The sequence below is a fragment of the Kogia breviceps genome, chromosome 3, assembly GCF_026419965.1.
Source record: "Kogia breviceps isolate mKogBre1 chromosome 3, mKogBre1 haplotype 1, whole genome shotgun sequence".
NCBI lineage: Eukaryota > Metazoa > Chordata > Mammalia > Artiodactyla > Physeteridae > Kogia > Kogia breviceps.
Window position 1 is genome coordinate 28192758 of NC_081312.1, and position 561294 is coordinate 28754051.

The 561294-nt window shown below is 43.9% G+C and overlaps 15 protein-coding genes, 1 long non-coding RNA gene, 1 other non-coding gene and 2 pseudogenes across 122 annotated transcripts; 9 read left to right on the forward strand and 10 right to left on the reverse strand.

Moving 5' to 3' along the window:
- Positions 1–3880: 3880 nt before the first annotated feature.
- VRTN (vertebrae development associated) lies at positions 3881–6022 on the reverse strand. The gene has a single exon (XM_059055813.2). It carries the CDS (start codon positions 6020–6022, stop codon positions 3881–3883), a length of 2142 nt encoding a protein of 713 aa, XP_058911796.1.
- Positions 6023–21004: 14982 nt separating this feature from the next.
- LOC131751937 (BOS complex subunit TMEM147 pseudogene) lies at positions 21005–21653 on the forward strand (annotated as a pseudogene).
- A 1725-nt stretch (positions 21654–23378) lies between these two features.
- Positions 23379–23485, reverse strand: LOC131754077 (U6 spliceosomal RNA). Its single transcript, XR_009335125.1, has one exon. It is a non-coding gene; the product is annotated as a U6 spliceosomal RNA (small nuclear RNA).
- A 14805-nt stretch (positions 23486–38290) lies between these two features.
- Positions 38291–69945, forward strand: ABCD4 (ATP binding cassette subfamily D member 4). Of its 31 annotated transcripts, none has more exons than XR_010839474.1 (22): positions 38344–38530; positions 41275–41393; positions 41552–41679; positions 42865–43004; positions 44087–44203; positions 44560–44685; positions 45328–45378; positions 46941–47035; positions 47267–47388; positions 47496–47587; positions 47803–47892; positions 49460–49668; positions 49811–49902; positions 50353–50389; positions 50775–50824; positions 51270–51322; positions 51644–51720; positions 52368–52483; positions 52646–52790; positions 60318–60471; positions 66644–66715; positions 67604–69945. XR_010839474.1 is itself a non-coding variant. In XM_059055836.2 (19 exons), the coding sequence occupies exons 1-19, from the start codon at positions 38493–38495 to the stop codon at positions 52712–52714; spliced, it is 1821 nt and encodes a 606-aa protein (XP_058911819.1). In that variant the 5' UTR covers positions 38315–38492; the 3' UTR covers positions 52715–53517. The 31 variants fall into 31 exon arrangements, 12 of the variants coding, with proteins under 12 accessions (XP_066884196.1, XP_058911819.1, XP_066884195.1 ...); XR_010839477.1 differs by having other exon boundaries at positions 68722–68737; XR_010839475.1 differs by lacking the exon at positions 67604–69945 and adding an exon at positions 67070–67588.
- On the reverse strand, positions 40467–248770 carry LIN52 (lin-52 DREAM MuvB core complex component). 16 transcript variants are annotated; one of them, XR_010839493.1, is made up of 8 exons: positions 248400–248736; positions 242835–242909; positions 241217–241254; positions 237545–237611; positions 235557–235640; positions 189981–190068; positions 132472–132730; positions 130068–132110 (listed from the first exon to the last, which is right to left on the reverse strand). XR_010839493.1 is itself a non-coding variant. In XM_067028102.1 (7 exons), the coding sequence occupies exons 1-6, from the start codon at positions 248536–248538 to the stop codon at positions 174472–174474; spliced, it is 489 nt and encodes a 162-aa protein (XP_066884203.1). In that variant the 5' UTR covers positions 248539–248736; the 3' UTR covers positions 130062–132110; positions 174469–174471. The 16 variants fall into 16 exon arrangements, 14 of the variants coding, with proteins under 14 accessions (XP_066884205.1, XP_058911904.1, XP_066884203.1 ...); XM_067028102.1 differs by lacking the exons at positions 132472–132730; positions 189981–190068 and adding an exon at positions 174469–174557 and having other exon boundaries at positions 130062–132110; XR_009334370.2 differs by lacking the exon at positions 189981–190068 and having other exon boundaries at positions 130069–132110.
- Positions 71241–90590, reverse strand: VSX2 (visual system homeobox 2). Of its 2 annotated transcripts, none has more exons than XM_067030656.1 (5): positions 90111–90590; positions 88721–88805; positions 84733–84856; positions 74112–74292; positions 71241–73340 (listed from the first exon to the last, which is right to left on the reverse strand). In XM_067030656.1, exons 1-5 carry the CDS (start codon positions 90478–90480, stop codon positions 72958–72960), a joined length of 1143 nt encoding a protein of 380 aa, XP_066886757.1. In that variant the 5' UTR covers positions 90481–90590; the 3' UTR covers positions 71241–72957. The 2 variants fall into 2 exon arrangements, with proteins under 2 accessions (XP_066886757.1, XP_058911886.1); XM_059055903.2 differs by having other exon boundaries at positions 71242–73283.
- Positions 108276–109469, reverse strand: LOC131751923 (G/T mismatch-specific thymine DNA glycosylase pseudogene; annotated as a pseudogene).
- A 116-nt stretch (positions 248771–248886) lies between the features above and the next one.
- On the forward strand, positions 248887–269604 carry ALDH6A1 (aldehyde dehydrogenase 6 family member A1). Of its 2 annotated transcripts, none has more exons than XM_059055854.2 (12): positions 248887–249081; positions 256383–256442; positions 257647–257721; positions 258686–258847; positions 259077–259155; positions 259557–259859; positions 261004–261125; positions 262504–262693; positions 262905–263086; positions 264780–264959; positions 265231–265329; positions 267100–269604. In XM_059055854.2, exons 1-12 carry the CDS (start codon positions 249019–249021, stop codon positions 267202–267204), a joined length of 1620 nt encoding a protein of 539 aa, XP_058911837.1. In that variant the 5' UTR covers positions 248887–249018; the 3' UTR covers positions 267205–269604. The 2 variants fall into 2 exon arrangements, with proteins under 2 accessions (XP_058911837.1, XP_066884211.1); XM_067028110.1 differs by lacking the exon at positions 248887–249081 and adding an exon at positions 254088–254365.
- Positions 264597–304807, reverse strand: BBOF1 (basal body orientation factor 1). Of its 3 annotated transcripts, XM_059055856.2 has the most exons (13): positions 304625–304807; positions 302466–302694; positions 295880–295945; positions 290694–290837; positions 282111–282191; positions 279170–279240; positions 278138–278282; positions 276600–277093; positions 274379–274480; positions 270300–270374; positions 270021–270135; positions 266530–266585; positions 264597–265470 (listed from the first exon to the last, which is right to left on the reverse strand). In XM_059055856.2, exons 1-12 carry the CDS (start codon positions 304699–304701, stop codon positions 266574–266576), a joined length of 1611 nt encoding a protein of 536 aa, XP_058911839.1. In that variant the 5' UTR covers positions 304702–304807; the 3' UTR covers positions 264597–265470; positions 266530–266573. The 3 variants fall into 3 exon arrangements, with proteins under 3 accessions (XP_058911839.1, XP_066884212.1, XP_058911838.1); XM_067028111.1 differs by lacking the exon at positions 266530–266585 and having other exon boundaries at positions 265431–265470; XM_059055855.2 differs by lacking the exons at positions 264597–265470; positions 266530–266585 and having other exon boundaries at positions 269850–270135.
- Positions 291962–294714, forward strand: LOC131751953 (ubiquitin-associated protein 1-like). The gene is given in 3 exon segments (XM_059055945.2): positions 291962–292563; positions 292817–292868; positions 292870–294714. Coding segments are annotated over 3 exon segments (1494 nt in total). The 5' UTR covers positions 291962–292046; the 3' UTR covers positions 293795–294714.
- A 68-nt stretch (positions 304808–304875) lies between the features above and the next one.
- Positions 304876–348673, forward strand: ENTPD5 (ectonucleoside triphosphate diphosphohydrolase 5 (inactive)). 43 transcript variants are annotated; one of them, XM_067028118.1, is made up of 19 exons: positions 305037–305394; positions 305908–305977; positions 307159–307237; positions 308189–308325; positions 313118–313188; positions 323161–323233; positions 325007–325286; positions 326283–326362; positions 328544–328687; positions 328890–328965; positions 329247–329282; positions 329625–329713; positions 330021–330100; positions 330805–330866; positions 332064–332165; positions 332872–333012; positions 333741–333797; positions 335071–335186; positions 338886–339467. In XM_067028118.1, the coding sequence occupies exons 7-19, from the start codon at positions 325070–325072 to the stop codon at positions 338970–338972; spliced, it is 1287 nt and encodes a 428-aa protein (XP_066884219.1). In that variant the 5' UTR covers positions 305037–305394; positions 305908–305977; positions 307159–307237; positions 308189–308325; positions 313118–313188; positions 323161–323233; positions 325007–325069; the 3' UTR covers positions 338973–339467. The 43 variants fall into 43 exon arrangements, with proteins under 43 accessions (XP_066884251.1, XP_066884234.1, XP_066884215.1 ...); XM_067028139.1 differs by having other exon boundaries at positions 325016–325286; XM_067028141.1 differs by having other exon boundaries at positions 305037–305206; positions 325016–325286.
- Positions 343166–365372, reverse strand: COQ6 (coenzyme Q6, monooxygenase). Of its 3 annotated transcripts, XM_067028112.1 has the most exons (13): positions 365146–365372; positions 353185–353319; positions 352500–352581; positions 352033–352091; positions 351624–351747; positions 348331–348461; positions 347518–347625; positions 347196–347258; positions 346891–346998; positions 344604–344806; positions 344413–344528; positions 344081–344247; positions 343166–343432 (listed from the first exon to the last, which is right to left on the reverse strand). In XM_067028112.1, exons 4-13 carry the CDS (start codon positions 352060–352062, stop codon positions 343403–343405), a joined length of 1080 nt encoding a protein of 359 aa, XP_066884213.1. In that variant the 5' UTR covers positions 352063–352091; positions 352500–352581; positions 353185–353319; positions 365146–365372; the 3' UTR covers positions 343166–343402. The 3 variants fall into 3 exon arrangements, with proteins under 3 accessions (XP_066884213.1, XP_058911857.1, XP_066884214.1); XM_059055874.2 differs by lacking the exon at positions 352500–352581 and having other exon boundaries at positions 365146–365361; XM_067028113.1 differs by lacking the exons at positions 348331–348461; positions 352500–352581 and having other exon boundaries at positions 365146–365350.
- A 110-nt stretch (positions 365373–365482) lies between these two features.
- On the forward strand, positions 365483–378682 carry FAM161B (FAM161 centrosomal protein B). The gene is made up of 9 exons (XM_059055830.2): positions 365483–365700; positions 368023–368342; positions 369122–369672; positions 371429–371775; positions 372254–372381; positions 374269–374433; positions 374662–374761; positions 376209–376351; positions 377422–378682. Exons 1-9 carry the CDS (start codon positions 365647–365649, stop codon positions 377558–377560), a joined length of 1947 nt encoding a protein of 648 aa, XP_058911813.1. The 5' UTR covers positions 365483–365646; the 3' UTR covers positions 377561–378682.
- A 424-nt stretch (positions 378683–379106) lies between these two features.
- Positions 379107–419907, reverse strand: ZNF410 (zinc finger protein 410). 7 transcript variants are annotated; one of them, XR_010839495.1, is made up of 13 exons: positions 419605–419687; positions 405303–405485; positions 404222–404357; positions 401015–401233; positions 399606–399797; positions 395957–396107; positions 395320–395447; positions 390226–390315; positions 387630–387755; positions 386510–386650; positions 386020–386224; positions 385013–385140; positions 379107–379907 (listed from the first exon to the last, which is right to left on the reverse strand). XR_010839495.1 is itself a non-coding variant. In XM_059055868.2 (12 exons), exons 2-12 carry the CDS (start codon positions 405333–405335, stop codon positions 379869–379871), a joined length of 1437 nt encoding a protein of 478 aa, XP_058911851.1. In that variant the 5' UTR covers positions 405336–405485; positions 419605–419907; the 3' UTR covers positions 379107–379868. The 7 variants fall into 7 exon arrangements, 4 of the variants coding, with proteins under 4 accessions (XP_058911851.1, XP_058911852.1, XP_066884264.1 ...); XR_010839494.1 differs by having other exon boundaries at positions 395266–395447; XR_010839496.1 differs by lacking the exon at positions 419605–419687 and adding an exon at positions 409194–409273.
- A 1605-nt stretch (positions 419908–421512) lies between these two features.
- Positions 421513–439292, reverse strand: PTGR2 (prostaglandin reductase 2). The gene is made up of 10 exons (XM_059055904.2): positions 439211–439292; positions 434159–434243; positions 432747–432865; positions 430092–430283; positions 427538–427708; positions 426533–426742; positions 425418–425539; positions 423949–424036; positions 423145–423184; positions 421513–422099 (listed from the first exon to the last, which is right to left on the reverse strand). Exons 2-10 carry the CDS (start codon positions 434193–434195, stop codon positions 422014–422016), a joined length of 1065 nt encoding a protein of 354 aa, XP_058911887.1. The 5' UTR covers positions 434196–434243; positions 439211–439292; the 3' UTR covers positions 421513–422013.
- Positions 439293–455161: 15869 nt separating this feature from the next.
- On the forward strand, positions 455162–461374 carry LOC136793916 (uncharacterized). The gene is made up of 3 exons (XR_010840000.1): positions 455162–455700; positions 458952–459144; positions 459366–461374. It is a non-coding gene; the product is annotated as an uncharacterized lncRNA (long non-coding RNA).
- A 22944-nt stretch (positions 461375–484318) lies between these two features.
- Positions 484319–549134, forward strand: MIDEAS (mitotic deacetylase associated SANT domain protein). Of its 7 annotated transcripts, XM_067028167.1 has the most exons (15): positions 484319–484429; positions 507023–507137; positions 507693–507734; positions 529381–531056; positions 532232–532531; positions 537990–538335; positions 540494–540560; positions 541055–541197; positions 541317–541420; positions 541845–541920; positions 542642–542730; positions 545157–545306; positions 546526–546738; positions 548246–548442; positions 548811–549134. In XM_067028167.1, the coding sequence occupies exons 4-15, from the start codon at positions 529617–529619 to the stop codon at positions 548986–548988; spliced, it is 3303 nt and encodes a 1100-aa protein (XP_066884268.1). In that variant the 5' UTR covers positions 484319–484429; positions 507023–507137; positions 507693–507734; positions 529381–529616; the 3' UTR covers positions 548989–549134. The 7 variants fall into 7 exon arrangements, with proteins under 7 accessions (XP_066884268.1, XP_066884270.1, XP_066884267.1 ...); XM_067028169.1 differs by lacking the exon at positions 507693–507734; XM_067028166.1 differs by lacking the exons at positions 507023–507137; positions 507693–507734.
- LOC131751958 (serine/arginine repetitive matrix protein 1-like) lies at positions 509185–516061 on the reverse strand. The gene is made up of 3 exons (XM_067030602.1): positions 515876–516061; positions 510046–511227; positions 509185–509643 (listed from the first exon to the last, which is right to left on the reverse strand). The coding sequence occupies exons 1-3, from the start codon at positions 516059–516061 to the stop codon at positions 509614–509616; spliced, it is 1398 nt and encodes a 465-aa protein (XP_066886703.1). The 3' UTR covers positions 509185–509613.
- Positions 549135–552686: 3552 nt separating the features above from the next.
- On the forward strand, positions 552687–555648 carry PNMA1 (PNMA family member 1). Its single transcript, XM_059055905.2, has one exon. It carries the CDS (start codon positions 553793–553795, stop codon positions 554852–554854), a length of 1062 nt encoding a protein of 353 aa, XP_058911888.1. The 5' UTR covers positions 552687–553792; the 3' UTR covers positions 554855–555648.
- Positions 555649–561294: the final 5646 nt, after the last annotated feature.

Here is a 561294-nt window from a genome sequence, read left to right on the forward strand (position 1 = left end):
GAGGAGCAAACCCATGCATCAAGGTAGACAAGATGATCTCCACCAAAATAGAGGATCCCTGCCCCAGGCGATAAATATATGGATACTGAAATTTTAAAAATTATTCCTGTTTCACTTGATTGTTTTTTTAGGGTGAAGCTTTTATATTCAACATTTTAGAACCCATTGTTACCTTACAACAGTACCAAATGTGAAAAGCTAACCTCCCATATTCTGTTTTCTCCCTTTATTCAAACATTGTTCACTTCACGGGAATTTCTTTCCACATTTGCATCTGAGATAGAAAGTGGCACCAAAAAATACAAATAATTTCAACAAATGTCAACTTCAAAATCAGCATGAAGTATTCTTAGCAAATATGGTCACTGCTTAGGTGTTTCTGCCTTTCTAAGAAGGTTATAAAGGAAACAGCTTTCTACAGAAGAATAATATAACCATACTTATAAAACCTTTTCCAAATCAATAAATATTGACATATCATTCTTCTTAACTCTTTTCCAACAGAAGCTAAAGTACCTCCCTGTGGATTTGGGCTCAGTGCTGGCCTCTGACAAAAGGAACTTTACATCTTGGGACAGCAGTGTTTTTAATCTAGAGAGTAACCTTGAGCAAGAATCTCGTTAGGCATTAGCTTCCTCCTAGAAAACAGGAATTAGATTCCCAGGGGTTCTCAGACTGGACATCATTGTCACCAATAGTAAATCCTCACCAAGCATTGCTACGTGCAACATACTGTACTCTAGGCGTTACTATAATCCCATTTATAGATGGAGAAAGTGAGGCACAGCAAGGTAGACTAGCTCGCTCCTGTGCATATACTGCTTCTCCAACGTCTAAATCAGTAGGTCCAGGTGGAGCCCTGGAATCCACACTCCTAACAAGCTCCCCCAGGGACTGAGATCCAGGTGGTTTTTAGACCCCATTGTGAGACACTGCTCCAGGCATCAGATCTGCTCTGGTTCTGAGGGTGCAGGAAGGGAGCAAACAGGAGAATCTGAGCTCCAACCAGGGCATTTCACAGGACGGAAGATGCTGCCACACCCTCTGACAGCTCAGGCAGTAAGGGTGGTAGGCTGTGGTTGGAAACAGCGTGATACTGTTTCCTACTGGGAACCCAGAGACTTTGTCTCCTGATGCACCAGAGTGCCACCTGCTGGCTATAGGTAGCCATCGCAGGCCAGGCAGGAACATCACTTGTCCAATCTCTTCACTAAACGTTAAGGGACTACCAAGCGACTACATCGGCGCTGGGGGTTCAGTGGAGACCCCACAGAGAAAGGCAGAGACAATGCCATAACAGTGCTGCATGATTCCTGGAAAAACAGGTAGGAGGCAAGGTCAGTCTGGATGAGGCCTACAGCATGAGGGGTCAGTGGGGAAAAATAAGCCTAGAGGTTGGTAGGGATCAAGCTGGGGGGCCTCATTAGCGTTTGGATTTTGTTCTAAGGGTAATGGGAAATCTAGAAACAAGTCAGATTTAGGTTTCATTGAGATCATTCTGGACTTTGTCGGGGGGGCTGGAACAGTTTGAGTGGAGGCAGAGTCAATTTGGAAACCATTCAAGTAGCAGAGATGAGAGCAGCTGCTGGCCTAGATGAGGTGGTAGCTGCAGGGATGGAGAAATGTGGACAATGAGAAATAGTTAGGATTAGGTTTGATTTGTAAAAAACAAATGTCAAAGAATAACAGCAGGACATCACAGTGGCCCCTTTTCATTCATTCCTTCTTTCAACAAATTGTAGCGCCAACTGTGTGTCAGAAACTAATCTACCTGCTGGGAAATACAGTGGTGTAAGCCAGTCAGGGAAGAGCCCTGCTTTTCATGGAGTTTATGCCCTAAGGAGGTGGTGGTGGGGGGGACATAATCAAATAAGCAAATAAACAACAAAAACAGATGGGAATAGGCACCGTGTAGAGAAGGTAGAAGGGATATGCGGCAGTGACTCATATCTGAACGTTAAGGAGCCTGCCCTGTAAAGATAACAGGGAAAAGCACTCTAGGCCAAAGGAACAGATGTGAAGGCCCTTAAAGGGAGAGTAAGCATAGCACATTCAAGATCAGAGGCAGCCAATGTGGCCGGATGTGGTGGGTAAAGGCAACAGAGGGACCAGAGGCAGGAGAGATAGTCAGGGGCCAGTTTACGAAGGACTTTGTAAGGCAGTGCATGGAATTCTAAGAGTGAAGGGAAGCCACTGACACCTTTCAGACAGGAAAGTGACAGAATCAGATTTCGCTTGAAGATCTCTCTGGCTGCCCCTGGAGAATGGATTGTGTGGGACAAGAGTGGAAGGAGGCGGCAGGTAGAACCTGAGATGTGGGCCAGGAGAGATGGTGGTGGCCGCAGCGTGAAGGGGAGGATTCTGGGCATACTTTAAAGTCAGAGTCAACAGGACTCGCTGATGGATTGGATGTGGGGTGAAAAAAATAGCAGAACCAAGAATGACTCCCCAAGACCATGAGGATGACAGCTACTGCAGAATACCTAGACACAGGGAGAAAGGGCCTAAGGGAATGTCTTCCCCAAGGATGTGGCATCCCAACAAGCAAAGGCCTGGCCTTAACACTCAGTCCTGCTGGAGGAGGCATGTGCGGGAACCACACTGAAGCTCAGTTTCCTTACCTGTGACTGGGCCTAGCCTGCTGGGGTGCATCGCGAGGACTAAATAGAAGCCTGACACAGACTTGACCCTCATGCTGGCCTGGCCTCTTAGCACACTGAGTTGGTCAGTTTTCTCCCATTGTTGGGAAGTCTCTTTCCAGGCAGCCAGAGCCCTGCCCCCAGTGGGAAGAACACCCAAGGTCAATAACCAGTTCTAAGCAGAAACCCCAGAGTAATCCCCTCCCTCCATCCTCCAAGTCCTGGACCTGGGAACATCAAGGGAGAGAAATGGTCACTCTCAGCTCCTTAAACCAAAAGGGAACGTGGGAACGGGCAGTCACATAGGACAAAACAAATACCAGAGACCAAGGGCTGTGAGCACCACATCACTTTATTTCTTTGGTTTTCCAACTTCACTCTTGGACAATGCAAATTCAGTCTCTTGCCTGCCTGGCCACTGTGTGGTCTCTCACTGGAGATGGGGCACAGGCTCTGAGGAGGAGCTCAACAGAAAAACTGGGGTCCCCGAGAGCCAGCTGGGCTGGCTGAGGACTGCAGGGTCCACAGCAGATGCACCAAGCACCAGCAAGTAGAGACCCAAGGCCCTCTCCCCGAGTCCTTTACCACACTCCTCACAATGGACAGACCAGCCTTCAGTGATCCCCTAGAGGCCAGCTTTGGTCCTTTCTCTACATCCCTGCCTCTGCTTACACTGAGCCTGGCACCCTCTCCCTTAGGGGCACCAGGCAGAAGCCATGACCTGCTCCACATCTGATCTCTTAATGTTCCTCTGGGAAACATCTTTGAGTAAGGGGGGTGCCAACCCCCAAAAGGAACTGAAGACATATATTCTACCCAGTGGGACAGACGGCCATGCTACAATACTCCTTTTGTCCCCGGGAAAAGCTGAAAGCAGTTTTAGCTAACCAACCCTGCTTCGGGTCCCCACATACATACAGCTTCCAACACCAGCAAGGGGGCCCAGCCAACGCACTTAAATCAAAACAAAAGACTAAAACCAAGACACAATAATAAAAATAAGAATGGTAAACAACTGAAGAGAATATCTCCGGTCCTGTAGCTCTCTGCAGGGGGCCAGATGGCTGATCTCTGGCTCTCTCTGCCCTGGAGCTGGGAAACAACACGAAGCTGCCCTTAGATTCAGGGTCGATGCTGTGAGAGCAAAAGGGATCCTGGCCAAGCCAGGAGGGGGGCAACTCAGGTCTCTGACCTTCTCCAAAGTGGTCCTCCTTCCTCCCAGCCCCTTTCATACCTCCCCGTCAGCCATCCACCAGGGTGAGGCCATCGTAGAGGGCACGCTTCCACATGTAGTAGGTAGAGCGGGCGGTGAGGGGGAAGAGGGCACTGAACTCCTTGTAGGAGGGGAAGCTCTTGGACTGGAAGCGCTTCTGCAGGAACAGCTTGGCCTGGGCCTTGAACTTCGTGGTGGCGAGCATGTCCATCACCAGCACCTGGCCGTCCCTGCCACCTGCCGTTGCTGCCACCACAGGGTGGCTGGACAGGGACCCACTGGGGGGCCGGCCCTGGGCCGTGGCCCCCTCTTGCGGGGCCCCTTCTCTGGAAGGCCCTCCCTGGGCCTTCCCTGGATCCTCTCCTGGAGAAGCTGCCATCTGCAGGGTCCCTGCAGGTGGGGCCATGGCAGCTGTCACATTCCTGCCAGCTTCTTTCTCCCGTTTCTCCTCCTCCTCCTTCATGCCCCCTTCGCCCAAGCTGGGGGCCTGTATCTGGAGCTGGGACAGACTTCTGGGCCAGCCCCGGGCAAGACTCTTCCAGACCCAAAAGGTGGAGGGAGACAGGCTCGGGTAGCGGAGGCGGAAGCGACAGAAGGGGAGGTGCCCACTGAGCACCTGCTTGCGGGCTGCGCTGCGCAGGCGCCTCTGCCAACGGGACAGGGGCATCCTCAGGGGTAGGAACTCCCGGGGGGCAGGTGATTCCCCACCCGTTGCTTTCCCTGCCCCTTCTCCTGCCTCACCCTTCCAAGGGAACAAGGCCTTTTCCCCAACAGATGCTGGCTGGGAAGCCCCGACTACCGAGAGGGCGGGCGCAGGCTTGAAGCTGGGGTTCCTTCGGAGAGCCTTTCGGCGCCAATTGTAGTAGGTGGACCGGGAGATGCCGGGGAACCTGCGTTTGAAGCAGCGATAGGGTACCAGCGTATTCAGGGAGATGCAGTGCTCCAGGTACAACTTGGCCCGCTGCATTAAGACCATTCCAGGGCTTGACATGGCCGACGAGGAGCACCCCAGCCCCTTGGCAACCTGTTCCTCTGGCAGCTTCTCCAGCTCCTCCATGGCCAGCTCCTCCTTAGGGACCAGGGCCCGGCAGGCGACAGAGCCCAAGAGCTCGTGCTTCCAGGCATAATAGGTGGAGCGGGAGACCTCGGGGAACCGCCGGAGGAACTGCTGCAGCGGCACAACAGCCCCGCGGTGGAAGCTGTCCCGCAGGAAGTGCTTGGCCGAGAAGCGGGTGGCCACCCTCTGCCGGTGCTCCTGGGACTGCCGCCGCCAGCGGTAGAAGGTGCTCTTGGTGACGCTATAGTGCCCTCCGAGGTGGGAGTAGCTGAGGCCAGGTTCCCGGTTGAGCAGCTCCAGGGTCTTGGCGGGCGGGGGCAGTGGGGCCAGGGCAGCAGGAGTCGGGGCCAGGCCGGGGCTGGCACTTTCAGCCTCCACCTCCTCCAGCCCCACCACGGGGGCAAAGTACTGGTGGCGGAAGAGCTGGCTGGTGAGGGGCTGGCCAGCCCACATGATGTGCAGCGTGGCGGGCATGTGGTCGCAGCGGCGGGGCCGGATGACGCGGTTAAAGTACGGCCGGATCTTGAGGTTGCGCAAGGGGTAAATGGAGTAGATGTTGCGCTGAAGGACCGAGGCGAGGGCGTACAAGTGCCACACGTTGGAGAAGCTGCTAGGAAAGCAGGTGGCCTTGACGTCCGCATCAAAGATGGCCTCCAGCGTGGCGGACGGCAGGCTGGTCATCTCCGGGGACTCCTCAGAGCACAGGGAATAGCGCACGGCCTGCAGCATCACCTTGGAGTCAATCATGCCCTGGAGGTAGTAGTGCCGGTGCAGCAGCATCTCCACCACCGTGCGGGCCCGCAGCTCCAGGCTGAGGCCAGCGTCGCCCCACAGCAGCATGCTGGCCGCCTCGAACAGCAGGCTGCCCTCGCCCTTGCACACCAGCGGCAACATGTTCCGGGGAGCATCCTCTGGGTACAGGCTCAGGGCCACTGAGTCCACCTCCAGCACCTGGGGGCCAGGGCCTCCCTCCCGGCCGGTGGGGAGAGCGAAGGAAGACAGGACCTGCTTGGCCTCCAGAGCAGCACCAACGAGACCCTCCAGGCCCTCGGACTCCACTGCCTCCTGCAGCTCCTGCAGCACCTGCTGCACCAGCTGCTCCCGGGATGTCATCCTACCAGGGCAAAGGAGAGAGGGCAGAGGTCAGCCAAGGCACCCAGATGATACCCAGCAATGGCGCCTTATCCACTCCTCTGCCTTCTCCCTCAAGATAGCGCCTATCTATTCCCATCCCCCCATAGCACGTAATGGCTACGTGCCTCCTGGGGTTTGTTTAATTACTCAGTGGTACAAAGGAAGAGCTTGGCCTTGGAGAATGGATTTGAATCCCGGTTCTGATACTAGCTTGAGCAAGTCACTCAACCTCTCTGTTTCTGGTTCCTTTTCTGTTAAAATGGGGACAATAATAAAAGTATCTACCTTATAGGATTGTTGTGGATATAAATGAGACAATGAAAGTAAAGGACGGAGATATATAAATGCATATTTATAAGCGTACACACACATATGTATACATATATGTATACATGTGTGTATGTATATACACATATATATATTCATCCTTAGAAAAGTGCCTGGCACATAGTAAAGTACTAAAGAAGCATTAGCTATTACATATTAGAGTATTATCTGTACTATACATATTATATAATGCAGGTATAAAAGCTATACCTCTGCACCTGTTAAAGACAATCACACATAGCCTAAATTGGTCTCCTTTTTCCTAAAACAGTGATTCTCAAAGAATGGTCCATGGGGACTTCCCTGGTGGTGCAGTGGTTGAGAATCCGCCTGTCAATGCAGGGGACACGGGTTCGAGCCCTGGTCCTGGAAGATTTCACATGCCGCAGAGCAACTAAGCCCATGCGCCACAACTACTGAGCCTGCGCTCTAGAGCCCGCGAGCCACAACTACTGAACCCGTGTGCCTAGAGCCCGTGCTCCGCAACAAGAGAAGCCACTGCAACGAGAAGCTGGCATCGCAATGAAGAGTAGCCCCCGCTCACCACAAGAGAAAGCCCGCGCGCAGCAACGAAGACCCAGCGCAGCCAAAAAAAAAAAAAAAAAAAGTATGGTCCATGGACCCTTGGGGTTCTCTGAGACTTTCTGAGGGGCTGCAAGTTAAACTGTTTTCATAATAATACTAAGATAACAACACTAAGATATGATTTGCCTTTTTCATTGTGTTAACATTGGAGTACAGCTAGTACCTCAGCATGAATTAAACTAGAAATCACTGTGTTCTACCCCATCATGTAGCCACAGTTGGGAAAAAGAAAGCTAGTATCACTCCAAAATGTCCTTGTTACAGCAGCAATTATTTTTTAAAATCATAACCCTTAAATACATGACTTCAATGTTTGAAGTGACAAAATGGGGAGTCCTCATGGAGGATTTCTGCTGCACACTGGTGCATAATGAATGAGTGACAATTGTTTGGGTTGCATGATGAACTAGCCACTTTTTCATGGAATACCATTTTTATTTGAAAGAAAAATTGAGTGGCATTAGTCATTTAGACTTGGATATATTTAACAGACATTTTCTCAAAAATGAATAAGGTGAGGCTGTCACTTCAAGGAAAACTACTACTGTTTATGGCCAGTGAAAATATTTGAGCTTTCATTTGAAAATTAGAATTTTGGAAAACTTGTATCCACTACAGTGAGCTTGACAGCTTCCCAATACTTAAAGATTTTCCTGATGGGACCAGTGGTGACACTAACACATGTAACTTTTTATACTACATAATGGAATGTTCAACATTTGAAGATTTGCACTAACACATGTAACTTTTTATACTATATAATGGAATGTTCAACATTTGAAGATTTGCATCACTCAGTGAACTGTATTTCCCAAATAACCAATGGGATGGCACGGGTAAAAGATCCATTCAAGGGCTTCCCTGGTGGCGCAGCAGTTGAGAGTCCGCCTGCCGATGCAGGGGACACGGGTTCATGCCCCGGTCCGGGAAGATCCCACATGCCGCGGAGCGGCTGGGCCCGTGAGCCATGGCCGCTGAGCCTGCACGTCCGGAGCCTGTGCTCCGCAACGGGAGAGGCCACAACAGTGAGAGGCCCACGTACTGGAAAAAAAAAAAAAAAAAAAAAATCCATTCAAAGTATAAAAGAAAGCAATGGATTTTTAATATAATACAGTACAAAAGTTCCTGAATATTATTTCAGATTCTGCATTATAACTAAGCTTTGAGGAACTACCACCTGTCGAGTTTTGGTGTAGTTGTCAAAGAATATCCACTGAAAATGCTACCAAAATACACTTCCTCTGGGAATTCTCTGGCAGGCCAGTGGTTAGGACTTCACACTTTCACTGCCGTGGCCCAGAATCGATACCCTGGTTGGGGAACTAAGATCCTGCAAGCCCCGTGGTGGCAAAGACAAAGAAAAAAAAAATACTCTTCCTCTGTCCATCTATGTGTCTGAAGTTGGATTTTCTTCATGTACTTCTACCAAAATAATGTATCACAACAGATTGAACGTAGAGACAGATAAGAATCTACTTGTCTTCTGATAACCGGATATTACAGAGTTGAAAAATGTTAAAGATGCACTGTTCTCACTAAATATTTTTTGTTCTGGAAAAGTTATTTTTCACAAAAATTATTATTTGTTACTAGGTAACAGATTTGTTCTTTTTTAATAAAGAAATCTTTTCTAAATGTCTAAATTTTAATTTTGAATGTAACATGTTGACAGATGTAACCTATATAAACAAAAGCTCTTCAGGGTCTTCAATTTTTAACAGCATACACGTGTCCTAAGACCAAAACATTTGAGAACTGCTGCCCTGGGATAAAGTTAGTCTTTTCAAAGAGGTAGCAGCAGCCTAGCCACTGTGCTGACATAGATCTAATAACTAAGGTTTACTATTTGCCATGCACTTTCCTAATCCTGGCAGCGGAACTTTAAGGTGGGTACTACCATTATCCCCAATTTACAGGTGAAGAAACTGAGACAATCAAATTTAGGCTCATTTGCCCAATTTGCCCCAGACCTCATAAGTGGTGCAGCCAGTAGCTGAAACCAGATGCTCTTTAGGGCCTGTGATTCATCTACTCCAGTTTAAAATGCCAGCCACCTTTCAATTCAAACTAATCATCCTAATTACTGGTAGGTTTTCTGTGTTGTGTTGCAAAGCAGAGTAATATTCCTTTGTGGACACTGTTTTTAAATTAAAAAGGAGACCATTACCCTTTCTCAGATCTTTGTTCTCAGATTTTAATAAATTCCTTTAGATTAGCCTTAGGTTTAAAAACTGTGTTTGGGTGTATACATTTGTCAACTCCTCAAACTGCACACCTAAAAGGAAAGGGTTTTGCGCTCTTACAAGGGAGGCATTTGGGTGTAAATTATGGTTCAGTAAAGTTGAAAGAAAGTTTTTAAAGAACCAAAGGTTTACCACCAGAATTTTACTTGGTAACCATAAAAAAGAAAGCTTTTTACAAACTGGTAATCAGAATCACCTTTGGATAAAAATTTCTTGCTTGTAGATATTTTTTTTAAATGTATTTATTGTAACAAACCTGGTCTAACCTCTCACCAGATTTCTATTTGTCCCACATTATCTGACCCTGGAATTGGGCTTTTAATCTGTTCATCTTTTATATACTTCATATTTACTTTTTAAAAAACTGTTAGTTTTTTGGACTCAGGAGATAAACTTCACAGAGAGCACTTCCGTATGCAATAAAAAATTGAGTGCTGAGGAACAAACTGTATACACAGAAGAGCTTTTTCATTCTGGCAGACAACAAAGATGCTGGTATTTTGTTTTCCTTGCAAGTCACTTGTAAACGCTGCTATACAGATGCATATAAATGAGAGCTCTGCTCTGCTAGATACTTCGCAAACAAAACTATGAAAATAACCACCAGTCACCTACTGCTTACTAGGTACATTTAGGTAATTCAACCAAAATCTCAAAAAAAATAAGACGGGATAATTAATTTAAATTGTGTGGGTGATTCTTCCTGCCATTCCACACAAGGAGCAGGGCACAATGTTCCCTTAAACGATTACAAGTTTCTGTGGGCTTTGCATTGGGTGAGCGTTTGGACTTCGGGCTTTTCAGAGGTAATATTTATATGTGGTTCTCACTTTCCTTCTACATGAATTACAACTCCATCACACCTGCACCTTCACTAGGATAGCTACTTCTAGTTCACACATAGAGAAATGGAGGCTTGGGGGTTAAATAACACTCCAAAGACCACAAGCTATTAAAACTACAAAACCTAAGCACTCTGACTCCAGAGCTCCCCTCCTAACCCCTGTAATTCCACCATACAGGGAAATACAGGGCCCAAAATGCTCATTATCCAAAGGATGCAGAAACACATGGATTCTTGGGGCTTCGAGACAAAGCTGGCCATTTTACAGATAAGGAAATTGAGGTCCAGAAAGGTAAAGTTGACTTGCCTGAATTCCTGCTGTAGTATCCAGATACCTGCCAACACGTCCAGATAGACCACACGTCTTCCTGTGCAAACCCCCCCCTCCTCCCTCCCCTTCCCTGTCCCACCCTACCTACTCTTCCCATCCCAGTCCCACCCCACCCCACCCTAACTCATTCCTTCCTCTTCCCCAAAGAGGTAAGAGGAGACGTGAGTAGGTAATACCCTACTTCTTTTTTCCTCAAAAGCTTGCTGAGAGAAAGTAGCTCCCTGGAGAGGCTCTGCACCTCGCGCCAACTCAGGTGGGTCTGGACCAGGAGAGAATGGGGCAGCGGGAAAAGGCCGGAGGCCGTATGGGGAAGCTAATCATACTTAAGTAGACAATCAGTTGATGGGGTTCAGGTGCAACAGTCTTTTTGGTGATGGCTCCCTGGAAACGCAATGCAAAGCAGATCTGACAATTACCAGGTGCATTCGTGGAATAAGGTGCAGAAAGTGAGAGCTAATCTAGGGGTCTTGCCCAGCTGGCCTCCCCTGGCCCAAACCACTCTTAGAAGGGACCTGAAAAAACATGAAACCGAGGAGGCAGGGCCCCTCAAGGCGACACAGGCTCCCCGGCTTGAGGTTGGGAGGGAGGAAATAGGACATCCAGAAAGCATCCAGCCAGCATCTTGGCACCTAAGAGGGCTCTGGAGCCCAGGAAAGAATGAATGGACACGGGCAACTCTGCAGGCAGTTCAAAGCCTCACCTTCACCAAGGCCCGCTTTCCTCCTCCCCCAGTCTCCTTATTTCAAGCAGATGGGGTCTCAGGGCCCAGGTCTGGCCTCTGTCCCTTGCATTTGAAAAGGGTTGAGCCAGCGCTCTGGGCAGGACAAGGGAAGAAAGGGCCAAAGGATCTGCTGACAGTGTTGGTAAGTCTCTGGCCTCTAGAACAAACACCCTCCCTGCCAGGCTCATCCTGGGCTCCGCTTTCGCTCACCAAGGACCCCGTGTTCTCCCCAACCCTCATAAAGCAGGCCCTGCAGTCTCAATAGCCAGCCAGGCCCTACAAGCATGAGGGAGGGCCACACTGGCCTCAGCCCTCAGTAAGACTGCCCAAGACCGTGGAGGCACGGCTGGCATCTCACCCGGCCTGGCTCCACACCTCTCTGGCCTTGCCCTCCAGTCCCCCAGTCATGCCGGCCCAGCTGCCCGGGCTGCACCCCTGGCTCCAGGGAGCGCCAGCCATCTTGGCTTCTTCCCCGGTGGCCAGGAGGCCTCGCGGGGCATGGGCGGCCACAGGTCCTGGCTGGTGGCAGGCAAGTCCCTTGACTGTGACTTCCCAAGGAACCTCCCACCAACCAAGGGCATCAGGAGGGCCTGGGGGCACCCCGTCAATCATGCCTTGGTAGTTCCCAAGCTGAGTAGCTCTAGGGGACCACGCGCCTGGAAGGGAAGGAGAATGGGCAGCGAGGCCCACGAGGGGAAGCGGAGCAAGCCGCCAGGAGGCCCTGGATAGCTGGGGAGAGAGCTGGGTGGCAGGGGGTATCTGAGACAAGGGACCCAACTGGGGAAACACCGGGAGTCTGGGGAGGGGCTAAGGCCAGACCATTGTGTAGGGTGGGGAGGGGAGATAGGCGGGTGAGAGGGGGTGGGGGGGTGGGGATGGGGAAGGGGCTGGAGGTGGGGGTGGGGAGAAGGAGAACTTGAAACAATGCTTCTCCTCTCCACACACACACACACACACACACACACACACACACACACACGCGCGCACGCACGCGCGCACGCGGCATCTTCAGAGTCACTCTATGACCCTTGAGCCCTTTAGTGTCCCAAGGCCACCCCCTCGTTCCCCTGGGGTCTCCAAACTGGTCGAAGCACCCACCCTTCCTAATTTTGAGGAAACTTCCTAGTTTACTGACCTCGAGGGTGGCCCAGAGCCCAGGGGGCGTCCGCTTCTCTCTCCACCTTCCAGCTTGGGACATTTAAGTCACCCTGTGGGCAGTGTCCCCAGCTGAGCGCCACTCTCACTCCAGAACTGGTTTCATATCTGTGGTGGACCATTGAGCATGGACCGTCTACAGCCAACTGGCCGGTGGAGAAGCGGCTTAAGCCACTCCCCCCAGGAAATCGCCCACCCTCAAGTGCTCTGGTCCCAAGATGAAAGAAGTGCAAATTCGGGGGTCACTTCCAATGGTAAAGTGATAGCAGCTATTGTCTCGTCCACTCTACCCAGCTGTGGGTGTTAAAGCGCCCTGACCTAGCTCTGAAACGGACCCCAAACTACCCAGGGAAAACTTGAAAGAAAGTCGAAAGATTTCCAAAGAATTTGGGGGGAGGGGAAAGGGAGGGGAGGAGGTTTAGATAGAAAGACCTAAGGAAAGTCTGTGGCCAGGATAAGAGGGGGAGGGGGGGCGAGAGCGAAGCTGGAGCTGGGAAACTAGCCTTGGGTGATTGGTTAGAGGACTTGGGGCTCTCTACCTCCAAGATGCATCTCTTCCTGAGGCAGCTCCCCCATCCCTGGCCCCCAAGAGACAGGGAGGCTGGAGAACTCACTGCCCCCACCTTGGTGCAGGCCCCCTTCCCTTCCAGAAAGGCCTCCATGCCCACCTTTCTCTGAGCATCCCCCAGGCTTGAGGCTCAACACCTCTCACTCCCAAAGTGGGCCTGGGCCAAAGATGCTTCTGCCTGGGGCCAGGGCACCTATCCCAGGACACCTGGTGTTCTGAGCCCAGCAGGAAGGTAAGGACATGTGGTACCTGGGGCTTCCGTCCCTCCCCGCAGCTCACCTCAGCCCAGAGGCCTCAGATAATCCCGGAGGAACTAGTCCTATCCGCCCGTCCAGTTCCCCGCTGGTGGGGGAGGTGAGGGCTGCCAGATTGCAGCCTTTGGTGGTAGCTCCCCCCAGGGGCTTTCCTGCCCAGCCTTAACCCTTTGGAGTGCTGGGGCTAACAGCTTCTCCCGGGCTTCAGTTCCACCCACCTCTCCTCTTTATCGCCTTACCCCTCGCTACCACTGTAAAATGCCCCCCAGTGTCGGTTATGCCCCAGCTCCACTAATCATCTTCTCCTCTGCCGATCGTGAACCCTACACTTATCACCTAAGTCAAAACTCCTTTATCAAACATCCATCCTCAGGAAAGCTGAATGAGGGGGCCACCAGAAGTGAACTCGAGTCCAGTCCCTGCATTTTAAGCACACCAGCCCCACCCAGCACGATGGCAGTCGCCTGAGGCAGTGGTTTAGATGCCTCTTGGACTTGGAGTTGAATGCCAACCAATTGTTTAAACCTCAGAGCCCTGATTCAGTGGTTACTGGGTCCTAACATTTACGCCAGAGGGTTCGTTTACCCCCAGAGTTGCTGGGTGGATTCAATAAGATAAACGTAAGCATTTTCCAGGACTGTGCTTGGCACAGAGCAAGTGTATTCCAGTTCTCAGGCTCTCCAGTGAATTTGAAATTATTTTTAAGTTCTTAATACAGATGCAGTATTTTAAAAGTTTCAGACAATAGTGGTGATTTTGAAGAAGGAGATGGAATTACGAGATACTTTTTCTTTCCACATAGCTTTCTGTGTCTTTTGACATTTTATAAGGAGTCCGCATTATTTGCTATCATTTAATAAAGGCAATGAAGATAATTTAAAATTCTTTAAAAGGCTAATAGAATCTTTTAAAGTATTTTTTAAAAAGAAGCCCTCGTGATAAAAAGGTTTGTTGGTGCTCCCATTACCAAAGTAAGAGTCTTATTTATAGACTAATTGGGAAAATGAATAATTGGGAGAATTTTAAAAGTAAAGGAGTAAGAAGGAAAAATCACCTATAATCTCATTATCTAAAGATAGCTATTGTGAACATCTTGGTACATTTCTTTCTAATCTCGTTTCTTTTCTTAGACTATACAAATTAAACTTTGTCTTTACAAAAGACCCAAACGGTACAGAGTAAAAAATAGAGTAAATTGAGCCAGTCCTCCCTTTTAGTCCCAAACCCATTCTCCTCATTATGAGACCTAAAAACAACTGCCCAGTTCTTTTTCTGTATATTTTCAGCTTTTTCTGTGCATATACACATGTATATTTTTCTAGTCTCTCTGTGCATATTTTTATTCTGTGTTAAATACTTTACTTTTGACTGATATATATGTGCATATGTATTATATATATAAATGATATCTAAATAATAATACAGTAGTCCTTCCTTATCTGCAGTTTTGCTTTCCTTGGTTTCAGTTACCTGTGGTCAACTGCAGTGGAAAAATATTAAATGAAAAATTCCAGAAGCAAACATTCATGAGTTTCAAATTGCTTGCTGTTCTGAGTAACGTGATGAAATCTCTCATCCCCCGGCTCTGTCCCACCTGGGAAGTGAGTGAATCATCCTTCTCATCAGCCTGTCCACGCTGTAGACGCTACCCAACTAGTTAGTATAGGGAAAAACATAGTACATATAGGGTTCGGTACTCTCCGTGGTTTCAGGCATCCACTGGGGGTCTTCGGATGGGGTTGGGGGGACTGAAGTAGGGAGGGACCACAATACCACTGTATATTATTCAAAATGCTTGTAAATATTGGTTCAGGAATTTACTAAAGTATTCAAGATTCAAATTTCAGCCCTGTTGCCTTTCTACAGTTTCTCTTTTCAGAAGCAACCAATATCATAATTCAAAAAGAGACATGCACCACAATGTTCATTGCAGCACTATTTACAATAGCCAAGACATGGAACCAACCTAAATGTCCATCAACAGATTAATGGATGAAGATGTGGCACATATATACGGTGCAATATTACTCAGCCATAAAAAGAAACGGAATTGAGTTATTATTTGTAGTGGGGTGGATGGACCTAGAGTCTGTCATATAGAGTGAAGTAAGTCAGAAAGAGAAAAACAAATACCATATGCTAACGCATATATATGGAATCTTAAAAAAAAAAAAGAAGGTACTGATAAACCTAGTTGCAGGAGGGCAGGAATAAAGAGGTAGACATAGAGAATGGACTTGATGACATGGGGTGGGAGGGCGAAGCTGGGGCAAAGTGAGAGTAGCATCAATGTATATACACTACCAAATGTAAAATAGTTGGCTGGTGGGAAGCAGAAGCATAGCACAGGGAGATCAGCTCGGTGCTCTGCGATGACCTAGAGGGGTGGGATAGGGAGGATGGGAGGGAAGCTCATGAGGGAGGGGAGGGCTTTCCTGGTGGCACAGTGGTTAAGAATCCTCCTGCCAATGCAGGGGACACAGGTTCGAGCCCTGGTCTGGGAAGATCCCACATGCCGCAGAGCAGCTGGGCCCGTGAGCCGTGGCTGCTGTGCCTGCGCGTCTGGAGCCTGTGCTCCGCAACGGGAGAGGCCACAACAGTGAGAGGCCTGCATACCGGGAAAAAAAAAAAAAAAAGAAAAGAAAAGAAAAGAGAGGTATTAAGGGAAAAAAAGCAACCAACATCCTTTCTAAGGTATCATGCCAGAGATCTATTATGTATAAAGAAGCAACTCTCTCAGAGAGCACTTGTGTCCTTTCTTTAAAACAAATGTAATATACTACTCTTATGTACCTTGCTTTTTAAAATAAATTTATTTATTTTTGGTTGCGTTGGGTCTTCGTTGCTGCGCGTGGGGCTTTCTCTAGTTGTGGCAAGTGGGGGCTACTCTTCATTGTGGTGTGCAGGCTTCTCATTGCAGTGGCTTCTTTTGTTGCGGAGCATGGGCTCTAGGTGCACGGGCTTAGTAGTTGTGGCGCACAGGCTCAGTAGTTGTGGCACGCAGGCTCAGTAGTTGTGGTGCACAGGCTTAGTTGCTCCACGGCACATGGGATCTTCCTGGACCAGGGCTTGAACCCATGTCCCCTGCATTGGCAGGCGGATTCTTAACCACTGCACCACCAGGGAATTCTCCCCACCTTGCTTTTTATTTTATTTTATTTATTTATTATTTTTTTTAATTAATTTATTTATTTTTGGCTGTGTTGGGTCTTCGTTTCTGTGCGAGGGCTTTCTCTAGTTGTGGCGAGTGGGGGCCACTCTTCATCGCGGTGCGCGGACCTCTCACTGTCGCGGAGCACAGGCTCCAGATGCACAGGCTCAGGAGTTGTGGCACACGGGCCTAGCTGCTCCGTGGCATATGGGATCTTCCCAGACCAGGGCTCGAACCCGTGTCCCCTGCATTGGCAGGCAGATTCTTAACCACTGCGCCACCAGGGAAGCCCCCCACCTTGCTTTTTGTACTTAATTTTTTACCCAGAACCACCACTGTTCAATAAAATAATGACAGGCACACATTACTTTTACACTTTCTAGTAGCCACATTTGAAACGTTAAAAGGAATAGGTGAAATTAATTTTAACAATAGATTTTATTTAAACCAATATATCTGAAATATTATCATTTTGACAGGAAATCAATGTAAAAAATTATTAATGAGATAGCGCATTCATTTTTTTTGTACCAAGTCTTCAAAATCCGGAGTGCATTTTCCATTTAAAGCATATCTCAGAACTAGACACATTTCAAATGTTCTATAGACTCATGTGGATGGTGGCAAATATATTAGCACATGTCTAGATGTAGCATGAACTCCATTTTATAAATGAACATAATGTACTATCCAGTCCTCTATTTTTTTAAGTTATTTATTTATTTGGCTGTGTTAGGTCTTCATTGCTGCACATGGGCTTTCTCTAGTTGCGGAAATCAGGGTCTACTCTTCGTAGCAGTGTGCACGTGGGCTTCTCATTGTGGTGGCTTCTCTTGTTGCGGAGCACGGGCTCTAGGTGCACAGGCTCAGTAGTTGTGGCTCACAGGATCTAGAGCACCGGCTCAGTAGTTGTGGCACAAGGGCTTAGTTGCTCTGCGGCATGTGAGATCTTCCCAGACCAGGGATCGAACCCATGTCCCCTGCATTGGCAGGCAGACTCTTAACCAGTGCACCACCAGGAAGTCCCTATCCAGTCCTCTATTGATGGTCCTTAAGGTCATTTCCTTCTTTTGCTCTTAAACCATGCTACGACTGGTAATCTTGCACATACATAATTTTGCACATGTATAGGTGTAACTGTACCTTCAAAGTGTATGCATATAGTAATTTAAATAGATTTTGCCAAGTTTCTCTTCGTAGAAGTTGTATCAGTTTATCCCCCCCAAAACAAAGTATGAGTGTAGTCTTCCTACCCCTAAGCCAGCATAGTGTGTGATCACGTTTTTTTTTTTTTATCTTTGCCAATCGAATAGGTGAAAACTTAGTCTCTTAGTGTGGTTTTAATTTACAATTTTCATAACGAGTAAAGGAGAGCATTTTTCAGCCATTTAAGAGCCATTTATATTTCCTTTCCTGTGAGTATCCTTTGCCCCATTTTGCTATTTGGTTATACACCTTTTCTTATTGATTAAAGAGAGTTTTATATAAAGACAGCCCTTGGTCTACGACAGGAACTAGAAATATTTTTTTCTGAGTTTGTGGTTTATAATTGGACTTGGCTTACGGTGGTTTTTTTATCATGAAGAAATCTGCTTATTTTTACATATATTGAACAACATATCTTGTCTTTAATGGATTCTGGATTTGGTACTTTTTTTTTTTTTTTTTTTTTTGCGGTACGCGGGCCTCTCACTGTTGTGGCCTCTCCCATTGTGGAGCACAGGCTCCGAACGCGCAGCCTCAGCGGCCATGGCTCACGGGCCCAGCCGCTCCGCGACATGTGGGATCCTCCCGGACCAGGGCACGAACCCGTGCCCCCTGCATTGGCAGGCATACTCTCAACCACTGCGCCACCAGGGAAGCCCTGGATTTGGTACATTTTAATCAACCTTTATTTAAGCCATTAAGATGTGGTGTCACAAAATTAAGGGCCTGGTCATGTAAGGTGTCCAAACACTAAAAATCCCAGATTCCCAGCAATAATTAAACCAACTCCTACAAGTAGATATCTTTAGTTAATATATACCTTGCTTTGAACAAAATTCAGATTTAGGAAGCAGATGAGTTCAGGGTAATCCTTCACTTATAAAGGGGCATACAATAGGACAGCTTCCTTTACATAATAAGCTGAGATAAGTAATTGACTGTGTTTAAATTTACAGCTTTCCAGGGGTTGTATAAGTGGTGGTTCACCTGTATTTGGATCAGCTACAAAAAATAAGTCCGGTATTGAGTGAAGTAATTATTGATTGAACACTGACTGTATAGTGAAAAGCCTGAGCTTTGGAGCGTAACGGCAGGGTTGAAATTCCAGCTCTGTGCCTATGTGCCCTTGAACAAGTTAGGGGACACGGATTTGTGTCCCCGTCCGCGGAGCCGCTAGGCCCGTGAGCCATGGCCGCTGAGCCTGCACGTCCAGAGCCTGTGCTCCGCAACGGGAGAGGCCACAACAGTGAGAGGCCCGCGTACCGCAAAAAAAAAAAAAAAAAGAATGATAATAGTGCCGGAGAGTTTGCTCTGAGAATTAAATGAAAAACTGCTTATGAAGTTCTTAGCACAGGTCTCATGATAAAATACTCTGGACATGTTGCTGCTGTTAGATTTAGCTGTCTTCCCACCTCATTCTCCTTCTATAGATATCTAAAGAATTCATCCACTTGTCATTCAATTAATGCAGCCACTCAATGCCTTATTAAATAATTTACATATTAGTCCATCATTTATTCAGTTATTCATTTACTCACACATTCACTCACGCACTGTCATTCATTCAACAGATATTTGAGCTCCTAGTATGGGCCAGATCCTGGGCTAGCTCTGAGTACATAGTGATGTCCATGGACCTGACTCAAGAGTTTGAGGGTTGAGGTTCAAAAGCTTCTCATTCATTCCACAGCAGAAAAAATACCTGTGTTCACTGTATACCATGGCTCTTTATCCAATGGCTGCTAGTTTTAATTCCATGACATCATAATCTCCCGGCTTCCTTTCTTTGTTCCTTTCTCTTCTTCCGCCCCACGATTTTACCCTCTCTTTGCCCAGGACTCTACCCCGGGCTCAGGCCTTTACTACCCCTATCAGAGTCCCTTGGCGATTACCAAGACAGGTGACCACTCAGACTCTGGGTCAGACTAACCTGAGCTGAAGCTCAGCTCCTCTACTTTCTAGCTTCTCAATTAGTTGAGTGTCTACTCTATGTAGGCATTATGTTCAGTACTATGAAGACACACAAAGAGCTAATGTCATCTCTTCCAGTCAGAAGCCATAGCCCAGGGGGGTCCACAGTAAGTGCTCAATAAGAGCTACTATTACTTGCTTTTCCCAAGGAACGCCCCTCACTCCTGGACACTAGCATTTCTCAGAGACCTGTGCTGAGAGGGCTGCTGGGCTGATGCTGGCTTTTCTGGTTTCATTTGCAACTCCGATCTGGCACTCTTTATGGCTTTAAAATCATTTAATTTTGTGGTAAATTTGAATATAGACTAGGTATTATTATCTAAGGAATTAATAATATTCTAAGGAATTAATGTTAAATTTGTTAGAGGTGATAATAGTAAGAAAGGGTCCTAAATTTTCAGATATGTTTGTAAGAATATAGGGTTGAAATGGTAGGACTTTAGATATTTGCTCTTTAAAAATCTGAAGAAAAGAAGAAAAACTGCCCCCCACCGACTGTTTGCCATTAAACACTGATCTTTTGTTACCTGATTTTTAAAAAAAGGAAGAGAAAGAAAGAAAGAAAGGGAGGAAGGGAGGAAGAAAGAAAGGGTAAAGCATATATGGCAAAATGTCAATAATTATTGAATCAGGGATTCATTTTACCATTCATTCAAGGTGGTTCATTATGCCATTCTCTCAGTTTGGATGTGTTTGATAAGTTTTGTAATAGGAAGGTTGAATATCTATTTTTGACGGATGGGAGGATCACTTTATGGAAGCGAAGGGAAAGGAAACTTAGCCACATGCAGCATTCCCATTTAGGCAGCATTCCCATTTAGGCAGCATTCCCATTTAGGCAGCATTCCCATTTAGGCAGAGGGCAGGCAACCCTATCCTTAGCCAGGAGGAGAGCTTGCAAAGGATGGGCTACGTCATTAGATTGACACCTGCTTTATTTACAGGGCCTTTGCAGTTGCCCTTGGGGAATTCACCTGGACAGAGAAGAAGGCTTGTGGATAGCTTACCCCTCCCCTGCCCCAAGGAAACAGGCACAGGTACCCCACTGGAACAGCTAGGCCTCAGACCAGGTTTTAAGGCCTTGTGGTCCTCTCCCCGCCAAGTTCATTACATTTCTTCTGTCACCTCTATTTCATCCGTAAAGGAGAGACAAGACCACAGGCCAAACCCAAGTTCTCCCAATTACTCTGTAATCTCAAGCCTGGTGCCTTTGATCTTGGTTAGTTTATTCTCAATTCCCTCCACTCCCCACCACCACACACAGGTAACCCCTTTCATTAGTTTCCTTCCAGACTTTCTTTTTGTAAGTATAAGCAAATGCAAATATACATCCTCCAATAGGCTTAAAACTAACAACAAAGCAAATTGAAAATAGAGAAAATTGCAGTGTTCCAGGTAAAGAGTGAAGTAAGTCTGGAAGTTGTTAGCATATAGATGGATAAGCTCTAGAGGCAAGGGAATAGAAGAAGAAGGAAAAGGAGGGAGAAAGAAAAGGGACTAAACTTTAGAGTCACCCAGAGGCAAAGAAAAAAGAGGCAGAAGGAAGGTGGGTGCCAGGCCTCCGAGGTAGAGAGGCGCGCTCCGGCGGGCTGGGCAGCCGGCGCCATGACACTATTCCACTTTGGGAACTGCTTCGCCCTGGCCTACTTCCCCCTTACTTCATCACCTACAAGTTCAGCAAGCTGTCCGAGTACAGCATCTTCTGGAAGTGTGTCCAGGTCGGGGTCACCTACCTGTTCGTGCAGCTGTGCAAGATGCTGTTCCTGGCCAATTTCTTTCCCAGCTGGGAAGGCGGCATCTATGACTTCATTGGGGAGATCATGAAGGCCAGCGCGGTTGTGGCAGACCTGATAGGCCTAAACCTTGTCATGTCCCAGAATGCCGGCAAGGGGGAATACAAGATCATGGTTGCTACCCTGGGCTGGGCCACCGCCAAGTTCATTATGTCCTGCTACATCCCCCTCTGGGTCGGAGCTCGGGCACTGAGTTTGACTGGAAATACATCCAGACGAGCATTGACTCCAACATCTGTCTGGTCCATTATGTCATCACATCTGCCCAGGTGTGGATGATCACATGCTATGACCTGTACCACATTTTCCAGCCAGCAGTCCTCCTATTGATGTTCCTTAGCATCTACAAGGCCTTTGTCATGGAGATGTTCATCCACGTCTGTTCCCCAGGCAGCTGGATGGCACTGCTGGCCCTCAGCACCCTGGCCCTGTATGTCGCCCTTGTCAATATGCACTCCTAGGCTTGGTGTCCCAGACTTTCACACATCTTTTCCCCATCTCCAGGTTTCAGTGAAGTAAACAGTATTTGCAAAGTTCCAAAAAAAAAAAAAAAAAGGCAGAAAGAAAAACCCAGAGAGAATATTTTAAGAAGAGAGGGGTAAGTAGTCAATTGTGTTATCTGCTCCTAATATGTGAATAGATCTGCATGAACCACCCTGGAAAGATAACCATGTTAAAGAGGGAGTTCAAAGTAAAATATATGTTAATGATCCTACTTTTGCAAAATTGATATGTATATACACATGTTCAGTGAGTAGAAAGAAGTCTAGAAGACTTTAGAAAAAGCAGACTAACAGGGGAAACCCTGGTGAGCTTGTTTGTGGGAAAAGGTGGCCTTTTTACTTTGCACAGTTCAGTTTTGTTTGCATTTTTTACCACAAGAATGAATTCTTTTGGTAAATAAAAAAAGATTTGTAAAAGGGGGAAACTACTGTTTAAAACCATCTATATTCAAATTTTCTGTGGAGTAGAGAAGGTGATTAAGAACATTGGCTTCAGAATCTAATAAACATGAGTCTAAATCCCAGCTCTACTCTGTGAACCAATTAACCTCTCTGAACCTCAGTTTCCTCATCTGTAAAATGGTGATTATACTGATAATTACTTCAAAGGATTGCAATAAGGGTTAAATGGGGAGCATGAGTAAAGCATCTAGTACAATGACTGTCATACAGTAAAGGCTCAATTGATACTAGTTATACATATATAATATATATATACTTAAGTTATATATTATAATATTAGTTTTATATATGTAGTAAATAAAATAGCTATTACTAGATCAAACCAGCCAATCAGAGCTGTATCATTTGGACAACATTATTTTGGTCCCTCTAGAACTGCTGTCACTGAAATGCATTTTCTGTGTCATGCTTTGGTTGTTACAAGAAATGGTGATGTGAAGTCAGCCACCGTTATCTATTGCCAGGATCCATCCCATAGAATCACCTACCGTACCAGGGAACTCAGGAGGGGCCTGTGTCTACCCAGGGAGCGTACAAGATGGTCCTCAGCAGAATTTTCATGTGTTTTTATAGTTTCTCTCATTCTTTTCAATTTCTTTTTTTGTGTTTTACAATGCACATAATATATTAGTTCATCAGTGCATATGTATAAATATTTTTTAAAATACCTGTATTGGGGAATTTAACAGTTTTTACCCCTGGAAGATTAACTTACAAAGTTTGAAAAGCAGTGTCTTCTTGATGAGTTCTCTCAGACTCAAGGTTACAAAAAGCTGCATTTCTCCCAAGGATTTGGTTTATTGTTTCTAATAAATATAATCACTCCTGTCATTAAATGCCTTTTCTTCTTGGCTTTGACTGCTAGAAACCTCAGAGCCAGATTCATAACCCAGCCCAAACACAGAATGTCTATGGTTGGTATCCTGAGGGCTGTGGTTATGAGCACAGCTTCTGAAACCACATTGCCTGTGTTCACATCCCACTGTGTGAACTTGGGCAAGTGACTTAACCTCTCTGTGCCTCCGTTTCCTCAAATGTAAATTAATTATAACAGTAATCACCTCCCAGGATTATTATAAAGATTAAATGAGGTGATGCATGTAAATCAATTAGAACAGTGCTCAGCATTAGTAAGAACTCAAATATTATTTTTGTTGTTATGGGCTCTCATTCCATGATTTCTTTCTTTTTTAAAAAATTTTTATTGGCGTATAGTTGCTTTAAAATATGGAGCACTTCACAAATTTGCGTGTCATCCTTGCTCAGGGGCCATGCTAATCTTCTCTGTATCGTTCCAATTTTAGTATATGTGCTGCCGAAGCGAGCACTTTCATTCCATGATTTCTTTACCCTTGCTTTTCTTCAGTCGCATTTCTGCTACTCTTTATGTATTTCAGTAAGGCACTTAAAATCCCTTTTTGGAAAGCGTTTAAGCAAGCAACTGTATGAATTTTTTTGTCTTAATATGCCAGGCACTGAGTTAGGTTCTTGAAGAATACAAAGATAAAGAAAAGATTGTGGGAATTCCCTGGCGGTCCAGTGGTTAAGACTCCACACCCTGCCGAGGGTCCAGGTTCAGTCCCTAGTCGGGGAACTAAAATCACAAAAACTGCGCAGCTCGGCCAAAAAGAAAAAAAGAAAAGATTGTTTCTGCCTTCAAGGAAAAGTTCAGTCTAGTGGGGAAGACATACATACAAATAGCCATAAACCAAGTACAGGATATGGAAAGCCATGCAGGAGAGGTGTGCAAGTGTAGTAAGGACACGGAGTAGATGACATCCGTGAAAGCTTCCTAGAGGAGGTGGCATGGGGGTTGCACTTCCCAGGAAACAGAAACGATAGAGCAGAGATTCCAGGTGGAGGGAGTACTGGTGATCTAAGGCAGACCTTCCAGGACCGATGTGCTACCCACAGTGCTGGTTAAGGTGGATACTCAATAAGTCCCTGTTTTTGACTGCTGTAATTGATTCAAGTGGTGTGAAAAGGAGGAGGAAGAGACAATGGGACAAAGCCCAAGAGCACCTCCCTTTTTCAAGGGAAGTGAAAAAGAACAGGAGCAGGACCAAATCCTCTGAGGTGGGAAGATAAACTTGCCAGCCAGGCCAGGAAACACAGATGTGAAAACCAGGCTCAAGCAGTTGCTTTGAGGGAGGAGGGAATGGAAAATTTGGGGTGGGAGATTGGAGGGGTCTTCTGCCTGCATCCATCTGCAGTGCAGAACAAATGCCCAAAGCCCATAACGTTTCCTTTTGGGCTCAGAGACAGAACTTTCCTTTCCTTTCATGGTGTAGTTTCAACTTCAGGCCTTCCAGACCACTTTTGGGCACAGTTTTTTAAGGTGTCCTATCATCTCTAAGCAGAGTGATCCCAGATAGCTTCAGCCACACATTCCCTTCCTCTGAAGGTAAATGAAGAGTGAGTCTAAAAATGAGAGCCCTAATCAGAGTTAAATCCCTGCCCAAAAGGTCCCTAAGAAGGGACAGAGTGTGGTAAGCAAAGTACAAAATACAGAGTTGGACAGAATCAGCTTTTAATTCTGGTTTCTGACAAGATGCCAACCCTGGTACGCCCCAGGTTCCTCATCTGTAAAATGGGCGTACGCATGTTGGCCTCAGGCTTGTTTGGATTACAGGACACCATATATACGTGCCTGGAACTCAGCAGGCACTAAGATTATCTCTGAGCTCTTTCCATTCCTGAAAATAAATAAGCTACCACATGTTAAGCACCACCACTGTGTCAGGCGCTGTGCAAAGTGCTTCATTTGTGTTCCCATTTACTAATGAGGTGGTGACCTACATCCTTCAGAAGGCGCAGCAATGCGGGCTCTTAACCTTCCTGCTGCCCTCGGAGACTTCATCTCCTGAAGTCAAGTGATCAACTTCTAGAACCCTTCAGGTGTCATCAAAAAGTTTGGCATTGCTCAGAGCTAAACTCAACTAACTCAGTGCTTACAAAAGGCTAGTGATAATTCAAGACGATCCAGCCCCTTTCTTTTCCCAGAAAGAGAAGAGTAGGTAACGTCTGTTTAGATTTCATGTAAAGAGGTTACAACTTGATTTTCCTTTCTGAGTCAACCTTTCCTTCCTTCTGTTTTTTCAAGGTAGTGTTCCCCAAGTTGGCTGCTCATTGGGGTCACCTGGGGAAGTTAAAAAACCCCCTCCCTCCCACCCCAAGAGATTGTGATATATTGATACATGGTCTGGAGTGGGCCTGGGCCTCTGGATCTTTTTAATTCCTGGGTATTCCAATGTGCAGTTAAGGTAACCGCTGTCCTAAATCCTCAGGTTAAAAAAATTATCTATCTACCTTCTACCTTAATAAATACATTTTTTTTTAACAAAAAGGAATGACATTTATATATTGTTCTGCTACTTGCTTCTTTTCACCCAACAGTATGTCATGGATTACATTCCTTGTTGGTACATATAAAATTAGCTCACGCCTTTTAGCAGCTGCAGAATATTTGATTGTAGGGATGTACAATAATGTATTTAATCAACTCTTTGCAATTGGACTTTTAGGTTGTTTCCACTTTTTCCCTGTTACAAACAATGTGAAAAGACGTATTTGCACACATTGTACAAACATTTCTGTACGATTCACAAAGTGGAAATGCTTAGTCAAAGAAGGTAATATGTAGAGAAGTATTTAGATACTTACGTATTTATTTCTGTGTTTTGGTAAATGAACGAAAGAAGCACTTCTTGTTGTCATTTGCTGGGTATGTGCAGTGCATAGAATTATTGTGGCTAAAGTGGCTTCTGAGCCCTTTAAGGGATGGGACTGCTGGGCCCTTTGAGGATGCCAAGGGCTGGCTGGGCTGACTGAAACCATGATCACCTCCATGGCTGTATTTCAGCTTTTCTCTCCAAGGCAGGATGTGGCCAGGTTCCAGAGTTTTCATTCCTCTCCCTGCAGGGTGCCTTTTGATGTGTTGGCCCATATCCTAGGAAGTTGGAGGCGCTTTGGGGGGCTATCAGAAGATGTGGAACATGCCAGTTAGAATCAACCAACCCTCATTTTGTCTGAAGCGTGGCCTCAGTCCACAAGGGCAGGGCCTGCAAGAGATGGAGGAGGGTCAGGGAGCAGCAAATCTGAGCCAGGCCTGAGTCTCCACAGGGCTTTTCACAGAAGTGAGGAATAACTGTCCCTTTTCCTGGCCTGTCCTACTGAACTACTATTTGAAACAAAATGTGGGCTTCTATAGGAGGCTACCTAGGAGGACAAGGGGAGCCCAGGTGGGGCCAGCCCTAAGGATCAGGAAAGATCAGGATGATGGCCTGTCCCATTTTAGAGCCAGCTGGTAAACAGGTAAACAGCAGGGACTGAAGGATTGTGCAAGAGAGTTTGAGGAAGGAGTTGCCCAGTCGGTCCTCAGACTCACAGTCAGGGTGGTGGGGGGTGGTATAAGGAGACCTGGGTTCATATCCTGGCACTACTGCTGACAACTGATAGACCACTGACTGCATGGAGGCCCGGGGGGGACACACCTCTCCTGTCTGAACCTCTTTCCTCATCTGGAAAATAGGGTCCACACTTATTTCACCTGGGGTTGCTGTGAGAATTAAATGAAGGAACAGATGCACAGGCACTTTGCACTGTCCCTGGTACGCAGTAGGTGCTCAATAAATAGTAGCTGCATTTATCAGTGGATTAGGGAGCTATGCAAGAAAGATAGGGACCCATATGCTACGGGAAAGTTACTCTGTGAGGCCTGGAATCAGGCTTACAAGGAACAGGGAAGCAAATTCTGGCTGCTGCTGCTGGGCACGTGGAATAAATTGTCCCAAACAAAGGGCCTGCACCTTCAGCCCTAGATTCTAGGATGTGGACCCAACATGGAGCCCCACCTGTATTCCTGCTGCCCTGGCTCTCTGCTTCACAAGCAACTGCCCTCAACCTCTAGGGAACTATAAGGAGAGTCCCGGGGCCTGGAGGACCTGTGGCCCTGGCCATGGCCCTAAGGGAGAGGGGAGTGGGGGGTGGGAGGGAGGCTGTAAAAAATGTAAATGGTGCGGTGTGGAGCGGCTCCAGCCGTCTGACACTCCCCGGAGCTGGCAGGAGCCCGGGGAAGGAGCCCCAGGCCCCGGGCGCCTTTTGTCCCAGGGCTTGGCTATGTAAAAGGTGGGGGAAGGGGCAAGAATTCATGGAACTTGTCCATTCATTGGAGCCCCCGCTGCCCGCAGGTGCGAGATGGGGGAGGGAGCTGCAGACTCCAGCCTGGAAGGTTTAGAAATGAGAATTTACAACTCAGCATGCAGTGGACGACAAACAGATTCCCTGGGTTCCAGCCTCTTAAGGCTGTGAACCTTCAGGCCAGCCAGACTCCATCTCTCTTAAAATTGAGGCCATCAACTGGTTCCCTGCCCCCCTAACTGGGCTTCCGAACTCCCATCTCGTCCATTCACCAAATCCCCACTTCCCAATCTGTTTCCCCAGGCCTGCTTTGTAAGGCTGTTGGATTTTCTGAGGTTTCTGTTTGGTTTTACTTTTCCATTCCTATTTGGCTGCTTGGGGTTCACAACTTCCAGGGCCTTCTCCGAAGCACCATATTCAAGCATATTCAAGATAGTGCTTGAACCGAAGTCCTAAAAAAAAACCAGTGTGAGGAGAGGAAGGACTTGGAAGCATGCAAACCTGGGTCCGAACCCTGCTCTGCTCTTCCCAGCTGACTGAATTCCAGGCAAGCTACTAACCTTTCTGAGCAGCAGTTTTCTATAGGTAAAATGGGAATACTGTGTTTCTGCTTCTAAAGGTTTTTGACAAATTAAGTTCTGAGTTAATGTTTAGGAAATGCTTAGCACAATGCCCGGCACAGAATAGGTATTCAATGAATATTAGGTTATTTCCTTTAATAACCATTGGAAAATAAGGCAGAAACTCCCTGCAATGTTGTTTCAATTTTTATTTCCCTGTTGCTAGAGAGATTAATCTTTTTTTGGTGTGTTCTTTTGTTTGTTTGGTTTTGGTTTTGTCTTTGGTTTAACGATTGATGGGACACCTTTATGCATTCTGGAATTCTTTGTTATACAATTTGCAATTTTTTCTCTTGGCTGTCACCTGCTTTGGGCTTTTTGGTATCTTTCAACATACAGAGTAGTCTCTTTTTCTTTCTACATATTGTATTCCCAAAACTGCCCTTAGGGGCTGGTCCTCTATAGGCTGATTTACTGACTGCCTTTGGCCGGTATCCTCCTCAGGGCTTTCTCGGGCCCTCCGCTGTTCTCTAAAGGAACGTGAAAACCTGCTGCTGGTGCTGCTTGACTGATCCTGCTGTATCCCAGTTTTATCCCAAAATGCACACACTCCCCCCTCTACTGGTTTCTGGAAGGATCACATCTTTCTTTTACTGGTGTGCTGATGTGGGGAAACTCGTAGATCTGACTGAGAAATTAGTGGCTGAATGAGAATTTGCATCCTCCATTAACCCTCTTTGGGGCCCAGGAGTGAGTCTCAAACTCTCTATACTTCACCATCCTAGCCAGCTGCCCAAACTCACATTAACTGACCACTTAACTGACGCATTCCTGAGAAGCTCTGCATAAGTCTTAATTTGATGGATTATACGTTAATGCTCTAGAAGAGAAGGAAATTAAAATAAATGTTATGAAGCCGACTATCTCATTTATTGGGCACTTACCATGTGCCGTTTGCTGTGTTAAGTACTCTACTTGAAGACCTTATTTAATTCTCATGCCATTAAGGAAAGCTCAAATTTCTCCATTTTATAGATACAGAGACTGAAGCTTAAGGGGGTTTTATGCAGCTTGGCCAAGGTTACCAGTTGGAAGTTTGCCAGATTGAGCAAATATACGTATAGGAGCCCAGTTAAATTTAAATTTCATATACATAATGAATATTTTTTTAGTATTGCAAATATCAAATATTTCATGCAATATTTTATCTGGCAATCCCATCCAGATGGTAAGGGGTGAATGTGGACTGGAACCCAAGTTTCCTGATTCTCTGGGCTTCCGGTGGTAAGACCATGGAATTCTTTGAAAAGGGAAGAAACCTCCTGTGCTAACTCCTGAACTCCATCTCGACATACTGACTAGTATGGACGTGAGGCCTTCTCAACAAGCATCTTCACCCTTAAGCCCCCACTCCTCTGAACTGAGACCACTTTTGTATGTATCCAGCTTGTACATTTAGATGCCCATACTCAGCTGTCTTATGGCTTCCAATATTCTTAATAAGTTTTGACATTCGTTCGATCGTCCATCCATTCAACTCCTTGACAAACACTTATTGTTTGAGGGCTTGTCCTGCCAACTAAGAATAGAAAGATGAATTAGACAAATTAGACACAGCCCCTGTCCTTGAGGATCTCCTGCTCCACTGCAGAAGACTGACAAGTAAACAGACACAATTAGGTGGGTGATGGTGTGGGTGGGCTGGTTAGAGACTATGATAGATCGAGGTTTGCTCCAGAAGTAGAGGGGCTCACGGTGGGAGCAGTCAGACACAAAACCCAGGAGATCAGCTTCAGCTGAGTATTGAAGGGTCAATAGTTTTGTTTTCCTCTGAAGGGGGAAACAAATGATAATAAACTTTAGCCAGTGGTTGCAATCTGCAATAAGAAATGAATTCAGATGAAGAAGAAAGTGAGAACTTGGGCTCCAGAGCCAGACATCCTGGTTACATCCAGCTTCCCCCACTTACTAGCCATGTGACCATGGCCATGTAACCAACTGATCCTCTCCATGCCTTTAACTTCTGTGAAATGGGGAAAACAGTATAGTCTACCTCATTGGTTTGATGTACAGGTTAAATTAAATAATACATATAGGGAATTCCCTGGTTGTCCAGTGGTTAGGACTCTGTGCTTTCACTGCCGAGGGCCAGGCTTAATCCCTGGTGTGGGAACTAAGATCCCGTAAGCCACACGGCGTGGCCAAAAAAAAAAAAAATTCCATATAAAATGCCTAATGCAGCTCCTGAGATGTAGTAAGTAGGCCACAGAGATTAACATAAACGATTTTCCCCTCTCCACTAGATCTTCCCTTCAGCCTACAAATGTGTTGTAATATCTTTCTTTGACCCCATATCTTCCTCTAACTACTGGCATATTATCTGTTCCCCTCTTATGGCATAACCCTTTGAAAGAATTGCCTATAACCCCTACTTCCATTTTATCACCTCTTTCTCTCTCCCAAACCCACTCCACAGAGCCTGCTCTTGTCAAGGTCACTGACAAGCTCCATGATGCAATCCCAGTGGGCAATTCTTGTCTCACCTGCATCCCCTTAGCAGCATTCAACATAGCTGATCCAGCCATGCTTCTTGAAGTGCTTGCTTTCCTTGGCTTCCAGGACACCACACTCATGTGGTTCTCCTCCTACCTCCTTGCTGCTCCTTCTCCATCTCCTTTACTGGCTCTCCCTCCTCCTCTCCAACTAGATATTGGATTCCCAAAGGGCTCAGTCCTCTGACCTCTTTGCCTCTCTACCTGCCTTTACTCCTTAGGTGATCTCTTATGAGCTACTGATTTAAACTCCCACCTTTCTTCTGATGACCCCACATCTACAGCTCCCGCTCAGACATCTTTCCTGAGCTCCAGACTCAAACAGCTGATTGCCTAAGTAACATCACCAATAGGCATCTCAGATTTAACCTGTTGATAAACACACTCTTTTTTAAAAAAATTTATCCGGGCTTCCCTGGTGGCGCAGTGGTTGAGAATCCGCCTGCCGATGCAGGAGACACGGGTTCGTGCCCTGGTCCGGGAAGATCCCACGTGCCGCGGAGCAACTAAGCCCGTGAGCCATGGCCGCTGAGCCTGTGCGTCCGGAGCCTGTGCTCCGCAACGGGAGAGGCCACAACAGTGAGAGGCCCGCGTACCGCAAAAAAAAATAAATAAATAAATAAATAAATTTATCCATTCATTTATTTTTGGCTGCGTTGGGTCTTTGTTGCTGCGCGTGGGCTTTCTCTAGTTGAGGCGAATGGGGGCTACTCTTCGTTGAGGTGCGTGGGCTTCTCATTAGGGTGGTTTTTCTTGTTGAGGAGCACGGGCTCTAGGCGCACAGGTTTCAGTAGTTGTGGCACGTGGGCTCAGTAGTTGTGATTCACGGGCTCTAGAGCACAGGCTCAGTAGTTGCGGTGCATGGACTTAGCTGCTCCGTGGCATCTTCCCGGACCAGGGCTTGAACCTGTGTCCCCTGCATTGGCAGGCAGATTCTTAACCACTGCACCACCAGGGAAGCCCTAAACACACTCTTGATTTACCACCTGTTCCCCACCCAGAATCTGTTCTTCCCCCAGAGCTCCCCATCTTATTCATTCCGTTGCTCAGACCAAAAACCTTGGAATCCCTCGACTCCTCTTTCTCTCATTCCCTACATCCAAAAGCAAATCCTGTTTGCTCTACTTTCAAAATACATCCCTAATTCAACACTTGTCACTTTCCCTAAAGCAAGATTCCTCAGCTTTGGCACTTTGGACATTTTGGAACAGGTAATTCTTTGCTCTGGGGAGCTGTCCTGTGCATTATTGTAGGATGCTTACGAACATCCCTAGCCTTACCCAGTAGATGTCATTAGCATATCCCTGGTGGTGACAACCAAAAATATCTCCAGATATTGCCAAAAGTCCCTGGCCTGGGTAGTTCAGGGTGGAGAGGGTAGGGCAAAATCACCCTGGTTGGGAAACACTTCTCTACAGCTTCTACTCTGTAATCTCAACAATTACTACCTCTTACCTGAAATACCAGAATTGCCTCCTAAATGGTTTCCCTACTTGCATTCCAGCTCCCTCAGAATCTGCATGGCTCCTTCCCTCATTTCACTCAGGGTTGCTGTTTAAACCCAACCAGAGAGACCTTCCTTGATCACTCTCTCCCAAGGAGCGCTGCCACCCCGATCCCTCTCTCTCCCCGCAGCCTGTGTGACGGACACAGAGACGTGCAGCCCAGAGTTCCTTCCTTGAGCCAAGATTGTCACCCCAGCTGCTCAGAGTGTAGTATGCAGACAGCCTTCAGCTGTCAGCCCCTTCAGGGATTGCCTCAGCCACAGAGAGGACTTGCCCAAGGTCATGACCTTCCCTAGGCAGCCCGCATCCAAGAACCGAGTGGGGCTAAGCAGAAAGGAGGCAACTCAGATGGGCCATTTTAGCTCTGGAGCTCCCCATGGAGTCTGCTGAGGCTGTCATGCCAGCCGCCTCTCAGCTTGATTTCCCCCTGTGCCCAATCCTGCTTCCTTCCCCACCCTTCCACACACGTGATCCTAGAACATTCTCTCTCGCCACTGAGGTGCTAAACATCTCAGGGTGTGCATCGCAAAGGATTTAACCTGGGACACCGGCTATAATTTTCTTAACATTATGATTTACATTTCATATCATTTTTTTGGTTTATTATATGTATCTTCTTAAGGTCTTCTTTTGTTTTTAAAGATTTTTTTGATGTGGACCATTTTTAAAATCTTTATTGAATTTGTTACAATATTGCTTCTGGGTTTTTTTATGTTTTGGTTTTTTGGCTGTGAGGCATGTGGAATCTGAGCTCCCAGACCAGGGATGGAACCCATACCCCCTGCACTGGAAGGTGAATTCTTAACCACTGGACCACCAAGGAAGTCCTTGTATCTGCTTAAGGTCTTGAAGGCAGGGACTTTGTTTTGAAACTGTTGTATCACTAGCACCTAGAACAATGCCTGGCACATAGAGAGTAGGTGCTCAGTAAACATGTATTGAAAGTTGAATGAGTTGTTTTCGTCAGCCTCAGCTCCTCACTCCTCTAAGATTACTCTACAATCAAGGAGTTGTCCTTAGGTGAAATCAAATCAACCCTTGAGTGATTTCTAATATGAAAGCTTCAACTTTTTAAACAGATGTACAGCTCAGGGGGCAAATCTTTCCCAAATGATTTACTTCTGGAGTGGAACAGGCCCAGATGATTTCAGATCTAAAAGACCTGACAGCAGAGCTCTGCTTGGCTAACAACTTGATCCCTCCTGCTCTGTCTTCCTTTTGTCAGAAAATAAATTTAACAGGCTGGTCTTGTGGGGAAGCTGCCATGAGCCTTTGAACCAACTACACTGCAGGTGTTTTGACCTGGTCAGCCCATAGGATAAGTTTCAGGTTCAGTGGCTAGTCTTGAGTATTTTTACACACTGTTTCATCTTTTTTTTAAAAAAAAAAAATTGTTTCTTTTATTTTTTTTTATTTTTTTAAAATTTATTTATTTATTTATTTATTTACTTTTGGCTGTGTTAGGTTTTCATTGCTGTGCGTGGGCTTTCTCTAGTTGCGGTGAGCAGGGGCTACTCCTCCTTGCGGTGCACGGGCTTCTCATTGTCGTGGCTTCTCTTGTTGTGGAGCACGGGCTCTAGGCGCGCAGGCTTCAGTAGTTGTGACACATGGGCTCAGTAGTTGTGGCTTGCAGGCTCTAGAGCTCAGGCTCAGTAGTTGTGGCGCACGGGCTTAGCCACTCCGCGGCATGTGGGATCTTCCCGGTCCAGGAATGGAACCTGTGTCCCCTGCATTGGCAGGCAGATTCTTAACCACTGTGCTACCAGGGAGCCCCCTGTTTCATCTTTTTCAAGAGCATTCACATTGCTCAATAATTTTCCATGACGGCCATGAGTTGTGGGTCCACTATACCATCCTAATTTTATATGCAGGCAAACTGGGGTCAGAGGAGTAGCTTCATTTATTCCAGAACTGTTTAGTGAACACCTATGTACCAGGCACTGGGCTGAGTATTACAAGACATGAGGATGACTGGTAGGCTAGCAGGAGAGATGAGAAGGAAGAACTCTGTCTATTACTGAGGTGTGAACCAGGAGCTGGGAGGGTCAGAAGATGAAGTAATTTTTTCTTATTAAGAGACAACCTCGGGCTTCCCTGGTGGCGCAGTGGTTGAGAGTCTGCCTGCCGATGCAGGGGACACGGGTTCGTGCCCTGGTCCAGGAAGATCCCATATGCTGCGGAGCAGCTGGGCCCGTGAGCCATGGTCGCTGAGCCTGCGCGTCAGAGCCTGTGCTCCACAACGGGAGAGGCCACAACAGTGAGAGGCCCACGTAACGCAAAAAAAAAAAAAAAAAAAAAAAAAATGGAGACAACCTCTGGGAAGGTTTTACTGTGCAGGTCACATTTAAAAAAAAAAAAAAAAACATTTAAACACACAGGTTCTTTCGTTCAAACTGTCTTTTGCTCTCTCTCCATTCCTTGCATTCCTAATTCCTACAGATTCCAATCATTTTAAATACGTATATGCTCATGCACACACAAATATGCTTTTTTTCAAATAAAATATGGAGTATGCCATCCTTTAAAATTAATCATATTTTGGCTATATCCAAGGATATTCATTTCAACATTCTATGTAATAGCAAGCAACTATAAACCACTAAAATGTTCAGCAATAGGGAACTGGATAGTTTCTCTAGGGACTTCCCTGCTGGTCCAGTGGTTAAGGCTCTTCATTTTCACTGCAGGGGGCACCTGTTTGGTCCCTAGCTGGGGAGCTATGATCCCTCATGCTGTGCGGCCAAGAAATTAAAAAAAAAAAAAAAAAAGTTTTCTATACAGTGGAGTACTATGCAGTGGGGAAAAATAAGATGGGTCTGTGTGATATGGAAGTATCTCCAAGATATACTATAAAATCTAAAAGGCAAGCTTCAAGGCAGAGTGTTTAAAAGGAATAGGTAAGGCTGTGTGTTTGTGTGTGTGTGTGTATGTGAAAAATAATCACACATATAAGTTTGCATTTACATGAAACATTTTTGTAAAGATTCCTAAGAAACTGTGAACAGTAGTTGTCTCTGGAGCAGGAGACACACTTATTTTTCACTATATGCCTAATGGTCCTGTGTGAATTTTTTAATCATGTGTTTAAAAGTTTTTCCATTAAACTAGTTAATTAAAAATGAGTGAGACGGGCTTCCCTGGTGGCGCAGTGGTTGAGCATCCGCCTGCCGATGCAGGGGACATGGGTTCGAGTCCCGGTCCTGGAAGATCCCATATGCCGCGGAGCGGCTGGGCCCATGAGCCATGGCTGCTGAGCCTGGGTGTCCGGAGCCTGTGCTCCACAACAGGAGAGGCCACAACAGTGAGAGGCCCGCATACCACAAAAAAAAAAAAAAGAGTGAGACAATACAACATAAGCATTTCTCCCATGCTACTATATAGTACACCATTTCGCCCTGATCAGTGCCAGGTGCTGTTTAGATACTTCCCACAGCTCCCTGATAAGGAAACTGAGGCAACTTGCCCAAGGTCACAGAGATATTAAGTGGTAGAGCAGGGATTTGAACCCATGCAATCTGGCTCTGAAGCCCATACTCTGAACCACTATGGCCATGCAGCCTCTCTCATTCTTGTTAAGGGATGCAAACTGTATTCCATAAAGTGATTGTATCATACTTTTTTACCCTTTTGTCCTCTGATAGAAATTCTGGTTGTTTCTAGGGTTTTTCTATTACCTACCTACCACATTGCAGAAACACCCTCGTGATTAACCTTTGTGCTCTTGTGTAAATATATTTATAAGAGAAGACCTGGAAGTGAAACTATGGCATCATCTAAAGCTTGATAGTTATTATCAGATTACTTTCCTTTTTTTTTTCTTTTACTGAAAAAACAACCCTTTGTCTTTGTATGAGAGAGGAAGTAGCCCCAAGTCTGGTCGCTGGAAAAGGGGAATTTCAGTCCTAGTATTAAACAGTATGAGCAGAGACAATGGCCTGTGTGTTTTGTGAGGTTAGGAATTGTCTTGCTCTTCTTTGTTCAACAAATATTTATTGTGCCCTTACTAAGGGCTTCTGGACAATGGTGAATACAAAGGACATGGTCCCTGCCCTCATGCAGCTGATAGTCTGGGGAGAGAGAGGCATTAATAAAGTAAGCACATAAAATGAAAATATAATAACAAGCTTCGATAAGTGCCATGAGGAGAAAAAATGGGGTGCTATGGGAGGGAATAATAGAGTCCTTCTTTAGAGAAAGTGGTCAGGAGAGGGCTTTCTGGAGAAGAGTGGAAGGCACTAGTTTGTTTCCCGGCGCCTAAAAAGGTTGTGGTTGGTGGAGCGAGGGCACTAGAGGCTTTGGTACCACTGAAGGGTTTTAAGCGAGGTATTGATCTGATTTTTGCAGTCTCCCTGGCTGTTGTGTAGGAACTGCATTAGAACAGTAGCAAGAATTCAAGTGGGGAAACCAATTCGGAGGTTTTTGCAAGACAGGAGAGAGATGACAGTGGTTAATCTAAGGTGATGGAGGAGGAACCTATAGATTTAAAGGGTCTCAAAAGACATATTGATTGACTGCAATGCGTGGGCCTTATTTAGATCCTGATTTTTTTTTAAGTAAAAAAAAAAAAGGGAAGTATCAGAGTTACAATTGGAAATTTTAACAGGATATTTGATATTAAGAAATTTTTTAAAAGAGTTTTTTGATGTGGACCATTTTTAAAGTCTTTATAGAATTTGTTACAATATTGTTTCTGTTTTATGTTTTGGTTTTTTGGCCGCGAGACATAGGGAATCTTAGCTCCCCAACCAGGGATCAAACCCGCACCCCCTGCACTGGAAGGCAAACTCTTAACCACTGGACCGCCAGGGAAGTCCCAAGAATTTTTTTTTTTGAAATTTTAGGTGTTTCATTAGGCTTCCCACTACTCCGCTTCAGGATTAAAGTGTTGGAAATTATTCAAAAGATAATTTAGAAATATAAACTGAAATATTAATGAACAATATGATATATAAAGCATTTTGTAAAGTTTAAAGTAATATACAGCATTAAGAGCCCTGGGACAAACCCCAAAGCAGAACACTATTGAGAGTGAAAGGCAACAAGAGCTACAAACCTGGATTTCCCTAGCAAGGTGAGGTTGCTTGCCTTGATACTCTTGTTGCCTTATTTAATTTTTTGGAGATTGTATCCTGATGTGTTTATTTGTTTGATTTTCAAAGTAACAAAGACATACTTAGGAAATCACACTTGGGAATAGTTAAGTTCTTGCCATGTTGAGGAATCACTCGGTTATCGTCTCTCTCCTTTTCCCCATCCTGAGTCAGATGGCCCTCTCTATGGCTCTGCGACAGTGGTTTTCAGTGCTGGGGGCTGGGACCAGGCTAGGATTTTGCTCCTCCCCACCCCCACCCACCAGGGGACATTTGGCAATGTCTGGAGACATTTTTGGTTGGCACAACTGGATCTGGGGTAGTGCTGCTGGAATCTAGTGGGTAGATGCCAAGGATACGGCTCAACATCCTACCATACACAGGACAGTCTCTCCACTCGCCAAAGGAAGAATTATCAGGCCCCAAAAGTCAATAGTGCCAAGGTTGAGAAACCCTGCTGTATAGCACTTTGTCATAGCGCTTCATAAAGACAACCAAAACTGTCAACTGGTTGGCCTTCCCAGCTAGACTGGCACCTCCAAGAAGACAGGTGATACATGTATCTTGTTGAGTGTTTGGAATATAGTTGACACTTAATAAGGATTGAAAGAAGGTGGGAAGGTACATCCAGTTTCAAATTTAGGGCCCTGTGAGATCATGCTGCTTGTGATCAGCCACTTGATAAGCATTTCATTCATTCAACATTTAACATATTTATTAAGCACTTACTATGTACTAGCAGTGTTTGGTGTTGGGACCACAACAATGAGCAAGACAGAGTCCCTGCTCAATGAAATTTATTCTTATAAAGGAAGACCAACAACAAGTAATGAAATAAGATGATTTCAGACAGTGATAGTATGAAGAAAATAAAAGTGTAATGCAACAGTGAATGATGGGGCAAGGACAGCATAGTCTAGGTAGGGTGAGCAACTGACATTTGAACTAATGTTGAGAATGTGCCAGCCACTGAAAGCTCTAGGCTAGCGAGAAGACTGATCCAGGCAAAGACCCTGGGGGCAAAATAGAGTGGCCTGTTCAATGAAGACCAAGGGGAGAGGGCCGGATCACTTGTGCCATGGAAACGTCTGGATTTTATTCTAACTGAAATTGGAAGCCTGACATGTTGTTAAAAGATCACTCTGGCTTCTTTGGGAGAATGTATGAAACATCTATATACAGAGTTTAAAATACTTCAGTCACATTCTCGGCTACTTCTTGCCAAAGGGGAAACTTTCCATACCCAGGAAGGGGCGCTCTAGGCGCCGGGCCAACAGACTCAGCACTGTGATTCTTTTCGAGCAGTCGGTCGCTTCCGGGAGCGGCTGCGTCTCCCTGCGCCTTCCTCTCTATCCGCCCGTCTCTGTGGTAGCCGGGTGCCGGGGCCCCTCTGGGGCCCCTCCCCTCTTCGGCGGCAGCGAGTTCTTCGGACTCTACCCTGAGCGGACCCGGGGGCTATCGGGCTCCCGCGTCGGTCGGATCCCGGGTCATGGCGGTCCGGGGGCCCGCGCCCCGGGCTGGCGCCCGGTGAGTACGGCGGCTGGGGAGGAGGACCGGGCCGCGGGGCGTCCTACTCGGGGCTGTGTGGGGAAGGAGCACCTTCCACCCTCGTAACATACTGTGATTTTTTTTTTTAAACTTTTTACTCAACATGGTGTTTTTGAGATCATCCATGGTATAATAATCTAGTTTTCACTTCTGAGTGTTGCATGGTGCTACGTAAGTGCGTTAGACCCCAGTTTACGTATACATTTCCCTAGTGACGGACACTTATATTGCTTCCAGTTTTTAAGCACCACTTGCCCCCTTTGTGGATATGGGTGATCTTCTTTGGAGTATCCATCCCAGGGTAGGATGCAAGGTCACTTAATTCTGATAAATTTGTTCTCTGGAATGGTCACACCCAACTTCCCAACAGCATTGCGTAGAGGTTCCTGTTTCTCCTTAACGACCGACAGCCCACCACCCCGCCCAATGTTTGGAATTGTTTGTTACTGTTTGGTTTTCTAATGTTTATCGACCTGATTAGTGTAAGGTGGTGTCCCATTGTGTTAATTTTCCTCTATTAAGCATTTGGGTTTCCCCCTTATTTATATCCTTTTCCCACTTTCTATGGATTTCCTGTCTTCCTGATGCAGTCATTCCTTATATGGACTAGATTTTATTACCTTGTTTATTTTCCTTCCGCTCTGCAAGTAACTTCTCCAAGTCTTTTAATCTGTGGCACTATGTTGAACAAAAATACTTAATTCTAAGTTAAATCTGTTAGTTTTCCTGCTGTATAGTTTGTGGTTTGAGGGTCTTATTTGAGAAATACCTTCCATTATATTTTCATTAAGATATTACTACTTTCTATTAACTAAGTAATGTTACTTTTCACTTTTAGATTTTTAATCCAATTGGAGTTTTTAAAGTTTATTTTTATACATGGTTTGAGGTAATGACCTAAATTTTCCTCTACCTTCTTCAATTAATGACAAATTAATTAATAATTAAAACTTAGAGAAGCTGCAGGGCGTAGTTAAGAGCACAGAGCCAGGCTGCCTGTGTTCAAACCCTAAGGCTGCCACTTATCAAGTGGGTGACAAGGCAAGTTACTTAACCTTTCTACCCTCAGTTCCTCATCTTTAGGTTTGTGATTATTAAATGAATTAATACACGTAAAATGTATAGAACAGTACTGGGCACATGTATGGGTTTGGCATATAATGTGTGTTTAATATGCCCTTTCTTGTGATATAATCTCTATTATGTATCCAGGTAAACATAGGTGAATTTTTTCTTTTTGGTCTTTCTGTTTCATGGTCTTTTTATTCCTGTATTCATACCGCACTTTGTTATTACTCCAACCCTGTAATATGATATGTCTTAATAACCTGATGGTTTAGGTGGGTTTCTTCCTCCTCCTTTCCTGTTCCTCACAGTTGTCCTAACCTATTCATGGACCTTTATATTTCCATATACAGCTCCTTAAAGAACTGGTTTTGACTGATATTGATTGCAGTTATAGACTTCTATTAGAAATGAAGTCTTTCTATTTAAGTCCTTTCACATCCTATAATAGAGCTTTCAGTTTTTCCTCCAAAATGTCTTATACATTCTTTTTTAAAGTTATTACTGGATATTTTATGGTTTTTCTGTACTTTTCTTACTTCTGTAAATGACATCTTATTTTCTTTATATTTGCTAGTTGGTTATTGTTGGTTATTGATACTCGCGTGTTAACCCTGTATCTAGCAACATTGCTAGACTCCTTTTATTTCTAACATTTTGTCTATTTTTATTTTTTTATTTTGTTTATTTTTTTATTTTATTTATTTATTTATTTATTGACTGTGTTGGGTCTCCGTTTCTGTGCGAGGGCTTTCTCTAGTTGCTGCGAGCAGGGGCCACTCTGCATCGCGGTGCGCAGGCCTCTCACTATCGCGGCCTCTCTTGTGGAGCACAGGCTCCAGACGCACAGGCTCAGTAGTTGTGGCTCATGGGCCTAGTTGCTCCGTGGCATGTGGGATCTTCCCAGACCAGGGCTCGAACCCGTGTTCCCTGCATTGGCAGGCAGATTCTCAACCACTGCACCACCAGGGAAAACCCCTTGTCTATTTTTTTTTTTTTTCCCTTGTCTATTTTTTTAAAAATATTTATTTTGTCTGTGCTGGTGCTGGGTCTTAGTTGAGGCATGCAGGATCTTCATTGCTGTGTGCGGGATCCTTATTGCGGTGTGCAGGATCTTTGGTTGCGGCATGCCTGTGAGATCTAGTTCCCCGACCAGGGATCAAACCCAGGCCCCCAGCATAGGGAGCGTGGGGTCATAGCCACTGGACCACCAGGGAAGTCCAACTAACATTTTGTCTATTGCTTTGCCATGTTTTCTGTGTAAATGATCACATCATCTGAAAATAATGACAATCTCTTCTTTCATTCCTTTTACCTCATTTCTTTTTTTTCTTTATTGCTTTAGCCAGGATCTTAAAATCCTTGATGTAGTGGGTTTCCTTGTCTTGTTTGTGACCAAAAAAGAGGATGTGGCTAAAGTTTCTTTATTAATTTAGCTATAGGGTTTTGGTAAATAACCTTTCATAGCATTTATCAACTTAAATTCCTTTTTATCCCCTGGTCTGTTTCCCTCCTACCATCTTCAGCATTTGTAAACCGTTCTTTCTGCATGGCCTGCGCCCTGCCCGCCAACAGCTGTAGATAAGCTTGGTAACTGCTCTCTAAGGCTCCATTGTCCTTTTAGGACTCTCTCTGCTTCTTCTGCTTCTCCTCTTCAGGCCCAGGTTAGATCTGCAATTTTTCCAGCGGTTCCTGCAGATACAGAAGGTTTTGTTTCCCTCTTGGTCATCACAGAATGCCTTGATGTTCCTGACCCTTTTGTGTGTGACCCTACTGGGTGAGTGAATGAGCCCAGGCCGGTGGGGGGAGGGCAGCCCTGGTTTGAGGTCCTTTTCCTTCTGTGGGGTGTTGACGAGGCAAAGACTAAAGAGGAAGCCTACCTCTGTCTTTTCTCACCCCTCATCACTGATTCCTGACTCCTCTCCTTCCCCCCAGAACAACTGGTGATCTACCGGGTTGGCTTGATTCCCAGTCAGTACTTTGGGGTCCTAGGAAACAAAGATTTAACTGGGTTTAAGACCCTGACGTTCCTGGCTGTTGTGCTCATCGTCCTCAACTCCATGGTAAGGTCTTCTCCCTGTGTCTCTCTTCTTCTCCAGCCTAGTGTGATGCCTCTCCAGTGCCCAGTGGGACTTAGCCACCAGGAAGCAGGAACCAAGCTGTGGGTGTGTGTTCCCTCCCTCTTCTGGGAACATGGGGTCAAAACTCTAGGCAGGGCATTGATCTTGCTGTTGGCCCACATGGGACCAATTCCCAGAGTGTTTCAAGCTCCTAGGGCTTGGCCACAGGATTCTGGTTTAATCCAGCATTTGGTGGAAATGATCCTTGTCCCTTCCATTCCCAGAACTCTTGCTTCAGGGAACTCAGAGCACTTGAAAACTGGGCTCAGCAGCCAGAGCTGCTGCTGTCCTCTGGCGGGGCTGAGGCTGTGCCTGAGCCTGGCACTTGTCACATCTCCCAGCCTTTGCACCTGCTGCTTTCTTGCAAAATGGCCTCCTTCCCCCACCCCTTGTTCACTTGCTTAACACGTGCTCACTTTTCACGATTCCTCCGCTGTCACCTCCTTCAAGTCCTCCTCAACTTTTCCTTCATGTTTCCTCCACCAAACTCTGCCCCTTCGACTCCTGATCCTTTGAGTTCAGCTCTGCTCTAACAATCCTTACACCCTTGTGATTGTCTGTGTCCTCACTAGACTGTGAGCCCAGTGTTACTTCCCTCGTGCTTAGCATACAGGGGCTCCATAAACGAATTATGAGAGTCAGGGCTCTTTTAGGACTCAAGCCTAATGCTCTCTGTCAGACTGCACTTGCTGGTTTCTTGGGGAAGCCACTTCTCATCACACTTTGGCACTTTAGATGGGTCTTTGGTCAGTAAGCACCTATGTATTCAGACCCTGTTCCAAATTTGGGGGGACAGAAAAGTAAGAACATAAGTGGAATAGAGGATATTGTTCCCAATCTCCAGAAGCTCATGTGCTCTGGAGATGTAAGACAATACGCTGTAGAGGAGGCTAGAAGGCCTTGCCTTTGGTAAGCCCTTCAATATTTGGTGCAGTCAGTAAACACATAAGTGAATGAGGAAGGGTTGAATCCCATGACTTGACGCTCTAACAGGCTCAGGTGCTGAGTGGACAGCCGAATGGGCTGGGACTGGTCAGCAGAGGCTTTCCGCCAGCCTGAGCTTGGAGCTGCGACTTGATAGAAAGAGACTTGCATCTCTCCCTTCCCCTTGTCTCCCCCGCTGCACAGCTGAAGAGCTTTGACCAGTTCACCTGCAACCTGCTGTATGTGAGCTGGAGGAAGGACCTCACCGAGCACCTCCACCGCCTCTACTTCCGGGGCCGCGTGTACTACACCCTCAACGTGCTGCGGGATGACATCGATAACCCGTAGGCGCCCCCTCTCAGTCCTTGCTACCCTCTGCGTGGTTCGTCCACCTGGGCTGACACAGCCCTGGAGACCCCCTGTGGCAGACCCCATGAGCTCATCCACAGTTATCTGCAAATGTTGCTGCCCAGAGCTGAGGGGGAAGGGTGCCCTGCAGAGGACCCTGGAAGGAAGAGGCCAAGAGCAGCTCCCTTTTGTCCACTTCATATCCTGGGCTTCCAAATAAGGCACCTTCTGAAGACAGTGTCCTTGCTAGAAAAAGCTAGAAAAGCAGCGCTCCAGTTTTCAGCAGTAAAAACCTACTGCTGTCTAGGACTCAGTCTGGGATTCCAGTCACCATTCTATCACCTCTCTTAGGTTCACTAAGCCCCAGGTTCCCTTACAGGTGAGGCAGCTGAAGCCCAGAGAATGCAGGTGACTTGCCAAAGCTCACGTCTCACTGGGAATAGGAGTCGTTGTGGCCTTGGTGGTGGGATGGGACATATGGGGTCTCTCTTCACCCTCATTCCCTCCCCGCTCCGCACCGTCCCAAGCACTTTGTTGCCCGAGGTAACCTCTCCTCAGCTCAGGTGGAGCTTTGCAGCAAAGACTCTTGGGAGGCTGCTGCTTCTTCTTGACCTTCTCTTCTAGGCCTCTTCTGTATGGCTCAACCTGTACAAAACTTCCACAGCCAGACAGCTACCATGGGGGCAGGCTCAGGCTCGTGAGAGGTTGGGAGGAGCGAGGTAAATGAGGAAGCTTTCCTGATCGTCTGGAAACTCGGATCCTCTACCCTCTGGTTTTTCTTTGGCTTTGCTCAGAGCTGGCTCAGGACCCTTGTGTGCTGGACCTTTCAGTTGTCATTTTTTCCGAGGGGTAGACTGAGGCACCATAGGAAGCAACTCTTCAGAACCCTGTTCAAAAGTCCTAAGGGTCTTGTTGCCTCTAGGAAACCAGCCCTTGTCTGGGTCCACCTTCCCACGGGGTCATTGCTGACAGCACTGAAAGGCAAGGTCAGAATAAGAGGTAACCTGGAACTGCCTTAGCTCTCTCAACCCTCAAGCCCAGCTCCCTGGGCCTAGTCACTCTGTGTCATTGGCTCCAGGGACCAGCGCATCAGCCAGGACGTGGAGCGGTTCTGCCGGCAGCTCAGCAGCATGGCCAGCAAGCTGATCATCTCCCCCTTCACCCTCGTCTACTACACCTATCAGTGCTTCCAGAGGTGAAGGCTCTCTTCCTGCCGGAGCCCCTCCTCCTCCCCTGCCTGGTGTTTCCCCAGAGTCCCTCACTCACACACTGGGCGGGAGTCAGCTCTCCCTGGTCAGGGTCCACGAGAGGCTGGTCTGCCCTCCCTCCCACCTGCACCACAGGAAGTCTTCCTGTCTTGCATGCTCGGGCCCCTGCCCTCCCTGTGGCCCTGTGGTGTGTCAGTGTCAAGGTACCAGATGCCCCCTGCACAGGAAGAGAAGCCACCCAGGGCTCTGAGATGGGACAGGGGCTGCCCCAAAGGGGGCAGGAGTCAGAGCAGAGGCCTGTGGGGATATGTCGCTCCCCACACCCTCCCTCTCTGCCTTTCAGCACCGGCTGGCTTGGGCCTGTGAGCATCTTTGGGTATTTCATTCTGGGAACCGTGGTGAACAAAGTGTTGATGGGTCCCATTGTGGTAAAGCTGGTGCAGCAGGAGAAGCTGGAGGGGGATTTCAGGTGTGTCTCCCTTGCTTGAGGTTTCTGGGCCAGGCGTAATGGTTAAGGAATGGGATCTGGAGAAAGGCTGCCTAAGTGTAAATCCCAGTTAGGCCAGTCACTGGCCATATGGTCTTGGGCGGGGTCTTTAACCTCTCTAAACTTCACTTTTCCCACCTCTAAAATGGGGATGGTACTGACAGGATTGTAAGGAGGATTAATGAGATCATACATGAGAAGCACTGAGAATGGTGACTGGTTGGCCGCCATCATCATCATCATCATCATCATCCCTTGGCCTTCTCACATGCTTCTGTTCCAACCACTCTTATTCTGGTCAGCCGATGGGTCCAGCCCCTACCCTGTGCTTCTTGGCCTCCTCCTTCAGACCCGGCCCTGGGAAAAAGAGGAGCTGTGGCAGGCCTGCACCTGTCCTCTTTGGAGAGGCAAGTGGCTGCCGTGTCTTCAGGTCTCCTGCCATCCCTCCCAGGCCTGGAATTTCCCACCCTGTGACAGTCCAGGGAAGGGTCGGGCTGAGGCAGCCACAGTCTTGGAGTGGAGCCAGGCTCCTCTTTGCCTGGAGGTCTTCTTGATCCAGGACTCTGAAAGGAGATGGGCCAGTCCTGCCCACTCTCAGCACACATTTGCCTTTGGTCTTCCCAGGTTCAAGCACATGCAGATCCGGGTGAATGCTGAGGCTGCCGCTTTTTTCAGGTGAGTCTAGTGGGGATAGTTCCCCTTCTGCCTTGTCAGAGCTGATAGCGGAGATGGTGGAGAAGGAAACAACCCTCCCACCATCACCAAGGCCAGGGGCCAGGCGTCCTCACACTTGGCTGTGACCCTCTCCCCTTGTCTCTCACTGTCCTCGTCTGCCTCATCCTTAGGTCCATGGATTTGCTTCTGAAACTGGTTCTTCCTTTTCGTGGCCTAGCATGGGGCCTAAATTTGTTCTAAGAATGAAATGAATGAATGCTTCATCATCTTACTGATGACTGTAAGGCATTGCCTCTGCCTCTGCTTTTCTCTCTGTAAAATGGCTTTCTGCCAGTGCCTGACGTCCGAGGCTGATCCTTTGTCTCTGTAGCATGGGAGGGAATGGAGCCTCTCAGGTCAGAAGACGTGCTCCCTACAGACACTGTCCTAGTGGAGCAAAGTGGTCTCCTGACAGCAGCATTGTGAAATCCCATTCCTTTCCCCGGGGCCAGGGTAGGTCCCTGCACTCTGCCTCCTATGAGGAACCTGGATTCAGTATTTGGATTGACAGTAAGGACCCAGAGGTTTGTGTTTAAGGAGTAGAAGTTACTCCTTGGATCACCTGGATCTAACAGCCCTGGGACTTTGCTCCTCTGTCCGTCTCTGCTGCAGTTTGTAGCTGCCACCACTTGGGGGCACCAGGGATACCAGGGATCTATGGGTGTGGCTGGTCGTGGGGGCCAGGTAGGGCTGGGCCTGCGCTAGGGTTTTTTTGGATTCTGCTGTCACCGCTCATGAATCTTTGGGCCCTGGGGAAAGCAGGTTGATTCTTGGAACTCCGAGTGTGTTTTCCTGCAACCTCTCTGTCTTCTTCATGCAAAATGTGAAACGTTTCCTCTGTCCTCCCCCAACCTTTCTGCCTGGAGAATTTCTGCCCATCCTTGAAGCTCCGAGTCACCTCCTTACGGGCGCCTTTCCAGATTCCCTTAGGGGTCACACCTATTTGCTTCCATAGCCCTGAAGACACACGGCTTACGTAACACTTTCCATGTTCCAGGTGAAGAACGCAGCGGGTCTGCCTGCTCCCCGCCCGCTGAACCGGGAGCTCCTCGAGGACAGGGGCTCTTTTGTTCAAAACTGTTTTGCTGGCTAACTAGCACCAAGCCTGCCACCTAGTGACTGCTGCATGTATAATTGTTTAGTAATAGCAGCTCTTTTTTATTGGGAGCCCCTCGTGTGCTTGGCGCTTTAAATTCAGAAATTCTCACTCTAGCCTATTACGTAGGTATTATAAGCTCCATTTTATAGATGAGCAAACTGAGACTCAGAGGCTTAATAACCTGTCAGTGTTACCCGGCTAGTAACTGGCCAGAGCCAGGATTCGAATCCGGTCTGCCCAGTCTAGAGTTCATGGTCTTTCCGCAGACAATACCACGTTGAATGAATGAAGCAATGGCTGGCTGCTAGTGGCCGAAAGGGTCTGAGGGGAAGATCACTTGGGTGGGCCTGGTCCCTAAAGGGGGGTGTGAGGAGGGGGGCTCAGGCTCTCCAGGCCCCGTGGACATCCAGGCCTTTCTCATTAGAGCTGGGCATGTGGAGCACATGAGGACAGACCGCAGGCTGCAGAGACTCCTTCAGACCCAGAGGGAGCTGATGTCCAAGGAGCTCTGGCTGTACAGTAGGTGCAGGGAGCCCCAGGAGGCAGGAACCACCGTGGGTGGGGGGTAGTCTGCTTCCCTCCCCATGACTCCCTCCTCACTCTCTGCACTGATCAGTTTGCCTTTGCCATGAGTGACCTCAGGAGAGTAAGGATCCCCAGAATAGCTTGACCCTGCTTGGCTTCCCATTCCCCTTGGAGCGCAGGATTGCTTCCCAGGTCTCTCACCCTGGGTCTTTCCGTCTTCTGCAGTCGGCGTCAACATGTTTGACTATCTGGGCAGCATCTTGAGTTACGTCGTGATCTCAATCCCCATTTTCAGCGGCATCTACGGAGACCTGAGCCCCACAGAGCTCAGCACCCTGGTCAGCAAGGTGAGAATCCCTTCCGGGGACCCCCTCATGCCATCCCCCCTGCCCTTTGGCCCAGCACCGAGGCCTTGGAGTCCAGGCCCGCGCTCACTGCCCTCTGTCCCGTCCAGAACGCCTTTGTGTGCATGTACCTCATCAGCTGCTTCACCCGGCTCATCGATCTCTCCACCACGCTCTCCGATGTGGCAGGCTACACACACAGGTGAGGCTGCGTCCAGCCCCTCTAGGCACACCCACAGGTGAGGCTGCGTCTGGCCCCTCTTAAGTCCTGAGCAAAGCGTGTACATCAGGGAGAAGTAGCAGAGTGAAAAAAGGAGCAGAAAAGCTCACCAGATACTAGTGGGCATGAGAGAGAAAAAGGAGTAACGCCTTCACCTGGGCACCCAGACCCTCCTCAGGTTTTCACTTCTCGCCCAGGATCGGGGAACTTCAGGAGACCCTGCTGGACATGACCCTGAAGTCACAGGATGGGGAGATCCTGGACGAGAGCGAGTGGGACTTGGCCAGGTGAGCGCTGGGCTGGCGGTGCCGCTAGGTGGTGGACAGTGCAGGCGCTGGAAGCACCCGGGAGCCCAGCCCGTTCCCAGCCGGGCAGCAGAGTTAGGCGGAGCAAATGAGGAAAGCTCTGTCTCATGCCAGGCACGTTGTAAATGTTCACCATCAGTGTTGCTGTTCTGGCATCTGTGTTTATTTACACCATCCCCCAGCTGATGGAAACAAAGTACAATCTGCCTGGGCCTGAGTTAACAAAACAAAAATCTGAATCGTATCCCTCCTCTTCCTTTATTCCTCCTCCTCTCGCTGAGCCCTGCCGCCAGCCCCCTTCCTTGGGGCATGTCTGTTCTTTGTCCCCACTCAGGCCCGGAGGTGTCTTTATTCCTGTGTCTTTGCAGGAAACATCCGTGACGTTTCTGACCTTTCTGTGCATCAAGGATTTGTTCATGTCCTCACTTTTCTTGAGCAAACTACTTAACTGTTCTGTGTCTCAGTTTCTTCGTCTCTATAAAGAAGACATTAATGGAACCTTCATCTTAGGGTTGTTTTGGGGATTAGATATCATAGTTCATAGAACGTGCTTGGACGGAGGCCACAGCGTAAGCTTTCAGAAATGGAAACAGGCTGAATTTCAGGGTCTACACTCAACTGTCTTCTTAGGAGCTAACGCCTTAACTGTTGCCTCTGTGCAGAATTAAAGCTTCATGCAGCTCTGAGCCCAGAGGTGGTGGTGGGGGGTGCTGGTGGTGCGGGGACTGTAGGGAACTGGAGATGCTCTTCTGTGGGGGAGGTGGGCATCTGTGGAGAGCCAGAAACTCCGAAACTGTTAGTATTTCCGCTCCCATTCTTACCATCAGTCACACGGTGATGCCATGAAAATGCATGTAATGCCACCAACATTAGAATTGGACAGGTGCAGCTCTGTGCCCGTGAGCAGGTCACTCAGCCGCCTGACTCCGTTTCCTCATCTTCCCAGTAGGGATAATAGCTGTGGTTCATGGCTGATAAGACTGATTAAGATCAGTCATGGGCAGGACTTTGCCCAACCTGCCACAGAGCAGGTGCCCAATCCATCTCTTTATCAGTTTGCTAGGGCTGCCATGACAGAGTACCATAAACTGGGTAGCTTAAAGAACAGAATTTTATTTTCTCATAGTTCTACAGGTTAGAAGTCCAAGGTCAAGGTGTCAGCAGGGTTGATTTCTCCTGAGGCCTTGCTCCTTGGCTTGCAGATGGCTGCTTTCTCACAGTGTCCTTACATGGCCTTTTCTCTATGCTTGTGCACCCCTGGTGTCTCTCCCTCTTCTTTAAAGGACACCAGTCATACTGGATCGGGGCCCTACCCTAAAGGCCCCATTTTAATGTAATCACCTCTTTAAAGACCCTGTCTCCAAATGCAGTTACCTTCTGAGGTACTCGGCGTTGGGACTTAAGCATATGATTTTTGAGGCCACAGTTCAGCCCGTGGCAACCTTCCAGTCCAGAGGTGATGCCCCCAAGGAGAAAGAACTACCCCCCTGCCCCCAGCAATACTGACACCGCTTATCTTCCCAACATGTCTTCCCTTCTTGCACCCTAGGGCCCCAGGATGGCCAGCAACAGAGAGAACAGATACAGCTTTTCTCCTTGAGCGGGTCTGCATCTCCGCCCCCTCGTCTAACAAACCCTTAATCAAGGATCTGAGCCTGAAGATCTCTGAGGGGCAGAGCTTGCTTATCACAGGCAACACGGGCACCGGCAAGACCTCCTTCCTCCGGGTTCTGGGTGGCCTCTGGGCGAGCACATGGGGTGAGAGCCAGCCTTCCCTGCTCTGAGCCAGCCTTGGCCTGTGGGCGGGGGGGGTATGTGGGTAAGAATCAAGCCTCTTGCTGGGAAAGCAGAGTGAGGCGCAGTTACCTTCTGGGAGATCTTAGAATGGTGCTTCCTGTAGGCTCGGTGCAGATGCTGACGGACTTTGGACCCCACGGGGTGCTGTTCCTGCCACAAAAGCCATTCTTCACTGACGGGACCCTTCGGGAACAGGTTAGCCGGGGCCCACTCCTCCCACCCCTTCCCCCCAACCCAGACCCTGGTGGTGTGACAGGTCTCAGCCCTGGAGAGCTATGGGACAGCAGGTGGGGTATAAAATGAACCAAGCCCGGGAACTCCCTGGCTCTAAGGACTTTTTATTCACTTCTGTGGATTAGGCCATGTACTCAGAGCAACTTCTGGGGGCAGGTTAACCTGTGGAGGCCATAAACCAAATATCACATGTGCTTGTTGAACACCAGCTTGGATTCTGGGGGCGCTGCCCTGCTGGCTGCCAGCCCCGCCTCTCCCACCGGACCCTCAGCCAGGACACTCCTTGCTCTCTGGTGGAGAGGAGCCTGGCCTCTGGCGGTTCCTGGGGCTGTTTCTGAGGGAGGGTAGCTGTGTGCGGCCCTACCTCTCCTTGGCCCTTGCCCTAGGCCCATGTGGTTTTTCTTTTATCAGGTGATATATCCCTTGAAGGAGATCTACCCCGACTCAGGTGAGCTGAGCCTCTTCAGGACACAACCTCCCATCCCACCATCTCTTCTCTGTCTGACTGTGGCCTCACCTGTACCTTTTGGGAGAGGCCCCAGCCAGGCTGCTGGTTTCAGGTGGGGTCCCCTCCACCTCCTCCTTTGACTGTTTACTATTTGGGGGTCTGTACCCTGACCTCATCTTGTTCTGTCTCCCCCTCCGGAGGAGAGACACCACTGGAGGAAAGGAAGGGATTACTTCCTTCATTGAGTCCTTCCCATGTTTATTAAGTGCTGTAACCTGTTGCTTCAGAGCCTTGGCCCACATTCTGGGGCCCCCGGCCATGATGTGCCCTATCTATTCTGGCTACCCGGAGGAGCTGACTTCTTGAAGCCTTCTGTGTTCTGCAGGTTCTGCTGATGATGAGAGGATCATGAGGTTCCTGGAGTTGGCAGGCCTGGTGAGTGAGGGCAGGGACCCTGAGGTCCAAGCCCACCTGGTGGCACTGACCACAGGTGCTGGCCCAGCGGAGCTGGCCCTACCGTCCCTGCCCCAGGACTGGAAGTCTGAGCCTGGGGCAGGGCGATGGGTCTATAAATCAGCCGTGGGGGCTGTTGGCCAGGCACAGGCAACAAGCAGCATCCACTCTCTAGCAAATTTTAAAACAATAATAAGACTACATCAGCCTGCTTTTTCTGGTCACCACGTTCCAGCAAGTCTAAACAGTGTGGCTGACCGACTGCTTCTCTCTGCCTGGGGCAGACTGCTCCCCTAGCCCCACCTTGGTACGCGACCAGGGCTGGCTCTGTCTCGGGTGTGTGTGGTGGGACTGAGGAGGTCCTCAGGATGGCAGGAAGCAGGGATGGGCCCTTTCATGGACATCGTTCCCTCCGTGTGTGTTACAGTCCAGCTTGGTGGCAAGGACAGAGGGTCTGGACCAGCAGGTCGATTGGAACTGGTAAGAAGGAGGCTGGGGTGCTCCAGAGCCAGCTCCCCCAAAGACAGTGGGTCCCAGAGGCCTGGGCAAGGGATGAAGTGACTTCTGACCCCAAATTCTAGGGGTTTGCTGGGCTGCTGGGGACCTGGTTCATGTCCGTGGTACAGAATTTTGGCCTCACCTTGTGTAGGCAGCGGGGCTGTGGTGGAAAGGGGGGTGACATCCATCCGTCCTGGGGCAGCCTGTCTGCGCTGAGAGCCTCTTCCTGCCCAGACCATTCTGTGCAAAAGCCAAACTATAGCCTCCTTCCTCCAGTGGGCCTCTCTCGTTCCCCTTTCTCAGGTATGATGTTCTGTCCCCAGGAGAGATGCAGAGGCTCTCCTTTGCCCGGCTCTTCTACCTGCAGCCGAAGTACGCAGGTGAGGTTCGCCCTGTAGGTACACATGCTAGCCAGATAACACTTGCGCTCACAGGTATAGCAGCGTGTGTTCGTGTGCACCTGGAGAGGCATTGGTATGGGTAGGAGAGCACACCTGTGCCTGGCCAGGCATCTCTGTCCCTGCAGTGGAGGATGGCAGGGCTCTGCCCATGAGGCAGCAGTGCTTGGCATCCTCAGGTATATGTTAAACTGCCAGTTCTTAACCTTTGTGCCAGTGCAGCAGCTGGAGCCAGCCTTGAGAGGGCTTCTGATGTTATGGTCGTCAGGCTCTGCCATCAGTGAGTGGGCATCGCTCTGCTGTGCCTGACAGAGGTGTGAAATTTTCTAAGGACTGACATCCTTGGGGGAACTAGGATTCCTGGATTGAGTGGTCCTAGGCAGTGGCTGCTGGGTTAGGAATAGGGTAGGAAGCTGAGGGATTTTGTCCTGCACCTGGCAGGAGGCTTTCTACGTGGAGCCTAGCTCTCTGCCCCTCTGGTCCATGCTCTCGCTAAGGCGGGGCCCCCGTAAGCCAGAGCAGCTATCAGCCTCCCACCAGGTCCCAGCGAAGGGGGGTGTGGGTTGGAGGAGCGGCAGAGGTGGGTCTGGGGCAGGACTTCATCTCTTCCTATTGGGTTCTGTCCTCAGTGCTTGATGAAGCCACCAGTGCCCTGACCGAGGAGGTGGAGAGCGAGCTCTACCGCATCGGCCAGCAGCTGGGCATGACATTCGTCAGCGTGGGCCATCGGCGCAGCCTTGAGAAGGTACCCGTGCCCGCAGGATGGCCTGAGGAGGAGAAAGAATGCCAAGGCTGGGCCTGGCCGGGGCCAGAGGCCCCTCAGAATGGAGAGTGGGATGGCAGAGAGGGCAGGGGATCTGTCACAGCCAGGGCAGCCTGATCTCCGCGTGGTGGTGGTCTCTTGCAGTTTCACTCCTTGGTTCTGAAACTCTGTGGAGAAGGAAGGTGGGAGCTGACCAGAATCAAAGTGGAATGAAGCCAAGGCTGGCCACCGGCAGGAGAGCCAAGCCCAGGAGGTCGAGTCCCCAGGAGAGAGCAGGAGGGTTGACGGGGTAAGGAAGGAGCTCCAGGTTTGCTCACAGGTCCTGTGTGGCCCTCCACAGGGCCCTCCTGCTGCCCCAGCCAGAGCTTCGTGCACTTGAAGTGCTGGTTACTTAACGTGTAACCTCAGATCGTGTTTTCTAAAGAAAACCTGAAAGTGTGGGATCTATAAGAAGTGAAGGGTCAAAATGGAGAGTGTATTGGACTTGGAGTCAAGAGATCCAGAAATCTTTTAGAATACATCAATTTTGCAACAGTAGATTTTTAACTTTAATCAACTATTTAAATTTTATAATTTTTTTTGAAAGAAGAGATAAACGTGTTTTTAAACTTGCAGCTTTCCCCTTTTTTCTTTCTTCTTCATCACAAGATGATCTCTTTTTTTTTTTTTGGTCGCACCATGCGGGATGCAGGATCCATGCAGAATGTGGGATCTTAGTTCCCCGACCAGGGATCAAACCCGTGCCCCCTGCAGTGAAAGCATGGAGTCTTAATCACTGGACTGCCAAGGAAGTCCCTAAGATAAGCTTTTTAACTGATTCTCCAGGCTTCTCTTTGAGAGCCTGAGGGGTGGGAGCAGCACTCTCCACTGTGCTGGAACCTTCTGCCCGTTGGTTCTTCACTTCACTGGCATCTCCCACTTACCCATTGCCAGTTGTCCCTCAGCCACTAACCTCGAGGGCCCTTCTGCTTTTCTTAACCCAGATGAAAATAAATCCTGTAATATTTTTAAGTTAATTCATTTCTTAAATACATTTTTTAAAATATAAATTTATTTTTGGCTGCGTTGGGTCTTCGTTGCTGTGCACAAGCTTTCTCTAGTTGTGGTGAGTGGGGGCTACTCTTCGTTGTGGTGCACGGGCTTCTCATTGCAGTGGCTTCTCTTGTTGCGGAGCACGGGCTCTAGGTATGCGGGCTTCAATAGTTGTGGCTCACGGGCTTAGTGCTCCGTTGCATGTGGGATCTTCCCGGACCAGGGCTCGAGCCCATGTCCCCTGCATTGGCAGGCAGATTCTTAACCACTGCACCACCAGAGAAGCCCCCTAAATGCATTTTTAAAGGAAAGTTTACACTTGATATAAATAGAAAGTAACTGTAAAAATTAATACAAATAGTGTTATGGAATGGCAGCTCTGTACTGCACCTGCAAAGACTCTACACCTGAGGCTTGCTCTGTGTGCAAAGGGAGGTTAGGTATGTTACAGAGGAGTTAGACATACTAGCATCCAACTGAGAATCTTCTTAATAGATTTGGGGAAATGGAATGGGAACTGCAAAGGAAGTGATTTCCTCTCTCTCAAAGACGAGGTTATCTAATGCCTGTTGATACCACTGAAAATGATCCCAGATGCGGGGTGGAGCTCCAGACTTGGGGAGATGTCGCCCTGGGTAACATGTCTAACCCCCTCCCTCCATGGCGTGGCTGGCATGGAGGCCTCAAGCCTATTTTCAGCTCTGCCCCATACGGGTGCTAAAGCAGTGTGTCCAGGTGCCAAGCCAAGAGAACTCTGGGGTGGGCACCTGACCAGGTCTGATGGTGTGTCCAGTCTCCGATGAAGCCTCCTTAGGGACCTACAGGATGTCAGCATCAGGAAGGCCCGTGGCAGCCCTTCTCATGGGGCTGAAAAGGACCGTCAAGGTGGGCATCTGCTTCAGGAGCCTTTCCATACTTGAATCTCCCAACCGTATCCTGCCAAGTGCTCTTCTGGCCTCTGTTCAGACACCTCTAGCATTGGGGGCCATCCATCCTCAGACCCCTCTGAGGAAAGCTCTTCCTTAGGCCAAGGGGAAACGTATCCCCCTCAGGATCCCCCTGACTCCCACCCCTTGGGCATGTTTTAAATTGTGGGGTTTGGGTGTGGAAAGACTCCCTCTCTGGTTTAATTTCTGTACCTTCATCAATATAGCTGAAGCTCCCCTCAGCCTTTTTGGTGATAGCATTGCCTCGCCGCTGACTTGCTTCATCCTCACAAGCCCCTTCAAATCCTAAGCCTTTTTCACAAGTGCTGCTGCCAGCAGATTATTATAGAGGCCAAGTTTGTTCCTAACTCAGTCTCTGCACTTGCTATTTCCTCCGCCTCAAACATGTTCCCAGTGCTGTTTCTGTTCTTAATACTCAAATACTCAGTGTCCTCCCTTGCAGAAACTCTGCCAAGAGAAGGCTGTTCTTAGAGGCAGACTGTACCCTTATCCATCATTCATCTCAGAGATGGTGGCTACTTGAGATTTTTAGATGAATCGATACAAACCTGCATGAGGAGAAGTCAGGTTGTGTCCTCAGTGTATGACAAGGACCAAAATGTTTATTTTAAATGTTTTAAAATAAGCCAGGCAAATAATTTCCCAATTTTAAGTCTCATTCTGCCACCCAGGAATCTACACAGACCCATGTGGATGATACATAGAAATGTTATCCTTATACCCCTCTCATCACTCTTCTGAGGAGTCCTGGAGCCATGGGACAGGGCGGAAAAGCAACCTTTTGTTATCTCCATCAAGTGTCCGCGTACCTACCGTATCAACTTGTGTACCACCCCAGTCATTTTGGGGTGGAGAATAACAAACTAGTCTCTGTTCTGCCACAGCCCACAGGGAGCTGTGGTCTGTGTTCTGCATCCAGGACAGTCTCCCAGGAAGCCAGAGAAGAGCAATGCCAGCTGCCTTCTGTAAAGACTGCCTTTCCAGAAACATTGTCTTGTTGGTGCTATTTCCTTCTGAAATCCTATCTAGGTGTCAGAATGATGGGTAGCCCTGGGCTAAACCCTGGGCCAGGAAGGAACCGCTGGAGGCAAAGGGAGTTGTCAGGAGAACTGGTGCCTGGAGAACAAGCCAGCTGAAAGGGAGCCCTGGACTGGGGAGCTGCAGAGACTGTCCTACTGGGAGGTAGGGTAAAGTGTGGACAGGCATCAGGCAGGGGACATGTGCTGGGGAACACTGTCCTCAAGCCTCTGGCAGGGTGAGGCTGGACAACTGGCCAGTGGATTTGCCCATCTGTAAGTAGTTAAGGGTGCTGAGGGTCAGATGCCTCTGGGGAAGGTTTCCCTGGGAAAGTCCAAAGACAGGGCAGAGACTTTTACCTAACATGCCATCAGACCCTGACCCCAGGCCCAGAACTGCCAGCCCACAAGGGAGTGAAGGGGGAAACAAAGGCAAGTCTCAATCTTGAACTGGCAGAGAGATTTGTGCAGAGCTTGCATGCTTAAGGGAAGCCCAGTTCCTGCCACATTCTCTTAAGAACACTGTGAGGAAGATGCTTCCTTTTCTTTCCTTTTTACCCCAGTTGAAGAGTCTGAGCTCCAGGACCTGAAATGACTTGCTTAGGAATCTCAAGTTCAAAACAGAACTCAGCCTCTGACCCACCTCCACCTGCTGCATTCATCTTGCCCATCTCAGGGAATGACACTTCCACTGTCCACCCTGAGCTCAGGCTGGAGAGCTGAGACCCTCCAGACCTCCTTCCCCATATCCAATCCATCACTACATCCCATGGATTCTGCTTCCAAAATATATCTGAAGTCCACCTCTGCCCTCCCCCGAGGCCACCACCAAGTCCACTTGGACAACTGTGGCAGCCCCGTCCCTCGTCTCCCTGCTGCTTCTCCCAACCCCCCACATCTTCCACAAAGCAGCCTGAGGGACCTTAAAAATGCAAATTAGCTGTGCCCTACATTAAAGTCCAAAATACTGGGCCTGCAAGGCTGCACTCCCTTCCCTCTCCTCAAGCCCATTGACCTCTGTCATCAGAGATGGGCCAAGCTGGTCCTGCTGAGAGCCTTGTTCCCATGTATTCCTGGAAGCACACAAACTACCAAGACTGACTCAAGGAGAAACAAAATCTGAATAGATCTATAACAAGTGATTGAATCAGTAATCAAAAACCTCCCAGCCAGTAATCCTCCCTCCCTCCCCAATAATCTGAGGGCCAGGTGGCTTCACTAGTGAATTCTACCAAACATTTAAAGAATGTTTCATATCAATCCTTCTCAAAATATTCCAGAAAATAGAAGCAGAGGGAACACTTCCTAACTCATTCTATTAGGTCATCATCGCCCTGCACCAAAGCCATACAAAGACATTACAAGAAAACTGAAGACAAAAACCCTTTATGAATATAGATGTAAAGATTCTCAACAAAATACTAGTGGACAGAATCCAGCAGTATATTGAAAGCATTATACATCATGATCAAGTGAGATTTAGCCCAGGAATGCAAAGGTAGTTCATATGAAAATCAACATAAAACACCACATTAGTAGAATGGAGGGGAGAAGCCACATGATCACCTCTATTGGTGCAGAAAAAGTATTTGATAAAATCCAACCCCCTTTTATGATACAAGCACTCAACAGACTAGAAGGAAAGGGAATTTTCTAAATATGATAAAAAACATAAAACCTACATCATACTCAGTTGGTAAAAGACTGAAAGCTTTCCCACTAAGATCAGGAACAAGACAAGGATGACTGCTTTTACAAATTTTATTCAACATTGTATTGGAGGTTCTGGCCAGAGCAGTTAGTCAAGAAAAAGAAAAGGCATCAAAATTGGAAAGGAAGAAATAAAACTATTTGCAGAAGACATGATCATATAGCTAGAAAAGCCTAAAGAAAAAAGGCAAAAAACACAAAGTATAACAAAGTCAACAAAGGTTCAGAATACATGCAAAAATCAATTGTAGTTCTATGTACTGGCAATAGACAAAGCAAAAAGGAATTAAAACAATTCTATCAATATTTACAATAACATCAGAAAGAATAAAATTCACCCAGGAGGTGCAAGACTTATACTCTGAAAATACAAAACATTGCTGAAAGAAATTAAAGACCTAAATAAATTGAAAGACATCCCATGTTCATGGATTGGAAAACTTTATTTTAGATATTTTGCAGACTTCTTTATGTATTTTTTTAAAATATTTTATTTATTTATTTGGCTGTGTCAGTGTGCAGGTTTCTCTCTAGTTGTGGCATGTGAATTTTTTTTCTTTTCTCTCCAGTTGTGGTGCTCGGGCTCCAGAGTGCATGGGCTGTGTAGTTTACAGCACGTGGGCTCTCTCATTGAGGTGCGTGAGCTCAGTAGTTGTGGCATGCGGGCTTAGTTGCCCCATGGCATGTGGGGTCTTAGTCTTAGTTCCCCAGACCACAGATCGAACCTGCGTCCCCTGCATTGGAAAGCAATCTGTAAAGGAAGATATAGATAGGTAGACAGACAGATGATAGTTAGAGATAGAGATGGATAGATGTGAAACTGAATCAGTTTGCTGTACACCTGAAATTAACACAACATTGTAAATCAACTATACTTCAATTTAAAAAAATTTTTTAAATGCAGAAACAAATGACTGTTACCAGGCAAGAAAAGTAACAATAGCAAAGATAACACATCAGTTGTAAAGACTCCCAGTTCTGTTTCAGTAGTAAAGATTAGCCTGAAGTGCTCAACCACCAGATCAACGGGAACCTAAGGAATGATGTTGACCTTTTCTGACCCTCCTGACTTCAACTAAAGCTCAGACTCTGTCAACCACCCAAGCCTTTTCATGAATATGCATGTACCCTTAGCTTGAAATTTCCCCAGTTTTGCTGTTTTAGTAGACACTGCTTTGGGAAGGATTCCCTGGTGTTCTTACTTGCTGCAAGTAATAAACCCTTCTCCTGTGCTTTGGCTTGGTTGTGTGTTTTGATTTGACACCTACCGAGAGGTGAACCCAGTTTTGGGGTAACACTCCTAGGGCGTTCATGGCACCTAAACTTGTAGCTTGTGTGCTGAGGTGCTGCCTTACTCTCTGTACACCGCGTGTGGTCACATCTTCCCAATGACACTGGGTACCTGAAGGGCAGGGGAGCAGCCTGCCCTAGTCCCATGTGCCGCTGAGCACGCACAACTAAGCTTCAAGGCCAACTCGTAAGCAGGTTGCCCACCACACCTCCTGTTCTGGGACCCCCACCCCACCCTCGCAGGTGAAGGGGGCGGGGGTACAAGCAGAGCTGGGATGGGGCTGTGGTGAGTCTATGTCTGATATTTCCTTATGATTAGATTCAGGTTATACAACCTAATCATGAGGAAATACCAGAAAACTCAAATTAAGGACATTCTATGAAGAAACTATCCTGAAATCTTCAAAAATGTCAAAGTCAAGGAAGACCAGGAAAGACTGGGGGCTGTTCCCAATTGAAGACACTACAGAGATTTAGCAACTAAATCCAATGTGTGGTTCTGGGGACTTCCCTGGTGGTCCAGTTGTTAAGAATCTGCCTTCCAATGCTAGGGACAGTTCGATCCCTGGTTGGGGAACTAAGATCCCACATGCCACAGGGCAACTAAGCCCTCGTGCCGCAACTACTGAGCCTGTGCGCTCTGGAGTCCACGCACTGCAATGAAAAGATCCCACGTGCCACAACTAAGACCCAATGCAGCCAAAAAATAATAATAATAAATGTGTGGTTCTGGATTGGATCCACCACTTTTATAAAGGACATTATTGGAATGATCATGTGGACAAAGAATGTTGTCTGCCATTTCAGTAAACAACAAATATTACCCGCCATCAAGCTATTCACCACTGCAGCTTCCCACGACAGTGCACCCTGAGAGAATTCAGGATGGAGCAAAACAGGATACTGGCCCTCAATAGTTAAGATGCATATCAAAGGAATAATTTCAATAAGCCCAGGCTTGGGCTTCCCTGGTAGTGCAGTGGTTGAGAGTCCACCTGCCGATGCAGGGGACATGGGTTCATGCCCCGATCCGGGAAGATCCCACATGCCGCGGAGCAGCTGGGCCCGTGAGCCAGGGCCCCTGAGCCTGTGTGTCAGGAGCCTGTGCCCCGCAACGGGAGAGGCCACAACAGTGAGAGGCTCGCGTACCACACACAAAAAATAAATTAATTTAAAAAAATAAGCCCAGGCTCTTGCATCTTCCCATACATAGAAAGTCACTAAAATCATTAACCTGAGATGTCTGTTTTTTGTGATTAGAAGTAATCTTGATGTTTGACTACATTTTTTTTTCTTTTTTCTTTTAAGCAAAACACCTTTATATCCTGGCTTTTCCCTTACTTCTTTTTTTAAAATTTATTTTATTTATTTATTTTTGTCTGTGTTGGGTCCTCGTTGCTGTGCGCAGGTTTTCTCCAGTTGCATCGAGTGGGGGCTGCTCTTAGTTGCAGTGTGTGGGCTTCTCACTGCGGTGGCTTCTCTTGTTGCAGAGCATGGGCTCTAGGCGCACAGGCTTCAGCAGTTGTGGCACGTGCACTCAGTAGTTGTGGCTTGTGGGCTCTAGAGCGCAGGCTCAGTAGTTGTGGTGCAGGGGCTTAGTTACTCCACGGCATGTGGGATCTTCCTGGACCAGGGCTCGAACCCGTGTCCCCTGCATTGACAGGCGGATTCTTAACCAGTGTGCCACCAGGGAAGCCCTCCCTTACTTCTTTTGAAGAGTTCCACAGCCATCTGAGATGCTGTCTCCTGGTCTATAGTCCTCAGTAAAGTTCCCAAATAAAACATTTCTCTCAACTATTAAGTTGTACTTTTTCTTTTCAGTTGCCAGTTTGGGTGACCAGCAAAGGGATCCAGAGTGGACTTTGTTGCCAAATGCAAGTTAATGTGTCCAACACACAATGAGACCAAACACATGAAAACATCACAGAGTTTGGAGCAGAGAAAGGTTTATTGCAGGGTCAAGCAAGGAGAACAGGTAGCTCATGCTCAAAACCCCAAACTACTTGATGGCTTTCAGGGAAAAGTTGTGGTTTTGGGGATTTTTTTTTTTTTTGGAAATTTAGTTATTTCTGAGATATACATTTTAAAATAATAACTAAAATTATCAGGGAAAAGTTTTTATAGGCAAAATTTGGGGTGAGTGCTGCAGGGTGTGTGTGACTTTCTTCTGATTGGTTTGTGGTGAGGTAACAGGGCAATGTTCCAGGAATCTTGTGCTCAGCCTGAAGTTACCATCCTCCACCTGGGTGGGGGCCTTAGTTCCTGTAGAAGAACTCAAAGATACTGTTATATATATCCCTTGAGGAGGACCCAGGATCCTGCTTTAATTGCTACACTATTGTTTCTTTTTCTTAAAATTAATTAATTTATTTTAATTATTTATTTATTTAGCTGCACTGGACCTTAGTTGCCGCATGCGGGAACTTCCTTGTGGCATGTGGGATTTTTATTTTATTTTATTTTTAGTTGGGGCATGGGGGGTCTTAGTTGTAGCATGTGGGATCTAGTTCCCTGACCAGGGATTGAACCCAGGCCCGCTGCATTGGGAGCATGGAGTCTTAGCCACTGGACCACCAGGGAAGTCCTCTGCACTATTGTTTCTTGATTGCTCCTCCTTTGTTTCTACATTCCCTTACTTCCCCTAATTAGAAACTGTTTGAACTGCCTTTTGTACTCAGGAAATGTCTAGGAGGCTGAAGCCTTTTTTCCTAAAAACAAGAAACAGGGGACACAGATAGGCTTTTGTACCCAGGAGGACCCCACAGGTTCCTGCTTGGTTTCAACTTCTGTTCTTTGCCTGAACTCTATGACAAACCAGAGCTTTGGCACCAGCAGAGAGCTCTTGAGCCAGCCTGCCTCCTCAGAGAGTCCAGACAAATTTGGGTGAGTCTCTCCTGGGTCTTAGATCTCCCATTTTTGACTGTTGATCCTAATTTTTATTCAGTGGTGTTAAACTCCTCACTGGGGAAGTAGGTTTTCCTTGAAACTTAGTTTCAAGAAAAGGTACCTGGTTATCCTCAGTTGAAAGACACTGGGAAGTCTTTATTATGTATGCACAGAATAAATTTCTTGCTTATTAATTGGAATTAATGGAAATCTCACCTTAAAAATGGCCAAACTGGGGTTCTTTTGATCTTTCTTGTTTGTTTGTTTGTTTGTGTACACAGCTAGAAAAGGCTTGATAAAACATCGTTTCAGAGCTCTGACCTTAAAGGAACAAAAGCCCTTCTAGGGGGAAACTTGCATTTCTCTCCCTGTGTTTCTGAGATGTAAATATTCTACCTGATCTTCTTAGGCATTTCCCCCCCTGTATTTCGAGAGCTTTGTCTCTCCCATCTGGAAGGTACACATAAGGTGTACACTTGGCAGCCAGTCAAATAGCCTGGGATTTTGAGCAGTCTTTTGTCTGACTGTACCAACTCTCAGGGGCTGTTGTCATCTTAACCTTCATTGTGTCCTGTACAACAAAGGCCTCTACTTTCTTAGATGATTTGGGGGAGTAAACTTCCTAGATCTTGCTGAAGGCTGCATCCTTTGCACTCTCTTGTGGGGACACCTCTTGCATCTTATTGGTTTGAGTACCTACTAAGATACTACTCATCAACGGGCAGACAATGGATCCTTTAAACTGGAAAAACTTCCAAACTGGTAAATTTTTAGAGAGTACTCATTATAAACAGCTGTTTTATTTGTACCTGTGAAAAAAACAAATTAGAAGGTGGATTAAATATATATATATATATAAAACAGCTAACCTAAAAACTCTCTTAATTTAAAACAAACAAACAAAAACCAGTTTGGGAAACCTTATTTGTGTCTTAGCTTCCCCTCAGTGGGTCTTACAGAAGCTAATAAAAATATTAGGTTAATTAATGTTAATTAGGTTGATCAACAGGAAAAAAAAGAAAAGCTGAGGGGAAAGTCAAGAGACTTTTTCCCAATAGGATGGAAATTTTATCTTATTTTATTTTATTTTAATTTATTTATTTTTGGCTGCATTGGGTCTTTGTTGCTGCACATGGGCTTTCTCTAGTTGTGTCAAGCGGGGGCTACTCTTCGTTGCGGTGCACAGGCTTCTCATTGCGGTGGCTTCTCTTGTGGAGCACGGGCTCTAGCTGTGTGGGCTTCAGTAGTAGTAGCATGCAGACTTAGTTGTTCCACGGCATGTGGGATCTTCCTAGACCAGGGACTGAACCCATGTCCCCTGCATTGGCAGGCAGATTCTTAACCACCGTGCCACCAGGGAAGTCCCAACAGGATGGAAATTTTAAAGGTACTCATCCCAACAGGACAGAAATCTTTAGATGGTTATTAAAAAATGAGATAAATAGGGGACTTGCCTGGCGGTCCAATGGTTAAGACTCCACACTTCCACTGCAGTGGGTGCGGGTTTGATCCCTGGTTGGGGAACTAAGTTCCCACGTGCCTCTCAGCGTGGCCAAAAAAAAAAAAAAAGGAAATGGGATAAATAAAATGGATGTTAATGGGATTAAAACAAAGGTTTGATACAACACTATATATGTGTGTGTGTGTGTGTGTGTGTGTGTGTGTGTGTGTATATATATATGCATATATATCATATATATAAAGCTGGAAGAAAATTACACTGAGATACTTGACCAGCAATTGCTTGGGACAATATTTAGGCCAATTAATCAAGTTAAAAGATTGACAAGGGCTTCCCTGGTGGCACAGTGGTTAAGAATCCGCCTGCCAGTGCAGGGGACACGGGTTCGAGCCCTGGTCTGGGAAGATCCCACATGCCGCAGAGCATCTAAGCTCGTGCGCCCCGACTACTGCCTGCGCTCCAGGGCCCGCGAGCCACAACTACTGAAGCCCGGGCACCTAGAGCCCGTGCTCTGCAACAAGAGAAGCCATCGCAATGAGAAGCCCATGCACCGCAACGAAGACCCAATTCAGCCAAAAATAAATAAATAAATAAATAAAAAGATTGACAAAAGTCCTGAGTCCCTTGGCTCAACCCCTCCCTGGGGACCCCAAAGCCATTATACAAAAATAGATAAAATGGGTGGAGGATAAAAAGACAGGTTTCTGGACTCCTTGTAAAACCAAGACAGGTTGATGGGGTCCTGATGTAAACTAGTTAAAGGTATTAAAGATGATAGAGTTGAGATGAAAGTTTCTAAAAATTGATATATTTAAGTGGGCTTTATACAGTAAGGTGGTTACATCTCTTTTGCCTAATTATGTCTCTGTGGGGAATGCTTCGTCTGCCTGAGACGGCATATAATAAATCTGCCCCTCAGGCAATATTAAGCATGATAAAGGAAACCAATAGGGTTACTTGAGCCCACACAATGTGAAATAAAAACTGGGAGCTGATATTCAGGGACTAATAAAAACAATAATAGAGATTTATTTGCTCTGGGTTTAACTTGTACCCTCAGAAAGAGGGCCTTTGTGGAATGCTTTGTGCAAACTTTTGAAGACATGGTAAGTTTAATCCTAAAGTTCTAGAACATAGATCTCTTGATTGTCAGTTTAGTTGGGAATCTTATCACTGATATTAAAAAAGCAAATTAAAGAAAATGTAGTTGGGCAAATCAATCTTTTAATATCATTTAGGTGGCAGACCAGTTCTTTGGGGAATTAAAAGCAACTTTGTGTGTGTGTGTGTGTGTGTGTGTGTGTGTGTGGTACGCGGGCCTCTCACTGTTGCGGCCTCTCCCGTTGCGGATCACAGGCTCCGGACGCGCAGGCTCAGCGGCCGTGGCTCACGGGCCCAGCCGCTCCGCGGCATGTGGGATCCTCCTGGACCAGGGCACAAACCCGTGTCCCCTGCATCTGCATGCGGACTCTCAACCACTACGCCACCAGGGAAGCCCTAAAAGCAACTGTTTTTGTCTTGCAAATCTCTACAAATCAGAAATGTAAATACAGCCCACGATGACTGAGCCTAATTGGCTCTACCAGGTAGAACCCAAAACCAAAGGGGGAAAAAAGGACGGAAAAAGGACTTTTTAAGCTCAAACCCCTGTAACAGCTCCTCATAGCCTCCTTAAGGATTTATCAAAGACAGATACAAAACTTAAAAGTCTTTTCCACAAATAGTAGAGCCTTAGTCATCTGAGCAAATAAATTTAATGGATTCCAACTGTTATTTATAAACTAGTAAGTTTATATTGTAATACCTGATTCATAACTAAGTTTTAAAGTGAAGCTATGAAATCTCTAGTTATTTCTGTTTATATATCTGTGTGTGCATTATACGTATGATATGTCTCTACCTCCAGATAGTATTATGAAAATTAAATTATAAAAGAGCCCTATTTGACTTACAAGTAAGTGCTTACAAATTAAATATTTCAAGTATAAACGAAACTGACCAAAATGAATTTCAGGTTCACATGATCTGGGAAATATTAAGTATTAAATCAATATCTGGTATTAAAGTTAGTTTAGACTTTTTAAAATATAAATTTATTTTATTTATTTTTGGCTGCATTGGGTCTTCGTTGCTGCGCACGGGCTTTGTCTAGTTGAGGCGAGCGGGGGCTACTCTTTGTTGCGGTGCACGGGCTTCTCATTGCGGTCGCTTCTCTTGTTGCGAAGCACGGGCTCTAGGTGCACGGGCTTCAGTAATTGTGGCACGTGGGGTCAGTAGTTGTGGCTCATGGGCTCTAGAGCACAGGCTCAGTAGTTGTGGTGCACGAGCTTAGTTGTTCTGTGGCATGTGGGATCTTCCCGGACCAGGGCTCCAACCCGTGTCCCATGCATTGGCAGGCGGATTCTTAACCACTGCACCATCAGGGAAGCCCGAGATTAAGATTTTTAAGGGTTAAAATTGTAATATATATATAACTAAAGCTACTGGGATAATAAGGGAAACATTTTAGTATGCAAGGAAAGTAGGATGTGTGTTTTCGGCAAAAGAAGGTATGAGGAATGGAAATGCATTTTGTTAAGGGGAAAGTGATTTTGTCCCAAAGCTGGTTATTTATAAACGGGAAAGAAAAATAAGGGCTAAACTAATATAGATACAGAAAGTTGTAGAAGGTTTGTAAAAAGGGAACCCTGAGGAAATAATTTTGTGCATGGTCAGGCTGGGATTGGAATTGAATTGAATTAGGTAAAGGAATTTTGTTATTGAGGGTGGGCTGGTGCAGGACTAGAGTTTGTTTTTCCTCTCTGTGTTAAGACAACAAAGCTTTGGGCTTCCCTGGTGGAGCAGTGGTTAAGAATCCACCTGCCAGTGCAGGGGACACGGGTTCGAACCCTGGTCTGGGAAGATCCCACATGTTGCAGAGCAACTAAGCCCGTGCACCACAACTACTGAGCCTGCGCTCTAGAGCCCATGAGCCACAACCACTGAGCCCAGGTGCCACAACTACTGGAGCCCGTGTGCCCAGAGCCCATGCTCCGCAACAAGAGAAGCCACCGCAATGAGAAGCCCATGTACTGCAACAAAGAGTAGCCCCCAGGCTTCCCTGGTGGCGTAGTGGTTGAGAGTCTGCCTGCCGATGCAGCTGATATGGGTTCGTGACCCCGTCTGGGAAGATCCCACATACCGCAGAGCGGTTGGGCCCATGAGCCATGGCCGCGGAGCCTGTGCTCCGCAACGGGGGAGGCCACAACAGCGAGAGGCCCGCGTACGGCCAAAAAAACAAAAAAAACAAAAACAAAGAGCAGCCCCTGCTCGCTGCAACTAGAGAAAGCCCGCATGCAGAAACAAAGACCTAACACAGGCAAAAATAAATAAATAAATCAATAAATCTTTTTTTTAAAAAAAAAGACTAATAATTTTTTTTAAAAAGAGAACAAAGTTTTCTTGAAATGTTGAGCTACTTTTGATAATAGATTGTTTCTTTGCCTTCTAAATGATCTGTATTTTCCTTAAAAATCTTTTATTGTCACGTTGATTGAATGAACAAGTATTGTTTCACAGTGACCAAGGATCCTATTTGACTAAGTGTTTTAAAACCTTTTGAGGGACTTCCCTGGTGGTCCAGTGTTTAAGACTCTGAATGCACTGCCACTGCAGGGGGCATGGGTTCGATCCCTGGTCGGGGGAACTAAGCTCCTGCATGCCGCATGGTGGGGCCAGATAAATAAATAAATAAAAACTTTTGATATCTTTGACAAACTTCCCCAAGTCAAATTCTAAATAAAGTTATTTTGCTCTCCAGGCACCTTTGGGATGCTTCAAAAGACCCTCAAAACATCCTGAAGAGAGATATTAGACTAATTAGGTTTATTTGGTAAGTTAAATTACATGGGAAACATTGTCAAATACGTGGCCCTAACCTTTTTAGGTTATATTGTATGAGTAAATGTCATTAATACAGATATTCCAAAATGTGTAGGGAATTCCTAAAAATCTGATATGTCCTGGTATAATGTTATCAGTCATAATTCTAGTTATTACGTAAAAATGTTGTATGTCACAGAAATATCCAAGTTACTTATTAATTGCTTTGTAACCATGCCATTTTAAGTCTTTTGTCATTTATAGACAATCATTGCTTTACTCTGATGCTTTTATAAAATGAAGATCTTTAAGAAGATTCATAAAAAGAACTTTTTGACAAATATAAGTTTCTGATGACTTTTAGGTCATACCACTGAACTGCGTAAGAAATTACAAAACTCTGACAGAAAACTTTATGCCTTCATCCAGATCAACAAGAACATGGGGCTGAATTAACTGATAAATATGATTTATAATTTTATGACTTTTTTCTGAAACATACTGGCTTTTAATCTTCGTTTTCCAGAAAACCTTTCCTCTTACACTAACTATGTGTAACTATGACCTACAACAAGTTGATAAAGTTTACCTTTGTAAACAAAGATGAAACATTTATCTTTTTCTTTCTACCTGATCCCTCCAGGATTTGGCTTCTCCAACTGGTTCCCATGTGGACTTAAGGATAGGTTATTGAGACCAGATTACAGCTAGCTATGCTAATTATAGTTTAAATGTGTTCTCTCTCGTTGTTTTCAAATTATTTATACCTTGTGCCTCTCTCTGCCGTACTATGACTTGATTAATGTTACTAGCTGAATTACTTGTATCCTTATAGCCTATTTAATTTTATTTATTTATTTATTTATTTGGCCACACCACGCTGCTTGCGGGATCTTAGTGCCCCGATGAGGAATCGAACCTGTGCCCCCTGCAGTGGAAGCATGGAGTCCTAACCACTGGACCACCAGGGAATTCCCCTGTCTATTTTATAAGACTGTTTTTTCTTACATTACCCAATGTATAACCAGGGCTCTGGCAAAATTAATGATGGCTAAATGTCTTGAGGCAGTTGATCATATATATAACTCTACATACAATAATTGTAATAGTGCAATGCTAGATCTCTAGATACAGGAAAAGGGAGCAAGGGAAAAACATTTCCTGGATCATAGTAGACTACTAAGACGGGTGATCCAGAGAATTTTAGGTTATCAACAGGGACTAATTCAAAAATTAGCACATTAGGGACTTCCCTGGTGGTGCAGTGGTTAAGGATCCGCCTGCCAATGCAGGGGACAAGGGTTTGAGCCCTGGTCCGAGAAGATCCCACATGCCGCGGGGTGGCTGGGCCCATGTGCCACAACTACTGAGCCTGAGTACCACAGCTGCTGAGCCCACATGCCACAACTGCTGAAGCCTGAGTGCCTGGTGCCCGTGCTCCATAACGGGAGAGGCCACCACGGTGAGGGGCCCACACACCGCAGCAGGGAGTGGCCCCTGCTCCCCTCAACTGGAGGGGGCCCGTGTGCAGCAGCGAAGACCCAACACAGCCAAAAATAAATAATAAATAAATTTATTTTAAAAAGAAAAATTAGCACATTAAGTAGCCTATCAACAGAATTCCCACCTGATCTAGGAATGAGCCTAGATCATTGGGACAAACTGGTCATGAAATGCCTCCCAAACCTTTGTCTAATTTACGACCAAGAGGAAACGATGTGGACAAAGAATGTTGCCCACCATCAAGCCATCCACCACTGCAGCCTCCCCTCCACCCCCACCCCATGATGTGTCCTAAGGGGAATTCAGAATGGAGAAAAACACGATACTGGCCCTAGAGGGTTAAGATGCATATCAAAGGAATAATTTCAATGAGCCCAGACTCTTTCCATACATAGAAAATCGCTAAAATTATTAACTTGAGATGTCTGTTTTTGTGATTAGCAGTAATCTTCTTCTCCTGTTCATAAATGTATCCATCTATTTAATTCTTGTGTCATCATCTCAACTGCAAAGCTTTGTTGCCTGAGCCCGGAACTGGCTTTTCATCATTTGTTTCTACTTCTGGGAAGGTAAACACTGCCCTGGATGGACTTCCCTGGTGGCGCAGTGGTTAAGAAGCCACCTGCCAATGCAGGGGATACGCATTTGAGCCCTGATCCAGGAAGATCCCACATGCAGCGGAGCAACTAAGCCCGTGCGCCACAACTACTGAGCCTGAGCTCTAGAGCCCACGTGCCACAACTACTGAAGCCCACATTCCTAGAGCCTGTGCTCCTCAACAAGAGAAGCCACCGCAATGAGAAGCCTGCGCACCGCAGCGAAGAGTAGCCCCTGCTCGCTACAACTAGAGAAAGCCCGCGCACAGCAACGGAGCCCAACGCAGCCAAAAATCAATCAATTAATTAATTAATTGATTTAAAAATTCAGTCCCTCATGTCCTTTTATCACTCTCTGCCTATTCTTGGTGTACACAGCCATCTATTGGCAGCCCGTTGGGCCTACGGAGCCTGGAATAAAATCTCCCTTTCATGCTCCACAGGATCCTCTGGCAGAAGGCCCTCCTGGGGTGCAGTCGGCACCTAGCAGGGTTTCTCTTAGTTCTGCACCCTAGGGCCCCGGCTGTTCAGGCCCTTCCTTTCCTGTCCTGTTTTTCCCTTGTGGCATCACAGCCTCTCCCCTCGTTGATTGCCCGGAGGCCTATGTGTATGTCCCTTTGCAGAGAGCTGCATACCTCTTCACAAGGTAAATCCCCTGGGTTGATCGTCCAGGAGGATTTCTGGCAGCTCCCAAGCCTCTGAGTGTCCCACTTGTCCCCGAGATCTAACTGAGGGCGGGGCAGCTGCCAGCCCCTCTCCCCCCACCCCCCACCCCCAGCTTGAGGAGGCTGCATGGTGTGGCCACCTTTCGCTCCTGCTCACGTGATACCTTTGCCATTGTCCTTGCTTCTTCCTCTCAACAGTATGAGACTGAAGGACCCAGGGTTATTATTTCGATTTAGAACACAGGAGAGGCTCAGAGGTTAAACACCTTGACCCAAATCCCATGGATATGTTTTCATGGTCCCTCATCTAGAGCCTCTGAGGCCTTAGGACACTTGCAATTTTGTATCTTACTTCCCCAAATAGGACTGCTGTGCCCACCACTGTGTCCCCAGTATCTTGCCCCACTACCTGGTACACAGTAGATGCTCAATAAATGTTTGAAATAGTTAAATAAATGGATGAGTTAGAGAAAGAACATTCTTTCATTCATTCATTTATTCATTCAACAGTGGCTTGAGTGACCCTTTGATGGGTCCTGGGGATAAATGATGAATAAGATACCATCGCCACCCTTGAAGAAATCAGTCTTGTGGGGAAGATAAACTTGTAAATAGAAAGTTACAACACAATGCATAGAGTGCAGAAATGCAGGAATGTCTCATGTGCTGTATGAGAGAACAGAGGTTGTAGACTCTGCCTGGAGGGTCAGGAAGGCTCCAGGTAGGAAGGGACATGAAGGACGAGAGGCTGTGCATTTGCTGGAGTGTCGGGGGTGAGCAGGGTGAGGGCAAGGCATTCCTAGAGCCGGGGGTGACAGTGAGTCCTGCAGGGACCCGACATGCTCAGGGGTGGCCTGGGGGAGCCCTGTGTGGGCAGAACTTGAAGGCAGGCTCTTGGGCCTTTCCTTTCAGCACATAGAGGTCGGAGATCTCCCATGTGTATCCCCCAGGCTCTGGGTCCAGGAGGGTTATATCTGGGCCCAGTCTGAAGTACAGGGACCACTGACCCCCTGTCATTCTTGTTTCATGACCGGCTGCCAGAAAAACCTCTTCTGATGAGTTCCATATCTGAGCCAATTGGAAACAATCTTATGAGATTTCTTGAGCCAAAAGCTCAACTATAAGCTAAGTCCATCCTGTCTGCTCTTTCATCTTGTAATTCCACCCAACACATCATGAGGTCAGCAGGGCGCAGCTGTCCTCATGTGATCTCAGGGGGTCTCCCTTAAGCTGTTTCTCTTGTTTATTCTCCTCTTTCCCAGGGATTTAGGATAGGCTTATCTGACTTTCAGTTCCAGATGACTTTGCCTTTTCCATTTGTTGCTGTGTTTGAGTTGTAGGTGATATATTCGAGTGCACATGTGTACACAAAAGGCAGGGCGTCAGTACTCTCGGGGGCCAAGGTGGGCTGTGGGCTTCACCTGAGATGCGAAGGAACTAGGGTTGTTTACAAATAAGGACCAGAGGGAAAGGTCAATGTAATTCGTTGTGTGGGGAGCAGGAAGGAGTCACAGGTAATAACTTAGGGGCTCACTGGCTGGGATATTTCAGTTATGCCTGCAATGGAAAAGGGTTCCATATTGCAGTGACAAATAGTGACATCAGCTTAGTGGAGAAAGGCAGACCACTGTGCCTCTACAGTTGGAATAATTTTAAAATAGGAATCTAGTAATTTTGACCTAAATATGACTTCATGGATTTACTTTTTATGCTACCCATACACACAAACACACACTACGCTCACCACAGAGGACTCCTGGACCCCTCCTCTGCCGTTTTTACATCAATTTTATTCTTACTTGTATCTTTACAGAAAATGGCACAGAAATCACAGTTTTCGAAGACCTAGAAGTTATTACAGTTCCATATTTCAAACACTTCAATATCAAGTTTCTTTCTTCTGATTCTATGTACATTATTTACACACCAGGGGCTATAGTCTAACACTTCAAACCAACGGGAGACAAAGACAGGAAGAATTGGGGGGAAGGTCCATGAACAGAATGAAGAAGAAATCAACTTTTGATATGGAATTCAAATCCCAATTCACTGTCTCAGGCCTTTCTCCTGCAAGGGATCCCCTGCAAGGGTAGGTGGGATAGTAGAGGAAAATGCCATGAGGGTGAGGGGGACATGTGCCTGGCCTGGGGGTGGAAGGGGCAGCTGCAGAGAGGGCCATCAGTATGGACAGGTCCTCCCATCAGCAGACAGGAAGAAGCCCCGTCCCCTATTCCTACCCCATCACTGTCTGACTCTAGAGAACATGCACCACGGCTCACACCCAGCTGGAAGGTATGTGTGCCTGTAGCTTAGTTTGGGTCTAACACTGGCTCCTCCCTTGCTCTCCTTCTAGCCTTTTCTCATACTCTTCTTGTGATCAACTGTGATGGCTATTTATAGCCTCAGGCCCACTCCAGGAATGGCCTGGATCAAGTTGAGTCAAGATCTGTGGTTTCCTATGTGTTCATTTTACAGCTGGATTGGGTTGCTCCAAGGCAGGGCACATGCGAACCAGTAATTTGCAAGAATCTCTAGGGGGAAGGATGCCTTGCACAGCAAGTCAGGGTCACAGGCAGCATATTGGGGGGTGGGGGGGTATGGTCAGGATGCTCCAGAAACACACACCCAAGGGCCCTGGGTGGAGGATTTGGCTTCCCAAAGGTGCAGTGAGTCACAGCAGCTGTGAGAGGTGCCCCCTGGCTGCAGGGCAGAGCCTGGCCTCACAGCAGGTACCGTACACTGCCCCCTGCGGCGCTGGCACCTGTGTGGGGAGGAACGGTGGGACTGGCTGGGTGTGGAGGGTGGGTTCCTGAGGCTGACTGTGGAGGACAGGACTTGGAGGCTGGCCGAGGGGCCCAGGTTGAGACTTTCCAAGTTGAATCCGGAATCTGGGCCCCAGCGCCGGGGGCCGGCAGGGGTTGTGCCTGGGCCTTCAGGACACTACATCCTGAAGGGGATGCAGGGGAGCAGAGTTTCGCCAGGGGCTGGGGCGCTCAGGACACCGGCACTGGAGTGCAGGTCCTCCATCCCTGTCGCCGCCGGTGGGCAGTGTGTTTGCAGCAGCATCTTTGGGTCTGGGCAGAGCACAATCCACAGTGGGTGTGGTGCTGAGAAGGAGGGCGCTTTTGAGCAAGAGAACAGAGAGTAAGGGGTGGATTCGGACACGGAGAGCCGCCAAAGCATTGAGTTGAAAGCAGCTTGAGGGGGTGGTCTGGGGCGGCAAGAAGGCTTCTGAGGCAGGTCTGTTAGGAAGAGGAGGAGGGTGCTGGACAGGTCAGGACTAGATAGGGATGTCTCAGCGTGGCCCAAAACCTCAGCCAGGACTGAGTTGTGCCTGAAGTCCCCTGGGGGTCACAGAGGGCCTGTGGGGTGAGGGAGGGTGGCAGAAACCAGGCCTGGGCCCCGCCTCTGAGAACACCTCCCAGCACCACAGGCCCCGAGCGGAGCAGAGCAGAGTCCTGGGGCTGCGGTGTCTGCGCGCCCTTGACCTAAGCCATGTCCTCGAGCTGCGGCGGACTCAGCTTCTCCGCTGGCCTGTCTTCGTCCGTGGCCTCCTCCCGCTCCGGCTCCTCGCCGTTCCGGGCCAGGCTGTCGGGCCCGGACACAGTCCCCAGCACTTTGGTGCTGTGCTCCTGCGCTCTGGCTCGGAGCGCGGCGATGCTGTTCTCCCTCAGTTCCTCCTGGGACATGGCGGCCGGGGGGTCGGGACCCCGCTCCTCCGGCTCCATCTTGTCGAGCTTGGGCAGGGCCTGACGCTCCGCCTCGGGCTTCCTCCCCGACTCGGCTGCCGCCTCCAGCGACTTTTTGTGCATCCCTAAAAAGAATTGTTGGTATTCGGGTTTAGAAAAGCGCCTGGGAAAGCCATCTTGAACTGAAAACGGCAAAGATAGAGAGAGGCCAGAATTAAGGACAAGCAGAAAGCCTTACTTCATATACCGCAGTCACGCGAGTCCCAGGGGTCGGGGCCGGGGCAGCGGGAGGGGGGCCGGGGATGCGGCTGCGGACCAGCAGCGGGGCATCAGGCCTGCAGAGGGCTTCTCCCAGCTAAGTCCCTGGGCACCTGGCCCCCGGGAGTCCTGTCTGTCCCTTCCCGAGCACAGCACTTGCTCCCCGAGCCCTCCCTTTTGGGATTCCAGATCTCAGAACTCCAAGATAAGCTGGCGCTGCTGTCAGGCACAGGTCCAGATGGCAGATGGGGGAGGATGGCAGGTGGAGAGATTTAGGGGGAAGAAGTCCTTTGGGCAAAGCCAGAATGGTGGCCAAAGGGACCTAGAGGTCCCCTCAACCCCCAAGAGGGGCTGTTTCATTCACCACAACGCCAGCTCCAGCCAAGGGAAGAGGAGGATACACACCCTGGGGCAATAGCCACCCCCGGCTCACAGGACAAAAGAACCCACAGGGGGCATCTGTCCAGGATGAGAGTCCTAGGCACCCAGTAGGTGGGTGCGAGGGACAGACACCAAGCCCTGGGTGCAGCCTGCCCTCTGAGCCCCCCAAGGGAGACCGGGAGACCAGCTTTGGGCCTCTCTCCCGCCAGGCTGTTGTGGCCAGGCATCCCTGCCCCAGGGCTCTGTCCCCTCCTCCAGGGAGCCCGCTCCCCTCACCACGGGGGCAGGGCCCCAGGGAGAGTGCAGGCTCTTACCCAGCAGCCACGGGGCGCAGGAGTCCATGATGCCATCCTTGGCGGACTTGAGGATGGACTCCGGCAGGGGGATGGAGTGGCGCACCATGGCCCCGTAGAGCCCGTACTCCGCCATGACGCTGCTCCGGCCCCAGCACTTCTCCCGCTTCCTCCACTTGGCTCTTCGGTTCTGGAACCAGACCTGTAAGTGCAGACGAACAGGTCAGGGGCGTCCTGCACCAGGCAGAGGCCCTGCCCCTACCCCGCTGTGTCTGCCTGGAGTTAAGGGACCCGCCTCTTTGATTGCCAACGGCCCCATTCCCCTGTGACTTCGCTTTCTCCAGCAGGGCATCCTTACTTAAGCTCACCTACCCCGAAGTACCCCTGGGGTTCCTCCAGGCTCAGGGTGTCCAGAATGAGATACAAGTCCTCTGAGAACATGATGGGCAAAATGGTCTGTTTTTTTTTTTTTTTTTTTTTTTTTTTTTTGATCAAAGCAGTTTAAGGGTGTTGGAGTAGGGGCACCTGGACAGGGTCTAGCAGATGGGCAGTTCCGCATGTGGTCCTCAGTTTGCAGCCGAGAAGCCCGACCCTCATAGCTCTCTTGCAAGTGTTCACACCTCCAGCATACAAACAGAATCCCCTTTCTGGCTCCTGGAGGACAAAGTCCTTTCCAGTGCCTTTGGTTCAGGGCTCTGTCTCCACCAGAACTGCAGAGGCCAGAGCAGTCCTGGCAGGCGAGGTCAGTGTGGACTCAGACTGCACAGGGCTTTTCATCCAGGTGTCAGGAAGCCTGGGAATGGCTGCAAAGCAGGGCAGGGGACACTCCCAAGAGGCCTGAGTCAGCCTCCCTTCTCTGCCCTGTTCTGGCCAAGTCCTGCCCCGCCGTCACGCCGCTGACAACTTAACCCCTCCATTCACCCACTGTGCACAATTTTGGACCTAACTCTGAATGACATTTGGGGGAGCTGGGCAGCCATCCTTCAGTCAGGGAAGGAAGACAAAATTCTTCTGGTGTGAGGAGCACGTGAAGGTAGGGACCTAGGAGAGTGCGGTGGGGGACACTCTAGGGGCTGCTTCTCTGGCCCCAGAGCTGACTGGTGCGGGGTCTGAAAGAGCATGGGGTGGGCTGGGGGTATCCGCAACACTCCAGTCTGGTTTTGGGAGGAGATCCCAGGGTCCCTTTCATGCATGGAGGAGGGAGGAATTTCTTGGTCCCCCCAAGCATTTTTCCCGAGGCTTCTGGCAGCTGACAGGAGCCATAGCCAGGGACAGCTGCACTGTCCCTCAAGCAGGTGAGAGGCCCGCGGCAGACCGGGGGTCTCTGGAAGGACCCCAGGCCCATCAGCCCCCTCTGGTCCCCTCACAGCCCCTCCAGGCCCCGACCCCGGCGGCGGCGAGCCACCCAAGCGCCCCGGGAAGTGGGGGGATGGGGGAGGGCAGAGGCGGGTTCGGGGAAAATCTATTAGTTTCCTGGGCGATTTCCATTCCCTCACCTCGGCCAGGTCCCCGCCCTTCCCTCCGGGCCCCCTCTCCCGCCCCCGGCGGCGGAGGTTTCAGCTTTTGATGAAAAATTGCTCCAGCTCTATTCAGGAGGCGGCAAAAGAAGAGTCACCCCTAGGGGCAGCCCTGGGCTGATTGAAAAATAAGTTAATTTCTGTTTGAATCGATGGGCCTCAAGCACTGAAATATCACGGGAAATTAAAGCGGCTGCTCTCTCGGGAGCCGCGGCATTGACCCGCACTAATTAATGCTGGAGAGGCAGAGCGAGCCGCGCCACAAGCCGTTCCCCCTCCCCGGGGGACCCCAAACACTTCTCATTTAACTAATTAGACGGGGAAAATTGGGTGTTAATTTGTTTAGGATTTTTTCCCCTCTTCCCCAACGGCAGCTCCCTCCCCGGCCTCCTCCCCACGCGGGGGCGCGGGAAATGAATGCGGGGCTCGCCGGCAGATGGCTGCCCCGGTCACTCTGCAATCTTCTCCAACTTGATTGCTTGATTAGGTCGTTAGCACATTAAAAAAAAAATTGCTTGCCGTCTGGCGCTGGCGTGATGAGTGGGACGCGCGGCAGCGCCTGGGTAATTTATCTTTTTATACGGCAAAGAATTTGATTTCAATCTGCAGATATATGGGGAGCCTTTGACACCTGTTTAACATCTCGCCGCTGACAGCTTAACCCTTTGCTGCCTCGGCCGCGGAGAGGCCTTGGCGGGGGCTCGGAGTCCGCGAGCCCCTGCGGTTCCCACCTCCGCCGCCAGGTGGCGGAGTGAGCTCCCTGGCAGCTCCCGACAGCCCCGAGTCTGCAGTGGCGCGCGGCCGGCCACATTCAGCAGGGGGCGACCCGGCCGCACCCCCAAGGCGCCCAGAGCTCCGCGGTCACAGACTTTCTAAGGGGCTGCTTCCAGACCGCACGGTCCTCGCACACCTTTAAGTTGACCCAAATGTGTGTAACCTGTTTTGGCATTTCTTCATTTGTAAATAACTAGGAACCTCTAAAAATGGGAGAGATGCGGCTTCAGACACCCCGGGCCTCTCAGTCCTCACACTGACCCGCGCCCGCGCTGTTACAAAACGATCGCTCGTCCCTCCCTGGGCGGCGCCGCCTCCGGTGAGCCGCACCGTTGCCACCACCGCGTTTGGCACCTGCCGTCCCTGCTGGAGAGCTGCGGAGCTAATGCAAGGCCTCCCTCTGGTCTAGACCCAGACCGCACTCAGCGAACCTGGCCGAGGAACGGGTTTATGTAATTTGAAGGCTACTAGATGGCTGCGCTCCGTGCACTGAAGAGCGGAAAGCGGTGCTCCATGTGAGTTCAGGCTAACTCGGCCATCGGCCTGGCCTGGCTCTCCGGTGTGTTTAGATCTCTCCCCTGCGGCTCTGTCTGTCCCGCAGGCCCTCTGCCCTACCCAAAGCCTGAAGTTTGTCTGAGACCTCTGTCCTGTTCTACCTTCCTTCCCGTTAGCACTTAGTCGTCCTCTACAAGCACTCGTCTCAAGTTTTTTTGCACAGAGGAAAAATCTAAAAGGACTAAGCCACAGAAAGGTGTAAGTGACTTCTGGTTTCATCCACCTCACAGAGAAGACAGCAAAGAGTGAACCCCTTGGCGATGGAATTCCAAGGTGGAATTCCAAGTCTGACCACAGAGGGTTGGGAAGGCTATCTTTATGAATCTAAGTAAGCCATCTGCCTCCTGGGCAGGAGATGACCTTCCTGCTTGAATACGGTGCATTACAAAACAACAAGGCCACAAGCCCTGAACTGGAACCCATTGGCACCAGCCTCCAGAATGTTTTGGATTTTAGAAAAAATATGTGATGCATATACTACATGTTATGTAACATCCTGCGGCGGCAGCAGCAGTAGTACCCCATAGTCAAACCAGCTTTGATTTCTGCAGCAAAACATACACATATTCATAAGGGACAAATAAAGAGCATGAGGTCAGATCTGGTTTTTGCCAAGAATGAGTTCTGTTGACAAACTGATGAAAGAAGTGTCTGTTTTCCGTAAGGTTTAGAGTCAGGTATTCTGGGGACTTCCCTGGCGGTCCAGTGGTTAAGACTCCGAGCTCCCAATGCAGGGGGTGAGGGTTCAAGCCCTGATCGGGGAACTAAGATCCCACATACTGCATGGCACAGGAGAAAAATAAATAAATAAAAATAAATAGAATCAGGTATTCTGGAGAAGGGATTGTGGAGTAAACAAAAGCAGAGATGCTCACTACCACTCCCACTCCCCCCACCCCCCCAAGTGTGGATCCCTGGAAAGGTGCATTGCCCTGGCTTCCCCAGGATTCCATGAGCTTGAGAGGCGGGCAGGGCTCTCAGATGGAAACAGCATCTTTCTTGGAACACTGAAGAAGGGGGTGCAGACTTGGGATTCAGATCATCTCCGGGGCCTGTAAACAGAACCGTTTTCCTCAGTCTCCTAATTTGGACAAATGAATAACTGGTCTGCAGATCAGACTTTGCCCACAGATGCTCCAAGGGGAGTTGGTGCCAGCTGGTCGCTCAAACCAGGAGTCAGCCAGACCCTTGGTTATGGGCTCCTGGAATGCCTGGCTCTTTGAAGACCAGATGCTGCTCCAGTTTATGGAGGAAACCTGGACAGCCAAAACAATTTCTTTGTAGGACAGCTGGCAGGGAAGCTGTGGCATTGGTGCCTTGGAGGGAAGAGGACAAGGAATTAGAATTAACCCTAACCACTCTTCATATTTGCCTTTCTCTTCCCTTCCTGGAAGCAACCAGCATGTGTGCAGAACTTAAACATTTGCAAGAAGCACTGAAAGCAGCCAGTCCTGAACTGGAATTTCCCAACTGTGACAAAAATTGCTGTGTGATCCTGGGCAAGTTACTTGCTCTCTCTCTCAGTCTCAGTCCCTTCAAGCATGAAATAAGAATACCAAAAAAAAAAAAAAAAGAATACCTACTTTTCTGGGTTGTTTCAGGGATTAATGAAGTAAGTGAAAGTGCCTAAAATCAGTGTTTGTCACGCAGAAGGTGCTCAATAAAAGCTACTTATTATTATTTCAGTGGAGGCACAGAAAGTCAGTAGGAGTCTGTGCAGGGGTCAGGTTAATCAACGGCATTACCTGCCCTTCTGGCCCCCTCCACATGCTCTGCTGCAAGGCTGGACTGACAAATAATAATAATAACAACAGTAACAACTCCAGGGGGTGTGATGGGGGGGACAGAGCTAAACTTCAGGCTGTAAGGTTTTAATACAGATAGCCTCGAGTTTCCCCTCTAGGGGCCAAACAGATGCCCCTGAAACTCTCCCGAGTTTCTAACGTTTCCCAGACCCCTGAGGCTCAAATGCAAGAGACCACCCATGCAGTTGGCTACGATCAAGAGCTAGAAGACCTAGGTTGGAGACCCCTGCTCTATCTTCAACTGCCTTTGTGACTTTGGGTGCATTTCTTAACCTTTCTGAGCTTCCGATTCTTCATCTGCCCTATGATACCACTTCCTTGCAGGTTTGTTATAAAAATTCAACAGAATAGTGCATGGGAAATGCCTGGCATGTTGTAAGAACTGGAAAACGTTGGCTTGATGCTGGGCGAATTCTGGGGACAAATGTGCTATGAGATGAGGATTTGCTTTCAAGCAAATGCTCGGTGACACTTTTCCCATAAAGCCGGGTCCTCCCATCTCCCACCTTTGACATGCCTTTTCAGCATTTAGGCCCCCTTTCCTGCTTGGTCTCTTGGTTCTGGCAAGCCCACAATACTCCTTCAATCTCTCTCTCACTTTCCTGACTGCACACTTTCTGGAAGACACTGCTCCACTCTCAAGGAAGTCGGGTCCGCAACTCTTCAGGAGAGCCTGCGCTCAGGCCCCAGCAAGGACCAGAGCCCTGCCTTCCACTTCAGGGCCTCCAAGTGCCTGAGAAGCGGCCTACAAGGGACATCAAGGGTCACCAACTTGGTAGTCCCAGGGAAAGGAGAGGGGGAAGATCTTCTGGCTCAGGAAAGAGCCTGGGTTTCCTGGTGCACTTCCCTTCACAGGTGGTGCCCAGCAGCACTCAGAGAGCCCAGATAGGAGGCCTCTGGCTGTCGACAGCTGGTCTGACAGGTGCCTCCAAACCTGGCAGAGAGGGTCCCAAGAGCTCGTGCCTCCAAGGATGGACTGGACCCAGGAAAAGGCTTCTTGCCAAATGGATGCTCTTCTGCCACAGCGCACCCATCGAGCTGGCAGACAACATTGTCAGCTGTCTCTCTCCCTTTGTGGATAACCAGGACTTCTCTTGTACTCACAAGTTCCCAGCCTTGTATCCCCACAGGACTATGTGCCCAGGCCTCCTTCCCTCTGCAGTCCCTCCAGGATTGCCCCACTAAGGGAGACGTCTTGCATGATAGAAGCTCTGCACCTTCTGGCCCCTTGGCTACCCCAGGCCCTGCCCTCCAATCTTGCCCCAGGCTATCGGGCCCAGCTTTTTTTGGCCATGTGGCACTTTCCATCATATTCACTTAGCTTCTCTCCTCTCCTCTGACTGGAAGCTGATTAATCTGGGCTCATTGCTGGCGTGATTTAACGACCTCACACTCCACATCCGCTCAGCACTTCTGACAGTCAGCACACCCTTTCCAGTCCCAGCTTCAGGCCCAGAGAAGCCTGGCCTTGCTGTAGCCTCTGATGTCCACTAGGGGGCAGCTCTGCCCATGTTTCCTGGCAGCCCCATGCAGCATCCTTCCCTGAACCTCTGGACAGGTCATCCCACCAGGTTACCCAGTACTCCACTTTCTTCCACTCATATTAACCCACTTAAAACGCAGAAACTCTTTTCCTGAGCCTCTGACCCAGCATTTTTACACTGGCTACACACAATCACCTGGAGAGCTTTAAAAATGTACAGGCTCCACATCAAACCAAACCTAGCCTTGCTAGGTGTGGGGGTCTGGCACGGGTAATTTTAAAAAGCTGCAAACATCCCGGGCTGAGACACACGGAAACCCTTTCCCATCCAGGCAGCTATCTTCTAACTTCTGGAATATAATCCCCTAAAACATTCTTCCCTACCCTTGGGAGGGGACCACTTTAAAAGAGGCAGAATGGAACAGTGCTAGTCAGAGAATCCAAATCTCATCCTTCCAAACACATCAGGCTGCTAAGAGTGGAGGTGAGATTTCTCTGTTCACTTTGTGCATCCATATCTCTGCAATGGAGGCATTTTAAATAAATACAACTCTTGTCAGAAAAAAAATACAGTAAACACATAAGTGAATATCTGAATATTCTCCTATCCTACAACTCTGAGAATGAGTGACCACACAGAGGAAATAAAGTCAATCTGGAAATCCATTTCCTCTTCCCCAGGGCTGACATCCGACAGGGGCTTCCAGAATGTCATATCCTAGCGTTTCTCAGAGACACAAAAAGGACTTCGTGTCTGAGTCTGATATGATATGAAGACTGGAAATCTCTTCTTTCCCCAGCAGTGCACCTTATCCCTTCACACTCCAACCCAGAGAGATATAGAGGGAGGAAGTGCTTGCCCTCAAAGCACAAAGGCAGAGGGAATCTCCACTACTGAGGGGGCTGGTCCCTCATCACTGCAATTTGCATTAATTATTCCAGGTTCCGTAGACGGTGCTCCCTTTTCCCTCATTTGCTCTCCTGAGATAGGACTTGAGCACCGGGTTTGAATCCCAGTCCACCACTTACTTCACCTCTCAGCCCTTCAGTTTCCTCATCCAGAAAATGGGGATAAGAATAGCATCGAATTCATCTAGCTTTTGTGAGGATGTAATGAAAAAGGGCATGGAAAGCACTTAATATCTGGGACAATGCTATGTACTAATAATGCCAATAACAATACTTTTGTTAAATTATTTTAGATAATTTTTGTTATTATTAGTTCACAAATGAGTAATCTGAGGCTCAGAGTTTGATTTGCTGGTAGTGAAACAAAGATTAGAAGTAGGTGTGTCTGACTTTTCACATCTACCGTGTTCTCATTAGACATTGGACAGTAGGTCTCAGACACATCCAGGGGCTTACTTGGGTTGGTCCAGCAAAAGTGTGTGTCCCAGCTCTCCACCTGGGGCTGTCCCACTCCTCCATTACACCCACGGCAGCCCAGGGGCCCAGTGAGAGAGGTGATTCTGAGGAGGCTGCTCTCTGGGAGGGATCCCTCCTCTTCCCTTTACAGATGGCTTGGCCTCTGCCATGCCTGGTGGGTGTCAGACCAGAACTAAGATCTGGGTCCCTGATTGGATATCCAGTCCAATAACCTTTCCACTCCACCTGAGAATGTCTAACTTCAGACTTGGAGCCTCTAATAACTGCCCTTCCCCTTAAGCCTCAACACATAGACAAAGGCCTGAAAGCTGGGGGAGGGGAGGGGACTGGCTCTGAGTGGTAGGGTCCATCCTTAGATGCACTGGTTCCACTAAAATCAACATGCTGAGAGGAAATGAGGAGGAAGGGTGGCAGTGTAGTGAAGTAAGTGTTCTGGAGTCTAAAGGGACTCAGCTCTGAACTCTGGGTCTCAGGTTCCCCACCTGCAAAGTGGGCACAGTAATAGTACCTAGTCCGTCGGGAGTTCTGAGGATTCTTTGGGAGTAGAATACAGAAACTAACACAACATTGTAAAGCAATTATACTCCAATATAAATTTTTTTTTTAAAAAAAGAATATACATAAACTATCTCTGGAAGGAACCAAAGGAAACTGGTAACCCCTGGAGGGACTGCTGGTGGACCGTGGCAAGGGTGACTCATGTTTCACCCTTTTGAACTCATGTACCTGAATTCGCCCATTCAAAAAATAATTTTTTTATGAGTGAGTTTTGGGGGTTTTTAGAACAGTACCTGGTACTCAATAAATATCGGGGTTTTTTAAATAAAGAAGATTTGATACAGGTCTCCCACCTGACATCAAATCACCTCTGTTCCTCCAGCTTCAAGTCAAAGCAAAGGCTTCAAACCCAAGAGGCAGGTGGTGAATGAGTGGGCTTTAGGTGCAGCCTAAAGGGACTTTAGGTGGGTCCCTGTGTCCCCCCACTTACTAGTTATTTGGCCTTGGGCGGTTGCTGGGCCTCACTTTCCTCAGTTATAAAAGGAGGCTAATGTTCTCTCCCCCACAGGCTGTTGCCAGGATTTAATGAGATCAGAGCTCAAACCAAGTGAGCTGGGCCCATGCCGGACCCACTGGAACACACCACACACACGGCTCATCACACCTGCAGCTGCCACTGTCATCCCCATTTTACAGATGAGCAATGGGAAGCTCGGGCTGGTGAAGTAACTTATCCACAGTCACTCAGCTGGTAACTGGTGAGGCCAGGACAGTCTGGCTCCAGAGTTGGTGTCCCTAACCACTGCACCACCCTGCCTCTCCTGTGCATGTCCCATAGTTAGAACACTGGGCACATGGGAACTGCTCTGTGGGATAGAGCTGTGACTGCCACCGATAGATGTTAAGACCTTTCCCAGGCCCCTTGGTAAAACACTTGGGGGCACGGCTAGTTGACATTTAGCCAAAGAACCAGGCGGTGCTGGAAGAGCTGGAGAGATCCTTGCCTTGGTTTCTCCCATAACCGCAAATTCCACAGCCAGTCCTCACAATCCAGGGAATCAATGTACTCCACACTCTTGGCTCGTCCAGGCTGGTTCTGGTGGCTTCAGACACCACCCTGTAGATAACGCCCCCGGCGATTTTAAAAAGCCTAGAGTCTGCCAGCTGGGCATTTACAGCAATGCAGTGACAGCCGAGGGCGAGGGCGAGCTTCCCCAGATCTTTCAGACACTCCAACCCACCACCACCACCACCACAGCCAAAGGGATTTCAGGACAAGCCACCGCAAGAGACAGGCTGTTCTTTCCTACTGGTCAGTAGCATAAATGTGGGACCAACCAACAGGGAAATCGGGCAGTCTCACCTCAGCCCCGCTGCTCGTCATGACCCGCCCCCCCAACACAGGATCCAGAAGCAACACCCAGCCTGTTCCCACTGGAACTCAGCTGGGAGGGATGATGGATCCAGGCCACCATGGATAATGCGCCAAACAGATAATCTGCTTATGAATAATTGAGCTTATTGTTAGTGTCACTGTCTAAAGCCATTGGCTGAAATTCCCCATAGACTTCCAGCGGAGAGGCAGGCTCTTCTGGAAAATCAGCTCACTGCCTCGTTTCCCATTCTCTGGTTCTCCAGCGAGGGAGCGCAAGGAACCTACACACCTTCTTTGGTTCCTCTGGACTTGTCCCCTACCCGCCCCAACTCACATCACACGTGGAGACACAAAGGAGGAGGAGGTTCGGAGCAGACGGGGTTTCAGGAAGTCGGGACCCTCTCCGCCCTTTTCCAACCTGGACAGTCAACTACTCCGGGCCACTCAGGTGTCCCAATAGGAGCGGCTTTGATTAAAGTTCTTGATCCAACTAAGGCAACCCCAAAGCTTCTGGAAGTGATCCTCCACCGCATCACTTCTTCCTGCCCTGTCTGGAGAATCATCAGACTTCATCTCCTCCCGAAGAAATGATTAAGCAGTCCACTCCTGCCCAGCTAGGGGCGTCCTGGACTTGGGAGGACCCTGCCACTGATGAAAGGAGGCTGGGCGCCCAGCAGAGCTGAGGACAGCCCAGTCCAGGTCAGGGCTGGTTCCGCCACAAAACTCTCCAGCGAGGGGGAGGGGCTTAATGAGCACATTGTGGGCCAGATCTGGGAGAAGTCAAGGAGCAGGAGCCCTGGGCAGGGCCAGCTGTTGGGTTGTGAGGAGGAAGGGGGCTCAGGTAGATGGAGGTGGTGGGGAGTAGATAGGAAAGGAGGGGGCAACCTCTTCCTCATGGGGAAGCAGTGGAAGGAAGGGAGACAGATGCCCCCACCCCCCACCCCCAGCACCCAGAGAGGCCTGGGGCCACCTCCAGGTGCATGGTTTGTCTGACATACTCCTCAGGAAGCCCACAGTGCAGCAGCAGGCCTTGCCTCCTCTGCTAAGTCTCTCGTTCCCCCAGCAGCACCCATCTCACATGGTAGGTATTCAGCAAACACCTGCCTGCTTAAATGAACTGTTGTGCATGAGGACATGATTACAGGCAAGCACACACTCTGCTGAGGTGGGAGATGGGTGTCTGGGAGCCTGGGGCAGTTGATGTCCCTGAGGGTAAGGAAAGTGTGAGAGAGGGACTCAGAGCTGTTACCTGTATCCTGTCTTCGGGGAGCTCTGTTTTCATGGCCAACATCTCCCGGGCATAGACATCTGGGTAGTGGGCCTCATTGAATGCCTTCTCCAGCTCCTCTAGCTGGTAGGAGGTAAAGATTGTCCTGAGGGGAGCAAAAAAAGTCAGTCGGGACCCCCAAAATGGAAAAAGCTGTCCCACAGAGGACAGAATGGCCCTCCCCCATGGCTCCTGGATAGACCCCAAACCCAGGCTTGGCCAGCACAATCGGATGCAACCCCGCCTCCTTCCCCCCCCCCACCTCCCCCCACCCCATCCTCTGAACTCTTCTTCATTCAAGTCTAAGGGTCCACACTACCCTTTTGGTGGTGAGGAGTATTATTTCGGCCCTCCGTGACACTTTATACTAAGAATCTTCCTGGAAGTGCTTGGGGGGAAAGGGTGTTAAGACACAAATTTTAGAAAACTGCAGAAAGCCCCTCTTCTTCCAGGCACAGCGTGGAGGGCTCACCAGGTAAATAAGTGCCTCAGCCTCATCAGGACCAGCTTCCTGGGCTCCTCTCACAGACAGGAGAGTTGGTCTTTTAAATTGTACTCAGAGTTCAAAGATTCACCAGAAGGTCAAATGCAGCAGCCGCCCCAGCCCCAGCGTCTGTACAGCAGAGAACTAACTGATTCTAGCAGCCCCTCACCCTACCTCAGCACGCCTGCCCTCACCTGCCCAGACCTAAAGGCTCCTTAGAGCCTCCCGTGCAGTCTTGGGGGCAGGGAGATGGGAAAGGGGGTGCTCTGTCCCTTCCTGGGCTCAGAAGGCAAGGGTCACCTCCCCGCCATCCCACACACAGGCTCAGCCACTCACCCAGCGGGAGCCCCATTCAGGGGAGTTTCATTCAGGTCACCCTGAGAGCGCCTTCCCACACACACCCCCAGCACCCACAGAGCAGTTCACATTGACCTATTTTGAGTCATAAACTGCTTTAAGAATCCAGTAAAAGCCATATCCTCTCACCCTAGCAAATGGATATGCTCCAGTACATACAATTTTTTACCTCCAATATTAGGGGGCTCATATCCCCCTTTCTTGAATAAATACACTACACACCCACTTACAGACACAAATTCTTTTTTCAGACCTGAATTTCACCAGGTTTTAGGTGACCTTTATCCTGCACCCTCATCGACAAGATGGGGAGCAATATAGTCTGGATTTTTTCGCACTTGGACAATGGTACATTCCCTGCTTGAGCCTCCGGGATTTGGACCCTGGAACCAGCATGGGGGGGTGGTGGTTTAAAATCCCTCGCTGCTGCCCTCGCCTCACCCAGCACAAGGAAAAAGTACAAATGTCAGCCCCGTATACTCCTTGTGCTGGTGTTGGCTTTAACGACTTGGAGGATGATGCGGGGGATGTGTGAGAAAGAAAGATTCTGCTCTTTATAGAAAATGACTGGTTTGATTCTAAATTGTTTCTCCTATCCTCTTGTGGGGAACAGAATGCTTATGTATACAGAAGGTTAATTCTTCAGAATTTTGAAGATCTGCTGCTTTCTATTCCTCTCCTGCCACTTACTGAAGGGTCCCTGAACAGACAGTCAAAATAAACAATCAAAACATGCAAGTCTTTTTCAAAACTAGGAAAACTGAGGCACACAGATATCGGGGCGTGGCCAAAGCCAAAGAGGAAAGGTGATAGCAGGTCATTCAGAACCATTCAAGTGTCATTCTTTGCTTGGGAGAGCTCTCATTAAAAACAAACAAAAAACCCCAAACAAAAAAACAGACCAAAAAAACAAAACAAAACAAAAAAGAAAGGAATTAAGAAAGAAACAAAATGAAACAATGCCTCAAATCCCCCAAACTTCCCCTCATTCCTGCCTCAGAGCTAATCCACGTGTTTATGCTGATGTGCTCTCCAGGGAGTCTCCCTGCGCCCGGTACAACGTGACCCAAACCCTGCTACTGGCTTTACGCAGAACCCCAGACCCTTCAGTTTCCCATAGTAACCAGTCTACCAGAGCTGAGCCTTCCAGGAAAAGGGAAGAGGAAAATCTGAGAGATTCCGAAGGCAGCTGCTCCATCCCCACTCCCCTCTCTAACCCCTGCTAAGCCCCTTGAGTTTCTGGGTGATCAAGAGATGCTCGCCTCTCATCACCATATTCCAGGGTCTCTTACCTGAACTCCCCAAATGAGAGACGCTCAGGAAAACACATTTTTTACTAATTAAAAATTGCACCAGCCGTTCTCCTCTCTCCAATAATCTGTTCCCTTCGTGCACCAGAAATAGCCCAAAACCTAGAGCTGTTGTCCTGTCTCCTTGGGAACCCTCCAAAGCACCCAAATTTTCCCTGGTGGAGAGGGTATCAGGTGAGGATAGAGGGTTAGAAAACTTAAGCATGGACTTTCGGCCGTGGGTCAGTCAGCTCCAAGTGCTGCACAAGGAGATGCCCCCATGCAGAAGCAGTGCTCCTGGGGGTGCTTTGTCCGGGGCTCTCCCGGCTGTGGGAATCCCTCCCCCACCCCTATTCGGACAGCAGCACAGAAGCCGGTCAGCCGGACTCCAACCTGCCCTCCGGGTCCCTGTCCCTGCTGGAGGTCCCTGTCCAGGCTCCAGAGGCTGACAGGATTACCCCCACCCTCCCACCAGCATGACATGGATGCATCGGAGGTGTTTTAATGAATATTTGCAGGACGGATGAATGTAAAAAGTGACCCAGGATCAGGACTAAAAACAACGTTTCCGTTTACAATAAAACAAAACAAACAAAACAAAAACAAACAGCCGCCTGAAGGGAACAAACCGAGGTCACCAAGAAACCAAGTCAAAGTTCACCCCCATTCAAGCCAGAACCTGTTGGGGCCTGAGAGGTGAGGAAGAGCCGTTTTAAAACATGGGGGTCATTTCCGGGGGTGAAGGAAGAGAGGAACGCAGAAAAGCACCCAGAGAAAGGGTGCAAAGAGGCTGAGAACAAATTGGCGAGAAGAGGATGAGGTGGAGAGCACCCCAGGGGGAGACGTCCACCCAGCGATCGGGAACCCTGCGGGCGCTTCATCCGCACTGGGGCGGAGAGAGATCTCGGAAAACAGAGCCGGGGTAAGCGCAGGGGCAAGCAGCACCCGCAGGAAGTCAGGTCGATTTTTGGTTCTCACTCCTTTATTTGTTGAAAACCTCCTCCTACATTTGCACAAGGAGTTGGTAGCGGCTGCGGAAGGGAATGCGGGTCTGGGGTGGGGAATTACTTTTCAGGATATACCTTTCGGCACCTACTGTATTTTAAGTTTGTGCAAGTAATGTCTATTTTTAAAATATTTAAAGAAAAACAAAAACAAAAAACCCCTCACTCTTTAGTCTGCATCCTCCAAGGCAGCCCACTCCACTCCAGCGAGGGCTCGCGGGCTCCTTCAGCGCACACACTCCTCCCTCCGCATTTCACAGACAAGGAAACTGAGGCTTATGGATCACAGAGGAGCGGAAGCCATAGGAAAATCTGCCATCCATGCGGGTATCACGCTCGAGATTTTGCGACCGGTGGGCGCAGAAAGATAGGGGGTTGGCGGCGCTGACAGGGACGGCGGGAGAGGAATAGGGGCCGGGGCAGAGTGCAGAGGAACCGGCTCCGGCGGCAGGGGAGAGCCGATCTGCCCGCCCGGAGGTGTGCGTGGCTCTCCGAATGTGCCGATGCAGGGCTGACACCTGGGGGCCGCCAGCTCCTCTCTGGCTCGGGTTTAGCCCTAGTTGGGGGCTTTCCTTTCTCCCGGAGAAGCAGGAGAAAGCCTGAAACGGTGCCGCTTCCCCGGCGGACGATCAAGGTCCTCACCCGGCACGGCCGGACGCCAGGGCCCCCGGGCGGATGTCCCCAAACAACGTCCTGTCTCCCCGTCCTGGCACAGCAGCGGACCTCAGATCTAGAGCCGGCGAGATTAGGGTCCGAGAGACCCTATCCCCGAACAGGGGACGACGGCAGGGGATAGGTGAGCAGGAAGGTGACCGAAAACGCTGCAGGGGCCTTACCTGTGTCGCCGCTTCTTCCGTTTCTTGGTCTGGTTTAAAGCCGATTTGGACATTTTTCGGTCGCTGGAGGACACATCTTCAGAATCTGAAAAGCGGGCGGAGGCACGTGCGGCAGAATATGGGAGACGCGCTCCGCAGCACCCGGGCGCGTCAGGCTCCCGAAACCCGCGGGGGCCCCAGCCCGGCGGCCTCCGGGCGCAGCCGGGCCTGCTCCGTCTCCCCGAGAGCCCTCCGCGAGCTCTACCCCATCCCTAAGCCGCGGCTGTTTCCACCCACGCCGGCGCCGCAGTCCGGAGGTCGTGAACGCATTCCGTTCTGTTTCGTTCTGAGAAGCAAAGGCCCAGACACGCCTGGGCAGGGGCAGCAGGGGAGCGCGACAGCCTCCGCGGGTCGCAGGGCCCCCCGGCGGTGCCCCGGGCTCGGCGCCCTGCCCTGCGCTAGCAGCCGTGGCTCCGGGGTTCGGAAGGTGGCCCCCAGGAGCGGAGCCTGGGCGCGGAGAGCTGGACTCCGGGAAGGTCTGGGGGCTCCCGGGCACAACCGCCTTTCCGGTGCCCGCACCATGCGCCCCCCACCCCCCAGGACTGGAGAGACTGCGACGCACCACTTTTCGTTGCCCCTCCAAATAAAAATAAATTAATTAAACGAGAGCGAAAAATCGGGGAAATCGCAGAGCGCGAACCAGAGCCGGAGGGCCGAGCTGGCGGAGACGTGCGGCCGGGAAAACTGACCGCGGAGGGCGCGGCAGTGTCGTCCAGCGGTCCCGAGCCCGCGAGGCGCCGGGATCCGAGATACTATACCGCTTAGGTGGTATCTCGGATTGCGACCCCTTGGGCCGCCGCCGTGGCCGGGTTGTCTAAGCTCGTGAGGAGAAAATTAAAACCCAGCTGACCAATGCGGGAGGCTTGGAACGGAGGAAAGGAGGAAGGAAAAGACAACTTTGGACACCAGGGCTGGGGCCCGAAGCTGGCACCCGCTTCCCGGGCCGCCAACGCCCGGAACGGAATCGGGCTCTAGGAGCGCGGGTCCTCCGAGAGGCCGGGGCCGAAGTGGAGCAATGGGAGGGGACCCCCGACTGCCCCACGCGCTCCGACACCCTAAGCCTTGTTTCCAGTGGGGCCCCAATCAGGCGCCGCGGCAGAGCCGGGCCCGACACGGGGACCGGAGCACAGCTCGGCCGCCGGAAACGCGGAGGCCAAAACCCGGCCGCAGCCGGGAGCATCCTCCGAGCCCCCGCCCCGGGCGCGCCGGCTCCAGGCCCGCACTGCGACCTCTCGGCCTGGCACGAACTTTTGCGCCCGTAGGAGGCCTTGCGGTGCAAGCGAGAGTCGACGGCGTGGGGTTCCCGGCTCTCACCCCAGTCAGGCAGCCACACAGCCTCGCCCTCACCTACCCGAGCTGGCCGTCTGGCTGGTGTCCAGCGGCCCCGACGCTCTGCCCAGCGGCTGCAAGTGGACGCTCTGCGGGTCGGACAGCACTTCCAGGAAGGTGGGCTGTGCATAGAAACCGGGGAGCCCCCCGGGCCCCAGTAGCCCCATGCCGCCTACTCCTGCGGGACTGAGCACGGAGCGCGCAGCCAGCAAGTGCCCAGGGGCCAGACCGTCGAGGGCAGCCCGCGGGTGGGAGCTGGGGGGCTCCTTGTTCAAGCCCAGGATCTCCTGGATGCCAAACCCTGTGCACCTGCCCGGGGCGCCCCCCGAGGTACTCTTGGCCACTGTCTCGGCTTTGGGCTTGCTCAGCGCTTCCCCGGCTTTCCCCGTCATCTCTCAGCTCTTTGAAGGGGCTGAGACCGCAGGTCTTTTGCTCCCCCCACCCCCCCGCCGGGCTCCCCGCTTCACGAAGTTGGTCCCAGGTGCCCCCTCCGATGTCTAATGCTCTGGAGCCCCAAGGAGATTCCCCTTTTATCCAACCAGGAGGCAGCCCAAGTGGGGTCAGAGCTGAGCAGCCAATCACCGGGGCCAGGAGCGATTAGGAATTCCAAAAAGCTGGCAGCTCCCGCCGCGGGCAGCACTGAGGGGCCAGGGCGCTGGGGGCCAGGCACCGGGTGGGCTCTGCAGGACGCCCATGGGCAGGGCCCCCAGAGGCTGAGATAAGGTTCAGGGCCGTTCCAGGAGGCTGGGTGGCTAGGGATTCTGGGCAGAGCTGGCTTGGACAGTCCCTGGGGTGGAGTGGAAGCATGGGCTGAGGGCAGGTGCTAGAGACTGGGAGTCCTGCTGCCTCCATCCCTCCCTCCCTCCCTCCCTCAATCCCTCAATCCTATACAGGTTTGGCAGGGTCAAAGAAACCCAAATATGGGACCACTCCGAAAAAGGCAGAACGGGGAAGGGGCAAGTGTCCTGGGCAGGGTGTGTGGTGGCAACGGGGAGAAAGAAGCGGGTTTGAAGAGGGAGATGGGGTGGAAGAGCTCAAAGCTTGTCTCCCCAGCACAGGATACAATGCCTAGTTCAGAAGAGCTACTCAATAACTATCGCCCAATGAATGAATGAATGAATAAAGGGGTCAGGAGTAGGGGTTCCTGGAGGGAAAGAAGAGTGGTGGTGACTTCTTTTGGAGAATACCAGTGGACACCTGAACATCTTCCTAGAATAAACATGAAGGGTCTCCAACTTCCATGGAAAGATTTCATTCCTCTTCTAACCATTCACTCAACTAATATGTATTGAGCCCTTACTAGCTCTGAGCAAGGAGCTAGGGGTTCCCAGTAAATCAGATAGACAAGTCAGGGGGTCAAATGAAGAGGATGGCATTGTTGAAGTGGAGGGAAGGAGGAGGGAGAAGGGAGAGTGTGAGAGGCAATTAAAGGGTGAGCTTCTGTGCCCATTCGACGGGGATCCCTTGACTAACTCCTGTGTTGGAAGCGGCAGAAGTGCAGCCAGCTGGGCCAGTTGAAAAGTGGTGGGAGACTGCAGGGAACTTCTCTAGGCAGGCAGGACCCTCACCTGGAGAAACCTGAATTCCAAAGGTGGGCAGTGGAGCTACTGGTTCCTTGCTTTCAGGGAGGATGGCTCCCTTGGGTCCAAGTGCTAAGTGAAGGTGATTTCACACACACACACACACACACACACACACACACGTAAGTGCACCATGGACCCCGGAGTCCCTGCACTCCACCTCCTCAGCTAATTCTTCTGTGAGCTTTGTGGGGCTAAGGACTGTCTATCTACCTTGGCACCTTCCTCTCCACTGTGCCTAGCACAGCATGCTGTGGTAGGTTTTTAATAAAGCTGTCTTGACTTGAAGGTACCCTCTGAGGGGAAATAAAGACAGGGTGAGTTGTTTTAGGCAGAGACTGGAAAGCAAGGCTGGGGAGAAATTCCATTCAGAATTTCTGGGCCAGTCGACTGCAAACCCCAAATAGATCGAAACCCCCTACCTCTCCCAGCCCACTGCCAGGATATCTAGCGCCCTCTGTGGTTGCCGTGAGGCCAAACTGAGAAGTAAGAAGAAACCCTATAGGACATGGAAGCTGAGGCCTTGCCTAAAGGGCTGTTGTGAGGCGGGTCTTCATCTGCTCTGGGCTGGTCCACACAAGATCCAGAACTAGGCAGGGACATGCCTCAGTGCAGCAGGTGTCTGGGAGAGGGGCACTGTTCACTCCAAGGACCGCCTCCTTTTCCCACAATAATGCCATTCCTACTGTGCACCCACGCTCCCCAGCCCCTTTACATGGCATAATATCAGGTCTTCACAAGGACCCTGTTAGTATTTTGGTTCCGCATTCGAAAGTTCACATACCTATTCTTACTTGCAAGGTACAGACTCAGGGATATGCAATCTCGGGGCATCTTTCACCTTTATTCTATGGAGTTGGGTTCCATGTGGCACCACTCACACAACCATGTGAATAATGCCCCCTAGAGCTGTGCAAAGCAGTGGCTTTGCCTTCCAGATAAGAATTTCTATCACCGTTTTGTGAATATGGAAACTTAAGTTCCTAGGGAGGTTAGGTGACTTGTCCCAAGCTACCTAGCTTGTAAGCAGCAGAGGCCAGACTCAACCTCAAATGAGTCTGGTGTCAAAAGATGTTTTCTTTTTTTTTTTTTTTTTTTTTTTCCGGTACGCGGGCCTCTCACTGTTGTGGCCTCTCCCCGTTGCGGAGCACAGGCTCAGGACACGCAGGCTTAGCGGCCACGGCTCACGGGCCCAGCCGCTCCGCGGCATGTGGGATCTTCCCGGACCGGGGCACGAACCAGCGTCCCCTGCATCGGCAGGCAGACTCTCAACCACTGTGCCACCAGGGAAGCCCAAAAGCGGTTTTCTTTTGATTCCATCCCTCTCTCGGACTCCTCTCCATGCCAGCCTACCCTGGGAAGTTGAATGGGGAAGTTTTGTTAATGGCAGCTGTCATATCCCTGACTTATCACGGGACATCCACCATGAGCCAGATGCCAGCCTATGGGCAAGGAAGTGAGTGATGGAAAGCAAGCATGTGAGTGATGGAAACCCAGCTCTTGCCGGGAGAGGAGGATGAAAAATCTCTTGACCAAACACTGTATGTGAAGCTGCCAGTTCCCACTCCCAGCGAGACAGTCTCCATCCTGCCCTAGGAGGTTGGGAATGCGGACAACCCCAGGCCTCTGAGAGGCACACTCGCCAGAGGCTACAGATGAAGGGAGGGCCCAGCGTCAGCCTACAACCAGTCACATCGTTGGAACTGGACTCCTGAAGGACTTCTGGTTGGAGGGATGTTTCTGAGCTGCCTAGCTGAGGTCAGACCAAAATTGAGGACATTTGTGGACTTGGGGTCATGGGGGGCAGAGCTGGGGCTACAGGGAAAGGCTGGCCCCCAGGGCTTGGCCTGGGGGGCGGTAAACTGTACCCTTTCAGAGGCATTTAGCTTGGTCACCTTGTACCCACATGCTGGGTCGGTTGCCTAATCACTCCATGGCTTAGAGCCAATCATTTAACTTCCCTCTTAGCTTCTATTGCTTTATCTATAAAACAGCCTGACACTGGGCTTGTGAGCATTCCCTGACCCCCTGAGTTAGCATAGGGGGCGAGGGCATGGGCTCTAGAGACAGATTTTCTAGGTTCAGACTCCAGCTCTATCACTTGCTTGGTGACCTTGGGAAAGTTACCCAGCTTCTCTTTTCCTTCTGTGCCTCAGTTTCCTCATCCATAAAATGGGGATAATGGTAGTACCTACCCATTAGAACTGTCATGAAGATTAGAAATGTACAGTGCTGAAAATGGTGAATAAGGCTATACTGTAAGTATACAAAATAAGACTACAAAATAAGGTTCCTGGGAGTGTTGGTTATTATCATCATCATGCAGGAGGATACTATACTTGGGACTGACAATATGGCAGGGAGCAAGATAGACCTAGTCCCGGCCTTCATGGAGTTTGGGCCAGCGATTGAAGGAGCTGCTATTTTTAAAGCATTTAACATGGTGTCTGACCCTGGGGACTCCAGACATCACGATTCTTACTACTATTATTAATGGGTGTCAGACCCCTTATGGCATTTAATCCACTCAGCTTCTCAAGTTCTTTCCCCCTTGTTACAAGTAAGATACTAAGGCTCAGGGAGGGAGATTAGGGATGAGGGATGATGCCATCTCCTTCCTTTGCTGTGATGCTGGTCATTTTTAGCACCAGCTGCAGCCACGTCATTGTCTCTTGCTAGCTCCTTCCCTGAGTCGCCTCCCAGCCATCAGCAACAATTTTTGGAGGGAGGAGGGTGGAAAATGCAAGGAAGAGAAAGGATCTGTGTTTGAATCAATAATCCCATTATGACTCTGTCACCCACGAATGTGTTTCACTTTTTTTAAAGCTCTTGTGTATTTTGGGCTTACCCCTTGAGAGTACACCTTGTCTTTTGTCGTGCTGGACAGTTGTCCTGGCAGAGTCCCTGAGCTCCAGCTCTCTCATCCTCCTCTCATCAGACACTGGGCCAGATAGCCCATCTCCCCTATTCAGTAAGTAGCTGATGCCACGAGAAAAACAGGAGTGATTTTGATTCACATTTAAGTTATACAAAATGAACATTGATTAAGTTCTGGACTTTTTCACACAGTCTCAACAAAATCCTCCCAACTATCCTGAAAGATGTATATCATTTTTCAAATGAAGAAACAACCTCAGAGAGGCTAGGTGACCTCCCCAGGAACATGCAGCTGCCAAGAGCCAACCAGAGTCCAAATCCACTGCATTCTTGTTTTCTTGAAGATGGAACCAGAGCCTCAAACAGAGGAAGGGACCTTGGGTATAGGGAAGCAAGTGATGCCCCAGCAATGCTTTAGCTACCATCCTGCCCTGCCGAGATGGCAAAGAGAAAAGGAAGGGACACCAGAAGGGGTTGAGAAGGGCTACTGAGGTCAAGGCTGGTGAATCCCCAGAACCTCAGTCTACGAAGAACACCCTACCTCAAACACCTGGGCTGGTTTCCTTCTCCTAGTTCTCCAAGGAATAATCTATACCCTTTGGACTTTTCTTGGAGGGCCCCAGGGAGTGGGAAGGAAGGAATAGACTCTTGGCACTAACTTCAAGCCAGTCTTGTAAACCTTGTCACCAGGTAGGTGTTCCAGGTGCCATCTACAGCTCAGAATCTTATCCCAGCAGAACACTGCCCACCAGGTTTCAGGTGCCCACAACTCCCTGTCTCCTCCCTCCCTCAGCAATAACCATTCCTTAGCCACTCAGGGGAAAAGAAAAACATCCCATATGGATCGCCCTTGTCTCTTGCCCAGTGTTCACCTATGGGCAGTGTGGAACAATGGAGAACAGCAAGGCTTAGAGGACTTGCTCCACTACCAGCTTGCTGCATGCCTCTGGGCTGTGTCCAGTCTCCCTGCAGTCTCAAGTGATGGGTCTCAGAGCCCCAATTCTGCAATGAAACTGGAGAGGCCAGACACGTTCTTTCCCAGCCTCCCTTGCAGCTAGAATGTGGTCGTGTGACCTGGGCTCCACCAATCAGAAGCAGCCACCCTGGACTTTGAATCCAGAGCCAATGACACAGTGACCACATCCCTGATGCCTTGAGAGGATGTTTGTTTTGTTTTGTCCCACAGGAATGTTGCAAGATGATTTAGTCAAGAACCTTCAGCAAGTATTTACTGAGCACCTACTGTATGCCAGATACTCTTAATGGGAATACTGTGGGGTAAAAATAAGCAAAGCCTCCTGCTTTCATGGAATTTAGATTCTAGTTTGAGAGACAGTTAACAAAGAGGCAAGTAAGTAAACAAACAGGATAATTTAAGAATCCAAAGTGCTAAGGAAAAACACAGCAGGGTGAGGGGTTTTAGACTGACAGCAGGAGGGGCCTCTTTTTGATGCAGGGCAGGAAGGGGTTTCTGGGGAGTCAACATTTGGGCAGAGACCTGAGTGGTGAGAGGCCAGCCATGTGGGGGGCTGGGGCAGGTGGCAGGGTTGGGGAGATAGCAGGTGTCCATGTTCTGGAGAAGAACCAGCTAGGCACTTCTGAGGAACAGTGAGGAGTTAAGGGAGGCTAGAGGGGAGAGCTGACGGTCAGGCGAGCCCTTAAGGGGAACCCAGTCATCAGGGGTCCGGGCCTGCAGGGCCTCATGGGACACTGGATGTTATCCCCAGGGTGAAGGGAAGCTGCCAGCGGTTGTGAAACAAAGAGACCAGTTGGGAGGTGGACGGTGTGATCCAGGCCAGAGACGGCACTGGTTGATTTAGGAGTTGAAGGTGGCAGTGGGGAGGGAGAGAAGAGGATGGACTGGGGATTACTCCAAAAAAAAAAAAAAAAAGAAAAAGAAAAGAAAGCAGCTAGCACTATCCCTAAGGAAGAGTACAATTTTTATCTTTATTTATTTATGTTTTTAAAATTAATTATTTATTTTTGGCTTTGCTGGGTCTCTGTTGCTGCGTGGGCTTTCTCTAGTTGCGGTGAGCGGGGGCTACTCTTTGTTGAAGTGTGCAGGCTTCTCACTGCGGTGGTTTCTCTTGTTGAGGAGCACGGGCTCTAGGCATGCGGGCTTCAGTAGTTGCAGCTCGTGGGCTCAGTAGTTGTGGCTCGTGGGCTCTAGAGCGCAGGCTCAGTAGTTGTGGCTCACAGGCCTAGTTGCTCCGCAGCATGTGGGATCTTCCTGGACCAGGGCTCGAACCCGTGTCCCCTGCATTGGCAGGCGGATTATCAATCACTGCACCACCAGGGAAGCCCCAGAGTACAATTTTTAAAGCTCAGAGATCTTGGAGCCCAGAAGTCTCTCTGATGGCTGCTTCTATGTTATCCTTAGAGTCCCAGCAGCCCTCTCATCAGGCCCAGAGCTTTTCCCATGGGATCCTGATCTGGCTCAAGGGTATCTCCCTGTGCTCAGAAGTTCAGCCTCCATCTATTTATCAGAATCGGGAGGGAGGCTCAGATCCAGGCAGGTCCTGGTGGTCAGTAGAGCTGCCTGCAGAAGCCATTAATATTAAGCTACTGTAAATGGCAAGAAAGTCGGGGGGCCTGGAAGAGGATCACAGAAGGGAGGCAATGGGCCTATGTCCTAGAGGGTGGCTTTACCAGAGACCCAGGAGGCAGGTGGGAGCAAGGGAACCATGGCAATGCTGCATCCAGTCAGGGAAGGAAAGAGGCACCACCAGGGTCTGATCCCACAAATTTCCTGATTCCTTACTTATTGGCCCTCTGGGGTGGGCAGTTTTGTCCTTACTAGTTGCATGACCTTAGGCAAGTTACTTCACTTCTCTGAGCTTCAGCTTTATCATGCATAAAATGAGTTGTTGTGTGGTTTACATGAAAGAACATCTACAAAGTCCTATGATAGTCATATATTATTCTGCGGGCTGTCCATCATCTGAACCTGATTCCTATTTGAGAGTCAGGTTGAGAATTTCCCAACTTGTGAGTCCCAAGACTCTTTGGAAGACCAAGCCCCAGTGCTGCAACAAAACTGGAAATGCCAGACACTTGCTTTCCCAGCTTCCCTTGCAGCTAGAACATGGCATGTGACCTGGGCTCCACCAATCAGAAGCAACCACCCTGGACTTTGAATGGGGAGCCAAGGACACAAAGAAGCAGAAGTTGTTGGGAGAACCTCTGCTGGTAGCAGTGTGGTTGCAGCAAAGGCCAGCTTGCAGAGTGACAGATTAGCAGCAGAATTCCTTGCTCAGGGTTAGTGGTGGCAGCAGTGGGAGATCCAGCACTTAGGATCCAGTAAAGGGTACAGTAACTGCAGTGGCTTCTTCTCCAGACCAGTACTGTGACAAGCTTTTGGGCATTGATTCTAGTTTCCCAACCTCCTGCAGAATCTTTGAGTTACTCACTATTGTTCTAATAAATTCCTTTTTGGGTCAAATTAGACAGAGTTGTTTATAAACCTGAAACCAAAATTTTAAAGTTGTGGGTATAGTACCTAACTCTACTCCCCAACACAATTTTACCTTAATTTCCCTTAATAATCTAATTTGGGCCATTGAGCTATGAATAATATGGGGTAATAAAGAGAAGGGCTTTGGAGAGAGATGTCTTAATAAAATCTGTTTATAGGCATGCTGAGACTGATGGTTGCCTACTCAATTTCTATTCTCTCCTCTGCCTTAGTATCAGAACTCTAATTGTATTCAGAGTGGTGATGTCCATAGATAAAAGATTACATTTCCCAACCTCCTTTTCAGCTAAACGTGTCAATTTGATAAAGTTGTAACCAATGAAATATGAGCAGAAATCTTAAGACATTTAGCACACACCCTTTTTGCTCTTTCTGCCTTTCTTCCAGCTTCCTGTCTGGAACACAGACATGATGGCTAGTGCTTCAGCAGTTGTTTTGGGCTATGAGGTGACCTTGAGGATGGAAGCCAACATTAGGAAAGTGGAGTGAAGATTAGGAGTCTGGGTGCCTGAAGACCCAGGAGTCACCATATCAGCCCTGGACTGCCCCCAAAGAGCTTTTTTTATACAGAGAGAAAGAAATTTCAGGGCTTCCCTGGTGGCGCAGTGGTTGAGAGTCCGCTTGCCGATGCAGGGGACGCGGGTTCGTGCCCCGGTCCGGGAAGATCCCACGTGCCGCGGAGCGGCTGGGCCCGTGAGCCATGGCCGCTGAGCCTGCGCATCCGGAGCCTGTGCTACGCAACGGGAGAGGCCACAACAGTGAGAGGCCCGCATACCACAAAAAAAAAGAAATTTCTTTTTTTTTTCCCCCACCAGTGTCTAAATCACTGATGTCCGGTCTCTGTTACTAGAGGCCATAAGTGACACTTCACTGATACCTCGGAGAAGGATTTGAAATCAAATGTTTTGACCTGGGAGAAAATTGAAGGGCTTGCCATCACAGCAGAGATCTGGCTTATCCCCAAGTCCTGACAGCTAGAAATCTCTCTTGGATCTGTCTCTTCTCTCCAACCTCATAGACTTTGATGCTCACTTGATTCTCTTCTTTTCTGTGCTACCTAGAGAACTTCTCCAGTGTCCCCTAAAATAGCTTTTGTAGTGGTCTAGGTAGCACCAACTTGACTTTGCTGCAGGGAAGCCCCTTAGTTTTTTGTTTTGGTGCTTTTCCATGATGCCTGGTATTCTCTGCGCACGGAGAGCTACAAACATGGTTTCACTTCTGCCTCCAATACTTACTTGTGTGCTGTGGGGTGAGTCTTTTAGCATCTCTGTGCCTCAGTCCCTTTACCTGTAAAATGGAGATGGTGATGCCATTCCTGGCTTTCTTGGTGGAAAACATGCATGAAAGTATTTAGAAGGTGAAAGATCATATAGAAGTCTGGAAATTTTTTTCTGGTTACAAATGATGGCTCAGAATATATCGACCATCTCATTTGCAAGCTTTCATTATTTTTTTCTGCTTTATATTTGTCCACAATTGCAACTCTTCTGCGCACCCTTCTCACACTTCAGTCTTTTAAGATCTGCCCTAGATTTATATGTTGACTTGATATTCTATCATATATCATTCATATACAGCTAGCATTTATTTATTGAGATTTACAACTACCTCTGGCAATCTCAGTTAACATTTATCGAGTGCTCAGCACTGTACATGGATTATCTTATTCAATACTCACAAAAAACCTATGAGATGGGTGTTTCTGTTATCTTCTCTTTACAGATGAGGAAACTGAGTCATCGTATGGTAACAGTCAGGCAGCTAGTGAATTGCATAGTCAGGTTTTGTGGCAATAAGGCTGTGTCAGTTCAAGTACTCAAGAAAGCAGATGATGAGACAGGGTTAGGAATGCAAGTGGTTTATTGGGGGTGGGAGTGGGGGGTAACCCTGTGAAAGGTAAAGGGGAGGGGGAGCAGGATGGGACAGGGAGAGCCTCAAACCACAATGCAGCTCTGACAAAGTCTCAGCCAATCTCACGGGGAGCTCCGGAGCAAAGGCTGCCCACTAAAGAAGCCTTGAGTTGGGCAGAAATGGCCAGGCCCTAGGACCCCATGCCCAGTCACTCAAACACTGGGGTGAGTGATTATAACTAGTAATTCTGGATCATATACTTGAATGTTACTAAGAGAGTAGATCTCAAATATTCTCATCACAAAAAAGAAATGATAACTATGTGATGGGATGGAGGTGATAACTAATACTATGGTGGTAATCATTTTGCAGATTATAAATGTATCAAATCAACATGCTATACACCTTTAACTTACACAATGTTACCTGTCAATTACATCTCAGTAAAGCTGGGAAAAAATCAAACAGCGCTGCAGTGGATCTGGAAGAGGCTACAGCTGGAGGCTGTCTGCTAACTGCACTCTTGCACCTGAACAGCTAGTTCTTTCCTGAAGGGGTGTCTGAGCAGGGCAACTCCATGGCTTCTACAAATAAGGTGTAACAACAATGTCCACATCTCAGGCGGTTTATCTCTCGCTCTGGGTCCAGGCACATCTAGGCTTGGTTGTGACCTGCGGGTTGCTTCTGGGTCTGCCTCATACCTCTCATTCTGGGACTGTGGCTACCAAAGGCGTGCTCTTCTAGCAGAGGCAGCCAAACCACACAAACGCATTTAAAGCCTCTGCTTGGGTCATACCTGCTCATATCCCGTCGGCTGAAGCTAGTCACATAGCAAAGACCAAAGGCAATGAAGTGGGGCAATAAACTCCCCCCCACCGGGGAAGGCACAACAAGGGTAGAGAGGGAGGGAAGAATTGTGGACAAACCCATATACTACCTGGCCAGCCATCTGGCACCAAAGCTCACACCTTGACCATTTTATCGTAAGTGGCTAGTATAGCACCTGATATGAGCTCTTATGGTGCAGTGGCTAAGAGCACGGTTCTGGAGTCAGATGGCTGGGACCAGACCCTGGCATTTACTTGACCTCTGGGAGCCCCAGTTTCCTCTTTTGTAAAATGGGGATAATTAAAGAATCCACATTATGGGGGTGTGAGGATTAAGTGAGAGAATGTATGTAAAACCCTTGCCACGGTTCCTGGTACATGGTAGGCACTCACAAATGTTATATTTCCTTTTTATCCTTACAACAACCTTGTATAATGGTGCTAACTATTTGCTAACCCAGAACTGTGTGTTCTTCCGGGAATCCATCCCCTTCCCCACGTGCTAAGGTAGCTTGCAGCAACAGGCCGCCCCAGCTCCTTTACCTGTGACCACCTTCCCTCAACACTTGCCCATCAACCCTCAGGCTTAGGACACCTCTCTGGGAAAACCCCATCCCACCCAGCATCTCCTCACGTTTCCGGTCAGTCATCCTGGGGAGAAGGTCACCCACTCCCACGTGGCCAGGGATGTCTTCCAGCCCAGCCCAATTTCCCAGAATTACCACTTGGCATAGTCCAAAGGTGGGGGTCAGGTAGGTTGAAGAAAGTAAGAGGAGAGACCCCCTCCCGGCACTCCCTAGAGGGAGGAGGGACTCTGGTGGGTGCAGAGGGGAGGAGGCCAACAGAACACAGAAAGTCAGCCAGGGAAAGCTTTAGCCCCGCAATCCGATTCCACTTAATATCCCATAATAAAACGCTGTCAGCATGAATTTCCTGTTCAAGTGGATTTGTTAAGAAGGCTGGGGGAGGTCAGAGGTGTATTCTTGCCCTCCTGTGTGTGTGCAGGGGGTGCCTCAAGCATGAGAGCCCCCTCCTCACCCTCTCCTGCCTGCCGTCCAGACAGGCTCTTGGGAGCGGGTTTGTCATACTGGTCTGTACCCATCAACTTCGTGATGGCTCACGGCAGGGCCCTTGAATCCTCTGGAGGGGAGTGTGTCTCCTTTTTTTTTTTTTTCTATTTTCTTTTTTTGTTATTTGAGTGTGTCTCCTTTGCTAAGCATCCTGCTATTAAGGCAGAGAGTGGGATTTTAATGTGGGGAATTCAGACCTGGACCCGAAGGTGAGGGTTTCCCGGGTTGGGGGAGGTATGTGTCAGAGCCCCCGAAATCCCACCATGAAGGAGGAGCCACAGATCAAACCTGAGGCAACCTCAGGGGACACAGCGCTGCTTAGTGAGAAGCCTGAAGATCTGGAGTGGCCTCAGGCCTCTCGAGTGACAACTTAGGGGTGACCCCACCTAGTTCCTTAAAATGGCTGCTGGCCGCCCCCCTGCCTTCCAGGCTGACCCATTGCTGAGCTCTCCTGCCTTCAGGGGCACAGGTCTGACCTCCCCAGGGTCCTTAGTGGTCAAGCTGCATGGGGCTGTCCTGATGCCATCTTGTTGAAGCCAGGGGAGCTAGGGCGGCAGGCAGCAATGAGGTCAAGGCCCTGGAGAGAGGCTGCGTAAGGGTGGAAACTAGTGTTATCCGCATTTTCCCGTGAATTTAGCAGGGGCCTGGGGAGTTTAAGAAATTAAACCGAGACCTCACATAGTGAGGGGCGGCCCTGGGACAGGAGCCCAGTTCTGTCTGACCCCAGAGCCCACCCCAGGGGTGTGGAAAGATGCCTAAAGGCTCAGTCAGCCTTCAGGAACCCAGCCTGGACTTGCACTCGGAGTGGGAAGCTGCGGAGTCCGCAGGAAGCTGCGGGGCACAAGTTGAGAGGATGAGGTCAGGCAGTGGCTCCTCTCCTGTGGGCCTGTGAGTGGGTGAAGAGCTGGGCAGGCGAGACCAGGGGAGGGGGGAGGGGGCCTGGGGGATGAGGATTGTAGGCCTGGGCTTCCAGCCCTTTTGTGCGCCCTTTTAATTCGTGTAAATGAGGGTTTTTAATTTGTTATTCTGGGTTTTATTTCTATTACCATCTCATTTGACTCTAAACCCTATTTCGCCCCAGCCTGGACCGAATTCCATTTGATGCATTAGGACTAATTCTCCTCCCAAAGGGTTATATGTTTTCTCCCCCACAAAAGTCGCTTATTTTGGATAAAGAGACGATTAGATTTATCTTTAATATTTTAATGGCAGCTGGGATTAGCGGGCAAACCGCCCCGACTGGGGTTGTTGGCCGCGGATTAGGTTCTGATAAACTCTCAGATGGGGAGCCACCCCCATCCCACTCCACTTTCTGTTTTCCAGAAAGTGCTTTTTATTATTTTTTGTTGAAAAAAAAAAAATTCCCTTGTCTTTTGGAACATCATAAATTCCATTTGCTGTTTTCTATTAAATCAAGTTGATTAAATTCGTTGTGACTCTTTGCACATAGATCTTTTTAATTTTAACGTCTCCAGCATAAAATCTGTAATGGTGAGATTCGAAATGGCTGCAATATACAGCACAGGCCTTGATAAAACAGATGGAAATGAGGCTCTGCCAGGGAGGGGTGCCGTCAGGAGGGGTAGCGTCAGGAGCAGGCACAGACCTCCAGGAGAAGGCAGGGGATGACTGAGTCAGGCCAGAGAGGCCGGGGTCCTAATCTCTGTTCTGCCGCTTCCTAGCTTCAGGGCCTTGGCCAGCGCTTGCTGTGTGGGTAGTAACCTTGGCCGATGCTTAATGGCGTGCTTGCCATGTGTCTGGCACTGTGCATGAATTGTCCGTAATCCTTACGAAGAGGCTCACAGAGGCCCTTTGCTCAAGGTCACACAGCAAGTTGGTGGCAGAGGTTGAGTCCAGGTTGTCTTTGGCCAGCAGAGCCTCATCTCACCTCTTGGAGCCTCTGTTTCCTCATCAGTGAAATGGGGGTGATCAGTTGGGCCCTGGCTCTCAGATGCTTGGAAAGATGAGATGTGGTCCACTTTGGGAATTTTACAGGGCTGGGCTCTCCTGAGGATGGGGCCAGGGGCAGCAAGGCTGGCCTCTCAGGGGCCCAGAGACCCCGCATCACTGTGAAGAGCTGAGTTTTGAGACTCTGGGAAACTTCCCTAACTCCGGGGTTGGGGAGAGACATACAGAGGCCGGGCTCGCCCTCCCACCAACAACCAGCCCTCCAGCCTCCTACCTCAGGCTTTTCTCTCCGGCCCTCCGGCTCTAATCCTGACCTCATCAAGTCCTCAGAAGGGTTGATCCACAGGAGCAAATCCCTCATTCGGAGGGACAAAATCAGCTTAATTTGCAGCAATTTGAAGCAGGTCTTTGCCAGGATTTGAATATCAAATTATCCCACAGCCCAGGCTGGCCTGGGAGGCCTCCTGCTGCAGTATGGACGGATATGCTCTGGGCTCCATCAGGGAGGTTGTCCTGGGCTGGGTATGCGTGGAGTAGGGGCTCGATGGGATGTCAGAGGGCGCTGGGCAAGGTGAGGTCACACACAGTCAGCCCTGCTCTCTGAGGGCACTGCAGCTTCCGGGCCTGGAGGATGGGATGGCGGAAGAAACCATCTGTTCATGAGACTTACCTAAGGTCTTGTCAAATATACAGATTCCCAGGCCCCTCCCCACACAAAAGGAATCAAAATGTTCATAACTGGGAATGTTTGAAAATTTCTGGAGCAGCTCAGTTTGCCAGTCAGCAAACACTTACTATGCACACACCTTACGCCTCCTTATGTTCTGAGGAAATCAACATTTTCTGGCATCTACCCCATCCATTCCCAGCCTCCGGCACTGCAGACCATGCTCCCTTTGTCATCTGCTCCTTGATGGCCCTAAGTCAGCTGCTGCAGAGGACTCTTCAGCTTTCCCTCCCTGGTAAGCATGCCTGTTTCCTCCAGGGGCTTGGCCCCTTCATGAAATCTCAGGCCTGGCAGACATCCTCTGACGTTGACCACGTGGGACACATAGCCCAGACCTGAACCATGAGGTCAGACCCCTTTCATGGGTGTGTTGCTCCCATGCAAAGCTGTGAGCCTCTTTGGGAAGGGCTGGGACTCTGGGTCTGACACTGAGCAGATCCTCCATCAATGGTGGGAGAAATGTGCTGGTCCTGCCCAACGTGTGCCCCTTTGGAGCTTTCAGTGTGAAAGCAGCAGCCAGGACTGCTGAGATAGCCCCGTGCAGGCCTGTCTATCCATCCAACCCCATCAACAGAGATGAGAAGTCCAGTCCTGTTTTCAGAGATCCCACCACTGGCAAGAAAAGCAAACAGTGTGAGATGCACTGCAACACCCACAAGTGCTTAATTGCTCACTATGTACCCTGCACAGTTTTAAGTGCTTTTCTCTATTCACCCATGTCGTCCTCATAAAAACCCTATGTGGGGGACTTCCCTGGCGGTCCAGTGGTTAAGACTCCGGCTTCCAATGCAGGGGGTGTGGGTTTGATCTCTGGTCGGGAAACTAAGATCTCACATGCCGGGCTTCGCTGGTGGTGCAGTGGTTGAGAATCTGCCTGCCAATGCAGGGGACACAGGTTCGAGCCCTGGTCTGGGAAGGTCCCACATGCCGCAGAGCAACTAGGCCTGTGAGCCACAACTACTGAGCCTGCGCGTCTGGAGCTTATGCTCCGCAATGAGAGGTCACGTCAGTGAGAGGCCCGCGCATCACGTTGAACAGTGGCCCCCGCTCGCCGCAACTAGAGAAAGGCCTCGCACAGAAACGAAGACCCAACACAGCCAAAAATAACTAACTAAATAAATAAAAATTAAAAAAAAAAACTTGTTAAAAAAAAAAGATCTCACATGTTGTGTGGTGTGACCAATTTAAAAAATAAAACAGGGCTTCCCTGGTGGCGCAGTGGTTGAGAGTCCGCCTGCTGATGCAGGGGACATGGGTTCGTGCCCCAGTCCGGGAAGATCCCACATACCGCAGAGCGGTTGGGCCCATGAGCCATGGCCGCTGAGCCTGCGTGTCCGGAGCCTGTGCTCCGCAACGGGAGAGGCCACAACAGTGAGAGGCCTGAGTACGGCAAAAAAAAAAAAAATTTTTTAAATAAATAAATAAATAAAACAAAACCCTATGAGATAGGAAATATTAAATACATCCATTGTATAGATGAGTAAACTGAGGCACAGTACAAGAGACCCTGGGAAGAACCCAAGGTCATGCGGTCAGAAGTAGGGGACCTGGGGTTCATATACAGGCAGTCTGACTCCAAGCTCTCTGTCTATCCATCCATTTTTATCTATAACTATTTGTCTATGTATATTACTTCTCCAAAGGTGGCTTGCCTTATTTATTTATTTATTTATTTATTTATTGGCCACGCTGCTTTGCTTGCGGGATCTCAGTTCCCTGACCAGGGATTGAACCCAGGCCACGGTAGTGAAAGCCTGGAATCCTAACCACTAGGCCACTAGGGAAATCCTGTGACCTACCTTAGTACCTTATTTTATTTTTCATCTTCAATATTTTTTATTGTAAAAACCATCAGAGTTTCAAATGAATTTAAAAACTTTTAAAATACTATTTAATGAAAAAGTCTCATATTATTGTGTATAATGTATATCAACATTTACCATTCATCTATCATATTTAATGAAAAACACCATTATTGTATGCTTGAAAAAAATCTTCAAACTCATTCTCTAGTGAGTATCCATCATAATTTAAAGGGTATTTTCTCTACTCAAAAAAAAAAAAAAAATCTATGTAAGGCTATAATCGTTAAGAACCAAAGCAATACCTAGTTACATGCTTTACATAGTCCCATGAAAAAATAATTAAATTGTTCCTAATCCCTAATGCAAGGCATTTCAAAGCACCTGCACAAAACATCCATGTAAACAGCAGTACAGGATGTGATTTAAATAACATGAATGACTTTTACACAGCTTTACCTAGACTAAAGGAAAAATAAAATCCGTCATAGCTACAGCTAAAAAAGCATGTTTAGAGTCACAACAATAATTTGTATCTCTTCTTACAAAAACAACAGGCTATATAACCTTTTAGGAAAAAACCAAAACCTCATAAATATTTTCATATCAAGAAACAGCATGCTCCCTGGGTAGGTATAAAATCAGAATATTCAGAGGTGATCAGAAGTAAATGCAACTGGCATTTCTAAATACCCAGCTTTGATATCCACCAGCCCTAGTAGTCTGGACTATTTGTAGCAGCATGGAAAATGCATTAGAAAATCACAAAGATACATTACTTCAAAGTAACCCGGCCACGAGGTTCATTTAGTCCACAGTAACAAACAGCAATGATGAAGAGAAAGAATTTTTTTAAATTACTGGCTTATTTGATTTACCTAGCAAGAAAAATCCTGTATTATTTATTTTAGTACATCTCATGTATATAAAGCACCAGTTTAAATAAGATTATCAAACACCTCCAGCATCTTGTTACTCAACCTGAATGTTCATTTCTCATCATTTCCATGTTACATGCTTAAAGCCAAGGAGGATAACATTTGAATGGTGATAGGTACTGAGAGAGAAATTCAGTTCCTTCCCTATCAAATGTATGTCTCTCAAGTGAAACACAGATGAAGTAGCAAAATTTAAAAGGTCTTCTGCACTCTCTGGAACTTACCATCCCAGCAGAATAGTTTCTGCCTACTAGAGGACCAGCACATGGGGGTGAGAGGGCCAAAGCTAGGGCTCATGGCCCTGAAAGGTAAGGTTGGGTTAGCCTTGCTGCTGCAAGGCCATACTCTCCAACTCTACTACCAAGCAACTCTCACAGACCCACACCACTGGTAAAGCAAGGAGGTCTGAGTGTGAATACAACTAAGGAAGCCCATCAAACACCACTAAAAACTACCAAATGAGACTCCATTGAGGGTTAACCTCACAGATGAAAATCAGCACATTTGCCTCTTTACCAATGGGAATCTTATCATTAGCATGCCCTTCTTACATATGAAAGGGATAATGGTGCATCTAAGTTTATGCACAGTTAATAATCAAGTGTAGATATGCAGACTTTTGCATTTTTAAATTACAGGTTAAAAGTGACTCCCCAAAGAAAATCAATTTCTTCATAAATGAAAGATAGTTTATAAAAAGCTGGAATGGGGCTTCCCTGGTGGCGCAGTGGTTGAGAGTCCGCCTGCCGATGCAGGGGACGCGGGTTCGTGCCCCGGTCCGGGTAGATCCCACATGCTGCGGAGCGGCTGGGCCCGTGAGCCATGGCCGCTGAGCCTGTGCGTCCGGAGCCTGTGCTCCGCAACGGGAGAGACCACAACGGTGAGAGGCACGCATACCGCAAAAAAAAAAAAAAAGCTGGAATGATGATTAATTCCAATACAAAGACTCATACACAAAAAACTCTACTTTCTCCTTCCAAACTACTTAGGTCTGTACAGTTGATTCTACTGTACCATGATTACATCACCAGAGTAAAATATGAATAAAATACTTCAGTTAACAAACTGAGGGCCACTTCTTGACAACCGCATTAAAACTGCAGCTTTTAAGCAGGGCTGAGAAACACCATTCTTAAGCATGGTTTCCTTCTTCCTGTTCTTGCATCGCATAATGATTATTAAAGGAAGGAATCTGGTCTGTAAATGACTGTGTCATCCACTGCCCATTTGGAATGTAACTGAAAGTTGATTCTCCACTGTCAGCTGGCAGCCCATTTGAAGAGAAGCTGCAAGGTTCACTACTGCACAGATTTTCACTATAAGCACCACCGCACGCTGCTTCATAACCCAGATCATATTCTTCTTCCTTCACAGCCATCTTCTTTGCATGCTCTTGGGCTAGCTGCAGGTCAAATGTATATGGCACCTCTTGAATGTCTGTGTTTCGCTCACTGCCTTTCAACTGATCTCTTAAGTCCTTCAGCTTAACGTAGTAATGAACTTTGTCCTGGGCTCGAGGAAACTGAGCATATCTTGCACTGGATGATGGCATAACATAGCAGAGAGTTTCTGTGTCTGGGATCTTATGCAGTTGAAGTCCAAATTCTAACTTCCTTACTAAAAATTTCATAAATACAGTTTCCATTAAACCCTGCTATTCGTGGCTGATATTTCTGTAATTTCTGCACTAGAATACGTGCTCCTTCACAAAATTCTTTACCGGAAAGATCCTTGCTGCCTGGTGTTATCCTTTCCACCATATTGGTAAATCCAATACCCCATTTCCCTGGTAAAGTGTGATTATCCATGTGATTCAGTTGGACCTCACTCAGCCCTGACATAAACAGACACTTCCAAAAATGGTTTCCAGGTCCACGGTAATGATGCCCTTTGTAAGCAGCCATTAGTCCTGGGTTTATGCCAATAATCACAATGTCCAGATTGAAGGTCAAAATGTCCGGTAGAGTCTTGGTCAAAAGTTCAGCTTCTGAAACACTATTGCACTGGTCTACTTTTCACTATAAATGTGTCTGTAATTTTTTCTTGCTTTTCTTTTGATTTTGTGGACTTGCCAGATTTTTTTGGCCTCAGCAGGTTTTTTGGGTTCTGCTGGTGGTTTTGGTTCTGTTGTTGTAGGTTTTCCTTTCCTTCCTTTTGGAGTCTCTTGTGTGGGTTCCTGAGCAGGAGCTGGGGCTGGAACTTCTGGCATTTCTTGTTCATTCATAACTGCCATATTAGGAACTTCAGTCATCTTTTGTTGGAACGGAAACGTATAAAAAGCTCGCGCTTGCTGGAGGGAAGAGCTGCCTGCGTCCTCCGCTTCCATTCCGTGCCGAAAGTGCGATCAGGTACTCCTGCCGGGCAAGCGAGCCACTGGCCTCTCTAGAACCGCGGCCCACGCACGTTCTGTGGTAGCGTATTAACCAGACACAGACTCGATGGCTGGCAGAACTGGGACAGAGGCTGGCGCTCAAGCTCCTCCCTCAAGTTTCTAGTCACCCACCCCCACCCCCACCAGGCCAGACCCACCCTCCTTCCGGAGATTCTGTCTGTCCTGAGCCCAACTTACCTTATTTTTAAAGGCATAATCACAGTGTACCTTGGGAGCACAGAACCCACATTAGGGCAATCACAGAAGGCTTTCTGGAGGAGGTATCTTTATTTGATATTCAATGATGTTGTTGAGCAAAAATGGTGTACCTGGCACTGGTGGCATAAAGATAAAAAGCTGGTCCCTGCCCTTGAGGAACTCACAAACGGGGACACAAATGCCCCATAAGCAGATGGACACCATAAGCAGGTGAACAAATATGGGAGCACTGGGGAGACCCCAAAGCTGGGGAGATCAGGGCAGGCTTCCTGGAGGAGGTGCACGTGAGCTGAGGCTGAAAGGATGACTGGGAATCTCGGAGACATGTCCTTGCCACTATATCCAGTCATTCACCTGAGGGCAAGGGAGCCCAGAGATCCTGCTGGGCACTCACATGCTCTTTGTTTCAGCCAGTCTCTCCTCCATGGAGCCTTCCTGGTGCAACCAACGCCAGTCCCTTCTCTACCACTTACCCCAGACAGCCGGGTCCCCTCCTGGGGAGGTCTGCATCCCCAGCTGCTGTGTGTTCCTAGGAGGCACCACACTCTTGAACCCCCAGTTCTTACGCCAACAGGGGCCGGGCAGGGTCTGTTGTGGAGGCAGTGAATGCCTTGGGAAAGCCCAGTGGTTTGATTTGAGGGCATCTAGACTTTAGAGCAAGAAGGGGCCCCAGAAACTACCCAAGCCCACTTAGAAGGACGGAGCAAGGCCCAGGGAAGTAACAGGAGTTGGCTGGGACTCAAATTCCCAGCTCCCAGTGCCCTGATCTTCTCTCTGGGGTGGCCTGGCCCCACCTGGGCTCTCCCTGAACCCTCGTCCTCATGTCTGCCTTGCCTGATGATGGCCAGGGTAGCCTTTCCCGAATAACGATGGTATTGGCTCAGATTAAGGGCAACTAGCTGGCTCTTGGCTTTTCCTTTTTATATAACAACTAATCTCCTTCTAATCAGCCATTATTAAATTATATCCCATTTTTAATTCATTCACAGATCACAGTTGGGACAGCTGGATGGATAATTGGGGAGAGATAATTTATGTAAATGAAGAGCAGCAGAAGGTAGGAGAGACGGAGGCTGAGGGCCAAAGGGGGCCCCTCCTGTGCCCAGGCTGGGGAGGGGGCAGTGACCTGGCCTGGCCTGCCCTGGAAACAGGAGGCTGGGGACACTGGGGGGATTGGGGCCTGTAATGGAACCTCAGGGATCCTGACTGGTTGTCCCTTAGCATCGCCTTGAATGCTTCTGGCAAATGGGAAGCCCATTACCTTTTGGGGGGTGGGCATCTCTCAAACATCAGCTCTCATTGAAGTGGATCCTGAAAGGCAGTAGAATACCGCAAAGAATTCTGGAGTCAGAGCTGTGTTTGATTCCAGCTCCACCACTTCATAGCTGCCTTTTTTTGGGGGGGTGGTGGTGGTTTGGCTGTCCCACACGGCTTGTGGGATCTTAGTTCCCCGACCAGGGATCAAACCCGTTACCTCAGCAGTGAAAGTGCAGAGACCTAACCACTGGACCGCCAGGGAATTCCCAGCTGTCTCTTAACTTTAGTTTCCAAACAGCAAAATGGGGGTATGGATAGTACCTACCTCATGAGGGGATGGAGAGGCTTAACCTAGCTTACAGGAAGAGCCCAATACCCAGTGTACATAGTGGCTCCTATCACTAGTGTGAGGACAGGGTACCTGAGTCATATCTACCTCCCTCTAACATCTGCCCCCAGGCCACGGAGCTGCCTTCTGGCAACAGAATACATCCACTCCCCTTGCATAGCTGACATATCCGTCCCACTGATGGTAATTACATCAGCAACTGACACCTTGGGAGTTTCCCTCGTGCCAGGTGCTGCACTATGGCATCTCACCGTATCATCAGATCAACACCATTTTACAGGTGAAAACACTGTGGACCCAAGCTCTCACCTGATGATTCCTTCAACAGAAACTAAAACAGAAGCCTGCTTAGGAAGGGCAAGGAGGCTCACAAAACCTGGAGCCCAGCTGGAGGCCATTTGGGGAAGGCGGCTTAGGAACTGGCAGACAGGGGCAGGGCTGGCAGGGGAGGCAGGTGGAGGTCGGACCTCCACAGGAACTGGGCATGGGTGGGCCTAAGGGGATGAGGTCTGCAGGAGACTGAGGTTGGCAGGGGCCCATGGTAGGGCTTTGGACCGTTCCCAGAGGGAGGCAGGGGATTAGGGAGGGTTAGGGAGGGTGGTCCCAGAGGGTCCAGGAGAGTAATGGGATTAGCCCTCAGGCAGTGAGTGAAAGTTCTTAGCATGTGGGGTCTCTGGCCTCCCACCCGAGGCTGCAGCTGTCACCCATCCACAGGAGAGAGTCACCAGCATCTGCACCCCCTCCCCCCTTGGGGCAGGCTGGCACCCTCCGCCCCCCACAGGCTCTCCTGCTGTGCTCATCCGTCAAGGGGCTGGCCTCCCAGTGTAGCCTCCTGCCTACCCTTGGCAGACTCTGGGCCACCCCCACACAGTGTATACACCCTACCTAGCACTGCCCTGAGCCTCGGTTTCCCCACCTGGATAGAAGGCTACAGTGAGGGGGTTTGAGACCCTTTGAGGGAGAACCCCTGAGGCAAGGAGCTCAGAACCAGGCGCCTGGGCATCTCGTTCTGCCAAACGTTAGCTGTGTCACCCTGGGCATGACTGTTACCCTCTCTGGGTCCTCATTTATAAAATGGGAGCTGAAGCACAGGAAGGTTTTCAGAGGGTTGGGTAGCGGGGCTGAGCATGCGCCCCTCGGTGAAGTTCTGGGTGCTGGGCACCTGCACGAGGTCGGGCGGCAGAGGGCAGGCGGGCTTGAGGCTTGAGGACTGGAAGGGGCCCGGGCTTGCCGGAGCCTCGCCTGGCGAAGCCTGATCTGCGGTGAAGGGCCGGGCCTGGGAGGAACGGCCGGGCGCCGCGGGGCCGCTCGCGGCTCCCTCTAGTGGTGAAGGCGCGGATAGCCCTGGGAAGGGCGGCGACGCAGGAGGCAGCGCTGAGGTCGCGGGGGTCCTGCGAGCCCACGCCCAGTCCGCCCTCCTAGGAGGCATCAAGGGGAGGGATGCCAAGGGTCCTAAGAGGCTTCCCCTGCTGACCAGTGCCTGACATCCATCGTTAGAGCGTCTTTCCTTCAGCTTGTATGTCAGCCTGTTAAAATGAAATTACCTCCCAGGAGGGAGGACACGGCTGGACGTCTTACCCACTGCTGACCCAGCAGACCCGGGAGGTATTCGCCCAGTGTGGGCAGCGAGTGCTAACCAGCCCGGTGCCTGCGTGGGGCTTGGAAGAACCTGAGGTGATAGTCCGGCTCGAGTCACACCTTTTCTAGCCTCCGTTTCCCCCTGGTAAACCGACATGGTGGGACTAAGCCGGTGGTTCCACCATTTTCATCTCAAACAACCCTTTGAAAATGTAAAACAATTCACACATTCCCTCAGGGAAGTACATTTATTTCCCTCGTTTGACTAAGGAACCTACATAATGACCCAGCACTATCGGGCAGTCATTAAGTCTTTTGCATGAAGTGATACTTTGTTAACCTCAACATCTGTATGTTTTAAAATTATTTTAAAATAAACATTTTTAGAACAGGTTTAAACGTGTAGAGAAGTTGTGAAGATTGTACAGAGCTCTCATAAACCCCACACCCAAATGCCCCCATTATCAACATCTGACATTAGTATGGTGTACCTTTTTTGTTTTGTTTTGTTTGTTTTGTTGCTGCGCTGCACGGCTTTTGGGATCTCAGTTCCCCGACTAGGGACTGAACCCCGCCTGGCATTAAAAGCCCGGAATCCTAACCACTAGGCCACCAGGGAACTCCCTAGTATGGTAAACTTGTTAATGAACCAAGATTGATACTTTAATAGCTAAAGTCTGTGCTTTATTCATATTTCCTTAGTTTTCACTTTATCTTTTTTTCTGTCCCAGAAGATCATAGGAAATCAAGTCATCATGTCTCGTTAGCCTCCTTTTGGCTGTGATGATTTTGTATAACTTTAAAAAAAATAAAAGTACACATTCAGGCAATGGAATACTATGAGGCTGTTATTACACATTTTGAGCTAGAACAATCTCCAAGACAATATTAGTATGAAAAGGAAGCTGCAGAACAGTATATTTTACTGCCACTTGTGAAAGAGAAAAGATATGTATATTAAAATATTTTTTTTAATCTCTGAAAGGGTATCTGAAAAACTGGTTGCTGGTTGATTGTGCGAAAGGAAATCAGAAGGCTGGAGAACAGGGGTGTGAGGGAAGCCTACATCTTATTCTATATCCCTTTGTATTTGCTTGGTGTTTTTTTTTTTTTTTTTTTTTTTTTTTTTTTTTTTTTTTTTTTTTTTGTGGTATGCGGGCCTCTCACTGTGGCCTCTCCCGTTGCGGAGCACAGGCTCCGGACGCGCAGGCTCAGCGGCCATGGCTCACGGGCCCAGCCGCTCCGCAGCACGTGGGATCTTCCCGGACCGGGGCACGAACCCGTGTCTCCTGCATCGGCAGGCGGACTCTCAACCACTGTGCCACCAGGGAAGCCCTTTGCTTGGTTTTAAAACTGTGTTTATGTACTATCTAGCTTGATAAACATGAATGTAAACATTAAACATAACAGTACGTACAGGTGTAATGTATTCGTTGTCTCTCTCACACACTGGGCTTCTGCACTGTTTGTGTAATAAAACCATCTACCAGCCCCCAATTCTGTGGGAATATCCCCGGACTTGGGTGCTCCTATGGCTCCACTGGAACCACTGCCTTGGCTGGTCTGTCAGATGCATTTCCACCTGAGTGCTGGGGCTCCTCTGGCTGTTCCAGGCCGGTATATATCAGGGTGCTTTGGGGTGGGGAACTCTCGGTGGGGTGCAGGTACAGATACCTGAACTTGCTTAAGTAAGAAAGGACCACAAGGATGTGCGAGCCTTGTGGGATCTGAGATAGGGCGGGCCCCGGAAAGATGGGAACCACAGCTTCTCCTAAGTGCTGCTGCTTCCTTTCTCCTCCCTGCAGCCTGGCTATGATCCTCAGTCCCACAGCCACCCTTCAGCCCCCAAACTTATGTCTCCTCCACTCAAGCTCAGATGGAACTCTTAGTCTCAGATCCAAATTTTCCGGTGGGATAAATACATCTGAGCTTAAAGCAAGTTCCTGCATCCATGTACATGTCAGTATGTGGTAGGGAGAAACAAATTACATTCTGCACTATTTTACTAGCTTTACTGGGCACTTGTTCCAGTCTAGGTGCTCTGGGGTAGAGAAGGGAGGGAAGCAGGCCGTTCTCCGGGAAGGTAGAACACAGAAATGGTATGATTTCACTGGTTTTAGGAAGGCCCACTCCCCCATACTTCTCTTTCCTTCTGGAGCCACACAAGCAGCTTCATTTGGTTAAATTATGGATTCGATGGCTGTGGAATTCAGTTCCCCTAGGAGGGGTCAGAGTTTAGGTTAAGTCTTCCCAGGGGTCCCCAAATCCCTACTAGAAAGGCCTTATTTGAAGGCCCTCTGAGATCCTGCTCTTCCTCACTGCGCAGTGAGCATCTGCTGTGGCTGCTCTCGAGTACTCAGGAAATCTCTATTTGCTGAACTCTCCATATCCTTTGCATGCCTCTGGACCTTCACATGTGCTGTTGCCTTCATCCAGAATACATTGCTTCCTTCAAACCTCAGCTCCAGTTTCCCTTTCCCTGGGAGGCCTTACCTGCCCAGGCCCAGATGGAGGTAGCATACACCTGCCGCCCCACCGCCCCCACATCCCCACCTCCATCCCAGGGCACAGACCTGATCTCTCCTCGTGGACAGGAGCCAGAGGTACGGGCACCCACATCCGGCTTTGCCACTTCTGCCAGCATACCGTAGGTACATAATAAATCCTAGCCCCCTTCTGTTCCTCACATCTCTAGTGCATGCATTAACGATCTGTGTTTATCCAACCATCTCCCCTTTACACTGTGAGCTTTAATTAGTAGGCACAATAAATGTTGCTAAATGACTGAGTGATTTAAACAGGGAGAGGGAAGATACTTCCAAGCTTTCAGATGCGAGACTGAGGACCTCCATTGCCCCAGGAGGCAGGGAGAGGGTGTCCTGTGCCAGGATTGAGATGGTGGGTACAGATGGGAAACCTGGTGGGTTGATTACAAGGAATGGTTGGAGTGGGGGAGGGGACAGACCAGGCCTGTGTGTGGAGGCATTTGGCCCTCAGTGGGAGCAAAGATCTACCCAGCCGGCCCCCAGCCTCACCCTGCCCTGTACTAAGAAAAGTGGGTACAAGTTCAGCCTCCAGGACCATGGCCAGGGCATGAGTTCAGTGCCTGGGGGCTGCCGGGAGACAACTTCTTCTCTAGGCTCTGCAGCCCCAAGACCCAAGGGGAGAGGGGTCCTTATGTGCTCTCTTCTTCCTGGTCACTAGTCAGAGACTTGTGGTCCCCTCATCTGAGCTCCATGGGGCACCCAGGGCTCATTGGATGCCGCCTCAAAGGTGCTGGGAGATGCGAAGGGGTGGAGAGGAGGTTGTAGCCGGGACATCTCAGAATCCAGCACCCAGCCTGTCTTCAGCAGCACACTCACATTTATCAGGGGTGCACTGCAGCCTGGGGGCTCAGAATCTGGGGACACAGTACATAGCTTGAGCGGTTCACCCACCTCCACCGTCACTACTACTAAATCCACCGAACACTGACAGCGTGGCATGTGCTTCAGAGGCACAACCTCATTTAATCCTCACAAAGGCCTGATAAGAGCTCTTAAGAAGTTATTCGCATTGTTTGCAATGATGGAAAGTGTGGCTCACAGAAGTGAAGTCACTTTCTGGGGTCAGAGAGCTCACAAGCGGCAGGGCCAGGACTGGAAGCCAGGCTGCCCGGCCGCACAGGCCTGAACTCTCGGCCATGACCTGGCCTCCACTTTGCCCAGCTCTGAGCCCAGCCCCCGCCCCGGCTCCGATGAGCGCCAGGGGCTGGTCCCTTGGACCTGCCTCCGTCCCCTTCGCCACGACCCTCCTCTGCCCGGCCACACAGCTCTCGCTGCCCCACTTCCCTGAAGAAGTCCCACCTGCCTCCAAGCTCTGCACCTCCCTTCACGAAGCGCCGTCCCCCACCCCCCGCTGCCCCGGAGGTCCCCGGGTCCCGGTGCCTAGGGGCAGCGGTGGGCAGAGCCGCCCAGTGCTGGCCGGTGGGGAGACAAGAACGATGAACAGCGCTGATCCTAACCAAGTTTGCCAGCCCGGCTTTTCTCAGGGCTCCCACACAATGGTCCGCTTTGTGCCCACCTGCCGACAGTGCTTAATTAGGCGAGGAGTTGATTAATTTGAGGTAATTGACAGCTAATTAGAGGCCCACAGGCTCATTAACTTGACATCTTGTCTTCGCGAATTGGCTGAGCAGGGTCAGGTGACGGAAGCCGTTGCTTTCTCCCTCCCCAGCCCTGAAGGCCAAGGTGATCACCTGGGGGCGGGATGGGCCGACCCAGCAGGTCAGGTGAGGTGGTCCCAAGGCCAAGAATAGAGGAAACCAAGGCACTGGTTTCCTGGTGAAGGACGGTCACAGAGAGAGGAGTGGGCCTTGACCCCAGGAAGGAGGGAGCGAGCAGGAGTGGAGGGCTCACGGGCACAGAGGCAGACACTGAAGAGAGGAGGATGGCTATTAACAGGGACAGGGGAGCACCTGGTGTCCATGCAGGGAGGAGGGGCACGGGAGTGGGGTGTGGGGAAGCCTACTGGTTCCCCAAGAAGCCCAGGCTTTGAAGTGAGATAGACCTGGGGCTAAATCCCAGCTCTGCTACTAACCAGCTAGGTGACCATGAACGAGTTAGTTAATCAGTAAGTCTCAGGCTTCTCATCTGTAAAATGGGAATAATAGTAGCTACCTCACGAGAGTGTTGCAGAGTCCATGAGGCAGGAGACATTTAAGTAAAGGATTTAGGCCAGTACCTGGGGGCCTGGTGAATGCTCGGGCAGATGCCAACCACTCTTGGCAGCAAGATGGACCGACAGGGCTTCCCTGGTGGCGCAGTGGTTGAGAATCCGCCTGCCGATGCAGGGGACACGGGTTCGTGCCCCGGTCCGGGAAGATCCCACATGCCGCGGAGCGGCTGGGCCCGTGAGCCGTGGCCGCTGAGCCTGCGCATCAGGAGCCTGTGCTCCACGGCGGGAGAGGCCACAACAGTGAGAGGCCCACGTACCACAAAAAAAAAAAAAAAAAGAAGGACTGACAAGAAGGAAAGGTAAGTGGGTGGGATGGGTGGTGGGGAGGCAATGGAGCCCTCTCCCAAGAGAAGCCACTGTTATTCTGGAGGAGACCTGTATGCCTGGTAAGAGCACTGTTGAGGTGGTGGGGAAAAGACCATTTTAAGGGGTCAATTCAGCAATATATATATATATATATATATATATATATATATATATATATAATATTAGAATTAAAAATGCACATGGCCTTTGAGCAAGCAGTTCCCTCACCAGGCATCTATTCTAAGGACATATCTGTATACGCACAAAGATTTAAATACAAGGATATTTGTTTATCACAACATAGTCTGTAGTAGCAGAAGGTTGGAAGCAACCTAAATGTCCATCATAGGCGCTGGCTAAATGAATTATGGTACATCCATACCGTGGGATGTGTAGCTGTGAAATCTGTATGTACCAACCTGAACAAGATCCAAGAAAAATTAAGTGGGAAAACAAGATGTAGGACATGGTGTAGCTCCCACAAGCTGGTAACCAGTAGCCTGAGAGTCAGAGGATGGGAAGAAGATGTTATTTTTCACAGTGTGCTTATTGTAATTATTTTAAAATTATTTATTTTTACAATGCGCTTATTTTAAGTATGGTTTGTATTTGTTATCTTTCCAAAAAGCATTGTAAAATTAAAAAGCAAAAGAACTTTTTTTTCCAAATGAATTCTAACTTGAAATCTGAATTCATAGGCAGAGTGACTCTCTTTGAACTGGGGGTAAGGGTCCAATCCTACTTAGTTCCTTCCTTCCCTCCCGCAATGGTTCCAAGAGGGTTTGAAGATGATCCGTCTAGTGCCAAATACAACTTTCTATGATGATGGAAATGTATGTAGCTCTGCACTGCCCAGTATGGCAGTCAGTAGCCATGTGTGGCTACTGAGCTCTTTAAATGTGACTAGAGTAATGAACTGAATTTTATTTATTTTTAATTTAAACGGAATTTATGTGGCTAATGGCTACCTGTTTGGATAGCACAGAAACCTCTTCGAGGAACCAAACAGCCCAGCCATCCCAGCCTCCATCTAAGGGAATTACCAAACCCAGAGAGACTACCATCAGCACCACTGATAACTCAGTTTCCTACAGTATAGATAGACACAGCCTCTTTGCTAGGAGTGGATGGTGCTAGGAAGCTTGGTTATAGAGACAACTGGAGGTCTTTTCTGGCAGTATTGGAACTGCACTGGATGGAAGCAAGTCAGGGATGCCAGTAGCTTACCTGGAATGCCAATTCTTTTAGGAAAGGTCACCTGAATAACCCATGTGTCAAAAAGCACATCTTTGGCTTTGAGCTCAGTGGTCACTTCCAGCTGGGGAGAATTATATAACGCTGTAGGTGACAGGAGGCCATGGATTCAGGCATCCATTTGGCAACGGTGCACTGAGAGCCTAAGATGTGTCACGTTCTGGAACAAGAAGGAAGCACAGACCAGTTCCTGGCCCTGGAGCAGCCCACAGCCTCGGGACTGAATTCACAGAGCAGGGTGTAGAGAATGATGTTCCCTCACAAAAGAGTCAAGCATTGAGATGTCAGGGACCCTTGGAGCTTGACTGACAGCCCGCCCCCATAACAAAGTCACAGAGTGAGGGCCCAGACCACAGCCCCTAGGCCCTTATGCTCAGTTGCTGGTGGAGCGTGGAAGGTAGCTGCCAAAGGAACACGTTGACCATCCTCTATACTTCCTTCTGACTCCATAGCCCGGAAGCCAGATGATTCTCCTGTGTTATTGCCCCAAATCACCTCCATGGGGCTGTGGTAGCTTTTATCAATTTCCCTTTAGAGGCTCAGAGAACCCTAAATTCATTTGTTTAAACTGAGGCATAGTTGACACACAGTAAAGCACATTAGCTATCTTTTAAAAATTAATTAATTTATTAATTATTTATTTTTGGCTGTGTTGGGTCTTTGTTGCTGCGTGCGGGCTTTCTTTAGTTGTGGCGAGTGGGGGCTACTCTTCGTTGTGGTGGTGCGTGGGCTTCTCATTGCGGTGGCTTCCTTGTTGAGGAGCACGGGCTCTAGGCGCACGGGCTCAGTAGTTGTGGCTTGCAGGCTCTAGAGCACAGGCTCAGTAGTTGTGGCACACGGGCTTAGTTGCTCTGTGGCATGTGGGATCTTCCTGGACCAGGGCTCGAACCCATGTCCTCTGAATTGGCAGGCAGATTCTTAACCTCTGCACCACCAGGGAAGTCCCCAGCACATAACTATTAAATGTACAGCTTGATGAATGTTCACACACACACTCACACATCTACTCCTGTGTAACCACTACTCAGATCAAATAGAGAATATTTCCAACACCTTAGAAGGCTCCTCGTGCCCCTTCCCAGTCAATACCCAAGGTAACCACTATTCTGACCTCTCCCACCCTAGGTTAGTTTCACCTGTTCTAGAACTTCATACAAGTGGAATCATACAGAATGCACTTCTGTGCCTGCCTTAAATGTCTCCTCATTCTTGTTTGCGAGATCCATCCACGTTATTCTGAGGCAGTACAGTAGTTTGTTCTTTATTGCCAACGGCATTCCATTGTAGGAATATATGACAATTTATTTCTTCTTTCTCCTATTGATGGACATTTGGGTTTCTGCCAATTTTTGACTCGTATGAATAAAGTCGCTGCCAACATTCTTGCACATCTTTTGGTGGAAGTCAGCACTCACTTCCGTTGGATGTATCCCTGGGAGTGGAATTAACAAAGCCTGTGTATTTCTGAAGGTCACAAGGACTTGGTGACTTCACAGTCACAGCAGTGGGGCTCTGAGGTAGGGGTGGGGAGTCAGCTTTGAGAGTCCTCTTGGGAAACTATGTGCCCCCACTGGCTGTGAAGGGGAGAGTAGCTCATATCAGAAAAGGAGGCAGGGACAAAGCCAAGCAAAGAACCATAACATGGTTTTCAAATCAAGGCCATATGACAATGACATCAAAAGTGTGTCTACATGAATGGAGGCTGGGAGGACAGGTGAGCCTAGGAAAACAGAAGTCTTTGTTTTGTAGGGTGGAGCAGGTAGGTATAAGGAAGAGGCAAGAACAACTAAAGGTCCCAGAGGATTTTTGTTTAATTTACCCCATAAAAAATAAATTTCTTTTAATTTCCTCCTTGGTAACCCAAATATCATGTTTGCCTCAAACAGGCTATAAAGCTCAGTACTTGCCCACTAGAACATATCTAGCCCTGCAGAAGGCTCCCTCCACTTCCTTCCTAGCAAGTCTCCTGACACAAGTAACCACTCTTCTGATTTCTATCATCATAAACTCATTTGTGCCTATTTTTTCTTTTCTTTTTTTTTTTTTTTGCAGTATGCGGGCCTCTCACTGCTGTGGCCTCTCCCGTGGCGGAGCACAGGCTCCGGACGTGCAGGCTCAGCGGCCATGGCTCACGAGCCCAGCCGCTCCGCGGCATGTGGGATCTTCCCGGACCGGGGCACGAACCCGTGTCTCCTGCATTGGCAGGCGGACTCTCAACCACTGCGCCACCAGGGAAGCCCCATTTGTGCCTATTTTTAAACTTTCTTTACATGGATTCTGACAGTTTATGTCAACATCTACTGGGCATTTATTATGTGTCAAACACACTGCTAATACTACCATTGCTAGTATTAGCAAGGGTACCTCATTTGATCCTTCTAACAACTTGGTGAAGACAATATGTTCCCCCTTTAACTGGAGAATAAACCAAGTTCAACAAGGCTAAGAATCCTACCCGAGGCCACAAAGCTATCAAGTAGCAGAGCCTGGATTCAAACTAGAGTGACCAACCATCACATTAGCTGGACTGTCCCTTGTCCCAGGAAACCCCTGAGTCCCAAGTGAACTGCACAGTTAGCCACCCTAGTTCAAACCTGATTGGAGTCTTAATCATCAGGCTGGGCTCTCTTCCTTTGGCTTAAGATTTCACCAGACAGTGCCTGTGTTGTTAGCGTAATCTCATGGGGAATGTTTGTCTCAAAAAACCTCTGTGATATCAGGATTTTACCTGGTTTTCTTTGTTTCTTTTTTTGGTTTTGTTCCATTCTGAAGAAAGATTTCACTGAAAGTAGATCTGGGTTGGGTAAGAACAAAATTATTCATATTAAAAGAGAATTCTAGGGCTTCCCTGGTGGCGCAGTGGTTGGGAGTCTGCCTGCCGATGCAAGGGACACGGGTTCGTGCCCAGGTCCGGGAAGATCCCACATGCCGCGGAGCGGCTGGGCCCGTGAGCCATGGCCGCTGAGCCTGCGCATCCGGAGCCTGTGCTCCGCAGCAGGAGAGGCCACAACAGTGAGAGGCCCGCGTACCGGAAAATAAATAAATGAATAAATAAAAATAAAAGAGAATTCTAGCATATCAATCCACCAAAGAAGGTTTTTTTTTTTTTTTCCCCTGGCATCCATGCACTGAAAAAGAATTTTAAGACAGTCCCTGACTTTAAGAAGTTTATAATTTACTTGGGGAAGTTAAGAGGAAAACACAGTGAATAAAATTAGAGAGTAACCAACAGTAATAATAATCACTCACCTCTGAGTGCTTACTTACTATGTGCCAGAGGCCTTACCTTCTATATTCTATCTTATTTAATCCTCTCAATACAGTTATGAGATATGTACTGCAGTTATACCCAGGCTTGGCAAGGTTAAGTGATTTGCTCAAGGGAAAAAAAATCACTGAACTGTATGTATGTATCCTTAAGACTTTTGCACTTAATACAAGTAAGTTACACCTCCAAGCCATGCTTATTGAATGGGAAACCACTGAAGATGGGGGAAATTTTTCTTTCCTCTGCTTTTGAATATCCCGTTCCCAATCATTTTGGGCAAAGTTTAAAAGTGTGTTTTGGCTTGTTTCATTTTAGTCATTCAGGTCAAAATGGCATTTTTAGCCTCAGTGACGAGTGCAAATAGGCACAGCGTGTGGCTGTGAAGTCAGAGCCCAGCCTTGCAGGAGGCCCAGGAGCTGACACAGGTCAACAGGCCAGAGCAACCCGCGTGGCCCCCAGGCTGCACACACCGTTGGCCTCAGACTTCTTGCTGTAGTCAGTCCTGCCAGGAACACACCAGGTTATTTTTCCCCTGGGTCCTCAAGGCCAGCTCCTCTGTCTCCCCAACACACCCCAAACCTTATCCCCTCACTCAGCCGCCTGACCCTGCCCCCCATCTCTGCTTTCCAGGTTTGTGGTCCACCACCCAGAGGCACCTCCATCATCCCTTCCTGACATGCCGACTTTCATTTTCCTAGGGCGAATCTCATTTGACAATCTCCTGCCCATATTTCTAAGCTCTCTGGTTCTTGGCGTGCTATTTCTCTGTCCTCTCTGGGGTTTGTAACACCAATCATCTGCAGGTTTCATTAGCATGCTGTTTACCCCTGTCTTTCAGATCATTAATGAAGATGCAAAGTGAGACACCAATTCTCCCGGCTCCCACCACGTGTCCCCTCCCATGCCCGGCACTGCTAGAATCATTATCCTTCCTGGTGTGACAGGGTCAGAACCAAACCAATTTGCATCAATCTTTGGTGATGTTGTGAAGTGTTGCCTGCCCTGCAATCCTCATGTTGTAACAACGGCTTCAGCTGTCTGTTCTGGAGTTCTCCCCTTCTTCTTCGGAGGGCTGATCAGGTCTGGCCGACACAGCTCCTCATGCTAAAAGCCCCAGAGCTAACGGAACGGTTAGGCAGGATTCAGGTCTGCACATGGTTGACACTTTCCCTTTGTTTTGCACCCTGAGCTGGACAGAAAATAGCACCTCTCTGGGAAACAGGATGGACAAGTGCACATACTGGCGAAGTGGAGGAGGGAGTGGGTGTGGCAGGCACAAAATTTTTCTTTCTCATCATGACATCTATTTCTGCTGAAGGAAAACGAGAAGCAAGACTCCTTTGGACCCTCCAAGGCCTAATCAGATGCCTGGGCTCGTATATTCCAGCCTCCTGAGGCTGGGATGAATGAGTCATTCCTCGGGGACAAAGTCCACTCTTCTCCATGATTTTTGTATGTCCTCTGGCCCTGATGCTTTCATCTTTTCTTTATCAGTTCCATGACTCTGTATCTCATCTCACAGAGAAACTGACTTTATTTACACACTTGTCTGCCCATAAAGGTGAGAACCACCTACACATCCCTTGAGTCCCTCAGATCCCAGCTTGCAGGAAAGACTTCATTCCCTTTCTCGATGGTGCAGTTCCTTTTTCTGGCTGTCTGTGATGAAAATATGGGTGTCACTCCGGGCTCTGTTCTGATCCATGCCTACTCCTCTGCCCCCTACGTCATCTTTTTTTCCTTCTCTCCCAATTGGGAAGGGGAAAGTGAGCAGGAAGAAAGCAGAGAATGAAACTCTCACAAACACAATATATGAAGTCGTATTTTACATGCCCCAGCGTTCTAATTTTAGGGGAAATTCAGCCTAAAGCGTCTACAGCAAAATTAGGTGGATATATTTTTCTCAGTGTAGGGATGGACTGATGACAAAGTTATTTTGCAACTCTGACCAAACACGTACTGAGTGAAGATTTTTCTGTTCCAGAGCAAAGGCTCTATGGAGTAATGAGGAGGGATGGGCCATGGGACTGGGTATGGTTAGGGAACAAGTAGTTTTTATCCACATTACATGTGACGGAGTAGAAAGTCTAGGGCAGGGCTGGATGCTTTAGGTGCTCAGTAAATACTTAAAGGTTTACAGATTGACATTTTCAAACACAAGATCTAACGTCATTACAATAAACAAATGTCATCAATGAACTGAGTGTGTGTGTGTGTGTGTGTGTATGCATGCACACATGCATGTTGACAGGCTAGGCTGATAGGGCAGTTTAAGACTTGTATACCTATACACCCAGCTCCAGAGGTTTTTTCCTTCCTGTGTTATGGAAGCAACACATGCTTCTGTACAGAGTTTGGAAAATGTAAAGGAAAATGAAAATTACCCATAATCCTCCAACCAGGCAGCAAGCACTCTTACCACCTTGGTCTATTTCCTCCCCCACATAGTGGAGATCGTGCTGCATTGATAATTTTTAATAATCTTTCTATTTTTATAATCTTGCTATTTTCACTTACTCTTATGACAAATCATTTCTCCCGTGATACTGTAACCTCTCTGCAAACCTACTAAGTGGCTGCACAATGGTTCACTATGTGAATGCACCATAATATACTCAATAGTTACAGGTTTGAAGGACCTTTGGGCCAGTTGGTTTGGGTAAGCAGGGCTGATGACAGCAGTAAGATGATGGAGGCAGCAGCAGCAGAGACAGATGGAAGGGATCAGGAGCCAAGGAAGAAGCTGTCGGGAGCTTGCTTTCCCACAAGTCACCCTATTCCTCAGAGACCGCTTCTGGTTCTGACCCTTGCGTACCCTCCTGGCCCTGCCCCGGGCTTTGCCAGTGGCTGCAGTCAGTGTTTCTCATTTCCACTCAGTCTCAAGTCACTGACTTTTCCAACTTGACTCTTCTCAGCTGCTCCTTTGTGTGGAGCCGCTGGCTTGGGCTGGCTCAGCTGCATCTGGGAAGGTCCTGGGATGTGACCTTTAGCCCTGCTTGACCCTGAGGCCTCGGGCTGTGGAGTAAGGCCAGGCTGTTCTCCATAGACTCCCAGAGAGGAAGAAGCTGAGAAGAGGCTGCCCCGGGACCCCAGGCCCAAGTGGACCTCGCTCAGCCCTGGAAAGGGAGCAACGGGAATAGGGGTGGAGGGTTGGGGGCAGGGGATGGAAGGACAGAGCAAAACAGGAAGGAGCACTCCTGTGCAGTGACTAGAATACCATGGATGCTTAGAATATATTAGGACCACCAAGACTAGCGAGGCACGATGACTCAAGGCTTATGCCAAGCTCAACATCAGCTCAGAAACCTGTCAACGTCACAAAGAATACCTTTCCCTCCCTTGCTTATCAGCAACAGATGATCTTCAATGGCCATTGTCTGTGCAGTCAACAGTGGTATTTGCTGCGTGTCCATACCAGCTCAGTCTGCCTCAGAGGGCGGAAGGATGGGGGCAGGAGTAGTCAGTAAACTGTCGGTTCTCCTGAAGAGTTGAGAAATGGGTTTTTGGCTTAACTGACTATTCAAGGTAATCAAAAGTTATCATATTTTCCCTTTAAGGATTATCAATTTTTAACAACTATGCATATAATTAAAAATTAGGGTAAGATATGCTATGCACTGTTCTAAACACTTGCAAGTACTAATTTAATCTCCACAATAACCGTAGGAGTTAGGTGCATTGGACCCATTCCATAAATGGGTAAACTAAGGCACAGAGAGGTTAAGCAATTTACCCAAAGTCGCATAGCTAGCAGATGGCAGAAACAAGATTTGGACTCAGGCAGCCTGACATCAGGGTCTTGCTCTTATCCATGATGCTAGGCTGCTTCTTTAAAACGGAAGAGGTCCTGAGGACACTGAGGCTCAGACAGAAGTGACTTGCACAAGCCCATCCTTCCTCTCCCTCAAATCCAAGCACTTACTATACCTTAGACCAGCAACAAGGCTATGAACACTGAGTATCATGGCAGTTCATCCTTTCTTTCAACAAATCCTTATTAAGCACCTATTATGTGCCAGATACTGTTGTGAGTTCTGTTTATAACCAAAGAAACTATAGGAGACTGAACAAATTTGGATCAATTCTTTGACATCTCTCGAAAGTTAGTTAAATAGTCAAATCTTATTACCTCTCCGTGTCTCGGATAGAGAAGGTGGAAAACAACAAAGCAACTTTGATTACTTGGGTTTTCTGGCTCCTTGGAGTCTAGATAATTGAGTGTTTTCTGGTTTTGGAGGTCACTTTCAGAAGCATCAAGTACAGATCAAAACACAAAGCAGAGGGCAGGATAAAGATGAAAATGTGTATGAGTCCAACTCAGCTCAGAGCTTGAGTTTAACTGAGATTCCAGCTGCTCCTCTCCTCTGCATTCGTTTGTCCCTGACCAAGTTCATGGCTAGATCACCCCCAGTAATCCCTGTAATGGGCTGTAATCCTGTGGGGAGCTGTTTCTGTTTATTAAATGGCCAACCTCTGAGCCACATGGAGGATGGCCAGTTGTGGCTTCTTGCCCTGGCAGCTGATGGGCCACTTTTCTGTTTTAAAAACCAGGAATCTTCCAGGATAGAGAATGGAGATAGCAGGCAGGGGATGGGGAAGAGGTGATGGGTGCTGGAAGCGAGGGCCCCTTCCAGGTCATGAGCTCTCTGAGAGCAGAATTCACGCACGTGCTGTGGGTTTGCTATCCTTGAGATCATAACTACTGTTGAATAGGGCTTCGATGTAGTTCCAGGGATGGTGCCATAGTTATAGCTGCCCGTGATGCCACCATTGTGGACCACTGAGGTGGGATGAGGAGATCAAATGGAGACAAAAGGCAGAAGGTGGGAAATGAACAAGGCAAGGTGGGCATCCCCTGAGGGTCAGGAATTCTCAGTGCTTCAGCCCCAGCTCAGGGACCAGACGGTACCCAGGGCAGTTCTCTCAAGCCAACTACCTCTTCCCTCTCTGCCCTCAGCCCCAGTGTCTACTTCTTGGAGTTGGGGAAAGACTGCAGCAGCTGCTTGTTTAGAGACCCTGTCCCCTCACTGTGCCCCCTCCCCCCGCATCTGTCTTCTGGTTAGAGTTGTGTGAAGCGGAAGACAATTTGGGGCTTATTAGTGTCCCAGGGAGGCATGTAACTTGTGTTGCTGGGACCCAAACAGCAAGAGTCTTAGCAGCAAACTCCAGCCGAGAAAAGACTGAGGAATTGTCTCACCTAATTACAGGGAATGGCCCTCTTTGTGTTTGCGATTCGGTACGGTTGTCCGATCGCTTTTGATCGCTTTTCTCCATTTGCTGGCTCAGGCTATGCTGGAATTGTGCTAATTAGGAGAGAAATGGACAGAGTGATCCTGTCAGCCCTGGTTACTGGTGGGGACAAAGCGGAATATTATTCTGAGGCAATGTTTTGTGAGGGCCCTTCTTCCAGCTCTCATTAGGAGGAAGGGGCCCACAGGAGGGGAAGGTTCCAAATGCCTGGCCCGTCTAATGGAGCATTGGGGTGTTCATGTGCTAATTAACAGGCTCTGCCAGCATTCGGGAGCCTCACGGTGCACCTGGTGCCACCTGAAGCCCCCAACCACTGCTGCTCGGGAAGAAATTGTTAGGCAAAGGGTGGGAAGGCCAGTGGCCTCTTTAAGCAGAGTCAGGGACACATCCCTAAAGTGCCCCAGAGCCTAAATAGATAGGAAAAGTCAGTTACCGGCCAGTCAGAACTTCACGCACTGGGAGAGACCACTCATTGCCCATTCTTTGGGGTTGGGGTGGGTACAAGGTCCTCTGGTGAAATGAAGCCCATGCAAGGGCAGGTAGTCCTGTAGTTCTCAAAGGATGAAGAAAACAGAAACTGTAGAACATAACCAAATGCTTGGAGATGGAGTTTGTGCAGAAGTTGAGAGCTGGTATGAAACTCTGTTATCTGATCCCTGGAACCATCACGGTGGCCCACTGCCCACATTTCCTCCCTTCCTGCTCTGCATTTACCTTCCTGTGATGCCTTAATCCTGGAGGAAACAGAAGGGACCAGAGCATCCCACTGAAAATGAAATTCCTTGGCTTTATTATAAAGCCCTTATGGAAGTCCAAACACCCTTCGGAAGCCACAGGGGCAATGGAATGACTTTCACCAGCTTCATTTTCACTGCTCTGATTTGGGTGAGTTCAGAAGACAGAGGAGCTAAAATAACCTGCAGCCGGAGGACCAAAAACAAGGAGCAGTTCGCAGTTGTCCATTTAAAAAAATACAATAAGTAGGTAACAAAAAGATAAATTAATGCTAGCATTTTGATATCAATGCAGTTGATAGCCTGTGAACTTCTACTACTCCAACAATGAAAAGAAAGCCAAGCAAAACAGCTGAGGCCTAAAACCTGAGAGACAGAAGAGAGCAAGAAGCAATGAGACCGTTGGTGAGAACAGCTTAGAATAAGAATTTGAAAATGTGCCTCCAGGCACCAGTGCTATGCTTCTCAGGACTGGTGCTGCTCACGGGCAACGGATGGAGGCATGGATGGTATTTGGAACAGCAAAAGAAAAGAGAAGACAAACCTGTAGGCAAATGATACTTATTTATGAGAAAAATCATCTCTAAAGATTTAGAGCAGCATATTTGTCATGCTGTACCTTTTCAGTCAATCAACCAGCCATGCTTTTCTAGATCAGAGAAATCTACAGTCCACCCAGATGTCCTCTTGGGAAACAATGCTGAATCAATGACGCTAAGCAATTTTGCTTTCCTTAAACGGGAATGTTTTTTCTAAAAGGGCATGCTCTGGTCTGGAGCAGGTAAACTATCAGTGGGTGAAAGCAGTAGTACTGATTAGCACTTCCTCTTTAGTTCCTGAACAGAGTTGTAAAGAAATGCTTACTAATGGTTTTAGCAGGTGGCAGAGAAATATTTGTTTTTGATCTGTCATGTTTAACTGGAAGCATGCAAACAGGTAGGTCATGAACCCCCAGTTCAAAGAAGACGCTGACAAAGAACTAGATGTGTGGGAGACAGCCACAATCTCAGAGAGCAGATAATTTAGCGGGGCAATTAAGACATGTACTCAGATGACTTAAATATACGGTGGATTGTAGTAATAAGAGTCATAAGGAGGTATACATAAATGCTGTAGGAATGGAGGGGGAAGGATTATGTTCAGCTGGATCATGTGGGGTTTACAGGAAGGATAGTTTGATGTGTAGGAAAAGGATGCAAGACTTTCTAGGAACTCAATGGCAAGAACAAAGGCATGTAAGTGAGGAATTGGGAACTGTTCGGATTAACTGGAACAGAGACTTCATATACTGGAGAGAAAGGAAACCAAACTGGAGGGTTGATTAGGATTAGATGTAGAGAGTTTTAAATGCCAGGATGATGGATCTAGACTTTATTAGTAGAGGAGGCGAGGTATTAAAGATTTTTAAACACTGTTTAGGGAGTTGAGCAGTAATGAGCTGGGTGGCTGGTAGGACAGAGTGGCAGCTAGAGACCACGCAGTAGATGACCATAAAGCCCCACACCACCCACTGTGATAGTAAAGGGAAGATAGTGGGTCATCTGCCATTATAGCTGTGCTTTCTGACGAGGTCTATGCTTTAAATGTGCAAGTTGGCTTTTTGAGGAAATCTCACTCTCCTATAAAGGGGAAATATTTATTATGATGACATAGAAACCATCATATACAAAGTACAGTCCTCTAACACCCTGAAATACATACATGCACACATTGTACATAAATTTATATTATCAATATAAAAATACATCATTAACATCTCTAAGGACGGCAAATAAAAACCAATAAATATCACAATTCTAAAACATCTACTTACATTAAGTGCTGGTGAATAAGATGACAGTAAAAGGAAGAGGCCAAAGCAGACCAAAAAACCAACTACATAGCTTCAGTTTTCGGACTGGAGTTGGTTTGGGGGAGGTATCCCAATGTTCTCCATATGTTTCTCAATTTCCCCAAGCACTCAGAAGTGCCTGACGTCATCAACTCTCAAAAACAGAGCAAAGTTAGAATTTGACATTATGGCACTAGTTTTTGCACACCCCCCTTTCTCTCTCTCCCCATCTTTTACACTCTTTAACCGCATTTAAGATAAAGGAATGTCAATAATAAGCTTTACTTAAAATCAAAGCCTCTATAGCCTAACCTTCTATATAGTACCCAAGCAGAATGTTTTCCTTCTCATACTCTCCTTTATGTCTTGTGTTAAATTCCACCCCACTTATCAATAGGTAAAATTGCATGGATGGTCAAATGGTGCAAATGAGAGAAAAATCCAACATTAACTCTAGCATGGGAAACAAGGCAGAAGTGTCAGAAAATGGTTAATGAACCAGCTATTAAACTGAATAGTTTTGTGCCCTAGCAGACACTCAGGACCAAAACCTTGACCACAACATTCCTTGTGTCCAAACACCAACATACTACTGCCACATGGATGTTCTTTTCATAAAGTTTAGGAAACCCCATGTACTTCTACAAACAACAGAAGCTGGGGGCTGGCTTATAAGACAAAATAAGGAGAACATGTATAATCAATTTTACCCACGGGCTAGATTTTCACGTTTTAACATAGAGACAGATAACTGGCAAAGAGCTCCATAAGATTTGTAAAGTCAGGAAATTCTCTTTTTCTTGTGTGTGTGTGTGTTTCTGTCACATGGGTGGAATATCTAATCTGTGCTGTGAGATGGGACAAGGGGGGCAAAACATTGCCACCATTCCACAGCACATTCCTTTAAGGTCAAGTAGAGTTTCTAGTTTTTAATCAAATGGGAACTCCTGCAAGCAGTCCCCTTCTCCTATCTTTCAGGCCATACTGACTTTCTCGCTTGAATCTGTAACAGATTAACTAGAACTCAAAAGTCCTTTCTGTCACCTTTAAGTTGGTCTGGAGGTCTAGAACCCAATGCAACCCTACATATGCCTTTCACTGTATAAGCTAATCCCAGGAGGGACTTGATTCACAGGGATCCCCTTCCCTGGAGTCAGACTGATGGTGGGGGCTGGGAGGTGGGGAATGGAAGGCACTGGGGGATGGGACTCTCTTGAGAGATGTAGAATTTTAAAAGCATTTCTCCAGCTGGGGATTCCTGGAACCTAGTATACAGTGGTGAGCTTGCAGGTCAAGCTGCATGGTCTGGTCCAGAATCTAATTGGTCTCTGGTCTCCTTGCAACATAAACACCTCCTAAGAGATCAAGTACAATTCAAAAGAACTTGTCCCATCAACACGTCTCAAATGACTTTGCTATCACTGAATCAAATCAACTGTAAGATCCTGGAGCTCCAGAATCATTTCCGGAAACGAGAAAGCAGGACTTTGACCTTTGAGAACGATATACCTTCTGGTGTTACCAACATCCGAAGCTGAGACGGTCACAGTCCAGAAGCTGAATGAATAACTGCACCACTGATCCTTGGGTAGAGCAGATTCTTCTCTTGCCGCCGAATGTGCTCAGAAGCGCAGAGTGCCAGGAGCAGGGGAGAGGGTCAGTCCTGGAGGTGCACCCTCCGGCCTCTGGTCAGGAAGCAGTGAGGTACGCGTCATCAGAACTGCACTGGGAGGGAAGCACAGTTCCAGTCCCCAGGGCATCCTGTCCACAAGCAGCTGCTACTTCTTGGGCTTCTCTAGAATGTTGAGGAATTTCCCCCGTGTCATCTCTCTGGCTGGAATCACAAAGCAATAAAGATAAATGAAGACCTAAAATCTGAAGAAGCCTTCACAGGAAGACTCAATTTAAGAATGCAGATTGATTTAAATTGTATACGAAGTTGCTACCATAACAGATTCAATCTCTACTAACTTCCAAAATGGGAGAAAAACAAACCACTGTTGACAACAAACTGTACAAAACTGTTCTGAAGTTGGTAATTACTATAACGCGCAGGCCAACTGGGGAAATCTTTATCATTTACCCTTGGGTTTGCTCTTGGAAGCTAAAATCCAACCAAGATTAGATTAGAGTCTTTTCTGGATTGTTGGTCACTGGACATTTATAATCTCAAATCAAAATTAGAGATCATTTACCCCATCTCTCAGCAGTGGTAGTCCCTGGATACTGTAATGTAATGGGGTTTCTATTCCCTCAGTGCAGTTTATCTGTGGATGGAGTAATAAAGTAGGGTGTATAGAGCTTTGGTCTTCTCTCTCTTGGCATTGTCAGTCCTTAGATATTTAATATAGCCAGGCAAGGTTTATGTGTCTTTATCTCACTTTCAGCACCATCAATCTTTGAATGCTGTAGTTACAAGAGGGTTTATACAGCTACTTTCCTACATATGAGGCTCTGAAATGAAAGTAAAACATTTCTCAGTTACAAGACCCACTCCAGAAGCCCCCCATTTTAGCTCTGTCAAGCAAATCCTCAAAAATTGTACGTGGCATAACCCCCTTCATCCTCATCCCCACAAGATCATCTTTTTATGTCTCTTAAATGGATGTAACAGTGCTGAAAGTTTCCGATGGCTGGCCTCGGGGCCAGAAGTCTTCTGGAACCATGCAGTGAACACACAGCAGGCTATGGTGCCCTGTGGCTTCCAAGGACCTGTCTCCATCTTGGCCAAAGGAGTGAGGTGGCTAGGGAGGCACCTGCAGGGGTGAGAAGGACCTTTACCCTAGCCTCCTTGCTTCCTTTCCCCGGTGCAGAGCAAGTGGTGCTAGATGAATGGGCTCCCACTCCCACACCCCACCACCTACATTTAATAGTTCTTGGTTTATTTGTACAAGGAAGAAATAAAACAATACAAACTTTGTAACCAGGAAAGATTTTGGTAACTGCAGTGGATACATTCCCCATCTTTCACAAGTTCCAAAGCTCTAACAAAGGGAAAGGAAATCCCATTAACTAGGAATGGAAGCTCCAGCATTGGGCTTGTCTCATGTGCCCTCAACCGTACCCCGGCCCAAATCAAACTGACCATTCCTTCCTTAGTGGGTTTACGCCAAATCCCATACATACAAAGTTCCTATAAGACTTGCAATTACTTGTTGATACACTTGTCTTCCTCCACAGAAGTCGAAGAACTGAGGGCAGAGATTGTGTTTTACTATTCTTTTTATCATCAGCACCTAGCATAGTGCTGGACCCGGTATCTACTGAATAAATGTTGGCTGGATGAATGATAATATACAAAAGAACTAGAACCAAGTAGGAACACAGTAAAGTTAGTTTCCTTCCATTTCACAGACAAACAATAAGACTTGTTAGTGACCCTCATTGCTCCATTCTCTACATTGTGGGATTCTTTTAAAATTTACCTTGCTTATTTGGCAAGAAAAGTCATTTCGCTTGATGGAAGTAGTACCAGATTCATGGAGAGATCCAGGGACAAAGGACTAACTACTCTAGAAGAAATCCAAACAAGTATTTTATTGCCCAGGAGAGGGAGCATGGATTTCTTTCAGAGAACACAGGATCTGAATTCAGTTTAAGTTCCAACTCTAATATTTATCAGCTGGACGAGACCTTGAGTTGGGAAAGATCTCTGCGCCTCAGTTTCTTCATCTGTAAAATGAGTAGCATATTAATGCCACGTGCCCCGCCCTCTTGGGTATTCAGCCATGATCATGCTTGGTATAGTGGTATTATTAACACAGCACCTTTCAGAGGAGGGTAAGTAGTCTATTGCTTCTCTTGCATGCAGTATTTCCTAAGTGAATAAGTGAATGAATTGTGATAAGGGAGGCTAGCAATCTCGAAAATCCCATTCCTTGGAATCTTTTCCCTCAGCCTGATCTATAGGAATTGACTTATACTTTTGGCCAGAGTGGGTCGCATCACTTATTCCTCCTTGGATAGGTTTTCTGCCTACTCTCCAGTGCTTATTAATGAATTTAAACACAGTATCAAATGATCCTGCAAAGTGGCTAGAAGCAGGTGCTCTGGAAATCAGACTTGGGTAATACAATACTCGGCTGGGTAGAACAGAGCCCTGTTCCAAAAATCCTGGGCCAGGAGCACTGTACTGATCTTACTAATTATTTCTGCCTACTGTCCTTCATGTCCCACAATTCTTTGCTCTTTTTTTCCCCAAATGGGAGAATGACCAATATTTTAAGACTTAAAATTTTACAAGACCCAATCTATTCGAGGGATCAAAAGGATTTAAAAGGAAAAAAAATGGATATTCCAAAGTCTCTCGGTGGCAAGCTCTCCTTGAATTTAACCAATCCTTTTTAACAACCCCCCTTCCACTCAGTCATTCCTCCCCCTTCAACCTAATCTAAGTACACAGAGCTGCAGCAAACCACTGTAAAAGTAGAAGGAATTCAAAAGACATCATCTTTTATGTGGGAGGGGAGAAAGTTTTCCTACTTGCTGGTCCTATATAGGAGATATATGAATTTGTGACATAGCTAGCTGCTCCCTAAAAGAGGGCTGTGCCCTATAAATCACATCCTAAGCACCAACCCATTTTTGTGCACAGAGAAATTGCTGTGGGTCAGGGGCTGCTCCAGAGCACATGCCCTCCTGTTCACTTGTCATCAGAGATGTTAACATCTCTGATTAATTCATATACCCCTTACATTATTCCTCATCTCTTTATCCTTGGCTCTCCCGTTCTACTGCAATGTGAAGATTCTTACCGACCTGCTATAGTAATCACCACCCGCTAACTACACCCCCCCACCAAACCTAGTGAAATTGTTTAGCGATGCCAACCGCGCTTTTAATTTGCAAGACATCAGACACAGAGGTAATTTATACCAACATCTGTTCGTTTTTGACTTCTGAAACAAACTCACACATGCTGCTACAAAATCCCATTAGGAGTAGGGAGACAGCCTTCTGCTACTATTCTGTATTCCTCTTCTACACAGACACACACACAGACACACACACCCCTTCCAGTAGGGTTTATAATGTAAATGTGTTTTACTAAAAAACTCCCACCAAGGATTTCAAATCTCTTTGGGAAAAAACCTTTAGAGAAGTCTATGCTTGCTGACAGAGGACACTATGTCCTCCTGCCTAGTTCCATCCCTTCTTCCCAACAGTTACCACTTGGTATAATTCTTGCACTAATGACCAGGCTAAGATTACATACTCTTCAGCTTGGCACTTCCAATTCCTGCCTTCTCTCCTGGTTCTCTTTTCCCACGATGTGTTAGAAGACCATCCTGGGGACCATAAAATTGCTAGAGAAAGTTTTATCTGGAGTCAACATCATTTCTTAACTATTTTCTGGTTCTGGATTGAATCTCTAGGATTACAAGATTCAACAGGAAGGCAACACTGCTACCACAGTCGAATCACTACGCTAACAGGGATCCACTGGTCATCAGCCACCAGTGTCTGCTCTGCAGAAGAGAAGCATGACCTCCACATCAAGTCATGATTTACAGGCCCTCCTATGCTAGGCACAGACCATAAACTGAGAAAGCCACAGTCAAGACTCTCACCAAAAGGTGAACATGTGAACTGCTGCAGAGTGTGGGACAGGGGACACATCTAAAGACAGCAAATGGATAAACTATAATCAACTTCCAGGTTGATGCAGTTTCTAACACCCCTTCATAGTTTCCCTAGGGCTGTCAGGTTCACAGCAGCTGTAAATACCTGGGTATACTTTAGAGAGGTCAGGGCTGAAGGGAGGACTCCATCCTGCTTGCTGTGAAGCTGGTGTGTGCTTTAATGTAATCTCTTCTTTAGACTCTCCAATTCCTCCATCCTACATTTAGCCTTGCCTCTGGCTCCCTTTCCACAATGACTATCCCCAAACTGCCTTCTCTGCAGTAAATCTTCCAGTGGCTGGTTGAAAAAGATTCAGTGGTACAGACTGATTTCTCACCAGTGAGGGCACGAGGGATTACCAGAGGCACCCTGCTTAACAAGATTGGGTGCAGAATCTCTCACGAGACCAACCCTCTATGCCAGGGCTTTGCACCTTTCACCCATGACATATGGGTTTCATTACAGAAATATTTTCCAGATTATAACTTTGAGGCAATTGCCTGATAAAATTCTGCTTGGCTTTAATATAGGGAACAATGTAAAGATTAAGTAACTTTTAATGAAATGGAAGAAACTCATAGCATTTGGTTTGCAGTTCCAATGCAAGCTACTTTAAATATTTATATTGTGCCTCAATATAATTAAATCAATATAATTAAAAACATTAGCGAGGTGGATGGTTCTCTCACATCCTGAAAAGCAACAACAGGCTGTTTAGGAGACTCTGAGTGGCCAGGAAACAAAGGAGACAGCATAACGCTGTGAGAAGAGCAGGGCTTGCATTCATTCATTCATTCATTCATTCATTTAGGCTGCGCTGTGCAGCTTGCAGGACCCTAGTTCCCTGACCAGGGATTGAACCCGGGCCCCCAGCAATGAAAGCGTGGAGTCCTAACCACTGGAACACAAAGGAATTCCCAAGAGCAGGGCTTTTAGCATTGGACAGGCTTGGATTCAAACCCCAGCTCCTACACTGAGCCTGAACCACTGCGAGCAAGTCACCCAAGTCATATCTCTGTGTTTCAGTCACCTCATCTGTTCAAGATGGGATTAATACAAGGGTCACACAGGCATTCTGTTAATGCTAGCTACTGTATGACTCTTTCTTTCATGTCAAACAAGAAGTTTATTTAAGCAACAAGATACTTGATGGGAAAATTATCTAGGATTCATTTCGTTTAGAGTAATTTATTCCTGCTTAAAGACAGATTGCCTTACACATAACAGCTACGTACAAAAAAGTTATAAAACTGCCCTGGGTTTTACAGTGATAAAGTGAAAAACATTAAAATTCTCCAATGGAACAAGGTATGCAAGGATTTTTGTTTGTTTGATTTCTGTTAAACAGTGAGAGCAAAATAACTTACTAGAATATGAAAGACGAGGACTGAATGGGCACGCCACTAATGGAGAGAGGGGGGACTGTTACAGAACCAGAATTCTGCCCCAGTTGTTGTCAAGCAAAACATAACACTGGTCATTTAGCTTAAAAAAAAAAAAAAGCCAATATGCTTGTGTACACTAGTTATTTCAACTACAATAAAGACGTGAAAAAGGGGTATATGAAAGAATAGAGAAATCCATACTGTAGTAGTCAGGATGTGGGAGAACCAAACTGCAGTCTTCTAACTGCGAATGTCTTCTTGGTCTGTGGGAACCGAGATCTGGAGTAAAGGGCAAGTTCCCTTCATAGCAGACACTTCCTGTCTGCTGCTGGAACACACTGACGGCATCTTGGCTACTATAGTATGGATTTCTCTGTTCTTCCATGTACCCTTTCCTCACTCCTTTACTGTACTTAAAGTAACTGGTGATGTACACGAGCATATTCCCTTTATTTTTTTTAAGCTATATGACCAATGCTATGTTTTGATCGACAACAACTGGTGCAGAATGCTGGTTCCATGACAGCGCCCCCTCCTCCATTAGTGGCATGCTCATTCAGCCCTTCTCTTTCATAATCCAGTAAGTTATTTTGCTCTCACAGTGTGTCTGTTTCATGAATTGGCTGCCTATTAAACTGGAATCTGACCTACCTCATTGACAAACCCTGTCATTCACAGTAAGCCTTCATTAGTTTACTAAGTGGCGTATGCTTAATCTTAATCTGTGCGTCACAGAACTGTCCTGCCCTGCCACCTTCAAATTAATATGATCGTTGTTCTTAGCCTTGACTCCTTCCTTGGGTTTTCCATCGGTCATGGGAAACAACAGAGTCTCCGCAGCTGCCATTTCACAAAAGAGAAAAGGTACCAGGTCAGTACTGAATGCGCACACAAGCAGCACCAGTAGTGGCAAAAAGAGGATGAACTATTTCTTTTTTAAAGGCTCTCAAATGTAAAACAAAGGGAAACATGCCTGACTTGCATCTGTGTAACATGTATGCTCTGGAGGTTCAAACCTGGGTACTAGTTAGAGGCAGCGACCTTCCTTAACTACACCAGCAGCTTCTTCTAGCAAAAAGGAGCACATAAAACCCTAGTTAGTTTGGTTTAAATCAATGTGCTAAAAGGTTATCTATTTGACTAGATTTATAGAAGGTGTTTTGTAGAAATGATGCCATTTGTTATGATTACAGTTTTGACTTTTTTTTTAACAATTATTTTTTAGTTGAAGGCGTTCTAATTCCGCTGAGGGATGTCCTAGTCATGAGTGTGTGCTATGCAGGAGAGAAGCATGAAGGGGATGGATGAATAGTTAAGTTAGTCACGTAGAGAGCCTACCTACTATGTACAAGGTATTAGGGAAAATTCAAATAAATGAGAAGTGGCCTTTGAGATGGAGCTAGCTAGCTGTTCACAGGTACCTTGGTACATCAGAGGAGAACAAAGGAAGCCAATGTGATTTACAGTGCTGATTTCTCTCTCACAGGAATGAGGAAGTTTTCCTGTCACTCCGGCATAGGGCCGGCGTACAGCAGAGCAGTTCCAGGCAGGCTGCCAGACTGAGATTCTTCACCATGCTCCAGTTCAGACCTCCGCAAAAACCTATCACTAAGTGATCAATAATTCAAGTCAAGGACTAAGCACTTTATAATGCCTCTGATATGAGAGTGGCTGGGGCCACTGTCAAAAGCAGAAGGTGCTATGAACTGAGCGTGGTGTTCCTGGATGAGAAGGAACTCTCTTGGGACCTCATTTGAATACTTGGTGGCCCTCAGAAAATGGTGTAATTGTAATATAGTCTACTGACCATTCTCAGTCAACTCTTGTGGGAGAGTCCACTCAAGTTAAGAGTTCATGGTAGAGGGACTTCCCTGGTGGTGCAGTGGTTAAGAATCCGCCTGCCAATGCAGGGGACACAGGTTCGAGCTCTGGTCCAAGAAGATCCCACATGCCGCAGAGCAACTAAGCCCATGCACCACAACTACTGAGCCTGCACTCTAGAGTCCGTGAGCCACAACTACTGAAGCCCAAGCGCCTAGAGCCCGTGCACTGCAATGAAGACCCAACGCAGCCAAAAATAAAAATAAATAAATAAATAAAATTTTAAAAAAGATTTTATGGTAGAAATTTCACTTTTCTCTAAAATATATAAAAGCAGCATTTGAAGGCAGACAGAAGAACCTTAGGCTTTTGCCCAAAATTCTTTGAGAATGAAATAATATCTAAGAAAAAAACAGTCTGGATGCTACATCCATGACCAAACTATCATTGACTATGAAAATCTTCATCCTAAGAATTCTCAGAAAACCCTTTTTGGGGCACACTTCCCAGATTCTCTTTCTATTGAGTGTCTTGTCTCTCTAACATGACTTTTTCTTCCAAACGAGTGGGGTGGCTAAGAACCGTGTTCTCTCCAGTGAATTCAGGAAAAGATAATTTTATGTCAAACATTTTTTTTTTTCAATTCATAGCAAGGGCCACTTCCAGAGAATGTTTTATCCAAGAAGTAATATAAAAAAGAAAAACCAGGACTCAATGTACAGGTAAATGCATTTGGACAGTTCCAATACGGAAAATAATTTTAATGGCTTTTCACAACAGGGGGAAAAAAAAGGACAGAAACATCCAGCCAACAGATTTATTCTCAGAATAGAAACCATCAAGCAGGAACATAAAATACGGGAAGTGTCATCCATGATGCCTGAAGGCTGAAAGAAGTAGAAGAATCTTAATTGTCAGGTATTTGAAAAATGCTGTATTCAGGTGAAAGCCTATGTTTCTCCATCAACTCTCCTTCCTCTGCCCTCTTTCAAGAGCAAAACAAGACTAGACTTCAAATATTCAATCCTTTTTATCATCCTTCTCCCTACTAAAAACCAAACCAAAACAATAACAACAAACCCCAAAGATTTGTGTTCAAGAAATGAGACCTAAAAACTTATTTGTATTTTGTTTCCTCTTCAGAGGGCCTCACAGGCCTATTTCACTTGGTTCCACTTCCAAGGGTAAACTCAGTTGAACGAAAGGCAATGAGATCAAAGCAATGGATTAATACACTCGGGGCAAACTTTTATTAAATACTCATAAATTTTTGCAGAACATTCACACTTCAGGGCCTTTACATAGTAATACATCGTGGTGAAACACTTATTGTGACCAAAGGCTAGTAGCTTCACACAGTCTTAATTTCCTCATTCATAAAGTGAGTACAGCAATAATAATCTATCATGTAAGGTTAAGAAAGAACAACTAGTCAAACTGACTTCATCAGGACACAAAATATTTTGCCCCAAGTTAGAGTAATTTATTCACAGGCAATATCCCACTCCCAGGAAAATCAGACGGAGATCACAGTATAGATGAATTTCAAAGGACTTGGATATTAAGTAAATCCTCCTGCTTGGAACATCCCCACCTCAAGGTGCTGGCAGCAGCAAACGTCTACAGAGGATGGAGGCCCCAGTCTTCTTGACCCACAGGGCAGGGAAAGAGTTACATCTTCATGCTGCGGAGCCAATAAAAACCTCTCTTGATTATAATTTAGATAAGAACCACTGGATTGAATAATAATGTCTGAAACTCCCCTGGCTGTTTCACCTTGAGACGTCCATCACTGGGTTAAACATGATGCTAATTGCATTTGGATTGATTAATTTCTCTCACTCCTGTCTATTCGAATAACGCTTAACAAAATAATCACAGCACCCAGAGCCAAATCTTTTCCGTCAAAGGAATGAAGCCATCAGAACAGGCAGAGATGAAAGAAATGAAGATGACCCGTAATTACAGCTACGGTGATATCATTACCATATTATACGAAATGAGTGTGGGGGGGAGGGGGAGGAGAGGGAGGAGGGGCTGAGATTATTTATTTTTTTTAATGAAACGCTACGGTCTAAGAATACAGATTTGACATCAAGTAGAACACAGAGAAATACAGAACTTTAAAAAAATACAAATCTTGCTCATAAAATTGCAAAATCCGCCAAACACCGAGGCCCAAGATATATCAAATGTCTTGGGCTGTGAGCAGGTATTATTCATGCCACTATTTTTTCACCACAATATCACTTTGCATATGACTTACATGGAGATATAAGATACTGTCTTGATACCACAAGCACTCCTATAGTTACTGGAGAAGTTTTCTTTAAGCCTGGGAATAAGATCATTTTATTGTAATTTTGTTAGAGGTGGCCTTGTTTGTAAAATTAGAATCTGACTTTTAACTGCAGGTAGTTCCAGTTTAAGACACTGAAGAAAATGTCTATGAATCTTCACGCATGGTTCATCAGACGGTAGTATGGACTTAACTCACCATAAAGGAAGAATATATTTCCCTACTTTCTTGTTGTTTGATATGACCTTTTAATATATATGATATAGAAAAACCTATGATCGCATAGGACTTGAACTTTGGTCTGAATCTATCACTTATTAGATGGTGATCTACAGTAAATTATGTAGCCTCTCTGTGCCTCAGTTCCTTCATCTGTAAAATGGGGGATTAGTACCTATCTGAGTGGGTTGTATGAGACTTAAGACAATTCATTTAAGTGCTCAGTAAGTGCTGGCACAAGAAAAAATTTCCCCCTAAGATTAATTTTATGGGTATTTACAGAACCTTGAATGTGTTTTTGTTTTTGTTTTGGCCAGTCTGTGAGGCATGCAGGATCTTAGCTCCCTGACAAGGGACCTAACCCGCAACCCCTGCAGTGGAAGCACAGCGTCTTAACCACTGGCCCGCCAGGGAAGTCCCTTGAATGTTTTGGTTATTGCATTTAATGAAGTTATTTCAAATAGACACTGTAAAGTACCTTGAATATAGATTTTAACAAATATTTGTGAAATAAATAAATAGGATACTTAGAAGGTGCATTATTTTAATAGGCTAGAAATATCTGGGGGATATCTTTGCTACGGTTATTTTATTTATTTTATTTAAAAAATTTTATTTATTTATTTTTTAACATCTTTATTGGAGTATAATTGCTTTACAATGGTGTGCTACTTTCTGCTTTATAACAAAGTGAATCAGTTATACATATACACATGTTCCCATATCTCTTCCCTCTTGTGTCTCCCTCCCTCCCACCCTCCCTATCCCACCCTTCTAGGTGGTCACAAAGCACCTGAGCTGATCTCCCTGTGCTATGTGGCTGCCTGTGCTATGCAGCTGCTTCCCACTAGCTATCGGTTTTACATTTGGTAGTGTATATATGTCCATGCCGCTCTCTCACTTTGTCCCAGCTTACCCTTCCCCCTACCCGTGTCCTCAAGTCCATTCTCTGGTAGATCTGCGTCTTTATTCCTGTCCTGCCCCTAGGTTCTTGCTACGGTATTTTAAACAGAGAACCATCATTAAGTCGAAAACAATAAAAACAGATATTGAAATTGTTTTACCTAGCTTGGACAAGAAGACATGTTTTTCTATTTCGCTATATAACAAATACTCCCAAAGAAAACAAGCATATGTATTCTGAATTTGTAATCATTCAGTAGTAAATGTGAACAGTGCTTTAAAAGAAAAAAAACAAAACACTGTATTTCTGCCAGGTTAAAACAAGAGTCTAAACCATTTATTATGTTAACTCGGTATTCTCTGCTTTCTTTCTGGTTAAGAGAGGCAATGTATACAGTAAAAAGGATTTCTCTTACCTGGCTTTGGAATTAGATGGGTCTAGCCTTGATTCAAATCCCAGCCCCCACACCCCCATTTACAGGTGTTAAGACCTTAAGCAAATTATTCTTATGAGCATCAGTTTTCTCATTTATAAAATGTAATTATAAAATAGACTTTGCAGTCTTGTGAGATAAAATGAGTTATGAAAATCCTTTACATTGCCTGGCGTATAGTAGGAAAGTCCATAAATGGCAGCGTTAATCATTTTTTTAATCTGTCAAATCTCAGTTCAAACATCACCTTTTCAAAGAGGACTTCTGTGGCCACCCTATCCAAAGTCAGTCCTCTTGGTTACTTTCTTTCATATCAACACATTTACTTCCTTCACAGCACTTACCAAAATCTGAAATTAACTTTATTTCCCTTCACGCTCCTTGAAGTTCTACAGAGCCTCCTGCTCTATCCCCAGCAACTAGAACAATACCAGGCACATGGGAGGTGGTCAACTATATATCTATTGAAATAATTTATTCATATATGAGGAAAGAGGAAATCTGCTTCCTTTTCAATTCTTAATTCAACACTGTGCATAAGAAATTTTTGTTCTAGTAAAATTACCTATGTTTTTTACCCTTTGACCCAGCAATTTTACTTCTAGGTAGCTACCCAAACATACACCAGCAAAAATATTAAATAGGGTATTCATATTCCTATTCATTTCAGCACTATCTGTAATAACTGAAGATTGGAAACAACTCAAATGTCCATTTTTAGGGAAGGGACTCCATATTATAGAGTACTGTGCAACTGTGTGAAGGAATGAAGAAGAGACCTATATATATGGAGCGATCTCCAGAACATACTGCTGAGCGGAAGAAAAGCAAGGTGCAGAACACTATGTATAGTATATTACCTTATGTGGTAAATTAGGACATGGAGAAATACACAAGTATATTTACCTATATTTTGAAAAGAAATAATGGAAGGATAAAGTTTAGTATTTGTTTTTACTAATAAAGATGGTTACCTAGAAGAGGAAAAAGAGAGGGGGTAGGATAGAGGTGGAAGGTAGACACTTTGGATGCACCTTATTTTATACGTTTTACTTTGGGACACCATATAAATATTTTATACATTAAAAAATTCACTAAATAGAAAAATGGCAATCTCTAAAAATGGAAATAAACTGAATCTCTAAAATTTGGCAATTACCACACAGTACAAAAGTTTAAATAATTCTAAAAGACATATTCTGACTATATATCCCTACAAGTATATATCCTAAAGATATAAATGAGGCACAGAGAAATCTTAAATTGCATTCAGCAGTCTTGTTGCTACATGTAGTTAGTTCTTTTGATGCTAGTCTCACTGTGGGTTAAAACATAAATAATTATGTTAGTTATTAGAAATCAAGATTTCCAGAGTAAAAGACATACTATTATAAAATCAAATACATTGGGCTTCCCTGGTGGCGCAGTGGTTGAGAATCCGCCTGCCGATGCAGGGGTCACGGGTTCGTGCCCCGGTCCGGGAAGATCCCACATGCCGCGGAGCAACTAAGCCCGTGAGCCATGGCCGCTAGGCCTGCGCGTCCGGAGCCTGTGCTCCGCAACGGGAGAGGCCACAACAGTGAGAGGCCCGCATACCGCAAAAACAAAACAAAACAAACAAAAACAAACAAACAAACAAAAAACAAATACATTGTATATGAGAAAAGAATCTAAAAAAGAATGAATATATGTATATGTATAACTGAATAACTTTGCCATGCTCCCGAAACTAACATAACATTGTAAATAAACTAAACTCCAATATAATTAAAATTTTAAAAATCGAATACATTAAATTAAAACACTTAAACGTCTTTAATTTGAACTGGGCATATTGGTAGGAACACAATTTCTTTTTCTCTTAAAAAACAAAACAACAACTCATTTACCAACCCTGTCCATGGAAAAGGCCCAGAAGCAATGACAGTCCAGTACCAATTAATACTCTTAGTACTTAGATTTCTACTAAAAGGAAGATTTATACTCCCAGGGTTCCTTGGAGAAATGGATAAGATTCTAAGTCTGAAGTAAATGAACAAAGAATATCTTGACACGCTGAAAGGAAGGAAGTTACCAAAGATTACTAGGGTCATGTCAAATGACACAGAAGTCAGAATAAAGGGGTGTCTACTAACTAAAGATGGGACAGTTTTGAGTGTCAAAAACAATAATGATTATAATACCTAGAAATACATTAAATAGTATTTTAATGTATTATATTTAATATAATGTATTATATTAATATAATGTATTATATATATATATATATATATTTTTTTTTTTTTTTGCTGTACACGGGCCTCTCACTATTGTGGCCTCTCCTGTTGAGGAGCACAGGCTTTGGACGTGCAGTCTCAATGGCCATGGCTCACGGGACTAGCTGCTCCGCGGCATGTGGGATCTTCCCGGACCGGGGCACAAACCCGTGTGTCCTGCATCGGTAGGCGGACTCTCAACCACTGTGCCACCAGGGAAGCCCTGTGTGTGTTTTTTAAAGGCCTTCTTGGTTAGAGATACATACTAAATTATTTATGAATGACATTGTACTAGGATTTGCTTTAAAAGACTCCAGCCAACAACACAACCACAACAAAAAGTGTGATATAAGGGGGCAGAGATACAACAAGAATGGCAGAAAGTTGACAATTATTGAAGCTGGGGATGGGTATGTGGAGTTCATTATAGCATTCTTTCTAGTTAGTATATGCTTGGAAAATCTCCATAGTAAACAGAAAACTTCACCAAATGCTTCTCTGGAAATACAGCTTTTTCTCATTATCACTACATATCATAATACAATGAAGAGTAGGCCAGGGAACAGAGATGGGGATAATTAATTCTGCAGAGGACTTGGAAATGGATGGACAGGAAAAGCTGTAGAAAGGGGGTGACTTTTCATGCCATGAATGTTTATTTCCATCGTTAAATTCTTTGTATGAGGAACAAATTACACATGACCAAACAATCAAAAGCAGATTACATATTTTTTAAACTCTACCAAATCTAACTCAGGTTAAGCCTAATAATAATAAGCTGCTGCCTTCCAACCTTTCTTATTTAAGAAATCATACTGACAAATCTAAGAGCACAATTTTCAACTTATTCATAAAATAGCTATGAGGGAAGCTCTCTGGTTCAACATTTTGCTTCTAAAAAATTCTTTGGGAGGTGGAGAGAATGAGTCTTTGGCCACTCATTTATTTATTTAATTATTTATATATTTATTCATTCATTCTTGGCTGCATTGGGTCTTCATTGCTGCGCACAGGCTTTCTCTAGTTGCAGCGAGCAGGGGTTGCTCTTTGTTGCAGTGCGTGGGCTTCTCACTGCGGTGGCTTCTCTTGTTGCAGAGCATGGGTTCTAGGTGTGCGGGCTTCACAGGCTTCAGTAGTTGTGGCTCGTGAGCTCTAGAGCACAGGCTCAGTAGTTGTAGCGCACGGGCTTAGCTGCTCCATAGCATGTGGGATCTTCCCAGACCAGAGCTCGAACCCATGTCCCCTGCATTGGCAGGCAGATTCTTGTTTTTTTTTTTTTTTTTTTTTTTTTTTTTTGCGGTATGCGGGCCTCTCACTGTTGTGGCCTCTCCCGTTGCGGAGCACAGGCTCCGGACGCACAGGCTCAGCGGCCATGGCTCACGGGCTTAGTTGCTCCGCGGCATGTGGGATCTTCCCGGACCAGGGCACGAACCCGTGTCTCCTGCATCGGCAGGCGGATTCTCAACCACTGCGCCACCAGGGAAGCCCGGCAGGCAGATTCTTAACCACTATGCCACCAGGAAAGTCCAAGTTACTCATTTATTGAATCTTCTCAGAAAAAGCTTTAGGGTCACTACAGCAGAAATTAACACATTGTAAATCAACTATACTTCAATAAAATTTTTTAAAAAAGCTTTAGGGTTGGTAGCAAGCCTAACTTTAAGGCTGAGGCCAGTCCAATAGCTAAAAGGAATAGCTTAATCTAAACAAAGTTACAAAAGGAATAGCTTAATCTAAACGTTCACTAGTCCAGTTAAATTTCAGCTAGTTTTTCCTCATACTATCAACAACTGTGAATATAAATGACCTCAATAATCCTACTTCACTTTGATCACTCTTTTACTTCACAGATGACGATTTATCCAATTTTAACACAAATTACTTGTTCTACCTGATAATTTGATTTTTAATTGTTGGCATTGTGGTTTCACATATGTATGGTTCATGTTTTCAACTTGACCAGACAATAAGTTCATCAATGGTAGACACTTTTAAAGATATTTTCCCTAACAGACTTGGAAAAAATACTCAATATATAGTATTTATCCAGTAAGGCTTAATTTAAAAATCCTCTTTTTCCTCTAAAATAATGTAGTAGTACAAATGTACAACAATTACTGTCTTTACTTGATTATGAATTTCTTTTAAAACCACATCACATCAAGGTAAGAACTTGATTGCATGACGTGTCTACTTAGGAAGTCATATTGAGATAGGCTGGGACCTGGGACCTTTTACTGGAGTGCTTGCACCTGGACTAACATCTCTTTGAGTGACAGAATACAAAGAAACTACAAGGGACTAAAAACAACTGCACACATGCACAGTTGGGGCAATTATGACCAACAGGATTCAAAAAGGGCACAAACCAACTGCCATTTCTGAGGTGCTGAGAGCAAAAGCAGGGCACTGTGCAGGATCCCTGTACATGGCACCACTAAAGGGGTGGGCAGATCACCTAAGCTATACCTCCTGCCCAACCCATGGACCCACCCCTGTTGTTACCCCTTTTAAGGACCCAAGCAGCTCCTCTCAGGGAGAGAGCAAGAGTACCTGTCTCTTGCTTTTACTCCCTTGTACTGCAGCACGAGCCCCAATAAAGCCTTGACTGGAATTCTCATCTGGCCTCTTATCAATTTCTGTTGAATAAAGAGTCCAAGGGCCCAGGTCCATAACAATATGGTAGTGGTTATTTTCCTTGTGAGTAGAAATTACAGCTAGTTAACCTTTTTTTTCAAAATATCCAGTTTTGATGTTTCTGAAAAATCTTATTTATAACATTTGTGAATTATTAACATAAAAGAATTAGAACACAAAAATATCCTCAGCCAGAAAATTATATTATACTGTGTATAACAGTCTGCTTCACTGAAACTCCAGAGTTTAACCTATACATAGTTAACATAATAATAGGCATGTACTGAATGAAAAAAACACTCTTTCATTGATAGTACAGGTCATAATTTAGGATCTTAAAAACAACTTATGTGTGATGAATATGGCAAAATATAATAGAAGGGGAAATATGGTTAGATACTATATAAACATTTACTATATTGCTTAATAATTAAAGTTAAAATATCTTTTTCATTAATTTTATTTGCATTCAAACCAATAAAGAAGCGAAAGTGAAAAGAAGCATTTTATAGATGCTAGACCACTGGCCTCAAAATCAAAGGTCAGAGTTCTAAACTAGTTTCATCAGCTAGTCAACAAGTTCTAACTGCTCACCCATTACATACTCTTATGCTTGCAGATAATGAGACACCAAGAGAGATCAACCAATCTTCCTTAGAAAAACCCTCCCCTCCTCCTTTGGGCACTAAAGTTTGCTCATCAACAGCTTAATTGTGCTCTGTGTACATACTTGTAGAGAGCTTTGCAATTATGGAGTACTTTTTCCCCCCAAGACCTTAAAAAGAAAGTTAGGTGGGGAAATCAGGAACAGATCTTATTTCAATATAGTAGAGGTTTTCAGGAAGGTTAGTTAGCATTTATTACCTGTATCTGTGGTTCTCAAGGTGTGGTCCCTAGACCAAACACATTAGCGTCACTTTGGGAACACATTAGACATACACATTGTCAGGTCTCCATCTCAGATCTATTGAATCAGAAACTCTAGAGGCAGTTCTAATTCATTACTAAAAGAATTACTAATAAAATTTTAATTTTATTAAAATTATGATCATAAAACATATTTCTTACCATAAAGTTAAAAGTAGAAGAGAGGGGCTTCCCTGGTGGCACAGTGGTTAAGAACCTGCCTGCCAATGCAGGGGACATGGGTTTGAGCCCTGGTCTGGGAAGATCCCACACGCTGCAGAGCAACTAAGCCCGTGCACCACAACTACTGAGCCTGTGCTCTAGAGCTCACAAGCCACAACTACTGAGCCCGTGTGCCACAACTACTGAAGCCCACACATCTAGAGCCCATGCTCCACAAGAGAAGCCACTGCAATGAGAAGCCCACACACCGCAATGAAGAGTAACCCCCGCTTACCGCAACTAGAGAAAGCCTGCGCACAGCAACAAAGACCCAATGCAACAAAAAATAATCAATTAATTAATTTAAAAAAATCATATTCCAAGTAGAAGAGAGAGACTATCTGCTCTATGAGCAACAAAGGGAGAAATTAAAATTCAGCTAAGGATTAGAATTTTTACCAAAACTTCAGCTCTATCTTTAGTGCCATGCATTATGCTTACTGTTAAGGTTATAGTACAATCCTTAACTTTCCTTGAGAATCTGTCAGAAGACAGACTGGAAAATAAATAATTATCAAGTAATGTCATCCAAGCTATAAGAGGAGTATATAACACATTATGAAGACAGACACGGGGATAATTAATTCTGCAGAAGGTTTGGGTTGGATGGACAGGAAAAGCTTTAGAAAAGGAGTGATGGGCTTCCCTGGTGGCGCAGCGGTTGAGAGTCCGCCTGCCGGTGCAGGGGACACGGGTTCATGCCCCGGTCCGGGAAGATCCCACATGCCGCGGAGCAGCTGGGCCCATGAGCCATGGCCGCTGAGCCTGCGCGTCCGGAGCCTGTGCTCCGCAACGGGAGAGGCCACAAGAGTGAGAGGCCTGCGTACTGCAAAAAAAAAAAAAAAAAAAAAAGGAGTGATATTTGAACTGACCCTTTAGGAATATACTATCTAGGAACACCCCGGCAAGCTAAGGACAGCTCCTTTTTAAATGCTTTCCGCTAGGCCACCAGTGTAAAATGCAAGTGAACATTACAAAATAGATCTTAAAATAAGCTTTAAGTACCCTCTTAATTCCCAGCATCATTTGGGATTTCTCGTGGATACCAAAGTAGTATAAGAAATGGCCCTGCTTTAAGAAATTAAATCACAAATAACAAATTTGACCTATCCAAAATTTGGCAGAAACTAAACCAATTATAACTATTCACTGTATTTGGTTAAGCAAAAAGCTGTGACAGTCAACAACCAAGCAACAGTTATGTCAAGTGACTTGCTCCTAAGTCTAGTTTCTTTTTGTAGATTGACATTTTCGCAAGATATTTTAAAAAATGGAGACAGCTACCATGCTTTTATTTTAAAGGCTTTATTTATTCTTATTCAGAAGAAATAATTTATAAAGTCCACGGTGGAGAATACTATCCTAATGAGTTAAATATCCTGTGCTTGTAAGATCAACCTGAAATAATTCCATCTAAAAACCACATTTTATTTTATTTTAGTTTATAAATTTATAATACACAAACACACGCCCACATCAAAAGGAAGTTTAAAATGATGATGACACAAAAACTTGCACACAAATGTTCAAAAGTAGCATTTTCATAACAGCCAAAAAGTGGAAATTCCCAAATGTCCATCAACTGATGAACAATGTGGTACATCCATATAATGGAATATTATTTGGCAATAAAAAGGAATGAAATCCAGAGACAACAAGTAGATTAGTGATTACTTAGGGCTGACTGGGGAGTGGGAAGTGGAGTCGGGGGAATGGGAGTGGCCGCTAATGGGTATGGGGTTTCTTTTTGGGGTGATGGAAATATTCCAAAATTAGATTGTCATGGTGGTTGCACACTTCCATGAACATACTAAAAATGCAGTGTACACTTTAAATGGATGAATTTTATAGTTTGTGTAAAATATCTCAATAATGCTCTTTTTATAAAAATGGGTGATGTGTAGAGCTGTGCAAAAATTAAATGCAGAAGAACAAAAACTCCCTTGGATTCAAGTTAAACCCCTGATAAAGAGGCTTCGCACAGGGAAGATACAAGCTAACAGAACCTGGGTTTCTCCACTGAAGACATAAGCATCCAGCTCTTACCTCTACCCTGAGGCACAAAGAAAAATAGCCCTTTCCTCCTGGACTTGTTCTTGCTAAAGAACTAACTGAAAGTCTAACTAATCAACATTCTTGATAAAACTGGCTGTTGGGACATTACTGCAAATATACTTCAAGAGAAAATATACTTCATAAATTCAATTGTTTAAATTCAGATTAAAGGACTTCCCTGGTGGTGCAGTGGTTGGGAATCTGCCTGCCAATGCAGGGGACATGGGTTTGAGCCCTGGTCCGGGATGATCCCACATGCCAAGGAACAACTAAACCCATGCGCCACAACTACTGAGCCTGCACTCTAGAGCCCACAAGCGACAACTACTGAGCCCGTGTGCCACAACTACTGAAGTCTGCATGCCTAGAGACCATGCTCCGCAGCAAAGAGAAGCCGCCGCAATGAGAAGCCCGCGCACCGCAACAAAGAGTAGCTCCTGCTCACCGCAACTAGAGAAAAGGCCGCGTGCAGCAACGAAGACCCAGCGCAGCCAAAAATAAATAAATAAATTTAAAAAATAAATTCAGATTAATATCAGAATTTGTATTTATATACTTTTTGAAAGCAAAGATACTATATTTTGAATTAAAATAAGTATAGTACTTGGATTACTTAGACACTATGAATAATTATTTGAAAAATGTTCCTTTTGCTTAATGACTAAATATTCATCCCAGGAAGTCAGAATGCAATTAAATTTAATATAAGTAGATTAGATTAATGCAAATGCATTAAATGCAAAAGCATTTAACAAAGCTATATATTTAAACTATCAAAATCCATGAAATGAAAGATTAAGATTTCTATGAAAACTAAGTAATCCTCAGTATATGTAAATAATTGGGTAAATGTAATAACTGAATTATCAATCCTAACTCAGATCATGAGCAATAAAGATAATTTTATTTACACAAAAGCATTTAATTGTAGACTTTCCATGTGCTCATTATTGTGCTATTCTCTGAAGATAAAAATAATACTGGGCTTCCCTGGTGGCGCAGTGGTTGAGAGTCCGCCTGCCGATGCGGGGGAATGCGGGTTCGTGTCCCGGTCCGGGAAGATCCCACATGCCACGGAGCAGCTGGGCCCGTGAGCCATGGCCGCTGAGCCTGTGCGTCTGGAGCCTGTGCTCCGCAATGGGAGAGGCCACGGCAGTGAAAGGCCCGCGTACCACAAAAAAAAAAAAAAAAAAAAAAAAAGAATAATACTGATGGTTCCATTTTTTAAAAATTGGTTCATTCAATATGTACTTATTGAACACAACTTCATATAGGATTAGTAATGCTCACTTTTTTGTATTCACATTTTGAAGCGATTAAAAGATTGAGAAAATCAGTACACAGTTATTTGTATAGTATAATTTCTCACAGGGGCCATAAAATTGTCACACTAGTTACTTGGTTGCCCTTCAGTCCTGTGTGGCTATTTGAGTAGGATCATTTTCTGATCTGAACACATTCTTAATATATTGGTGAAGCAGAGTTCTCACTTGTTCTAATTAGTGCCATCCTTGGTGCTGACTTGACATTACGCTTCTTACCTCTTACTCAAAACAAATTGTTCTCTGCTCCACACATTTATAAAATCTGCTCAGTCCTAAATTCCACCTAACTGGCATCACTGTAATGTTAACACGTTTATTACACATTGTTCAAAATTTAGAGCTCACCCAGGGAAGAGTCTGCTGCTGAATGGCTGAGAACCACAATGGCTAACATTTCCGAATGATGATTATATGCTGGATACTATTCAAAGCACTTAACACATTATTATTCAAAATCATCACAGTATCCTATAAATAGGAGCGATTTATCATTCCCATTTAACAAATGAGGCACAGAGAGGTTATATAATTTGCTCAAGTTTAAACAGCTAATAAGTGGTTGAGACAGGATTAGAATCCAAGTGGCCTTAACTCCAGAGCCTGCTACAGTTATTTCCCGATGGTCCCTGACCTAAGAGAGTTCACAGACTAGAAATATATACATCATTAATAATATAAGTTGATATTGGCTGTAATAGAGGGATGAACAGGAGCGCAGAAAAAGGGCTAAGGAAGTGGACAAAGTGCTCCAGGGAGAAGAAACAGCAATCTGTATTTCAAACATTCCAGGCATAAACTTCCCAAGAAATGTGATTTAAGTTTGTTTTAAGAATTAAAATGAAAGACACATGAGATACTCGGTCTAAATCCACTTTCCAAATTCCAGGTCTATGTCAATGCAGACTTTACTCACATAATGACTGTTCATTACTTTTTAGAAAACTTTTAAAAAAAGTTTTTAGTGTAATGGCTTTTGTTTTCCTTCTAATTCATGACATTTACTTAGGTTACATATATATGGGTGTATTTCTGGACGCTTTACCCTGTTTTATTCATCTCTATGCCTGTCTTTATGTCAAAGCCAAACTATCTTGATAACTGTAGTTTTACAGTAAGACTTGAAAGCAGGTTGTGTAAATCCTCCAACATTGTGGGGGTTTTTTGTTTTGTTTTTAATTTTTTGGCCACACTGTGCAGCATGTGGGATCTTAGTTCCCCAGCCAGGGATCGAACCCATGCCCCATGAATTGGAAGCATGGAGTCTTAACCACATGGACCACAAGGGAAGCTTCCAACATTGTGTTGTTTTCAAAATTGTTCTGGTTATTAGGTCCTTTGCATTTCCATATAAACTTTAGAATCATTCAGCTTTCAATTTCTCAAGAAGGCCTGGTAGGATTTTGATTGGAATTGCATTGACTATACACAGATAAATCTAGAGAGAACTAACATGATAACAATATTTAGCCTCTGATCCATAAACATGGTGTATACCTCCATTTACTTAGATCCTTAATTTCTCTCAGCAATGCTTTGTAGGTTTCAGTATACATGTCTTACACACATTGGCTAAATTTATTCCTTAGAATTTCATGTTGTATTTGTTTTAAAAAACTCATATACCAACTGTTCATTGCTGGTATATAGAAATAAAATTTGATATTTGTACTTTGTGTCCGGAAATCTTGCTTTAATTAACTTATTACTTGTTTTAGTAGCTTTTTGGTAGATTCCTTAGATTTCTACGTAAACAATCATGTCATCTGTGAATAAAGACAGTTTTGCTTTTTCCTTTTCAATATGTATGCCTTAATTTCTTCCTCTTTCCTTATTTTACTAGTTACTCGATCATGATGTATTATTATTATTTTGCATATTGCTGGAATGGACTTGTTAATATTTTGTTAAGGATTTTTGCATCTATATTCATGAGGTAATATCTGTAGTTTGATTTTCTAATCTTTGTCTGATTTTGCTGTTAAGATAGTGCTGGCCTCATAATATGAGCTGGGGAATCCTTTTTTCCTCCTCTATTTTCTACTAACTCTTCATTAAATGTTTAATATAATTTTGTATCTATATGAGATGATGGATGTTCGCTAAACTTGTACTCAATCACTTCATGATGTATGTAAGTCAAATCATTATGCTGTACACCTTAAACTTATATAGTGCTGTATGTCACTTATATCTCAATAAAACTGGAAGGAAAAAAATGTTTAATAGAATTTATCAGTGAAGCCACCTGGGCTGAAGTTTTGTTTGTGAGAAGGTTGTAAATTACAAATGCAATGTCTTTGTTAGATGTAGAGCTATTCAAGTTTTTCATATCTTCTTGAGTCAATTTTGAAAATTTGCATCTTTCAAGGAATTTGTCCATTCCATCCAAGCTATCAAATTTATTGGAATAAAGTTACCTTATTATCCTTCTACTGTCTGTAGGATATAAAATGATATACCCTCCTTTCATTTCTGATATTGGTAATTTGTGCCTTCTTTCTTTTTTTACTTGATCAATCTAGATAGTTAACCACTTGCTGCATGAGCCGCTTGTAAATTTTGGAGATTAACCCTTTGTCAGTTGCTTCATTTGCAAATATTTTCTCCCATTCTGAGGGTTGTCTTTTGGTCTTGTTTATGGTTTCCTTTGCTGTGCAAAAGCTTTTAAGTTTCTTAGGTCCCATTTGTTTATTTTTGTTTTTATTTCCATTTCTCTAGGAGGTGGGTTGGCCATTTATTTTCTTAAATACTTTTTCTGGCCTCCACCTGACTTTTCTTGGGACTCCAATTACCCATATGTTAGACTGCTTGATGTTGTTCCACTGAGGTTATATAATTTTGTTTCAATATTTTTCTCTTGGTGCTTCCTTTTAGGTAGCTTATATCCATTTCTATAGTTTCTATTGCTATTCATGTTGAGCAGAATTGCTCCACTAATTCATTTTTTTAAATTTATTTTTAAAGATTTTATTTATTTATTTATTTATTGGCTGCATTGAGTCTTTGTTGCTGTGCACGCGCTTTCCCTAGTTGAAGCGAGCGGGGGCTACTCTTCGTTGCGGTGCGAGGGCTTCTCGTGGCGGTGGCTTCTCTTGTTGCGGAGCACAGGCTCTAGGCACACAGGCTTCAGTAGTTGTGGCACGTGGGCTTCAGTAGTTGTGGCTCGCGGGCTCTAGAGAGCAGGCTCAGTAGTCATGGCGCAAGAGCTGAGCCGCTCCGTGGCATGTGGGATCTTCCCGGACCAGAGCTCGAACCCATGTCCCCTGCATTGGCAGGCGGATTCCCAACCACTGCACCACCAGGGAAGTCCTAATTCATTTTTAAGTGAGTGAAATTCATCTGATTTTATGTATATCATAGAGATTTTAATAACAAGCATAAGTCCAGAATGATTATTATCTTTCCTATGGTTTGTAGCAAGATGAGCGGGTTTTCAGAAAAGGTAAAGGACTGGAGATTACTCAACCTTAGGAGAGGAAGGAAGAGAAGGGGAGCTTACGGTATATACTATTAATTATTCCATTTTTATTATCAAGTCTTATTTAAAAATCCCCCCCAAAACCTCACCACTTTAACTTTTCAATCTCTTCTGTTTTTAAGCAGAAAGAAAATGGAACATTTAAACTCCAAAGCAACTTCTAAAATGTTAAATAGGATACTGTAAAGTTTATCTTACCAAGAATTACTTTTATTTTCTTTTGCTTTGGGGTTGGTAATTAAGCAAAATGAGCACTATAAATTCTGGCAGGTAATCAAATAAATTAATGCTTCATATTCACCATGGATATACACAAAAAGAAAAGCAATGCTCATCAGTAATTATGCTTGAGAATCTGTAGAAGATATAAAAATTCTAAAAATGTGAAAACTGCTGATCTTAGTAGAAGTTAGATGAAAATTAAATTTTCTGAGCATTGTTAATTGGCAGTATTACCTAGCTTTTCAGAAGAGGGCAGCAAGAAGCTTTCTAGTGTAATGAAAATCCTATTTGAAAGGTACGATGGAATTTCAAGCTATTTTATATATATATGTATATATATAATTTCAACCTATTATATTTTATAGATTGGAGCAATCTATAAAAACCTTATGAATACACAGCTGATAAAGATTTCAGGAGGTTCTATAACTCATTCACCTACCTTTACAAGAACTTATTAAGTTATCAAGGCAAATAACCTATAACATAAAAACTTGATTCTCTCTTACAAAGAATATATTTTGATAATATAGAAGATATTCTAAGAATGTTTACAGCAGACCAAAACAGTTAAATGACCATTAAGGCAAAATATGACAAGGGCCATAAGACAGGTAAAGAATAAGTGCTATAGGAGCCCAAAGATGGAAATAGCACTAGTAAGGACTAAAAATTCACAGCATTAAGCTTGATTTGGGCTTCAAGTGTGAATGAGATGTGGACAAGTGTAAAGGAGGGGCCAAGGCATTCCAGATGGCAGTCACAAAAAGGACAAAGACATAGGGTGCTTTGGGAAAGAGAAATGAGGTACAATCTTCAGAAATACTCACAGCTAAAGATTCAGAGGAAAGCATACAGCCTGGAAGTACAGGTTCCCAGAAGTTAGAGAAGTGTGCAAAGAGTAATGAGGCTAGAAAAGGCTATTGGATAACTGTAAAATCTGATATTTAATTACAAGAAAAACTGTGCAGGATATGAGGAGGCACATGATTTAATAACTGAAAAACCTTGGGTTTTTGGTTGATTTTCAAGTCCCTTTTGAGCTAAATCTGGGAGATCCAAGTGCTAACAAAGAAACAAAAATCTTAGTTTCTGTTATTAGATGCAGATTCCAGATCGCAGAAAACAATATTGGATTGCTCAGGAATCAGTCCACAATTAGAGTGCTGTATTCAATTTTCATTGTCATTTTATAAGAAAAATGTTGGTGAACTAGAAGCTATATCCAAAGAAAGGTAACCAGAGTAGTATCTCAAAACTGCCACAACAGGAAATTAAAGACTGGTTTTATTTACTTTATCTTTCCACTTCAAACCTCCTTTATCTTCTGTATCCGAATTCTAGGCAATGGGAGCAAATCTACCAAGTCACCCATATTAGAAACTAGGGAAGATCATGCTGGATCCTTCTCTTTCACTCCCATCTTCAATCTGTCACTAAATCTTATTGAGTCTCTAACCCAAATGTCTCATGTCAGTTACATTTACTGCCTCACCAGTTTAGTTTAGGTCCTCTCCATCTCATCCCTGGACTATTACTGATAACCTAACTGATCTCCCAATCTAAACTTTACTCTCTTACAAAACCACTCTCTATATGCCAGCTAAAGTGACTTTCTTATAGCCAAATCTAACCATATTATTCCCTGGTTTAAAAAGAAATCTTCAATTACTTCCAACAATCTTCAGAATAATGTTTTAAGTCCTCTTTCATGTTTACAAGGCTCTTGCCTACCTCTTTATTTCTTTGTTTAATCAGATTTTTTACTAAGCATCTATTATGTGCTAGGTAATGTGGATACAATAATGAATAAGCCAGAAAAGGTACTGTCATTCATGGAGCTTACTAATGGACAACGCCATCTCCTGCTAGTCTCCCAGTGCTCTAGTTACTCAGGGACAACTAGCATTTCCTCAGATGTACCATCTGATTTCATACTTCTGTGCCTATGTATATTATTCAAGTTACTTAGACTGGCCCATAGTTTCTTCTGTATTCTCCCTTCTTCCGGATTCCTATACTGCTTTATATCCATCTGGCAAATTTTTATGTACTCTTCAAGACTCAGCCTCAGGTGTCTCTTCTACGAAGCCTCTCCTGAAACCCTCACACAGGCAAAGTTGGTTATTCCCTTCCTCATGTCAGCCATGAACCACATACAAACTTCTTTTACACTAAACTATAATTACTTAATTACATGCATGTCTTTCACTGGGAGATGACTTCCTCACGTCTTATTTATTTTTGAGGCCCTAGAATCTAACAGTGCCCAAGGCATAGGATAAGCTCAATTAATAACTGTGAAACAACTGAATTACATGATTGGCTACATGAATGAATTTATTCAAAGAGCACTATGATAGATTTCTTTAAATACACTGAACTATTTATGTGTGAGAGAAATTTGCTCTTTTAAAATTTGCTACTAACATCTTAAGTAACAACTATGGCTATAAATTAAGAGAAGTCAGAAAGAAGGGAGAATTTTGTGGGATAATTTTGTCTAGCAATGGAAATAAGCTCCCTTCCCCTGGACATGTTGAATTGGATGCTGTAGGAGGAAGAGACTAATGATGCTGAAGAGAGAGGAAATAAGCATGAAAAGGTTGAAGGTTCCTTAGAAATCAACCAGAAAACAGAAAATAGAATACACAGAAAAAAAGGGGACAATTCTCAGATAAGAAGGACACCTCTTGGAATTAGGAAAAAGAATGAGAAAACAGAGACAAAGAACTTAGGTATTAAGAGAAAGAGAAGAAGGTTCACTTAAGATAATCTAGGTATTCCTAGTATCAATAAAATAGGAATTTCTCTTGAAAGGAGAGAAAAAATTGTTCTGAGAATGTAGGAAAAGAAGATATTTCAGAATCAGTCACTGAGGTAAGGCTTAAGACAATGAGACATCCCAGATATGAAAATCTGTTTTACTTTCAAAGGTCAGTAGAACAGGCAATTTCATACTTCTGTTCAAATTTTAACATCCTTGTCTGTCCAGAAATTCCTCCTATTACCTAACTCAAGTCATTGAAACTTTGGATTAAATACATTTCCTTTTACTCTAAATGATGTTTGAAAAACTGGCTAATTTTTCTATCAGAACATTTACTAATTCAAGGAAAGTACCAATAGCATTGCTACCCCTATTAACAAATAACAACTGTTAAAATAGGGAGGACTATAAGATTAGGAATAAACAGAAATATTGTAAAACTGGAGCAGTGCAACATGGAGACTAGCTGTCTATTTTGTAGATCTTTTGAAAGCAAAAAGAATAGAATCCTTAATTCTTAATAGTTGAAAAGAATAGAGATCACCCAACCTAAGCTCCCAGTTAATCCTAAACAGTATCTGGTAACATTCCAACGCTGGTCACAGAGCTATGCCTGAGAGTTCTCCATGATGGTGAACTTGGTACTTTCTGAGAGTCCATTTAATTTCTGGAAATTTGGAAAGTACATCCTTAATACTGTGGCAAAAACAAAACAAACAAACCTCTTTCTAACTTCTCCGCATTGTTCCTACCTCCATCCTCTGAAACGGGACATGGATAAATGCCCATGTGTAGTCAATGCAGAGCAAATGGGATGTAATGAATCTAATCAAAAGTAAGGAAAAATAGGTGTAGTATTAGGGACAACTAACTCAATAGACAGCTGCTCCTTGAATACTTTAAGAGCAATAAAACTAACTCCTTATTATCTTCCTTGACACTAGGATTCTGTTCAAACCCAAGAGGTTTATAGAAATTGTGCAATTCTTTTGTACTTGCAGATATTCAGTAATTCTTCAGATGAAACATAATAAGGAGAAACAGCATGTGATTCTATAGCCAATCATGGATGATCCATTAAGAAGACAAGTGACAGCTCAACCCTCTCTCCAGGAACATTTGTCACCTATGCCTTTATCCTTCAGGGATTTGAGTTGAATGACATTTGCTGTAGGTTGATAATTAGTTTTTCTTTCTTTCTTTTTTTTTTTTTAAAGCATAGGAAGCTAATGTTGGCTTGTTCCCCATGAGGGACACTAGCCTAAGTGGTTTTGGGAATATATGCCTTGATCCGATTTGCACTATGACTCCTGAATGCAAGAGCCATCCCAGCAACACCTGCTCTCCTGACAGGTCATGAGGGACTGTTAGAAAAAGGATCCATCAATTCCACTCTCCCCAGAGAGATCACACAGACCTAGCGTTAAATATACAGTTCAATGACATGTTAAAAAATAAAATTCCATCCACCAAAACCTAACAGTTACCAGAGGTCAATATTTAGAAGACCCTAATAATGGAAATTAGCATAAAATTTAATTTTTTTCCCAACTGGACTGTAATCCAACTAAATATTCAGAAGGGTACCACTTATATCAAGGGGGATAATATGGAAAGGAGTGAAACTCCTTAATCAAATCATGTTACCAATATATTGCTGAGGGCTTGAGTTGTGGGTTCTATTTCTCATCATGGGGTGGAAATACAGTTGCTTCCCACCCAAAAACTGTGAATTACTTATTTTGGATTAAAGTAAGTTTGAGCATGCAGATTTTACAACACAAAAACTGAAAATATGTAAGCAATAACATTTTCATTCAAAATAATTAGCTTCCTTTTCATCAACAAAGAGAAGTATACAACTTTTATTTTTGGCCTATTCATATACATTTCGTGTTTCAGTTCAGTTTCCATTTATTTTCCTATTAAACATTATTTAGCTTTGTCTCTCTAAATGTTGCAACATCCAGTCTGTCCTTTCTACTACCTATTTCACCTATTTTTAACAATTAAGTTATTTTTTCCAAAATTAAAGTTATAGATGTACATGTCTCAAAAATCAAATAATTCTATAAGGTTTGTTATGAAAAACTGCAGTTCACCTTTAACTCCTCAGTGGGAACCATTGTTACCCTGTTTAGCTGATTATATTGTATTATTACCTCTATGTCTCTAAATGACTAAATAATATGCTTGTATTACTATTTCTCGATTTTTCAATTTGAGGCATTATCTATTGACTTCCCCCAATATAGAAAGTGATGATTTAGCTCCTTTTCCCATCCTTCCACCTTAACTCCTCACAATATATATGCAAGCATCCCACCTCCCCTCTTCTCAGTTATATGTATGTTTTTAAAACATTTATTAATTTATTTGGTTGCACCAGGTCTGAGTTGCAGCACGTGGGATCTTCATTGCCACGTGCGGGATCTTTTAGTTGAGGCATGTGGGCTCTTAGTTGCAGCATGTGAACTCTTAGTTGTGACATACATGTGGGATCTAGTTCCCTGACCAGAGATCGAACCCAGGCCCCCTGCACTGGGAATGTGGAGTCTTAACCACTGCGCCACAAGGGAAGTCCCTCAGAGTTATATATTGTAACTTTACCTAGATCAATATTCACTTTCTACATTATTATGATTATATAAATGCTACTTATAGCTAACCCATGTAATAAACTATGATTACCTTTCCTTTCTTGCATATCTTTTTGTTTTCCCTGAGTTTTCTTAGGTTGCTTAGTTTTCTGTGTATTTATCTCTAGTTCAACCACAGACTCTATCACTGCCTGTTGTCAAAATCTTAAGATATTGAGATGCATCATGTAATTTATCAATTTCATCTTCCTGAAGAAGTCTCCAGATAGTCTGTCCTGTGTGCCTGGTGCACAGCAATAACCCTGGATTCCTCCTCTCTCACCTGTTTTCTGTATCCCATGGGTGGTGCATGAGTGCCAATAGTGCATAGAGTTTATCAGAGGTCAATTTTTTGAGATCTTCCATATCTAAAAAATGTCGTTATTCATCTTTTCACTTGAAAATAATTTTCCCTTAGAATTTTGAAGATATTTTTCTGCTGGTCTCCAATGTTGAAGACATTCTGATTCCTATCCTTTGTATGAAACCTACTTTTTGTCTTCTCTAGAAACTTCCAGGATCTTCTCTTTTATCTCAGAGTTCTGAAATCATGAAATGATGTGTCCTGGATTAGGTCTATTTTCATCTATTTTGGTGGTAACTGTCAGGACCTTTCAGACTGGAAACATATGTCCTTCAAGTTTGGGAAGTTTTTTTGAAGTATTTCATAAATGATGTCCTTTATGTTTCCCTTTTCCTCTCTTTCTGGAATTCCTATTATTCAGATTTTTGGCTCTCATAGATTGGTTCTCTTTTCTAATTCATGTCTGTTTGCTCTATTTTTGGAAGACTTCCTTAACTTCAACTCTGGAAACTTTTGAGTTTTTCATTTCTATCATATTTTTAAATTTCCATGAGCTCTTTCCTGTTCTCTGTATGGTCCTTTTTAATAGCATCTGTTCCTATTACGTTTGCAATACCTTATCTGTCTGAGGATATTAATGAGACAGATTGGCACAGTCTGTTTTCTCTTAGTTGATTTTTTCCATTTGTTGCTTTTGGTCTTTATTTTTTATGTTAGGGGCTCTTCTCAAATGTTGACAATCTTTCATTGTTTTTTCATATGTAAGAACAAAAGACTAAAAAGCTGCTTGAAACGTCTGAGTGTAGGAGTTGGGCATGTTGACTGTGAGTTTCACTGCAGTGTGACCAGGCTTTTTAGTTGTAGAACTTTCAGTATCAGCGTCTTTATTCTACTTGGGCTGGTCAGATTCCCCAGAAGTCTCTTCCAACCTTCTGAATGAAGGGTGGAAGCCTGGCTGTGGAGGGAGGGGTGGTCTCAGCATGCAGTGGGCATAGTTCACTACATTTGTGGTAGAACCTCCATCCTTGGTTGGTTCCAGTTGAGGAACCACTTTGTTTTATTGTCTCTGGAGAATAAAGCTCCAGTCTTTTGTGGGAAAGAATAAAGCAGGTGATCTAGGCATCTGACTCCTTCTTAAACAGACTTTAATTAATCCCCCTTATTTAAACTATCTCCCCCCTCCACCTAGTATCAATCTTTAGCCTCTTGGAGTATTGTGAGGTGTGAACTGTCTTGGTTCTTGGCTTTCCTCACTTTAGGACTGCTTTTCTTAGGTCTCCTAAGTTCACATGCCTACCAGTTTCCAAAATTTTGATGCTGTTGACCTCTTTTCTCTTTTCTCCTGAGGGTTCACATCTTTTTTTTTTTTTTTTTAATTATTTTAGTAGGGTTTGGGAGGGAAAGGAAAACAAATGTGTGCATTAAAACCATCATTACCCTGGAAGCATTCTCTTCCCAAATTTATTTTCCACTATACATACTTCCAGCTTTCTCCATGATTCCAACTGTTCTGTCATGCTCCCCACTCCTACCTTGGTTATGTCTTTACATTCCTAATGTTAGTTATGGTCTTTCTAAAGAGCAAGAGACAGTGGATAGCTTCTGAATAAGTAGCAATGAAGAAAAAAATTGGTAAGTACCCTTTTGTTCTCTGATTGCTTTGAAGGCTGTGTTTCCACTTCTCATTTGTAAATATAAGATTCCATCTATTCAACAGGAATTTGGACACACTGTTTTGTAATATTCAAAGGTAGCATAAAGCATGGTCCCAGACAGCAAGGGTCTTACAATTTCACTGGGAAGACAAGCATCAATAATAATTGGATGCTAAAGAAGTCAGGAACAGGAGGGCTCAATGTGGCTAAAAACAACTGGGAGAGAATTGTAACAGTTCAAGGAAAATGAAATGGTTAGAAGAGAGAATTAGTCATAAAGGAAATTAGGAGAATGCAATGTGGTTAAAAGGTTGGAAGAGCCATCTTCTATTCACATTCACATTTGTTTTGTCTTCCAAAACAAAAATTACCAGACTTTTTTTTTGGGGGGGGGAAGTTTGTTAAAACCTATTGATTAATATTTATCAAACCCCTTCATGAAAAGTAGTCAACAGAATTTTGAGGGAAATTTATAGCTAAGTCAATCATTGGCTCAGATGGCACTGTCCAGGTGGTGAATGCTACCCAGCCAACTGTGAAAGTTACAGGTGTACCCTCCTTTGAGAGAAATTAACATCTATTAACAAAACAAAAACTATTCATGATACAAAATGAAATCATTTACTTTATAAGATTTAACTTTTCACAAAGCTTTTACTCCCTGTGCCAGTTATTCATTTATTACCTCTCCTCTCCTAACTCCCCTTCTCTGCCCTGCTTTGTGATACTGGCACTGGACCCTGCAGCAGGCTACGTTTCTCCTGTCAGGTGGTTCGATGTTAAGCTTGCCAATAGACAGGTGGGAGACTGCAAGGCTGAAGCAGGAAGAAGGAACTTTTCTTCCTTCTTACAATGTGTGGTTTTTCTGTGCAGGAAGAGCAGGTTGGCAGGTGGGGGTCCCAGCAATAGTCACCTTGCCAATGCCTGCCCTCAGTTCAGTGCCCCCAAGCTAAGATTCTTCACCACCTCACGGGTGGCTGCTCCTGCATTCACCAACAGGGTACCCTCTGGCAGTGGGCAGCATGTCCTCTCTTCAGAGGTCTGAATCTCTGCCTTGTGGAGATCTCCTCTAAGTTTCTAAGTTCCTCTGTGTTCACTCCTTCTGCTTGGGGTGAGGGGGCAGGAGCTTTCTGCAGTTGCTACCTCTATACGCCTTAGAGTCTTCTTTTACCCCTTTATAAGTTAACCACTTTCACTTAGTTAACAATTATTTATTTAAAATTTTCCCTGTTCAAATTACTCCTGACTAGATTCTGGTTAATACAATCAGCCCCAAAGACCAAATAAAGAGAATGCATGCAATACCAAGTAAAGCCGATTCCCAAATTCTAATGTTAAAAAATGAATTCCAGCAATTACTGTTATAAATCTAAAGACATTCCCCAACATCAATTCTGAATAAGACAACCATAAATATAAGGTTACCCAAACCATGAGTACCGAGCACTGAAGAGCAAGAGCAAACTACTGCAGAGAAACTTTTGGATTTTGCTGTGATAAAATTACAAGATTAGTGGCTGACAAGAACCCAATAGATGAAAGAACCTGATTATAAGAAAGCATTTAATACTGCTTCTCCTGGCATCTTCCTTGCAAAATTAATTAAAACTAGCCAGGATATATGAGTCTCATGAATTGAAAACTGGCCTCAAGACCACAAGGAGTGATTATAAACTGCTTTAAATCACATTGAGGAAAGTGTCTGGTAGAATGTCCAGAGAGTATTAGATTGGTTATAATCCAGTATTTCCATTAGTGCTTAGGAAAGTAAAGAGTCAGTTAATTAATATTTAGTAGACATAAACTAGAAGGGATTTGTGAAAACCAGTATGGTCTAAAGTATAAAAGATTTAGAAAAGTGAGAAAGATGTACAAAAGGTAAACTCTTTCTCCTTACTATGAATAATTAATATAAAAAGTAAATTTCACCTAGTGATCTCAAGACCTCATATGCATAAGACTACATAAAGTTGTCAGGGAAAAATCAGATGTTTTTATCTGGGTTAACTAAGAACAGCAGCCACCTTGGGGGTCCTAATTCCTTTCAGTCTACAGAAATTATAAACTCAGACAGAGAAGAGTGTTTGGATCTATAAGTAATCCTTTGCACAGCTACATCATACAGCAGTTGAGTTAATACCAGAATTTCCTTTTCATGTGGATTTGTACATTTACAAATACATGGAAGCAGAGACAAAACAGAAAAACCAAAAGCAGCAGTAACACCAACAGCCAAACTGAATTTTCTTTTTTTTTTTCCCAGTACGTGGGCCTCTCACTGTTGTGGCCTCTCCCGTTGTGGAGCACAGGCTCAGTGGCCATGGCTCACGGGCCCAGCCGCTCCGCGGCATGTGGGATCTTCTCGGACCAGGGCACGAACCCGTGTCCCCTGCATCGGCAGGCGGACTCTCAACCACTGCGCCACCAGGGAAGCCCCCAAACTGAATTTTTTATAAAGATATCGTTTATGCCTTAATAAAGAGATTGCCTAAACCCAGAAATTGTCTGGCCTGTTCCCTCCTCTCCTGCACCTTCCTAGCACCTATGTGTGTGTCAGGCACTGGGGACCCAGTGGAAAACAAAGCAGACACTAAAGAGTAATTGCAATACTGAGTTAGGGTAGGAGGAAGCAGACAGTGCTGGCAGAGCATACACTGTGGGCATGGGAGCGAAGGTAGGAATAACCTAGTCTAAGGGTCAGGCATGGCATTCCAAAGGAACTGACATTTAAGCCTGGAGTTTGCTCTAGTCCCTATGTGGGCTCCTTCTTAAGGCAACAAGTTGTCAATGGTAATTTCTTGCTATGGGACAGAATATGGTCTGGGGCTTGTTCTCAAACTGCCAGCATCTAGTCCAAAGGAGTCCTGGTGTCTGTTTTCCTTGAGAAATTTAGGGCTCTAAAAATGCTTGCAAGTCACAATTTAGCTAGGAAAGGGCTGGATTAAGCTCCTCCCCCACCCATACCCATACAGATATACTGTGCTTCATGTTTCTTTCTAGTAGTTATCTGGGTAAGAGGAAGACAAGTACTGGCCTTAAGAAGTGACTACTTCATGGCAGTGCTAAGCAGGCCTCAGGAGAGCACCCAGGGCCAGGACCAAAAGCCTTCCCTAGTTGCCATGGTCAGGGGATTTAGGCCATGCTCAGAAAGCAAGATAAGAAGCAGAGGCTTTGGAATCACACATGCCTGAGTTCTAGTCCTGGCTCTGTCATTCAATACCTTGAGCAAGTGATCCCCTCTTTCTCCATCTGTACAGTGAGAATAATAACAGTAGCTATCCCCATAGGAGTGGTATCAGGATATGGATAAGGATCTGAGCATAGGGCCAGGCATACAGCAGGACACGTCAGCTGTGATTGGTAATAAAAAAACAAGAATATGATGGACCATATCTGTAAGTAGCTGAAGGAGTATATACGTATGTTTATTTGTATGCACCTAAATTGTTTATTCAACCCATATTTAGCTAAGTTAAAATGTCTTAGAATGTCCCATGGGCAACAAGACACAAGTTGAAAACAAATATCTCTCAGCCCCAAGCAGTAGTTTTCCTTACATTCTCTATTCTGGTTAATTAAACCAATTAAAAACTACTCAAGTTAGAAACTGAGCATCATTCATAACTCCTGCATCACTGCATCTTCTAAAACTGGTCTCCCTGCCTCTAGTGGTCCACCAGTCATGAGCTCCTATAATGTGCCATACACTAAAAAAGAGAGGCAGAATTACAGTGAAGAGTAAGACAACATCCGCTGCCCTCAACTAACTGTCAGAGTGCTCTTCCGACCAAGAGGTCAATCGATGTCACCTCCCTGCTTCAGTGGCCACACAGAGCCTTCAGACAACACCTTAGCTCATATGCACAATCACAGACTCCTTAGTTTCTATCTTCATCTCCTGTTTACTCAGCAGTTCCCCAAACACAGCATGCCTCAGGCCTTAGTATGCTTAGGCCCAGACTATTTCTTTTTTTTTTTTTTTTTTTCCGGTATGCGGGCCTCTCACTGTTGTGGCCTCTCCCGTTGCGGAGCACAGGCTCCAGACGCGCAGGCGCAGCGGCCATGGCTCACGGGCTCAGCTGCTCTGCGGCATGTGGGACCTTCCCGGACCAGGGCACGAACCCGTGTCTCCTGCATCAGCAGGCGGATTCTCAACCACTGCGCCACCAGGGAAGCCCCCAGACTATTTCTTACCCACACTGTGCAGCAATTACCACTCCACCCCACCTACTCACTGCCCGTCCTTACAGACTGGTAGGATTACTTTCTCTGACCTTGTCTGAGATAAATAACCGTCCCTAGTGCTCTCTAATAAATCTGTACAACTGTAATCTCAAGGACAAGAATGTTCTCCTCTATAACCTTGTTTTCCCCCATCTCTGTTAATAAAACCCTAATTTTATTCAGGTACAGGATGATCATGCACTTAGGGGAGACTGGGCTCCTTCCCAGTCCCAGAGGGTGAACCATTATCGGTCCACCTAAACCAATCATGGTAGTCTCATTTGTCTTGACAGCATAGGAACGTGACTGACGCCCATTCGGCGACATGTGAGGGGAAATCTGCTTCAGAGCTTCTGGGGTTTTTCTTACTGATAAGAAGGTTGGGGGAGGCGGGACTCAACTCCCTTTTCTATCTTAGGAAACTGTCGTTGGTATATGACATCAAAAACTGTAGTAGCCATCAGATACGATGCAAGCCAAACTAAGAAGGAATACAACACATCGAAGGTGACACAGCAGAAAGATGGAACTAACAGTGGTCTCTGATGTCACTGAATTAACCAACCCTAAAAATGAAGTATCTCTGGACTTCTTGTTATACGGAACACCCTCATCCTTTAAGCCATCTTAGTTGGGCTTTCTGTAATTTGCAGAAAAAGGCATCCTGACTGATAGCGTATTGGTTTGCTGGGGTTGTGGTAACAAACTACCACACACTGAGTGGCTTAAACAGAAACTACCGTCGCACAGTTCTGAAGGCTAGAAGTCCAAGATCAAAGAATCAGCAGGGTTGCTTCCTTCTGAGGGCTGTGAGGAAAGGATCTGCTCCAGGCCTTTCTCTTTAGCTTTTAGACAGCTGTCATCTCCCTGTGTCTCTTCATTTCATCTTCCCTCCATGTATGTCTGTCTCTGTTTAAATTTCCCCCACCCAATAAGGATACCAGTCATATTGGGTTATGACCCACCCTAAGGACCTCATTTTAACTTGATTCCCTCTGTAAAGATCCCATGTCCAAATAAGTTCACATTCTGAGGTACTAGAGGTTGGGACTCTGATGTGTCTTTTTTAGGAGGACACAATTCAACCCATAACAGAGACCTTTTTTTTTTTTTTTTTTTTTTTTAATTTTTTTTTGCGGTATGCGGGCCTCTCACTGCTGTGGCCTCTCCCGTTGCGGAGCACAGGCTCCGGACGCGCAGGCCTAGTGGCCATGGTTCACGGGCTTAGTTGCTCCGCGGCATGTGGGATCTTCCCGGACCAGGGCACGAACCCGTGACCCCTGCATCGGCAGGCGGATTCTCAACCACTGCGCCACCAGGGAAGCCCAACAGAGACCTTTTAAAAACTCTAATGAAAGTCATGGATACTCTCTGCAGAAAAATATACATGTATACGTACACATACCCAATTCTGTTTATAATTTCAGGAGATTCATGGACTCTTAGGTTAAGAACCACAGCTATAGTATACACCTGAACAAGACAGACACTTGAGCATTACACACAAACAGAAGCTTAAATCAGTAATTGCCTAAGTAGCAAAATTACACTGCAGGTAATTCTAAGGGTACTGTGTTATGTACAGTTGTTACTGGTGTCATCGAGGAATTGGTTCTAGGACACCAAAATCCATGGATGCTCAAGTCTTTTATATAAAATAATGTAGTATCTGCATATAAGTTATGCACGTTCTCTCGTATACTTTAAGTCATCTCTAATATCTAATACAACATAAATGCTATGTAAATAGTTGTGAATACCATATAAATGCTACATAAACAATTGCAGCAAATTCAAGTTTTGCTTTTCTAGAACTTTCTAGAAAAAATTTTTTAAAATATATTTGCAATCTGTGGTTGGTTGAACCTGCAGCTATGGAACCCATGGATATGGAGGGCTGATTATATATACAAAAGCAGGAAAGAGATAATTTATTAAATGAAGGTTATGCTAAGATCACCTGAAAGCTTTAGAAAAGGGAGTTACCAAGAGAGTTTTCTCTTAAAGGGATAAAGTCAATAATATTCTTTATATTTATACAAATTTTAGGGATAATTTGGGTAAGATTGTTTTAGCTCAGAATTCCTAGTATTAAATCTTTCTTATAATTAAATGAAAATGTATAATCTACACTGAAAATTATTAGTACAAAGAGAAAACACATTTTGTTTGCATTAATCTGTTAATATTAAATAAGCCTTAAAACTTAAAATAGTTGAGGCTTAACTACCAGGAGTGCAGAGCGTTTAAATGCTCACTTCCACAGCCCCAGCAAACCCATGTTGTCAGTAAGGCTGGAAGGAACTCTGGCGCCCTGCAAAATGGCAGGAAGCAAGGTGAGAGAGAACCGAGAGGAAAACTGTAACCATCTGGTACAACATCAATGTAACTTCCAACATGTGAAGAACTAGAAAATTCTGAAACTTTGTGCTATTTGGCTTTGAGGAATAGCGTTCAAAATCATTAAAGGTCATTTGTAAACTGTGGCAATCAGGTTAAATAAGTTTGATTTCTGCTCTCTAGAGATAAATTAGTAGTAATGATAAGAACAGTAAACATTTTCCTTCCTCCTTAACACCAAAAATTGCTGCAAAACTAAGTTAAATTATAAAGCAAGGTATCATAAGAACAAATCATTGAAAATTTGATATTAAGATACCTCTGAAGTTGAAACAAAGAATTGGGAACATCTGCAAAAACCACCTGGCAAATGATATGCAAAATCCTTAATTACCGAGACTAAAAAGTTATATATTTTTTCGGGACTTCCCTGGTGGCGCAGTGGTTAAGAATCCTCCTGCCAATGCAGGGGACCCAGGTTCAAGCCCTGGTCCGGGAAGATCCCACATGCTGCAGAGCAACTAAGCCGTGTGCCACAACTACTGAGTCTGAGTGCCACAACTGTTGAAGCCCGTGTGCCTAACGCCCACGCTCCTCAACAAGAGAATCCACAGCAATGAGAAGCCCATGCACCACAATGAAGACCCATGCACCACAATGAAGACCCAAGACAGCCAAAAATAAAATAATTTAAAAAAAAGAAGTTATACATTTTTTTTCTTCCATGTGAAATCCTGTCATAGAACTCACACTGAGTGATAACAAAAATGAACTATGCCTGAGGGAATAGGGAGTCATTACAAGGAGAGGGTGGGATTTGAAATGGCCTTGAAGGATATGCAGAAGTTTTCCAGATAAAACTGGAAAGGCTAGGTTGATATTAGCAAAGTCCTTTTGTGAAGGCCTGAGGAATGTGAATTTTCTCTTGTAGGACCCAAGGTGCCAAAGAACTTTAATAAGTAGGAGTATGACATAACTAGCTTTGTTTTTTAAGAAGTATCTGTGGTAGCAGAGGATAGACATTTTCACCATCGACCATGGCAACTAACAAGGCCACACACCTAACATGCTCAGTTAATACTTGTTGATTGACTGACTGAACCCTTAGGAAAGGGTTATTAGAACTGTAGACTTGACACATAAACAAGGGTTAGTCCAAAAAGACAATCCTGAGTATTCACATAAAGTAACAGCAGTATTTAAGGCTTACTGCTTGTTTTTTGTTATTGCTCAAAAAGAGGTAAGTATTACGATCTGTAACCAAATAATGCCAATTCTTTTTCTACATTAATATGACTTTATCTGGCTTAAAATAGGAGGACAAAGCAAATCAATAACCTTATCTACAGGAAATAAAGCCAAGTAAAATAGCATCTAAAACATCAATGTTTATTTCGGTCTGTAAGCCCTTTTTTTTTGCTTGTCTGTATAGTCTCCAATCATCCCTGAAATGCAAGTGATTGGGCTCTTCTGGACCCACTAGTTAAGGGGAGGGAACATTTATCTACCGTCAATTCATGGGACAGTAATCTCCTTCTCACTCCTCTGATTACAAGCAAGCAGGATGCTAGAGGAAAGGCCTCAACAGAAGCTTTAAAAATAAATAAATAAACCGAGCCCCTTCTGCTCCAGGAATACAGGAAAGATTGGCACTAATACAAGCGAAAGTGATCTGCCCAAACAAAAGCCAATGTGAAGGAGGAGCAAGCCGCACAAGCTAGCCTGACATTATTGCTGGGAAGACAGCACACTTGTTAAAAATGTATTTTTTAATTTTCTGTATTGCAAAAGGCCCCAATTTGCCCGAGGATCTAGCTAAGCTGCCATTTTCTACTAGACAGAGTCTAATCTTTATTTAATGGATTTAGCATCTATCTTTACTAGAGTGGTCTCTAAGGAAAAGGGGAGGGGAGAATGAAGGGGCAGAAAAGAGATGATCAGATCCCCCTCCCCCTTTCATCCATCCGGTGCTCATGTTTGTGTTCAAAATTCAATTACCTCCTTATTGATACTTCACAGAGATATTTAAGCTGCAAACATGAAGCCCTGATTTCCCAAGGGGCCATGCCCCTCTCTATTTCACTGCTCTGCTTCTCCCTGGGTGAATTCCTGAGGCGTCCATATTAATAGGTAATCAGTCACAATTCATTTATTAAACAGCAAGCAAGGTTTATCAGCCTGCCCTGATTAGCCCGAAGAAACCACTGAATTCCTAATTTATTTATGGAAATGTAAGTGTCTTTTTAAATTCCATTCAGGGGCTGCAGGAGTGTTGTAGTCTTAGCATACTGCAATCTAACAGGCAGCACAAGCAGCAAGCAAGCTTTCCAGGAACAAGAGGGGCTGCTTGCCACCAGAAGGCAAAGAGCAAGGGAGATATGGAGATACACTGCAGGGAATCTTCTCTTGGCCACAGGATTTGGGTCCACATAATCCTTGGATTAGTACTTATTTGATTGCTTTCTGTTTACATAAAAGAGTTTGAAACGTTGTCACTAGGCAGCCATTACTATCCACTGTAACAAAAATCAATCTCAGGGATGTTGCTTTTGATTGGCAGAAAAGTGGCCCTTAATGGAGTACAATTGAGGACCTCAGTGAGTTAAAAGACAATTATTCTTAGCAGAGTTAAAACCAACACCAGACTGGAATACAAACCAAAACTACTAAAATAATACTTCTCGAACATTAATTTTAGATTAGTAACTAAACCAGACCCTGTTTTAATCTTACACTGTTCTAGGCTGCAGTAACAAAACAGCTTTGCGTGTAATTTCCATAATTCTGATCAATTAACAATTCACACAAAATTGCCCATTACTAATTAAAAGGTCAATACAGATTAAATAAAGCTCTTAAGAGTAGCACTGGGCCACCGCTAACTGCCCCAACAGGTGCAATTAGAAAAGACACTGTCTAAGGGACATGAGCAGATCATATAACTTAGACTCTTGTTTTCAGCTAGAATTAGGACTGTTTCTTCTGAAAAATGATAAATAATTAAAAAAAATTTTTTAATGTAGCCAGTGTTTCAATGCCAACAAACAATGGTGTTAATGCTGTCTTTGTATGGGTTATCCACAGCCAGTGTTTTCAAATCCTAATCTGCCATCCTCATATAGTTCACTATGATTAAGAGCAACCTCCCCATATAACCTACTGTATGAAGTGAAAGGCAAACCATAATCATGAGAAAAACATAAAATCTCAACTGACAGACATTCTACAATGTACCTGACCGGTATTCCTTAAAACTGTCAAAGTCATCAATGACAAAAAAAATCTGAGAAACTGTCACAGCCAAGAGGAGCCTATGAGGAGATATGACTACTAAATGTAATTATGGTGTCCTGGAGGGGACCGTGGAACAGAAAAAGAACATTAGAGGAAAACTAGGGAAATCTGAATAAAGTATGGGAAAAAGAAAAAAAAACGTAAAGTTCATTAGTTGTAACAAATGTACCATGATAACAATAATAGGGCAAACTGGGTATGGGTATATGGAAACTCTCTTTCACGATTTTCATATCTAAAACTGTTCTAAAATTTAAAATTAATTTAAAAAACAGAAAGTGACAATTTACAAACTAAATTAGAAGGTGGCCAAAACATAAGTAATTTTTATATTTCTACAAGGTTTTGAAAAATCATTTTTCATTAACATTATTTTTGAAATATTAAAACCTATTAATAAATGAAAATTTTCATATATATTTATTTGTTTCTACCTGATAGGAATAGCAAAAATATATTTAGTTATTAGTATATATTTAGTTATCAGGTTTAAACGTACTCTCCAGAAAATGTCATCTCCATGCAAGATGTTAATGACTATTATAATTACAATAAATGGGAAACCCCCTAAAACACACACACACACACACACACACACACACACACACACACACACACACACACAAGAAAAAGGTAAATCAGTTGTAATATTAAACTAAAATATAATTGGGAGGAGTATTTGTAAAGAAAATCAATATATCCTCAAACCAATATTAATACTCTTTAGATTGTGTTAATGTTACTACTCCTCTCCTTGAGTTTGAATCAAGAAACAACTTGTATGTGCTTTGGCTAAAGATGAAACACAGGGTCAAGTCAGGAGCACCAACTCTCCCCACCCCAAATAAATAACTGCATGCATTAGGATTCTGTTAATAATTCTGAAGTGAAACATAATAAAAATTTTCTTTTAAGGTCCATTGTCTTTATCTGAACTGTCCAATATATAAAAATACTATGTATGGCTCTGGCTTCTACAATACTAGCTGAAGAAAAATAAAAAATGAAATGCATCATGGCAGGCCTGATTATAAGAAACTGCTATGGAGTCAGAGGATTTGAGTCACAGCTCTTGGGCTAGCCCAGACCTTTGTGAGCTATAAAATGAGGTCAATGGTCCAAGTTACTCAAGCACAGTTGTGAAGCTTTGGAAACTATGCACTTAAAGCACTTAGCACAGTACCTATTAGTAGGTATTCATATAATTATGGCTGTTGAAGCTATGCTTATCACTGTTTCTCAGCAGGTATCTGATGACTACAGGCAGAAAACCTGAGGAAACAAAAAGTAAATTGAACAGTATAAAAACAACACAGAGCCCATCTGTTGAATCTATTAACATTAACACAGTACCCTTGAAGACAAGGCTCCTACTTGATCCACTTAACAACCTATATGGAAGGCAAAGCAGGTATTTATTACCTATATCACACAGATGAGAAAAAGAAAAATTAGGCAGGTTAAGTGATTCACCAAAGGTCAAGAGCCAATAATGAGCAAAGTCAGGACGTGAATAGTTCTGACTCAAACTGCATTGGACTCCCATTCTGAACGATAGGCATGTTTTGTCCTTTGGCTGATAACTCTTGACTTCTCTGGCACATCACTCTAACCCACATCAAATTCCTTACAACAAAAACCCCTATAAAGCCACAAGATTTCTTAAACCCCAATGCTTTCCTCAGGCACTACCATTTTAAGGAAATTTCAATATGAAAAAAGAGACTATTCAAATAGCATTTTATTTGTATTAAAATTACCAACAAAAACAGACCAATCACTTCAATTTTTCTTTTAATTTATGCTCAAGTACAACCTAATTTCCTCATCAATAAATTTCACTGACATCTTTGTCCAAAGCAGTATATTGTCTCTCTTGACATATACATATTCACAAATACAAGACAGAACAAAGACATGCTCAAATCCTTCCTGAATATTCTATCCATTAAAACCCACAAAAAGCAGTACTACGTTAAACAAACTTCCTCTTGCGAGCTATCAGTCTAGCGTTTTATGTGGGAAAATACGTCCTCTAGATTTGTGGACTCTAAATCTTGTTGGTTCAATCAAAATAGTAATACATGAAACAACAAATGGAAAAACAATATTAAAATGTTCTTTCTGGTCTGTCTGTCCCAGCATGTGACACTTTATCAGTCCTACTAAAAAAAAGTTGTCAAGAATTACCCCCCATATACCCACATTTTAACTAAAAACTTCAAAGGGAACACTGCCATCTACTGAATCACATTCATCACTATTCTCTATTACAGTGATACCTCATTTAATGACTCTCCGGGAACAAAAATTTTAATACTGAGGATGTTTATGTTAAAAGTAAACTTTTAAGGCACAAAAAATTATATACATTCACAGCTACCCATGACAAAAATATCCCAGAAAACAATTCCTATTATTCTTATCCAATACATAAGGCCTGCTCTAAGCTATATTTTGAAATCTGGGGGGTTGGTTACCTTCCTCTTCAACATCTTCTTTCCTAACTGGCTGGAAAACTACTAATGCTTGATAACCTTCTTTCATGAGCTCCCCATATGAAACGAGAAAGGCTGTGAGAGCTATCATTTCAATTTAAGGACAGACTGGCAACAAGACTTCAGAGTGAATTAGTTTCAATTTTTATCTTGGCCACTAATTTTAAATTTAAAAAAAGTAAAGTATACCATATACACAGAAAAAAGAACAAATCATAAGTATACATATGAGGAATTTCACAAAATGAACACATCTGCGTGGCAACCACATACATCTATATAGAAAACCATTGCCAGTACCAAAGAAAACTCCTTCCTCACGCCCCATTCCAGCCACCACCATATCCCAAATGTAACCATTATTTTTATTTACACCACCATAGATTAGCTTTGCTTGTTTTTGATACAGTATAATATGTACTCTTTTGTGTCTAGTTTCATTCACTCAAGGTTACATTTCTGAGATTCATTCATGTTGTTGCATGTAACAACAGTTTGTTCATTTTCATGGCTGTACAGTATTCTATTGTATAAATATAACATAATTTATTTACTCATTCTACCGACACAGAACTTTTGGGCTGCTGTAGTTTGGGTCTATTATGAATAGTGCCATCCTGAGTATTTCTTCTATGCATCTTTTGGTATACAAATGTTTGCAGTTCTATTTCTAGGGTATATATCTAGCACTGGAATCTTTGGGTCATAGGTTATAAGTATGATCAGCCTTAGTAGATACTGCCTAACAGCTTTCCAAAATGGTTGTACCAATAATCACATGCCATTTAAAGTCTCATAAATTTCTCAGCAAAGGGTCAATCTTTCAAATGTAAACTGTCCCCAGTTAGAAGAACCTGAGACACCTGGAAGTAGGTAAGGAGTTCTTTGGGGAAGAGAGGTCAGAGTTGCTGAGATCATAGCCTGAGAACTTCCCAGACTCTCAGTTTCCCCTGGAGGACTATGACCTAGAGTTCAGGGTCCCTAGAAGCCTATTTTGAGAACAGAAGAGGCTGTCTCCCATGTAACTGTACCCCAATACCAATTTACCAGAAGGTTTCTTCCATCCAGGTTCTCCTTAACACTCTCTAAACTCTAGTCAATACCTCAAACTCCCAGATAAAGATATTATGTTTTTGAGGACAGGCTAAGTTGTTTTAGTTAGAATTCAAAGACTTCTTTCCTTCCTATCTAATAACACGGAATGCATTTTGAAGTATAGAGGTTTCAGAAAATAAAACAAAACAAACAAAATCCGACAATATTACTGGAATTGAATTGGAGTTACTATAATGGGAATCCCTCCTCCAAGATTTCTCCTATTTATAGTGACAAAGACTCTTGTCAATAACGTGAGAATTCCATGCCTAACTTCATTCATGTACTGATCAGTCCTGGTGTGGTCTTATCTCATCATGATGTCTCAACTTAAAGGCAAAAAGGAGACAGCTGCCAGAATATTTTAATACCTATGAATTTAGAGAATTGCTCTACGTCAGTCTAATCATTTTGTAGAGTTATAAAAATATCTGCTACAAAAGTGGTGCTATAAGGATGTGTCCTTATATAGCTGAGGTTAATAAAACACTGCACAGCCCTGGGTCACAGTCTGCCAAACCAGAGCTGATGTACATCAGTGCTGCTGTGAATTTTTAAAACTGTTCTGGCTAATCTTTTTAAAGGACTCTTTTTTGTTTATTTAAATAAGAATTAGCTGCAATAGTAACCAACTGCTTCAGTGCATCAACAATGAGTTGTGCCTAATGAAAATTCAGAAATCATTGCTGCATGTCATAAGGAGGTTAATATTTAACATGTAGAAGACTAAAAAAAAAAATCAATATTTTTTTAAAAAATTAAGGATCTGTGAGACTCTGATGAGTAGTAAATCCATTCAGCATAGAAAGGAGAAATAATCAACATCATTGTCAAGGTGCAGGTCAAATTCAGCTCACGCCAGAAATGCTTGATGGTGGCTACTTTCTTATCTCTTTGTTGCCACTTAACAGGCTTAACAGGGTAAACCCAGAGAGGTTGCTGCAAGGCTCGGTAACCAAATTACAGTGTAAGGTTACTCTGCCTCCCTGACTATTTACCCGACAAGTAGACGAACAAGCGATGCTTTTTACTATACTAGGAAACTGCCAGCAAGGGAAATGGATATGATAAAAAAGTATCTGTGCAGGTTAATCAACTAGTAACTGCTGCATGGAATGCTACATTTTACATGAAATCTTACAGAGAGAAGGAAACCAATTTGCCAATGATGATATAGAGTATTTCTTTCACTCCAGTTTAAATATCACTTTTAAAAAAAGACTCTACCCAGCCACCTTCAGCCCACTATGATCTCTCATTTCTGAACTCCTGTGGTACTCAAGTGGCACTTAGTCATGCTCTCTTGTACACATTTGCCTTGCCTTCCTAATCAGATTATAAGCGCCTTGAGAGGAGTTTTTGTTCTTGTTTTTGACCTCTAAGGTCTAGAACACTCCTTTTCATAGTTGGCCATAGTTTCTTTATTATGATAATATCTAAATCCTAAGAAATAGATGTGAACCCCTTGGTAAGGTCAGATGTTAAAATAAGTACCAAGGATGATCAGGATATTTCAAATCTACTTTGGGAAAGAATAAAGGGAAGAGAAGAGGTAGAAGGGGCTCATTCATGAATTGAAGGAGGTGGAATACAAAATCAGGATGCAGTTGACCCTTGAACAATATGGAGGTTAGGGGCACTGACCCCCTGCAGAGTCAAAAATCAGGGTATAACTTCACAGTTGGCCATCAGTGTCTCCAGTTCCATATCGGCATTCAACCAGCTATCGGTTGTCTGCAGTACGTATTTATTGGGGAAAGAAAAAAAAATCCCATGTATAAGTGGACCTGCACCATTCAAACCTGTGTTATTCAAGGGCCAAAAAAAGACCCTTCAGTTAGGAGCAGGCCTAAAATGGACTTCTTCACATCCTTTTGGGCTTCCTAGACTGGTTTCATTTCTGTGTTTTCTTCTTTTTCTCATATAATTTAATCTAAAATTGATACATAATCCACATACCATAAAATTCACCCTTCCTTAAATTGTGGTAAAATACTGATAATATACATTTTACCATCCTAAGCATTTTAAAGTGTTCACTTCAGTGGCATTAAGTATACTCATATTGTTGTGCAACCAATGTCCAGACATTTTTCATCTTGCAAAACTGAAACTCTGTACCCATTAAATAATAACTCCCCATTCTCCCCTCCCCCAGTCCCCGGCAATCATGGTTCTACTTTCTAGCTCTATGAACTTGATACTCTGGGCACTTCATATAAGTGGAATCATATAGTATTTGTCTTTTGGTGACAACTTATCTCAGCATATCCTCAAGCTTATCTGTATTGCAGCATGTATCAAATTTTCCTTCCTTTTTAAGGCTGAATAATATTCTGCTGTATGAACACACCACATTTTGTTTATCCATTCATCCATCAATAGACGCTTGGGTTGTTTCCACCTTTTAGCAGTTACAAATAATGCTGCTGTGAACATGGGTGTACAAATAACTCTTCCAGTCCCTGCTTTCAATTCTTTTGGGTATATGCCCAGAAGTGGAATTGCTGGATCATATAGTAATTCTGTTTTTAATTTTTTGAGGAACCACCATACTGTTTTCCAAAATGGCTGCACCATTTTTACATTCTCACCAGTGATGGACAAGTGTTCCAATTTTTCATATCCCTGCCAACACTTGTTACTGTCCATCTTTTTTATTATAGTTATCCTAGTGGATATGAAGTAAATCTCATGGTTTTGATTTGCATTTCCCTATTGATTAATGATGTTGAGCATCTCTGCATCTGTTTATTGGCCATCTGTATATCTTCTTTGGAGAAATGCCTATTTAAATCCTTTGCCCACTTTAAAAATGGGGCTTTTTATTGTTGAGTTGTAAGAGTTCTTTATATATCCTGGATATCAAACAATACAGAAATGATTTGTAAAAGTCTTCTCCCATTCTGTGAGCTGTTTTACTACTTTCTTGATGGTATCTTTTTTTTTTAAATTTTTGGCTGTGTTGGGTCTTCGTTGCTGCACACGGTCTTTTCTCTAGTTGTGAAGAGTGGGGGCTACTACTCTTTGTTGCGGTGCGTGGGCTTCTCATTGTGGTGGCTTCTCTTGTTGCAGAGCATGGGCTCTAGGCGCATGGGCTTCAGGAGCTGCAGCATGCGGGCTCAGTAGTTGCAGCACGTGGGCCCCAGAGCATGCAGGCTTCAGTAGTTGTGGTGCACAGGCTCAGTAGTTGTGGCGCATGGGCTTAGTTGCTCCATGGCATGTGGGATCTTCCTGGACCAGGGATCAAACCCGTGTCCCCTGCATTGGCAGGTGGATTCTTAACCACTGTGCCCCAGGGAAGCCCCTTGATGGTATATTTGAAACATAAAAGTTTTACATTTTGATGAAGCCCAATTTATTATTTCCTTTCTCTGCTTATGCCTTTGGTATCATATCTAAGAAACACTGCCTAATTTAAGGCCACAACGATTCATGCCTATGTTTTCTTCTAAGAGTATTATAGTTTTAGCTCTTACATTTAGGTCTATAATCCAGTTTTTAAAAAAGATTTGTTATTTATTTATTTATTTTTGGCTGCATCGGGTCTTAGTCATGGCACACAGGATCTTTGTTGTGGCGCGCAGGCTCTTTGCTGAAGTGCATGGGTTTCTCTCTAGTTGTGGCGTGCAGGTTTTCTCTAGTTATGGCATGCAGGCTCCAGAGCATGTGGGTTCTGTAGTTTGTGACATTCAGGCTCTAGTTGAGGTGCACAACCTCAGTAGTTGTGGTGCATGGGCTTAGTTGCCCCACACCATGTGGGATCTTAATTCCCTGACCAGGGATTGAACCCACGTCCCCTGCATTGTAAAGCAGATTCTCTACCACTGGACCACCAGGGAAGGACCATATAATCCATTTTGAATTAATATTTGTATATGGTGTGAGGTAGGGGGTTTAATTTTGAGTTTTTGCATGTAGATATTCCATTTTCCCAGCACCATTTGTTTAAGAGACTATGTATTTTTCCCCATTGAATGATCTGGCACCCTTGTCAAAAATTAATTGACTACAAATATGAGGGTTTATTTCTGGATTCTCAGTTCTGTTCCATCGATCTATATGGCTAACCTTATGCCAGTACTACACTATCTTGATTACTTGCAGCTTTATATTAAGTGTTGAGACTGGGAAATGTGAGACTTCACTTTTGTTCTTTTTTAAGATTGTTTAGCTCTTCTGGGGCTCTTGTATTTCCCTGTGAATTTTAGGATTTACTTGTTAATTTCTGCAAAACCAGCTTCATTCTTGACCTAAATAAAGTATAGGGGTAGTTCCTATATATGGAAGGATCCATAGTCCTTACAAGGTTAATTATGCAAACTGGGATCTCACTGCTTATACCCACCTAACACCAAAGCTAATGTAGGTGGGGACAGCCCATATTGGCATATGCTCATTTCACACAGTGGTGCTGAACAATAAAAACAGAATCCAATGTAATTTCTAAGTGTAGAATTCTTTTTAAAAAAAATAAATTTATTTATTTTATTTATTTATTTTTGGCTGTGTTGGGTCTTGTTGCTGCATGCGGGCTTTCTCTAGTTGCGGCGAGTGGAGGCTACTCTTCGTTGTGGTGGCTTCTCTTGCTGCAGAGTACGAGCTTTAGGCATGTGGGCTTCGGTAGTTGTGGCACACAGGCTCAGCAGTTGTGGTTCACAGGCTCTAGAGCACAAGCTCAGTAGTTGTGGTGCACAGGCTTAGCTGCTCCGCAGCATGTGGGATCTTCCTGGACCAAGGATCAAACCCATGTCCTCTGCATTGGCAGGTGGATTCTTAACCACTGTGCCACCAGGGAAGTCCCATATAATTTTTAATTTAAAGAAAATAATTATTAGATCTCATTTGTGGCATAAACCATTTATTTTCTTCTAACAGTGTCACAAAAATTCCAGAGAAAAATTACACTACAACTTTCTATACAATGCTAAGTAATGCCATTACCAAAGAATCGAATTTTTCTATACTTTATACTTAAGTAGGAAAGCAAGTTATTCTGAACAACTCATAAATGTAAGAGTTGCAGTATCTGAATTCAAGTCTTTAATATCCATGATATTTCAACGATGAAAGTATGAAAGTCAATATAACACAGGAGTTTACTTGCAATTTTGCTGAGGCACTAATCTCAACAACACACACTGAAGGAGCAAGTCATTAAGCTAGTGAGTGAGCCTAGCAGTCCACTCACCACCTGCATTTCACTGTGACTCTGATATTCCCTATTAGTACTCGTTTACATAGTAAAAATAACACTATGGATACTAGAAAGACTAAAAGTTTCTACAAATTTGGAATAAAGGATGGCTGGAATACTTTTCTTGGGGCTGGCTCAGATCCGTGTCATGAATAGTCCTATCACATATCCAGAAGTGTGTGGGAATGTTGCAGCAAGTGCACAAGCTTTCATCAAAACATTTATCGTACAGAGAGAGAGAGCAAGAAACGTTAGTGAAAAGGCAGTGAGAATGATACAAGAAACATGGGACTTATGACCACAATGTGATTTGGGAGAAAATGTAAAGTTAAAGGGTTCATAAAAAGGAAGGTTTATAAGTCATAACAAGAAATTATTTAATGTAGGTAAAACTGACATGCTAAAAGAAAATGCCTTTGTGAACATAAATCATGAAAGAGGAAAGGTAAGCTCCTATTAGACAATTAGATATTTATCATGTACAAATTACATAAGTGTTGGGAATCGAGTGGTGAAAAGCCCAGATGCTCACATATCCTTATAGAGCTTACAGAGTTTAAGATCAGACTGACTTATCTATTTTGTAGTAATTGTGCAGACTTCATGAAAAAGTTATGTTTGTCCTACTGATCTGAGATCCTCAGGACATAAAAAGAATGCCTTTCCAAATAGTGACAGGCCAATAAAAAAACCTCAGATACAGGCAATGTTTTTTGGACTGTTTTTTTTTTTTTTTTTTTGCAATACGCAGGCCTCTCACTGTTGTGGCCTCTCCCGTTGCGGAGCACAGGCTCCGGACGCGCAGGCCCAGCGGCCATGGCCATGGCTCACGGGCCCAGCCGCTCCGCGGCATGTGGGATCTTCCCAGACCGGGGCACGAACCCATGTCCCCTGCGTCGGCAGGTGGATTCTCAACCACTGCACCACCAGGGAAGCCCTGGACTGGTTTTATACATACTTTATGCCAGAAATAGAGAAATATCTAATTTCTCAAAAGCTTGAATTTCAGTTCTCCTCATCATGGACAATGTGCAAGGCTATCCTTAAGGACTATAGTTTACAACTCTAAGTCAAGGTGATGTTCCTTCCCCTTAATGCTTCTGACTTTCCACGTGGAGTGTAAAACACAAGCTCAAGGTATATGACTTTGCTATAATTTTACTGGCATCATAAAGTGCTGTGGACAAAGATCTCAAATTTGGTAACTGCCAGCTTTAGAAGAGGTACATCCTTGATTATATAAGAAATATTATGGATGATCCAATATTGGATCACCCAAGTATTATTGGGTGATCCAAAAGGGTAGATGCTTATTGGCATGCCTTATGAAAGAAGGCAGTATATGACTTCAAGGAGATTATTTTCACAGGGAATGAAGAGTATACCATTAATACTGACAAGACAAGAGGGTGGCGAAGGTTTGGAGGGCACACATAAAAGTGATATGGAAGAATCAGAAGAGTGAGAAGACTTAGAGATGATTTGGCAAAGAATGACAAAGAGGAAGACACTAATGATTTAGAAGAAATTTGGGGGGTTTTCATAAATTTAGTCAAAGTTCTAACATGGCAAACTGTTAATTGACACCAAAACAAGTTATGATCAGTGAAAAGAGCTCTCAGTAATAAAATTTGCACTGATTCTGTACCAGAGAATAAAAGCAATACATAGCTACCATTCATAATGTTCTTTAGAAAAAAGCTATCACTTCAGGAAGGTTCCCCCTCAGAGTGCTGTGTCACAATTATCTCCTTGTTTCCTCTACCATTTGCCTCTTTCTCCAAAGCTAATGTTGAAATGTGACTTTTTCTGTAGTTCAGTACGTTTCATGATCTCACCATACAGTCCATAATTATCTGGTATCACTACCTTGAATATGAAGATTCAGACAAGTTCAAATTAATGCTTCTACTAATATATTGTAGTGTAACATTTGTTTTAGTGGGAGAGTTACTTTAGTTACTTCTAATTATGGAATCATTTACATCAAAAGCCTAAAGGGGTAAACTGATTTTTTTCAACCACATGTTAATGCATTTTACAGCAAAAAATGATATACTATAGGTTATCACAAAGTTGGGAATTCACAAAGTTCCCTCGTGAATGTCAAGGTTCTATCTTTTAAAAAATTTATTTATTTATTTTTTGAGGGGGCTGCGTTGGGTCTCCGTTGTTGCATGCGGGCTTTCTCTAGTTGCGGCGAGGGTGGGCTACTCTTAGTTGTGGTGCGCGGGCTTCTCATTGTGGTGGCTTCTCTTGTTGTGGAGCATGGGCTCTAGGCGCACGGGCTTCAGTAGTTGCAGCACGCAGGCTCAGTGGTTGTGGCTCGCGGGCTCTAGAGTGCAGGCTCAGTAGTTGTGGCACATGGACTTAGTTGCTCCGCGGCATGTGGGATCTTCCCAGACCAGGGCTTGAACCCATGTCCCCTGCATTGGCAGGTGGATTCTTAAGCACTGTACCACCAGGGAAGCCCCCCAAGGTTCTATATTGAAAGCAACAAGTTGACTCTCTAATTCACCACAGAAATGCCAGATGCTCATTTTATAGGCAGATTTTGTAAGCTTTATATTTAATGAGAAATTGTTAGAGCTACATTTGGCAAGGGAAGATTCTCTCAGATGTTGAGAATATCAGCAGAAGAATCTTTTTGCTTCATTTTTCCTAGGAGAGATTGACTGAAGTAATTTGACAGTCAAAAATAAACTGAACAGTTAAAAACCTTCATGGTAAATTCTTTGTTGAAAGGTCAAGTGTGTCTGCTGAAATGTATTCATTCTATTTCTTTCAGAATTAAGATGAGAGAATAAGTACTTAAAAGACACAAAATAGTATACAAAATCAGAATGATGTTCTGTTACACTGTAGGTATTATTCACAAAGCTGTTGCAAGTCGACCATTTATACTACAAAGAATTTTACCTATTTCAAAGCTCATCCCACTTGTGCTAGCTCCAGGGAACTGATTTGTGTGAGCTCTGGACTCATTCCACAGTCTGTCTATAGAAAGAAACTTTGCTCTAAATTTGCCTAATTTGCTTGATAGATTCACAATCTTCTGATGGCTTAGGGAAACCCCTAACCTAACTTGATCAGAAAAGCTGAAATGTTATCAAGAGAAGTGGACATAGGTCCCAGTGTCAGGAAACTTTTCACGTAAAGGGCCAGACAGTTAATATGTTAGGTTTTGTGGGTCACAATCAGTCGCTGTCTCATATTCTTCCAGTTTTTGTTTTATTTTTATAACGCTTTAAAAATGTAAAAACCATTCTTAGTTCACAGGGAATACAAAAATGGGCTGTGAGCCATACTTAGCCAACCTTTAGTTTAGAGTAGTGCCATCTGATGGAAGTATTCTATGTCTATGCCATCCAAAATGGTAGACAGCAGCCATGTGTGCCTACCGAGGGCATTTACTGAGGAGTGCATCTGAGGAGTTACATTCTAAATTCTATTTAACTTTAATTAATTTAGCTTTAAATAGCCACATGCAGCTAGTGGCTATTGTTCTGGACAGCGCAGGTCTAGAGGACCTCCCACAGCCCACAAGAGTCCCTGAAAATCTCTGTATACCTATGTTTCCCAAGAATACTGAAGGCTTGGACAAGAAGTAAATGGGGTATAAATAGTAACTGTTATTAATAATAGCCTCCAAGTATTAAGTTAAGCATTGTATAACAATTCAAATGACTAACATCAAGGAGAGGGAAAATGTGTAAGAAACTTGAAACAAAACAGGTTGGCATTTCACAATTTATTAGAATAACATCTTTCAACATTTGGGCAAATCAGAGCTTTGAAGTATTGAGAGAATTAGTCTAAAGGGCTTTGAGTTAAAAAAGACCTACAATGTTCCTACTTTTGATGGAAGTAAAAAATTTTACCACTCAATTTGCATAGATTCTACTGAAGACAGATGCAACTAAAATTAGGTTTCTGTTTGCCTGAGAAGACAACTGATTTCTCCCATCACTGACCTGAAATGCTCCTGGAAAATTGCTTTGCTTCGTTCATCACACTGCCACTCCTAGCAAGGGCCCTAAAGTTCATGAGGCACAAACTTGCTTTGTTAGCCAAGCTGTTACACAAGAAACCTAAGTCCTCATTTTCACGTGCTGACAAATCATTACCCAAGTCCATTAATGCATTCATAACTTGATTCTTGGAACTTGTGAAGTAGAAAATTAGGGGAGAAAACACTCATTCAACTTTAGAGGAAGCCTCCAGTCAATGCCTTAGACAACATCCATTAAAGGCTATTTGTTTTCCCCACCTATCTGGGACAGAACACTTCTCATTTAACTAAGCAAAGAATTTAAAACACACAGCAGGGTGCAAATCACTCATATGTCCAGCTGATGATCCATGACAAGACTCATACCATCCCTCCAAAAAAGTTTTGCCTCTAGCATTTTCTATTTTAAAACAGTCCCAGTACTAAAGGCAACATTCCTGAAGAGAGGAAATCACTTCATATAAAGATCATAGGTTGAACCACAGAACACAAATCAGTCATTGCAACCAATTGGTATAGTAAGTATTCACTCATAGGTCCAAGTCAAACTGTCAACAGAGTCTAGCATTGGTATATCCATACTATGAAATTCTATGCAGCAGTTGAGAAACAAAGAGGTAGATCTATCTGAACTGCTGTGGAAAGATATCCAAGATATGTTGTGGGGAGGAAAAAACAAATTACAAAACATTACGTATACGTATTATGACCTCATATGTGTGTGGTAACATATATAAACTTTATTAATGCATAGAAAATGTCTGGAAATGTTCATGGAGAAACTGTTGGTGGTTTCCTCAGATAAGTTCAGCAGGTAAGGATTTTACTTTCCACTTTATATTCTTCCATACTATTTTTTAAAAGTTTTTAAATCAAGAGATTGAATTATCTGTATAAGTTTAAAATGTTCTTTTAAAAGTCTGGAAAGATCTCTGCAGAGGTTCCCCAAGAGACTAAGAAGATGTGGTGGCCCTTCTTTACTATTGCAGTGTTGATAATTTAATGAAAAAGCCAAAGCTGTTCCTTTTGTACTTAAAGCCACTATAATGTTCCAAAGATTGCCTCTGCCAATAAACTTCTACAGTGGGAAGGGGAGAAAAAAAAAAATCACAACATTATTATGAAATTGGGGAAAAAAAAAAAAAAAGGCACACTTCAAAAAGGGCCTTGGTAGGACAAGACAATCCACAAGTGCCAACCAGCTCCAGGCTATAAGGATCCCAGGAGAGCCATCATTTTTCAATTACCATCACTAACATTACTTATTATTTGGCCTGCTCCAGTCCCTAAGGAAGGCAGCTTGTGATGACAATACCCAGCCTCTTCTTGTAAAACAATTCATTAGGCAAAGCAGAACAGCTGGGGCAGCCACGTGCGTGTTCTTAAGGCACCACCCCACTGGGACCTCTGGCCCAGATATCCCTTTTGGTGAGGGCAGCTACCACCCCTGTGACAGCTGTAGAGTCCTCCAGGGACACTTCAGCTTTAATCAGTACTTCCTGCACTGGAGAGGGCCATTTGATTTCTAACATAAACTAATAGCATTCCTGCTTTCAGCAGGTTACACCAGACATCAGATAAGAGGCTTTAGGGCATTTTTATCTTGTTCTAATGCTCCAGAGTTAACGAGGCAGCAAAAGATACTGTCATAGAGCCCCAGTGTAGCTCTATTATCCAATAAACAGACTCTTTCCAAGACAGGTTTAATATGGATGGAGGAGGTAAAGAAGGCTGGCTTAATACTGATGCTATTGAGAGGATAAGAATCCAGTTACCAGAAGTAGGGCAAAATCATGCACACTCTGCAGCAAAGTGCTACAAGGAAAGTAAGGAGTTGTCTCAAAACATGAAGAGGAAAACACTGATTTTCACGATTTTAAGCAGCATAAATCTGATAGCTTTATCTGGCATTTGGGGTCAAGTTTTCAAAGAGTGCTTCTAAATGAATCTATGTATTTTGCTTTAAAGCATTCTTAGGAGTTAGATTTTTAAAACTAGCAATACAGTCATTATAAAAATAGCTTACTAATAATATATGTAATTATATTAATAATTATATTATGTAATATATTAATAAAGGATATTACAGTTTTGTTTTGTTTTTTACTGGCTATAAAGCAAATTCTACTATGTTAAACAGTAATATCACCAGAGCCTACATAATATCAGCCTTTAGAAATAATTTAATCATTCATTCAACAATATTGATAGACTTTTATAATCAAGGCTATGTGAGACAGAGTGAAGATAAAAATTAGCCCTTGGATTCCCTAGTCCAGGCTAATCGCATAAAACAAAATTTTACTTAGACAATCTTCTTTTTTTAAAATCTTAGAATCTTGATAAATATGTGGAAATCAGACAACCAAGTGTTTCTCTTCATAACTAGAAATATCTACTCAGAACCTGCTGAGTAGACATAAGTATTAATAAGCTGACTACTAAAAACAGTCAATATTAAAAGATGACCATTTCTTGAGTTGTTTGCCTCCTAAAGATTAAAAAAAAAAGCTGAGATCTTCTATTTACTTCCTTGGAAACCAGCCCCCCAAAGACAAAGGTCTGCAAGATCTCTTAAAAGCTATTCACTCATTTTTGGAATACCAAACATACAGAAAAGAAAACAGAAACAGTCTCTACCCTTTATTTATAATTCACACAAGATAACAAATTATAAGAATGAAGTCCAATTCACAAATTAACATCCATCCATACAAAGATCACAATTTTGAGCTTCTCAACATAACCATCACCTCACATTTTTCTACTTCTACTGACCAATCATTGCTCTTGCACAGGTCTCTTGTTCCCTGTGGCAGAGAATGTTGGTTGCTTATCCCAATACCTGTTCTCCTTTTCCTCCTTATTAAAAGAACCCCAATTCTTACCCAGCGAAATTACAGCTCAGGATAAAAGATTACATTCTTTTGCAGCTAGGTCAGTCAGTCCAGATGACTGAATTCTGTAGGATTTCCAGGAAGCCTGCTTAAAAGGAAAGGAGTCAGTTGTATGGTGCCCCTTTTTGTCTTTCTCCCTTCTCACATTCTTCTGGCCCACAGCTCAGGCCCAATGCCTAGATCTCTAGCAGTCATCTTAGACCAGGAGGTATCCTTTAGGATGGAAGCCAGGCACCAAGAAAGTGAGTGAAAAGAAAGAAGCCTCAGTTCTTGATGACACTGTAGAGCTCCCCTTCCAGTCTGTACCTAACTACCTCCAGCCATCCTTTTTGTGGGGAATAAAGAAATTCTACTTTGTGTAAGCCACAATTATTTTGAATTTCTAATTATATGTAGTTGAACCTCATTCTAATAGATCTGATAGCCACAATCTTTTATCCTATAACCTTGATAGTTAAGTTATTCATTTCAATGATGCCTTAATGACACTTTGGCAAACAAAACTGAAGTTTTATAATGCATACCCACTTCCACCTTAAATTGTATTCTCCTAGTCATAAGGGCTTAAAATCTTGAAATCATTTTGACTCATGTCTCTCCAGTCTATTACAATTTCATATCTATTTCCCCCCGCAAATAACCTTCCTTTGCATTCATACCCTCCTATCTAGTACAAGCAGTTACTGTATTCTTGGACTGCAACAGCTTCCTAGCTGGTCTCTTACACCCATCACCACACCCTTCAATTCTCTCTGGGGGTGGCTACCAAGACTTTTGAAAATGATTCCTCAGGCTTTCCACAATTTAGCTCCTCCTCACTTTTCCAACCACATTTTCTAGTACTCTAACCAATTCACACCCCCAAATTGCTTCTCAGTTGGAAGTGTCATCTTTCCTCCCATATACAAATATTAGCCATTAATATTTGGAAGCCAAATAAGTAGCCATTTCTACTTAAGTTTCATCTCTTCCAAGAAGTGTTCCTTAAATTCTTACCTCACTTTTTCCTCTTTAGGAGTTTCCCTCAGAGAGGAAAGCATGGTGTGAGATGAACATGGTGTGACAAAGGCCAGGTCATGCAGAGCTGTAAGGCCAAGTTAAAGGTTTTTAATTTTATTCTAAGAGCAATGGGAAGCCATTAGTGGGTTTTAAGAAGGGAATAAGGTCACATGTCAATTTGTGTTTCAAAAATATTACTCTGACTGTGGAGTGGAGTAATTATTGGAGAAAAGATCAATTCTACAGCTAATTCTGCTAGGAGAAGGGGAGAATACCAGAAATAGACTAAGGAAGCTGGATAAAGCAGGCTTGGTGTAGAGGGAGAACTTGAAACTCAATATTCTAGAGGAAAATGATAGTCATCTGAGTAAATATATGTTCACCATAGGAAAAATTCAGTAAATATTTATTAAAAGAGCTGGTGTGTAGAATTTAGATAGGAGCATTAAATGTTCTCCTATCAAGAATGTATTGGCATTTACAGTGCCTTAACTTTGACTGAATCTTGGTTAAAAAAAAAGAAAGCTACACAAAATTTAGGGACAATTGAGAAATTTTCAATGTGGAAGGATATTAGGTATTTTGCAATTACTGTTAATTTTTCTTAGATGTAATAATAGCATTATTATTTAGGAAACTGTCTTTATTCTTAGGAGATGTATCCTGAAGTATTTAGGGGTAAAGTGCCTGATGTCAGAAACTTACTTCAAAATAGTTCAAGGAGGGGGGACATAAATAAATAAATAAATATTCCCATTATATATAAATATGGGGCACTCACTGAATGTTTAAAACTTTTTCATAATGAACTAGTGGAGGAAAAGAAGACAAGGGGATTTCTTCTTAAGCTAGTAGAGAGGGGCTTCTTTTCTGATGTACTCGTGGCATTGATACTCATTTACTTGGTAGTTTGAAACAAGTTATTTTTAACCTATAACTCCAAGGAAGTCTGGGATCTTAAAAAAGTAAACCACCATAGGAGGATTTTCACCCAAGAATTATCCTTTCTACAAATATTAACAGATCAATACTCCAGCCCTGCCTTCAGTTTCAAGCCTGGCTACTCTTGGATTCCATTCTCAGCCTGATCAAGGAGAGGGAGGAAGACACTGCCTGAGCTTCTTCAAGTGTGAGACATATTACTGAATCACTCTCCAGTGCCTATGTTTATTAAACCTTTAATACAATGTTACCAATCCCTGCTGTGGAGCCATTTCAGAGAATAGCAGGTATACAACTTAGTATTCAAATAACCTTTTATTGTGTTGCTCTTTTCTTTGTTAATGTCATTATCCTCCAACACTGTGAGACTGCTGGCTAATTAAACCCTTGTTTTTACTAAATTTGACAGCTGAGGGCAGCAGAAACAGAAGAAGACAACCATAAACTATTTTCTCTTGAACTAGGAGAAAAATGCTTCCCCTGCAAAGCTAGAATACTACACTTTCCCCATCTATAAAATTATTTTGGGGGAGGAAACAGTCTTAGTAATAACAAGCCTTTCAACCTGAGCGATCAGAGAGCTTATTTCTATAGTCAGACCTAGATGGACATCTCATTCTTCTTTTGACTAATTGAGCAGGCAGGCATACAGATGAAACTCCTTATCTTAGTCCCAACTTAATGTGGTTTTAGTTGGATTGTATAAAATGGATAAAAGACAAAAGAAAAAATAAAGCAAAATGGATGTTAAGCACTTCCAATATGGCATTCACTAAAGAAAACAATTTTTTAAGTTCATAAAACAAAATAGGATGTTACAGCACCAAGTTAAGAGGATAACTCGAAGTTTTGTTTGGTTGGTTGGTTTAGGTTATTGTGCATGTTTGTTAAATTGTACCTAGTAAGCCAAGTACTAGACGCTTTCCCAAACTAGAATTAGGTAACAATGTAACTTCACAAGCCGATTCCATGAAGAACACTTGCTTGGCATGATGGGAAAGAAGAAAATGAGTGGAAAAGGGTCCTGTTCTAACAGAGGGCAAGTTCACTAACAGTAACTAAAGGGGTCTAAGTAGCTTATTCCTCTCACTCAAAGAAAGCAGTTTATCCCTTGTTGAGTAAGAAGAAATTCTATCATGGCAATAGGAGAGATAAAGAATTAAAACCACAGATAATTTCAAAATTCATTTTAGCCATAGTTTTCTCTAACCATACTTTTTATTTTTTATTTTTTTTTTTTTGCTGTATGCAGGCCTCTCACTGCTGTGGCCTCTCCCGTTGCAGAGCAGAGGCTCCGGACGCGCAGGCTCAGAGGCCATGGCTCACGGGCCCAGCTGCTCGGCGGCACGTGGGATCCTCCCGGACCGGGGCACAAACCCGTGTCCCCTGCATCGGCAGGCAGACTCTCAACCACTGAGCCACCAAGGAAGCCCTAACCATACTTTTCACCACAGCTTCTGGAAAAAAGCCAGACAATTATGTGTTACATCATCTCCTTTAATCTTCCCTCTCCCATCTACTGGTAGAAAGATGGGAAAAAGAATGCAAGCAGAAGAAGGAAAATAAGTAAAAGGTGATAAAAGTTATCAACTAGATAACTCTCCATATTATTTGGACTCATGAGCTGACTAAAGGTTGAGATTTATCATGCATCTTATCCTCTCTTTGTTAAACTGTACTGCCACCTCCTACTCTTTTAAACTACCTCACAGAAGGTTTAGGATATGCAAGAACAGTTTTGATTCTTGAGGGATCTGCTCAAATATCAAATGTAAAAAAGAAAAGTATATGTTTGCTTCTCCATCTATTTTAAAAGGGCTTCTCGGAACTTCAGTTTCTTTTCACAACTGCTATAAAAAAAAGCAAACACTAGAGAATTCCTGAAGGGTCTTTAAAGACAGGAATATGAAGAATTTCTATTTTAAGACTTCCTTTCTCAGGCAAATGGTTGAGGGCACACCACCTCAAGCCATCAGGAAAGAGCCATTAACAGTTGAGAATTAAGACATGGCAGACATAGTCATCATCAAGACTCTGGCTGGCTCTACTCTTGAAGAGTAACGAATGTTCTAAAAGAGAAATCCCTGTTTTAACTCTAAGAAAAGGAAAATGGAAAGAGGAAAAAAGACCCAAGTTTAATTATCTCAAGAGCAATAGAAAAGGAAAATCATCTCAAATGCGTTGTGTAAAATGAAGTTAGAAAGGATTTTTCATATCTACCATATCAAAAAATAAGCTGCATTTTCACTTAGAAAATGAACATTGTCCATGTTCTATTTTCAACAGTTATCCAACATGAAGTCATCTGACCTTAAACCAACAAACAAACAAGAGAGGTCAGGTCCAGTATCAGTTCCTACCCACCATTCCTACCTAATCTCCCAGCAAGTTAATGCAAATCAAAGCAAGCACTTCACTGCTGCTGCTGGTAGTGAAGCCGGTTCCTTTCCCAAGAGAGGCCTGTAAAACAGGACAGTCACTGACAGCAGTACAATTACTGACACAGATACAGACTTTATGGACATGTTTATCTCTGCTGTAAATCCACACTCTCTCTCCACTCTGATTCACGAGTCATAAAGAAATTGCAGATAATGAAAAAGTTGGGGAAATTTACAGCATGTCGGAAACCTCAGACAGCCAGAAGAAATTAAAGAGCTGACTAGGGATAAATCACACAGGTACAATTAAAACTTGCCATATACCTCCTTCATTTCCAAACTGAGGCACAATCCAATGGAGATGATGAAAAGTTGAGGTCATGACTCCTCAGGCTGTAATCATTTCTTAACTAACTGCATGTTAAAAATTAGCCAATTCACAGGTCATGTGTAAATGCTGATTTCGTGCTGCTACCTTGATTTCCTTTGCTCTCCACTAGAAGCACCCGCACAGCAATTCTGTCTGTAAACAGGCCAAATTGCAACAAGCAATAAACAGAAAGGTGATATCCCCTCTCCACTGCCATCTCTGTAGGTGCAGGACATCTTTTACCATAGCCACTATGGACTGAGCATTACAATGAGAAAGTGGAGCTACAATAGATGAATGAAAGTGGAGGTTTCTTCTTCTCCTATAAATGACCATTCTGAAGGTTTCATTTGATATCTTTTCAACATTCCAAAGGAGATGTTAAAGGACTATTAGGTTTGATACTAGAATAGGAATTACTTCTGGTGATACTTGTTTGTTAATAGACTGAATTAATGCTCTATTCTCTTTATGTAACCACCTTTGCATGAGCTTAAAAGTGGTATAGTTTTAGCTATACCACGTCCATCAACTACCCAACTCTGTTTTTTACATTCTTCTAGTGACAAAGGCTACAAGAGGGAAGGGAAAAACAAAAACAAACAAACAAACAAAAGGTGAAACAAAACAAAACCTCCAAACTTTACCAGAATCTAGAAGTCTTAATTAAACGTTAACTCTTATTCCAATAAAGTAAATCAGAAAAATACAAAAGATAAGAAATAATGTCTATTCTTAAATAATAAGCTTAATAGATCCCTACTGCTGAAGACCAGAATAATGTGAGTTAATTGTTGATCCCTCTATTCAACAAGCCTATAAAATTCTCTGTGAAGGAAAAAATTATTCTATCACTTGCTGCACTCTTCCACTTTCCCCAACTTACTTACACGAAACTAGCAGGTTTAAAAAACATCAACCCAAACACAAGATCTGTCTGGAAAGCAGAAACGGAGAACACAGAGTTTACCAACTAACTTCCACATAAATGAACGAACAAAGAGTGTCAATAAAGTTATACACAAGTCAATAGTCATCTTTGTAAATCTCTATAGGACGAAGCCCTAACCAAATTAGCTCTAATATGATTTTGAAATTCTGTGCCCTGTCAAGAAATGAAGGTTAACAGGCTTTTTTAGAGATATGGAGGATGCAATTGACATGGTTTCAATTTTGTTCCTATTTGACCACTTGAAGATTTGAGATCCATTTTACACTTCAGAGAACCCAAATGTCATTTTCAATTTATATATTAAGATTTTATTCTCTATGGAATAAAAATAATTCTAAGGTGATACTAAGAGTTTCAACCCAGACATCACTACCATACAAAACTTATCTAGTTCATGGATCTCAATTCTATTCACTCAATAAGCATTAGACATGGCTTCTAATCAGCTCTTGCTTACAATGATAAGTTCCTTTAGTTCACGGTCAGATTGGTGCCCAGTATCAAATAAGAACTACCAAACAGAGGCAGAGTTTTATTTACAAGCTCCTAAGAGGCAAATCATATTTTATCAAATGAGTATTTGAATGAAGCCAAGAAACAGATCTACTATGTAACTCTACTATCGACAGTTACTACTCTAAGAGGCAATATTACCCCTGGATTAAGAATCAGAAGACTTGGATTCTAGGCCATTTTGCAATTAACTAGGTATGTAACTGGGCAAATCATTGAAGCTCTTTGAACCTCAGTTACCTCATCTGTTCAAATGGGAATAACAACAGAATAGTAGAGAGAATTAAGTGAAAAAGTACATGTAGGAAACATACCAGGCTCAAAAATGTTACTTGCCTTTCCCTCTTCATGAGACATGATTCAGATTCCTGGTTCTGTCACTAATGAGCTGTGTGGCTGTCCTTAGGTAAGTCACCTAATATCTTTAGGCCTCTGTTTCTGCATCTGTAACATTAGAGTGTTGGGACTTGATGATCTCTTAGATTCCTTTCCAGCTGTAACATGCTATGACTACCAATTCTGTCACTAAATTTCTGGTGACCAAGGTCTAAGTCACTTCATTTCTTTAGACCTCAGTTTCCTCACCTTTAAATACTGGATGGTGAACCAACAGAAAAGTAGATAAGAACTATAAGGGGAAATTCATAAAAGGAGGAAAAACAAGTGGCCAGTAAACATAACTTTATTAGCAATCAAAGGAATACATATAAAAAAATACTGAAACATAATTTTTCATCTATAAAATGCACAAATACTAAAAAGTTTCACAATATCTAGAGTTGGCTATAAGATGTAGGAATGCAAGTAGTTTCATTTACTGTCCTTAGAAATATAATTTGGACTAGTCTTTCTGGAGGTCACTTTGGCAATATGTAAAAATTTTTAATGTGCCATTCACCTTGATCAGAGTAAATGATGCTTATCAGCATGATTTACTTTAGTGAAACACTGGAAACAACCTAAATGTCCATTAAGAGAGAATTAATGAAATACATTATAAATAATCATATAATGGTATTCCACACAGTCATAAAACTGATAATTTTGCTATGTTTTCATGGGTATTGAAAGATGTTCACAATGCACTAAGTCAAAAATGCAGGTTGGGGCTTCCCTGGTGGCGCAGTGGTTGAGAGTGCGCCTGCCGATGCAGGGGACACAGGTTCGTGCCCCGGTCCGGGAAGATCCCACATGCTGGGTAGCAGCTGGGCCCGTGAGCCATTGCCGCTGAGCCTGTGCGTCCAGACTCTGTGATCCGCAATGGGAGAGGCCACAACAGTGAGAGGCCCGCATAACGCAAAAATTAAAAAAAAAAAAAAGCAGGTTGTAGAAAAGGAATAGCATGATGCCATGTACGTAAAAGAAAAAAATATATATATGTATATGCATATATGTTTATGTGAATGTATATGTGTATAATACCTCTTAGAAAGAAATGTTTGGAGGATTTGGAGGAGAGTTGACCAAAAAGTTAAAAGTGATTACTATTTTAGGATGCTGTGATTTTGGGTGATTTTTGCTTTCTTTATATTTTCTACAATGAATATGTATTATTTTATAGTAGGAAAAAATAAAGCTCATATTTAACTTTTCAAATACATATCACAGGGCTTCCCTGGTGGCGCAGTGGTTAAGAATCTGCCTGCCAATGCAGGGGATACGGGTTCAAGCCCTGGTCCGGGAACATCCCACATGCAGTGGAGCAACTAAGTCTGTGCGCCACAACTCCTGAGCCTGCACTCTAGAGCCTGTGTGCCACAACTACTGAAGCCTGTGTGCCTAGAGCCCGCGCTCTGCAACAAGAGAAGCACCGCAACGAGAAGCCTGCGCACTGCATCTAAGAGTAGACCCCACTCACCGCAACTAGAGAAATCCGCGTGCAGCAACGAAGACCCAACACAGCCAAAAATATAAATAAATAAATTATTTTTTTAAAAAAAGACTAGGTAGAGGCTGACCTAGTCAGATGCACATTAAAAAAAAATACATATCACAAAAAAGATTCCATGACTCTTTAACAATTTTTTTCAGCTCGATAAGCAATATCTCTTGTTCTTATAGTCTTTGACATAAACCGTGTATATAGTTACATCATTTGCACTAATCTAGCTGCTTTACTTAGACCTATGCTAAGCACTTCACTCACACCATTTCTAATCTTCTCTACAATGCTATACGACCATTTTTATTCTAAAGAAAACCCAGCAGAGCTTTTACATTTTAGAAGCTGTTTTTCCCCACACTAGATGTTATTTTGAAAAGAGTCAGAAACTGAGATCTTTAAGGCCAGAAAACTCTCTTTACTTCTAAAAAAAAAGGTCATTGTGTAAATACAAACAAGTGTTATTTTTGGTTATCCTTTTTTTTTTTTTTTTTTTTTTTTTTTTTTTGTGGTTCGCGGGCCTCTCACTGCTGTGGCCTCTCCCGTTGCGGAGCACAGGCTCCGGACGCGCAGGCTCAGCGGCCATGGCTCACGGGCCCGGCCGCTCCGCGGCATGTGGGATCTTCCTGGGGAAGCCAGGGAAGCCCTTTGGTTATCCTTTAAATCTCAGTTAGAAGCACTGCTAAGCTGACATTAGGAATATACTCAAGATTGCTGAAACCCAGGCAACGCACCATTGTGGTATCTAACAAAGTACATTGGACAATGGGGGGGTGAGATTTGGGCTGGTTATTTGTTGCAGGATGGCCTGCATAGGCAAACAAGAAACTAGAGTACTTAAGAATAAAAAACTTAACTCCTAAATCATGTTAAAATTTTTGATTGCCATCCTGCATTAAAAGCATATTTAATTATTCTTCATTTCCTGACATATGTTCATATAACTTAAAGTGGAGAGATACAGAAAAGGAAAATCTGTGATCCAACATAGAGGCACTCTCTCACCTTCCCCTCAACTCACAAACCTGCACTTTCATCTACTCTCTCTTTCCTCTTGTTACAAATCCAGTAGCTCTCTTCAAACTAAGGCCAGTACACCTGTGCTCTAAACCCTAACCCTTCAAGCCCTCTCAGGAACCTTACTTACACTTTATCCCTTTTCACCACTCTGTCTTCCATCTTTGCCACCAGAATTTAAACAAACGTAAGTCTACTGTCCTAAAGCAAACAAGAAACTTTGACTCCACTTCTCCCTCTCGCTATCACCCTTTCTTCCTCTCAATAGCCAAACTCCTATCTCCATGTTCTACCTTTCACTTATTCCTCACTCATCCATGCATTCAACTGTCTATACAATGGAGAACTCACATCCAAAGCCAAACCCCATGTCAAAAATCAAACTCGTTAAAGACCTAAAGGTAACACATGACACCATAAAACTCTTAGAAGAGAACATAGGTGAAACATTCTTTGACATAAATTGCAGCAATATTCTCTTAGATTACTCTCCCAGGGCAAAAGAAATAAAAGCAAAAATAAACAAATGAGACCTAATCAAACTTAAAAACTTTTGCACAGTAAAGGAAACTATCAACAAAATGAAAAGACAACCTATGAAACGGGAGAAAATATTTACAAAAGACGCAACTGACAAGGGCTTAATTTCCAAAATATACAAACAGCTCATACAACTCATTAGCAAAGAAACAAACAACCCAATCAAAAAACGGGCAGACCTAAATAGACATTTTTCTAAAGAAGACATACAGATGCTCAACATCGCTACTTATTAGAGAAATGCAAATCAAAACTACAATGAAGGGCGGAGTCAAACTGGCATTCTAGGAGGACGTGGAATTCTCATCTCCTCACAATCAGGGCACCTACCAGGCACTGGTGGGGGACCACTGACACCTAAGGGGACGGGAGGAACCCCCAGCAATCGGGTCGGAGGTGGTGTGTGGGAGGAGTGAAGCGGGAGAAGAAGTAGAGGTAGGGTGGGGCTGGCACCCCTGAGGGGCGGCTGGGGGAGGGGAAGGGATCCCAGGCCCAAAGGGGGAAACTGGGGAACCATTGGGAGGGCAGAGAATCAAAACGGAGCATGGCCAGCTTTCCCCTGCCCACTTGGACCCCCAGAAACCTGTTGAGAAGCCAGGCTTGATCCTCTGCCCACCTAGGCCCCCTCCAGCCATGTGGGTCCTGAGGGAGTGGGAGGGAGGGAAGGGGGAGTAAAAGTAAAGGTCAGACCTCTGGGACTGGCACCCCTGAGGGGTGGCTGGGGGAGGGAAGGAGTTCCTACACCCAGAAGGACCCACCCACAGTTAGGGGTCCAGAAGCAACAGGGGAGACACTGGGAGAGATGGTGGGGGAGGGGCACGAAGGAACGGAAGGGAACGAGGCCAGTGCTTTCCCTTTCCACTTAGGCACTGGGAAGCCTGTTGAGCTCCAGGACCTAATCCTCTGCCCTCAGAGCCTCCCTCCTGCCACTCAGAGCCCAAGCCCCACCCCTACACCCCCCACCCAGGGCCCAACCTGTACACTCGGAGACCCCCTCCAAAGAGCTGGGCCTAAACCCCACCCACACACCCTCACTCAGGGCCCTACCTCCAAACTCCAGAACTCCACTCTCCAGAGGACCCCCTTTCCACATGCTGCCTCTCCCCTTCTGCCAGGTCCTAAGCAGAGGTCCCACCTCACACCTGAACGTCACCCTGCCTAGGCACCGCCCCATGCTCAAACATCACCTCCCTCACCCGCCTATGTCCTACCCCTGCCTAAATTCCACCCCCAACTAAACTCCACCCCCATAGCCAAGGCTTTTTTTTTTTTTTTTTTCTTTTCTTTTTTCCTCTTTTAGATTAGGGTTCTGTTTTACCTTGTTGATTCATTGTTGTTGATTTTTAAATTTTTCCTAATTTTATTTTATTCTTTATACTTTGTTAGTGATCTCTCCTTTTGGCTTGTTTCCCCCCCCTCCCCTTTTTTGTTTCTTTTTTCTGCTGTGGTTTTAACTTACCTTGTTGCAGTTGTTTCAATTATAGTTTTATTTTTCCTAATATATTTTTTATCTTTCTAATTTTATTCTTTGATACTATACTGCTCCTTTCTTTCTTTCTTTCTTTTTTTTCTTTTTACCATGCCACGAAACTTGCGGGATCTTGGTTCCCAGGCCGGAGGTTGGGCCTGAGCTCCAGTGGTGGGAGCTCCAAGTCCAAACCACTGGACTAACGGAGAACCTCAGAACCCAGGGAATATCAATTGAAGTGAGGCCTCCCAGAGGTCCTCATCTCAGCACCAAGACCCAGCTCTATCCAACTGCCTGCAAACTCCAGTGCTCCAGTGCTGGACTTCTCAGGCCAAACAACCAGTAAGACAGGAATACAGCACCACACATAAAAAAAAAAAAAAAAAAAAAAGAAATGACAACAAAATATGTTACAGACAAAGAAGCTGGAGTAAGGTAAAAACCTACAAGACCAAATAAATGAAGACAAAATAGGCAACCTACCTGAAAAAGAATTCAGAGTAATGATAGTAAAGATGATCCAAAATCTCAGAAACAGAATGGAGAAAATACAAGAAACATTTAACAAGGATCTAGAAGAACTAAAGAGCACAGAAACAGTGATGAACAACACAATTACTGACATTAAAAATACTCTAGAAGGAATCAATAAGAGAATAACTGAGGCAGAAGAACGGATAAGTGAGCTGGAAGATAAAATGGTGGAAATAACTGCCAGGGAGCAGCATAAAGAAAAAAGAATGAAAAGAATTGAGGACACTCTTAGAGACCTCTGGGACAACATTAAACACACCAACATTCGCATTATAGGGGTCCCAGAAGAAGAAGAGAGAAATAAAGGGTCTGAGAAAATATCTGAAGAGATTATAGTCAAAAATTTCCCTAACATGGGAAGGAAAATAGTCAATCAAGACCAGGAAGCACACAGAGTACCATACAGGATAAACCCAAAGAGAAACATGCCGAGAGACATATTAATCAACATATCAAAAATTAAGTACAAAGAAAAAATATTAAAAGCAGCAAGGGAAAAGCAACAAATAACATACAAGGAAATCCCCAAAAGGTTAACAGCTGATTTTTCAGCAGAAACTCTGCAAGCCAGAAGGGAGTGGCAGGACATACTGAAAGTGATAAAAGGGAAAAACCTGCAACCAAGATTACTCTACCCAGCAAGGATCCCATTCAGATTTGATGAAGAAATTAAAACTTTTACAGATAAGCAAAAGTTAAGAGAATTCAGCACCACCAAACCAGCTCTACAATAAATGCTAACGGAACTTCTCTAGGTAGGAAACACAGAGAAGGAAAAGACCTACAAAAACAAACCCAAAACAACTAGGAAAATGGTAATAGGAACATAAATATCGATAATTACCTTAAATGTAAATGGATTAAGTGATCCAACCAAAAGACATACACTGGCTGAATGGATACATAAACAAGACCCGTACATATGCCGTCTACAAGAGACCCACTTCAGACCTAGGGACACGTACAGACTGAAAGTGAGGGGATGAAAAAAGATATTCCATGCAAATGAAAATCAAAACAAAGTTGGAGTAGCAATTCTCATATCAGACAAAATAGACTTTAAAATCAAGACTATTAAAAGAGACAAAGAAGGACACTACACAATGATCAAGGGAAGAAGATATAACAATTATAAATATTTAGGCACCCAACACAGGAGCACCTCAATACATAAGGCAAATGCTAACAGCCATAAAAGGAGAAATCGACAGTAACACAATCATAGTAGGGGACTTTTAGCACCCCACTTTCACCAATGGACAGATCATCCAAAATGAAAATAAGTAAGAAAACACAAGCTTTAAATGACACATTAAAAAACATGGACTTAATTGGTATTTATAGGACATTCCATCCAAAAACAACAGAATACACGATCTTCTCAAGCACTCATAGAACATTCTCCAGGATAGACCATATCTTGGGTCACAAATCAAGCCTTGGTAATTTAAGAAAACTTTTCCAACCACAACGCTATGAGACTAGATATCAATCACAGGAAAAAAAACTGTAAAAAATAAAACACATGGAGGTTAAACAATACACTACTAAATAACCAAGAGATCACTGAAGAAATCAAAGAGGAAATCAAAAATACCTAGAGACAAATGACAATGAAAACAAGATGATCCAAAACCTATGGGATGCAGCAAAAGCAGTTCTAAGAGGGAAGCTTATAGCAATACAATCCTACCTCAAGAAGCAAGAAAAATCTCAAATAAACAACCTAACCTTACACTTAAAGCAATTAGAGAAAGAAAAACAAAAAAACCCAAAAGTTAGCAGAAGGAAAGAAGTCATAAAGATCAGATCAGAAATAAATGAAAAAAAATGAAGGAAACAATAGCAAAGATCAATAAAACTAAAAGCTGGTTCTCTGAGAAGATAAAGAAAATTGATAAATCATTTGCCAGACTCACCAAGAAATAACGAGGGAGAACACTCAAACCAACAGAAATATAAATGAAAAAGGAGAAGTCACAACCGACACTGCAGAAATACAAAGGATCATGAGAGATTACTACAGGGAACTCTATGCCAATAAAATGGACAACCTGGAAGAAATGGACAAATTCTTAGAAAAGCACACCTTCCAAGATTGAACCAGGAAGAAATAGAAAATATAAGCAGACCAATCACAAGTAATGAAATTGAAACTGTGGTTAAAAATCTTTCAACAAACAAAAGTCCAGGACCAGATGGCTTCACAGGTAAATTTTATCAAACATTTAGAGAAAAGCTAACACTCATCCTTCTCAAACTCTTCCAAAAAGTTGCAGAGGAAGGAATACTCCCAAACTCATTCTATGAGGCCACCATCATCCTGATACCAAAACCAGACAAAGATACTACAAAAAAAGAAAATTACAGATCAATATCACTGATGAATATAGATGCAAAAATCCTCAACAAAATACTAACAAACAGAATCCAACAACACATTAAAAGGATCATACACCATGATCAAGTGGGATTTATCCCAGGGATGCAAGCATTCTTCAATATATACAAATCAATCAATCTGATACACCATATTAACAAACTGAAGAATAAAAACCATATAATCATCTCAATAGATGCAGAAAAACTTTTGAAAAAATTCAACACCCATTTATGATAAAAACTCTCCAGAAAGTGGGCATAGAGGGAACCTATCTCAACATAATAAAAGCCATATATGACAAACCTACAGGAAACATCATTCTCTACGGTGAAAAACTGAAAGCATTTCCTCTAAGATCAGGAACAAGACAAGGATGTCCACTCTCACCACTACTATTCAACATAGTTTTGGAAGTCCTAGCCATGGCAATCAGAGAAGAATAAAAGGAATACAAATTGGAAAAGAAGATATAAAACGGTCACTGTTTGCAGATGACATGATACTATACATAGAGAATCCTAAAGATGTCACCAGAAAACTACTAGAGCTAATCAATGAATTTGGTAAAGTTGCAGGATACAAAATTAATGCACAGAAATCTCTTGCATTCCTATACACTAATGATGAAAAATCTGAAAGAGAAATTAAGGAAACACTCCCATTTACCACTGTAACAAAAAGAATAAAATACCTAGGAATAAACCTACCTAGGGAGACAAAAGACCTGTATGAAGAAAACCATAAGACACTGACAAAGAAATTAAAGATGATACCAACGGATGGAGAGATATACCATGTTCTTAGATTGGAAGAATCAATATTGTGAAAATGACTATACTACCCAAAGCAATCTACAGATTCAGTGCAATCCCTATCAAATTACCAATGGCATTTTTTTATGGAACTAGAACAAAAAAATCTTAAAATTTGTATGGAGACACAAAATAACCCGAATAGCCAAAGCAGTCTTGAGGGAAGGAAACGGAGCTGAAGGAATCAGACTCCCTGACTTCAGAGTATACTACAAAGCTACAGTAATCAAGACAATGTGGTACTGGTACAAAAACAGAAACATAGATCAATGGAACAAGATAGAAAGCCCAGAGATAAACGCATGCACCTATGGTCAACTAATGTATGACAAAGGAGGCAAGGATATAGAATGGAGAAAGACAGTCTCTTCAATAAGTGGTGCTGGGAAAACTGGACCGCTACATGTAAAAGAATGAAATTAGAACACTCTTTAACACCATACACAAAAATAAACTCAAAATGGATTAGAGACCTAAATGTAAGATTGGACACTATAAAACTCTTAGAGGAAAACATAGGAAGAATATTCTTTGACATAAATCACAGCAAGATCGTTTTGATCCACCTCCTAGAGTAATGGAAATAAAAACAAAAATAAACAAATAGGACCTAATAAAACTTAAAAGCTTTTGCACAGCAAAGGAAACCATAAACAAGATGAAAAGACAATCCGCAGAATGGGAGAAAATATTTGCAAATGAAGCAACTGACAAAGGGTTAATCTCCAAAATTTACAAGCAGCTCATGCAGCTCAATAACAAAAAAACAAACAACCCAATCCAAAAATGGGAAGAAGACCTAAATAGACATTTCTGCAAAGAAGATATACAGGTTGCCAGCAAACACATGCTCAACATCATTAATCATTAGAGAAATGCGAATCAAAACTACAATGAGATATCATCTCACACCAGTCAGAATGGCCATCATCAAAAAATCTAGAAACAATGAATGCTGGAGAGGGTGTGGAGAAAAGGGAACCCTCTTGCACTGTTGGTGGGAATGTAAATTGATACAGCCACTAGGAAGAACAGTATGGAGGTTCCTTAAAAAACTAAAAATAGAATTACCATATGATCCAGCAATCCCACTACTGGGCATATATCCAGAGAAAACCATAATTCAAAAAGACACATGCACCCCAATGTTCATTGCAGCACTATTTACAATAGCCAGGTCATGGAAGCAACCTAAGTGTCCATCTACAGATGAATGGATAAAGAAGATGTGGCACATGTATACAATGGAATATTACTCAGCCATAAAAAGGAACGAAATTGGGTCATTTGTAGAGACGTGGATGAATCTAGAGACTGTCATATACAGTGAAGTAAGTCAGAAAGAAAAAAACGAATATCGTATATTAACGCATATATGTGAAATCTAGAAAAATGGTACAGATGAACCGGCTTGCAGGGCAGAAATTGAGACACAGATGTAGAGAACAAACATATGGACACCAAGGGGGGAAAGCGGTGGGTGGGGTGGGGTGGGGGTGGGGGTGTGATGAATTGGGCGATTGGGATTGACATGTATACACTGATGTGTATAAAATGGATGATTAATAAGAACCTGCTATATAAAAAAATGAATTAAATTAAATTTTTTTAAAAATAAGGGGAAAAAAAAGAAAAGAGTCATGTACCACAATGTTCATTACAGCACTATTTACAATAGCCAGGACATGGAAGCAACCTAAGTGTCCATCGACAGATGAATGGATAAAGAAGATGCGGTACATATATACAATGGAATATTACTCAGCCATAAAAAGAAACGAAATTGAGTTATTTGTAGTGAGTTGGATGAACCTAGAGTCTGTCAAACAGAGTGAAGTAAGTCAAAAAGAGAAAAACAAATACCACAGGCTAACACATATATATGGAATCAAAAAAAAAAAGGTTCGATGAACCTAGGGGCAGGACAAGAACAAAGACACAGACGTAGAGAATGGACTTGAGGAAATGGGGAGGGGAAAGCGTAACCTGGGATGAAGTGAGAGGGTAGCATTGACATATATACACTACCAAATGTAAAATAGATAGCTAGTGGGAAGCAGCCGCATGGCACAGGGAGATCAGCTAGGTGCTTTGCGACCACCTAGAGGGGTGGGATAAGGAGGGTGGGAGGGAGACACAAGAGGGAGGGGATATGGGGATATACATATGCATACAGCTGATTCACTTTGTTATACAGCAAAAACTGACACAACACTGTAAAGCAATTATACTCCAATAAAGATGTTAAAAAAAAAAGAATAAGTAGAAACTAAAAAAAAACTAAAATGAAGTATCACCTCACACCAGTCAGAATGGCTATCATCAAAAAGTCTACAGATAATAAATGATGGAGAGGGTGTAGAGAAAAGGGAATCCTTTTACACTGTTGATCAGAATGTAAACTGGTGCAGCCACTATGAAAAAACAGTATGGAGGTTCCTTAAAAAACTAAAAATAGAGCTACCATATGATCCAGCAATCCCATTCCTGGGTATATATCCAGAAAAACAAAAACTAATTCGAAAAGATATATGCACCCTAATGTTCATAGCAGCACTATTTACAATAGTCAAGACATGGAAGCAACACCAGTGCCCATAATATATATATGTGTGTATATATATATATATATATATATATATATATATATATAAATTGGAATATTAATCCACCATAAAAAATTAAATATTGTCATTTGCAGCGAACATAGATGGACCTAGAGAACATTATGCCTAGTGAAATAAGTCAGACAGAGAAAGGCAAATACTGTATATCACTTATAAGTGGAATCTAAAAAATAATAAAATGAATCTATATACAAAACAGAAACAGACTCACAGACATAGAAAACAAACTTATGCTTACCAAAGGGGAGGGGGAGGGGGAAATTTAGGAGTATGCGATTAACAGATACAAACTACTATACATAAAATAGATAAGTAACAAGGATTTACTGTATAGCACACAAAATTAGACCAGTATCCTATAATAGCCTATAAGGAAATAAAATCGGCAAAAAAACTCAAAAAACAAAACCTGAATCACTATGCTGTATACCTGAAACTAACACAATATTGTAAATCAACTATACTTCAATTTTAAAAAAAAACTTGTCTTCCCTTACAAATCTGTTCCTCCACTACTGTTCTTTCTAAAAAAGCTTTAGCGACAGACTGCAGATTTTTGTCTCTTTCTCAGAAAAGCCTTTCTTCTCTGGTCACCGCCTACAGATCAGAAGAGGTCTCACAGATATCTGCTGTTACGGAGTCTTATACTTCTCCTTCACAGCACTCATCACAACCCTCACTACAGATTATTTTTGTAACTGTTTGATGTGTTTCTTCCACGTGACTGCCTTGCTTACCAATGCATTCCTCAACTTTTAGCACAGTGATTGGCTCATTTTAGTTAATTTAAATGTTTGTTGAATTGAATAAATCCTTGAGGGGAAAGGGAAAAAAATTAAATCAATCAATCAATCGATTGATGGATCGATCCTTAGTGAGGTATAATTCATATATGATGAACTGTACATATTTGAAGTGTCCAGCCTGATAAGTTTTGACAAATGTTTTCACCACCACTGAGACAAACCCTTCTGACTCATGAGAATTTCCCAGTCTGGCTGGTGGGAATGAACCCTGTGGTGCTAGCCAGTTCCCTGTAATCCTTTCAGATGGTTCTCTCTTGAGCTTCAAGTAGTTTCCTCACAAGATTGCACTGATCAGTACTCAGCTGATTACTTTAGGAGGACCCTCTGCAGATCTCCAGGGTTCTCTCTGTGCAGCCCTCTCCCCTCTGGTACTCTGTCCTGACCTCTAGCTGCCTTGGTCTCTCCAGATACTTAGCTCTGTTTCTTCAACTCAGGGAGCCTGCTGGTCTCTGCCTGGGTTCCCCCTCCCTGCACTGCAGCCTGGAAACTCTCTCAAAGCAGTAAGCTGAGACAATCACAGCGCTCATCTCATTTACTTCCTAATTCTCAGGGATCACTATCTTTTGTTGCCTGATGTCCAGTGTCCTAAAAACCACTGTTCGTATATTTTGTAATTAACAAAAACTGTTTCAGGTGGGAATATGAACCTACTCCCTGATATTCCATCTGAGCCAAAAGCAAAAGTCCTTCTATTGTTGTCTGCATGCCTCTGACTTACATGCCCAGGGGAGAAATCTTGGAGTCATCCTTTTCTTAAAACAATTATTATTTGTTTGTTTGTTTGCCTGCGTTGGGTCTTCGTTGCTGTGCGCAGGCCTCCCATTGTGGTGGCTTCTCTTGCTGTGGAGCACGGGCTCTAGGCGCGCACGCTTCAGTAGTTGCAGCACGCGGGCTCAGCAGTTGTGCACAGGCTTAGTTGCTCCATGGAATGTGGGATCTTCCCGGACCAGGGATCGAACCCATGTCCCTTCATTGGCAGGCAGATTCTTAACCACTGTACCACCAGGGAAGCCCTTGGAGTCATCCTTGACACCTCCCTCCCCCTTCTCTCATCTTCCACAGCCAATCAATCGAGACTTATTCTTTGTCTTAAATCACTCTCAAATTCAAGGACTTCTCTCCCTGTCCACTATCAGTACCCTAGCTCTAGGCACCACAGTATTGGCTATTGCAATGACCTCCTACTTAGTCTGTAGTTCTTCTCATGCCCCCCTCCAAACCATTCTCTACATGGCCAAAACCTGAATATTGCTTGTCCATGTCCTTAACTGACTTGCTAGTGCTCTTAGAATAATGTCCAACATCCTTAACACAACTGAGAAGTCTTTTTTTTTTTTTTTTTTTTTTGCGGTATGCGGGCCTCTCACTGTTGTGGCCTCTCCCGTTGCGGAGCACAGGCTCCGGACGCTCAGGCCTAGCGGCCATGGCTCACGGGCTTAGTTGCTCCGCGGCATGTGGGATCTTCCCGGACCAGGGCACGAACCCGTGTCTACTGAATCGGCAGGCGGATTCTCAGCCACTGCGCCACCAGGGAATCCCAAGAAGTCTTACATGATCCAGCAGTCTATTTCAGCAGTCACTGTCTGATTTCCAGTCACATTTGCCTTCTTTCAGTTCTTCAAAGGCACCATGCTCCTTCCCACTACCAGATTTCGATACTTCCTCTAGAAAGCTCATCTCCCTTCCCTTCACTCAGTTAATTTCTACTCATTCTTCATACCTAAATCTCTTTTTCCTCAGGAGAACGATTCCTGCCCCACACTGTACTTAGAAAAACTTAGTGGCAAATAATTATTTGTGTAACACCTTATCTACTAGAATGTTAGCTCTATGACAGCAGGAACCATCTCTGTCTTACGTACTGTCAAGTCCTTGGTGCCTAGCACAGTATCGTGAAGATACACAACAAATATTTGCTGTATGAAAGTCAGATAATTGAAAATATATATATTGGTCTCTGCCCCTGGTTCCTGGCACAAAGCTCTTAAAACGCTTACAATTTCCTAAGAGTGTTAGAAGCATCTTTTAATATTTGGTCTTTGACTCGATTCCTGACACAAAGTTCCTAAACCCCTCGGAATCTCCTGGGTGACGGCAGTATCTTTTGTTCTAATGAGGTGACTCTTGGTGTACTCCAGGATAGGGGCTGGTCAGCAGACAGACCAAGTTATGATTAGAAGCTTGGGATTCTCAACCCCGACCTCCATTCTCCAGAGAGGAGAGAGGCTGGAAATGGAGTTAATAATGTCTCATGACTACATGATTGAAGCCTCCATAAGAAAGCTTCCAGGTTGGTGAACATGTAGAGTTGATGGGAGAGTGACACGTCTGGAGAGGGCACGAAAGCTCCATGCCCCACCCCACATACCTGGATGTTCATCTGTATCCTTTATCATATCCTTTTATAATAAAGTGGTTAACAGTAAGTAAGCTGATTTCCTGTGTTCTGGGAGCTGCACTAGCAAATTAATCAAACCTGGGAACATCCGATTTACAACCAAAGTACAGGTGACAACCTGGACTTATAGTTGGCATCTGAAGGGGGGGCACAGAGGGGAGTCCTGAGGGACCCAGCCCTCAATCTGTGGAATCTGATGCCATGTCCAGGTAGACAGTGTCAGAATTGAGTTAAACTGTAGAACACCTAGCTGATGTCACAGAATTGCTTAGTGTGAGGAACAAAAAACTCCCACACATCCAGTGTCGTGTTGTGAGTGTGCTAGAGATGTGAGAGTAAAGGAGACACATGGGAGGAGTAAGAGGGGGTCTTTCCTATACAAGAATTAAATACTATGTCTTAAAATATAGAATTTTAATGCTGTAAGGATCTGAGAGGTCTTTAGTCCAACAACTTCATTTTTCAACTGAGGAAGCTGATGCCCAACATCACACAGCTAAATTCCTGATAAAGGTGCACTAGGCAATAGTAAAATCTAAAATTTAGCAATAGCTTACTAGGTGTCACATACCATACTATGCATTTTTGTTTATTGAGGTGAATTCAAATTTTTAAAAGTGATTTTAAAGTGTACAGTTCAATGGCATTTAGTATATTCACAATATTGTGCAACCACCACCTATATCAAGTTACTAAACATTTTCATCACTCCCCCCCTCCCCGCAAAATAATCCTATACCCATTAAGCAGTCACTCCCCATTCCGCACTCTCTCTTGTCCCTGGCAACCACCAATCTGCTTTCTGTCTCTACGAATTTACATACCCATGATGCTTCATACAAATGGAATAATATGTGATCTTCAGTGTCTGGTTTCCGTTATTTAGTATAACGTTTTTGAGATTCACCCACGTTGTAGCGTGTATCAGTACTACATTTTTATGGCTAAATAATATTCTATTGTATGTATATACCATATATTGTTTATCCATTCATCTGTTAATGGACATTTGAGTTTGTTTCCATTTTTTGGCTATCATGAATAGTACTGAATGAACATTTGTGTACAAGTACCTGTTTGAGTACTTGTCTTCAATTCTTTTTGGTATATACCTAGTAGTGGTATTGCTGGGTCATATGGTAATTCTGTGTTTAACCTTTCAAAGAACTGCCAAACTTACACAGTGGCCACACCATTTTACATTCCCACCAGCTATATATGAGAGTTCCAATTTCATCATATCCTTGCAAACACTTGTTATTTTCTATTAATATTATTATTATCATTACTATTACCATCTTAGTCGGTGTGAAGTGGTATCCCATTGTGGTTTTGATTTACATTTCCCTTATGACAAATGAAAGATGTTTAGCATCTTTTTATGTGCTTATCGGCCATTTGCATTTCTTCTTTGGAGAAATGTCCACTCAAGTCCTTTGCCCATTTTAAAATTGGGTTGTCTGTCTTTTTGTTGTTGAGTTATAAGAGTTCTTTATATATTCTAGGTACTAGACCCTTATCAGATATATGATTTGCAAAAGTATTCTTTCAATACTGTATTATATATTTGAAAGTTGCTAAGAGAGCAGATCTTTAAAGTTCTCACCACTAGAAAAAATTTGTAACAATGTGTGATGACAGACTTACTGTGGTGATCATTATATTGTAACATGAAACTGTTATATGTCAATTATATCTCAATTTTTTAAGTTTTCTCCAATTCAATGGTTGTCTTTTCACTTTCTTGATAATGTTCTTTGATGAACAAAAGTTTTAAACTTTAATGAAATCCAATTTATCTATTTTTTCTTCTGTTGCTTGTGTTTTTGGTGTCATATGTAAGAATTCATGGCTACATCCAAGGTCATGAAGATTCATACTAGGCATTTTATAATCATTGTCCAATTTAATCCTCTCAAGAACCCAATAAGTATTATCATTACCTTCATTTTACAGACAAGGAAAATGAGGCTCAGAGAAAGGTAACTTGTCAAGTTAGTATGTAGAAGAATAGGTCTGGGGGCTTCCCTGGTGGTGCAGTGGTTGAGAATCTGCCTGCCAATGCAGGGGACATGGGTTTGAGCCCTGGTCTGAGAAGATCCCCCATGCCGCAGAGCAACTAGGCCCGTGAGCCACAACTACTGAGCCTGTGCGTCTGGAGCCTGTGCTCCGCAACAGTGAGAGGCCCACGCACCGCGATGAAGAGTGGCCCCCGCTTGCCGCAACTAGAAAAAGCCCTCGCACAGAAACGAAGACGCAACACAGCCAAAAATAAATAAATAAATTTATTTTTTTAAAAAAAATAGGTCTGTTTCCAATACCAGGATCTTATAATTTCCAAGTCAGTTTTTCTCTGCACACTCACAACATGGTAGCTTGTTTCCCCAAAAAGGGCATGATGGGGTACAAAACAGAAGTCATGGTCTTTTTGTAACTAAATCTCAGAAGTAGCATTCCATTACTTTTGCTGTCACTGATCCAGCCCACACTCAAGAGGAAAAGATCACACAAAGGCATAAATAGAGGCTGCCTACCACACCAGGGTTCTGTTTTTTTTTTTAAAGGTCAAGTCTTTTATTTATTGATTTATTTTTGGCTGCATTGGGTCTTTGTTGCTGCGCGCGGGCTTTCTCTAGTTACGGAGAGTGGGGGGCTACTCTTCGTTGCAGTGCGCGGGCTTCTCATTGTGGTGGCGTCTCTTGTTGTGGAGCACGGGCTCTAGGCGCATGGGCTTCGGTAGCTGTGGCACGCAGGCTCAGTAGTTGTAGCTCACAGGCTTAGTTGCTCTGCGGCACGTGGGATCTTCCCGGACCAGGCATCGAACCCGTGTCCCCTGCACTGGCAGGCGGATTCTTAACCACTGTGCCACCAGGGAAGTCCCCAGGGTTCTGTTTTAATGTTACACATCTTCCCTGGCTGATCTCCTTCCCACCTGTGGCTTTAACTAGAACCTGCAAACTGATGATATTCAAAACTCTACTTCTGGTGCTCTAGATTCATACATTCAACTATCTCCTGGGTATATCCACCTAGATAGCCTACACTTACACTTACAACTGAATTCCCCAATCTTTCTTCTCAAAGGTGCTCTTCTTCCTATATTTACTTAAGCCAGAAACCTGAGTCACTCTTGATTCCTCATTCTTACTGCCCAGAACTCCCTGACCCCAATATATCCAGTCAGTCACTAAGCCTTTCCATTCTACCACTCAGACTTCTAGAACCCATCCTTGTTCTCCATTTCCACTGAGAAGTTAAAAGAAATCTAACTTGTCTCCCGGATACCACTTTTCTGTATTACCAATCCATCTTCTACCATGTTGGCAAAGTGAGCCTTCTGAAAGAAAGTAAATATGATTACATGCCTAATAAGCTTAAAACTTCTCATATGCTGCCCATAATAACAACAGTTAATATTTTTAAGCACCTATTAAGTGCCAATATTATGCTAAGGTTTTATAAATAATATTGTGTTAAATCATCAAAACAATACTCTAAGGTAACAGATCTCAAAGTGAATGGTCAGGAAACCTCTGGGGACCCTGGGGATCACTAAGCCCCTTTCAGAGGGTCCCTGAGTTCAAAACTATACATATGATACTAAGATGCCTTTTTCACATATTCTCTCACAAGTGAACAGTGAAGTTTTCTAGAGACTACCTAACAAAAGATAATCATAACATATTGAAAGCAGCAGCAGATATGAAAATCCAACTTTTTATCAATCCAAACATTACAGACATTTGAAAAATGTAAAAACTGCCACTCTTCTCAATATTTTTTGTTTGGAAAATAGTTATTCTTCATAAAAATATTTATGCTAACATGTAATGGGTTTATTCCTATTTTTAAATTAATTAGGGACTTCCCCAGTGGCACAGTAGTTAAGAATCCGCCTGCCAATGCAGGGGACATGGGTTCAATCCCTGGTCTGGGAAGATCCCATGTGCTGCAGAGCAACTAGGCCCGTGTGCCACAACTACTGAGCCTGTGCTCTAGAGCCCACGAGCCACAACTACCGTGCCCATGCGCCACAACTATTGAAGCTCACACACCCTAGAGGCCACGCACCGTAACTACTGAGCCCACGTGCACCATAACTACTGAAGCCCATGCACTCTAGGGCCCCCATGCCGCAACTACTGAGCCCGCATGCTACAACTACTGAAGCCTGCATGCCTAGAGCCCGTGCTCCGCAACAAGAGAAGCCTGCACACCACAACAATGAGTAGCACCCGCTCGCCACAATTATAGAAAGCCCGTGTGCAGCAATAAAGACCCAATGAAGCCAAAAATAAATAAAAAATAAAAAAGTAAATTAATAAATATTAAAAATTTTTGTTTTAATTTCTGAAACAGTAAATATACATATAACCCACATAAACAAGAACTCTTTGGGGTCACCATTAATTTTTAAGAGTGTAAAGAAGTCCTGACACCAAAAAGGTTGATAATTACTGTTCTAAGGTTTTCATCTCTATTTCACAAATGAAGAAGCTAGGGCTTAGAAAATTAAGTTACTTGCCTAAGTCATAGATTAAGATTCAAAATAAAGCTGTATGATTCCAGAACCCAAGCTCTTAATCACTATTTTGTCCTTTCCTATTAGCTATTTATCACCTGGCTCCTACTTACTTATCTTCAGGTAATTGTTCTTCCCCTTAGGTTATATTCAGGTCATCGCTTCTCTCCACTAGCCTCAGTTTCCTCAAACAGAGGTGTTTCTTAGGCTATAGTTTGAAAATGCAATTCCTATAAGTTAGTATACTATAATAAGATAGTATACTCTTCCAAAGCTTTCTTTAAACTGGACAGACTTAAGCTTTGCAACCTACCAATTATAGATAAGATATAATTCCTTGGTTCTGGCCTCTTAAGAGGTTCTCTTCTCTGGCGGTCCAGTGGTTAGAACTCAGTGCTTTCACTGCCCAGGCCTGGGTTTAATCCCTGGTTGCGGAACTAAGATCCCGCAAGTTGTCAAGCTGGGCGATGAGCCAAAAAAAAGAGTCTCTTCTTAAAAACAATCTCCCAAAATGTCCAACAATTATACTAATCTTCCAGTGGACATATTTTGGATCCATGAAATAGGGAGTTAAAGTCATTGCTCACATGTTTTACATTAGTTACAATATACTCATTTATACAAAGGGTCTATGAACTTTAAAAGAAAAACTATGCTGAACAGTAAGCCACTAAAGACTGTGTACAGTGCTAAAGCTGATTCCCTAAACCTTCACAACAAAGATGCCCGAACAAGCTCTTTTTCCTCAGGCACTTTTTCCTTTTCTTTCTAGTTGACTGCGGAATTGGACACAGGTTCATTTTCACAAGATGTAATCTCCAATCTCCATGAAGTTGTTGCTTTTTTTTAATGTTTAAAACTATTCCTCAAAAGAAAACTATCTAGCAGGCTCAACTGTTTCTAAAATTAATCCACTGCACAGGGTGGATTTCCCACTCCAGGTCAAACTGTTAGGTCTATAAGCACAGCACTTATCTAAGTCATTAATAATCCAACTGAAATCAATGGCTCCAGTGTAATTCCCTGTGGTTTCCCCATCCCACCCAAAAAACTTTTCTCTGTTCTAACAATTCTCCATTACTTAGATCTGCTGTTTCCATTATATATTACCAATTCACTCTATATTTCTTATACCACTAGCCATAATGGTTTCCAAATACATACAAAAAGATCTGCCTTCTGTTTTTACAATCAAGTGAAACAAGTTTTAATTACTAATGTGAAACTAAAATCTTCCTCATTCTTTCTTTTCCTATGCTAAAATCATTACATGCATCAACTGTGTTGTTAGTTCATTATGCAAGTTCTTTTTTCATGTAGTGCCCAAGTCAGTCAATAGAGAAGACAGTTAAGATGCTTTGGTTGTTTAAGGAAAGTGGTTTTCCAAGGATTTGCAAATGACATATGGTAACACATATAAAAATGCATCACTCAACAAGGTTGTCAGGAAACTTACACATCAAATCAGGAAATCAGTGAGTTGAGGAAAACATACCTTCACTTTCTCTATTTGAATTTTTTCATTCAATAGCAATAATGATATTCTGATATTCCCAAGGGGGAGAAGAAGTGAGAGAAGAAAGGAAATAGCCAGTCCAAGTTACACTAGTAATTTACTATTTATTTCTAAAATACTACAGCTTTGACATTATCACAACCTAAATTAAAATGACAGGGCTTCCCTGGTGGCGCAGTGGTTGAGTCCGCCTGCCGATGCAGCAGGGGACACGGGTTCATGCCCCGGTCCGGGAAGATCCCACATGTCGCGGAGCGGCTGGGCCTGTGAGCCATGGCTGCTGAGCCTGCGCGTCCAGAGCCTGTGCTCCGCAACGGGAGAGGCCACAGCAGTGAGAGGCCCGCGTACCGCAAAAAAAAAAAAAAAAAAAAAAAAAAAAGACAGGGGTGGCATTACCAAAAAAGGAAAATACTGCCAAACTAAAATTCAAAATTTTTGTTTAAATTAGAGAAATCTGAATATGGATTGCATATCGGATAATCATATTGTATTAAGTTAAATTTCTTCAGTGTGTTAACTGTATTGTAGATGTGTAGGAGAATGTCCTTGTCCTTAAAATATAATGCTAAAGTATTTATGAAGTGTCATGGTGTCTGCAGCTAGTTCTCAAATAGCTCAAGAATAAAACACTAAAACTTAAAATTAAATATATATATATAAAGCCAATGTAACAAATGTTAACAATTGATAAACAAGTAGAGGGTATACAAGTATTTATTGTACTATTCTTGAAACTTTTTAAAGAGATTTAAAACTTGACAAAACATAAATTTAAGAGAAAAAACAATCTTTGGTTCATTAAAATACACCAGTAAGGGCTTCCCTGGTGGCGCAGCGGTTGGGAGTCCGCCTGCTGATGCAGGGGTCACGGGTTCGTGCCCCGGTCCGGGAAGATCCCACATGCCGCGGAGCGGCTGGGCCCGTGAGCCGTGGCTGCTGAGGCTGCGCGTCCGGAGCCTGTGCTCCGCAACGGGAGAGACCACGACAGTGAGAGGCCCGCGTACCACAAAAATAAATAAATAAATAAATAAATAAATAAATAAATAAATAAAATACACCAGTAAGAAAGTGAAAAGGTAAGCCACAGAGTGGGGTAAGATATTTGCAATTTACCTAACTGACAAAGGATGCATATCAGAGATATATAAAGAACACTTGCAAATCAATTTTTAAATTGACAATCCAATTTTTTTTTTTTTTTTTTTTTTTTTTTTTTTGCGGTATGCGGGCCTCTCACTGCTGTGGCCTCTCCCGTTGCGGAGCACAGGCTCCGGACGCGCAGGCGCAGCGGCCATGGCTCACGGGCTTAGTTGCTCCGCGGCATGTGGGATCTTCCCGGACCAGGGCACGAACCCGTGACCCCTGCATCGGCAGGCGGATTCTCAACCACTGCGCCACCAGGGAAGCCCGACAATCCAATTTTTAAAGAAGGGCAAGAGATACCAATAAGCACTTCACAAAAGAGGTTATCCAAATGTTCAGTAAACATATGAAAAAGCAATCTCATCAGTCACTAGGGAAATGAAAATTAAAACTACATTGAGATACCATTCTATCTATTTTAATAGCTAGATATTAATAGACTGAGAATGTATCTGTTGGTAACAACATAGAACAACTGAAATTGCCCGTGGGCTTGTAAATTGGTATAACCACTTTTTTTTTTAAACATCTTTATTGGAGTATAATTGCTTTACAGTGGTGTGTTAGTTTCTGCTTTATAACAAAGTGAATCAGTTATACATATACACACGTTCCCATATCTCTTCCCTCTTGTGTCTCCCTCCCTCCCACCCTCCCTATCCCATGGTATAACCACTTTGGAAAACTGTTTGGAACTATCTACTAAAGGTAGATAGTTGTACACACACATACACATCCACACACACACATCCACAACCTAGCAATTCTGCTCCTAGTTATATACACAACAAAAATGCGTGTACCAAAAAAAGACATATACCAAGAATGCTCGTAGTATTTACTTGTAATAGGAAAAAGCTGGAAACAGTCCAAATGTCCATTACTAGTAGAATGAAAAAATTAATCACATTGTATTCTTACAATGATACACCACACAGCAATGAAAATAAGCAAATGACTGTTAAAGACAATGACATGGATGAATGTCATAATCAAAATGTTGAGCAAAAGAAGTCAGAAACAAAAGCGTATACAGTTTGTGATGCCATTTATATAAAGCTCAAAAACAAGCAAAACTCTTTTATGATATTATAAGTCACAATAGTGCTTGCCTTTTGGCAAAGGGCAGGTAGTGACTGAGAGGGGTATGAAGGAGGTATTATATATAGGAAAGGGTCTATTTCTTGATCTGTTCTGGGTGTGGTTATATGGGAATGTTTTTATGAAAATTCATTAAGCTGTACCTTATAATTTGTGTACTTTTCTCTATGTATAATTCCATTTTGAAAACTTTATTAAAGAACAAAGAAATGATGGAACAGTGGAATATTTTTATATCCTGGATCTGTAGTCTTATTTTAGTTTTCTCTTTGTATTCTGTATCTAAAACTTCAACCTGTCAAATTCAACTATTCTTTCAAAGGATTCTTCACTATTACCCAACCAATTTTAAATGTATTCTCCTATACGAGAGTCAATCAAATGTAACAGTTCTTCCTTTAAAAATATCATTCTTTTTTTACATTATATTTCTCAAATCTTTTTCAGCTACACCAAACATTGGCAGCTTTTGCCAAGCTTTTAATTTAGACTTAATGGTTAGAGATATTTCCCTTCTAGATATAAAAAGTCAATATTTTTCTAGATTTCCTAAAGCAAAGTGCTCTGTCATCACCTATAAATTCTCATGCAACATCACCACCCTCCCATATCATATTTCTGACACAAAACAGTGTTACGAACTAAGAAAAAAATAAAAGAAACTGATATTACATTTAAAACAAAAAAACACTCTTCACTTCGTTGAAATCTCTTGATGTCAAAAACTAAATGAATAGATAAACAAACGAAAAAAAAAATCAGAAAATGTCAGTTTACTTCCCCAGGAGCAGAAACAGTCATTCTTACACCCAAAGCCTGGAAAGAAACTCAACTCATATGCATACCTAACTGCAATTATTCCGTTCTCCTCTCCTCTTCGACATAAAAAAGCTATATATTCCAAGCCAAAAGGAAAAAAAATTATTAGGTCCATTTTACTTCTTGACCTAACAGCTGCAATTCCATTTAAGACTAACATACATTCTAAATGGTTCTTTGCGCCTACTGAGTAGTTAATACTAGAGTTCAGTTCTCCAGCTACAGGGAAGAATGGCTGAAAACATAAAGCTGGACAAAATCTTGGCCAATGTTTGTTTATGAAAAGATGCCTCTTTCGCCAACTAAATCATCTCTTGCCCCTGACTTAACAGCTTACCATTCCTTTTGTTTCCAAACTTCTGGAAGGACATGCTAAGGATGGGAAATGAAGTATCACTAACTTTCACTTTGCTATTCATCACTTGCTTAAAATGATCAATTGTTGTTAATGGATCTAGTCATTTTATTTAGAAACAGTCCATAAAAGAGTTTAAAATTTTAACTGTGCACGATATTAGAAGATAGATCTTTCAAGTAACTATAATTTTGTTTCTAGAATGGGACATAATTTTTCTTTCTTTTTTTAGATAGATTTCCCCTATTCAGAATAGAATGTAACCATTGTTGATGATTTAGAAATTTCAGAAATTTTTTTTAAAAAAAATCACTCAAGATAGCCATTAAAACATACTGGTATTTTTCCTTCCAGTCATTTGTCTACGCCCATGCTCTCAAAACAAAACAAAACAAAAGAGAAAAAAGAAAAGGAAGGAAAAAAAAACTGCTGACTTGTGTTCTGCAGTTTTTCACTTGCATTTTCACTGGCAATTATCCTTACATATAATGAGCATTCTTCTGTCCTTAAATGCTCTTTATTGCTTTAACAAGATTTTTAATGGCTATACTGTCTTCTACTGTATAAATAAACTGTAATTCACTTGGTTATTCAATGTTGAACTTTAAATTCTTTCACTATGTACATCCTCTTACCTATTATACATTTTGTAGAACTATGCAAAATGCTACTTTGAAACCAACCCCGAACAAATTAATTTAAGCCCTGCCTGCTTACCTCCATCCTTCCCCTCCCCACCCCAAAATCAGAAGAGAATAAAACACCCCAAGCATTTTACGGTAAAATCCTCTTTGTGTGTGAAACCATTTCAGAGGCAATGTTGGGTTTATGAATAACTTGACTAATGGATAAAAGATATGAATGCTTATAAGCCTTAAAGGTAATTTGAGGCTTTGTGTATCCTAATTTGTTAACCAAGGGAAAAATGAGAAATAATGGCATGTTTTTTCCCCATTATCGTAATACATTTTTAAAAACAAAATACTTAAGACTAAATTGACAATTTCTAATTATAAGGGATACCCCTAATCCCTTCAAAGTGGGATTTCTAGATTTTATACTGTATTACTTACTACCTAAATAGGATGCCATGCTAATGACTATGGTGAGATGCTATAGTAATGCATAAAACAAAGAAAACAACTGGTACTTGAGAAATGCAGATTACAACACCACAACTACACAACTACGAAGCCTGTGCTCTAGAGCCTGCGAGCCACAACTACTGAGCCCATGTGCCACAACTACTGAAGCCCGCGTGCCTAGATCCTGTGCTCCACAACAAGAGAAGCCACCACAAAGAAGAGTAGCCCCCCTCGCCACAACTAGAGAAAGCCTGTACGCAGCAACAAAGACCCAACACGGCCAAAAATAAATAAATAAAAATTTTAAAATAAGAATAAAAAATAACAATAGTTGATGTAAACCTCATAAAAAAGGAAATCCAAACAGCCAGTAAACACAGAGAAGTGTACGACTTCATTAAGTAATAAGAGAAAAGAGAAAATAAGAGAAAACCAATGAAACTACATGCCAATCAGATTGACAGATACATAAAGTCTGGTAGTATCAGGTATTGTAGACCTGGAGTACTATGGGAATTTTCTACCCTGCTTATACTGGAGTATAAATCGACACAACTACTTTGGAAATAATTATGTGTATTCGTACAGTGGGAAAACTAACAAGCAAGAAAACTGAATGAACTAGATCTACAGGCAGCAATGTGGATGAATTTTTTAAACCAATGTTGAGTGAAAGAAATAAGATAGAAAAGACTTCATATACTGTGATCTTCTACATAAAGTTAGATGTTGACAAAACTAAACTCTTTTGTTAGGGATGCATGCAGGTTAAAGGAAATGATTGTTGAGAAATGAGGATGGTGTTTAACTGGGAAGAGGGAAGGAGCTTGTGATGAGAAAATGATATGGGGGGATTTTGAGATGCTGACAAGTATCAATACTTTCAGATTTGAGTAGTGGTTATGTAAGTATTCTCTTTTTATTTGTTACATTGACAGTTTTGTTCTGTGCACTTCTCAGTACACCTATCGTATTTTACAATTAAAAACCTGAGTAAAGAAAAACAAAAACAAACACTGCCCATACGGTGCTTTTTTTTTTTTTGTGGTACGTGGGCCTCTCACTGCCGTGGCCTCTCCCGCTGCGGAGCACAGGCTCCGGACGCGCAGGCTCAGCGGCCATGGCTCACAGGTCCAGCCACTCTGTGGCATGTGGGATCTTCCTGGACCGGGGCACGAACCCGTGTCCCCTTCATTGGCAGGTGGACTCTCAACCACTGGGCCACCAGGGAAGCCCTATACGGTGCTTTTGAATCAAGTTTGCTGGCTTTATTTTTCAGGTTAAAATAATTTAAATTATATTTTCTTCAATTTCCAGTCCTTGTTAACAGAGATGATCAAGAAACATGAAAAAAGTTCATCTTTACAAATGAAGAAATGAACATAAAAACAAGATATTAATACTCTGTCTATCAAGTTGGCAATGACTTAAAAAAATTATAATACTTGGTGTTAGCAAGGAGGCAGGGGTAGGAAGTGCCTTTCTGGAAGACAATTTGGCAGTATACTTCCTTCTCAATTAGAGATCCCACTAATCTCCAACTACATGTAAAATTCAGTCTTCACTCACAGGAAGACTTAATCCTGGTGCTGATATAATCCAAATGTTGCTGTTAATTAATAGATGCATCAACATCAAATATTTTTGGCCAATTACAGTTATTCAAATGTAAACTACTGAAATTTTTTTCTAGTTAACAAAGATTTGGATATCTACCATATACAAAGGCCATAACAATTTCCTGAATAGCTATAGGTAGCTAACTGAATGAAAAAGAACTACTGTGGAAGAAAACTATGCGAACATAATTTATTCAACTGAGAGGCTTAATGATCTGCCAAAGCTTATAGGAACCCCAAAAATCCATTTCTGAAGTTATGAATATCCTATTTCACACATTCATTTCCCTGAGAAAACACATAACTATCTAAAACATTACATGTTACCTAGGTGATGTGACTAAACTAGACAAAAGCATTGTTTTCATCCTATCAATAACACCATCCTATACAAATGGCTTTTACTTATTTCTAAAACAATTCAGATGCCTGCCTACTAAGGGACATGTAAAAGAATTAGGTGATTTTTATGGTTTAACCAAATCTCTCTCCTCTTTCTGACTTCCCTGTCATTAAGCAGGCTCAAAACATCATGGTAAACTCTAATTACAGTTTACCCCCTAGGATTCATCCAGACAGTTAACCTACCTAGTCCTGAAAATGATATACCTGAAATATCTACTGTTGGTATGCTTCTTTCCATTATCACTGCCACCATTCATTCAAGCCCTCAATTCTTCTTGCTGGACTCACAGTCCTTGCTAGCTTACAGCCTCCTGTCTCTACCATTACATTCTGTCCTATGCATGATGCCTCTTAAAGGTGTGTGACTTCCCTACTCAGAAATCTTCAGTGGTAGAATTTTTTTTTAAATTTATTTTTATTTTATTTATTTTATTTTTGGCTGCATTGAGTCTTCGTTGCTGCACACGGGCTTTCTCTAGTTGCGGCGAGCACGGTCTACTCTTCGTTGCGGTGCACGGGCTTCTCACTGCAGTGGCTTCTCTTGTTGCGGAGCACAGGCTCTAGGCACGCGGGCTTCAGTAGTTGTGGCGCGTGGGCTTCAGTAGTTGTGGCACGCGGGCTTCAGTAGTTGTGGCTCGCGGGCTCTAGAGCGCAGGCTCAGTAGTTGTGGTGCACGGGCTTAGTTGCTCCGTGGCATGTGGGATCTTCCCAGACCAGGGCTCGAATCCATGTCCCCTGCATTGGCAGGCGGATTCTTAACCACTGTGCCACCAGAGAAGCCCCTTGAATTTTTAATGACACAGAAAAATACTTAAGATAGAATGAATGGGAAAAAAAGCATAGGCAAAAACTATATACATACACTATAGCCTCGGTTATGTTAAAAAGCGTGTCTGTGTATACATATGGGAACAAGAAAAAATGTAAACACACACATCCCTACATAAAGAGAAAAGGGAGGGCCAGGAAACACATCAAATGTTAACAGTGGTTATCTCTTACTTGTAAGGCTAAGGTCATTTCTACTTTCTTTTTTATCTTAATAAACAGATTTGTGGTAAAGTGTCTTTTAGTAAATAAAGTATCTCTACAAACCACCTATAATGAAAATATAGTTAATGTTATAGTCATTAAAATACTTTTTAAAGACTATTTCACATGCTCCCCATTACCTACGTCTAATTCTTCACCCCCAAGAGTTCAAGGCCCTCCTCAGTCCAGCCCCCATCTCCCTACTCTTATTCCTTATGACCCTTAATATAAACTGGGCTCCTTAAAGACCAGATTAAATCACTCATACTGTTCCTTAAGTGTAGCTGTTCTTTCAAACTCTGCTTGCTCCAAATGTTCATTCCACCTGGAATATGGTCCCTTCCCATTTCCATCCATCAAAAACCTGTGTTGTTTAAGGTGTATTTTCAGTGATCCAGAAATAGCAAATACTACCACACCCCTTTCCCTGGTCCACAGCAGACAACACTAATTGACTTATCTGAATCAAGATTCCTCAAAATTCTCAATTCAGCAGCCCTAGGAAATTCTTACTAATCAATCTATGTTGACATACAAAATAAAACTTATCTGCCATTCCTGTAGCAATCTAATGTAATTGCCTCTTCTCCCCTATCCCAAAAGTTCTTAGTACTCTATGGAGCTTATCTCCTCTACCTTCCAGTAAGAATCATTTACTTAGGGGCTTCCCTGGTGGCGCAGTGATTGAGAGTCTGCCTGCCGATGCAGGGGACACGGGTTCGTGCCCCGGTCCGGGAAGATCCCACATGCCGCGGAGCGGCTGGTCCTGTGAGCCATGGCCGCTGAGCCTGCGCGTCCACCTGCGTGTCCAGAGCCTGTGCTACGCAACGGGAGAGGCCACAACAGTGAGAGGCCCTCGTACCACAAAAAAAACAAAAAACAAAACAAAACAAAAAAGAATCATTTACTTAATTGTCTTATCTCCCTTTCCTACTAGACTTTAATCTGCACAAGGGGTAATTATGTCTTATTCATCTTCATATCCCCAACAGAACCTTGTAGGAAGTAGGCACTCAAACAGTTGCTGAATTGAACACTTCCTTCTTTTGCTATTATCTCATCACTCAAAATGGCTAAGTATTTGAAAGCTTTATTTTTTAAAATAAACTTATTTATTTATTTTTGGCTGCACTGGGTCTTCGTTGCTGCACACAGGCTTTCTCTAGTTGCGGTGAGCGGGGGCCACTCTTCGCTGCAGTGCGCGGGCTTCTCACTGCAGTGGCTTCTCTTGTTGTGGAGCACGGGCTCTAGGCGTGCGGGCTTCAGTAGTTGTGGCTTGCGGGCTCCAGAGCTCAGGCTCAGTAGTTGTGGCGCACGGGCTTAGTTGTTCCGCGGCATGTGGGACCTTCCCGGACTAGGCTTCGAACCAGTGTCCCCTGCACTGGCAGGTGGATTCTCAACCACTGCACCACCAGGGAAGTCCCTGAAAGCTTTATTTTAAAACAATTAAATTCTTCTTGAAAATCTAAGCTTAAAAAAAAAATCTAAGCTTATTTCATCAATTTTAGCTAACATTCCTATTTTAATTTCATAAGGCATCGTCTGATACCACTTGATAACCAGGAGAGTCAAAGGACAGAACAAGATAAACTGAGATGAGACAGCTGAACCCATTCTGAGGGTCTTATACCCAGGTATGGAAGCTGTTGAATTAAACCACCACATTTTTCGTTTTTTCTACCCATCTCCTTCATCAAAAGCAAAATGTTATTTCTGACAACAGGGAAACTGAGCATCAAAAATACACACTGCTTAAGAAGGGAATTTTTTTTAATGTGAAGAGATGAAAAGGAAAAATAAAAAGCTAAAAATCAAGTAAGGCATCAACAAAGTTAGGCAAGTAGTCCGGTAAAGACATAAGAATTTGTACCTAAATCAGAAACCCAGTTCAAGAGATATGGGTAGAGGAAAAGCCAGAAGTACAGTAAGACTCATACTGCCATCTAGAGGTTAAAGTCTAGTGAAAAATCATTTTTCTCCTTAATCAATCAAGTACAGTTAATTCAACTTTTAACTATTATAGATAGAGGTACAGGCTTTGTAAAGTAAGCCAGTCAAAGAAGTCTGATGTCAGGCCACAAAGAAGATTATCCAGGGTGTAAGAGTCCCAGTTATTCTCTCCCTGCCCTCCTTCACAGATTAAAATAAGAAATTAAAAGAGCTAACTGTTCTTTAGAATTTTATCTAGATGGGAAACAATTTCTAACTACTACAAATGGTCACTTTTTCAAAAACCACATACCTAAAGGGTGGAGAAGTCTACTTTACCATAGCCTAGCTTGGAAGCAGAAGTTTTTCTTTGGTACCACCACCAAAGAAAGTTGTACCAGGGAATTCCCTGGTGGTCCAGTGCCTAGGGCTATGAACTTCCACTGCAGGGAGTGCGGGTTCCATCCCTGGTTGGGGAACTAGGATCCTGCATGCCCCACCACAGGGACAAAAAATAAATAAAAAAGACAGAAAAGAAGAGAAAAGAGGAAGAGAGGAAAGAAGGAAGGAAGTTGTACCAAATAATTTCTGGTGCAGACAACTTCATCAGTGTAGACTACTGGGATGACATACCAAGTTTTAATGGGGAAGTCTCAACCCTTTTTACAATAAGATGTTGCTTTTTAAAAACTGGTAAGTGATTAAATTTAGCCAAATAACAGTCCTACCGAAACAGCTAAATGAACATACAGGACTAAATGATAAACTAGCAGAAGCAACTACTTATATCAAAATAAGCTAAATTTCTCAAAGCTTTTTTAGACAGTAATATACTCAGTGTGATCTTATTTACTTAATAACTTTTTTTTTTTTTTTGCAGTACACGGTCCTCTCACTGTTGTGGCCTCTCCCGTTGCGGAGCACGGGCTCCAGACGTGCAGGCTCAGTGGCCATGGCTCATGGACCCAGCCACTCCGCGGCATGTGGGATCTTCCTGGACCGGGGCACGAACCCGTGTCCCCTGCATCGGCAGACAGACTCTCAACCACTGTGCCACCAGGGAAGCCCCCTACTTAATAACTTTTTACCAATCTTTTCTTTATAGTACAAGGTAATTTCAAACCAGTACAAGTAAATGAGTATAAATCAAATTGAGATTTTTATTATATGGTATATGGTGAAGTGTTATCAACAACAAATACATCAGATTCAACGTCTTCATGATAAAAACACTCAACAAATTAAGAATAAAACATAACATCCTCAGGGAATTCTTTGGCAGTCCAGTGGTTAGGACTCCACGCTTTCACTTCAATGGCACGGGTTCAATCCCTGGTCAGGGAACTAAGATCCCACAAGCCTTGCAGTGCAGCCAAAAAAAAAAAGGATAACATCCTCAAACTGACAAAAGGCATGTACAAAAAACCTAATATCAGACTTAATGCTTTCTCCCTAAGATCAGGAGGAAGACAAGAATGTCCACTCTTGCCACTTCTATTCAACACTGTACTGGAATTTCTAGCCAGGGCAATTAGGCAAAAATTAAAAAAAAAAAGAAAAGGAAAAGAGAAAAGAAAGAAAGAAGGGAGGGAGGGAGGGAGGGAGGAAGGAAGGAAGGAAGGAATGGCTGGATGATTGGAAATGAAGAAGTAAAATACCTCTATTTGCATATGACATAATTCTGTATAGAGAAAATCTTAAGTAATCTACTAAAACACAATTAGAATAAATTAGTTCAGTAAAGTTGCAGGATATAAGATCAATACACAAAACAGTGGACACGGGTTCGTGCCCTGGTCCGGGAAGATCCCACATGCCGCAGAGCGGCTGGGTCCGTGAGCCATGGCCACTGAGCCTGTGCATCCGGAGCCTGTGCTCCGCAACAGGAGAGGCCACAACAGTGAGAGGCCCGTGTACCGAAAAAAAAAAAAAAAAAAAAAAAAAAAAAAAATTAATTAATTGCATTTCTCTACAGTAGCAATGAGCAAACTGAAAATGAAATTAAGAAAACAATTCCATTTATAATAGCATCAAAAATTTAAAATACTTAGGAATAAATTTTAACAAATTAAGTGTAAAACTTATACTTTGAAAACTACAAAACAACATTGTTCAAAGAAATTAAAGGAGACCTGAATAAACAGAAAGGCATACCACATTCATGAATCACCTTAATTTCATTAAGATGGCAATACTCCCCAAACTGATCTACAGATTCAATGCAATCCTTACCAAAATCCCAGCTGAGCTCTTTGCAACAACTGACAAGTTAAAATTCCTATGGAAATTCATGGGACCCAGAATAGCCAAAAACAAATCTTGAAAAAGAAGAACAAAGTTGGAAAATTCACACATCCCAATTTCAAAACTTATTACAAAGTAACAGTCATCAAGATAGTGAGGGACTGGCATAAGGATAGAAATATAGGTAAATAGAATAGAACTGAGAATCCAGAAATAAACCCTCATGTTTATGGTCAATCGATTTTTAACAAAAACGCCAAGACAATTCAATGGGAAGGGAATAGTCTTTTTAACAAATGGTGCTGAAACAACTGGATATCCACACTCAGAAGAATGAATTGGGATCCCTACTTCACAATATATATAAAAAATTAACCTAAAATGGATCAAATACCTAACTATAAGAGCTAAGAATAAAACTCTTAGAAGAAAGCACAGGCATAAATCTTTAGAACCTTAAATTAGGAAATAGTATATTAGGTACGACATCAAAATGTAACCAACAAAAGAAATAATTGATAAATTGGACTTCATCAAAATTAAACTTTTGTGTCCCAAAGAATACCATCAAGAAAGTAAGAAGGGCTTCCCTGGTGGCGCAGTGGTTGAGAGTCCGCCTGCTGATGCAGGGGACGCGGGTTTGTGCCCCTGTCCGGGAGGATCCTACATGCCATGGAGTGGCTGGGCCGGTGAGCCATGGCCGCTGGGCCTGCGCGTCCAGAGCCTGTGCTCCGCAACAGGAGAGTCCACAACAGTGAGAGGCCCACGTACCACAGAAAAAAGAACTCATACAACTCAATAATAAAGATACAAATAATCCAATTTTAAAATGGGCAAACGATCTGAATACCGTTTTCTAAAGAAGATATACAACAACCAATAAGCACATGAAAACATGCTCAATATCACTACTTATTAGGCAAATGCAAATCCAAACCACAATGAGGTATCACTTCTCATAATATATCCACTAGGATGGATTATGTAATAATTTTTAAAAAAACAAATAATAAGTATTGGCAAGGTGTTCAGAAACTGGAACCTTCATACACTGCTGGTGGGAATGCTAAATGGTGCAGAGTCAGTATTGAAAATAGTCTGACAGTTCCTCCAAAGGTTAGATGTAGAGTTACCATATGACCCAGAAATACCACTCCTAGTTATATAAGCTAAAGAGAATGAAAACATATGTCCACATAAATACCTGTAGATGAATGTTCATAGCAGCATTATCCACACTAGCTGAATAGAGGAAATAACCCAAATGTCCACCAACTAGTGGATAAACATAATGTGAATAACTGGTAGATAAATATATCTATACAGCAGAATATTATTCAATCCTAAAAAAGAAATGAAGTATTGATACGTTACAACAGAGATGAACAATGAAAACACTATGTTAAGTGAAAGAAACCAGTCACAAAAGACCATATATTATATGATTCCATTTATATGAAATGTCCACACTAGAAATTCATAGAGACAGAAAGCAATACCGTGGTGGCCTAGGCCTATAGAGTTTGGGGGAAAATGAGGAGTGACTGCTAATGGGTACAGAGTTTCTTTGAGGGGTGACGAATATGTTCTAAAATTGATTGTGGGGGCTTCCCTGGTGGCGCAGTGGTTGAAAATCTGCCTGCCGATGCAGGGGACATGGGTTCGTGCCCCGGTCCGGGAAGATCCCACATGCCTCGAAGAGGCTGGGACCGTGAGCCATGGCCGCTGAGCCTGCACGTCCAGAGCCTGTGCTCCGTAACGGGAGAGGCCACAACAGTGAGAGGCCCGCGTACCACAAATAAATAAATAAATAAAGTAAATAAATTTAAAAAAATTAAAATTAAATTAAATTAAATTAAATTAAATTGATTGTGGTGATGGCTGCACAACTCTGAATATACTAAAAATAATTGAATTGCACACTATAAATAAATGAATTGCAGGGCATGTGAATTACATACCAGTAAAGCTATTATAAAAAAAAGGAAAAAGAAGAAATGCATCAGAAACCCAAGCTTTAGCCCTAGTTTCAAATGGCACGCTCTGCTTTCCCAATCATCACATTCAATTTAAAAATATATTGAATATAGCCAGTAAGTAGGTCATCTGCATAACTACTAAAAGGTTTGTAGCTTTCAAAGATGGGGGAAACCTTTTTTAAAAAAGGACAAAAACTGTTGAGAATCAGTATTCAGTAGGATTTACTGGGTTCAATGGGTCTTAGGAATAAAACAAGGTACATTCTGTTGCAACTTAACATGACTAAATCAGGATCATGCCCAGATCATAATAGCAATGGAGTAGGGGTCAGGTAGAAGATAAAACCAAACCACTACCAACAAGCTTCACACTATCTCTACTATGGGTTGTTGATCATCCACTGTCAAAAGAGAAAAATTCCAGACATTATGAGAACTTCAAATGTTACTTCTCACTAAAACACAGACTATCCAGAAAAAGCACAATTTCTAGAAGCTTCCACTTTTTCAGTTTTAAGTCAGTGGATTTCACTTTAAAAATCTGTCATTTCAGGACTTCCCTGGTGGCCCAGTGGTTAAGAATCCGCCTGCCAATGCAGGGGACACAAGTTTGATCCCTGGTCCGGGAAGATCTCACATGTCATGGAGCAACTAAGCCCATGTGCCACGACTACTGATCCTGCGCTCTAGAGCCCGCAAGCCACAACTACTGAGCACATGCTCCACAGCTACTGAAGCCCGTGCGCCTAGAGCCCCTGCTCCGCAACAAGAGATGCCACTGCAATGAGAAGCCCACGCACCACAACGAAGAGTAGCCCCTGCTCACAGCAGCAACTAGAAAAAACCCACGCGCAGCAATGAAGACCCAATGCAGCCAAAAATAAAAATATACATAATAAAATAAATTTTAAAAAAATCTGTCATTTCATCTAAAGGCATCAAGCAGTTGATCGTGCATTCAATCAGCAAATATACATTGCACGTTTACCATATGCCAGGTACTCTGTGGGCTACATAGACAGGCCCAAAATATGATTCTTACCTTAAAGAGTTACAATTAATCCAAGAGATAAGACACATACCAAAAATCTCCCAGAATGATAAAATGAAACAAACGAACTGCTCTAGGAGCAATTTGGGAGGCCAAGAAAGCGATTTCACTTTCCAGATCGGGTATAAAAAGGAAAGGCTGATAAAAGAGGTAGATTCTGGCTGAATAATGAAGGACAAATAAAAGTCCTAATATTAGAAATAGGTCAGGGAGGGTTTTCTGAGAAAAAGGAATAGCATGAACAGAATTAAGAAGATGGGGGAGTGTTCCAGGAAGAATATTTCAAATGAGGACAATGCATGGTGTTTTGGTAGAGGAGAAGTAAGAAGGCTAGACATTAGGCTCAGTCCAGAGTTAAAAGGATTCTGAATGCCATGCTAAGGAATCTGAATTTTATCATATGGGTAATGAAGTACTACTAATGACTTAGGAACAAAGGACAAACAGAAGCAAATGGTACTTTGGAAAAATTAACCTGTTAGTGGTAAAAAAGATGGACTGATATGAGGTACTTGAAAGGTAGGGAGGGCAGTTAGAAGGTGACTACAATAGTTTCAGTAAACAGGAAGGACACTGAACTCAGATGGAAGTAACAAAAATGGAATTCTTTACATGGTAAGGCAGTTTTTTATATTTCTATATTTTTCATGGGAATTTCACATAAATTAACTGCCCAAATCAAGTCAGAGGGCCCCAATCATGAAAAGCTATATATACCTATACAAAACATTACTGCATTCCAAAATCTGTACACCAAAAGAGTTGTCTGAGACATAAAAATGTACCAAATCAAAGAGCTGGGTTCATCTTCCAAAAGACACAATCTAGTTACTATCAGCCCTAGAAGGTTCACATTATCTCTATACTAACATTTAACAATGCTCCAGGGAAGTGACAAACAATCTTGTTTTGAGAACAAATATTTTTTGCATTTTTTTCTTTCCATCATCTTTATCAGTGCAGATATTTGCATGAAAACAGGATCACTGGTCCTTGGGGATTCATCAGTTCCTATTGCTTATTTTTCATCCATGTCATCCTCTCAATTAATGCAGGAAAGAGGATTGAGACATCGAAACACCAGATTAGGGTGTCAAGTAAATGTCAACCCCTAGAGTAGATGAATAATCTGTAAGGACAAAAAAAAGATCTTGTTTTATGCAAATACACTATACACAATAAAACAGAGTTTCTATCCAAGAAGTCCACTCCGTATCAATGTGATTCTTTCCAATTCTAAATTTAAAAACTATTTTCTGTATGTCAGCTAATTGTTATGATTGGGAAAAATAACAATCAGCAGCAAAGCACTGCTACAAAAGTCGAAAGAAGGTTGAAGTTTGAACTAGAAAATAATTTTGAAAACTCTCAGCTGTGCTCATGGAACTCATCTGGCAGAATTTTGGTTCCATGCTTAAGGTGACTAAGCTAGGTGACTTCAAACCCCTACCTTCAAAGCCTTAAATTTCAGAAATATAAATACTTAACAATAATAATGATTTTAACTGTGTAGATTAAAAACTGAAACAAACCACACCAAGTTTTTGATTTTGTGGGAAGACATTAACAGATTTATTTATGCTCAGAGAACCAACTCATTATTCTAAAAACTGATAAAGAGAAAGAATCATTCATCCAGTAAGAACAGCTTTCAAGGTAATAAATAATACATAGTCGATAAGATAAAGTTCTTTACAGAAAAATTCTAGCTAATAAGAAGGAATGACAGAATTAGTGTATTATCATTTCGCAACCTATAATTAAAAAAGTGAATCGAGGCAGTTTTCAAAGCCTGTAAAACTCTGGGTGTAAGGCTGATGAAGAATTTTACAATGAATAATAGATGAGGCTAGCAATACCTTTATCAATGAATTAATTTTAACATCACAAAGAGAGACAAGCAGACACGATGTACCCTTCTATAGGATGTATACAACACCATTTATGAAATACTCTTGCCAAATTGAAAATAAAAATAAAAATCAATCCTGTATCTTTGTGAGCTTCTAGATCTAGTTACTGGGAAATAAAAAGGGATAGATGGACATATTAAGCACTACCACAGGGATGTAAGCAAAAAAAATCCAGAATGTAGAAAATTCTACAGAACAAATAATGAATAATAATAAGTGGCAAAGGAAAATAAACGGGAGGTGGAGCTCTGACAGATTAAAAGAGACTTAAGAAACATATCAAATACAGTACCTTATTTAAATCCTGATTCAAACCAATCAATGATATAAAGACAATTATGAGTCAACAAGGGAAATCTGAATCCTGATTGGCTATCTGATGATATTAAGTATATTAAAATTTTTTAGGCACAATAATGGAATTGCAGTTATATTAAAAAGAAAAAAAAAGGAGAGAGAAAGAGAGAGTCCTTGTCTTTTGGACTCACATATGAAGTTATTTGGTAGTGAGACAATATGATGTCTGAGATTTGCTTTTAAGTAATTATGTAGGTTGGTATAAGTGAAACAGATTGGCCATATGCTAACCATTGAAGCCAAGTCATAAGTATATGAGGTCAATATTCTACTCTCTCTCCTTTGGTATATGTTTAAAATTTTCCATAATAAAAAGTGGGGAAAAAAATACTTCATTATCTTTCTCAGTAGGGAAATAGAAAAAGAAAAACTAATCAGAGGAAATATAGTAATTTTATCTACAACCAACTAGAGACAACACTGTTGATAAACATATTTGGTAATATAGCATCTTCTTGATATAATGAGCATAAAACTTTATTTCATAAGAAAAATTGACACAGAGAGATAAAGGATTGATCGCTGTGATCATTACAGCATGTATTATCCAGAGCTAGAAACAGAATCAAGTTCTATACTGTACAAACCTCACATTCATGAATTTAATAATCACAGGGTTTTCATTATAAACCCTTGAGGTCCATGACATACATGGTAATCAGTAATTTTGCCAAGACATAAACGTTAATCACAAGAAATAAATGACTAGTACACAGAGGAGTTAGGTAACAATGAGTGAACCTAGCAGACCACCTAGCAACCATACCTCAAAGCAGTTTTTTGTTCTCTGCTCCTTGATTCATGAAGTGATTAAAAAATGTTTTCTTGGTAAAAGAATGTCAACTGCTAATGACAGTAATGGAAATAAAGAAAACATAAAGAGGACTAAGGAAGTATTGTCTATTAGTCAAAAATTAGAAGTTTTAAATTAAATTTTAAAGTGAAATGTTGAATTTGGTAGTAAAATCAATGATATGGACAAATTCACTATATGCTCTATAAACAAGAGAAACAATTTTTGAAACTATTGTTGGGATTGTGCTAATCAGTACAAAACTTGCAGTTTTGAAGAAAGTTATAAGCTATAGTAGCCTCTCAAAATTGTGCATTTATGAAGGTCTCTGGAGGTACCTATCCAATGAGAACAAAGTTCTAACCACTCTAATTATGCTGAGTATTTCTTTCAATTACAAAGTGAAAATTTTCTACAATTCCTTTTCCAGTTCTATAATGAATACAGTATGGAAAGAGATATAGTTTCTAAAGAAATAATTTTAAACTAAAAGAATGGACAGCAGACAGGAATAGATGAGAACTTTAAAAGCATTACTCATGCTAGCAGATTATGCTCTTGGTCTCTTATATAACCCTTCCTTTGGGGAAGCAGTCTTCCCCTATTGCATTCCACATGATTTGAGTCAGACTAACCATTCCAACCTGCCTCTGCAGCCAGGCCCCAGGCCTGGCCCATCTCGGTGCTCTATGCTACTTGGCCAAAGGACTGGTTCCAGGATAGATATGTGAGCCAAGATGGAACAGTCAGAGTCCTCCCCAGGACCTTTCTTCTGGAATGTTCAGAAAAGATGTTCTTTCCTTTGGGATTACGAGATTTTTTTTTTTAATTAATTTATTTTATTTATTTATTTTTGGCTGCATTGGGTCTTTGTTGCTGTGCATGGGCTTTCTCTAGTTGCGGCGAGCAGGGTCTGCTCTTTGTTGCAGTGCACAGTCTTCTCATTGCGGTAGCTTCTCTTGTTGCGGAGCATGGGCTCTAGGCACGCGGGCTTCAGTAGTTGTGGTGCATAGGCCTTTTTGCTCCACGGCATGTGGGATCTTCCTGGACCAGGGATTGAACCCGTGTCCCCTGCATTGGCAGGTGGATTCTTAACCACTGTGCCACCAGGGAAGTCCCGGGATTACGAGATTTAAAGACATATAAACTGGAGTTCCTACTGGCCACCTTCCCCAGTGCTAGATCAAACAAGGAGAATAATGCACAAGTGAAGCAGAGCTTTGAGATGCAAAACTCAAAAAAAAGTAAGAACAAGAGCACATTCCAAAGACATCATTAAGAGTCATGGATCTGGGGAGGGATGGACTGGGAGTTCGGGATTAGTAAATGCAAACTACTACATTTAGAATGGATAAACAAGGTCCTACTGTATAGCACAGGGAGCTATATCAAATCTCCTGAGATAAACCATAATGGAAAAGAACTTAAAAAAGAATGTATATACATGTATAACTGAGTCACTTTGCTGTACAGCAGAAATTAATACAAAATTGTAAATCAACTATACTTCAGGGACTTCCCTGGTGGTCCAGTGGCTAAGATTCCCCACTCCCAATGCAGGGGACCTGGGTTCAATCCCTGGTCAGGGAACTAGATCCCAAATGCCACAACTAGGAGTTCGCATGCCGCAACTAAAGATCCCGTATGCCACAACGAAGAACCCGCATGCCACAACTAAGACCTGGCGCAGCCAAATAAAAAAATAATATTTTTAAAAAACTATACTTCAATAAAAAGTAAATAAATAATGAGTCATGGCTCTAGAGATGCTCAAAGCTATTTCTACTCCTAGAATGTTGATTTATGTGAATAAAATCCTTCTTTTGCTTAAGCTAGTTTGATTTGACATTTTAACACTTTAAACTCTAAGAGTTTCCAATATACTTTAACTGTATGGCAAAAAACAACTTGTAACCTAGTAAACTCAGTAATTATTCCAGCACATTCTATCATAAGTGGCATACTTTAGATTTCAATGGCTTCTTACCTTTAAAACACCTAATAAAGATACTTTCTGAATTATGACAGAACTCGTCATGAAATATACAACATGCAACCCTGAATAAATGTGATCTGGGTACTCACACTCATCCAGCCCCAACTGATAGGCCAGGTTCTGAAGGCCTCGTACCTTCTCCATCAAATTAGCTGTGGTGAGGCTCCCCAGTTCTGAAACAGAATCATTTATTTCATTACCATTTCTTTCCACTGCTTTCTAGTAACAACTCATTCAGGTTGCAAATCCTTGTTATAAAAGTTTTCAAGCTTAATTCCTATAGAAAATGGATTCATATCTCTTCTCATCCAATCATTCCCCCTATACACACACACACACACACACACACACACACACACACAGAGGCATACCAGTGAATTTTCCACCACTGCAAAATGCCTCAGATGAGCTTACCCACTTAATGAGAAGAGAGTCATCATAGACACAATAGCAAATTATGTGTTTTATCCTGAGGATCCTTTTATTACATTCATTTTGCCTATCACACAAAATAAATACACCATTAAAATATGAAACTTGTGATCTGACACAGAATTGAGAAAGCCTACAGACAGATCTCTGTCTCACTGTCATTTACAAGTCCTCATTATTCCAATTAATAAAACAGCAATAAAACACTTACTCTTCCCTATTTCCCTAAGTTTAAAAAACAAAGACTAGGGCTTCCCTGGTAGCACAGTGGTTGAGAGTCCACCTGCCGATGCAGGGGACACGGGTTCGTGCGCCGGTCTGGGAAGATTCCACATGCCACGGAGCGGCTGGGCCCATGAGCCATGGCCGCTGAGCCTGCGGAGCCTGTGCTCCGCAACGAGAGAGGCCAAAAAAAAAAAAAAAAAAAACAACAAAGACTAAATATTAATCCAAACTTTACCTTCAAATCAAATTCCTATAAAAGTTTTTACATTTACCAGATAAGAAGACAGTATACTTAAAATAAAAACTTACTTTCCGAGATTTTCATTTAAATAGAACCCAATTCCTTTTAGGTTTTAGACGTAGGTCAATTTGCATGAAACATAATGCTCTGATCCCTTACTAAAACTTTAAAGTTTCCTTAGAAAATACATGCTGATGGGATATTATATAAATATCTGTTTGGAACATTAGAACAATGAACCCGAGATGCCCTTGAGACTTAATTTTCCCTTGGCTGGAGGAGGGGATCTGCTTTTACGCATTTCATGCAGAAGAATGAATTACTTCTGAAATCAAATAGAGGCGTTATTTTCTGCAATTTATCATGCCACACTCATTATCTATATCTGGCATAAGTAGACTTTCTTGATCTGTTCAGCTGCTTAAATAGCTTAAGAATCCCAGATTTTTTACCTTAACTTCAGTCTATTACTTCACAACCATCATGAATCTTATCACCAGAAGGATGATAAAAAAATTAAATAAAGTAGAGCAAAATCAAGGAAAATTAATATTTTTAATTTAAATTTCTACTTTGTGGTTGAGTTCCAAGTCATTTATCAGACAACAATATTCACTACTTAAAGAATTCTTTATGAGAGAAATTGATGAGATAGAAAGAACTAAAAGACAGCTCTTTACCCACTAAGGGGCTGTCAGTTAATAGTCCTGGCAACAATATATGGCAGTAAATCCTAAATAAAGCACTTGTGTTATAGCAGTAAGAGACTAGTCTTAAAAAGATCAGAGTTTAAATTTTAACTCTTTCTAATAAACCTTGGTTACGTTAACCTCTGAAACTTAGATATCATACCTAACTCACAGGACCTTTATGAGAATTAAATAAGAAAATTTACGTGAGAGCTTTTAGTTAACTCTAAGCATCATACAAAATAAAGTTAATATTAAAGGAATTTAGCAGCAGAAGAAATCATTACTAAGTCTTGAATTGGCAGGATTTTTACACATGGAAAAGCAGAGAAGGGCATTTAGACATGAAGAACCATGAATAAGGATAGTTAAATAGGCAATCTGAAGCCAAGAATACTTGTAAGGGAATAATGAGAGAAAAATTGGAAAGGTGGTTTGTCGAGGAGCATAAATGTCAGGTTAAAGGTTAAAGGTAACCAGCACTGCTTACCTTTCAACATGTCGATATCGTCACGTTCTATTTCAGCCATCCATTTGGGTGGAGAGCTAGTAATAGGCTATCAGAAAATAAGAATATATCCATTCAGATATATGCAAAGTATGAAGAGACCCTACTCTTCTTTCTTATAAGAAAAGTTTTTCACACAGCCTTCAGGTTGTTTGAAAATACTGGCAAATTATAATTTCAAAGACCTAGATTTCTCCAGGTTCAGATATGGCCTACAAATAGAACCCTTACAAAATAATACTGCTCATCTTTAAAAGCTGGTTTTAAAGAAATGATCTTGGAAGAATTAGCTCTGACCACTGTTACTGTTGTATTCATAAAAGATTGGTATAGTTGTGAAAGAAATTACTTGAAATTCAGTACTGGTGAAAGCCTCCAACTGAACTGTTTGAAACAATAATCAGGAAGTAACATTCTCTGGCAGAGGAGAAGATTCAAAGAACCAAAAATGAGAAAATCTTTGATCTGAACGAGAGAAGACTGGAATGGTCATTACTTGAAATTTCATTTTACTGTAAACATTTCAGAAAACTTTAGAATTTTAAGTTTCTTTTCATTTCTGAAAGTGAACTTACAAAACATGAACAATAACCCATTCTTGGAATAGGTTTGGAGTAACAGTTTTCAATCCTGGTTGCACATGAGAATCATCTGTGTAACTATAAAAAAATACAGACAACTAAGCCATAACCCAGATGTACTGATTTAGAATATCAGGGTTTGGGAGAGGGTACCGTGGAAAGAATGGAGCAAGGGCATTACCTGTGTATTTTTTAAAAGCTCCACAGCTGCACATGAACAATTCTGATGAGATTTTACTTCAATTTTGAGTCTCTTTTTTTTCTTTTTCTTTTAATTGAAGTATAACTGCCATATAACATTATATTAGTTTCCGGTGTATAGCATAATAATTCAATTTGTGTAAATTGTGAAATGATTGCCACAGTAAGTCCAGTTAACATCACCATACATGGCTACAAAAATTTTTTTCTTGTGATGAGAACTTTTAAGATCTATTCTCGGGGGCTTCCCTGGTGGCACAGTGGTTGAGAGTCCGCCTGCCGATGCAGGGGACATGGGTTCGTGCCCTGGTCTGGGAGGATCCAACATGCCGCAGAGCTGCTGGGCCCATGAGCCATGGCCACTGAGCCTGCGCGTCCGGAGCCTGTGCTCTGCAACGGGAGAGGCCACAACAGTGAGAGGCCCGTGTACTGCCAAAAAAAAAAAAAAAAAATCTGTTCTCTTAGCAACTTTCAAATATACAATACAGTATTATTAACTATAGTCACCATGCTGTACATTACAAATCCAGGACTTATTTATTCCTTTTCCTTTGTGTGTGTGTGTGTGTTTTTGTTTTTTGCGGTACGCGGGCCTCTCACTGCTGTGGCCTCTCCCGTTGCTGAGCACAGGCTCCGGACGCGCAGGCTCAGCGGCCACGGCTCACGGGCCCAGCCGCTCCGCTGCATGTGGGATCTTCCCGGACCGGGGCACGAACCCGTGTCCCCTGCATCGGCAGGCGGACTCTCAACCACTGCGCCACCAGGGAAGCCCTCCTTTTCCTTTCTAAAAAATTAACATTTATTTGGCACTCTGTGACAAGCAGAACACTTTATATGCATCATGTCATTTAATTTCCAAATCAACCCTATGAAACAAGTATTATTATCCTCCTCATTTTACAAATTAAAAAACCAGATGTATAGGAAGATTATAAATCACTTGCCTCAGGTCACAAAGCTATTGGAGCCAGGATTCAAAACCCATGAAGTCTGAGTTCAAAAACCACTACTCTATACTACCTTGCCTTGAAGGCTCTAGGCCAAATTCACCACTTCTACCCCAGTAGGGAATCGGACTATACCAGGGGATCTTAACCTGGGGCCCTGGGATGGCCCTGAACCCCTAGAAACAAAACTCAATATATATGTGCATACTTCCAGGGAAAAAGTGTAGATATTTAATCAGATTTTCAAAAAACACCAAGCTCTAATAAAGGTTTTTTAAAAACCACTTATTTATGTTTACAACTTAAAGTACTTAGTTGTAACAAATATAATTAACTAAACTAAAAATTCATTATGAATGAGAATTTAAGAAAATTAAATCAGGTACTTTCTACTCAATCTACTTGACAAAAGCTGATATAATAATAATAGCTACCATGTACTGTTTATTAGTTCAGCAGTATGCAAAGTGTTTTACATGCATTATGGCATTTTATACTAAGTTCTATGAGGTAGTTTCAGATGAGAAAACTAAGGCTCAAAAATGTTAGGAAACTTGCTCATGTCACAGATAGTAAAGTAGCAGATTCAGGACTCAAATCCAAGTGTGTCTGACTCCAAAGTCCTATGCTATCCTGTACTCCTCATGCTCAGGCCTTCCTGGATGCTAAAGTAGCACACTCCAGCTTTCATACAACCCAAGCTCCTGAAAAAATGAAAGAGGCTACAAATCAGACTCCCTTTGAACAAACATGCTCATAGGACCTGAAAGCCACAGGCCCAGAAGAAGGGCCTTAATATTTAACTCAGCACCTTTAACCCTATTAATGAGTAGAGAATGCTAAGCATACGGTAAGGTACTAAGAGAGTTATATTACAAATCCCCAATTTGTTAATAGAAAGAGCATTAGCTTTGGAATCAGACAGATCTGTGTTAAAATCCTGGCCTGTCACTCTCTAGGACTTGGGCAAGTAACTTAACTTCCAAGTTTCTCTGCCAGTCAGTACTTTTAACTTTGGACACAAATGCTTTTAGGTCTGGTATAATGAATATGGATGCTAGTACTTAGACTTATAGGTTCAAAGCCTGGTTCTGCCATTTATAGACTATGATCTTGGGTAACCTACTTAACTTCTTTGTGTCTATTTCTTTGTCTGTAAAATAGGGATAATAATAGTACCTATACCTCATATGTGTATATGTGTATTTTTTTTTTTTGGCTGCACCACGCAGCCTGCAGGATCTTAGTTCCCCAACCAGGGATTGAACCTGAGGCCATTGGCGGTGAAAGTGCCGAGTCCTAACCACTGGACTGCCAGGGAAGTCCCCCTCACGTGGTTTTGTAAAGACTAAATAATGTACGTAAAGTACTTAGAACAGTGCCTGGCATATGGTGTGCATCATGTACATGCTAGCTAATATTATAATCATATTTTTCTGGTTGTGGGAATATATAAGAGAACATATTTAGAGCATCTAGCACAATGTCTGCTGTCCTGGAAACGGAAAAGTTGTGGCTCTAATGAATGTCTTCCTTCAGTTTCTGACGAGCCACTGAGAAATTTCAAAATCCTCTAGGGAGGTATAAGTTAAAGTCATAATGCATCACATAAACAAAACAGAAAAGCTTCAAAATCATAGTTTGGGCAAAAAGAATACTGGCATTACATTAAATATTTCAACTGCCTTACCTTAAAATCTTTTAAGCTGAGAGAAGAGGCTAATAGTCAAAGGTCAAAATATCAAAATAGAGCATGAACATCATTAACATGATGATAATATAAACAGATTTCCAGGGCTGTGGTTACAAAATATTTTGAAGGCTATGACATTATTCTTGAAAATAAAGAAATAAGAGATAGTTGGGATTTTACCCAGAAGCAAAATGTTGGAAAAACTTCATTAGGTAAATAAGATATTACTTACACTTTTGAAGGACGCTGCAAATTCAGCAACACCTGGTACTAAAAAGAAAAAACACATTAGTCATTCAGTAAACATTTTAGTGTCTCTTACATAGAGGATTCAAATGAGAAAACAGCTTTGTCTTCCAGGAGTTTAGAGTCTGGAAGAAGAGACAGAGTAAATCAATAACTAGAACTTTTTTTAAGTGCTTCAAGAAAAATACCAGTTGCTATGGGAGGACAAAAAATGAAAATCTAAATCAGACTGAGGAGGCAGGAAAAGTTTCTCAGAGAAAATAATGCCTCAACTGAACTTCAAAGGATCAGGAGTTAGCTGAATGAGACGGTGGTGAGATCTAATATCTCTTACCAAAAATTTAAAATTTCCTTTTTAGGAATTTTGATAGTATGCTATTCTATCAATCCAATTGTTTATTGAACTATCTCATAGAAAGAATCATATTAAAAAAGAGAAAAATAAAAATCAGATATTTAAAAATAAGGTTCAACCTCACTAATAAAGAAATATAAACTAAAAATAATAACTATCATCAGTAACATACATTACTGGCTAGTATGTAAGGAAATGGGTACTCCCATACACAGCCATCCTCTTCCTTATGCACAAAGATATATGTGCAAGGATATACATTGTTAAATTGTTTGTAACATCAAAACTTGGATATAACTTAGGTTTCCATATAGGGTATGAATACATAAGCTGTAGTAGATCTATACAATGAAATATTTTTAAAAAATGAAGTAAGTCTATACCTATCAACCTGGAAAGATCCATTAATAAGTTACTAGGTAGAATATGTTAAGCTGTAGATCACTGTACATATGACTTCATCATAACAAAACAAAAAACTCTCTATACACTTAAAATATTTATTTGCCTATCTGTGTAAGCATTTAAAAAAAAAAGGTCCAAAATATTGGTACTAAACTATACAGTAGTTAACTTTATCAGAGTACTTAAAGGAAGCAAGGAATTACTTTATGCATCTCATATTGTCTGACACATTACAGATGAAGTTTTTAAAAATAATTATTTTTTAAAGGCTCTCTATCATTTCCTGAGTCACACTGTGTTCTGAAAAAATTAAACTACCAAAGAGCTATTGTTAACACCAGACCACAGAATTCAGTCTCTTCCTTTGAAGTAAAATTAAAATTTTAATCACTACAGTTATATAACTCTTCAAAAATCTCCCTCAAAGTAGCACTGGTTTTCCTGCATTGATTTTTGAGCTTCTTCTTTTTTTAAAAAAATTAATTAATTAATCTATATTTATTTTTGGCTGCATTGGGTCTTTGCTGCTGCACACGGGCTTTCTCTAGTTGCGGCGAGCGAAGGCTATTCTTTGTTGCGGTGCGCGGGCTTCTCACTGCGGTGGCTTCTCTTGTTGCGGAGCAAGGGCTCTAGGAGCGTAGGCTTCAGTAGTTGTGGCATGAGGGCTCTAGAGTGCAGGCTCAGTAGTTGTGGCTCACGGGCTTAGTTGCTCGGTGGCATGTGGGATCTTCCCGGACCAGGGACTGAACCGTGTCCCCTGCATTGGCAGGCAGACACTTAACCACTGCACCACCAGGGAAGTCACTCCTGCATTGATTTTGATATAAAGAAACCAAAAACTTACATTGCTCTGGCCAAAGATCTGGTGAAGCTCGGTCAAGTTTTTCAAAACTTAGCAAAGATGCTTCCAGATCTGCCCCTAGAACAAAACACTCAGATGAGCTAAGAAGATACAAAACACATTATTTTACATTTTATGACATATCAATCTCAAAGAACATAACAAACTGGAACACTCACTCACCTGGAAGTCTAGAGATTTGAGTTCTATGACTACTGATGCTACTGAGCCATGATGTTACACAAAAAAGTCATTTCCCTCATCAAACCTTACTTTTCCCATCTCTAAAACAAGAACAATATTTTAGTGGGGTATTGGGAAAAATGAATGTCAACAAACCCACCTGCATCTTTACTCATACTCTTGAACTTTCCTCCCAATCAATGAAATGTCCCTGCTCCCAAGAAAAACAAACTCCTCTGATGGGGCCCTGGATTCCATCTGCTCTTGCTTTGTCAAAGACGTGATCTTGGGGCTTCCCTGATGGCGCAGTGGTTGAGAGTCCACTGCCGATGCAGCGGATACGGGTTTGTGCCCCGGTCTGGGAGGATTCCACATGCCGTGGAGCGGCTGGGCCTGTGAGCCATGGCCGCTGAGGCTGCGTGTCCGGAGCCTGTGCTCCGCAACAGGAGAGGCCACAACAGTGAGAGGCCCGCATACAGAAAGAAAAAAAAAAAAAAACGTGATCTTGAATAATCTCTTGCACAACCGGTTTCTACCTTTCTCTACTGGCTCAAACTCAACAGCAAGTAAGCCTGCTCTGGAATTTACCTTCTTTGAAGATACTCTTCCTTGACCCCATGACTTCCCCACTCCTCCTTCACTGCAAATGTTCTTGAGTTGTTCCTCCTGCTGTCTCTACTTCCTCACCTTACATTCTCTCCTTAACCTACAACAAACAGGCTTCTGCCCCTACATGTGTGGAAACAGCTGTTGTCAAGATTATCTATGACTTTTGTTGCTAAATCGAGTGGTCACTTCTCTGTTCTTTCTTATGTGACCACTTTGCAGCATCCACTCACTGACCACTCTCCTTCAAACACTACACTTCCAGCTTCTATAAAACCATTATGCTGGTTTTTCTCCTTCCTCACTGACTCTGTCAGTCTCCTCTTCCACTCAGGTCCCACCCTAGGCTGACTTCACTCCCTACCAAAAGTCTCCCAAGGAAATCTCATCTAGTCCCATAGCCTTTACGACCATTTATATGCCAATGACTTCATACTTCTACTTCCAGCCCTAATCTTCCCCTGGACTTTGGAGTTACATATCTAAGTGGCTACTTGACATCTCTCTCTATTAACATGTGTGAAAAACCATAATCCCCCAGTCTTCTCCATCTCAATAAATAGCACCACCATCAACTCCAGTTCTCAAACCAAAAACCCAGGTGTCATCCTTCATGCCTCCCTTTCCTTCACTCTTCCAGAACCAACACATTAGTAAGTCCAGCAGTTTATCCCTCTAAAACACACCATGAAATCACATTAATTAACCAAAGAACCATAGCTTCTCTCCTGGACTACTTCAATAACCTCTTAATAGGTCTCCTTGCTCCCATTCTTACCCCTCCCCCTCCCTACCCCTAAATCTACACTCCACAAAGTAGCCAGACAGATTTTTTTAAAAATGTCAATCAGTTCACGCCACTCTCCAGCTTAAAGGACTTCTTCCCAGCTAAATTCATGAATGCTCATCTATTGTGATCTATAAAATCCTACATGATACAGCCCCTGCCTAATTCTTCAACACCATTTCCTCTCCATTCTTGCCCTGGCACACAGTAGGTGCTCAATATTAATGACAACAGTTAGGGACTTCCCTGGTGGCACAGTGGTTAAGACTCCATGCTCCCAATGCAGGGGGCCTGGGTTCAACCCCTGGTCAGGGATTGAACATGCATGCCACAACTAAGAGTTCACATGCCACATCTAAGGAGCCCACCTGCTGCAATTAAGAAGCCCACCTGCCACAACTAAGACCTGGCACAACCAAATAAACTAATTAATAAAAAACAAAACAACAGTTAACATTTGTTGAGTACATATTGTGTGCTCGGTATACTAATTAGCTGCATAAATTGGTTGATTTAATGATATGAACAGTGGTTCTTAACATTTTCTGGGTAAGCCACATTTTTGAAGATCTGAAAAAAAAAGCTATGGACTCACTCTCCAGAAAACATACATATTTATAAAATTTGTCAACATGTGCTTTTCTCTAAACTTAATTTTTTTCCCAAATATTCTAAGGGACCCCATGTTCACAGCAGGATTATTTACAATAGTCAAGACATGGGAACAACTTAAGTGTCCATTGATGGATGAAGACATTGTGAAAATACACACAAACACAATGCAATATTATTCGGCCATATATAAATGAGGAAATCCTATCATTTGCAACAACCTGGATGGACCTTGAAGGCATTATGCTAAGTGAAATAAAACAGAGACAGAAAAATACTGTATGATCTCACTTATATGTACAATCTAAAACAAGCAAACAAGTAAACTCATAGAAAAGAGATCACACTTGTGGTTACCAGAAGTGGGGGGGTAAGAAAAGCGGTAACTGGAGGAAAGTGGTCAAAAGGTACAAACTTCCAGTCATAAGGTAAATAAGTACTAGGGGTGTAATGATGACTATAGCTAACACTGCTGTATTATATACAGGAAAGTTAAGAGAGCAAATCCTAAGAGTTTTCATCAAAAGGAGAAAAATTTTTTTCCTTTATTCTTCTTTCTTTTCTTTTTATTGTATCGTTATGAGAAGATGGATGTTAGCTGAACCTATATATATATATATATATATATATATATATATATATATATATATTTTTTTTTTTTTTTTTTTTTTTTTTTTTTTTGCGGTATGCGGGCCTCTCTGTTGCGGCCTCTCCCGCTGCGGAGCACAGGCTCCGGACGCGCAGGCCCAGCGGCCATGGCCCACGGGCCCAGTTGCTCCGCGGCACGTGGGATCTTCCCGGACCGGGGCACGAACCCGCGTCCCCCGCATCGGCAGGCGGACTCTCAACCACTGCGCCACCAGGGAAGCCCTGAACCTATATATTTAAGGGAATTTCCAATAGCATTCTAATTACGAAAGAACTCAACTCTAATAAATTGCCTTAACTAAAGCATCCAAAAATGGCAACCAAACAAACAAACCAAAAAAAGCTGTGTGAAACACAAAATGCCATTTTTCAAATTCCCAAGGAATGTTACTGATGGAAAGTTCAACCATAACAAAATAAACTTATTGAGGGTAGGATCCAATAACCAACAAGTGTGACCCTATGATACCACAATCTGGGTCATAACTCAGACTCTACTGTGAGTGTTATTCTCACACATTAAGTAATTAATGGCTTTACTTAGATTTCAATTTTCTCCTTTTCAAAGTTGTCCCAGCAATTTTAGCATTAAAAAGAGAAACACTAAATGACCTAAACTTTTTTCATAGCAAGATAATTTAATGGTGATAATTTTAAATCTTAAAGACAGAAACAGGTGGAACGCTAAAAATAGAAGTGAGAGAGCTAGGCAGTGGAATATTTTAGGATAAGATACTTATTTAGAAGCTAAATTTAAGTTCAAAGTGCTCAACTTGATTTTGTCAGATTAAAAACATTACGGGGAGAGGGTGAAGCTCTGTAAAAGATGAGCATGAAAAGTTTTAAAAATCTAGAGTGCACATTGAGTGAGAGTGGATATAGCTAAAAGACCAAAGGAAAAAAATACATTTCCAGTATTCTTCCTGGCCAAAGAGAGGAAAAGAAATTGAGAGAAGACAGGGGAAAGTCAAACATAAGGAACAAAACTTTAAAATATAAAGACAACTTAGTAATAAGCTAAAAATTTTAATAGCAATTACTTCTACTTCTATCACTTGGCTGGTTTTTTTTTAAACTGTGGTAAGTTTCATAAAATTTACCATTTTAATCAGTTTTAAGTGTACAGTTCAGTGGCATTAAGTACATTCACATTGTCGTGCAACCATCGTCACCATCCATCACCAGAACTTCTTCACCTTCTCAAACTGAAAGTCTGTACTCATTAAACAATAACACCCCATTCTCTTAGCTGACTTTTTAAATGCCCTTTTTTTTTCCTGAGGGGGGGGAAAAAGGACATTCTAACAAGACAGTACCCAGTCAAAATAATCTCTTTTGACTCCCAACACCCATAATTTCTTATACAGTATGTACCCGTGCTCAAAACACTTAAGACTCAGTTAAACTTAAAACTTAAGACTAAGTAATTTATTATTTATGCATATATCTAATCAGTTTTTCAGTAAACGTGAATTGAAGGCCTACTGCTTGCCAGGCACTGTGCTAAGCCCTGGGATCCAACTATGAACAAGACAGACTTGAAATTTACAATCTGGTGTGAAAAGGGCAAAGTTAACATAATAACTGTTCTGTCGATGAAGGTACAGAGAAAGTGAATAACGGTGAAGAAGGGCAACTCCAGATACTGTGTTCTGGGAAAGCCTCTCTGGGAGGTGACATTTAAATGAGACCTGAAACTGCAAAAGTGTTTACGTGTTTGATTAATCTTTTCCTTTCCCAAAGCACCTAGAATAACGCCTTTCATATAGTAGGATCTCAGTATAGCTTTCCTGGCCTCAATTTCCTCATTCTTGAAACGAACTTCCAAGATTCCTTCCAAATACAAAATGCCTTTGTTTGACAGAAAACTAACGATCAGTGAAATGGACACAGGGATGGGGGTGGTCGAAGCAAGAATTAAGTGAGTTCAGAAGTGACTGCAGGATCCTAACCCTAAAGCAGAACGGAGCGCAAAACCCTGTGGGTATACCAAAACCACTCAATTACTATTTGAGATGACTTGCCTCTTAGACAACATATAAGCAGAAATCGTTCATTCACTCAGCCTTAAGAAACAACACATAAAGCAGAGGCTACAGAGATTGAGACGTGTGCATGACTACGCTAAAAAGCTCAATTCTCATTTTCCTCGGGACTCTCATTGCGAGGGACAGATAGGGTCTCTTCCTTAGCCGCCAGGGCAACGGTCCCAATCTAAGGAGACAGAAGAGAATCACGTTTCTCTTGCGGTTCAATCCCGGGATGAGGTCAGCCACCAACCCTAGCAAGCGCTTAAGACAATCGTTCCGGCTGCTCAAAGAGAGGAGAATCGATCCTTCAATGGGGCGCCCGGAGGAGAAAGTTACACTAAGGCGCCTCCTTTCCTCAGCAGTATCTCCTCCTCGGCCCTCAGCCTCACCCAAATGGGGCTTTAGCGTACTAAAGCGGACCAGGGCGGAGGACCAAGGCGACTCTCTTCCTTTTGCCCAGAAAGGGTCCCAAACGGGTGCCCTCCTCCACCCGCCTGGTACACTGCAGAGAAACTGGGCACCTCCAGAGCCGCTGTGAAGAACCGGCGAGCTGAAGATGCACCCACCTCCCATGGAAAAGAAGTGGAAGGGAAAGGAGAGCCCACGAAAGATATGTAAGTTCGAGGGGCAGACGGAGAGTGGAATTTCCCAAGAGACCACAGAAGGAGGGTGCAGGCGAAGGGGCCCTACACCGGCTCTTACCGTCTGTGGGAGACGCCATCTTCCAACACATGTCACGTGACGTGGCCAACCGCCGGCGGGAAAGCAAGGATCCATAAGCCACGCCCCCAAAGAGAAACCCTATCCCCAACACACGGCCTGGTCTAGTTTCCCCGCCCATAGGGCAATGTTTCCATGGTTCCGCCCTCAGTGCTAGCCATATCCCCTCGCGCAGTGGGTGAGGCGGGGCTACTGCAAAACTCTTGCAGGATCTTATTTACTTTCTTCAGTGGGTGGGGCCGCGGTTGTGCCTGTGGCCAATCGCGGTTCTGGGTTCGGGGGCGTCTTCCCCGTGTGCTCAAGATAGAGTACCCAAGTCAGGGGCGTCTTCCCTATCTCCGCCAACAGAATTTGTTGAGGTGGGGGGCGGGTGGGGGGGGCGGGGCGAGAGCTCTATCACTTCTGACCAATCGCATACCCCCAGGTCTGGGATTGAGGGGCGGAGTCAGGTGTTAGGGCGAATGATTGGCTAGGGGAAATTGTCCTTTCCACCAATGAGGAGGTGCGGCAGGATGGAGGGGGGAGGCCTGGCAGCAGTGGTGCTTGTGGACAGGCTCAGATTGTAGAGGTGCGGGGGGCTGAGAAGAGGCAGCCGAGAGCCATGGCGGCGGTGGCGGCGGTGGCGGCGGCGGCGACGGCGTCAATGCGGGCCCGGATCCTGCAGGCGAGTGAGGGTGGTGCCAAGGGGTCGCGAAACTAGAAATTCGGTCCTTTCCGTCTGCTCTCTGAGCCAACCCCTTCATGGCTGACCCTCCTGTGCCTATCGGACCAGCGCGGCCCTGTCCCACACGTTACTCAGTATCCGCCTTCGTTGGATCCAGCTCTAGACTATCACCCCTCTCCCTTTTATTCTTGAGACTCCCTCTTTCTGGCTCTGGTCCACTCTCCTCCTCCAGCCCTGCCCCGCCCCTGCCGACACTCTCTTGCCCTCACCTCTATCGGTCTGCGCACCGTCTTTCCCTTTCACCTCTGCACCAGCCACCTCTCTGCCCCAAAAAGTCCCCTTCTGGTCACCTGTCTTAGCATCTTTCCGGGAGCGTTCAGATTGTTCCCTTCTCTCACCCTTCCCTTCACTGTCTACAGTCCGAGGTAAAGGCGGAGAGAGGAGGCACACGAGGGGCAAGGGTCGGTGAATGAACTTTGAATCTCCTTCTAGAAGTGTACACTAGGTTTTCCCTCAAAGCAGCCATTTGCTGAGCTATTTTCTCCAGCTATGGCTCTTTGTATTTTACACAGGCTGTGGGCTGTGCCCTTGCTTGCCAAGACTTTCAGTTTAACTTTCTCTCAGCAAAGTTACAGTGTTTATGTTGGCCGTGAATAAGGACACATAGTTAATGCTACCAGTTTGTTCCAAGCATATTCAAAGGACTAAACATCTCTAAAGCACGTGATAGAAAATGGGAGCCAAGGAAGACAAGAAGTGTAAGTTCCAAGTTCCCACCCCCAAGTTAGCTCCCAGCCTGACTCAACTTTGCCCGTGGGGGTGGGGTGGGGGGATTAGGTCCTCTCTGAAGCCAGCCTAAGGATAGGAGCTACAGAAGCTGCATGCCTGAGGCCTGTGATTTACAACTCTGTTCATAGCCTTCCCCCCGCACCTACTCGCAACCCCCCGTTGTTCACAGCCTTACAAGGACTTAGATTATGAGGCAAGATTTACTACAGGCAACATTCTGGAACCTGCAAGAAACAATTTTGCTTTTCTTACTCATTATGTCCAGCCTGGGAACTTCTTCCTCTATATTGCTGGGCTGTTAGATAATATTAGTATTTACCAGGTTTCAGTGAGTTCTACTGCAGAGACCATGCATTTTTAAGATTCTTAGCAGAGTCAGCAAAGATTCCTGTTTAAATATGCTATTTAATGGGACAGTGTGGAGAATGGGTTGGAAGGGTTTGTCAAATGATCTGGCTTTCCTCATATTTCTTGATGTGATCCTAGTTCTGATTTTCTAGGTTTGTTTGTTCTTTTGTTTTTGTAGTAGGGAAACAAAGTTTCCATCCTATACTTTCCATTACCAACTTCTCCTCAAAATCTTCTACTGAAATTGACTTTTTTCCTTTACCTCCTCTGCCATCACAAGTCATTGAGAGCCTTAAGAAGCTGTTTTGTCCTTTGCATCAAGGAAAAGAATCTCCCTTCCCAAGTACTTTATTTTGGAAATAGACACTATTTTCTGATTCATTTTAAGAAACTTCTGAATTGACCTGGAAAGAACAGAGATAGTAATTCTAAGTCAGCTAGGAGTTACTGTAACGTGACACTGTGATAAAGAGTAGTCTAGATTCTGGCAGTCAAGATATTATCACTCCCATTTAAAGATAAGAAGACTGGTCTTGAAGTGACTCAAGGACTTTCTTCAGTGATGCAGTGGAAAGAGCACAGGCTGCACAATCATACTTGGGTTCTATCCCAGAACCACCACTTCCTAGTTTTAAGAATATCTGTGAAGATTAGAATTAATGAATATAATGAAGTAAGTTACCTGACACTAAAGGTCATCCAAAGTCTCCCAACTAGTAACTAATGAGGCTGAGAATTCAGGACTTACATCTTGGCATCTCTTTCTGTGTCAGGCACTGTCCCAAGCTTTGGGAAAGGAAAGATAAGTAAAATATTCACTGAAAACCCCCCTATTGTAATGAAATGGTAAGTGCTAAACAGTAAGAGTGCACACAGTACTGCAGGAACCTAGGGAAAGAGCCCCAAATTCAACCTGTGCAATTCAGGAAAAGCTTCCAAAAGGGGTTGATCTGGGTTTAAGCATTGCAAGAGTAGGAGGCCTTTAGCTAGAGGAGAAGAGAGTTCCTGGTAAAGGAAATAGCAAGTATGAAATAAACATCTAGAGAACAAGAAGTTTGGTGTGACTGGACATAGGATAGTTTTTTCAGCAACAGTACTAATGAGTGTGTCTTGGAAAATGAAGAAAAGAAATGAGATCTAACCTTTCAAAACCATATGATAATGTTTTATTATACAAGATGCAGTGCCTTTTATGCCCTCTTGACAGCAGGGAGACTGTGTGCCAGTGACAAAATAAAACGAAGCGGCCTAGAGCTTTTGTGGTGGCACAGTGGTAGGGAAGAATCCGCCTGTCAATGCAGGGGACACAGGTTCGATCCCTGGTCCGGGAAGATCCCACATGCCGTGGAGCAACTAAGCCAGTGTGCCACAACTACTGAGCCAGCGCTCTAGAGCCCGTGCTCCACAACAAGTGAAGGCACTGCAATGAGAAGCCGGTGCACCCGCAACAAAGAGTAGCCCCTGCTCGCTGCAACTAGAGAAAGCCCGCGTGCAGCAACGAAGACCCAACACAGCCAATATATAAATATTTTTTTTTTAAAAAAGAAAAGGAAAAAAAACTAAGTGGCCTAGAATGCTCCAGTTGGCTGATCTGTGCATTTTCTGCCCTGTAAGAGAATTTACATGAAACAAGCCTAGACCTGAGATTGAGACTTAAAAACTTCGAACTCTGCTACTGCTCCTCTCACTCACAGGAGTTAATCTTGTTTTTTCTACTTCAGAGGAAACAAAAACCATTAGATGAGAATGTCCTCAACTTCCTGCTAGCAAGCCTACAGGACTGACCTGTACCTGTACCTGTACCCAAAGTGATAGGGAGCTAAGGAATAGACGTGAGCCAAGCAAATGGGATGAAACAATTCCAGGGAAGAGGGAGCAGCATGTGCAAGGGCAATGTGAGCGCAAAACATGTTCTGAACAGCTGGAGCATAGAGAGAGCAAGGAGGACAGCAACAAGCTAGGAAACTAGAGAAGTAAAGATACTATGTAGAGTCTTTTGAGCAACATCAAGGTGAGTCTTTATCCCAAGGACAATGGAAAGCCATTGGTAGGTTTTAAACAAAGGAGTGATCTAACCAGGTTTTGAATTGGAGGCTCAGCCGGATCAGAGGATGGAGTAAATATCTCTGGCTATGGAGTGGAAACTAGATTCAGAAGGTTTAAGATTGGAGGCCGGAAGACCTGTTAGGAAACCATTGTTGAAGTCCAGGTGAGAGACAATGATGGTATAGACTTCCCTGAGGGTAGGAGGGGTAGAGAGAAGGGGGTGCATTTCAAAGACCTCTGGGAGGACAGATTGCCAGGACTTGTTTGATTCACTGAGGAGAAAGAGGGAGGAGTTGGGGTGACATTCAAGTTTCTGGTTGGGCAGCTAGGTGAATAGTAGCCCCACTTACTGAAAGGTGGGCTATAGGAAACCGAGTCTGTTGGTGGAAGGAAGATGAGGTCAGCTTTTTCAACATGTACCTAAATAACATGCAAGTAGAGATGCGGTGAAGACAGTTATGTAGGTATTACCTGAAGAGGAAGATTCTGGTGAGGAATTACAGATTTGGGCATCACCAGGATCTAGATAATTAAGCCACTGGAGTTGATGAAATCACCCAAGGAGAGTTCAGGAACTCCTTGTTCAGGAACTCAAGCATTAGAGGCCAGGTATAGGAGACTGAACCAGCATAGCAGGCATAGAAAAAGTGGCCCAAGAAATAGAAAAGGTACCAGGACATCACAGAATGCAAGTGGAGAGGGGATTCAGACAGAGGGCATGATTAAATAACTCTTCACCTCTGCTGAGAGGTCAAGTACAAGAAGGACTGGGAAGAGTCCATGGTATGGAGGAAGTCACTGGTGTTCAGTCGTAAAGGTTGGAGTTGATTGAAGAGTTAGTGGGAGATGGGGAGGTAATTAGTATAGAGAACTCTGGCTATTGGATGGAGAGAGGTTTAAGGTACAGGAAAGAAAGGATCATTGATGGAAGTGTCCGAGGCAGGAGGAACAGTTCAGAGCACAGGTGCAGAGATTAGCCTTAGATTACAAGACAGACACCTCTTCAGTCAGTCCACAGACATTGATTGTGTACCTCTGTCTCCCAGTCACTCTGTCACTGTGAACCTTGGTAGCTACCTTCTCCACTATAAGAGGAAGAAAGGAAAAAATGATGGGTATTGGTCAGTTTTGTAGGCTTACTAGTAGGAAGTTGAGGAAGTTCCCATCTGATGGTTTCTGTTTCCTCTGTAGTAGAAAAAATAAGATCAACTCTTTTTTTTTAATTAAAAAAATTTTAATTGAAATATCGTTGATTTATAATGTACTAATCTCTGCTGTACAGCAAAGTGGCTCAGCAATACACATATAGACATTCTTTTTTAAATATTCTTTTCCATTATGGTTTATCACAGGATATTGAATATAGTGCCCTGTGCTATACAGTAGGACCTTGTTGTTTATCCATCCTATATATAATAGTTTACATCTGCAAGATCAGCTCTTAAGAGTGAGAAGGAAAGGAACAGAGTTGAAAATTTTAAGAGAATCGTTAAGTTTTGAAGTAGCAAGGAGTGTGAGCAAATAAGTATTTATAGTAATAACAACATGTAATGAACACCAACTACTTGCTAGCTATGTTTCATACCTGGACAAGCTTGATCACAGGAACTCTGTAAAGTAGGTAAACAAGATTCAGTGCCTGCCCTCGTGGAATTTATAGTCTTTGGGGTAACAAACAAGTAACTAGGCCATTACAACACAGACAGATAACCTTTTAGGGGAAATATTGGCTGCTATGGAGTACAAAAAAGGACAGCTAACCAAGTCTGGGGTGGGGGACAGTCAGGCAATATAAGCTGCCCAGTGGACCTTTCTTTTGTTCAGTAGATATTTACTGAACACCTACTGTGTAGCAGGTACTGTGTTGGTATTGGGAACGTGACTATAAGTAAGACATGGTGGTCTCCAGGAGAGTGTTGATGGTTTGAAATAGCTTTTGTGGGGACTGGGAGAGGAAGCAGACCAGGCATTTGGAAGGACTGTCTGCTGGCCCAAAGGACCAGCACCCTTTCCTATGGACAGTGCTGCAGCCACACAAACAAATTCTTGTACTTTATGCAGCCCTAAACTCTTTGGTTAACGTGATTTCTCTCCAGACAAGGTAAGAGATTATTAGATTGCAGCTTCCTTTTACAACCCAGTCTTGACTATTTTAGTTTGCTCACTTTGATTAGACTTCAGTATTTCTTAAATCAACTTGCATAGCATATATACAAACTATTTTTTTTTAGAGAGTGACTTTATTGTAACTGATCCCCCCGACCCCTGCCATTTGCTGATTAAATCCTATTACCTGTATAACACATTCTTTTCTTATGTACACGTGGCTTTTTTTTTTTTTTTTTTTAATTTTTGGCCGCGTTGGATCTTCATTGCTGTGCGTCGGCTTTCTCTAGTTGTGGCGAGTGGGGGCTACTTTTTGTTGCGGTGCGCGGGCTTCTCATTGCAATGTCTTCTCTTGTTGCGGAGCACGGGCTCTAGGCACGCAGGCTTCAGTAGTTGTGGCACGTGTGCTCAGTGGTTGTGGCTTGCAGGCTCTAGAGCGCAGGCTCAGTAGTTGGGGGCACACAGGCTTAGTTACTTTGCGGCATGTGGGATCTTCCCAGACCAGGGCTCGAACCCGTGTCCCCTGCATTGACAGGCAGATTCTTAACCACTGCACCACCAGGGATGCCCACATGTGGCATTTTAAAAAACAGCTTTATTGAAATAAAATTGACCTAAAATAAACTGTACATATTTTAAAGTGTATAATTTTTTTTATTTGTTTGTGTTTTATTTTTGGCTGTGTTGGGTCTTCGTTGTTGAGCATGGGCTTTCTCTAGTTGCAGCGAGCGGGGGCTACTCTTCCTTGCGGTGTGTGGGCTTGTCATTGCAGTGGCTTCTCTTGTTGCGGAGCACGGGCTCGGGCGTGCAGGCTTCAGTAGTTGTGGCACTCAGGCTCAGTAGTTGTGGCTAGTGGGCTCTAGAGTGCAGGCTCAGTAGTTGTGGTGCACGGGCTTAGTTGCTCCACGGCATGTGGGATCTTCCCGGGCTAGGGATTGAACTCGTGTCCTCTGCATTGGCATGCGGATTCTTAACCACTGCGCCATCAGGGAAGCCCTAAAGTGTATAATTTGATGTTTTAATATTTGTATACACCTGTGAAGACATCACAATCAAGATAGTGAACAGGGCTTCCCTGGTGGCACAGTGGTTGAGAGTCCGCCTGCCGATGCAGGGGACACGGGTTCGTGCCTCGGTCTGGGAGGATCCCACATGCTGCGGAGTGGCTGGGCCCGTGAGCCATGGCCGCTGAGCCTGTGCGTCCGGAGCCTGTGCTCCGCAATGGGAGAGGCCACAATGGTGAGAGGCCCGCATACCGCAAAAAAAAAAAGATAGTGAACATATTAATTGCCCCAAAACGTTTCTCTCTTACCCACTCCTCTTTTCCTCCCCCGTCATCTCTAGGTAACCACTCATCTGCTTTCTGACATACTCTTTTTAAGTCTTAACTTCTTTCACTCAGTATAATTACTATAGTTATCCATGTTGCATATATCAATAGTAGATTCCTTTTTATTGCTGAGTAGTATTCCAACATATGGATGTACCATACTAGTTTCCCTATTCACCCATCCAATTGTGGACATTTGCATTGTTCCCAAATTTTAGGCTGTTACCGATAAATTTACCATGAACATTCATGTTTTAAGTATTTGTGTGGGCATATTATACATACATTTAATACTTGGTTATATACTATCTTATATTCAACACCTATTGTGTTAGACACCATCCTAAGTGTTTTCTTATTTTTAGATTTATGGTGACTACATGTACCAGGCCAAAAATTAGAAAAATATGGTCTAATGACAAAAAAATATTTTTTTAACCAGGACTGTCCTGGAAATTGAGCACATGATCATTATGGTTTATTGTTCTCTCATAGTTTGTTGTGTCTCATAGTCTCACAACTTTTCTCTTTAAAGACTGTATGACCCTTGAGAGCAAACACCAAGTCCTTTTTCATACACCCACAGTAACTAGTATAATTTTAAGCATATAGTAGCCATTCACTAAATTTTTAATAATTTTCTATTCTCATTTATCAAAATAACCCTTCTTTTACCTCCCAGGTTTCTTCCAAGGTGAACTCCAGTTGGCACCCAGCATCCTCCTTCTCTTCATCTTCAGTGGTGAGTTTATTTGGTAATAAAGGCTGACTTCTGAGAAGGAATCCAGTATAATTTGGGGGTATTCCCATTTATCTTCTTTACATAATTATGATCAGAGTTTATCTGAAATTTTCTATCTTGGTTTTCTCATCTCATATTATGTCTACTATGTTGTAAGCATTTCCAATGTTGCACAATGGTCTTTATAATTATGATTTTTAATGGCTGTATAATATTCTATCAAGTACATATAGCCTGAATTAACTAATAATTTTTCCAGATAACATTTAGACTTATTCTGTTTTTCAGTATTATAAAACAAACATTTAGGGCTTCCCTGGTGGCGCAGTGGTTGAGAATCCGCCTGCCAATGCAGGGGACACGGGTTCGTGCCCTGGTCCGGGAAGATCCCACATGCTGCAGAGCAGCTGGGCCCGTGAGCCATGGCTGCAGAGCCTGTGCTCCACAACGGGAGAGGCCACAACAGGGAGACCACAAAAAAAAAAAAAAAATTTATGTAGTTTTCTTCTTTCCCTTCTGAATTAGGATTACTGTGTCAAAAGATACATTTTCTTGGCCTCTAGAGGTTTTCTTGACCCTGTCAGAAAGGTTGTCTTCTTAACAACCTTTAGAGTTGTTTTTACAGACCTACTCTCTATCAGCCATTTGCAATAACTAAACCTGATATATAAGGACTGGTGCTCAAAATCCTGTTTATATAGAAGCATGCACATACTGTAACATAGTAATCTTTCACCTTTTTTGGCCCACAGACCACTTTGAAAATTTAATGAAAACAAGCTACTTCTCAGAAAAACTACACAGATAGAAATGTCTTTTAAAATCTTTTGATCATAAAGGTAATGCATGCTCATGGTAATGTGACAGAAAGTCGGCTGGGCCAAGACGTCCTAATAGTTAATCTTTGTTAACACAGAGTCTACTGCTTTTTTAGTATAAGCTTCTCAGTGACATATGTTTACTCGTGAAGTTCCACTGTGTGATTAGCAGGGAATTTCCCATTTACAGAGAGATCACAATATTGAGAGGCTCTGCCCCATATTAATAAGCACTATAGACAAGTATATTGTATATCTCTTTCCTAGTGCTAACATTTCTAGAGGGCAGAAAATTCAGTTATCAACCCCAATTCCTTTTCTCTTTGTGAAAGAGAGAAGTAAAGCAACTAAGTTTTGTTTTGTTTTGTTTTGTTTTTTCTCCCCAGCCAACTGTAAAGCTTTTCATTGATGGGAAATTTATTGAATCCAAAAGTGACAAATGGATGGACATCCACAACCCCGTAAGCAAAGCTGCTTTGGGACTTAAACTTAACTAGCCTAGAATTCTGGGAACATGGTGGGAAAATAGGGACCAGGGTGTCTATTGTGAAGAACATGGTGCTGCCCCTGTGACTACATTAAAAATGAAGAAGGTGGGACAGGGACAAAGGATGATGTGCTGCTTTTTAAAAAAAAAAAAAAGATGTATTTATTATTTGTTTATTTATTTTATTTATTTTTGGCTGCATCGGGTCTTAGTTGCAGCACACGGGATCTTCGTTGAGGCATGTGGGATCTTTGTTGCAGCGTGCAGGCTTCTCTCTAATTATGGCTCACAGGCTCCAGGGCACGTGGGCTCTGTAATTGTGGCGTGTGGGTTCCAGAGCACATGGGCTCCGTAGTTTGTGGCACGCAGGCTCTCTAGTTGATGGGCACAAGCTCCGTAGTTGTGGCACGCGGGCCTAGTTGCCCCGCCGCATGTGGGATCTTAGTTCCCTGACCAGGGATCGAACCTGTACCCCCTGCATTGTAAGGCAGTTTTTTGTTTGTTTGTTTGTCTTTTAAATTTATTTAGTTTTGGCTGCATTGAGTCTTCATTGCTGTGTGCAGGCTTTCTCTAGTTGCGGCGAGCAGGGGCTACTCTTCGTTGCTGTGTGCGGGCTTCTCATTGCAGTGGTTTCTCTTGTTGCAGAGCACAGGCTCTAGGCACGCAGGCTTCAGTAGTTGTGGCACGTGGGCTCAGTAGTTGTGGCACGTGGGCTCAGTAGTTGTGACTCACGGGCTCTAGAGCGCAGGCTCAGTGGTTGTGGTGCATGGGCTTCGTTGCTCTGCGGCATGTGGGATCTTCCCAGACCAGGGATTGAGCCTGTCCCCCCTACATTGGCAGGCAGATTCTTAACCACTGCACCACCAGGCAAGCCCTAAGGCATATTCTTTACCACTGGACCACCAGAGAAGTCCCTGATGTGCCACTTTCTCCATCAGGCCACCAATGAGGTCATTGGTCGAGTCCCTCAAGCCACCAAGGATGAAATGGATGCAGCAGTTTCTTCCTGCAAACGTGCTTTTCCCGCATGGGCAGACACTTCAGTATTAAGCCGTCAGCAGGTCCTGCTCCGCTATCAACAACTCATTAAAGAAAACTTGGTAAGAAATCTGAATGGTATAAATTTTCCAAACTGTTGCCTAGGGGATACTCGTCACTCTCATAGAGGCCCTTTTAGCTGCTCTCCCTAACTGTACAATACAGAGAGACATAGAGCATGGCTCTCTCCCTCATAGTACTTATCCCTGACTTTTATTCTTTTTTGGCTGTCTGAGAACTAACAGGAGGCACATCCTTGCATTGGTTTCTGTTTGTGTGTTTTCTCTCTAGAAAGAAATTGCCAGGTTAATCACGCTGGAACAAGGGAAGACCCTAGCGGATGCCGAAGGAGATGTATTTCGAGGCCTTCGTAAGCAGGGATTCCTCATGGGGAGTTCAGGGACATTGGGAGGAAGCAAAGGAAAATGAGAGGCAAAGACCCCAGATGGGGGATTGCTTCTTCCTTTATGTAGATTTTGCTATCCCATGATATCTTTTTTAATACTTGTGGGAAATGACAGTACTCGGGTATCTGTGGGATTGGTTTACTTCATTCATTATTTTACTCAAATGATCTTCCAAATGGTATATGCATTGCACTGTCTTTTTCCCATTCAGATCATCTCACTTTACGCCACACCTTCACATGGCAAGTCAGTGTGTCTTCCCTCTGTCGTTGGTCTTGCCACTCAGGGCTGACTAGAGCATGACAAAACTAAGTAGTGCACAGTGTGGAGAGTTGGTGGCCCAACTGATTCTTCTCTGTTCCAGAGGTGGTTGAGCATGCCTGCAGTGTGACATCCCTCATGCTGGGAGAGACCATGCCCTCCATCACCAAAGACATGGACCTTCATTCCTACCGTCTGCCTCTGGGGGTGTGTGCAGGCATTGCTCCGTTCAATTTTCCTGCCATGATCCCCCTTTGGATGTTTCCCATGGCCATGGTATGTGGAAATACCTTCCTAATGAAGCCATCAGAGCGAGTCCCTGGAGCAACTATACTTCTTGCCAAGTTGCTTCAGGACTCTGGTGCCCCTGACGGAACACTGAATGTCATCCACGGACAACATGAAGGTAACTGCCCCTCTGTACATGGCACTTAATCTGGATACCAGAAAATCAAGGTGTTGAGTCAGTGATGGGGTGTTTTAGGATGAAGAACCTAGGGATGAAGGGATTTACTAGTAGTAACCTCCATGTTTGAAGATAATGTTTGTTGATTGTTTTGCCACCTCTGTGCTAAGGTAACTAACTGGGGAGTAGCAGTGCTTCTTGCCCTACAGAATATGTTAGGACAAAGAAATATGTTTAGGGCAAGATACAGATGAGATTAAAGAGAAGTTTTCATTTCAATATTAAGAGAATTTATAAGGTTATTTAACTCAGACTTTATAGATCTCAGAGGTACTGAAGTCCTTCTGATTCATATAATAATAGCTAACACTTAAAAAGTGCTTCTGTGTTTCAAGCACTGTTCCTAATGCCTTCTATATATTATCTCATTTAGTCTTTACAACAACCCTTTGAGGTAGGTACTATTATTTTCCCATTTTACAGATAAGAAAATTGAGGCATAATGAAATTAAGTGATTTGCCCAAAGTCATGTTGCTAGAAACTGTCAAAGTCAGGATGTGTATACTTAAGAAGGCTGACCCTGGTCTTTACTTTTAAATACTATGCTCTATTGCCTCTCACATGAGGGCACAGTAGTATCTGAGGGTCTCAGTATAAGTGACAGTTGAGGAAATATCACATTCGTAAAGGACAAAAGGAAGAGTTGAGTATTGAAAGGCTATTATTTTGGAGGAAAATAGGAGTTGTAGCCTTCAGAGTTAGATTAGAAGTAGAAATTCTGGACTAGCAAGTGGGAAAATAATGAAAGAGAAGAGGTTAAATAAGATTTGTAGTTTAAAGAATTTAAGAGAGGGACTTCCCTGGCGGTCCAGTGGTTAAGACTCCTCGCTTCCACTGCAGGGGGCGCAGGTTAGATCCCTGGTTGCGGAACTAAAATCCCACTAGTGGTGGAGCATGGCCAAAAAAAAAAAAAAGGAAGAATTTAAGAGAACAAGGACAGAACTCCAAAATGGGAATCCATGGTAGAAAAATAAAAGTATGAAAACTTCTCATTCATAGCAGTGAGAAATGGGGAAATTTGCTTTGCTGAGAATCCCATAGCCATTTTTTCCTTTGTGGTAATCATTTATTTTCTTCTTAAAGCTGTAAACTTTATTTGCGATCATCTTGATATCAAAGCAATCAGCTTTGTGGGATCCAACCAGGCAGGAGAGTACATCTTTGAGAGAGGGTCAAGACATGGCAAGAGAGTTCAAGCCAATATGGTAAGTTCTTATTCCTTTTTCCCCCAAATTCTGTTATATGTATTAAAATTACCTAGAAAAAGCCCCTCAGTAGAGGGGCCACTCATCCCACTCTAATGCCAGTGTTTCTTTCTTCACAATTCATCCTGGTTGTCTTCCCTTTAACCACGAACAGTATGATGAGTTTTATTCTCTGTCACTTTAATTACCTTTTATCTTAACCAGGTAATCTTGGTGATAAAGTCACATTCCTCCTTAAGAATGATATTTAAATTCTTTGGGCTTCAGCAGTAACTGCCAAATTCTGCTTCTTGCCCTGTTTCTTCCTTCATACCATTCTTCCAGATAGACCCCATCCTTCCTGCCTTTAAGGCATATCCTAACTACTAGTATCAAAAATATGATCTTCCCTAACAGCCCAGACTAGTTAAGGCTCTGGAAAGAGCCAGATATCCCTGTATGATATATGAGTGTGGTTTACTTGGCTGCATAGTTTTGCTGTTCCTTAGTGACTAGCTCCTTGCCAAATACTTGGCAATTCTTTGATACTAAATATAATGTCCAGTTGCTACTTTCTTAGCGTTCCACTAATGTTGCAAAAAGGGTAGCCACCTTTGTACAGGTTTGGAGACTGTTCATGATATGCCCATTTGTTCCTTTTCATGGCTGGATGTGTTTTGGCCAATTTGATTTATGCCCCTCCCAGTTCACTACATATTTCTTGAATGTATTCTGTGTCTAACATTATACTATGTGTAATGGGATACAGTTAAGTAGCAGACAAGGTATCTATTTATGTACTCAACTGTAGCTGTATCTGGAAACATGTGGAAATGACCAGATGTCAGTCATACATAGCAGTTTATGAGGCTGTGTATCTAGAAGCTAGCCAATTGGGGGAATTTCTTTCCGGAAATTGTGTATCAGGAGGCCTACCTCCTATTTTGCCTTTCAGCTGGCTCCTGGCAGCTCTATGTTTACATTGCTCTTCATATAACTGGAACCTCTGACAAACAACAAATTCTTTCCTAGCTAACTTAGGAAAGAGAAGGGAGTTCTCCTTGGCTCCTGGATGCAGTGTTTAGCCTGTAAATTTGACCGAACGTGATTGAGGCAGTGTTTTTTTGTTTTTGGGGGCGGCGTTTGATAATGGTTTTGATCTAAATAAACACCTATCAGCTTTTCAGCTGAGGAACTGAAGCAAAAGTAACCTGGAGACTTACTCACTGTTACCAGTACTTCAGCAATATCAAAATGATAATAAATCTATTTTCAAAGCAACACAGGTAAATTCTCGAGTCCTTTCCTTAAATTCTCATCTGAAATCTCAGGTTCTTTAATTTCTTAGCCCAATTGTATTTTGCCAAGGAAGATTCATGTACTTTCTGTATTTCCTTAGGGAGCCAAAAACCATGGGGTAGTCATGCCAGATGCCAATAAGGAAAATACTCTGAACCAGCTCGTTGGGGCAGCATTTGGAGCCGCTGGTCAGCGCTGCATGGCTCTTTCAACAGCAATCCTTGTGGGAGAAGCTAAGAAGTGGCTGCCGGAGCTGGTAGAGCGTGCCAAAAAGCTGAGAGTCAATGCAGGTAACCAGTTATCTGCCTGGCTTCTTTAGACTTTGCATCTGCGGCACTAAGCTCTTGATTTTCACATTGGCCTTGTCCAGTGGGAGCAATCATGTATATTCTTACCATTGCCTCTCTTTGTACTGTACTACTTGTCATTTGGATTCATCTTTATTTAGCACTCATAATTTATATTACTGAAGACCTTAAATACTTCTGTGTTGTTCTACAGGAGACCAGCCTGGAGCTGATCTTGGCCCTCTGATCACCCCCCAGGCAAAAGAGCGAGTCTGCAATCTGATTGATAGTGGAACAAAGGAAGGAGCTTCCATCCTTCTTGACGGGCGAGATATTAAAGTCAAAGGTTATGAAAATGGGAACTTTGTTGGGCCAACCATCATCTCAAATGTCAAGGTGAACAACTCTGGATTATTTATTTTGCAAATATATAATTTTGCAAAATTAGTTAAAGGCATCTCATTCCTCTAATTTATAAATGAAGACATTTAATGACTAGAGACCTCATCTCTTGCCAGAATTACTCAGTTATTTTATCTCAAGTCTGAATGAGTCTCCACTCCTGACTTCCAACCTCTTTCCACTATACCAGTGGTTGGAAAACTTTCCATTAAGAGCTAAAGAGTAAATATTTTTGGCTTTGCAGGGATAAATAGTCTCTGTCACAACTACTCAACTCAGCCATTGACATGGTGTGGTTGTATTCCGATAAAACTATTTATGGACATTACTACTCAACTCAGCCATTAACATGGTGTGGTTGTATTCCAATAAAACTTTATTTATGGACAATGGAATTTGAATTTCATATAGTTTTGTATAGTTTTAGGTATCATGATTGATTTTTTTTTCAACCATTTAAAAATTGAAGAAACCATTCTTTGCTTGTGGGCTGTACAAAAACTGGCAGCAAGCCACTCCAGCTCACGGGCCATTATTTTGCCAGTTCCTATCTTACATTATACTTCTTACTTGTTTAACGTTAATTTCTTCTTCCCTCTCCTTCTTACTGCCTAGCTTATAGCTATTGCAGTGTCTCCATCAATATATCAGCCCCCAATAGTTATTGAATACCTACATCTTCACCAGAAAGTGACAAAAGAAAAAGAATTGTTGTCAATTTTTATTTATCAAAGCTGAAAGTTGCTCAGCTAAAATGACAATGACTCCTCAATGACTATATTGAGGAGTTTTTTGAAATTCAGATATCCCCACTAATCCTATTATAACCCTGAATAGTCAAGAGCTGAATCTAAGTGTAATAGAAATTATGAGATTTCTTGCCACAGAGCCATTGAGGAGAAGTCCACTTATCAGCAACAAACACAGCTGACCAGCTGCAGTGGTAAAAGATGTTTTGAATGTTTAATGTGACCTGATACCAAAATAAAAATGTACAGACTCATTTGGGAGGCAAAGGAACAAATGAGAATAGACTGTTTATGTTACAGAAAACTTAGCACAGGATTTCTTTAAATAGAAAAATTCTCCTGTGGTGTTTTGTGGTTTTTTTGTGTTTTTTTTTTTTTTTTTTTTTTTTGGCGGTACGCGGGCCTCTCACTGTTGTGGCCTCTCCCGTTGCAGAGTACAGGCTCTGGACGCGCAGGTTCAGCGGCCATGGCTCACGGGCCCAGCCGCTCCGCGGCACGTGGGATCTTCCCGGACCGGGGCACGAACCCGTGTCCCCTGCATGGGCAGGCGGACTCTCAACCACTGCGCCACCAGGGAAGCCCTCCTGTGGTGTATTTGATTTATTAAAAAATGAATTTTCAAGTAGCTTTTCAGTAAGATAACAATTGGATAAACAAGTAATACAGGCATAAAACAGGAAGCTAGTGATGGGTGATGAGACCTAAAAATACAGTGCTTAAAGGAAAGGAGTGTATTTATATTAATAGGAATTCCAAGTTATTTATGATTGGTAGCTTGGAAGATGGAACACAACAAGAAAGGACTTTTTTTTTAATAGGTGATTTAAAATGAAAAGAGATTATTACTAACATAAAAGCTGTTCATTAAGCAAGTGGATAATAAAGTACCAAATAAGCAAAAAATACTGACTTCTTTTCTGCTACATCACTCCTGGCAGCCAAATATGACCTGTTACAAAGAGGAGATTTTTGGCCCAGTTCTTGTAGTTCTGGAAACAGACACTTTGGATGAAGCCATCAAGATCGTAAATGACAACCCATATGGAAATGGAACTGCCATCTTCACCACCAATGGAGCCACTGCTCGGAAATATTCCCACCTGGTAGATGTCGGACAGGTTTGTGAACAGAATTCTTAGGATATTCTTGTAGCCATTTACTGTTTCCTATGTAAGGGGAGAAGGTAAACAGCGATCAGTCACTGCCCCTCTGATCTCCCTCAGTGCCCCATTTCTTCCTCAGGAATAAAAGCTCATGGGATGCAGGATCGGGTGGAAGGTGGGTACTTAAAATTGGTCTCTCTGATGCCAAGCATTTGGGCTTCTAAATGGAAAGTTCCTTTGTTTGAGTGTTTTTCTTAGTATTTGACGTCAATTTGTTCTGCTTTAGGTCGGGGTGAATGTGCCCATTCCAGTGCCTTTGCCAATGTTCTCATTCACCGGCTCTCGAGCTTCCTTCAGGGGAGACACCAATTTCTATGGCAAACAGGTGACTTTAAGTTTTTAAAAAATATTTTTCCTCTAAGAAACTTTCTTGAACATATTCAGGAACAAGGATTCTGCAAGGAAGGGCCTGCCAGAAGCTTCTTTGAGGTTATATGTTGTTCAGCAGTGCTTGTCAGTTGTTTCCCTAGAAAAGATATAAAAGTTAACAAAATTTTGCCAATTCCTGAATAACTCAAGGCAACAGGGTTTTGGGGAAAGAGCATGAGTAAATCCAAGCCTTTGTATATGTCCTCTCCTCTGCCTGTGACTCTCTCTTCATGTATCCCCCCTTTCTTCCCCCTTTTCATCTGACTGTTAACCCCCAGTTTAAAGTGTGGACTCCTCCAGAAAATCACCTCTGACCACCACCATCCCCTTCAGTGTTGGGTTGGGTATGTCCTCATGTGCCCCCACTGCACACATTGCTTCCATAATAGTTACTCATTTACTAAAAATTTTATTGAGCACCTTCTGTATATTAAACACTATTCTATAATAAAAATGCTATAAATGCAGCACCAAACAAAAAATAAATAAATAGAGCAGATCTGGAGCCAAATTACCACTATTATCCCATCCTTCAACTGGTGCATATATCCTAAAGCAAGAACAGGCATGGCATGTTCAAACAGCAGAAATGGGCTGGAGCACAGTGAGTGAATAAGGAAGATAGTGGTAAGAGATGAGGTTAGAGAGGTAGGCAGAGGCAAGTCATGTAGTAGGACTATTTAAGCCATGTTAAGAAGCCCTCATCACACTGTAATTATTATTTAGTTATCTGCAGAATGTGGCACAGAGCAAGTACCCAAATATGTGTTGGACAAATGGGCTAGTGAAAGTTCTTTGTAGTCCCACAGAAATACAGCCATTTTGGGACCTTCAGTAAAAAATTACTTGTTTTCTATACAGGTCTCCCTTTTATAGGTTAATAATAAATTAACAGTGGGATTACACAGCAGGCTATGACAGTGTAGCTAGCTGGTTAAGAAACACTGTTTGGAGGTGGATTATCCAGTTTGTGCATTAGTCACAGCTTTTGTAAAATTGACTAGTTTGATACTATTAAAAATTTCTTTCAAGGGAAGCAAAGTAAAACTCTTGCTTAAAATAGTTTGTCAGTTTTGGAGTTTTTTTCCTCCTGTGTCTTTGTTTAATTACTGTAAGTTGCTCTGGTGAATGAGGCTTCTTAGAGTAAAAGACTGACCTTATATACAGTTTGAAGTCTTAAATCCTTAGGTACTTAAATTGCTATTTTGCATTCTGGAAAGAAGACATAAAAGTATCATTCTTACATAATAAAATGTAAACTTCAGTTGTATCTTATATTGAAAGTATGTAATAATCGCTAAAGTTGTTTTCACTATATTAACATTGCCCAGATTTTGTCTAATAATTCTAGAAGAGTATTTTAATCAAGCTGGTTGTTTTTTTCTAACAATATCCTTCTAGCTTGCTAGTAATTTTATGTGTTAGATCTGCAGTCTATTCTCTTTTACTCAAGCCTATTCTTATAAAATAAATACAGGTTTAACAGTTTACCTTGTTCAATTTTTCCATTTAGATGTGCCAGGTAATATGCTAAATGTTTTACATAGATTATCTCATGAGCAATATATTTAATTTTGGTTGCACTTATTCCTCCAGTAGGAACGTGGATAGCATTTCATAGCACCTCCTTAAAAAGTGATTAAAAGAGGTATCATGAAACCCCCCCGGGCATATATGGTAACTCTCTCTTTCTCTCTCTTTTTTTTTCTTTCTTTGTTCTCTTTAGGGCATCCAGTTCTACACTCAGCTAAAAACTGTCACTTCACAGTGGAAAGAAGAAGATGCTTCTCTTTCCTCACCTGCTGTAGTCATGCCTACCATGGGCCGTTAGAAATGAGTTTGTTCTGGACTCAGTCCATCCTGAGTAATTGCCCTTTATTCTTGACCAACTCCAACTGCCAACTTTGCTCAGATCAGATCCCTGGGATTGGAATACTATGTAACTAAAATCTTTCACAGGACCACTATCCCCCGTTAAGTAGCTAATAGGGAGACTCCTAGTGTAATTCTGAAACCAGATTTTCACTTGCTCTTCATAATTTTATTTTTGAGGTCACTGTTCTAACTGTGAAATGCTTCTCTGGAATAAGAGCTTAGACCTGATTTCTAAAAATTCTCCCCTTTTCTGATGACTTGAAGGAAGGGAACATTAGTGTGTATAAAGACGATCTTCCAAGGAAAAGGATCTCTTGTATGGGGAAATAGGTCAAAAATAATTCACCCTTTGGTTGATCGTCAAACACAGCCCCACATAAATGCCAGTGGGTGAGGCCTCTGCGAAGCTTTGCTGAGACTCTCATTTATCCCACACCACACAAGATATAATCCATCTTTACCTATCCCACAGATGTGACAACTGCTTCTATCTTTTCTGCTGAATGCCACTTTTTCCTAGTGACTCATGACCACTAATTCTATTATTGTCACTGTTCCTGCTTCTTAAACCACTTCCCAAGGATACCTCAGTATGCATTGGATAAATCAACTTTTTGTGGTGTGTGCCAAGCGTTAAATTTCAGGGTTTGCTTCAGCAATCAATTAATGCTTCAGTCATTAATTCAGATGCCAACAGGATTTTTTTAGAAAACTATTTCAAAAGTTATATCAGGCCCAGAAATCAAGGGGTATTCCAACCATGAAAGTGAGCAAGACTTTTTTTTTTTTTTTGATGGTTAACAGGATCTCATGTTTATTGAGAAGTGATTAATGGTAAAAAGAAAGGCAATGCCCTTTCCTCATTGGCTGAATAAGAAACTGAAGAAACATTCACTACATGTTTTACAATATTTTTCTCTTCCAAAATGCATTTCTGTAAACAAGTTTTAACCACTGTTCTTAGTTTTGAAATCAAATTAATGCTGAACTTAATCAGTATAATGTATAAGAACAGAACATTTCTTAGGACTCCTAGTACTTTACTTTGAGTAACAAAGGGTCAGAGAAAATGAACCACCCTTAAAGATACAACCTTGGGTGACACTGTTAAATTCTCCAAGACAAAAATTCTTCCTAAAAATGTTCTTCCAGTTTGGAAGGGAAAAACCAAACTCCTACTTTCTGGGGTGGAGGCTCAAAACCTTCAGACTCAAGTGTTTTCCACGTATGAGCAAGACTGTTGCCTAAAGTAAGTCTAACCTGATATTACTTGTCAAATTTTTTATATTGTTCTTTCGTCTTGCCTGCATTTCTCATTTGTGATACTTTTTAATGAAAGAAACCTAATGTAAAGTAATTGACTGGGGCCTAAGAAATTTCAAAGCTTTCCATGTGTGAAGTAGTCAAAGAAATGCTTTGCCAGATTCTTTTGCTACCATTAATTCAACTGTCTTTATGCTTTTTGTTTCTTTGCTATAGCTCAACTTTAAGTCAGAACAGAAATTTATGTGCTAAACAGAATAGATTCTTTTTGCTCTACTATGCCAATTGAATCCTGTCTTTCTGATATGGTCTTCACCCATTGAACTAGGAGAAGGCTTCTCATTTCTGATAGAGTAGTCTGTGGTCCTCAGCCAGATGACATAGGTCATTTATTTTTCTGCTTCCTCATTAGTTACGTAGATAATGATAACCTATTCCATGGGGGTTATTTAATGAATCAAGGATGGTAAAAACCTTGAAAATGTTTGTACACTCTGTGGATTTTAGGCTTATTACTACCACCTGTTGGATAGAATGTCAAAATCTTTAATCACTTAAGGTGATTGAACTTTAATAAAATACATTTATGACCCTTCTGGCGCTTTTTTTTTTTGGATTTGCCTGCCTAAAGGTGAGGCAATAGAAATTTATAATTTCATAATAGAATGCCTCTTGTTTTATCTCTTATCACAGCTGACAACTGGCAGTAATATTTAATCCAGTCCAACAACTACAGGCTGGGTTGAATAAAAGGCCATATTGTCTAAATTCCAAGTGGAATTAAATATATTCACAGAGACTCCTAAGTTTTCCTTACATTTAAGGAAAATTACTTTTTAAGAAATACTAACTAATGAGAATTGTGCTGCTCTAATTGAAATCAACTCATTTGGCTAGGTACTTGCTACTCAGAAGAGTTTCTTATTTCTTAGATGGAAAAAAATCTGTACAGTTGTGTTCATGCTAGTAGCCGCTAAAAAATTCAGTATTTTCCTTTTGCTCTGATGTGGCCTCACTGGAAATTTCTCAGATTTTACATTGTACTCATTGATTATGTACAACAATGACAAGTAAAAAGCTCTTAAAAAGAAAACCTGGCTTTTTTTTTTTTTTTTTTATGGTACCATACTTCCTTATAATGCCTTTGTCCGCTAGCTTATAGTGACCCAGACTTCCCACCTCTGTCCAAAGCCAAGAGTTACATGGTCACTATGTTTATTCTTACATAAAGGATAGTACATATTTTAACTGGGCTATATATTTCAAAAGGCAATTTATAGGTTTTCCATACTAAAAGAGGTACAAATATGCATTTGCATTAAATATATGCCTGTCTTAGTGTGGATATTGTTTATTAAAATGTCCACAATCTCACACTAATGTTATTACTCATTTCACTGATCCCTGAGAGCTCCCGGCTAGTAGAGAAGAGAACTGTGACTTAGAAGAAGCGGCATGAGGAAGGGGAACAATTATGTATATTGTTTGCTTAGATTACAGACTCCTTACTATGTCAGACTCTTGTGATCCTTTCTGAATATTGGGTATCACCAGTTCACCAGTAGATTCTAAGACTGGTACTTGCTGGGTGATGAAGGTTTGATCTTGAAGCTTATTTTCATCCCTACAATAATGACAAAGTAAGACTTGTCAACAACCACACACACGGAACTTGGTTCAGAACAATATACTTGTTATGTTATTCTCACTCAATTCTAGTATGTATAAGATGTCTACAACCACTGTTGTGATCAGGCTCATGTTCATTGCTTTGTCAAGAGAGCTTACCCAAACTCCTTTGTTGTTTCATCATCAGGACCAATATAGTCTGGAACTGGAGGTCTAGAACTCTGGCTGTATTTCCTGTAGTGAGTATAAGTTAACAATGAGGCAGTGTCTCCACATGCCCTGTATTTCAACTACACTTTAAAACTGCTAAAGGAAAAAATAATAATAATAATAAATAAATAAATATAGGACTTCCCTGGTGGCGCAGTAGATAAGAATCCACCTGCCAATGCAGGAGACATGGGTTCGATCCCTGGTCTGGGAAGATCCCACATGCCACGGAGCAACTAAGCCCATGGCCACAACTACTGAGCCTGCTCTCTAGAGCCCGCATGCCACAACTACTGAGCCCACGTGCCAGAACTACTGAAGCCTGTGCTCCTAGAGTCCGTGCTCTGCAACAAGAGAAGTCACTGCAAGGAGAAGCCCGTGCACCACAACAAAGAGTAGCCCCTGCTCACCACAGCTAGAGAAAGCCAGCACACAGTAACAAAGAGCCAATGCAGCCAAAAATAAATAAGTAAATAGAAATTTTAAAAAATAATAAATAAATATAAAACTGCTAAAGGGAAATGCTTCAGTTGGATGGGCTTCTTATTTTCAAAAATGAGCTTTCATACACATATAGAGGCAGTATAATATTAGGCAAGTTAATTTAAACTTACATTCTCTTAAAGTTGAGACATGTTGAACTTAAGAAATGGAAATATTTATGAATATAATCATGATGATACTCATAAAATAGCTATTAAGGGCTTCACTGGTGGTACAGTGGTTAAGAATCAGCCTGCCAATGCAGGGGACACGGGTTTGAGCCCTGGTTCAGGAAGATCCCACGTCCCACAGAGCAACTAAGCCCGTGTGCCACAGCTACTGAGCCCACGTGCCACAACTACTGAAGCCCACGTGCCTAGAGCCTGTGCTCCACAACGAGAAGCCACCACAATAAGGCCTGCACACCGCAACGAAGAGTAGCCTCTGCTCGCCGTAACTAGAGAAAGCCCACGTGCAGCAACGAAGACCCAATGCAGCCAAAAAATTAACAATAATAATAAACAGCTATTAATGGTGATGGGCAAGCTTGAACCAGAGTACTGACCAAAAGCAAGGCCAAAAAATTCCCTTCCCACAAAAAGAATCTCAAAACACCGGAAAGTTACCAATTTAGATAGACCCAGTATGAAAATTTTTTCTTATACTTTGGAAATTCTAGTTTAAGAACAGAAAAATAGGCCCTCTTGCCCTCTGAGATGGCTCACATTCTGTCTATTGAGTGTGTATCACCCTGAATAAATCTGCTTTCAATCTAAAAAAACAAAACAAAACCAGGAAATCAACATCATTCATTCAATATTCTAATTTGAAAGTGAGATTAACAGAGTTAGAATAAGTATAGTAGGTTGATTTGCCAGCAGATAAAGACATACCCCACTCCTAAAACTTGTCCTCAATTAGGTGCATATGAAAGCAGCATAACCCCATTCAAAATCTGGCTATATTAAATAGTCCAAAAATAATGCATGAAAAAAAATGTACCTTAGATACTACTAGTGCCTGAGATATAGCCAGAGTGATTGTTGATGCATTAAAGAGTGCAGTTTATTGGTTATACTCCTTTGAGTTAGTTCAATCACAAAGAAAAACATTGTACTGTTGGATTCACAATCATATACAACCAACTGTGAACTCTTATCAACTTCCTAATTACTCCACTTGCCTTGGAAGACCTTTTATCATCTAATTCCTCCCCTGCTGCTTTGAGCTTTCTCATTTCATCTCGACATTTCATCATCCTATTCCTATCTTATTTTTTTTTCATCCAACAGGCTTAGACATCATCCCATTGTGGCCAGTTCAAGTTCACTGATTTGGTGTGAAAGATTTCACTCAAATTCCTTTGTTTCTCCAAGTGTTGAAAACAACACAGTGTGGAACTTGAGGCCTGGTACTCTGGCTGTATTTCCTGGGGTACAGAAATATCAACTCACAATGAGACAGACATTCAGTGCCTACAGTCTGGATTCTACCCCTACCTCTTCAATTAAACTCTTTGAAAGTCTACCAGAGATGCAAAAGCTGTTTTAAAATCCTCCATCTTCCATTCAGCCTATAATTCTTTAAACTCTTCTCTTTTGGTTGTACTCTTTTTTTATTCTCCTGTTTATTTTAATTGTGGTTATTCCTAAAGGTTCTAGTCTCAGCTCCTTTATTCCTATATCTTCATCCACTTTCCTAAATTCAACTACCAATTTTCAGTAAACATGCTCAAATCTCCCTTCCTAAACTCTCACGTGTACTCCAATCACTCTTTGCAAATACCTTAAGTGGTTTTCACCAGTATGTTGCCACATCTCCAGTTCAGCACTGAAAATACTACTTGTATTTCTTCTGCCTAGAATGTGTTTCCACCCCCTTTTGTTCCTACTTACCTTTAGAGATCAGCTCAAGCTTCTGCTTCCTCAGAGACTTTCCTGATCTCCTCAATTAGGTCAGATTCCCCTAATCTAGGCTCTCTTACCACTGTATACCACTCCTTTGAACCTATGTCATAGTTGTATTTTTTATTTGTGTGATGATTTGAACAATGTTTTTCTTCCATGTAGATCAAAAACTCCCTGAAATCAAGCATGATGTCTTTATTTGCTCAACACTATATCCTCAGTAAATAGTTGGCACTCAGTATGTATATGTTAAATGAATTAACGGATGGATTAAATAAAATTTAAACATTTTGCTCACACTGGCTTTCCAGATTTTTCATTTGGCTTTCATACCACCATTCCTTCATTTCTTAAGCTAAAAATCTTAAACATTTACTCCTTTTCTTTATTCCTTTTGTCCTTTATCACCAAGTCCTGTTTCTCCTTCCTTAGTTTCTCTCAGTTTCTCCCCTTTATTCCGACTGCCCTCACTCTTGCCTAAACCCCTCACCGCTGCGTGCCCAGAAGGCAGCTCTGAGAACAATGACCTGTGAACCCTTCCAGTGAGAGAGTATGAGTCTGGCTTCTTGCTCTTTGCATTCCTTCAAGGCAGAGAAGAAAACTATGTTACATTACTCCAGAATCTACAAAAGTTCAGGATTTTCTGCATGGTTTTCAAGGCTCATCATAATTCAATCTATAGGTTAAACCTTATTTCTAATTAGTAATTACTCTCTAGCATCACCAAATTTCCTCAAGACAGGCAGTTTCTCCTAAATACCCTACACCCATTCCTAACTCTGGGCTTTTTTTAAGGCTGTCTACCCCTTGCCTGACATGCCCTCCCTGCTCTACCACTATCCTACAAGGCACCCCACAGAGTCACCCTCTTTCAATCTTTCCTGACTACTCTAGCCCACTGACATATTGTCTGAATTCCATCTTTACTTTATTGTGCCACCTAATTTTTTTCCTTGTTATGCTTGGTTTTGTTTGGGCAACCAAATTGTAAGCTCTTTGAGATCAAAGTCAATGTCCCTTGATTCTTTTGAATCCCCACAATACAATGGTGCCAAGCATTTAACAAGCAATCAGTAAGTGGTTGATTTATTTTAGCCACTTTATAGTTACTATAAAGTGACTATAACCAGGGTTATAGTCACTGATAAAACATAATGAAGAAAGAGAGTAAAACTAATCATTAAAAAGAATTATTTGGAGTACCTGTGGATTTCTGTTTTCCTTTCCAGGTCTTTTTCTTGGTATTAGAGATCCCCTTGATTAATAATCAGCTTTAAAATAATTTACTTATGTTTGCAGACCAATAAAATCTTAACAATTGTTATGCTTCTCTTTAGTTACCACTCATTAAGCTGAACAATGTTATACCTTCTCAGGAAGCATTGCCTTAAACACCTAAGATTAATTGATTTTCTTTCCCATTTAACTCTAATACCTCTTTCATTTTTGCGCTCACTTACACATCTCCCATTCTTTATCTCTGGGAGTTGCAGTAGCTAAGCAGTATGACCCTTTTATATTGATATTTTCTGGTCCTTTCCCATTCCCTTAATTCTAAGTAAGAATATGTTCACTTTTCCTATATGGCCTCTAGGTTTGATAGCAAATTGGTATTTCACTACTGAAATAGGGAGTTACCTAGGAACAAAGCCATTCATTTTTGCAAACAGCAACCTCAAGACTTTCTCTTTCTGCTCCCAGGTCAAATCTCCAATGTCCAAATTTCCTTGAATATTTGTCCTAAAGAATTTCAAAAAAAAAATTTTTTAAAATGGTCAAAGTAAGCATCTCTTCTTTTTAAAAAATATAAAATATGTAAACATGAGAAAATTTCTAAATCATAACTGAATATTATGAGGTTTCCAAATGGAATGACTACGAAGCAAACCACGTCCATTACAAAATCGTAAATTTGAAAAGCACATTAACATGGTAGCCAATTTGAAGTGTTATGTAGTCATTAAACTGAAAATAAGAAAAACTTTAACAACATGAAAAAAATCTGTGCTCAAACATTAAGCAAATAAGCAAAAAAGAAAGTTGTAATGCAATATTATGTATCCAGATAACACCAAGACAAAAGGTACAAGAAAAAAACAGTTGTTTGGTGAAATTATTGATAAATTCCTTTTTAGCAAGTCTTTAGTATTAGATATTTTGCTATGAAAATAGAGTGATGAGGTAAATATATAAAATACCATGTAACTTATCTAGTCTATTTCTTACCTCCAAATAATTTCATCAAACAACTTTTTTTCTTGTACCTTTTGTCTTTGTATGTATCATTATTTGCTTAAGAGGCAGCTAAGCCTTCCAGGAAGGTATTTGTCTATACCATAACTTTTCCAAAGGATTCACAGTCTACTTGCTATTTACAAAAGTTGGCTGACATGTAGATAGAGTATTGATGTATAACGTAAGAAATATTTTTTCATATACGTCAGTTGGGTTAGTTTTAAGTTTAGGTTTTGCCTTATGATCACCATATACTTTAACTGTCCTTCCCCAATCTGCCTCTTAAGCAGACAATGTAATATTTTAACTACAATTTCTGCCTTCCTGGCAGAAATCCTATTGAACACTAGGATTAAAGTGATAAGTTGCTCATGAGGCAGAATAGGGAAGTGTCCAGTTTCTGCAACAACAATGTGGAGAATCATTTTATGCACCTTCCTCTGAAAACTTATATACCACTTAATAAACAGTAGATTTTAAAAATGTAAAAGAAACTGCCTTATGTATGGTGGGGACTCAACTTGCTTGACTTATTACATAAAAAAATAAAGTGAATCTCTTGGTAATAGTTATTATAATAACTATTATTATAATAGAATAATAGTAATAGTGTTATTAACAGACTTCTGAATATGGCAAGAAGGTAAAAAAAACTATAGTATGGACATTTTTGAAGAAGAGTCATTGGCCATGTCCAACCTTCCCAACAGCTATACAATTTAAAAGAACCTACATATTAGCCTATTAAAAAATAATTTAAAACAGAAAACACATTTGGAAGCCCTCTCAATAAGATGTTAAGTCATAGTAGTAGGGAGTCGTTTTAAGTTTCTTAAGACCTTTGAAGAATCTAATCATGTTGGGTTATAAAACAATTTTTGCAGAATCATCTTTAAAATGCACTATAATTTAATCCATGGTTTATAGGGAGAAAAGTATTCAAATAGATTAAAATGCTAACAGGAAACAACAATTGTATATAGTCTACAAATGTCTCAATCATTCTACCACCTTTATCATGGTGGCAGTAGATCTCTAGTGTATTTTAAAGCCTTGTGGGGACTTTTGGTTAATACAATGATGGAGGGGGCACTAGCGGGTGTCCTCCAATCCATAGGACAGTTCTGTACAACAAAGAGTTGCTGCTGCAAAGAATTGTTATGTTGATTTTTTAAAATTATCGGTTTGATTAGATATTATTACCTATGAATTTCGTCTCAGAATAGTAAAGGGAACATTACAAAATATTTGTGAAAAGTATGTTTATCAAAAATGTTTAACCTGAATCTAATCAAACCTTTATAACAAAGTTATAGGAAACAAAATAAAGGAACATGTTAAAAGATATTACAATGACATTCAAAATGGAACAAATAATCCCTTTAACAAGTCTCTGTCACACAAAAAACGGGGGACATCTACTAAGAATACCTACTAAGCCCCACACAGTATGCTAAGCATAGGAGTTGCAAAGATGAGTAAGACAGTTCCTCTCCTCAAGTAACTTACTGAGTAATCTAGTCAATACTTAGATATTACCAAACTGAACTTTTCAGGGTTTTTATTTCTCTAAAGGGCACAAGAAGAGCAGTACAAAGGCAAAATATTAAAGCATTATTAGTACCATTTATTGGCCTCCATAAGATCCTGATTCACACTGTTGGTGCTGTGCTCTCTGCCATCAAATGTTCGGATTTTGGGATATTCTGTTCTTCCTGCACATGCCTCTCTCATTTTAAAATTGAAAGCAGCTTGTGCTACCTGTTTATAATGCTTTCTGCTAAATAGGATCTGTTGCTTTACTTGGTGTAGAGCATCTAAAAAGAATCTTTCCACTTCTGTTCTTTCATCTAGTATGTTCTTGGCCAGCTTCTTTACTCGATTCATTTCCTTGTCCTTCATCTGAAGAAGATGCTGCAGCTTGAAAATTTCAATCTGACCCGCTTGGTTCTCTACCATTGCCTGCTGCTGCAGTTTTAAAACTTCAGTCTCAAACTCTTTGGTCATACAACTCAGGGCAGTGTCCAAGCTTACTACCTTCTTCTGAAGAGTTTGGATTTCTAATCTCTGCTGGGTAAGCTGCATTATCTTTTCCTTAACCAACAGATCATTGATTTCCTAAAACAGAAAGATGAGAGAGGTGAGAGATTTTTTTAAAATTAATTTCAGAACTTAAAAGTTCCTCACTAATATCCATTACTTCATGAGATTTGAGTTTGAGGCCAGGTTGCAATGGTGATATTTTGGTATTCTGTGCATAAAGAGTAAGAAACATCAAGAGTCCCTGTCTGGACTTAGGAAGGCCACAAATTTTGCTAATTAAGAAACTTTCCTTCCTCTAAAATTATGAAAAGTTCAATATTTTATATCATCAAAAAATATTCCAAAATCAATAAGACTGTACAGTAAAACAGTAATTTAACAACTATATACTGCAAACTGTGGCAGTCTGCTAGTTGCCTATCCTAGTGTCCATTTTCCATTTCCTCCTTCGTAATAAAACCTCAATTTTATTCAGAAAGGTAGTAAGCCCAGCTGAAAATTCCCAGTTTCCCTTGTGTTCAGCAAAGCCACGTGACTAAGCTCTGATGGAAGAGCTGTGAGTAGAAATTTGTGTAGGACTTCCAGGAAGAGCTCTAAAGGGAGGGGCATGCTGTTTTCCTTCGTGTCCTTCTTCCTCCCTGTTGTTAGCGCTCCAGCAGCTGCTGCGGGCCATGAGGTGACTCTGAGGATATAAGCCATATGTTGCGGAACAAAGTTGAGGAGCCCGAGTGTCTGCCAAATTTGTGGCACTACCATTCCAGCTCTGGATTGCTTACCTCCAGACTTCCTTTAGGGAAAGAATACACCTTACATGGGGAAACCATTGTCGCAGCTGAGGACTTATTCCTAAGTGATTCAGGGACCAACTCTAAGCAAAGTAAAATGAATACTAAGGTAGTAGAGGACAGGAGTTATATTTATGTTTCGGATGTATTCTTTATAAAGCCAAGTCTAAAGTTTCTTATAAGTCATTCAGTAATTAACTTTTCAGATAAGAAAAATACACCATCCAGACAGAAGAAAAATTGTCCTATTGTCCTTATGTATCACTACTATACTCAATTCTTAGTATTCACCAACCCAATCTTTACAAAAAAAGGAAACAAAATCTAAACGAACCTTTTGCTGTAAAAGGAAAGTCTGAGTCTCTTGCAACTTCTGAGAGTTTTTTTGTAGAGCATCAGCTTCCTTCAGGTGGTATGCGAGAGCTTTCTGGAGATAAATATTCTCTTTAAAAACAGCTCTTCCAGCATTGTTCAATTGCCTGAAATAGATAGATATAAGATCCCAAAACACAGACATAAGATTTAAATATTAGCAAACTAGAACAATGACTGCTTTATCCCTTAACATTAATAATAATGATCATCTGGAATTCCCTGGCGGTCCTAAACGTGGCCGGCCCGGGTTCAATCCCTGGTCAGGGAACTAAGATCCCGCAAGCTGCACGGGGCAACCAAAAAATAATAACAATCAATAATTTAAAAAAATAATAATGACCAGCGCTTATTTAGCTTATGGTGGGTACTCAATAGTTAGGTGGGGATCTTGAGAACTAAGTTCTCACCAACAGGAAAGTAAAAAGGGACGTGTTACTTCCAGCCCAAGGCAATTAAGGGCAGGTATGAGTTTCCCATGCTTTCTCTTTGTACATGTGACTGGACATGAAGAACAAGATGGAAGCAGCCCAGGTTCCTGAATCACCCCTGGAGTAGAGCTGTCAGACCCACATTAGATTAGAAATAAACCATTGAGACTTAGTTTATTAACACAGTGCAGTTTAGTGTTACTTTCACTAATATACCTCATGACAACTGTGCACAGTTGCCATTATTAACACCATTTTTAGATGAAGAAATTTAATTTCAAAAAAGTTAAGAAATCTTCTTACAGTCAGTTAGTATACATGTTGAGAACCAAAGTGTAACTTTGAAGCCCAGGTTCTTTTGTCCACACTATGCTGCTACGAAAAGGGTGGATGGAAAAGGGGTGGGTACACAGAGAGAAAGAAACAGTGAAGGAAAGTAAACCAGAAAATTTGAAGAAAGCAAGCCAGGAGAGAAGGGGGTAGAAAACATGATAAGAACAAAAAAGACTAGCATAGAGGTAAGAGGGGCTATTAGAAAGAAAAAAGAGGCAGTGATCTCCTACACAACAGCTTCATGGTGGGCTTTGTCTGCCAGCATTATTATCTTCTTCTCAGCCTCTTTTTCTAGTCGGTGCTAAAAAAGAAAACAGGCTGTTTTAATACAGTTATATTTCTTTTTTTTTTTTTTTTTTTTTTTTTCAGTTATATTTCTAACAACAAATTTTACACATAAAAAGTTAAATATTTATTTTATAATGTCAAATAAAATACTCCTGTCCACATGACCTGATGTGAAGTACTCCAAGTATCAGTGGAGGAGCCAACAAAGAGGATAGTGTGAACACAGGGACTTTAGGGTACTTCCCAATTTCACCATTAAAAATCAAAATGACATATAAATAGAAAAAAATTCCACATCAGACCTGGAAAGCAGAGCTGGGAGAAATTTCTGTTAAATACAATGTGATGAGAATCATTTATTCATTCATTCAACAAATTCCTAGTGAGTACTAATAGTGTACCAGATTTTTTAGATATTAGAGATGCTGTGGTGAACATAACAGATAAGGTTCCTGTTCTCATGGAGGTTATATTCTAGGATGAGATCCAAACAATATAATAATTAAAATGCATTGAGCATTTACTATGTGCCAGGCATGGTTCTACACATGTATTATTTACTTCTCACAACAATGTAATTAGATACCTATGAATTAGGTACTATTATTGTCCCCAAAGACAAGTATTGAGGAAACTGAGAGAAAGGTTAGTGACTTGTCCAAAATCATATAGCTAGTAAATGGCAGAGCAGGGATTCATATGCAGGCAATTTGATGCTATACAGCCTCCCAGCAAGTAAACAAATAAGAGAATTAATAGACTGTGATAAATGCTATAAATGAAATAAATGGGGTAATGAAATAGATAGTAACTGAGGGAGGTAATTTTATCTTATTTTATTTTAATTTTTTTATTTTTTTATTTTATTTTTTTTGTGGTACATGGGCCTCTTACTGCTGCGGCCTCTCCCTTTGCAGAGCGCAGGCTACGAATGCACAGGCTCAGCGGCCATGGCTCACGGGCCCAGCCGCTCCGCGGCATGTGGGATCCTCCCAGACCGGGGCACGAACCCGTGTCTCCTGCATCGGCAGGCGGACTCTCAACCACTGCGCCACCAGGGAAGCCCAGGGAGGTAATTTTAGATTGGGTTTAGGGATTATCTCTTTGAGGGGATGACATTTGAGCTCTGAAGCATGAGAATAAGTCAGAACTGCAATAAGAACATTTCAGGAAGAGAGAATAGCAAGTACAAAAATATGCAGGTGGGGAAAGGTTTGGTGGTTCACGGAACAGAAAGGATTAAATGAGAAAACACAACAAAATACTAATAACCTGGGGGAAGTCCTGTATATGATCAGGTGGAACATGCTGAGGTATGAGATGAATGAACAGGGCTTACTAGAAAGCCCACTGCCATGGACCAGCAGCACTGGGGCTCAAACCAGTATAGGAGTTTGTATCTAACCATGAAGTCGGTACCTCACATGGTAAGGCAGACACTGCTGTGGCTGGACAACCCAACCCTCATTCCCATCCTCCTTTTTCCTTCCCAGCTTCCACCAGTGGCTGGAGAAACAAAACATCCCCTTTCCCTGGCGTCCATTATAACATGGTTCTGGACAATCAGAGAGATGTAAGAAGAAATCTGCTAGGAGCTTCTGGGGAAAGTTTTATGGTTTCCAGAGAAAAGTGACAGATACAGATGGAGCCTCCCTTCTTCCCGCCCTAAGAGAGATGACTCTCAGAGCTGCATTAACCATCTTGCAATTAGGAGGGAAAGGCCAGCAGCCACCTACTTCCAGATATTAAAATCCTATTTATATAAGCACTGTCATTCAAGTAATCTGTAAACTGACCAAGCACTTCTAACATTTGTTTGTGGAACGTTACACCAAGTAGGAGAGAGATCAAGTGTAGGGTGGAGTGAGGAAGGAGGCAGCTGAGAGCAGCCCGTTCCTGAGCACTTCCATTCCTAACAGTGCCAGGAAGTGCCTGAGAGGGAAAGCATCTAGATACTGCTCCTGCCCCACTCCCAGGTTATTCAATACACAAACTGGAAACCTAGAGCCACTTTTGAAAGCAAATCCTTTTATATAAACCTGATATGAATACTTATTTGCCTCACCCTCACTTCCCTACATTCCCACCAATTTGTGAAAAAAATTATTCATTTCTTTCCTAAGGATGAAAAATTAAGGAAAATATTAAAAGAATTAAAGAAAAACCAGGGGGACTCTGAGAATTAACTTTAGAAGCACAGAGAAATGTGGAAGTTTGTGATGTGCTAAGGAACATTTTTGAGCCCCCTTTTTATTTATTTATTTATTTATGGCTGCTTTGGGTCTTCGTTGCTGCACACACAGGGGCTACTCTTTGTTGAGGTGCGCGGGCTTCTCACTGCGGTGGCTTCTCTTGTTGTGGAGCACAGGCTCTAGGCGCACGGGCTTCAGTAGTTGTGGCTCGCGGGCTTTAGAGCGCAGGCTCAGTAGTTGTGGCGCATGGGCTTAGTTGCTCCACGGCATGTGGGATCTTTCCGGACCAGAGCTCGAACCCATGTCCCCTGCACTGGCAGGTGGATTCTACACCACTGCGCCACCAGGGAAGTCCTGAGCCCCTTTTATTAATATCCTTAGTTGGATTGACTAAGGGAAGACCCTCACGTGTATCAGAGTAACCTCTCTAATCCCATCTTCCCTACAAAAAGTGGTACATAGAACTTTAGTTCCACCAGGAGACACCAAGCTGGGGTGGGGGATGTGTCCTGAAGCCTTGGTCAGATGACGATCTCTCTTGAGGATTTCAAGAATCTCTAACTAAGAGGGGGGAAAAGATAATCTTCTAATAAGATACCAAATGAAAAGTTGATGTCTCAGAATAGATATAAATATACTTACGTCGTTCTAGTACACAATATATTTATTTATTAATGCAAATATGCTGTACCTTTTCTTCCAAAAACCTGCCTTCCAATCTCCTAAGAGTCTCCTGATGTTTCTGCTCTGTGTTCCTTAAGTCCTCCTTCAGCTAAAATTAAAATAACCAAAAATAGAATGGTCAGTAGGAAATGGGGTGGATTGGGGCATATTCCTGGAAAATTCTCAGTCAAGAAATATTTTCTGTTATACATTACCTCTTAATCCTGAACACACAGAAAAACTCCATGCCCTCCCTCTGAGTACCATACTTCTCATAATCGTCTATAGATTTACAAGATCAGTATTGATTTTCTAAAAAGATTTTCATGAATAACAGTTTTCAGAACATTCAGATAAGTTACTATCATATTCATTCCCCCCAAATATCTTCATTTTAAACATGTGGACTCACAGAATCATAATATTTTAGAATTACCAGGAATCTTAGGGGTCAGACTATAGAAATCTCCCACTTAATATAGGAATCTCTTCTATGAGAAAAATATCTAGAGACAGAAGTATCACTAATCAAATCCTATTAATTCACTAGGCTGCCCTTTTAAGAGTTCCCATGTTTAGAAAATTCTTCCTAGTATCAATCTAAAAAGTATCTCCCTGTGATTCCCATAGACAGATCCTTCTATCCTCTAAAACTACATAGAATAAAAAGGACATAAAATTCTTCCAGGCAAAGAGAATTGAGCTAACTTAAAGCTATGATCCTGAAGGCTATATATACTGGCAAGAACCAATCAGATTGAAATCGGCCCACTCAATCTAATATTCATGCCACAAAAAAAGGCAGTAGAGAAGAGCTTTCCATCACACAGACCAGAGTTCAACTGTTAGCTCTCTGACTTACCAGCTGTTTGGCAAATCACTTATCTTCTCTAAGTCTCAAGTCTCCAGGGTAAAAAGAGGATAATAATAGTAGCTATTCTCATAGAGGTGTGACAAAGATTAAATAACAAATAATACACACAAAACACTTAGAATAGTAACCATTTAATACAGAGGTTAGTTATTTTATGTCTAATATTGTCCTCCCTTATACTTCACAATTTTCCTTACTGTGATCTCTGTCCTAACAGTATTAAATCTCCATTTGATCCATATCATATGATTTCAGATGTTCTTCTTTCTTCCTGTATTTTTTATACAATTTTTTAAAATGGCCTCATATTGTCAAAGACTTTCAAAATTAATGTCAATATATAAATTTGTGGAAATGTCTACCAACCCAGTGGGATGGGGGGGTGGACCTTTCAGTTGCCATTGGGGTCCCCAAAAATCTATAAATTAATAAATAAATCTTTTGAAAGATAATTAGGCAATGCATATGAAAAACCTTAAAAGTTCACATTCAAATTTAACCTATAAATTTCACTATAACTTCTAAGAAGTTATCCTAAAAACTAATTAAAAATATAGAAAAATACTTTGTTACTTAGATGTTCCTCAGTTAATAATAGTGAAAAATTAGAAAAAAGTCCAAATGTCCAACAACAAGGGACCGATTAGTAAATCATGATATATCTACCCAATGAAATTTCATGCATCTAGTCAAAAGGTTTTATAGAAAAATACATAATGGCATTGAAAAATGTTCACAATATGTAAAGTGAAAAAATCAGGTTAACAAACAATTTGTACATCATAACCTCATTTTTGTAAAAATAGCATATATTGTAGATACTTTAAAATATATTTATACATAGCAGAGGTGGAAAAAGTAAAGACAATATACCAAAATAGTAACAATGGTTATCTTTAAGTAATGTAGTTGTGAGGAGAGGGTTTTTCATTTTCTTTTATCAGCTAAATTTGCTGAAATGGGTATTATCACTTTGTCAAAAGAAGAAAGACTAAAACAAATTATTTTTAAAATGTTAATTGCAACTTACCAATGTATGCTCCTTTTGTTAATCAGGTAATGGAAATAATTTTTTCTTTAAATTTATGCTTTGAATACCTTTTGATAAGCTAAACTTAATTGGCCTCTTTAAAATTTCTATAATGAATCCTATATGCACAGTATAATTAATTTTCCTTCCATTTTTAAAATTCATGGGCCCCACACCTGCCTTAATTCTTCCATATTTGGGATTCCACATAACCATCTTATTTTTTCCCATTAGCCAGTATCTTTTCATCTTATTTTTTCCCATTAGCCAGTATCTTTTGCCTTTGAATTTTAAGTTTTCCTGGCCCACTACCCCTCTTTGAAAGGGCTGAAATTTATTTCTCCACTAGGTGGCAACATTGTTCTTTAAAAAAAATCACACCAAGGCCCAATAGAATATGCACTAGTTCTTTTTTTTTTAAACATCTTTATTGGAGTATAATTGCTTTACAATGTTGTGTTAGTTTCTGCTGTATCACAAAGGGAGTCAGCTATATGTATACATATATCCCCATATCCTCATAACCCCTTCCTCTTGAGCCTCCCTCCCACCCTCCCTATCCCACCCCTCTAGGTGGTCACAAAGCACAGAGTTGATCTCCCTGTGCTATGCAGCTGCTTCCCACTAGCTATCTGTTTTACATTCGGTAGGGTATATATGTCAGTGTTACTCTCTCACTTCGTCCCAGCTTACCCTTCCCCCTCCCTGTGTCCTCAAGTCCATTCTCTGTGTCTGCATCTTTATTCCTGTCCCGCCCCTAGGTTCATCAGTACCTTTTTTTTTTTTTTTTAGATTCCATATATATGTGTTAGCATACAGTATTTGCTTTTCTCTTTCTGACTTACTTCACTCTGCATGACAGACTCTAGGTCCATCCACCTCTCTACAGATAACTCAATTTCGTTTCTTTTTATGGCTGAGTAATATTCCATTGTATATATGTGCCACACCTTCTTTATCCATTCATCTGTTGTGGACACTTAGGTTGCTTCCATGTCCTGGCTATTGTAAATAGGCTATTGTAAATAGAGCTGCAGTGAACATTGTGGTACATGACTCTTTTTGAATTATGGTTTTCTCAGGGTATATGCCCAGTAGTGGGATTACTGGGTCATATGGTAGTTCTATGTTTAGTTTTTTTTTTTTTTTTTTTTTTTTTTTTTTTTTTTTTTTGTGGTATGCGGGCCTCTCACTGTTGTGGCCTCTCCCGTTGCGGAGCACAGGCTCCGGACGCGCAGGCCTAGCGGCCATGGCTCACGGGCTTAGGTGCTCCGCGGCATGTGGGATCTTCCCGGACCAGGGCACGAACCCGTGTCTCCTGCATCGGCAGGCGGATTCTCAACCACTGCGCCACCAGGGAAGCCCTATGTTTAGTTTTTTAAGGAAACTCCATACTGTTCTCCCTAGTGGCTGTATCAATTTACATTCCCACCAACAGTGCAAGAGGGTTCCCTTTTCTCCACACGCTCTCCAGCATTTATTGTTTGTATATATATATATTGGCTGCATTGGGTCTTTGTTGTTGTGTGCAGGCTTTCTCTAGTTGTGGAGAGTGGGGATTGCTCAGCAGTTGTGGTGCAGGGGCCCAGCCGCTCCACAGCATGTGAGATCCTCCCAGGCCAGGGCTCGAACCCATGTCCCCCGCACCAGCAGGCAGACTCCTAACCACTGTGCCACCAGGGAAGTCCCTGTTTGTAGATTTTTTGATAATGGCCATTCTGACTGGTGTGAGGTGATACCTCATTGTAGTTTTGATTTGCATTTCTCTAATGATTAGTGATGTTGAGCATCGTTTCATGTGTTTGTTGGCAATCTGTATATCTTCCTTGGAAAAATGTCTATTTAGGTCTTCTGCTCTGTTTTGGATTGGGTTGTTTGTTTTTTTGATATTGAGCTGCATGAGCTGCTTGTATATTTTGGAGATTAATCCTCTGTCAGTTGCTTCATCTGCAAATATTTTCTCCCATTCTGAGGGTTGTCTTTTTGTCTTGTTTGTAGTTTCCTTTGCTTTGCAAAAGCTTTTAAGTTTCACTAGGTCCCATTTGTTTATTTTTGTTTTTATTTCCATTACTCTAGGAGGTGGGTCAAAGAAGATCTTGCTGTGATTTATGTCACAGAGTGTTCCTCCTATGTTTTCCTTTAAGAGTTTTATAGTGTCCCGTCTTACATTTAGGTCTCTAATCCATTTTGAGTTTATTTTTGTGTATGGTGTTAGGGAATGTTCTAATTTCATTCTTTTACATGTAGCTGTCCAGTTTTCCCAGCACCGCTTATTGAAGAGGCTGTCTTTTCTCCATTGTGTATTCTTGCCTCCTTTATCAAAGATAAGGTGACGATATGTGTGTGGGTTATCTCTGGGTTTTCTATCCTGTTCCATTGATCTAGATTTCTGTTTTTGTGCCAGTACCATATTGTCTTGATTACTGTAGCTTTGTAGTATAGTCTGAAGTCAGGGAGCCTGATTCCTCCAGCTCCATTTTTCTTTCTCAAGATTGCTTTGGCTATTTGGGGTCTTTCATGTTTCCATACAAATGAAATTTTTTGTTCTAGTTCTGTGAAAAAGGCCATTGGTAGTTTGATAGGTATTGCATTGAATCTGTAGATTGCTTTGGGTAATATAGTCATTTTCACAATGTTGCTTCTTCCAATCCAAGAACATGGTATATCTCTCCATCTGTTGGTATCATCTTTAATTTCTTTCATCAGTGTCTTATAGTTTTCTGCATACAGGTCTTTTGTCTACTTGGGTAGACTTATCCCTAGGTATTTTATTCTTTTTGTTGCAATGGTAAATGGGAGTGTTTCCTTAACAACTAGTTCCTAATTCACTTTGATTCAGAACGTATACCTACACCTAGGATGGCTATTTTAAAGTTCCTGAAAAGTTAGTGAACTTAACTTGATTCATTCTGCAGCATTCTCGTATAAAACAAAACTAGATATTCTTCCTAGAAACTTTTCAGCTTTATTGAGGAATTGTAGACAAATAAAATGTATGGTAGTTCAAGTGTACATCATGATGATTTGATATACATATACACTGGGAAAGGATTCTTCCCATTTAGTTAGTGGCAAACTTGATATTCCTTCAATTATATTTAATAAAAGACCCACTCAGCATTTAACATAGATTTATTGAGCATTACTGTGTATCTTGTCCTTCAATTAATACAAAGCATAGTACTGTTCATACCTCAAGAAATTTACAATCTAGCAGGGGAGATAAGACAAATAATAAATATAATATCAAGATAGAATGGGCAAAGTGGTATAAAAGAAATACAAAATGCTATGGAAACATACAAAAAATTATTTTTTTGCTAATCATCTTTTAAAAAATTTTTTCTCTTTTTTCTAGCTTAATTGAAATATAATTGATCTATAACATTGTGTAAATTTAGGTGTACAATGTGTTACTTTGATACACTATATTGCAAAATGATTACTACCATAGCATTAGCTAACACCTCCATCATGTCACAAAAAACTAACATTTCTTTTTCTGTAGCAAGAACATTTAAGATCTACTCTCTTAGCAACTTTCAAGTATGTCATACAGTATTATTAGTTATAATCACCATACTGTACATTAGATTCCTAAGAACTTGTCAGTCTTGTAACTGGCAGTTTGTACCCTTTGACCAACATCTCCCTATTCCTCCCCCTGCCAGCCCAAGTAACCACTCTGAGTTCAGCGTGGTTTTCTTGGCCGCACCACACTGCTTGTGGGATCCTGCAAACCAGGGATTGAAGCTGCACCACTGCAGTGAAAGTAACAAGTCCTAACCACAGACCACCAGGGAATTCCCAAAGTTCAGCTTTTAAAATTATTTATTTATTTATTTTAATAAATTTATTTATTTTATTTTTGGCTGTGTTGGGTCTTCGTTGCTTTGCTGTGCACGGGCTTTCTCTAGTTGTGGCAAGCGGGGGCTACTCGTTGTCGTGTGCGGGCTTCTCATTGTGCTGGCTTCTCTTGATGCAGAGCACAGGCTCTAGGCGTGCAGACTTCAGTAGTTGTGGCAAGAGGGCTCAGCAGTTGTGGCTCGTGGGCTCTAGTGTGCAGGCTCAGTAGTTGTGGCACACGGGCTTAGTTGCTCCACGGCATGTGGGATCTTTCTGGACCAGGGCTTGAACTCTTGTCCCCTGCATTGGCAGGCGGATTCTTAACCACTGTGCCACCAGAGCAGTCCCTCGGCTTTTTTTAGATTCCACATATAAGTTGTATTGCACAGTATTTGTCTTTCTCTGTCTGACTTATTTCACTTAGCATAACGCCCTCAAGTTTTGTCCAAATTTCCACAAATGGCAAGAAGAAAATTATTACTTTCAAACAGCACACTGAGAAAGTCCTTATGGAGAATACGCATTTGAGCTGAGCCTCTGAAGAATAGGTAAAATTTTAATGGACAGAGCTCTATCGGGAGTATATTCCAAATAGAAGAAACAGCGTAAAGAAAGAAAAGCAGAAAAGACTTCAGGGAAAATCCGGGTTGGGTGAATTAAAGGTGGTGTGTATGGGAAAGTGTAGGAAAAGGAAATAATACGTTCCAAAGTAGGTGTAGGGTCTTGATTTTCACGCTAAGGTGTCTGGACAATATTCTGTTTACAATAAAGAAGATCGTTTATAATCTTCTTTACTAAAGAAGATTCTTTTTCCTCCCTTGTTGCTATATTTATTTTAAATATAGCAGTGTGTACACGTCAATCCCAAACTCCCTAACTATCCCTTCCCCCCACCCTTCCCCCCGGTAACCATAAGTTCGTTCTCTAAGTCTGTGACTCTATTACTAAAGAAGATTCTTGAGGCAAGTGACCAGAACATCATCAGAACTGTGATATTTTAAGATTATTCCTGCAGTAGTGTGTACTTTGTACTGCGGTGGTGTGGTGAACTTAAAATACATCCACATTTGGAATTTCCTGGCGGTCCAGTGGTTAGGACTCAGAGACCTCATTGCCTAGGGCCCAGGTTCAAACCCTGGTCAGGGAACTAAGATCCCACAAGCCCCAGGGACCCGCCAAAAAAAAAAGTTGAACTCAGAGTGGTGGTTACCTGGGCTGGGGGGAGGGGGAAATGGGAAGATGTTGGTCAAAGGGTACAAACTACTGGTTATAAGACTGACAAGTTCTTAGGAGTCTAATATGCAGTAATAATAGTAGCAGGATCAGCAACAGCAGGTAATCTTGACCATGCAGTGCTAAGCATTTACAGTGAAACAGATTACAGGTATCCCCACTTTTCTGAAAGTTCGCTTTACACCACTCTGCTTTTACAAAAAAACCTACATTAGTACCTGTTTTCGCTAACCGAAAGTAATCCAGAGAGGATTTTCACTTTTATGAAGAAAAGGCGAAAAGCAAAAATATAGTGTTCAGCGGCGAGCGGTGTTACTGAGGCAAAGCGCACCCTTAGCCACGAGGGGAGTGGCACCACTAAACTCCTTCCCTGGGAACTATACTCAGCGTCAAGCTGCCATAGCTTTGAACTATGTCTGTGAGCATCTGTGCTTTATCTTGACTTTGTACTTCTGTTAGCAAGGTGTGTCCTATGGTAACTGCTTCTTCAGCTTAGGAAAGGTTTCACAGGAACTACTTTCAGATAGTGAGGGAAACCTGTATTTCATTTAGTCTTCACGATGACCCTTTGAAATTGGTACTATTGTTCTCACCCCCATGTTACAGATGAGGAAACTTAACAAGATACCCAAGTAGTGAAGACAGTATTTACACTCTAGCAGTATGACTTCAAAGCACCAACTTTTAGCCCCTATACCACATGGTGTATGGCTATCTTAGGTGGCAATACTACTTCTGTTACTATTACTAATAATGGCAGCAGTTGCATATTAGAGCTGGCTCATACCAGGAATTTTGCTAGCACATTGTAAAAGCATTAGTAGCTTGAAATTGGCCACAACATAAGTATTTACACAAAGGAAATCAGCAAATGCTACAAATGAGGACCTTTTTTTGCAGAGAGCTACACACCACTGTTAATTCTCACTATGTGACATACACTATTTTAAGCACTTTACATATATGAACTCATTTAAGCCTTATAACAACACTATGAGCCGGTAACTCTTATCACCCCCATTTTACAGATGAGGAAACCTAGGTATAGAGAGGGTAAGTAATTTGCCCAAAACCACAAAGCTGATTTCAGCTACTTGTGCCCAGCCCTCATCTGTGCCATTTATTGCATTGTCATTAATGCAATAGAACTATTTTCTGAACTGAGGGAATGGAAAGAGCATGCAAAGTCAGAGAAACTTTCTGAAAATACTCAGTTTACCTCACCACATCCACCCCTACCCAGAGTGTCTTAAATTTTTCTAAAATTTTCATTCATCAGTCTAAACATATTTTCCTTTAGGACATTGCTACTTTGCCCCTAATGTTTTTCTGGATCTGTAGTTCCAAAGGTTTAACTGCTGATAAATGTGAGCGGGTGTATTGGCTAAGATCTGGTGAATTCACAAAGAAATCAAAGCTTAGAAAAAGAAAAGTCTAACCATCAAGACTTTTTGCGTCCAGTCCTACACTGATATGTCTTCCCTGTTTCTCTCATATAATCCCTAAAATGTCAAAGGGAGTCCTTTACTATCTCATAGGAGTAAATTTCTATGAAGGCCTTTGCAGACATGAGTAGTTAATTCTAATCTCCTTAAAAAAAAAAAAAAGGAAGAAAGAAAGAAACTTACATCATCTAATTCTTTCTCTACTTGGATTTTCCTCTTCTGGAATTGTTTTATTGTTTTCAGCTCTGTCTGAATCATGCCAATTTCTCTGGCTTTTTGATGGAACTGTCCCTCCAGCTCACTTATTTGCACAGTATATTTTTGTTCCTGTAGGCAAAAAAAAAAAAAAAAAAAAGGTAAATGAGTTAGGAAAAAGAACAGAGGTCACACAGAGTCCTGTTCCATATGAAGCCTTAAGCCATTTGTCTATCTTTGAAGAAATTGTTCCCTTTTTATTTTTGCTTTTGCATAATTTTTAATTTTTATTAAAAGAGACCAAGTGCCTTGAATAAGGAAAAAATTCTAAAATGAGCTGATCTTGTATAGAAAATGTAGATATTTATTTAAAAGAGGTACGAGGGACTTCCCTGGTGGCGCAGTGGTTAAGAATCTGCCTGCCAATGCAGGGGACATAGGTTCGAGCCCTGGTCCAGGAAGATCCCACATGCCACGGAGCAACCAAGCCCGTGTGCCACAACTACTGATCCTGTGCTTTAAAGTGCGGGAGAGCCACAACTACTGAGCCCATGTGCCGCAACTACTGAAGCCCATGTACCTAGAGCCCGTGCTCCGCAACAAGAGAAACCACTGCAATGAGAAGCCCATGCACTGCAATGAAGAGTAGCCCCTGCTCACCGCAACTAGAGAAAGCCTGTGTGCAGCAACAAAGATCCAACACAGCCAAAAAAAAAAAAAAAAAACAAACAAATAAATAAATTTATTTTAAAAAAATAAAAGACATATGAGAAGACTGAACAAATCTTTAACCTGTAAGAAAAATAACATCCCTGATCCTAAATTAAAATTAGTAAGCTAAGAGACAAAGGGAGGGCCAATATCTCTTATATATAAAGAAGGAAGAAGGTGGGAGAAGGAGGAAGGAAAGGGGGAGACAGAGGAGGAGGAAAAAAAAGAGAGAGGAGGAGAAAGGGAAGAGAAGGAGAGGGTAAGGAGAAAAAAAAAGAGGGAAACAGAGGAGAAAAAGGCCCAATAACACAATTAAAACATGAACAAGGGCTATGAAAAGAAATACAAATGACTCTCAATCACATGAAAAAATGCTCAACCTAGCTCATAATAAGAGAAATGCAGGAAGGAGGAGAGGTAAGTGGGGCTTCAACATGGTGGCTGTGGCTCTGGCGGTGGCTACGGTGATGGTGACAGTGACGGCCTGGCCTGGGTAGGGCAGAGTTGGAGGTGGTGGTGTTCGCTCTCCCTAGGGGCCGTCAGGAGCTCAGCGGGGACTGAGCCTGGGAGGCCGGTCGGGGGCAGCACCTTTCGGCTTCTGGGACAGCAGCGGCAGCGTTCAGGTTCTAAATGGCTTCAAAGAAGTTGGGTGCAGATTTTCATGGGACTTTCAGTGACCTTGATGATGTCCCATTTAAGATAGAAGACAAATTCAAAACACCAGCTAAAGTTGGTCTACCTATTGGCTTCTCCTTGCCTGACTGTTTGCAGGTTGTCAGAGAAGTACAGAATGGCTTCTCTTTGGAAAAGAAAACCATTGAGTGGGCTGAAGATATTAAGAAAATCCAAGAAGCCCAGTGGGAAGCAGAGCACAAGGCTGAGGAAGCAGAAGCTAAAGTGAATTCTAAGAGTGGCCCAGAGGGTGACAGCAAAATGAGGTTCTCCAAGACTCACAGTACAGCCACAATGCCACCTCCTATCAATCCCATCCTTGCCAGCTTACAGCACAACAGCATCCTCACCCCAACCCGGGTCAGCAGCAGTGCCACAAGACAGAAAGTTCTCAGTCCACCCCACACAAAGGCAGATTTCGATCCTGCTGACTTTGAGTGTGAAGAAGACCCGTTTGATAATGTGGAGTTAAAAACTATTGATGAGGGGCTTCCCTGGTGGCGCAGTGGTTGAGAATCCACCTGCCGATGCAGGGGACACGGGTTCGTGCCCCAGTCCGGGAAGATCCCACATGCTGCAGAGCGGCTGGGCCTGTGAGCCATGGCCGCTGAGCCTGCGCATCCGGAGCTTGTGCTCCGCAACGGGAGAGGCCACAACAGTGAGAGGCCCGCGTACCGCAAAAAAAAAAAAAACCCAAAAAACAAAACAAACAAACAAACAAACAAAACCTATTGATGAGAAGGAAGAGCTGAGAAACATTCTGGTAGGAACCAGTGGACCAGTTATTGGACAGTAACTTGCCTAGAGGTGGCTCTGGGTCTGTGTTACAGGATGAGGAGGTCCTGGAATCCCTGTAACGGGCAACCCTAGATTTCAAGCCTCTTCACAAACCCAGTGGTTTTATAACATTACCACAGTTGGGCAAATGTGAAAAGATGTTGCTATCTTCCAAAGTGTCCCTCCCCCCAATCCCTGCAGTAAGCAATATCAAGTCCCTGTCCTTCCCCAAACTTTACTCTGATGACAGCAGTCAGAAGACAGCCAAGATGGCAAGCACTTTCCACAGCACATCCTGCCTCCGCAGTGGCACGTTACGGAATTCCCTAAAGCCTTCCACCCAAAGCAGTGCCAGTGAGCTCAGTGGGCATCATACTCTTGGGCTTTCAGCTTTGAACTTGGACAGTGGCACAGAGGTGCCAACCCTGAACCATTCCCAGATGCCTTCCCTCTCTGTCTTGTCTGTGTGCACAGAATTATCACCTCCAAATACCTGTCCCACGGTCACACCTCCTAATTCCTCAATGTCACAAGTGCCCAACACTCCCAGCTGTCCCCAGGCCTATTCTGAACTGCAGACGCTGTTCCCCAGTGAGCGGCAATGTGTGGAGACGGTGACCAACATGGGCTCCCCATATGAGTATGTCTTGAAAGCCATGAAGAAGAAAGGAGAGAATATTGAGCAGATTCTCGACTATCTCTTTGCACATGGACGGCTCTGTGAGAAGGGCTTTGACCCTCTTTTAGTGGAAGAGGCTCTGGAAATGCAGCAGTGTTCAAAGGAAAAGATGATGGAGTTCCTTCAGTTAATGAACAAATTTAAGGAAATGGGCTTTGAACTGAAAGATATTAAGGAAGTTCTGCTATTACACAACAATAACCAGGACAATGCTTTGGAAGACCTCATGGCTCAGGTGGCAGCCAGCTGAAACCAGGCCCTGCCTAGGCGCTGCCACGGAGCCCCCGCTGCCAGAGGCCCTGAGGAGACCACCTGTGGTGAAGAAGGGACACACTTCCGGATTTTCTTTTGGGGGTGGAAGGTCAGGTGTAGAGACTGTGCTTGCCAAGTCTCTATGAGCCTAGGTCCTGAGCTGGGGAGAAAGTGGGGAAGATTTGGGCATGCAAATGCCCCCAGAACTGTCCTGGCTCCTTCCATAGTAAAAGTAGTTGTATTCTGAGAAGTGTCCTTCCCACCTTGGCCATCCAGAGAGACTTCTCTGGTCTTGCTGGGGTCTGTATTGGCCTCAGACAAAACCTGGCCCGGCTGCCAAAAGGAACTGGGGAGAAGGAGGTGGGAGGGCCAGGCTCAGTGCTGCTTTGGGGCTAGATGTTTCCCTTCTCTGCAGGGGTGGACTGACCTCTAATCCAAGTTGAGTGCAGTTGAAAGTTTCTTCCAGGGTTTTGTTTTTTTCCCCTTTTAACGACATCACTTAGTGTTACACTGGTTCTGCAATGTCTCTGAGGTGGAAAGAATGCCCTTTTCCCCTTGGGGCCCTGAGTTTGCCTTTTCTGCCAGGCAATTACCATACTTCCCTGCCCCAGCCTGTTTCTTTGGGCCTGGTTTGGACCACAGTCTTCTGCTACCCCAGATTTTAGAGCCCCCTGCTCTAGAAAACAGTTGTCAGTTTAAGAAATCATTGGCCCCTTCCCAGCACATCAAGTGGGGAAGAAAGAGGCTGTGATTTAATCACCCAGCACTAACTCCCCCTCAGTTCTCCCTGGAGAACAGCCTCTCCCTCCAGCCCCTTGCTCTAGGATGACACAATGAATAACACCTAGTCATAGAAATCAGTCTCTTTGGTTTGTTTTGTATTATGTTGTACATCATTAAAGATCTAAATACAAAGGATATATACAGTCTTGATGAATCTAAAGTAATTTGCCAACTATTTTGATTCTTCAGAGAGAACTACTAATAAAAATCTAAAAGGTAAAAAAAAAAAGAAATACAAATTGAAGTACACTGAAATATCATTTCTTACCTATGTTGACAAAAATCCATTTTGACAATATACTCTGGTATATTGTGGAGACATGGATAGAAGTTAGATTTCTCAGAATATACCATGTTTGATAGATTTTACTTTGGAACCATATAAATATTTTACATAATTATAATTATATAATTACATAATTGTACATTAAATTAAACTTCTTAAAGCAACTCCTAAATATCAAAAGCAAAATGTGTTGTTGAGTTGGTGGAATACCCTCACAGGAAGGAATTCTTTAAAATCATTTTTAAACCTTGTTAATTTGATTGTAGATCCCTATCAGTATATATCCAAAGGGGAAAAGTGCCCCCCCCCACCCAAATCTTAAACTGTATCCACTAATTTATGTTGGTGGGAGTATTAATGTTAGTATTCTGTGCCTATTGATGTATTAAGGTTTGAAGAAAATACACAATTATACTGGTATCATTAAGAACCAGGGTTTTGGGCTTCCCTGGTGGCACAGTGGTTGAGAGTCCGCCTGCCGATGCAGGGGACGCGGGTTCGTGCCCCAGTCCGGGAAGATCCCGCATGCCGCAGAGCGGCTGGGCCCGTGAGCCATGGCCGCTGAGCCTGCGCGTCCAGAGCCTGTGCTCCGCAACGGGAGAGGCCACAACAGTGAGAGGCCCACGTACCAAAAAAAAAAAAAAAAAGAACCAGGGTTTTTGGTGAGGAAGAAAGGAGACACAGATAAAGTTAAGTAAAAATCCTGTACTCCTGCATCTGAATTTAAAGTATTAGTATGGGCTTATGATATATTTTAATCTTCAAAAACTATATATTTCCTAGCTCCGTCCACTGAAAAGCCCTAGAGCGCAAGATCAGTAAACACCACTACTGCCAGATGGTTTTCTACAATAACAAAATTTTATGTTATTTTTGAGCTGCTGTACAATCAAGTGTGTGGGCTTTAAGGTCACTGAGCTGCTCAGAGGATCTACTCACTTGTTCTCCTTGTGTCTTAAATACCTGAACTTGCCAGAAACCTGACCACCAGTAAGTGACCACCAATGTACATACCAATTTTTCCTTCTCTTCTTGGGCTTTTTCCATAGTTTCATTCAATTGCTGTTTCAGTTTTTCAATCTGTAGAAAATGGAAATACAGAGGAAGGTAAAGAAATTACTCTGCATCCTAACTTAATTAAGCAGCCTAGTTTTCACATGATATTAAAACCAGTAGGGTTAGAGACATGGAGTAAGGTGGAAAGAAGAGAATAGAGGACATAATCCACACTGTTAACTTGCTATTGCCAGCTTCTAAAACTTGGCTATCATCACAATTGCCTGGGTAACGTGTGTGTGTGTGTGGTAAAAAAACACAACATTAAATTTACCATCTTAACCATTTTTAAGTATATATTCACATTGTTGTGCAGATCTCTGGGAATTTTTCATCTTGCAAAACAGAAACTCTATGTTCATGAGACACTAATTCCTTCTCTTCCCTACCCCTAGCCTTTCTGCATTGTTTCTATGATTTTGACTACTTCAGATATGTCCACTGAAGAAAAACCACACAACCTGAAAGTTGTGAATTAAGTTTTATTCTAGGATTATACTGAGGGCTATAGCCTGGGAAAGAGCCTCTCAGAGAGCTCTGAGGAACTGCTCAGAAGAAGTAAGAGAGGAGTCAGGATATATAGGAATTTCTTGCTGGAAAAAAACATGTAGTCAGACATCGAAAGATTACTACTGATCACAAGGAATGGGCATTTCAAGTTAATGATTTTAGTGCTTTTCTATGTAAGGGAAGATGCAACATCTGGGCTGTTAATCATTCCTTAGATATGCATCTTAACTATCTAGGGTCAGTAACCAAAGCACAGAAGGCTTCCTGTTTTTCTCCATCCTGAATTCCCCTCAGGACCCACCTTGGGGGGTGGCAGGTGGTGGGTAGGGGTAGGGGCTGCAATGGCTGATAGCTTGATCCTTATAGAACCAGAATAGTGGGCAACGTTCATTGTTTACTGGAATGTCGAGCAACATTCCCAGTCCACATACACTTCATATGAGTGGAATCACAGTATTTGTCCTTTTGTAACTGGCTTATTTCACTTAGCATAATGGCCTTGAGGTTCGTCTATGTTGTAGCATATGACAAGATTTCCTTCTTTTTTTTAAAGCTGCATAATATTCCATTGTATGTGTATAACACATTTTCTTTATTCACTCATCCATCAACAGACATTTGGGTTGTTTCCACATCTTGAATAATGTTTATGTGAATAATGTTTATATGAATAATGTTTCAAAAACATGGGTGTGCAATTGTCTCTTCAAGATCCTGCTTTAAATTCTCTTGGAAATGTACCCCAAAGTGAGATTATTGGATCATATGATAATTCTATTTTTAATTTTTTGAGGAACCTCTGTACTGTTTTCCACAATGGCTACACCATTTCACACTCCCACCAACAGTGCACAAGGATTCCAATTTATCTACATCTTCAGCAACACTTGCCATTTTCTGTTTTCTGTTTTGGTTTTTTGGCCCTGAGGCATGTGGGATCTTAGCTCCTGGACCAGGGATTGAACCCACACCCCCTGCATTGGAAGGTGAAGTCTTAACCACTGGATCACCAGGGAAGTCCCTTGTTTTTCTGATAGTAGCCATCTTAATGGGTGTGAAGTGATGACTTGGAGTTTTGATTTGCACTTCTCTTAAATAAGGAATTTTTTAAAGAAAAGTTTCAAGAACAGTACAAAGAATTCTCATATACTCTCCACCCAATTTTGCCACATTTGCTTTCCCTCTATGATAGGTCTATCTAAATATACATATATATGATACAGATGTTTGAAACTTTTTCTGGAGCATGTGAAAATAAGTCTAGGACATCATACCCCTGTACCCCTAAATATTTCAGTATGTATTTCCTAAGAAAAAGGGCAATCTCTTAGAAGCACAATACAATGATCAAAATTGGGAAATATAACATTGATAAAATACTATTATTTAATCTATAGTCCATGTTCAAATTTTGCCATCAATTGTCCCAATGGTGTCCTTTTATTGTAACTTTCCTTCTCCTCGTCCAGGATGTAATCCCTGATTATGATTACACTTAGTTGTTATATATCCTAGTCTCTTTAATCTGGGGCAGTTTCTCAGTCTTTGCCTTTTATGATATCAAAATTTTTGAAAAATACTGGCCAGGGTTGGAGTTGTCTGATATTTCTTCATGAGAAGATTCAGGTTATGCCTTTTTGGCAGGCATACACTGCCTAAGTGATGATGAATCCTTGTCACTGCATCACATCATGAGGTGACTGACATTAATTGTAATCAGCTGGTTAAGATTGTGTCTGCCAGGTTTCTCCACTTAAAAGTTACTAGTTTTCCTTTTGTAATTATTAAGTATTTGGGGGGAAGATATCTTGAGACTATGCAAATATGCTTCTGCTCATCAAAATTTCACCCACGGGGCTTCCCTGGTGGCGCAATGGTTGAGAGTCCACCTGCCGATGCAGGGGACACGGGTTCGTGCCCAGGTCTGGGAAGATCCCACATGCCACGGAGCGGCTGGGCTCGTGAGCCATGGCCGCTGAGCCTGCGCGTCCGGAGCCTGTGCTCCGCAACGGGAGAGGCCACGACAGTGAGAGGCCCGTGTACCACAAAAAAAAAAAAAAAAATTTCACCCACTAGTTTTAGCATCCACTGTTGTTATTGACTGAATCAATTATTACTCTGAAGCCAAATGGTGACTTTTCTAATTCCATCATTCCATAGAAATTTAATAATTTACTGCATTCCACTGTAAGGAAAAACTTTCTATTCTCCCTTATTTATTTATTTAAATAAATTTATTTATTTATTTAAATTTATTTATTTATTTTTGGCCGTGTTGGGTCTTCGTTGCTGCAAGCAGGCTTTCTCTGGTTGTGGTGAGCAGGGGCTACTCTTCGCTGCAGTGCACGGGCTTCTCGTTGCGGTGGCTTCTCTTGTTGTGGAGTACAGGCTCTAGGTGCACGGGCTCAGTAGTTGTGGCACGCGGGCTCTAGAGCGCAGGCTCAGTAGTTGTGGCACATGGGATTAGTTGCTCCATGGCATGTGGGGGGTCTTCCCGGACCAGGGCTCGAACTTGTGTCCCCTGCATTGGCTGGAAGATTCCTAACCACTGCGCCACCAGGGAAGTCCCTCTCCCTTATTTATTAATGTATGCGTTTATCTATTAGTTGTATGCACTCATGGACTCATTTTATTCAGCTGTAATTTATTACTGTCATTATTTATTTTGAATGTCCCAGATTTGGTCAGGGGGAGCCCCTTCAAGCTACCCGCCGTGTCCTTTAATTTTTTTTAACTGACTTCCTGTCACAAGATATTCCAAATTCATTTTTTAGTTCAAATTCATTTTTTACTCACTGCTCTAGTATTAGAATCAATCATTTCTCCAAGGGTGCTGGTATGTTTTAGTAGGAAATCTGAGTAGCTTTTTAAACCAAAAATTCCTTGACGTGGTTATAGAATCAGAAGATACAGAAGTGAAATATTGTTGTAAATAATCTTAGACTAGTTTAAGGAAACCCTGAAAATGTTTTAAAATAAATTGAGACAGTCCTCAGTCATGTAGGACAGGTGTAAAATATAATTAGATTTATTTTGTGTTGATTGAACAAAGCTTTAAATACCAAAACCCATAAGTGAAATCTCCTAATTTTGTCCAAGATATAAGTTTTCAAAACACACTTCACTTCTAATATTTCTATAATTAACATGAAGTAAGACTATAAACAGTTTATAACGCATTTCTAGGATATAGCACAATGAGTAACAAAACTCTAAGAGAGCTAATTGACCAAGGCATGTTGAATCTATTTTACTTCTTCCTCCCAAAGTAGTTTCTTTGGTTTTAATGGGTATCTATGATTGTGAGAAAATTATGTATTTGCTACAGCCAGATGCTGGTCTTTTTTTTTTTTTTTTTTTGCGGTACGCGGGCCTCTCACTGTTGTGGCCTCCGTTGCGGAGCACAGGCTCCAGACGCGCAGGCTCAGCGGCCATGGCTCATGGGCCTATTCGCTCCGCAACATGTAGGATCTTCCCAGACCAGGGCACGAACCCGCGTCCCCTGCATCGGCAGGCGGACTCTCAACCACTGCACCACCAAGGAAGCCCAGATGCTGGTCTTTGATACATGGAGGCAGATGAAAATCAGGAAATACCAGTGATACCGATAAATGCAGACCAATATCAATTAGCTAATGCAGACCACAAAGCTTCTAGATAATGAATTTTGAAAATTATTTGCATGGCTGGCCTAAAGGCTTATTTTAGAATAATACTTTATAGCAGACAATTTTAATAATGCATACTATTCAAAGAATAATTTTAAAAATGGAAGTCACCTAGGAAAGAGAGTTAAAAAGAGTAATATACAAAAAAATTACACCTTATTTAGTAAAACACACAAAATCCACACAAATGTTCAGTTGTCCAATTTCTCTGATATGCTTCCAATATCATCTTGATCTTAGTTTTGATTTCTATTAACTTTTTCAAAGCATCAGTGCAATCGCAAGCCATTCATTCAGGCATGCAAAAATATTTTAATGAGTGCCTTCTATGTACCAGGCCCACACTAGGTGCTGGAGATACAGCATTCAACGACAATTTAAAAAGGCCCCCAATTCTTTACTTCTGTGAAGTTTCATTCTAATTAGGAAAAGAGAAAATAAATACATAAGTAACATGCATATAGTATGACAGAAGGTAATAAATATTACAAAGAAAATAAAATAAGGGAGATGGTTTAATTTTAAACAGGGTAGTGAGCAAGGGTCTCCCTGAAAATGTGGCATTTGAAAAAAATTATGGAATCATTCATGAATTTGCATGTCATCCTTATGTAGAAGAAATGCTCTGCATCACTCCAATATGTATACTGAAGCAAACACATAAAAACGATTAAAAATGGGTTAAGGAACATATAAAAGATGCTTGGGGCTTCCCTGGTGGCGCAGTGGTTGAGAGTGTGCCTGCTGATGCAGGGGACACGGGTTCGTACCCCGGTCCGGGAAGATCCCACATGCTGCAGAACGGCTGGGCCCGTGAGCCACAACTACTGAGCCTGCGCTCCAGAGCCCACAAGCCACAACTACTGAGCCCACGTGCCACAACTACTGAAGTCCGCGTGCCTAGAGCCCATGCTCTGCAACAAGAGAAGCCACCACAATGAGAAGCCCGCGCACCACAACAAAGAGTAGCCCCCACTCGCCAGAACTAGAGAAAGCCCACGTGCAGCGACGAAGACCAAATGCAGCCAAAAATAAATAAAATAAATTAAAAAATATATATATCAAGTGTTCACAAAAATGTGGATAAATGGGAACTCACTTTAATACATTGCTTGCGAAAGTATAAATTGGTATAACCTCTTTGGAGTTCAATTTAAACCCTTGTGAAGTTGAAATTATGCATACCTCATAATATAGTAATTTAACTCCTAAGTGTCTACTCTAGAGAAACTCTCACACATGGGCACAAGCAGACATACACAAGAATGTTTACTGAAGGTCTATTTGTAATAATGAAAAAATGGAGTCTGACCCATAGGGTGGTATGAACAAATAAATTTTGATTTATTTATTTGATGGAATATTATAAAGCAGTTAATAAAGAATGAAAAAATAAAGCATGCTCATTATCAACTTCTTAAAAATGAACTGAATCATGTGAATTTTGTAAATATACCACAAAACATGTTTTATAAAAAAAAGTTGCAAAAGATATGTACAACATGACACTACTAATATAAATTTTAAAACAAGACTATAATATGTTTTATTTGTGGATGTATAATACATAAATAGTAAAAATACAAAAACATACATGGGAGTGAAGCATGGTGTAAATTTCCTTGGGTGTCCATGGGACTCATAGAGGCAGATGGGAAAGAGAAGAATTTAAGTCACACCTAAGTTCCACCCACTAGCTGTGAGACTTTAGGCAAGTTACCTGTCCTGAGAGTTAATTTCTTTTTCTGTAAAATGGGAATGACAATTTGTAGCTACAGGGGGTTATTAAAAGGACTAAATGACATAGCAGAGGTAAAGTACTTAGTATAGTGCCTGGCACAAACAGGGGCCCCAAAATGTTAGTTTCCTTCCCTTTTTTTCCCAGATCTAAAATGATAGCTCTGCTCCCAACATTTCAACAAAGTTCAATAAGATAAATTCAAGATTCAACAGGCCAAAAAGAAGAGATTCAACTTGCTGGGTTCATAACCATGTGATCACGGATTATCAGTGAATTGCTTTATAAATCATTAATTACTTAGGTAGTTATCAGTATCATAAAATATATATATAGGTCATATATCATGCTGTTGCTTTTTAAATAAAGTTGATCATAATGTTCCGTTAGGATCATCAATCTTTGTTTCAGGCAAGAAAACATGGGACAAAGCTGAAAATAAGAAAGAGACAATTCTGACAGTAAAGCCATTCTGAAATAACATGTTGTTTCAAGGACAGATAAAGTCAACTGAAGTGTCTTAACTATGTGATGAGATTTCAAGGAATTAAAATCCTTGAAATATATAACACACCAGTATAACCACAGAGATAGTTACTAAGGCTCAGGAGGGTTTCTACCTACCTACCAGATTATCTTTCTCCTGATCCTGTTTCTTCAGGTAGTTCAATACAGACATCGTGTCTTTCTCCATTCTATACTGCTGTTTCTTTAATTCCTCATTACATTTTGCCAGTCTCCGGGAAGTATCACGATACTCAATCCTAGAGAGTTCTGTGACTTCCAGCCTAGCCTCCCAAAAGGAGGCATTGGCCTTGGCTCTCTCCACGGCAGATTCCTCAACTTTTATCATCTTCCTGCACAGGAAGAGGACATTGACAGCATATAACTATTTCTCTACTACATTAGTATTATACCTTTCTCTTTATTGTTATTTGTTTTGCTTGGCATTTGCTTAGCACATATGAGCAAATACTGTTGGATAAATGAGTTAATAAGAAATATATATGGTCTGTTAGCCTCAGTGTTTCTCATTGTTGATAGGTGCACTGCAGCTGCATGGTCAAAAATAGAAAACATATGCTAGTGAGTTCCAGGAATGTGATAAGCCCTTGGCACTTCTAAAAAATGCTAGACTAATTACACAGTTAACTTTTTAAAAAATCACACTGTAGAAGAATACTTATGTAATAAATTGGGGGGAAAAGTTACAAATAAATTTGTATATTGGGCTATCATTTTATAAAGAAGAAAAAGAATATTCCAAAATGATAGTAGTGGTTATCTTTGGATGATGGGACTACAGGTGGTTTTGTTTTCTGTTTGACTTTCCATGTTTCTAAACTTTCTGTATTGAGCATGCATTACTCTCTTAAACAAGTTACTTTATAAACTTTGCAAGGATTTCCTTGTGGTCCCATATATAGTGTTGTTGGACAACGTGTATGACTCCAATGTGTCTAGGAACCACTAGGGTCATCCAATAGATTTAGTGGCAATCTAGCAGCAACTCCGAGCCTGCAAAGCTTTAGTGCTAGCGCAATACTATCCACCTCAGAAATTCCGATCAGTTTGCGGAAACATGAATAATTACCTGAATTGGTCAAATCCTTTATGTTTTCCTTTGAAACAAAAGGGATCCTTGAAAAAGCCCAAGGAACTACTTCAATCACCCAGAGATCCTTTGGATGTCCACGATCATCTCAACCACATATCTGAGATCGATCAGGCTACCGGCAAAAAATAATGAACCCAGAGCACCAGAGCACAGTTCTTGTGCGGGGGAGGGGGGGGGAGATCCAAGTTAAAGCATACACAAGCAGACACCTTAATTTGTTTATTTAATAAATATTAAGCATCTGCTATGATCCAGGTTCTCTTCTAGGTGCTGGAGATACCGTGAATAATGCTTAGTGCCTATTCTAGAGAAGCTTAAAGCCTTGAGCAGGGCTTCCCAACTACGAATATTATGAACTACACGATTCTTTGTTTAGAGTGGGGCTGGGGGTTGTCCTGTGCAGTGTAAGATATTTAACAGCATCCTTTGTCTCTTGTCCACGAGAGTCCCCAGATGTGACAACCAAAAATGTCTCCAGATATTAACAAACGTCCCCTGGTAGCCAAAAATCACCCCAGGCTGAGAACCACTGGTCTAGAGCAGTGCCACCCAACAGAACTTTCTGTGATGGTGTTAATGTTCTATCTCTGGGCTGTCCAATACAGTCACCACTACTAGCCACATGTGCCTACTGAGGAAATGCAATGTAGCAAGTACAAATGAGGATCTGAATTTTTAATTTTATTTAATTTTAATTTTAATAGCCACACGTGACCGGTGACTACCCTATTGGACAGCACAGGCCTAGAGGATCTTTGATATCCTAAAACATGTTATCCTGACCTTCACTTCTAGGGTCGAACTAACCCTTCCTCCTCATTCTCAATTCTTTTTCCCTCCACTGGCACTTAACTTCATTCGGTCCTATGTTACTTCTCTTCTTTGGGAACTTATCTGCCTCCTCCTCCTCGTTCGTTGGCGCATTACATATAGGCAGGGACTGTGTCTAAGTTACTTCAGGGTCCCAAGCCTCACACTCTTGTCTTAGTTGAAGTAGGATGGTTTGGCATGCATTTTGGTAATATGTGAACAATGGGGCCTGTCCTTCTCAGAAGCGGGGAGAGAGGAGGGTCCAGGAGGGGAGGCGGGAGGGCGCCAGTTGGCCTGCCCCTGAGAATGCCGGGAGGGTAGGCCCAGGGAGCAGGGGCCCCAGGGTGGCTTCTCCTTACTTCTTCTTGTCTTTGTCTTTGCCTTTGCCTTTACCTATACCCTTCCCTTTCTTTTCGTCCTTTCCCTTCGATGGCATCTTGGCTTCTCCAAGGGCCAGGCTGCCGTTGTCGCCTCTTTGCGCCGCCCAGGCCCGGATCTGTCTCCAAGGACAACCAGCACACCGAGCCCGTAACTATCCGCGCGTGCCGTTGCCGGCGCTCAGAGAGCGCACGCGCCCGTGACGTAGCCCCGACACCGCCCCGCGGGGCCCAGTCCACTGGCCGGGCGCAGGGGGCGGGGCGGAGATTGCGCAGAGGGCGGCGGGCGGCCGCCCCGTGGAGGCGCACGCGCGCGGTAAGTGTGAGGGCGCGGACGTGCCAGAGCCAGCTGGGGGCCGGGACTGGGAGGGCCCCGGGGCGGGCTGGTAGGGCGAGAGGGCAGCGTCGCGGGCTGGGAGGCCGGAGCGGGCCAGCCCCGGGCGGCTGCGCGACGGCGGGGGCGCTCTCCCCTAAGGAGGCTTGGCTTCGCGGCGGGTCCGGCCGGCGCGCCGCGGTCGTCAGAGCGCAGCTCCCGCCGGGTTTGCAGCGTTTCGCGTCTCGCCTGTGCGTTCTCTGCTTCTCTCGCGCTGCAGCCGCCGTGGTCGTGGCCGCGTCACTCTCGTCCCTGCTCCGCCTCTCCCGAAGCTGCCCCCGACTCTTTGGGTTTCCTTCTCCCTCTCCTGGCTTTTAACTCTTGCTAATTCTGTAAGGGATGGCGCAGCCAACGGTCTTCCCAGGCCAAACATTTTTTGGTGAGGCAGTTGAGGACTTCTCTGAGGGGGGCTGGGGGTGACGCGGGCAGCGCCTGCTGGCGTCGGAAAGCCTGGCGGGGAGAGAAGAGCTGCCCCCTGGGTTGGGAGAGGCTCCGGGGCCTCGAGGAGAGTCTTTGAAGAGGAGTGTGCTGGGGTCAGGCTCTCGGTCCCGTTCTGTACTGTCGTGGCCGGCGCTGCCCGCCCAGGGCCAGCCCCGCGTTTTGGTTTGGGTTTGGTACCCCCCCCCCCCCCCCACGCGCCGCTAGCACACCAGTGAAAAGGAGTAGTACTGAAAGGTACTGTTCGCCTTTTTCGGAGGATCTCTGTGCTTCTGCCTTCATTCAGTGAGTTAGTCTGGGAGTCACTGAGGAAGATAGGGAATTCTAGGTGCGGGGACAACAGTTAGAAAACTTGTGATTGAAGCTCTGGCTGTGCGTTATTCTCCCTTTCAAATTGAATTTTAAATTTCTTTAAAAACTTCATTGTACATCTTCCTTCTCCATTTCGCTAAAGAGAACTTAATCCCTACACCGTTTCCAGAGGTCTCTGATGCAAACCCCACCACCACCTTTTTTTTTTCCACGTACGTTGTTTCTGAATTCAGTGGTTAGGGGGAACATGCTGATTGGTGTTAATATTAATGAGCACTGGAAATCTTTTTAGCCATACCATCTGCTTGCATGATAGTGGCTTACCCTCTTCCTGGTGCTTTCCCCTCCTCTATTTATTTGCATGTCACATTTCCGTGAGCCCATGGTGGAATTATCATACATTGAAGGGGTTTATTCTCATATAGAAGCTGTAAAGTTATTGATTTTATGTGTCTAAGATTCTGAACATGCACCCTATTGATAACTTGCAGAAAAGAGAGGGTAGGGCATCTTCTGTCAGAGGCCTTACATTCGAAATTCATTCTAAAAAATTGGTTACTGTGAATATGAAAGTCAGTCCAAAACTTTTGTTGTCTGTAGACTCATTTATAAACATGAAAATTTGACTGTAACAAGATTATTTCTTAATATATATGCATAATACTTTCCTTACATGTACATTATAGTTATTTTATTATACAGCATATTTTTATTGACTTTAAGTTTGATTTTGTAGTTAAAGCTGTTGTAACTTGAATACGACTAAGAAATGCCCAGATTCACACTGTAATAGATGTAGTTCTAGAATCTGTAGTCTTCTGAACCTCCACATTCTCTGCCAAAAAACTGGATGTTATTATTCAGTCATATGTTTGTAAAAAACATCCAGTGGTACAGATAGTAGAGTAGGAAGTTGCTATTTAGCAATTCATCTGGTAGCATTTCCTTTCATACTTTCTTGTAGGTAGTTTTACTATGAAGTTTATTTCGCTGAATAAATTTGCTTTGTTTTATGTGATTTATTTATTTACTTTTGGCTGTGTTAGGGCTTTGTTGCTGTGTGCGGGCTTTCTCTAGTTGTGGTGAGCAGGGGCTACTCTTCCTTGTGGTTCGTGGGCTTCTCACTGTGGTGGCCTCTCGTTGCACAGCACGGGCTTTAGAGCGCAGGCTCAGTAGTTGTGGCACACGGGCTTAGTTACTCTGCAGCATGTGGGATCTTCCCGGACCAGGGCTCGAACCCGTGTCCCCTGCATTGGCAGGCGGATACTTAACCATTGTGCCACCAGGGAAGTCCCATGCTTTGTTTTATTGTTTAGAATGCTAATGCTTTTAAAACTTGGGATAAGCACTTAGTGTTTTATTGACTTGGTTTTGTAATTCTTTTTTTGCCCAGTTTGCATGGTTCCTGGTCAGCATAGAAATGTGGAGTGTCTCGGCTGAATCCTCGTGCAGACAAGATCATTATGGTCCTGGTAGGTAGGGCAAGTATCTGGATGTGAGGTAACATCTCTGCTATCTTTTTTTTTTTTTTTTTAAACATCTTTATTGGAGTGTAATTGCTTTACAATGGTGTGTTAGTTTCTGCTTTATAACAAAGTGAATCAGTTATGCATATACATATGTCCCCATATCTCTTCCCTCTTGCATCTCCCTCCCTCCCACCCTCCCTATCCCACCCATCTAGGTGGTCACAAAGCACCGAGCTGATCTCCCTGTGCTATGCGCTGCTTCCCGCTAGCTATCTGTTTTACATTTGGTAGTGTATATATGTCTATGCCACTCTCTCACTTTGTCCCCACTTACCCTTCCCCCTCTCCGTATCCTCAAGTCCATTCCCTAGTAGGTCTGTGTCTTTATTCCCGTCTTTCCCCTAGGTTCTTCAAGACTTTTTTTTTTTAGCTTCCATATATATGTGTTAGCATACGGTATTTATTTTTCTCTTTCTGACTTACTTCGCTCTGTATGACAGACTCTAGGTCCATCCACCTCACTACAAATAACTCAATTTCGTTTCTTTTTATGGCTGAGTAATATTCCATTGTATATATGTGCCACATCTTCTTTATCCATTCATCTGTTGATGGACACTTAGGTTGCTTCCATGTCCTGGCTATTGTAAATAGAGCTACAATAAACATTTTGGTACATGACTGTTTTTGAATTATGGTTTTCTCAGGGTACATGCCCAGTAGTGGGATGGCTGGGTCATGTGGTAGTTCTAAAGCTGTAAATGTACTTCATTTGCCCCTGGGTTGGTTTTGTTTTGTTTTCCTGAATTGGATTTTCTGTCTTTGCCAAAAGATGTTAACTTTTCTCTTGTCCCATTGATTGTAATACCATCAAGTGTGGAGTTGCTCAAAAAGCCAAATAAGAACTTAGGATTGTATCTCAAAATACATATTATTTCTAATTTTTTCTTTCAGTAGTTCCAGAATTGGGTTTACCCTCTAAAGTCATCTGTGAGTTTATTCTGGTTTAGCTTGGAGACCGAGTTTCTACTCATAAATCATCCTTGAAGTTGCCTGATAGCTGATGCTGTTTTATAAGTAGAAGAGACCAGGTGAACAGTTTTTGGTTTTGTTTTCACATACCCTTTAGAATCTTGGATGCATTTATTGTCATCTGAAGGAGGCTGATAAATATTTCTGAATATCATGGAGAGTTACTTTCATCCTACTGTTTCATTATATGTAGTACAAATATAGAATTCTATTAAATAACTATCATCTTGTGATATTGTTGCAGGAAGGGGGATGCCTTCCAGGGTCCGAGAGTGGGCTCTTGTCTAACACTCAGAAATGAATTATCTGAGGAGACACATGTGCTGCCAAAGCAAGAGATTTATTTGGAAGGGGCACCCGGGTGGAGAGCAGGAGGGTAAGGGAACCCAGGAAAACTGCTGTGCCACGTGGCTCGTAGTCTCAGGTTTTATGGTAATGGGGTTAGTTTCTGGGTTGTCTCTGGCCAGTCACTGTGACTCAGCGTCCTTCCTGGTGGCACACACATCACTCAGCCAAGATGGATTCCAGTGAGGAGGATTCTGGGAGGTTGGTAGGACATATGGACTGGTGTCTCCTCTCTTCTTTTGACCTTTCCCGAATTCTTCCAGTTTGTGGTGGCTTGTTAGTTCCGCATTCCTTACCAGGACCTCCTGTCACAATATAACTCATGCAAATGGTTACTGTGGTGCCTGGCCAGGGTGAGCAGCAGTCAGAGGTTCCCCTAACAATATAATGACTAGTTCACATCCCTACAGAGGATAAGGAATCCTGGAGATAAAGGATTTAATCTTATAAATTTTCAAATCAGTTTAACATTCACTGTTTTACTTATATACAGAATCTGTTACCACAGATTATTGTCTATTGGCAATTTATTTGCAAAATATTCAATTTTTATTAGTTGTCCTTTCTGACAAAACCATTACACAGGACTTAAAGTTAGGTGAGGTTTTTTTTGAATTTATTTATTTTTTTTATAGCAGGTTCTTATTAGTCATCCGTTTTATACATATCAGTGTATACATGTCAATCCCAATCTCCCAATTCATCCCACCACCACCACCACCACCACCCACCACTTTCCCCTCTTAAAGTCAGTTCTTTAAGAAAAGTTATGTACCGGAACTTCCCTGGTGGTCCAGTGGTTAAGAATCTGCATTCCAATGCAGGGGACGCAGGTTCGATCCCTGGTCGGGGAACTAAGATCCCACGTGCTGCAAGGCAGCTAAGCCCATGCGCCACAACTACTGAGCCCACGTGCTCTGGAGACCCTGTGCCACGACTAGAGAGAATCCCGCTTGCTGCAACAAAGAGCCTGTGCTGCAGCAAAGATCCTGCATGCCGCAACTAAGACCCGACACAGCCAAATAAATAATAAATTAATTAATTAAAGAAAAAAAAGTTATATACTCAAATTTCAAGCCTGCTTATCTGAATTTTCATTTCATGGATCTGTCAAATGTTCATTCATTTAAGAAATGTTTAGTAGGTACAGTACCAACTGAATACCAGGCTCTGATAGCTTGAGGGATACAGTGGGAGACAAGACAGGGCCCTGCCTTCAGGTGGCTTACAGTCAGGTGTATAAGGTGCTGACCTGGACATTGACCTCTGAGAAAACACAATACACATAGCTTCCTCATTGGAAGCTATGCACAAACAGTTAACAATAAAAATCACCAAGCAGTGATGGATAAAGCGGAGATGGTATGGACCCTAAGTGCTACAGGAATTTGGAGGCATGAAAGACTGTCAGAAAGTTTACAGGAGGAGGTAGGCCGAAAGTAAAAGGGAAGGCTTTCTGGGAGGGTAGAACAAATGAGCAAAATCAGTGTGTGCTTGAGACAAGGAGTAATTTAACTAGAGCAACGGTTCCCAAAGTGTGGTCCACGCACCAGTAGTATCAGCATCATCTGGTAACTTGTTAGAAATGCAGATTCTCAGTCCCAACTTGAGACCTATTGAGTTGCAAATGCTGACAGTGAAGTCCAGCAATCTGTGTTTTGTTGTTGTTGTTGTTTTAAAATATTTATTTATTTATTTGCCTGTGCCGGGTCTTAGTTGCAGCACGTGGGATCTTCGTTGTGGTGTGCAGGATCTTTGCTTGGAGGCATGTGGGATCTAGTTCCCTGACCAGGGATTGAACCCAGGCCCCCTGCATTGGGAGTGCAGCGTCTTAGACACTGGACCACCAGGGAAGTCCCCCAGCAATCTATGTTTTAGCAAGCCCTCCAGGTGGCTCTGGTGTGTGCTTAGAGCAAAGGGTTCTTGTATGAAAGTAGTGGGCAAAAAACTTTGGTTAAGGTAGCCTGGGACTTAGAAGGACTTAGAATGTTAGGCAAGAAGTTTGTCTTTTAATCCTACAGAGCAGAGTCACCAGCTTGAAACTTGAGAGCTGGATTTGGCCCACAGATATGTTTTGTTTGGCCTGCATGGTGGTTTTTTGAGTTTTGTTTTTGTTTTTTTAATAGAATTAGTTGTCACTAGTTAAAAAGCCAGATTCTACATAGAAATCTGTGCTTTTAGCTTATTTTGAAAAATCAGAAGACCTGGCAATACTGAGCCTGTATTTCATCATGGCAGCAATTTGTGGGAACAGCAAGCAACTTACCCTTTAGATGGGACAAGATGGGACATGTGCTTTCCAGTTTACACAGTCCCCACAACTTCCTGTTGATTACACACACCTTTACTTACTTACGTTTTCTGCCTGACCCCAGTAGGTATTTCAGTATTTGAGTTTGTAACTTTTGTGACTGGGAAATTGATGAAAGTTTTCAGAAGGAAAGTGATGTGACTTATATATTCATTAATTCTTTCAACAAACATTGATGAAGTAACTAACCATTGCACATGCCAGGTTATGCAGTGTTCTCAAAGGTGAGAACATTCTCAAAGGTGAGAACCCCTGCCATGATATGGGTTACAGTCTAGTGAGAAAATGATGAAAGTAGTATTTAGGAAGATAGTAGCGTATGGGTTTGAGAAGAGAGACATTGGTGACTGGAAGACCAGTTAAGAGGCTATAGCAGTCCAAATCTGAAGTAATAAAGGCCAGACTTTAGATATCAGCAAGAAGCTAGGAAGGAAGAAAGAGTTGGGAAAGATACTGCAAAGCAAAAATCGTCAATCCTTGATAAGAGATTGGGTATGAACGAGGAGAATTCAAAGATGATGAAGATTTTGAGTTGTGAATTAGGAAGTTTGTGGTGCCATTAACAAAGACAGGAAATTAGAGGATCCATTTAACCGTCTCTGTATGGGGCGGGGGCATGGAGGAAGGGAGATGTTTGGAGGTGCCAGTTTGAGGTGTCTCGTTTTGAGTTGAGTGTATTAGCATGTACACAATATGAGTGTTTTTAAAAGGAAAATTTAATAGAAATATTGTCAAGATTGCATGCTTAGGGGTAGATACCACTCATTCCATCCTAGGATACCAAGGGAATACCTGGAGAAGCATTGAAGTTGTAAACAAAATGTAAGAAGACCTTTCTTGAAAATGTTTGCTTTGGAGGCCCTATAATTAGAATTTATAACATTGTTCACATCCTCTCTTAAATGTATAATTTTCAGGTTTATGTTGCATTGGTAAGTTTAACTTTCTCTTTCTGGGAGAATAGAATATACTATATAAACTCAGATGCTCAAAGGCATTTTCTGAGTATCAGTACCACCCTTCAGAATTTAAGTCATAATTTGCTCATGAGGTAGTTCAGGGATGAACATTGTCATAACTGTTGCTCTGTTGAGATAGTAGCCAAAGTTTTTTCTCTTATGATCTTATGTTTGCAGTGCTTGGTTCCCTCTGCTTTTAAAGAAAAATTTTTTGTAACTGTGGTAAAATATATATAACATAAAAATTGTCATTTTAACCATTCTAAGTATACAATTCAGTGGTATGTGTTATATACTCAGTGTTTTACAACTATCACTACTATCTATTTACAAAACTTTTTCATCACCCGAAACAAAAACTGTGGACCTGTTAAGCAGTAATTTCCATTCTCCCCTCATCCCAACCCCTGGTAAACTCTAATCTCCTTTCTGTCTCTGAATTTGCTTATTCTAGATATTTCATGTAAATGGAATCATATTTTTTGTGTGTGTCTTAGCGTAACATTTTCAAGGTTCATCAGTGTCGTAGCATGTATCAGAACTTCTTTTTTGTAGCTAAATAATATTCCATTGTATTTGTGTATACTATATTGTTTATCTATGCATCTGTTGATGGACACTTGCGCTTTTTCCACTTCTGACTGTTGTGAATAATGCTGCAGTGAACATTGGTATAGAAATATTTATTTGAGTCCCTGTTTTTAATCTTGTGCATATGTACCTAGGACTGGGATTGGCTTAGTCCCTTTTAACCACATACTCATTATGTAATAGTGCCACTCTCGATCACATTGTGGAACACACAACTGGTAATTGAGTTCTTCACAGCCAAAAAAAAGACCTCACAAAGTGCATAAACTTATGTACTTTGTGTATGGATTAGCTCTTTAATCACGGCCCCCCAATACATGTGCACACATACATTTACACAGAAATGTACTCTAGCTTTCAGAGGGAGTGTGCCTTGCCTCCCCTTGTTATTGCTGATTTTGTAAACAAGTGATTTTATTAGAATGGCTGCAGTTGTAGTTTGAAAAGAAATTGTGAAAGAGGAGAAAGAGCCCAAGAGTACTAGACTACAAGTTAGGAGATTAACTTGGTGATCTGGTTTCCAGAGCCTGAATAGATTGGAAACAGAAATGCAAAAAGAGATAATTGAATCAAAAATAGGCATACTGACAAGAGAGAAAAAAAGAGAACTTTGGTCTTATGAGTATCCATGTCCATCTTCTATAGGTTGAAAAAGTGTTGTTCAACATTAGTTGAGGGAAACAAAGCGGAAAGCCTAGAAGGAAAAGAAGATATTGGTAAGTAACCTATATAAAGTAATACCCTACTTTTTCATAGGTCAGATTTATGCTTTCTTATTTCTAGCTGAGAGCTCATAGTAAATGGAAAGGGATCAATGAGCCAGTAAAAGCTGTCACAGATTCCACAACCCTTATTTGTTGGAGAGGCCCTCATTTGTGTAAGTTGACATAAAAGTCTAATGATTATGGCTCTCTGGTTCATATCCCACAAAAGATTTTTAAAAATTAGATGATGGCAGCTTATTGAAGGAGTCAGGCACATGATAACACTGATCAGAGATAATAGATAGTATGATGTCAAGGAAAACTAGCTCAAAAAGCATAGCAATCTGCGACTATTAGTTGGCAGAAGGGCAAACAGTCCTACAGACCTATAGTCCCTGAAGGCATCCCAAGTTTACAGAAAAATATAGCTGATGATCATAATCATAACTCTGAACCATAAATAAAGTATGTCACTTTAGAAACATTTTTACCAAACACTATTAAAATAAAAATGTTAAGGTATTTAGAGAAGAAATATTGTAAAGACATATTTGAGGGACTTCCCTGCTGATCCAGTCGGTAAGACTCGGCACTCCCAATGCAGGGGGCCCAGGTTCGATCCCTGGTCGGGGAACTAGATCCCACATACACACCACAACTAAGAGTCCGCATGCCTCAACTAAAAGATCACGCGTGCAGCAGTGAAGATCCTGTGTGCCGCAACTAAGACCTGGTGCAGCCTAAATAAATAAATAAATAAATGTTTTTTTAAAAAGACACATTTGAGGAAATGTACTTATATGGCTCCCCTATTCCTTGGTTTATACATGAGGTATCATTGTAATATTTGCCTTTCTCAAGTTTTTCATACTGATTCAACATGTTTGAAGGAGTAGCTGTTTTTCAGTTCATAACAAGAAAGGGAAAATATGTTTTCACTTCTCTTCCCACAAACTCTAGTATAAACAGTGACACATGGCACTAATCCTTGCAATTCCTCTTCTGCAAATAAGTACCTCCCATGGTGGATATGGGTTTGGAGGCAGAGATAGTTTATCACCTTAGATTTTCATTATATTTGCTCATTGGGGCAATATTAATCCCCTCCTGATTAATAGTATCTTCTTACCTAAAGGACTTTCTACTTTTAATGAATAGGGAAGAAAAGGCCTTGTGACTTGTGAGGAAAGTGAGGCAGCAGTAGCAACAGCTTTCCCTATGTGGATTATTGTAGCTAAGTCAAGCCTGAAACAATGAACAATGAAATCATGCACTGCCTGACCTCATTTCAGTATAAGACTCAGATGGTTCATTGTACAGAGTGGGCCTTCTTGACACATGTCTAATGATGTTTTTATTAAAGTGGAATAAAGTACTGAAAGAAGTAATCTGTTTATATTTGTTGGTAATTACCAATTCCAATTCCTTTATTGAGAGAGTATTTGATCTTAGTGTTGAAGGGACCTTGAAAGAAATCTCATTCAACCAGCCTTCTGATTTGTGAATCCACTTGGACAATGTGATCAGATTTGGGCTGAGTCCTTGGGGCAAGAATTCTCCTCTCCCTACCAACATGAGACAACTCATATTATTGGGAAATTCTTCCTCTTCTGTCTCTTCCCTGTAGTTTCCATGCTCACAGGTCTTATAGCTCCTTGGCAGCAATCTAATAAAAGTTGGTTTTTTTAATAAACCTTTCTTTATCTAGTTAATATTTGAAAAATGCTTGTTATAAAATTTTTCAGTGGTTTTCAAATCTGTGCCAGTTGTCAGTCTTATCCCTTTCTACCAAATATCTCTTCAGTACCTAAGTATTAATTATTTTTATTTATTGGCTGCTTTGGGTCTTCGTTGCTGTGCACGGGCTTTCTCTAGTTGCGGCAAGCGGGGGCTACTCTTTGTTGCGGTGTGCAGGCTTATCATTGCGGTGGCTTCTCTTCGTTGTGGAGCACAGGCTCTAGGCATGTGGGCTGCAGTAGTTGTGGCACACGGGCTCAGTAGTTGTGGCTCGCAGGCTCAGTAGTTGTGACGCCCAGGCTTAGTTGCTCCGCGGCATGTGGGATCTTCCTGGACCAAGGCTCCAACCCGTGTCCCCTGCATTGGCAGGCAGTTTCCTAAGTATTAATTATTAATACTACTATTGTATTAGAATTTTTTTTCTGTATGTAGCATGAAGAAAGTTGCTCTTCTGTTAATATATTTTCACTCTGTATCTTCCTTGATTTAGTATTTAATTTTTATTATTCAGTTATTAACTGATGTCTGTAATCACTTCTTTTCTTCCTACTCTTTTCTAAAATTATCTGACTTTTATTCAAGTATTTAAACTCATTTTCACTCTTAGAAACAAGCAGGATATTGTTTGAGTTGTAGTTTTTCTGACTTTAATTCTTTTCCTTAAGTAAAATATTGGGACTGTAACAGAAAAAATGAATGGCTTCAAGTGGTGGGACATGATATTTCCAGAGCAGTTAAAAGTCTAGGGCTTCCCTGGTGGCGCAGTGGTTGAGAATCCGCCTGCCAATGCAGGGGACACGGGTTCGTGCCCCAGTCCGGGAAGATCCCACATGCTGCGGAGCGGCTGGGCCCGTGAGCCATGGCCACTGAGCCTGCGCGTCTGGAGCCTGTGCTCCACAACGGGAGAGGCCACAGCAGTGAGAGGCCGGCGTACCACAAAAAAAAAAAAAAAAAAGTCTATGACATTTTTAATTTTTAAGAGTTAATATCATTGGAGGGACTTCCCTGGTGGCACAGTGGTTAAGAATCCACCTGCCAATGCAGGGGACACGGGTTCTAGCCCTGGTCCGGGAAGATCCCACATGCCATGGAGCAACTAACTCCGTGCGCTACAACTACTGAGCCTGCACTCTAGAACCCGTGAGCCACAACTACTGAAGTCTGCACGCCCAGAGCCTGTGCTCTGCAACAAAGAGAAGCCACCGTAATGAGAAGCCTGTGCACCACAACAAAGAGTAGCCCCTGCTCGCCGCAACTAGAGAAAGCCCTCACACAGCAATGAAGACCCAACACAGCCAAAAATAAAATATAAATAAATAAATAAATTTATAAAAAAGAGTTAATATCATTGGAATAACATATAGTTTCTAAAGCAAGAAGTATGTAAGTTGTGTTAATAGGAATATATATAAACTGGAAAGAAAAAGCTGGATACAAAATACTATACAAATACTGGTTATAACTGGCAGTAGCCAGCCTCCAAGATGGCTCCATTGATCTTCACCTCCTAGTATTTGTGCCCTTGTGTAGTCCTCTTGCACATTTCATCATCATTGGTGTGTATGACCAATGGAATATGGGGAAAATGATAGTGTATGACCTGAAGGGTTGTACAAAGCATTGCTGCTTCTTCATTGCTCTCTCTCGGATTGCCCACTCTGGAGGAAGCCAGCCAGCACATTGTGAAGACATTTAAGGCTCTATGGAGAGTCCATGTGGGAAGCAACTGAGACTTTTTTACAACAGCCAAGATCAGCTTGCCAACCATTGAGTGAGCCATCTTGGAGATGGGTCCTCAGCCTTATCTAAGCCTTCAGATGACTGCAGTCCCAGCCTGCATCTTGACTACAGTATCATGAGAGACCCTGAGCCAGAACTGTCAAATTAAGCCACTCCCAAATTCCTGAACTGTAGAAACTATGAGATAATAAATGTTTATTGTCATTCTAAGCAACTAAGTTTGGGGTATTATTTGTTGTGCAGCAATAGATAACTAAGGTACAGTATCCTGAAATATTTATTGGTGAGATATGTAGAAGAGAATTTGGACAATGTAAACAGTGTTTACTATCTTTTAGATTTTTTTTTGAAAATCACTTTATCACAGTTTTCACAGTTGAATGTGTTTGGTTAGAGAGATTGAATTTAGCTATAGAACTAATAGATTCAGAAAAAGAAAATTATAGCTTCTCCTAAAACAAAATGAATAGGTATTCATTAATCATTACATTCTTTCTTAAAAATTTAACTATTTATGAAAGTATTCTCCCTTTTTATGTCACTTTGCTCTTTATTCCTGTTGTCACTTCTCATTGAGCACCTTCCTAGATGGACACTCTTCTAGGTGCTTGGGCTACATCAAAACAAAAAATGATTTCTAGGCTTCCCTGGTGGCGCAGTGGTTGGGAGTCTGCCTGCCAATGCAGGGGACACAGGTTCCTGCCCCGGTCTGGGAAGATCCCACATGCCGCGGAGTGGCTGGGCCCGTGGCCGCTGGGCCTGCGTGTCTGGAGCCTGTGCTCCGCAACGGGAGAGGCCACAGCAGTGAGAGGCCCGCGTACCGCAAAAAAAAAAAAAAAAAAAAGATTTCTGCTCTCAAGGAGCTTATATTCTATCAGAGAAGCACAGATAGTAAGCATGATAAATAATCTCTATAGTATGTTAGAATTGATAAGTGGTGTGGAGAAAAAAAGTAGACCAGTGTAAGGGGGTGTTGAGAAAGCAGATGGAGGTAGGGGACAGTGAGGGAGAGTGGTTAGAGTAGTAAAGATAGGCCCCTACATGGAAGCGGCATCTGAACAGTGATTTGAAGGAATTGCAGGAATTCATCAAGTGGATATATAGGAAAAGATTGTTCCAGACAGTGCGGACAGCTAGAGCAAAGGCCATAAGGCAGAAGCATGTGTGACGTTTAAGCACAGGGTGCGGGTGGGCTGAGTGAGGTGAAAACTGTTAGTAGATGAGGTCAGAGAGGTAATGGGGTAGGAGGCAGAGCAGGTGGATCCGTGAAGGCTGTTGTTTGGACCTTGCTACTCTGAGGGAAATGGGAAGTCATTGCTGGACTTTGCAGAAGAGAGACATGCTCTAACTTATATTTGAAAAGGATGACTTTAGTTGCTTGTTAAAGATAGACTCTAGGGGAGTCAGGGTAAAAGGAGAGATCTGTTAGGACAATATTAGAGTAAATCATATGACAGATGATGGCGGCTCCGGCCAAGGCAGTGGTGGTGGAAGTGGTCAGAAATGGTCAGATTCTGGAAATGTAATAAAGATAGACCAGCAGGAAATAGATCAAAAGCTCTTGGTCATGCACAGGAAAGAGATCAAGCTACTGTAAGACTTTCACATCTGATGCCAGTCTTTGACCATCTTTCTCTGCTCTGCGCTATCTTCCCCACCCCCATAGCTGCCTTTCCCTAGTACCACACTGGCTGACCTTTCCTGTGACCTAGCAATTAAAACTGTGGGCTCTGGAATTAGACCATCTGGGTTTGATTTCTGGCTCTTTTCACTTATCTACTGTGTGGTCTTAAATTACTTAAGCCTCAGTTTTCTTATTTCTAGAATGGGGATGTTAATAATAGAACTACCTCACAGGGTGTTATTGTGAGATTAAATGAGATAATCTATGTAAAATACTTCACATAGTGCTTGGCAGATATTAAGATCTCAAGAAATAATAGCTGCTATTATTATTATTACCTCAGATTGTTTTCCTTTGGCCACAGTCTTTCCTCTGCATTAAATGCTAACCTTCTTATACCTCTTCCCCTCTAATCTTCTATTTTTTGGTTTTCATTTTGTTTCTCAAATCCATATGACAGAAAATCCTTGAGGAAATTTAAACTGAAATCAGACTATCTGTGACCTCCCTGCTCTCTGTTTTCACCTCTCTGTGGTCCCTCTGCTCTTTGTCTCTGTCATTTATGTAGGTGCTTCTGCTCATTTTTCATAATCAGTTTAAATGTCATCCCAATGCCTTTCCTAATCCTCTAGGTAGACTTAGTCATCTGTGCTTTGGGCTCCTTTAGCAATTTTGTTATTAACTTTAAAAGATGTGGTTATTTGTATATGTATCTGTCACCTCTGCCATACTCTGAGAATCTTGAATTTAAAAGTCTATTTATTCATCTTTAATTCTCTGGCACCTAGTACTTCGTAGGCACCAGTAAACACTTGTAGAATTAGACAAGTGAGTGGAAGCTACCAAGGCTCCCCACCCTAATCCTTCTTACATGTAACTGCCAGATTCATATTTGTGACACTCCCTTGCTCAAAATTTTCAATGGCTTCCCATCACCTGCAAAGTAAAGTCTAAATTCCTTAGCTGAGTATTTGGTGTGTTGTACTATCTGACCTCAGTTTGCCTTTACAATTTTATTTTCTACTACAGTTAGTCAAACTGCTCTGTTTACTATCCCCATCCCCTTTCTGCATTGTGGCTTGATTCATATTATTTCTTTTTCTGGAAAAGCGCTCCTCTCCTGTCCCTAGTTCCTCTCTTCAGTACCCTCCTCAAATGCCACCGCTTTCACAAGGCCTTCTCTGATCATCCCAGCTGGAAGTAGTCTCTCCCTGCTTTGAAATCTCAGAGCATGGAACTGTGGTACTTGTCACATTTTAACTTTACAAAGGTAATTAAATGGACATGTATTTTTTTCCTGTTTACTGTAGTCTCTCTTTTTAAAAAAAATTTATTTCTTTTTTTTTTTTTTTTTTTTTTGCGGTAAACGGGCCTCTCACTGTTGTGGCCTCTCCCGTTGCGGAACATAGGCTCCGGACGCACAGGCTCAGCGGCCATGGCTCACGGGCCCAGCCGCTCCGCGGCATGTGGGATCTTCCCGGACCGGGGCACGAACCCGTGTCCCCTGCATCGGCAGGCGGATTCTCAACCACTGCGCCACCAGGGAAGCCCCTATTTCTTTATTTTTGGCTGCATTGGGTCTTCATTGCTGCACGCGGGCTTTCTTTAGTAGTTGCGACGAGCGGGGGCTACTCTTCGCTGCGGTGCGCAGGCTTCTCATTGTGGTGGCTTCTCTTGTTGCAGAGCATGGGCTCTAGAGCACAGGCTCAGTAGTTGTGGCACACGGGCTTAGTTGCTCCACAGCATGTGGGATCTTCCCGGACCAGGGCTCAAACCCGTGTCCCCTGCATCAGCAGGTGGATTCTTAACCACTGCGCCACCAGGGAAGCCCTACAGTAGTCTCTTAAAAGGCAGGTCTAAGATGATTCATCTTTGCCTGCTGTATTTATAAGTAGCACTAGGCAACTGATAATTTCTGGAATGGCTAAATGAATGAATGAATATGTGAATAAATAGAGTTCCTAGAATAGCACTCCTATAGGCTGCTTTGGAGGGGAAATGGGAGTTATGGATGTGATACATAGCCATAGTAAGACACTGGGAAAGAGGGTGGCCCCTACCCCAGCGCTCCTGTCTGCAGATACCATTAGCCCAATTGTACCAAGTCCATTTAGGACGTATTTCCTCATGTCTGACATGTTTCCGGCTTAGTACTTGGCTTTAGAAATACAAAAGATATTATGTACCTTCGCCTATACACCCTTTAAATAACAAAATGTTCCAGGGCCCTGGCCCTTGGTATCAGGTATGTAAGTCCCAAGTTACATCCTCAAATGAGGCATTGCTTACCGTGCTGAACTCTGTCTCAGACTTACCTTATTAGACCCACCTTGGTTTTACTTTGCTTGGCTAACTTATGCTCTGGGTGTTTTGGCTAATCCATTCCCATGGTTCAGCTTATTGTTTAAAAATTTCATTCTAGTTACACTTTAAACTTGCTTTATGTTTAATTTTTAACTTGGTTAAAGCCAGCTATGCTCTGGGACTCAGAAGAATTGGCAGTGGGCACTTTCACATTTCTGTGTTTTCAGACGTTTTGGTAGAGACCTTTCTAGTCACCTCTCTCATTCCATTATTCTACACTGTTGGGAAATACTGTCATTTTATTCAGGTCAGTCAATATTGATATTTGCTTAAGGAAGGAATAGAAAGCCATAAATAACTGTCAAGTGTCACCATGGAACTGTATAAGGGAGACAAGTCCACTCATTTGGAAATCTAATTTGATGCCTCCAGAACAATGGTTTCTCAACACCTGTCCTCTTTATTCTGGTACACCTCTACATTCCAGCCATACTGAACTCTTAATATTTGAAGTTCTCATATGGTTCTCCTGTGTCACTTCCCCAGGGTAATTCCTGTCTCTGATTCAGGACTCAGGTTATGCCTCTCGTCCCTTAAAAAGCCTCCCACTCCCTTTCACCTCCATCCTTCTCCTAAGATGAGTTACTTGTCCCTTATGTCCATTCCTGTTATACCCTGTGCATAGTTCTGTCAGAGAACTTGCCACAGTACATGATAGCTGTCGGTTTGTCTTTCTTCTAGTAAGCTGAGATCTCAAGAGCTGGGCCTATATTTGAATTCTCTTTTGTATCTAGAAGCTAGCACAGTGTCTGGTATATATTAGAAACTCAGTGATGCTTATTAATTAGATAATTCAATGCCAGCCTTCTAAGTTCATCTCAAGGATGGAAGCTATTGAGTTGTGCTGTTCACTTCTCTGCTATTGGGCTATTGTTGTAAAAACATGAATCAATAATATTCTTATATGGTTACATATTTTTAATTGTAAACATAACATTATTAAATAATGTTGTAAAAACATTAATTATAATCTCCTGTGTAAAAACAACACTGAATTCAGTTCCTCAGCAACTTCAGCCCTATAGGCAGTAATTCTGTCAGTTGGCACTTAACTATTATAAAAGTAGATGAACCAGATAATCATGTAGACTCAGAAAAAAGGTGGATAAGGAAGGAATGAAGGATACAGAAGGGAGTGAGTTAGAATGCCATGTGTTAGTTGCAAACTAGCACAAAGGTGAACGTGATTCATGAAGCTAGCTTGATTCAGAAAGGCTGAAATAGGAGCAAAGAGCAAAAGGCAACCAACAGTGAAAGCAAGGATTCACAGAGATCAGGCAGACACGAGCAGGTGAGCACACAGGTGGGTCCCACGTCCTGTGGGATTGTGGACTCAAGCTCTGGGTGACATGGAAGAAGGGAATCCAGAGTGTGATGCTCTGGGGAGGCTGAGGGGGAAGGACTGGTGTTTACTACAGAGACAAAGATGCACTGAAAAGACCTTAGAAGGAGATGGGCATAGTGACAAACCCTAGCTGGCACCAAAGTCTCAAAAGAATTGAAGAGAGGGCTTTGTTGGGGGTGAATAAGGAGATAGCCAGAGAGATTGAGAAGACCAATTCTGAAAGGAGTGGATTTAAATATACTGATATATACTCTCCAGTCTATGTACATTATTTTGAGTAGCGTATAAAACTTTGTATATAATTAACACATTGGGAGAAACAATCCATCTTTGAAGTTTGGAATCATGATCTTCCCATGGGTGGGTAGTTAATCTCCTTTTGGAAAGAAGTCAGCTATTCTTATTAAATGGATGAGATACAGTCCCTGAGTCACTGGATCACTGTTCATCCCTTCAGGGTATATATTCAACACTTACTATGTGCCACTATTAAATTGTATAGTGTATTAGAAGGTGAGAAGTGCTGTGGAGAAAAATAAACAGGGAAGGAAGGTAGAAGACTTACATGTGACCAGGTGGGTTGCGATGTTAAATATAGTAGACAAGGAAGGACTCTCTGAGAAGGGGACGTTTGAGCAAGCCTTGTAGGCTGTGTCATGTAAAATAGTGCACCTTTATATGTGCTCTAAGTTGTAATCCTTTCTGATACCATCCTTAAAGTAGCTAATCTTAAAAATGAGATTGGAAGTGGTGTTAGAAGGTAAGGGTTGAGAGCAGAAGGTGCGTTTTATGTGTTCATCCTTTGCTTTTTCTAAAATCTACTGTTTAGTTTACACTGAACACCTGGTATGACTCTGCAGTTTTCACTTCATGAAAACAGATACCTATTATGCTTTTTTCTCCTTGAAATTTCTTTTGGAAGAAAACAAATGTTTGCTTAATGGAAACAGAAGCTGGAGCAATTTTTTTTCAGAAACCACAATAATAGAGAAAATATGAGTGAGCCCTGAAGAAGTTGCTGTGGAATCAGTCATAGTGATGGAAGCAGGCTGGTGACTGGAGAGCCCCTAAATACACTTCTTGAGAATGTGGAATATGGTTTGAGCTTTGAACAAGGCAATGATCTGTTAATACTCAGAATCTGAAAGGTTTTTTTTTTTTTTTTTTTTTTTAGTTCTTTAGATTGATCTACATGACCAGCCTAGTTGCCGTAAAAGAAGAATCCACCGAAGGGAATGATTTAAGATGTGAGTATGAATCTGGCCAGGCAGCTGCCCTGTTGCAGTGGTTGATTTCCTGAGATGAGCTTCCTTTGTTTGAGATTCTAAGTTTTCCTTTCCTTAGCCAGTAGCTCTCATTTTTAACAACAGAAGTTCAGCCTTGAAGAGTGCTCAAACTGATAATTCTAACTCTGCCTTTGAGGTACTTCAGAACAACTCTAGTTATTTTAAATAGTTTTACATTCCAAATGCAATTAACTTTAATTAGCTTTATATTTTATATGACATGTCACCTGGGAAGGGAGGCATTTTGATAAAATGAACCCTGGGAGATCAACAAACCTGAGAATGATTAAGGATCCTCAATCTGTACTCCAAATATACCAAGTATTCTGTTAGAGATTTGGGGACTTTGGAATTAGATCTTGTTTAACTAGTAGCTATGACTCAGAGGTGAAAGCTGGATCAGAAGACCCAAAACTGTTTTGAGCAAAGTACATAAAGGGCAATTAAGGAAGCCTTAAATCTTAGAGGATAGATACGGCATTCTTCATTAATACCAGGAGAAAATATAGCCTATGCAGGAGACATTTTTCCATGTATCTCATTCTAGGTTTTCTGCATCATTTGTACCCAACCTACATGATATACAAATCCAGAACAAACAGTGCTGAGCACTTATAAGTTTTTTGTCCTGCTAAGGACATGTTAAGAAATACAGGCAGGGCTTCCCTGGTGGCGCAGTGGCTGAGAATCCGCCTGCCGATGCAGGAGACACGGGTTCGGGCCCTGGTCCGGGAAGATCCCACATGCCGCGGAGAGGCTGGGCCCGTGAGCCATGGCCGCTGAGCCTGCACGTCCGCAGCCTGTGCCCCGCAATGGGAGAGGCCACAACAGTGAGAGGCCCGCATACCAAAAAAAAAAAAAAAAAAGAAATACAGGCAGTAACTTGCCATAACTCACCACTGAGCTGCTTTATGACTTTCAACAAGTCATTGAGCCTTTCTGTCTTAATTTGCCCACCTGCTCCAAGTTCTTAGGGAGATAACATGGCCTAACCTGTGAAGGATGTTTTAAAAACCATAATGGTCTAGTTAAGTGTTTTTGAATTAAGTTGATTTGTTTCCTTAAAATGTGGTTGAATGTGCAAGCCACTGGCCATATTGTTGTCACAGGTGGCCTGATTTCTAAAGGCTGTGAACACCCCAATACCAGGGACTTTGTAACTTTTTTATAACTTTATAACTTTAATTCAGAAATTGAAGCTTCTTTTTATCAGTCAAAAAGAAGAAAGAGGGAATTCCCTGGCAGTCCAGTGGTTAGGACTCCACACTTCCACTGCAGGGGGCACCAGTTTGACCCCTGGTCAGGGAACTAAGATCCTGCAAGCCATGCAGTACGGCCAAAAAAAAGAAGAAGAAGAAAGAGAGGGAAAGAGAGAGGAAGTGTTAGTATATGATCTAAAGACAAAATTGTCAAAATGGAAAGAAAAATATTAGATTCAACATTAGGAGCAGGGTTGCAGAGAGAGCTTTTGAGTATGTGAGATCCACCCTATAATTAAAAGCAGAGCATGGGAAAATATATTTCAAATCCCAATGTCCTTTTGCAGCCAGATACTCTTCAGAAAAGGTGCTAAGAGCCTATTTCACCCTGGTCTAGCTTGTTGTGCTGGTTATTAGGAATAGAGAAGGAGCAGCTTAGGGAAAGGGGTGGGATTTCTGTAATGGGTGTTTCTTCTTTTACAGGTGTAAACAAAGAGGCCAATTGGTCTAACCTTGTGTGTCTTTGTCCTGTAAGCCACTGCAGGTGTGTTAGCAGCACTGCTTCTGTAACAAAAGACTCACTACATCTTGGAAGAGAATGGCCATCTCCCAGGGGGCAGCCTTTTTCATGCTGGTAGTGTCCTGTGTTTGCAGCACTGTCTTCCGCAGAGACCAGCAGACTTGGTTTGAGGGTGTCTTCCTGTCTTCCATGTGCCCCATCAATGTCAGTGCCAGCACCTTGTATGGAATTATGTTTGATGCAGGGAGCACTGGAACTCGAATTCATGTTTACACCTTTGTGCAGAAATTACCAGGTACGTGCAACTGGTGCCCTCACCAGAGTCGACAAATCCATACTTTAGCAACTCCTCCCAGAAATAAATGTGCTGAGAGTGTGTGATGTCAGTTACAGAATCTTACAGCGACTGAATGTCTTTCTTCAGAGAATACTTTGGACTGTAACTGAACACATAGGGTTTAATTCAGTGTGAAATTAAGAGAGATCTGGACTGTCTGTAGTCTGAAACCCATGTGTCCAAGAAGTATAGCTGTAATGTGTCTTTCCTTTTCTCTAAAGGTGACTATTACTCCAGGGTCCGGAATATTGAGAGTGGTCTTGAGAGAAAGATCACTACCATCCTTGGAAAAGGGGATGAGGGGACCCTGAAGATTAACATTTTCTGAATATTCAGTGTTCTATCCTGAAGTTACACAGAGTCTAGGGAAAGGAGTAGAAGCTAGATGTCCACCAGAGAAATGGCAAAGGGACCCTCAGTGATTACTTTTCATCCTCTATCCCCCTACCCAATACTCCTGCAAGCCATTCCTCACAGGTGGGATGACTTGGAATAGCTGGGGGAAGTAGCAGGTTAATATGATACAGAGCCCAGAATCAGAAACATCCTAACTTTTTCTTTTCTTTTTTTTGTTGCCTTGGGTCTTTGTTGCTGTGCGCAGGCTTTCTCTAGTTGCAGCGAGCTGGGGCTGCTCTTCGTTGCGGTGTGTGGGCTTCTCATTGCGGTGGCTTCTTTTGTTGCAAAGCACGGGCTGTATGTGCGCGGGCTTCAGTAGTTGTGGTGCACGGGCTCAGTAGTTGTGGCTCGCGGGCTCTAGAGCACAGGCTCAGTAGTTGTGGTGCATGGGCTTAGTTGCTCCGTGGCATGTGGGATCTTCCTGGAGCAGAGCTCAAATCCGTGTCCCCTGCATTGGCAGGTGGGTTCTTAATCACTGCGCCACCAGGGAAGTCCAGAAACAGCCTAACTTTTCATAATCAGCCATCTCTCTTCTGTTTTGCTCCATGGACAACATAGGACAGCTTCCGATTCTGGAAGGGGAAATTTTTGATTCTGTGAATCCAGGACTTTCTGCTTTTGTAGATCAACCTAAGAAGGTGAGTTTTTTACAATTAGATGTTTCGATTCTCAAATGCCTTGATAACTTTACCACACCACTGCTGTTAAATATCTCATGCTGTTCACTGCTGATATTGAGGTCATGTGTAAGATCACTTTTCTGTCCTAGCTAATCTCCTGGATAACAGTAATTGTACACCACAGGCTCACCAGGGCTCAGGTAGAAGGAGGTGTGAAAATAGATTGTGGCCATGCAGGGATAACACTGTCTTTCAAGAACTACCAAATGGAAAAAAAAAAAAAAGAACTACCAAATGTGAAATAGATAGCTAGTGGGAAGGAGCCACATAGCACAGGGAGATCAGCTTGGTGCTTTGTGACCACCTAGAGGTGGGGGATAGGGAGGGTGAGAGGAAGACACAAGAGGGAGGAGATACAGGGATATATGTATATGTATAACTGATTCACTTTGTTATTAAGCAGAAATTAACACACCATTGTAAAGCAATTATACTCCAATAAAGATAAAAAAAAAAGAAAAAGAAACTCCACTTTTTGTACTTACTGTTTAAGATTTTGATTTGAAGCCATTAACTGCATCAATTAATGTAGATGCAGAAAATGGTTGTGAAGTTCTATAAGGTAGGAGGTATACACACAGCAATTAAGGGAATATAGATCCAGTGAACTCCATTTCAGAGTGTCCTTATATAGCACAGAACCATGCTTATATTCTAGAAATTGAGCCAAACCCACGACAACAAAAATTTTCAGTAATAGAAGATGAATGTAGAGTTCTGTCATAACTGTATTTCACATTTGAGCTCTCACAACATACAGCACCCCATGTCAGAGGCCACAATGATATAAAATAGAATAAGGCAGAATGTTGAACTTTGGTAGCATATATAAAGGTGTTCTTCAGTGTCACAAGTGTAATCATTAACCAAAGGAACACCTGATGTTAAAAATGGGTTGAACTTGAAGAACCGAGAGGATGTTTATTTTCTTAGCTTGCTGTTATGAAATGGCAAATGTGCTAGAAAATTAGGAGCTGTTGAAAGCAACCACATTATTAGAAACTGATTTGACATTTGGAGAGTAAAATTGTGTTGTGGTTGCTCATAATTATAATGATTAAGAGGCAGCGTGTTGTCAGAACAGATGTTTACTCAGAGAAACAATGGCTTTAAAATAATGGTTTTTAACATACCATAATTTGAACATCTGCTGTGTGCCATGCAGATAGGTGCTGGTAATGCAAAAATGAACCTGATGTGTTCTGTCCTTGCAGAAGTCATAAAAGGTGTAGCATAATAACAGCTGCAGCTAGCATTTTTGTGGCAGCTCCATGCAGCCTGCCTCATCTAACGCATACAGCAGTTTTGTATGATGGTATCTCCATCTCACAGCTGAGGAGACCAAGCCCCAGGAACGCCAAGTGACCTTTGTTAGGCCACAGGGCTAGTGAACAAGTCTAATAACTCCAAGCCTTGTTTCCTTCACCATACCAACTTTCTGGCCTGAAGCTAATTTTAAAAAATATGTTATTAGTGAATGAATATGAAATTCTTTAATATCAGATACCATTTTTGTTTTCTTTCTTTTTTTTTTTTTTTTTTTTGGCTGCGCCACGCTGCTTATGAAATCTCAGTTACCCAACCAGGGATTGAAACTGTGACACAGCAGTGAGAGCACCGAACCCTAACCACTAGACCACCAGGGAACTCCCCCGTGAAGCTAATTTTTTTTTTTTTTTTTTTTTGTGGTATGCGGGCCTCTCACTGTTGTGGCCTCTCCCGTAGCGGAGCACAGGCGCCGGACGCACCGGCTCAGCGGCCATGGCTCACGGGCCCAGCCGCTCCGCGGCATGTAGGATCTTCCCGGACCGGGGCACGAACCCGTGTCCCCTGCATCGGCAGGCGGATTCTCAACCACTGCACCACCAGGGAAGCCCAAAGCTAATTTTTATTTGAGATAAAATAACAATTAAAATGACCACACTGTGAAAGAATCATTTGTATTATAACTTAATCAAAATGAAATGGCTTCTCCTTCTTCAAAGAAGCCCACTTCTTTAGGTTTCTGCTCTATGGAGCAGAGAAGGGTTGGAACCCTCTGCCACCTCACTCCCAGTACTCTCCCAGAGCATGCTGAGGGAATAGACAAGCTCCACTAAATGAACTGTTCACTGGATACATGAATCATCTCTTTTGAAGGGTGCTGAGACTGTTCAAGAACTCTTAGAGGTGGCCAAAGACTCAATCCCTCGAAGTCACTGGAAGAGAACGCCAGTGGTCCTGAGGGCAACAGCGGGACTGCGCTTACTGCCAGAAAAGAAAGCCCAGGCTCTGCTCTTTGAGGTAGTTTTTGTTTTTTACAAGAAACCAATAATTTCTTGCCTAGTTCCTTCTCTAGTTTCTTAGGGGAAAGGAGTGAGTTCTGCTAAAATTTTATCTAGGGAAAATGAAGAGTGTAGTTTTCTAAGCATTATAGGATACAGTCAAAATGCAGAAATCTATTCTGTTGCCTTAGGGAATCCAGATTTCTTTCTTTTTTTGCTAGGTAAAAGAGATCTTCAAGAAGTCACCTTTCCTGGTACCAGATGACAGTGTTAGCATCATGGATGGATCTTATGAAGGTGAGAGAGGTATTGATGTATGTTCTAGTGGGAGAGGGCCAGGGTTAATAAAAGATCTGATTAAAGGAACTGGGAACAGGGATGGGGGTGCTGAAGAAAAAGGAACTAAGTAAGAAGAACAAATAAGCAAAGAGGAAGGGGATAGCAGGAAATGGAAAGATGAGGAGAGGGAAATGTATGCTTTAGACATGAAATTTAGAGAGAAAAAGAGCAAAGATGGGGCTAGGGAACGGGTAAAAAAATGCTTTGGATATAATCTTTGTCTTTCTCTCCTTTTTTAGGCATATTAGCTTGGGTTACTGTGAATTTTCTGACAGGTAATATATTCTCAAGTTTATCTAATTCCTTAACTGGGTTTCACACATGGTCAGGGAGCAAAAATACCTTTTTTTTCTTTGTATTGTTCTTTCTTTTGTTTAATAAAAAGGAGGGTGGGGAGGAAAGACAGGAAGTTAGTGTCTATTACCTGCCTTCAAGGCCTCAGCTGCAGCAAGAGTCCTTCTAGGTTAGCATTTGCGGACAGCCTTTGGGGCTGGGGAGCAGTGGAGTATTTACAGAATTCCTCCAGTATATGACAAGAGCAGGAGAGAAATTGCAGACAGAGGAGTGTTGGGCTGTCCAGGAAGCAGAAGATGTTCAGAGCTGGCTCTCATTCACAGGTCAGCTGCATGGCCGCAGCCAGGAGACTGTGGGGACTCTGGACCTGGGGGGTGCCTCCACCCAAATCACATTCCTGCCGCAGTTTGAGGTGAGTCAGATACATATGAAGGTATGGTTACCATCCCACCTGGCAGGCATATCATGGTGCTAAGAAAGTGGTGCCCCATTTCAGACAGCAGCTCCACCACGAACAGGCTGAGTCGAGTCAGTTAATGACTGACCGAACTTCTCCTCACAGTTCAGAGTCCCTTTGATTCCTCAAGCCTTGTGAGATTAGTTGTTTAATCTTCTCCTTCATCTCTTATTTTTTTGGGGGGAGGGATAGAGATGGTGGTGATAACATCTTCAGGTAATTGGGGATCCTGAATAGTCTTTTTGCTTTTTCTGTTTTGCAGAAAACCCTGGAACAAACCCCTAGAGGCTACCTCACTTCCTTTGAGATGTTTAACAGCACTTATAAGCTCTATACACATAGGTGAAGGGGGGGACATGGAGGAATAATAATATTTCACATTGTATGATTCTCCTAACTTTTCAAAACAGTTTCACATCTATTATTGCATTTGACCAGCCTTACAAAGTCTTTGCCAGTCCCTGAAGGCCTATTAACTGAAACCTAAGCTACTTACCAAAGCCCAAGGGACCCAAGGGATTTCTCCATTCTTGTCCTCAAACACATATAATAGTAATAAAGTAAAAAGTAATGTAAGATTTTTAAAAATAATGTAAAAGAGTAAAAGATAAGTAATATAAGAGTAAAAGTAATATGAGTCAAGTTTTCTCCAGAGAGAGGATACTCAGAGAAGGTTCAGCCAAAGCTCTGTGTCAGCTCCTTTTAAGCTGACCTTCAGATGTTCAAAATCCAGCCTAATTTGATCACAGTTGGGCTGGGAGCTAAGATAATGAGATCTCTTCTGGGGTTGGTTCCCAGGGTGGGACCCTAGGAAGTGTCACTGCCTCTGGCCTTTAAAGCATAGCTGTGGGAAGTTCTTACTGCGTGGCCTTGATCTGAACTGTGCAAGAATTACTGCTTGTTGTCCACATGAGATGAATAGAGCACAGAGAACAAGGTTTTCTTCCCTCCAGAGTGAGACAGAGAAACCATGTTACTTTTGGAAGAGGGAGCTTTAGGCTAGAGAATCAGGATCACATGAAATTAGTCAATCCTGTATTTTACAGTTACTTGGGATTTGGATTGAAGGCTGCAAGACTAACAACTCTGGGAGCCCTGGAGACAGAAGGTTCGTCTGGGTGTGCTGGTCGGGGTGTGGTGAGAGTGACACCAGTACTCAGTTTGCCTTTTCCCTACCTTGGCAGTGATTCTATGGCAGAAAGCATTATGCTGAAGTAAGAGGCCTATGTTGTATAATAGACATCATAATGGCGAATTCCTTTTCTACTTTATGAGGTCAGATGTTTTGGTATATATTATTAGCCATTTCCAGCATGAAGTCTCTTGGTATAGTAGGGAACGGTCTGTGGCCAGGGGGCTGAAGTGTCTGCAGAAATTCAAGACTCAAGGGTTAAACTTGGCAGGAGCTTGCTCAAGCCCTTAGTTTTATGTGGGAGGTGCAGGTAGCAGCAGTCCACTTACAAGGTGGAATAACTAAACAACTCCATTCCTTTCTTCATAGGCAGTAGAGGGGTAAAGAGCTTAGCTTTTGGGGTCAGGCAGAACTAGGGTCAGTCCCAGTCTTGTAATTTGGGGCCAGTTAGCTAAACTTTTTGTGTGCGTTTCCTCACCTTAAAAGAGATTTTGCATTTATTTTAATTTTTATGGTGTGTGGTTCAGAGTAAGCTATTATTGTGATGAGTATATAGCATTTCAGAGTTTACATTTTCTTTTTTTTTTTTTCTTTTGTGGTATGCGGTCCTCTCACTGCTGTGGCCTCTCCCGTTGCGGAGCACAGGCTCCGGACGCACGGGCCCAGCGGCCATGGCTCATGGGCCCAGCCACTCCGCGGCATGTGGGATCTTCCCGGACCGGGGCACGAACCCGTGTCCCCTGCATCGGCAGGCGGGCTCTCAACCACTGCACCACCAGGGAAGCCCCAGAGTTTACATTTTCAAGTGTATTTTATTTAAGCCTCACAACAGTCAATGAGAAAAGTAGAACAGTATTTTTCCCTTTTTTAGAAAGGAGGGAACTTATTCCATTGTAGGTTTTAGATTTGAGATGTGATGAAAGCCATCAACCCCTCTGCCAAATGGACATAAGCATGAAAGTTTGCCTGTAGTTTCAGGGGGTTCACCAACCCCACAAAGCCCATCTATGAACCCTGAGTTAAGAATTCCCATCGTAGGATGCAGTCATGGAACTAATTTCATATGATTTTAAGGCCCAGCCACCTTGATATTTCCTTTCAACCTTACTGACTTCTTGCTTTCCTTCCTCTCTCACACCCTTGCCTCTTACTTTGTGGTCTGGTTTCTTTCAGGAATTGATGGACACACTTTCCGCAGTGCCTGTCTCCCGAGATGGCTGGAAGCAGAGTGGATCTTTGGGGGTGTGAAATACCAGTATGGTGGCAACCAAGGAGGCAGGTGATATTTTTTCACTGGTTGAAATTACTTTTACAGTAGAAGTCTGGAAAAGTCCCATGGGAAACTTTTTCCAGAGCTAGAAGAAGCTTGTCTTTTGCAGAAACTAGTTCCAAATAGATGCTGGTGTGCCTCCAAGGAGTAGTGTGAAGTGACAGTGAACAAGGCAGCTGTCACTCTGTGTTCAGCTGTTTCCCTGCCGAAGTGTTGTGGATCCATTAGAAACCTCTTCTTACCCTGGGTCTAATGTACTGAGGGTCTCTGCCCTCAGCAGGGTGAAACTGTTTCAGATCCAATTAATGTTTAGCTATTTCAGTTATAGAATTGAGATGATAAGAAGAATAATTGATCTTAGCTATTATAAAAGGCATAGACCTTAAACTCGAGAAAAAAACTTGATTTTTCCCATGAAGGAAGCAGATGAGCCTCTGCATACTTCTCATAAATGCCATGAAACATAATGCTAAGGGGCAGCTCGAGGTCAGCTGTGGCTTTTTTGGTGAACACAGGTTAGGGAGGGGATCTGCCATGGAGAAGCAGGTACTGGTTCTCCGGAGGGATGAGGCTGCAAAAGTTTGTTCATCTTTGTCTGTAAGCCCTGTGTCCTGAGCCTCAGCTCGCCTTGATCCTCCTGCTGTTCCACTGGCTTCAGCAGCTTGCCTCTCACTTTCTCACCTTGCCCCTGTGCACCTTTTGCCCCATCAGGGGAGGTGGGCTTTGAGCCCTGCTACGCTGAAGTGCTGAGGGTGGTCCAAGGAAAACTTCATCAGCCAGATGAGGTCCAGAGAAGCTCCTTCTACGCTTTCTCTTACTATTATGACCGAGCTGTTGACACAGACATGATTGGTAAGTTCACTCCAGGTGTCAGTGCAGGGGGGAAACGGGGCAGGGCTGTGGTGGGGAAGGAAAAGGGACAAAAGGAGTTTTTGCAATGCCTTGTTGAGGTGGTCACCATACTTTTCTCCCAAGTCACCCACGTGGAAGAGTGAATATGATTTCGAATCTTTTGGGGCTAGAAGATGGCCTAAACAAATATACATGAAGTCTTTTTTTTCTTTAAGTATTTTTATGGAGGTATAATTGACATAAAATAAAATGCACATTTTGAAGTGTACAATTTGGTAAGTTTTGACATATGTATACACCCATGAAACCATCACCAAATTCAAGTCAATGAACATATTCACCCCAAAAAGTTTCCTTTTTCCCCTTTATAACATTTTTCCTTATAATAGTAACACATTTTGTTTAGCTGTGAGAATATATATGTGATCTCTCATGGCCTGAGATAAGAATTAATTTCTTATTTTCTGACATGTTTAATGGCCCCTTTTAATGGGCCTATTTTTTAGCTGTAGTTAAATATACATAACATAAAATAGATTATAAATAAATAAGATAAACTGTATAGATTATATTGTAGGGATATGTCATGTTTGCTTATCCCATTCTTTAATGCTGGAAATTTTATTTTTAGTTTTTCATTATTATAAATAGGATAATTTCCTAGGATAAATTTCCTTATGTTTCCTGGAAGGCTTTTTGACATCAACTGCTGTTCTGTTTCATTTCAGATTATGAAAAGGGGGGTGTTTTAAAAGTTGAAGATTTTGAAAGGAAAGCAAGGGAAGGTAAGTGTCAGTGGAAACCATTGAAGGTGAGCCCGTGAGGCTGTGCCTGCCACCCCCAGTGACCTTAAAGTGACCTAATGTGCTTCGGCCAGCAGAAAGCCTCTCAGAAGGTTGGTTTCCTGTCTTTACCAGGAGTTAAAAGCATTAAGTGGCAAAGAAAAATATAAGAATACAAGACACTTTGGAGAAACGGTGAAAACCTTTTCTTCTTTCCACATTTCTTTCTTCCTTTTTTTTTTTTTTTTTTTTTTCAGTACGCGGGCCTCTCACTATTGTGGCATCTCCCGTTGCGGAGCACAAGCGGCCATGGCTCACGGGCCCAGCCACTCCGCGGCATGTGGGATCTTCCCGGACCAGGGCACGAACCTGTGTCCCCTGCGTAGGCAGGCGGACTGTCAACCACTGCGCCACCAGGGAAGCCCTCTTTCTTCCTTTTTAAAAAAAAAAATTGAAAAAGTTTTATCAGCGGTAATGAAACACTGAGCACCAGAATATATGGAAAATAGCCACAGAGGTGTCCTTGAAAGAGTTCATCAAAAATGCAAATGGGGCTTCCCTGGTGGTGCAGTGGTTAAGAATCCGCCTGCCAATTCAGGACACACAGGTTCCAGCCCTAGTCCAGGAAGATCCCGCATGCCGTGGAGCAACTAAGCCTGTGCGCCACAACTACTTAGCCTGCGCTCTAGAGCCCGCGAGCCACAACTACTGAGCCCGTGTGCCACAGCTACTGAAGCCCACGCACCTAGAGTCCGTGCTCTGCAACAAGAGAGGCCACCGCAATGAGAAGCCCACGCACTGCAACAGAGAGTAGCCCCCGCTCACCGCAACTATGGAAAGCCTGCGCGCAGCAACGAAGAACCAACGCAGCCAAAAATAAATAAATTTGAAAAAAAAAAAAAAAGCAAATAATTACTCTTATCCAATGGCCCTGAAGTAGGGCTAACTGGTATTTCCCTGTCTTAGTATATAAGGGCCTTAGTTGAATTAAGCCCCAACAATAAGTCATAGAATATATGTCATAGCAAATAAACTAGGACCCGTGTACCTTTGAGTAGATTAGATGTCACATCAGAAATGTGCAGGTTCTTGATGAGCTGGGGTCTTGTAGAGGCTGTCAGTGCACAGTTCTAGCCTCCCAAGACTCCCAGGCATCTGGGAGAAGGAAAATGGAGGATTCTGCTTTGCTTATTCTCAGTCTGTATTTAGAGAAAATCATACATCTCTCAGTTGGCTGCAAACTTGAATTCTACTTTTCTCTTTCTATCACCTCCAGTATGTGATAACCTGGAAAACTTCACCTCAGGAAGTCCTTTCCTGTGCATGGATCTCAGTTACATCACAGCCTTGTTGAAGGATGGCTTTGGCTTTGCAGGCGGCACCGTCTTACAGGTAAGAGAGAGGACACTGGCATTACATAACAGTCCTTTTATTTGGGAGTTAGAAAGAAAGTTAAAAACTTGTTTAGGGGACTTCCCTGGTGGCACAGTGGTTAAGACTCCACGTTCCCAGTGCAGGGGGCCTAGGTTCGATCCCTGGTCAGGGAACTAGATCCCACATGCATGCGGCAACTAAGAGTTCGCGTACCGCAACTAAGGAGCCCGTGAGCTGCAACTAAGGAGCCTGCCTGCTAAGAGTTCACATGCCACAGCTAAGGAGGTGCAACTAAGGAGCCCACCTGCCACAGCTAAGACCCGACACAACCAAATAAATAAATAATATTTTTAAAAAACAAAAAAACTTGTTTAGTAATCAGAGTGGCTGTAGGTGGAGTTTTGAGGTAATTTTATTCAGGCTGTGGACAAGGCACTGTGCAAGGCACCATGAATGTGGGAAATTACCTTGATACAATGGCAGCTTCTAAGTACCATTGACTCTTGAATAACAGGTTTGAACTGGGTCCACTTATACATGGATTCTTTTCAATAGTAAATACTACAGTACTACACAATCTGTGGTTGGTTGAATCCATGGATATGGAGGGCCAACTGTAAAGTTACATGTGGATTTTTGACCGCATGGGGGTTGGCACCTATAACCCCCATGTTGTTCAATGGTCAACTGTATATTACTAGGCAAGCTATCCCAGAGGTCACAGAGCCGAAAGGCTTGCAGCCCAGATTAAGATGCCCAAGTTACATGGTTTATTAAATCAACTTCAAAAGTCAGGGTGAGGGACTTCCATGGTGGTCCAGTGGTTAAGAATCTGCACTTGCACTGCAGAGGGCATGGGTTTGATCCCTAGTCGGGGAACTAAGATCCCGCATGCTGCATGGGGTGGCTAAAAGCAAAAAAAGAAACAAACCCCACAAAAGTCAGGGTGAAAAGCAAGGGGAAAGAAATGGGATAGGTGAACACACAGGCTAGGGTACGTACAAGTTGGAGGTGCTGTACTTCCTGAATCCTGGGTTCCTATGTCCTGCTGAGAGGCCCATGATAATGTGGTTACAGGTACTGTAGCTGAAGTTTGATCAAGGGGGCACAAGGACAGAAGGTGCCGGGGCCATCACACAAACTTGCTCTATTTGGAGGGGCACAGAGGCAAGTGCACTGGCCAGTAGCATTAGCTCACTCATTAGCCTATTAGATGGTTTGATGGTTCTGTATGGCAGAGGACGTGAGGGACCTCTGCCAAAGAGCATCACCAGCGAGTGGCTTATTTAAGACCTCGTGAGTATTGAATGCCTTGTGTAGTATGTTGTATGTATTTTGTGTGTGCCTCATATATTTAGTGCCTTTTGAGTCTTGGGTCCCTCTCTGTCTTCCTAACTTTATCTGTAGTAACTTATTCCAAACACATCTTATGAGTTTCATCCATCCCATATATAATATTTTTTATCTTCCATACCATAGTTGAATAATTGCACATTATAGTTACAAAGATGATTAAGATGTAATCTTTTTTTTTTTTTTTTTTTTCTGTGGTACGCGGGCCTCTCACTGTTGAGGCCTCTCCCGTTGCGGAGCACAGGCTCCGGACGTGCAGGCTCAGTGGCCATGGCTCACTGGCCCAGCCGCTTCGCGGCATGTGGGATCTTCCCAGACTGGGGCACGAACCCGCGTCCCCTGCATCAGCAGGCGGACTCTCAACCACTGCACCACCAGAGAGGCCCAAGATGTAATCTTTGTCCTCAAATAGCATAGTCTGTTAGAGGAGATGTGACAAAAATATAGCTGTGGCACAGGGCAACTTTGAACTTTCGGGATCAAGGAAGTAGAGATTGTACTTTGTTTATGAAGCTCCTTCCTTCTCTTGTGTCACTTCCCCTTCCTGCTACCTCATTTCCAGATGAGTTTATATTGCCCCATTTCTTGTGTTATACAGATTTCATAAATTCATTTGTACAAAGGTATTTGGATTTAATGTGTTGTCATACCTGCTGAGAATATTGGCATTTAAAGAGTTACCTGCCAGTAGAGTCAGTATAGTGTAGTGTTTAAAGCATGGGCTCTGTTGTCCATCAAATGTGGGTTCAAGTTCTGATTCTGCAAGCTTCCTAGCTCTGTGACCTTAGATGATTTACTTCCCCTCTAACTTTTAGGTTCCTCACTCAAAACACAGGGATCCTTAGAGTACCTATTTCTTAGGGGTGTTATAAAAATGGAGATAAAGCACAGTGCCTGGCACATAAGAAGTTATTAATATTGGTTTAATTGTTAGTATAGGTATTTCACACCAGTTGAAGATAGATTTGTGGATAAGAGAGGTCATCCTGAGCCCTCAATACATACCAAGTTAACAACTGCCTCTACTTAAGCATCAACAATAACCGAATCATTTAAGGACAATCTTCTGCCGTTTCCATTTCTGCATCCTTTTAGTCTTTATTTAAATGGCAGCAGGGCTTCCCTGGTGGCGCAGTGGTTGAGAATCCGCCTGCCGATGCAGGGGACATGGGTTTGTGCCCCCGTCCGGGAAGATCCCACATGCCGCAGAGCGGCTGGGCCCATGAGCCATGGCCACTGAGCCTGCGCGTTCAGAGCCTGTGCTCCGCAACGGGAGAAGCCACAACTGTGAGAGGCCCGCATATCACAAAAAGAAAGAAAAATAAATAAATAAATAAATAAATAAATGGCAGCAGAATTTGTATCAGGGGTGAACCACAGTCCTCTGTCCCAGAGATCACTTCACTTTGGCATCTATATCCCTAGACTGTTGGTCCTAGGGACAGAGGAAGAACATTTTTTGGGGGGTGGGGGGGCACTCCCAGTTTGACTCAGGGATCTAAATCTCGAGATAATGATTCACATGCCATTCTTAGTTTTTGGCACAGTGACTATAGACTGAATTTCATCAGGTTAACACAGAAGTATTGTCATAAGAAGTTAGTACTAGAAGGAAAGACTAAAACCAGTTTGCTGATTTATAAACCTGGGTATGGGTATGGTGGTGGCATCTTTATTCATCAGTAGCTTATGGGGAATTCCAGTAAAACTGATAAAAATGAAGCTATCTGGTTGAATCAGAGGTCGGGGGCCTGGAACTCCTTCACCATTTTGCCTCCCTTTCTCCTTTGAAGCACTGTCAAGGAACCCCTAGGATTCTGAAGAAAACAACTTGATATATTGACTAATCTAATCAACTTGTTATGTGGTTGACAAAATCGAGTCTAAACTTTTGCCCAAGGTCACTGAACTAATTGAGGTACAACCTGGCCTAGAATGCCTCAAATGCCTTGGTTTGTCATTAACTAGTGCTTAAGAAGATGCACTTGCTTACAAAGTATGAATTGAGAAGCTTAGTATGTTCTTTCCTACCCCTGAATCTATTGCTAACTCCTGTTATGTTTAGTTTAGGATTAGGGAGAGAGTTCAGAAGCCTGTCTGTCTAAAAGGTCCTCTCTAGAAGTCCTGGGTTGAGACCGCTTCCTGGGCCCAAAGATTCAAGGATCAGATTGGCAGGTGTAGGGGCAATGGGCAATGGCAGGATGGGAACGTACAGAGAAGGTTGGGAGAAGCCTCCAGAGACTGGCTACTCCCAGTTTTGCCTTGGTTTGGCCATGTGGATGATCTTTGCAGATATTCTCTGCTTGTTGTGCTTGCTAGAGTTGAAAATTGAATGAAAATATTTTTTTTTCTCCTTCCCAACAGCTCACAAAGAAAGTGAACAACATAGAGACAGGCTGGGCCTTGGGGGCCACCTTTCACCTGCTGCAGTCTCTGGGCACCTCCCACTGAGGCCAACAACCTTGTTAAAGGGAGAACGAGAGAGGAGAGGACTCAGTTGTATTCTGAGCTAGTCTGGGGACAGCCTAATCTGAAGCCCAGCAGCTGATTTCATCTGGAGGAAGGGGCTTTTGTAGACAGGTCTTGCCCTTGAGTCTAGAGATTTGGATTTAATTAATTTTACACCTCAAATGTGAACTATTCCTAACCACTCTTCGTGCACAGCTGGTACCAGAGTCTAAATTTTTGAGGTTCCTTGTGTGTCACAGAGAGCCAAAGGAATAGCTTTGGAACTTAACCTTGGGAACCCAGGGAACCAAAGAAGAATCTCATTTCAACCCTTTCAGTGCCTCATTCTTTAGAACATTTTAATTTTCCTCTTACATGTTAAACTCAGCTAATTGCAATCCCAAGACCTATCCCCACCAGTATTTTCTTTTCCCTGCACATTGCCCTGTCCCACCTTTATCTCCACTCACCTACCCTAGAAAAAAAAAGAAAAAAATACCTGGTTTTATTTTCCATGTGTAGTTCAAAGAGGAAAAAAAAAAAAGCCATATCTGGGGAATTCCTGGAGGTCTGGGTGGTTAGGACTATGAGCTCTCACTGCCAAGGGCATGGGTTCAATCCCTGGTCGGGGAACTAAGATCCTGGAAGCCATGCATGCGGTGTGGCCAAAAAAAAAAAAAGGTGCCATATCTGAAGTCATATGATCCAGCTTTGTGTGTCAGCACCAATCAGCCAGCTGAGAGCCATTCTAAATTTCAGAAGGATGGAGAGCAGCTCACAACTGGGCAGAAGGGAGGCCATCCAGTTTCTAGGGACATGTTTTGGGAAGGTGTGTCTGCCTTCTACAGACTACTTTCTTTTAATCAACTTTTTATCAGTAAACCCTGGGGTAATGAACATATCCAACCTTATAGGAATATGTGTATATGTGTGTGTGTGTTTTCAGTGCTAGTACCTCTTTTCTCAGGCTAATGTGTTTATAGTAATTTGTCATCCTAAACTTTTCTTTGTATTTCTAAGAAGTACATCTATACCCTAGTTTTTGGTCTGTGGTGAGAGGCCTGTGGCTGTGCTTTTCAAGGATCTAGATTTTGGTAATAGCCCCTTTCAGTTTGTCCTTTTATTCTGTTTACAGCAGTGTCTCTTTCTGCCCTGGCCCCTGATCATTTTAGCTAGCATCTTCTACATTATTTGTCTAGTTCTAGGGCTTCTGAACCCTTCTTGATGATACCTAACATTTGATTTACTTGGCCATTTTGGCCCACATCCATACAGTGGATGCTCACTTTGAGTTTGAATGTTCAGAGCTCTTGATTTTGTGAATTATTTCCCCTAAAATTCATGATCTTGTACTTTCCCACATGACCACCATTTCCTTGTCTACCCATGTGACTGCTCTTGGACTTGAAAGATCTTCCAGTAGTCTGGCTTCTACACCTTGGCTCTTCACCTCCAGCTTCTTTCCAGCAGAGTATCTCCCCAGACTTGTACTTTTCACAGTAGACTCTTTTTCAGCTTTCTCACAAAAGATGTTAAATATACCTGGCTCTCACACCAGCCCCTGGGGAACCTTATTTTTAAAAGTATTCCATTGAGTCAGTAAATATTTAACATTTGATATGTGCAAATAACTAGGCAAATTTCTATACCCTCATCCCCCCAAATTTTAGTTTAATTCAATGTGGAATTTTTTCTTCTTCACAGTGATTTTTGGGTTTATTTTCACAGTGATTTTTGGGGTTTTTTTTGTGGTACACGGGCCTCTCACTGTTGTGGTCTCTCCCGTTGCGGAGCACAGGGTCCAGACGCACAGGCTCAGCGGCCATGGCTCACGGGCCCAGGCACTCCGCGGCATGTGGGATCCTCCCGGACCAGGGCACGAACCCATGTCCCCTGCATCGGCAGGTGGACTCTCAACCACTGCGCCACCAGGGAAGCCCTGTTTTTTTGTTTTTTTGTTTTTTAGTTTTATCATCTTTGGCTGTGTTGGGTCTTCATTGCTGCACACAGGCTCCCTCTAGTTGTGGCGAGCAGGGGCTACTCTTTGTTGCGGTGCGCAGGCTTCTCATTGCGGTGGCTTCTCTTGTTGTGGGGCACTGGCTCTAGGTGCATGGGCTCAGTAGTTGTGGCTCGTAGGCTCTAGCGTGCAGGCTCAGTGGTTGTGGCTCATGGGCTTAGTTGCTCCGCAGCATGTGGGATCCTCCCAGACCAGGGCTCGAACCTATGTCCCCTGCATTGGCAGGCGGACTCCTAAACACTGTGCCACCAGGGAAGCCCTTCACACTGATTTTTAATTATACTAAGGTCACCTTTATACCTACTGTCTCTTCCTCTAAAAATGCTAATACAGAGTGAAATAATAGAATCTTTAGAGTTGGAAACGGGCCAAAGATATAATCCATCCAATCTTCTAACCATTGCAGAACTCCCATACCACTTCTAACTCGTTGTCATTCAGCTTCTGTGTAGGCATGTTTCCAGACAACTCATTCCACTTTGGGATTGCACTGATGTTAAAAAATCCCTCCTCTGTAGTCTTAGTTCTGCTCTAATCCCTCCTTCCACAGCCTTTTGGTCTTCTGAAGAAAACTTCTCCCGAGTCCTTCACATTCTTTTCAATATTATCACTTGACTTCTAGACCCAGACCCCTTCCCATCTGTGTCAAGAGTATGGTGTTAGAACCAGACATCATACACGAAATGCTGTTCTACAAGATTAGGGGGAGACAATTTCCTATTAGAAACCAAGTTTTCCCAAGAGATAAGCTGTGTTCACTAAAGACTCCTCCAGCTTGATGGGTTCAGAGAGGTAAGATTTCCTGGTCTTTAGCACCACAGCTTGTCTTTGAAGCTTTCTTATAAAGGCCACATATTGTTCAGCAGATTCCTTCGGTCACCCCAAATACTTTCAGAACTCTTGGGTAGATGCATTATAACACAGAAATGTATCTACATATTTTCTGATAATCTTGATTAGAATATCTGGAATATTAACCAGTTTATCCATTACAGGAGCAATTTGGAATGAGACTTTTTCTTTCTTAGAAAAAACAATTTGTCTGTAATGTCCTTTTTGACCCTAGTGTACCTTTTGGGCCTCTTATTAAGAGTCCTGCAAGGTCTAATCTTGATGGTTAGGTTTTCTTTCTGTAAATGTGTTATATATTTCAAATACTAGGACATGGCCTGGCACATAGTGGATTTTTGTGTGTTTGTTATCATCATATGAAAAACACTGTGGGTTATGGAGGTCCTTGCAAGGTGTGCCTTAAAATTCTTCATGTCTTGCCTGATTCTGTTTGCATACTTTTGTAGAGTCCATATTCTTCATACCTGGGCTACCTTTCCATTTTTTTATGAAAGATGACCTTTTTTCCCTACAGTGACCTTTCTGGACTCTGCCAGTAGTCACAACAGCTTTTTCCAGTAGCTGCCATCTTTCATTCTGGGCACATTTTTTCCTGAGATTCCAGGAAGTTTTGTGACATTCACACTTTTTTAGTATCTTATAAATTTTCCACGTTTACCTGAAAAGCTCCCCTGTGGTAACAAATTTTCCATTCCCTAAAAATATTTCCCAAGAATAGCTTAGGTTGGGTCAAAAGCAGACTGTTATTTTCTCCTTTCATCTGCAAATCAGACTTCTGGGCAAGATGTTTGTGGTATACAAATCTAATGGATCCAAAACTCTCTTCGACAGGTATCTTTGGTACTGTGAGGTAACTGCTTCTACAGTACAAAGTAAAACAACCCACCCCCACCCAGGCTGGCACCAGCCTGCAACCAAACATGAACAAATTCTGCTGCTAATCAGATTTTTCCTTTTGACCTGGTTCCTGAGGTCTTTAAACCTGTGCAATGTAATTATTTATTGTTTTATTAGAGAATAGACAGTGGTGTCCCACAGAGGAACCATACATGAAATACGGTGCTGTGATGAGGAAATAATAACTAGCATTTTAAGATTTGGTTTTCTTTTCAGAAAGTCTAATATACCTATAATAAAGGTTAAAGCAAGTTGTGTTTATTTTGCATTCTAGTGTTACTAATTTTAAAACAGCAATTCTAACAAAAATGCATCAATTGACTATTTCTAATTCTTTATCAAAAAAACTAAATATACAACCAGCATTTTTAACTGTATAAATCTTCTCTTTAGAAAGGACTGCTAACAAGTGAAAATGAATGAGACAGCACCAGAGCAATTTTTTTAGTAATAAAAAGTTCTTTTCAATCAAATCATAGTCTTCCTTTGGGGTTTTTCTCTTGGCTTGGTATATGCCCTCCTCACAGCAAATAATCACTCATTATTTGAGCTCCACGGGTCCATTAAGCAGAGGAGAAAAAGAGACTGCAGAATTCTAATGTAAATTTATTAAGTTAAATCTTGAAAATACGTGATGGTCTTGGGAAAAGATCTAGAAGAGGAGCATTCATTTGCTTGCAAAGGCCATAATCTGTTCCTGGAGGAAAAAATGAAACAAAGTGAGTGATACTCTGACATTGTAAAGTATGTGGGCAGGTGAAGATAATACTTTAAAATATCTAAAGTGATTAAAGCGAAAGTCCCAGATTCTCCTCCTGAGTCCCTCCAAAGTGTCTTTTTTTTTTTTTTTTGCGGTACGCGGGCCTCTCACTGTTGTGGCCTCTCCCATTGCGGAGCACAGGCTCCGGACGTGCAGGCTCAGCGGCCATGGCTCACGGGCCCAGCCGCTCCGCGGCATGTGGGATCTTCCCGGACCGGGGCACGAACCCGTCTCCCCTGTATCGGCAGGCAGACTCTCAACCACTGTGCCACCAGGGAAGCCCCAAAGTGTCTTTTAATGCAAGTTTCTCAAGAAAGAAGCTGGCCAAGCAGCAAAAGGAGTTTAAGCATCTTTATCTTTACAAGTCCCTATTCACTATTTTAAGCCCTTATATAAAGTTACTGCTTAGACGTGGGCCCTATCACCACAAACCCCGGAAGGGATATTTCTGCTCATAACCACTGGGGAAGGTATTCAGATAAAGATAATTTTACAGCCAAGAAAATTAATTCAAAGAAACTGAGTCATTGGCGAAGTCATTCCTCAGTGAGCAAGACTCTTGGAGATGTGGGAGAACTCTCTTACTTTGAGCGGAGATACTGCATTTGTAGCCTGCAAGCCCCACGTCCTGAGCAGCACCAGTGGGGTGGCACTGGTAGAATACAGCCGTTTCAGTAGGTCAGTAGCAGCCAGAAGAGCAGTGTTGTGACGCTGTCTGTCTGTTTCATAAGCTGTGAGGTGGCTCATGGAGCCTGAAGGGAAAAGAAAAGATTAAGTCCCTAATTCAGTAGTGAAGTTTTCCTTCCTAGCAAACCAGATGCATTTATGTCCACTACATCTAGCTACTGAAGGCCATTTTCCTATCTTCCCGTATTACAGGACCTTGGGATACCTCTCTAAGGTACTTGAATCCTTACCTAAGTCCTTCCCATTGAAGGCTGCAGTCCTGAGGTGATGGAGCAAGCTGGAGATATCCCCAAAGCCCATGTTGGCACCTTGTCCTGCAAGTGGATGGACTCTGTGGGCTGCATCCCTAAGGATAAAGCAGAGTTCAGGTGCAGCCTCCAGCGGAGAGTGAAAAGGAGTGGCCCTGCTCTTATTATCTTACCCAATGAGTGCCAGCCGAGGCCGGACGTACTCAGCAGCATGTCCCAACCCAAGAGGAAACAGTACTCGGCTTTTGGCATCCACCCTGGCTACACTTGGGGGCAGCTGGCGAGCTGAGGTCTTAGTGGGCTTCAGAAAGGCAACCGCGTACTGCAGCATGGAGCCAGCCGAGTCGATGAAGTCTGTGTGATTGGCATCACTCCACTGAGTAGCACCAGCCACAAAACAAAGTGAAATTTCATCAGCGACTCCAACAGGGAATTAAAAATTCAACAAGGCAACCATTTTATAACCACAGCCAAGGGTAGTGGTACCTAACACACCTAAACTAATTTGTGTCACTAAAGTGACAAGCCCCTCAAACAAATGCAAAATGCAACTTCCCATCACTTCCCACAGGCTTTAGGATCAAGCCAAACTGCTTATGAGCTGCCCCTACCTACCTCTGAGCTTCACCTTTCACTAATCCTACCCTCAAAATGCACATGCCAGCCACAAAGTAGCTCACTTTACAACATGCTCTTGCCTCCACACACCCCTCTACTTAGAATGTCCTCCCACTTCTAGTTCACCAGGATAACACCTCAGAGCATGCAGAAGCTGTCACCCCCCCCCTTTTTTTTTTTTTGCGGTACGCGGGCCTCTCACTGTTGTGGCCTTTCCCGTTGCGGAGCACAGGCTCCGGACGCGCAGGCTCAGCGGCCATGGCTCACGGGCCCAGCCATGTGGGATCTTCCCGGACCAGGGCACGAACCCGTGTTCCCCGCATCGGCCGGCGGACTCTCAACCACTGCGCCACCAGGGAAGCCCCTGTCACCCCTTTTTGTAAACCTCCCTCCAAACCTTCTTCTGTGTGTCTTTTTCCTCCATGCTCCCACAGTATCCTATGCATACTCTTACCGCTGTACCAAAACTGTCATTTCTATATCTTTCTCCCTCACTTGACTGTGAGCTTCCTGAAAATAGGGACTATGTCTCATCTGTCCAACTCCAGAGCCTTCTATATAGAAGCACTCATAACTCTTGCTGAATGAATGTACTGCAAAGGCCTGTGCCAGGAATATATACTAAATGACCCATAAAGGGTCACCATTTATCTTGGAAGCCACTTCAGTGCGTTCAGTTCTTTTTATTCTTATTGTTACTAAAGAGCAGTGGAGCTTAAGTTCTTCACTGTAAACCAGTGTGAAGTCATTAGCGAGGCAGTAGAGTTTGGTGGTTAAAAGCATAGGCTCAAGGGCCAGCCTGATTTCAGAACCCAGCTTTGCCACCAGCTGTAGGACCTCAGGCAAGTTACCTATCTCTAAGTGAGCAGGATAACAGTACCTACCTCAATGGTTCACTTAATTAAATACATGTAAAAAAAACTCTTGGGCTTCCCTGGTGGCGCAGTGGTTGGGGGTCTGCCTGCCGATGCAGGGGATGCGGGTTCGTGCCCCCGTCCGGGAGGATCCCACGTGCCGCGGGGCGGCTGGGCCCGTGAGCCATGGCCGCTGGGCCTGCGCATCCAGAGCCTGTGCTCCGCAGCTGGAGAGGCCACAGCGGTGAGAGGCCCGTGTACTGCAAAAAAGAAAAAAAAAAAAAAAACACTCTTCACCTGTACCTGGCACATAGTAAGTGCTGGATAAATGTTATCGATCGTTATCATTAGTGAATTTAGATAATGTGACATTTAAACTCCAAAAATATTGGTGTCTGTATTATCTAAAGGCTATGTCTACTCCAGTAATAATTACCATTTGTTGAGTACCCTATAATGTACTAGGTATGTTCCAAGCATTTTACATAAATTCTCTCTTTCTAAGTCTTTAGACTTTTATTACTATTAAACCCTAAGAGGTTGGTGATACTATTTCCATTTTTCAGGAGATTAACAGGTAGAACCAATATTGAACCCACATCTCTCTACAAAGCTTACTCTTAAGCTCACTATGGAAATGTGCTCAGCCCCTCCCCAGGAACACTTCTGATGAATCAGGCTTCAATGGTTCAGGTACTTGGCATCTGTTAAAAATTATCAAAGTATTACAGCTTCAAAAAAAAGTTACTTATCCAAGTAACTACCACCCAGGCAGCTGTTTCAGTCAGCATAGCAGCAGCCCACAACCCTCAGAAGAGCACACTAATTAATTTCTTTGTTTTACATTTTCCTGAGTCCCCTCCTCCACATAATCCACATCAAGTGTTACAGGTTCAAAGGGGCAGCTTGTTGGTTGTTCCTCTTTTCTTACTCAAAACCACCTTTCTGTATCTGTCCCCGCAGCGTATCGTTAGCTGGTGATACTCACAAAGGCAGAGTTAATGGCATCCACAAAGTTTTCCTCATCCATGCTGACCAGCTCTGCTGCATGTTCATGGGATGTGGACCAAACCAAGGAACTCAAAGTGTCTGAGAGCTGTGTCAAAAGAACATCAATACCAAGGGCTAAAACTCCTGTCCTTAAGAGCTCTCAAGCACGAAGGAAGACAAGAAGGGTTAACAAAGCTAGCCTGGGCATATTCCCTTGAAACCAGAAAAAGGCTGAGAGAAAATGAAGTTCTAAAAGAGGAAGGCTTGACATGTTTAAGCAGACTAGCCAGAAGGACTTCTTACCGGAAGCAGAGCAATGGGCCCGGAGGGGAGAAATCTCTGCCAAGCTACATTGTTTTCTGTGGCCTACAACGGAGAGGAGAAGAGTTCTTGTGAGAAGTACCCAGTACCAATTATTATTGTTTTTTTCCCTAGGTCATAAGATTATGTATTTTATTTTTTATTTTTTTTAACATCTTTATTGGAGTGTAATTGCTTTACAATGGTGTGTTAGTTTCTGCTTTATAACACGGTGACTCAGCTATAGATATACATATATCCCCATATATCCCCAGTACCAATTAAACCCAAGCAAGACTCCCAGATGGTGGGCTCAGGATCTTACCTCCAGTAAATGCAGAGTAGCCACAACAGCGGACTGGTCATAGTTCCAGCTAACATTTTGGATTCCAGCAGCCTGCCGTACTCCTGAGTTGTGGCCATCTGCACCAATCTGCATGGAGACAAGAACCTGCTGAGTCTTAAAACCTTTTAATTAACTAAATTGTTCCAGAAGTTTGTCTCTGCCTCCTAAAAGTTTTCTCTAGTTCCCACTGGTGGCAAGCCCATCTGTGGCAGGTAACTCTTTATCATGCCTGCCTCACTCCCAGCCCCTAGAGGGGTAGCCCTACATAGGCAATCCCAGCTTCAATTAACAGACCAAAGCTGGACATTTGATCCAAGAGGTGCCAGCCGTAGGTTAAACTGAGCCAGTCTCTTGATATTTGAACTAGAAAGCAATAAGGCAGGCGCTGGAGCTGAAGAACCCTGAAGTAAGGTTGGGAACAGCTGCCATGGAAAAGGGGAAGCTGATGAGCAGAAAGAGAAAAAAATGGGAGATGCAAGGAGATGAACGACTACAGGACTCCTGAGAGGGAAGGAACAGCCTCAATTTCTGACCCTCTGATTCCTGTCCCTGTAAGGCCAGCTATCCTTTATTTCAAGACCTATTATGGTCCAAGAGATTGCTTCCTGTACAGGATTTACAACAGAATCATCTTAACTGGAGCTGGTTTGAGTGGGTATGGATCCTTATAACCAAAAGCTTTGCCTAAAATTAACTTTAACTATAGCTTAGATCTAAAACTAGAGACCCTAACAAGAATCTAACAAGATGTGGATATGTGAGACCCCTGGCAAAATAAGAATCTTCAACTACCAACAATTTGGTCTGGAGGATGCTGCCATCACCTAGGGTAATATGAACCCAAGGGCTGGAGTCTGCCATGGAAAATGGATAAGGCCAGGTATAGCTGACTGCTTTGCTCTTGTAGAGAACAGTCACTCGGTCTAGGGAGGTCAAAAGAGAAAAAACAAAACATTAGACAGTTGGCCCACAGGCTGAGGAAAAAACTAAAGCAAAGTCCCAAGACAGCTTATCTTTATCTTATCATTTACTCCTAAACAAGAAAAGTAACGATCTCAAAAATAACTCCTGTGATCTGTGCTATGGTCTAAGAGCTAATAAATGACAGAGGCCACAGCGATGAATCAATGTGAGGAAAACAAGGACAAAAAAAGTAAGCGCTCACTGAACTGTCACCTGCAGGAAGCACTCTTCCCATCTTCATGATCCTGCTCTAGTTTCACTCTATGCCTACATGAACCCACGTGTATTTTCAAAGCAAATAGGGTGACGAGTACCACAGACTCAAACAAGTTATAGATTTCATAAGATTTTTCTTCCCACTGGAAGTCATTTTACTTTTCTGATCATAAAAAGTTACTTTTACTTTGTGTAAAAGTCTGAACCACAAAGAAAGGTTTAAAAAGGGGGAAAAAAATCACCTTGAAATCATACCACTCAGAGACAGCTAGTTAAAGCTTTTGTATAGCTTTCCAGACAATTTCCTACGTGTGTATATGCACACACACACCCCCCACACTCCCACACACAAGTGGGATCATATGACACACACTTTTTTTCACCAGTATATTATGGGACATGTTTCTAAGTGACTATTAGATCTAAATTATCTTTAGGACCTCCCTGGTGGTGCAGTGGGGTTTTTTTTGTTTTTTTTTTTTTGCGGTACATGGGCCTCTCACCGTTGTGGCCTCTCCCGCTGCGGAGCACAGGCTCCAGAAACGCAGGCTCAGCGGCCATGGCTCACGGGCCCAGCCGCTCCACAGCATGTGGGATCTTCCGGGATGGGGGCATGAACCCGTGTCCCCTGCATCGGCAGGCGGACTCTCAACCACTGCGCCACCAGGGAAGCCTGGTGCAGTGGTTAAGAATCTGCCTGCCAATGCAGGGGACACAGGTTCAATCCCTGATCTGGGAAGATCCCACATGCCACAGAGTAGCTAAGCCCGTGCACAACTACTGAGCATGTGCGCCACAACTACTGAAGCCTGTGCACCTAGAGCCCGTGCTCCGCAACAAGATAAGACACCGCAATGAGAAGCCCGCACATGGCAATGAAGAGCAGCCCCCGCTCGCGGCAACTAGAGAAAGCCCGTGCGCAGCAACGAAGACCCAATGCAGCCAAAAATAAATAAACAATAAATAAATTTTTTAAAAATTATCTTTAAAAGCTACATGGAAGTTCATTGCAGGGATGAACTATTATCCCATATCAAAAAGCATTTAAGTTGCTTCCAATTTTTCTCTCTCTAGAACCCTGAAATATTTACAAATCACATATATAGGGAATTTATACCCAGAATATATAAAGAACCCTTATAACTAAAAAATAAGGGCTTCCCTGGTGGCACAGTGGTTAAGAATCCACCTGCCAATGCAGAGGACACGGGTTCGAGCCCTGGCCCAGGAAGATCCCACATGCTGCGGACCAAGCCCGTGCGCCACAACTACTGAGCCTGCGCTCTAGAGCCTGTGAGCCACAACTACTGAGCCCGCATGCCTAGAGCCCATGCTCCGCAACAAGAGAAGCCAGAACGAGAAGCCTGTGCACAGCAACGAACAGCAGCCCCCGCTTGCTGCAACCAGAGAAAGCCTGTGCACAGCAACGAAGACTCAACACAGCCAAAAAAATTTAAAAAACAAATTTTTTAAAAAAAGAAAGACAATCTAGTTTTAAAATGAGCAAAAGATTTTAAATAGACACATCTCCAAAGAAGATATACAAATAGGGACTTCCCTCGTGGTCCAGCGTTTAAGAATCCACCTTCTAATGCAGGGGATGCAGGTTCAATCTCTGGTCGGGGAACTAAGATCCCACATGCCAGGGGGCAACTAAGCCCACACACCACAAATAGAGAGAAGCCTGAGCACCACAACGAAAGATCCCACGTAAAACAACTAAGACCCGATACAGCCAAAAAAAAAAAAAAAAAAAAAAAATATATATATATATATATATATATATATATATATATATATATATATATATATACAAATAGCCAACAAGTACATGAAAAGACACTCAACATTATTAGTCATCAGGTAAATACAATAAAAAGTACGAGATGGGACTTCCCTGGCAGTACAGTGGTTAAGATTCTGTGCTCCCAATGCAGGGGGCACAGGTTCACTCCCTGGTCGGGGAACTGAGATCCCCCATGCTACGTGGTGTGGCCAAATAAAATAAACAAAAAAACTACCATGATACCACTTCAGTTACTAGGACAGATATTAAAAAAAAAAAAAAAGTTGAGGGGAATGAAGTGTTGGAGAAATTGGAACCCTTATATATTGTTGGTGGGAAAGGGACATGTTACAGCCTCTTTAAAGTTTGGCATTTATGAAAATGTTAAACATAGAATTATTACATGAGCCAGCAATTCTACTCCTAAGTATCCACCCAGAAGAAATGAAACATGTCCACACAAAACCTTGTCCATAAATGTTCATAGCTTTATTCACAATCACCAAAAAGTGGAAACAACCCAAAATGTCCATCAGCTGATGAATATCCATTTATCAAACAAAATGTGATATATCCACACAATGAAATACTATTGGGCAGTAAAAAAGACTGGAGTACTGATACATACTACAACATGAATGAATCTCAAAAATGCATTTAGTGAGAGAAGTCAGACATTAAAAAATACATATTGTATGATTCTATCTACATGAAATGTCCAGAAAAGGCAAATCTCAAAAAACAGAAAGTAGATTAGTGGTGCCAGGGGCTAGGAGTGGGAATGGGGAATGACTGTAAACAGGTACGAGGTTTACTTCTGAATAATAGGAATGTTCTATAATCATATTGTGGTGATGGTGGCACAACTCTATAAATACATTGAAAAATCACTGAATTGTACACTTAAAATCAGTGAATTATTGGTATGTAAGATATACCTAAATAAAGCTGTTTAAAAAAAGAGAGAGAGAAAGAACATCCCTGAGATAACTGTTAGAGGGCTTGTTTATGGTGGACATCAGTATCTGTAGAAGGGATCCTTCCAGTAAGTCCCAGAATAACTCTAAGATAGTTCATCTTCCAGAAAGTGAGTGGAAGATGGAAGAGATAGACAGCTCACCTGACACAGCCTGCAGCTGCTTAGTGAGAGCATGCATGATGACATCGTTCTCCACTATATAGCCCATGTCATCTAAATTATCCTTATCGAACATTATCAGGGCTTCTGAGCAGGCATCCCACACCTGGAAACACAAAGGGAAAGTTTGTATTACAACCCAAGAAAAAGGAAATATTACTCCAGTCAAACTGAGCATTGACTGAAGCAGAAAAACCAGTTTGTCAGTCCCTCTGGCAGGAAGTATAAGGTGGGAAGAAAATTCTCTCACGAATGCTTCCCTCCTACTTCCTTCGACTGAGTGTAAACTCTGTCTGAATTCCTCCCACATTTACAGAAAACCTGAGAATGTGAACTCCAATATCTTAACTCAAGATAGACCAAGACAAGCCGAAGGTGATAAAGGAGGCACCTGCATCCGCCGAAAGGCTCTGTATCTCATGTTGCAGATGTGGTCCCAGGCACCAAAACCTACAAAAGAAAGGAGTTATATATAGACCAGAGCAACCTGATGGGACCAGCATCCCTCCTGGGTTCCCCTTTCTCTCTCCTTCCTGTTAAGTAAGAGGTTGTTTTCAGTGTTCTCCAATAATAGGGAAATACTCTTCACTTCCATCCTGTTTGATGCTTGGAGCTAAGCTACTCTGTTCTCCAGTTCAAATTATACAGCATGAAAAAGACCCAGCTTTCATGATCAAAGGTCAAATCACATTAAAGTAGGAGAAATAATAAAGTGGGGGAAACAAACCAAATCCATATTTTCTTTTCCTTCATCATCCTATTGAGGATACAAACTCCCTAGATAAAGACTATTTTTTGCTTAATTCCAGAGCACTAGACCACTAGACTTTATTGAGGAAATATTTATTGAGCACTTACTATGTGCCAGATATACTTCTAGGTACTGAGCATAAAGCAGGAAACCAAACAGACAAATCTCTGCCCTTCAGCAGCTGACATTCTAGTTGGAGAGATAGACAATTAAAAAAAAATTCATAATAAAATGTCAGGTAGTGTTATAAAGAAAAATACAACAGTATAAGGAGCTAGAGAGTCATGCAAGAGTTTAATTTTAGATGCGGTGTTTCTAGATAGGATGGCTTGAGGGAGTAACATTTGACAAAGACCTCATGACAATTTGCTAACTGGGTCCATGTGTACACATCCATCTACACCCTGCAAGCACTTAGCATTCAGGCTCCCCAGCCCCCTATAGGGCTGACTATGGAAATGAAGAGTATGCTGTTACTAGAAGTGGATGATCGTAATTAGTTCATATAGTTTCAATTCCACCAATTCATAATGACCCAACATCACAAATGATGTCTATATGGAACCACATGTCCCAGGGATATCTTCCTCAGACTGTGAGTTGACACATGAACAATTCCAGGGATCCTCATCTTCAACTACGCATTAGACTTACCAACCCCACCCTCCTCTTCCCACCCATCTCAGTGAGCTCCCTCCTTGCCAGATGGTCTGCTGACTCTGCTCTATGGGACACACTGGAAAGTCAAGAGAGACAGGAGATTGGTTCTATGACAAAGGATCTTCTACTCACTACTGAGAAGGGTTGCGGAGCCAGGGGAAATGGAGCTGACCCTGTTGCTGTAAGTTTCTGGCAATTTCCCCAGTATTTTCTTTGGACCTGCTTCTAGCAACAGGATTTTCTTGTCACAAAAATGAATATCATATCCTAAAAAAAAAAAGAACAAAATGTTATATCATTTTAGGAAAATCAGAATTTATTCTCTTTCTCATTTCCAAGAGAAGCAACATATTAACTAATCCCTTAGCCCTCAGGATACAAATTTCTTACACACATAAAAAGAAAAACATCATGTGGCGTCCTAAGCAATAACGTATACTACCCATTTCAGTCATGCAAAGCACCCTGCCCATGGTGGTAAGGCCTCTCCAGTCAGTCCAACAGCTGCCATGTGCAAAGACACAAATAATGGCAAAACCCAGAACAAGTGAATAGACTGCCCTAGAAAGGAAAAACGAAGAAAGGAAGGCTGTAGTATTTAGACACCAGATATTTACAATCTACAAAGTATTAAGTCACTAAAAATTACAAATCCCGTTCAATAGAAAAATGGGGTTAATAAGCAAAATTCATTGCAGCCTCAAGATTAAGTCAAAGATAAAGAGCTTGTGAAAGAAAAGGGGGCCAAAAAATAACATCAACTGTGCCTTAAAATCTGGTCCTAGGGCTTCCCTGGTGGCGCAGTGGTTGAGAATCCGCCTGCCGATGCAGGGGACACGGGTTCGTGCCCCGGTCTGGGAAGATCCCACATGCCGCGGAGCGGCTGGGCCCGTGAGCCATGGCCGCTGAGCCTGCGCGTCCGGAGCCTGTGCTCCGCAATGGGAGAGGCCACAACAGTGAGAGGCCCGCGTATCACCAAAAAAAAAAAAAATCTGGTCCTAAAACATCTGTATAGTGAAGTAAAAAGAGGACTTGGAGACTCTGTTACTGGGTCATTGCAGCACAAACAAAAGTCCTTCCACAGTGTCTCAGAGAAAGGTGGAGGGAAAAGATAAGCAGTGAGTTGCATGTGACAGAATTTAGCAGAGAAGAAACACTGCAGGTTTTACTTAGTAACGGTGAGAGAAACCCCATAGACCTTGACCCCTCTTTTTATTTTGGAATCTAAATGAGAAGAAAGGCACTATCATTACATACAACAAAGAAAGTGTGAAAATCAAGGCTGGCTCCAGTCAAAAGGAGTGAACTGCGCTGAACCCACCAGGTCAGCATGGTGCTCCCTGTCGTGCGGCAGCACCTGAGCAGCAGTTCTGCCATGGAGGATGGGAGGGGGCCATGCCCCGCAGACAGGACTACTTTCTGGTCCATCACATCTCTAGGCTTTGATCTAACAGTAGCCACTCCAACCGAATGCTGCCTGCCACCTGCTCCCTATGGATCCTACTCCCTGAAGCCTCACCTCCCCAGCAGTGTTCTTTGTACCACACACGCACATCTCCACCCCCAGGATAGGTCAGTTGCTTGCTCCTCTAGGGTATCTTTCATTTCATTCTTCCTTCTGTTAGTTATTTACAAATCTTTCTCCTTTGCTAGATTCTAAATTCCTTGGAGGCCAGGAATCATTTCTTGTCCTACCGGTGTACGTCCCCAGCAGCAAATTGCTGTTATCTCCTCAATCCATAAAATAGATAATGTCTTAACAGACATTTTTGTTAAATGAGAAACCAAGAAATATATAGGGAAACAGTTAGCTTTCCATCCCATATTTGCCCTGGTGAGTAGAAATAGAAAAATTATAATATATATTATATTATATATACATTATATAATATTATAATATGTAATATATAATAATAAAATATAATATCTATTTTAAGCTATAATACCATTACAGTTAAAGGTACAAATATATATATGACGTTGCTATTGATTGAATTAAATGAAATTATAAATTGTAGGTGACTATCTAAATTTTAACCGTGAAATCACTTCACTCTATATAGAATCCAAGTTAATTTTGATTTATCAAATAACAACCTAGTGCCATAAATTAATAACCTGCCACTCTTTTATGAATAATAGTAGATTATTACATTAATAATGTTTACTTTTTTCCTGTATATCTATAAGCAAAGTTCCATAGAATCACTATTATCATTATCATCATCACTGCTAATGTTTATTAACACCTATATGCCAGGTACAATTATATATGATTTACTGTAGTATCATCTGATATAATCCATACCACAATTTTATGAAGAAAGAAAAGCTATTTTGCTCTAATTTTAGAGATGAGAAAAACCAATGTACAGAAATTGTGAGTAATTTATATAATTCCACCCAGATAGAACATATTGGAGACAAGACTAAGGATTCAAATACATGTAATCTTATATGGACACTTGTTTCTTCACCATTTAACTTCCTTTAAAGGAAAGTTCCTTCTTATTTAAGAAAATCAGAAAAACAATCAGGAGGGAGATCAGTTCAAGATGGCAGAGGAGAAGGACATGCTCTCGCTCCCTCTTGCGAGAGCACCAGAATCACAACTAACTGCTGAACAGTCATCGACAGGAAGACACTGGAACTCACCAAAAAAGATACCCCACATCCAAAGACAAAGGAAAAGCCACAATTAGACGGTAGGAGGGGTGCAATCACAATAAAATCAAATCCTGTAACTGCTGGCTGGGTGACTCACAAACTGGAGAACACTTATACCACAGAAGCCCACCTAGTGGAGTGAAGGTTCTGAGCCCCACATCAGGCTTCCCAACCTGGGGGTCTGGCAATGGGAGGAGGAATTCCTAGAGAATCAGACTTTGAAGGCTAGTGGGATTTGACTGCAGGACTTTGACAGGACTGGAGGAAACAGACTCCACTCTTGGAGGGCACACACAAAGTAGTGTGCTCATCGGGACCAAGAGGAAGGAGCAGTGACCCCATAGGAGACTGAATCAGACCTACATGCTAGTGTTGGAAGGTCTCCTTCCTGCAGAGGTGGGGGGGGGGGTGGCTGTGTCTCACTGTGAGGACAAGGACAGTGGCAGCAGAACTTCTGGAAAGTACTCCTTGGCGTCAGCCCTCCTAGAGTCTGCCATTAGCCACAGCAAAGAGCCCGGGTAGGCTCCACTGTTGGGTCACCTCAGGCCAAACAACCAGCAGGGAGGGAAGCCAGCCCCACACATCAGCAGACAAGCAGATTAAAGTTTTACTGAGCTCTGCCCACCAAAGCAACAGCCAGCTCTACCCACCACCAGTCCCTCCCATCAGGAAACTTCACAAGCCTCTTAGATAGCCTCATCCACCAGAGGGCAGACAGCAGAAGCAAGAAGAACTATAATCCTGCAGCCTGTGGAACAAAAAACACATTCACAGAAAGACAGACAAGATGAAAAGGCAGAGGGCTATGTACCAGATGAACAAACAAGATAAAACCTCAGAAAAACAACTAAATGAAGTGGAGATAGGCAACCTTCCAGAAAAATAATTCAGAATAATGACAGTGATGATCCAAGACCTTGGAAAAAGAACGGAGGCAAAGGTCAAAAAGATGCAAGAAATGTTTAACAAAGATCTAGAAGAATTAAAGAACAAACAAACAGAGATGAACAACACAATAACTGAAATGAAAAATACACTAGAAGGAATCAATAGCAGAATAACTGAGGCAGAAGAACGGATAAGTGACCTGGAAGACAAAATGGTGGAATTCACTGCTGCGGAACAGAATAAATAAAAAGAATGAAAAGAAATGCAGACAGCCTAAGAGACCTCTGGGACAATACTAAATGCAGCAATATTCGCATTATAGGGGTCCCAGAAGGAGGAGAGAGAGAGAAAGGACCTGAGAAAATATTTGAAGAGATTATAGTCGAAAACTTTCCTAACATGGAAGAGGAAATAGCCACCCAAGTCCAGGAAGTGCAGACAGTCCCATACAGGATAAACCCAAGGAGAAACACGCTGAGTCACATAGTAATCAAACTGGCAAAATTTAAAGACAAAGAAAAATTATTGAAAGCAGCAACAGAAAAACAACAAATAACATACAAGGGAACTCCCATAAGGTTAACAGCTGAATTTTCAGCAGAAACTCTATAAGCCAGAAGGGAGTGGCATGATATACTTAAGGTGATGAAAGGGAAGAACCTACAACCAAGATTACTCTACCCCACACGGATCTCATTCAGATTCAAGGGAGAAATCAAAAGCTTTACAGACAAGCAAATGCTAAGAGAATTCAGCACCACCAAACCAACAAATGCTAAAGGAACTTCTCTAAGTGGGGAACACAAGAGAAGGAAAGGACCTACAGAAAAAACCCCAAAACAATAAACAAAATAATAGGAACATATATATCGATAATTACCTTAAACATGAATGAATTAAATGCTCCAACCAAAAGACACAGGCTTGCTGAATGCATACAAAAACAAGACCCATAAATATGCTGCCTACAACAGACCCACTTCAGACCTAGGGACACATTCAGACTGAAAGTGAGGGGATGGAGAAAGATATTCCATGCAAATGGAAATCAAAAGAAAGCTGGAATAGCAATACTCATATCAGATAAAATAGACTTTAAAATAAAGACTGTTACAAGAGACAAGGAAGGACACTACATAATCATCAAGGCATCAATCGAAGAAGAAGATATAACAATTATAACTATATATGCACCGAGCATAGGAGCACCTCAATACATAAAGCAACTGCTAACAGCTTATAAAAGAGGAAATCGAAAGTAACACAATAATAGTGGGGGACTTTAACACCTCACTTACACCAATGGACAGATTATCCAAACAGAAAATTAATAAGGAAACAGAAGCTTTAAATGACACAACAGACCAGATAGATTTAACTGATATTTGTAGGACATTCCATCCAAAAACAGCAGATTACACTTTCTTCTCAAGTGCGCACGGAACATTCTCCAGGACAGATCACATCTTGGGTCACAAATCAAGCCTCAGTAAATTTAAGAAAACTGAAATCATATCAAGCATCTTTTTTGACCACAGTGCTATAGGATATAGAAATCAATTACAGGGAAAAAGAGTAAAAAACACAAACACATGGAGGCTAAACAATATGTTACTAACTAACCAAGAGACCACTGAAAAAATCAAAGAGGAAATCAAAAAATACCTACAGACAAATGATAATGAAAATAAGATGATCCAAAACCTGTGGGATGCAGCAAAAGCAGTTCTAAGAGGCAAGTTTATAGCTATACAGCCCTACCTCAAAAAAACAAGAAAAACCTCAAATAAACAATCTAACCTTACACCTAAAGGAACTACAGAAAGAACAAACAAAACCCAAAGTTAGCAGAAGGAAAGAAATCATAAAGATCAGAGCATAAATAAATGAAATAGAAACAAAGAAAACAATAGCAAAAATCAATAAAACTAAAAGCTGGTTCTTTGAGAAGATAAACAAAATTGATAAACCATTAGCCAGACTCATCAAGGAAAAGAGGGCAAGGACTCAAATCAATAAAATTAGAAATGAAGGAGAAGTTACAACGGACACCGCAGAAATACAAAGCATCCTAAGAGACTACTACAAACAACTCTATGCCAATAAAATGGACAACCTGGAAGAAACGGACAAATTCTTAGAAAGGTATAACCTTCCAAGACTGAACCAGGAAGAAATAGAAAATATGAACAGCCAATCACAAGTAATGAAATTCAAACTGTGATTAAAAGATCTTCCAACAAACAAAAGTCCAGGACCTGGTGGCTTCAGAGGTGAATTCTATCAAACATTTAGAGAAGATCTAACACCCATCCTTCTCAAACTCTTCCAAAAAATTGCAGAGAAAGGAACACTCCCAAACTCATTCTATGAGGCCACCATCACCCTGATACCAAAACCAGACAAAGATACTACAAAAAAAGAAAATTACCGGCCCATATCACTAATGAATATAGATGCAAAACTCCTCAACAAAATACTAGCAAACAGAATCCAACAACACATTAAAAGGATCATACATCAAGATCAAGTGGGATTTATCCCAGGGATGCAAGGATTCTTCAATATATGCAAATCAATCAATGTGATACACCATATTAACAAATTGAATAATAAAAACCATATGATCATCTCAATAGATGCAGAAAAAGCTTTTGACAAAATTCAACACCCATTTATGATAAAAAACCCTCCAGAAACTAGGCATAGATGGAACTTACCTCAACAAAATAAAGGCCATATATGACAAACCCACAGCAAACATCATTCTCAATGGTGAAAAACTGAAAGCGTTTCCTCTAAGATCAGGAACAAGACAAGGATGTCCACTCTCACCACTATTATTCAACATACTTTTGGAAGTCCTAGTCATGGCAATCAGAGAAGAAAAAGAAATAAAAGGAATACAAATTGGAAAAGAAGAAGTAAAACTGTCAGTGTTTGCAGATGACATGATACTATACACAGAGACTCCTAAAGGTGCCACCAGAAAACTACTAATCAATGAATTTGGTAAGGTTGCAGGTTACAAAATTAATGCACAGAAATCTCTTGCATTCCTATACACTAATGATGAAAAATCTGAAAGAGAAATTAAGGAAACACTCCCATTTACCATTGCAACAAAAAGAATAAAATACCTAGGAATAAACCTACCTAGGGAGACAAAAGACCTGTATGCAGAAAACTATAAGACACTGTTGTAAGAAATTAAAGATGATACCAACAGATGGAGAGATATACCATGTTCTTGGATTGGAAGAATCAATACTGTGAAAAGGACTACACTACTTAAAGCAATCTACAGATTCAGTGCAATCCCTATCAAATTACCAATGGCATTTTTTATGGAACTAGAACAAAAAAATCTTAAAATTTGTATGGAGACACAAAAGACCGTGAATAGCCAAAGCAGTCTTGAGGGAAAAAAATGGAGCTAGAAGAATCAGACTCCCTGACTTCAGACTATACTACAAAGCTACAGTAATCAAGACAATATGGTACTGGCACAAAAACAGAAACAAAGATCAATGGAACAAGACAGAAAGACCAGAGATAACCCACGCACCTATGGTCAAATAATCTATGACAAAGGAGGCAAGGATATACAGTGGAGAAAAGACAGTCTCTTCAATAAGCGGTGCTGGGAAAACTGGACAGCTACATGTAAAAGAATGAAATTAGAACATTCCCTAACAACATACACAAAAATAAACTCAAAATGGATTAGAGACCTAAATGTAAGACCGGACACTATAAAACTCTTAGAGGAAAACATAGGAAGAACACTCTGTGACATAAATCACAGCAAGATCTTCTTTGATCCACCTCCTAGAGTAATGGAAATAAAAACAAAAATAAATAAATGGGACCTAATGAAACTTAAAAGCTTTCGCAAAGCAAAGGAAACTACAAACAAGACAAAACGACAACCCTCAGAATGGGAGAAAATATTTGCAAACAAATCAATGGACAAAGGATTAATCTCCAAAATATATAAACAGCTCATGCAGCTCAATATTAAAAAAACAAACAACCCAATCCAAAAATGGGCAGAAGACCTAAACAGACACTTCTCCAAGGAGGACATACAGATGGCCAAGAAGCACATGAAAAGCTGCTCAAGGGCTTCCCTGGTGGCACAGTGGTTGAGAGTCCGCCTGCTGATGCAGGGGTCACGGGTTCGTGCCCCGGTCCGGGAGGATCCCGTGTGCCGTGGAGCGGCTGGGCCCGTGAGCCATGGCTGCTGAGCCTGCGCATCCAGAGCCTGTGCTCCGCAACGGGAGAGGCCACAACAGTGAGAGGCCCGCGTACCGCCAAAAAAAAAAAAAAATAATTAATACTTTTCGGACTTCCCTTGTGGCACAGTGGTTTAGAATCTGCCTGCCAATGCAAGGGACACAAGTTCGATCCCTGGTCCGGGAAGATGCCACATGCTGCGGAGCAACTAAGCCCGTGCCCCACAACTACTGAGCCCACGTGCTGCAACTACTGAAGCCCACGCAGCTAGAGCCCACGCTCTGCAACAAGTGAAGCCACCGCAATGAGAAGCCCGTGCACCACAATGAAGAGTAGCCCCCACTCGCCACAACTACAGAAAGCCCATGTAAAGCAATGAAGACCCAACGCAGCCAAAAATAAATTAATTTTTAAAAATTTACACTTCTAAGGAAAAGACAGAAAAATAAACAATTACAATACAGAATTCTCTAAGTTTATAAAAGAATTGCAAAAAAAAAAAAATGAATTGCTTTCCCTTGAAATTTCCTTGAAATGTGGGTAAATGGGGATGAGAAAAAAGAACAACATAGGAAGGAAAGAAAGTTATACAAAGAAGATAGCAGAACACCAAATTTCAACAAAATTAACAAAAATTTAGTAAAACTAAAAAATTTTTCAGGTACATATCATACAAAATTGTATAAAAAGTTAGGAGGTGAAATATATACAATGCAATATTACTCAGCCATAAAAAGAAATGAAACTGAGTTATTTGTAATGAGGTGGATAGACCTGGAATCTGTCATACAGAGTGAAGTAAGTCAGAAGGATAAAAACAAATACTATGCTAACACATATATATGGAATCTAAAAAAAAATGTCATGAAGAGATTAGTGGTAGGATGGGAATAAAACACAGACCTACTAGAGCATGGACTTGAGGATATGGGGAGGGGGAAGGGTAAGCTGTGACGATGTGAGAGAGTGGCAGGGACATATACACACTACCAAATGTAAATTAGATAGCTAGTGGGAAGCTGCAGCATAGCACAGGGAGTTCACTTCTGTGCTTTGTGATCACCTAGAGGGGTGGGATAGGGAGGGTGGGAGGGAGGGTGACAAAAGAGGGAAGAGTTATGGGAACATATGTATATGTATAACTGATTCACTTTGTTGCAAAGGAGAAACTAACACACTATTGTAAAACAGTTATACTCAAATAAAGATGTTAAAAAAAAAAAAAAAAGTTAGGAGGTGAAGTCACTACAAGGCAATTAAGCCTTCCCAGTGTTTTTCATTCTCAAAGTGTGGTCTTCAGATCTCCTGCATCCATCTCTGGAGATTATTTGTTAAAAATACAGGCTCCTGGGCCCCACCTGGACAAACTGAGTCAGAGTCACTGGAAGTGGAACCTGGAATCCTCATTTAAAAAATATGCTCCACAGACTGGTAACAACGATTGCCTTTGAGGAGAATTGGATGGCTAACAATTAGAAATGGAAGTCTTACTATACATGCTTTATACTATATATCCTATGCCCTTTTGTATTTCAAAATTCTTATGTGTTATGTCCCTGTCTTAGTTACTCAAAACCCAAAAGCAAAAGCAAACCAAAAAAACCAAATGATTCTTAAACATGCTCAAGCTTGAGAAGCACCATTATAGTCCATTTACAGATAGGTAAAACCAAAATGGCTGTCAGGGAGCAAGGGTATATATGTCAGAAAGTCTTGTCAGTCTCGAAAAGGATTTGTATTTCCTAATTACCAACTTTTGAGAGCAAGTTACTTAACATTTCTGAGCTTTAACTTTCTTATCTGCACAATCCAAAATCAAGGGTATTATGACAATTAAATAAAATATAGGGAATTCCCTGGCAGTCCAGTGGTTAGAACTCAGCACTCTCACTGCTGGGCCCAAGTTCAATCCCACGTCGGGATCTAAGATCCTGCAAGCCACTTGGCACAGAAAAAAAAAAAGTATACATATATATGTATGTATATATATGCAAAATACTTTAAAAGATGCCTATCTATAGCAAGTGCTCAATAACTGATAACTATGTTTTACAAAATTACTTTGAGACTCAAGAACATTAGCTCATACAAAGCACTGCTTCCCACCAGTTTCCTAGAAGAGGAACTTCCTAGGGAAGATGTGACTAACACCCCAGAAGTGAAATCAGAAAAGACTTTCTCACTGTTAGTGACCTTTAATTTGTGAAGCCAGAAAACTCAAATCCGATTTCTGAAAGTCACCATACAGTTGTTAAAAGCAAAAGAATTTGGTTGCCTGGGTTCAAATTCTGACTCTGCCTGGTGTGAGACTCTGGTCCTTACTTAACCTTGTTTCTTCATATAAAAGATGAAACTATCTACCCCACAAGGTAGTGGAGCAGCCTAAACTATACATGTAAAAGCAAAGTCCTTAGCTTAACTTGCATAAAAAGTTTAACTCAAAGTGGAACATAGCCTTAAATATAAGAGCTAAAACTATAAAACTCTTAGAAGAAAATACAGGAGCAAAACTTCGTGACTTTGGGTTAGATAATGATTTTCTTAGATATGACACCATAGCACAAGTGGTAAGAGACTGATAAGCTGGACTTCATCAAAATTAAAAACTTCTGTGCTTCAAAGGACACCATCAAGAAAGTGAAAAAACAACCCACAAAATGGGAGAACATATTTGCAAATCATTTATCTGATAAGGGGATTGTACCCAGAATACATAAAAAACTCTTACAGCTCAATAATAAAAAGACAAATACGCCAGTTTAAAAATGGGCAAAGGTACTGAATAGACATTTCTCCAAAGACATACAAATGACCAATAAACATATGAAAGAATATTCAACATCATTAGTCATTAGGGAAATGCAAATCAAAACCAGGAGATATGACCTCACACTCACTAGTATAACTAGTAACAAAAAGACAGTAACAGTGCTGTCCAGGACGTGGAGAAATTAGACACCTCGGGACTTCCCTGGTGGCACAGTGGTTAAGGATCTGCCTGCCAATTCAGGGGACACGGTTTCGAGCTCTGGTCTGGGAAAATCCCACATGCTGAGGAGCCACTAAGCCTGTGCGCCACAACTACTGAGCCCGCGCTCTAGAGCCTGCGAGCCACAACTACTGAGGCCTGTGCGCCTAGAGCCCGTGCTCCACAACAAGAGAAGCCACCGCAACAAGAAGCCCGCGCACCACAATGAAGAGTAGCCCCTGCTCGCTGCAACTAGAGAAAGCCCGCGTGCAGCAACGAAGACCTAACGCAGCCAAAACTAAATAAGTGAATGAATGAATGAATGAAAAAAAATTAGGAATGCCTTTCTTTCTAAAAAAAAAAAAAAAAGAAAGAAAGAAAGAAATTAGACCCCTCATTTATTGCTGGTGAGAATGTAAAATAGTGCAGCCACTCTGGAACACAGGCAGTTCTTCAAAATGTTAAACACAGTTTACTGTATGACCCTGCAAATCCACTCCTAGGAATATATCCAAGATAACAAAAAAATATATGCTTACACAAAAGCTTGTACAGAAAATGACAGTAGCATTATTTGTTATAGCCCCAAAGTGAAAACGACTCAAATGTCCATCACCTGATGAATTAATAAACAAAATGTGCTATATCCACACAAACGATTACTTAGCCATAAAAAGGAACGAAGTACTGGCACATGCTACAACCTGGATGAACTTTGAAAACATTCAGATTCCATGTCTGTGGAAATGTCCAGAAAAAGACAATCTATAGAGATAGAAAGTACATGAGTGGTTGCCAGGAGCTGAGGAGACTGGGGGTACATGGGCAGTGATTACTAATGGGTTTGGGTTTCTTTTGGTGGTGATAAAGATGTTCTAAAATTTATTGTGGCAATGGCTGCACAACTCTGTGACTATACTAAAAATCATTAAATTCTATGCTTTAAATGGTTAAACTTCATGGTATGCAAATTATATCTCAATGAAGCTGCTTAAAAAACAACATCAACAAAAAACTGCCTAGCCTAGCTCAATAGACAATGCCTGATTACTTCCAACTGTGTCCAGAGTGTCCAGAACTAAATAACCCTGGGCGGGTCTGTTTCCCCACGCTTTGGAAGGACGCCTAAGGAGTACCTCCCACTTTTGACCCTTCGGAATCCTGAAGGAACAAACGTTTGCCCCCCGGGTCCTGGGGTTCCTCTGGGCAGGGAATGGACTACAAGATCTACAACGCTTAGACCTTGCGCAAACAGTGCCAGGGCTCACACGGTCCTCATCATTCCTCTACGGCCCCGCTCCCCGCCGCTATCGGCCTGGAGATGCGCTTACCCAAGGCACAAGCCATAGCGGCGCCCACCAGGCCTCCCCCGGACACCACCACATCGTACACGGTGTCTGACGAGGCGCCGGCCCACCTCCGGCAGGAGACCAGCGGGCCCCTCAGGGCAGCGGCAGGGGCAGTCCCCCACCGGATCCTAGCCAGCCACGCCGCCATGGTCCTGACCTGCACCGTAACTGGCGCCCCGCTGGGCCCGCCTGGGGTTAGCACTTCCGGAGCAGAGCTCTCCCGTCACAGGCCGCTTGAGCCGCCACCTCAAAACCGGAAGTATAACGTGCAAAAAGAATAAGCCAATCAGAAAACGAACTTTGCCTGCTTGGGCGGGACAGATTAGAGGCTGCCTGGGAAGGGGACTGGTTCGTGTGTCCGCCTGGGAGCCAATCAGAGGGCCAAGCTAGAAAGGGGAGGAACCTGACCCGCTTAGCTTGCACCTCCACTGCTGATGTCATCCCCACTGTCTCCGCCGTTTCTGTCTCTTCCCCGCTAAGAAGATGACCGTGGGGAGGTCCGCGGGAGCCTCCGGCGGCGCTCAGTGGAGCCGTCAGGTGAGGGGAGAAAAAGAAGGGGAGTGATCGTGTCTGCGCCCCGGAAAGAAATCCCTAAGAGAGGAAACTGAAGTTGCCTTGGAGACAGACTGCAAGGGCGTATCACAGGGGCGTGGGATTAAAACGGGCAGTGTGGGCTTCCCTGGTGGCGCAGTGGTTGGGAGTCCGCCTGCCGATGCGGGGAACACGGGTTCGTGCCCCGGTCTGGGAGGATCCCACGTGCCGCGGAGCGGCTGGGCCCGTGAGCCATGGCCACTGAGCCTGTGCTTCCGGAGCCTGCGCTCTGCAACGGTAGAGGCCACAACAGTGTGAGGCCCGCATACCGGAAAAAAAAAAAAAAAAAAGGGCAGTGTTTACGAATGCGGAGGCGGACTCTTATCTCCGGGACCTGAACCCCTTGAGCCCTTACGTCAGGCTCTTCATAGAACCATAGAAATGGCCCCCAGTTTCCGCTTATCCTCTCAACCATCCCAGGACTAATAGCACGATTGTTGTCTCCATTTTGTAGAAGAGAAAAATGAGGCACAGAGAGATTAAGAAATTTGCCCCCAAATTCATAGAGACAAAGTAAATTGGCGGTCGCTTAGGGGTTGGGGAATGAGGAGAGTTAGGAAAAATAGGGAGTGACTGCTAAATGGAGTGGGGTCTTTTGGGGGGTTATTAAAATTGATTGTGATGGTTGCACAACTGAGTATACTGAAACCCACTGAATTGTACACTTGTATGAACTGTATAGTAGGTGTGAATTATATCAATAAAGTCGTTTTTTAAAAAAGGAATTTTCCTAAAATCACACGCTGTTTAGTAGCAGAGCGAGGGCTAGAGCACATACATACCTTTGACTCAGAATCCAGTGTTCTTTTCAGTATTAGAGCTGGACCCAGTTCAACCATCACCAAGTGTCACTTGGAGGCCTACAGCGGCCTATCCCAACTGGTTTCCAGCTGCAACCAACCAGTCACCCTGTGCGGTCCCAACATGGCCCCAGGCTGCTTCTTTCAGGATATCTCTTGCTACTGTCCTCCAACCACACTGGCCCTCTTTCTACCTTTCCAAAAGTCCAAAATTTTGTCCCCGCCTCAAGGCCTTTGTATTTGCTTTTCTTCGAACCCCAAACCCTCTTACCCCAGATCTTAGCAAGGCTGGAGTTTTTCTCACCAATCAGGTGTCAGTCTAAAAGTCCTCCACAGTGAGAAAGTAAAAATCATCCCAGGACTGGGAAAGTAAAACTCAGACTATAGTAGACCCAGATGAGGCCAGCAGCAAGATCAGCAGAAATCAGTATTTCTCACAGGGCCACACTGTACCTGCAAAACGACTAATACCCCATACTTCTAAATGATTATGCTTACTTATCAATTACTTACTCAGCCCTAGTTTGCTCTTGTCACCTTTTGAATAAAAATTGCTCATTCACCCACTTACTAAACTGTGCCCTCTTTATGACGGCATCCATCCATCCTTGCTTCCCCTAACCCTCCTCAGAATCATTCAGGACAAGCCAACCCTATAAAAAGCCCCCACCCCACGCCAAGTTCCCTATACTTTCCCATGGTATGCTGTAGCAAATTAATAAACCTAGTTCTGATTACAGGTACATTCCTAGTGGTCTTTATCTGATGGGCTTTTATCAACAGAAGAGTGTCCCATAGCCACTCCATCACTCCATAATCTCACAGTTTCATGGCTTTTATTGAATTTATTACCGTCTTACATTATCTTTCTCCTTTCACTAGGATGTAAGCCTCATGAGAGTAGGGACCTTGTTTGTCTTGTTCACAGCCTAATACTCAATGCACATTAGGCACCCAATAAATATTTTCTGAATGAATGGAGTATTTAAGCCCAGTTGGATTTCCCACTTTCTAGGACTCTTTCAGCTAGACCACACTGTCTCTCCTGTTAATTACTCATTCCTACTAACAGGGTAGGAATTAGCTAGAATATGAGGAAAGCAGAGGTATAGACAAGGGAAGCAGGAAAATTGGAAGATTGGCAACAAGTAGGTAAAACCCAAGTAGGGCAGGTCCCAGAGTGTGGCCAAAGTTACAGGTAGGATTCCTGGAGAGCAGGGGTGCATGGTGAAGGGAGGTTCTCCATAGATGCTCACCGGACTGCATGAACCAACTTCAGCTCTCTGCTTCCCTTTCCCGCCCTTCAACCAAGCACACCTCATATACCAATATGTGAAATTTCTTTAAAGCAAGGAACATATTTTTTTGTCCCCCGCCCCAGTCCCTAATGTATACTTATTTAAAATGAAATTGGTAGTTATGTTTTAAAATCACAGTTTGACCTACAGTCTACTCTATTTCATTTCAGATATTTCCCCCCAAGTCCTCCTCAGACACAGAGGCAGAAGAGGAGCTGTGTGGGGATGGGCTGGTTTTGCCCAGGGCTGGCAAACTCAGTGAGTTCATCGGCCCAGAGGAGGAGACAGATTCTACTTCTGACTCAACTGCGAGTTTTTACGAGACCCTGCAGGCACTAAGGCAGAAAGGCAGGTGGTGCCTGTTGGAATCCCTTTATCTGTCTGACCCAGACAGTGATGAAAGCCTCTCTGAAGATGATGAGGACCTGGAGAGTTTCTTCCAAGACAAAGGCAGGGGGAAGCCACAGGTGCAGTCCCCCCCTTCTCCGAGGTAAGGCAGTGCAGTTCAACAGCTGCCTCACTGAACAACTCTGGCCAAGTCGCATCATGACTCTGGGCCTCATCTTCCTCCTCAGTAAAACAAAGACCACTCCTGTAAGGGCCACCTACCCAGGCTTCAGCCCAGAATCAGCCAAACGTGTTCTGATTCCTACCCAGCAGTCCTGAATCACTTTGGGTAACCTTGAGTCACCTGAAGGTTTGGAATCAATTAAAGAGATGCCTTTCCCAAATATACTACCTCCCTGAGAATGGCAACAAGGTCCATTTCCCTTGGCCAAGCCCTGCTGTATGCACATATACTTTATCTCATTTAATATTTACTTTCTCCTCCCAATCACCCTGTAGGTAGATACTATTTTTGCCATTCTGCAGATGAAGAACTTGAGGTTCCAAGAGAACCTTGCTCAAGGTCACACAGCTGGTCATTGTTTGAAGCAAGAATGGAACCTGGGCCTGACTCTAAAGGCTTCCTGTGCACCACTGCACTCTTCTCTCTACCAAATGAAAATATTAAGGGTGCAAAGTGGCAATTCTTGGGTCCATTCTAAGGAGAGACTTTCTACTAGGGCTGCTAGGATGGCCTGTGGGAAGGAGAGAAGCCTGGTTGAGAAAGGCGCAGGCCTAGAGGCCTGTGGGGCTGCAATGTGAGGCTGAGAAACTAACTGTGACCTGCTGGAAGGGAGGGGGAAGGAGGAGGATCTTGGAGGAGCCGGGCCTCCTGCCCCCTCACCCCCGTCCTCCACACACAGAGCTGCTCTCTTCCCGCAGGTGTGGCTCCATGAGGCGCTGCAGCTCCTTGAGCAACCTGCCCTCCGATCTTCCCAAGGCTCAGCCTCAGCCACCCTCCAGCTCCAGGCCTCCCTCCCAGCACAGAAGCATCAGCTCTTGGGCATCATCCATCACCGTCCCTCAGCCGTTCCGCATGACGCTGCGTGAGGCCGGGAAGAAGGCCCAGTGGCTGGCCTCCCCTGCCTCCTTTGAGCATGAGAGGCAGCAGGCCCAGAAGCAGGGCCAGGAGGAGGCCGAGTGCCACCGGCAGTTCCGGGCACAGCCTGTGCCCGCGCACGTCTACCTGCCCCTCTACCAGGAGATCATGGAGCACAACGAGGCACGCAGGCGGGCAGGGATCCAGAAGAGGAAGGAACTGCTCCTCTCTTCCTTGAAGCCCTTCAGCTTCCTGGGGAAGGATGAGCAGCGAAAGAAAGCCATTCAACAGAGGGACCTGGTCACCACAGCTAAGGCCAAAGTCCCCAAGCAGAAGGCCACCAGGAGGATCCCCAAGTCCATTCTGGAGCCAGCCCTCGGGGACAAACTCCAGGGTAAAGACATCCTTGCCTCCTGCCTGGGGGTACCAAGAGGTGCTGTGGGGATTTAGTCCGGCTCAGGGGTCACCCTGGCTCGGAGATGGGCTGTTCGGGCAGACCCGCTAGAGGCCTTGCTCAGTGCAGGCCACGGGGTAGGGTTGGATCTGCCTGTACAATGGGGGCGCCTAGTCGGGAGAGGAGTAGGAGGCCCTGGGTTCATCCTGTTGACCTCACCTGGCTCAGTGAGTGGATACGAAGGCCTTTGCAGCAGCACAGGTGCCGGAACAGAGAACCAATGAGACATCTGAGTACCAGCCTAGGCCCGCGCGACCACTAGCCAGTTGCCCCGAGGAAAGCTCCCCACATCCTGTGAGGTACTCATTTCAAGACACATAGCTCAGTTAAAGGACTCTGGCTTTATTCGCTCATTCCGTAGCATGTGCCACGTCCCAGGCGTGAATAAATAGATGTGGAGTTTGCGGACATGGGAGGGAGACAGACAAATAATTACAAATGTGATAAGTCACTTGCAGGAGTTAAAGGGGGAAGCCTAGGGGTCCAACGCCACCTGTAACAGAGGGACCTGACTTAGAGTGTGGTGAGCGGTGCGAACAGTCAGGGAAAGTCCAGAGGGAAAGTGAGTGCTGACCCTGAACGAGGAGCCATGGTGAATTCAATGAAGAGGGAAGAAGAGTGTACCAGGCAAACATAATAGCATGGAGGTAAGAAAGCTGAGCATGCTCAAGGCATGGAAAGGTAGAGGGGAGACAGAAGAGAAGCAGGGGGCGAGATCGACAGGCACAGGCCAGACCTGGGGCCTTGTAGGCCATGGGAGGGAGTTTGGACTTTGTCCCAAGGGCAGGGGAGCCACTGAAGTGTTTTAAGTAGGGTGGCTCATGATCAGATACGAAGTTCCGAAAGCTCACTCTGCTGTGGAGATAATTATAGGGGGACAGGCAAGTCCAGAGGGATGTTGATCATAGGAACCTATTTCAGTGATTCAACTGAGAAATTAGGAAACTAGTAGCAGGGAGGATGAAAAGAGGCTGGACCGGAGAGCGGTTAGAGAGGAGGCGGCGGCAGGACTGATGAGTGAGGAGGAGGTGAGGACAATGTGGGCAGTTGGGCGGACGGTGGGGCCTCTGCCTGAGAAGGGAGACCTGGGAGAGGAGCAGGTGACTGGCCCATCCCTCCTGCTCCATCTCTGAAGAAGGAACTGTAGAAAGTACTCAATAAGTGTAAATGGTAGCTGCTTTTGCAGCGTGATTGGCACACAGCAGTGGTGTCCTAGTCAACATTCATTAAGGCACTCTCCAGGAAAAAAAAGGAAGTTGATTTGCAGTGTTTGCCATTTTCATGGTATAAATACTCCTATCCTGGCCAATTTCAAGCTTTCCACACGATGCCAACTAGCTCGGAAAATTCCTGAAAAGTTAATGGCTGGGCTTCCCTGGTGGCGCAGTGGTTGGGAGTCTGCCTGCCGATGCAGGGGACGCGGGTTCGTGCCCCGGTCTGGGGGGATCCCACATGCCGCGGAGCGGCTGGGCCCGTGAGCCATGGCCGCTGAGCCTGCGCGTCCGGAGCCTGTGCTCCACAAGGGAGAGGCCACAACAGTGAGGCCCGCATACCACAAAAAAAAAAAAAAAAAAAAAGTTAATGGCTGAGTTCCAGCACACTAACTGCGAGTGTTTAAGAATGAAAGCTCACCACACCTTTTGGTTTGAGGCTTGGTTCCTTCTCACCCCTTGCTCCCCTGACTTCTTCTCCACAGAAGCTGAGCTCTTGAGGAAAATTCGCATCCAGATGAGAGCCCTGGACATGCTCCAGATGGCCTCCTCCCCCATTGCCTCCTCCAGTGGCCGGGCTGACTCACAGCCTCGAATAGCCACCCGGACCCGGGAGGAGAAGCTTGGGTTTCTGCACACTGACTTTGGATTCCAGCCTCGGGTAAATCCTGCCGTCCCTGACTATGAAGAACTTTACAAGGCCTTCCAGAAAAGAGCTGCCAAGAGAAGAGACACCCAGGAGGTGACTCGCAACAAGCCCTTCTTGCTGAGAACCGCCAGTCTGCGTCATACTCCTCGGCCCTGTGATGCTGCCGCCTCTGAAGAGAGGAGGGTGAGAACCCAGGCCACAGCAGGAGGGTCAGGGCTGAGGCCCTAAACACAGGAGGGGCCAGGTCTCAATGGAAGGCACTTCTCATGACACTTTTCTATCTTAATTTTTTAAAAACACCAGCTCAGCTGTAAGCAGATCCACGGTTCCTAAAAATTTAAGACCACAAGAATACTTCCCTTCCTTCCCCCTCTGTAGAGGAATTTTGCAGAAATAAGTGCAAGTCTGGAAGGCAGGGAGTTGGGGTCAACTGCCATGTCCCAATACCAATTCCAAAGAACTCTTCTCATTTAATTAAAAATTTGGGGATTCATATCCAAGTCTTGCCCTGTTTAACTAAACTCAAGATCTCATTACCCTTGCCTTAATCCCAAGAAAGAACTGAAGATTCTGACTAGTCCTTCGCTAAAATCGAATCCTAGTTAAGATAGAAACTAATTGCACGTGCTGTCCTACCAATATTAGCCTTCATTTCTTCTAGGAATCTCCACAGCCACCCAGCACACCCCTGCCAAGGAGTCGTTCTCTGAGTGGCCTTGCTTCCCTCTCTGCCAACACCCTCCCTGTGCACATCACAGATGCCACCAGGAAGAGAGAATCTGCAGTCAGGTGAGTGGTCAGGCTGCATGAGACCCACAGTGCTCAGATCTTGGCCCCAATGCTAGAAAGCACTCTGCTGCTGGGCCTTCTCTCCTGTTATCAGAGAGACCGAAAGGGGTAGAAGGGGAGTCTTGATCAGGACAGAATTCATGTGACTCTCCACACTTAGTGCTGGAGAACACTTAACCATCACTCAGCCAATATTCTTGGGGGACTTACTTTGTGCCAGGCACAGCATTAAGGCTGGAGATACCTTATAGAACCTATAGTTTAATATCTAGTCTGAAATACAGAAAGGCAAAGAAGCAACTATCCCATCTTGTAAGTAGCACAATGATGGGGAAATGCAGGGGACTGTGGGGGGCGGGGGAGCGGGGGCAGGCATTGGGCAGCCTGGGTCTTTTGTAATAGATGCCTAAGGTGAAACCTGAAGAAAGAGAAGTCAGCCAGACAAAGGCTGGAAAGAAACAAGTTTCCAAACAGAATAACATGCATAAAGACCCACTGGTGAAAGAGGAAGGAAGCATTAGGAACAGGAATTCAGAGAAGCCTGAACCTGTGTGTGTGACCCTGCCACAAAGAAGATGAGGCATCCATCACATAGATTTGAGATTCTCTGAGATTCATCTTGGGGAACTATTAGCAGTCAGTTGGGAAGCAGGAGCCTCCTTATTTTTAACTCTTTAACTGACCTCTGTCATGGTAGGCTCATCCAGCCAGCACCCCAGCATGAGTTCCTCCACTAGGCCTCTGAGCCGAAGTCAGCAGGAGAGGTCATGATGTAACTGGTGGCTTAGCTCTGGAGAGGACTGGCATCTCAGTGCCTTCCTGTGGGGCTCACAGAGGAGTACGTGGAATCTACTTGGCTCTTTAAGAGCCACAACAGGGATTTTAGAAATGTATTTAGAATCCAAGGGATACTCCCTTCTTCCTCAAATTTCAGTCAAGAGTTACTAAATCAAGGCTAAATGCCTCAGAATCCTGAGGTCCCACTACAATAGGTCTCATGAACCAGACGGTGGCCCACCTGCAGAGAATGTCCATATCTGCATTCTGGCAATAGGGAGTTTGACATATTAGCAGATTAAACTGTCATGCCCTCCCTTCCTAGTAAGTCCATTTGAACATAAACACCCTACTGCAAGAGTCTTGACTGTTTTTTCTTTTGGTAGAACTCTCCATAGTACCTTGTAGAATGATATTTGTACAAACTAAGTGCTGCAGGTTGACCCCAAATTGTGCATCGAGGGAGGCCCATTTCCAGTTCTCTGTGGAAATGCAGGTTTGTATTCCCAAAGGACCATGAACCCAGGCACCTTCCAGCCCACCAGTTACAGCACAGTTGTCAAGGGCAGAGGCTTGGGAGTCAGACATCCTGGTTCTAATCTTGGCTTTTCCACTGGCATGCTGGGTAGCTTCAAGCAAGTGGTTTACCCTCCCCGAGGCTCAATCTTGTTGCCTATAAAAAGGGAGACTTACAGTCCTTACCTCACAGGGCAGCTATGAGAACTTACAAAAGCTAATGGCTATAAAGCACTTATTGGTGCCTGTCTGCACGTGGTTCAGTGTAGGTAGCTCAGCAAATGGTAGCAATTAGTATTATTTTGTTTCCAGATGGCAGGACACTGAGTGTAAGAATATTTTAACTCATGTTTTTCAGTTCAATTAATGAACTTCTCCTGGGGTAGAAACTCACTGTCCATAGTGCTGGGAAGGCTTCATCTGCCAGTGCATTTAATCCCGAATCTTATTCTTTCTGAAATGCCAGTGTGGTAAATTACTCACCCATTCATAGAAAAAAACCAACCTCTCTGACTTTCCAGAGAGGTTACTAAGATTGCTTTTAAGTATACCCAGGTTGGTCATTTGTATTCTTTTTTTGCCTCTTCCCTTTAGACGTTCACTTGAGAAAAAGGACAAAGCAGATCAAAGTACTCAGTGGTCGGAGAGGCACAAAAAGAAGTGTCAGGCGATATCTAAATCTGTGACCTTGCGTGCAAAAGCCATGGATCCCCATAAAAGCCTGGAGGAGGTGTTCAAAGCAAAGCTGAAAGAGAATCGGTCGGTGTCCTCCGTGTGTCCAAGGGATAACTATCTTGGGAGCCATTTGCCTTGAAAATGGCAAAATGGGGTTATTACAGTAGGCTCCTGTGACCATAGAGTCAAGGATTTTGCCAGGCACAGTTAGGAATTTACAATGTCTGTGGGAGTTATCCCACTTAACTGAAATTAAAGGTATTCCGGATTGGAAAAACCTGGAATTCATTCTAAAAATCTTGTTAATTCCAGGAACAATGACCGTAAAAGAGCAAAAGAGTATAAGAAAGAATTGGAGGAAATGAAGAAGAGAATACAAATAAGGCCCTATCTCTTCGAACAAGTTACCAAGGTAAATCTAAACCGTCATTCACTTTCTTTCTTAGATGAAAGGGCTCTTAGAAATTATGAAACAGCTTAATATCTGGGTATTAAACACTTCCTTTAGGCTCAGAAAGATTCTAAATTTGGCTCATTTTATTACTACCATCTTTCCCCAAAGTAAGTAGTGCACTGGTGAACATTGGACTGATTTCATACAAGACTGGATTCCAAAGGCATCTATAAAGGGATATTTCACTTCCTGGGGTTTTCTCTACAGTCTAGCCTTCAGCTTGAATCAGAGTGGAGGTTAGATCCCAGGCATACAATTGACAGTTTGGCTGTGTTGGAGTATCTTTAACTTGCTAATGTCATCTCTCCTCCTGTAGTGCTGGTGCCCTGGGCACCCCCAGCCTCTACAGCTGTGGCACATTTATAGGTCTTCAGGGGTTGAGATGCTCGCAAGCACCCCACAAGGCCTCTTCCAGATTAAGTGGCTTTCTGGCTGGAAGAGTCACTTTAAGATGTTCTCTGGACTCCTAGGGAAGTTGGACACAGTTGAGATCTCCCTAAGGAAGCTCTGGGGCTACTTGAACAGTCTTAGAAAGGCCAGCATCCCAGACAGCTTTGAGTTGCTTCAAGCTCTATAAATCTCCCTCCTCTCCAGAGTTTCAAACAAAAGTTGGCATTCCCTAGTGACCTGGTTCCAAATGTTGGGCATTATCTGTCTTATAGCCAGTGCATTATTTAGGCATTTCCTGGGTCCAGTCCTCCCCAGTCCCCTACATATTACACACACACTGGACTGTCTTGGACTTACTTAGTAACTTGCATTGCTAAGTAAAAATTTCTCACAATGATGTTTGCTCTTCATGTTAGCTTTTTCCTAGCAAGCTCAACTCTCAGATCTCAAAAGATCTTCCACCGCTCTAGGAAAAATACAAAGTACTCTATATGACTTTCCTCTTGAACATTTAAACAAACAAAAAATAACCTTTTTCTGGTCTACATGCATACCATCCATCCTGTTAAGAATGTTACAAGTGCTGCTTATTTTCAATTTGTTATATTTCAGTGTTCCTGATGATGGTTTGGTTGCTTTTAAATGTTAAAAATGTCTTTAGTCCATCTTTTTCATCTGGGTCTCACTTGGTCTTCCAAAAATCGAAATCCTTGCCTCACAAAGGTGTGGTTCCCAAAACAACAGTTGGCATCTCCTGAGAGTATTAGAAATACAGAATTGCAGGCCCCATCTGAGAACTACCTAATAAGAATCTGCATTTTAACCCGATCTTCAGGTAGTTCCTATGTACTTTAAAGCTTGAAAATTAGGCTCTAAGTAATTTTCATACACATCTGTGTCCAGCACTACTGGGGGGTAGTGTGGTGGAAAAGCAGTATTATAAGCATACAGATTAAGCAAGCAATTTAGAATTATCTGGTAATTCAGCTACAGCAGATTAATTTCCATTCCACAGGACCTTGCCAGGAAGGAAGCCGAACAACGGTATCGAGACACCCTGAAGCATGCTGGGCTGGATGAAGACTTTGTGAGGAACAAGGGTCAGGGCACCCGGGCTTTACAATGGAAGGAGCAATCAGAAGTCCGTGATTGTCCCAGGTAATCGGAGATACTGCTGTCATCCTGCAGCTCTCAAGTTGCATCTCTAGTAATGCCACTGGGAGGAAGCTTTACAACAGTCACTCATATTTTGAGATCACAATGCTGTATTTATAGAATACTAATCTAGAGATCTCCAAGTAACACATTTAAATTTGGTGAGTAGTGCAGTTGTGAATAAAATATAGCTATTGTGTATTAGGTCTAGATTCCTTCAATTTGAAACACGTCACTTTTCCAATCCCAGTCCAATGCCATCAGTCAAAAGTACTTCTACTTCAATTCTGAAGAAAAATCATATATATTTTTACTTCCTATAAAATGATAAACTACACTCTTCATTTATTTACTTATTGGATAAGTGAAAATAAAAACCGTTACAGGGCCACAATAAAAGCTGCAAATATCCTATACAATCAAAGCCTTTCTTTTCTCCTCAGCTTGGTCACCATGGCTTGTTCAAATCTAGCTTTTTTTAAAAAAATAAATTTATTTATTTATGGCTGTTGTCAGGTCGTCTTCGTTGCTGCGCGCGGGCTTTCTCTAGTTGGGGTGAGCGGGGACTGCTCTTCATTGTGCACAGGCTACTGACTGCAGTGGCTTCTCTTGTTGCGGAGCACGGGCTCTAGGCAGGTGGGCTTTAGTAGCTGTGACTCGTGGACTGTGGAGCGCAGGCTCAGTAGTTGTGGCTCACGGGCTTAGTTGCTCCGCGGCATGTGGGATCCTCCCAGACCAGGGCTCGAACCTGTGTCCCCTGCATTGGCAGGCAGATTCTTAACCACTGCACCACCAGGGAAGTCCCAAATATAGCATTTTTTAAAAGCAACTCATTAGCACCACCTCCTCCATTGATATCATATACGTCAAAGGGAGAAAAGCACAGTATTTCTATTACTCTCAATTTTAAGTCCTAGTAGCCCTTCCCCTAATTCCTATCTCAGTTTTCCCCCTAGAAATTTGCCTTTATACCCCATACAAAATAATGATAATGCTAAAACCATGCTTAAGCCTTACATGATGCTTCCTTTGATTTAAAATTTAAAATTTTATAATTTTAATTTATTCTGCAGCACTCATGAAACTACAAAACTCGGCATCAGGAATCCACGGCAGGATTTAGAAGAATCTCCAGAACACCCTACAAGCCCCAAGAAAGAACTAGAGGAGCTGTCTTATGAATTAACAGATAATCTCAAATCATTTGGTTAATCAGTATACTTAAAACTACTCCTTTCGAATAATATCAAGCAGCTACCTTGGGGTTGAGTCAAGGCAGGCAAAACTTGGGTTTTGAGTCATGGTTACTTTTGGAGAATGCGGGAAAGCAAAGTAGATAACAGAGAATGGTCCAAGTAAATCAAAGTGGAGAAGTTCAGGGTAGAGGGATCAGAGCTAATTAAGGGTTCTTGCTTTGTGCCTCACACTTAAGCATACAGGTACAGAAAAAAGGGCATAAGCCCAAATGCCTACAGAGGCTAGTCAGGAAACAAATGGGTCAAATGGGCTGGTGGTCAGATTAGTAGGAGGATAGTAGAGACTAGAGAATATCAACCCTGATGGAATACAGGCCCAGAATTGCCAGATAAACCACATTTTCAACAGAAACCAGAAATGTGCATGTCGGCAACTAATTTAAAACTTACTGGGAATTCCCTGGCCGTCCAGTGGTTAGGAGTCCACGCTTTCACCGTCAAGGGCGAGGGGTTCAATTCCTGATCGGGGAACTAAGATCCCACAGGCTGAGCAGCCCGGCCAAAAAAAAAAAAAAAAAAAAAAATTTATTTGGAAATAATATGTGGGAAAAACAAAACATGTTTGTATATCAGATTAGCCCATGGGGGATGACAAGTTTGCAACCCCAAATACGGGGTTTCTCAGCCTCAGCACTATTGACATTTTGGGCCAGATGAGTCTGTGTTGGGTGAGGGAGCTATACATTGTAGGGTGGTTAGCAGTACCCCTGGCCTCTATTTACTAGATGCCAATAGCACTCCTCTCCTCAGTTATGACAACCAAAAATGTCTCCAGATATTACGAAAAGTCCCCTGGGTGACAAAATGTCCTTGGTTGAAAACCACTGTTCTAGTATAAAAGTAAGGCTACTGGAAGCCAAAACTGGCATTTTAAGAATACAAGTAATTGACATGAACTCAGTCTATCTAGCACAGGATAATTATGCATGTCATTAACAAATTAAGAACTATAATTACTTTATTTAAAACAGCAGTTAATTCTTTGATGTTATCTGCTTAGAATGTGTCACTGTGTGCATGTGTGTACTATGTTAGCATGAGGTTCATTTTAATAAATTTGAAACTTCTGACATCCATGATTTTCTAGTAGGTGATCTCTGGATACTTTTCTTCTCACCAATAATAATGAAATATTCTCTCTCAGTAACTCTAAAGACAGGATGATGGTAGCAAGAGTGCCTACTCTGACAGAAGAACCTTTCTCATGTTTTTTAAAGTATCTTTCTGGAAATATTCAAAAATATGTTATTATTGCCATTTTTCCAGACTCAAACATGGTCCTTGTGGTGACAAGAATGATACTCTGATAACTACCACGTAGGTTTGCTAGTTGGAGATGAAGATGCTCATGTCATCTTCCCCAAGACTTCTGAGCTCAGTTTTACCTGCATGGACTCCTAAGGGTAAATCAGTGCCCCATCTTATAAGGGAAAGACTGAATTATTTTCTCAATCTCCTCTCAAAAGGAAACAAATTTTGTTTAAAACAAGAAGCCAAAGAACTGACTGGCTGTTTTGTTTATTTAAAGGAGAAACAATTGAAGCTCTGAATCAGGTGATTTTTAACTTAAAAAAACAAAAAACAAAAAGCAAAAAACAAACAACCTCTTAACATGCTACTGTATGTTCCATAAACAAAGAAAGCAAAGTGGCCAAGTAGAGGTGTATAGGACAAGATAGTACCTCAGCCTGGGCCAAGCAGGGATTCAAGTAATTTACTCTTTTGAAGACCAGTGGCAGAGAGTCTCTTACTCAGGTTGCTAAAGGGAGAATGTCACAACAGAACCGACATCACTCCCTTCTCAAAAGCAACAAGGCATCTTGAAAGCTTAACTTCTTAGTGAAGTTTTATGGTTGGTGGCAGGATTTAGTTCACCCATGTGAAAAGACAGCTCAGTATGGGATGAAAACTCTTCAAAGGAAAACCTCCCCTCAACAGTCTTACTGAGAAACTTCAGCCAACAAATAATCAAATTCACTTTTGGGAGAAGTCTATCCCAAAATTGTGCAGTGGGAAAAGAGGTAGGTACAGTTACCCAGCCCACATTCACTGCTTTCTTTCTTGTCTGAATCAGATGGTAGTTGAAGAGAAGCTCTCCTACAGTCATCTTCTAGGCCAGGAAAGATGAACAGAGGCAAAAGTGGGGTCCTGTCCTTCACAGATTCATTTTGGTTCTGGCAAACTGTGAGCCATAAGCATCCTGTTCCCACTACATGCACTCTGGGATCAGGCAGAACTGCTCTTCCAGGAGTCAGCACCCATGCTCATGTCCGTCCTTCAGTTAAATCTCCTTGGTTTAGTAACTGTAAGAGATTAAAAACAAATCTGGAATAGTTACCAGTGAATAACAGGAAAAATAATTCATTCTAAGTGAAAGGTTTACAATTGGGGGTGGGGAATGCATTGCAGGGGTGAGTCAGGGACAGCTAGTTCCAAATCAGAACATATGCACAGACTGATAGATCTCATTTATATACTGGCCTTGGGACAGCACTTTGACCATTTGATGATGCTGGTATTCCTACTATAGCAGTAAAATATCCTGATAATAATAATTATAATATCCTATAAGCCAAACTATTATTTGTGTAATCACATACTCACTAGTCAGTGATGGAGGAATCTATAACCACAGGGAAATCAGAACTAGTGGAACCAAAAATCTTACATCAGTCAGTGAGCCAAAGTACAGGCTGAAGGCTCAAAAACAAGTAAAAGGAATGGAGTTCCACGTGACAGCTACAACTCACTCATGGAAAATCCAGGATTTAAAATACCTTTCCTGGGCTTCCCTGGTGGCGCAGTGGTTGAGAATCCGCCTGCCGATGCAGGGGACGCGGGTTCGTGCCCCGGTCCGGGAAGATCCCACATGCCGCGGAGCGGCTGGGCCCGTGAGCCATGGCCGCTGAGCCTGCGCGTCCGGAGCCTGTGCTCCGCAACGGGAGAGGCCACAACAGTGAGAGGCCCGCGTACCGCAAAAAAAAAAAAAAAAAAAAAAAAAAAAAATACCTTTCCTGTGATGAGGGAAGACAAGCCTGAGTCTCCAATAGGGTGGCAGCTAGTGTGGACATTCTACTCTACATTCAAAGTTCCTGTTGAAAGGTGTTTTTGTATAATAATTGATGAAATTGGGTTCCATTTTATTATGAAAAGAAAATGAGATGGGAATAATACAGTGAAAACAGAATAAACATTGTTTGTTGAAATCTAATCAGATTAATTCTAGAGCTGGAGATATATTTATTTGGTGATCTTAATTTAGATGAAGGTAATTTACATAGTAGAATTCAATGGTATGGAATTTAAAGAAATTTAAAGAAAAATTTTAAACTTAGAGAAAGAAACCACAGATTTCATTTGATACTGTGTGATAGAGATTAGGAATGGTATATTTTTAATCTAGACCAAGATCCAGATGTTTACACTCAAACTTAGCAATGTCACTTTATGAGATATGTTAAAGAATTTGTAATTTCTGTTTTCCTCCTTGTTTTATTTGGGAAATATTCTAAGGTATAGTCAAATCTAACTAGCAATCACTTATACTGGTTCTTGAATTCAAGAATGTGAAGTCAGTGTGGCTATGGAACCCCATTTGGGATGACCTTTAGTCCACAGAAGGTCAAAAGCCCTGGGGTCTCAGCTGGGTCTGCACAATGAGTCCTCTGTCTGATTCTCAGAAGACCTGGCCACACTGAGGAAAAATCAGAATTGTCCAATTTGAACCATCTGAGTGAGAGTTAACTTGTAGTTTTTCAAATATTTTCTATGATAATTTCTGACACTTGTTCTTGATAAGTTATTTTTAGAGCATAGTTACAGGAGTCCAATGAGAAGTACATCAGCGGATTCTTACAGGTCTGATCTAAAATGCATGGTGATCTTTTAAAAAACAATTTGGAATGGGCATGTATTGTTTTAAGGGTTGCTATTGCCTTCTTCTCTGGCATCTGAGAATAATCCCTAAGGAGTCAATATTCCTCACTCACTGGAGGAACAGACCCCAGATGAGGAAGAGGATGAAGCCTGGAGCCTTTGGGGGCTTACAGCTTGAAAAAAAAAATGAAGGTATTGGAGCACGTGATAAGCCCATCTTCAGAAGGAAAAGGAGGGGATGAGCAATGAAAATGCCTTGATGGGAGGAAGGTAGTAATGGTATAGTAAAGGAAAGACAAAAGAAGTGAGGCTCAGACAGAAGTTGTATTTGTAAATACATAAGGATCCATGAGGAAAAAGTGATAGTGAAGGATTTTCAACTACATCTAAGGGCAGCACTTTCCTCTTGCGGTGTTAAGCGTCTGAGGCTTCCATTCTGAAACTGGGTACACAGGACTTAAAGGCCCTTTGTGTTCTCCTGGAGTGAAGGCCAAGTTTTCCTTTGTTTTCTTTTTAGGTAGTCTGTGTTATTGTGTCTGCCTGAGGCTGTGAGTGAGCATCTCCCAGACAAGGACACTCGGAAGCCAGCTACAGGTTCAAGAGAACAAATGTGCTATTACTGGACTTTCTGCATACACAAATCTGACCATGTCATACCCCATTTAAAACCATGCAGTGGCTCCCTAGTGCCCCCAGGATAAAATCATGTCCTATAAGGCCCTTAAAGAGAAGACCCAGCTTGTCTTTCCTGCTCTCATTTTTCCATCCCACACCAACCTCTCCATTCCATGTCCACCACACTCAACCCTTTGTGGTTCCATAGTCAGGCGTGCTCCCTCTCCTTTGTACACACTGCTACCTTTATGCCTGTTAAATTTCTTCCAGTCCCTCCCACTTCTCCATCAAGATGATTGCTATTCATCCCTCAGGTCTCAACTTAAACTCTAAAACTTATTCCCTGACTTCCCCCAAGACTAGCACTACTACCTTGTATAAAAATTGCCAGTTCATTGACTTGTTGCCCTTCCCATTCTAAACTCTCTGTACAGCACGACTCCAGGGGCACCATTTATATAGCTACGGAGTTACAAAAGGGAGAGGTCCTAACTCTGACTCTAAGCTCTTTGAGACAGAGATTATATTTTGTTTACTACTGTATAACCAGAACCCAGCAGAGTGCCTTGCACACATCAGGTACATAATATCTGTTGAATGAATTATCTTTATTCATCTGGCATTTATTTGGGGTAATCTGGAGTGCTTCAATTAAAAAAGGTATTTAGCAGTATGGGAGAGAAAAACTCCAAAGTTTCAAATATTAAAAAAGAAAACGTTGAGTGTTGTGGATTGGTATATCAGGATAATAATTTGTACTAGGTACAAAAAGAAGGGGATGACTTTCCCCAACTATTTCAGAGCAACCCAATAGTTAATGAAAGTATTTCTTTTATAGAAGAATCACAGTTAATAAAAGCAGAAGGAAAAAGAGAATAAGGTATCACTGTTTTGCAAGCCCTAATGAAAAAACAGATCTAGGCCATGACCAGTAATGGTTGCCAAAACTTTTACATAACCCACTGGTCAATCTTGAGATCAGTAAGAGGAGAACAACCAAATATCATGTGTCTCCTGATGAGATGTAGTAGGAAGCAAGAGTACCACCTATAAAATATTCTTGCCAAGAGGAAAAACAAACAGTAATCTAATCAAGCCTCTAAACGTAATTACCAGTTTTCAGGAAGTCTGTGGATAGAGAAATATATCAAACAACAAAAGAAGTCAATCAACCAAAATCAGAATGTGGGAAATGCTATAAGACAAACCCAATTCCTTAAATAGATAGCCATACTGAAAAAAAGAGGGGGAGGACACTTAGAGATAAAGAGAATTATTAACCAAATGCACTGTATAGGCTTTGTTCGAATTCTAATTCAAACCAACCAACCATAAAAAGATTCTTTCTGAGGAAAAATTTAGAAGGCTAAGAATCAGAGTATATCGATAAATTATTGTTAATTTTGTTGGGTATGATAAAGATATAGTTATGAAAAAATATGTTAGAGAAATATTTACAGATGAAATGTCTATGATTTGATTTAAAATACTGCAGTACAAATAAAACATCAACAGCAAACAGTAGGAAGGAAGTGATAAGAACAGTAGACAGTTAATTGTTGAAGATGGGTGACAACAAGTACATGGATTCACTATACTATTCTCGTTCTCAGTATTTATACTCTTTGAAAACTTGCATAATAAAACATTTTAAATAGATAAACAAAGAGGGGAAGAAATAAGCAAAGACTCCGCAGGTGAGACATGTTCCAAAGCAGTTACCGGGAGAAGGTGACTTAGGAAAGAACCAATGATACCAAATAGCAAAAACTTTCAATATAACATAAACAAGACTGAGACAGTGGGTCGCAATATGAATACAAGGAAAGGTCCTGGAAGAAACATTAACGTGCATGCCCAGAGCTTTCTGATCCTGGATATCCTCAGAAATATTACAGAAAAATTGAGACCATTCAATATAGGATGCAGAGTCATTTGAATGCTGTAACAGCGGACTGTGGTCTACAGGCTATAATGAAAGGAAAAGTGAAAGATACTATAACACCAAAGCCAGAATATACAGGCTTTGGCAAAAGCTTATGCATATGAAACGAGCTCATGAGGAAGTCATCTATCTCCACGACACAAGGCCAATAAAACATCCTAAGATTCTAGAAGCCCAACTGGTTTTCATTCTGTTTTCTGGGTCAGAGCCAAAAAAACAGAGTAAGGGGTGCTTAGAATCAATCTAAAAGCCCCCTTAGATTTAGATGATGGTTCTCACTCAGCAAGCAAGTGGACACATTCCCATATGCCCAGTTGGTTCAGCCTGGTATCTCCAAGACAACTGGCCGTAGCAAAGTGAATGATAATGATTTCTAATGATTTTGTCACTATCTTTTTTGCTCAAGGACTACTTTGTCCCAGGATGTTATTTTCTGTATAAAATAAAAGCATCGGGCTTCCCTGGTGGCGCAGTGGTTGAGAGCCCGCCTGCCGATGCAGGGGACACGGGTTCGTGCCCCGGTCCGGGAGGATCCCACGTGCCGCGGAGCGGCTGGGCCCGTGAGCCATGGCCGCTGAGCCTGCGCGTCCGGAGCCTGTGCTCCGCAAAGGGAGAGGCCACAACAGTGAGAGGCTCGCGTACCGCAAAAAAAAATAAAAATAAAAATAAAAGCATCTTCATCACAAGTGAGGCAAGAACAGGAGGAGCCTATCTCATTAATTAGGGCATGTGTATCAAGGAAACTAGAGCTCAGAGTCCTAGCTGTGAATGACCAATCTCCCAATTCAGCAGACCCTAATACTCAGGTTCTTTTCAAACCTGGACTCATGCTTAGCTTAGGGTAAGATATTCTAATCTAAGTCTCCAGGAAAGGGAAATTGGAGAATTTTTTCAGATCCTCTGAAATAGATTCCCAATCATTCTCCACATTAATCTCCACAGAAACAAAGTAAGGGCAAGAGATAGTTTTACCTCCTGTGGATTTACGGCAGTTAAGACAGACACCTCATATGACTGCCTCCCTGACTGCATGGTCACCAAATGATGTGTCACATCAGGCACTGAAGACAGAGGACGTGGGGATCCTTCAGCAAGCACCTCTGAAACAACAGAAAAATGTTTCAATGCAAAGTGAATCCACAGACCTACCTACCTACCTTCATTATCAAGTCTCTCATTAAGAACACTTAACACTATTCCCTGAAAAACTGAATCCCACATTCCTGTGTTTCTTCCAAATTAATTCCTGCCTGATAAACACTATCAGTGAATTTGGAAAGTACTACAAAAGGGGGATGGAAAGAAAAGGCAAGAAATTTTGATATAACAGCTGACCATTTTTCAGTATGCCAGTTTAGAGTAATATGGCTTTAGCAATATTAACTGGATTAAAATTGCTTATGAATCAGCAAACCAGAGCCAACCCTTAAAGCAGTCACCAGTGAAAGAAATAGTGCAATACGTGCTAGTCAAGAGCTTAAACCTGGCTCCAAAGTTCCTTCTCACTGTCTCTTCCTCCCTTGAGACTTTCCTCCTTAGTATCATTTATGAAACAGAAGAGGCTTATTGTGGAGGCACACTCTGGGCCATGTAGGCTCCATATATAAGTTACACAAACATGGTCTTTATACCCAAAACTGACTGACTGGGATATGAGTAATGAAAACAAAGGATCTCAGACTTATTAAATGTTCATCAGCAGAATCACCACGAAGATCTTCTGGCAATTGCTTACACATAAACCACTTAGCTCTCAAATAAATTAAGAGTATCTTCTAGGGGCTTTCTAGCTTATATTGCTCTTCCAGGATACCACATAACTTAACGTTTGCTTATACACTATCTTCTACTCACTCAATGTTGTTTCCCATATGTAAGTTTTGACTTCGCAACTAGATTTGAAGGTCCCTATCTTCTACTTTTCTTTCCCATGGTGCCAGGTACACAGTAGGCACTGAATAAATGCATGCTGACCTCACCTGTTAAGTTTTTCAGAGAAGAGGGCCTGGCCTGTGTAACTTGGGTGAAATTTCTATATCAGAGAGGAGCAACTGTTTCCTAGAGAGCCCTTTCTTTTCTCCAGAAGATATGGCTTTTGAAGGTATGGAGAAATTGCTTTAATTCTCCTCTGTAAAACCTGGTTATGTTCTGTTTAAATATTTTAAAAGTTAAGTTCTTCCATAACTGCAATAGGAAAGATAGAAATAGTTGGGCTAGGATGCTAGGATTATGGATAATTTTCTTCTTAAATCTTTTTCTTTATTCTTTAGTAACATTATCTTTTCAATGAAAAAACTTTTTAAAATATTCACTTATCCACTCCAGAGACAACACAAATGCTACTCAATCATACCATTTCTACTCACAAGAAATGACATTAATTAAAACCTCCATTTTGGAAACAACCCCATTCCTTAGTCCCTAGTTGCAGCCCATTTCCCCCAAATAAAGGAGAGGTGAAAGTCTTACCATCATCAACTCCTAGGATAGAATTGGTATTTGGTAGGTTCAAGGAGTCTCCACCAAGGCTGGGCTGAGAATTCATAGACACCAGGTTTTTACTGGTTACTGAAGCCTCTTCAAGCAAACTACTGCCCATTAGTGGCTCAGCTGCACAGAGAATAGGATGTGAGAGACATACAGCAGTCAAGGCTGTGCCTGGTCCCCATTTTCCTTCACAAGAAGCTGGCTTTTTTTTTCAGAACTAAAAGTTAACCTGTATCTTGGATGCCACCTCCTCTATTTCACTTACTTTTGGGAAGCAAAAATAAACCTAAAAGGGAAGAGTTTGAGCCTCATGGATAAATACCCTTGCTTGTGATCAGCATCTGGATAACAAACATATAAAATGGGATGGGTGCATCCTTAGAAAGGAGTATTCAGAATAAAACAATTGATTAAGGAAAGACATGGAAAGGAATAATAATAAAAACGTATTATCAAATTTAAGCTAGGGTAAAAAGGGAGTCATGACTGATAAGTAAAAAATGCTTAAACTCTTGTCATACAGAAATCTTCATCACAGTGACACTCAAATGATGGTTCATGGATCAGCACTAGTTACCATCAAACTCACTAGAGGAACTTTCAGAATTACAGACTCCGGGGCCTCCCTGGTGGCGCAGTGGTTGAGAGTCTGCCTGCCGATGCAGGGGACACAGGTTCGTGCCCCGGTCCGGGAAGATCCCACATGCCGCGGAGCAGCTGGGCCCGTGAGCCATGGCCGCTGAGCCTGCGCTTCCGGAGCCTGTGCTCCGCAACAGGAGAGGCCACAACAGTGAGAGGCCCGCGTACCACACACACAGAAAAAACACAAACTATAGATCCCAGGATTTTATTACCAAGTAATCTCATTTATCAGGTTGTTTTGTTTTGCTGGGGGGGAGGGGTGGACAAGCAATACACAATATATGTTTTAAAAGCTTGCAAACGATTTTACTGTACAGCTACATTTGGAAACCACTAGTCCATCAAATGAGACCAATCTCTACCCAAAATAGAATCAGAAAATTTCCACATCAGACAGGCCAGTTATTTGACTTTTTGAACCCCCAAAATACAGCCCTCCACTATACCCTCTTCTCCTTACCAGTTTGTTCCTGCTCTTGACTCCCAGCTGCTCCCATCTGCAAGTGATGCTTTCTCATGTGCACATTCCTGCTCCCACTCTGAGAGAAGGTCTTCCCACAGACTTGACACTGATGTGGCTTCTCTCCTGAAACACAGACCAGGTTAAGACAGGAGAGCCAAAAAGACAGGGTACATTTCTGACAGCAAGAGAATGGGCTCAAGCCCTAGATGGAGAAGTCCAGAGGATGTTAAACTAAACATTAAGAAGCTACTCCTTCTCCCATTCCACACCTTCCCCCCAGCCTCTCAACCTTCAGTACACAGGGTGGCTGGAAAGTACACCAGGAGGGCTTAGCACACTCACTGCTCCCAGCCTCCAGTACTCTCCAGACCCACTGTACTGCTGCTTCCACAAAACAACTTCTCATGGTAGACACACAGAATATTTACTTCCCTTTTCAGATATAGTCTTCCATGGACCTCAAGGACATGCACTAGCCTCAAGGATTCCAACCCTGGCTTCATAATATACCTTTATCCCGTTTCCTGCCACAACTCTCAGTTTTCAACGTTCACACTGGTGGTTCTTCTACACAATGATCTGAACTATCCCTTAGGTCCTCAAGTCTGAAGCCCTCAACTTCTATCCCACCTACCCAGACAACCACACTTAGAGCGGGGTCAAAAATTTATGCCAAAGAACAAAAACAAAAACAAAAAAAAACCCTTATGCCTACAGGGGACTAGCAGATAGCAAAACTAAGTGAAATGACCAGAAAATTTCCAAAAGAGGCAGACTATATAGAGACAGAAAGCTGGTCAATGACTGCCTGGATCTGGGGGTGGGGGAGCAGGAACCGACAGCAAAGGGGCACAAAGGAACTTTTGGTGTGATGCAAGTGTTCTAAAACTGGATTGGGGTGGTGATTGTACAATCCTATATATTTTCCAAAAATCACTCATGCGTATACTTACAATGGGTGAACTTTAAGGTTATGTGCATTAATAGGTCCAAAAGCTGTTAAAAAATAACTATAATGGATTGAAATACAGTGAATATGTAGAAACACATGAATTCAAGATAATACTAATGAGAGAGAGAGAGAGAGAGAGAGAGAGAGAGAGAGAGAGAAAGCAGTGAAAATGACACTGCTAGAAGTAACCAGAGTACCAACTTCTTATTCTGAAAACTCACAGTTAAAAGAATTACACATTTATCCTGCCTTTCGTGTACAAATTACCAAATAGCCCTAGTTATAATATACAGACCCATTATACAGAAGAATTCCGGCTAACAAATATGAATGAATAATATAATTAGAAAAATAACATTTTACAACCCTGCTGAAATAACGAATTCAGGCATCATTCAGAGATGAAACCATAAGACTGCTAGGGAACAGTACAGTGTGGGGATCAGGGTGTTACCACCTGAACCAACTGATCAATTTTGACAACTAAGCTCTGTATGCCTCCTGATGTGATGCACAATGAAACACAACCACCTATAACATAACCTTGCCAAAATCTTTGAACCTTTGAAGCTTCCAGGAAATATAGGGGAACAAGTTAAATGACAGAAAAGGAGGCAAACCAACTAATCTAGAACGTGGGATGACCAACTGACTCTGTTGTACAATAAGCCTATAGCACGAAAACCAAAAAGTACAGATAGATCTAGATTCAAGAAGACCTACTAGCCAAGTGCAACAAGTGGACCTTGATGGATCCTGTTTTAAACAAAGCCACTTTAAAAGACATTTTTGAGACAATTGGAAAAAAATTAAACATGGAGGGAATCTCAGATAAAACCAAGGAGTTATAGTTAATTTTGATAGATACGATAACAGCATTATTGTTACATAAAAAAGTATTTTTCTCTACTTTTATGTATGTTTGACAAAATTTTACATAATAAAATAAAGAACACTAAAATGAAAGCACTCTACAAGCCAAGCAAAACACATCTGGAAGTCCACATCTAACTCATAGGCTATCAGTTTGCTATCTCTGCTTAGAATCTGTCATCATATTAAAAAACTGCTCTACCCCTAGGATCTCAGCTCTGAAATTCACATCCCTGACTGATTATACCTCTCCAACTCCCTTGCTCCCACTGAACTGTTTTGCTGTCTTCATTATAAATAACTTCTAGTTCCTTCTCCCCACTTCTCCCATTCTGGCTTCCCTTTGCTTCCCATGGCCAGCCATTTGAACAATTGCCAGATTCCATTTTAGAATCTCTCTCCACTTCGAGTTCACTTCTGCCTTGGCCAGTCTCTGCTCTGAATAACTCCACGGACCATATCTGATGTAACTTATAAAGTACGCAGTGTAGTGCCAAATAAATTTGTTGATTCCTCAGAAAAAGGTCTCAGTTAGAAAGCAGTTCAATGGCTCAGCTGAAAATAATAATTAGATATTTTCTCCTTGATTATATGACCCTTTCAATGCAAGCATCAAGGGCCTTGATTTCTGATTCTGTCAGGATACGGAGGAAACTTTATGGTGAACAGTTTGTTTCTCTTTAGATTTCTTTATACAACTACCCTAACCTTTTACCCTGTTGGCTCTCCATCTTCCCTGAAATCTATGAATGGCACAGGTTCTAGTACCTGAGTGAACCACCAAATGTTTTCGAAGACTAGAATACTCAGCAAAGGAACGGCCACATCCTTGGGCTTCACAAAGGAAAGGCTTCTCTCCTAGAGACAAAAAATAAGATAAAGACTCAGTCTTCTGATGAACTATTATTCTCTTTTCCCATCAAACTTTTCCTGTTTCCAACAACTTACTCTGATTTCCTGAATTCACGCTATATAATTTCAACCGGACTATCCAGCAGGTGTCACCTCTCAGTGATCTCCTAGTACACAGCCCTGCAGACAGCCCTGCCCTTTTCTTTAGAGTAGCTGCCTCTGAGCATAATACTTCCTTCTCCCTCCTCAGGGGCTGAGCCCCAGCTGCACTGAGCTACCCTCTTTGGCGATCCCATCCCTTCCGAGGATATCATGAAAACAGTGTATACGCTCTCAGGATTTTTACCTTACATCAATTCTCTTTAAGACTGAGTTTCTAGATCCATTTAAGAGTACAGATTTTTAAAGGTTATAAAATAGGTATTACATAATCCCATCTTATAAAAGCAAACAAATAAAAACAGCTGTTTAGTGAGGGGTACACAGAAAAATCTCACAATGTGTTAACAGTAGTTATATCCTGATAGTGGTATTATGATTTATTTTCTTCTTCTGCTTTTCCATAATTTTCATTTTCTACAGTATTTCTACAATATTACTTTGTTATTTTAAAAATCAAAGATGCATGGTGAAAACTGAATGAGGTCTGTAGACTAACTGACAGTACTGTTGACTTTTTGGTTTTGATATTGTACTATGGCTACATAAGATGTCACTTCTGAGTGGAAGCTGGGTGAAGCACATACAGAACTCTCTGTACTTTTGTTGTGACTTCACATGAGTCTATTATTGTTTCAAAATAAAAAGTGAAAAAAATCAGAGATGCAGTCCGTATCTCCCAAGGGTCACAACCTAGTGAGAGATAAACGTATTCATAAATGACTTTAATTCTGGTATTAAAAAGTGCTATATGCAATTATAAAGGGGAGGAATTCTTACTGTGGTAAGTTCTCTTTTCAAAGAAGCTGAATTTAAGCTGCTCTTTAAAGATGACAAGGAAGAAAGGAAATTTCAGGCATAAGGACTAGTATGAGCACAGCCTTGAAATTGAGAGCGCCCAAAGCAAGTTCAGAAAACGACAAGTGTGAAATAAGTATATATACTGGTCTTTGCCCCAGTTTCCTGACACACAGCTTTAAAACCCTTGTTGTACACAGGGGTGCTAGAATTTTTTGTTCTAACATTTAATCTTCGATCCTAGCTCCTGATGCAGAGCTCCTGAACCCCTTGTAATTTTTCAACTGATATGAGCACTAGGATAATCTGTTGTTCTGATATTTGGTCTTTGACAGTGATTCCTGACACAGAGTTCCTAACCCCTTAGAATTTACTGGGTGACAGCAGTGTCTCTTCTAATGAGGTGACTCTTGGTGGGCTCCTGGATGGGGGCGAGTCACCAGAAAGACCAAGCCATGATTAGAAGCTTGAGATTTTCAGCCCTACCCCCATTTTCCAGAGATGAGAGAGGGCCTGGAAATGGATTAATCATCAATCATGCCTACGTGATGAAATCTCCATAAAAATTCCAAAAGTACAGGGTTCAGAGAGCCTCTGGGCTGGTGAACATGTCTATGTGCCAAGAGAGTGGCGCACCCCAACTCCACAGAGACAGAAGCTCCCGTGCTTGGGACTGTTCCAGACTTCACCCTGTGCATCTCTTTGTCTGGCTGCTCACCTGTATCCTTTTATCATATCCTTTATTATATAATAAACCGGTAAATGTGTTTCCCTGAGTTCTGTGAGCTGTTCTAGCAAATAATTGAATCCGGGGCAGGGGAGTAGGGGGCGGGGTCATGGGAACTCCAATTGGTAGCCTAGTCAGACAGAGGTTGTGAGTAACCTGGGGACTTGCTACTTGCAATAGACATCTGAAGTAGGTGGCAGTCTTGTGGGGCTGAGCCCTTAACCTGTGGGATCTGACGCTGTTTTCAGACAGTGTCAGAATTCAGTTAAACTATAGACACCCACTTGGTGTCACAGAGACTTGCTTGGTGTGGGAAAACACATTTGGTGTCAGAACTGTTATGAGTGTGACAGTGTGAGAGAGTAAAGGAGAAAAACTGAAACTCAGAAAGTAAGGCGGGCACGGTGACAATACAGGAGCTGGGCCTTGAAGGAAGGAGGAGCACAGCTCTAGATTATACTGTTCTTTCAGACTGTACCACACAGTTTAATGTTTGTGATTTTCCAGTGGTCTGTAACTTTTTGGAAAGCATATCTGTATACTCACACTAACCCCAGAATGCCAGGCACTCCAAAAGTCGCCAAATGAATGAACAATATATTCATACATATGATAGAATAAACATCAGGAAAACAGAAAATTGCAGTTAATAAATAAGGTTAAATGTTTAACAAGATGAACTCAAGAACCTCAGAAAAAGATTTCAAAAAAGATTCATCAGAATCTAGTGGCAGGAATCTCATCAAGCTGCCTTAAGTTAGATGGCCTTCCTATTTGGAAACTGAGAGGATGGTGATTTTGCTGCGATAAAGAAGAGGAGAAGGTTCAAGAGGCAATGCTGCATAATGGTTGAGCATGAGCCAGTTAGCCCTGAGTTCAAATCTTGACACTACCACTTACCAGTATGGGGAAGATATTTAAAACCTAAGAGAACCAGTTTTTTATCTATAAAATTAACATAATACAACCTCAAAAGATTATTTTGAGGATTCGATGAAATAATACAAGTTAAATATATTTAAGCATAGTGCCTGGCACACAGTAAGTCCTCATAGTAAGCCACTAAAATTGGCAGCTTTAATTACTACCGTTACCACTAATAAAGATCTGAGGTCAGTTTTGACATCTGAGATAAAATGAGTTGTCAGCACTTGAAAATAAAATTCTTGCAAGAGCTTTGGAGTCAGATCAGAATTCAAATGCCAGTTCTACCATGTCCTAGCTGCATAATGTTGGGCAAGTTACTTAACCCTCTAACCTTCTATTTCTCCATCAATAAACTCAGTATCTAAAGCATAAAGGTACCTTGAAGATTAAATGAGATAATGTATATGTGCTTGGTACATATTAAATTGCCTTAATAAATGCTAACTTTTTATTATTTTTTTTTTAAATTTATTTTTGGCTGCGTTGGATCTTTGTTGCTGCACGTGGGCTTTCTCTAGTTGCGGCGAGTGGGGGCTACTCTTCATTGTGGTGCGCAGGCTTCTCATTGTGGTGGCTTCTCTTGTTCTGGAGCACGGGCTCTAGGTGTATGGGCTTCAGTAGTTGTGGCTCACGGGGCTCTAGAGCGCAGGCTCAGTAGTTATGGTGCACGGGCTTAGTTGCTCTGCAGCATGTGGGATCCTCCCAGACCAGGGCTCGAACCCGTGTCCCCTGCATTGGCAGGTGGATTCTCAAGCACTGCACCACCAGGGAAGTCCTAACTTTTATTATTATATTAATTATTGAGATTCAGATCTGTGAGACATTCAGGAAGAAATGATTAAATTGAACTCTGAGACTGCAGTGAGACAGCACATCGAGTAAAATGGGAGAAACCCAAAATTCTGAAATTGGTCAACAATTAGATTAACAAGGCAGAGCTAGCAAGAGTCAGAATGAAGAGAGAAAATCAGGTCACACTCTGAATAAAAGAAAGCATTTTAAAATATGTTCACTTTTATCAAATGCTACAAAGATGACAAGTGGCACAAGGACATACAGGTTACTGAATTTAATAAGGCACAGTGAATTCTACTACTTTCCTTAACTATTCAGCAAGATGTTTTTCCTGTTCTTTTATTCAAACTGCTTTCTTGGAGCAAGAATACTCTTTCAAGAAAGAGCTGAGGGGCTTCCCTGGTGGCACAGTGGTTGAGCCCTGGTCTCAGAAGATCCCACATGCTGAGGAGCAACTCAGCCTGTGTGCCACAACTACTGAAGCCCACGTGCCACAGCTACTGAAGCCCATACCTCTAGAGCCAATGCTCTGCAACAAGAGAAGCCACCGCAATGAGAAGCCCGTGCACCACAACTAAGAGTAGCCCCCACTCGCCACAACTAAAGAAAGCCCACGTGCAGCAACAAAGACCCAACACAGCCAAATATTAAATAAATAAATAAGAAAGAGAAAGAAAGAGAGAGAGAGAGAAAGAAAGAAAGAAAGCTGAGAACAGAGCTATTCTGCCCTAAAATATATCCAGTGGTAATGTCAATCTAGAGGGAATCATAGGGACATGTGCAGAACAAAGGTGGCTTCAGCTTGGGTTTCACTTTTTAAATGTCATTTATTTGTACCTGCTCTCACTTTAGCAATGCAAGAATAAACAAGGAAACGAAAAAGAAAGTGGGAAGAATAGTTACACACCCTATGGTAGTAGTCTGGGCTCAGTGATTAAGCTCTGGCAAGAGACTTAGCACAGCTGGGCCAAGTGGCTTGGAAAGTCACCCTTAAGCTTTTAGATTAAGAAATCAGGATATCTTTCTTTTGCTCCGTTGATATTAACATGCTGTTTGACTCAAGACAAGTCACTTCTCCATTCTGTTTCTCAGGTTGTGAGGCTCTAACAAGAAAGTAAACTCAAAGTCAGGGATTAATCTTAGCTTTTGTATTTCCCCTCACCTTACCCCCCATTTAGTGCCTAGAACAGAATCTGTGTGGTTTGTGTAACTCAATAAATGTTAATGACCAAAACTACAACTGTGTTAAGTTCGAAGATATTTGGAAAGGCTCATTTCTGTCCATATATGATCATATCATTGTTATCAGTGATGGTCTTATATCCCTTCCTACTTAAGGCTACCAGAGACAGAAATCAAACTGTCCATTCTCACATAGAGGTGACAATAAATGTTACTGAAAGAACTGAAAAGTGCCATGAAGCATTTGAAAAAAAGAAATTTCATCCTCAGAGTTCTAGCAACAACCCCAACCTTCATCTCCTAAGGACAGCCAGCAGGCCCTGAGCCAAGCAGTAGACGGCCTGCGGGAATGCTGGGGTGACACACACCTGTGTGGATGCGCAGGTGGTTCTTCAGGTTTCCAGCTGTAGTGAACTGCTTACCACAGTTAGACTCGGGGCACATAAAGGGCTTCTCCCCATTGTGGGTCCTCATGTGCACCTTCAGCCTCTGCAGTACATAGAAGCTTTTCCCACAACCTGCTGCAGGGCAGATAAAGGAGCGGTCGTTTCTGCGGGGGGAAAAAAAAAAAAATCACATATGCAACAATGCCTGAAAATGCTCTTTGCTAGAGAGGACAAGTTGCTAGAGAGGACAAGTCAAAGCTCCTACTGACTCTCAAGGCAGAGAGTAAATCCCAAATCTAGATGTGTCAGAATCACCTGAAGTTTGTTAAAGCTACAGATGCCCTACTTCTTGAAATACTGATTTCACAGGTTTAGAGTGGGGCTTAAGCTTATGTATAATTTTTAAGTTCTCCAAGACACTATGTTTTATGATGAGATTTGAGAACTCTTGCTCTAAGATATTTAGGTGCCAAATGTTTTATTAAATATTTGTCAAGAACAAGGTAAATGAGACAATGCAAATGTTTCTATTAAAGAACAAAAGACATCTTAACCACAAGTGAGCTGGAGCCCCTGCTTTCCTTTAATTTGTCAAGTGGGGGGACTTCTGTCAAGTTCCTTCAGAAGCATCAACTTTCTTAAGCTCCAAGTATGGGATCTCAGGTTTGCTCACCGATGAGTTTTGAGGTGGTACTTAAAGTGAGCTGGCCACACAAATGTCCGGTCACAGCCTTCAACTGTACACTTGAGCTTCTTCTCCATTTGAGGAAGGGGCCCAGAGTCTTTTGGTTGCCCATCACCAGAACCAAGGTGGACATTTTCTCCTGTAACAGAGTCATATATTTGTAATCTAGGGAAGGATTCCACTCAGATACTCTGCTTCAAACAATAAAGCCATTCCTAGTGATCATTAATCACATATCGATCTTCATCTTCCCCAGCTCTCTTTGCATTCATTTAACAGAAGTGAGAGGGCTCTATATCCCCATCCCCTTACTTAATCCACAGAACTACAAAAAGCCACAAGACTAGGCCTCTTTGGCAAATGTAAGAAATATCCAAAATGGTTTCATATCAAAAAGCAGAGTTCAACCTATTTTGCATTACAGATTGGTAAGGAAGCAGGTATGTCAACACCAGGTGTGGGGTCCTACAGAAGATGACTTAAAGCTCTAGGTAATAAAAACTTGCTTGTATTTTAGGAGAAGCAGCCAGTCTGGCTTAGCTGTGAACTTACAGTAGTAATTTCTTTTGTAGATGGCCATTCTTACATTTCTATCTTCTGAAGTCAATTTGGCTGTTTCTATCATTCTAGAGAATAAGAATCACCTTCTAATTTCCTGTACCACCCCTCCTTAGTTATAAAATATCTACGAATGCAAAAACTCAGCTCATTTTCAAATTTCTTACCACATTTTTAGAAGTTAGAAATAATACCTGCTCAAGTTTTTTGTTCAACAGAATAAAAGGAGGGGAGGAGAGGAGAATATGGTGCAGTGACTTTCTTAAATTTAAACGAAATCAGCTAACTAAATCTTTTAATAAATTCCGAATTAGCAGGTGGTGCACCCTTTCTTTCATTTTCTTCAATTCATAGTTGGACATCAATAGAGAAAAACATTCACAACCACTTAATTCTGTTATAAACATATGGAGTTTATCTTTCCACTACATATACCTTAGGAATAAGATTCATATTTCCAAATTTCCCTCTCAAGAGCCAAGAGTAGGATAATATGTTATACCTATCACAATCCCGGGAACCTGACAGTTGATCAAAGGCAGTTTCTGTCCCATCTATTAATCTTACTTTCTTCCTGCCCTACATTCTCCTTGCTGTACTTCACCAAATGCTAATCATAAAACTAATTCTTCCAAGGTCAGAGCAGAACCTAAGATGCCTTTTGCTAGTTAATATTAATTAACTTGTTCTTTTAAAATACTGTCCCACATAGTTTTTTTGTTTGTTTAATTGAAACATGGGTAAATTTTTTTTTTTTTTTTTTTTTTTGCGGTATGCGGGCCTCTCACTGTTGTGGCCTCTCCCGTTGCGGAGCACAGGCTCCGGACGCGCAGGCCTAGCGGCCATGGCTCACGGGCTTAGTTGCTCCGCAGCATGTGGGATCTTCCCGGACCAGGGCATGAACCCGTGTCCCCTGCATCGGCAGGCGGATTCTCAACCACTGCGCCACCAGGGAAGCCCAAACATGGGTAAATTTTAAACAGCACAGAAATGTAAGGAAAATTTCCCACTAACTCAAGAGCTCCAGCTAATTAATTTCTAAGGAAAGGTCTGTAGAAACCCATGCTAATCCAGAGATTTAAACCAGTGACAGGACTTCCCTGGTGGCGCAGTGGTTAAGAATACGCCTGCCAATGTGGGGGACTGCGTTCAAGCCCTGGTCTGGGAAGATCCCACATACCACAGAACAACTAAGCCCGTGAGCCACAACTACTGAGCCTGCGCTCTAGGACCCACATGCCGCAACTACTGAGCCCATGTGCTGCAACTACTGAAGCCCGTGCACCTAGAGGCCATGCTCTGCAACAAGAGAAGCCACCACAATAAGAAGCCCGTGCACCGCAATGAAGAGTAGCCCCCGCTCGCCGCAACTAGAGAACGCCTGCACGCAGCAACCAAGACCCAATGCAGCCAAAAAATAAATTTTTTAAAAAAAAGTATAAACTGGTGACAGTTGGGGCTTCATGCATTCCATTTTGTAGATGTCAATACAATGAGAACATTGATATAATCATATAACAGGGGTGAAAAAAATCCTTCAGAAAAGAGTGAGCTGTCTTGTATTTTGAGTCATTATAAAATTTCTCAAAGTGCTCCCTAAATTACTTTGTTTTTGAAAACAAAGTACTGTTTGCAGAAGACAGATTAGCTTAAAATGACCTCAGCCAATGATAGTTTTGGATATTTAGAGGTCATCTGATGAAATGGTTTCCCCCTCCCTCACGCCCCAAGAAAAGAGAGAGGAAGAGAGACAAAGAAACTCAACCTTATATGGTACATGTTGAATAACACTGTAAACATGTTAAAGATCCTACAGTTATGTGGGCAAGGTCTTTACATTTGGGATATAATTTCCAGTGAAAATAGCACTGTATAGAGGTCAGTAAACTTTTCCTGTAAAGGGCCAAACAGCAGATATTTTGGGCTTTGAGGGCCATATGGTCTCTGTCACAACTACTTAACTTTGCCACAGTATCAGCCATAGACAGTTAGTAATTAAAGGGCATGCCTGTGTTCCAATATAACTTTATTTACAAAATGGGTGGTTATTTGGCCCTTTGCTGACTCCTGATATACAGCATCACACACAAAATTAAAATATTTCTGTATTTCAACTTAGATGGAAGTGATAGTATGTTTGTGGTAATGACAGTATGTATACCTTATCTCAATAATTTTTTGTTATTACCTTAATTGTCACAGGTTAATGAGAAAATACAGAGACAGACCTAAAACAAAAAATATTATGGCATGCTACACAAGTAAAGGTTTTGCAGTGGTTTAGGAGTGGTGTGAATAGAGCGATGGTCCCCAAGCTTTAACATGCATCATAACCACAATGAGGGCTTACTAAAAACTTCCAAGTTTCTGATTCAGTAAGTTGAGACCTGATAATTTGCATTTCTAAATTACTGGTGATGCTGATGATCCAGGGACCACACTTTGAAAATTACTGGATAGAAAAAAAGTGGCACAGAGTAAATAGTACAGGCATGCTGAACTCAAAAGAAACCACACTATACCCTATTTGGATATTCAGGTCTTCTGGTAAATTGGTTCCACCCTCCCTGCCCTGCCCACCCCCAACCCCCCAAAAAGCAGCACTATGGTAGCTGCTAATTGCTAAATCGCCATGAGCAGCAATTTAGTTTCAGCAAAACATTATCATCTGCCACACTGACTTAAAATTAATTTTATTTTTATTGGTTTTATAGTTTTATTTCTATTAATTGATAAAACTGTTTTAATTTCATAAAGGTGTAAAAGCTCTAAGTATAAGGACCATCAAAATAAAAACAATTCAAGATAACAACAAGATGTGCGAAAAATTTTTTTTCCTTTAAAAGGGGTTCAGTATATTATTTAAAGCTGACAATTGAGAATGCTAGTTTAGTTGATTCTGCACATGAATCTGGCATGGCTGAGTTATTTTTTAGAAAATAAGAAAAACAGTTTCCACATTTCTAGCCTTCTGCTCTTACCAATAAAGTAATCTGGATTATATGCAACTCAAAATATAGCCATTGTATTACCAAAATCTCTGCACAGAATACTGGAAAGGAAAACACAGGGGTCTCACCATTGCTGCTGGTTTTCGCATTCTTTGCCAGCTGTGCTCGAGTAGCAGCAATCAAACTGTCGTGGGCCAACTCCTGAACCCGGAGGAACCACGGAATGCTACTGTCTGTGCTCTCACTGGAGAGGAAATCATTCCCTGAATCCTCTGCCTCATCTTGTACAAATACTAAGTGTTCGGCTGAAGAGCCCAGACCTGGAAGAAACAAGAGGATATATGAAAGTTAGCCATCAAGTAATCCTTTGATTGCCCCTGGCTCAGAAACTCTGTGTCCTGTTCAGCTATTCCAGACTTTCACCTCTCACCTCAAGCTTCTGTTCTCATACAAGATTAGGTTATCACCTTTCCACTCCCAGCTGACAGGCTTGTCTTTATCTTACCTACTCCTGTTTCAGAGGCAAAACGGTCTTTCCTAGCAACCAGGCTAACCCTCACCTCTAGGATCCCAAACCTATCTTTTAGTTTTCTCCTCTCTCCCAACTTCAACCCATTCCTCCTTAGTGGCCACCTTACAGCTTCCCTTTCAGCCTTTCAATCCGTCCAAGCTCAAGTCTCTCCCATCTTTTTTTTTTAAAGAATAGAAAATCCCAAGTATGTCTCTAAATACCACCTTCTCACCAGTTCCTTCAAAGTCATGTTTCTTGAAGTTTCTTAACTTCTAACCTGTGTATCTACTTTCTCACCTGCTGTCCATTCCCTATCTCTTTAACCCTAGGCTCCACCTCTACTACCTCAAGAACAATTGCTCTTGCTAATTTGGCAGGACACACATTTCCCAGTCCTCATCTCACTGGCCCAGTTTGTGGTATTTGGCATGATTCTGTACCTTTTCTTCTTTAAAACGTTTCCTTCCTTGGCTCCCCCCACATCATTCTCATTTTGTTTTCTTGAGATCCCTCTCTCTAGAAGCTGCTTCCAATTCTTCTGCTACCCTCTTAAAATTTTTTTTCAGGGTCCCAGATTTGCCTTCTTTTCTGTTTATGCTCCAGATCAAAGAATCCATGCTCATTGTTTCATATACTTCCTGAATGCTGATAAGCACTATAACTACTTATTTCACAACAGACCTCTCTAGAACTCTGGATTCCTGTTTCTAACTTTCTAAAGGACACCTCCTCCTAAATGTCCCTGTGAAATCTCAATATCAACAGGCACAAATTGGAACTAATCATTCTCCCACAGCCCTATTTTGGTGAATGACACCACTTAATTTCCCAAACAAAAAATTTTTGAGTCATCTTAGAGTCTGCCTTCTCCCTCTACATACCCAATTGATCACCAAACGACACCAATTCTCCAAAATAATAAAATAATAGTTTCTCTCCACTTTAAGTATGACTAAGTTAACTATTCCCTGCTCCCCAGTTTTTTTTCTTAAGCATGAGCAGAAGTCAGAAAAGGGTAAAGAATACCTGCTCTTGTTAGGTTAAGAAGAATAAAAGAAGTGCTATCACTTGGCTGTAGATCTTGCAACAAGCTAGGAGACTCTGGAGTGGACAAAAACTCCGGAGACTTCTGTACGGTCTGAGCCCTCGTCTCTTCTCCGTCTGGACCCACATTCACCTGAAGGCTTCTCAACACAGCCGAGGAAGGAACCTCCTTGGAGGAGTTACTATGATTTGGAGTATCATCTAGTAAAGGGAAAATACCACAGCTTTATGTAGCACCTATTTCCAAGGAGTTCACCATTTTGATATATGGTACCTAACACCCTTGTAACATCCCTTAGTGGTACCTAACACCCTTGTAACATCCCTTAGTATCTTAACACCCTTACAGGAGCAGACAGCATTTTCATTTTATAAATATAAAATCTGCCTCAGAAAAGAAGAGAGAGTGAAAGGCAGCTAAAGGGTGTCAACCAAAATGTGAGGGGCAGACTCCTCTGATGGTTGGTAGTAACTAATACGAACCATCCACATTTGGACATTATAGACCTTTATCCTTTTGAGGCCCCAAATCAGTATATTTCCCTTGAAAAATATAGTTACACAATGAATACAAACTCAAGAACAGGATCTAAATTTTAAACTATTTTTCTTGGGAAAAAGATACCTCTCTCTAATTTTTATAACATGTATGTGACAGTTCTGGTGAGGCATTAGGGGAAAAATCACAGCCTGGGATATAACTGAAATTGTATAGAATCATGAGTATGTTTCATTATGGTTCTGGGTTTACACCAGATGTAAAGAAATAATTCAGAAGACTTGCTTCTAGAACTTCATTCTAAGGGAGGGGATGAATTTCCAAAGGTTTTAGTTGCAATATAATGAAGAATTGCACTACAGTGCTAAAGCATCCGATGTTTTCAGGGGTTTCATTCATCTTTATAGAAGGCAGGTTACATTATTTTCTTCTTTCAAGGAGATAACAGGTAAGATTATAGAAATAAAGTGGAAGCCTAGGGACAGCACTGCCATTCCAAAGCCTAATGAAGTTGTACAACAAAGTGAAAGAATTTAATGCCACACAACTGCTTAAATGGTAAATTTAACTGGTTAAAACGGTAAATTTTATATACACTTTACCACAAAAAAACTGTTCCTAAAGTTCATAGCAGCATTGTTTGTCATAATACAACACTGGAAAATAACTACATATTCATCAGCAGTGGCATGGATAAAGAAGTTGTGGTATACTCATATAACAGACTATACAGCAGTGAAACCAAACAAACCAGAGCTATACACAAGGATGAATCTCACAAATATAAAAGGTACAAGATACATTCATGTGATTCCACTCATTTAAAGTCCAAAATCAGCTAAAGTTAGACTTGGGTGATTAAACTTGGAAAACAAAGAACGAATTTTCAAAAAATTGAGGGCAGTGGTGACGTATGGAAGAACAGAGGTTGCTTTTATCATGGAGGAACCCATGGAGGGCCTGGAAGCTGGCAACGTTCTACTTCTTGACTGGGTGGTGCTATCTACTTTATAATAATTCTTCAGAAGGTATACCCACATATAGTTTTGTGCTTTTCTGTGTCTATCACATATCCCAACTAAAAAGAAAAGTAGGTCATGCATGGAATGGTTCACACATATTTGGGAGGAAGGGGAATGAGGTTAGGGAGGTATGTAGATACATTTGTGTTTGTAATAACTACGTTTCATGAGCTGGGAAGTGAGTACACGGGTTTTCATTTACTATTATCTATAACTGGTTGTCTAAAATATTTTAAATCAAAATTAAACCTAAAAGAAGGTAATGTAGAAAAGAAGATGGATGCTTTTGTTCCTGTTTTCATTTCCTTTATTTTATTATTATCAAAATATTTATTCAATAAATTAAAATTGGGAGAGTAAATTCAGGAAAAAAAGCCTAATGAAGATCAAATTTTATTAGCACATGGAAATTTTCACATATTGAAAATCCATGGATTTGGAAACACTCCGAACACACCAGTAGAAAAATGGGACTTGAGAGATGGAAGATGTGGGAAAGACAGGAGCTAGAGAAACCTTAAATCAACACTGGTTGGTTGAATATATCTGCCCTTAAGTCACTTCAAAAATCAAAAAAGAATACCACTAGAGGATAGTAACCAGAAGACTTTATAACAAGTTGTCACCAACAGGTGACCCTCCCCTGATTTAACATTAATATTTCAAATTTTAAATATTCCAATTTCCAGAAAATAAAGAATCCACTGCATCCAAAAATAATGTTTTCCTTCCTAATAGTCAAGTGATAGGATCTCCTTCTTCTCATCCAAAGCTAATCTCACTACACATGCTCAGCATTCTACTTCCTTCTACCTCTCCTGGAGCCTCCTCACCAATTATCTACTCTTTGTGTTTGCAGCTTCTCTAATGGGCTCTTTCCTCTTAGTATAAAACCACCCTCTAATATTTCAGATCTTAAAAAAGAACTCTTTAATGTACTTTATGTCCTTCTCTTTTTCCTACCCATAGCAAGACAGCCTTTAGAAAGTATAGTTACTTCCTCAACTTGCACTGATACCTCAACCCACTGCGGCCTGGCTTTCCACTACCTCTCCAAGGAGCAGGTCCTGCCTAGGTCAACAATGACCTACCTCATTGATGACCCTATCTCATTGGGACAGTCCCTGTCTCACTGGGCCTCTTAGAAGCATTTGTCACACTTGACTATTCCTTTGGGTTCCATGTCAGTATTCCCCCTATTGCTCTAGCCTTTCTTTCTTCTGTCCTTCACAGGCTCTCCTGCCTCACCCCATACCTTGAATAGGGAGTTCCATGCAGTTCTGCCTTGGCCTCCTTTTCTTCTCACTCTCACTCTATGGGTGTTCACATTCATTCCTATGACTTAAACTACCAATGCAGAGAATTCCCTGGTGGTCCAGTGGTTGGGACTCCACACTCTCACTGCCAAGGGCCTGGGTTCAATCCCTAGTTGGGGAACTAAGATCCCAAAAGCTGCATGGTATGGCCAAAAAAAAAAAATTTTTTTTAATAAATAAATAAACTAACAGTGCACTTATGACTCCCACGGTTGCTTTTTCTCCACAAGTCCTAATTTTTACAGTTTCTACCAGTCAGTTATAAACTCAGTTATCACATTCCACCAGTACCACAGAGAAGGCTAAGCTCTTAAGACTTGTTTATCTTATCTCTGGTGATCTTAATTTTTACCTGGTAACATTAGCCGACTGCATTCTGAGGCCTCAGTCACTGGAAGGAGGGACAAGCAAGTAATGTCTTTAGCTTCTGATTCTACTAGCCCCTGTCCCAGTGGGATGGACGTATTCTGAACAAACTGTACCAGCAGCTGAAGGGGAAAGGGGGGATGTGGAGACAACAAATAATATAAGTTATTACGAATGGATCTAAACCTCTGAATTTACCAAAAGGCAATGATGTAATTAAGTCTTGACTGCTCACTAGTCTCAACCTTATTCATAGAAAAACTAGATTAACTACAAAATAATATTTTAAATTACTTTTATCAAGTGTTCTAGATAAAAACTGAATCATATAATTAACTTCTATCACCTTCCATAAAACAGAGAAATGATAAAAATAATTATATTTTTAAATGGTGGCTATTACAAATTCAACTGCATTGTACTGATTATATTTTATAAAGCACTCTTCTGTGTATTGGCTCTTTTAATCCTCACTGTAGCTTAGTAAGATTAAACATGTATTTTAAAGACAAGGAATCAAGCTGAAGGCACTAAATGACTAGTCCAAGGTCACATCACTAGTTAGGAGCAATGTCAGTCTTCATACTTAGGTAGTAACATGATTCCAAATTCAGTGATCTTTCCACTAAGCAACACAAATGTTTTAAAATTAAAATGAGAAAAATGAATAAAAATTTTAAATGTTTAAATCCCCTAATCACATTTAAAAAGAAAACACTTTTAGATATATACAAAATTTTTAAAAAATGGTTTGTGGTAGTAAATATTACATATATGTCATATACATAAATTTTGTCATTATGTAAATGTATAATAATTTACACTTATTTAAATAACAAGTATAAAAAGTCATAAAAGGTAAGAAATGAATTTTTAAATTTTTGAGAAAGTACTTAGTAACAAAAAAATAATAAACTAGTAGTTACAACCAAAACCATATGGCCCACAAAACCTAAAATATGTATTACCTGGAACCATTACAGAAAAAGTTTGCTGACTCTTGAACTAAGAACAAACTCTGGAATACAGCCCACCAAAAGAAAAGGAAACCAGTTGCCTGGGCTCACCTCTGGTTTGGATTCTAACTCATCTGATAACATTGATTCAGCTTCCAAATCCTGTAGCTGTTCAGGGGACAGGTTAAAATTTTAATTCAGAGTCAATGACACCTTCCTGTTATGCTCATACTCCTCTAGGAAGTGCTATGCTTTTTCTGTAAGATGCTGTGCTGGGTGGGTAATTAATTTAGCCTAAAAAAGGAAAAAAGAAAGAGAGAGAATTCGGAGCAGTAGGAAAATGTAGCTAAAAAAACAGAGCAACTTCTTTACATATCCAAAAATCACAACAAGCAAGCAAATAAAGAATTCAGCTCAAAACACTTGTTTTAAAATAGAACAAGCCCAATAGATATCAAAACCCATAAAAAGTTGTACTTTAATGTAGAATTTCTAACAATCTATTCTAAGAACATGGAGAACAGACTTGTGGTTGCCAAGGGGTAAGGGAGTGGGGGAGAAATGGATTGGGAGTTTGGGATTAGCAGATGCAAACTATTATATATAGAATGGATAAACAAGGTCCTACTGTATAGCACAGGGAACTATATTCAATATCCTGTAATAAAGTACAATGGAAAAGAATGTGAAAAAGTATACACATACATATATATGTAATGATATAACTGAATCACTTTGCTGTACAGCAGAAACACAACACTGTAAATCAACTATACTTCAATAAATTTTAAAATAAGTAAATAAAATAAAAAATAAGAAAAGGTCTTAAGTATGGAAAAAGCTATATGCCCAAAGAATTTCACCTTATCATCTGTGATAATAAATAACTGTAAGCAACATATAAATATATATATATATTCAATTAGGTAATGGTTGATTATAGTAGGACATTGTATGACTTAAAAATAGTTATGAAAACAATGCAACAACAAAAATGCTAATGATATTAAATTACAAAAACAAAACACAAAATTATACACTTGCTATTATTAAAACTGGTTAAGATAAGCACAGGAAAAAGTAAACGGAAATTCACAAAGCCATGACAGTCACTTTACTGGGTGGGTGGTAGGCTGGTGTGACGTTTTTCTTTTCTTAATTTCCCAAGTTTTTATAAAATTTTTACACAGTCAATATTTGAACAGTGTTTCCCCAAAGTAGTATTCTCGGGACACTCATGAAGCTGTTTCCCCCCCTTACTTTAAATTCTTACTTTCTTGATGACTATCCTTAGTGTTGTGTTTAGATTCCTTTTTCTTTTTTTGTGTGTATTTATCTATTATAGATTTTTGATTTACAGTTACCATGAAATTTTGGTATAGTACTCTATATATACACAATTGTTTTAAGCTAATGATCTCTTAATTTCAAATGCATTTTAAATATCCTGCATTTTCACTCTTCTCCTCTCATGATTACTGGTTTTGATATCATATTTTACATCTAATTGTTTTGCATATCCCTCAACTGCTCTTGTGGATAGAGATGATTCTATTACTTTTGCCTTTTAACCTTCCTACTAGTTTGTGTGTGGATGATTTCCTACCTTGACTGTATGTTTGCCTTTACCAGTGAGTTTTCCCATTTTGTAATTATCTTGTTTCTAGTTGTGGCCTTTTCTTTTCCACCTAAAGAAGTTTCTTTAGCATTTGTTGTAAAGCTGGTTTGGTGGTGCTGAATCCTTTCAGTTTTTGCTTGTCTGTAAAGGTTTTGATTTCACCATCAAATCTGAATGAGAGCCTTGTGGGGTAGAGGAGTCTTGGTTGTAGGTTTTTCCCTTTTGTCACTTAAAATGTACTGTGGCACTCTCTTCTGGCCTGCAGAGTTTCTGCTGAAAAATCAGCTGATAGGGCTTCTCTGGTGGCGCAGTGGTTGAGAGTCCACCTGCCAATGCAGGGGACACAGGTTCATGCCCTGGTCCGGGAAGATCCCACATGCTGCAGAGCAGCTAGGCCTGTGAGCCATGGCCGTTGAGCCTGAGCGACCGGAGTGGCCACACAGTGAGAGGCCCGCATACCACACACACACAAAAAAAATCAGCTGATAACCTTATGGGAGTTCCCTTGTATGTTATTTGTTGCTTTGCCCTTGTTGCTTTTAGTATTTTCTCTTTATCTTTAATCTTTGTCAATGTGATTACTATGTGTCTCAGCATGTTTTCCCTTGGGTTAATCCTGTATGGGACTCTCTGCACTTCCTGGACTTGGGTAACTGTTTCCTTTCCCACGTTAGGGAAGTTTTCAGCTATTACCTCTTCAAATATTTTCTCAGGCCCTTTCTCTCTCTCTTCTCCTTCTGGGACCCCTATAATGCAAATGTTAGCGTGCTTGATGTCCCAGAGGTCTCTTAAACTGTCCTTTCTTTTCATTCTTTTTTCTTCATTCTGTTCCATGGCAGTGCTTTCCACTACTCTTTCTTCCAGCTCACCAATCTGTTCTGCCTCATTTATTCTGCTACTGATTCCTTCCAGTGTATTTTTCATTTTAGTTATTGTATTCTTCAACTCGTTTGGTCACTTTTTATATTTTCTAACTCTTTGTTAAAAACTTCTTGTAACTTCTCACTCTGTGTATCCATTCTTTTCCTGAGTTCTTGGTTCATCTTTATGATCATTACTCTGAACTCTTTCTTGGGTAGACTGCCTATCTCCACTTCACTTAGTTGTTGTTTGGGGGTTTTATCTTGCTCCTTTGTCTGGAACGTATTCCTCTGCCGTCTCATTTTGTCCAAATTTCTATTTGTATTTTTATGTATGTGGTAGGTTAGTTACATTTCTCAACCTTGGAGAAGTGGCCCTCTGTAGGGGATGTCCAGGTGTCCCAGCAGTACACTCCCCTCTCATCACCCAAGGGCCAGGGACCATCTGGTCACAGGGTAGGTTCTGACTTGTGTTTGCAGATTCAGTTCCACAGGCTGTGGGACTGTAGTTTTCTTGCTCTGGTGTCTGCCCCCTGGTTGGGGAGGCTGGGTCTTGGCCCTCTGGTAGGCAAGGCTGAGTCAAGGGGCATGTCTAGAGGTGGCTGTGGAATCAGGAAGTCTTTAGGCAGCCTGTCTGCTGATGGGTGGGATTGTGTTCTTGCCCTGTTGGCTGTTTGGCCTGAGGCATCCCAGCACTACAGGCTGCTGGGTAGGGCCAGGTCTTGGTGATAATGACCCAAGCAAGATGTCAGCCTCCAGCAAGAGTTCCTATTCATGAATACTCCCTGATATCTCTGCCACCAGTGTCAATGTCCTCAAGGGGAGCCACAGCCGCCCCCACCCCCACCCCCATCCTCCCCAGGAGACCCTCCAAGACCAGCAGGTAGGTCTGGCCCAGGCTCCTATGAAGTCATCACTGCTTTTGCCCTGGGGCCCATTGCGTGCAAGACCTTGTATGCACCCTCCAAGAGTGGAGCTCCTGTAATTAAGCCCCACTGGCCCTCAAAGCCACATGCTCTGAGGGCTCCTCCTCCAGATGTCAGACCCCCCAGGCTGGGGAGCCTGAAATGGGGCTCAGAACGCTCACTCCCATGGGAGAACTGCAATATAACTATTCTCCAGTTTGTGGGTTACCCAGTTGGGGAGTATGGGATTTGATTATATCACAAGTGTGCCCCTCCTACCGTCTCGTTGTGGCTTCTTCTTTATGTCTTTGGATGTAGATTATCTTTTTGGTAGGTTCCAGTCTTTTTCATCGATGGTTGTTCAGCAGTTAGCTGTGATTTTGCTCAAGGTCCTTCTACTCTGCCATCTTGTCCTCCCATCCTCTAAATTCTTACTTTCTTAAAGCTTAACTTTTCTTTCAGGATTTTGGCAAATGAGTCCACTTTATTTCGCACAATTTTTGCTTAAATTGGAAGCACTATTATATACAAAGTAAGCATACAGTGTAAAATATACTCAGGATGGGAGTTTTCAATACATACCGAGGTAGAGTGGAAAGTTAGAATAAGAAAGACTTACTCTACGAAAAGGGTATTTAGATGTACGTGAGGGCTTCCCTGGTGGTGCAGTGGTTGAGAGTCTGCCTGCCGATGCAGGGGACACGGGTTCGTGCCCCGGTCCGGGAAGATCCCACATGCCGCAGAGCGGCTGGGCCCATGAGCCATGGCTGCTGGGCCTGCGCGTCCGGAGCCTGTGCTCCGCGACGGGAGAGGCCACAACAGTGAGAGGCCCGTGTACAGCAAAAAAAAAAAAGAAGTACGTGAATAATGTTTATTCTCCTGTTGGTTAAACCTCTCCCCACTGCTAGCTTCCAGAAATCCTCACTTTCATCTTAAAAAAATGTATAAGATGTAAATGAAAAGGCTCATTTTATGTTTAACACATAAAGCTGTCCTAAATCCCTGACTTTTCCTTTCACATACGTTTTTCTTATTCAAGCACTATAACTGCTCAATGTAGTTTACCCATCCCTCTTTTCAGAGAGGAAGGAACCAAGGCTTAGTACAGTTACTTGCTCAAGTTATTAAGCTGCAGAGCCAGCATTCCCACCCACAGAGCAGGCTGGCATGGATAGTAATTACATCTCTCTAGGTCTGATCTTGAATCATCAGGATTCAAGAATTAAGGATTCCTTTTCCCCAATTCCAGCTCATTTCAAGAAGCCAAGAAATTACCAAATGTTTGTTTAGGTTAACCTTAGGGTTCCTCCAACTTTAAGATTCCAGGACTGTAAAATCTCTAAGAAACTAGACAGCTATTGACTGTCCTTTATATTTGTTAGTTTTCTTAGACACTGATGGCACTGGCTCCATTTCTGATATCCTTACCTAATGAAAACTTTTAAAAATTAAGTATATGAACATGTGTACCAAACAAAGGAAAAAATCAGATATACTATATTTTAGACATTTTTGCAAATCTGTAATAATAATTTAGAGAAGGGAGCTGCCACCTCACTTACAGTTTAATAGATACCTCTAGATCACCATTTCTCATGCTCATGGTTATCTGTGACATTTCATTTTAGTCATTTCAATGATAATTTTTTAAAATTAACACATGCATTTTCTGGAACAAATCAGTATCCATATTATAACTGAGTTCTACCACGCAATTTTGGTGCCCAGTTTGTGGTTTGTATGTTTGCTGTATAAACAAAAGAGAGATGAGTAGGATGCAGCAGAATAGGCAGGATGACCTCAAAAGAATCTGTATTGGAGCACTCAGTACCATATCGAGTGTATTGGGTGGATCTCATCTTTAACACAGCAACCTGCTATGTACGTTAGCTGGAAGTGTGATGGCAAATATGCAATTAAAAATTTTCTATTCCCGGGCTTCCCTGGTGGCGCAGTGGTTGAGAATCCGTCTGCCGATGCAGGGAACACGGGTTCGTGCCCGGTCCGGGAAGATCCCACATACCGCGGAGCAGCTGGGCCCGTGAGCCATGGCCGCTGAGCCTGCGCGTCCGGAGCCTGAGCTCCTCAATGGGAGAGGCCACAACAGTGAGAGGCCCGTGTACCAAAAAAAAAAAAAATTTTCTATTCCCAATTCAAGTTACCCACTTAACAGATTTCAAAAACTACAATTCAAGTATTTTTTTTTTACATTAACAGCTTCACTGGGATGTAATTCACATACCATACGGTTCACTCACTTCAAAAGTACAACTAAATTTTTTTAGTATATTCATAGTTATGCGACCATAACCACAATCAATTTTACAACAATTTCATCACCCCAAAACAGAAACCTATTAGTAATCACTCCCCATTTCCTCCCAAACCTTCCCCTGACCAAGCCTAGGCAACCACTAATCTATTTTTTGTCTCTATGGATTTCTATTCTGGACATTTCATATAAATGGAATTATATATGTAATCTTTTGTGCTTGGCTGCTTTCACGTAGCATGTTTCCAATGTTCATCCTTGTTATAGCACGTCCCAGTACTTAATTTCTTTTTATTGTCAAATAATATTCTATTGCATGGATATATATTTTATTTGTCCATTTATCAGTTGACGGTCATTTGGGTTATTTCCACAATTTGGCTATCATGAATAATGCTGCTATAACATTCATGTACAAACTTTTTAAAATTAATTAATTTATTTATTTTTGGCTGTGTTGGGTCTTCGTTGCTGTGTGTGGGCTTTCTCTAGTTGCGGCAAGTGGGGGCTACTCTTTCATTGTGGTGCACAGGCTTCTCATTGCAGTGGCTTCTCTTGTTGCGGAGCATGGGCTCTAGGCACGCGGGCTTCAGTAGTTGTGACATGCAGGCTCAGTAGTTGTGGCTCACAGGCTCTAGAGCGTAGGCTCAGTAGTTGTGGCGCATGGGCTTAGATGCTCTGCAGCATGTGGGATCTTCCCGGACCAGGGCTCAAACCCATGTCCCCTGCACTGGCAGGCAGATTCTTAACCACTGCGCCACCAGGGAAGCCCCATGTACAAATTTTTGTGTGGACATATGTTTTCACTCTTTAGGGTATACATCTAGGAGTGGAAATGATAGGTGATACAGTAACTGTGTTTAACCTCTTGAGGAGTCACCAGGCTATTTTCCAAAGTGGCTGCACCATTTTACAATCTCACCAGTGGCGCATGAGGGATCCAATTTCTCCCTATCCTCTCCTTTTAAAATACACCTTTTTTTAATTACAGCCATCCTAGTGAGTGTGAAGTGGTAACTCACTGTAGTTTTGAGTTGCATTACCTGATGGCTAATGATGTTGAGCATCTTTTCTTGTGCTTATATGCCATTTGTACATCTTTTTTGGAGAAATGCTTATTCAGATCCTTGGCCCATTTTTAAATTGCGTTGTCTTTTTATTATTGAGTTGTAAGAATTCTTTATATATGCTAGATACGAGTCCCTTACCAGATATAAGATTTGCCCAAACTTTCTCCCTTTCTGTTTTTTATATATATATATATATATATATATATATATATATATATTTTGCGGTACGTGGGCCCCTCACTGCTGTGGCCTCTCCTGTTGCGGAGCACAGGCTCCGAACGCACAGGCTCAGCAGCCATGGCTCACGGGCCCAGCCCCAGGGGATCTTCCCGGACCGGGGCACGAACCCATGTCCCCTGCATCGGCAGGCGGACTCTAAACCACTGCACCACCAGGGAAGCCCTGTATTATCTTTTTATTTGCAACACAAACCTTATCTTCTTCTGAATAAGGCAACTCTAACTCTACAAAGTTATCAAACAATACCTCACTGAAATTGGCATTCAAGGACTTCTGGCCAGTTTTGGTTGAATATGAGATCTGATTATCATAAACTGCTTCACAGTGCCTTCATATCACAAATACTACCTTGTATGATATTCTCTACATTGCTATTACTAAAGTTAAAATATAGAAACAGATTATATATAGTAGTGAATCCAAAGCTAAATCTTTCCACTATTCAGATCAACACTAAGTATTTCATTTCAGTAAAACAACATCTCTACAACATAATATGAATGTTAATTTGGATCTTCTTGGGTTTTGGTATGGTTTACATCTATACACTTACTCATAAAGATATAAATCCATGGTAAGAACAGACGTAACACTGATAACCTAAATTGTACTATATACATGGTTCCTATGGCCATCAAAACATACTAGATTGCTTAAGAAAACAACCTTGCTTCAGCATATATTATATATTTTTAAAAATTCCACTGACCCTACCATTGCTAGTACTAAATTATTTGTAAACTTGTTTTGATTTTATAGTTGATTAAAAGGTATAGGGGTTCAACACAGGAGGGATAAGAATTACCTAGCTTTTCGTTTGAGTATATTTAAAGTATTTATGATAAAAATAATTTACCAGTATGGGGTAGGGCAGGAGTGTCCAATGCAATGTCTTTCCCTCAAATGCAATTTACATGACACTAGAGTGAAAGGCACTGCTTTATTCAAAGAGAAGCTATTTTCAAGATAATTGGGTCTCAGAGGACATTTCTTCCCAGGCTTTCTTATATTAATTAAGATAAGAGATTAGAGATGCAATACCAAGCAGTCGCCTACATCACCCAAAGCCCTTTAATGTGGAAAGTAATATTTGCTCATTTTTATTTTGTATCTTTACCCAGACAAAATTTGTATTCTTATTTCCTTCTAAATAGAAAAATTACTAATTTAGCTCCATAAAAAATAAAAGAGATAATGATATTTAACTATCAGCAACAAAGGCCAGGCACATCAAATCCTATTTTCCACAAATCATAAATAAGGAATCTTGGCTCTGGATGAAGAGTTCATAACAAAACTAAATGATCTCAGAAACCCAAGGATTGGTCTAAGTATACTTTTCAGAACTTTTCCCCTCTACCCTTGGCAACAACTAAATTTTACTGTGTGCATGGTTCCCTATGGCCACGAAAGCATATTAGACTGCTTAAAGGAACAATCTTGGTCTAGCACATATTATATTTTTTAGAAATCCACTGACCCTGAAACTGCTATTATTGAATACATTACCCCACAGTCAGCCTAAGGGTTACAAAAAATGCAGGCAACACAAACCTTTGCAATGAACCAAAGCAAAGAACACAAGAAGCCCTGAAAAGTTCTGGGAATAAGTAACGAGAGAACACCTAACAACAGCAAAGTAGATTTAGGACAACAGCAATCTCTATGACCATCCTGAGAACAACTCTCTTTCTGTTTTTAGCCAAATAAATAAATCCTGGGAACTGAAGTTTGATAAACTGTATTCTTTTTCTACAGTACACTCAACATCATCCAGCAAATTATGCATTAACACTAAGGAGCTCAACAAGTTTAATAAAGAAGTTGAGATGTTTAAAAAAAAAAAAAAATCCAAGGTCTCTAAAGCAGGAATCTAAATTCTGCCTCTGACTCATTGGTTGAGACCTGAGCAAGCTATTCATCTTCTTGGCCCTGGGAAACTTATCTGAAATACAGAAATGAAATAGGTCTACCCTAAGATTATTTATATATCAGTCAATAGAAATAATTACAAAATTCTTCACAAACAAAGTTCTGCATAAGTGCTTAAGAAACAAGTAAATCTATCAAACGCTTAATATACTATAAAAGGTTAAGAAATCTGCTTTTTGTTACTGAATCCAGATTTCCTATAGAGCAGTGATTTTCAAACTTTTTTGACTGCAACCCACAGTAAGATACATTTTCCTCATAACCCAGAGAATGAAACACACACAGAGATACACACAAATAACATATTTTCATAAAACAAAATACTAACATATACTAATCTCATGCACTTTGAATTTTTTTTAAATGATAAGATCCATGAAAATGTTCTCACAGCTATTAACAGGTTATGTCCCACAGACTGAAAAACACTATAAAGTATTTTCAAGTGTCTGAAATGCATATGTTTAACACAGAATCAGTCTTTAAATATAAAGCCATATATATAAACCTGCTATAAGTATATATTACAAACAATCAGCAATTACCATTGATAAAAGTCTTGGTGAAACTGAGATACCTCAAACCTCCTTGAGGTCTGCAAAGGAAAATACTACACACTAGGCAAAAAAAGACAAAGTAGTTTTTCTAATTAACCAGTCTTTGGTCCCACAACCCAATGAAGAACTCTCATATACTAGACAGGAATTAGTGGTAACACCATTTCCCTAGAGTAGGTATGGCCTAAAACCAATGCAGGCTACATGGAGAAATACTGGGAGGGAAAAACCAATCCAAAGTAAACTAAGCAAGCAACAGGGGAACAGAGCTGATACAGGTCTCTTGCCTTAGTCCTGACTGCCATACAGAAGGGAGTGTATTCCAAACAGAAAGATGACCAGGGGCTTTTAATACTCTGCATCATGAAAGAAACAGAACAGCATTGTGTCAACCTCCAAAAAGCAATGTGATTCCACCCTAGAATACAAAGCCCAGAATACCAGTATTGCTCTTATCCTCTTGAGGGAGGCAGAAAATGCCTTGACCTTGACCCGGTTTGGGAAAGAAGGGGAAGACTGAGGGAGGCTTGAGAAAAGAGGGAAGAAACTGAGAAACACAGTGCTCCCCCAATTGGTCACTATTCACTGAGGTTAAAATAAAGCACATAACTTCAACCAAGACGACTAGTCTCTCTTACCATGGGCCAATCTGCTTCTAAGCTCCTCCAAAACCTGTGGCTGACCACAGATACAGACAGGAACAAAACTCAGTAATACTTAAAAAACAAAAACAAAATTCTACTAATGTTAGTGAATTCCAAAGACCAAAAATTTAAATTAAAAAAAAAGCAGTTTAAGTTTTGGCATAAAATGGTAGTGAAAGGCACAGAAAAACCAAGTAACTTTTAAATATCATATCTAGTATATGATATAGCATGAGAGTTAATTAAATTCTAATGATAAAGTGGTAACGGGTACTGATAAAAGACATTTGGAATATAGAACTGTGAAGCCAGAATGAATCTCAGAAACCGTAGCATTCATCCTCTTCTCTTCCCAGGATTTTCTGGGGTGCTCCATTCCTACAGCCCTGATTTTTATTCCAGTCACCTCCCCATTTCTCTGCAATCCTTCAGAGACAAATTTAAGCCAATGATCTTCATGCTGCCAAATTTAACGGATACTTTGCTGCCCTCATCTTACTTGACCTTTGCAAGAGACAGCTATTATTTTTGACTGTTCCACATTCATTCCCCCGTTTGGGTGACAGGATCCACATTTTGTTTGGGGATCTATTCCTCCCCCACTGGATACATTCTTAGTGTGATTTAGATTAAGGTGTTCTTTTTTATCCTGACCAACTGTTGGACACTCAACCCACGATGAACAAATCAGATACTTTTCCTCAGAACCTGAATTCTAAAAGTAACTAAGGTGAAAACTGCTGTAGCAGCCCATTCACTCCAGTACTGCAATTAGCAGCCTCCCCCGGGGCTGCTCAGATTCCTGTCCTTTTCAAAGCCAGGGCCTTCAGCATTTCCTTTGATCCTGTCAGCTGCCCACATCCTTGTCATAAATTCCTCTTCTCCTCAAGTAAATTTGTCATTTGCAACCAAAGTCATAACTGATATCTTCCCTTAGAAGCACTGCCTCCTTCCTCAAACACTTTACTCTCTTTTGCTTTTAAGATACTTCTTCCTTATTTTAATCATACCTCATTGGCCATTCCTCCAGTTTCCTTTGATAACTCCTATATTCCTCCTCCACTCATCCTCTAAATATTAATGTTCTTCAGGATAGTTTGCAGGCCAGGCCCTCTTCTCTTGCTAGACTCTCTTCCTACTGTGAACCCATGGCTTTAAATGATACGGTCTCCAAAATTTTTATCTATAGCCCAGATATCTCCTCTGAGCTGCAAACTTGTACATAGGATTGCTTATTTGACATCTCTACCTCATGTTTTGATATCTCAAATTTCACATGTTCAAAATGAATTCTCTCCCAAGCCTATTTCCCATCCTCCCCTGCCAGCCCCTCTGACCACAACCCTCGGCTCAAGGGAGGATCACCATTCACCCCATTCAGAAGTCACTTTTATTACTTTCTTTCCTTTGTTCCCAGTATCCAGTCCAGCTGCAAGTCTGGACTTGATTCTATCTCCAAAAGAGATTGCAAATCCACCTACTTCTATCTCTACTGCCACTACTCTACTCCAGGCCACCATCAACCTTGCCTTAAAGTACTGTTACTGTCTCCTAACTGGTCTCCCTGCTTCTGTACTTTGCCTCCCTCCATTTTGTTCTCTTCACATCACTTAATATCATCTTAAAATGTGAATTTTCACATTTTTTTTCATGTGGCTTCCCAATGCATCTAGAAAAAATCCAAACTCCTTATCCTGGCCTATAAGGACCTATGTGATCCATTCCTGCCTCTCCAAAAACACTCCAGAGTTGTGCTCTATTACTTGCTCACCAAGCTCCAGCCAGGTGACTCTCCCTTAGTTCCTTGAACACATTAAGCTCTTTCCTATGTTAAGGATTTGCACACATCATTTCCTCTACTTAGGAATGCTTTCTCTTCCATTGGTTAGCTCTTTTTCATTCTTCAGGGCTCTACTTAACTATCAACTCATGCAGAAAGGCTCTGCCTGATAACCTTATCCAAAGAAGGTTCCTCATACCCCCACTTTTATTTTCTATATCTGCTGTCTCCATTACAGCACTTACCACAATTTCTAATTCTTTTGTTTTGATACACTATTCACTTTTTGTCTGGCTACCCCCTAAATTGTAAGCTCCATAAACAAGGGCAAGAACTAACCTGTCTTGTTCACTACTATATCTCCCAGAACTCAGAACCCATCACCTAGTGCCTGGCAACATACTGTAGGTAATTCATAAGGAATTTAGGTCTCCAAGGGTCATTTCTGATACTGTGAAGCTCTGAGACTGTCTTTACTATGAGTTTAAAGGGCTTTTATACAAACTTCCTGTAAGCAGCTAGTAGGCACTGAACAAATATTTGTATAATGAATGAATGACTCCGTGAATGATACCCAAATTTTTGTCTCTATTTCTGACCTCTCTCTTTACTCCAAACTTTCATTTCTAACTGCTTGCTAGGTATCCCCATGTAGATATCTACCTCAATTTTAACAATGTCCAAAATCCAGACTGTCACCTTCCCCACCAAACCTGTTCTTCTTCTTGTGTTATCCATTTCAGTTATTGCCCAATTGTTCTCCCACTCAGCTACAAATTCTAGGTCTTGAACAATCTCTCTCATCCTCCACATTTAAATAATCCCAGTGGTTGTGATTCCTCCAAATCTACTCCTACCATAATGCCCTGTTTAGGTTTTTCATTATCTTTCAACTACACTATGAAAATAGGTTTCTAACTGGCCACCTTGCCCTTAAAATTCCCCTTTCCATTCCATCTTTTGTGCAGCCACTCGAGTTATCTTTCTAAAACACAGAAATGCTTACGTCACTTCCCTTATCCAAAGTTCAGTGCTCCAGAATTCACAGTAAAATCCCTAAGCATGGCATTTTAAATATTCAACAATATGTCCTTAAATACTGTTCCAACTGCAGCATCCACTATATTCCTCAATGAAGCCTTTTCTCCAGTACACACTGGATTGGCTACTAAATGAACACTCCAACCTATTTTAGTGCTCAAGGTCCCTTTCCCTTGTGATAGTTCTTCAGTAATAAGACCCTCCAGTAATAAAATCCTCCAATCCAGTTGTGACCTTTGGAAATCCTTTCCACTCTTTAAAATCCAACTCATATGCCATCCTCCATGAAGACCCCTTTCCCTCCAGTCAGAACAAATCTGTCCTTCCCTTGGTGTTCTCACAACACAGTTTAACCTCTCTTTAGCAATTATTTCAGCCTGCCTTGGGAGTTAGTTGTCTACCTGCATATTTTTCTCACTGGTTAAGGTTCATTGAATTTATCATCCTTCTCCCATCCTTCTCCCTTCTCCACTGATGCTCTGCACAAACTAAGCATTCAGGAAATATTTGCTGAATGAATAGGGAACCCCCTTCATTTACAGAAGAAAAAAAAGTCCAAAGCTAGAAATTAACTTGCCAAAAATTAGACCTCTACTTAGATGTAAAACTTAAAAATCTAAAACCTAAATCTTTTGACTGAGAGTTTATTTGATCTTGTCTCACATGAAGATAACACAAAGTGGAATTTCTCACTCCCTAACAATAACAAAATGCCCCTGGCTTTATACTAAAATGTTCCTTTTATTCTCTTTGCAAATACGCTGCGTTGGTCCTGTGCCAAAGTGAGGAAGAAATACAAATTCTTAAGTTCCAAGTTAATAATATTTAACTTTCAAATGGTTCCTATGCATTTCAGAGCCTCATGAGCAAGTGAGATAAACTTTAATAAACTAACTGAATTCTTTTCTCTGAAGAAACTTCAACCTGCGAAATGCATAAGGCTGTAGACTCTCAGAGCCCACACCCTCGCCTTGAAATGACACGCGAAGGAGAAACCAGTGGCCCAGAGCCTCCGAGTCGGCAGCCTTCCTTCTTCTAGACCGAGAAAGTAAGTGGACGTACGAAAGCAGAGGGCAGATCTGGGTTGAAATGTCCAGGGCAGAGTCGCCTTGGCATCCTCGTTCCCCCATTACAACAGCCTAGTGAACGGCCCCAAGGTCCGCAGGCAGGCCTCGCGGAGGGTGCAGTCCGGGAGCCCCCGCCGCGGGGACTCGCTGACTCAAGCTTTCTCCAGGTTGGTCTTGTCCCCATGCCCCTGGCCCCGAAACCAAGCGAAGGAGCCGAAACATCTGCCCCAAAAGCTCGCGAGGAAAAGAGCCGAAGCCGTAGGGCTTCAGACCGGCCGCTCCAGATTCGGGTGGGGTGCCCCGGGGCGGTTTCCCTGTCCTCTCCGGGGGCAAACTCGGCCCGAGCCTCCGAGGAGCCAGCACTGGCTCCCTGCCTCTCGGGGACCACCTAGCCGAGCGGGTCGGTCAGGCCCACCCCGGCGCTCACCTTTCCGTCCCGGGTAGCCGTCCGTCCGTCAGTCGGTCCCGAATTCTGTCCACACAGAGCGTCTTCCGGCTCCCGCCGGAAGCAGCTCAAGCGCGGGACAGGAAGTTTGGCCGCCCCCCACGCACACACCCACTCGCTCGCCTCCGAGCCAGGCTGCTGCAGTCCCGGAGGTTCCGCCCCAGGGCCCAGCGCGGGCCAGGCAGTCTTGGCTCGGAGAGGGAAGGCACTGCGGTCTCCTGCCTCCCACTCATTCCCTCTCGGCCTTCGTAGCTCCGTGGTCTGCGAAGCCCGAAAAACGGGGTCAGTCAATTCTAGGCGTGACGTCACTGCTTCCCTGATGCAGCGGATGGGGTAGTTATCTCCTGTCAGCTGAGATCAGTACATGTTGCAATGGAGGCAAGCGAGAAAGAAAAGATCACTACTTAAACATTTATCAAAGTTCTTAGTGAAGAGGACCTCGAAGCTTCACTGCCCGAGAAGGGAACTTGCAGAATCTAGTTCTGTATTGCATACCAGGTGGGGTAAGAACTGAGACTCCGGTGTAGAACTTTTTTTTGGAAGGTGAAGTCCCTAGAGTCTGGGTTCCGTCAGTACAGTAGGATGTAAAGAGCTCTCCGATGTCCACACCGGTGCTAGAACACTTGAATTTCAGGCCAGATGCCGCAACTTGTTAGAGCTTTATGTGTTTGACTGACTTTGTGAAATTACTAATTTTTGAATACTTGCTGCGTGCCAAAAGATGAAGGAGGGACTGCGCTAAGACAGTGGCAGTGGGAATTAAAGGTGCTTTCTAAGAAGGGCATTTTCAAGGACAGAGACAAGGTTGAAGAAACCAGGGGAGTAGTTTAGTACACAAATGATGGTGATTTGAAAACAAAGAAGCAACATGTTTCATTGGAAGATAATTCCTCTTTAGATAAGCCGAGTTTATCTATTCCAGGTGCCTATGGGATATTTACTTGGAGTTGAAGGTCCCTACCTAGCTCAAGAGGTCAGAAATAAGATACAGATTGGGGAGTTATCAACACACAGACAAGAGATGAAGCTCTCTCTGGAAAAGTATATAAAACAAGAAAGAAGCGAAGGCCACTGAGGTCAACTGGAGTGACTGATTACTAACACAGTTCGAATCTACACAAAAGTATATTGCAGTTTGTAAACTGCTGACCATAAGCCAGCACAACACTCAGAAAATACCCTCAATTTTACTGTATTAAAGGGTTGATTACAATTAATAAAATAAATGCTCTTATTTAGAGGTACATTAATAGGTCTTGAACATCCATGTTAATGACCATTTGTTACTTTGCTCAGTCAGTTCTGTCATTTTCTGAAGCTGTATTTGTTGTTTAAATCTTTTTCATCACTTAAAACTTGAATTGGGGCTTCCCTGGTGGCGCAGTGGTTGAGAGTCCGCCTGCCGATGCAGGGGACGCGGGTTCGTGCCCTGGTCCGGGAGGATCCCACGTGCCGTGGAGCGGCTGGGCCCGTGAGCCATGGCCGCTGAGCCTGTGCGTCCAGAGCCTGTGCTCCGCAACGGGAGGGGCCACAACAGTGAGAGGCCCGCGTACCGCCAAAAAAAAAAAAAAAAAAAAAAAATCAAAACTTGAATTGATGCCTATATCTATTTGCCCTCAAAATCTTTGCAACTATTTGACAGTATGTGCCTGCTAACCTAAAACATAGGCTTTTATCAATATATATTTGAGTTTTTAGGCTATACTGTGAACTACTTGGCAAAACACATATCTTCTGTAGTAAATCTAGTCCCTCCATCAACCTAACCAACCTCAGTTGTTTAATTTCTCATACTACTCCCAACACAAAGCCTCTGCTCTCCTACCCCAAAAACTGTTCCACAAGCTCTGAATTCCCCCAAACCCCTACACACACACAGACCCTGCAATTAAGTCCCTCTTCCATCTATAATATGGAAAGACCATCCCAATTTATTCTTCACCAAGCTTCAGTTCAAGAATTACATAAAGCATGTCCAGTTCAATATTTACTAAGTGCCTTCTCAAGTATTCTATTTTAAATACAACTCATGAAGTTAATAAAAGTTATTAATTTAAAAAATATTTTGTATGATCTATTAAACAGTTACATCAAATCTCCAGTGGTTTCAGAATATCTGATATAAATTTCATGTAATATTAGTTTTAGCAAAAGAAGGAAAAATAGGTCATGTTGACTTCAATCTATTATTGTAAATAATCATATTGGATGAAGAATACATATATGATATTGAAGACATATGAAAGAATTATGTTATGCAGCTAAGAAAATATCACCTATGATCACATTTAAATCAAAAGCTATCTGTACTCTGAAGGGTTTTTTTTTAATGTATCTTGAAATCTTTGTGCAAAACGGAAAGCAATCCGTGTACTTCCTTAATGAAGACGTTTACAGAGATAGCAAAGAGGTTTCTTCTGAAATGCAAACTATCTGCTTTCCGATGTTACCTCCTGTCATCATGGACTGGAATGCAGCTGGAAAGAAAAAAAAACTAGGTTATCTAAAAACATAAATGTCACCATCATACATGTTTATCAGTAGGTCAGACACTTACAATTAATTTGAATAATTTCTTCAATGATTTTAAGTACAGAAGGAAACTGTCATGAAAGGAAATCTCAAGTAAAACACTGGCAAAGTTACAGGACAAACTAACCCAATTAACATCTTAAAAATGTGTTTTTACCCAAACTAGAAATGATTAATTGGTGTCTACATCCATGTTCACTGTTACAGAGTCTGAAGACTAGAGGCAAATAAATATGAGGATACATGTCAGCAATAACAATTTTAAAATAACTTTAAAATATTAGAAATCTAGTCATAAAGTTTTACTAAGTGAAATATACATCTCCAAATATATTAAATTTTTTTCTCAAAAAGGAAAAATTATTAGTTTTATTTAATCCTCTTTATTTGAAACAAGAGTGTTGAAATCTGTGAATGTTAGTTAAAAAAAAAAAACACCCAAATATTGAAAATTTGCTTCATGTAATCTTATGATGGCTTAGAACCATTCAATCTGAAAAAGTTACCTAGAGGCTAAATGACTTTCACAATTCTTACATTTTTTTCATAAGTTATTTACAAAACCAAAGAAACACTTTACAATTTGAAAGGAGAAAACAATGGCTCTTAAATACCAATAAGTTGAACTTCATGAAGTTTGATCAAGATTTTACAGGAAAGAAATGATTTAAAAAGAAAGGGCTTCCTTGGTGGCACAGTGGTTGAGAGTCCGCCTGCAGATGCAGGGGACACGGGTTCGTGCCCCGGTCCGGGAAGATCCCACATGCCACGGAGCGGCGGGGCCCGTGAGCCATGGCCGCTGAGCCTGCGCATCCGGAGCCTGTGCTCCTCAAAGGGAGAGGCCACAACAGTGAGAGGCCCGCGTACTGCAAAAAGAAAAAAAGAACAGAGAAAAAAAAAGAAAAAAAGAACAGAGAAGTAGAATTAAAAGAAAAAAGAGTATTTGTGCTGAACTCATGTGTATAATAAATAAATCTACATTCATCTTACCTCCCATGTTTTCCAATCCATTTATCATAGTCTCTTTGATCTGTAAATCAAAATAGGTATACTTTATATTCTTTAGACTTCAGTGTTTCTATTTAACAGTTTTCAGTTTTGCAAAAGGTAGCAATACTATTTAGCATTTTCTATCTAAAAAGAGATATTCTTCATTTTGTGTAGGTAGTCCAGAAAAGTTTCCTATCAATTCATTTTTTTAAGTACAATCCTATTTTCCCATTGTCTAATCTTCAGTTGGTAATATCACATGCTATACACCTTCTTTTCAAAAAACAAAGTATATAAGCAAACAAACACATTGCCTATCATTTTCACATTTCAAGAATATCCTAGGTCAGGGTCTCTGGACCCCAGATCAGTAATTCCTGATTTTCAGCCACAGCCAAGAGATCTATCAGAATGTCCAGGGAGGGCAGGAAAGATGTATGGTGGTGGAGAGGTACTAGGAGGTGCTTATAAGATTTTCGAGAAAGCACAGCTTCTAACTCATAGTAGCATTCCATAAATATTTGTTAATGACTATTACAATTTGGAAAAAACAAAAACCTATTGATCTTGTAATATAGTAAGTAAGAAAAGTAAACATTAATAAAATTTTAGATAAAGGGAAAAATGAGAGGGTTTCTCAATCAGAGTTATCCTCACTCAGGAGGTAAAGTTAATTTATAATATTCAGTATACTTTTCTTCTGTAGAAATATTTATTATGAAACTAATATTAAATCCAAATAATACAAAAGTATATCAAGTAGCAGGAAGAATAACACTGATAAAGAACAGAAGCAAGTTCTACCTTTAGCTTTCCTTCTTTAAACCACTGACTCAGCTGGAGAATACCAGACTCAAATTTGTCCTTAAAATTTAACACCAGAAATCTTTCTCTGTAGTGGGGAAGAAAAGGATAATGATCAGAGACTAGGGAGGGAGCGAGAAAGCCCAAATCAAATCATTCCAGAACTCTAAAATTTGTTAATCTTTCAAACATTAGGACTTAATCACACAGAATCTGGTCAGATATAGCTTTAGGTGTAGTTACAAGCATAAGTATAATGGACTTCTATTGTATTGTCTGCCCAGCATCTATAATCCCATTTGGTAGTAACACTGTGATTTTACTTTGTGGGTGACATCCTTTCCCCACCCTCATGTGACGAAAGCCAGGCCAGTCTGAGCCATTAAGTATCAGCTTGGAGATGTGATAAAACTGCAAGAAGAGAGCTGTTCTCTTTTTTGCTTGGATTGCTAATCTGGTAAAATGTAAGAGTAAAGATAACAGTCATCCTCCTGCTGCTGCAAGAGGAGACCCTGCGAGGGAGCCAAGACAATCCAGAAGAAAGCACAGTCCAGGGGTGAAGAAAAACTGAGTCATGGGACCTCCCTGGTGGTGCAGTGGTTAAGACTCCACCTGCCAATGCGGGGGACACGGGTTTGAGCCCTGGTCCGGGAGGATCCCACATACCGTGGAGCAACTAAGCCCGTGCCCTACAACTACTGAACCTGTGCTCTCGAGCCCACGAGCCACAACTACTGAAGCCTGTGCACCTAGAGCCCGTGCTAGAGAAGCCACCTCAGTGAGAGGCCCGTGCACCACAACAAAGAGTATCCCCCACTAGCCACAACTACAGAAAGCCCGCACGCAGCAACAAAGACCCAACACAGCCAAAAGTAAGAATCAATTAATTTTTTTAAAAAAACTTGAGTCATGACACCATTATGCAAACCCTTTATCCAGCCAATCTAAGCCTGTACCAATATTGAACTTCTTAGATACATGAGCCAATAAATTTCCTTTGCACTGAAGCCAATATGAGTTGAATTTCTAACACTCGCAAAAAAGATTTGCAAAAGATTGATTGAGGGCTTCCCTAGTGGCGCAGTGGTTGAGAGTCCGCCTGCCGATGCACGGAACACGGGTTCGTGGCCCGGTCCGGGAAGATCCCACATGCCGCGGCGTGGCTGGGCGTGTGAGCCATGGCCGCTGAGCCTGCGCGTCCAGAGCCTGTGCTCCGCAACGGGAGAGGCCACAACGGTGAGAGGCCCGCGTACCGCAAAAAAAAAAAAAAATTGATTGAACAGATGCATTTTTCAAAAAGTTTTCTGCCAGGGACCTAGTTAACCAAAACCTAAATGACCACCTTAAAGTGTACATTTTCAAGTTTTATTTAATAAGAAAAATTATGTATGAAGAACAACATATTTTGTATACATCCATGATCTTTAAACCCCTTGAATCTGGTAATAACGGGAAAGCATAGAACACACCTTGTGATGTTTCTTTCTTTCCGGATTGCTTCTACAGCAGAGGGTAGTGGAGGAGGATAAGGCACATCTTTGTTGTACTGAGAAATTTGACCACATAGGATGATGTGGCTGTTCTGATTCATCTGTTCAGAGAAAATTGATGATTATAACCTAAGATATACACCTTCCCTATGTTTACTAATTTTATGGCTGCCTCAATGAAAGCCTCCTTGACTGTAATATTTAATCCTTTTTTTTTTTTTTTTCTTCAAATGGCCGCACCACTTGGTTTGTGGTATCTTAGTTCCCTGACCAGGGATTGAACCTGCGGCCTGGGCAGTGAAAGCACGCAGTCCTAACAACTGGACCACCTCCAGGGAATTCCCTATAGTATTCAATACTATAATGCCAGTTATAATTGGCATTATAGTATTATATAATTATAATGCCAATTAATTGATTTTGTTTTGAAGACTTACCCATTATATGTATTAGAGAGCTTTAATTAGCTAGAAAATATGTCTGCTCCAAAGGAACACAGCAGTAAATAAGTTTGGTAATCAGCAAAAGAATTGCATTAGTTCTCATTGTCATCATTGTTGCTACTTTTGTTATTATTGGTAGAGTATTTCTTAGAATTTAAATAATTTAACCTCAATTAAAAACAATTTTACATATAGTAAAGGACAATGCAGTGTTAACAGCTAATGTTGACAAATGTAACACTGTCAATTAAAATAGGTAAATACCTGCAATCTATGAAAATCCTTTCCTTACCCAAAGTCATGGCTGTAAGTTGGTTAATGTAAGTTGGTTGATGGGTAGAAGTGAGTTAAAGGTTAGAATTTCATTGGAATAATACAACTGTATTTTTTCACAAAAATAAATTACAGGTGAAAATATAACACTGCTAGCAAAGAACTGAAATTGATGCTCACAGTGCAAATCTACAACAAATGGAAGTAGCTTCAGCAAGCTCTTCTGTATCACTTAATTACAATACTGACCATCATGTTTTTCCCCATAAACCCTACAATTTTATAAAGTTTTTTTTTCTCTCTCAGTATCAGGTAAAAAGATATCACATCAAATAAACCGTAGTATTCTAATTTATAACAAACAAATCAGAAAATAACCTGACTTATCACTGTATCACTGATGTCACCGCCAACATTGTCAAAGTAAACATCCACTCCAGAGGGGCATAACTCACGGAGTTGTTCTGCCACGCTCCCCTCTTTATAATTAATTGCAGCATCAAAGCCCAGTTCTGAGGTCAAAAGGAGGCACTTCTCAGGTGTTCCACAAATTCCCACAACTCTGGAACAGCCCATCAAATGGCCAATCTAGGGGGGAAATTTTTGAAAATTAAATAACTTACTACTGCCACAATTTAAATGTAAAAATGTGCAAGTATGAAAGTTAATACAAGTACATGTATGAAAGTGTTCGTCACAACTGAGGTTAGATTATAAGGCTTTTAGCTAAAAGTAATTTGAAACCAAAAGAACTGAGAACAGATATAATGGCATTCTTTAAAAAATTAAGATTGAATAAAATTAGTTTGAATGTTAAAATCTCGCAATTTAAAGATGATGTCATAAACGGAATAGTCAGACCCAAAACATCTCTATCTTGCAATTCAATATTTTTCAGGCCTGTGAGCAACTAAAATCACTAGTAAGATAGAATGTTTTGTTTCAATGGTTTCACACTATAAAGGCTATTATTCATAAAACAATGTACTTTATAAATTTCTATCATAACATTTACTATACTTCTAAAACCCAGTAAGTGCTTTCTTATTTGAAGATGATTTTTTTTAAATATAAATTTGTTTTTTAATTCATGTAATTCCAGCCAGGTACTCTGTGATTTTCTTCTTCATATTGATTAGAGCAATGTTCTACCATTTACCATGTCATTTCTGGTTAAAAGAGAACAAAATACAAAAATCTATAACATTTTTCATATTGTTAAGAAGAGAGTCTAAGCATGCAATAATATCATTTCTACCAAAAATGTGTAAAATAATCATATTATAAATTTGTTCAATTTTATATTTTAAATTATATACACATATCCAGAGATTCAGTTATGACTAGTTTTTTAGAAAATCAGATTGTTCTCCAAAAGTTTACCTGCCCAGCTAAGGATCCACAAGCACCAGCAGCTCCACTAACAACCATTGTCTGATGAGATCCAGCAGTTATATGACCTTTTTCCTGTATCCCAATCAAGGAAGTCAAACCAGGCATCCCTATAGCTCCAAGAAAGTATGAAAGGTGTCCATCCACAAGCTGTGGGTCTACCTAAAAAATATATACATACCTTTTAAAAATAATACTAGGAATTTCGTTTTAAGTCAACAGGGTAGAGACAACCTGTTAAGTACTGTATTGTGTCCCCCCCAAATTCATATATTGAAGACCTAACTCTTAGTGTGAGTATATTTGGAGATAGGGCCTTTATGGGGATAAGGTTAAATGAGGTCATAAAGGTGGGGCCCTAATCTGATAGGACTTGTATCCTTAAAAGAGGAAGAGGCACCAGAGATCTCTTTCTATGCAGGTGCACAGAGGAAAGGCTGGATGCTGTGTGAGGACACACTGAGAAGGCAGCCATCTTTAAGCCAGGAAGAGAGGCTTCACCTGAAACCAAATGTTCCAACACCTTGACCTCAGACTTCTAGACTCCTGAACTGTGAGAAAATAAATTTCAGTCTATGGCATTTTGTAATGGCAGTTCAAGTGGACTAATAAACAACCCAACATAGTTTCAAGAACAGTAAACCATTCTTCAGTCTTGTTAAAATTCTATAATTTACTTGTACAAAGTAAAAAAAAAAGAAAGAATATTACTAATTTTTATAGTAAAAAAAACCTACAAAACCTTTAAAAAAGAATTGCCACATAAGAGATACCAAACATTCTTTCTTGTCAATGTTCCAAATATTTCAAAAGAAAGGAAACACTTAACAGGAAAACACTGGGCAAAACTGGAAGGTTTAAAAATCTCTGAGCAATTCCAGAGTAAACATTTATCTATATAAAAATGAGCTCAAACTCGAACAGTTCTCATTACTGATGCTTAAAATGGTCCATGGAAATGTAAGGAAGGTGTGATACAATTTCTTCTAGCTTAATTACAGAATAAAATGAGGTCTCTGTCAGCTTTTTAGCATTTTACGTTTATATGTTTACCAGGCCCAATCAATAGTTAATTATGGACTTCCCTGGTGGCTCAGTGGTTAAGAATCCGCCTGCTAGTGCAGGGGACACGGGTTCGAGCCCTGGTCCGGGAAGATTCCACATGCCGCGGTGCAACTAAGTTCATGAGCCACAACTGCTGAGCCCGCGCGCCAAAAAAGAAAAAAAAAAAAAAATAGTTAATTATACTTCCTTCTCTCACATTTTCTGTGCCTGTTTTCTTATCTGTAACATTAGGGAGAATTGAAAAAAAATTATACAGAAAGACTCCCTACCATAAAGGTTTCATAATAGTTTTTAAGGAATTGGATAATTTTGGTAAAAACTCAATAAACCACCAAAAGTAATCAAGATTCACCACCTTGGTCTGCCACAAAGAAAGAAAATGGCAGTTTGTAATCAGCAGTTTTAAATGCCTATCAGTTAAGTCTGGTGTGTGAATAAAGGTAATGGAGATATTAAAGTCTATAATATACAGAAAGGTCTACCATACACTACACAGAAATGTATCCTGTAGTTAACAGTCATTTATTAGTAAAGCCATTATAAAAACATTGTGAGATAAGTTTGCTTTTAGCAAAGATCATTTTTCTATCCCTTCTGAATTCCTCTTCCTCATTTCTAATACCTACTCCCCAAACGTTTTTAAGCTCTCTCCAGTTGCTCAATTTCCCACTATAGCACAATGACAGGAAAAACTAGAAAGTGCTGAATGTTTCTCTTTCACTTCCTGCTATGAAATTTCTAGTTAAATATATTTTACTAGTACCATTACGTTGGCAAATGATTGTGTAATGTCTCCCGCATCTCATTTTATCTTAACAGCCATCTTTAACTGATTATAATAATTTGTAATCATAAAAAATACTAAAATTTTATAAAGCTTTTTACAAAGCCTTAATCACATTTATCATAGCTAAATTTAATTTAATTTTCACATTCACTTGTGAGGTAGCTATTGTTTTCATTTTGCACATGAGGAAACAGGTTCAGAGATATAAGGTAACTTCCTTGATGACAAATATTAGGCTGAATTACATGAAGCTGCCAGTTCTTGTAGGTCAAAACAGACAAATATTGGTAATTCCACATGGTTCAGACTACAGTAGAAACCGAACTCAAGATTTCTGACACAAGATGGAATTTCAAGCACAAACCAAATGAATTTCTTAAGTCACATGGTAATTTCTCAGGAAACTTTAAAGCATACAACTATAAGGGGCCTTCTAGTTCTTAGTATAAAACATTTATGTAAAATTTGATAAATTAAATATGGAAAACATCACTCGTTGGCAATCTAAGAACTGTTATACATAGTTACAACCAACTGTGGAAGAGGAATAAAAGGCTTTCCATATTCTGACAGCTAACTAAAAAGAAAACATGTGCTTTTATTTTTTCCCTGATAACAAACAGAAATGAGCACCAAATGCATAAAGAAGGAATTACAGGGGGGAAAAATCAGATACTTTATATTATACATCACCTTTTCAAAGATATTTCCATCTAGAATAACCTTGGTTTGCCAGGGCCAATAGAAAGAAGTCACAAAATCGCCTTCAGTAAAATTTGTGTGTTTGCTTTCTTCTACAATCCCAACACCTCCACCATCAACCACCTGAGACAGCTGCCAAGGTGATATATAGTCACTGCCAGTGTCTTCATTCATTCTACAACGCTAAGAAAAGAAAACATAGATTAGGATAATTCTCTCTGACAATAATGAAACAGTTTACTAATTTACCCAGTGACTAAAAGAAAGTATGTAATAAGTAATGTTAAGTACAGTGTTAGCCAAACAAAACTTACCTTAATTTCTCTTCCTTTCAGTTATTTTTTATCCTTAAAAAAAAGTATCCCCTCTCTAACAAGTAAAGAAGTGAAATTAAAAAGGAATTTAAGGGCTTCCCTGGTAGCGCAGTGGTTGAGAGTCCGCCTGCCGATGCAGGGGACATGGGTTCGTGCCCCCGTCCGGGAAGATCCCACATGCCGCGCAGCGGCTGGGCCTGTGAGCCGTGGCCACCGAGCCTGCGCGTCCGGAGCCTGTGCTCCGCGACGGGAGAGGCCACAACAGTGAGAGACCCGCATACCACAAAAAAGAAAAAAGAAGAAAAAAAAAAAAAAAAAAGGAATTTAAGTATGTTCTAAAATTAGATTGTGGTGATAGTTCCACAACTTTGTGAATAGACTAAAAACCACTGAATTGTACACTTTAAATGTGTAAACTGTATATGTGGATTATAGTTCAATAAAGCTGTTAAAATTCTTAATTACTTAAAGAAATTTATGTAATATTACATACATTATGCTAGCAAAAATAATACAAGATACTGTGTCAATGGTTTCAATGGATTGTAGCAAATTAGGTACACTTACTGTTGCTGATAATATTATAAAACTGTCCATTTTTTTTATAGAAAACAAACTAGTAAAATATAGACCATAATACTGCTCATTTCTTCAGCCAAGCAATACTGCTTCTTCAATGGAAATAACCCAAAAGAGAAATGAAACAATTTTTATACAGTTATTCATCACAACTTCAGACCAAGCACTACAACATTCCCCCTAACCTCAGCTGGATGTTCTCTTTATTCCTCAAAGACATAATGTCACAATAGCACCACACTTTTCCATAGAACTAGGGCTAAAGACTTCTCCTGGAGGTAAGCAAGGCTTTCTTCCTCTTTGTGGCTCACTCTTGCCTCTCTCATGAAGGCCAAGATGTACAAGCCTACAGTGTGGTCCAGGAGATGGAATAGATGGAAGGCTGCTTGATCAATGGGCCCCCCATGGTCTGGTTCAGTTCACCAGGGGAAAAGACCACATAGGGAATTGAGGCAGAAGCTTCTATGGGAATACACTACACTTGTGCTTGTGTGCCCCTCCCATATATTGTTGAAAAGCAAGTGCAGCAGCCATTGGATACTAGCCACACCAAGAACCTGATTCTTAAGGCTAATAGAAAAAGTGGGAACGAGTAATTCCCCATAGGTAAGCGAATGATGTCAACACAATAAAATGTTATACAACCACCAAAATAATAATAATATCTGGACTAGTTTTTCATATGAAGGTATGAATATAAAATCAAAATAGTATATACATATTAAATATAACCATGTAAAATACAGTACATACATAGTGATTAAAATTACTTGTGAATTTGGAATGATATAAAATTTCAATAATTTAATGTTCATCAGATTTCTTTTTTCCCCTTTAAAGATGCTTATGTCCTTTTTTTTTTTTTTAGAACAGGGTCAAGTGAAAACAACCAAAGTAATTTTCTTCCTTCCTTCCTTTAATACTTAATAAGCACTTACGCTTTTCACTAGAGATACAGTGATAAATAAGATCTTTGTCATAATAAGTTTTTATTAGGGAAAATTAATAACAACACAAATAATTATTAATTACAACTGGGATATAGGCTGAAGGTCAAGGTACTGTTTTGAGAAAATATAACAGAAAGGACTAGTCTGAGGGTTCGGAGTGGTTTTTTTTTTTTTTTGGTGCTAGGCGGGCCTCTCACTGTTGTGGCCTCTCCCATTGCGGAGCACAGGCTCCGGACGAGCAGGCTCAGCGGCCATGGCTCACGGGCCCAGCCGCTCCACGGCATGTGGGATCTTCCCAGACCGGGGCACGAACCCGTGTCCCCTGCATCGGCAGGCGGATTCTCAACCACTGCGCCACCAGGGAAGCCCCGGAGTGTTTTTTAAAAAAATAAATTTATTTATTCATTTTTGGCTGCGTTGGGTCTTCGTTGCTGCACATGGGCTTTCTCTAGTTGTGGCGAGCGGGGGGCTACTCTTCGTTTCGGTGCACAGGCTTTTCATTGCGGTGGCTTCTCTTGTTGTGGAGCACTGGCTCTAGGTGCGCAGGCTCCAGTAGTTGCGGCAGGCGGGCTCAGTCATTGTGGCTCACGGGCTTAGTTGCTCTGCAGCATGTGGGATTTTCCCGGACCAGGGCTCAAACCTATGTCCCCTGCACTGGCAGGCGAATTCTTAACCACTGCGCCACCAGGGAAGTCCCTCAAATATTTATTAATCATGAGGCTTGCGCAATGAAATTCAGATGCAACATGAAAAAATATGAAAATAAAATTATTTTCACTAAGTCACAAAATCCTGATTCTTACCATGTAAGGATCCACAGAAAGGTAAAGAGTTCTGACTTGTACTTGTCCTTCATTGATATTATTTGGTAAGTTTACTTCTTCTACTCGGAAATTTTCCACCACTGGATTACCATTTTTTCCTAGAATATTAGGCAAAAATATAAAATCAAAAAGTCACTTTCCCATAGAATTATTTATTATTTTTAAAAGGTCACTTTAAGATTTAGAGCACTCCTGGAATACACACATTTAAATAAATCCATATTGTTTTGTAATTTTTCTGTAACTCAGCATAAATTCTTCAAATAGTTTCACTTGCTCTTGGTTTTCTCCAAGAATTTCCTTTGGCATATTGCTGTCAATGTAAAAATTTCTTTTTTAACGTGATTACAGGTAAATCACCTCATCTGTTATAAATTATAGAAGGATTTCAAAAAGTGAAAAAGCACAGCCAGCTTTTTCTTTAACTATGAAAATTAAAATTTACAAGGTAGCAGAAACACCACATTAGCCAAAGCAAACAGGTAAACTATCCTTCCTCATTTTAAGATGAAAAGAGAAACTTAAATGAATATAATTAAAACTTCATATTCATTGAATCATCAAATTTATAAGGTGAAAATAGAATGTAGACATTTTAATCTAATTGCTCACTTTACTAAAACTGAAAAAAGGTAAGTGTCTTTCCCAGGCCACATGCTAGGTAAGCACCAAAACCAGGGCAGCATGGGCCCAAAGCTCTCAGGTTACTTCCATACCTATGCTTCTATCATTCAGGTTAGATGTCAGGTTAGATGACCTAGGATGACATAGGTCAGTGCTTTTCACATAAAACAGAAAAACACATCTTAAGAATCAATGATACACATTATAAAGAAAAAACAAAAGCCACATATATTTGTAATATAACCTAAAAATTATAATAATTTTAAAACACCTTATTTCCCCAACAAGTGGCCTTGATAAGTTATCATTTTAAAAAATGAATATTGGGACTTCCCTGGTGGTGCAGTGGTCAATAATCTGCCTGCCAATGCAGGAAACACAGGTTAGAGCCCTGGTCCGGGAAGATCCCACATGCCACGGAGCAACTAAGCCCATGCACCTAGAGCCCGTGCTCCGCAACAAGAGAAGCCACAGCAATGAGAAGCTGGCACACCGCAACAGAGTAGCCCCCTCTCACCTCAACTAGAGAAAGCTTGCGCACAGCAACGAAGACCCACCGCAGCCAAGAATGAATGAATGAATGAATGAATAAAAATTTAAAATGAATATTATATTGTTTAAAGAGTTTCTTCTAATATCTCTACTAATGTTAATATCTTCTTACCTAATTTACCACATTTACATCATATTATTACTTTTTGTTCCTCCATTTACAGTAATAATTATTAAAGAACACAGCTGTTCATTCATCACAGACAAATACATACCAGGTCGGGAATTCAATACCACTCTTTGTACAATCATCACCTTGTTTGCACAGTGGTTTCACAAGACTTCTGTATAAAATAACTCCTATAAACAGAAAAGTTTTAAATCACAAGTAAGTTATGAAATATTCAACAATTTAAAAGTTAAAAAAAAGTACATTTGTGTTTCTGAACAAGGAGAGGAAAAATCATATTTAGGATCCAAAAAAGATGTAGTCTCCTGTTAGAGTTACCTCCTAAAGCAAATATATGAAGAAAGACTAAATCTAATTAGAATATTTGACTAATAAGAACAAATTCACTGAAGATTGAGTGGAACAAAATGTTTTTGGCCTCATAATTCAAGCACATTCATCTTCAAGCCATCATGATTAAGGCTCCTACTGTAGCTTGATTAAAAGAAAACAATATGGGGCTTCCCTGGTAGCGCAGTGGTTGAGAATCCGCCTGCTGATGCAGGGCACACGGGTTCGTGCCCCGGTCCGGGAAGATCCCACATGCCGCGGAGCGGCTGGGCCCGTGAGCAATGGCCGCTGAGCCTGCGTGTCCGGAGCCTGTGCTCCGCAACGGGAGATGCCACAACAGTGAGAGGCCCGCGTACCACAAAAAAAAAAAAAAAAAAAACAATATGATATATTCCTCCAGAGTTAGCCAGTTAGTCTAGTAGCAAATAAAACACTAGCCGTTTAATTGAGATGTAACCAAATTTTCAAAAAATTTTTTATTCATTTATCAAAATGGAAATTTCTTAATAGTTCTGCTGATTATAAAAGTAATACATCAAAAGCATTTTAAAATCCTCACCTTTGGGCTTCCCTGGTGGCACAGTGGTTAAGAATCCGCCTGCCAATGCCGGGGACACGGGTTCGAGCCCTGGTCTGGGAGGATCCCACAGGCCGCGGGGCAACTGCGCCCGTGAGCCACAACCAGTGAGCCTGCGCGTCTGGAGCCTGTGCTCCCCAACAAGAGAGGCCGCAACAGTAACAGGTCCGCGCACCGCGATAAGGAGTGGCCCCCACTCTCCGCAACTAGAGAAAGACCTCGCACAGAAACGAAGACCCAACACAGCCAAAGATAATAAATAAATAAAAATAAATTAATTTTTAAAAAAAATCCTCACCTTCTAGGAAATTATGTAATATAGAATGGCCAAGTGAGTAAAAAAGGATGTTTATTCTGAGTTTACAATCTGAGCTAATGAAAGAAGCAAAATGAAGTTCCAATGCTAGCACTATCTGACTTGGGCAAGCTTACTTTATCCATTACTAAAAATGAGAACAGACCATTAGTGTTATTCTGTACCAAGGACTGTTGTGCTATGAAACATATATACATATATATATGCACATATATATTCATCTAGTATTTAATATTTAATATATATTTCATTTAACCTAATAATCCTATTAAATATTTTATTATTATCCCCAAGTTATAGATGAGGAAATGTACCTTAAAGAGTTTAAGCACTTTCCTAACGTGGTGGAGTTGAGATTCAAACCCAAGCTGTCTGACATTCCAATCACTTAACTACTACATAAAAATTTCCATCCTGTATGTCTAAGTTGTTTGATTTTTAAGTTACTAAGTAAATATTATCCTTTTTAAAATTATTTACTAGTTGTCTTCTCTCATTAGATATTTTATTTCATCCTCTTTAGTACCTAGTAACATTGAGAAGCCCAAGAACAACAATTATATCAATGACTCATTTTTTTTACAATTGCAACATATTTTTAATTAAATTATAGATGATTTACATTATTATATTAGTTTCAGGTGTAGAGCATAGTAACTCAACATTTTTACAGCTTATACTCCACTAAAAGTTATTACAAGATAGTGGCTATAATTCCCCATGCTATACAATATATCCTTGTTGCTTATCAACAGTTGCAATATATTTAGCTCTTAGTATCATTTCTAAGTTTATACAGCAGCACGCTTAGACATTACCATCTGTAGATCCATTTGATATTTAATAATGCTTGCCTTGAATCACTGGGTAATTTCATTTACCCATGACTCTACTCCTAATCTAGTTTCTCAATTTAGAGGACTCTTGAATTTCTTCATATTTCTCTATATCCCATATAGTACCTGAGTTTCTTATATAGACCTGAGATTTATGTATACTTCTCAGAAAAATGTTAAATAATCATCACAGGGTATTTTTCAAATCTTGCTTAACAGTATTTATATGGAGATAACTTATGGAGAACTTTCACACAGATTTATTTATTTCTTAAAACAAAGTATACAGGTAATATCCTTATTTTACAACAGAAATTGAGGTACAGTTTGTACCCAAGATCACATAGCAGTTAAGCAGAGGAGTTAGGACTGAAACATAAATCTCCTCATCCCAGATCTCACTTGTCCTCACTCTGTCCACTATTGCCCCCCAATCACCTCCAAACACGGTTTTCACGTATATATAGCCACATAATAATGTTCAATTCTTCTGTAGGTACCCTTTTCTAGAGGAGAGGAATTCTGCTGCTCATTAAGAACTAAATGTCTGATGTTAGTGGCATTCCATAAAATAGAATGAAGAACATGGATATTCATCCTATTTGCTTCCTTACTTTTTATAATGCATATATTTATAATCTCACTGGTTGTGACCTTAATGGCTGGTTGCTCTCAATATCCACTCTCTCCTTTCGGACACAATGTTGCCAGCTAAGGACTACGGTCCCCAGCTTCCCATTAAAACAAAATCCCAGACATCATCCTATTTCATTCAAAAATCCCTCAGTTATGCATCTCTAATAACAGGTTGTTTTAAACATAAACACTATGCCATTAACATAACAGAATTAATAGTCCAGGTAATTCCTTGACATTATCCAATACCTAGTGCACATTCAAATTCCGTCTTTTTACAGTTGGTTCGTTAGAATCAAGGTCCATATACTGTATTTTTGAGTCTCCCCTTTTTTTATTTCATGTCACTGATTGTTGAAAAAACATGTTTCTTCATTCCTTTGTCTGTTTAATGACCTTTGATTGCATCCTCATAGTGTCTGGGGTTTTTTTTTTGTTTTTTTTTTTGGCTGAGCAGCATACAGGATCTTAGTTCCCTGACCAGGGATGGAATCCGTGGCCCTGTCTGTGGAAGTGCAGAGTCTTAACCACTGGACCGCTAGGGAAGTCCCTATTTTTATTTTTCTATTTTTTATTTTTCTCATAATGTCATTTACTTCATTCTTCTATCTCCCCTCTTATCCTTGACAGGTAGTTAGATCTAGAGGTTTGATTAGATGCAGGTTCAGACTTTTTAGGCAAGAATCTTTAAAGGTGGTGCTGTGTGCATCCTAGTTCATCACAGCGAGAAGTTCATAATGTCTTGTAGGGCTAAATGTATTTTTTTAAAGAAAATCTCCTATTAAATCACCATGTGTGTAAATTACGTAGGGTTAAAAAGCAAAGTTTTCCAAATTGATACTGGATCCAAAGATAACTGACCTTAAGTGGTGATTAACAGCACCAAGATGTCTAAATTTTCAAAGGAGTCTTTCCAAATGAAGTTTCGTATTTGCCACCCTTTTCCCTAATTACTTTCAATGTATGCTTTATTACTTGAAATTATGCACACTGTAGATTTGTCCAAATACTGCTTGTCAGCATGAAAAGTACACTATTAAAGTTTTCTCCCTCTGTATTAAATTAGAAAGTTTTCAAGTATCAAACACTACAATTAACTAATGTAGGATAATCGTGCAATATCCCTCCATAGCACAACAACATATTTAAAACATAAAAAAATTTAGTCACAAAATTAAAATATACAATATGATACACCAGCTCTAGATCTGAAAGGAGGTGTGGTGGTGGTGGTGTTATTCATCCCAAATGGGAGGGAAAAAAAAACTCAAGTCCTTATTGACTGACATCAAGCAGACCATATTTGCCCGTAAGTTCCTAACTGGTGGTAAGTAATATTCCAAAATAATACCAGATCAATGAACAACTGAAAAATTCTAGTGGCAGTCAAAGAGTGTGTTATCTGAATATCTACCTTGCAACCTAATATAAGGGGTAGGGCGCCCAACTAGGAAAAGCAGAGTACATGTCCTGCTTCGAATCACCCAGGATCTTGGGAAAGTTCCTTCTCTCAGACTGTTCCCTGAATGTTCCTAAGTGCCAGGAACTGGGCTAAAAACTTAATAGCCATTGTCTCCTTTAACCCCTCCACCCAACAACACTCTGAGGATGGTACTGTCACTGTTCCCATTTTATAGAGGAGGAAAACGAGGCACAGAGAGGTTGAATAACTTGCCCATGGGTAGCACAACTAGCTGGTAGACCACACTAGAACCCACAGGCAAACACAACACACACCACTGCCATAACATGAGCTTCCTAACATCTTTAAAAAAAAAAAAAAACTCCACTACTCTGATATTGCTCAATTATTCTGCCACAAATGACTGTTGCCCACGGCCTTATTACAAAACGTGTAAATCTCTGGGATTTCCTCCATTTTTTCTGGACGGTCGCTCTCCTTTCCTTTGAGACTTCTGTTTTTTTCCTTCCTTTCCCCTAGTATGTGGGGATTCCTGCATGGCTCTTCCATTTCTCAGTGGCTTCACCTTCTATGGCTCCTACTACCAACGACTCATACGTAAATTACTAAAAATCTGCGTCTAAAACCCAGAATTTCAGACTGACTTCCCAGAATGTAAACACCAAGATAGGGACTCGTGCCTGTTTAGTTCAGTGATTTATGTTCACCCCCTATGCCCGGCACATGGTAGGTGCCCATTAAATATGTGTTAAATGAACATCCCAAGGACACCTTAAACACAATTATGTCCAAACTTGAGGTTGCTTACTACCAAAAATTCTAAAAACAAAAAAGCCCTGCTTCTGCTTCTTCTCGAGCATTCCCTATCCCAGTGACGTAGGCAATAATGCTAGCGTCGCCAGCAGCTCTGGGAGGAAGCCGGGAGGTCACCCTGGTTTCTTGGTCCGCCCTCACCTGAAGGGCCAGACCCAGCCTCGGGTTCCCCAGCCCCGGCCGGCGCAGCCCGACGCTTCACTCACCGCCAAGGAGCTCGGAGGAAATCTCGCGCGGTTTGCAGAGCTTGCGAGGGGTTCGCCGCGCGACCTCGGCCCTCCGACCTCACTACGCAGGCGCACGACTAGACCTCTGCTCCTCACCCCCTCCCCTCCCAGGGGCGGGCTTTTGAAGTTTAGGCTGCAGACCTTCCTGGGTCTCAGCGTCTACGTGGAAGGTTGGGAAGGTGCGGAGATTTAAAGACTAGTCACATGTACGGGCAAAGTGTATTAATAAGTTAACCGGGATTAGTGGCCTATTGCTGCCCCTACTACCTGGACCCAAAGAACAAATCGTTCAACCTTGACCAGTGAGTTCACTTCTAGCAGTACTTTGAAGGAATTTTGCTTTAAGGATTTCTCCCTGAGCCTCAGGTTGGAAAATTACAGTTAGTTAGGGGCTCGACAAGCCTACCCTTCGTTTTATAGACGAGGAAACTGAGGCTCGGAGACCTGCTGTGATTGGGGAAGTGCTGGGGTTACATAGTCTCTCCAGACTGCTGGCCCAGGACTCCTTCCCTTACAACAAGGCTGTCTTTTCTTTCGCAAAGAATCCCAGCTTCCTCAAAGATGGATTACCCAGTGTGACCTGGCATCTCAATTTCATAATTGTTAAATTGCCTCCTTTTGTGTTGAACTTGGTTGAGCTTATTCCTAGGATAGCTGGGATTCCCCAGGGACTTCAAACCCTAAGGGAGACCATTCTGAATTAGGCAGGTGAAATAATTGCTATTTATATTATATTCATGTCAGAGCTAATAGCTCAGCATAAATCATAGTATTCAGTAGCTGAAAGACGACTGAGATTGTGAGCAAGTGGGTAAGAATCATTAAACAGCCTGGAACTCCTGGTAGCTTCACCTCTGAAATTTTTACTTCTTCGGAAAAGCTTCAGGAAAGGACTAGAAAGATTATACTACTGTGCAAATTCCTTCATGCAGGAGGAGAAACTTACTTCTTTTATCTGTCTTGTACAGGTAGACCTTCGATAACATTTCGTTGTAATAAATTGAACCAACTAATTGAAAAGAAAATATCTAGCAGACTAAAAATAATAGCATAAAATATAGTCCAGAACTTGATTTTAAAAGACTCTCTCAAAGTAGAAAAGAAACCCTGCAATATTAAATTAGTTTTGACTCTCTTGATAGTCTGTGAACTCCTTGTTACAACTGTGATTTTTCCTCCCCAGAATGAGTTCCTATTTCCAAAAATTCAAGAAATGAGTGTATTAATTGTGCCCTCATGAGAGGAGAGAAATTTTTCCAGAACTACCTAGACCTCTCCCCAAATCCTAAACCTCAGAAACTGTGTGAGATAATAATTGTTCGTTGTTTTAAGCTGCTAAGTTTTGGGGTATTTGGTTATGCAGTAGTAGATAACCTAATATGTCCACTAAGGGAGTTCCCTGGTGGCCTAGTGGTTGGGATTCCAGGCTTTTACTGCTGTGCCCCGGGTTCAATCCCTGGTTGGGGAACTGAGATCAAGCTGCATGGTGTGGCCAAAAAAAAAAAAAGGAGAGAAATGGCAGACTCCAGGGCTGGGTCAGGTTAAGCCCGAACCAGATGAGCCTGAACATCTTTTTTTTTGGCTGCACTGCACAGCATGTGGAATCTTAGTTCCCCAACCAGGGAGCAAACCCATGCCCCCTGCAGTGGAAGCACAGAGTCTTAACCACTGAATGGTGAGGGAAGTCCAGTGAACATCTTTTTGCCACCAAAAATGATGAAGTATGTCACAGGGACACAGAAGCCAGCTTGAAGGGGATCCTACTGGCCAAATCTGGGACAACTTCAGCACCAAAATAATTAATTACAATAATGCTTTACAAACATCATAAACATATAAATTTATGAATCTAAACCAATAATAAGCAAACAGAGAGAATAGAGTGTTCTTCCTTACAGTAGGATGCTGAGAGCTAGCTGATAAATGTAGAGGAAGTACTAGAGTATCATAAATACTAAATGTAAAATATTAGAGTATTGTACAGCTTTCATAGTAAAGACTGGATCAGACGAGAATTATCAGTGGATGCTAAATCTAGGGGGACTAAGATTCTGCACCCAATTTGGATTCTGCACCCAATTCCAGTTAGGGGAGTTTCCCACACACCACCAAGCAATGCTCAGACACCAGCTTGGGTGACTTACCATTCAACTCAATTCTGATACTATCTACCTGGAGATAATATCAGATCCCACAGGTTACGTGGTCAGTCCTATAAGATTGCCCCCCCCACACACACACATTCAGATGCCAATCGAATGTCCACCTGTGCTTCTGAGAAACAGGCTATAGATTGGAAGTCCCAATGATCCTCTGCTTGGATTCAATCAGTTTTCTAGAGCAGCTCACAGAATTCAGAGAAACATTTTACTTAATAGATTACCAGTTATTATAAAAGGCTATAATTCAGGAACAGTCAGATAAGAGTGATGCATAGGGCAAGTACGGGGAAGGGGTGCAGAGCTTCCATGCCCTCTCCAAGCTGGACAGTCTCCCTGCTTCCCCACGTGTTCACTAACCTGGAAGCTCTCCAAACCCTGTCCTTTTGGATTTTTATGGAGGCTTTATTACATAGGCACGATTGATTAAGTCATTGCCTGTTGCACCTGAACTCAATCTCCAGCCCCTCTCCTCTCTCTGGAGATTGGAACTTTCAGTTTTCCTACCCTCTAATCACTTGGTTGGTTACCCTGGCAACAAGCTCCCATCTGTAGGTTACCAGTGGGCTTTCCAAAAGTCACCTCATGAACATAACAAAAGATACCTTGATTCCCTCATCACTTTTGAAGTTCCAAGGTTTTTAGGAGCTTAGTGCCAGAAATGGGTAAAGACCAAATAGGTATTTGTTATTATAAATCACAATATAACAGGGATATTGTGTTGAGGAGCAGGATACTTGCACTGAAATAAAGTGCAAGTGAGGAAAAAAAAAAGTGGTGATGATTTCAGGTGGCCTCAGCCTGCAGTGTGGCTTGAAGCAGGATTTTGGTTCCCAGCCAGAGACTGAGGTCGGGCGGTGGCAGTGAGAGTGCTGAATCCTAGCCACTAGACCACAAGGGACCAGTGGCCAGTGACAAGGCTCTGGCCCATCAGCTGTGTAGAAATTAATTTACACATAGAGCTGGAAAGTAATTAAACAAGTAAAATATTTATTAGGAGGAAAAAGGGTATGTGTGGATAGACACATGGGCGGACTTAGAGAGAGAGTCATGCCCTCATGGTCGTTTGAAGCACTCTTATGGGGCACTTCTTCTGGGTTTTCTTTGGCCAATCATCTTGTTCTGAGTCCTTATTTGGTATATCTCAGGGTCCTCCCATGTGTGCGTGTGCATCTCTTAGCCAAGATGGATTCTAGTAAAGAGGCCTATGGGTAGGCCTCTACATCACCTACTATGTGATGGCGACCCCTCCCTTTTTGACCTTCAAGGAGTCGACTCGGAGAATGAGAAATATGTGGTCTTTTATCTCTTATCTGGGCAGGGTTCAGCTCCTCTCTAGCTCCTGCTACTTTTGAGTACCTGTCCACCGGGGAGAAACACCAGCTGTTCAGATTGCAGCCCATCTATCTCCTGCCTCAGTGATTATACAGTAGAAAAATCTGAAAGATCTTAATATTCCCTTAGTGAGCTTTGTGGATGTGTGGACTAATGTCATTCATCAAATTTAAGAAGTTTTCAGCCATTATTTCTTCAAAAATTTTTTCTGCCCCTTTCTCTCTCCCTTCTCCTCTGGAATCACCATTACATGTATGTTAGTATCTTAATGTTATCCCACAGGTCTCTGAAGTTCTGTTCATTTTTCTTCAGTCTTTTTTTCTCTCTGTTTTCAGATTGAGTTATTTCTATTGATCTATCTTCCAGTTCATTTCTGCCACCTCAAACCTGCTGTTGAGCCCCTCTAGTGAATTTTTCAGTTATTGTACTCTTCCGTTTCAGAATTCTCATTTGGTTCTGTTTTTATTTTTTTTTTTTATTTTTTTATTTTTTATTTTTTATTTTTTTTTTGCGGTACGCGGGCCTCTCACTGTTGTGGCCTCTCCCATTGCGGAGCACAGGCTCTGGACGCGCAGGCTCAGCGGCCATGGCTCACGGGCCCAGCCGCTCCACGGCATGTGGGATCTTCCCGGACCGGGGCACGAACCCGTGTCCCCTGCACCGGCAGGCGGACTCTCAACCACTGCGCCACCAGGGAAGCCCTGGTTCTGTTTTTAAAATTTTCTGTATCCTTATGGAGAACCTGTATTTGTTGATGCATTGTTGTCATGCTCTTTAAATAAGGTTTTCTGTAGTTCTTTGCACATGTTTATAAAAGCTGATTTAAAGTCTTTGTCTGCTAACTTCAACCTCTGGGAACACTGAGAGGCCATTTCTATTAACTGCTTTTTTCCCTTAAGTATGGGTTACACTTTCCTGTTTCTTTGCAGATCCCATAATTTTCTGTTGAAAATTTGACATGTTAGAGAATATATTGTAACAAACATGGATTCTGAAATTTTCTGCCCTGGGGCTGTTGTTTCTGCCGTTTTTATTTCTTTGTTTTGTCCCTTCTCTTTTTCTTCTTTCTTTCTCTCCCGTTTTTCCTTTTTTTCCTGCCTCCTTTCCTTCCTTCTTGCTCACTGGCTTTCTTCCTCCCTGAGCTAAATTTGGTCTCCACTCTGCGTGTATGCAGCCTCAATTAAGACTATGCTTTGCTCCAACCACAGCTGCAGCCTCAGGCTAGTGGGGCCAAGCTGTTGACCTTCTCCTGCTCACCTGCACTGGAGATGTCGCTTACACTGGCAGTACCTCTGAGTGTGGACCATATAAAGCTCCAAATAAAACATCTTCCTGGGCTTCCCTGGTGGCGCAATGGTTAAGAATCTGCCTGCAAATGCAGGGGATAAGGGTTTGAGCCCTGGTCCAGGAAGATCCCACATGCTGCGGAGCAACTAAGCCCGTGCGCCGCAACCTCTGTGCCTGCGCTCTAGAGCCCATGAGCCACAACTACTGAGCCCGTGTGCCTAGAGCCCGTGCTCCACAGCAAGAGAAGCCACCGCATGAGAAACCCGCACACCGCCATGAGTAGCCCCCGTTCGCCGCAACTAGAAAAAGCCCGAGCGCAGCAACGAAGAACCAATGTAGCCAAAAATAAATAAATAAAATAAATAAATTTTAAAACAAACAAACAAAAAGGTCTCCCTTTGGCCACAACAGAAAAGCTGCTCATGGCCTGCCCCATCCTGGCAGAACCTCCAGGTATTGAGCTGGTGGGGGGGGGGCGGGGAATAGGAGTAGCTCCAGGCCAAAACATCTCAAATTCCCTTTGTTCTTACCAGAAATTCAGCAGTTCATGTCAAGCATGAATGGTTCTCAGGTTGTTATGTGCCTTTGGTTAATTTCCAGAGTGTAAAATGGTTGTTTATTGTCCCTCTTTATAGTTTGGTTTTGCGGGGAGTGGATTTGCCAGTCTCTTTACTTGGCCATTACTGGAAGTCTATTTAGTTTATTTTTTAGTTCCAAATAATTTTAGAGAAGGGCTTGAGATTTTTGTGTGCATCAAAAGAGGCATGGGGCCGCGGAGCGACTGGGTCCGTGAGCCATGGCCGCTGAGCCTGCACGTCCGGAGCCTGTGCTCCGCAACGGGAGAGGCCACAGCAGTGAGAGGCCCGCATACCGCAAAAAAAAAAAAAAAAAAAAAAGAGGCATGGGGGAAAAAAAAAACAAAAAACCTTTTGAGGAACTCTGATCTAACTCAGCTCCCTCATTGTACAGAAGAAGAAGAAAAACTATGATTTTCCCAAGATCAAATAACTTGGTTAGTTTTTAAAATAGTAGTAAATTAAGCTACCATTTATTTAAATAGTAGTGAATAAAGTTATCTTTCCTAGTACATTTTTTCGAAATTCTTTAAAATACTGCCATCAGTTGATCACCTCTGTCCTTTCCATGTACTGTTTCTATGCCTATATGACCAGGACTTTTATAATAATGAATAATGGATCAAAATTATACCTGGTTCCCATTCCTGTTCCCAACCAAGCACTCATTTCTAAGCCATCATTTTTAACAAAAATAATATCAAATCTGAAATCTCTGAAACACAATGTTGAACAGAAAAAACAAGTTACAGAAGGAAACAACAGTATGATTCCATTTATATAAAGTTTAAAAACATGCAAAACAATACTGTATGTTGTTTATGGATACAACTTCTGTTGTAAAAGCATAAAAACATGCAAGGGAATGATAAACTGCCAATCCACATTGAGAATGGTTACTTCTGGAGGGAGAGAAATAAGATCCAGGAAGTGGGAAAATACAACTGCATTTCTCAAACTGAGTGGTATCTGGATGTTTCTTTTTTTTTTTTTTCCTTTTTGGCCACCCCTCGCAGCTTGCCAGATCTTAGCTCCCAGACCCAGGCCCTCAGCAGTGAGAGCTAGGAGTCCTAACCACTGGACCACCAGGGAATTCCCTGGACGTTTCTTATATTATCCTATAAACTTTTTGTATTCATAAAATATTTCATGATAACAAAAAAGTTAAATGCCAGATATATTATTTTAGGAGGACTTGAGAGTTACATTCCCCCCAAAAAAGATCAGGTCGGCTTTTGGAACACACAGCATCTATATAGAACTGAGATTTTTATTCCACTCAATGGTTTTATCCGTGTAGCTCAGAGATTTTAGCTTCCTATGGTTAATCTTTAAAAACCCTTTATTTTTCAGAGGAACACTAAGCCTTCACACAGTGCAGCCTTATGTTGGAGGACAAGTTGCAGGCTTTATTAGTGTCGGGAAAAAATTGTGAAAGACTTGGAACTTGGTGGGAAAGATTACTAGGTGCTCAGTCTAGCACAATATCTCCACCGTTCATTGTCTTTGAGCTAATTTACAACTCTGTGTGTTGCAAAGAAACTGATAGCAGTGCAAATGATCCTTGTCCATAGAAATATAAATGCAAGTTGTTCCTGGAGTACCGTTGATCTCTCTCCCACTCACCTAAGAAACCAGTGCTGTGTTTATTAAGCAAATTAATTTCAGCGTTGCTGAAATATATATGTGTCTACTCTCCAGATTATCTTTTGAATCAGCTGTAGTATCTTACTGGTACCCTTATTAATTAATGAGTTAAATAAATCTTGGACACATGCTAATTTTCCATTTGTATTAATCATGATTTTACTTTTTAAAAATAATTTTCCTTTAACAGGAGGGAAGAGGACGCTTTCATCTCATCTCTGCCAAACCACAAATATTACAGAATACACGAGGTAGCTCCTCCTTTGCTAAGACGCTGGTCCCTTGGAATTATTTGGTCCTATTATTTCTCTCCTGCTCTCTTCTTTTTGCTCCTCCATGTTAAATGCTTTTCAAAAATCTATTTTTAAACGTTGATTCTTTGCTCCCTTAGCAACTGGAAATATAACAAACATCTTTTACTAAGCAGGTAATATATAAGTTTTTTTTCTCTGTGATTAAGGCCACATCTACACCCACTGTATGATAAAAAAAATTTAAGTAGTTAGGGGGTTTAAATCAGACTCATTTCCAGCTTCCTCCTCTCCAACCTTCCTTCTCCCAAACTCCACATTGATCTTCCTCATTGTAAACACACTATATACACTTGTCAAATTAAAAACCGAGTGAATGGATGCCTATTGTGTGTTTAACACCAGAGTAGGTGCTAAGTGGTATATCATATGTAAGTGAGAGTTCCTGACCCAGCAAGTTTATAATCCAGTTTGGAAGACAGGGAAATAACAGTATATGCAGTATGTGGTAAGTATCAAAAGGAGTGAGATTGGTGATAAATGCTTCATTCATTCATTCATTGACAAATACTTCTTTATTGTCCATTACATGCAGGTGTTGCAGTATACATGGTGAAAAAAACCAGCACAAATTTTCCCTTTACCAAGCTTAGTCTAGAAGGAACTAGGACAAGTAATCAGGCAGATACAGTACTTGTTGTCAGGGCTACATATATAGGGGAAATACAGGATGTTATGGGAGTATATAGGAGGACAACCTAACCTTGACTTGGGTTGGGGGGACGGATCTAGAAAGGCCTCCTGGAGGAAGGGCTATCTCAACTGAAATCGGAAAAACCTTAAGGCCAAATTAGGCCAGGAGTGGGGGCAGGGTGAGCAGATGGGTGTAGTAACGATTATTTACATGTTTCTCCCACTACTAGACTTGAGTTTCTTGAACCTAAGAATTGTATCGTATTCGTTTTTAGACGCCCAGTGGCTAGCACAACCTTTGACATATGTAAAGAGTGAGAGTGCAACATATATTTATGATTTAGCAGAAAGTCTAGGGGCTCTTTTCCCAATTCAGTTTGTCTACAGTGTCTCAGTCAAACCTCCTAACTCTGTGGTCAGAATTTGCAGCATTAGATAAGCGGCTGAGGCTAGGAGCTGAAACTAAGAATTCAGTATCTGCATCCTTTCTGCAACTTCTCATTCATCCTGAACCAGTCACAGAGACCCTTGTCTTAATTTCCTCATCTGTGAAGTGACTGCCTTTATATTTACCACCAGAGATACTGAGAACCTTACTTAACATTTAGGGCAGAATTTGTAATCCTCACAACATGAGACCCATAACTGAAAGACCATACCATTATCATGGCCCATTTCATTTTACCTGGATGTTTTCTTAACTGGATTGGTTTCACATTTCAACGTGAATTAGTATGAGATGCTATTGTTAAATTAAGTGTTGAATTTCACTCCCCAGAGAGTTTTCTCCTTCAGTAATTGAAAAATGAAGCATACATTATTGCAGTATTAACATCCTCACTGTGATCTTGTCGTTTCACAAAAATCTTAAAACAAGTGTTTGGCTGAATTATTGCTTAGAGGAGAGAACTTCAGAGAAAAAGCATGTGCCACAGGAACATCTTTAAATGCTGTTGTTTTGCTTTTTCCTTTTTCCTCTTCTTTTCCACATTCGATATGTGAGAATCCAGGAGAAGAGTAAGCCCAGCATCATTTAGCCTCAAACGTTTCTTTTTTAATTTTAATTTATTTTATTGAAGTATAGTTGATTTACAATGTCGTGGTAATTTCTACTGTACAGCAAAATGATTCACTTATACACACACACACACATGCATATACATTCTTCTTCATATTTTTTTCCATTACGGTTTATCACAGGATATTGAATATAGTTCCCTGTGCCATACAGTAGGACCTTGTTGTTTAATCCATTCTATATATAATAGTTTGCACCTGCTAATCGCAAACTCCCACTCCATCCCTCCCCCACGCCCCCAACTTGGCAACCACAAGTCTGTTCTCTATGTCTGTGAATCTGTTTTTGTTTCATAGATAAGTTCATTTCTCAAACACTTCTTTTAAATAGTTCTCATTTCTCCCCCAGCTGCTCCACCAATCCTGTGAGGCTCCTCTCATGGACCTTCTCATACTCTGGAGAGGACTGCCCAGCTACTCTTCCTTGCAGCTGGGAAAATAGTGGTTAAGAGCTGGTGCATTAAGAGCTGCCAATCCACACCTCTGCATGTATTCTCATCAGAACCAGACTCAATGGTGAGGCAATCAACAGCTGCTTCAGCGTTTATCACGGCAAGAGACAGTGTCATAAAAGATGTAGAGGGCTTCCCTGGTGGCGCAGTGGTTGGGAGTCCGCCTGCCGATGCAGGGGACGTGGGTTCGTGCCCCGGTCCGGGAGGATCCCACATGCCGCGGAGCGGCTGGGCCCGTGAGCCATGGCCGCTGAGCCTGCACTTCCAGAGCCTGTGCTCTGCAACGGGAGAGGCCACAACAGTGAGAGGCCCGCGTACAGCAAAAAAAAAAAACCCAAACAAAAACAAACAAACAAAAAAAGATGTAGAGATGTACAGATTATATAAAAATACAAATAGCTAAAGACTGTATTTACAGTACCAGTTAGGTGTCTTTATGCTCCAAATGGTGCTATACTGGAACCAGGAGATGCTCACTGGTGTGCACGTGAACAGCACACGTGTCACCTGAGCAGCAAACTCAAGTTTTTAATCAGTTATCCCTTCACAACTACAGCCATTCTCCACTTCTTTCTGATATCACTAATAAAAGCATTGTTAGAAACAAACATCCTTTAGTGGAGTTCATCAACCCGAACACAAAATCATTAAACCAACATTACAATAGTATCTTCTGACAGCACAACGCCACTCAGTACATGTGCGGGGCATGGGGGGTGTGGCGCATGCACCCAGGGAAGGGCAGGGGGAAGAGGTATGTATAATAAAATCAGGAATCAAACTGAAAGGGGTGTCAAGTGTAACTAGTCTAAAACACAGTGTGCAACCAAATCCTTGACAATGGTATGAAATTACTCTTGGAGAGCACATTCAGTTAAGCAACTATTTTCAGAAACTAGCTGGAAAAGGATGGCTAAGCAGCAGACTGCTGAACATCACCCTGAGAAACAGCTAAATGACAGCTACTTAGTCAAAGTGGATAGATGAACATATGAATGAAGATGTAAGCATTTTTGTGTGTTGGAAGTAATATTGCTCTGAGTAAATTATTAAGAATTTTAGGGGGCTTCCCTGGTGGCGCAGTGGTTGAGAGTCTGCCTGCCGATGCAGGGGACACGGGTTCGTGCCCCGGTCCGGGAAGATCCCACATGCCGCGGAGCGGCTGGGCCCGTGAGCCGTGGCCGCTGAGCCTGCGCGTCCGGAGCCTGTGCTCCGCAACAGGGGAGAGGCCACAACAGTGAGAGGCCCGCGTACCGCAAAAAAAAAAAAAAAGAATTTTAGGGACTTCCCTGGTGGTCCAGGGATTGGGACACCGTGCTCCCAATGCAGGGGGCCCAGGTTCGATCCCTGGTCAGGGAATAGACCCCGCATGCCTCAACTAAGAGCCCACATGCTGCAGCAAAGATCCCAAGTGCTGCAGCTAAGACCTGGTGTGGCCTATTTAATTAATTAATTAATTAAAACAAGAATTTTATAGTTTAAGTCTCAGCCAGAAGAAATTCTCATTAAGTAGCTCTTTAGTGACAGATGTTTCAATAGGTGATGGAATAACGCAACTCTGTTCTCTGTGCTCTGTGGTGCATGCAATGCTACAGAGGTCCCCAGTGCACACACAGTCTCCATATACCACGTATGTTATGTATGTACATACAATGCATCACTTCTTACTGTAAAGAACAGCATAAGGCCCAGCTCACTGCATATCAGCATCATTGGAATGCTTGAAACTTGCTGCTTTTTTCCCCTGGAGGCCTCCCTGCACTAACTTTAATTCTGCAGCTTTAACTGAGACCCACAGGTCTGCCTAGACTTATATCCAGCTGCTTTGATGGTTCCCAGGGCTTGGCCTGTGTGGGTCAGGCATCCAGGTAGCCACACTTATGAGATCCAGTGAGATGGGCTTTTTCCTTTAATTCATTTTTAAAAATCTCTATGCTTCTGTCAGTTATCATACGAAAGTGTGTTTCATTTAACAGATCTTGCTTCTTTCAAGCCCTGCGATGGTGGCTGACTGAGTGGTAGCATTTTCTTTCCTGGGGGAAATATAAACCAAAGTGATCACCAGTTCTCCCAGTGGGGTCACGGGAACAGGCAGGCTTGCCAGGCCCATAGAAACCAGGAGCAGTGCTGCTGGCAACAAGATGCATCATCTCCTCAACAGCATGTGTCTCTCAGTCCCTCAGGGTCAGGGTGTCCAGGAGTCACCTACCCCCTGCAGGCCTCACTCTGATATGCCACTCCCTTCCCAGCGCATTGCCTCAGCACAACCAGGAGAACAGTCTGGAGCTGGGGGCAAGGCAGAGAGGGTGGTGACAGCCAAGGGGAACACTGGCTTCCAGCTCCAGCTGCTGTTACCACTTAAGTGTCCTTGTCCGGACACAGAAGAAGAGCTACCGCAGCCCCAGGTGCTTGGATAGCACTTTAAAAGATGAATTTTTTCTCCCTGGGTATTCTCTTTCCCATCAAACAGGGAACTTTATGCTTTATTACCTCAGAGAAGGTGTATGAAAGGGCAGAAGGCAGAGTCTTTTGTTTTACAGTGGAATGTCTTTAACAAGAAAGTTGAAAGGAACTGAGCCCCTTTAGTCCTGGCTTCCTGGTATGGCCCCCAGGGAGGTGGCAAAGCCCCGGAGAGGAAAGGCACTGGGGCCCTTAGCCGTGCAAACAAGTCCCGTGTCCCAAGTCGGGTATGGGAACAAAGCTGTCACCAGATTCGAAGGGTCCTGGGAAAGGCACAGTGTCTGTCTCCATGTTAACCTTCAACTGTCACTGACTGGAATTGGGGCAGATCATGGAATCTTCACCTCATGTGCAACCTGTGGATGCTGAGGGCTGACTGTACTAGCCATTTTATTTTTTATTTTTATTTATTTATTATTATTTTTTTTTTCCTAGCTGCTCCGCGGCATGTGGGATCTTCCCGGACCGGGGCACGAACCCGTGTCCCCTGCATCGGCAGGCGGACTCTCAACCACTGCGCCACCAGGGAAGCCCTGTACTAGCCATTTTATAAAAGGGACTTGAGCATCCACAGAGCTTTGGTTCCGCGGGGGGTCCTGGAACCAATCCCCCGAGGATACCGAGGGACGACTGTATTTTGCCTGTCTGTCAGAATGGGGCTCAGAGGAAGAAACTCATTTGATATGGAAAACAAAGAAAATGCTGTTCTTCAAGTCAGAATTTGTGGACTCAGAACCGTATCCTCTTTGCAGTCACTGGGAGAATTGTGGAGGGTTTTGTACCCTGTCAACATAGCTCAGCTGGAGCTACATTTTCCAGAATTCCCTCCCCTGTATTGTACACGTTAGGCTTGGCCATGACAGAAAAATCGCAAGAGATTGGAAGGCAGAAGAGAAGCAGTGGCCAAGATGCTCTGGAAGTCGGTTTAGGGCTCCGGGTGCCGCTGGGCGCACACCCGCCGTCGCTGACCTCCTTGGCTCACCTCACCGGAGAGGGGCAGCAGCTGGGCCCACACTTCCTCTAGTGCCCACTGGTGCTTCCCAGGATGCTTCCTAAATAAAGTACTTGCACTCAAATTCTCATCTCAGGGGTGGCTTCTGAGAAAAACCAACCTAAAACAGACCTCATTGGATGGAACGATGGACTGAATCTGATAAGGCTCAATGTGAAGTTCTGTCCTAAGGTTTCAGAAACAATTCACAGGTGTATGGGGGACCCACAGGTCTAATCGTTGCTGCAGCATGGGTGCCAGCAGGGCAACTGCAGGTTTCAGAGCTGGAGCAGACTTCTGGCTGTGCCTGTGGGGAAGTCCAGGGGGGCCCATGGGTCCCAATTTCCAAGAATTTTACATCCTGTCCAGCCTTACCAGAAGAATGCATGTTGTTTGTGTAGAGGATCTGCTGGTGCAGATAAAGGGAGGCACGAGAGTATGACCCAGATATATTTGAGCCTCCATTTCCTTCCTTAAGTCCTACCTTAGTGCCACATCCTGGTCAAAAGAAACCCAAGGGACTTCCCATGCTGTCCAGTGGTTGACTCTGCACTTCCACTGCAGGGGGCACGGGTTCGATCCCTGGTCGGGGAACTAAGATCTTGCATGGCGCGCAGTGTGGCCAAAAAAAAAAAAAAAGCTTATTTGAAAAAAAGAAGAAGATGACTCTAGACAGCCTTGAAAGCAACAAAACCTTTATTAAATATCTCTGAGGTCAGCAAAGTCTTTACTAAACCTCCTCAGAGAGGTCAGTTGAGGAAGGACTAACATCATCCATATGGCCTGAAAGACAGCAAGTTCTCCAGCCTCGAAGTAGATCTCCAGGGCGGCAGCCTGTGGTGGCCTCTTTCCACTCTCCCCCACCCCACAGTCTGCACTGGGTTTCCAGGTCACATAAACCAAGCCTTGTCCTCAAGAGTTTGGGGTGAGAGAAGGGGTAATGTTGTAGAGGACTGAGGGGTGGGGCGCTGATGAATTACACTTCAAAAATTTTTGTCCCTGTCACTTGTGAAAATTAATGATTTAAACTGACCATAAATTCAGGATCCACCACATACTCCTCACCAGAAAGTTAGGTCTCCTCTCAGGGAGAATTAGCATAGAATAATAGTACATCTACCACTCAAGTACCTCTCACTTCTCCAGAAGCCAGTTCCAAGTTCAAATAGGTATTGCAGGGAGGGCTGCTAATGACCTCCTAGCCCATGAGTAACATTCTTTATGTCAGCTTCACAGGCTGATGCAGGTAATGTGACCCATTGCCCCCTGGCAAGATGTGAGCGCCTCGATCTGCCCTGGCACAGCCGTGCTCACTGTTCTCAGGTAGCGTTGCCTATTGTCCAGACAGTAAAATCCAGACCAGTACAAAAGGCTTCAGAAATTGGCCGACTTCTAAGTCCTTTCCTATTTTATTCTCTTTGGCACTGATGTATGAAGTAAAGGATTATGCAGTGGAGAGAGTGCCAAAACTTCATTTTCTCTGCTAATGGAAAGAGTAGGAGGAAAGAAACACGAAACAGGGCTCACATTGTTATTCTCACAGGGGTCACTTGCTTCCTGGGCAGCTTGCCTCTGGAAGGGATAGCAGAGCCACTGGTTGTGGGAACAGGAACTCTAGTTGCATCAGAAATGGCAGCCACTGCCCATGAAGGCTGAGCAAACTCCCTGAGGCACCCAAGCAGTAGGCAAAGGAATTCAGAGGCAGCAAACACTTGCTGCCTCTGTCCCTCCCACTTAGAAAAATACAGGCAACAAGTCATCAAATGGCAAAAGGTATTTTGCCTTACTAGCAAAGCCCTAATATTTAAAATATACATATTCCAATCAATCAATAAGAAAAAGATAAATAACCCAATAGAAAAAAAGGGCAAAAGACTTGAATAGGCATTTCACAAAAGACAAAAGAAATATCAAAAAGATGCTCAAGTACGTTAATTTCTAGAATAAAGTGACTTCAGACAATAATGAGATACCTATAAACATCTTACAAAAGAAACAAAAATTTTTAAATCGACAATATCAAATGATAGTGAAGATGCAAAACAATGGGAACTCTTGGCTGGTGAGAGAATAAATTGGTTAAATCATTTTGGAAAACTGTTTGGCAGTATCTAGTACAGTTGACTATCCACAGATGCTAAGTACAGAGCCTCTGCCACCTGTCCCAAACCCGACCACTTCTTTTCCAGGTCTCCTAGAACCTGTCTGGATTAGCTATACAAAGAAATGAGGTCTGCTTCGGGGGGCTGGCTTTCCTGCACTTCCTCCCTCCCTCCCTCCCTCCCTTCCCTCCTTCCTTCTTTTCTTTTTGTTTTTCAAAAGAGGGAGATAAAACAATTTACTAATGGTTGTCCCTTGGTATCTGCTGGGGATTGTTTCCAGGACTCGCCACAGATACCAGAATCTGCAGATTCACAAGTCCCTTATATAAAATGGTGTGGTACAGTCAGCTCTCTGGATCGTGGTTCCGCATCCATGGACACTGGAGGGCTGACTATAACTGTCAAGCAACTCTCTGTGTAACCAACAGTCAGTTCAAGAAATAGTAACTCTCAGCATCCAAGAAGCCCCTGTGTGTCCCCTGAGTAGTCACGACCCCCTCCCTCCCCATTAGAATTGATTACTATTATCCTGACATTCATAATAGTAATGCCTCTCTTATTCTTTATAATCTTACCACCTATCTTTAAGCTTTACATGTATGGATTTCTGCCGAATACATACTTCTGGGTCAACATTCTTTCCCTCAACATTATGTCTGTGAGATTCAAACAAGTCACTGGCCTTGTAGCTGTAGGTCACTATTTTCATTGCTGTATCGTATTCCCTCGTATGAATACACTACAATGCATTTTTCCATTCTATTCTTGATGGATAGGGTTGTTTCCAGTTTGAGACTGTTAGAAGCAAAGCTGCCAAGAACATTCTTGCATGTAAACCCTGGTGCACAGGTGCAAGAGCTTTTTGAGGGTGATGACCTAGTGTGGCTTCCCTTTAGCCCAGGCTTAGCGCATTCATGTTTCTTCCCTATCTCCTCTTTCAAAACTAGCTCTCAGAAAAGGTCATAAATTCACTCATGCTAAGGTAGGAATGGCTGAGAAGTATTATTCCCTATCCTCTCCCATAGAACTGTGAGCTGACATCAGATGAATACATTTCTAATTGTAGAATTTCAGGTATCTGGAGGCTGGGGGAGAAATCCATTAAGGCTGGCCCTGGGAAGAAGGTATCACATGGTGGTAACACCATGAACCAAGAAAACAAAAAACAAACAAAAATGAAAACAAAACAAATAAGAAAAAATAGCCAAGATGTTATATTGATTATTTTTTAAAAAATCAGTTCATACTTTCAATAATCTTGTGAGGGGAAAACAAGGAACCATAAAGACAGTTCTATTTTAAAAGTCAAAAACCAGGCACAGGAAGTGAAGTCCCTTCTCCCAGGGTCAGTTGGAAGTTAATGGCTGAGCTAACTGGAGAGGTCAAAAAGAAATCCTCAAGGCCAGATGTCCACACGTGAGGACCATCACCATCAGCGAGGTAAGTTGTCTTCTCCAAGGTAGCTTCCTTGTCTGTGCAATTACCATGATGATAGTACTTATTTCATGAGATTGTTGTTGTGAAGATAAAATAAGGAGATGACTAAATTGCATTTCACACAGTGCTTGCTACTTCGTAAGTGCTCAAATAGTATTAGACATTGTTCTGTTTATTTTTATTACCTGAAGCTGAGCATGGGCACTTCCTGTGAGAGCAGGTAAGCAAATGATCTGAGTAGGGTTCACTGATGCTACCGGGGATCCTGGCAGGCTTACAGTGTAAAAGGGGAGAGAGGAGGGAAAGAAAGTAAAAGTGAAGCTGGAGAGAGAAATGAAAAGGGCACATCTGCTGGGTGGGAGGAAAGTGCCACATTTTCAGAGGGGTCTGCTGAAGGCCAGACAGTGGGGTGAGCAGAGGCCTGAAGCCAGGGAGGCAGGGGGAATGCTGTAATAGGTCCAGCCCAGGGAGAGGTTTGAGGGGGTCTTGCTGGGTCAGGACAGAGAGGTCAGATGTAGTCAATACATGAATAGCAAGTGCAGGGAAAGAAGTGGGTCAGAGAGCAGTTGGCAGACAAAGACGTGCACACCCACAGGGCAGCCGAAAGTCAAGGCTCCTGTGAATGCTGATGGCCTCCCATCTCAAGCACCAGCGAGTCACTCAGCTTTGCTCCGAGCTTGGAAGCTTGCTCAGTCTACTCGCAGGCACGGCCACAGCAGGAAAGTGTGTGTGTGTGTGTGTGTGTGTGTGTGTGTGTGTGTGTGTGTCCCAAGGGGCAACTCTCAGCCAGTGGAGAATGAAGGTTAATGGATAAATGTCCCAACCTCCCATTCTTCAGAGGGACAATTCTAGGTGGTTTTTATATTGTTCTTCAAAGGGTCTCTAGGGAGATTGTGCCAATTGTCCACAGTGATAACCAGCTCAGTAATGCATTTTTCATTGGCTTTCTCTTCTCCCTTGTATCACTCTCCCGTCTTCCTCATTGTCTTCCTGGAATATCCTCCCAAACAAACTATTGTCACCAAAGTCCTCGTTTCACTTTTGCCTCAGGAGGGACCCAAACCAAGTCACATTATTATCATCTAACACAAATCAAACAAACAAAACAAACACCTCCACACCCCAAACCCTAGCTCAAACGATGTCAAAGAAACATGATCAAAATGGAAATTAGGAATGTTTTTCTTGAAAGAAAATTTCAAGAATGAATCGAGTCAAGATCATAGCAAAAGCTAAATGTGCTCAGACAGACTAACCAAATGTGCATGAACTTGTGAATAGAAGAAAAAAAAAAACGTATTAGAAGAAAAGGTAAGCAATCGGGAAACACACCCTAGAAAACTTCTCACATAGGACCAACCATACATGAGGTGGTCCCTTGCAGGGCTGTTTGTGCTAATGGGATCTGAAGGCTCCAGGGGCTCACTACTGGGGGAAAGGATGAGTAGAGCAATTAGGAGCAAGAACTTGCATGTACCACAGCCATGTGGATAGTCTGTAAAACAGTGTTGAAGGAAAGTAGTAAGAAATAGAATAAGGTCTACGGCACAATATCATTTATATAAATATTCCATATATATACTACATATTTTATAAGGAAACATACAAACACTATTATAACTATTAAACACATCAGAAGGATTGTCTGGGTGGGCATGGGGAATGGGAGTGGAAAATGGGGATAAAAGGGAATTTTTAAAAAATGTCTTATATGGACTAATGACAACTATGTGAGGTATGAATTGAAGAGGCGAGGAATATGATGAACTCAACTCTGCACCTGAGATCCAAAATGAAAAAAAAAAAAAGAAAGAAAGAAAAGGAAATATAGGAAGACACTATGTAACTTTAAATTAGGTGAGGCCTCTTAAACCAGATATAAAATACACAAACCATAAAGTAAAAAATTATAACTTTGACTATACCCACAAGGAAGCATCTATAAGGATTTCAACATAGTATTTCAGTAATAGCTAAAAATTGGAAACGACCTAAAGGTTCATCAAGAGGGAAATGGTTAATAATGGCCTATTCATACCATAGAATACTATTTAGGGGTCAAAAAGAATGAAGCTGGCCTGTGACAAAGGGCACAAAAATGTGGAAGCCATTATCAGGGTCATACAGGTCTTTCTTGCCTCACCCTAGTCCTGACCCTGCCAGGATATACTGATAGATGAAAAAAGCAAGTCAAAGAATAAAAGTACAATACAATACAATTTATACTATAAAATAGAGCATGGCACAAAAACAAATCTAAGTTCTATGCACATGTAAATACTTAGAATGAGGTTTGGGACATTTAAAAAATAAATAGATGTGTTAAAAAAGGAGGGAGGGAGCATGAATGGGTTGCTACATTATTAGTTTCCCCGTGGCAAGACCTTCCAGAATAGTTTTGAGGAATGAGGCCAGTTCTTCCCAAGTGTCACTGAGCTCTTAAACATTCATCTCTCCATGGCCTTAGCCCTGGAGAAACTCCCTAAACCTGAGTCTGCCCTTTCCTGAGTTATCCAGCAGGGGGCAGAAGCACCATGAGCCAGCTACCCTGGCAAACTGCCCTGTGACCTGGAATTTAGGGCTGGGCCCTGCCTGCTTGAGCAGCAGACATTTGGCTTGGTTCTCCAACGTTAAAGGCTGATTATTTTTAAGTTTTCCTGCAGAGTAGCAGATTCAAATATGTAATCTTTGCCACGTGTTTTAAAAATTCTGAACATGCATTTGAGTTCGGGGTAAGACCTATTTAAAAAAAAAATAGATTTAGTCCAATTATTTTTTTTATTATGGAAGTAAAATGTATTCATTACAATTCTTTTTTGAAGTATAAAGTGGAAAACTTGTCGTTTATCTGGAGAAAATACTTTAATGTATCTCTTTTCTAGACTTTTAAAAACATATATAAACACTTTACCAAAAGGGCCATTGTATATACATACCATTTTATAGCTGCTCCTTTTAATTAGATCAATAATATTTCATAGGTATCTTTTAAGGGCTCAATAGTAAATGATATTTACAGGCATGTTATTAATCCAGTTATTTCTATTAAAGAACATCCTGATGCTGAGTGAGAGGAGACAAGATTCCATACTATTGTTTGGGATTCGGGTCTGGCTCTGTTCTGACCAGGAGGGCCTGACATTTCTAGGAGCAAATCAACAGCAGAGGAAGCCAAGCCCATCTTTGGATCCACACCTCGAAATGGCATGGAGTTTTGACAGCCAAGAGCTTATGTGTCCTGTGGTCTTTTGTAGGTTTCCCCACACAAGGCTTCCTGGGTGATGAATGTTATTTCCATTTATTGGATAACAGAAGATAATCACAGATCAGCTTCAAAATCTCTCTTGGAAGAATGACCAAGCTGTCTGTCTGCGTATTGTGTGGGCTGGCTTACTAGAAAGTGAAGACTTTGGATGGCCAGATTTTAGCTGCTTCTCCCTAGGGAAGGTAATTATCTCATTGTAGAAATTTCTAAATGTAGCCCTTGCTAATTACATTGTTTGGGGGAGGTTTGATTCAAAACAGGGTAAAGTAAAGGTATGTTGGATTTAAACTGTCATTCTTTTTGTCACTATTCTTCCAGTTGTGCTAAATCTAAATCCCAGGAAATTTAACCAGATGAAAAGTAGAGTATGATTTTTTTTTAATGAATTTGTTTCTTGTTTCAGAAGGGATTCAAATAAATAATAAGTTGAAGGATTCGCTGACAAATAGGGGAACAAACATACCATTTGAAGAAAATCAACAACCATACAAAACCAACGTCCAAGGAAACTAAGACTAATTTTGTCACCAACAGTCAAAGAGCAACGAATGCAAGATTTGAGAGAAAATGTGCTGTCATTTGCTCAGAGGCATAATGAGGGATTTCCAAACCCAAACATCTTGGCAGACAATGGCTCATATAATGGCTGAATTGAATAATCAAAACCACTGGAACAAAGAGCCACAGACGCAGAAAAGGCCCTGGGTGGTCGGGCTTGTGGAGAGGTAACAGCTTGCCTAGCATCAAGCCCTCCACTGAAGAGTTCTGCACTTATATTCCTTCTTCCTCTGGATTGAGGTCACAGGAGATTATCTGTCCTGGTTTAACCTACCAACCTTCCAACTACCTCCAAAGTTTTCAATGTCTAGGATGTCTCCAGTCTCGTTCTGTGGCAGGGCAAAGCCTGATTGGAGTCTGGAAAACATATTTTATTACATATGTGTTTGTTTTTGACATAATGGAAGCCAAAGGTTGTTGAAGGTAAATGTCAGTTTCACAGAACAACTAAATATGAATAACCTTATTAAGGAAGTGTCTCATCACCGTATAAAGGCAACAGATGATGCAGAGACTATTACACCAAACGAATGTACTGTAAAATGCATTTATCTTTGGGAGAAGTAAAACAAATGAATGGAGGGGATCATGAATCTAAATGTTAGAGCTAAAAACTATAAAACTCCTAGAGAACAGAGAAGTAAATCTTCATGACTGAGGATTAGGCAACAGTTTGTCAGATATCACATCAAAAGCACAAGTGACAAAAGAAAAAAAAAATGGATTTCATTAAAATTAAAATTTTGTGCTTCAAAGAACATCACAAAAGTGAAAAGACAACCCACAGAATGGAAGGAAATATTTGCAAATCATATATCTGATAAGGGACTTGTAGCCAGAATATATAAAAACTCTTTAAATAAATTTATTTACTTATTTATTTATTTGGCTGTGCCAGGTCTTAGCTGCAGCACACGGGATCTTGGGATCTTCATTGTGGCATGCAGGATCTTTAGTTGGGGCATGTGGGATCTAGTTCCCTGACCAGGGATCAAACCCGGGCCCTCTTCATTAGAGCATGGAGTCTTAGCCACAGGACCACCAGGGAAGTCCCTAAAAATTCTTACAATTCAACAATAAAAAAACAAATAACTCAATTTTTAAAGTAGGCAAAGGAATTAAATAGATATATCCAAAAGAACATGAAAAGATACTCCACATCATTAGCCATCAGGGAAATGCAAATCAAAACCATGAGATACCACTTCATACCACTAGAATGGTTAAAATAATACAGATAGGGCTTCCCTGGTGGTGCAGTGGTTGGGAATCTGCCTGCCAATGCAGGGGACACGGGTTCGAGCCCTGGTCTGGGAAGATCTCACATGCCGCGGAGCAACTAGGCCCGTGTGCCACAACTACTGAGCCTGCGCGTCTGGAGCCTGTGCTCCGCAACAAGAGAGGCTGTGATAGTGAGAGGCCCGCGCACTGCAATGAAGAGTGGCCCCCGCTCGCCGCAAGTGGAGAAAGCCCTTGCACAGAAACGAAGACCCAACACAGCCAAAAATCAATCAATCAATAAATTTATTGAAAAGAATAATAATAATACAGATAATCATAAGTATTGGCAAGGATATGGAGAAATTGGATCCTCATATATTGTTAGAGGGACTGTGAAATGGTACAGCCTGTTTAGAAAACAGGCTAGCAGTTCCTCAAAAAGTTGAACAAAAAGTTACTTTGTGACCCAGCAATTCCACTCCTAGTTATATACCCAAGAGAATTGAAAACATATGTTTACATAAAAAGTTGTACGTGAATGTTCATAGTAGCATTATTCAAATAGCCAAAAAGTGGAAACAACTCAAATGTCCACCAACTAATGAATGAATAAATAAAAATGTGTTGTGCCTCTACAGTGGAATATTATTCATCTCTAAAAAAGAATGAACTACTGATAAATATTACGGTAAATGAACCTTGAAAACATTATGCTTAGTGAGAGAAGCCAGATATAAAAGGCCACGTATTGTATGTTTCCATTTATATGACATAGCTAGTCTAGAATAGGCAAATCCATAGAGATATAAAGTAGATCAGTGGTTGCCAAGGCTTTGAGGGGGCAGGAATGTGAAGGGGATGGGTTTGGGGATTCTTTTCAGGGTTGATGAAAATATTCTGGAATTAGGTAGTGGTGATAGTTGCATAATTCTGTGAATATATAAAACCTGCTGAATTGCACACTTTAAAGGGGTGAATTTTATGGTTATGTGAATTATATCTCAATAAAGCTGTTATAGTAAATACATAAATAAATTAGGAGAGACATAAATAAATGAATGAATAGGTGAATGGAGGTCACTGACAGCCCGATACCCTCTCCCTGATAAGCAGGAGCCTGAGGCCCCAGGTACTGACCTGGGTGGGGTGGCCAGGCTTGGCCCACATACAAGCTGCAAGGGAGGAGTGAGGGGCGAGCAGGAGGAGACATCCATGGGCAGAGGTGTCACCAGTGCCTTTCAAGAGAGTCAATTCTCAGTGGGAAGATCCTGGTAGGTGGCGACCCATGGAAACTGAGGAAACCTGAATTGAGCAAGAGGGCTTGGAAGGAAGGAAGGAGGAGGAGCCAAGGTATTTCCCGAGTTCAAGAGCACAGCCAATCTTATAGCTGCCTGGAACCAGGTGTGGGCAGACAGGGAGAGGTAAAGGGCACCAAGCAGAAACTGTGTGGTTTTTAAGGAGGCTGGCTTGTGGAAGTAGTCATCCACTACCCACAAAGGGATTTGTGACACTCATTTTATTCAGTAAGATTGTGTGCCTACCTGGGACTAATTGTAGGCAATAAAAGGAATGTAAGCGCCAGGAGCTTGCAGCCTGGGAAGAGAGACAGTCAGTCTATAGCACAATAGGTGCCGTGGTGAAAGTGAGTTCCAGAGTACAGAGAAGGGTCACCAGATTCAGACTAGATGGTCAAGGAGGGCTGCCTGGGGGAGGAGGCGGTTGAGAGGAATCCGTGCCTTTTAGGAGATATTGCTACTTCAGGAAACTGCAGCCTAGGGAAGCTGACAATCCAGGATAGAGGCTTCATAAGAGCCCATTCCCTGCTCACAAACCAGCCATCTCTTCTGTGCTGAGACCTCCATCATCCGTGAGAAGAAGACTGTGGTCCTCGGTTCTAGCTCTGATCCTGGACCAGGCACTGGGCTGCTTTGTCATCTTAGACACCTTAGATCTATTCTACCTGTGAACAATTTCCTCCCCTAAGGAATTAGAACTGTGGTCATTCTTCATGGAGGTGATATAATTTAGGTCAGTTCTTTCCTTTTATTCAGTTGAGTCAGGTGTTCTTGCATATGAGGAAAAAGTCTAGAGACACCAAATGAAGATCCACTGAGGTGGGGGAATGGTGGTGGTGGAGTCAGAGTCCTGCCTCTAGGGTGACATCTGAGTACAACTGTCTAGACCCAGGCTTCCCTCCCAGTGTCCATGAGTAGCTAGGTGCCGGGTGGCCTGAGGTGGTGATCTCTTTAGTCTTTAGAAAGCTGGGCAGGTCCTGCGGTGGCTAGAGGGGCCCTGTCCCTTTCCCCAGGCTTTATAAATCTTACCTTTCCCCCCGACCCTTACTGTGTGTCATGATGTAAATAAAAATGGAAGCATTGATATAGCATCAGTGGCATTGCCAACCCTGGAACTCCAACTATTTCTTACAACAAAGGGCCAGAAATTGACAGGTAAATGACTTTTTTGCCCTAGTGATGCGTCTTTGATCATAGAGTTTCTGCTCAGGAAGAAAAGGCAGAGAAATATTGTCTCTCGGAAATGAGTGACCCACAGTTAGCATGACCCTGGGGTTAGAGTTCTAAAAACCAGCAGGCCAGAAAGGTTTGGCCAATCAGGCTTGGCTAATATACTGGGAAATTGGATCAACTGGAGCCTGATGATTTGTATTGACTTTCAGAAGGTAGTGGCCAAGCAGGTAACAATTTGATTCTCTGGGTCATTTGGGTCACTGAATCCTGTTTTACTTGTACCATGTTCTAAAAATGCCTCTGTTAGGAATTGTGTTATGTTCCCCACAAAAACGTATGTTGAAATCTTAACTCCAGCACTTCAGAATCTGACCTTATTTAGAAAGAGGTCATTGCAGATGTGATTAGTTAAGTTGTAATAGCTGAGTAGGAAGGACCCCTAATCTAATATGACTGGTGTCCTTATAAGAGGATGGTCATGTGAAGGCAGACACACCGGGAGAAGGCGATGTGAAGATGAAGACAGAGATCGGAGAGATGCAGCAGCAAGCCAAGGAGTACCAGGGATTGCCAGAAAACCACGAGAAGCTAGGAAGAGACAAGGAGGGGTTTTCCTGCATGTTTCAGAGGGACTGTGGCTCTTCTGAGACCTTGATTTTGGACTTCTAGACTCTGGAACTGTAAGACAATAAATTTCTGTTGTTTTAAGCCATCAAATTTGTGGTACTTGGTTACAGCAACCCTAGGAAACTAACACAACCTCCCAAGGCTGAGGTTTTATCAGTGTGCACAAAAACCAGTTTGTAGTCTTTATTTGAAGGGCAGAATTTTACCCTTTTATCTCAAGCTTAAGGTCCACACTCAATAGCCTTTCCCTTATCTTTTTTCTTTGTCTTTCCTTTGCCCTCGATAAAGGCACAGGTGAAAGAGCAGGATCTTCTCTCTCTTCTTTCTCCTTATCTCTTCTTTCTTTCTCTTGATATTACTCTTGAGTAAATAGATGGTGAGTAGTTCAGGGCTCAGAACTTTCAAAACAGCCAGTACCTCCCAGAGTGAGAACTTGTCCAGGGATCTTCCTCCAAGGTTGTCATCTACTTGTGATGTGAGCCTCATCACAGCTGACATAACACATCACAAGACATATATACAGCAAACGTTCAGAGTTGAAGATGCAAGTGAAAACAGAAAGCAAGCTGGGCTTTTCATCACTGAGAAAAACATCTCAGTATGTCTGGGAGAATGTCCTGAGCTTCTGCCTCGGTGAGCTGACCCTTATCTCTCAGTTTAAAATATTCCTTTATGGGACTTCCCTGGTGGTCCAGTGGTAAAGAATCCACATTCCAATGCTGGGGATGTGGGTCCGATCCCTGGTCTGGGAACTAAGATCCCATATGCCGCGGGGCAACTAAGCCCACATGCCACAACTGTTGAGTGTGCGACGCTCAACAAGAGAGCCCACATGCTGCAAACTACAGAGCCCACACACTCTGGAGCCCGCGTGCCACAACTAGAGAGAGAAAACCGCACACCACAACTAGATAGAAATCCGAGCGCTGGAACGAAGAGATCCCGCGTGCCTCAAAGAAGATCCCATGTGCCGCAACTAAGACCCGATGCAGCTCCCCCCCGCCAAAAAAGGAAGATAAATACACTTTTAAAAAAGGAATAAATATTATAATAAAAAATAAAATATTCCTTTATGATGTATAGAAATAGCAAAGATTAAATTCAGTGTTTCATGAAGCAATTTATCTATTAACCACATTTTGGTATATCAGAAGAAGACAACCATCTCTGCAAAGGGTGAAGGGGGATTCATTCGTTCATTCATTCATTCATTTATTCACCAGATATGTATGAAATGACAGGCACTTTGACAGGCAGTGGGAAAGCCAAAGCTGGAAACACAGTCTCTACCCTTGAGGGGCTCATGGTAGGGAAAGAGATAGAAACAGAACGTGGTGCGATATGGCCTGAATGTAACCAGGACATTGGGCCACCCTGCTATACCTTGAAGACCTAGCCCAGCATCCAAATCACCGTGCTCCAAAGGCCTTCCACAAGCAGGCCAAGGAAGGGCATAAACCACTCATCACCAATAAAACTTCCTGATCACCCCCTCTTTAAAGCAGCTCTGCTCGCTTCCCAAACCATCTCTCACCTCGTCTCACCCCCAAAGCGGGATCTTAGCTTTTTCCCTCCTCCCTACATGATCCCTCCTCTTGCAACCTGGCTTAGTAAAACAAGACTTGCTCTCAAGTGTCTCAAGATTGCTTCTGTTGCCTTGATTCAGTGTGTCTGTGTCTGGTGCTGCTGGACTGTAAAGCGTAAGGCAGGGGACGTGAGACCAGAGACCAAGCTGGGAGTCGGTACGCGGGCCTCTCACTGTTGTGGCCTCTCCCGTTGCAGAGCACAGGCTCTGGACACACAGGTTCAGCAGCCATGACTCACGGGCCCAGCCGTTCCGTGGCATGTGGAATCCTCCCAGACCGGGGCACGAACCCGTGTCCCCTGCATCGGCAGGCGGACTCTCAACCACTGCACCACCAGGGAAGCCCAGCCAGATCATTTTTTTTTTTTTTTTTTTTGTGGTACGCGGGCCTCTCACTGTTGCGGCCTCTTCCGTTGCTCCGGACGCGCAGGCTCAGCGGCCACGGCTCACGGGCCCAGCCGCTCCGAGGCATGTGGGATCTTCCCGGACCGGGGCACGAACCCGTGTCCCCTGCATCGGCAGGCGTATTCTCAACCACTGCGCCACCAGGGAAGCCCCAGATCATTTTTATAGTGGCTGCACCTACCCTAGATTTTTGAATCAGAATCCAATAAACTTCTCTTCTGCCTCCCTCCTTCCTCCCCCTTTCTCCCCTATTTGTTGAAAAAAATCGGGCAGTCTGTCCTCACAGTCTGCATATTGCTGATAACACTGCCGTGGTGGTGTCCTTTAACATATTTCACTGTCTCATAATGTTTCCTGGTAGTTGGATTTTGAGGCTTAATCAGATTTATACTTTTTTGGCTAGACTACTTCTAGTGTTGCCAGGCTTGGCAGATAAAAATATAGGATTCCCAGTTAAATTTGAATTTCAGATAAATAATGAATAATTTTTAGTATATCTCATGGACTATTTGATACCTATTCATACTAAACATTATTTGTTATTTATCTGAAGTTCATCTCTAACTACTTTATAAGAGGCAGTGTGCCCATCTAACAGGAGGCATATAATATCTTCCTGGCTCTGTTTCTGCAACGTTAGCAGCTGTTGATGATCACGGCCTAGATTGATTATTTCCCTGGAGCTTGTAAAATTGTGATGTTCTAATTCTATTTTTTTCCCTTGTTTCTTAGATGGAATATGTATATAAAGGGAAACTTTCCCTTACCAACGATTTACCTGGTCATATAGGAAACCAACTATTTACCTGGTCATTTACCTTTCATATAGGAAAGGCAGTTCTTTCATTTACCAGTTTCATTTACTAGTTTTCAGAATAATTGATTCCCTAGCATCCCCCAGAGGTAACCAATGAGTTGTGCTCTTTCCTTTCAAAGCATCATTATGGACTCAGGGATTTTGACGCATATGTATCTTGAGCCATTGCTATCATTATTCTTTTAGACACTCAAATTGTCCCATCTTTGGCCAGTGGGAGCCTCCTGAACTTGACTTCTAAGTCCTTGTGATGCTGTCCCTGAGGTCTTTGTTAGCTTCTTTGCTTTCTGATGTAACAAAATGTTCCAGACTCACCTTACACATTTTCTAGCCCAGATTTGGAATCAGACATTTCTCTTAGAAACCCCTTTAGTGGGAAATGATATTTAGAGATCCAATATTTCTGACTCCCCTATTTAAAATTATAACAACTTCCCATAACAAAAACATATGCTTCCAGGGATCCCCTTACTCTGATTTATTTTGTTCCATACCATCTATCAATCTTCTAACATATCACATCATTTACTTTCTCATATCTACTGCCCACCTCTCACCACTAGATTGTAAACTCCTTGAGGGCAGAGACTTTTGTCTGTTTGTTCACTGCCTGTACATATTAGGCACTTAATAACTATTTCTTGAATAAAAGAATGACTGAATATCACTGAATTACATGTTAATTCTCACATGAAAATGTGAGAGTGAATTTGGGAGGTACCACTATGAAGCAGAGGGGTCAGGCAAGAGCCTATTTCAGTTGTTCAGGTGACGGATGATGATGGCGTAGACTAGCAAGGTGCCCGTGGAGATGGAGAGAAAAAGTGGGGAGTAGAGACTAGGTATATTGTCTTGGAGGTAGAACTGAAAGAACACAGTGATGGCGTGGATGTGGGGGATGAGGGAAAAGGAGGAATGAAAGGTGGCTTCTAGAATCTTGGCCTGAGCAAAAGGATGGATAAAGATGCTAAAGAGGTGAGAGGGGAGAGATGAGGGGGAGAGTTCAAGGATGAAGAGAATCAAGGGCTCCATCTTGGAAATATATGATTTGAGGTGTCTATTAGACAGCCAGGTAGAGATGTAAAGCAGGCAGTTGAGTCTGGGCTCAAGGATGGAGGTGTAAGATCAGGAGTCATCAGTATTTGGGTGGTATTTAGAGCTCTGGGACCTGATGAGATCATCTTGAGAGCTTTAGAAAGAGACTAGAAGCTGTTTTAGGACCAATCCCTGATATGCTCCAACATGGAGCAACCAGAAGGAGGAGGAGCCTGCTAAGGAGACTGAGAAGAGGAGGCTAAAAAAATAGAAGGAAAACCAGGAGAGAGTATCATCATTAAAACCAAGAAAGAAGAGTGCTTCAAGGAGGAGGAAGTGGTCAGCTGTGTCAGATGCTCCTGATGGGTCAAGTTTGATGAGGACAGAGTTAGACTCATTGGGTTTTACAACATAGAAGTTGCTGGTGACCTTGACAGGAGAGGTTTCAGTAGTAGAATAGGAGCAGGTGAGTGAACAGGAAGTGAAGACTTGAACCATGAAGAGCAGATGACTAGTTCAGGAAGCTTTGTGGTGAAAGAGAGAAATAGGAGCAGTAGCTAGAGGGAGATGTGGAGGCAAGGAAAGATATATTCAAGATGGGAGATGCTGGATATAATAGTGGAGATGACGCATGTAGCTGGAGATTCTAACGACACAGGACTGCAAAGCAACTGCAGGAGACTGTTCGTGTAAGCCAGTCAAGAAATAAGACAGACTTGAACCCGGGCAGGGAAATAGAGCTGATTGAACTTATGAAACAAATGAACCTAGAGATCTCCCAATTTCAGACCACAGGCAAATGCCAGGGTACATAATTTCTCAGGATCCAAACCTCCCTGCTAACAGCCTTTGCCCTCCTCACCGTCACCCCAAACAAACACACATACCGAAACATCACACCCTTTCCAAAAGCAGAGAAAGCAGGATGCATATTGGGATCCTGGACAAATGCCCACTGCCCCCAGGATGGCCTGATTTGGGTTCAAAGCCAAGAAAGCACACAGAGTTTCCTCGTCCCCCCCACTGGATTTAAGGGAGTTTTTAAAGTGCTCTTCTCTGGCTACCCAAGGATTAGCCATGTGTTTCAACAAGTGATTTAAAATCATTACTCGTCTGTTTTGGTTGAACCTCAAACGTTTGAAATGTACACAGCTTGGCAGGCTGGCCAGGGCAGCTGAGCTTCAAGAGGGCATGTCCCGGCCATCTGTTGCCCCGCTTCATACCAGCCTTCCGCCCTTCCCGCAGCCGCCGAGAAGCACTGAGCGGCTTGTCAGGCAAATGCAGGACAAAGACAACTGCAGCCTTGGCTTTAAACAGTTGCTCACACAGTGTCTTGGGTGGAGCTGGGGGGATGGGAAGTTACTGCGTTGTTTTGAAATGCTTTGCCTGGAGGTATGGAGTTTTCCCTCAATCTCAGAGATCCAGAGGGTTTTAGGGACAGGGACAAAGGACATTACCTGTGATTTCCCCTCCATCAGAGCAAACTGTGCTCAGCTACTCTGAGGAGATTCAGGGATGCAATGTGAAGATTTGAATTGCATTTTAAAAGTATTGAAGTATTTCAAAAACTACTATTATAAAGTGTTTATAATAACGTGAATGCATTAAATAGACAATTTTGGTACACCAAGACTTCAATTGTATAAGCTGCATCATCAGGTAAACTAACTTTTTTGAGAGGAGGGCAGTCAATCTTATGATTCTTTTAAAACAGTAGACTTTTAAAATAAAAATTTTAGATTTACAAAGAAATTGAGCAGATAGTACAGAATTCTCATCTCACCCTCCCCAGCACTCACTTTCCCCTGTTAATAACATTTTTTTTTTCTTTTTTTTTTTTTTGCGGTATGCGGGCCTCTCACTGTTGTGGCCTCTCCCGCTGCGGAGCACAGGCTCCGGACGCGCAGGCTCAGCGGCCATGGCTCACGGCCCCAGCCGCTCTGCGGCATGTGGGATCTTCCCGGACCGGGGCACGAACCAGCGTCCCCTGCATCAGCAGACGGACTCTCAACCACTGCGCCACCAGGGAAGCCCTGTTAATAACATTTTACATTGGTATGGTATATTTGTCACAATTGATGAATTGATATTGAGACATTATTATTAAGTATAGTCCATTGTTTATTCAGATTTCCTTGATTTTTACCTAATGGCCTTTTTCTGTTTCAGGATCCCATCTAGGAAACCAGTTACATTAAGGAGTCATGTCTTAGGCTCCTCTTGGCTGTAACAGTTCCTCAGACTTTCCTTGTTTTTCATGACCTTGTGAATACTAGTTAAGTTTTTTATCCTACTTGCAATCCCTCTATTGGGATTAGTCTGATGTTTTTCTCATGAGTAGACTGGGGTTATGGTTTTTGGGGAGGATGCTCACAGAGGTAAAGTACAATTTTCATCATATTGTATCTAAGGTACAAGCTATCAACATGATTTATGACTAGTGATGTTGATCTTGATCACCTGCCTAAAGTAGTGTATCAGATTTCCCCACTGTAGAGTTTTCTTTTTATTTATTTTTTCTTTTTATTCTTTGGCTGTGCCACACGGCTTACATGATCTCAGTTCCCTGACCAGGGATTGAACCAGGCCACGGCAATAAAAGCCCAGAATGCTAACCACTAGGCCATCAGGGAACTCCCTCAAGTTTTGTTTTTAAAAAATGGTATGTAAGTACGGACTCATGGATATTTATTTTATATTTTGGATTATAATTTGATGCTACTTAATTTTGTTCCTCAAATTGTTCCAGCTTTGGCCATTGGGAGCTCTTTCGTTTGACTCTTGTGCCCTGTGACATACCTCCGTCAATGTGATATTTTTTCAGTAAACTCAGTTTTGTGTGGACTTTGGCACAAACTCCTCCTGCCATCTCTGAGCACAGCCTGGCCCTGATAGTGGGTGTGCCTTGCGCCAGCCTGGGCACGTCTGCTTACAAAGTCAGAGCAATGAAGAACTGAGTACTTCCTGCACTGGATCCACAAGGCTCCATAAACCACCAGGCTTGTAACAGTGAATACAGTGTGATAAAACTGCCTTGTTTGTTTAGTACATGCTGTAAGTTTTAGTTGTTTATTGCCTGACTTTTATGTTTACAATGAGGATGAAGAGCAGTTGTTGGATATTTTGACAGTTACTCATTCAACTTTGAAACAAAACTTTTCATTTCTCTTTCTAGCTTCTAAAGTGGTTTAATTGAGACTATTCTAATCTCAAAAGACAAAGTGAAAAAACACTGTTAGCAGGAGTTAAGCACACAAACCCTGGTGCAGGACTGCCTTGATTTAAAACCTTGACCTTGGGCCAGTTATTCCACTCCTTGATACTTCAGTTTCTCATCTGTAAAAGGGGAAATTTAATTTTAACAGACCCACCTCAAAGGTCTGTTAAGTGAGTTAATATATGTTAAAATGATTACAATAGGCCCTGGCATATGGTGGGCACTATGTAATGGTGTTTATTGTTATTATTTATAACCATCTGCTACGGTCTGAATGTTTGTTTGCCCCCAAAATTCATATGTTGAAATCTTAATTCCCAAGGTGACAGGTATTAGGAGATGAGGCCTTTGGGAGTGACTAGGTCATGAGGGTAAAGCCCTAATGACTGAGATCTGTGCCCTTATAAAAGAGGCCCCACAGATCTCACTAGCTTCTTCTGCCAGGCTGCAGCTCAGAAGAGGGCCCTCACCCAACCATGCTGGCACTCCAATCTTGGACTTCCAGTCTCCAGAGACATTAATTTCTGTTGTTTGTAAGCCACCCAGTCTATGGTATTTTGTTAGAGCAGCCTGAATGGACTAAGACATCATCCACCTGTATGATCAGAATTTTCTCAGAACTGTGTGACGGAAGCAAAATACAAAAATAAGTTGGATGCCTAGACTGACATATGACTGTGAATTGGCCAGGGCTGTGACTCTAAAATGCAACAGGAACTGACTCTGGATGAGTTAAGCAGAAGAGGAATTCACGGGAAGGATGTTGAGTAGCCCACGGAATCTGGGAAGGCGAGAGAGGCAGGCTCACAGCATGAATGAGAACAAGGATGCTGGGAAACAGCCAGGAGCATGGCCAAAATGGCGGCACAGAAGCTATCCAGAGAGTCCTGCCCTGGCCTCAGAACCCTGGTAAGCTTATGCCACGACCATGGTCAGAGCCTGAGTGATGACCCTGCTGCTGCTGATGCCCTGGGATCTGGACATGGCTGCCACAGCTGCTGCCACCCCACTGCAACAAGGTTATCTGAGGGGCTTGCTCTGTGGTCTCTTATTCAGAGTCCAGGGCACTGCACCTGATTGGCTGAGTCCAGGTCACATGTCTAAGCCCTGCCTATAAAAGAGGGTGGGAAGCAAGTGTCTGGCGTTTTCAGCCTCTGTAGTGAGAGGTGAGCAGTGGGCTCTAACTTCCACTAAGATTTAAGATGGAGTCTTCTACACACCTGGGGAGGGATTCTGAAGCTGAGCAGCCAAAAAGTGACAAACGTCACCCATCCCCTGTGTTTTCAATTTTTGTTCCATCATGTTAGCATCATTGATGGACTTTATAATAAGTAAAAGTTTGAAAAACACTCGCCCAGTGCTGTGGTGTCCCTCACATTTTTCAAGTCAGAGGTATAAGTGACTAACTTCTATGACTCTTAAGGAAGATGAAAGCTCTGCTGGTGGGTTTGGGTAGAAGCTTTTCATGAAAGATGCAACTCGGCCTTTAAGGATATTGCACCCCTAATTTTTGTAAATGACAGCAGATGCTCTTGTGATTGATAAAATGCAAATTCCTTTAAAAGATATAAAAGTGATTGTTTTTATTATTTTGCATTTTCTTTTGATCAGTGGATACCAAAATGATCACTGCCATCCCGTGGAGTCTTTGAAATTTTTTGTTTTGAAAAAGAAGTCTTTAGATTCGATGGTTGGAAATCCTTAACACTGTCCCAACCTTCCTTTACTAAGTGGAGACATGGAGGCCCAAGAGATAGAGTGACTTATGCAAGGCCACACAGCTGCTTTAGAGCAGGCTCCAGGCCTCATGCCCTAGTCCTCAGTATTCTCACATTGCCATTCTTCTAGCAGCTAGCCCAGGAGAAGGCCCGACCATCCAGCCCCTCAGCTGCTGCCTTCCTGAGGCTTGACAGGAGACCCAAAGCTGCTTTTTTTTTTTTTTGCGGTACGCGGGCCTCTCACTGTTGTGGCCCCTCCCGTTGCGGAGCACAGGCTGCGGACGCGCAGGCCCAGCGGCCATGGCTCACGGGCTTAGCCGCTCCGCTGCATGTGGGATCTTCCCGGACCGGGGCACGAACCTGTGTCCCCTGCACCGGCAGGCAGACTCTCAACCACTGCGCCACCAGGGAAGCCCAAAGCTGCTTTTTTAAAAAAAAATTTATTTATTTATTTTTGGCTGTGTTGGATCTTCGTTTCTGTGCGAGGCCTTTCTCTAGTTGTGGCAAGCGGGGGCCGCTCTTCATCGCCGTGCTCGGGCCTCTCACTGTCGCAGCCTCTCTTGCTGTGGAGCACGGGCTCCAGACGCGCAGGCTCAATAGTTGTGGCTCACAGGCCCGGTTGCTCCGCGGCATGTGGGATCTTCCCAGACCAGGGCTCAAACCCGTGTCCCCTGCATTGGCTGGCAGATTCTCAACCACTGAGCCACCAGGGAAGCCCCCAAAGCTGCTTTTGAATACGGCCTGTGGTTGCTGCTGCTCCTTTATTCACCCTTACTTTTGGGGTAAGAAATCTTGAGTGGCTTTCTCTTTGTCTTCAGCCTCCTTCCTGGAGAGAAGAAGAAAACAATAGAGAACAAGCAGATAAAAGCCTCCATGCTGGTGCTAGGCTTCACCTGCTGGACTCCAATCTTTGCTCGTCTCAACTCTGCCTCTTCTCAGTGTGGCTAACCTGCTGCCCTTATTTGACTTGCTCCAAATCCTAGGAACCAGATTTCCCGGTCCTGCATTCATGCCCTGGCTCCCAGTCATGCAGCTAGGTTAGATCCTGACATCTACTGAGTGCACCCTGCGGTAGAACTGCCCATCTCCTGTCTGGCCAGCCAGATCGGGACCCGGCCACCCCTCAGGAAGCTCCTGAAGGCAGGGCTCATACCCTACCACCTCTCCCCCGCCCCCCATATCCTCAGCACCCAATAGGGCATGGCCCAGCAAACCCTCATTGAAGGCGTGAAGGCATATCCTGCTCTGTTTTGGTGCAGCCCACACCTTATCATGACAAACTAGAGCAAAGGGAGTTGGAGGTGCTGAGAGAACAAATAGTGTGAGAGAGTTTCCTTCTACCCTACCTGGGAGTATTTCTAACTTGATTGACACCACTTATTTAAAGCTGCCATAGACAGATTCGGGCTGTGGCCCACCCAGGCCAGAGCAGGGAGACAACTGGTCTTGGGACTCCAAAGAGAACATCAGGATCAGGCAAAGTTGACTTAGCTAAACCAGGGAGCAAGACATTCATTCATTCATTCATTCATTTATTCAGTAAATACGTACTGAGTACCATATGTGTCAGGTTCTATTCTGGGCACCCAAAGACTTAATGGTGAATGAGACACACACTCTCTGCCCTCAAGATGCTTAGAGTGAGGAAGACAAAACAGAGGACTGGTCTTTACAATAGATTATGGAGTGTGCTGAAATAACAATAACTAATACTTATTGAATGTTCACTATGTGCCGGACCCTGCACTAAGCCATTGGCCACGCATTGTTTCATGTAACCCTCACAGGAACCCTATTAGTAGGTACTATTATTATCTCCATCTTACAGATGAGGAAATGGAAACACAGAGAGGTGTTTCCTCTTGCCTGAGGTCACACAGCTCAGGTAAGTGGCATACCTAGCATTTCAATCCAGATAGCTTGACTCCAAAGTCTATGCTCCTAGCTCCTCCACTAGAATAGTTCTGCCTCATTACAATAGTAGATGATGCAGGATACTACTGGAGCACGTAAAGGTGCACCGACTGTGTGCCAAGGACATCCAGAAGCATTCAGAGACTGCAACTAGTGTTAATATGACTGGCTCATAGGGAGCGAAGACTGCAGAGAGAATAGGCTGAAGGGTTCAGTAGGCACCAGTTCACAAATGTCTTTAAAGCCAGGCTTAAAGGGTCAAGATTTTATCCAAAGGACGGTGGAGAAACGCGGAAGGATAAGCAGGAGAGTTTCACAATCGGGTGGCACTTCAGAAAGCTCTGTTTTTTTGGTTTTTTTTAAATTTTTAACAAATTTTTTTTGCGTTACGCAGGCCTCTCACTGCTGTGGCCTCTCCCGTTGCGGAGCACAGGCTCCGGACACGCAGGCTAGGCGGCCATGGCTCACGGGCCCAGCCTCTCCACGGCACATGGGATCTTCCCGGACCGGGGCACGAACCCGTGTCCCCTGCATCGGCAGGCGGACTCCCAACCACTGCACCACCAGGTAAGCCCCAGAAAGCTCTGTTTTAACTGTACTTTGGAGAAGGAATGGAGTCAAGCAAGACTGGAGTGTGTTCCAGTTGTTCAGTCAAGAGCCGATGGTGGCCTGAAGCATGGATTGGCAGCGGCCCGAGAGAGCAGCAGCCTAAGTCTGCCCACACACCTACTCATGACAAACTAGAGCAAAGGGAAGTGGAGGCGCTGAGAGGACAAACTGTGTGAGAGAAATTACTTTGTTGTAGGGAAGTCACCATCGAGCCAGAAGACTGGTGGAGACCAAGACACCTAGGTGAGCCCCAGAGGGTCAAGGGTCAGCACTGGTCCAACGTCAGGCAATTGGTCAAAGGCTAAACAGGCAAGAGGGTGGTAGAAGAAAAAGCCAGCAGAAGGTCGTGGGGACCCAGCAACAGAAATAAGAGGCCAATGAAAGGACTCCAGTCCCTGAATGAAGAAGGGAATTTTCCCCTGGGCAAGTGGGGACAGGGGAGACACTGGGAAAACAGGACAAGGAACCACGGTCCCTGAGGCTGTCCCAGACTTGCAGTGAGACCAAGGATGTTCACCAGCAAGACAGGGATTCAGAGTTCCTTCTGTGTCCCCCTCTCCCTACCTCTAGCCAGGTGGTTCCTATTTAATCAGGTCTGGCTTCAAAGTTTGTGGGAGGGGCGATGTGGTGAAGGGGAAAGAGAGCTTTGACATCGGAGAGATTGGGGTTTGAGTCTCACCTGGAGCCACTGGTTCTAAGACTCCAGACAAGTTACTTAACCTCTCTGAGCCTCAGCTCACTCATCTGTAACATGAGGAGAACAATATCTACATCGTGGGGTTATTGAGTGGGAATAACAGTGCCTACTGCACAGGGTTATTGTGAGGTTGTGGGAGTTAACATGTGAATGGCCACGGCTGCACCGGGTGGATGCTGAGTCAAGTCGTCAACCTTTCTCCTTTATCAGAAGTCATCTACCAGCTGGGCCCTGGGCCAAGGGTTTCAGGTGCTATGTTACTTCCTTCTTAACAAACCGAAGGAAATATCACTCTTCCCGCTTTGTGGGTCAGGGAAAAGTGCTGTCTGTGAAGTGTCTGAGCTTGAGACCTCTCTCTTTGCAAAAAGGGAGACTAGCGCATATTAATGAGCTGTTAAAGACACACTAGCGGTAAACTGAGACCCTCTCTTTGGCATAATCAGAAAAACAAGAAGAGAATTGAGGGCTTCCCTGGTGGCGCAGTGGTTAAGAATCTGCCTGCCAGTTCAGGGGACATGGGTTTGAGCCCTGGTCCGGGAAGATCCCGCATGCTGCAGGGCAACTAAGCCTGTGCGCCACAACTACTGAGCCTGCGCTCTAGATCCTGCGAGCCACAACTACTGAGCCCGTGCACCTAGAGCCCGTGCTCCCACAACAAGAGAAGCCACCACAGTGAGAAGCCCACGTACCACAACAAAGAGTAGCCCCCACTCTCCGCAACTAGAGAAAGCCGCGTACAGCAACAAAGAACCAAAGTAGCCAAAAATAATTAAATAAATTTAGTTTTTGAAAAAAGAATTGAAAAGAAACTTTAAAAAAATTTTTTAAATTTATTTGTTTATTTTTTTGGCTGCCTTGGGTCTTCGTTGCTGCGCGTGGGCTTTCTCTATGTTCAGTGAGCAGGGGCTACTTTTCCTTGTGATACACAGGCTTCTCATTGCAGTGGCTCCTCTTGTTGCAGAGCACGGTACAGGCTCTAGGTGTGGGGGCTTCAGTAGTTGCGGCACGTGGGCCATAGAGTGCAGGCTCAGTAGTCGTGGCACACGGGCTTAGCTGCTCCGCGGCATGTGGGATCTTCCTGGACCAGGGATCAAACACATGTCCCCTGCATTGGTAGGTGGATTCTTAACCACTGCACCACCAGGGAAGTCCCGAAACTTGCTTTCTCACTGTGTGATTTCATGCACATCCTTGACCTAAAATCATCTTGCCTCCTCAGGCTAAACTAAGTGACTTGTCCAATGTCATATAGCTGGGTAGCTACAGCCTGGGCCTGGAATTCAGGCTTCTTTCTTTCTTTCTTTCTGTTTTTCAACAGCAAATAACTTTATTAATAGAAAGAAGTGTTTTCACTGAAACCCAAACCTGAGACAATGTAACCCATGTTTTATCTAGATCTTTTATTTTATTTAATTTATTTATTTTTGGCTGCATTGGGTCATGAATGTCTAGTGACTTCTTGGCCTGAGAACGCAAATGACACCTCCCAAATCAATGTTAAGACCAACGTCCCAGGACCAATATTTATTACTGGCAGAGGATTGTGACAAGACTTCCTCCCAATGTGCAGCAAACTTAACCTTTGAGCTATGCACAGGAAAAAGCAACCTGTGCAGAGAGATTAAACCTCAGCATACCGGCTGACCCAGATCCCATGAATGCTGTGTAGATTGCCTTGACTCTTGGGTTTGTGTTTTTCTCTTCATTGTGAAAAGATTCATTTACAGACTCTGGGTGGTTATACAGCCTTGCTGGGGAAGTGTGGTCATCAAATGCACAGAGAATTTCCACAGCAGCTTTTGACAGCTGACTCTGGTTTACTTTTGTTAACCATTTCCACGTTTGGCCTCCACATTGTGGCCTGCTAGCACCAACAGTTACCAAGTCTGAGAAGAAGCTCCAAGAAACAGTGTGCACATTGGAGTTCATCCCTAAGCCAGGGGACTGTATACAACTGTGCTTTCAAAGTACTGTCTCAGAGTTTCTAGTGGCCTGTTACCCTGGGAACCTCCCCGCGTGCTGGCATTCTGGGATTGTGCCTGGCCCACCCAGCCAGACTTCCTGCTCAAATTGTAATCTGAGAACTGGGGCTTCTCATACACGTGGTAACACATGTATCTAATACATGATGCAAATACTTCCCAGAAAATACTACATTTAGAAAACGCTCCTGCATGAGTTTTCTATGGCTACTGTAACATATTACCACTAAATTGGTAGCTTAAAGCAACACAGATTTTTATCTAATGGGCTAAAATCAGGGTGTCAGTAGGACTGCATTCCTTTCTGGAGTCTCTATGAGAGAATCTGTTTCCTTGTCTTTTCCAGTTTCCAGAAGCCACCTACATTTCTTGGCTCATGACCCCTTTTCTCCATCTTCAAAGCCAGCAACCTTGTATCTCTCTGATCATTCTTTCATAGTCACATCTCCCTCTGACTGATTCCTCTTCTGCCTCCCCCTTCTACTTTTAAGGATCCTGTGATTACATTGGCCCACCCTGACAATCCAGAATAATCTTATTTTAAGATTAGCTAATTAGCAACCTTAATTCCCCTTTGTCATGAACCTAATATATTCATAGGTTCTAGGGATTTGGACATGGACATTTTGGGGAGGACTGTTTTTCTGTCAACCATAGTCCCAACTGCTCAGGGACTTCCCTGGTGGTCCAGTGGTTAAGAATCCACTTTCCAATGCAGGGGACGCCGGTTTGATCCCTGGTCTGGGAACTAAGATCCCACAGGCCTGGGGGCAACTAAGCCTGCGTGCCACAACTAGAGAGAGGCCCGAGCACTGCAACGAAGAGCCCACCACAACAAAAGATCCCGCGTGCCGCAACTAAGACCGAATGCAGCCAACAAATAAATAAATATTAAAAAAAAAAAAAAAAAAAAAAAGAGCTGCTCAATGTCTACCTTCCAAGCCGGACTGTGTAGAGGAGCCAAACATTTTAACTTACACCATATCTTAAATGTACAGTCTATAGCTGATCCAACTTTCCCCATGATCTGACGGTTGGGGGGATTTTTACTAAATGTCCAGTTCGGGGGTCTTGGAGTCATATGATATTCATATAGAATCCTTTTGGTTGGTGAGTGATTTCCTGATTTAACTGACTCTTAAGAAACACATATATAAGAGCTTTACAAACTAGTTTAATTCTTATAACAACCTTATCAAGTACATACAATTATCCTCATTTTACAGACAAGGAAACTGGGGGAAAAAAAGGCTAAGTAACTTGTCCAAGGTCACACAGGTAGTATGTGGCAGAGATGGGACTTGAAGCCAGGCAGTGTGTGGGCAGCCCAGAATCCTTGTTCCTCACCACCATACCAAGCTGCCTCATCCTCTCGGTTTCTGCTGGCTGTACAGGCCCCTGCTAGTACCAGTTATGGCACATGAACTTGTGGATTCCTCAGCAGAGCCACCCCCTACCTCCCAGCACTGGCTTCTCCCCTTTGCAACTTGGTGCTCATTTTCCCCTGTGTTCTCACCGGTGCAGACCCCTGACTCCCCTGAGCTTGCTGCAGGGTCACCTTGACAAACCAGGGCAGCCCTACAGCAGGCTGCTGGTTCTAAGTGTGATAGTCATGCCATGTGGAAACCATGGGGACTCAGAAGCGCTAAGTCTCAGGAACTCGCTCTGCCTACCCAGCTTGACCACCAATTTCACTTTGACGCGGCTGCCCTCTTTTTGGTATAAAACCACTTTGGAGGCAGATTCATCCCAGAATTCCAGTGGGGAACTGGGTGAGAACTGCACCTCCACCTCGTGTTTGCAGTGCACTCATTAGGTAATGCGCCTTTCCTGCTTCCATCCGAGACCTGGAGCACAGGAAAAAGCATAATGCATTTCTTTTTTTTTTTTTTTGCGGTACGCGGGTCTCTCACTGTTGTGGCCTCTCCCGTTGTGGAGCACAGGCTCCAGACGCGCAGGCTCAGCGGCCATGGCTCACGGGCCTAGCCGCTTCGCCGCATGTGGGATCTTCCCAGACCAGGGCACAAACCCGTGTCCCCTGCATCGGCAGGCGGACTCTCAACCACTGCGCCACCAGGGAAGCCCAGCATGACGCATTTCTGACCCTCTTCTCTCTCCTCTTTCTCCTCCCACCATCCGGCAGGCCAGAAAGGGGGTGGCTACTCTTTCACTGCCTTAAAGCTGGCCTAGCTGGCCTGGGTGGAAGGCCTCTGCTCTGTTCAGAGAGGATTCAAGGAGCTGGTCCTTTAGGCTTGGCCTTGATTTACTAAAGAAGGAGAATTCAGAAGGATTTGGAAACTGTCTTAAGTCATGGCTTGTCTCTTCAACTCTCCAGTGGGACACCTTGAGGCCTGGCCCATCATAGGCTGTCAGTGTATGGTAGTTAGTTATTACTCTCTAAACTCAGAACTTTCACACTTCTTTGCCTGCATGTAGGAAGTATGTTTTCCACTATGACCCCATACAAATATACACATATATTATACACAACTGAAACAAAAGCTACACAAAACAATACTTATTATTACTTAATGCAATGAATCTGATAATTTTTAATTTTTTTTAAAGAAAAACACTGGTGGTGACCCATAACGCCCCTCTCCAGACAGACCTACTTGCTTCCTCCTCTGGAAGCTCATAGTGCCTGAGGCAAAACTCGATTATAATACTTCTCATGTTGCATTGTAATTTATGGGTCTTTCTCTCCCACTAGGGACAGACTTTGTCCTTTTCATCTTTGCATCCCTAGCACGCCCACTAGTAGACATTCAGTAAGTGTTCATTGAAGGGCTGAATGAAAAATGCCTGCTTGCGTGCACCACAGAAGAGGACAGTGGTTTCTCTTATCGTGGCACACATCACCTAGTTCTGGTGTTCCAGAGCTCAGACTTGTCAGTAAGCAGCCTGGGCTCAGCACAGGATTTCTACAAAAGTTAGGACAGACACCTCCTGCAGAAAGGGCCTCCATGTGTAGAGAATGAAGACCAGAGACTTTGACTATTTCCCTTCCCTTAATTTTTTTCCCCTGAGCTAATCTCTTTGCACACCCCTGCTAGAACGTCTTATGTCCCCCATAGTAATTTAATAATATAAAACTGTGCAGACTCAAAATTCAGGGCATTTAGCATTTTTGCAAAGCCAGCCTCTAGGAAACGTTCCCATTGCCGAACACACTGGATGTGGTTTAGGTAGCAAAGCAAATGACCTAACAAGGAATATATGTGCTGAGTCCAGTTCCTGTTAAATTAATAGATTCACGTTCTGGCATATCTACAACCTCATAAGTCATAGCAACCAGATGACGGCATGGCAACACAGCAGCTGCAGCCACTGTACATGAGAAAAATCAGAGTCTAGCGTCTCTGGAGGGAAAACAGAAATGGGCTCTACCGTTGCCAGCTTCTATGGGATTGGCTGAGGGGAGGTGGACATGGGGGGCAGCCATAAGTACATGCCTGCCCTGGTAAGGGATGAAGGAGTATAATATCTTTCCTGCTTCCTAAAACTTTGTTTTGTGTTTTTAAAGTAAATAATTAGCTCCAGTCAGAGAGGAAATGATGCTGAGAGAAAGATAACCAGCACGTGGACAGAATGTTCTTTGTAGCCCTGCAAGCAGTGTGAAGGTGATTCTTATCAGAGATAGCTCACGGCTTGCTCTTCGATTGTAGGACCACAAGCCTACATTTGGACCCTCACTGAAATCACCTATCCCTTCTGGCTGCCAGGGTTGAAGTCCCATCTTTCAAGCTCCCCTTCCAGGACTAGAGCCTGACTCCACAGTCACTGGTTGTGCCAGAGCCTTGGGGATCAGGGCAGATGCCCTGAGGAGGAGGAAGAGGGTAACTGGACAGATGTCAATCCTTGTGACACAAAGACATCTGCACATACTATCAGATTGATGGCATCCAATACCAGGGTTGCCAGGGACCGAGCAGCAACACACACCCTCTGACTTAGTTTAAATTCAAGGATGACCCTTATTCTGCAGAGGGGTAAGGGCTGGGTCTTCTGTTCTTAGGATTTACGTTACTCTTAGATCTGGTCCAGGACCCTGCCTTTCTCCATGTTCTGCTTACCAGGTGAGGCAGCAGGAAGTCTGCGTGGGGTTATCATCGGGTCCACAATGCCTTCCTTCTCTTTTTCCTGTGCATTAGTTATCGATGCCTGTGTAACAAATTACTCCAAAACATAGCAGCTTGAGACAACAAATATTTATCATCTTACAGTTTCTTTGGGTCAGGAATCCAGGCAGCTTAGCTGGATGCCTCTGCTACCAGGGATCTCATGAGGCAGCTGTTGGCTAGGGTTGGCGGTCTCATCTGAAGCCTTGATTGGCATGGGGGAAGGGGGAGGTATGCCTTTCCAAGCTAACTCATGTGGTTGTTGGCAGGTCTTGATCCTGGTCTACAGGGCTGCCTTAGGACATGGCAGGTAGCTTCCCCTACAGTAAGTGATCCAAGAAAGAGCAAGAAAGAAATAGAGCACCCAAGATAGAAGCCACATTAGGTTTTTTATAACCTAATCTCAGCAGTGACATCACGTGACTTCTGCCATATGCTATTTGTTAGAATTGAGTCAATTAGTCCAGCCCACACTCAAGAAGAGGCAATTATATAAGGCATGAATACCAGGAGGAAGGGGATCACTATTAGCTGGGAGCTGACTTCAAGTGTGCCTACCACAGGTTCTACACTTGGTGGAACTCCAGCAAATGCCACCCTACACAGAGAAAAAGCAATGTGTGTCTGTGCATACATAAATATCAGGCCTTCAAACATTTGCATCTTCTGCTAATTATTCCTGGGCATGCAGAAATACTGAATATTCATGAAATTGTGACTGAGAATTCAGAATCACAATAGTGAACAAAGAAATATTCTGCTCTTGTCCTAGCAAATATGGAGTATCACATGATTGTTTTTAGAAGTATATTCTCTCTACTCCTCTTGATTATGGCATTGCTTGCCTTAAGCGGAATGCATTAAGGAATTACTTCTATCTATTTCAAAATTGGACAATCCCTCCACCACCAGCCCACAATAGTGTGATGTCATAAAAATTTCAGAGAATTATAATTATTGAGAGTATAATGATGCACTTATTTCTCAAAACAATGTTATTTTTCTTACATGATACATTTTGTATTTACAATGTGCCATTAATAATGTCTCAGTAGAAATCATAATTGTGCATAAAGGGCTGCAATGTGGGGGATTTCGTGTTGCTAGGAGAGCTTCTATCTTCATACTCCTGGGTAAGTCTGCGTTTGTGGCTTCCCATTAGGTATTAACACAGACCTGGGGATCATTTCTCAGATGTTACTTTCTATCAATTTTACTTCCACCTTTCTGGACAAAGCCTTCACTCAACTCTGAAGTTTCCTGTGCTTTAGTAAAAAGATGAAGCATTAGAACGGGAGATTCTGTGATCTGGCCAATGTGCTTGTAGAAGCAGTATTTGGGGGAAAAGGGAAAATTGTTGAGCGCTAACTGATGCTTTTGAACCACCTTTGAAAAGGTCCCTGTTTTCACAACAGGCTACAATGAAGCTAACGTTACTGTTACGAAAGCCCTCCACTGCAGTTTCAAATGTCTGCTTTTTTTTTTTTTTTTTTTTTTCTCAACCACAGCAAAGGCTAACACGTTTTCTTTCCAGCTTTACCGGATCAGGAATTCTTCCCGAAAGACTGCTGTTTAACTACTTTGTTGCTATTTATCAGAAACCAAAAAGATGGCTTTTTGTTTTTGTAGTTTTGAATAGGGTGAGCAAATTTATTTTGGGCAACGATAAATTTCAGAATTACTACTGCCTGATGCTCCTTTTGTCAGGACTCCACCCTACCCTCCAAATCACTTTTGGTCCATGACGAAATACGGAATGCATCAGGCCCCAAAGAGACCTGTGAGTTGACTGTAAAGGAGGAGGTGGAAATCGCGGGGGAGGATTAGAACAGAAACTATTTTTCAGCCCCAACTTGGGCGCTGAAATAGCCCCCTGAAGTCATAAACGCTGAACGTCCTGTGCCCTTATAATCAGTGGAAATGACGAAGGACAAGTGTGCAGATCTTTTGAGGTAATGTGGGAAGAGGAGACCCGCGTTTTAAGGCCCAGCTTAGGCATTATTTGGTGGGAAAAAAAAAACAGAAACAAAGCAAAACCAAACACAGAGCACTGTGCTTTCCAACAGGACCTTCTAGCCGCAACACCAAACTGAAAAACGTTCTCCTTCCCCATCCTTTGTTTTTCCCGGAACCCCAGCTCTGGGTCCCTGAACCCCAATACCATCTTCCAGATCCAGCCTGAGAGCAGCCTCGACCGCACTTCTTCGGCGCGGAAACCACCCTGCTGAAGCGAGCCTCCCCCAGAGGGGTGCAAGCTCGGCGGACTGCAGCTCGCTTCCCCCCGCAGCCGAGGGCGCGCAGAGCCGGGGGCGCGGGCGGCTGCAGGGCCCGGCGCGCCACCGCGCGAGCTGCTGGGTCACGGCCCGGGCCGCGCCACCCGTTCAGCGAGGAAGTGACGACTGCGCCGTCCCGAGAGCAACAAAGTTTGAGTCTGCGGGCCGTGCTCGCCTGCGCCCCGCGCCCCTCCGAGCGGCCCCGGGATCCAGCGCGCAGGTGAGCCGCGGAGCTTGGCGGCCCCTCCGCAGCCGGGGCGCCGACGCGGTGCCCGGAAACATTCGGGGCAGGGGCTTGGCCGCGCGGGCGGGGATGTGGCGGGACGGGTAGGGCCGGCTGCGCCGGGCTTGCGTGCGGGGGGTGCTGCAGGGAGGGAGCTCGGCGGCCGGGATCCGGGCCCCGGGCTGCGCCCCTGTGGTCGCCGGTTTGCCGCAGGACTTAAACCAGCCAGGGCTGCAGCCGGGCCGCTCCGGGTGCCGTTGGCTAGCGGAGGGGTGCAGGGAAGGGGCCTCCCGTGTCCTGCGTCCGAGGCTAGTCCTCCGCCCGGCGCCTCCCATCGCGACAGGCTGGGCGCAGCGGTCCCCCAGTTCCCGCCCGGTGCTTCCCAAGGAAGCGTGCTCTTCCTCTTCGTAGCCCTCGCCGAGGTCGCAGGAAGGAAGTTAAAGGAACTTTTCCCCCCATTTTTCTTAGCTTGGCCTGACAATGACGAAGAGCAGAGCAACTCGGAAGTTTGGGAAAACAACCCTACGCATTTCCAAAATGCAAAGCCAGAATTGCCCCTAAGCACCCTTTGAATAAACCCCTCTGACTCCCCCACCCTTTCTCCTCCCACACCATGTCCCAAGCCTGACAGTAATCACTAAGGCCTAACACTCTGCAATTTAGCCATAAAAGCTGTCAGCGCACCCACCTACATATGTGAGTGTTTTCTATATAAAACTCCAAAACCCGCTTCCAGTGGACTCTTTGAGGCATCTCGCTCTTCTCTGTTTTCTAAAACTGCTAGGGCTGCAGGAATGTGCTTGGGAACTTTGATGGTGGTTCCCGCCGCCCTCGGTAGCCTCGTGGAGCAGACTTTTTTTTTTTTTTTTTTTTTTTAAGAACAGCTGAGAAGTTTATGACATCCCTGCAAAGTAACCTGGGACTGGCGGGCCGGGCGGGTGGCGCCCTAGCTCCCTGGCTTGGAGTCTTCAACTGTAGCAGCAGCAGCGGCGGTGGCGGCGGCGGGGACGCGTTGGTGTGTGCAGGAATGTACGTCCGTGCCGTAGAGACTCCTTTGACATGGGATGTCTAGAAGTTGAATGGTGCAGTTCCTAGCAGCAGCTTCCTGGCAGCCTGTAATTACAGCGTGATTGCACAGTCAGGCCTTGTTGGCGTGCATGTTTATACACAGGCTATTGTGCAAGACCTCGGGGGCAGAGAACAAAATGCAGATTTGCATTGCAGATGCCCAGGACAGATCTGGGTCTGAGCTGCAGTCACCAAGTTCTTTTTGGCCTTTCACCTTAGCTAGGTGATTTATTTCCTTGTTTCTCCCTAAAACTCGGACAATTTGCCAGACGCCAGAGAAGTGAAGTGGACCCGGGAGGGCAGGATCCTTTCACTTCCACCTCAGGCAGCCTGAAAACTATCCCAGGAGCTGTACCCTTATTTGTGCCTGTAGAAAATGTGGGATGATGTCAGCAGGAAAAGGAGATGGGAGATGGCTATCAACATCCCTAAACGGGAAAGCAGTTTGAATTAGCAAAATTGCATGGCGGCTGGATTGGGGCCTGGTTGCAAAGAGGACACATCAGACGTGTGACTGTGCTGGTGAGCTAGACTTTGAGCCTTGAAGTGTCAGCTGCAGAAACTTAGTAGGTGGGTCCTAATTCCTTCGTTGTGTTCTGGGCAAAGGGAAGAGTGCTGGGACTTTAGGCTGTGTCTGTGCCAGTGTCGGGGCGAGGGTCCGACGGGGCAGGGGGCGGGGAGGCAGAGGAGTGACTCATGTTCATTTTCTCCAGAGGAACTCCCCCACCCCCTTCCTGAGCAAGGCCTGCTACACAGACCAGGGTGGGTGTCCTCACACCTCCTGAACTGCTGTGCTGCAGGAAGGGAGCTAAGCCTTCAAGTGTGGAAAGAAGGCAAACAGGTTCTCCTTGAGGGCCTCAGAGGTGGCTAACTGTAGTAGAGGGATTTAAAACACAGTCAAAAACATGTACAGGATGCATGCTGGGTCATTCTCCTCACATGCGAAATCACAGCCCCCTCTCTCCCTGCCCCAGGTAGAGACTCTGCCAGGGTAGCACTCAGCCCTGCTAAGGGGACTGTGTGACTCGGCAGCAGGTACTGATGGCCTGGCACACCAGAGCTTCCCCATGCCTGGCCTTCTCCCCAGCCTAGTAACTGAGTTAAACCTGGTGGGAAAATGCTGTTTTGCAACCTCATGCCAGCTGCGTGTCACGGGCACAGTGACCATTTGTCAAACCAAAACATTAGGGCATAATCCCTGGCAGATACCTATGTGCTTCCAGAGACTCAAGGAAAAGCATGTGAAATCAGGACGTTTCTGGAAAGTCTGGGACTTCAGACATAGTTGCCACAGGGGAATGAGGGTTAGAGCAAAAACACCGCAGAAGTAGGAGTTCCCATGAGTTGCACAACCCCTTGTTTTGGGTACATTTGGGTTTTCACTGAATTTGATTGTCAAGGTCTTTGTCAGCTGTATCACCTGACCATGGCTGCTTTAGTAAGAGCCTACTGGTACCCAGAACTTGTCTGGAGGGGCGGGGAGGGGAGCATTCCCTTCTGACCCCAGCGGAAAGACAGCTTTGAGTTTGCAGACCTCTGTGTTCATGTAGACCATGCAGAGACTAAAAGTGCCCAAAGGCCCCAGGGAGTGTGGGCAGGAGAGCAGTGGAGAGGGACCACTAGCAAAGGCCAAAGAAGGAAGGACTCAGGCCCCTCCCCCTGCCCCCCGGAATTGTGGAGCCACCTAGAGCAGTTGCCCATCCATGTCATCAGTTCAGCCTGGCTGATTTTTGTGCATAACTCATGCATGCCCTTCCCCTGGCTTGCTCAGCTCTGCCTCTGTATTCACAGAACTTACCCTTCAGTTGTACCCAGCCCAATTTAAGACCGGAAATTTAATCCTGACTTCCTCTTCCACCTTATATAAATGCTGATTTATGGCCTAAAGTTACTGCCCAGTTCATGGCCCCAGAGCAGCCTTGCCTACTGCCTCACTATGCACAAGTAGGAACAATATTGAAAAAGCTCTGAATCAAAACGTGACAGATTTTTAAAAATCATTTTATTGTTTTAAGAGGAGAAACTGGGCTTCCATGGTGGCGCAGTGGTTGAGAGTCCGCCTGCTGATGCAGGGGACACGGGTTCCTGCCCTGGTCCGGGAAGATCCCACATGCCGTGGAGTGGCTGGGCCCGTGAGCCATGGCTGCTGAGCCTGCGCGTCCGGAGCCTGTGCTCCACAATGGGAGAGGCCACAACAGTGAGAGGCCCGCGTACCGCAAAAAAAAAAAAAAGAGGAGAAACTATTTGGGCAGTTAGGAAGCTCCCAGCAACTTTGACAAAAACTCCGAGGCTCCACTGAGGGAGGCAGATGGCAACGTCCTCTGCAAGAGGATGGTCTTAGTATGGAGGCCTTTTATGCTCTCTGGGCCCAGTATTTATATTTCTCTTCATCTGCCTCCTCCCAGCTGCCTCCCTACACTGCAATTCCATGTTTGACATCACAACTAACCTCCAAAAAAGGAGGCAGAACACCTCCAGCCAAAAGAGGGCATTCCAGACTCTGAAGAAAGTGCTGCAGTTTTCCAGATGACCGGCAGTTCTGTCCTGCAAATTTGTTTCCTTCGTTAAAATGAGCCCCCCTTCATTTCTCATTCTCACTGAAGCATCTCTTTGTGGGACCCTTAAACCTTTTTTTTCTTTGTCTACATGACACAGGGCAATGCTTTACGACTTTCTCTCTCAAGTGCCACTTGAAATACACACAGGTCTTTGAAAAAGCCTGGGATAAAGAGCTCCTCTGTAATCTCACTTAAAACGCCTGTTTGCAAGGGTCAGCCTCCTGCTCAGCAACCTTCAGTGGCTCCCCACTGTCTGCACAGTAAGGATCAAACTTCTAGGATGGCAGTCAGGGCCTTCCACACAGGGGTCTGGCCTCCACTGCTCTCCTGCCCTAGCTCTTTGCTCTGACCTGGTGACCCACTCTGTGTGTTTGTCCAAACTGCTTGTGGCAAGCATTCCTACCTTTCATACTTCCCTGGAAGTCTGGAATACCTCCTCTTTCCTCTCTCCTACTTGGTTCAGTCTTGCTCTCCTTTTTAGCACTATTCATGTTCCCCTCCTTAAGAATTTCCCCTGTTCTACCCTGTGGGCCTCTCCCTGGAACTCCAGTAACATCCACTTGGGGGGCCCTGATGAAGAAACCTTGAAACTTGGTCTAAAGGATTTTCAACTTCTCCTTTGGACCATAACTCCGATCATACCCTTCATTTAGCTTCTTAAATGTGCTTTTGGGTGGATCAGTGTTATCACTTTTCAGCTAAACTGGAAGTCCTTGTTTTATATATCTTTGTATTCCCAGCCCTGGGGTTCCTGGTGAATGTTGGATGATGAGGATGATGGTGAGGATGATGAGGATGCAGCAGCTGCAGTGGCCTTCAGATATTGTTGGCTGTGCGTAGGCACACACCCAAGCCAAGCACCACGGACCACGGTCCCCAGTCTTTTTTTTTTTGCGGTACGCGGGCCTCTCACTGTTGTGGCCTCTCCCGTCGCGGAGCACAGGCTCCAGACGCGCAGGCTCAGCGGCCATGGCTCACGGGCCCAGCCGCTCCGCGGCACGTGGGATCCTCCCGGACCGAGGAGCGAACCCATATCCCCTGCATCGGCAGGCGGACTCCCAACCACTGCACCACCAGGGAAGCCCTCCAGTCTTTTTTATGGCGGGGGCTGGGGGGTTATTTATTTATTAACATCTTTATTGGAGTTTAGTTTCTGGTGTATCACAAAGTGAGTCAGCTATACGTATACATATATCCCAGTTGGTTCCCAGTCTTTATTCTGAACATTTACCCAACCCTGCCTCCTTCTGCCTGTTGGCCTCTCTCTGGTGCCTCCTAGCTTTGTACCTCTTGTTCAGCTTCTTTTCCATTATTTCTTCCCCCTGGTTGCTAGACAGTGTCTGTCCAGCTTCAGCACTGGCTCTTCCTTGTCTTGATTTGGGCCTAGTTCATCTGCCCCAGGATGTCCTAAGCCTGAGCATTGGCTCTGTGGGGAGAGCATCCATTACCTGGGTTCCTCCAAGGAAACCAGACTGATAGAAGGAGGTAGGGCCAACTGTCAGACACACTTGTGAGGAAGGCAAAGAGATGCTTCCTGGTTGACCATAGCTTTGATTTGCCCAAATAGGCATTGGCTTATAAAACTAGGCAAAAGTGTAAAACTGAGTCTTGGGCTTCCCTGGTGGTGCAGTGGTTGAGAGTCCGCCTGCCGATGCAGGGGACACGGGTTCGTGCCCCGGTCCGGGAAGATCCCACATGCCGCGGAGCAGCTGGGCCCATGAGCCATGGCCGCTGAGCCTGTGCATCCAGAGCCTGTGCTCCACAATGGGAGAGGCCATAACAGTGAGAGGCCCGTGTACCACAAAACAAAACAAAGCTGAGTCTTGGACAGATACTTGCTAAACCCTAACATCAGGTTTAACTAGGAGGATTCTGATGTCTCCACCCAGTTCTCATGCTATTAATCTCTACCTTGCCATATAAGCTAGATTCTTTTTTAATTGAGATATAATTCACATGCCATAAAATGCACCCTATACACTAAATTCCTTAAAAAAGATTTTAAAAAATAAAATCTGGTAGATTCTTTTTTCCCCAGTTTTCTTCTCAAAAAGGTAATATACAACCCAAATGCCCATCAACAAATGAATGGATAAAAATGTGGTATATGCATACAATGAAATATTACTCAGCCATAAAAAAGAATGAAATTCTGCCATTTGCAGCAACATGGATGGACCTAGAGAATACTATGCTCAGTGAAATAACTCTGGCAGAGAAAAACAAATACTGTATGATACCACTTATATATGGAGTATGAAAAAATAATACAAATGAAGGTATATGCAAAACAAAAACAGACTCACAGATATAGAAAACAAACTAGTGGTTACCAAAGGGGAGAGGAAAGTGAAGGGACAAGTTAGGGGTATGGGATTAAGAGATATAAACCACTATGTATAAAATAGATAAGCACACATATTATATAGCACAGGGAACTATAGCTGTTATCTCGTAATAACTTAATGGAGTATAATCTGTAAAAATACTGAATCAGTATGCTATACATCTGAAATTAATATAATACTGTAAATCAGCTATACTTCAATTTTTAAAAAACAGGTAATACATACCTGTAGTTCAAAATTCAAAAGACGTAAGTTATACAGTGTAAAGTAAGTCTCAAAAATAATCTCAGGGCTTCCCTGGTGGCGCAGTGGTTGAGAGTCCACCTGCCGATGCAGGGAACACGGGTTCGTGCCCTGGTCTGGGAAGATCCCACATGCTGCGGAGCGGCTGGGCCCGTGAGCCATGGCCGCTGAGCCTGTGCGTCCGGAGTCTGTGCTCCGCAACGGGAGAGGCCACAACAGTGAGAGGCCCGCGTACCGCAAAAAAAAAATAATATAATAATAATTTCAATATAGACAATAGATTACTATACAGATATATACATACGTATAAAAATGCAATGGAACTAGAAAAATAAATGTGTATTTTAACCTTGAGGGAAGGAAGACCTTCTTAAGAAAGAGACAAAACAGAACTCATAATAAAATACTGATAAATTTCACAACATAATCCTTTGAAAAAATAAATTTTCCATCCCCTATTGTTCCCCATTTCTTCATTCTGTCAGTGTCCCTGTCTTAGGCAACTACAATTTGTCATTTTTCAGCTATGCTTCCAAATGTAGCTTCTGCACATAGAAGAGAGTATGAATCTATAAACAAATGCTGGCATACTCTACACAGCATTCTGTATTCTGTGTTTTTCATTTTTAATGTGTCTTGGAAGTTATTCTATATCAGTGCTCATGGAGCTACCTCACTTTTTCCATTGGCTAAATTGTATTCCACTGTATGAAAATGCCATCATTTATTTAACTAGTCTACTACTGAAGAACGTTTGGGTTGTTCCTAGTCTTTTGCTATTACATACAATGTTGCAGTCAATATGTTGACTTCACTTTTAACTGAACATTCTTGATGAACATAAAAGGGGTGAAACTGGGATTTACCTAGAAAACTATTTCTGAAAAATTATGCATAAACTGCACTTAATAAACCAATATTGTCTAGAATCTGCTGTTTCACAAAAGAATCAATTTTTAGAACTGTAGAAACTTCTATAACTTTTAGGACCTTAGGGACTGCTATCATCCCACCTCTCTTTTTGATTTTTGTTGGGTTTTTGTTGCTGCACGGGTTTTTCTCTAGTTGAGATGAGTGGGGGCTACTCTTCCTTGCAGTGCACAGGCTTCTCACTGCAGTGGCCTCTTGTTGAGGAGCACGGGCTCTAGGCGCACGGGCTTAGTTGCTTCACGTCATGTGGGATCTTCCTGGACCAGGGATCGAACTCGTGTCCCCTGCGTTGGCAGGTGGATTTTTGTGTGTGTGTGTTACACGGGCCTCTCACTGTTGTGGCCTCTCCCGTTGCGGAGCACAGGCTCCGGACGCGCAGGCTCAGCGGCCATGGCTCACGGGCCCAGCCGCTCCGCGGCATGTGGGATCCTCCCGGACCGGGGCACGAACCCGTGACCCCTGCATCAGCAGGCAGATTCTCAACCACTGCGCCACCAGGGAAGCCCTGGCAGGTGGATTCTTAACCACTGTGCCACCTGTGGGAAGTCCCCCGCCTCTGTTTTATAGTAACTGCAGTAACAGCATCTCAGATAATTTAAATCTGGGAAGGGAACCTATAGTAACTCACTTTTAACTAAGGGTCAGAGACAATAATTGACTTCTCTAAGGTCGCACAGCTGCAGAATGGAAGAGTCAGGCACAAACCCCACATTCCATTTCTTTTCACCATCTTGCATTGATCATCTTAGTCATCATAATCATCAGTTCCAGCCTATTTGTAAACCAAGGATTGTGTTTACAATTCCATCTCTTTAGTTTCCTTAAGGCAGTACACAAAGATTTAAAAAGAAGAAACTTGACAGAAAACAAAACCAAAAACCAGGGTTGGAGTGAGGTCTTTAAGACGAGGGATGCTAGAAGGCCCAGGAACACAGACTCAGCACCTCTTGGGCAGCCAGTTAACGCAAGGCTGACTGTCCTCACTGGGCATTTACAGAACAGCTGCAGTGCTCTCAACACTGCATGTGGCACAAGGGGTGCAAAGCAGGATCCCACTTGGCCCTTCTCTCCAGGAGGCTAACAGTCAGCCTCTGAGATAGGTTGTAGCCAGAGGGAAAAACAGACTCAGGGTGGATTAGTCACTTAAGAATGGAATTTGGTGGAGTTGCATTTTCTGGGGGTCAGGTTCTAAAGTCAGTGTGTAAAGTGAAAAATAAGAATATAATCAAGATTAACCTTGAAAGTCCCTTAGGAGGACACCAGGTAGGCGGCAGACATACTGGCTCTTGATACTTACATTCATCTTAGGCTGTTCCTCTAGTTCTGGAAGAAGTTGCAGTTTCCAAGGTCAAGCAGCAGATGAAGTGTCTTGAATTTGAGGGCTCTGTAGTATGAAATATGTGTGTGTTCAAATACTACAGTCTCACTCAGCATGCCGAGATACTTATACTGTGATATCCCGCAGGCAGCAGGCTCAGGGCTCTTAGCCCATGCTCACCCCTGAATAGAAGGCAGGTTTATAAGTTAGGAAATAACCATAGGACGTTAAGCAAAAGAGGCTCTTCGAACAGGTGAGCAGGGTGTAAAGGAGAGATCCATGGAGTGGGTTTTAACTGCAGGATTGCAGAGGAAGGACTTATGCTTGGGGTGACCTGTCATTGGGTGTGGGGCTGGGCGAGGGCAGTGCCATGTGGAGCAGACACTTTTCTCTGCTCTAAGGCCCTAGCCCTCCACATCCGCTCTCCTTCTCTCCCCTTCCCCTGCCTGCCTTCCCCAGCCTCCCTACTGCAGGCCATTGTAAGGGGCCTGCAAGGAATCTACCTCATGAGTCTGTGTCTGCTTCCTCTGTGGCCTCCCAGTAGCATGTGCTTTGGGACAACTTAGGAGCCAGATCCACTCCCTGATCCCCACTTCCACTTGCACTAGAGGCGGGGAAAGGCTCGGGATTTCCTCCAAGGAGGCTGTGCTGACCTACCCAGCTGGCATTTAGGATCTGAATTCCCAGTTATGGAGAAAAAGAAACCTGGCCACAGCAGTAGCAGTGGAACCCTGCCCATCGTTGTTTATAGAGTGCTTTCCCCCACATTCTTCCTTCTTTTACTCACTCATGCTATATGCATTTATTGAGTCCCTACTGTGTGCTTAGCTCTGTGCTAGGTACTGGGGATGCCTCCCCCTTCAAGGTGTTCACGGTCTGTGAGGGAGACAGACACACACAAAAGCCAAGAGCCATTAGTGCCACGGATGTCAGTGTGAAACTATTCAGGGGTCTGCAGGGCTCAGAGGAGGGACAGGTCGCTTCTGCCAGGCCAGAGGAGAGAGGACCATCAGGAAAGGTCTAGGACGGCCCCAGTGCCTTGCACGGTGCCTGTGCCCAGGGAAGCCTGGGGAATTAATGACTGAGAGGCTTTCTGGAGAAGGTGGTGTTTGAGCTGAGTCCTGAGAAACGAGTAGGCATCCACCAGGTGGCAGGTGGGCAAGGGCATTCTAGGCACAGGGAGCTTCTCAGGCAGGGCCTGGAGTGGAGGCGTGAAACAACACGGTCTTCTCCGGCAACTGCAAGCTGCGGGTGTGATGGAGCACTTGTAGGAGGGGGTGCAGAAAGGGACAGGCAGGGGCCAGGTCATGGGCCAGCCATTTGTATCAGCGGAGAGATTTAGACCTTACTCTGAGGGCACTGGGGAGCCACTGAGGACTGATTGTGTGTGTGTGTGTGTGTGTGTGTGTGTGTGTGTGTGAGGGAGAGAGAGGATCCAATTTTCTTTTTAAAAGGTCACTCACTGTGATGTGGAGGATTGGCTGGAGCTGGGGGAAAATGGGCAGTAAAGAGACCAGTGAGGAGGTCATTGCAGGAGGTCACTGTGGTCCCTGGGGTGAGATGGAGGAGTCTAAGCCAGAGCGGTGGGGGAGGGAGAAGCTGGGTTAGGAAGGTGTCAAGGGAGTTGGGTTGACAGGCCTTGAGGACCAACCAGATGAATAGAGCAAGGGAGAAGCTGAAGTGCTTCCTTAGGTTTCTGCTTGAAACAAAGAAGGAGGAACAGCTTTTAGGGAAGAGACAATGAGTCTAATTTTGCACATGTTGAGTTGGAGGTGCCTCTGGGACATCCAAGAAAGCAGTTCTAGTGGGCAGTTGGACATATGGGTCTGGGGCAGGAGAGTCCCTCAAGGGATGGCAATGGGTGGCATTGCCCACTCCACGAACTCTAACCAAGCTGCCCCAAATAAACATCATTTAAGTAAAAATGATTACTTACTGTGCAGCTACAGCTTCAAGACAAGTTCCAGACAAACCCAGTTACCTCCCAGTAGCCCCCTCTGTCTGTCAGGCACTCTGGAACAGACACTTGGGAATCACCAGAACACAGAAGGTGGTTGGAGCTAGGGGAGCAGATGGCATCACCCGTGGAGAGCATGCAGTAGGAGGCAAGAGGATCACCGTTTAAGGGGTACGGTACTAGGCAAGTCAGCGACGGAGACCAGGAAGGAACCCATGGGGAGGAAGGAAGAAAACCAGGAGAGCATGATGTCATAGATGTCAAAGGAGGAGGGAGCTTTGCATTCTATAACAGGGACCATGGTTTTGTGCACCTAGTACAGCACATGGCACATGGAAAGTTTTCCATAAGTCTTTATTGAATTGAGTTGAAGTTGATCAACTGTTAATCATTGGGGATGTCAAGAAAGAGAAGACTGAAAAGAATGATTGACTTAGGAATTAGAAGGTTCCTGGATCTTTGCCATGGGTGGGGACTTCTCATTTGATTGAACCTCCCTGAGAAATAGGTGGTGCAGGTATCACCAGGTGCCCTAGGGTTGGAGTGACATGTACAAGTTCTAGAACACAGGTTTCTTGACTCCCAAGTCCACCTTTCCCTGAACTGATGGGGAAATAGGGAAGAGTCCAAGGGAGTGATAATGCTTTTAATTTCTGATATTAATGCCCCAAATTGGGACATCTGGTTAGAACCAGGGGCAGGATGAATTGTTATATTCAGCATTTACGTCATTTGTTCTTGCGATTATTAGGTGGCTGTGATCCTCTCAGATGTGTGAGTATTTAGATGAGACTCTTTTCCCAGAGGGAAAGATAGAAGCTTAAGCCTAGGTGTTGTCTTAGGGGGGTGGGAGGGCAGTGCAGAGGAGTCAGTGTAGAGGTAGAAGGACATGCTGGGGTAGTCTAGGTCTTTGGTCTGCAAACAGCAGAAGCTGACTCTGGCTAAATTAATGAGAAAAGGAATGTACTGGAAGGATATCTGGTGACTCACTGAATGTCCTGGAAATCTGGAGACTGAGGCTTAGAAATCAATCAGGACCTGTGGGAAGTTGGGTAGCTGAAACCAAAGACAAGGTGATGATGCCACTGGCCTGGCATCACTGCTGCCTGCTAACCTGACTGCTGCCACCACCTCCAGAATGAATTTTGAACTCTCCCTGATTCTTTGTGTCACTCAATCCACAGGCAGAGCCCAGGCTGAGCATCTGGTTGACCAGCTTAGGTCACATGCTCATGTTCTCACAGATTCTGGAGGTTACAGCTTCCCCAGTTGCAGGTGGAACTCTCCCTCCCACAAGGACTCACAATGCCAGGTTCCTCAAACCTGGGGACAGGTACGCATGCCACGTGGACAAGTGTCCACCATAGAAGCCAGAGCCCATTCTAGCCCTCAGACTGGGATGACTGGACAGTGCTGGACATGAGGTGGAAATGGGGCGTCCCCCATAGGCCACTGAAAATATCCATGTTTTGATCTTAATCTTTTTGGACATCTTTCTGAATCCTTTAACCTCCAGCTAAACTTTAGGATTCTTTTTTTTTTTTAAATAAATTTATTTATGGCTGCATTGGGTCTTTGCTGCTGCATGAGGTCTTTCTCTAGATGCAGCAAGTGGGGGCTACTCTTTGCTGCGGTGCGCAGGCTTCTCATTGCGGTGGCTTCTCTTGTGGAGCACGGGCTCTAGGCACGTGGGCTTCAGTAGTTGCAGCACGTGGGCTCAGTAGTTGTGGCCCGTGGGCTCTAGAGTGCAGGCTCAGTAGTTGTGGCGCACGGGCTTAGTTGCTCCGCGGCATGTGGGATCTTCCCGGACCAGGGCTTGAACCTGTGTCCCTTGCATTGGCAGGCGGATTCTTAGCCACTGAGCCACCAGGGAAGTCCTAGGATTCTTATATGCTCTGGAGATCTGAGCATTTCATTAGCAGTTGGATTTTTCCTCTGGAATTTGAAGGATTCCAGTGGAAAAGAGAGCTCATCCCAGCATCTGGATCCTCCCTGCACATTTGATTCCACTTGGAAAACTTCAGCGCTGCCTTGTAAGGACAGAGGCCAGAGCTTGGCTCTCTCTGGCTAAAAGGCAGCTACAGTGCAAATTCTGTTTCTCCTCTGGGGTTGGGCGAGACCCACAGGGCCGTGAGGTGTTTGAGAGGTGCTACCTTGCTTTTGACTGGGGTTTGGCTTCAGGCTTGGTGCCGAAGTTGTCCAAAGTGACAGGAGGAGGCTCTTCTCACGTTCTAAAGATGTCAACCTGGTGGAGATGTCCTATCCAATATCCTGCCTGAGAGAGAGCTAAAGGAGGCAGGGCTTCACCTGCCTGGGGCCGTCAGCATTGCCAGTTGCATCCCTGCCCGGTTTCCTCATCCAAACAAGAGGGTGTTTTTCTGGTGAGCACCAGCTCCCTTCTTGCCCTCAGATCCTCTGATTATAGTTCTTTGACATCAGGGCACCCTGACTGAAATCTTGGCCGTTCAGTTCCAATAACCTTAGACGAAGGGATTAATTTGCTTTAAAGAGAAAAATGCGGTTTTGAACTTCTGGACTCATGGCTGTGGTGGTGGCTACCAGCATTTCAAGGGTCTCTTCCACTGGTGCCTGTGAGTGGGGAGCTGCTGCCTCCACGAAGCTGGGTGTGTCAAGGGCTGGGTTCTTGCACCCCGGCCTGGAGGTGATTCCTGAGGCTGAGGCCTGCTCACCAATGTGGGGTCAGGGTGACCCCCGGGAAGGACGGAGCAGGAGTGTTCCTAGCCAGTGTTGGCTCTGGCACAGTTTACACTGATTTGCCCATTTTTGTCCAGATGACATAGAATCGTGTTGAGAACAACACAGAAGCAGAAAAGAAGTCTTGGAAGGATCTGAGTTATTTTGACTGAAGCACGGCTTTGATCACGTCACCCCTCTTGAAAACCTTTGAGGGCTGCCCAAGTCCTGCGGGAGGAACCTCACATTCCTCAGAAAGGCCCCCAAGGCCCTGAGAGCCCCAGCCCACCCCTCCACCTCCTCTCCTGCCATTTCCTCTTCCCTAGCGCCGCCCTCTATGTTCTCTCTGCTCCTCCGTGCTCCTCCAGGCCTCTGTGCCTTGTTGTTCCCCCTGCCTGGAGCCGTCCTCCCTGCCCTTTTCCTGGCAGAAGCCCACAGAACCGGCCAGAAGTCACCTGCTTCCTTGCTGCCTTCCTGAGCCGCCACCTTAGCATTTCTGCAATCGAGCTTCCCCACAGGAGGACGCTGGCATCAGCTGCAGGTGTGCCTGGCTCCCCCCTGGCCTAGCACTGTGCCTGGCACACAGTAGGTGTCCCGTGGTGGGACCGGAAGGGCGGCCTGAGGGGATGTGAGGGCGTAGGGGCAGGCCCAGGACCTGGCCTCAGTCAGGGGGAACGTGTGATTGGTGAGCTGATAGCCTCCCTTTGCACCTGCTGGTGGAGCTGCTGCCTTGGTGGCTTTGCTGTTTCTCTGAACCTGAGGGAGACCCTGGTGAGGGTGGGAGGGGGATTTAGGGCCACAAAGCCCAGCACCTGGGTCCCCCTCACCCTGAGGAGGCATCTACGGTGAGGAGCTGGTTTAAAGGTGGCAGAGACTCTCCTCCCCGTCAGCCCAACCCCTGAAGAGGGCTAAACACCAGCTGCCCTTGGAGGACCCCTTAGTGTCCATGCCTGGCACTGTCTGCTGGCTTTGCACAGAGAAGGAACTAGGGAGAATGAGTCAGCACACCATGAGAGGAGGCGCTGAGGCTCTAAAATGGAAAGCCCTGTTCAGCCGAGTGACCGTCAGGACAGGCTGTGGCTCTTTCTGTTGGAGGAAGAGGAGCACCCACCTGACAATGACTGCAGGATGCAGCAGGAGCCCCAAAGCAGGCACTTGGGGTCTCAATTTGTCTATAAAATGAGACACTTACACCACATGTGGTTCTTTCCTGCTCAGACATTCCCCAAGCCTGTGAACAGAGCCTGGCAGGCGGTGTCTTTATGGTGCCTCACAGTGGGACCTGTGTTACCTCACAAGAGGCTTCCTGGTGTGGAATAGTTATCCGGGGTCTGCATGCCACCTAGAGAGAGCCGTGGAGGAGCATATTTCCCACCATACCTGATGAGGTGGACTTTCTTTAAGAGATTTTCTTTCTCAAAGTTGAACCCACACATGCATGGGCCTACTTGACCGCCGGTGAGTGCATGGCCTCTGTGGTTTGCAAAATATGTTTCCAGACCTGGAATCACATCGTATTTCTAAGATCTCTTTTGGGAACCCACTGAAGTGTGTCTTTGTTCTTGGCCCTTGGAAGATCAACTCAGAGGAAACTTCAGTGGTGGGGTGAGTTTGATGTCCTAGGGAGGTGTTGGCCCGTTTTGGGAGGGATCTGTTTTGGGATCTGCCTTTGTTTCTGCCTCCAGGGGGCCTGCTCCCTCCTCCTGCCCAACTCAGTCCTCCACCTTCCTACTCACATCTCTGTCCTCCTTCCTCATCCCTCCCCAGCAAATCAATGGAGCTACCTCTGAGCCATCCTACCTTGCTTGGTAGGATTGGGAGGTGTCAGGAAAACTACTTTGGAAAAAGATAGTCCAGGTAACTCACCTAGAACGATATATTTTTTAAGTGTAAAACTTGAAGGTATAAAAAAATGTTAATTTCCTTTTACGTACTAGTATTACTCTTGGGAATTTATTCTAAGGAAATAATTCTAGAAAGGAAAAGAGCTATACTCACAAAGATATTTATAGCAACGTTGTTTAAAATAGCAAGAAACTGTAAACAGCCTCAGTGTTCCACATGGCTATATAATTTGTGATACCTAGACTCAGTGGAATATTGTGCCACTGTTAAATTAATATGAAGATGATATTAATTCATGCGAAAGTGCTGAAGAATTTTGGTGAAAAAGTGGTTTCTGTTTCAACAGGCAAATTGCAGATACACTTGATGAGTGCATAAAAACTGATTACATTGGCTATGGTATAAATTGGCATAAGGTAAATACAAGATTTAGGTGAAGTGGTTATGAGTGGAGTATTTGTGTGTTTGAAATTGCTTTACATATATACTTTTGTATAATACTTTAATATATATTATATAACATATATTAATATACTTGAATATATTATACCTTTATAACATTTCTATTATATATTAGTATACTTTAATATATACTATACTTATATAATAATGTATATACTTATATATTATATACTTTTTTAAAAAAAAGACCTTAACTTATCAACACCTTTGGATCTGGGTGGGAAGGAGGCAAGGGGGAGGAACTCCAAGCCTCCCATCTGTTACCACCTGAAAGAAGGAACTGCTGTGTCTTATCAGCCCCCTGCACTGCAGGGGCTGGAGAGTTCAGATTGGCTGAGCCTGACTTCATAGGCTGACTAACTACATAACTTTGGGGCTCCCAGTGGACTCGGCCTGGTGCAGGCGACCCCCACGTGGCCTCAGAGCCCCAGATGATTGTTTGCACCTGGGTTTCTAGGGAACCAGCCCAGTGAGTACATGTGGCCCTGAGGCTCTGGCTCTAAGCCGCCCACTCACCTCGAGGCTGCCCGATCCTGCTGGCTCAGGCACAGGGGGAGGCAGATTCTCTCTTCTGCAGTTCACACAGGCAGCAGGGAGGGGTGTGCTTTGCAAAATGACCTCCTGCACGGTGTTGCACAGATTCATTATAGTATTGAAACTTAGAGTTGCCCTTTAGCCAGCCTCGTGAAGCCCCCCACATTCATCCGGCCTACCTCTGGCTTGGCCTGCAGGGCCCTCTGACCCCTCCCATCTTGCCATGAGCTCTGCTGGGACTTGCAGCTGCAGGTGTGGCCTGTGGCTGAGCAACTGACTGTCTTCTGACTGCCTTCTGACCACCTTGTATCTCTGGCATCTCAGAACCTTGGGACACCTAGTGCACGGCCTTCTCACCCATCACTCCCCCTTTGGGTTGCCTCCCTGCGTGTAGCCTTTTCTTCTTAGTAGGGAACTTTCTTGTCACGTGGCGTGTCTGTTGGAGGGCCCATGATCATTCTTTCCCTGTGACTAGCACAGTCCAAAGCAGGAAATGGAGACTCCTTATGTTGCTTGGCATCCCGAAGTGGGTGGAGCTGGAGAGCCCTGAGCAGACCTCCAGCGGGCAGGTTGGAGCCTGCTAACACAGAGGCCACCGCAACAGAACGTGTGGAGAGATGGGTTATCGCAAGCACATATCCGCTAAAGCCAAATTCCAGAACTGGCAAAGATTTGGAGTTTGTCGTTCCACGATCAGACTGAAATAGGGCCTTGTGGCTGGCTGTTTGCCAGAGTCAGAGAGAAACTGGAGAGCGTGTTGGGCACAGAGCTTGCTTGTACACTCAGGAGGGTAATCAGGCCAGTTTCATGTCTTCCATGACACGCCGGCTTGTGTGTGGGTTTGGAGGCAGGCTTGGTGAATATCCATGTTCTTCCCTAGAATATCGTGTTCATTTCCTAGATGCCGTGGTCCCATCCCCACCCTCTACAGTGACCGCCAGCCAGCTCCAACGGGATCATTGCTGGTGGTGTATTAACTGACACAGAATCTAAGTAACATGCTGTCTTCCTGAGCCCAGGACCCAGCAATAACTGCTCGTCTCAGTTCCCTAATTTATAGACCACGTGCGTGCTCCAGGGTTGTCAGCAGCTCAGTTTCTTGAAGCTTGAAACACATTTCCATAGAAACAATGCTATAAATGGTAGTTGGGTTCCTAGGCTAGCCCACAAAGAGCCCTAGTGTCACCTACGAAGTTGCTGAAATGAGGTATTAGTAAAATTGAGAGCGCAAATGCAGCAGTAAGAGTTAGCACCCAGGACTTTGGAGGTTAAATGGTGTGGGTTTATTTGTGTAACTTTGTTTCTTTGGTGGAGGTGTCTTTCAGAGCCCTTCTGACAAGGGAAGCTCTGGGGCCCTCCCCCTACCTACAGTCATAACCCCTCCTCTCCCAGTTTACATTCCTTCTTCCTTCCTCATCAAGCCAGGGCCCTGGGCCTACCTGCGCCGGGGACCAGGGCTGGGGTGTTTTTATTATGAGGAAATACTGTTCAAAGGCCTTAACATCATCAGTGTCATCATCATCATCATCATCATCATCATTATTATTATTATTTTTTTCGATATGCGGGCCTCTCACTGTTGTGGCCTCTCCCGTCGCGGAGCACAGGCTCCGGACGCGCAGGCTCAGCGGCCACGGCTCACGGGCCCAGCTGCTCCGCGGCATGTGGCATCTTCCCGGACCGGGGCACGAACCCGCGTCCCCTGCATTGGCAGGCGGACTCTCAACCACTGCGCCACCAGGGAAGCCCCATCATCATCATTATTTAAACCATCTTGATCAACTTAACATAATAAACATTACACCTTAGCAATTTGCATTGTTCAGAATTCTCTCCTGATTGCTGCTAATGCTCCTATGGAAGTTTTAACATAGTTGATAAGTCCACCTCTACTATTTTTGTACTGATTTTGTCCCTTAACGTGAGTTCATCAGATGGTTTTATCAGATTGTTTCCATGTGGCAGTCCTTTCCTATTTCATTCTGTTAACATACCATTCTGTAATCTGAATGGAGTTCCATTTGGGGGGGTGTCTATACATAGGTGCTATGAGCATCTTTTATAAAAACTCCTTGGTGGTGCTATTTTAAGTTGTTCTCATGGGATCTGGTTCCCTGACCATAATTATCTGATCGAGTCTTAAACTCTTGCAACACAATGCAAATCACATTCTAGAAAGATTTGAACAGTTTATAGTGGTACGGCAATGTATGTGCAGCTGTTTCCTGGTGACCCTGCCAACAGCTTTCTTGTTTATTTACTTATTTTCACGTTGACTCTGGCCATAATGGGCCCTTAATGGTGTTCTAATATGCATATCTTAAATTGCTGCTGAGACTGTACATTTTTCCTCCTGATGATTTACTGCTTGTCCTTCCTTATGTGTCAAAGGGTGCTCATCTGTGACTGCGGAGCCTCCCCACGTACATGTATCTCCTTGAACCACTTTCCTGTTAGGAAGTGCAAAGTCCTGCCTTCCTCCCTCCCTCCCTGGCTGGGGCCCCGCCCCTTGAGCTGGCTAGCGGCCTCTCCACACCTGCCTGGTTCACCACCTCGGCCACTCCCTCCACCACCTGCAGCCCTTGGAACTGGCTGGGACTGATGCTCTGGGCGGGGCCGGCTGGGGCTGGGAGGGGCCAACAGTGGGCGGCGGGGGGCGGGGGGCGGGGGTGGCGTGATGGAGGCAAAGGTGCCAGGCAGGGGCTTGCCTGAGTGGTTCTGAAATAGGTTCATGAAGTGACCTCCTTGGAGGGAGGCCGTGCTGGGAGATACTGGGAGGAGCCACAGACCATGAGGGCTGGAGAGGGCACAGGAGTTCATCTGGTCTAAGGGTCACCCACTCAAGGCCTGTAGGGAACAGGGGGGATCTCAATAACAGAGGCTGGCTGGGTGCAAGAAAACAGCACAAATGAGATGATAAACAATAGTGACCCGAGGCCTAGGAAGGGGTGGAATCTGTGGAAAGTTGGAATGTGTGCGTCCCATCACAGTGCCGTTCCTCTCCTGACGCCACGCCCCTTGTGCTGCTACTTAGCTCCACCTGCGAGAAGGAGGGCCCAGTGTGGCCAGTGTTCCAACTGTTTTCATGACACACCAGAAATCCCGATTTTTAGCTTAAACCTCCTGATTTAAATAAATGTTGAAAATCAATTTAATTCAATTAAAATAAAATACATGAGTTGGGTCAAATACAGTGTATCTGGGAAGGAGAATGGCCTGTGAGCCTCCAGTCTGTGACGCCTCATTATTTGATGTTTTTTCTGGGAGAATACAGGCCCAGGGAGGTATCCTCATATAGCAGAGAGAAGGACTCAGAGAGCCCAGAGGTCAAATACCATCTGTCTGACCTTGGAAGAGCTGTTTAACCTTTCTGAACCTCAGCTTCCTTATCTATAAAATGAGGATAAGGGCTTCCTCTCAGGACGCTGGGTGGACCCATTGGGCTCACATCATGTCAAGCATTTAGTAGGTGCTCAGTAAATGTGTTGATAGGTCCCGCGTGGGGTCATCCAGAAAATTAGAGGAAAAACTAGACTTAGAACGTCACTTTCCTGACTCCCGGTCCAGAGCTTGTTCCACATCACATTGGCCTGCTTTCATGGGAATTTCCAGAGGTGTTTGGACACAGGGGTCCTTCTGGTCCCTGGGCAAATGCAGGTCACTTTATGAGAGCTTGCCTGACAGCTACTGAGCTCAGGTAATAGGGACTTAGCTCTGTGGACTTTGCCTTGCGGTCCCCAGAACCCAGGAGATCCAGTCTCAGTAGTAGTAGTAGTAGTAGTAGTAGTAGTAGTAGTAGTAGTAGTAGTAGTAGTAGTAGTAGTAGTAGTAATACCATACAGGGAATTCCCTGGCGGTCCAGTGGTTAGGACCCGGTGCTTTCACTGCCGGGGCCTTGGTTCGATCCCTGGTCGGGGAACTAAGATCCCACAAGCTGTGTGGCATGGCCAAAAATAATAATAATACCATACACCACTGAACCTAAGAAGCCAATGATTATAAAACGACCATTATTTTATTTACAACTATGGAAAAGAAAATGCTGCTAATTAAACCTTGATGTGTTATCAATTGTAAGATGCATCCTGACTTCAGAGATATGAAAATGTGCATCTTAGAATGGAAGAAACAGAATAGTAATAAAAGTAATGATAATAATACTTACATTTTATTGCCTACCTCAGAATTCCACAAATGTTATTTGTGCATTTATCAACAAGCACTTACTAAGCACCCAGCATGTGCAGGCACTGCGTAGGCACCAGGGATACAAGGTGACTAAGATCTAGGCTGTGCCCTTCAGAAGCTCTGAACCTAGTAGGGAGATGGTGCAGGAAGCAGCTGTAGAGCAAGGTGTAGGGGATGAAGTCAAGATAAACAGACCATGCCATGGGAGTTAGGAGACAGAGTGGCTGGTCTGATCCTTAGGGACAGAGACCAAGACAGTTCGGGGTGCCAGGGATTGATTTAAGTTCTCCCAGGAGGCAGGAAGTGAGGGAAGCAGATTTGGGCTGGGGGAGAAGCTAAGCAAGGAGGGATGTGTTGCAGCTGGAGCTAGCTTCAGCCAGATACCACAGGGAGCCCTGCAATAGGAACTGCATCACCACAGATTTGATCCCACCTTTCTTTTCGACCCACCCCTCTCCATCCCCCCCCCCCCCTTGTCAATCATTGGCTGCAGTGCTCTCTCCCAGCACAGGCTCCCTTTGAGAACGGGGCAGCTGTGAGCCCTTAGCAGTCAACACTCACAGTAGCTGGGAGTCAATACTCACAGTAGCTGCACTCCCAGTGCACCAACCTGATTAAGGGGCTCTGGGAGGGCTCCAGCAGTGTACACTACAGTGGCCGTGCTCTGCTTGGAGAAGTCAAGAAAGGCTTCCTGGAAGAGCTGCCCTTAAGCTTAAGTCAGGACCAGGGTATGGCGGGTTTACCTGTGGATGAAAGTGGGAGGAGGAGGAGCACGTGTGAGAAAGCAGGCATCTTGGGGAAGTTCAGGTTGTTAGGCTATGTGGGCCTGGGGCTGGGAAGTAGGGCAGAGCCAGATCATTCCAGAACTGCAAGTGCCTGACAGTCTGGCTAACAGTCTCAACTTTTTGCAGTAGATGGGAGGTATTGAAAAGGGATGTGATCGCTCTGGTGGCAGTGTGGGTGATAGGTGTGCAAGACTAGAAGATCAGTTAGGAGATGAGAAAAAATGGTAGTCAATACTTAGGAAGACTTAACGTACGCCAGGCACTGTTTTAAGCTCTTATCATCCCCCTCTTGCACATGAGAAAACCAAGTGGTTAAGAAACTTGCTCAAGGTCATCAAGCTAGTGTGAGCCGAGAATTGGACTCAGGTCTCAGCCTGTGCTCTTAACCTGGACATTCCCATGAATATGAATTTTGGCTTCTAGTCCAAGGTGCATCATTTGTATTTGTTTTCATTTAAAAATAATGCCTTAAAGCATGCCCAGTGCACACCCTGGATCTTGAAGGGCCCGTTCCTCCTGGCCCACAAACACAAGGTAGGGAGGCTGAGCTCCAGAAATCAGATCGTGAAGGAGTCTGTTCTGAGGTTCTGCAGGGGACGTGGGACTGTGCTGAAACGAGGCCTTTGGGAAGCTGGTAGCTCTGGTTCTGTGAAGAAAGGGTATTTCTGTCCCCGTGGCCCTGCTGGCCCACCCTCCGTGGTGGCCACACCTGTTTTGTCCTTCTCCCTATCCCCAGCCAGACGTCTCTCCTAGAGTGACAGCAGCAACTGGGGACATCTGCAGAAGTTCCCTCTCAGGCTTGACAAAGGCACTCAGAACCTGGCCCAGGCCTGCAAGAGAGGGAGGTGGAGGCGGGGGTAGGAGGGCCACGGGATGAGGACAGCTGTAGGCTGCTGGCAGGCAGGCACGGCCCTGCCCCGGAACAGGTGAGGTAACCGTGAACTCAGGCGGAGGGCCCCCTGGGTTTTCACGGGTAAAAGAGAAGACAGTGCAGGGACTTCTCAGCACATGGTGGCTTAACTGCACAGCTGGGGTTTTGAGCTCCCTGCTCCCTCAGAAAGGACGTGGCAAAAAAGGGGTGAAGAGAAGGCACAGGCATCAAAGAAGTGTCCCTATTCGGGCTGGGTGGGTGCACAGTGGAAAAGCTTGTAGGGAAGGACACAAAGAACAAGGACTGGGCAGAAGCCTTGGAGAGACACCTGGATGGGACATTGAGTCCGTGTTGGAAAGAGTCTCTCTGGGCAGAGCCCGGCATAGTGTCACCCTGAGGCTGATGGGGGTGGACCTGGGGTCCTTTCAGAGGAAAAAGAATCTTGACTGGACTAGGTTTTTGAAAGGGAGAAGCTAGTTTTGGGAGAAGGGGATATAGGGTAAAACAGTTTAAAAAAAAAATTGTAACCTCGTATAGGTACATAGCATGATAAAGCAGTTTTCTTGTCCCTGTGATTCTCCAAAGTCCCGAGAAAGGCATTCTTTTATTGTCTGTGTAGCAAATACTTACAGTACATCTCCTAGGGAGCCAAAATGCAAGACTTGGAGAAGGTAAGTGTCAACTTTCCTAAGATCACACAGTGGGTTGGCTTTAGTTAGGCAGGACCCAAACTCAGTCCTGGTTCCCTGTTCTTTCTACAACCTTGTCTTTCTTCTGTTTTAACTGTAGGTAATGAGGTCCTAGAGGTAGTACCTTTATTCTGAAAAGCGAAATGACAACAGGGACACAAGGAACATAAGGGACATAAGGAACCCAGCATTGTGGACTTGGGATTTCCTCAAAGGTATTTGTACCCTCTATTCCCCACATTCCTGTAAAGGTTGGTTATTCACTTAAACACACCATGGGTGCTGGCCTCGATGGAAAGTCCTGACAGAGAAAGGACAATGGAAAAAGGACAGGAACGCAGGCATGGGGTTTGGGGTGAAGAAAACTCCTCTTTTAAATCGTGAATGATGGAAGCAGAAAGTTAGAGGCCAGGTGGATGGGTGGTGAGAACCTGGCTTCCTTGGAAGCTTTGTTTTCTTTTCTCTTAATAACAGCTTTGTTGGGATGTAATTCACATACCACAGAATTCACCCTTGGAAGTTTCTTAATGGTCTCAAGCTTCTTAATGGTCTCAGAAGTGGTTGCTGATGACCACTCAGGGCGGTGAGGGGTCACTCTGAGTGGAGTCCAGGGAGCTGATGCCATTCTAGGAAGCCTCTCTAATGCCATATTCTACTGTCACTGGGACCCAGAGTTTGAAATCCTGTCTAGGGTGCTTTGCTTCCTGGAGTGTTTCTCAGCAGATGCACTCCCTGGGAACTGGAGCTCTGTACCTCTCTCTTTTCTGCAGTTTGTAAAGAAGCTTGCTGGTGGAGAAAAGTCCGCTGTATGGGTAAGGTCCCTGGAACACCATTTTTCTTTTTTTCTTACCCAAAGGGCACCCTTCTGAGCTGCCTCTGTAGGAACGGCTGGAGCTTCTAAAATCAAAACTTTCACTTCACATGTCAGTGATTCTGCACTGTCATATCTGCAGCAAAACTGACCTCCAGGGCTTTCCCGGAAGAGCTGCAGCTTTCTTTACACATCCTCAGCTGCCTGCCTTTGGGAGGGAGACTTCTCCTGCCAGGCAGAGGCCATCTGGGACAGTCTTGGGCCCTCCTCCCCTACACACGCACATGCCGTTTCTCCTCCCTCTCTTCCTTTGTGAGCGTGAGCTGCTCCAAGATGAGCAGGGCTGTTCCAGGTCACTGACTTCTGTTTCTCACGCATCCTGCCACCTACCTCTGCTCCCTGCGCTGCTTCCTGGGCCTGGCCCAGCATCCCGGGCGTGGGACAGTGAGGAAGTCCTGGCGGGACAAGGCTGAGGAGTGCCCTTTGGAGCGGCTCCCACTTGTTCCCTGGAGGCTAGGCTCTGGCTTCATGGTGGCAGGTTCTTCTAGAAATGTGCTCCCCAGCCAGGGTTCTGCTTGGTGGAGAACATCCCTGGGCTTGTCTACACTGGCTGTCGGGGGACTTGCTCTGGACTGGCTTGAGGCCAGCTCTGGGGGCCAGGCCCAAGGGGGAGGTCGGGATGGCTGCAGGTTTGCAGAGCAGTGAGTACTGCAGACCAGGCGGCTTTGCTTTTGCTTCCCTCACTTGGATGAGGTGTCAGTGGGAAGGAAAAAAATCAGACAAATGGAAAAAACAAAAAGTTTTTACACAGAACCCCTGCCAGGAGTCCTGAGAGTCCAGCCTCTACTTGGGGGCCAGCATGTCTGGGCGTCCCAGTCCCTCAATTGCTCACTGCCTTCCTCTAGGGGAGATGGGAAGAGGAACAGAGAGATGACAGACTACTGGCTTGCCTTGTGGTCTTGTGCAAGTCACTCAACCTTTCTGAACCTCAATGTTTGCATCCATAAAATAAGCAGGATGAAACTCTCTCACACACAGGCTTGTTCAGTAGGCTGTGCGTGGGGACATCCTTTGAGAATTGTCAGGAACAATACTGTCAGAGCAGATGCTAAATCCGAGAGCCTGGGCATTTCTTTGTTGGAGGTCGTTTCCCTGGCTCCTCCATTCATTTTTTTTTTTTTTTTTTTTGTGGTACGCGGGCCTCTCACTGTTGTGACCTCTCCCATTGCGAAGCACAGGCTCCGGACACACAGGCTCAGCGGCCATGGCTCACGGGCCCAGCCGCTCCGCGGCATGTGGGATCCTCCCGGACCGGGGCACGAACCCGCGTCCCCTGCATCGGCAGGCAGACTCTCAACCACTGCGCCACCAGGGAAGCCCCATTCATTTTTTACAATCACAGAATCGTGGATTTTAAACTGGAAGGAATTTTAAAAGGTCATCCGGTCCAGTCCCCTGGCATAATTATCTTTATTTTGCAGATGAGACTACGTTGTCATTACTGTGACATGTCTGTCATACCATGGTGCAGATAAACCCTTTTCCTCCTGGGTAAGGTGTGAGCTCCAGATGCACACAGGTGCTCCCGCCAGTGAAGGGATGGAAGAGGACAGGAAGGTCATGCCCCTTAGAAGCAAGTGTGGGGTTCTGAAGGTTTCTAGGCAGAAGGTACCAGTGTCATCTCTGTCATCCACTGGGGGTAGGGGGAGGGGCATGGTGGGGAAGGTCCTTGCCCTGCAGGTTCAGAGGGAGCATGAGAATCACACTCTGCTGCCCCTCCCCTTCCCCCTGAGAAAGCAAGGGATGCACCTGCTTCTCAGGACTGGCCACAGGGGAAAAGCAGCTGCCAGGACACAGTGTATTCTTCAGTGGTTTCTCCTTCAAAGAAGAATCTCCTTCTGACCCATCTCCTTGGGGAAAAGAAAAAACAAATGAAAGGAACTAGGAAAAAAGGGCTCCCTCCCCAGGACTTTCTCCTGGCCCTGGAGCCTCTCTGTATGTAGGTGCCAGCAAGAACCTCCTGAGTAGCAGAAAGGTTTCCCACCTTCCCGCCAGTTAAGGAGGCATCAGGGGATGGTAGGGAAGGTAGGCGAAATATAGGCATGCAGTCAAAAGCTACCTAACTTGGGCCTCAGTTGCTAGAATTAAACCAAAGAGCTTTTCACACCTAAGTAATCAAGACATGGGTCTTTTATAGGGGCTGGGAACAGTTTCTCAATAACCTTAACACCACTAGGATGCTGATAAGCCAAAAAGTGAAGCTTGGGGAGACTGTTAATGAAGTGCCTTGGAGAGGATTAAGCATGCTTTACCGTATCCAAAACGAGAGAGTTTTCTTTGTGGAAGAAAGCGACTTGTGTCCTCCCCAACATCACACACATACTTTCCTGGCAGGCCCGCTGGGTTTCCAAACATTTCGTCACCGTCTCGTCCTGACCTTGGTGTGAAAGGAAAGAGCCGCGTGGCCTGATGGTTCCAGCAAAGCCATCGGGGGCGCCGGCCTGGACTGGGGGAGGGTGGCGACTGACTTGGGAGTGGAGGTGAGGTCTGCTGGAAATCCCCAGCCTGGGCAGCCGCCGGAGGTTTAAAGACGCCTTCTTCGGCCTTATTTGGTCGCAGGAAGTGGGCGGCGCCGGGCCTGCTGGCTGAGAGGCAGACCCGAGACAGTTGTGCTGATGAAGTGGTAGAGCTGGTTCCTGCTCGCCGCCGTGCCGCGCGCGCCGGCCCGCCGCTGGGCGCTCCGCGCTCCCAGCCCCGAGTTGTGCAATCCTTTGTAGCACGCCAGAGAGTCCTCCTCCTTCGCTGTTGCCTCTCGCCCTCTCTCTCTTTTTTTTTTCAAGCTGTGAGCTCAACCGATGAGTCAGAGCAGTGCAATCCTGACACTGCATCGCAGGACTGGGGGGTGACACGGAGGGAGGGAGAGCGATCGCGAGGCGGACGCCACGGGCGCGGGGTGCGCCGAGGCTCCTGTGCCGGGAGCGAGGGGTGACAGCCCGCGCGTCCCGCCCGGGCCCTGCCAGCAAACTTCCCGGCCTCGGGAGGCGCGAGCTGGCAGAAATTCTGCGAGCGTCGCGGGGAGGCGGCGGCGCCTGTTTGTTTTTAAAATCGGGAGTGCGTGCAGGCGGCTGGAGCCTGGGAGGCGACCGAAGGCGGCGGCCCGCGGCGGAAAGGGGACAGCCGATGCCGGAGCTCGGGTAGGAGCAGGGTAAGTGGGGCTGTTGGGCCGGCGGCCGAGGCCTGCACGCGGCTCGGCGCAGAGCCCGCCCTGGCTGCGGCGGCCAAGGGACCCCGGGCTGCGCGCAAGCAGTGGCGGCTGGGCGCGCGGGCTGCAGCTCTGCAGGCGCGGCCCGGAGCGGGGGCGCGGAGCTACGGGGGGTGCGGCGCGGCAACTTCTGCTGCCCGAGCGGCCGGGGAGGGGGCGCGCGCTTGTGTACGTGCGTTTGCCGCCCCGCCGCCCGCCCCCTCGGCGGCCCGCACCCCCCGCTCGCAAGTGCCTATGCAGCGCCAACCCGCCGTGTTTGTGCAGCTACGCAGCTCGCGGGCGGCCCCCGCCCACCCGGGCGCGGCCCCGGCAGGAAAACCCTCCCAAGCCACCCGGCCCGCGGCGGTAGCTGCGGCTCCTCCTCCGCCTGAGCGAAACGTGGTGTCCGCCGGGACTGGCTTGCGTGACCGAGCCTGGGTCCGGGAGGGTCCGGAGGGTCTCGCGAGCTGCGGGAACTTGGTGCGGGAGCCCTTTCCCTTTCCCGTGTGCACCCGAGAGCGGACGTGGAAACCGCACGCGCGTCCGGAGTTTGGGGGACAGAGGTGCAGGGGTGGCAGGGAACCGGGGCCAGTGCAGCTGAGGCCTAAGCTGGAGCGTTTAGGGCGGGCGGACCGGCCTCATCCCGGCGCTGCAAGGTGCTGGCGCACCTCAGACCTGTCATCCTTCGCCCAACCCCTCACGCCCTGTGCAGCTGCGGCCTGCGGAGCTCTCCCGCCGCCTCACCTTGTGCTGCGCTTGGTGGTGCCTGTGCGGAACTCGGGAGCCCGGGGTTTTTTTCCTGGAGCCTGCTTAAGGCCGGCTTGGTGGCGGTAGTCATACCCGCCTTACACTCACACATCCAGGAGCGTGTGCACCAGGTTGCACCTCTAGGGCCCCCTCCAGGCTTCTGGATTAAGGGCCTGAAGCTTTCAAGCCTCAGCCCCAAGGAAGCCTCAGGAAGGCAGACCTAGAGGAGATACCTGCCACTCTGAAGTGAGAGCCCTTGGGTATTGCAGCCCAGCCTCCAGAGTGAGCTGCTGCAAGGATGAAAGGGGAAGTTACTCTCCCCCATTTAAAACTTTGTCGGTCACAACTTTAGTGGCTACTTCCTGCTTCCACCGTCCCACCTGGGACCTGTGTGCCAGCCTGTGCAGCCTTGCTCAGGGGACGGTGGGATGGGGGAGAGCTGGCTGGCCTTGGGTGACTCTGGAGGCCGCCTAGGCACGTGTGTGCAGGGGATCCCTGTTGGCAGTTGTGGCTGGAGGGAGGGAAGGTCTGGCCTGCTCCAACAGGGGGAGCCTGACCTGGTGGCAGCCTGGAGGTCTGGCCTCTCCTTGGCCCTGCAGCTTCAGGATTGAGACTGGAGGCCTGATGAAAGTGGAAGAAACGCAGCTCTGAGGAGAAGCCTCTTCTCCCTTGTGGGGCTCCGGCTAAGGGAAGGAAACCACTTGTCTTGCTCCAGAACCTCCTAGGGATGGTGTGCATGTGCTGCTTTAACATCAGAGAAATGCACCCTTTTCACAGGCTTGTTAGATGGCTTCAGGATGAAGGGGAAAGAAGAAACGGTCCCTGGTTGGGAATTTGTGGATCCTCTTTTTCCTACAACTCTGGACAGTGAACAATAGGGGTGTAAACACTCAGTTACTGTGATAAACCATCTCATTGTATGGCTCTGGCCCAGTCTCCACTCTAATTGGATTGGCCTCTGGCGCGTTACTGTGGTCTGAGTAGCTCCCAGAGGCCAGCGGGGTGAAGAACCTGGAGGGTTCCTCCCCACCTTCCCCAACCATGCAGCTTGCTCTGGGACAACCTGACCATTGCCAGTGTGGTCTCTACAAGCATCGGGAAGAACCCACACTCCTCCTGGTTCTGTCAGCGCCTCACCCCACCCTAGGAAAGAGTGCCCTGGAGTGCCCATGGGGATGAGAGTTCAACTTTTTTTTTTTTTTTGCGGTACGTGGGCCCCCCACTGCCGTGGCCTCTCCTGTTGCGGAGCACAGGCCCTGGACGCGCAGGCCCAGCGGCCATGGCCCACGAGCCCAGCCGCTCTGCGGCATGTGGGATCCTCCCTGACCAGGGCACGAACCCGCGTCCCCTGCATCAGCAGGTGGACTCCCAACCACTGCGCCAACCAGGGAAGCCCGAGAGTTCAACTTTTAAATGTGGGGATTTAAAAATAGCTTGAGTGTTTAGCCCTGTAGGCTGTTGCTTTTAATAAATGGAGAAACAAAAAGGCAATATGCAGTTACAGATTTCATCTGAAGGCCTCCTGTGGCTGCAGAACTCAGGGAAGGGGTGCCCAGTGGAGCCAAGGCCTCTGGGCCCCTGAGTGGGAGGATTGGCAGGGGGGTGCGCATGGAGCAGAGTATCCTGGAAGGGGAGTGGGTCCAGTCCAGGAATCTTTGGCATTGATAGCCCCTCTCCTGCAGTTGGGTCTCCCAGAAGGAAACCTTGCTCCTGGTGGAATGGGGATGGCCACAAGTAGCTGGGAGATTCCTGCGTATCCTTCTAATCCTGTTTCAAATGTCACTTCTTTGGAGAAGCCTCAGCCTTCTTCTGAATACTCATTTCCACCTTTTATAGTCATTTGTGTACATACTGTAATGTGGTCAAAACATAAACTGAGAGCTAGAGTTCCTATACCTTCAAAGAGTTGAGGCGAGGATTTTGCAATATACATCAAATGTTGAAAGCACATTTCAGTATTATCATAGCTCTGCTCTAGCATACGCTCTATATTGTTCCCACAGTGTCCGGCATCTAGTAGGTGTTTATTATATGTTAGCTGAACAAATGAATGAAAGATCTCCATCCAGAAAACGTGGACTTAGCATGTGGTGGGCCCAGTGAGTCCTGCTGCGACATTCATACTGTGCCATTGCTTTCAAAAGTGTTGGTCCATGTGTGAGTCTGATGCTGGTGAACCCAGTCTCCTGACACTGCGCTATGGCTGGCCTTCTGGAGAGTGTGTCCCAGTAATCCTGACCCCAATGGGACCTCAGGGTGAAAGAGTGTTGGAGCCTCCTGCCTGGGAGTCTGCTAACCTGGGCATTTCCTTTGGCCAGGCCAATTGGCATCCTTCCTGTGTGTGCTCGAATTAGTATAGAAGCAGCCTGGGGGCTCCATCCTTCCCTGACACTCCACAGCCTGCAGGAAATGCAGCCAGGGGTCGTGTTCCATTGGAAGAGTTGCTTCTGCACAGGCAGGATCGCGCTGGCTGTGTGGGGTTGAACTAAATAAACTCCTCGAGCTGGGCTGGAGCTGGGTGGAGTGTGCTGAAATCCCCAGTTCTTTCTTGTGGGATCTGCATTTGCATTCGAAGCAACATTCAGGATATCGTGAGACTGTGAGCTCATTTTATGAATCAGAAGCATTACAGCATAACTTCGGTGTTGGAAACTGCTCTTTGGAATCCAGATCACCCTCCCTCCACCCCCAACACACACACACACTTACAGGGGGTCTCACAGTCACACACTTGGGAACAATAACAGTTAATGGGACATCAATTCAGATTCCAGAGCCATCAGGCAAAACTTGTGCACACCTACTTCCACCCCACACTCAGAATACCATTCCTGGATGGTGTGTGGACAGTAACCTGGGCAGTGACTCTGAAGGAAGCCTGGCAGGGGCATAGGAATGAGGCCTGGGCAGACCTGGGTTCGTTCTTCAGCTTCCCCACTTGCTGTGTGGCTTTGAGCATTGCTTAACTTCCTGAGCCTCGGTTTCCCCACCTATAAAATGGGGATGATAATAATTACTCATAGGGTTGCTGCAAAGGTTAAACAAGATCATGCATGCAAAGTGACTGGCACACAGTAGGTACTCAACAGATGATGGCTAGCATTTCACCAGTTCCTACCAAGCCCAGCTCCTGTTTGCCTTTTGCTCCTTCCAGGGAAAAGGAAATGAAGGGTGTCCTGCTTGTGGTAGGAGGGTACCCTTCCAGGCCACTGGGCTTATGTAAATGAAACTCATTTTTGAACTCCCTAGGCCCTGGGCAAAACTGTGTGATGCACTCCAGCCTGGACCAGCCCAGACCCTGCTGCCTGTGTACTTTTGCAAGGGATTCTGTCCCTGCAGCAGAGCATTAAGGGCTCAGCTTCCCAGAGATCAGATTGTGCTCTCGGGAACCTGCCCGCCCAGGCCTCAGGCTGAACTGCTCACGTGGGTAGGAGGAAGGCTGCTTTCTAAGCCAAGGAAAAAATCCCCTTGTCTTCGCTTCACCTGAAGCCTCTCAGTGTGACCTCAATGGAGTTTGGGTGGAGCCTGGGGTGGGAGTTGCTCCTAAAAGCACTTCGACTGTTTCACCAAGTAACAAGGGTGGAGTGGGAGGGTGGGGGGAACACCAAGATATTATATAAGAAGAAAGTTAACACATGTCTGAAGAGAGCTGGGGTGTTGCAGGGGTGAGGGTCGGGGGCTCCCTGCGGGACTCAACTTACTGGTTGTGGCTTTCGGGGACGGGTGGGGAGGAGAGGGGCTGGAGGCCTGACCCGTCCCAGGCAGTGGTTCTTGATCTTGCTCTTCCTGGAACGGATCCTGGTGCTACGGCCAGCCAGCCAGCCGGGGAACGTGCTCCCTGTTCGCTCAGCCTTTCTCTCCAGCCACAGGGAGCTTGTGGTGAGTGTTATTTTTTCCAGGCAATGCTTCTTCCTTTAGGAGTCTCAGGAAGGGGGGAGGGGAGCAGCCAGGGCACGTTTGTCCTGGCCGAAGCTCGAAGGAGAGAGGAAAGTACAACAGGCTTGCAGCCAGAAGGGGGTTCCCTCTGAGGCCACCCATCTTCTCTGGGGAAATGGGGTCCAGAGAGGAAGGAAAATAGGGATTTCGATTCCCAGCTTTTTCCAGCAGCTGGGCAGACAGAGACCCCAGGCCAGCCTGTTGTTGCCAGAATTTGCCAGTTCCTGGGAGAGGAAGGCCCTGGAACTCAGAAGAGATCTCAGAAACGGCTTGAGTGATAACTCAAAATCCTGCGAGTGCAAGTAGTCTGGCCTTTCTCCCCCTTCCTCCTCCTCCTCCTCCTCCTCCCCCCCAGCCTGCCGGCAGCTCTTGGGGACGCATCTGGCTGGCCTCCGATCCTCCATCCCACCTGACCTGGCTTTGTCTGACCTCTTCAGCTGGCCCTGGGTCCTAGTTCTGGGCTCTCCAGCTCCCAGGAGTTACCCAGAGCTGGAAAACACTTTGGGACATCTAGTCCTTCACTTTAAAATGGGGAAGCTGAGAGGCAGCAAGTTCCTTGAGGTTCCATAGACTGTCCCCACTTTCACTTCACAGAGGAAAGCCTCCTCTGTCCTGCCCCTGGTCCCTGCCCCTCCCAGTTTCGAAACGGGGAAGGGCCGCTTCAGTGCAGGAAGAGCCCAGAGGAATACTGTCTCGGCTCCTGGGTGTGGCCGTCTTCAGCTGGCTCCATAGTTATTCGTCTGTTTGTGTGTGTGTGAGTGAGTTTTGTGGTTTGGAGACTGGATCTGACTGAAAGCAGAAGTACCCATGCTCTGTGGGCTGTGCAGCGTGCAGATTGGACTGTACAGGGACAGTTGGGAGAGGAAGAAGGGGCAGAGGCCCCTCTGCACGGTGGCTGCTGGTGCTCTTTTTGTCCTTGCACAGTGCTTGCACACTTGAGTGTAAACAGCCCTTGCAGGTTGCTAGCAGCTGCCTTTCCTTGCTGGCTTTGGGCAGAAGAGGTACCAAAAATAACTAGGAGGGCACTTCTACTTGTAGGACTTTCACTGTGGTGGCCTCAGGGCAGGCTTACTTGCTTCCTGCAGGCCCCCGTTGCCTCTGGCATCCCTGTTCAGACTTTCTGTGACCACCCTCTCCCCAGCCTCCCTCAGGTGATGGCACTTTCCCTTTTATTGCTCTTAGAGGGAGCCCGGGAGGGTGGAGGCTCCACTATGGGCTTGGAAGCTCTGCCAGGTTTTATCTGGGGATTCCTGTCCCGCCATGTCCCTGCAGGCCCTGCTGGCACAGCTGAGTTCCGGGGAGGCCTGTGCTGAGTGTGCTCCTCCTGGGTCCCTAGGCCAGATGCCTGCAGAGCCCAGCACTGTTGCTGGGATTCCTAGTGCCCCTGTCCTGTTCCTGTCTGGTCAGCCCTGCTCTCAGCCGGCTGTGGAACTGGAAGAGGCCATTTCATTCCCTTCCAGGTGTTGAAGACTAATAATGAATGATCTGCCCCTGCCCAGCAAGGGGGAAATGAGATCACATTTATCGCGCTCTTACTTTGTGCCAGAGGCACTCCATACATATATATATAAATATATATATATAAAACCCTCATTTAATCCCACAATAACTATGAGATGAAGATATTGTGCCCATTTACTGGTAGGGAAACTGAGCCCCACAGAGAGGCAGGTGACTGGAGAAGCCAGGACACATCCTGTTTGACTCCAAAGCCCCACCAGGCAGCTCCCACACTTCTCCTGGCTATTTTCATGTGCACAGGGAACAATGCTTTGACCCTCGGAATGAAGTGTTGATGGTAGGAATTCAGGCACCATTAGCTGGCTGATAGGGGAGATATTTTGGGCTGGGAAGGGTGGGGAAGACCCCTCTGAGGCCTCCCTCTCCAAACACTTTACAGGGTAGCGAGAAGCCCATCCTGAGCCACGAGGCCCTGCTGTGCAGGGCGATAGGCACATGGGGGTCCGCTGTATATGTGTGTTGGGGGGGGATTGCTGGGGAGTCACTCGTGCATGGGAGGAGTGGAAAGGTTTAGTTTAGCCCTCCCAGAAACCTTGCAAGCATCTCCATCTCCCCAAATAGCCCAGCCTCCGTAGTCTGAGAACAGCTCTAGGACCATAGGCTGTGAGTGGGTGGGATCTTGGGCCTCCCTTCGTGGCTGCTGGGTCTATCCCCAGGGCCCATCATGCTGGCTGGCTTGGCTCAGGTCCCAGAGAGCCTGGTTGGTGTGTACTCGGGCTTTGGGCTGGATGCTCTGCTGGTGCCCGGTGCCAAAGGCCTCTGGGTGTATTTCAGGAACAATAAAGAATAAATCAACACAGGAGAAGAGGGCCTGCAGCAGCTGCTCAGAGACTGGAGAAACGCAAGGAATGTGTGAGCATTTGGCCGAGGTCCTGGATCTTGACCGGGACCTGAGAAAGGCCGTGACACTGACTGAATGGCTGGACGAGGGGGGGCAGGTGGCTGGCTCTCTGTGCCCGCTCTGCAACCCGTCTAGGAGGCCCCAGGCAGCCATGTTAAGAGCCACCCCACCTCTGCTGGCAGCAAGGTTTTGTTCTTCTTGGTCACTAGCAAGTATTGGGGAGCCATATTATCCCCATTCTTATCCTCCAAACCAGCAGGATGACCCCCTGAAAAAACTCCCCTCCCCCTCTCCCCCCCAGGCCATCAGGTAGGTCTTAGCTCCTTCTGGAGCTGGACAGGCAGATGAGCCAGAGCTGATGAAGACACCACAACTAGACAACCGCTCCCGGCACCCCCCCCCACACACACACACCTGCTTCCTTTCTCCTGAGAAGAAGAGGCAGCGGAGCCAGGTCTGAGGGAGTCCTGAGAGTCAGAACGTCCCCTGGGAGGCCCTGACCACAGCTCTACCCAAGTAATGAGCCGTGTGTTCTTGGGCAAATCATGTTACCTCTCAGGGCTTCAGTCCCATCAGCCGTGAAATTGAGATTTGGACCATTGATCTTTGGAGTGGGTGGGCACTGTCTGTCTCCCTTATTTAGGATGTGCAATGAGCAACCTTTATTTAGTAGTTTCGCTTATTGAGAGGAAACCCTTCTGAGAGCCCCATGCAGAGAGGTGGCTTGTCATGCTGGGGCTGATGCTCAGTGCCCTGGGTGGGGGGCATTGGCACCAGTAGGAACCCAAGCATGGACTGACTTGACCCAGATTTCAGGGTGCCAGGGGAAGGGACGGGAGCCTGGGCCCCGTGGGGATTAGGGGCGAGTCACGGCTTTATGTTTAAAGAGCTGTTGGCCAACTGTGGGTGGAGAGTTGGAGGGTGTGGGAGGGATGTGGCTTCCTCTTGAACTGAAGATGTTGAGCTTCACAGGTTGGCCCAGTGGTGGTAATCACCAGTAGCACCTTCATTTTCAAAGCCACTCGCCTCCCAGGCCTCTCTCACTCACCTTTCCTGACCAGCCACACTTCTAGGACATGACTGGTTTTCAGGCCAGCTGAAGCCGCTCTCCAGGGAGAAGATGTGAACAGCCCAGAGGCTGCTGCCATCCATCCCAAATAGCCTGATGTGTACCCAAGCAGGAGGCTGAGCCTGAGGCCCTGCGGAAAAGGCTCTGGGTTCCAGTCCTGGCATTGCCTCTATACTCCTGTGACCTCAGATCTTCAGGTGCCTCTTTGAGAAACGGGAGTGTAATAATACCTGCCTTGCTGTGAGGATTAAACGGGATCGTGTGTGTAGAGTGCTCAGCACTATGTGCTTGGCACGTAGTAGTGCCCTCAAGAAGTGTCAGAGGTGGAGATGATGGTGAAGTAGAAGCCTTACATTTGTGATGTTGAGGTTTCACTTTGGCTCCAAGCTCTGCCCAGTGTCTTGCCAAAAGGTGGGGCCTCCTAAATGGAGGCATGAAGCATTGTTATTGGTGTCCTTGATTCTGGGCCTTGATTCTTGCTCCTGTCTGTGTATTGGCAGGCAAGTTTCTTTCCTTCTCTGGGCTGCTTTGTGGAACAAGGAATTGGACTGAGTGAGCTGCAACATCCCTTGATACTCGGAATCTGTTCAGCTTCCACAGCTATGCCCTGCTTTGGTGGTTGGCTCTGAAGAGAGGCACAAGCCACCTTTCTCCATGTGGTGTGGAGGCTCTTATTCCAGAGGGTGATCCTGCTGACTGCAGCTCCCAGCTCACGCCTGCAGTCCTCCCACCTCAAAGCCCTATGGGCTCTCCTAGCTTCTAGGGGGTCTTACAGATGTTCACGATCTCTAGGGGAGACTGTTTCTGCAGGCTGGGGCTGGGATTATTTCTTGGGAGGGAGTGTTACATACTGTGCTCTACTTGCAAATGGCCCCAGGAAAAGCAGCAGTTCTGGGAGGGAGCATGAGAAAGGGGAGGACCCACAGCTGGCTTTGTGGGGTTCTCATGTATAGCATTCCTTCTGAAGCCCACAACAAGTGTAGATTTGGGATTTTTCTGGAAGGATGATGGAAAGACCAGGGACTTTAAAGGCAGACAACAAGATTTTGAATCCTGCTTCTGCCACCTTAATAACAGAGCCTCAGTTTCCCTCTGTAGAATGGGAACAATGAGATGCCTGGGTGGGAAGTTTGTATGCATGGATTAGGGTATGTCAGGTGCCTGGCGTGGGGAAAGTGCTCTGTATATGTTAGCTTCCTTCTTTTGGGAAGGATCTGCCTTTTGGACATTCCATAGACTGGCTGGGGAAGTGAAGTTATTTTCTTGTGGCCGTCTTCCCAGGGAGAAGTAGGGCTGAATAACAAGCTGTTACAGCCCTAAAGGGCTCTCCCTCTCCAGCTGTTTTGATTCCGTGATCAAGATTGGGGTCAGGTTCAGTGTGTGTCTGGTGTGGAGCTACCCAGGCATTTGCAAAAATCTGAGATCTGCAGCTTCCTAGGGCTGTGCAGAAGGTGTGGAGAATATGGTCTGAGTAAGGAAGGAGTGGCCTTTCTGAGCTGAGAACTTGACAAGTTACTTCTAACTTTCATTTCCTGTAAATTCCCCAAATTTTCTTCTATTTTTGATTTCTAATTTTATCTCTGATTGGAGAACATACTTTGTATGATTTCAACCCTTTCAAATTTATTGAGACTTGTTTTATGGCCTAATTTATGATCTATCCTGGAGAATATTCTATGTACCCTTGAGAAGAATGCATGTTCTGCTGTTGTTGAGTGGAAGGTTCTATGGATATCTGTTAGGTCTATTTGCTTTATAGTGTTCACGTCTTCTGTTTCCTTTTTTGATCTTCTGTTTAGTTGTTCTATCCATTCTTGAAAGTGAAGGCTCAAACTCTTATTGTTGAATTGTCTGTTTTCCCCTTCAATTCTGACAGTTTTTGCTTCATGTATTTTGGGGGCTCTGTTGTTAGGTGCAAATACATTTATAATTGTAATGTCCTCTTGATGGGTAGACACTTTTGTCATTATGAAGTGTCCTTCTTTGTCTCTAATAACAGTTTTTGTCTTAAAGTCTATTTTGTCTAATATTAGCATAGCCATTCCCAGCTCTCTTTTGGTTACTGTTAGCATGGTATATCTTTTTCCATCCTTTTACTTTCAACCTATTTGTGTCTTTGAATCTAAAGTGTGTGTCTCTTGTTAACAGTTGGATCATGGGTTTTTTTAAACCCATTTTCTCAAACTCTGCCTTTTAATTGGGGTGTTAATCTATTTACATTAAAGTAATTATTTAAAAGGTGGGATTTATGTCTGCCATTTTTGGTATTTGCTTTCTGTCTAATGTCTTTTTTTGTTACTCCGTTACTGTCTTCTTTTGTGTTAAATAGATACTTTTGAGTATACCATTCCAGAGCTGTAAAATGGGACAAAGAAGAATGAGGGTTAAATAAGATGTTGCCAGCAAACATGGGCACTCAGTTGGGCCTTAGGCACTCTAAGAGCCATAGGCAGCCCTAGGGCTCATGGGACCCCTCATGCCTCCTGTGCAGGGCAGGACACCCTGGCAGGTGGCTCCCAGGGGAGTGAGGAGCAGTGGGTCCTTGGAAACTGCACTGTGCCAGGCCCTGACCCTCTAGCCGTTCCCCTGCTCCAGCACCCGGGCACCACCTGGGCTGCTTAGGAAGCCTTGTGGATTTCCCACCTTGATTTCCCCCTGTTACCAGACCCATGAACTAATAATCTCTCAGGGTAGGTTTGAGAACCACTGCTCAACACTGACAGGCAGCAGAGTGTGATGGAGACTGGTTTGGACTTGGTAGGCTTGGATTAGAATCCTGGCTCCTCACAAAGGACCTCCGGCTGTGACCTGGAACAAGTTACTTTTCAGAGCCAATCTTTCCTCATTTCTCAGATGGGGATAAGTGGTTATACAAGTGAGCAGTACTCACACACATTGGACACATGGGTAGTGCTGGTGGCTACTGTTTATTGTGGCAGTTGCTCATTACAAAGGTGATTCCTGGACACAGGCCTTCTCCACCCATGCCCCCCACCCCAACCCCCGGCTCCCAAACTCCTCAAAGACGGAAACCATTGAGTGGCGGGTCCTGGACCAGACACTGGGTTACCTGACAACCAGTTCACTGCCCTCTTCATTGGGCCACACTGCCTCCAGGCCCTGCTTCTCCCAGCCTTGCTGCGGAAACAGAAGGAAATTGCAGGAATTGCAGAAGCCTTGTGAGCTAGTGGTTAATAGCGAGTAAGAGCACGAAGATTCAGAAAGGGTGAGAACAGTATGTGTCGGAGGGCTGCCTGAAAGAGGTAGGCTTTGAGGGAGGCAGATTGTTAGAGTGGAGGCAGGGCTTCCAGGCAGAGGTGACAGCTCCAGCAAAGGCTCAAAGTTGGGGAACTCTCCCCAGGGTCACTTATTCCCTGTGTGTATCTGGAGCCCCAGGGCAGGCCACCTTGCGTGATAATCAATGTGTGTTTCTGTTTTCTCCCCCATTGGACTGGGAGCTCTGTGTGGGTAGGGACTGTACCTCATCTCCTGTGTCTCCCCAGACCCTGGCTTACAGCCAGTGCTCAGCAAATTCTTGCTGAGTGGATGAAGGGGCAGTGGGCAGACCTGCAGGGCTACAGAGGGTGTGTGTTTGTGGGAGGGCACAGTAAGCAGGGCAGGGCCATGTTAAGGGAGGTCTGTGTGAATGGCCTTCTCTGTATGTTGGTCTGGGACAGTCTGGCACTGGGCCTCAGGCACAGACTCCAGGGAGCCCTGCCCTAGACCTGCTGTTGAGCCAGGCCCTTCCAGAAGGGCAGTGGGGAGCTGGAGCAGCCTCTGGTGGCGTGAGCCCTGTAGGGCATAGAGAGGATTGTGAGGTCCTCATGAAGCCCTCTCCAGAGGCTCAGTTACTGAAGGGCTGGCTGCAGGGACACTTGCTTTGTCTCTTCTGGAGAGAGCCTAATCCTGCCAGCTTCCATTTTACCCCCTAGGAGTCCCAAGTCCTGTAGAAGGGGGTTTCCTGAGTTGCCTGTGATCCTTTGTGGCCCTTGTCTAGGAGGGAGGCAGCCAGTCCCCCCCCACCCCCACCCCGAGTATGGGCGGAAGCTGGGCCTGGAGGCTCAGTCCTTTCCTGGCTCTGCCTACGACTCAATGTTTTCTCTCTGCCTCAGCTTCCCTCCTATAAAACGGACCTGGCTATCCTGACTTTTATGGACATCCTGGGGGTGTTTGTGGGGTAGTCGGGAAGGAGATGATAAAGGTAGATGCCTGAACGAAGCCCTGGGCGGTGCATCATAAGGCAAAGGATTTCCTCTTACCTGTATCCCTTTAAAAGCATCTCAGTGTTGGCATTTTTACAGTCAAAGCTCAAACTTTAGGCAGCTCGAGCCCTGGCCAAGCCTCTGAGCCTGTCCAGCTTGATGGCTGAGCCCCTGGGACTCATGATGCGCTGGCCTATAAGGGCTAAAGTTCAGTCTGGAGAGGTGATAATCCAGGGACTCTCTCTGGACTGGGAACGGGTACAACACGGGGCCTGCTCTCTCACGCCCCCAGGGGAAGTGACACTTGTGGGAGGCAGGTCCTCATTTCTGTGGCTGGCGTCTCCTTCCTTATTGGTTTTACATACCCCTTGAGAACAGGACTTGTATGTCCAGTGGCTTGGAGAAATGGGGCCCTGCAGCCTGGGTGTGAACTCCCAGTTAGAGGGGGTGCACACAGCATGGAGATCATTGCACTGTGCCCAGAGGCAAGGTCTACCTAGGGCCTGGGCAACTCTAGCTGGCCCATGATGGCAATTTCAGGCCACTCGCCCAGTCTGGCTGTAGCCAAAGGCCCCAGAGTATTTGAGAGAGAGTTTTTCAAGATGTGAGTCTGGACTGGAGGGCCACCTGGGCCATGCAGGGCTCCTCTAGGGAGGGCCCCTCATCACTAACCCCGGGCATCCTAGCCAGATACCGTGGTGTCTTCAGGCTCAGCCCAGCCATGTCAGGGCATGAGATAAATAGATCCACAGGCTCATGTGTCTGGCCTTGGTCTAGGCAGGAGTGGGAAGCCTTGAGGGAAGAAGAATGGTACAGGGGGCAACAGTGGGGCTGGCACTTTCTCAGTTGTCCTGCATGTAGTGTGGGGCAGTGAGTGACAGTCAAGGGGCAAGTGGCTTATGGGCCTGCAAGTGGAGAAGGATTTGTGTTCAGCTTAGTTGGATAGGGCCTGGGGCCACTGATGGGATGGAATGGGGTGGGGTTAGGAAGCTGGGCCTCTTCACTTCATCTCAGCATGATGTGCTCAGGAGCTCTGATATGCATCAGGGAGAGAGACCAGAAGTCAGGGCTGGGCAGGAGCCCACAGTGGATACACTGGCCGTGAGCAGTGGCTCTGACACACCTTGGGTGCAGACTTGAATGAACAGCCTAAGAGGCAGGTACAAGCCAAGTGCCAAGGTACAATGATCTGCAGACTCTGCACCCTGGAGTTCACTGTCTGCTGGGGACTAAGAAATAGGCACCTGGAATTCAGTGTGCTGAGTACAGTCATGGGGGTTAGGAGGTATTATGGGCTCAGAGTATAGTACCTGGCTCAGACTTGGGATGAGGACAGACTTCCCAGAGGAAGCAGTGTCTGAAACCTGAAAGGTGAGTAGGACTTGGTCAGATCAAAAGGTTGGGAATGTGTGCTAGGCAGAGGAACTGCCTGGTCACAGACCTGGAGGCAAAGCAGGAACAGCATATTGGAGCAGGAACAGCACTGAGTGATGGCTCCAGCGTGGAGTGTTGAGAGAAGTGGCAGGAGCCCAAGTCTGCAGGGACCTGGGGGCTGGATAGGGAGTTTAGACCTTGTCCTAAGACAGCCTCTTTGGCGCTCAGTGAGCTGGCCGGCCTAGAGATTCGGGGCTTTGTTGGGTGCCATATTGAAGTCTGTTTGCCTCGGGTTGGAGATGCATGAGCTGTGACTCCCCCTCTTCCTAGTGCTGAGATTGCGGGGCCGGGGGTGGCCCAAGTAAGAGCAGAAGCTTGGAGCATTAGCCTCCCAGGGTCGGGGGGTCCTTCAGTCGGCTCTCAGCCCCAGGTCAGAGGTGAGGCCCCATGGCCTCTGGGACCAAGCTGGGCACCCCTTTCCTGGCCTGTGTAACCTTGACTCACAACAGTCTTGTCTCTTGGATGGCCGCATTCAGTGCCCCAAGCTTGTGAGTGGCCCTGGTCCCCCCAGTGGTCATGCATGGCCTGGCCCCATTGCCCTGTGGTGAGGGCTCACTGGACTCCCCCAGCCTATGTCACGCATGCGGTTGGGCTGCTTATGGCACGTGGGGAGCAGTATGTGTTCTGGTTGCTGTCCTTGGAGGGCGTGGTGTCACCATGAGCATAGAACAGCCAACAGCCTTTTCAGTACCTTCCCTCATGTGTCTGCAGAATACATGTGGTTTCAGCACTGTTTTCTTCACTTAGTGCACATTGCTGCTTCGGTAGAGAGAAAGTGTTTCTCACCATAGATGCTCCTGAAAGCCCAGAGGTCCCTGGCTGTTGAGATCACATGCTGGCTGTGTCTTCTGCCCAGGGCTGTCTGTGGTGTGGTCAGGGACTGGTTGCAGCAGCGAGGCTCCCGGCGGAAGGGAAGATTGAATAGAGCCTTGACAGTCAAACAGACTGATAGAGTGGGTGTGAGTGTCTGGGGCCCCATGATGTCTGTGGGTTTCCTTTTGCAGTGGTTCTGCATCCGTTGTCAGAGGCCCTGCAGCTGGTCCCAAGGGTGAGCTGCCTGCAGGAGTTCCTCATTACACCCTCTTCCCTGCAACTTCAGGGAGTTGGCCCATCGGTTGGGAGCCTTCAGAAAGGACAGCTTGCTTCCTCTTCCTCATTGTGAGGAAGACCAGGCAGACTTCCACCTGAGGGACAGAGGAGGAGGGCTGGGGCAGAAGAAATGGGAGGAAGTGGCTCAGTCCTGGCCAGACTCGCAGGCTGTGAGGTATGAGTGGTGTATGAGAGCTGGCAGCCCCACTTGCAGCCACCAGCACTGAGGCAGGGGTGGGCTTGCAGGGGCTGGAGGGTCCAGGTCTGGAGAATGAGGCGCAAGTGACCAGTGCAGTCTCAGGCCTCCCTGCCAGTGGACCTCCCACACCTGCTGGCGCCTCTTTGAGGCGGCCCACCTTCCCTTCCCTCCCTTCCTGTAGGTCTGAGGGTCTCAGCAGTACCGGCGCAGAATAGGAGAGGTTTACCTGCCAACAGTTCAGGTGCAGGGAAGGGGCTTCCTAGCGCCAGTGAGGAGGGATATCCGTGCTGGGAAAATCCTTGCTCTGAGACTGTCGAGAGCATGCTGTGGGAAGGAGGTGTGCAGAGAGGGCCTGGTGTCTTAGGGCATGTCTTAGGGACAGAGAATAAGAGCTTGGTCTTGGAGTCAGACGGACTTAAATTCAAGCCCTGGCTCTGCAACGTAGTTACCGTGTGACCACTGGCAATTTTTTCAGCCTTTTAGAGCTTGTCTAGCTCACCTGTAAAATGGAGGTTAAAATAACACTGCTTCAAGCTTTGGCTTCATGCTGCTTTAAAAGCTGTTGTGGGAACTAAACGTGCAGAGTACTTAGGATCTGCCTGGCACAGGTGCACTGTTGTTGTTATTATTATTATAACTACTAGCTGTTACTAGTACTGCTACATACCCTACTACATACCCTGCTGCCTTGGTGTGTCCCCTCCCCTCCTACCTCCCAGTCCTCTTCCACTCTCCCCCGCCCCCCCACAACAGCCCAGATAATGACCTTTCTTCTTCGAGGGTCCCAGGTGCGGGTGTCTGTGCTCGTAGCATTGTTAGCAGCCTTCCAATGGGCATGACAGGGAGGCCTCTGCAGAAGCTTCAGCCTCCCCAGAACTGGCCCCCTTGATTTCTTCTAAACAAGTCCCTGGCCCAGCTTTGGACGCCTACTGTGGTGCCAGGAGTGAAGGCCCCCCTCGATGTGTACGGTGGGGGGTGGGAGGCAGAGCAGGCCTGACCAAGCAGCTGCAGGCGAGCCAGCATGGACTGGGGCAGAAGCAGCCCTGCCTTGGATCCCCTTTCACAGACTCCGCCCCCATCTCCCCAGCCGCAAGTGTGCAGTCGCCCTCCCCTAGGCGCCCAGCGGCCATCCCGGCGCCTGGTACCCTCCATCAGGCATGCACGCGCACGTGCACTCAGGCCCACCTGCCACGTGTGCCTTCCCTTCCTCCAAGCCCCAAGCCTGTGCTGTGGCTCACCAGGCAACAGGGCTGCGATGGGGGGGGGGTGCCTGTACTGCTGGGGGAGGGGAGGCTCCCAGTTCCCCGGAGGCACGTGGACCTGCCAACTCCCCCCCGCTCCCCCCCACCCCCTAGCACGTTCTTCCTTCCTCTGTCTTGCTTCTGCAGACACACACGTACTTGTAGTTGGTTCATTCTGATTGGAGAGGCCCAGCCGGACTCCTGTAGCCGGGACGGCCCCACCCTGCAGCTTCACGATGGCGCCCAGGGTTGTTTCCAGTCTGGGGGCTGCCTTTTGGGTCTCTGCTTTGTATTGGCCTGGCTGTCAGGGAATGAGAGTTTAAAAGCAAGAGAAAGGGGTTTGTTCAGAAGGCGGTTTCTGTGGCCTCAGCACTCGCTGCTTGTCCGAATCCTCCCCCGGTGGAGGGGCCTGGGTGACTTGGATGCCCTCCTAGTCTCCCCCTCCCCCAGCTTCCATATGCGAGACAAAGGGGGTGCGAGCACGGAGAGTCGCTCTCACTCACAGCAGGGCCGGGAGCTGAGGAAGGAAATGGAGGAGGAAGTTCCTCCCCTTCTGGGTGCTGGGTGAAAGTGAAAGGCAGCAGGGGGTTGGAGTGAGTCACGGCAGCCGCGGGAGGGGAAGGGCTGGGGAGCTGCGGAAGCGTGCGGAGAAGCGATAGCATGGCCGCCTCCCCGGGGCCAGGGGCATCGCCGGGTGTAGCCAGGGCTTCATACCAGAGCCCGCCCGGCATGCCCAGCCAGCCCTCCTCTGCGCCTCTCGGCTGGTTTCCTGGGAACTCCCGGGGCTGCTAACGATGACCGGGGGCATCTAGGTTCTGACGTCTGAGGTCAGCCTGGACCTTCAGATTTATTCGCGGGGGCTTCCTGAGCTCCCCTCCTCTGCTAGACCAACTGGCTCAGGATCAGAATCTTAGCATGGGGAAGAGGTGGGCCATGTAGCTCCCACCCTCACCAACTTCCCAGAGAGGCAAACAAAACAAAAGACAAAACCAACCCTCTCTGAAGAAAGAAAAAGTCTTTGAAAATACACGCAAGGTATAGGTGTAAGTTATAACTTGCATGTAAGTAATAAAAACACATGTAAATTATAAAATACTGGTCTCAATTCCTCTGTAGCAGGATAAATAGAGCAACCTTTTTTTTTTTTTTTAATCAAGTTAGAAAACAAACGCAGGAACACTGTGAGCACTTTAGTCACATCATGTCATGGAGAAACCTTCTGGACTTAAGTTCTAGAAATCTGCACACACCCCCCCCCCCCAATATCGTAGCTATACTTGTCCTTTGCTCAAGATGCCAGGAGCTCTTTGGCAGTGGAGGAGGGTGGGTGGGGACTGCTGACCAGCTACCAGGCCAGATCCTGTCTCCAGTCAGCCCAGGTTGCAAAACAGGTTTCCATGCTTGGTTGGGGAACACTGGCAGCCACAGTTCCACCCAGCAGCTCCTCCCAGGGGTGGGGTTAGGACTGCACACACTCTTCTGGGGCCTCACCTACGGAAAGGACATGGACCCAGGACTCTGCAAGGGCCTGGTGGAGCTCCCGACCCATGGGCTGCACAGTTGGGAATGACTAATGTTTTCTCCATTTCCTGTCTGAGAGGTGCATGGAGTGTCAGAGGAGCCATTGGCTGAAAACACTTCTGCGGGGTCTACTGGGGAGGCCGCTGCCTGGATAGATGTGAGAGGACCTGCTTGGCTGCCCAGTAGGCTGGGGCCTGGCTTCAGAGGAGTAGGGAACCCAGCATGGCCTTTGTTACCCCTTGTCCCAGCTTGACTGCAGGGGCTCAGGCTGGATCTCAGCCCCACTTGCCCCCTCGGCAGGAGCTTTTGTGCAGTGCACAAGTTACACAACCAAACGCAGCAGTCCTGGAGACTAACCAGGAGGGCGAGGTGGTGGGACAAGGGAGAGTCCCAGAGCACCCTGGGGGATGTTGCCGCCTTCTGGTAGCTTCTGGTAGCTCCCCCAAGGTCCTGGCTCTTGCCTCACCAATGCTGCTCTGTGACCTTGGGCTTGTCCCCAGGAGGCAGTGGAACTGTAGGACCCTTGAGACCCTCCCCTCACACTTGTGCTGCCCTCTGGGGCATCCTGGGAGGCTGTGGCTGACACTATTACTGTTCTGTCTGCAGGCTCCAGGGCCCTGTGGAGCACCATGAACTGGGAAGAGTAGAGGAGCCTGAGAGCCTCTCTGCCAAAAGGAAGGAAGCACCAGCAGTTCTTTCTCCTCGTGCCTGACCGCATCATCCAGCGTTTCCTCTGCCCCCTCTGGCTGCTGGACTAGGGCCAAGCTTCCAGCAGGACCATCCCCCAGGGGATGGGCAACTGGTGAAGTAGGTCTCACTGCTGGGGCCCAGTTGGCCACACCATGAACCTCCAGGCCCAGCCCAAGGCTCAGAACAAGCGGAAGCGTTGCCTCTTTGGGGACCAGGAACCAGCTCCCAAGGAGCAGCTCCAACCCCTGCAAGCACCACAGCAGCCCCCAGCCCCTCCACCGTCCAGAGTGAAGGAGGAGCCTTACTTTGCGCACGAGGGTCCGGCAGGGGCTGCCCCCGCCTCCCAGCCTGTGGAACTGCCCCCTTCCAACAGCCTGGCCCTGCTGAACTCCGTGGTGTATGGGTCTGAGCGAACCATGTTGTCTCAGCAGGTGGGCTCGGTCAAGTGGCCCAACTCTGTGATGGCTCCAGGGCGGGGCCCGGAGCGTGGAGGGGTTGGGGGTGTCAGTGACAGCGGCTGGCAGCAGCAGCCGGGCCAGCCTCCGCCCCACTCGACGTGGAATCGCCACACCCTGCCCCTTTACAGTGGACCCAAGGGAAGCCCTCATCCTGGCATGGGGGTCTCGACCTACTATAACCACCCTGAGCCACTGAAGCGGGATAAAGCCGGCGGGCCACAGCTGGACCGCTTTGGGAACGCTGTGCGGCCAATGGTGCCGCAGAAGGTGCAGCTGGAGGTTGGGCGGCCCCAGGCACCCCTGAACTCTTTCCATGTGGCCAAGAAGCCGCCGAACCAGACACTGCCCCTGCAGCCCTTCCAGCTGGCGTTCGGCCACCAGGTGAACCGGCAGGTCTTCCGGCAGGGCCCATCGCCGCCCAACCCCGTCGCCGCCTTCCCACCGCAGAAGCAGCAGCAGCAGCAGCAGCAAGCGGCCCTGCCCCAGATGCAGCTCTTTGAGAACTTCTACCCCATGCAGCAGCCACCCTCTCAGCAGCCCCAGGACTTTGGCCTGCAGCCAGCCGGGCCGCTGAGTCAGTCCCACCTGGCTCACCACAGCCTGGCACCCTACCCCTTCCCCCCAAACCCTGACATGAACCCAGAACTGCGCAAGGCCCTCCTGCAGGAGTCAGCCCCGCAGCCTCTGCTACCTCAGGCCCAGATCGCCTTTCCCCGCCGTTCCCGCCGCCTCTCTAAGGAGGGCGTCCTGCCTTCCACCACCCTGGATGGGGCTGGCACCCAACCTGGGCAGGATCCCGCCAGCAACCTGTTCCTGCACCACTGGCCCCTGCAGCAGCCGCCACCTGGCCCCCTGGGGCAGCCCCATCCTGAAGCTCTGGGATTCCCGCTGGAGCTGAGGGAGTCGCAGTTGCTGTCGGATGGGGAGAGACTGGCACCCAACGGCCGGGAGCGGGAGGCTCCCGCCATGGGCAGCGAGGAGGGCACGCGGGCTATGGGCACAGGGGACTGTGGGCAGGTGCTACGGGGTGGGGTGATCCAGAGCACTCGACGGAGGCGCCGGGCGTCCCAGGAGGCCAATTTGCTGACCCTGGCTCAGAAGGCAGTGGAGCTGGCCTCACTGCAGAACACAAAGGTGAGAGTGGCATGGGCTGGGGGCAGACCTGGCAGAGGGCAGGGTGAGCTGTGTCTGAGGCCAGGGGAGAGCAAGCGACTCCAGGGTCGCAAGGGCAGTTTTCTCCCTTCATTGAAGGAAATGAAAGAACCCATCCATTTCAGGGAGTTCTGAACTCTCTGCATGCAAAGAATCTCTAAGTAGGTGTATCCATACCTGAAGGGAAGATGGGTTTTATACACATGCAGGGTTGCAGGCAGGAAGATGCAATACACCATCGTGGGTTGCCTTCTTCATTTGGGACTTGCAGGGTTGGGAGTAGAGGGAGGTGAAACCGTTTCCAGATCCAGTATGCTAAAAGACAAGAATGTGGTAGTGGTTACACAGGTGGTTATACTTGTCAAAATGCATCAAACTATAATTAAAAATAGGTGCATTTTGTTGCGTGTAAATTACACAGCAATAAAGTTGATTGGAAAGAAAAGACAATCTAAATGGGGAAGAAGAATGAATAGAATTTGAGCACCTATGTTGTACTTGGAGTTTCTTATCTTTGATCACAAGTAATTTCTCATCAAACCCTATGAGAGGGATGCTGGCATTTATCCCATTTTATTGCTAAAGAAGCTAAGGCCCAAGTGAGATTTCTCAAGGTCACAAAGGTAGGACAGAAGCTAGTATCTGACTCCAAAGCCAGTGTTTGCCCCTTCCCTCACTAGAAGTCTCAACCCTAGAAGCCTATAGGGCCAGACCTATATGTAGGAGGCTGCAGAACTTGACTTCACTCCGGTCAGTTGCCAGTGGGGAGATAGATCCAAAGACCACCCTTACCTTGCCATAGGTTCCTTGCTTGCTTTCTTTTGCAGAGATATGTTTTGAATATATAGATACTATTTCACATGCCATGCACTGTATAGACCAAGCAAAACACATCTATTAGCCACTTTTGGCCTGAGTTGGCCATCTGGGGATTCCTGCTCCAGGCCAGGACGGGGGAACCTGGCAGAAGGGAGGTTATGGAGAGTATTTGGGAATATGGTGGGGGAAAAGGTGGTCAGGGAAAGGCCAGGTTGCCAAAGACCATTGGGAACCATCATGGGTGTTTGAGTCCTTGAATCAAACGGGATTAGGGGTCCCGGACCAGATCAGGACTCACCTTCTAACCGTCTCCATTTCCTCTCTCTCTCCTTCTCCAGGATGCCAGTGGCTCTGAGGAGAAGCGGAAAAGTGTATTGGCTTCAGCTACCAAGTGTGGGGTGGAGTTTTCTGAGCCTGCCTTAGCCGCCAAGCGAGCACGAGAGGACAGCGGGATGGTACCTCTCATCATCCCAGTGTCTGTGCCTGTGCGGGCTGTGGACCCGACTGAGGCAGCCCAAGCTGGAGGTGTTGACGAGGATGGAAAGGGTCCTGAACAGAACCCCACTGAACACAAGCCGTCGGTCATCGTCACCCGCAGGCGGTCCACCCGTATCCCCGGGACTGATGCCCCAGCACAGGTATGAGAGGCGCCCCATGCAAACAGCTCAGTACTTGAGTGCTCCTGGGGACCTAATATTATATGGGGAAAAGGAGAACATGGCAGTATAGGAAGGATTCAAGTCTCCAATGGGGATATTATTTATATTTTCCAAACAAAACTTTTGGACAAATGAACTTACGAGGGACAAAGACACAGTTTTATACTTGAAATTTGGACTGTTTAGGAAAATCCAGAATGTGTGAATCTCTTTTATTTCAGGTCAGCAAATTTTGATTTGGCCTCTGATATGGGTCAGGCCTTGTGCTAGGTACTGGGATGTAGAATTGTTTGCTTGTTCTGTCATTACAAACATGTATGTTGTACTCTCCCACTAAGATTGAGGTTTTGTCTTTTCCTTCTTAGTTCTGTGAGTATTAGTTTTATATATTTTGATGCAATGTTAATGGTATATTTATTTAGAACTGGATTAGACACTTTATCATGAAATATCTACTTTGTCAGATATTTCTCTTCCTTTCTGTTAGTGTGGGTGGGAGGAGGATGGGATGTGTATCTTTTCCATCTTTTTACTTTCAGCCTTTCTGTATCCTTCTACTTAAGGTATATCTTTCAACTGGATTTATAATTGGGGTTTGTTATCATCTGTTTTAACAACCTTTGTCTTTTCGTTAGAGCATTGATATGGTTTACATTTAATGTAATTACTGATAAACTTTGGTTTAAATCTGCCATCCACGTATCCCATCCTGCCTTTTCTTTCTTCCTTTTTTTTTTCCTCTTTCTTTGTTTTCCTTTGGATTGATTGGGTTTGTTATTCCATTTCCCCTCTTATTAATTTATTAGTTATATACTTATGTATTACTCCTTTAGTGGGTACCATAGCAGCCTTTATTACCTGGATTTCTATTAGAGAACTAAGCCCTACAGAAGGGGATTTGAGTGACCATTTTCTCAATTATTTGGAGGATGGTACATAGCTAGTACCATCCTAGATGTGTAGGAGAGAAGTCAACTTTTTACATAGTGAATGCCTTATGACATTAGAGCTTAATCCTCTGGTGGAGAAGGGTTCCTAGAGATTAAAATGCATTCTTAGCTTATTGAAATATAATATAAGTTAGTGCTTTGCGTCATCTTGGACAATGCAGAGTTCTTATAACCCTTTAACTCCATTTTCCCCTCACCCCTAACTTGTAGAATTATTGACATGAATTTTCATTCTCTCTGTATTTTAACATTGATAGTACATTATAACATTATGATTTTGTTCAGTTGTTGTTCATTTTAGATTTATTCAAATACTTAAGAGTGTTTTGTTGCTTTTTATTTCTTATATCTCCAAGCTTCCATGTCAGTTCATTTATATGCTGTTTGAAGAACATCCCTTAGTATTTCCTTTAGTGTGAGTCTGTTAGTGATAAATTTTATTAGTCTTTGATTGTCTGAAAATGTTTTTGTTTCATCTTTTTTTTTTTTTGCGGTATGCGGGCCTCCCACTGTTTTGGTCTCTCCTGTTGCGGAGCACAGGCTCCGGACGTGCAGGCTCAGCGGCCATGGCTCATGGGCCCAGCTGCTCCATGGCATGTGGGAGCTTCCCGGACCGGGGCACGAACCTGTGTCCCCTGCATCAGCAGGCGGACTCTCAACCACTGCGCCACCAGGGAAGCCCCTCATCTTCGTTTTTGAAGGATAACTTTGCTGGGTAGAGAATTCTGTGTTGGTAGTTCTTTTTTTTTTTTTTTTTCTTGGCACTTTAAAGATATCATTCCATTGTTTTCAGGCTTCTATTGTAGTTATAGTATTGAGAAATCACTATAACCCATATTGTTCCTCCTTTGAATGTAATGTATCTTTTTATCTTGTTGTTTTCAAGATTTTTTTTTTTGTCATTGGTTTTCAGCAGTTTTGCTGTGAAACCTAAGTATTGTTCTCTTTGTATTTATCCTGTTTAGAGTGCTTCTGCTCCATTTTCTCTTTCCTCTCCTTCTGGGACTCCAGTTACACGTTTTGTTAGTGCTTTTCACTGTATCCCCCTATTTTGTCTGTCATGCATTTTTCTATGTTTTCCATTTCTTTTTTTTTAAAGTCTGACCTATCTTTCAGTTCACCAGTTCTCTCTTTAGCTGTGTCTAATATGTTGTTTAGCCCATTCAATGAATTCTTGTCTTCAGTTATTTTATTTTTCAGTCACCTGAATTTTCATTTGGTTCGTTTTTAGAGTTTCTAGTTCTTTGATGAGATTCTCAACCTTGCCTTTTATTTTATTGCATAACTTAAGCATAGTTTTCTTTTCTTTTTTTTTCTTTTTTTGGCCACACCACATGACTTGTGGGATCTTAGTTCCCTGACCAGGGATTGAACATGGGCCCCAGCAGTGAAAGCGCCAAGTCCCAACCACTGGACCACCAGGGAATTCCCAAGAATAGTCTTCTTAAAGTTTATGTCTCATAGCTCCATTAATGGGATCCCTGTGGGTCTGTGTTTATTATCTGCTATTTCTTGTTTTTAAATCACATCTTACTCTTTTGTATATCTGGTTATTTTTTATTGAATGTCAGACATTATATATGAAAAATTGTTGAGGTAATTAAAGACTCTGGATGGTGTTCTCCTCTACTGGAGAGAATTTGTCTTTGCATCTGACAGGTTAGCAAAGAGCACAAGAAATCTGGATTACTTTAACTTAATCAGATGATTTGAAGCTGGGAGTTATTCCATTTGAGAACTAATCTATGTCTGATTCACCTTTATTCTGAGGATATAGCCCTTTGGAGTCCCAATCCAAAGCCTAGGTGTTTACCAGGCTCTCCTTCCTTGGCAAGTTCTAAACTCCAGTTTTTATTCTGCTGGCTCCTTGAATTTATTAAAAGCTTTACTCATTTCTCAGCCTCTCCGTTGTCTCTTCCATAACAGCATCTATCTCTAGGGAAAACACAATTCTAAATGCTGGGCTCACCTTTTTGTCTTTCCTTTTTTCTCCCTGGATCTTGGCTCTTTAATTCTTTGCCAACTAATTTGTTCTCTGGTACCTGCAGAAATGTGGTTTTGTATATAGCATCTAGATTTTACTAGTCATTCACAACTGGAGAGTTGGCCTGCATGCCTGTTGTCTATAACAGAAAGGAGAGCTCCAAGATCATCATGAGTAGCACAGTCTCTGCTCTCTGGAATCTTGTTCTCTGGTTGGGGGAGAGTTCGTGGTGGAGGCTGGAGGCTTGGGCAGCTTGTCCTGAGGATGGCAGGAAGGAGCCTGAGCAACTACACAGCTCAACATGCCCATTTCATAGATGAGGAAATAGGTCCAGAAAAGGCCAGAGGCTTACCTAAGATCATACAGCCAAGTAGTGGCAGAGCTAGCCCTGGAATTTGGATCTCTTGAATCCTGCCTGAGGACTCTAACTATACCAGGCTTTTGGGGAGGTCTGTCTCTTTCTTTCTCTCTCGCTCTGTGTGTTACAGACATTTTCAGTCATGCACAGAAGTAGAGAAAATGGTATAATGAATCCTAATATTTAGCCATCACCCTCTTTTACAGTTTTCAAAATACAACCAATCTTCTTTCATTTGTACCTCTACTTCTCCCTGCCACTGGATTTTTTTTGAAGCAAATCCCAAACATCACATCCTTCCATCCATAAATACTTTGGTTTTGTACCTGAAGTACACCATACATAAGGATTCTTTCCCTCCCTTCCTTCCTCCCTCCCTTCCTTCCTTCCTTCCTTCTTTCCCTCCCTTCCTTCCTTCCCACAATGTCATCACACCTAAAAAATCAATATGAGGGCTTCTCTGGTGGCGCAGTGGTTCAGAGTCAGCCTGCCGATGCAGGGGACATGGGTTCGAGCCCTGGTCCAGGAAGATCCCCCATGCCGCGGAGCGGCTGGGCCCGTGAGCCACAACTACTGAGCCTGCACTCTAGAGCCCTCAAACCACAACTACTGAAGCCCACACTCATAGAGCCCGTGCTCCACAACAAGAGAAGCCACCGCAATGAGAAGTCCGTGCACTACAACAAAGAGTAGCCCTGCTCGCCACAACTACAGAAAGCCCATGCGCAGAAGCAGACCCAGTGCAGCCTAAATAAATAAATAAACAAACAAAAAATCAATATGAAAAATATTGTCACATATTTAGAATAGTTTAAATCCATTTTCCCTATAAAATCACAAATCATTACAGCTAGCTTGAGTTCATCTTGGGTTTCTTGTCTAGAAGTTTGGGGGCCTTTGGGTCCACTGCATTTTTTTCTGTGCAATCATATTGTTCCCCTAAGGGGGAGAGAATGAGCAATGTCATTTCTTCCTAGTCTGTAGAAGAGCAGAGAGGGCACAGATGGCTAAAAGACATGGCCAAGGCCTCATGGGGACTCAGGGCCCTCTGCTGGAAGGTCTTGTGGGAGCTGGAACCTGGGATGGGGAGAAAGCCTGTTGTTCCTGGGCCCAGTCAGTGTGGCCAGTCTCACCTGTGCACCCAGTGAGATGATCGATGTCACTCACTCGTGTAGGGCTCCGTTCTCTCTTGAGAAGATAGGGATGCAGCAAGGAAAGGCCTCTATTCCTATACAGCCCTGCCCTCTATTCTGTATGGAGGCCCACAAGGCATATCAAGCAGGGAGAAGTGTAAGCCAGGAGGGCTAACCTTTGACAATAAAGGTAGGACTAATACTATGAGAATAAAAGTTCTTCAAGGACAGGGCTGTCCTGTTCACTCTGTGGTCTCATGCCTAGCTTGGGTTTTGGCACACGATATGGGCCTCCATCTAATGCAGAGCTTGGAGTTTAAGTAGTGATAGCAGTCAGTATTTATTGAGTAATTACTATGTACCAGGTACTGTTCTCAGTGATTTCCATGTATTCATTTATTTAGTCCTCATAGCTACCCCATTAGGTAGGCATTTGTTATTCCCATGTTAAAAATGATAATGCACACAGAGTTAAGTATTTTAAGTGGTAATTAAAGGAAGCAGATCCCAGTCCAAGCAATCCAGTTCCCAGGGCCTGGCCCTTAACTACAATAGTTCCCTGCCCTGTAGCATACTTTACAGCAGGGGTTGGCATCTATGACCTGTGAACCAAATCCAGCCCTAAGACTGTTTTCTGCACTTTTCAAAGGATTATTTTAAAAGGGCAGGGGGTGGGGTCAGGAGAAGAAGAAGAACATGCACCGAAGAATATGTGTGTGGCCTGTTGTTCCTGGGCCCAGTCAGTGTGGCCAGTCTCACCTGTGCACCCAGGGAGATGATCGATGACCTAAAATATATACTGTCTGGCCCTTGACAGAGACAGTGTGCTGACCCCTGCCCTAGAGGAGAACAGTAAGAAGGGATTTTGGATCTGCTTCCTGGCTCAGGCTTGCCTTAGTGGGTATGGTGGGCACACTAAGTTCCAAAGGTGAAACTGGCAAGCAGTGGTCAAGACTTCAGTTTTTCCCAGGATGTAGGTGGCTGAGCCGTCTTGGTCTGTTTCCTTCTCCAGGCTGAGGACATGAACGTCAAGTTGGAGGGGGAACCTTCAGTGCGGAAACCAAAGCAGCGGCCGAGGCCTGAGCCTCTGATCATCCCCACGAAGGCGGGCACTTTCATCGCCCCTCCCGTCTACTCCAACATCACCCCGTACCAGAGCCACCTGCGCTCCCCTGTCCGCCTAGCTGACCACCCCTCCGAGCGGAGCTTTGAGCTGCCCCCCTATACACCACCCCCCATCCTCAGCCCCGTGCGGGAAGGCTCCGGACTCTATTTCAACGCCATCATGTCGACCAGCAGCATGCCAGCCCCTCCCCCCATCACGCCAAAGAGTGCCCATCGCACCCTGCTCCGGTCTAGTGAGTGACCTCCCCACCTCGGCAGCCGTGAGGGCAGGCATTGTGGCAGGGCGGTGGGTAGGGAAGACGCAGCTTCTGGCTCTGCCGGGGTTGGGCTGGAATGCTGTGGGAAAAGGGGCTCTACTCTCTCCTTTTTTTTTTTTTTTTGCGGTATGCGGGCCTCTCACTGTTGTGGCCTCTCCCATTGCGGAGCACAGGCTGCAGACGCGCAGGCTCAGCGGCCATGGCTCACGGGCCCAGCCGCTCCGAGGCATGTGGGATCTTCCCGGATCAGGGCACGAACCCGTGTCTCCTGCATCGGCAGGCAGATTCTCAACCACTGCGCCAACAGGGAAGCCCTACTCTCTCCTTTGAGAGAGAAAAGGAGGTTGTCCTGGTTCAAGTACACCCTGGGGTTGGGGAGGGGAGGTGCTGGCCCGATTGCTTGGACTTAAATCCCAGTTCCACCATTTACTGTTCCATCCCCTGTGGAAGTGATTTAAACTCCCTGGGTCTCAGTTTCTTCAGCATGTAAATGAGGATGTTAGTAGTGTTTGGTTAATGATGAAATTGCCAATGTGTATTCAAGCTGTTTTTAGGACCACAAACAGCAGTTTCCTCTATGGTTCAACCTAATGGCTACCTCAGAGGGTTGTGGTGAGGTCCAGATGCATTAACACATGTAAAGCGCTTTCCACTGTGCCTGGCGTGTCACATTTTTTCTTCATGTTAGGTGGCAGATCCTGTCTCCTGGGTCTCTTGAACAGTCATTTTGGCTGGCCTGGGTGGTGAATTGCTGAAAAATGTTGCCCACTCCACACAAGAATTCATTTCCCTGAAAAATGGGATAATCCTGTCTCAGGGTGATAGAGAAGATTGAGAGTAATTCCGACCAGAGGTAGCACAGGGGTGAGGCAGTGCGGTCACGGGATTAACCTCTGACCCTGACCTCATCACGGCATGCCTCTCTGGTGCCCTCTGGTGTCTGGGTGAGAAATGGCTCACCCTGGGCTGGCTGGCCTTTGGCTCTTCCATTTCTACGGGAAGCTTGGAAGCTTCTCTCCCTGCCTGGGCTGTGCAGGAAGAAGTCGCTGTAGAGACCAGCTTGGCGGCAAAGAAGAGGTCTGTCCATCCATGAGGATTTTTCTTGCACTCACGTGTAAAGCCTGAACTGGGTCCTGTGAGGGCACGAGTAATGTGTGGGACACCGTGGTCTGTTCTAAAGAGAGTGCTGGGTCATTAGGGAGTTGACTTGAAAGCCCGGGAGACAGGAAAGCAGAAGTTTCAGGCAGAGTGAGTGAAGCCTACAGAGGCTGCTAGCCCTAGTGGTGAGGAAAGCATTTATTGAAGAGAGGGTGGGGTTAAAGCTGAGCTTGAACTAGGAAGCAGGTGGGGAGGGCACACTAGGCAGAAGAAAGGAGAGGTGCAAAGGTCCAGAGGTGGGACTGTGCAGGGAGCACGGGGGGCCATGAGGGAGCGGCCTGCGAAGATGGAGGGCCCAGGCAAGGCGGTGGTGGGATGCGTAGCTGGCAGGGGAACTGCCTTGAGCACTGAGCTGAGGAGTTGAAATTTTCTCTCAGGTTGCAGAGAGGAGTCAGCAGATTTTGCTTTTGGAGCAAGAGAGTGTCTTGATCACATAGGGTGTTAAGATTAGCTCGGGAGAAACCAAGGCAGAGAGCCCAGCAAAGAAGTGAGAAGATAATTATGAAAGAACGATCTCCTTCACTACCTCGTTTCTGTGGTGGAAGTTTCAGCCCCTTTACTAGAGCAACCGTAGTTGAATGCTGGACTTAATGCTGTACTGTGGGCGCTCCGGGGGCAGAACATGACTCTAGTAGTGGAACTGGTAGCAGTAGTAATAAGAGTAGCTAATATTTATCGAGGGCTCAGCTTTGTGCATGATTTCATTCAATCCTCACATCAACCTAGGGGAGATAGGTAGCAACAGCCCCTTTCAGCAGGCATGAAAAGGGAGGCACCCACATATTTGGTAAAGTCACAGCTCGTTGTCACAATTGCAGGCTGCAGAGCCAGGACTCAGGGTGCCTGATTTCCCAGCGTGAACCTCTGAGTCACTGCTGTGGCTCTTGTGCATAAAGAGCAGCCACCTAGGGTTGGAGAGGGTGGCTTTGCTGAAGAGCAGACGGTGCCGCTTACTAACCTACCTTTTGTACCATAGATAGCGCTGAAGTCACCCCGCCTGTCCTCTCTGTGATGGGGGAGGCCACCCCAGTGAGCATCGAGCCGTAAGTTCAGCCCAGCCCTCTGGCTCAAGGGGTGAGGGTGGCCAACTGGAGTCTGGTGCATGAAGGTGGGCCCTACGAGGAAGAGGAGGCTTCTGTGGGCTGAGCAGACCTCTCTGGGCTTCTGCACTTAGCCCTGGGCTTCACTGATCCCCACCCCAGCTTCTGTGTGGAAGTCACAGGGAAGAAAAGGACCAGCTCAGTTTGAATTTGCCTCTGAGGAAAATTAGAAGGGCAGTCCAAGAGACTCTTTCCCTGTCCGTAAACCTGGAGCTTCTTCTCCCCTTTGCAACCTCTGGGCCTTGCCTTTCTGGCAACACCAGGTGCCACTTGCCAGGCTGTCCTCATAGAAGCCAGGTTCCCTTACACCCAGCTGAAGCCTTGCTGCGCTCAGCCTCTGCCAGCTACCCCCGCATCTTCTCCATCCTCAGGGAGGAAGTAGGGTTCCCCATTCCCACATGGTGAAGCCTCACTCCCTGCCCTTTCTGCCCCTGCAGACGGATCAATGTGGGCTCCCGGTTTCAAGCAGAAATCCCCTCGATGAGGGACCGCGCCCTGGCAGCCGCAGACTCCCACAAGGCCGACTTGGTGTGGCAGCCATGGGAGGACCTGGAGAGCAGCCGGGAGAAGCAGAGGCAAGGTGAGAGGGCACGAGCCAGCAGGCAAAGGCTGGCTATTGGGCTAGGCTCCGCCCCATGCAGCCCAGGCCAGCCCAGCCCAGCCCAGCCCTAAAAGTGCCTTTCTCTCCTCCCTCCCCAGTGGAAGACCTGCTGACAGCTGCCTGCTCCAGCATTTTCCCTGGAGCTGGCACCAACCAGGAGCTGGCCCTGCACTGTCTGCACGAGTCCAGGGGAGACATCCTGGTGAGACACTGTCCCCGGTGGAGGGAGGGCCCGTTGGGGAGGCTGGCAGGGATCCGTGTGTGTGCTGTCCAGGAGCCAGGCCTGTCAGCGAGCTGATTTGAGGCAGGCAGGAAGGTCTGACCAAGTTGGGGATGGTAGGGGGTCGGCCTGAGGGAGCCCTGGTTCCAAACTACAGACTTTGCTGTGCAAGGTCCACCCCAGTCTCTGATCCTGGGTAGTGGGTCCCCACCCTCGGACAGGGCTGTCACTGAGGACCTTCTCTATCTGTGGCTGCCTGCCTTGGGGACCATGTGTTTCCTCTTTGAAGAGGCCCTGAGCAGCCCAACCCCCATGCCCTTGCCATCCTGCCAGACCTCTTGCCCCTTGAATTTTGCCCACCAAGACCCCGGCCAGGGCCTTGACCTTTTCTTCACTTCCCTTTTAGGAAACGCTGAATAAGCTGCTACTGAAGAAGCCCCTGCGGTTCCACAACCACCCATTGGCAACTTATCACTACACAGGTGGGCTGGCAGGGTGGGCCTGGGGCCTGGGGCCTCGAGGGGTCTCCAGCATCAGTGAGGCTCAGTTCAGTGCTGAGTCAGAGCCCCAGGTGGGGCGGGGGTGGAGAGGTGGGGTGCAGATAAGCCAAGATCCAGTGTGAGGGGACTGACACCAGAGCTGGGGTGGCTCTCAAGGGGCTTCCTGTGCCCTGCAAGGGAAGGGAGAAGGGCATAAGCAGGTGGGAGCCCATCCGGGTAGAAGAGCCCAGGGTGTGGGTATAAGGGGCAGGAACCCAGGGAGTGCCATCCAAATTGGCACCAGGTGCTGGAACTTAGAGGACCCCTGGAGCGCCATGTCCCATTCTGGGGACTGTGCTTTAAGAGGGACATTGACCAAGTGGCATAATCATAGCAGTCCCTGGTATCGACCCCCGTCGAGTGGTGCATCCCGTCTCTGCCAGGTATATCACCAAGGGCTCCACATGCATTGTCTCACTTAGTCTGTACCACAGCTGGTGAGGTGGCTTCTATTATTAGTTCCCATTTCACAGGTGGGGAAAGTGAGGCTCAGAGGCTAAGCGACATGGCTAGTAATTGGCAGAAGCAGGATGTGGAGCCCGCTCTGAATGCCTGCAGAGACAGCGGCTAGATGACTTCACACTTTTCTGCTGGTCAGAATTGCCCCCGTAGTACTCACAGTCCCCGCCCCCCCCATTACCCTGGCTTCCTCTCTGCTCTGCAGGCTCCGACCAATGGAAGATGGCTGAGAGGAAGCTGTTCAACAAGGGCATTGCCATCTACAAGAAGGATTTCTTCTTGGTGCAGAAGCTGGTGAGCTGGGGCTCAGTGTTCGGGGCAAGAGAGGGGCAGGAGCTGCCTGCATGAGTTGGGGGCTTCCTCTGCCAGCGGGGGTCCCTGCAATTGCTTACCAAGGCCTCTTACAAAGCAGTTAGGTCAATGCCACTAAGTAGCTTCAGAGACATTTTTTCTTTTTCTTTTTTTAAAAAAATACATTTATTTATTTATTTTTGGCTGCATTGGGTCTTCGTTGCTGCACGCAGGCTTTTTTTAGTTGCGGCGCACGGGCTTCTCATTGCGGTGGCTTCTCTTGTTGCGGAGCACGAGCTCTATGCGCGCGGGCTTCAGTAGTTGTGGCACGTGGGCTCAGTAGCTGTGGCTTGCGAGCTCTAGAGCGCAGGCTCAGTTGTGGTGCGCGGGCTTAGCTGTTCCGTGGCATGTGGGATCTTCCCAGACCAGGGCTTGAACCCATGTCCCCTGCATTGGCAGGAGGATTCTTAAACACTGCGCCACCAGGGAAGTCCCCAGAGACATTTTTTTCTAAACAAAGCAAGAATGGAAATGATCAGGTCTTTTCCCCCTTGGTTCTAAGCCCCCTTCCCTCACCTTAGGGTAGCGTGGCCATACTCTGAAGTCTCAGTCCAGAGCGGGGCCTGAGTGGGCACCAGACCCAGTGGCACCAAATAAATAGTGACTTGCCTAAGGGAGAACAGGAAGAGAAGGGGGGCTGCAAACAGAGGTGAGCCATCCTAAGGGGCTGGAGTACTTCAAAGGCCACAATTAGTGGGAGGAGAAGTCACCCCGAGATGAGGGGACCGAGAGCTAGCAAGAGACTATAACTGACCTAGGGGGCTTTTGCCCACTTCCTGTCAGGCCCGGGGCTTCCTTCCAGTAACTCAGTTGACAGAGTAGAGGAAGCCTGGGACTAGTTTTCCTAGATTCTCTTGTCCTCCCTCTGTGTTCTTCTGGGAGAGTGATCTGCTAATCCAAGGGCTTGCATCTCCCCACCAGCCCTGTCTCACAAAGCCTGGGCTATGGGGAGAGTGAGCTGTGTGGACAGCTGAGGGAAGAGAGCTTCCCAGAATGTGCTCTTTCCTCCTGGGATTGTAGGTTGTACCAGGAACGCCCTGGGGCCTGGACAAAGAGCTGACAAATTCTCCTACAAGGGCCCTGTTGTGAGGACAGTCGTTTGCTGGGCTCCCTGATTGGGCAATATTGCCGGGAAGTACATGCCTTGTGAAGCTCACTGAGGCGCCCCTAATGCCTTAATGAAAAGAGCAGACCATTAGTCAGGCAAACAGATGATTAGAGGGAATTGATGGTAAAAGTATAAACAGGATCTAGTTAATAAATTTGTGACTTGGCCATTCCTGGGAGATGAGTCATGTCTGCTTCCTGCTCATGCACAGAGGGCCCTCACCGACCCCTTGGGCTCTGTGGACAGGACACCCCAGTTCCCAGTGCAGCCCAGCAGTTGGCTAAGCAGTCTGGGAGTCTGGGGAGATGGGGGAGAGTCAGAGAAAACAGCTTGGGGGTTGGGGGGAGGTCGTCCAGAAACCAAACCCAGTGGCCCAATGGATTTGTGAAACAGGAGGGCTAGGGTTTCAGAGTTTGGGAGGCCCTTGGGGATCATCTGGTCTCAGCCCACTCACTACTTTCACACCAAGAGCCTTGCCTAAGGCCACACAGCCATTTAGTATCCTCCTGCTTCCTCTTCAGGTTTTCCAGGGCTTTCGTGTTAGTCTCCCCTGAGTTCCTCCCCAACATAGGGCAGTTTGACAATTCTCTGTCCTCACTGCTCCCTGAAGAGGAATGAAATTGTTTGCTCCGATTGATGTAGAGAGGCTGTGTTGCCAGGTCTAGTCTAGCTTTCAATGTGGATGATGCCCAGACTTTTTCCCCTTTAACTTTTCATTTTGAAAAATCTCAAGCTTACAGAAAAATGGAAAGAATAGTATAATGAACACCCATATACCTCTCAGATTTACCAGTTGTTAACATTTGCCACATTTGCTGTCTCTCTGTGTCCATAAATAAACTCACACACACAGGTATTCTCTGTTTTAACTAATCATTAAAAGTTACAGACATCATGACATTTGACCTAAATATTTCCTAAAACAAAGATATTCTCCTACAAAACCATAGTACCATTATCACACCCAAGAAATTTAAACTGACGCAATAATAGTCTCTAATACATGATCCATATTCAAATTTCCCCAATGGCTCCATGTTGTCCTTTTTAGCTTTTTTAAGAAAAATAGTGCTGAAGTGTTGAACTTGGTCAGTGGTTTGTGCAGAGCAGGTGTTGGAGACATGCTTGTATTTCCTGGGTTTATTGGGTTTAGTGTTTGCTAAGGTTAACGGAGGGGCATGCAGGGATAAGAAAGGCTGGCGTGCCCCCAGGCAGGTGAGCTGAACCAGGAACTCTGACCTCAGTTTTGGTTTCAAACCAGATCCAAACCAAGACCGTGGCCCAGTGTGTGGAGTTCTACTACACCTACAAGAAGCAGGTGAAGATTGGCCGCAATGGGACGCTAACCTTCGGGGATGTGGATACAAGTGATGAAAAGTCAGCCCAGGAAGAGGTTGAAGTGGATATTAAGGTGACTCCCTTCCCTGCCTCAGCTGCTTAGGCTGAGGTGGGAGCCTGAGGCCAAGCTCTCCAGGACTCCCTGGAGGGCAGAGAGAGGAAGGTAGTGTCCCTGACAGTCCCAGGGAGCTGATGTCCTGGACACTGGCCCTGGACCTTTGGGTTCCCCTCTCTCTCTGCCAGTGTCATTGTAATAATACATTGTGTTGATGCAGAACATTGGGGGAAATTTCCCACAGTATTTGCACTAGCATTGACTTATTGTCCCCTTGTAGCAGACCTCTAACACTGTTTCCTAAACTTTAGTCATTCTTGTATCACCTTTATGAATTCTGCTGTATCTGCATCCCCTACCACGTGTCACCATTACTATTTTTGTCATGTCCATACACCACTTGTGCTTTTAATATTTTTCTTTAAATCAACCCATTTTTTACTCAAGGGAAGCTTTATATCACAATCATAAATAGAAAAACAGTGTTGCTTGCCATAGAAGGTACTGGTAAAAATAAATATATATGAAAACCAAACAATGTTATTAAATTCTAGCCAGATACCGTTACCTGCCGAGGCTCTGAGATGAGGCCTGACCTCTCCTTGTTAAGTCTAGAGCAGTATAAAAGACACATTAATACCAACTCGAGACTTTGTTCTTAACATAATCAGGATTGAAAGAGAATTGAAAAGAGAACGTTATTCAATTCTGTGAAAAGAGAATGTTATTTAATTCTGTGTCCATGTATCCACCTAATATCATCTTGGGGTCACAAGTCCACACTGCTGACATGCTGCTCTAAGACAGGGAGTGATTTAGTTCCCATTTTGCAGATGGGAAGGGGGTAGAGATACAGAAAATGTTACAAAGATAGCTTAGAATGGAGCTCAAGGCTGCTGCCTGGTTCCACCAGACCACCCTGCCCTAGAATGTGCCTCTTGGACATACCCAAGAGGACAGGTGGCCTGTGGGGAGGGACTGGCATGCTCCCTCCCTGCCCCAGCTCCATCTCAAGTGCTTGGTCTCATCCTGAGGGCTTCCAGGCCTCAAGGCTGTCTCTCATTTTACAGGCGGATTAGCAGTGGGAGAGTATAGGGTCTAGCACAGGAGGCCGCACTGGTCCAGGCCAGGCTAGCAGGACTAGCAGGGCCTCGTGAGCCCCTGGCTGGGTCAGAATCAGTGCATGTGGCTGCATGACTGAGCTGTAGGCTCACTGCCCTGTTCTTGTCCCCCATAGACTTCCCAGAAGTTCCCAAGGGTGCCTCCTCCCAGAAGAGAGTCCCCAGGTGAAGAGAGGCTAGAGCCTAAGAAGGAAGTGAAGGAGACCAGAAAGGAGGAGGAGGAAGAGATGCCAGAGACCCAGGAGAAGGGGGAGCAGGAAGAGGGGCGAGAGCGAAGCCGGCGGGCAGCGGCTGTCAAAGCCACGCAGACACTACAGGCCAATGAGTCGGTAAGTGTGACCTCCACTGGGGGAGCCCAGGGTCAGGAGGATGGCTGGAGCTGGGCCTAGGGGTGTGGGAGGGAGGGCAGAGCAGGAACATGATGATGATCATCATCGTGGCAGGAAAGCACTAGATAGTTTATGCTGTTAACTCATTTTATCCTCATAACTCCATGTAGTAGGTACTGTACTGTCATTATTCCCATTTTACAGAGAAGGAAATTGAGGTCCAAGATAAGACAGCTAGTAGGCAGCCTGATTCCAGAATCCGCTATTAATTTTACACTATACTGCTTCTGTATCTGAGTCACAGAGGAAAAAGGCTTTGTGAAAACCCAGGTGTGTGGGACACTGGGGAAGCATTCCTGACTTACAGTTCAGACAGGGCTCCCCCTAAGAGAGCCGTGTCCTTGACAAGAATTCTGAAACTGAGCTGAGACAATGGGAATAACAACAACGGCCCCTCACGCATGTTGTCTGTGAAGTGCTTTCCTGTTCATTATATCATTCATACCTCGCGATAACCCTATAAAGTGTTAGCCCCCACCTTGCCGATGGAGGAAGCTGGGTTCAGAGATGCTAAGTGACTTGCCTGAGGTCCCACCCCAGGTCCTCCTAGTGCAGTGTTCTGTCCACCACATCACAGGCCAGAAGCAAGACATACCAGCCAGAGCTGTTCCTTGTCAGGGAGAGGTCGCCCAAGAGAGAGAGGGCTTGGTAGGCTCTGCTGCGGAACTACTATGAGAGTATTTGTTTGTTTAATTTGTGTTGTACACTTAAACTTACAGGAAAACCCTCACAAACTGTAGACACACAGCTGTTTGCTCCCTTCTGAGCCTTGTTTGTGCTCCTTCTCCAAGAGCTGTGCTCACTGTACACATTCCACTGAGTTCTGCTGAACTTTTATGAATGCTTTCCTGTGGGGTTTGATCCAGTGCACACATGTGTGACTCCTAATGGCCATCTGGGGCTCCCCTAACCCGAGGTCTGTGGTTCGCATACCCTGAGCAGCACCTCTCCAGGTCTGCACCAGGCGTCCTCTACTCTCTGGCACCTGCTTGGCATTTCCCATGGTGGCTCATGTTGTCATGAGCTAACTGCCTGCATGTCTGTCCTTCAGACTGTGAGTCCTCTGATGGCAGGGGCTCCTGTCACCTCTGTAGCCCCTGTGTAACCTGGCATGTTACACAGATTTGAAGGTCATTTATGGAATGAAGTCATGAATAGACTAAATGACTGAAAACATGAACCCATGTCATTAGGAGAGACACCAAGACCCCTGTCAGATGCATCAGGAAGTCCTATAGCAGCTAGGGCTGTCCCACGTAATTACGGTACCAGCAATTTGTGAAAACAGAACTGTGAGTGCCTTGTCACTGGAAAGATTCAAGAGGATGCTAGGGGACCATTTGGAATGAGTGTGTGATCTTTAAAAGCCCTCTGTTCACGGATATTCCATAATTCAAGATCCTCTCTTCCCCAAATCTCTTAGCTTTCCTTGTTTGACCCTCTCCAGGCCAATGACATCCTCATCCTCCGAAGCCACGAATCCAATGCCCCTGGATCTGCGTGTGGCCAGGCCTCAGAGAAGCCAAGGGAGGGGCCAGGGAAGTCACGTAGGGCACTTCCTTTTTCGGAGAAGAAGAAAAAACCAGAGCCATTTAATAAGAGCCAGAATCAGGAGAACACTTTTCCATGTAAAAAATGTGGCAGGTAAGAAGGCAGACCCAGTCTCCACTGGGACCTGGTAGGTTGGCTGCGGTTGGGGGAGGGGCAGACGTCGATTCCTGGGGAGAAGTAGGAGTCACAGCTTTCGCCCTGTCTCCTGATTGGCTCAGAGGGTTTCCCCGGGCAGTGACGTCCCTTGGCAGCTTTTAGAAGAGGGATGATGGCACTGAATCGGGAGCCCATTGGTCCCCTTGTTGGAGGGTGGGGCTGGACCACGTGGCGCGGAGCAAGCCAGAAGGGCCGGGGAGCCCCCAGAATAGACACACACGCACGCACGCACGCAGGTGCTCTAGCCTGGAGGTCCCAGGCGTGGAAACAGATCTCTTACTGAAGCCCATCCTTCCCGGCTACAGGGTGTTTTACAAGGTGAAGAGCCGCAGCGCTCACATGAAGAGCCACGCCGAGCAGGAGAAGAAGGCGGCCGCTCTGAGGCAGAAGGAGAAAGAGGCCGCGGCCGCTGCGGCCACTGCGGCCGCCTCCCCCCACCAGCCGACCCTGAGGGAGGAGAGCAGCGCGGGCGAGAGGGGCTGATGCCCGGGGCTCCGGGCCGTGATCCAGCCTGAGACGCTCTGCCAGCACTGGAACCTCCGGAGGGAGAGATCACGTTGACTTGTCTCTGCAAAACGGATACAATTAAATAAACGGCTCTTTTACTTATACAGGGCCCAGGAGCAGTGTTAAGGGCTGCAGGATCCAGTTCTCTTGCATTTGGTCTGTCGGAAGTTTCCCTCCTGCTTTCCTGGGACTGGGACAGTCCCTGCTCGCTGGGGCTGCCCCTGGGGAGGGGCTCCAGCGCTGCCGCAGCTGCCTCTCACATGGACCTCTGCCGCCACGCCACGAGGTCGCTTCTCTCCCTCTTTGTTTCCCTTGCTCCCTTAGGTCACCATGGAGAGACAAGCACAAGCGCGCCCCTTTGGCAGCATTAATCCCCCGCCCCAGGGGACCTGTACAGGCCCTGCCCCAAGCCCCGGAAAGAGGGACTCCGTGGGAAGGAGTGTGGTGGCCATCTCCGAGAGGGAGCTCAGCCTGGCATCTGTGCTGTCTCCCACGCGGCAGTGTCCAGGCCATGCTGCTCCAGTGACTATGTCCTCAGAGAGGCCACGTCCTCCGTGGGAGGGAGGCTGCCAGAACGGGTGCAGGGAGAGAGACCAGAACTGGTACCCATCCCTTTGCTGCTCGCTAGCAGCCTGCTGGGGCTGGAAAGTTTTCTCAGATGTTTGGGGAAGGAGCCAATGTTCTTTGCGAGCTCTCAGCCTGCTGGAGGGAAGGAAACTGTGCAGAGGAAGGAAGCTGCAGGGCTGCTACAGGGCTAGGCCTGAGGGAGCTTTTGATAAGCCTTGGCTTTTCCTGCTTCCCACCTTTTTGCCAAATACCTTTGGGCCCTAGAGGATGCTAAGGGAGCTTAGCCTAGGCCCAGCCTGCGCCTCCTTGGTGCAAGTTTCCTGCCTGCCTCTGTCCTGCCCTTGGCAGCTGCCACCTAACCCCACCCCACCTGGTCTAGTGCTGATATCCACAGCTCAGCCCTCAGTCCTGCATGCTGGAGATTTCTGGATCCTTCCCTGGGAGGGGGAGGTCTCCTAGCCAGATGGGACAGGAGCCTTCATTCCTTGACTTGTGTCATTTGGGAGCTATTTATTTATTCTTAATATTTAATTTTTAACATCCTCTCAGGGACCAGGGGCTTCCTCCTTTCCAGAGGCCCAAGTGCATTTATCCCAAAACAAGGCACCTTCTTGGCCCCCCCCCCCACATTTCCAAGACCCTAAAGTCCCTCGTTTTGCCAATAGGAATGATAGTAGCACTGAAAGAGGGTGGAAAGGTGGAAGATGTCACAAAGGCACACGGAGACTAGCAGGATCAAAGGAGATCAAAGGCAGTTCTTGTTGCTACCTCTTCTTTGGCTGTACTTTCAAGTAGCTTGAGGGGATTGGCTGGAAGCCAGAATCTGTTTTTGTTTCTGGCTTGAAGAAGCCATATTTGGTGTGGAGTCACTGAAGTGGAAGGGCTGGAAGATTCTGGAGGTCCCTTCACTTGCCAGTCCCATAGGAGGGCTGAGTTATTTTTCTGATCTTGCTATTCCGCTTTAGTTGTGTAAAAGAAGTTCTAAGTGAATCCATGTTAGGAAGGAGCCAAAAAGTATTCATTCTGCTACTCTTCTGAGATGGCCTAAAGGCGTCACATTGGTAGCTGGGAGTGGGGAGGGAGTTTTGTTTCTAAACTATGCACTAGCAGGTATGTATTAGCATTCATTTATGCATTAATATGGTTATACATGAGCCCAGCTATGGGAGTTAACAAAATTCTCCCCCCTCCCCAACTTCTGATGGCTACCTAGACCTCTGACTTCCCAGTTAGTTTCTTCCATAGGCTTTTACAAGCTCAATGGCCCAAGACTGCAAAAATCTGGTATACCCTCCAAAAACAGGAGGGTAGCAAATTTAGGCTCTCTTCTAAATCACATATGTAATATGAGTGCCTTCACAGCTTTGCCCCAAAGTGCTACTTAAGTTTCCCGAGGTTTTTTCTATTAAAACCGCATTTAGTTTCAGGCTTCTTTTTTGGACATGTGGTAACAGAAACCTCCTTCATCTAGAGTGATTCTCCTCTTCTAAGCTCACGGAGACCAGACCAGGCGAATATAGGTGGAGAAAATCAAGATGGTACCTCTCTGTATTAACCCCACCCAACACCGTATTTTAGAAGGGTTTATGCTCCAGAATGGATTTATATCTAGAATGCAGTGTAAAAGGTTAAAATGTTTAGAGGGCAGATGCAATTGTGGCAAATGACCTGCCAATAAAGTAGGTGCAGCCATAGAAGCTGGCATAGGTATATCCTTTATGGTGCTTTCTCCCTGTGAACCATGAGGCTACTTTGTTTTTCTTTTTTCTTATATTCAGAGCTCTTTGCTTTAAGACGTTAAATGACAAACACCTTCAGCTTTATAATATCCTCCCCACACCATCTCACATATCCATCTCGCAGCCTCCATCTACACTCAGCTAAGGGCATGAAACTAACCTAGTGCCTGTGTTCTAGACCGTTTCTGAGGTCTCTTACCCACCCACGGAGACAGTGCTTCAGCACTGTCCTCCATGCCTTCAACAGCCCCCCTCACAACTAAGGTACACACCCATCCCTTCTGCTACCCCACTTCCACCCCTGGCACAGAGGTCGTGTGCTGCTTACGTCTAAAGGGATCCCCTATATTTAACTGCCTCAGTGACCTAGCCTCTTTCTTCTCATGTGCCAGATGTTAAGATGAAGGAGGAATACAACACATACTCAAGCCTCAGCTATTTAAGTATGTTTTTACTGGGACGGTATTTATTACCAGACTGGCAAGCCTAACTCCTTAGGTTTATAGGAAGTATGCATATTTTTATAAAACTATTGTATGTCCTCCCCATATTTTTGCTGTGTTAATATTTGCCTCTAACAATTTGCAGCTGTTTCACCTTTTCATTCGTCTCTCAGTCGAAGGCCTTGTTGGAGGGGACAGAGCACAGGAATAGCCTTGACAGTCTGTAATTATTGTACAGATATTTTAATAGCATATAAATAAGTATATTCCTTTTATTTTGAAAAATATCAGACACTGCCTTTTGTGTGTTTGCTGCCTGTGGCACCCTTTTTTAAAAAGACTGTTACATATTAAAATAGTGTACATATATATAAATATTACCTCTTTTGCTGTACAGTTGTGATAGACCAGACTGAAGATTTTATTTTTTGTGTGCTTTTTATAAAAAAAAATTAACACACTAAAGAAAATCTTGCTGATGTGATTGTAATGTACCTATGTAACTTATTTACTTTTGAATGTTCTTCTGTATCTTTAAACCTTTTATTAAATAAGGTTTTAAAAATTCAGAGTTGAATGCTGTGTCCTTCTGGGGAGATTTTCACCATCTGGGATTGACGTAAATGGGCTTTGGTTCGCTTGCAAGGGATTACTTGACGTTTTTGAACCATAAGGATTCTGTTATATCAGCTCACTGTCAATGATGCCAGGACAGGGGAAATAACACATTAGCGTTTGCCTGGCTACAAAGGTTACTAAATAGATCTAGATCTTCTTACAAAATTTTAGACAAGAAAAAGTCTCAACTCAGTGTCTCACACAAACACACGGCACACTTCCAACGTTTTAGTTTCATTGGGATGAAATTCGCGGAGGTTGCAGAGTGTGATCAGATGGTATAGGGTATTTTCTTATACAGCATTGACTTGAACGAGCGACGTGAGTAGACAATTTTCCTTGACGGACGCATATCATCTTAAATCCACTCCAGAATTATATTATCATCTTTTAAATACAGTGCTTTGTGAAAAAAAAAAATCTGGAAAATGTGAAAAAGGAAACGCGCCGTCAGAGAAATTAATGCCTGGAGCCCCTTGCTGGCACCAAGTCAACCGCTCGCCTCTGCGGGCCGCCGGAGCACTCGGGTCGCCAGTCTTCTGGGCCGCCGTTGCCGTGGCTACGCTCGCGCAGGCTCGGGAGAAAGCGGGAGAAAGCCGCTTACCGGCCGGCCCCGCCTTCCACTGCGGCCGTAACGCCTCGGCTGACTTGCGGGGCTGACCAGCCGGAAGCCCGCTGCACCATCCCGACTCAACCTGCGGCAGCCCGCGCGCGCAGTCGCCGCGGCCTGCGTTCGTCTGCACCGCCTCTAGCCTTGCTTCCGCATCCTACCCGCGCCTCCGCTGCCTGTGTTTTGGGTCCCCGGCCGTCCTCGCAGCCCAGACGGGCGCCTGCGCCAGCGAAGGAGCCTGTCTCGGGCTGGCCCCGCTGCCGCCGCTGCGACCTCCTCCGGGGGTGGCATAGTTCTCGCCTGCAGAGAAACGGCTTCTCTCGCGCCTGAGGCCGGGCTCCGACCGCGAAAGCCCGGTTGACGCCGGGAGCAGCCGCGAGTGCCTGGCGCCCGGGCTGAGGAGAACAGAAGGCCACGCCCCGCGATTACACCCCGGCGGCCTCTACAGCTCGGCGGCTCCTGCCTTCGCCGCCCGCCCTCACTCCTCGCCTCTGAGCTGCGACGCGACACCCTGCCTGCAGGTGGAGGACCCGGCCCGCGGACCCCGACCAGAGACGCAAGATGGCGGTGGCCGCGTAACTGAGCATCCTGCAGGCTTCGCTCCGAGAACGCGGAGGACTGACATTGGGGGGCAGCGAAAGGACGAGAGCAGGACTCTGGTGTCGTTTTTTAATCGTGGATGCGTGAAGCTTGGCTCGTCGGGCATATTGCGGGGGAGTGTCTGCTGTTGTCCTAAGTCCTAGAGCACAGGGAACCACAGTAACCCGTATTTTGAAAAATTGAGACCCTTGATAGTTGACAAAATGGCGATGACACTGTTGGAAGACTGGTGTAGGGGGATGGATGTGAACTCCCAGAGAGCCCTGCTGGTCTGGGGGATCCCAGTGAACTGTGATGAAGCTGAAATCGAAGAGACACTCCAGGCTGCGATGCCCCAGGTGCCCTATCGAGTGCTTGGGAGAATGTTCTGGAGGGAAGAGAATGCCAAAGCAGCCTTGTTAGAGCTCACTGGCGCTGTCGATTACGCCGCGATCCCCAGGGAGATGCCAGGTAAAGGAGGGGTGTGGAAAGTGGTCTTTAAGCCCCCGACTTCCGATTCTGAATTTCTAGAAAGGTTGCACCTCTTCCTAGCAAGAGAGGGGTGGACCGTGCAAGATGTTGCCCGTGTCCTTGGGTTTCAGAACCCCACTCCGGCCCCAGGCCCAGATATGCCAGCAGAGATGCTAAACTATATTTTGGATAATGTTATTCAGCCTCTTGTTGAGTCCATATGGTACAAGAAGCTGACACTCTTCTCCGGGAGGGACATCCTGGGCCCTGGAGAGGAGACATTTGATCCCTGGCTGGAGCACACTAATGAGGTCATAGAGGAGTGGCAGGTGTCAGATGTGGAAAAGAGGCGGCGGTTGATGGAGAGTCTTAGAGGCCCTGCTGCTGATGTCATACGCATCCTCAAGATCAGCAACCCTGCGATTACCACCGCAGAATGCCTGAAGGCGCTTGAGCAGGTGTTTGGGAGCGTGGAGAGCTCTAGGGATGCGCAGGTCAGATTTCTGAACACTTACCAGAACCCGGGAGAAAAGTTATCTGCTTATGTCATTCGTCTGGAGCCTCTGCTGCAGAAGGTGGTGGAGAAGGGGGCCATAGATAAAGATAACGTGAATCAAGCCCGCCTGGAGCAGGTCATTGCCGGGGCCAACCACAGCGGGGCCATCCGAAGGCAGCTGTGGCTGACCGGGGCTGCGGAAGGGCCAGCCCCAAACCTCTTCCAGTTGCTGGTGCAGATCCGCGAGGAGGAGGCCAAGGAAGAGGAGGAGGAGGCTGAGGCTGCCCTCCTGCAGTTAGGCCTGGAGGGGCACTTCTGAGTCCCCAGAAAAGGGGCTTTAGTGCAGACCTAGATCACAGCTGCTTTCGATCGTTGTCTCTGTGCTATCTTACAGGTGTGTCTCCTAGTAGTAAAGACTTAGCCATGTTTTTTTTGGGGGGGAAGTCAGGCTTGCGTATTCATGTAACATTAGTAAAATCGTGCAAGCAAGCACCAGAGCTGCTGCGGTACAATTGAGTCATGCTACAACAATGCCAGGGAAAGGTCTGGACACGGGTGCCCAGTGCAAGCTGTCATCAGCTTGTATCATCATCAGTTGTGGAAAACGTGAACTCGTGACACTTCCCGTCAAGGTAATTAAATGTGAAATTGCATGTTCAGATGTTTAGTGCAGGGCCTGGCTAACACAAGAAGTGTTCAGTAAAAATGTGAACTGTTATTACTACTATCGTGAATAGTCTTTGTGTTTACTGTAAATTGTTCCTGATTTACATTAACGTAATGTGAATTAGATATTCAAATTTAGAGTGCAAATTTCTTATTTTTCATCTTTAAACATCTAAATCAGTTTAACTGAAAAGTGTTCCGAGACTACAAAATGGGTTGTTAGAAAAATACTGCACTTGTAGAGCTGTGTAAATCAAGTTTTCACTGGACAAGATACAGATGCAGATTGCAAGCGGAGAGGTTAATATGAACCAGTTACAGTATCTATTCCCCTATTTAAAATCTTTGTCATTGAAGTGTAGTTTACCTTGTTCATGCTGATTCTAAGTGTTCTAAATTTGAAGTTATCAAATACCATGTATATTAATAAAAATATTTTAAAAATTCTATTGTTTTGTTTTTCTGACATGTATAAAAAACTTTCAGTGTAATTAAGCTCTATTATATTTTCTTAGGAAGACATCCCCATGTCACTGGAAAAAAAAAAACAACCCCAAACCTCAGTTGTTTTACTTTAAGCTTTATATCATAGTATATAACTTTAAATTGCAATACTTTTTTTAAAAAATTAATTTATTTATTTTTGGCTGCGTTGGGTCTTCGTTGTTGCACGCGGGCTTTCTCTTGTGGTGAGCGGGGGCTACTCTTCGTTGCGGTGCACAGGCTTCTCATTGTGGTGGCTTCTCTTGTGGAGCACGGGCTCTAGGCACGCTGGCTTCAGTAGTTGTGGCTCGCGGGCTCTAGAGCGCAGGCTCAGTAGTTGTGGCGCACGGGCTTAGTTGCTCCACGGCATGTGGGATCTTACCAGACCAGGGCTCGAACCCGTGTCCCCTGCCTTGGCAGGCAGATTCCTAACCACTGTGCCACCAGGGAAGCCCCAGCAATACTTTTTAATATATTCAATTTTTGCATGTTTTCTACGAGACAAATGTTTGAAGGCAAAATAGACACAAGTAAATGTTAACTTTCTATTAGATGTTAGAAAATCCTGAAATGGTTTAGGAGGTTATCTAGTAATGCTTTTTTTCCCCTTTTAAATCTTTTTTCAGCTAAAAATGTTTCACTGCAGGAATAACTCATCATACTTGTATAAAATTAATGCTTCAGTATTGCAGAAGCCATTTATATCAAGAGGAGATAAAAAGGGAAATACGGCTTAAAGACATGTTTGTTTGGTTGCAGAGATTCAGTGACTGAAGATGTCCATCTTTTGAAATTCTAGTAAATCCAAAAGTGATTAAATGAACATAAGAATTCAGTGGGGTTTTCCCCTAGTAACAAGGCTTTAAATTTATAGCTGGCCTGCATAACAATCACAAGGTAAAAAATTTTATTTATGAAGGCTGATATTGGTATATGTTCTAAGATTTTTCTGTACAATTATTCATGTCCTCACTTATCATATCATGTCTGTTCTTCCCTTTCACACTCTTTTTCTCAACACATCGCCACATCTTGGACCCCACAACAGACACGCAAATCTTCACTTCCCCCGACAAACGTCCGCGTTGCCCCTCCTCCCCACTCATAACTTCCTTCTCCATTCCCACAGGCATGGCGCTCCATACACACTCTCCATACCTCTCACAGTCCTGTCTTCACACACTCACTCCTTCCTTCTCCCCAACACTCCATCATAAACATGGTCCCTCCCCCCCCCCACACACACACACATTACATTTACAACAAAAAGAAATAATAGGTTCTTCACTTTTTTCACCCAGTATGTTATGGGCATACTTTACCTGTACATAGGGATATGCCATCTTTTTATGGCTGCAGAGTTGATTGCATTTTAGAAGGGAAGGTCATCACTTAGGATTCTTTTATTATATATAATAATTGTATATATTTACATATACATACATATATTTAATGTAATATATATGGCAGAAAAAAAGTCAGAATTCTAGATGTTCACCCTTTGTTCTAGGAAACAATGAACTAAACGTGCTATTGATGATCTGAATTAAGATTTTCTCTTTTTTAAAAAATTATTTTAATTTTTGGCTGCATTGGGTCTTCGTTGCTGTGCGCTGGCTTTTTCTCTAGCTTTTTCTCTAGCGTGCTGGCTTTTTCTCTGTGAGCCGGGGCTACTATTCGTTGTGGTGCGCAGGCTTCTCATTGCAGTGGCTTCTCTTGTTGCAAAGCATGGGCTCTAGGTGAGCAGGCTTCAGTAGTTGTGGCTCACGGGCTTAGTTGCTCTGTGGCATGTGGGATCTTCCCGGACCAGGGCTTGAACCCGTGTCCTCTGCACTGGCAGGTGGATTCTCAACCACTGCCCCACCAGGGAAGCCTAAGGTTTTCTCTTAATAGGCACAAATTAAAATCCTTCTGCCTTTTAAAGGAGGAGAGCAGCAAGAAACATATCCTCGCAACCAAAGAATTGTGGAATCAAGAAGTAGAAACTGTACTATATTCCCATTCTGTGACCAAAATTACATTTGAGTGATAGCACAGAATATATGCTGGGAAAATGTGTACTATTACTGCTATTTATTGCTGGGTTCTTCCTGTTTCTTGTGTATCAAAAAAGGGCTAGCCAACGTCAGGTCATTCCAGACCACAAATCAAGGGCCTATCAGCCAACCTTAACCTTGTACACTTCTGGAAGTCAGGAGAGGACTAGGAATAACCAAGTGCAGTAGTAACTTGCTCTCTGGAAGTGCTCCTTCCAGGAGCCTAGTCATTTGAAATTGTGCCCAGAGAACTTCTGGGGAAGACTTACAAACTTGAGAGAGGAGGTTATCATTGGTAGTAAACTACTGAAAAAAAAAATTGTTGGCATTAAGAAATGAGTCAATTCCCCAATTCTCTCTTTCTCTCCCTCTCTCTCTCACACACACAAGCTGTGTGGAATATGTTATCCAAACACTGAGTTTCTTTGGGACTGTATATCATCGGAAATTCACACAGTTGCTCTATATTAGGTAAAACTAACGGACATGTAACCAAAAAAGATACACATTAATTTTTTTATAAAATAACACAATTTATTACTATTTTAAAACGTCTCACAAAATAACATTCAGAAACTCAACGTTTCTAAATAATTTAACACAGTAAGTTTAGTCATAAAGACATGCTACAAAATTCTTGCATATAAAAGATTATTACTGACATATTAATAGATGTTAAAATGTTCTTCAGAATGGCGTTGGTTCTAGAAGCCGAAGACTCTGGAGTGATGCTCGTGATCATGACCGACACCCTGGGAGAAGCTGGCCATATGTATATTCTCCTTTTTTTTTTTTTTTTTTTTTTTCTCGGTACGCGGGCCTCTCCCGTTGCAGAGCGCAGGCTCCGGACGCACAGGCTCAGCGGCCATGGCCCTCGGGCCCAGCTGCTCCGCGGCATGTGGGATCTTCCCGGACCGGGGCACGAACCCGCGTCCCCTGCACTGGCAGGCGGACTCTCAACCACTGCGCCACCAGGGAAGCCCAATATGTATATTCTCTACAGCTACCAACTCACCAGTCTTTTGATGGGATTGATCACTCTTGGCAATAGCATCTCAGAGGCAGGTACCCTGCTGATCAAACAAGCAAAGAACTCCCCACCCTTGTAACATTAGCCACAACTTAATCTAGCCAACATCTAAATTAATTTTTAAAATCTAGATGTAGGAAAGATAACTCACAAAGTCCTATTCTGAGTAGGAAATTCTACTTGATACATCCCCCAGAGGGATGACTGTTAATGTAGCAGACATGGAAGATGACACCAAGTAAGGAAATAGCGAAATCCTGGCTCTGATTATGCTGACACACAACTACTGCTCAGGTGGGCTTTGAATGAGCAAGGATGAGGTTTGATTCTCTAATATCCACATGCAGGCTAGGTATTTACCCATCTTCCCTTTGAGAGTACTTTCCACCAACATCCAGTTCATTTTAAAGTGCAAATCTACTGAAAAATAGCTTACTCTCCCCCACCCCCTTGTTAAATTTGCTAGATCATAATTTGGTTGGCTGGTTCCCTTCTAACCTGCCCAATATGGGAAATTAACTGGAATCCAGTTATGACTTCTCCAAGTGTCAAGTGAAAATTTATCTTAGGTTAGAAAAAGGTAAGACTCAGTCTAGTTTTTCAGTTTTCTTTCTTTGAAGTCAATGGTTGATAAAAAAGGCAGGAATAGAGATACAGATGAGGGATTTCTAAAAGTTCTGTGATTAAAAAAAGAACCTTTAATTTTTTATTGCACTTACTTTATAGTTAAAAACACTCATGCTAAAATGAAGATTAAGGAATATGGTCAAGTTAGCTATGTCAGAAGCACCAACTCTGCTACACTGAATCTTGTTTTATATTTAATTATTCACAGGCACGTTAAGCAGCCCAAATAAAGAAAATGTGTGCCAAAGAAATTAATTTCTGGTAAAGGATAACTTTCAGTTTAGCAGTTATTTTTTCCTCCTTTACCAATACTTAACAATGTAAGGTCTTTGTGAACAGACAATCAGACTGCAGTTAGAGAGACAATCAGACTACTCATGATTGATGCTTTGACACTCCCCCCCGCAGATTTTTAAAGTTAATGATTTAATCCAACCTCTCTAGGCCCTATACTTTTTTCCATTTAGTCCTAAGAAAAATTCAGCTGGAAGATTCTGGGTCACATAGATAACCACCTTCGACTCTACTTACACATCACCAACTCTGAGAATAAGTTAACAGTTAAGATTCATTTCGTACTCCTCCTTATTCTACTTCAGACCACTGGTAAGAGGTATCAGAAGAAGCATCTATTCAAGTCAAAATTTCTTTCTATACAGGAACCACATTTACATGTCTTATACCACCTCTATTTGTGGAATAGATCCAGTAACCATACCAAGTTACTGGCCAGTTATCATGACCAGATAGTCTTTGGTCCACATGCAAAATCAGTGTCTACACCAGCTACTTTCATATATGATTACCAAATTTTATACAATATTTTTCTGTATTTAATGACTGCTACAGTCTACAAAATTTATGCATTATTGGACAATGAATGAATACTTAAAGAATGAACACCTAAGAAGGATGATCCATTTTCTAAAGTACACTTAAAATGTTAAACTTTAGAGTCAAAGCAAAATCTATCATAAAGTTGGATTCTGTTGATAGTAGGAGAGAGGTAGGTTAATAATTACTGTCCTAAGATAAGAATGCTAAACAATAAAAGCTGAGACCCTGCTAAAAAACAAGTTGAACCTTCCAGCCCTGAGTTTCTAATGTTATGTGAAAATTATTAAAATGAGCATGACAAAGGAAAACACCAGTGACCATTTCCTTCCATCCATTATTAATTATTTCCATTATTAAATACATCACCTTCTCTCAAGTAACAACTCAGGTAGCATATGGCTACAGAGTGAAAATAAATGGACCTTGGAAAAAGGAATGTTGCTACAAAGCACTGGTTCTTAACCGGGGGCGAATTTGTTCCCACCCTTCTGCCCCAGAGGATAGATGGCAATGTCTGAAGACACTTCTGATTGTCACAACTTGGGAGAGGGTTCTACTGGCATCTAATGTGTAAAGCCAGAGATGTTGCTAAACATCCTATATTACAAAGGACAGCCCTCCTTCCCACAACATTATCCAGCCTAAAATATTAATAGTGCCAAGGTTGAGAAACTCCGGTTTAAAGGAACAAATGCCTATTTACAGAGAACACAAAAACCTTTCAAGACCTGACTAGGTAATACAGCCATAAGCTTAATGTTAGGGAACATAGGAAAGCTGAATTCCTTGGTAGACGAAAATAAAATTTCCTGTGAAAAATTAAAATGCTGTATGGATTCCATCATTATAAGAACAGAAGAAATTGAATGATCCACTAAAATGGCATAATGCTTTAAACAAGGAGCACAGAGAGAATCTCTTCCAAGTAGGTCAAATATCTAATCCAAGAAGCATAAACCAAAAGCATTTAATATCAGCTAAATTTGCAACAGTAAAGGATGATTCAAGGAATGATTTGAGAGAATATTCTGAACTTCTTCATATACCTTATCTTCCATTTTCTAATATGAATTCCAGCTT

Coding starts and splice junctions, on each gene's coding strand:
- VRTN (XM_059055813.2), bottom strand. CDS start 6,022: ATGACATCCCGGGAGCAGCTGGTGCAGCAGGTGCTGCAGGAGCTGCAG.
- LOC131751958 (XM_067030602.1), bottom strand. CDS start 516,061: ATGGAGGATCGGAGGCCAGCCAGATGCGTCCCCAAGAGCTGCCGGCAG. Junction 511,228..515,875: donor CCTTCCTCTCCCAGGAACTG/GCAAATTCTGGC, acceptor GGCGCTGCATAG/GCACTTGCGAGCGGGGGGTG. Junction 509,644..510,045: donor ACTCTCTCGTTTTGGATACG/GTAAAGCATGCT, acceptor CTTTTCCCCAAG/GAGATGGGTCAGAAGGAGAT.
- MIDEAS (XM_067028167.1), top strand. CDS start 529,617: ATGAACCTCCAGGCCCAGCCCAAGGCTCAGAACAAGCGGAAGCGTTGC. Junction 546,739..548,245: donor CACTACAGGCCAATGAGTCG/GTAAGTGTGACC, acceptor GACCCTCTCCAG/GCCAATGACATCCTCATCCT. Junction 548,443..548,810: donor CCATGTAAAAAATGTGGCAG/GTAAGAAGGCAG, acceptor TCCCGGCTACAG/GGTGTTTTACAAGGTGAAGA.
- ALDH6A1 (XM_059055854.2), top strand. CDS start 249,019: ATGGCGGCGGTGGCGGCGGTGGCGGCGGCGGCGACGGCGTCAATGCGG. Junction 262,694..262,904: donor AAAGCTGAGAGTCAATGCAG/GTAACCAGTTAT, acceptor GTTGTTCTACAG/GAGACCAGCCTGGAGCTGAT. Junction 264,960..265,230: donor ACCTGGTAGATGTCGGACAG/GTTTGTGAACAG, acceptor GTTCTGCTTTAG/GTCGGGGTGAATGTGCCCAT.
- VSX2 (XM_067030656.1), bottom strand. CDS start 90,480: ATGACGGGGAAAGCCGGGGAAGCGCTGAGCAAGCCCAAAGCCGAGACA. Junction 74,293..84,732: donor TCCCCGAAGACAGGATACAG/GTAACAGCTCTG, acceptor CTGCACTTACAG/GTCTGGTTCCAGAACCGAAG. Junction 73,341..74,111: donor CTGCGCCCCGTGGCTGCTGG/GTAAGAGCCTGC, acceptor TGCCGTTTTCAG/TTCAAGATGGCTTTCCCAGG.
- PNMA1 (XM_059055905.2), top strand. CDS start 553,793: ATGGCGATGACACTGTTGGAAGACTGGTGTAGGGGGATGGATGTGAAC.
- ABCD4 (XM_059055836.2), top strand. CDS start 38,493: ATGGCGGTCCGGGGGCCCGCGCCCCGGGCTGGCGCCCG. Junction 44,686..45,327: donor AAGCTGGAGGGGGATTTCAG/GTGTGTCTCCCT, acceptor TGGTCTTCCCAG/GTTCAAGCACATGCAGATCC. Junction 50,390..50,774: donor GGAGATCTACCCCGACTCAG/GTGAGCTGAGCC, acceptor TGTGTTCTGCAG/GTTCTGCTGATGATGAGAGG.
- BBOF1 (XM_059055855.2), bottom strand. CDS start 304,701: ATGCCATCGAAGGGAAAGGACGAAAAGAAAGGGAAGGGTATAGGTAAA. Junction 277,094..278,137: donor CTTTCCTTTTACAGCAAAAG/GTTCGTTTAGAT, acceptor TTTCTGTTTTAG/GAAATCAATGATCTGTTGGT. Junction 270,136..270,299: donor GAAACAACAAAGGAGTTTGG/GTAAGCTCTCTT, acceptor TCATTATTGTAG/GGATGAAAATAAGCTTCAAG.
- ZNF410 (XM_059055868.2), bottom strand. CDS start 405,335: ATGTTATCAGATGAGTTAGAATCCAAACCAGAG. Junction 396,108..399,605: donor TGCGAAAACCAGCAGCAATG/GTGAGACCCCTG, acceptor ACTCTGTTACAG/GAGAAAATGTCCACCTTGGT. Junction 387,756..390,225: donor ACATTTGGTGGTTCACTCAG/GTACTAGAACCT, acceptor TCTGTGTTTCAG/GAGAGAAGCCACATCAGTGT.
- PTGR2 (XM_059055904.2), bottom strand. CDS start 434,195: ATGATTGTACAAAGAGTGGTATTGAATTCCCGACCTG. Junction 426,743..427,537: donor GTGGATCCTTAGCTGGGCAG/GTAAACTTTTGG, acceptor TTTCCCCCCTAG/ATTGGCCATTTGATGGGCTG. Junction 425,540..426,532: donor GTGATACAGTGATAAGTCAG/GTTATTTTCTGA, acceptor TTCTCTGAACAG/ATGAATCAGAACAGCCACAT.
- ENTPD5 (XM_067028133.1), top strand. CDS start 325,070: ATGGCCATCTCCCAGGGGGCAGCCTTTTTCATGCTGGTAGTGTCCTGT. Junction 330,101..330,804: donor TATAAGCTCTATACACATAG/GTGAAGGGGGGG, acceptor TGTATTTTACAG/TTACTTGGGATTTGGATTGA. Junction 333,013..333,740: donor TGTTGACACAGACATGATTG/GTAAGTTCACTC, acceptor GTTTCATTTCAG/ATTATGAAAAGGGGGGTGTT.
- FAM161B (XM_059055830.2), top strand. CDS start 365,647: ATGACCGTGGGGAGGTCCGCGGGAGCCTCCGGCGGCGCTCAGTGGAGC. Junction 371,776..372,253: donor CCGCCTCTGAAGAGAGGAGG/GTGAGAACCCAG, acceptor CATTTCTTCTAG/GAATCTCCACAGCCACCCAG. Junction 372,382..374,268: donor AAGAGAGAATCTGCAGTCAG/GTGAGTGGTCAG, acceptor TCTTCCCTTTAG/ACGTTCACTTGAGAAAAAGG.
- LIN52 (XM_067028100.1), bottom strand. CDS start 248,538: ATGGGCGGGGAAACTAGACCAGGCCGTGTGTTGGGGATAGGGTTTCTC. Junction 242,910..248,399: donor GATGGCGTCTCCCACAGACG/GTAAGAGCCGGT, acceptor GTTTTGTTCTAG/GGGCAGATCTGGAAGCATCT. Junction 237,612..241,216: donor TTGCAGCGTCCTTCAAAAGT/GTAAGTAATATC, acceptor ATTTTCTGATAG/CCTATTACTAGCTCTCCACC.
- COQ6 (XM_059055874.2), bottom strand. CDS start 365,311: ATGGCGGCGTGGCTGGCTAGGATCCGGTGGGGGACTGCCCCTGCCGCT. Junction 353,320..365,145: donor CGCTATGGCTTGTGCCTTGG/GTAAGCGCATCT, acceptor TTTTTTTTTTAG/GATATGATATTCATTTTTGT. Junction 344,248..344,412: donor CTTCAATGGGAAGGACTTAG/GTAAGGATTCAA, acceptor TTTTCCCTTCAG/GCTCCATGAGCCACCTCACA.